This window comes from Colletes latitarsis, chromosome 10 (genome assembly GCF_051014445.1).
Source record: "Colletes latitarsis isolate SP2378_abdomen chromosome 10, iyColLati1, whole genome shotgun sequence".
In the NCBI taxonomy this organism is placed as follows: domain Eukaryota; kingdom Metazoa; phylum Arthropoda; class Insecta; order Hymenoptera; family Colletidae; genus Colletes; species Colletes latitarsis.
In genome coordinates, this window is record NC_135143.1 from 10,723,946 (window position 1) to 11,267,792 (window position 543,847).

The window sequence follows — 543,847 nt, forward strand, 5'->3', positions numbered from 1 at the left end:
TTTTTCAACCGGCCCCGCCGAGCACGATACAACACCCGCTTGCTTTCACGCGCGATCGAAGCCACTCGTTTCGAGATCACCCTTTCCCCTTGCTACCGTGACTTTATCAGTCTCGGAGAGCTCGGTTGTTGCGCAATCGGTTCTCGAATTCAGAAACCCAAAAGGCTTCGGTGGCACGCCGAGCGCCATCGACGGGAACAATTGCAGTCTCGATGAAATTTAAAAAATTGTGTCTCCCAGCCCGGGAAGAGTGAGCGCGGAAGGAAACGAAAACCAAATGGGGGTAAGCATCGAATGACAAGGCATCGTTTTGCATGTGGAGCGCTGTATCAGGACGGTAGTGATTCGCGTCCGTAATTATTATTTTGTACAATAGAATAATTCGTTCCAGCAGTTTAATGCTAAGATCAACACCGATGAGTCAGACATAACTAGTCCAGAATCCGTAACTTCGTGCGTGGACGATTGCTCTCAAAGATGGCTCTTCTAGAAAATGCCAGTCCACCTTTTCTCGTACGCGGCACTCGATTATTGATTAATCGAGTTGTTGACTCCACGCTTACAGCGAGTTTCATCGAATGAATCTTCCAGTCGAACGGGCAGAACGCGTAGGCAGACCGTAGGTATACTTAGGATAGGGACACAGGTGCTTCCTTTGAGGCACACTTCCTCCTTTATATAATACGATTACGAGGTAAAACTATGTTTAAAGTACTGTCGATTGGGTCTTCGTGATGCGTGCTTCGTCACTGACGGCCCGCGGGCTGGCTGGATCGTTCAGTTCTCCAAGAAGGACACGAATTGCGTGAGTTTGTGCAGCTGATCCTCTGTAAGGCAGACCTCGTTGACGCGGTTACACTCTTCTTTCTCAATCTTGCACGGCTGCACCATCGTCCCATCGACGGTCCAGCCTCTTTCGGTGGCCATTTGACGCGCCTCTTCCAATGCCAATCCCGTCATCGACGCGAACACGTTTATATCCAACGACGAATACGCCTTGGATATCAAGACCATTGCTCTTTCGCGAACGTTATCTGAAAGAACCACCAAAAGTTAGACGCAAATAACGATTCGGTCCATACCGTTCCTTCTTCTTTAAACTTCAACAGAGTTGGGCATGCTCCATTTAAAATGGTAAATACTCCAGCGACTAAGGATCTTCTCTGTAAATACATTTAAATTAGTCATTTAATTCCCTGAATACCTTAAACTGTTTATGAAAATAGTATTAAACTGGACGTGATAATATGTATAATAATAAATAGCAAAAATTTTATAAAATACTTAGCCTTTCAGTAAATGTTATTCTTTCATTTTTATTACTTCTAATGCCCAACTCTGAACGTTTTTATGAAGAAGTTGCTACAGTTAATTTCAACAATAAACGTCCATTGCTATGATACTTTGTTGCACAATTTCGAATCGTTTTGCTAAGAGGATTCCTTTTCAGCTCGAACTTGAGAAATCCATTCGGATTCTATTGCATTCTTTTGGGGCGCGCTGTACATTACGCGACACACATACCTTTCAAAGCAGCCATAATATCGGAAACATCTTTGCTCCATTCTACGTTGAGGGCAGCATGAACCGCACGCCAGTCTCGTTGCCACATTCGCTGTCCCACCACCCATATTTGCTTGAGTTCCGTACTTCTGGTTTTCAGGTTTGCAGGTATCCGCTTCCATAGGTACTTAGCGTTGCATCTGCGACGCCGAGTTTTCGATCAAATAAACACGGATCGAAACTTTGATCGGGCGGGTATTTTTTTAAAAACGAAATGCGTGCCGTAAACAGGAGTGGAAAACACATCTTTCAGAAAGTATTCGAACGACAAATAACTGACTAATTTGTATACAATTCAATTTGTTTAAAAATCACATTTGCATTTGAACAGAACAAAATCGAGCATTTGTCTCAATCTCAGTTTATAGCCTTTTCAATATACCGATAAAATGAAAAATCAAAGTAAAAGGTAGAACATAAAACGTTTTCGTTTCGTCAACCCATAAACTTGAACGTATAACGATGGCATTAATTAGCAATAAATTAAAATATAACGAAGAGCGTGGTGCAATAAATATAATGGCGTGACCGATGAAGCTTGCAATAAATTATGTGGCATACGTAAATGCGACAAAAAACAGCATGCAACTTAACCGTAAATAAACGGCCTGGAGCAATAGACGCACAACTGCACGATAAAAATTGTTTGCGCCAGGAAAAAAGGGTAAACACACAATTTAAACCATAAAATCGATGATTCGTCATGAATCGAACGCTTCTCTAACAAAATACGAACCAAAGAATAAAGAAAAAACGTGATAAGATTGATACGATTAGGTTAAATTTTTAAATTTCCCGCCATTCGATCGAGGTACAAGGAAAAACGACTTGTTAAGTACAATTAAACGAAAACGACAAAAATAATATGTAAAATACTTAAGTGACAAATAAGAAATTATATATGTAATTGTTCATAAACACTTATTAGTAAAAAATTTCGCACTACTTTTGTAAGTATCGATGTCGAATTAACAAATGGCGTCGACACGAGATACACAAATGATTATTTTATTGTAAAAATAACATAAATACAACGTATCGCAAACTCGTATAATAATTTGTTAGTAAATTTATTTGTTAAAGACTTATTCGTTTCAATGTAACAGTTGCTCAGACGACAAAAACTGAATAGAAATAGGTATCATATTTTTGTACTTACAAATCATTCTGATACAGATATACAGCTAATAATTGAGCATACGTCTGAGTCCGTGCAACTCCGCCAGGAGCCTGAAAAAAGTATTGTATAAATGCACTTTCGACGGATTTATTTATAACGCAATATCATTACTATCGCAATATAGTCGGCATAACCTATATTCGCGAATGCTTGGACAACACACTTACCTCCAATTCAGCTTTCTCTAGCTTGTGAAGGAATTTTTCCACCTCGTTCAGTACCATGACGAGAATTCGTTATTTTCTCGACGAAAAAAACGACTCAGAAACAATCGTGTTAACAATACGCGCCAACATTGAAATAAACGGACGTCAAACGAAAAGTCTAAACAGCTGAGGGTTGAACACATATACCATCTTGCGCGTGTGAGTATTTCGATGCAGATGACGCCACCGGACGGTACAACTTTTAAAGTGTAACATTATTGGACCATCGATTTAAAATCAATTCGATACTTTATCGAAAACTTTATCCTGTTTTTAGACGAAATTGATTTGATCAGTTATATGAAATGATTAAAAATAAATTCGTCACTATACACACTCAAACTAAACAAACCGTTTTACAAAAAGCGATACAAATTCGTACGCAAATCACTTTTTTGGAATTTGCATCGTTGACTTGACACAGAAACAATTAAACATTTAATCATTTTATAATCAACGTCTGCTATAATCGTTTAAAAGTTAAATACAACCATAACCGAATTTAACGAAATTCATAATCCTTATTAAATTTAAGAATTAAAGCAATGATTGATACAATAGTAGTACTACATAGTAATGGTAGCTACTACAATAAAATTCAATTTGAATTATATTAGAAGCGCATTATAATAATTTAATATTACTCGCGAAACGTGCACACAGGTTTATTATAGAAACTCTATTCCACGTTATCGATGTGAATAGGTGTTCTACAGTAGAGATACTTGTGGTCCGTTACTGGTATAATGTTTCCACTGTCACGAGTGTCATTGCACTTGTATTAGTGACTATGTAGGGGCAAACAACCCTTAAAAAAAATGTTCACATCATCGTAGAAGATATATCTAAGTACGATGATTTGTTGTTATTGATGTTGCTTTTCTATTTCTGTATAACCGGTGAAGTGACATAAGCTGAACATGGCTACTGTTAAAGTAACTGAACAGAAAGTTATTCTGTGCGGAGAATACGGTGTGGGAAAAACGTCTATATTCAGGCGTTTCGCGAACAATACTTTTGTATCAAGCAACGATCGGAAATCGACACTCGGTCTCGATAATATCGACAAAGAGTATGTCGTCGAAGACAGACGAATACGGGTAATGTATCTATATATATATGTTGACAATCCTTGAAATGAGATTGGCGTTTTCATTTTCTGTAAATAAACAATAAGCGATTGGGAGATTGCTATATGCTAAAACTTAATTTATTTCAAACATATGACCAATTCGTGGTAGCTTTTATTGAAATTGAACATTTTGCTTGACTTTATTTTTCAGTTACAATTATGGGACACTGGTGGTATGGAAAGAGTTGCATCTGTAACATCCAGCTATTACAAGTTTGCAGAGGCTGCTATTTTAGTGTTTGCATTAGACAATTCAACGTCTTTCCACCTTTTATCTCAGCATTTGCTGGATATTGTAACATATGCTGAAAATGCAAAAATATTTCTTTGTGGGAATAAAAGTGACATAGAAAGCGTAGCTCCACAAGTTACAGATGCAGAAATGGAACAGTTTTGGTAAAGTTTGTGATGATTTAACCGCTTTAATACAATATATAATCTGTAGGGGTGTGTGAGATCCCGAAAATATCGGGAATTCGATGGTCGGAGCAAATCAGGAAGAGGTCGAGTCGACCTCTCAAATATTTCGAGATTCCCGACAGAATCGGATCTTCCGAAAATTTTGGAGACTCTTTTAAAGAATTCGTGATGGATAATATTCTTTCAATTTCTTCTGCCAGTTTTCGTAAAGTTATTGGAAACACGGATTCTAAGAATCATGTGACCTGATGTAAACAATCGTGCGACTGTGAATTCCGAAAATTCGAGAATCTCGAAACTATGGGGTACCCGTCCCGATCCCGAAAAAATTTCATGTTCCTGACCCGACCCGATATTTCGGGTTCTCGCACACCCCTAATAATCTGTTATATATTAATAAATAATAATACTTGTTGCAGTGAACAGTGCCACAATTTAATCTCTGGTACCTACAAAACATCATGTAAAACTGGGGAAGGAATACATGAAATGTTTGAAGACATAGCTCAACATCTAGTTGAAGCTAACAGATCACGCATGGAATTGCATGAAATGGACAAAGACAGATTTAAAATTTCATACATCGATGAAGCTGCTGATCCATCGTGTTTGTGCTAAACATGAACTTTGGCAAATATATACTCATGACACGTTTTTATAACCTGACAAACTCAACACACAGCAATAAAGTGTGAGGAGTACAAGTATCTTTTACATATTAAGTAACTATCATGAATGTCTTTTCTATGAGGAAAAGCATTATGAAATTAAAGACAGGAGAAGAAAGGGAATATCAACACAAAATTTATATACAATCATCATAAAACCTAGAATTTTCGGAAGTAAAAAATTTTAAATAAAAATTTATTACACATTACGAAATATTTTACTTAATTAGGCTTTATCTATTTCTTGCAACTTACGGTCAATATCATTGTACATTTAATCCATGCTATCTATATAATTAGATAGTGAAAGCTATGTGGTTAAAAGCCACTAGTGCTGAGTCCATTTGATAGTCTTCAGGTCAATTCCTTCTTCAACCATTTCCCATAATGGGCTGTAAAAGAAGCAATTCAGATAAGCATTATTATTAAGTATTAATTAATATCTAACTCTATATACTCAATATTGAATCATGAAAAACGTCCGACATTGAATCTGTTCCCTCCGCTTATTATGACTATTATACTTTTGACATTCGTGGTCGAATATACATAAATGAAATTAAAATAAGATAATCATGTTTTCGCATTAAATAAATATTTATATGTAACTTAGTAAGTCATACCTCATTTCCCGAAGTCTTTTAACGTGCCGAATCGTATTTTCCGCAGTGAAATCAATTTCTTCAAACGTCGTGAAACGACCAATACCAAATCTACACAAATAAATAAAATAATTATTAATACATTATTTAATGCTGTTTAACAAATATAACTCACCTAATACTGGAATGTGCCAGATCTTCTGATGCTCCAATTGCTCTCAATACATAACTAGGTTCCAAACTTGCACTAGTACAAGCAGAACCACTACTCAAAGCAACTTCTTTTAGTGCCATTAACAAAGATTCACCTTCTACGTATGCAAAAGATAAATTCACACATCCGGGATACCAAGAAACTGTATCTCCATTACGTATAACATGTGGTAAATTTGACATTATTTTTTCTACCAAGTGATTAGCTAGTGATGCGATATATTTGTGATCGTACTAAGAAATATACAAAATTTATTAAAAAACTAGCATACCTTAAAATACGAATAGTTTTCAATTAAAATTACCTCCATTTCTGTTTGTGCTAATTCACAAGCTGCCCCCAGACCTACTGCTAATGGTGCTGGAACAGTACCGCTTCTCATACCTCGTTCTTGACCACCTCCACTTTGAATTGCTTCCACGCGTACTCTAGGTCTTCTTCTCACATACAAAGCTCCAATTCCTTAGTATTAAATAGACTATAATTACATAACTACAAAAATAATAAAAAACTATAGTAGAGCCCACTTAAATGACCACGCTCGGGACCGGCCGCGGTCATTTATGTAGGCATAATTACTTCTCAGAATTCAACGGAGATAAGGAAAGAGAATAAGTGCGAGTGAGATACAGTAGCTGATACCCGAAACCATATATACAATATATCGATAACGACCGGCGTCAAGTTACGCTCGACACGCTCGATGTTCGAAGCCGCTTAGCTTTTAATTCTAATTAACGGAGATAACCGCGGATATTTAAGTGGGCAAAAATGCGGTCACTTAAGTGGGCACTACTGTATATGTAACTTCAGAAATTACCTTTTGGACCATATATTTTATGACCACTAATAGATAGTAAATCAATGTTCATAGCATTAACATCAATTGGAATTTTTCCAATAGCTTGTGCTGCATCTGTATGGAAAAAAACCTTCTTTTTCCTATAAAAGGAATCCACTGCATATAAAAGTTGTTTTCTAAATATTAATCTATAATATGCCACTTTTTACCTGCAAATAGCACCAATCTCTGCAATTGGCTGTTTTACACCTATTTCATTATTTACCATCATTATAGATACAAGGGATGTTGTGGGTTTAATTGCATCTTCTAATTGACTGAGATCAATAAGACCATTTGATTTTACTGGAATATATGTTACCTCAAATCCTTCTGCCTGTAAAGCTCTACAGGAATCTAATACACATTTGTGCTCCTATATCAACATAATTATATAGAAGTCTATAAAAAAGTTAAAGTAACATACAACATTCAAACAATATTCAAATGTAGTTAACATACTGTCTGTGTTGTCACAATATGATTTTTTTTGCCTTTATAAAATCTTGCTACACCTTTTACAGCTATGTTATTACATTCTGTTGCACCAGAGGTAAATATAATTTCCTTCTTATCTGCACCAATTAAATTTGCCACTTGCTATTGGAGATGAAACATCAGATTAATGTCATTTTAAATCACAGTTCATATTATTTGATATAACATAACAGAATCATGTATGACTAACATTACGAGCAACTTCAACAGCAGCTTCTGTTTCCCATCCATACATATGTGTTCTGGAATGTGGATTCCCATAACATGATGTAAAATAAGGCATCATTTTATCTAATACTCGTGGATCCTATGTAGGAAGTACAGAAAATTTAATTTTTAATCATAAAGTCTGATTTATTATTTTTCACATACCATGGATGTAGTTGCTTGAGCATCTAAATAAAGGGATCTACCTTCTGTAGGTCCCCTTTTGTATTCATCCGTAATAACAGCTACAATGAAAGGATTCATTTACATATAAAAAACAATGCAATTCTATTAATTGCAATATATAATGCTTACATTCATATTCTGTAGCTTCTAATAAATGTTGACAACTAACGTGTACAGCACGACATTCTTTGACGCGAACTAAAGTTAATAAAAAGTTTCTCGTCGGACGAAACATATTAATCTTATGAAAACACAGATTCATCCAAACCATTCATTAGTTCTACAATTTGGCATGTTCTAACCTTAAATAACCTAACTAGTATAGTATACTTTTGTTTAGACACTTTTGAAAACACCTATACGAATAAGAATATGAAGATTATTAAAATCAGGAATTTATTGAAATTATATTTGTCTTGCTTTTCGTCAATCAAGAATGATTAGAAATATAACTTGCTTAATCCCGCCCAACTGATTTGACGATCTGCCGATCTACTACGATTCAAGATTCAACTGATTCAAGATTAAAAAATATATGTGTACTCGTCAATTTTAAGAAAATGACGCAACGTCTTTTGCAACTATGTAGGTACATACGTAAATTACACATGACGCATAAGTTGTATATTTATATTTCTATAGATAAATGGAAATGGGTATTAAAAAACATTTGTTTATTAAGCATAATAAGTGTAAAAATTATCAATTTGGATTTTTCCAATTACAAAAAACAACATAATATGCGTTCAAATATTATGCGATTAATATTAGGCATAAGTGTACATACAAATCACATTAAATACGTTTATACAGACAGTTAATTTCAAACGTACAATACATGATATAAAGGTATAGAAATAATCTCAATTGCAAAATACTGATTAATGTAGCGAGTCTACTAACGGTCCTTAGATAAATTTAACGAATCACTAATATCGCTAGGTTGTGATTGTTGTTGCTTCTTATGCAACGTCGTCATATCCAACATTCCGCCAAAGTCGGATTTAACATTAGAGATTGTCAAATCTTCGGTTCCTTGATACTCGTTTGATCGATTTAATTTGATATCATTTTGAACTTCTATTTTTTTTCGTTCGGTTGAATAATCTTCAGGAGCTACAGAAAAGTTTCTACAAGCTTCTGAAGACCCGGTAGTTCCTTTGAAGGGCGATTGAATTGGATCAACCATAGCAAAATCACTTGGTTTACGTTCGTTCCCTTCGATATCTCTCGCGGGAGAAATTTTGCCAATCGAGCCAAACAAATTCGCGATATTACGCATATAAGTAGATGGCGAAGGCGACGATGTCCTTGTAAAGTCCGCAATTGAAAATCCCGAAAGTTTTGCTAAATCCGATGTAGAAAAATTTGCTAACTTTGACAAATCTGAAAATTTCGAGATTTGTTGCGTTATATCAGCTAAAGGAAAGTCGGGTGTCGTAGACGAACGCGATTTATTAACACCGGTGTCTGTTCCGAGAGGATTGGGAAGTTTTGAAAAATCAGCTGGAGGGAAATCATAGTCACATTTTGTATTTTTTAAGGAAACTGTGAGTTCTCCGGATTGAAAGCTAGGTATCACTTCTGAAGGTGATATGTGTTGTTTAGATGTTGCAGAGTTACTATCTTTTATCTGTGTGATGGATGCAGTATCTGTGGCTATAATATTATCTTTTTTAATACTATCTCTAGAAGTAGATGGCTGCATCACAAAAGGTTTTGATGTGGGAGTAATTATGGCATTATCAGGTTTAAAGTTTACAGGAGTAAGGAAGACTGTTGCATTGTTAGGTGTCAGACCAACTCCTGGTGGGACAGAAGGAATTAATGGTTCTGAAACAGGTACTAATGGAAATTTCATAGCAAGAAAATCAGATGTTCCGTCTTCAGAACCAGGACAAATCATTTCTCTAATTACATCCCAATAAGATCCATTTGATCTATTACGTCCAGGTAATTTGGACGCGAGGGAACACTGTTAACATAACATAAATATTTTAGTATTAATTGCGTAACGTCTACATTATTTCTTGTATATTTACCCTTAAACGTTCAAGATAAGTTGTATTGTTGTTAAAATTGGCAGTAAAATTAATACCTCCTTCGCTTCTATAATACTCTATACACCTTCTCTATAATGAAAAATATGTAATACCCAATTAAATGATGTTATGAATTATTAATTTAATACAAATACAGTAGTGCCTACTTAAGTGCCCGCGTTCGGGATCGGCCGCGGTCACTTAAGTGGACAGAGTTATCTCAGAATTCAATGGAGATAAGGAAAGAGAATAAGTGCGAGTGAGATACAATAGCTGGCACCCGAAACCATATATACAATGTATCGATAACGACCGGCATCAAGTTACGCTCGACACGCTCGATGTTCGAAGCCGCTTAGCTTTTAATTCTAATTAACGGAGATAATCGCGGACATTTAAGTGGGCACTACTGTATATACTTACAATTTCTTCTAATGTATCTTGAGAAAGGAAATGCTCTTGGGATAAAGTATAACTTAATAGCATTGGTCTTGGATATTCATGAGGCCGATTTTCAGGCGGCGGTAAAGACCAAAAAACATTAAAATTTGACTCATAACAGCTGCCATCAGTGTTGTATGGAGCTAAAAGCAATGGTATTGCCCTTTGATTTATGCAAATATTAGTTACAAAATTGCATTTAATAGAACAAATAAAACATAAAAAACTTACAACATATTAATCCCACACATGGTGTATATCCATTGTCACTAGGCCCCTTCATTTTAATCTGATAATCTAATTGAGAATCAACATCCCGAAGTGAAGGAGAAGCATGTGATGTAGGATGAGAATGATACCATCCAACTAAAGTCACACGCTTCCATTCCATAGCTCTTGCAATTTCAGCTTCAACTGCAGCTGCAGCTGATTTGTCTTTGCCAGAATATCGGCATGGAAAGGCAGTTGTTATGGATAAATCTACAATTAAAAAAAGAAACAATTTTTGTTTCTATTGTTCTTATTATCTGCATTAATTTTTATAGATATTTACTGTGTGAATTAATATCCCAATGACCACCTAGGTAGCCACAAACTTCTTTGTCTGTTAAATGACAATGTAAATCTACCAACAAAGCTGCAGTAGTTGTTATTGTAACTAAAAAGGGCTGTATTTTCCCAAGTGTGCTAAAGGAAGTAAGTTCTACCATTGTACTCATATCCCTGAAATATAAATTGTTTTTAATGTTTTAAAAAATATTTAGTTTGTTTCACTTTCTTACATGGCATGACTTCTTATTCCAAGATTTGTGTGTTTTACTGGTACTCGTACTACTTGCACTGGAAGACTAATATGAATCTTTTCAGGACTCTCCTCCATAGATTCTGTGATTGTTGTTTCCATTTTATCTTTTTTTTATTTAATTAAAAGTAAATTTGTCTCTTAAGTAGAATTTTAATTTTTAAATTAATTATAAATTCATTATTTTCCACATGTCTATGCTTTATGCAAGACAATAAATAATTTATTAGTATTAAAACATTATTGATAATTCTATATATACTACATTGCACAATAATAATAGATAAAATTTAGTTAAACAACTATATTGTAGTGTAGTTATCATATCGTATACTGTTTTTGAAAACCTAACCCAACTTTGGAGACACTGTTATTATTGACAAAAATGATAACACTATTTATAATTTGAGTTAGGTTACGATCAGTTATTTAAGTTCCAATTTTCCAAGAATGGTGCATACGTTGTCAAGGTTGGTACTATAACGAATTTTGAAACTAGTATCTAGTAATGTTCTATATGAAAATCGTAATCATAAAATCAACATGAAACCAAAGGTGCCAGAAGTGCACCGAAGGTGCTTTCTCACATTATGCCAGATCACGCGTATGTGAGCTCGTAGAGTTTCGGAAAGTCGACAAAGGCAAATTGACGCATGCCCTCTTTCTCGATTCTCCGAAGCTGCCCGAAGTAATTTCAGACCGTTTCGTGGGAGTCGAGAGAGAAAGGCTAACATTTGCCTTCTGGCTCTTGAACTGAAATCCGAACTTCACGTCAACGGCATACGATTTGGAATCTCGACTGCCCAGACATTTTTACTTTGCGACCTATGTAGGCTGACATAAACAAAGCAAGCAATTAGGGAGGCCTATGGTAGGGCTGTGTGCTGGCACGTAGATGTCAGGATTGAAAAAGAATGTTTCCCTACCATGAACCTCATCTTGAGCGCGAATCGAAGGAGTGGTCGACTCCGCGCTCAACAACAATTAGCAATTTATTTCCAGATTATTTAATCATGAAAATTAACTTAAAGCCGATAAAAACATACGTTAATGAAATAATAAGCTCGAATGAATTACAAATATGTTTAATAAAATGATTTATATACATTGTATAATTACATGGATTCTCTTGGCACATGGGTTTGCGGTGAAGTAGAAATACTTATTACAAAAGATGAAGGTTTACGTTCTTCTATTAATAAATAAGTGAGCAATAATATCATAAGGCACCTCTTAAGTCCTAATGAGTATTTTACCTACAATACCAGGGTAGTACAAAACTGCTTACACTATCATGACTGTATAATTAGAGCCGTATAAAATAGAGTTATTCGTTGTATTACAAAACGAAGCATTGTTATAAATATTAAGTAAAAAAATACTGATATCATGTAAAACTTGAATTTGGTTTTTGCTTTCTCATTATCTGGCACTACAATATCTATAATATACTACTCTAAAAATATTATTTTTATGCATAATGCATAAATTTTATACGTGCACAAAATTAAATTGTGTTTACCAATTTCTTTCAAAAGTTTACATTCTATGGTCTGATGCTTGATAATAGTCATAAATTGGAATTTCTGGTGGTTCATCCATTATAAGTCTAGGAGCACAGCTTCTTGTTATAGCTACTACGCACAATGTTACAGCTGATGCAGCAGCAACATGCCAAGAAAATACAAGAGCAACACCTTCTGGTAAAAGTGGCACTGCATGATATACACGTACCATATGTGCTATCCAACCACCATGGAGTAACGTTGTACAGGCTCTTAAAAGTTTTAATTCAGGCCAAACAAGTTCCAAAATAATGGCTAGAGATGTTGTCCATACTATGAATGCTAAAATTAAATTGACTATCGCATTGCTCCCTACACTTCCCCATAAGAAAAGGAATCCTTCTATGAAAAAACTTTGGCCAAGTGCCAGCTTAACTAATCCTTCGCTTACATTGTGTGGAAAATAAAAATTCAAAACATCAACAAGACCAGAGAATGCAAAAAAGAGATAAATCGTAGCTAATACAACTTTTGGAGACACTGTACCAGCTTGTTGCAGACCACCGGTTATTGTACTAGCTAGACCTACTGCAGTTGCTATCAATTTCAAGCTTCCCTCTATTGGGTGTCTATTCAACAATTTTTCACATTTCTCTATAAACATTAAACCTTTTGTTGCATTTGAATCATCTCTGGGTCTCAAGGATACCCAATACTTAGCATAATCATAGCACCATTTCAAGCCAAAACTGTAAAAGATAAAGCCAGTGAGAATGCATGGCACATGGTTGTCCATAGAGTACATTAGTAGTTGTTCTTTGGCAGTGAACCTGTAAATATTAAACAGCGTCTAAAAAAATAACATATCTGATACTTCAGAATTTGTAATTAAACGTTTCCTTAGTATTGTAGAATCTTTCAGAGTACATAACAATAGTTCTCAACTGAACGGTATTAGAAATACATTTAATAAGTATATTTATTTCGAATTACTTACTGTATATTACAATAATTATGCACTCAGCAAGCCCTACCCCTTGGATCTTTTTAATTGTTACAGTTTCTGCTTCTAACGTTCCAATGATCCGCAAAGACCTGCTCCAGTGTTACCAGATGGCAGACTAGTGTCTAGAGGGAACTGCCCCTCCACTTACGCATACTAATGCACAGCCCTAGCGCATGAGCTTCTGCGACAATGGCGGAACGGCCTACCATCTGATAACATTACCCTACATGGCGTTATTTAAGCGTCATAATTACTGATTTCTCTATATATAGAATTTAATCTTTATAATACATTATTACTCCAATAAACATAGAATACATTATTGTTAAAAGCTTGCATATGGAAAAAATGAAACCGCATAAACTAATAGACACGTTTTATAATAACGACGTTTTTTCCAAGTCGAATTTTACGAACCACGTCGCAGCTTTGTGGAAAAGGATCCGAATTACAGTTTTGCAATAGAAATATAGTATTTTTGTGAATTTAACCAAATAAACTATATTAATATTTATAATATAATACAATTATTAATGTAATGATACATACTATAGGAGTTAGAAATATTTATGTGCACATATGTATTGTTTGTATCAAACGTGGTACATATCATGAATTGAGATATCACTGCAATATTTATTATAAATAATGCGTGTTAAGTACACTTTTGTTATAAATGTCACATTTAGTCTCATTCATATTTCCTTTGTCATTGGGCACCATGCATGGAGTGCATAAATTATCATTGCGGTCCTGGATATAATTTTTATTGGTGCTTCTTATTCCACTTATGGCATTGTTGCACACAGTGGTTGTTTTTCAGTTGGAGTATGTCACAACTAAAGGATTACTCTTTATTATTGTATAAATTTAGAAATATTTTATGCCTAAGTAATTTTTTATATTTACATTTCAAAGGACAATTTAAAATATTTTTTAATTGTAATAAAGTACATTATTCTTCAAGGAAGTATTTATTACACATACGTGATTATAATGTAATACATGTTGCATACCTTCTAAATGAAAATATAGATGAAATCAGACGCATAAAATTTTGTTCTTAATCTGAAGCCATTCCTTTGTCGTCGTCTTTCTTATCAGGACTAGATGTTGGTGAAGCTTGTTTCGTACTATTGTCTTCTTGTCCTTGCTGTGTCTGTTCTTGGCCAGTCTGAGCTTCAGATTCAAGAGCAGTGACGAATTCTTCAATATTTCCACTGGTAGCAGCATCAATCGCGTCAGGTCCCAAGCCAAATTGACGGACGACAGGTCCCGCCTGGCCTGACTGCAAAGCAGACCAGAACATTGATAGCGCCTGGGAGAACTGGGGAGACAATAGCGTGGTACACAGGTGGTCCCCTGGTGGTAAGTGTGGGCTCATTGCACGCTCCAAACTTTCCGATGCGGAGATCGCCGCAGGGATGGCATTGGTCAGCTCAGTTGCTACGCCCCTCTGCCGGACAATAAGCTGTGCTGTAGGTGGCCGAAAACAACAAATAATCCCAGAGAAACTTCCCCAACTGCTCAGCAGAGCCAGAGTCTCCGACAGCCAGGAAAAGTTCGAGCAGAAATCAATGTTAAATAATGAAAACACCATGCCTATATCCTTTGATTTTATTATATTACTTTGTGAATGTATACTATGGTTCAATTACTGATGATATCACTGATTTTAGTACAGAAACAACATTTATACAATGTTATGAACCTGAAGTTTGAAACTTAAATGATATTATGAGTATATGTTACTGACATTTTACATGATATCTTATATGGTTATTCATGATATTTTTTTAAATATTACGACACAATGTAGAGTTAACTAAAAAAAATTAAATCCAAATGACTGTGCAATATTTGTTAAATAATGACACTATTTTTTGCAAACAATTAAAATTTCCTTAATTCTAGTGTAGAAGATTTAATGAATGATTTTTTATGCACAGTTGTTTAAGAATGTTGAAAAACTTCCATATCTCCACAAGTTTGACTGTCACTCCATGTGCACTATCAAGAATACCATTCTATTCCTGATAATGATAACTGCAAGAGAAGATACATTAAGGAAAAAAAACAAAGGTAAATAGCTTATTTCAGTAATTAGTACATCGAATAAAATATTGCATAATATTCATAACCTTTAATTACATATGAAATATATATTATTTTGCGTTTTCCTTCAATTTAAATAATAATATGACTGCTGAGGTATCATTTGATGTAAGGTTAATCTTGAGAAAGAATTATACAAGGAAAGCCTGTTATCTTATCAAAATGATTATGACAATGTAATCGGGCTTTTTTATAATTACGATTTATCGCATTAAAATATCAAATACAAATTGTTTTTCATTATACCCATAAAAAAAAAGAATATTGCATTTTAGTATAAAAAATATTAGTTTGCAATGCAAATTGTAATTTACGATTTATAATTTATTTTTATTATTACTATTGATATAATACAAAAATATATCTTCATATATAGAAAAAAATAAAATTCATTTAAATAAGTAATTTTTCATAAGAAATAAATCAAATTGAATATATTTCTTCTTTTTTAACTGTTACTCGTTGCTGTATACACTTCTTATGAATCTTTTTTTCATGAATTTTATTAGAATATAATTTTAGATAATTGCAATATTTCAATTTTAATTAATATATTCTCATAGTTGGTATACAGGGTGTTTACGAAAATGTGAAAATTTTCTCAGGATCAATTCATACCAGTATAAATCGAAAAATTCTACACCATTTTGCGATCTAAGACTTCGTTAGTTAGATATAAGATAATCAATGCACAGTGGTCACACATGTATCATTAACAGCATTGTTCATCTTCGTAGACTTTAATATGTTTCTGCGCTCGTTTTAATAATTCTAACAGCTAGTATTATTTCGACAATAAAAAGGAAAAGAACTGTCTTGCACTATGATTTCCATAGTACGTGTATGTTAATTATCTATATGAGTATTTTGTAACGTGTAATTTTATGATATTAACGATTTTTCCTGCCGTAATTTAAGAGTTATATTAGAGGTGACGAACTGGCGGCTTGCGAGTCGCCAAATGGTACAAAACTTTTCACATTTTTAGGATCAGTCTTGTGTCAAGTCAGTTACAATAACATATTTAATAAAGCAGTTTTATATCAATAAACTGAAAATTTTAAAATAATATTGCATATAAAATATAGGTAGTTAAAGAATATAAGATATTACCTGAACAACAGATTCTGATTCCGTCGATGTAGGAATTTTCGATAAGAAGGATTGAAGATCACTAAGTCGTATTTTGTTATTCGTGCCTTTTGCTGCTCCAGACGTCGACGGAGCTGGTGTTTTGGTTGATTGTTTGTTGTCTCCTAGATGAAGATTTACATGAATTACCGTGTATTATTTATATTATGAATTCACTTACCATTAGGTTTAGGAGTATCATTTGTAGATGCTGGTAAAGACACAGTTTGTGGTGAAGGTCCTACAGGATTTATAGTAATTCGAGGATGTGGATGTCGGTGGTTTGAAGTATGTCGATGAGACGAAGGAAGTCGCGGATTTATAAGTGCTCGAGCAGGTCCAGTTGTTGCAGAAGCACTAGTACTCTGTCCACCTTGAGGTCTATTCATTGTACCTAATAAACTACCTAGACCACCCATTTGTCCTACACCACCAAACAACTGCATCAATTGCTGTTGTGACATATTATTTAATATATTTTGAAGATCTCCTTCTGGGTTTGTATTGCCACTTCTTTGTGACCCAGGAGTTGGTGGGTTATTAAGAACTTCATTAATTTTTCTACAATATTCTTCATCTTTGTCTGTTTTAAGATCCTATAAAACAATAAAATGTTAAGTAATAAATATATAACTATTTCATAAAGAAAATTGGGCTTATATAACTATTAATTAAATAAATTATTTTTACGAAATCTTAAGAATTTGTATATTTCACATAATTTGAACTAGAAAAACCATACTCATATATATAATATTAAGATAGTTTCATTATTTCGTTTCATCATTTAAACTACCTTTGTTAAGGAGACTATCTTCTTCAGAATTACCCTGTATAATTTTCTACTTTCTGCAATTCAGATTATGTGAAATATTACTCAACCAATGATTTTAAATAATACGACAGTAAAATATATACTTTACCTGAAGCCAAACAAAAAATTTTTTGTTTGATGACTTGAACCGTAAAAGATATACCCTTCCAGATTTGCATTGAGGAACATGTTTAAATTCGCAATCATCAGGAAAAATAATTAAATCCTAGAACCAAACAAGAAGTTTATACAAATCTATGTAAAATTAAAACGAATATACAAATGTAACAATAACCGTAATTTTGAATTATTTTCAGATTTTAAAAAAACGTAAAGGTAATGAGAAACTTACATCTTCAACAAAATTTGTCCTACGATCTTTCCAACAGAAATGCATCAATGAGTCGTCGGATTGATAAACGAATAGCTGGCCTTTTCGTGTATCTGGATAAACCATTTTTCCTTTCATGGTCATTTTTCCAGCTTTAAACTCTACCAAATTTTTGGAAGAACTGCGAGATACATTATTTCCAAAAAGAGCTCCTCCCGACATGTTCGTGCCTTTAAACAAATGTCGTTTGTTTTGATAAATATATTAAACTTCGACAGGCGGTTAATTTTCGTTAGACTGCGCACTGATGACTCTGCACTTTAAAATGGCGTATTAAAAGATTTCCGATCACATATCGAATTTGCAGTGATGCTTCCCGGTTTCCACCAGAGGGCTGCCAGCTGCTATATATTCTCGCTACTTATTGATCAGTAAAATAATCCGTATTTAGTAACTAAATGGTCTCTAGTAAAATTTATAGCTCTCTAGTGAAGTCTATAGTATAGCTATACTGTAGAAAATTCGTCCTAGATACTAGTATAATTATTTATAATTGATAAGGTATATTTATGCACTGCTGTTCATAAATATTAGGGCATTTAGCTAAAACGTTGTTAATCATTAGATTATTATAACTCTAGGAAAAGATATGGTCCAATAATCTTCCCGTGGTTATTTTAAAGGTTGAACCATAGACAAGGTATAGAATAGACTACGTATCTTATGAAAGTTGGTGATCTGGTAAAAAACCAGTGGTTTTCGAGCGACCATTTCGTTTACAGAACGGTGATCTTGGGAACTATAACCACAGCGTCCTCTTTTCATGGATGTCGGTTAGTTGAGAAACTACTCACTGAATTAGTGTATGAGCAAATAGTCAGTAATGTGTGTGATTTTTAATCGTATGCTATCAAGTTCGTATTTCAGTTCAATTGTGTTATCTGTCTAACGTAATAAATACCATAGCGTCGACAATGTACATGATGAACTAGACAATTTAATAGAAGTCTGTCTTTGATGAATTAAAATAACAGCTTTGTAAGTATAGTTTCATAACGTACTCTGCGTTCAAGGACTATTTCGAAAATATTTCGAGAAATACAAAAATATACTTTTTTGTATTTGCAAGGATGAAAATTTTTGACATGTATTTTTTATTAGAAGAGTTCTTTTATATTTATTATGTGTAATAGTTTACTATACAAAATTATAAATATTATAAACAAACAATGGGAAGCTTGTCGAAGTCTGTCACATAACGTTGTAAGATGAAAGCACAGACGAGGTATACGAGAGACCTTTCACCCAATGTATTTTTTCGTCCCATTTTTCTGGGGCTCTAGAGCCCCATTACCATTTTCGTGTCACTCGCAATGTTACCAACAGATTTAGAAATAAACGCAAGTGCAAGTGAGACAGAAATTGAAATTACAGAGATTTTAGTATTTTTTAACGAAATGAAAACTGTACAGTCCAGAATTGAGCACCAATCGATTAATTTCATTGGAGTAACCAATCGATTAAGATCATTTAAAGATATCAAGATTATTAAAATACGTAAGAACGTACCTCATTGATAAATACGCCGCAAATCCTCTATTTTTTTATTTTGAATTGTAATGTATCGTTTATTTAAAAAATAACTCGGTAAAAATGTATTTGCGACTCGAAATCGGTGTTATCAGATCGCAAACTGGGGCGAAGAAGGTATGTGAAACTATAAGAAGAACGCAGCCATCAGCTCATATTATTTGCTATGTAATTAATAATTATATTAATTGCATAGTAAATAATAATCTCCAGGTCTCACCGCGCGGAGGTTGCTGCGTAAAGAGACCCACCCTAGCCTCGCCCCAACCACCCTACCTTTGGCGAGGAATTCGAATACCTATCTAAGAGAGAAGCTACAGGAAAGTTAGAAATGAGTGAGTTCTTAAAAGAACTACTCAGTCAAGAGATGAAAAACCTAACAAAATGTTAATACATGTGAGATAATCCACCACATGTTTTCTGGAAACGAAATTGGAATGTGCAACTGCACGTACGAACTCTGATGAAGAGATCGAAAACCTAACAAAATGTTGATACATGTGAGCTAGTCCACCACATGTTTTTTAGAAACAAAATTGGAATGTGCACCTGCCCATACGGACCTTGCATATTAGAATACCAATATGTACCTTAATAGTAATCATTCATACTTAAATGTGCACACACGCTTCGGTAATATTTAATAGAACGCCGGGGAACACTTCTTTATCTTATAATCTATATACATTTGTACTTATAATCTAACGCAATTTGTAGAAACGAAGAAATACGAGGAAATATTTTCTTCTTCTTCGTCAATCCCACGATGTTTTTCTAAAACAGGAACTCATATGCAACAAATATAACCGACATAAAACGAAGAAATACGAGGAAATATTTTCTTCTTGGTGTCTTCGTCAATCCCACGATGTTTTTCTAAAACAGAAACTCATATCCAATAAATACAACTCATACAAAACAAAGAAATATGAAAAGATATTTTCTTCTTAGTGTTTTGGTTAATCCCACGATGTTTCGCTGAAACAGAAACTTAGACAATAAATAAAATTGTACGAAATATTTCCCTAAGAACGATCAAGTCTGAATCCATTTACTATTTTCAATTTCATTCTTCAATGTTTATGTACCCTGTAACAAAAACTTGTCCAAAAGATTAGTAGCTGAAATAAAAGTGTATTAATGGGCACAGAAAAAAAAGAAGCTTCCACGAGTAAAAATTGATATTAAAAAATTGAAAAACATAAATATTACGCGATTGAAATTGGATGAAAAATTAAACTCGTCTCAGTGTTAAGATAAATACGAAATAGATTGAAAATTTTATTCATTTATTACCGTAGATTTTATTTTTCGTTTCGTTTATCAAATGAAAAATTTTTCAAGACGTATACATTGCAATAATTATATTTTACTGTATTGAAAACTACATTAGGTTCGTACAAACAAAGCAATAACGAACAAAAATTTCGATTCCACGCGGAAATTAACTCTCAATATGAAATATCGAATTGCAATTTGCATATCCTTTTAATGCAAGCATTCTATTTTCCATCAATTAAAACAATGATCGCGAACAAACTTTGATTTATGCAAAGAAAATAGAATATTTATAAAAAAAATCACTATTTATAAATAACAATTGAGTTGCAAAGGTTATTATATCCCGTAAAAATTACCAACTCTAATAATGTATAATTAGTGATATATATATTGGAATCATGAATTCAATCTACAATAAAATTAATCATAATATACCATTTTTAAATGCATCACAAATCTGTGATAAAAATATATTCACATAAATTACAGACTTTAACACGTTATAAATTCGTCTATTTACAACAATACTTTCAAGCAGTATTTCCTTTGGCAAACATATAAAGAAAAGATGCATTTCAGATAGAATAATCGTCCACTCGTCTTAAATTCAAACAATCCGTGAGTGGACCATTCTTTCTTTCGCAACACTAATTTATTAATATAAAAAAGTATACACGAGTGGTGCTTGTTATTCGTTAAATGAACCACGCAGGGTTCCCTTATTAATTAAATCGCGTGCACCCATATTCAATAATGCGCAACACTAATTTTAATAACGATGTTGAGCCATTCGAGGCTTTGCAGAATCCCAGCTTGCTTCTTGATGATCCTGGGTGCAGTGGGCAGCGGTTTGGCCAGCTTTTGGGCATTGGATCGCAACTCTAATTAATAAAATACGCGACAAGTCAAGATCGTAACGCTAATTTATAATATAAAAATTCCAAACGCGATTTGTAACAATAAACGCAACCGCAAATGGTAATTATTCGCAACACTACCCTGAAAAGTAAACGCGAAAAATAGTAATTCGCAACGTTAAGAGCAAACCGATCAGTTAATTCGCAACACTATTCTTAAATAACAATAAAAGCAATCGCGTATGGAATTCGCAACGCTAACCTGAAAAGGAAACGCGAAAAATAGGAATTCGCAACTCTACAAGCAAACGCGATTATTGTATATTCGCAACTCTATGTTTAATGGAAATATATTTATGCTTCGCAACGCTAATGCAAATCGCGTTGCCCAAAAATGCTGGATCGGGTGCTGACGTCTTCAGTTGTAGCTACAACATACATGCACGAAATAAACTAACTACTTCAAGCTACTTCAAACTACAATAGTGTGGCACATATGGGGATGAAGTTAGACGTTTTAATATCGCAACACTACGGGGCAACAACGCGATAAATCAACAATCGCAACGCTAATTTATAATAGAAAAATTCCAAACGCGACTTGTAACAAGAAAAGCAACCGCGAATGGTAATTATTCGCAATACTACCCTGAAAAGCAAACGCGAAAAATAGTAATTCGCAACTCTAATTCGCAATCGCGTTTACTAAAAATTCGCAATGCTATTTTTAAAGCAAACGTCCGGTTCCTAAGTTTGCATTAAAAATAATCGCGAATCGTGTTTATAAGCAACACTAACACATCAACGCGATAAATTTTTGGTCGCAACTCTACGAGCAAACGCGAACATTGTATATTATTTGCAACTCTAACTTAAATCAGGGTGTGATGGTACATGTAAATTCACATGTACTAGCCACAAACTAACTACTTCTAATACTACAGTTGGGGTCGAATTTTGGCATTTAAAGTATCGCAACGCTAAAGAAAAAATCGCACGATTAATCGAGATCGCAACGCTAATTTATAATATGAAAATTGCAAACGCGGTTGATACCCATTATGTGTACAAAAAAGTAAAAATGCAACGCGAGTCGTGATTGTTCGCAACATTACCCTGAAAAGCAAACGCGAAAAATGATAATTCGCAACTCTACAAGCAATCGCGTTTATTAATAATTCGCAATGCTATTTTTAAAGCAAACATTTAGTACCTAAGTTTGCATAAAACCAATCGCGTATCGTGTCAAGTCGCAACACTACCCTGAAAAGGAAACGCGAAAAACAGTGATTCGCAACTCTATAAGCAAACGCGATTATTGCATATTCGCAACTCTATAATAACCGCGAGTTTCCCTGATGGCTGGCATGTATGGTGCAATCATGTACCAGGTACATGCATACGTGAACCAGCCAACAGAATACAGGGGAGGGATGGCTGGCATGTATGGTGCAATCATGTACGAAGTACATGCATACGTGAGCCAGCCATAAAAATAAACTAACTACAACTACAGACGAGTTAAGTGACAAAGTAGTAACAGGAATGACTTTCCATCCTCATCCAAAGATGAAGATGAAAAGCCATTTGTTGTAGCCCACTCTTGAAACAATTTGTTAGGGCCTCTTCAGCTCATTGAGAGCCTTTTCTTTCTTCGGCGGTCCTGCCAAAGCCTGAAACTTACTTAAGACTTGGCTCGAGATTTTGTGCAATACGTAGTCTTCCAACAATATACGAATTGTTGGTCGAACATACGTGGTGAATCTCGAGGGGGACGAACGTTTCGAAAAGGACCTAATCACGACCGCGAGCGCGAGAGAGCGACTATAAGAGTCGCGCGATTCGAGGAGTCGAAACTAAAGCCGAAAGAAACAGCATACACCGTTTGAATCAGCAAGATTTCTACCCTCGAAATCGTAACTACAGGTGCAAGACTGCCACGCGAAAACGCGCCTACCCGAATTACTAATGTGGACAGTCCTGCCCTGACCCTACCTACTTAGATTAAGCACACACACCAGAAAGTTACCTACCTACCTAACCCTATATTTAAAAAATTGCAAAACTCAATCAAGCAAACAAACACTCCACGGTTCTCATTCTGAATGTCCGGGCGCGACCTAAACTAGAGAGGACTCCCCGGGGTTCCTCCGACACCCGGACATAACACTCCATTCATACTCTAAATGTACGTACCAGTTTCTGAAATCGTCTGACAGAGGCTAGTGTCCATTGCGTATTCTTATTATATGCATAAATATTTGTGAAATATTTAGAATGTTTTAATATATGGAATATAGTATTTAATAAAATATATTGTATGGATGTATCATTATAGAAGATTGAAAAATATTAAGATTGAAATCCATTAAGGTCAACAATTTTCAAATAAATGGTGAATTGAAATTTGATATTATTACTGATAAAAATCTAATGTTATAAAATTCTGTATGTAAATGACAATTATAAAAATATCTGAAACGACGCACTTCCACAACCTAACTACAACACACACATGTGGACAGTACGTCGCGCACGATTCACTAACCAATGTCAGTCGTTAATATGTCGTTGAATTGTTATAAATAAAGTCATCGTGCCCCGTTGCCTTCGCTCGTGCAAATAGCACCTGGGCATGTGCACGAACTTGGGCAACGAACACGGAAAAATTAGTCTGAAAATCCTAACTAGAAAAACTGGTTAATAGCTAAACGGTATTTCGTATTTAGTTAAAATGACTCGACTTGTTATATGTAATATATCAATAATAAAATACGTTAATATTGAAAAATACTATTATTAAAAAAAACTGTTACGATTGAAATTTAATTACTTAAAATGAAAGACTTTAATTAAGATTTCATGATAAAATAATTTACTTCAAAAATTGAAATGAATTCATTAAATTGTTATTCAAAATATTCAATTATCCTTGGTCGATTCTGTCGTCAAAGTAAATTTTTTAAAAGATCAAACTAGTATAAAATGCATGTTACTTTGACTCGAAAATCGACCTGTCGCGAAATGCCTTCTTGCACGTTAAATACATCATACGATGTATTAATTAAATAAACGATCAATATTTAATAATTTATATTAATGTTGTAAATATTATTGTACAATGTCATATTGTCATTCATATTCTACTCGATCATGTGATAAATATAATGTTTCTCACATTATATTAATTCATTTTCTATTCAATCATACAATTCATACAAAGTTAATAAAAATATTTCAAATATTTTATAAAAATTGTATTATATATATTTGTAAAAATTTTATAATAATCATAATGTGTAATATTTATTTGTGGCATTACGAAACGCGAGTGCAAGAAGACCCTAAAACCTGCTCTAAAAAATATAACAGTTGATGTTACCACTCACGGGTATTTTTCATACCCGTGATCGCTTAACTCGTCAAAAATAGCAAGTATACAACTGGTCACCCGTGTTGATTCGGATCTTTCATCCTACAACATGGTTGGGGACCAGAGGAACACAAATAACATGCGACTGACCTGTGATGACTGGAAATCATCCAAGTCCTCCATCAGTCAGCATGGCCCTGTTGGTTGGGTTCAGGATCAGGTCCAGATACTGTAAGAAAAGTGCAAGAAAATTAGAGTTTATTGTTAAAATTACAAAGATTTTTAGGTAACAAATTTGAAAATATAAATTTATACTTACGTTGTTCGCTCGTGGTCCACCGCCCGATACTCCCCGGGTACTGCTGTTGGTTTCCAGAATGAGGTCCAGAGACTGTAAGAAAACTGTAAAAAAAACAATTAGAATCTACTCTTAAAACTCCAAAGATTTCTAATTAAACATTTGAAAGTATAAATTTATACTTACACTGTTTGCTCGTGAAGCATCGTCCAATAGTCCTCTTCGGTGATGCACAGACTCTAATTCCGGTAACGAGGAGTTTAAATTTCAAATTGAAAAAATAATTAATTTGATTAGAAAGTATTAAATTAGAATATCGCGACCGAAGATTGAAATCGGCGAGCAAAGGATTCTATTTTCGCGATTCAGGAAACAAGGAGAGCCACGATGCTCTGGAAGTAATTTAAAAACTGCGTAAGAAACACTGATGCTATTATCGCGTAACCTAACACGAAAACGGCTCAGGGTCACTTCGCCCCGAGAAACAAACTTGTTGCTACGCACAAACACTGAATCTACCGGCCGCATTGCGCGCGGCCAACCAAATTTCCTGGAAAGAAAGGGACAGGAGACAAGAAATACAACAAGCACACGTGTGCTTTTCCTATCAGTTTTCTCTTTTCTTTTTCTTACTAGAGTTCGACAACAGAAATACTGCTTTACTTAGTACATACTGCTGTTTACACAGTTTGTCACGTAAAAGGTTAATGCCACGAAGGCGAAATGTTCTCAATCAATGAGAATTTCAGATATTATCTACAATTTATAAATATTATATCACCAAGTTACATAGTTAGAGTTGTAAGCATGATTATGTTTACTTTATCGAACGTTAGAATATCCCGTAATTTTTATAAATATTCTGAAATTTCCAACAATTAAAGTTCGTTGATTATTTACGCTTGAATAGCATATTCCAACTCCGCAGTTACTACGTTTACTGAAACTTGTATCGAAATATATATGGAAATTGCAATTACAACAATTCATAAAGAAAGGAATATAAATAATCAATTAAATAAATAACGCTCGGAAATATTCAATCGCGATCAGAATACAGTTAAATATAAATTATTCCAATTTATCGTTGATATCTACCGACGCCATTTCTGTATACTATGATATATATCGAAGCGGATAAAAAGTTTGTTAACGATATTCATATTTTATCTTAACAATGGCCGATTAGAAAATTACGATCATGCTTGCAACGAATGATTTAATAATGAAATAAAAATATATAAATATTAATATGCCCGTTAATTTTTGTTATAATTGTTTAAACGTTACCAATATTCCCTCCAAAATTTGTCGATTTGCCTGCCATCTGTTATGGTGTCGTTTACGCGCCAATAAGTTTCCATGGCGTCGAATTTCAATCAGAGACTGCAACAGAAATAAAATACAAATCAAATCATGATTAAACAATAATTGATAATAATGAGGCAATATATCAGAAGATTAGAAATACGTACTTCGTTGGTCGCGATACACCGACACATGTATTTCGAAAGGGAATTTCTTGATTTCGAATTCCAATAAGAGACTGTAACAGAAACGAAATAAAGATCCATTAAAGTACATAAACGTTTATTGTAATTAAGTAATAAATGGAAACCGTATGACAAGAGATCGTAATTAAAACGCGAGTTGTAATAATGACGGAATATGAATAGGTTAGAATTACGCACCTCGGTCGCGAAACGCCGGTACGTCTTGACGCGTCTTACTACGTTAATCGTCAGAGTACAAATGGCGACACTTCGGTAACGCTCGCGAATTGGGGGGCGGGGTGGGGGAAGGGCCGATGTCTCGCGAAGCTTGTATTACGAATCCGAAGAATGTCTCGGATAGAAACCACGAATCAAACAAATGGACGAAGGACGAGGATAGAATTCACAACTTGGTAGGAAAAAGGACAAAATTTCTCGGTTACTTACCAGAACAACGTATAATACCTTGACTTTAGAATCATATTGATGGATGGCGATACATATAACGTACAAATTAAATATAACTCACACTTTTGTCGATTTATAATAGCAGATGACAGGATTCTTGAATTTGTTAACATTATTCACTTCGATGATTACATGCAAATTACTTACAACTTTTTAACTAATCAAAGAATCGCGAATAATTCGTACTTCTCAATTCATATGCATTTACACACAACTAGCCTGTTTGCCTATCACACTAATTCAGTGAGTTTCTCAACTGACCACCATCTATGAGAAGAGGCCGCTAAAATCACCTCCGAATTTTCAGGTCGGTATGGCAGACAGATTGGGCCACGAAAGTCCATAAGGTGAGAGGTCTACTCGTATACTTGGTCTGTGATGAAAGGTACAAATTAGCATCGATTGTGTTTCGCTTTATTTTCATAAAAAAAACCTCGTCAATTTATTGATAATACTTTCTTAATCTTACACTATAATTTACATTATAAATTTTTTCGATTGATAGATGGACCTTTCCCTATCTACCGCCTAATTCGCGGTGTCGCTGCTAATGGGCCGGTGTCGCCATTCGTAACGTGAAAATTGGCGCGGAAGGATGTGCTTGCCGATGGCAGTTTCACGGATAATAAATGTACGTATATATTTTACCCATCGCTTCTCATCTAATTACTACTTCTCTCTGCCACTCTTTAAAGGTACTTTCGTTTAATATCAATACGCTATTATTACGAATTGAATTAGAATCGCGAAGGAAGTTGAACTGGTTTCGCGCATTTTTTTGTGGCTTAATCTAACTGCCATACCGATCTGAAAATTCGGAGGTGATTTTAGCGTCCTCTTCTCATAGATGGCGGTCAATTGAGAAACTATTCACTGAATCTTTATTGTATTTCTTTTACAATCGCGATTTTTACCTAGGATAACCTCGATCGCACGGTATCAATAAAATTATTCGTGATACAGGGTTCAACCGTGCCTTCGAAAGTCGAGGGAGGACCCTTTCCCTATAGATGGTCAACAATAAGGTTGATATCAAGGTCAGCGATCCAGTGAAGACCAAGGAAATGTCAAAAGGTAGGACCAATGAAACACACTCATTATTGTAGAAGTTATGGTCGTTTGAAAATTGGATTATTTTTATGGGGTTATTCTCATTTTTCGGGGTCAAGGAATAACTTTTCGAATATTTTTGGAATTTCTAATTTAATTTAGTTTGAAACATTAAAATCTTCCAATCCGAACAGATGTTATGGTATTTTAAAAATATATATGAAATTTTGTTGACCCATTTCTGGCCAGATATTATATTTTCAGTAATGAATTTTTTTCTCGACAATGCGTGGGATTTCGGTGGTATGTTTATTCACCAAAAATGATTGCAATTGACCTCCGGAACCGAAAATAATTTTTTTAGAATTAATTAAAAATTTTTTTTTTCGCCGAAAAATTTAGGCACCTACCCCCTGTCGATTTTTCTTAAAAATTCCGTTTTCATTTTTAGTAATTTTGTTTGACACCCTACAGAAAAGTTGTCTAATACTTTTTTGTAGGTACCCATGAGCTCTACTTCAGAAAAAAGTTTCATTGAAATATATTCACAATTGTAGGAGTTATGGTTGTTTGAATAATGGACCATTTTTATGGGGTTTTTCTCATTTTGCGAGGTCAGGGACCAACTTTTCGAATATTTTTACAATTTGTACATATTCTACACCGAAATACGCATAGTTTGCTTTTTTAAACATTAAAATCGTCCAATCCGTTCAGAAGTTATGACGTTTTAAAGATTCGCATGAAATTTCGGGGAATCATTTCTGACCAGAAATGATATTTTTGGTAAGGAATTTTTTTCTCGAAACTGAGTAGGATTTCGGGGGTATGTCTGTTGACCAAAAATGCTTGCAATTGATCCCTCCAACTGAAAATAATTTTTCCAAGACGATTCTAAATTCTTTTTTTTCACCCAAAACTTTCAGCACTTACTCGAATTTTTTTCTCGAAAATGCGTAGTATTTCGGTGGTATGTTTATTCACCAAAAATGATTGCAATTGATCCCCGGAACCGAAAATAATTTTTTTAGAATTAAATAAAAATTTTTTTTTTCGTCGAAAAATTTAGGCACCTACCCCCTGTCGATTTTTCTTAAAAATTCCGTTTTCATTTTTAGTAATTTTGTTTGACACCCTACAGAAAAGTTGTCTAATACTTTTTTGTAGGTACCCATGAGCTCTACTTCAGAAAAAAGTTTCATTGAAATATATTCACAATTGTAGGAGTTATGGTTGTTTGAATAATGGACCATTTTTATGGGGTTTTTCTCATTTTACGAGGTCAGGGATCAACTTTTCGAATATTTTTACAATTTGTACATATTCTACACCGAAATACGCATAGTTTGCTTTTTTAAACATTAAAATCGTCCAATCCGTTCAGAAGTTATGACGTTTTAAAGATTCGCATGAAATTTCGGGGAATCATTTCTGACCAGAAATGATATTTTTCGTAAGGAATTTTTTTCTCGAAACTGAGTAGGATTTCGGGGATATGTCTGTTGACCAAAAATGCTTGCAATTGATCCCTCCAACTGAAAATAATTTTTCCAAGACGATTCTAAATTCTTTTTTTTCACCCAAAACTTTCAGCACTTATTCGAATTTTTTTCTCGAAAATGCGTAGTATTTCGGTGGTATGTTTATTCACCAAAAATGATTGCAATTGATCCCCGGAACCGAAAATAATTTTTTTAGAATTAAATAAAAATTTTTTTTTTCGTCGAAAAATTTAGGCACCTACCCCCTGTTGATTTTTCCTAAAAATTCATTTTTCATTTTTAGTAATTTTGTTTGACGCCCTACAGAAAAGTTGTCCAATACTTTTCTATAGGTACCCATGAGCTCTACTTCAGAAAAAAGTTTCATTGAAATATATTCACAAATGTAGGAGTTATGGCTGTTTGAATATTGGACCATTTTTATGGGGTTTTTCTCATTTTACGAGGTCAGGGACCAACTTTTCGAATATTTTTACAATTTGTACATATTCTACACCGAAATACGCATAGTTTGCTTTTTTAAACATTAAAATCGTCCAATCCGTTCAGAAGTTATGACGTTTTAAAGATTCGCATGAAATTTCGGGGAATCATTTCTGACCGGAAGTGACATTTTTCGTAAGGAATTTTTTTCTCGAAACTGAGTAGGATTTCAGGGGTATGTCTGTTGACCAAAAATGCTCGCAATTGATCCCTCCAACTGAAAATATTTTTTTTTAAACGATTTAAAAGTTTTTAATTTTGTCGAGAAATTTCACACCTCGAATTATTTTCTCGAATGTGAGTAGGATTTCGGGGGTGTGTGTATTGACCAAAAATGATTGTAATTGACCCCTGCAACTGAAAATAATTTTTTCAAGACGATTCGAAATTTTTGGATGTAAGGTCTATTCATATGAATACCTCGTTTGTGGTCTTACCTGCTAAAACTCTAAAATATTTATTTCCAAAAAGTTGTGGTTGCAATAATGATCTAGAGATGTTTGAAATGTACGTTTATTTTTAAATTTACTTGAATTTTTGTCACAACAAATTAAAATAACGACAAGGAAATAGTATGTATTTACAAACTTGTATGCCACAATTCATCCGTTAAATTCTTGTCTATACAACAAAATATATTAAAATTTTGGTACATAACAGAATTGGTGTATATTATTCGTATCGAATATACGCAAATGATTTATTTTGACGGTTTATTTGTAATGCTTTTTTTCTAATTTAGTGCGGAGTTTTTTGAACCAGGTGTTAAATAATTTTAACTAACAGTTGCATATTTTGTTTATACGATACACATATATGTTCTAACACAAAGTACAAAGTATGGATAGAAACTTCAGTAATTTTACAGAGATTTAAAGCTAAGTATTTAAAAATATTAACTGAATTTGCATGTATTTGTTCGCTTCGACGCATAAGTACAGTTTCTTATTGACTTTTAGGTATAAAGTTACATACTCTCAATTACATTGGCTTCGACCACACTGTTATTGATTTATACACGTACGAGGAAGCCTGACACTGACGGAAACCAGATCCTAACGCACGATTTGATTTATTAGTCTTTCCAAGACCTGTCTAACGTCATTGCTAATCTTAGACTGATTCTTCGAACGCATCTCTTGCGGTTAGGAGAATTTTCCAAAACGTGGGTTTCATCTTACTTCGAACGACGCAAATAGTAATAATAACCGACAAAAATGCGTGAAAATATAATCTCGTCGCATATTAATTACTTACGTACTAGGTTCGCAATATTGTATTTAATACGAGGCAGAAATATACATTGGGACATTTTAGTAATTATCTGAAACACATGGTTCAACTAATATTTAAGATTGTTATTCCGAGGAACACTGATCCATATATTTGTCTACAATTTATAAAAGTAATATGTTCGCATAAATATCCTTATAACAAGACTTTGTAACTTTTTTCACAGGCGTAGAATAGACTTTGCTTAAATATCAATGCTTACGACTAATCAAAGTTTTATTTGATTTGCGAGCAATCGCTCTTTATGGAACGAAAAAGTCGAGCTCTTTATACGTTACAATAATCGATCGTCGCTCGAGCTTTTCATCGTACGCTTTCACAAATATGTCCTTATCAATCGCGAAGTCGTATCGTAAACAAGCATAATACCGTTCTAAACCGTCGTTTGAGAAATCGTGTCGCGTTTAAGGAACACTTAAAATTTTACGGTCAAGTTTCATTCTACGTCTTCGTCTTATTTTAGCACGAGCGCAGTTTTATAGTAGCACAACAGTTTCAACCGGACCCCGTACACTATTCTTATCCTTGTTACATCTTGTTCCGTTCGTATTTCTCTTTCACTCGGTACTTTGGTTTAGCCATTGCTCCGTTATCCAGATCCAAGTACTTGTTGATTCCAACGCACTCACACACCTGAAACTTTGCTCACCTTTATTTTCTCCATTCCAAGAGAACACGAGGCCTAGGTAAAAAGCAAATTTCAGGCGTAAGAGTACTGTCGTCGACGAGAATACGTATCAACTTTCACGGTCGAAGTTTGTTCGCGCGTCTCCGTTTATTGTTCAGGCTCGCAACGTCCACGACGGTAGACTGCCACAGACACACCTGAAACTTTGCTCACCCAAAGGGCTAAAGTACGGGTAGAGCAAGGAGTCAGGCCCGTCCGTGACGTTCGAATTTTGTTTGCGATCGTTGTCCCCCTTTCGAAAGTCGCTCCTTTTCGTTCCGATCCGTGCGTTCGCGTCGATGCAGGAAAACGCTGGAAAATAGAACCGCGAATTCTTCTATGAGAGAAGATTCGAGAAAATGGGTTACCGATAAGACAGGGACCCTCGAGAGCCATTAGAAGCTGCAGGAAAATAGGGTGCTGTAGAATAGAACGAAGGAAGAAAGAAGCGAAGAGCGCAGAGAACTCCGAAGCTGCACTCAGCGATGGCAGCCAAGGAATCAAGACCGTTCACGGTTCATCCTACTTTGGACTCTTTCTTCCTTTTCCCTCGAGACGGCACTCGAACTCCCATTGTTCATGGTTCGTCTGAAACAGAATTGAAAAGACGCGTGATATTTACCGATAGATTTCATTCGGACTGTAAATATTTTATGGGACGCGGCGTGCCAATAACTCGATAGCCGCGGAAAACTCTCTTCGAATACTTCTTGGAACTATTATTATTAGAATTACCAGTACGGTACACTTGCCTAAATCGTAAAAACAAAATTTAATGAAATGAGCGAAAAGATTCGAATTTAAATGCAGAGAGGCGTGGAAATAATATCAATTGTTTTTAAGATTCAGATTTAAGAGTAGGAAACGTAACTAATATCGTATGTCATGAATTGTACCAAAATGTTAGCAAACAATTCAAAATTTTCGTCGTGTTTCTTTCGTTAATACAACTCCAACATTTCCGTAATACTGTCCGCGAGTCCTTCGATTTTAAATTTCTCTTCAAACTTTGCTTTCTCGTACAATTTTACTTGTTGCGTGTTTAGTTTAATTTCGTACAAAATGGCTATCTCAAAATTTTTGCGTACACCTAATATTATTTTCCATAATTTCCAAACAGATGTTTTGTTTTTGTTTGCATAGGCAACGAAAGACTCAAAGTTGATTTAAAGAATGTTTATTAATCGAATTGCTAGGTGTTTCTTTCTTAGTTTTTACAAAATTAATTACTTGTACGGTAATGGGGGCGGTCACGGTAATTGGATCTCTTACTTTACATCTCGTTACCGAATTCGGGTACCTCAGGCTAGAGGATGCCAGAGCGCGAGCTGAAAGAGAGACCCACAATCTGCAGACGCAGCCTGTCAGAGGGCAAAGTCGGTGTCCAGGAGAAGAGAATATAGCGTCACGCCTGGATGTCAGTGACCGGAGCATAACCCCAAGATAGTTTCACCATTACCACCGTCTTCTTCCTTCGCCTTGCTCCTTTCTGTCGGCCCGTGCATCCGTGTAGCAGTCTGTTCAACCGTGGCCTGCCGCTTGTCCGCAACACCTGAGTATCTCCGATTGCAAATGTCCGTGTCAACGAGCTGGTTTTCCAGCCGCGGATCTCTTTGATCAAATTCGCGACCCATTTAAACGTATCGAGCACCTATTCCACTCTCAACATCTTTAAAAACTCGACGGTCGTTTCCTCTGCATTTTCGTAAAGTTTTAGGCCTCGAAAATACAGTGGCAGACATATACTTACGAACATGCTAACAAACTTTCATTGGTGTTATTTTGTTATAAAAAGCTTTGTTACTTAAATCGCTCTATTTTTATTATATGTTGAGGTAGATACTATTATTCTCTGTTGTATCTCTTACATAACTTTGTTATTATAGACGGTGAATAACACTTTGTTTTAACTCTTCGAACGTGTTGCGGACACATACGAACGCTATTACAATGTATGCTTACATCATTTGTTTTGAATTTGTTGATCTCGAAAGCAGCTTTTGCTAATTTGTCCGTGCGATTAGACGGAGCGTATACTAGATTTGAAACGTTAATCATGAGTTTGGGTAAAAATATAACGCCAGAGCAACGACGCCAAGTACAGCTTCTTAAAAAACAAGGACTAACGTATCGAAATATTTCTCAACAATTAGGTATATCTCTTGAAGCTTCTTATAAAATCCTGTAAAATCGACAGACGAATAGATCGTTTGATACATCGACTTTCTGAGGCCGACCGTTTTAATACCGCTGGTGTTACTTATAATGAAATATCGCTACATCTGGTTAATCAAATCAGTGTTCGAACTGTGCAACGCCGTTTATGTGAATTTAATCTAATGGGTAGAGTGGCACAGCACAAACCATTGATATCTGAAAAGAATCGACGTGCGAGGTTTCAATTTGCAAAAGACCACCTCAACTGAACAGAAGAACTATGGTCCAAAGTTGTATTTACCGATGAAAGTAAATTCAATCGTTGAGGATCTGACGATAAAATTTATGTAAGACGTCGTATTGGCGAGGAATTTAATACAAAGTGTACCAAATCAATTGTTAAAGGAGATGGTGGATCCGTATTTGTTTGGGGTTGTATGACCACTAATGGTACAGGTCCTGTTATTATACAAATGTCACGGTCGTTCTTTTATTGTGGGACAATTTTTTATAATGATAATAACCGTTATCCCAATAAAGAACACGCGAAGCTACAAAAGCTACAATTATCTTGTCGAGACAAATAAATTGTCATCGGCAAGCAAGGATTTGGGCCCTGCAGGAAATGCATTATATTCGATTTGTTCTGGTCAACTTCCTGTTTCTGGTAGACCAACAATACGTTTGATCGCTCGGTTTTATCCCTACTCATTCAGACCACTCCCCCAGGAATCATTCGTAGGCTGTCAAGCTATACGCGTTCCACGAGCATTAGTCGCTCGAATGTGGCATCCCTCGAACGCTAATGGGAATCAACCTTTAGTATTTTACACGCTGGACGGTCGGTCTGTTCCTTTAATGGCCCGGCACCGTTCATATTTCTCCAGGCTTTTCGATCAAAATCCTCGCCTCGTATCGATCGCTTCATCTTTCTCCGACTTTTCCAATCGTTCCGTTTCGGGCTTTTTTCGTCGCGATTTTTTTCCTTTTTCGCGCGGTCTCGATGAAAACGTCGATTTTTTCTTGCTTCGACTACGGCCTTCGTTGCTCGTTTTGGAGGATTGATTAATCGCCGCTCGTCCCTCGGTCGCCTCCCCCACGGATTCGTTAGATCGCAACTGTTGCCTGGGAGATGCCACAGCGGAGATTCGAGTTTCAGTTTAATTAGGTTCGCGATTTTTATTAGCGCAATCTGGGTCTAGTAAAATGAGGGATGAGTCGCGCGGTGAGCTACTTTGGGAACCTATGGTCTAAATTCGCGTTCGAGTCTTCGATCGTTTACTGAGTTTATCGGTATAAGTTGTTAGAAAATAATTGAAGATCACAACATCGAAAAGTGTAATTCGGTTTGTTATGCTTAGTGCGGTTTAGAAATGAAAAGATTTTAAAAAGTGAGAAGGAAGCTGGCATATAATCGAATTAAAAGTCATGAAATATGCAGATTAATATGGAAAAATCGGTTCAGTAGACTGAGATAACTCAAAACAAACAAACTACTCTATAAACGTCCAACTAAAAATCGTACAATTATAGACAAAATTAGAATTTTATTTATATAAATTATTTGCAACAAGCATCTAAGATTACGTTTGAGTATCGAGAGTAAAGAAAGGACTGGAAATTTTTGGAAATACAATTACATACATCTTTCTTGTACTCATCATTTTGTAAGCATTTAAAGAGATCGACGTATGATAGGAACAAGCGTAATCAAACGAAAGTGAATTGCGTTATGGAACTTAAGAAGCAAAAACTTCAGTCTGTCCTGTTTCGTATTACAACGTGGTACGAGATTTGATCCAGTCGTACCTCGCGTAATTGGCACACTTTATATCACGTTACTTTCGTACTAATACTCTCATGTGTAGTAACAACGACGAACATATAAAATTACGTTCAATTTAAAACATGTAATTTTTGCAGTCAGTACGTTAGATTAGGTATAGATACAATTATACAAAACAGTACACCCAAATGACTGATACTTCGAAAAAATATTCGTCTAGCTATAATTTCTTAGTTCGTTATATGCCAATCATAATTGTAATAATCACACGATATGTCGCCCTTCTTATATTTTTGCACATTAAGGGGCCTTTCTACTTTGTGGGATTTAAAAAATCGAATTTTTTTTGCGTTTTCTTTTAGTATGTAGTCTCGAAAATATATCTACCAAATATTAAATTGAAATTCGGAAAACTAACGAAGTTATAGCCTGCTGAAATGTACCACGCGCAGACATAACAACTGGACGTGAAACTTTAAAGCTGTTTTTCTCGAAAGTACATTTTTCGGCACTGCGTAGACGATAACATGAAAACCATTCAAGATATCAGCATAAAATTTATAGAGTATCTTTAGAACTGGTTTCTCTATAGCATGAACTAGGATAATTGCGATATATGTGCAATACTTTTTCTTTTATTAACAAAAAAGCAACCGAATATATGAAAATATTCAGTATCTTTTCGTAAAATAACTGCCATTGTGCCATCTTTCGTTTTTTTTGAAAAGATCCTAATTCACGCGATAACCAAACTAATCTATATTAAGAATATCTTTGGTGTTTGGATTTCGGATAACTTGTTCGCAAAATATTATCTACGCAGATATTACGCGTTGCAAAAATTCGTAAATATAGTTAAATATATAATAAATATATCCACAAAACCCGGAGTTAATCGTTCTTTAATAGCCCGAAAAAAAATCACAAAGAAACATGTATTTTTCTTGCCTACGAAATAGAATGGCCCTTTAAGTGCATTCTGTAGTTTTATCGAGAATTAAAATTTCCCATAAATGCGTAAACATCCACAGTCTAGTTATCAAGAACATCGAATAGATTTCTCCCGGACAATGAAAAATCGAGCACGCGGTATCTCGAGTTTGGTTAAAAATACAAATCAGGAATACAAATAACAGTTGCCGTTACGAAAGCGACGTCGGTCAATTATCATTATTTTTATGCTATCCAAACGTCGTTGGGAATCCTGCGTACCGATCGTTTTAATGAGCGGATCATCAAATTGGGTTTAACTTTAACGACAGCCAGCGAAAGCCTGGTGGCGATCAATAGACACCGAATCGTTGAATCTGTGCATCATAAAGGGTAACGACCGCAGGCAGTTTGGCAGCATTCGTGAAAGCGGCCTTTCTTCGGAGTAATGCAGCCGGGATCATGCGATGACGAGAGCGATTATGAACGTGCCAGCGAATGGAGGAAGATAGAGTGGGCTTTCATTTGGTATGCGTGGATGCGTGCTTGCGTGAACCGAACAACGAAGAGAAAGAGAGAGAGTAAAAGGGTCAGGTCGGGGGAGGAAGAAAGAGAAGGGGGGAAAAAACGAGAGGTGACAGAACGGAGAGGAAGAATACGAGACCGAGGAGATCGGGGTTACGGAAAGAAACGAAAGGAACGGGACAAGGCGAGACGAGAAGGAAAATGGAACGGAGCGGTAGGAAACCACGGAGAAAGCAGAAAGTGGAAACGAATAGAGGGACTAGCGGCTGAGCGATAGAAAGCAACGCGTACGGAGGTGCACGAATACCGAAGACCTCGATTTAAATGTTCGTCGTTGCTGAAATTGGTTTGGAATGACCTCGAGACTCGTTGTCGTCTCTTTATCTAATCCTCTTCCGTCCATAATCGGGCACCGCGAGGTGCTCGTCCATGTGAAAAGGCGACCCGAGTCTGGAAACGAAAACCAAAGAGAATACTGGGCGGAGCAAAAAGGGGGAAGGCGGTGGTCAAACATTCGTAATTACACCGATCATTTAATCTGTCCGAGATTTCCACGTAGAACGCGAACAACCGTAAACAGGACGTTGAACCCGTTTAACAAAGGACCAGCTGCGCCCGATAGCAAATTCGGATCTTTCGGAAACGACCAAAGGGAAAGAAGCTGGAATTAGTCGGACGCTAAGGCGCCATTGGAAAGCTTCAAATGCAAATTTTGCTATCGCGTTTCCTAATTCGGACGAATTAGGACGAACGTACTATTTAGTAATGTAAAGCTATATTGTGTTGAGAAACTTTTTAAACTTTTTTTTTAAACCCACGTTTGATTAACGAAATTAACCGTTATTGAATTTATAAATTGTCACCACGACGAAACGATTTGTCGCAGTTGTTGACACGTTGCTGAGCACAATTTAGCGTCGAGTATCCACAGCCTCTTTTAATACCGTGTAGATCAGCGGTGGCGTGTGTCATAAATTAAATTAAAAACGGGCAGTGAGGATTCTCACCCATTTCACGCCTCCGTGGCATCTTTGAAACGAAAAAAGCTTTGGGAATGTAGCTTGTTCTCTCTGAAGCTCGAAGAGACCAATAAACCTCGCTCTGTCCTACATATGCGTAATTACGACAGATATAAACAGCGTTCTACCGAAAACAACGCATTCAATTATTTACTTTATCGCCATTTGCATAATTCAAATTGTACGCCATTAAAATACACGAGGAATATTTATTAAATTTTTAAGTTATTCCGTTTTAAAATTATCGAAGTTTCAATTGCGAGCTTACGCTGCACCGTGGAAACGAATTGATCCGTGACTTCTCTACGATCCGAAAATGCACGTATTCGCCAACTTTTGTTCGAAATTGCGCTTCGAAGGCTAGCGATAAAATTCTGTATGCATCGCGGAATATAGGATCAACTGCGTTCCGAAATATTAAAGGGATCTCGTAGCTTAGTAACAAACTGAAATTCATCGTTACGTGCAAAAAGGTACGAGCGATGCAGGGGTAAAAAGGTGAAAGAACACGGGGAGACAAATGGAGATTTGCTTGGAAAGTTTCAATGAGAATAAACGAAACTGTGCGCTCTTTCATTCGGTCGCATGAGCATTCTTTCCATCCGCGTGCGTGTACAAGGATCTGAGAGAAAAGAGGAGCTTCAGAATGGAAAGACAAAAGAAAAGGTAGTACGAATAAGAAGCACTAAATCTAATTGCCCGGCGACGTCGTGAAAAACGGATGACGAGACGCTCTTGTTCCATATTCTATGTTACCCGATGGGTTTGTTTCAATAATTTATCGAACTCTTCTGCAGTTACCTTGGAGGAAAGAAATATGCAGAGTAAGCATTCGCTCGGTTCGATCTATTTTTTTTTTTTTTTCATAAACAATTTGTGCAAATTTCGTAAAAGTTTCGTAAGATTCATAGTCGAACGAATGATTTAGAAACGGAGTTTGGGCTCTGGAAACCCATTGAACAGCACAATTTCTCGGAGAAACGAATGGCGGCTCTTTGCTTCAAACACAAGTTTCAATTTATTTGCAAACTGTTGAGATACTTGAAACTAAGAGCGCTGAAACGCGAGTAACATCAAAGATACAAATTAGCTTTGCTTAGCGTGCATATAATTTGCAAAAGAGGCTCGAAGTTTTTAAAGTCGAGAACGCGTCGTGGTTCTCGTGACATTTCATGGAAACTAATCTACATATATTTTTAAATTGCGTTCGTTTAAATTTTTGATTATGCTAAAGAATCTTCGTTCGAAAAATGCTATCAGTCGTAAATGAAACTTTTTAGGTTCCATTCTTGGACCTTTGTCGATAGAAAATGGAGTCGTTCGATCAATTAACTCGAATACAATCGGTTGCATAAGGTCCCAGGACGCGGGTAGGCATTTAGAAGATTGAGAATCCCCGGACGAGTGGCGGGATGCATCCGCGGAGTGGCAGGAAAATTAAATGCAGACGAGATTTAAAGGAACAAGAAACACAAGCAGCAGCTCGTGTACACGAGGGGAATCACGCAGCAGGCATGCGTGACTTCTGTTGGCAGTCTGTGCCCGCTAAGGCAACCAATAGAAACAAGTTTTAATTCCCCGCGTCTGAGGCTCGTGACCCCGGGGAACTGTCGAAGACTTTTTTCTTTGTTGCCGCGATCGAAGTAGGTCAAGCCTACTTCCACCTACTACTTAGTAACGTGTTCCAGCTGCTATCATCATCGGAATCGCTGTCACGATCAACGTTGCTCGTCATCGAAGCTACCGGTGACTGTCTCCGCGCGATGCGAAAATCGGTGTCATCGAGGAAGTTTACAGTCGAAGATGTTGCTAACGGTAATACTATAATGCATTGGATGTTTATCGAATAATGAATTTTAATGGAAACGTCGACGTACACTGTGTCCTGCGAGGCAATAGATAAATCACTGTGCTTCAAGCTTTAACTTGTTCAACACTGTGTTCTGTCCATTTAAAATTAGTCCAATTAACGAAGAACGAACACTAGGAAAGGATTTATTAAGGAACACTATCACCATAGGAGAATATAGTATATCATCAAGAGTTAAATAGAATGTATTATCAATGGTGGATCTAGAAGAGCTCAAAACTATGTATTATATTAAATTTGCACCGTCACTACCATGAGCAACCGTCAAGATCAGCGAGCACTGTTCGATCACTGTTATTAGCCCGATCATATCGTAACGCATTGATTTTGAATTTCATTGGGAGTTTGATTTGATTACTATTCAAGATATTGTTGAATGATATAAATTCCATTACGTTAAATTATCTCCACGAATGAAATTGCATTGTCGGATATATTTTAACACACGGGAGATAAATATTTTTTCCTCGTTTGGTGCTGGAAATTCTTTATTTTTAAATTCAAAATTATTGTCGACACATTTTATGAATTTCCCGTCAGGATTTTAGCGTAATGATATCGTTTCAAAATTTGATTCAGACACTTCGAAACGTTTGAGTTTAATTTGAGGATTTAAAACAGAGCAAAGCCATTAACTCCGTTTGTTTGACAAAAATTGTATTACGAAAGTTAGATGAATGGTACCAAAACTTCGTAACTCGAATGAGAAAGCGTTGACCAATAATAGTTTTCTCAAAGTACGACGCTGCAAATAAAACGGCGAAGCAGAGACAACTAAGCTACTTTCGAAGAGAAAATTTATTATCACTCAGCAAATAGAAGACCGTTCAATTACGTTGTTCTTCTTTCCTCCTCACTCTTATAGTACTTACACGATGGAACGTGAGTCTTGCCTTTTTTGCAAGATCGTGAGCAATTTGCGAAGTACGTCTTAATAAAACTAAATGAAACGATCCAGTCGTTTCTGAATTTTAAGAAAAATAGGACTGTTTCAAACATTAAAAGTGAGTTTCTTGAAGATGTTGTCCAAAATACTTAATAGTTACTTACTCGAACTGGATTTAACATTTACTTAACTATACTTAGTAAATTATAATAATACCTGTGTAGTATTAATTTTCTTGAATCCACGAACCCCAATTTCTTGTCTGTTTCTTAAGGGATGGAATGGTAGACCAAGCAAATAGTCCTTCAGGGTGCTAAAACAAGTACAAAAGCGTTATTAATAAACGTACGGGTATCAAATTATTCTGTTACAGTCGATATTTAACGGCTGTATTTATCATAATTCATTACTACATATATTTTATTTTTAAAGTTATACAATTTTGTTTAACAATGAACAAAGTATTTTTCTTTTTACTTCGAAATTACTGCACATCTTGTGAAACTCGTAAAGCATGGAATGTTTAACGTCTTATCTACGTTCGTGTTAAGAAGTTAAAAACATGACTATTTGCTCTCCATATCTGTGAAAGATCGAGTGAACCAAAGAATGTAACTTCCATATTCAAGGTCGAACAAGATAACGCACGTTTCATTGGCATACACCATATAGAACCCATTCAAACTAGCAAATGGGTGTTATAACGAAACACCCAGAGATTTATGAAATTACATAATAATCATGTTGTGGCAACCTCTTTAACAAAACTAAATAATTCGATCGGTTACTGTTTCCCACAAGTTGGTTTCTGTACACGTCGAAAATTAAAATATTAGGGATAGGGTGAACTAAGCCACATGCCCCTCAAACAGTCACGAATCACCGACGCCAGGTGTACTCTAGGGAGAACGAAAGGTCAGTTCTGGATGAAATAGTGAATCGTGTTGGGTCAGACCTTTGTACTCTACCTTCGTGAGCAATATGCTCAATACCGTTCACATTTTCTTTAACCACCAACCGACCCCTTTGTGCAATAACCAAACACATTACCAAGGAAAAAGTTAGAACCGTTGCTCGAAAATAATTCTAAAAGTGTTTTTAAACACATTCGCTGCCAGACTAAAATTTTGACTTTACACCATCGTAAACTACACAACATAAAATTTCTAAAATTCAGAAATCCTATCGTCTCGACTTGAGAATTCGGTTTTCTAGTTCCATAGAAATCCTGTCGTAAATGGGTGACGTGGCAGTCAAAGCGTTAAACGAGTTTCGTATTTCTGCGCGGTCTCCCATCTGTTATCCTGAAAACGCGAAAGCGTGAACGTAACAGGCGAACGCATCCATTATTTTCCGTTCAGATGCGCGGACCGGAATAGATAAGAGGGCAGCGGGACAAAACGAAAACGGAGCTCGACGTGTAAATTTTAAGTACTTCCCACCCCGAAAGTGGATTCGAACTTATCTCTCGGCGTTTCTACCCCTACTCGGGATCGCCCATTCCTGCTCCTCCATGAGCCTTCGGCTTCCTTCCTTTCCCGCTGAATTTCCATTTTCGCCTCGACTTACAAACGCTCGGGCGAAAGTGAGGCGCAGAGAGAAAAAGAAAAAAATATCAAAGTCGTCTCGTCGGCGTTCGCCGCGAAAGTTCCGCGGAACGATCGTTCGAATGGAACCGTCATCTTTAAAAAGCAGGATCGCGCAGACACGGTTGCTTCCGGTCCGTCCATCCCGACTCTTCTGGAACACCGTTTTATTACTTTGCTGCCGCTCCTCCCGCGGGGGTATTATTCGCGAATGTTTCCTTTTCCCAGGGCGCTGGGAAAATTTTACAATGACAAACGAGGCGTTAGAGAACGGATTTAAATTGCGCCATGGAAAATCTTACGGGGACATCCTCGACCAACTGTATACACGCATCTCGCGAAGTAAAAAAGCGACGAAATAAACCACCCGCGGGGGAAGAGGGTACTGGACGAGAAGTTTTTCGCATAACTTGATTCTAATTTAAATGAAAACCGACTGACGAGAAAATAATTCACCGGATAGTTTCGAATAAATTCCCCACGATGGAACCCGCCGGGTCAAAGGGTAGGACGAGAAAAGAAGCGGCGTTAAGCAGTGCTCAAGGTTTTCTACGGGGTGTAAATTATACTCTTCTTGCAGTCAGCTACGCGCCAGTTTTCACTCTATTCGAAGCCGGTAGCCCCGGGTATTTATTAAGAGAAAGTTTCAGGTTTTACGTCGACCAACTATCCGCGCGATTCGTCCCTAAGTCGCAGAAGAAACAACCTAATGTCGTCCTTAACGATTAAATTTGTTTCGCGACCTTTTCTTGATCTACCTAGTCGGTTCAAATAAGTATAGTTACCTATTAAAGTTGAGTTCACGTTTTTTTTACGATGCAAAGTCGTGGAACTTGGTCGTCTCGAATAGTGCACGTCTTGTTTCTCAGTAATTTTTGATGTAGCGGACTCTGCGAGCGATTAATATTGTCGAAAAATATGGTAATTAATTATGGACTATTCTAAATCAGATAAATGTATACAGGGTGGTCCACGTAACTTGTGCAGCTCGATAACTTCCAAAATATGCGTTGCGCGAAAAAATTTTGTATACGGAAGTTGCATGGTTTAAAGGGGTACATTATGTAGTGCATTTATTTTTTTTTATAGGTGGAGGTGTTTCGGAGATTTGAAGGTTAATTTCGTTTTTTTAAATAGAATGTTATATTTTCATACGCCTCCACCTATAAAAAAAATAAATGCACTACATAATGTACCTTTTTAAACCATGCAACTTTTGTATACAAAATTTTTTCGTGCAACGCATACTTTGAAAGTTATCGAGCTGCGCAAGTTACGTGGACCAGCCTGTATATATTTATTTTAAAATAATTAGTAATTTTAATGTAGAATAATGCGAATACTCTTTGGTGAATATGTTGCTTTGGGTCGTTAAGAGCGATGGTAATGTTTGTTGCATATTTTAGACTAGAAAGCTTCCTTCTTTATTCCATTTTTGTCCCATTCAAACAGAATTTTATGTACGTATAGAGTAATGCGGTTTCAGTGATAATCTTTAGCGTTGTATTCTGTATTGGTTTTACTGCCTGTAATATATGATGTTTTGGTGACTTATTACATCATAATATACTGGGGAAATCACGTAATTGGGACGAGTTATATTTCAAATTAGGTAACAGATAGAAAAAACTGTAGTGGGAAAAGTTGAATGGTATAATAGTATCTATTTTTATGTTACTTTAAATTGCAGACATTTCTGAATGAAATTTTATATTTTTATTTACTCGAGTCGATTCCCTAAATCATTCTGCGTAAAAAATCATTAGGGTACCATGTTCAAAAGATCAATATTTCGTGAGATAGTTCATATTTTTACTAATTACGATATTCCCCATATGAGATTCTAGTTGATACTAGGACTGAGTTTGAGAAACAAATGACACGTCGTTATTTAGTTATGGCTAATGAGATTTTATACAAATAAAAATTTGTTCCGTTTGTACCGAGGCTTTTGAAACATTATTCCAGCTACATTATTTCAATTTAGCGTATAACTTATTTTTGGTGTCGAAATGGTGTCTCGCGGTCATCGCCTTCGGTCCACGGTCCCTGTACATTCGAGAATTTGCTGATGTAACACTGTCGAAACTTCCGATAATCGACTGGGTTAAAAAAACACATAATTTAAAGCATATATTTGTTAGTTAGACCCGAATAACTAGTTCTGTACTTTCACACATAATCAATATTCTAATCAATTGTCTATAATATTTTACATACTTGTTTCATCGACTTCTGAAATTCTTTTAATTTTATACTAATTACATTATTTCACTATAGTAATTATATAATCAATCTCTAGTGTACACGCCAGTTACAAGTACACAACGCAAACATTTTCTACCTATTTATACCCGTACTTATTATTAGTTCTCCTTGCATAATTTGTATGTATGTCAGGTTGATTCCAAGAAACACTGTATTTACCGAGGGCCTAGAACCATCTGCTGGAATCGTTTGAGTAAATCTGTGAGCTATTCTCGTTGCTACTATGTTCGAATATTGTACACGTTTCAACGATGTACGCTAAAATTGATTTAATTAGAACGGTGTTCGCAATAATTATCTTTACAATCGCGTACGACGTAAAGTGGTTCCAACAAGTCCAAAACTAAAACGTTGGTTCTTCTCTACCGATGGTCAATGTGGAATTCTCTCTGGGGGGAAAAAAACCCGGGCAAAGAAACTGTTTCACTCGTCCTAGACGACGCTGCATTAGTTCCAGCAGACTTTAGAAGGACATGGTACTTTTCTACGACAGTTTACGGTGGCAAAAACAAACGTCCTAATTGAGCCTTGGCGACACGATTCGCCGGTGAAGTAGAAACACTTATCTTCGACCAGTTACGAGGGCCAAAAAGACGAAGATCGGCCGGGGGGAAAATTGCGGCGACATCATTTCCCGTCGGAGTGCTGTTAAAAAGGGAATAAAATGCAAAGAAAAGGGTATTATAACGATGACAACGACGATGGCGGTACGAAAGTTACGGGAAAATCGGGAAACCACAGGCTCGTGCGATTCGATAGCCGTAAACTTCCGGAAATATATTAAAACAGGATGTTGAGCTCTCTTCCCACTCAAATATGTCCCGATTCCTCGACGTTATTTCTTCGATCGGCGATAATTATTTGAATTATTGTCGTTGCATATGCAATTGGACTTTGAAGACTTTTAATATTAATTTTTAAATTTAATTCCTGGTATTTGAAAGACCATAGTTTCATAACTATGCACGTACACATGCTTATTGTACATCAGAAAATTATTGACTTTCAAACATCATATTTGCATATATTACCGTCAGGTCTGAAAGGATTAATGGCTGACATTAACTATGACTGTGACAGTACTATGCAACAAATTAGCACATATAAATGCATTAATCATTAATCAGAGTGCGAGGACTTTGTTTGTTCAATAATCTCGTGTTGTTTTACCACGACTATACACAGTCGAAGTTCGAAATTTTTCCGTGTCCATGTCGTATTTGCCTGTTTTGACACTTCGATCTGGAATTTGAGTAATTTATTTATGTAAATTTAGTTTATTGTTTTCAACCAGAAAATTCATCCTCCAAAGGTGTCTTACGTATTACGGGACACCCTGTACGCGAACCCAGTACTTATCCAGTCGATTTTCGATAGGCGGTAAGTTCACGCGACGCCCTTCCACGCCTGGTTTTCCCTTCCTTCCTGTGTGTACCGTTTACACGAAGGGCTTCTTGCGTATCGCTTGATCATTGTTATCGCCGGCAACGGAGGCGCAAAAGAATCTGGAGGTCGAGCACCGACGCGTTCACGGTATTCCTTTACGATCGTTCCACCCCTTTAATCCTCTCTGCCGAAATAGAACGATCGATTTTGCCAAAAGCAAGGGGATCGAAAGAGCTGAGTCACTCGAAGACACTCGATATCGGTATCTCAGGGGCGAGACACGGCGATTTCGAAACCTCGTTTTTTAAGTAGCTTCGACGAACCTCGCGCGTTTATCTTCCGCGCCCTTTGCTCGCGATTCAAAGCGATTCAACAACTTTTCTCCGCTGCGGGACCGAAGTTTTTCAATGAATTCTAATCACCGTGCTAAACGATCGTGTAAGTTGTTGCGTGCGCAAAATACGAGCGTGCAAATTCACCGTGGCGTGACAAATTTTAGTTACGGCGCTGAACGCGTGCGTCAAGAAACGATTAAAGTTCTTTTTCACGAACCTCGACTTTCGATTTTTATCGACGCGTGCAAATTAGCTACGGGGCACGACTGTCAAATTCGTCGAATCCATTTCTGACGGGACTATTCGAGTCCTATTGATTTTCGAAAGCAATCTCTCGGCCGACGAGACCGGGGAAATACGATTTCCGTAAAGCAAACGAATTCTGAACGCGCTAATCGCCACGCACGAGTTCGTAACCGTATTTGCTGGATTTAATCTAGTGCGCTGTTCTTGATTGAATTCGGATTATGGCGGAGAATCGTAACGAGGATTTTTCGAAAATGACGCATTTCGAAGTTAATGGCTATTTCGGGAAAACCGTTGTGTGCGTCATTAGTTCGCTAAAATTTCATTTTCATAATTGAAGGAGGGAGAGAGATAACTTAGTTACTTATTTGGGGCGTACGAAATGTCGCAAATGTGTTTATAATTTTGTGTATTCCAATATTTTTTGTTACCAATGATTCTTTGTTTTTTGTTTGCTCGTTTCATTATCATCCTAGACGTCGAGATCGTCGAAAAGATGAAACGAAGCGTGTTCCCCGCATAAAGGAAAGAATTTTGTGATCGTTATTTGTCATGCCAGTCATGATAACCTCGGTTTTCCCTTCGAGGCCTATGGTCATGCCAACAACTACCTGAAATCAGCCGTACGATCATTTCTTCCTTCAAGTTCAACGTTCCGAGTGAAGCGTTCTATCTGACCATCTTTGTTTCGTAAGGAAAGGATGCTCGACGATATTTGTACGACGGTTGCATTTTAATTAAGAACTGATGCCGTCTCCGGCGTGTCTTGGTCAGCCGTGGTTTCGGGCGAGGCATGAGAAAAAAACGTTTACAAGCTAAGACGAGCGGAAGGGAAGTCTTGTACTGCGTGAACAACTTTTAAGGTCTGTCCAAATCATACGACGGTTCAATTTTCCTACTCCAAACTTTTATTCTTTCAAACGGTTCTCGCAGAGTCTTCACCGAAAAATCAAGGCGAGTCTTGTAATATGGTTCGGTTTTAACTTCGACAACAATAATAATAAATTTAAAGATAAGTTTGGTCCCGAATGAAAAATAATCGTGTCGCTGGTAAATTCCTCACAAATCGCGCTCCGTAGAAAATTGAGCAATTTTCGCCGGTTCGATGGTCGCGGAACGAAGCATAAATTAACAGAGATAGAGAACCGTGTGTATGAGATTGAAAACGTACTCTGCATAGAGGAATTGCGGAACAGCGTTGAATCGAATGGGGACGAATCCAGCGAAGCCTCGTTACCGAGTCGCAATTAAAAGAATCGCTTCTATCCCTTCTTTAAAAGTCAATAGCAGAGCAAATCCTGAGCCGGCGTAAAGAAACCTTTCGATTGGAGAAGCCTCTTTACGACAGACGGTTGGTCTTTCACGTTATTTTCGTGCCCCCCGGTGCTTTCATAAATGACAAATTTCCTTGAACTCGGCATAAAGGTTTCCCACTGTTGGCAGCCCGAGTCGTTACGGTTATAAAAATGTTTCGAGCAGCCTCGAAACCAACAAGAGAGAGAGAGAGACACAGGGCACGCTGACAAAAGGAAACGACCCGGGGAGCGGGAAGAAATTTCTCGGGCACGAAAGTTTCCCGTTCCGCGGATACGACGCACCCGCGAAGTACCCACTTGACGTTCAATTTCACGTGAACGCGCGGCTTAGCGGTTTTTCAGCGATAAACAGATTCCGTTGGTATCGTAATCATACTTCGGAAAGTGCAACGGGAGAGGCGAGGCACGAGTCAACTCGGATGAAACTAAGTCGAGACGAGTCGTGCCTGCTCAGATTTTCCCTGCGGAGGAGTTAGTCAGTTCCGAACTGAAACTAATACCGATGACGACGGTAGTTGCGAAGGAAAGGAACGAACCGCACCGACAGAGAAAGAGTGGGACGGAGGCTGGAGGAGGGAGACCGACGGATCTAAACTTTAGACTCTAAAGTGGCGGTTGCGAAGGAGAAAGAGGAAGACCATGAACAGCCACTGCATACGGGGTGTCCCGAGCGGAGTTGAGCTATCCGAGCATTTGAAATATTTCAAAATTCGAAGTTTGAATTGAAGAGAATTCGTTTCTGCTTCAATCTATTCGTCAGATGTCTCTTTGGTACGCACTGGATCTTTGTCATGTAGCAGAATCTCGATAATTGCAGCTGAAAATGCAAGAATCGAGATTCGTGCAATTATGGAGGTAAACAGTCTAAGAAGGAATCTCAGTGACACATCTTCACTGTTTATGGTCACTACTGGTTCCTTCCACTTCCAAGTTTATTCGTTGACAAGTGACGAGCCCTTCTCGATGTTAATGCAATGCAATAAACGAGGTTCTTGTGGAATAATCGAGGCTGTGTTTATAAAAATTCTGCCTTGCATTAACTCCTTATATTATCCTTAGTATTATAATAATTTTGACGTATTTATTCGATATCGCTGTGAGAGGAAATCACAAACCAATTATCAAGCAAATTTGCAACAGTAGAGTCTACTTAAAAACGAAGGATGATCAAACTGTCCCTGCCCTATTAAACTTTTCACAGCTGAATTAATTAGCGGTAAGAAAAGCTTCTGTACTGAATTAATTTCTCAATTAATTTTTAAACAACTATGTTCCTAGTCGAGAGGAAATAGAAAATCTTAAATAACTATCTTCGAAAGTTGAGAATACGGTTTTTGTTTCCTTTAATCAAATTAAGTCCTTTGTAATCGTCGAATTTTAAATATTTTAATTAAATAAATTTTAAATTAAATCCGAATAACGCGTTCGTACACGTCCGCAATTTTCTAAACCGAAAGCAAAGAGAAAACAGACAAAGGCACGCGTAGAACCAAAAATGTACAGAACTATGGTGGACCGTACAGACTGGCGGGGGCAAAAGCAACGAGATAAACGAACGGAGTAAAAATGGAAGGACAGGCCAAAGGGAAGGGTTTCAAAAAAACATTTTGGAAAACGCGAGAATTGGATAAGGGTCGTTAGATAGGACACTGTGTACCCACATAATGTTGCAGAAAGTCTGTATCGCGTATAAAGCCAGGCTCGGAGAAAGAATGGAAGGGGGAGGGGGGGGGGATAGATGAAAAGAGAACTGGCGGAGGGGATGAACGCGCGTAGGAGAAAGAGGTGAGAAATGGGAGAGTTACGCGGAGTGGGGGGGAGTGGTGGAAGGGAGGGCGAAAGGAGAAACAGGGAACGAGGGGGAGCAGACTATGCCCGATAAAAAGCCCTGATTCCCACGAGCGTGGATAGCCTACGATGAAACCCTCTCAGCTCGCCGACCACGGTACGGCATTAGAACGTCCACGAGTACCATGTCGGATTTTTCGTCCGCAGACACTGCATCTACCAAGCGGAGAGACGAGCCAGCAGCCATGCACGTAACGATTCGTTCTCGTTGTACGTGTTTACTAGGCTATGATTATGTAATCGCCGGCAGTTTCTGCGATTTCGAGCATTACGCCGGCCACCGCCGTTGTTTCAGCCGGTGGAACATTTTTTTGCTCGAACGTTTTCCCTTTTCCTTGATGCCGTCCCAATTCCGCCGAGCTCCTAGAATTTGGCGTCCACCGACGCATTCCATAACGCTCGAATCTTCAAAAACGGGAACCAAATTAACAGTATTATTACGCACGCATCGTTCGTTACGAGTGAAACGGTCCTAGTAGCTTTCTTTTATCAAGGAATAAGGAGTAATTACCCTTGTGCGCAATCTTTAGACTAAAATTCAATCAACGTTGGTCAAAAGTAGTTAATTCTATCGGTAAAAGTTTAGCTCTTAACCGAGAAAAGCACGATCCATCCTGCTTTCTATAACCTTTTTCGTAACGAATAATATTAACGTTTTCGAAAAAGTCCATCGTTTGTTTTTCTTATATTTCTCACTTTTCAATAGTACCAATTATGGTACCATACTAGTCGTGGATTGACTGTTGAAATCAATTTCTAGGAAATAGTTTGTAGTACAATTCTCTTTAATAGCCGGAAACGGAAAATTGGAACGTAACGGAAGCTAACTTTTTTGTCGCCGCTTTTCTCTCTGGGCGCGTTTAGATTTGACGTGCGCGTTGTCACACAATTCTCCTGCGAGGCGTGTCAATTTTCCACGTTTGAAGTTTTCGAATTCGTAAGCGTCCTTTATTTTATTCGTCGAAGCCGAGAAACGGTCGCGCAAGTATATTGTTACTCGAGTATCAGCTTAAAGGGACTGTAAACTCGACGAGACAAAGCGATTGAATGTAACGCGATAGCAAGAGAAATATAAAAGAAAGGAGTGGTATCTTCCTCTTGGATGTTCCGCGACAGAAAGAAATCTACGGAGAGGAATCCGGTGCAGTGATTACCAGACGCACTCGAGGAATTGGAATAACGCTCGAGAAATGATACTTTTTGTTCCTTTCATTGTTCCGTCCCTTTAATTCCCGGCCAAGCTAGAACCGATCGAAACAAACGCATTTCGTCTGGAAGAAATACGACCCCCTTCTTGCTTTGATAATTTTCTGACGCTCGTATAAACCTCGAAACGCGTACGTTTGATGCGATAATGAGCGGGGTCTTGGAACGTTTGAATCGCGAGCACGAAATTACATGGTATCACGCATTGCAAACACCTTGAAGTAATCATCGGCGCTGTACTTTGGATACGCGTGGTTATATCTCCAATCGCGATTCGCAAACTGTGATTTCGTAATCGGTTAATCGTAGTTATTTCTTTAACCGCGTAACACTTGTGCGTTTACGCAGAACGTTCGCAGCGAAACTGCAGAATCTATTTTTTATTCACGATGTAACCGGGTATAATATATTCTTAGAAACAATTTCAAAGAAGAAATCTACAAAATTATAGAAAAATTGGAAATTAAAAAATTTATAGATATGCACCAAACATTTTTTCTTTTCTGTCAAAAATCACTGTATGCTTAATTTTCTTGTAACTTGGAAACTATAGATGATAGAAAAAAAGTTTTCCAAACAAAAGTTACTTCTTAAAACTAAAACTTCTACCTCTATCGCTTGATAAAATGATTAAATAAATGTTACGAACGAAAACCAATATCATTTGAAAATTAGTTAGTTTTCACGTGGAATCTTAATCACTGAATCTACTATCGTAATGTCAAATATTTATCTACGGCCTCCTTGGGTTCCGGAAACCACCAGTTTGGAGAACAGTTTTAAGTCTGCTTTGTCATAACTTTATAGACGATTTCTTGAACGTATTTTCATAGAAACTTAACGGATGACGTATCCGTGACTTTCGAAATTCCACGCGTACGTAGACGGAACGTGAAAAAGTTTAATTGAAAGGGTTAAATAGGCCAAGCGACTGCAGATTTCGCCCTTTTCCCTTCGACCCTTTCGGCTTTCTCATCTCGTCAGTGCACTCGAGGTCTTATACATATATAGCGCGTTTATCGACCGGTTCTTGTCTCGTCGCGGATTAGAAAGAACGGTCCTGCCGTGTTCAAGCGTGATTCCAGTTCCTCGATTGTGCCTGCCAGTAATCACGGCACCGGATTTCTTTCCGTAGCGGAACATCCTACCGTTTTTCCTTTTACGGGGCTCCCCGCCTTCGCGTTTCGATCGATTGTTTTCCATCGAACTTTTAATCCGTGACATCGGTTAGGATACTCGACCACTGGCTTTCAACCCAAAACAGTACCTATCTCAACGAGATGTTTGATTTTCAGTGTGATATACATGTATTAGTGTTCTCTACAATTTACTGTTTTCTACTTCGTCACGACACGTAGACGCGTTTAACTGAAACGTAAGTTGAAGTATATTTGGCAGAGTCAAGGGACACAAATCAATAAAAGAAGATTAAACGCAGCCACCAAGGAGATAAAGCGACTTATCAGAAATCACCCACAACGAAAAATGTTGCTCTTATCTATCTGACCTTTCACCCGATGAGGACACGAATTGTTCACTCTGGAAAGTCATAAAAAAATCTAAAAAGACCTATTTCTTACAATAAAGAAAGTAGACTCTGGGCAAGAAGTACCCTCGACAAAGTCACTGTTTTTGAACTCTTAATTTAACACGAAATTTTAGTTTTTCCTGTACAAGAATTAGTAGTCGAACCTTTTAATATGATGAATCCTAGAGAACACACGTATAGTGGAGACATAATCGTTTCAAGATGAGTTATTATTAACTCGTTTAACCCGTTGGGTGTTGTCGGGAGCTTATTAATGCTCAGTCAATCTGTTCGGTCTGTGCGTTAAACGCCCGTAGGCGTTCAGCATATATTATTAGCATAAATAATCGACTATTAGGCTTCTGTATATTATCAGTATAAATAATCAACGGTCAAGAAACACGACTAGCGGACATAAACATTCAAACCTTGGCATCGAATGGATTACAGGAAATGACTATATAAAATAATTAATATTTCCGTTAAACGTTTCGACTCGTTGCTTGGATCCTCTTTGATATACAAACGATTTAATTATCCTGCAGAATCAAACAAATAAGACAATATATTCGCGTGAGAAGACATTTCCAATAACGAATTTCATTTATGATAAAACTGCAAGAAGAAGCTTACAGATTCGTAGAATGTTTAAAAGGTATATACTCCCAAGAATGTAAGCTCTTTGTGCAAACGCAATTCAGAAGTTCAGAAAAACCTGCAGAAATTCCTCAACGTTAAAATTATCAAGGAGCTTATAAAAGCAAATTCCTGCAAATATTTAATAATACGAAACTGACTTTAAGCCATTAAAAGTAAAACAGGACATCACGTTCTGCCAATAAATCGCAGGTTTACCCAAGAAAGCCAATTGTCGCCTGTTTTAAAGAATGACGAAGAAATTCAACAACAGTTTGCTTGAAAAATTTCGTCCATCCAAAGTTCGAGTTATACATTGTCAAAACTGGTTTCTAATTGGGTGGATTTATCGATTACGATGTTTCGAAGTTCGCTCGTCTTTGCTTTTTATTTCACGAATAATTTGTCACCTTTCGAAAACAGTGGTAAATTTTAATTTACAATTTGATAATTTTAAATAAATCGAACGCAACCGAAAATTACGCGACCGTCGATTTCTCGTTTATTTTCTTATTTACCGTGTCTAAGATTCCGTATCTCCGGAAGCTTGCATTCGTGTAAAGAGATTGCAGCGACAAAGGCTTTTCAGTCGAACGAAGGACAATCAGTCCCAACGCGTTGTATCACAATGTTCATGCGACGAGTATCTCGCACAGAAGGGTATACAACCGAGACGAACATTATCGATCTGCGTTCCAATGAAAAATAATACATTCTCTGGAGAACGTAGCTCCTCCTCGATCCAAAGAAAATACGCGCAGGCCGAGAATAAACTGTTTCGCGTTCTTTCATGGAACACGAGCAATCGCACCGACTCTTTCAGCTTCTCGGCTGTTCTCAGATCCATCCATTTGTATTTCAACCTTTCACCTGATTTCTCGGTTCGTTTAATCCACCTTCATTCAACGTTCACGCAAACCAATTGATATTTAAACTAAAAGACAACATTCTTTTGTGGATTTGTTTCCTAACGCGGCTGAAAAGCATCAGAGCGTTTTCGACGCGGTTCGATAATTACGGATCAAGATTCTTGAAATTTCTGTTAAGCGTTATTTAGGGAAACAGCCCAAGGGAACTAATTGATTTCTTTTCAAGTTTGAAATTGTTTGAATAGGGTTTTATCGCACGCAGAAGTAATATTATTAAATCGTAGGTAAGATTCCGTTGCTAATTATTGCTATTATTTTTCGAACCGTGGATCATTCGTAGGCAAAAAAATCAGAGAAGTTCTTTCATTGAATTTGAACGTTACAACTTGATTTGCTTAATTCCGTCGCTGGAAGAAATCGTAACAGAAGCGCGAGCTAACCGGCGATCAAGTCCGGGCCAGTTGATTTTAATATCTAATTTGCTAAGTTAATCACAAAGGACCGCGTACCTCGGACGAAGAACTCTTCCTCCTTCGGTGACTTAAAGTAAACCAACTCTGATCCCCGGGAAAGACAGTGACCCTCCCTTCAAAGGCTAACCAAAGACGATTGTTCGGATCTCACTTCGCGGGGGAAAATCCAAGAATTATGTTAACTGTAAGTGGAATTACCTTCCAATGAATTTATAGAGACGGGCTTAATTTCTAGCGTCAGCTTAACTCGCGGCGAAGGGAAAATTAGATAGGAAAAGACAGCTCTTCCATAATTTAATGCGTCGGAACTGCGTTTACTCCGATGCTTTAATTCAAACCACTCGGCGCGCTTCGAGCAGAGAAAATTAAAGTTCGTTGGGAAACAAGATTGTGGGCTAACTGATGGTAAGAACGAAGCCATGGAAGTCGTTAATTATTTCAATCACTCTGTCCGTGTACCACGGAAACTCGACGTAACATTTTCTTCTTTTATATTAATTTCTGCAAGTTTCGTGCAATTTGTCCGATGGGCGTTTGGCGAGTCGGTATAATAACGAATGGCTAGCGTTTCCTTCGTGTTACCAGATTAGACCTTGCAGGTGTTGTCTTTTATATAATTTAGTTCGAACGCGTGTTAAAATTTTAAATTATACGGAAAGCGCGTATTAATTATTTATGAGATAAACCAGCGCGCCAGCCTTTCTTCCAAGTATTTCTACAACAATGTAATTCGTTCATTACTGCAAAAAACCAGATAGTACATACAGATATATATTACATAACTTTAGTTTTTTATTTTTGTTCGAGTATTTTCTCTAATTGGACTACAAATCTCATCGTATAAGACGTTCGCGTTTCCAAGGCGTCAAACGAAACGCGAGGAAAACGGAGTTTTATACGACTGAAATTCCTAGTACAGCAAGAAATGCTTCGATACGGGAAATAAATAGATATTCGAGGCAACAGTGCTAGCGGGTGTCGCAACTGCGTTGTACTTTACAGAAAATAATCTTGGGTCTTTTCCGACGACGCAATCTGGTTAAGTTTCGAAACTAAATAAACCGCGCTTTCAGCGGCCATTAAATGACGCGAGAATTCATTTTTAACTGCTTAAGGGGATGAGAAAGAAGCGGAAAATTAAGTTCGTCAGCTCTTCCTGCGATCGCTTTACCAGCGCTCATTATGAAATGAATTTAAAATACAATTCAATTTAATCCGCTCAGGTACTACTTCAATATTCACTGCTCTTTTTTTTCGGGCCGGGAATAATCTGATTAAAGTGGCTTTTTTGGAGGGATTCGGTATAATTCGTGCATTAATAAATTTGCATTAATTATAGAGGTAAATTTGTCATCGAAAATACGAGTGTGATAAATACGGAAATTCCGGCGACGGGGAATGCGCTTTTTGCAGGGAAACAAATTATATCGGATGATCGCGAGCGACATATGTGCTTTCATGACTTATTAAATGCATGAAAAAAAAAAATGAAAATCATTCTTTATGACGGCCATATATTCCGAAATATTTACTTTTGAATAGCGCCAAATGTATCGAACGTCCATTATTTTTAATGCTATCGTTCTCCTTATTTTAGAGCGTTATTTGCGCCGTCGACAGTCATAATTTTTGCCAAAAATCATGATCAATCCGCAGGAGATACGTCGCATATTGCGTAATGAAGAATGAAACTAGTGATATTTTAATTGAGGCCAGCTTTTAATAGGGTATATATAGACGACAGTGTACTATTCTTAAAATAAAATAATTTATGTAAGTGCTCCATTTTAAACGCTCACCAGAATCATGAATCGGTCTAATTTTCGCACGTAGCTTCCACACGTTCGTTTGTCACCTGAAACAAACATAGAACGAATAATTAAAATCCATAGAATAGTTATAGTTGATCGAAATAAAAACAATTAGAAGTTCCATATTCCTTTCTAACGTCAAAAATTAACCAGAAAAGCTAGCACAGTGGCTTCAGATTTCGATATTTATAAAGTATTTTTAGAATTTTTGTTTGTCTGTATGTTTGTGCATTATAAACTCGCGTGGCATTCTTCGATAAACATTCAACGAAAACTTTTCATTCGTGTAATATACTGGTTAAGTTTAACCAAATACTTTAAGAGCACTCTGTATAAAGAAGGTAAATCGAGGAACACGATTACTTATGAATACCGAACATTAATACAAACGGAACGATTAACGGATATTAAAATGAACGGACCGCGGAGGGTATTATTCGATTGTTTATACAATCCTAGAACGTACAAGAAGTAAATGACACTAACAATGGTTCGCATTTAAATCATCTCTCGTAGCTATGGAAATTTATGACTGCTTCATAAATATCGAGTGCTCGTATAAATCGTGACGGAGTGCCATTAAAAACGCTTCGAAGCTTCGTTGAATTGAACTTCTCCACGGATTTTATTAAATATTTCCTCGACGGACCGCACAAAGCCTAAGTATTCAAATAGCAATTGATTCGTAGACATCAAAGGTAATTTACCGCATTCAAGAAACATCGCTGATGAAAGCTGTAATCTGCCTTTGGATTTATTCTATTTTATTCCGCGTAGCGGTTGTCTGCCCGATCGCGACGAGTGGAATATTCTATCGATAATACGTACTCATTCCGTTCATAATATTTTTCATAATGCCCGGTCGAACATTTTTCATCGGAGTATTAGCAACGAGACAAATCGCGAGACAAGGTTTGCGCAAGCAAAGACGACAGCGTAAAGAATGAGCGATCGGTATTTGAAGAAACTCCATCGAAAGGAACTGATACGAGTGATTAATAGCTCTAAACGGCATCTTCGATTGGTAAGCAACTTGCAAAATTACGCAAAAATTCAATTTGATTACTTATCACACGAATTATATTCTATGAGTTTGCAATCTCCTTAAAGCCACTACTTTTGAAGAGAAAATAAAATAATTGTGTTAATCCTCGATCGAGAAAAACACGACGAATAACAGCACAAGTTAAATTGCATTTTTTAACCCGCGTTCAGAGCATAGTCTTTCTATGTATAAAATGTTTGAGTGTTTCTGAAATTTTTTATTTGCACCGTTCTAATATTGTCCCTTTTGGCAAAATTTTCAAAACAAACAATAATGCGGGCGATACGAGATAACCCCGAATATCACTTTAGTCCATATCTCATGCTTCGAGTTCCCCTGAGTGTAACGTGGAAGTTTCTCGTAGAAATTTGATGCAGTTTGAAACAGCAGCAGATAACGGAAGAATTCGCGAGAACAAATCCAAGAGAAAGAAGCCACGAGAAACATTCGGGTTTTCAATTTCCCGAGTACACACGAGAGATGAAGAAGGTGTACCTTATACACATTCTTTGCAATTTTTGTCAAAGTATTGAACGTGCGATTTCTCTCTCTTAATTCGTTCGTTTTATCTTCCTCGCGATCCGGGAAATAGGCACTGCGGCAGTGGGTTTCGAAGAACGACATAATCATAATTTCAAACGTATAAAGATACTTCAAGACTTTATAGTAGCACGTTTTTTAAGAGTTCTCTAAATAATAAGAAGTTGTGGGAATGATTATGATTGCTAAATTACTAATAGGAGACAGAGTTGGGTAAATTTTATTTGAAATAAAAATAAAAAATAATTGCTTGAAATAATCCACTTTCACTGAACACAATCTTCGCCAAGACGCAATTTCGAAAATTCGAATAATTAATTTCACAATTATTTTAGAAGTGTCCAGACCTGATAGGAAATACAAGTTATCGTTAAATTATGCAACGAAGGGAAGGAAACTTAGGTATACGTAAAATTCAGTTCGATCGATGTCATAAAACTGTTTTCATTCAAATTTTTATAGAAAGTAGTACGAGTAAAAAGTGATCAAACTCCGCAGGCGGACAGTTAGCAGCAAGTCACGCGTTAAACCGTAATTCTAGCCAGCTTTATTGGTCGACCAACTGCCACCACGGTGGTCTAACCTGATGAGGTTACTGATGAGTCGACTAGGGGATTCGGGACTCTGCACTCAGGTCAACTCTATCAACCTCTTTAACCAGTTCACGTGGTGCCATTTAAGCTTGAGATCTTCTTGGCAGAGCCGCGAAAGATACCAAATCGAAAATAACTTTTTCGTGACACTTTTTCTAAAAATTTATTTTACTATTCCCGAAAAAAAAAAAAAAAACGAAGCCTCTCGAAGGACGAAACTCGACGATAAATTCCCCTGATTCAATCATAATTAAAATTATAAAAACGTCGAACCTTAACGAGGTAATTTCTATGCCACTCTCGTTGTTTTTTTTTTTTACTTGCGTGGAATTACATTTTGATGCAAACATTCACGAGGTAAGCACAAGTTCCCCGTTCCATCATATGTGGATACAATTTTGTACGCGAACGCGTCGTGCCTTATTGGTTTCTTATGTTAAACAAAACCATATATAATGGTACGCAACGTTTGGAAACGAAATTGTTGGATGCACGTGTCCTTTCGGAATTTCATACTATTCCTTTCTATTATTTACGACGTAACAGAGCACGCAGGGTAACGGGAGAAGAGAAGGGGAACGAGAGTCAGAGAGCATCGGAGTATATGGGGAAGAAAAGGACGGGTAGTGGCTTATGATAAAATCGAATTTTCTTCAGTCGGACGGAAAACAAACTAGCGGGAACAAAGAGAATACCTTCTCCTTCTGGCAGGAATAATTTTGTATCGACGACGTCTGCTGGCACAGTAGTTTTCCGACTGTTTTGAATAATTCACTGAGAAATCGCTTCGTTCCGGCGATACGTCATGCAATTTGTAACATTGCTCTGGAATTTCCTGGTATTACCGATTACCAGTTTGCAATTCGTTTTCTTTTCAAATTGAATATGTTCGTACGAAAATATAGACCCTGGTAGGAATATCCAATAAAATTTATGACCCTTAAATTTAAGTACCGTAGAAGAACGTTCATTATTCTAACAGGGTGGTAACAGAGAAACAAACTCGTTTCGGTAATCAATTTCTTGGATAATCACGATACATTAGAAGAAAATTCTTTTCACAAATGTCGTTTTTTAAATATTCTTTTTTTAAAAATGTTAAGGTTTAGATTTATACACTTATCAAAGTTGTACTATTCAAACATAATAAAAAGACGTATTATTATTATTATATATTACTGTAATGGCGGGGCATATGTACAGTTAAGGAAATTTTTCAAGGCGGCCTGTTTCAAGTAGAACACCCTGTATCATGGGATTGTCATATTAGAAACGGTCTATCGAATCGAGCATCCGGTTGTACAGACCGTGCATGTAAATCAGGGAGTCACGATCACTGGAACGAAACCTAAAAACCCATTTCTAAAGTGTTTCCACTCGAAGTACAGCCATTACATCGAGGATAGTGAATATTAAATTTAAGAATAATTTCATTTTAACTAAATATTAATGGAGTAAATACTTTGAAAGAAACGAAACATTTATCGTAAAAATGGAGTACAATTTATAGAATGCAGTCTTTTGCAGTGGATACAGTGATAGAGTAGTATAGTTTAAAATAAATAGAATCGCTGTTAACGGAATTAATAATGATAATAATACCATTCTCATATTTAAATCACACTTTCACAGATACATCAGCGAACAATGTGTTATTTCGTTGGTGCACGCGGTGGATGGAAGCAAGATTAAAACATCGTCCATGCGAAACGCGAATATGCATTTTTCTCGTATTAACTATAAAGAATGGGAGACACGACGTGTCCGTTTCAGTCGTAATTCATTTTATATTTCCTCTGTTTCCCCGTTAACCACTACATATGGCCAAGCGTCGTGATATTACAATACAAGCGTCCCGTGGCCGTGATTCGCAAAAGCATAACTAAATTTCCTACGGTCCTTAATTTTCGACTTTTTGTTTAACAATGTTTCTACAACGTAACATTTTGTGGATTCGTTCTCGAGTCTTTCTCTATTTCCGTGTTGCTGCGCCAGCTTTTTCTCATGGCGGGCTCGCGGTGTTCGGATTTCACCGAAAATTATTCGGTGTATACGGACTTGAAACCGAGCCAGAATTGTGCACGAACTTTCCCACGGGGAAGAGTAATTAATACTTGGTCTTACGGAATTTTCATAAAAATGTACTAATTCTAAACGTTGGAAGTCTTATAATCGTATCGAAATATATGTTTAATATTTTAGTGCAATTATGGCGCACGTAAAGAGAAGAAAAAATGCACCAAAATCGAATCACTAATTTTTTGCGCGTAATTAGTAGAAAAAAAAATAAGAACTCTAGTTTTGCCATAATCCGTGTAAAGAATTATCAGCAAAAAAATATTATTTTTAACACGTTGACTGCTATGCCAATTTTCTCTCTAGGGATATTCTCGATATTTTTCCAAATTATAGCGTAACGGTATTTATTTTGTAGTATTCCTAATGGCAATGACAGTAAAAAGTATACAAGTATTAAGATTCATTGTAAGCGTTTTAACACTAGAACCACCGACAATTGTGGTGTATTTATATTTGATATTTGAAGAAACGTATAATGCAATGAAAATAAATGCTTGTTCATTCTCTTATAGAAAAGTACAGTATTCAAAAATTCAATCAAGTACATTAGTAACAATTTTGTATTAGAAATTAGAAATGGGTCATTTTGACCGATTTGGTAGTTCCAGTATTAAAAACACCACGGTAGTAAACGTGTTAGAGTTAAAATAGTTACCATCGGTAGGTAAAAAGAGCGTGATATTTGAAACGGGGACAATTGCTTTTGAGACTCACTGTATTTTCTGTAGAATGGTCGATTGCTCCGTTATCGAGGGCTCGATTCTGCTGCGCAATGGCGTGGGCTCGTAGATTTTCCAGGATTTCGTAACCCAACAACGCAACTGCCGCATGACGCAATCCTCGAGCGTAGGACGTGCCCTGGCGCGCGAGCGGTGCGTGTTTAACCGCAAGCACGGACGTACACGCGTGTGTATTCACGTATTTCCGCCCGCATCCGCGCGCAAACTGAAACGAGGTGTGCCCCGAATAACGGCACCGCTATACGCCTCAAACACGCGCGGATATAAATAAGGTTTATGACGTCATCTCGAACAGCGGAGAGACTCGAATCCGTTTCATCCGTTGTTCCAGTTCCTTTCCCGTTTCTCCCTCGCTTCCTATTCTTTGTTCCATCACGTTCACCACCGCCACAGGCTTCCGGTACCGTCGGAATATTCCAAAACAGGCGTTTTAATTCCGCCGTCGACGGGATTCGAACACCACCTCTCTCTCTCTCTCTCTCTCTCTCTCTCTTTCTGTGTGTATCTCCTTAGTATTCTCGTCTCGCGGAAAATTGATTTCGTGCGGCTGATTTTTTACTTTACGACCTGTCAGGAAGAACAGCAACTGTGACCGAGAAAGAAATTTTGGGAAACAATTTCACGAAATACTAATAATATTTCAAGATTTAATTTATTAATTTGTCCCGGTATACTCGTCAAATATATTCGTTCGTGATATTAGATAGTAAATGTTTATCACGACCATCGCAGCCGTAATTAATTTGTTCGAGTATGGAGATCGTAGAGACTTTGGTCCGGGTTACGGTACCTTAATGAACCGACATATATGTATAGCAAGTGTCACTTGACCCTTTCTTTGTCTGGCCGCTCGAGGATGATTCGAAACTCGTGCCCACAACTGTTTAACCATTACTACACTGTGAAGATTATCGAGTAAATATTCAGGGAGAGAATGGGGTAAAAATTACCCTCGAGTCGGACAACTCTGGAACGACATCATAGAATTTTTCCAGTGAAACCTACAAATTCCAACAATAATAAAATTCTCTCTGTGAAGTAAACAAAAAAAAAAAAAATCTTTATGTTATCTATTATTTGAATAATATTTTGCCCGCCTCTGTTGTCTGAAGATATTGTTCCATACGTTACGATTATAAAGATACGCGTTCTAAAATAGTTCTTTATAATTTGAACATGTGGTGGCAAGCGTAGAGATATCATCGGTTAAATTTAGAAAAAGTTACCGCAGATATGTTCCTTCTAGCAGTTCATCGAACTCCCCGTATCTAAACACGTGAAAACAGTTTGGGCCTAATACACGCTTCCAGCAATTTTACGAGTTATCCTTTCTCTTTGCATATCGAGTTATTAGATCAGAAATCTTGTATCGTCGAGATAGGACAAATTTAAAACTAATCCTAAGCGTTCTACGAAGCCTATGCAAAAATTCGACGATTTGTAATGTAAAATATATTTGTGGTAATCTTCTCGAGTTTCGTAGTCTGACTCGTGGTATCGTGAATCATAAGAAATAAACGCTGGATAACGCAAATATAGTTTTGACAACTATGCTCTGTATCTCGAGTTTAAACGGTTTTCGTGCGATATACGTCGGTAAAAAAAAAAAAAACGAATATTCCAGTGCTAATGCGAGTCGTGAATGTCGCCACGAACGAACCAGTGAAAATCATGATTGTTATTTTTACCTCTGCGGCTTCTCGTTCCTACTTATTCGGTACGATTACGCGGAATCTAATTTCCTACAGAACCAGTTTCATTCTATAAAAGCGCTCTCGATTGCCGGAGGAAAAAGGACTGATACGGAAACGATAACAATTTCGATAGAACGCGGACAATCGGCGACTAGTTGCCAACGAGATAACCTCTTAATTAACGCTGTAATTAAGGTTAAAGATTTTCAACGACATTACCGAAATAACGGATGTTAATTGTTTTACAGAAATCAGTTGCGTTCTAAAGAGCGCGATATGATAAATAAGTTAAGGGAAAGGTACCCATAATTGTATTTACGTGTACCAGTAGATGATTAAAAAAACGTTCTTAACAGCGATACTGTCAAAACGAAAGCAGTCTCATTAAATATCGCTGAATATTTACAGTACATCGTTAGATATCTAACTTTAATTAATTATAATTATAATATTTCGCACGTATCGTTAGATCTATTTGAAATTTTAAATTAATTAAACTAGCGTTTGTCTTATAAATTACAAATTTTTCTACCTTCCCGATTTTACTTTCGCAAGAAGCGACGACTCGATTATTTACGTTTATATTAGAATATTGCTATCGCCGTTCTATTTTAGTCAATCGTGTTTATTGACGATGTAAAATATCAATTAGAGTAAAATAATTTGATTTAATGTCTTGGTTAAATGACGCACTAATTGAATAGAGACGCAATTTCCTGTACGTTTGTCGATAACAATTACTGCGTTTTCGCGTCGTAATTGGAAACATTCATTTTCGAAAATGTGCATTAAATATGAATGATTAAAACTAATGAAATCGATTACTATACGGGATGGCGTCGAATGATTTGAGACTCTGGCTATTTCACCGACATTTTTAATCGTTAATTAATTACGAAATTCAATTCAATTAATTTCTGTTATTATATTTATCGAAAATTCGAACGACGATAGTGCAATCGAACTGTAATCGCAAGCGTGAAACGTGTCAATTTAATTAAGGACGAGATATTGACAATGGAATGTCTTATGATTAAGAAAACTAAATAAAAAAAGGATTGTTTGTATGGTAGGCTTATCTAAACTCGTAAAATGTTATCCAGCCACATGACATAACCAAGGACAAGCAACTCGTAACACTGTGACAATAATATAAAGTGCACGTTGAAGGTTCAATTATTAATGGCCAGATACGTTGATGGCCAAAGAACGTCAGATCTGATTCACGATTTTACAGACGTAATCGTCACATCCGTTGGGTAACGCGTTAAAAGTGTTTAAATGTTTACTAATGGGCACTGTACTCCATACTAAAGAGGAAAATCATTGCAGGAAAGAATCATCTTCGATATAAATCGATTAAAATTTTCATTAATAAAATCGCGACGTGTAATAGGATAAAATATTTCGTTGTTTTCGATACGCGCATAAAATATGCCATTCATTTACACCAAGATTTACTAGAGAATAATTCATCGATAAAGCAATTAAAATGCTCGTTCCGAGGAATTTTCGATTGGAATTTCCGCGCAGATTGCCCAGTAAAAATTGTATAATGCTTCAAAATAAATTATATACACTTTCGAAATTTTACTGTATTAATTAATTGACTTTTTACTTCGCAACGGGGTTAGAGAAAGTTCTAAGAAAATGAAAAATTGCTCCGTTTCTACGATCTTGAACGCTAGTTCAAGATATGAGAAATAGAAAGTGTATTAAACAAGAAAAAGGAAACAATAGTGATGCTTCAATATGTAATGCATACAATGCTAATTTCTCGGTAGATTATATATTGTCTCATAAATAAAGCATTTGGGAATATTCCAAAACTAATTCAATTATTAAAGAGAAACTTTTCTTCGTAGTTTGGCACGTTACCTTAAACAAATTGCTATTTCCTTGAAAGGACTCGCCCTCGTAGAATCTGATTTTCATTCAGCGAATAACGCAACGATATTTTTCCTCGCGTTTCTTACTCCAGCTTTTTCTGTAACAGCTAAACCGACAGCCAGATGGTGTACGCGCAAGAGGCCAGTGTCATAAATTATTCTTAAGTGCCAAACAGCCTTGTGTTAAGTAACGTATACACGCAGCCAGAATATTCCTCCAATAAACGGAGCTCTGTGCTCAAATTCCGTGAATTCAATGCTCATGAAACAGCATACCAACGGGAACGCATAAATTTCAAATTTCGCGCGTACCTCGAAGACAGTCGTGCGTTTCGAGAGTATCTTCGGCTTTCCGAACGCATTAAACGCTATATTCCATTAACACTTAATGAAATATTTATTTCGAGCGCTGTTTTACACATTGGCCCACCAAATATTGTAGAGTGTAGCCTATATTTGTGAACCGGTACAATATTCGTTCGGTATGTGATCGAATTTTTCCCTCGGTAACTGAACTCGAATCATCCCCCACCACCAGTCGATTCACGCGGTCAGCAACCGCCAGGAATAACAAGATACGCGAATAGAATCAAATTTTATTAATGAAAATAAAAATCTTACCACTTATGGGGTGGATAAAATAGCTGGAAATTGTACAAGGAATTTTTGTAACACTTGTAAAAGAGAACCTTATTTTTGTTTAACGTGATTCGATACAATTCATTAAAATTATTACTGTGATATTCTGTCGCGAAGTTATTAAAGAGATATCGTGTCTAATATGGTTCTTATATCATAGACACTCGTCGTATCTAGGTTACATGTATCAGAATTCATTCTCAAACCGCAATGATACTTATATAGGGTGATTTTATGATATTGGTATAAGATATACTCTTTTATATAGGTACGAATCATGGAAAACGTAATACTTTACGAGACATTTCACGTTGGAAAATTATTTTCTTCCATTACGTGCTCAAACGATTTTACCATTTCAGAATAAATATTTTTCTACACGCTTCTTTACATTTTTCATTATATTTTTAAATTATGTAGCAGTTAAATCCAAGCAATTAGTCAGTAATTCCACCTTGTACGAAATTAATTCCAACAAAAAGATTGGAAATATTCATTTCGTCTTTCGCGTATTTCTCCGTACAGTTTCATTACATTTTTAAGTTCTGCAGCAGTTACATTCGAGTTATTGGTTTAATAACCATTAATCCAAACAAAAAGTTACGACTACGCTGTATCTTTTGCGAAATCTCGGAAATTACTTGCAACGAGCCGGTTAAAATTGGATAGAATCATCGACTTGGACGTTGCACGAGAACAACAAAAATCGTTCGATTTAACAAACAAGGTTTCCTATGCATTCGTGGAATTGTTAATCCATCAGACGTGCGAATACTCTGTTTACGTGTATTTTTTTTTCGAACGAATAAACACTCATAAAAAGTTTGTATCACGGATCAGTTTCCATTTCATCTCCGTCGGACGAGGATTACGATCTGGTTAACGGTCTACGGTTTACGCGCTTTCCGACGAGATTACCGTCGTTTATGGCAGCGTAACCGGTTGTGATGCGCGCTGACGATTAATTACAATGTACGCTACAAGAAATTATTACTTAAGAAATCACTCCGCTATTACTCCACGTTAATGCCCGATTATCTGGATTTATCGCGTAATTCAATTAACAGCGTTCAGCACGAATAATTAGACCGCATGGCGGTATCATTGATGTCGAATTTCTTGTCGTTACATTGATGGCGCTGTAGCCAGGAATTATTAATCCAATTAAACGGTTTCGAAGCCAATTATCTTCGCAAACTTCGTCCAGGGACGACACAAACCTCGAAAAAGTGTTCCTCCAGCGAAGATCGAAACGACTCGTGCGCTGTGAGCAAACCGTGCAGCCCTTTGTTTCCAAATTCAGTTGTTAAACAAAAAGAAGAACGAGAAAACAAAAATAATTAGGAAACCTACGTTTGCTTCTTAAGCGAACAAATTAACTACAAAGTTATTTTTCGTGTTCGGCCACCCCTGGGGAAAATTTTAATGGGGGATTCTAGAGGTCAAAATAAGACGAAAATCAAGAACACCAATTTGTTGATGAAGGCTTCGTTAAAAAGTTATTAACAATTAAATTAAAAAATTTCAAATCGTTCTGGAAAAATTATTTTCGGTTGCGGGGGTCAATTACAATCATTTTTTATGGATAGATACACCCCCGAAATCCTATTCAGTTTCGAGAAAAAAATTCGGGAACGTGTGAAGTTTTTCGACAAAATTAAAAAATTTCAAATCGTTCTAAAAAAATTATTTTTGATTCCAGGGACAAATTATAATCATTTTTGGTCAATAGACATACCCTCGAAATCCTAACCATTTTCGAGAAAAAAATTCCTTACCGAAAATATAATTTCTGGCCAGAAATGTCTGCCCGAATTTTCATGCGAATCTTTAAAACGTCATAACTTCTGAATGGATTGGACGATTTTAATGTTTAAAAAAGCAAACTACGCGTATTTTGATGGAGAATATGTACAAATCGCAAAAATATTCGAAAAGTTGGTCCCTGACCTCGCAAAATGAGAAAAACCCCATAAAAATGGTCCAATTTTCAAACAGCCATAACTCGTACAATTGTGAATATATTTCAATGAAACTTTTTTCTGAAGTAGAGCTCATGGGTACCTACAGAAAAGTATTAGACAACTTTTCTGTAGGGCGTCAAACAAAATTACTAAAAATGAAAAATGAATTTTTAAGAAAAATCGACAGGGGGTAGTAGGGTGCCTAAATTTTTCGGCGAAAAAAAAAATTTCAAATCTTTCTGGAAAAATTATTTTCAGTTGCAGGTGTCAAGTACAATCATTTTTGGTGAATAGACATACCCCTGAAATCTTGCGCATTTTCGAGAAAAAAATTCAGTACTGGCGAAACTTTAAACGTTAATAACTTCTTAACAAAGCCACCATCAACAAATTGATATTCTTGATTTTCGTCTTATTTTGGTCTCTAGAATCTCCCATTAAAATTTTTTCCAGGGGTGGCCGGACAAAAATATGGCCGAACCCTGTATATCAAACGAATCGTTGCCAGGCGTGGATTTAAAGGGGCCATTCTACTTTATAGGCAAGAAAAATACATGTTTCTTTATGATTTTTTTTTGTGGACTATTAAAGAGCGATTAATTTCGGGTTTTATGGATATATTTATTATATATTCAACTATATTTACGAATTTTTGCAACACATAGTATCTATTGATTACGCTGTTTTTGTTGATCAACGAACAACAGTTTTTACGAACGAAATCCAAAAACCAAAGATATTCTTAATATAGATAAGTTAAAAATGGCAAAATGGCAGCTATTTTACGAAAAAATACTGAATATTTTCATATATTTGGTTGTTGTTTTGTTAATAAAAGAAAAAGTATTGCACATATATCGCAATTATCCTAGTTCATGCCATAGAGAGACCAGTTCTAAAGATACTCTATGAATTTGACGCTGATATCTTGAATGGTTTTCATGTTATCGTCTACGCAGTGCCGAAAAATGTACTTTCGAGAAAAATAGCTTTAAAGTTTCACGTTCAGTTGTTATATCTGCGCGTGGTACGTTTCAGCAGGCTATAACTTCGTTAGTTTTCTGAATTTCAATTTAATATTTGGTAGATATATTTTCGAGGCTACATACTAAAAGAAAATGCAAAAAAAAATTCAATTTTGTTAATCCCACAAAGTAGAAAGACCGCTTAATGCTGGTTTGTGCCATTTGGTTCAACTTTCCTCCATTTATATTAGCTGCTTAGCTTCTCGTTTGTATTAGTTACTTCACAGATGTACAATTATTTTTAATTGTTAGTATACATAGAGAACATTAACTTCGTCGATAAATTCGCGTCTCAGCTTTCCTTTACCGCTCCTTTTCTAATATTCATATTCTTTCTACTGTAAGTAGTTTTCTTCCGGATCCAACAATCTTCCCTTTGCGATATCCAATTACAATAGCTAAATCCTACGACGATGAAAATCCTCTTTTCCTGCTAAGTGCCGCCTGTTCCTCGCGGTATGTTAATACTTACAGTACGCGCTTAGGATTAAGCAGGAATATTATCTGTTTAAATACTGACGTCGACGTAGAACCAACTGTCCGTTATTTTTAAGATTTTAATCTATCGATTTATATAACGATATTTTTTTGTTTCTTTGAAACTTTGATTTCAGACAATTGTAAACTACAGAAAATTTGTCTTAGTACTTACTCTTGTGATCTCACTAAAATTCGCGTTTCGCGACAGAATCAATTGTTTTAGTTCAACGGTGAAAACTCCTGCGACCCATATATCGATCGTGCGATAGTCAAAGCGTTAAACATTGTCGATCAAGGTTTCTGTTTTGTAAAAAAACACGTTTACTGACTCTACGTAACAAATACTCTGCTCCTAAGTATCACGCAATACGGCGTCCCTTTTATCGCACGCATTACACAGTTTCAGTCGAATTTCTAAACCAATGTACGCGCGATAGTTGCACAGCGAACGAATACCCGAGTGAAAAACGACCCGTACCAGCGGATCCCGGAACGACATCCTTCAGTTCCGATTAATTCTCTAACTGGAAACGTTACGCGTAACAATAATTCATGTTCCACGAAAACGTGATCCAGGAAACATTGAAACATTTATCGAACTATCGTACGGCGGTGGAAATAGAGGTCCACTCGACTGGTTCCTTCCCCGAAAAAAGGTTTGCAACAACTGTTCGCCCGTTTCCTGCTGGAAACTAATGGTCGCAGGGAAGTAACGTCACGCATGACGTTTTACAACGACACAGTTAGTTATGACACGTTTCTCCTCTCCATTCTACCGAGCGTTATGCGCTCCGGGCGAAGAATCGACAGTTTGACGGATCGATGACCCGAGCGATCGGGTCGATCGACGCGCATAGATTCACGCGACAGAATTGTACGGAGGCGCGAAGGGCCCATTATTTATGAGGGCGTAAATCAGGATCGAGCGCCGATCCGGCGGATCGATCACACGTCAAACCGCCAACAACCACGCCGGGTTCCCCTTTCTCGAGGAAACACTGACGAGACCCTCCCACGCGTAACGCGCCTATCATCGTCCGTGCCGACCACGAGACGCGAAGCTCCGACTCGCTGTTGCGTTTCGGCCACCTTTTATCCAGAGAATCGTCTGAAAGTTACGTAAGGAAAAGATCGAGGGAGATCCGTCGAAGGCTGCATTTGCATTTTTCTTGATCTCCGTTTCGTACGTACGGAAACTTCGACCCTCGAACCGAGATTTATCTGGATTTACCTAAGACTTACGGCGACTCACCGACTCGTTCAAATAAAACTGACATGTTTATTCGTCCTGGCTTTCCACGGTATCCCTGTTCTTAGAGGGACGTTCAACGGAGTAGTGACAAATCGATGCTAAAATATTGTTTGTTCGATGAACGATATAATTTTTCTACCTTTCGTTACTAACTCCTTCTCGACGAAGCCACTGTTGCACGTTATACGTTTAAACTTCTATTATTTTTGTAGGTTAACGCTTCAAATATTCTGTTTTAATAGCTTACCAGAATCATGAATAATCTACGGATGTCCGACTTCTAAGTTCATTTGGTACCTGAAACAAACACAGAAAATCCATGATTTTAATATAGAAATTTCTTCTCAGAAAAGATTTAGTTTAATTTTCTGTTACAATTGTTATTGCTTCAATTTAGTCTAGGATCGCTACTTTTAATATTTTTATTTTACTCTTTCTCAAACCTGGTGTTGGTAGTAAAAATTTCAATAAAGTGACTTTATCTTCTATCAGATTCAATTAGACATTTTTGTTTCTTAAATTCCCAAAGAAGGTACAATAACTATCGTTTTTGTTCAATCGATGATCGAACAAAATTATATCATATATGTTAACAGATTTTACAGAATTTTTTAACCGGAATATCCATTTTATCTATCGAACGTTAAAAACTTGGAGTAAAATTCGTTCGTTGTGCTCAACTGCGCTGTTCGAAGGGAATTGAAATACACAAAGAAAGAGGATGAACGTAACAGAATGCTTGGAACTGTAATGCGTCCTTAAGCGCGTGATGTACCAATCAGGGCGTGTTAAATTAAACAAGAAAAAAGTTTTATTGGATCGAATTGATATTTATTACGGTTACTCCATCGTGGAAACGTTTAATTGAGTTACATCGCGCGTACAGTTAGATCGCGATTTAACGTCGGATAATGACGTAATAATTTTGTACAACGTGCACTACGATTTATCGTCAGTGCACCATAATAAACGACGGCGATCTCCGGATAAGGTACGTAAACCGGAGATCGTTAACTCGTCTTCGAGGAAAATTAAATGAACGTCGATTCGATTTGCGAGCTTTTTTGCGAGCGTTTGTATCCAACGAACGTTTAAAATATATTTTTACGCTCGAACCGTCAAACCAAGTGGAACGACGTTATTGCATTGCGCTTTCTTGCCGTTTCGAAAACACGTTACACGAATATCAGTGTAATGGCAATAGTAAATACCCTTTTACGTTCAGTTAGAATCTTTTAATGCACTCAAATTACATTCATGAAATGGGAGTTTTGTAGAGGGTTGTTTCAGCCCCTAAATATAATAATTCGTACCTTACTTTAAGTATTTCTTATATTTTTGCATATTAAGTATATTATTTCGTTTTATTCAACTTTATTTCTGACACGGTCCAACAACGTTTCAAATCTTCTACTCTTTTGTTTTAGTTAAATTTCTTTAAGAAACGTACGAAATCGATAATAAATGACCAACACAGATATTATTATATCGTTCGATAGAGTAACTTCTCGAAAGCGTATATCTTCGATGTTTATTTGCAGCGATTAATTACGAATTCTCTTTAATTCACAAGTCGATAACAAAGCTTTAATACAATGTTTTCGATGACCTTTTATTCGAAAAGAAGGAATACAATGGACTTATTAAAAAGTCGTAATACAAATTATCATCCACGCAGAAAGGTTTTTGAAGCGACGTTGCGGTAATTAACCGTTCTCAACGTTTGTGTGCTTTCGTTGATACGAAATAAAATCATATTATTATGCATTGTAAAACAGAGTCGATGATAAAGGACATGGTGCAGTGAAAATTTGCTTTTGAACATAAATAATTGCATAGCGGAAACGGAGGAAAAACAGGATCTAAGCTATGGTAAAAATTAGACAAACTACTGGGTAAATGAACGATCCGGCGGCGTGTTTGAATACAGAGGAGGTTTAATACCATTATAACTTGGCTGTCCCTTTAACTTTACGCGCCACATAAAACTATGATCACAGGCCGTTACATAGTCATCATCGTCAGACGCTGAGGTAGCGGAATCAACCTTATCCTCCATCTTAACTGCCTTCGAAAACATTAATCAGCCTCCATTCTACACGGTAAAATTTTATTCCCTTCTCGAAATGTTATTCCTCACCGACCCAAATGTCGTCGGATCAACGGATAATGCTGTGGCCTATTCCCTCTGTCTTTCTTCATCCTGATTAAAAGCGACCAGGACGCAACGACCGGGGTACAGCTGTTCGGATTTCGGTTGTGCCTTCCTCCATCGCATTTTCCTCGATAAAACACGCCTCAGGTCCTTCCGGTCTCTGCTCAGGACACACACCAACAACATTTTACCAGGGCAACACCTGTCCCTAACAGGTGACGAGTTTGATTGTACCGTTGCCACGTCCACGTGTTCTTATGGAACCATTTTAGATCAGCCGTATGGAAATGTCTGTGCTCGTGTTTCTATTCTTTTTTTCTTTACCTCAACTGTGTATTGTAATCGAAAATAACCGATGGTCGTTAAAATGTTAATGCCTTTTGGAACAAGGAATGCAAGGAGTCACAACTCTTCATTTTCTGCTGCTTATTTTATTCAATTTTACTTTTTTCTTTCTTATTTTCTATCTTGTATTCATAATTTCTTTTTATCGCGCAATTCCAATCTCGTACTGTTTATAAATTTATTAGCCTACAGCTTGCTTCTCCTACAATAAAACTAAATTACTGTATTTGCTACTTAGAAAACGCTTCCTTTAAGTAAGTACACATAATTTATATCTGAACTTTGCCCACCTCGAACGAATTAAAAGTAATTTGTAGTATGAATAATAAGTGTACTTTGTGTACTTGTACTTCGTTCTGATGACTTTTTTGCCGAGTGTCTTATTTATGCAATCGATTAATGTTGTAGTTTCTTATTGTGATGACTCAAAGTTCAGAATGCAGTATGGTATAAAATGTTTCGAGACTTTATTTTGGTTGGAAAAGCGACGTTAATATAAACTGTTACATAACGAAACGAAAACCAGGATACCCAAGAATATAATATTCGCATTGAATAAGTTAGATGACACGAAGCATAAAACAGTCGTAGAGGAAAAGAGAGAAAAAGTTGACAGTTATAGATGTTGTTAAACGCGTGAGTTATTGCATCGTGCGTTCCAAAGTGTCCGACATTCTGTCAGTTTTGAATTTTTGAAGTATCGTACGCCAGGCTGAACCACGCCATTCAGTCGTGTGGGTGACCCTCCAATTATATTTCGACTACCATTATATTCGCGAACACAATGTGAGCAGGATCCCTGCCTAATGAGACGAGGTTGACAGCGAAAAACAATAAATCTATCTTCGCGGTACTTGCGGTAATTATTCTTAAAAGTCCTGTTACGTCGGAAGGACTTCAGCTATCACGCCAGGGAAAACCCCTGTTACCACGTTGAATGTAATTTTCCATTTTTATTCTTATTTGCGAATTCCCGCTGTCGAGTTCGCGGAGCCGCTTTGAAAAACAAATTATTTGAAAATCCCGGCACATATTTGGTTTCGTTGGAAAATCCCCGTGTTAGGAAATATATTCTGATAGAGAACGACATTATCTTCTGGATCTTGGTAAATCGAAAGTGGAAGGATTTTGATGACGGTAGAAAAAGAAGCTGGCGAGAACGCGTTGGTGAAGATTGCTTAGAATGAATGAAGATTCACAAATTCTAAATTTGATACTACAAAGTATAAAAAAACATATTGATTTGGAGCCTTATTCTTTGAGTACAGATTGTTTGGATATTCGAAAAGAATCTCCGTGAACTGAGTTTCATTAAAAACGCGACTTTTCCTCGTTTTATATGGGTTAACTAAAATATCGTCGAGTCTAAATAATCGAAAAAACCGAACTGTTTTGTACCGTTACGTACAGAAAGCTTTGATTCGTTTAACGTCTAAAACGGCGTACTTTTATTAGCCTCGTAGAGCCTGCTTTTTGCTCCGGATACTTAGCCTCGTAAAACACGGTTTCGCGGTACGCGAGATTTTATAGGAACCCCAATCGGCCGTATTATGCTAGGATTACCTGTATTTTGAAGTCGTCGCGGCTTAATAAATTCCACGAAACGATTAACCGTGCCGGAATCAAGCTATATTAGTTTGTCGCGGGCGTCGCTGTAGGTAAATGCCGCAGGTAAAAAGTAAACTACGCGTTAAAGCGAGCGTCGTGCAGAAAGAAGATAATAAAAATGTATAAGGCATCGGCGCCGGAGTACAAGTGTTCGTAACGCAACGTGGGTGTTGTCTGCAAGGACACACGGACGCGCCTCGTGTAATTCCACTCGAGTTACGAAGAAGAGGAAGGAAAAAAAAAATAGTATCTCGTATCGCGATATCTCGCGCAGAGGCGGACTGCCAGAGGAGTAAGAACTTCTGGGTCTCGATTTACGGATACTTAAAACACACCCACGAGTATAGTGTTCTACCGGCGTTAAAGGAAAAATTCTCGGTGTCGATTCTTGACTGACCTTGCGTCTCGTTAGATTCTAATTCGATCGATTTCGCGAATTATTTCACCCTTGTGGTACTTGACTTCTGGCTCGCCGTTTAAGACCTTTTTATAGATTCTTGAAATATCGACAAATTCTCGTTTTCATAGGAAAAATTAAAAATAAAAAGGTTTTAAAGATTTAATTGAAAGCTACTGGTAAAATTTTGGTACGAAGACTTTGAAAATTGTACATAGAACTATTCGTTCAAAGTTATTGACGCTACATCGACAACAAGTCGTAATTGTAATGAATGAAATAGCAGAATAGTTGGGACGAGCTCCATCGTCACCCACATTTGCTCCATTTAATTTTTTCGTTTTTTTTTCCTGCGCCATGTAATTCAACCTTGTAGCGCTTTTTTTTCTATCTCGAACCGTTCTAGTGACACGGCCCGAACCAGCTGCGTGGGACACCCTATACATGAATATTTATCGTCGCGCTGAATTCATCACAAGTTAATATACTGAATAATGGGAAAATAAAACAGGACATTCCTGGCACTATGAATGCGAAATTACGTTGAAATATAATTTTCTCTCGCAATTTTCGTTACGCATTATACTACCTATAAAAATATATTCATAGGTACCGTCGATATTGAATTAAGCATTTCTACGTACAAATGATTCTTTATTGTCTTGTTATGGCACGGTTTTTGATTTAATCACTTCTTGATATTTGCAAAATATTTCATTCTCTTTTAGTATTGTTTCAGTCGATCGATGTACCGAAACCAAAACTGGAATCGGTAATCAACGACCCGATTGACTTCCACGAACACATTTTCGCAGCAAGCGGTACTTAGGTCTCGAATAATTATTTGCCAGAAATTATCTCCAGTTATAGGAAACGTTATAACGACGCTAATCCTCTGTCAATACCTCGAACTCTGTTTAACTTGGTGTAACTTGCACCTCGGTGAAATCGCCCACGTCGAGGCGATTAAGCAACCAAAGTGGTCACCTAATGAGAATAGTTAACGCATTTAATCATTCGCCCGTTGTTTCATTAAACATTTGAAAGTGGGTCTACTTGACACCTCTCGAGCTCCATTTCGGAGTAACTGTATCGGTGTTTAACTTAATCGGTGACGCGTCTCGACATGCGCTTCAAAATTGGCGCGCAAAACTTCCTCGACCGCGATCTCCTATTCGTTTATTGCGTTTCTCTTGCGGTTCAAGCAACGCAGGAAGCATCAACACACTTTTTGTGCAGCTCACGCACAACCACTCTTTGTTCGTTCATTTAGCCGAGTTCTATGATTTTATTAACGTGTACTTCACGGTGACCACCGTGTAAGCGCGAGTGGTAGACGATTTTCGCTGTGAGCGAGCTTACGCAGGCATTGTACGTTTTAATGCGTTAGTCACGTTGGTTATTTTAACTAATGACAGTCGAATGCAATTACATCAGGTCCCATGCCCTTGCCGGAAGCGCCTACATAACGAGCTCTTGTGTCTGCTACGGTGTTATAAGGCTGCGCTGCATACCTGACGCGTGACGCCAGGTTTTAAGACGCAACTATATCGGCAAGAGATCTCTGTGCAGCCGTAGGAAATTATACTATGCAATAACAATTAACCAACTTGCTTAAATTTCACGCTTCAACGATTTGTCGATGACATTATGCAGCTTAGACTGCTCGGTACTGGGTTTCCAACGGTTATAAATACGTTCCATGAAAGGGTTCTCTTCTCGGAGAACTCATTCAACGTTGGCTATAATTGATCAACCGGATTTTGAAATAAGCAGCACGTTTAACACTTGGTCTAGGAAACTCCGAACGAGATTCGAGTCGCGAAGCGTGAATCGTCCAACTGTTTAGTTGAACTAGAAACAAAGTGTACATTTATTTATTTATTTACGTAACACCCAATTGTTCTCCTATTTTATAAAATTCGTATAATCGTATCGTGACTCCGCGGAAGCAATTTTATTTGGTCGTTTACGATTTCGCTCCACGTATCCGTGTTTATCTTCCTATTACGATCTTCTTTTTCACCCTTTCCGCGCCGCCGCCAATTGTTTCCTCGACTTTTGTTCAAGAACCATCAACAACGAGACTCAAAGTACACAACAGACGGGATTAACGTTTCGTTACGGCGACGTTAGACGAGCAGTAAACCATTGCCCAGTACCGCAAACCATTTAAATGCAAATCTGTCGTAAAAATATATCGGGACACCCGGCGTTTGAATTACTCGCGACTCCCGATGCTCGGCTCGTGAATCACTATCGTGTTACGCAAGAAGACGAAGAGAACCGCGGAAAATTGCGATGCCTGCGAACCAATGGTATTTCGTATCCTTTCGACGCAATTTGAGATAAGAAAAATTAAGCGTTTCAATTTTCCGGGTATCCTTACGCAACGCAATTGTCAAGGGTATATCTTCGTAAAAAATAAACTAGAATTCTTTAAAACTTTATAAAAGAAATTAAATTAATTTATTATTTTATCAATTATTTTTTATATAATTTCAAAGCCAAGAAATCGTAAAATTAACACGATTAAACTTACACGGAATTTCATTTTCTTTTTTCCTTCGTTTCACGTCGAAGATTTATTTAATGAAATAATTAAGTTTCGCCATCAGCCACGAATAATTACATCCTCCGTGTCGCAAGGAAACAATTACACCGGCGATGTGATTCTTAAAAGAACGAACCAACAAAAAGTTTTTTAGCGACAATGACGCGTGTCTACGCAACCTCGAAGTAATTCTATTGCGAAGTTCGCGCATTATGCTACGAGGCGCCATATTGTAGTTCCCGCACAATACTCACTGACATTCTTTCACAATTCATACAAGCTTCGTATTCGTCGTTACGGTTTTTTTTCCTTCTTTTGTGTCACTCACCATGAATTCCAATAACAGGCTCGCCAAGGACAAACTATGATAGCGTTGCACTTTAAGTACAACTTAACGTCCCCCTCGAGCGATACTCGAACGATGGCTTAAGTAACGTATCGACGTTCTAGAAACCGTCCCGGACACGATTTTATCAAGCTAGGGAAGGAAAACGCGCAAAGAAATCGATTATTCTACCATGTGGTTCAAATAAATTATTGCGAGCTGTTTCCTCGGACAACAATGAAGATACAAACTTCATTCTTTCTTTTAATTAAATGGTAATACATGTTCTATATTGAAGTAATTACTTTTTGCATTTTCTAATACAGTAAAACATCCCTTAACCCTTGGGACACGTTTGATGCATATCAAACGTTATAGAATGAAATATTTCATGATAAATAAATCAAAATTTCATAATACTGTCCTGTAGAATTTTCTGTTGAAGAAAATTCCAAGGTACAAGTAAATGTTGGTATAAATAGGATAATAGGATGGAATATTTGGAAAAATATTATGCAGGGTTAACAGTGAAGGTTGAACAGTTTATCAGAGGCTCTATTCGTGGTTGCATCTAGTATGACATTGTCGCAAGTTGGCGCTTAATTTGATATATTGGTTTCAAAGAAAAGACCGTCGTCAATAACCATCAACTTTGTTGGCTACATAAAAGGAGCGCTTTTTACGCAACACAGGGTTACGTCTAAACGCATTTAATATCGTCTAGCACGTAATATTGCTACTTGCAATGTATTCCGAACAAAGTAACAACATTGTTGGCAATAAATTCAATTAGTAGCTGAGCATATATAGGAAGACGCATTATAATTTCAGCATCGCGAGAGCAACGAGTAGGAAATTTGGTACTTCAATGAACCTTGGTAGCGCAAATATTGATCGAATAAGGAAAATAGTGAGTTTAAAAATATTATTACGGATGGATAAATAATTTTTTCGGAGTTGTTTTGACGTAACTTCGTTGTTTCATGAAACGAGCCTTCAACGTGGAACACGCTGCGATGGATTTAAAATAAGTAAAAAAAATTGCATCAATCGTTCGAGGAACACGCGAAAGAAGTTATGAAAATTAATTTTTCAAGTCGTGCACCGCTTTTCGCGTTCGAGTCAACGAACATTACAGGCACTGACAATCGTTCCATTTGTTTCAATTCCCCCGGCTGAAAGAACGATCTCGACGCGAGAGACCTTTGCTCCAATTATTCTACACGTAATTTGTTCGTCTCTCTCTGGGCAGTATTTCGCATAATTGTGCAATCGACACTCGATGCTTCAAACCTTGAGCGTATCCTCGTAAATGCTCGCCGAGCGAACAACGAATCATTGTGATCGTTGGAAACGAGAACGGCCGAGTGGAGCCGCATAATGGCCGGTCTGTATCACAGTAAAGACCGGTTCCTCGTTATCCTGTTGGAGGCCCGTGAATCACTCGACGTGCGAGAAATGACGAATTAGCGGCGTCGATAGACAGAGCGTTAGTCACAAGGATCGTTAGTCACCGGCCTCACACTTCTGCCATCGCTCTTCGTGGCTCTTTAGACGATCCACGCTCTCGCAGCTGTCCCTTCGTCCCCGTGTCTCTCCTTTCTTCTCGACGATGCTCCTTTCTTCGTTTTGTCGTTCCTCCTTTGCCGCTTTCTTCGACTTTCTAAGGCCCCGTCGTCAATTCGTTTCTGAGACTATCAATAAGTCGATCGATTTAGCACAACATTTCGGTACCAGGGTCAAGAGTCTTAATGGAGGATGAAAAAAATCACGTGTTGACCCATTTATCTTGTTAATTCTCGATACAGCAGAAATGTGTTCGGTCAAACATGTTCCGATGATGTGGATGATAAAAATTGTAAAGGACATCAAATGTTCAATTTTTTGATAATATCAACGAGGAATTATTACATTGACAGCTATAGAAAAGTGTGATACACGCTATACAATGTCCGTGTATAGTATTTGCTCGTTTTTGTGCATTTTTATTTGGTAAGCGTCAAATTAGCAGTAATGGGATCGATACGATTAGGTATCGATGATATGCATGAGCTTGGATAACCAGTGATTTCGAATTAAATGTTATTATCATCAACGAAATTAAGCAATATTATCGCGTAATGCAACCTATAATATGATTCGATTTCACACGAGTTTAATAGAATTATTTCTTTAAAATGTCCAATATAAGATAATGTTAGTAACATTTAATTCGCAAGTGAAAACTATCCTACAGCATATCTAATTATTTTCTCGTACAAAAACACCGACTAAATTACATGTACACCTAGAGGTGTTTGATCGAATTTCATTTTCCAACAGTATAAATAAAATAAGAATTATTAAATCGTTATTTATTTTCACTGTCTATTAATTATCTCTTTTTTCAAAAATATTCTCTCCCAAAATTAATGCATCCGTCATTACGACCTGCCTAGCAATTTAAAAAATCAACTCCAATTCGCAGAAGCAAATAACTTTCTAAAGAAGCTTCCAGCCCGCCAAGAATCTTTCCTACCGTAAACATTTGTATGTCAATTATTCCTTTTTCTTTCACTCTCGCGGAATCCAATTTACCTAGCTGTGTCCCGAGTATATTTGCACGCATAAGTTTGAAATGCCCGACCCGCTATCGTTCTAACGGATAAAAAAATTTTCTGCAACGTGTCACTTTTAAGGAACACTTACAAATCCGCGGCAAACTTTACCTTTGCTCTTTCTTCAGTTTCCTTCTCCTCTCTCGTCAGTGTTCTAAAAAACCACCGGTCTCGACTCTAGTGTCTGGTACCGTGCACCTGGTTGGAGAGTGTCGGTTACAGAGACGGTACAAAGGGACGCGAGAGAAAAAAAAAAGGACGGTAAAGCGCGACTCTGAAATGTCCAGAGAACTTAAAACGCGTTAATCCCTTTATCGCGGAAAATATTTGCGACAGAAATCTAGTCAAACGCGGTCAAATTATTAGTTACATACCATCGTGCATGTTCCGATCTTATCAGTTTTTAATTAATTTCGATTTTCTTCATTTTTCAAAACGCTTTTATTTGTTCGAGTTTGCTATTTGCTGTGCGCGTGTATGTTTTTTTTTTCGGGGGCGTGCTTTATGAAAGCAGAGTGTCGAAATGGGGGAAACGGTGGTTTATTGGTTCGGAGCGATATCGCGGCTGGTTTTATAGCGTGAAAAAAATGCAGAGAACGACTGGGAAATAGAGCCGGGAAGAGCTCAAACGAGTGGGAATATAGTATAAAGGGCAAATCTTCGTAGTGAAATACCGTAGGGGAGTAAATAAAAGGAACATCGATGTAGTTCGCGTAATAAATAAACACGCGGTACGTGCTCGCGCGCTATTGATCGAAGCCAATGAAAATTAAATGAGCATTTCAATTTAACACGGAAATGAATTAATATAGGGCTTGGAAATGATGAATAATTAAATGAATTTAATAAAACGATAAAGATAGTTAACAGGAGAACACGATATTACTCGGTACTTTTCTGGTCGATTTCGTTGATAATATTATTCTTATGATAACTCAATACGATAAAAACGATATTTAGTCGATCGTCGATAATTGTATATGAAGATAGCAAGGCACTAATAAATTTATTTGAGAATCTTTCGGGCAAAAGTAGAAACTTATTAATTTTTTCAGGGGAAAGTTCACTTACATTATAAAAATACAAGTTCAAGGGGCCGAGCAACGTACTAGAAAGAAGTAGAAAATTTATAGCGTTATAACTAAATGAGTAGCCAAACTTTTAATAAGTCCGACGTTCAAAATCGAATCTAAATCAGATATGAAGATAGAATTACTCGCAATATCGTTGGTTCTGTTAACATTGAAGAGCGTAATAAAATTGAAAATAAGTGTGTTGAAGTCGAGATGACAACAGAATTTGTCAGTTAGATGTGAAGTTACAAAGTTTAAAGTTGCAGAGTCTACAAGAGTCTCAGAGTTCCCAGTCTTGAGCAATTTAGAATTCAAAATACGTTCCGACAATTTGGTACAATCACTGGAGTTCGAAACACAAGTAGTCCTTGAAAGCAATGCTTTGCTATTTCTGACTCCTAATTTCTCCTTTCAAACTGCTCTCAGTGGATAGGGAGTAAAAGTAGAGGCGCAAAAACGTAAATGAGGATTCTTTTGACGATTTTGTAAACTTCGTGCACGCTTTGTAAAAGCAAGTTACGGAATTTGGAAACATTATTTATAATCTCACGTTTGTTGTAATTTTCACATCGCGTCATAAAAGCATGTTAAATAAAGATTTGGCGTAAAATGACTCGTACACAAGGATTTAAGGGGAATTGGCGCTTCAAAGTCAGCCAACAGGATTTGGGCGACGACGAATTCGTGCAGAAAGTGCACCTATATCTGGACTATTTCTACCTTCGGAATTTCGGCAAAGTTGGCTGACTCACACTAGTCAAATCCACTTATTAAACGCAAATCTAGTAGAAAATCCTACTCGCTAAAGGCAGTTTTCTATATCAACTTTCTTGGGGTTGTTATACAGGGGAGACTTTGCTTTGCAAATAAATGGTAGTTCCATTCGCAAAAAAAATTTTTTAAACATTTTATAGTCATTCGAATCGCACCCAAGTTTTGATAGATTTTTATTTTTTCGGATAACTATTTTTAATAGCGTAGAATAAAAACGAATCAACATTGTGAATCTCGTATTGTATGTCATGGATTTTAGCAAAACGTTAATAAACAATTCAAAATTTTCGTTTTACGAGCGTATCAGTCTCGTTCGAAAACGATCGTTAAAATTAATGGTAGAATTTTATGAACAATTGTTTTTTAGTATTTTCTTCATTAATAGCATTCCAAATTTGTTGGAACAATTTCGCTTATTTATTTTAATATTACAAAATTTATAGCAAAGCAGTAACTTGAAACGATTAAAAGTAAATTGTATCTGTACCTTAAATTGCATTTTTCAAGACGTAAGAGCAAAATGTCCGGTGACGTATGAACGGGTAGTGTAAATATTGTTAATATTTTATCGTCGTATATTAATTATATCGTTACGATCGACCTCGTCGAAAATACTGCGAAGACAGTAGAGACGTTTGACAAGGGAAAGGACACATAAGCCGCAAGGAGTAACTCGACTGTTGCCATTGCTCGACCCAGGCCAAGATTAAACGGAATATCGACGGCCATGTTCGCACTTTCAGCGCGGAAACGCGCTCCGCAGTGAGGTTTCCGGCCTCATTTTCTATGCGGTCTTCCGTCCACCGGTTGTGTATACGTCGTTAGCAGCCACTTGTCACAAATCCACTTCAATTTCACGTGGTGCAAGGTGGTCTTTCCATTTTCTTTTCCCTCAGACTTCTCCCCCTGTTCTCTTCCTGTCTCCCGTCGAGGCTCCTCTCTCCTTTGTGTCATTTTTATTGCTTCTTAAGCGAACGGAACCGTTCTCTCTCGCAGTAAACTCGGGATCCAGGAACAGCCATTCCTCTTTCTGTCTATCGGCGCTAACAAGGCGGACGATTCAAATTGCCCGCAGCCTTGTTTCCTCTCCACCCTTCTCGGAAAAGAACTGGAAGACAGAAGTGTCTACCGCCCGTTTCTATCGTCCTTGTTTCAGACCAGCAATTACCGAGCAGCCCGGCTACGCGAGGGCGGATTCGAGCGACACGATCGAAATCACGCACAACGACTCTCAGACGACTTAGGTCAGTTTAGCGGCTTTCGGGTCTTTCCTCGTTCCTTTCCCCCCCTTCCTTAATTGTTTCATACTCCCTTCAGCCTTTACCTTACTCGTACAGACTCACGGTACTCCCACGTTCGTGTCAAACGAATGATATATTCTTTTCAATCAGTCAGACTTTAATTGACAACCGAACTACAAGAATAAATCTGATGATTTATAACACGTTCTTTGAGATTATCTTAGCGACGTAACGCTTCAGTAGTTTCTTATTAATTTTACGACTATGATACCTGCTAAAGACAAGTATTACATCTTGTTCCATGAAATTCAATTTGCATTTTAGACTACGTTTGAAAGTTACGTGCCACAAGTGTGATGCCTATCGGATGGAAATATAATCACTGTAAGGCGATGAGCAGACAAGAATGGAACGCGAAATATGTAAAAGTACATTTGCGTAAGACTATGGACGCGCGAAACACCATGAACAGAAAACTTACGATAGAATTTATACTTTTACATTTCCTAAACTAAATATTAAATAATGTGTACGTATACTCTTGAGATTTCTTCCTGCTTATTTATTTGACCAGTAAATTGGAGCGTTGATAAATAATTACGATTCCGGAGCGCAAGAAGTATTTAACAAGCGATAAATTGCGGATACTAAAAATATACGCCAAGCAATTCATAAACGGCAAATTAATAAATCTGTATTATCACGTATAAATTATGTTTAAACCTCTCGCGTTGGAACAACTTGCTATGAACGTGATAACCTTTTGCGCGCGTCTTGTCTTTTTCAGTTAGCAATAAACCCGTGTGTCCGCCTCAGCGTTGGCCCTGTCACTTTTGTTAACAAATTTGAGCGATTTACTACTGCTATAGATTTTTTTTTTTTTTATTAATAGAAATGCTTCAGTACGTCGTAGTTAGCTGTGAAAATTTATGGTTGGGTTGGTCGCGAGCAGTCACCGATTAATTGCCAGCGCAAATGGTTAAAGTAGAATAACAATCCTCCGATAAAAATTTCACTTACCGCGGTAAGCATTAACGTTCTGACATGCGCGATTTATATACCTGGATTTGCCATAAGTTGCACGATGGATGTGTACTACAAGACGTTTCCTTAACTTCGCGGTTGGACTGTAGAAATTAATTAACCGTGAGATTTGTAAATGAGTTATATAGTCGTATAGTTCGAAGGTTGTTCATTTTTTCCGGCATACTTGGGACTGGCGCAGGAAAAACAAATATGCCGGATAACTGAACTATACCTACATATGAAGTGATAAAAACGAGGAATATAATCACAGACGAGGTATACGAGTAGACCTCACATCCAATGTATTTTTTTCGGCCCATGTTTCTGGGGCTCTAGAGTCCCATAACCATTGTCGTGTCCCTTGCAAAACATTACCAAAAGGTTACAGGAATGAACACAGAATGAAGTGAGATAGAAAATGAAATTACAGAAACATGTCTGGCTAGAAATTATATTTTCAGTCATGAATTTTTTTCTCGAAAGGGCGTAGGATTTCGGTGGTATGTCTATTCACCAAAAATGTTTGGAATTGACCCCCGGAACCGAAAATAATTTTTTCAGAACGATTTGAAAATTTTTAATTTTATCGAAAAATTTAGGCACCTACCCCCCCCTTGTCGATTTTTCTTAAAAACTCGTTTCTAATTGTTAGTAAATTTGTTTGTCGTCCTACAGAAAAGTTGTCTAATACTTTTTTGTAGGTACCTATGAGCTCTATTTCAAAAAAAAGTTTCATTGAAATATATTTACTATTGTAGGAGTTATGGCTGTTTGAAAATTGGACCAGTTTTAGGGGGTTTTTCTCATTTTACGGGGTCAAAGAGCAACTTTTCGAATATTTTTGCACTTTGTACATATTTTCCACCAAAATACGCGTAGTTTGCTTTTTTAAACATTAAAATCCCCCAATTCGTTCAGAAGTTATGACGTTTTAAAGATTCGCATGAAAATTCGGACAGACATTTCTGGCCAGAAATGATATTTTTCGTAAGGAATTTTTTTCTCGAAACTGAGTAGGATTTCGGGGGTATGTCAATACACCAAAAATTATTGTAATTGACCCCTGGAACCAAAAATAATTTTTTTTGAACGATTTGAAATTTTTTTTTTCGCCAAAAACTTTGGGCACCTATTCGGTCAATTTTTCTCAAAAATTTGTTTTTGATTTTTTTTTTAATGAACACAATTATGGGTAACGTAGTAATACAATTTATTAATAAAAAATAAAATATATAAAATTCCTACGCTTTATTCGTCAACTGTTTAATATCGACGTCATTGCTGGATGCATGCGACTGAAATATAATTCGTAACATTTACCAAAGATTAGTCGGTGTAAGGTTTAGTTAGGTTAGTCGGACAATCCGGATAACCGTGTGCTGGATAATCGTAACTTTACTGTAGTACTGTTAGGGACATAATGTATTGATACTCTTCTCTCAGATAAATGCAATATTATGGCTCTTGGTAAAGTTGTATCGTATGCAATCTTCGTAGAACGTAAACGAAACCTATTTATATATTCTTGTACGAGAAAAGAGTCTTTTGGTATTTAAATCATAGATAGTCTGAGATCACCAGCGTACAGTAGGAATTTACTACTATGTAGTCAAGCTTTAGAAATCACGTTAATGAAGATAATAAATTAAAGCGAATCAAGATGCGAGGCATGTAGTACCCTTTATGAAACATTAATGCGCCTAGAGAAGAAGCTTAACTGATTGTGTTCTATTCACAAGGAAACTAGAAATCCAGGACAGTAAATTTCTAAGACCCTCAGCGTTTGTATTAGGACGGCCAGAGTGTACAGAGTGAAAGCAATAAATATAAATGACACGAGCATTGTGGCCTTTATCGAACGTGTCAAACACGTAACTCTGAAATAATACCAGGTTGATTGTAAATCATTAAATAATAGAAAGACATAGTTTCCGAAGAGAATTTTTCTGGATAAAGTCGCAGTTTCTTGTCAAAATAAGTTGCCTGCGCATAAACATTATTTTTAACTGTCAAGTTCTCGGATAAGGGATATCTAGAGCGGTCATTCGTACGATCCATCGCAGAGAAACTTCTGTGCTTCCGTGGATTACGACGCGATCGAGAATCTTACGAGCGACGTGGAAGAGCATGTGAGAAAAGAGGAGTTAAGTACCATTAAGTTTTCGCAAACTCTGCGAGAATTTTACTTCTCGAGAAGGGAAATACTTGTAGCCGTGGGAATAGGAGCGTAACTGTGCTTTTATACGTATTCCGAAAATAAAGAGAATTCGTTTAAACTCGTTTAATTATTCGCAGAATCATATCTAAGGATTCGTCGAGATCTCGGGGCTGACAATACGCAAAAGAGAGAACGATTACCTCCGATCAGTTAAATGCCAACGTTAAATCGAGGCCCTCGAGACCCAAACGTTTACCGTATCTTATTCATCCGCTGGAAATTAAAACCGGTCCTCCTTTATCATCCGCGTCGGCGGTTCCATTGAATCTTCGAACGCGGCGTCTACTTTCTTAACGGGACGCAATTTTCGCAGATAAGCAGATATCGAGTCGCAGTTATCGTTGCTCGATGCGCGACTCGCGCCATTCAGGGACTCGTCTAATTTCCCAGGCCGTGAAAAATGCTCGCGAGAATGGCGATATTGCACGGGGCGGAAGGAAGCTTACCGCCGACGGTGCATTCAGCGCGATCATAGAGTATCCTTCAGCCAGTCTCCTTTTATTCTTCGACTCTGTTCCTTTCCGCGCAAACCTTACGCTGGAAACCGACGTTACAACGTTTTTATGGGACATGCCCCCCGGAGAGAATCCGAGTGGGAGGGTGCAGATTCATCCGGCCTCGTTTAGATACGACTCCTCCGCCAATTCAGATACACCGAAATTGCGCAAACCGGCGGGCATAACCGCGACAGTAAAACATTCATCGTGCTTCCATTTCACCGTCGTTCTCAACCCCCTCGTCCTCGCGACCGCCACCCAACCGACGCTCAAACCCTCGCTGATATCCTTCTTTTCGCTCTTCGTTCTCCCCCCGTCGCGACCTCTGACCTTGTCTTCCGGGCTCGTATCCCGCGTCTACTGGCCCCGTTCCACCGAAGCTTTTACGGTTCTTTCCTTTCTCGAGATCGGAGACCAGAGACCAGAAATGTCGGCCATTTCTCCCGCGCGTCGAACAGTTAAACCGGCGAACGTGTCCATTACGCCGGAACCTCTTCACGGAGCTCTTGATAGTCGCGTAAATCGCGAGCCGATAATTATTATTATTAAACAGGGAAGTGAAAAAGTTGCTGTAATCAGGTATGTTGTGTTCTGAGCGAGAGGAAAGCAAATATGTAAGAAAGAGAACGGTAACTCGATAAAACGTTCGAGTCTGTGACCGCTAGCGACGCTTTAACGAGGTAGACTAGATTTTAGCACGCAAAAACCGTCTAAATTAAACGCTTTCATGTCTCCCATTGTATCTTCGTAAAAAATAAGTCCAAAGAGATAATTTAGATTGCTTTGTGTAGATAAAAATTACAGACGCAATATTTTTTTAAGAAACGAAGAGACTTTGTTTCGTTAATGCACGCTATTAAATCATAATTATTTCGCGTTGTTCGAAAAGCGAATAAAATCGAGGACAGCGCTGTAATAAAATTCCTCACAAAGAAGGGGATTAAAGCGACCCAGATTCGTCAGCGTTAGGCGAAGGTGTACGAAGATGCTGTTCCATCGTTTTCCACGATTTTTGAATGGGCGAAACTCTTCAGGCGAGGCTAGGAATTGTTAGAAAATGATCCCCGCAAGACCAAACAAAGCGACCAACCAAGGAACAGCAGAGAAAGTTGATGATGTCTTTCAAGAAAATCCCAGCTATGAGAAAAACCCATCTTTAACATATTTAACATTTAACCAGGTTCTCGCGATATTACGTGGAAGATTAGTTCTTCGACAAGATTAAATGACAAAATTCTAACGGAGATTATCAAAGAAATTGTTTTCCTGGTATAATTAAGAAAGTTCGTGAGACTAATAATAATAACAATGAAATACCTCGTAGTTTATTTATGAATTTCCAAGTTTGAAGTTACTCCAAGATCATATTCACGATATCTATTTTAAAGCTACAATATCTAAGGGACAAAAGGACGAAGTTTCATTTAAAAAAGACAATGATGGCTTTACGTAAGTCTGGAAATAATATTTCAGAGAAAAGTTATTTACGTCCAGTGTCATTTTAATATTGTTTAAGACATTCGTGTGTTCTCTTTTAGTCGACTAATACTGTATTTTATGAAATCGTGCGGCGCGCGAGATCGCAGTAAATCCACGTTACATATTAATGCGCAGATGTTTAGGTTCAAGGGAAGTATTTACGCAAGAAGGTGTTGATACACAACATATGGCGATGCTCCGCGAACTGAGATTTCATCCTCGCCTTGTTTCCGGTGAAACTGCATCTCCCGTAAACGTCATCTTCGCGTTGGAAGTGCAGAAATGTGTTTACACGGTGCCGGAAATGGACGTAAACCTTCGTAAAATGGTTGCTGATATTTCAGCGGTGAATTCGCTCCGTGTAAATCTCTGGTCGGAAAGCAAATAATGTTTCGTCCGTAATGAACGAGCTGATGCTCCTAGTTTCAGAACACAAGCAGACATCTTCTAATAATAAGTATAATGTATGAAATTTTTCCACGAACATATTCCGTGACAAAACGCTTATCACGAAACTCTTTATTTAAATTTATCGAAGAGTAAATCTCCAAATACTTTGTTAAACCTTATTTTTCACTGTATTATTTTTATATGATACGGTGAAATAGTTTTACAGCTTCTATAAAGAGCATTTATTAAAGTAAATAATTTAAAGGAACGGTTATTTTTCCGCAATATTGTGATTTACGGAGACGTTCGAATTTTCAGTATAATTAACATCCATCGATGGCCACATTCGCTCGTGAAACACGATACACTCTCCGCGTCAGTTTGACGTCCAGAGTCTATAACGATGAATCGATTGATATATTTCCATTGATATTTGTTTCGGTTTCCATTTATTCGTGTAATTTATGCTTCGATTTCATATTCCATCCAGTCAACTGTGCCTATCAAGTCAATGTATATATGAATGCATCGCACAGAGGGAACGACACATATTTATGCATGACTTAAATATTTGGAAAGCACGCACGCGCGTTTTGTCGTTTTGTATTTTATAATCTCTTATCACGGGGCAAGCCAGTTTTTGCATGCAAACTGTCACGATTTATTTATATTTAAGCAACTCAATGTCAAAATACTTTAACCGAGGTACGAAGATACCTAGTATTTAATACTATTATATTATACTATAGTACCTGTTTACGTAGAATTGGATACTTAATTGAAATTTAAAAAATGAAGGGTGATCTTCGTACCGCGATAAAGAAAGAAAATAATGAAAAACAGATTACCGTATCGTACGTTAACGAACGAATGAAAAAATTGTTATTCGTTATTCACGAAGAAAATTTGCCCAACCCTGTCTGAAACTAAACAGTTTGCAATACTGTTTGCCGAGTACAGTCAGATATGAAAACTTCGGGTACGGAGAGTAATTGAAAAGTCTACCGGGCACATTTGTCACGTACTGTTGTTTATGGAACACGCTACGTATTTGACCAACGTAGTCAAACATTAATGTCTATGAGGAAAAAGTAGCGCAGCGAATGGGAAACAAAATAATTGAACTTGCGTATACGGCGATCGCCGGACTCGCCGCGGAGCGTACAAAAAGAATCGAATAAGAGAACCGGGAGCCCGGAGTCGGTGTGATCGATAAACGGTTTCGGAGAAGGAGAGACGGAGGATCGAGGACGAAAGGATCTAGGAGATAGACCGGGACACGAAGGAACTACGTTAGGCGTAACGCGCCGGAGAAGATTGGCAATTTTCGCAAAATTAAGCGAATTGAATCGAATTATGTCGAGCCGGTGACGTCAGCCTTGTAACTCGCTGAATTGGCGAGAAATGTGACTCTCTCGCGGCGCTTACACATCGATGACTTTACGTTGCGTTCGTTGCTCGAACGGTCCGTAAGAACACTGATGAATCTTGGGGCACGACAATCGTTCATTTTTCCAGAAATTTACACGCAGATTCTTTTCTGTCGCGTTCGGTTAGGATTTAGCGCTTCAGGCTCGAAGACAGACGTAATCGATGAAGCTACGTATGCTAAAAATTAGCGATTACAAAGGTAGACGAAGGTGTAATTATTTTCTTCTGAAAGATCTACGAGAACCTGACAGTGAAAAGATCATGCATTTATTATCAGTACATATTTGAATTTTGATTTCGTTCACGACAGATTCACTCTGGTCATTCGATGAATAACATCAAATTTCAAAAAGTAATTAATTAATCTCCAAATAAAATACAGAAATAATCGACATATGAGGTGTACTATCATACACAAGTTAACGTGTTAAATAATACAAGCATTCTTAACATTTACTATCTTTCGTAATTTTCGATTTACGTCACTCGTCAACTAAGGAGCTCGTATACATAAGTAATTATTTAATCTCGAAATGAAATACAGAGATAAGCAACGCGCGCGTGCTATCATTTCGTCGCGCGCAGTACGAAAAAGTTACGTCGATTATTCGACCGTCGAATCATTTTTCGATTAAAAACACGCCGGGTCTGCGAATTCCTTAGCGGAGGAGCGACGGGCGAAAATCAATAACCCAATCGGACAAACTGAATCCCGACCTGAAAATAAATTCATCAAACCGGTGGTTCGAGCCAGAACAAAAAGAAGACTGCCGCCCGCATCGGCGCGAAGGAACAATGGAATTCGACGCGGAGAGCCGTTTGTTCATCGAAAAGGTCAGAACGAGCTGTCTCGGGGAAGGCGTTAATTGACTTTAAACCACGATGGTTTACAGTGTCGGCGCTGCGGAACGTCGGATAGGAACCGGGCGTCAGGAAGGACGGGGGTGTGCGAAGTCAATTAGCATAGGCACGAAGTTTGCTGCTCCAAACGCGAAGCTGCCAGGTGACGAGGGTGGCTCGTGGAAGAGCAAGGGTACTGCCGGAAAAGGGGTGTCCGCCCGCTGAGGGGAGGGGGCGTGAGGGGGGGGGGAGGGTGTGGAAAGGGTGGCAAAGTAGATCAACCGTTGGTTGAAGAGAATGTTGCGGCCCGCGGGTGTTTCGCGTTGGCGTCGATGACTTTATAAAGTCATCGCCGGGGAATCGTGGATAATCGGCGGCGCGAGGACTAAACTGTTTAATTGGCAGACCGTTCATAATCGAGTTATACCGATACGGCCGTGAATGGTTGATAGACAGCACCGCGTGCGAGCTTCGAACGTCTGAGAGAACGATCGCGAGTTAACGAAGAAAACGAACAATTTTGTCCACGCGGAGCAGTTTGTCCCATAACCGACAAGAAATACTGTAAACCTTTTTAGTTGTTTCTTTTTCGATTACCATTGGCATACAGTTTTGTAGACGTGAAAAAAAGAATTTTTTTTATACATTTCGTCGGTTTGAAAAAATCTGAATTTTTGTTGCGGGGGTGATTTCATCCCCGAATCGGAATTCCGCGCAAAAGAAAAATGGTTCTGTTACGGATAAAATATTTTTAAATTAGCCATCTGAATCGACAGATTTTTGGAGTGTATGCAACTGCTTCTCAAGAATTAAAATTTGTAAATGTCAAATTGAGTCATAGTAACCTTTCTTAAATTTACAAAAACTTATTTGTTGTAGAGACACCAGATGAAACGTATTTTTATATGTGGTATACGATTTTTACTATAATTCACCGTACACTATTGCGGCCCTTGATGTAACAAAGAGACCCAACAGCTGTCCCACCAAAGGTTTAGTCGATATTTCGAAGGGTGAATTTGGAGATCGAACGACGACATTATGCAGAGAGTATTTCGATTCAATGACTATGTTTTATAAAGGATTAAAGTTTGATATTTCAGAAGGTACTTTCGATTCAATTTTAATTTTGAATATTTAAATTTCATATTAAATCTCTGTTGAATTACATGTGTATGTATGTGCGTACGCACTACATTAATTTGTATAATTATAAATATTATATTATTACGTGGGAACGTTTTAAAGATACAGTTAGAAGCTAGAACTGTAAAAATTAATACAATGTACTTACGTATGTGTTTGTAAGTTAAGTCAGAAGATTGCACATGGCAAAAATTAGTTAGAAATATTACATCGTTTTCTAATGCACGTAATCATAATTACATTCGATCATTAATTACAGGTACAAAAAATGATTCATGAAGCGTTGCAAACTGTTTTCTCAGAAACCAATAAAGATACATCGACTTCAATTTTCTTTTAAATTAAATTATCAGCCTCTCTAGATCGTTCAATTAAAAACAAAATGAAGTCGATGTATTTGTCGGTTTTTGAGAAAACAACTCGTAACACGCTATTTGGACTACATGGTATAATTTTACATTCATAAAGAGACACATAAGGGTACGTGTATATCACGTTGTATGTATGTGCCATTCTTCATTTTTCTTTTTAATGTGAAACTTTGGCTTTTTCGCTCGGAAGTTTGCCAAACCCTGTTCTATCGGGTCAGCCCATAAATTCATGTAAACATATTTTTTTACATCCAAGCTAAATACCGTGCCAGGGTACACAGTAGGTCCTTTACCATATCAATTTACAATTTTTTTACCTACTATTAAAAGAACATCCTTTAGTAACGGAATAGCCCTAAAAATATCCTAAATTTCTTACAGAAACGGTATCAGTGGCACAATTTGGCGAAACAGGAATTGCAACGATGCCCCATTTGTAACTCTGCTTACTCTAGTCGAGATACGAAGCATGTGTCACTTAGCTGTTGCGCCTGGAGTGACAGTACCTTTTCGAGGCTCGTCGAGAAATTACGACGGAACAAAGAGGTAAGTCATCATCAGTACGCGCAACTTCTTGGCCTCGAAAGGCGTTATAGCGCTGTGGGTTCAGCCGTGTTCGTCTGATTCCCCGCGACCATTTCCGCTTTCTCAAATTGAAAGCAAAGTAGTTCGTCAAAACGTCAGGCATTCGAAAGATTTGACTGCTCGACTAGACTGGTAGTCGTCGTAGAGCAAATATTGATTGCTTCATGGAAAGACCATAGGTTCGATCTAGGTCGGTCGTAAAAAGTCAGGTAATCTCGTACTTCCGAATGGTAGCATATTTGAGTCGATTTCGACGAAAAAGAAATGTCAGAGTTGTGTCTAAAGCTTTCGTAACAAACTTATTGATCACGTATGAGAAATATCGACTGTTAAACATTTTCTAAACGCATAGTTTCGATGCAGTGACTACTACTCTAACAATTTCTTGACATACAAAGTTCTTAAGAAACTACATTTAATCGCCATGTGCCCTTTATCGGTTTATTATCCTGTCATTCAATTGCTGTGTCATTGCTGGTTTCAGTTCCAAATTTAAGTCTAGATTTAGTTCAGTCTCAAGTCCCTGTCACTTAGTCGAACGTTAATTCCAAATCTGAATATCTCAAGATCAGATTTAGTATCGTGACATTTACCAGCCAACGTTGTGCCCCTCGCTGTCGGTCGAATAAACGTTTATTAACGAAGAGGCAAATCATTCTTCCCTTGTGCCCGTTACAAACTGTTCGAGAGCAGTTTAGAGGAGACACTTGGAAATATAATGTCTTTGAATAGCGAGCACGGCGGTCCCTGTATAACGAAACATCGCGTATAAGACCAGTATGCATTTTGAAAAGGAAGTACGAGAAAAATCGATGGAAAAATAATTCTGCCATTTTTTAAACGATTAAAAAGAAATTACATAAATCAGGTGTGTGTGTCTCCTTTCTTTGCGAATCGCCTGACGTAGAAGGTTCCGATACTCTTCACATTATCCAAAAAAAGTGACTCCGATACTGCGGAACAATCCCCAAGATCAAAGGGAGGATTCGATGGTCGAGAAACGTCGATGTCTTTAAAAAATTTGTCAGCGCCGAGTACCTCGGACGATTCAATCCCCGTCGATCTCTATCGAAAGTATCGCCATTACAATTGTCCGCCGATTCTACTCGATAACTCAATCGAAATCGGCACGATAAAAATCGCTTCGTAGAAAGAGAGAGAAGAAAGGGACAAAGATATCTGATAATCGTGCCTTTCAACTCTAATCTTTGCTACTTTCACGAGATTATGCTGACCCCGGTGTTTGCATCGCGTGCAACCAACGAGACATTTAGCAATCCGAACAAATTGGATTTCCTTCGTCTCGTCCGCTTTCTGTTCGCCCTTATTCACCTTCTCTATCCTCCGGCCCCCGGGTTGCTTTAAAAAAAAAAAAAAAGAAAAGAAAACTACACAGAAGAAAAGGCAAGAAAAAACAAAACGGTAGGGTGAAGGAGCATCTAGAAGGGAGAAAGATGAGATCTATTTACCAGTGCGCCGCGCGTCGATTCAATTTCCCGGGAGGTGCTTTTCGTTTCGCGTTTCGAAGCCTTACAACGACGCCGTTATAACTCCGCGACATAAGAGGAGGAAAGAGGGTTGAATTCTTAGCTCTTTACGCGCACGCAGCAGATTGCTAGCCGGTTCGGGCGCTCGTTGAAAATAATTTCGAGCTCGAAAGTGTCGGGGCGCAATGGAACGCTCGCCCGAGGTATTCCTCGCAAATGTGATGTAATTTCGTTGTAACGGCCGACGCGATTCGGAGCTCGTTCGAACGGACAGGATCGAGGAAAATCCTCCGGTATTGATCTCCGCTCGACGACGTCACGACCGATCCTGTCAAGGCCCGTGCACCGATGATGCATCGCTCGAGACGCGTTGTACGCGAGCTAATATTTAAGCGTGAAGCGCGAACAGCGGCACGCGATTCGTGAGAATCGACAAACATTAAGCTCGACGCGTCGATGTTAGGCTGCGACACCCGTAAACTGTCTGTTTCGTAAGATTGAAGCAAACCACCTCGCGACAAAGTAACTACATTTATCAGAAGGTTCCACGGTTCGAGCAAGATTGAACTGTTAGCGTCGAAAATGGCCGGGCTGATGATATTGCGTGCAGAGTCGGGCAAACTTCGTTTCCGAATAACGAATGAAAATTTTACATTCATCGTCAGGACGAGCGGAGCAGAATCTAGTTTACGAACGAATCTAAAATTTTTATTCGGTAGTTGGAAATGGAAAAATCATTTTCGGTAGTTTGAAATGATAAAATGCAGGTTCGAAGGTTTCGAATCACTGTTCTTGTCGTTAGGAATATTAAATCTGCGACAGTTTTAGCGAACTTTAGACTTTTTAACTTAAATAACTATAGTTTCGAACCGACCGGGCTTAGCTCACTTTGCAGCGTCTCTCCAATTGTCACGTAAATATGACAGAGTTACTGGCACATCTCTTTCCTTTTCTAATTGAACTCCCATCTCCCTTTCTGACTATCGCGGATCGATCTTGAGCTTGCGACAGTTGGACAGGCATCGCTGTGTTTAGATATTTACAACTAATGTTTAGTATTTCGTTTTGCGATATTATCGAGTATTTATAAATATATTCATAGTATATATGTATTTCACGGAATGATTTATTTATTATAATATTTATTATATTATTCTACTTAGGTGCGAAATATCTGGGCTGACCTATTACTTCGGCGCCATTTTGTCTATATCGTTCTGACCTCGTTTTCTTTCGTATTTTGCAACGAACGAAACTGTCTCGTACAAAATATATATCACTACCTTATCAATACATTTACTGTCTAAAAATGTAGAATATCTAGAAAAATATCTCCGATTCATTGTAAAATACGAATGGCAAATTTCTCTAAAAGTATATTTCGTAATGGAGGTTGCTGAACACTTTTTATTTTACGAACAAATCAATATTATTTACGATGATTTAAATGCTTCTTCCAATAAATCAAAAGTGATACAGTTTTACGACTTTTTATTCGACGACGTATCAGATATGCCACACTTTCTGGCGTCTCTATGCCTCATGTATAATCTTTCGCACCTTCTCATACACGATTTATAGTTTATCAAGTTCAAAGTAAAGCCTCGTCGCGCACACATTGGAGTCGTACGTGTCACCCTGTTGCATCTAAATCCTCCTTCCACGTACCAGGGACGTTTAAATGTCCAATAAAAGTGATTTCATTCTTACTCACCGATTCCGTCGAACAAGAAAACGCACGCTGTTCCTTTTCGTTCCTCCATCACGCCTGTCGTCAATTTTCCTCGATCACTCGCGAGAGTTCACCCCTTCTAACCTTCCGTGCGATTCGAATTAACAAATAAATAAAAACGTTATTCTTACAAGAAAAAAATCACTCGAAACTCCGATATATTCGCGAGCATCTCGTATTCGCAACGTCGCAAATTACTCTCCACTTTTCCCCGATAAATTCGAGGCTCGACGATCGAATCAGAAAACTTTAAACTACCCCCAAAACCTGTTGGCTGTCCAGGAATCATCGAGTCCCCGGTTCGCGTACATTTTTAGGTCCAGATTGGAAAGTTCGTGTTTGTTCGTGGCTAATGAGTCAATTAATCGACGGGGAACACGTAACGAATTCCGTCGACAATCACGGATAACTCGTGCAACAGTTGATGGCGAAGCGATCGGCGGGGAAAGGGCGGCCATTGTAATTGCCATAATAGTTGCACAAAAGTGGCGACCTATGTGTGTACACAACCCGTAGGAGCGTGTTATTACACCGAGTAAGAAATTACCTTTTGGTTGGCGTGTAACGATCCCGCGACACGGAACTAAGTATCAACGATAATTACAGAAGCTGCGAATTGGGATTGCAATTTGTCGGCCGCATCGCGCCGCGTCTATTACATCCGGCTGGGGCAACGATTCAGCCCCGTGCCTTCCTCCGTGCAATGAAATTTTATTATTATTATTATTATTATTATTATTCTAAACGGAACCTTTTAAACGCGCCAGAGATCAAGCGTGGCGAAAAAAGCGTTGTTTTTGGTTTTATCGAACAGTTTATTTCTGAAAAGTCAATATCAAATTCACCAATAATTCTGCTAGATTTTATTTAGAAAAAAAGGAAGAGGCCCTTTAAATGCATGAGAAATCAAGCATCGTGGAAAAGAACGATCGATAATACAGTCTATTTGTAATCATCGTACAAAAATGAAAACAAGAAAATTCAAGTTTAGGAATAATTCTGCTGCATTTTATTAAAAAAAAAATACGCTTTTTTCGTCTTTTATAAATTATTGGACAGCTCAAGAAACGATATATGAGAATATAATAATCGGAATTGCGTACGATCTAAGAATAAATTGTGTAAATAATCCAGCGTTCCCTCGAGAGCGTATGAAAATTAAATTTGAAACGATTTTTGGTGGAAAGATGCGGTGTCCGTTTATTGTTTCGAGTTTGTTCGCGCGTTTAATGTTCGCGATGGCCACTTGGACTCGCCGTCGCGGTACGAGTGCCTCGAGCGAACGCGCATGATTCGCGGATCGGAAGGAAGGAAGAAAGGGGGTCGCGGTCGGAACGTCGGGGAAAATGGGTCGAAAGGCTTAAAAATGGATACTCGGAATCGGAGGCCCGAAGAGGGGCCAGAACTTTCGTTCCCCGGAGCCGATAATTTGCGTTTGTGTGCCGCACGGAGCGGAAGGGAAAGGATTGTGGCCGGAACGGTCCTCAAACAATACAACTGGAACGAGAAGTTAAATATTGAACGTGTTTGTTGGCACCCCTGGACTGGTCGGATATCGATAAGCGACACTATTACGTTAATTCGAACCGCTCGATACGAACGATTTACAGGGGAACGCTAACATTATCCGACGCGCTGTCCAATTAATTTATCCTTTTCCGTGGTCGGCATTGTTTCAGACGCAAGCAGCCGCGATTCCGTTGGCGAAATTGTACGGTGCTCGGAACTCGACGTCGGGGAATTAGAAACAAGCTCCTCGAACAATACTGCTGGGCTTATCGTTCGAGCGAACCGTGCGTTTAATAAAAATAATAACGGGGAAATTAGATTCTAATACGTCCCTTTGGTGCACTCGACGATTATTCCCGAACTGTTTAAAATTCTCTTACGACGTGCACTTCGTTCCGCAATATCGGCTTTAAAGGTACCACCATAGCGGAGCACGTAGCAACAGCATTCGGACGTATTTCCTGGGACCCAATTGTCGTAGGAAAATGAGAAAAGTGTGCAGTTTGAAATCGAATTCGCGACGTCTTATTTGTTTCCCTGAATGCCTCGCGACGAAAGGCCCGAACGGTAATAAGTTCGGAGGAAATGATGCGAGCCAGGCTTTTGTCGGAAACGACGAGTCACCGAAGCGACGAGGAAAGTTTAACGCGCTCGGTAAGGAGTCGTGAAATCAGAGATAATAGAATTTGCAAAAACTTGTTTCCCTTCCGTCTCGTCGAGTGGAAAGCTCTCTCCTTGATATAACGAAGACAATTAACGGGAGTAATTACCCCGAGAAGCGCGTAACACGGTGTACCCGGAGTCCGAATACCGACGAAAGACGATAAAAACGATTCCGAGCAGGAATCGATAAAATCGAAGTCGACTTCCTCGACATCGTAAGAAATTGGTGGATTCGTTCGAGCGTAAGAACCGTCGCGGAATTACATAATTTCGAAATCGAAATGTTTTATTGATCCACGCGTCTACGTCGAGCAATGTTGCGAGCAACTTCGTGGGTTCGATCGGAAACGCTGATTCGCTGGTTCACCGTTTGCCACGAGAAAAAAGTCAACAAGTTACTCGGGTACGAGAACGAGCCATCCCGGTCGCGGGGAAAAATTGAAGCAGGATTTTTTGGAGCGCGGCTAAGATACATCTGAAAATCGATACGAAAGAACCGAGAATTTCCACGAACGAACTAAAGTTTTCCAAAGAGAACCTCGTGTAATTTTTCCCCATTCGAGGCAGCGTAGTATCCTGTATGCCACGGGTAGCCTCTCGGCGAAGCAGCTGATTCTAAGCGTAACTTTGACAGTCCCGGCCGGGACTATCGAATACCGGACTTTCCGCAGCGCGGAACGACGCGTACGAGCAAATTCGAGAAGACTGCTACGGCCACTGTGGGATCGATTGAATTTCCACTCGATTCGAGCCCCGAAACCCATAAAACCAGCTAACAGCGTCCGTACCGTGTTCCAAAGTTCCCTCGGTATCCGGTAACGACGATCAGCTTTTCCTCCTTGGTTCCACGTACCGTTCCGCGACACATTCACAGGATGCCTGAACACCTCCAGGCGACTCGTCCCGGACCGATGAGTCGCGCGCGTTACTCGTTTTTTTTTTCACTGGTCGAAAAATCGTGGTGTGTCCCGTGTCCTTGTCTCCCCCTTCCCTCGCGGCCGGCGTGCAACAACCCCCTTTCGTTCCCGTACGGTTTTCGCGCACGTTTTGTTTTTCTCCCCGACACGGACAAAGGCGAGATACAGGCGACGAGGGGGCAGCCGTGAGACAAGTGTCGCGCGTTCGGTATCCGGAGTGCGGGTGTACGTGCCGAGGTACGCGCGCTTCTCGAGTGTGGCTGGGCCAGCCGACGGACTACTCGGAAGAGAGACCTCGGTGGGATCGCAGTTTAAATGCAACTATGCTTCCTCGGGTTTGGGTTGAGCGCGCAGGGTCCGAGTCGGTCCTGCTCGGCGGCGCTCGGCTGTTCTCGGATCTCGTCGATATGCCCATAGACACAGTGTATATGTCTATGGATATGCCGTGTCGTGCCATGCTAAACTATGCTCTCTCGCTACCTTCTCTTTTGTGTTCTACTCTCTAGCCTCGTGTAACTGGCCCCCTCCTCCCCCTCTAGCCCTCTTCGTCTTTCTCCCACTACCGAACATCACGGTCTCTTTCTCTCTCTGTCTGTCTATCTCCGTCTGCCTCGTTCGTGCTTATTCCGGACTCGATCCCTGTCCCTCCGCCGTTGTGGGTACCTCTCTCTTCGACTCGTCCTTTCGTCTCGTCTCTTACCTACCGGAGGCCTCTTCCTTTCTTCCGACGCTCTATCCTACTCCCACAAGACGATGCACCGAGAGTCGCTCTTAAAATTAGTGTTGGTCACCGGGGTTCGAGGTGGTGGTACCGGTGGTACAGGTAACCGGTCGGTGGTGGTGGTGGCGCGCGCCGCGGTGTGCGTCAGCGTACGTGAGAGTGCGGGGGTGTAGGTGGGTGGACGAATGGGTGCGGGACGGGGTGGCTGGCTTCGAGGAGAGGGCAAGGAATGACGGTAGTAGGATATCGACGGCGGTAGGCAGAACACGCTTGGAGAGGGGAAGAGCTTGAGACAGAGACGGTCATATGGCGCCCGAGTCGGAACGGGGATGTCTTATGTCATTTTTCTTCACGATATTCTAACGGGTGTCCCGACGCTACGCGAATAAGACGCGCCAGCGTTTTCGTAGCCTTAACCCCGTTTCGACGGAGGATTTTCAGAAATATTTCATTTTCTATTTCGGTTGTAATAAACTCTCCCTTAAAGCGGACGCGTCGAACTTGCTTTCTCCATTTTTCTATCATATTCTACATTATTATGTAGCAAATATTTACAAACGACGTATCGTTTGGATGCGTTAATAAAAAGGTGGCCTTTTAAATATTTGTTAAATGTTTGATCGTTTTCCTTGAAGTATCTATTGACATTTTAACAAATATTTAAAAAGTCATCTTTTTATTCGTTTTAACGAAGCTCGTTTATTGAAGCTCGAGAAAGTATCTTTATAATATGTAGTATGTCCGTAAACAAAATTCAGAATTTATGTTACTGGATAATCGAACTAAATATCGTGAATTAAAGAGTACATATGGGATATACTGACATTAATGTACTATGCCATTAAAAGGTTAGCGTTTTGCGCAAATACTGATGCACTAATACTTACAATGGAGGGGTTAAGCCGGCCGCAAAATTTAATTGCCCGGGTCGCGCGTTTAACAAGCTTAACGTACAATTAAATAATGCCATAGTGCCAATTGTAACTATTAACAAGAATGGTCTTTATAGAATACAAATTTAGACAGTGGTTGGCATCTATAAAAAATTCATGATACTTTATTTCCCAATTCTACGCGGAAATGTATCGCGGAATTACTTTTGTATTACAAGAGTTATTTTCCACATTCGAAAACGTTAGATTTTGAAATATTTGTACGATACTACATCGCCGTAAAGCAAACATTTAAATAATCATTTCGAACGTAGAGGTCGATACATATTTTGTTTACCACCTATAATATAAACAAATTTCGTTCATTCCATAGAATTCGGCTGACAATGAGATTAATTGTTACACACCACAAGTATTAAATATCGTTCATCGTCGGTATCTATTTCATTTATTACGCCTGTGTAAATAAGTTTGCCTTCTTGCAATTTTTATTTACAATTGCTTTCATGTACGCTTTTTCTTTTTATTTAAGTATCATGTTTTTATTTATTTTTAGTCATTTAATAAATACACGCAAGGCAAAATCTAAGAAACCAATTATCCTCATATTTAATTTTATTTAATTTTTATATCGAATGATGATGTACCTATCTATGTATAAATCGTTATTATCCCGACTTACTATGTTTTTGCTAGTTCGTGCCAAACAGTCCGCGAGGTAAGGTGGATTTAAACGGTCGACCTCGTTTGCCCGAAAAATTTTTGTGGATTTTTCACCGTTCTTTTATTGTACTCGCTGAACCGAGCCAGGAACAGTAATTTTGGAGTTTATTGACGCGGAGGTAATATATTCTTTATAGTTTATCGGTGAAACGGTAATTGAATTACGGTATAGATTTCAGAAAGTCGAGTTTCATATTCTAATGAAACGAAACCTTTCAGTATATTGCACTTTTTTTTATTTCATCAAATATTTATCCATAATAATTTTTATCGACGGATAACGTTTCGATACCGATAAATTATGGTATATTTGCCTGAACGTATACAGAAATGCAAATAAAAAACGCTCGCGAATCAATTTTAGCAGGGATATTATAAATGTGTACTGTAATTTTTGATTTTCAAATATATTATCACGTTTCGAATATTGACTAAACAGATATCAGGAACAAATATTTTTTCATGGTTTTATTTGCTGACATTTTCGACACATTATCAGTAAAATCTGTAATTACTATTTCTTACCTTTTATAATCAGCACAGTAAAAGGTAACGCTTTTGCGAAAAAACGTTCTGAGAAATTGGGTCACTGCTAAAAATACATTATTTCCCAGCTTCCTTCTGCTGGCTATCAAAGAAATATGAATAATGATTTAAATATCTGGTTTTTTTTCATGATTTCATTTTCTCCTTTTACTGACCTACAAGGAAGAAAAGTATCCTAGTAGAGAACAATTTTTTTTAAAATAAAATTCATGCAATAGAGTATCGAAATCCACTAATAAAAGGTTCCCAAAAAGCAAATCAACATTGTGAGTACTCAGGTGTCTCACGTACGTGTTACAATTATTGTTAGTGTACCTATTTTCATCACAGTGAAATTGTAGTCTTGACTGATAGTTATTCATGCGTTCAGTTGTATCGAAAATATTGTTCGAAGTCATTATTAAAACAACAGGAAAACTATTTCGAATCGGTGATTAATTAAAATCCATTTATCTCGGGGCAGTTGTTCAAAAATTAAATAAAAAAAAAAAAAAAATGATTTAACCAGCGATTTCAACCAGAATAACAATATTTTAAGTAATATTCAACGATATTCGTTATCGAGATTGGGAAAAGTACATAGATTAATTCGATTTTAAAATTGCGAAAAGGAACTTTAATCGTTAAATTAAACATTAAAGGCTAAATTTGAGCGGGAGAATACTGTTAAATGTTTTTTTTTTTTTTCGTCCGGTTCTCATTACGATTGTTATCGAAACGTTCAATTTAATCGTACCGCGATACTAGATTGCAAACACGATGCACAATATTCGCGCACTTAATTCGCTGCGGAAACACCGCCGATTTCGAAACGCATTTCCACGCGTTACATTATTCATGGGCGGTAATGACATACTGCGAATATTATACATCGCGCGTACCTGGTAAAACTATCAATTGTGCTTGATTCAATGCGACTCATTTTGTCCCGTTGGTGTTTCGCGTGGTACATCCGTCTGTCCTTTTCTCTTTTTTCGCCCCTTCTCTCTTTGTCCGTTCTCGTTGGTTTCTCCGTCGACGCGGCGGCTGCGAAAGTTTCACCGTTCGAAGAGAAAAGTTATCGCGCTCGACGGATTTTCAAACTTCGTCCCCCGGAGCGCTAATCGAGCCGGCCATTTCTGGATGAAAGAGGAAGTGGATGCCGCAGCCCCGCGGCTCTCCAGATGCATCATCTCCGAGATCCGTCGACACCCGGGCAGACTCGATTATCGCAATAAAATTTAATTGGCACGCTACACCGCCGCGAATGGGACTACGAATTTAAACGGCGCCGTTTCACCCCCGCGGCTGTTTCACCAAGGATTATTTTTATTTCGTTTCCGGAATCCACTGGCCGAAAGTCGCGACAGGCGTGTGTCACGATTAATTTGGTAAAAGTCCAAGAAACACTTCCGCGAAACGGTGAAATTTAACGACGGATTTTAGAATTCAATTTAACAAACGAGATCCGTTACGTGTGAAAATAGAACCCGTGTAGGGTGCATAAGACGAATGTCGCAATTATTATAGGCGCGCTTCGCTGTTGAGCGTCGTTTAATTTTCAAGATGGCCAATCGTCTTGGCGAACGGTGAAATCATTGTTTTAACCTGAAATTCTGTTATTAAGCTTCTTAATTTTCCAGCTATTCGCAAGATTTGTGTTTGGCTTTGCTGTTTATTTTTTACGAATTTATTTATTAGCCGGAATTCAAAATAAATCCAGAGTCCGCTGGGCAAGAGTAAATATACAGGGTGTTCGGCCACCTCTGGGAAAAATTTTAATGGGGGATTCTAGAGGCCAAAATAAGACGAAAATCAAGAATACCAATTTGTTGACGGAGGCTTCGTTAAAAAGTTATTAACAATGAAATTCAAAAATTTCAAATCGTTCTGGAAAAATTATTTTCGGTTGCGGGGGTCAATTACAATCATTTTTGGTGAATACACATATTTCCGAAATCCTACCCACTTTCGAGAAAAAAATTCGAGAAGGTGTGAAATTTTTCAACGGAAAAAAAAAATTTCAAATCGTTTTGGAAAAATTATTTTCAGTTGCGAGGGTCGATTACAATAATTTTTGGTCATTACACATACCCCCGAAATCCTACGCGTTTTCGAGAAAAAAATTCCTTACCGAAAATATAATTTCTGGCCAGAAATGTCTGCCCGAATTTTCATGCGAATCTTTAAAACGTTATAACTTCTGAACGGATTGGACGATTTTGATGTTTAAAAAAGCAAACTACGCGTATTTTGGTGGAGAATATGTACAAATCGCAAAAATATTCGAAAAGTTGGTCCTTGACTCCGTAAAATGAGAAAAACCCTATAAAAATGGTCCAATTTTCAAACAGCCATAACTCCTACAATTGTGAATATATTTCAATGAAACTTTTTTCTGAAGTAGAGCTCATGGATACCTACAAAAAAGTATTAGACAATTTTTCTGTAGGACGACAAACAAAATTATTAAAAATTAAAAACGAATTTTTAAGAAAAATCGACAGGGGGTAGGTGCCTAAATTTTTGACGAAAAAAAAAATTTTTAATTAATTCTGAAAAAATTATTTTCGGTTGCGGGAGTCAATTACAATAATTTTTGGTGAATAGACATACCCCCGAAATCGTATCCACTTTCTAGAAAAAAATTCGAGAAGGTGTGAAATTTTTCGACGAAATTAAAATATTTCAAATCGTTCTGAAAAAAATATTGTTAGCTCTGGGGGTCAATTACAATCATTTTTGGTCAATAGACATAACCTCGAAATCTTGCGCATTTTCGAGAAAAAAATTCAGTACGATCGGAACTTTAAACGTTAATAACTGTTTAACGAAGCTTTCATCAATAAATTGGTATTCTTGATTTTCGTCTTATTTTGGCCTCTAGAATCCCCTATTAAAATTTTTCCCAGGTGTGACCGAACACCCTGTATTTCAAGGGGTCAATAATTAAGATACTTTTCACACGATACTAGAAATTAATAGAGGATTTGACGAACGAAATTCTGATTGAATTCCACGTTTATTATTTATCTCTTGCGTGTAACTATTAAGACAATTAGAATAGTCGATAGCAAAAGGTCATTGAAGGTTAATAAAATTCAGTTAGGATAATAAATATTTATCAAAGTACAGTCACGTTTACGTTTAGAATACCTGACATACAAGTACTGCGATGAGTAATAGACACCTGGACAACTTCTTAATAAGTTCACATGTCGAGATTGGTATCAATGGATCTATCGATGGTATAGAACGAATTCCTAATTAAAGCTTAACCCCATTCACACTTACTTTCTCATATTTATTTTATCATAAGGATTTACAAAGATATTCTTAATATAGTGTTTATTACCTTTTACAATATTTTTGTGCCTGATACGCTAGTTTGAATGCCTTAATTTTATTTGATATCATTTTGCAAAAAAGAGAGAATAATGATACCATCAAACTAGTGATAAAGTAAAAGAAGAGATAAACAAGTACAGCTATACGCTGTTATAAACTGACCTTGAATGGACACTATCGTACGATGACCTATTCTTTGTTAAACCACCCCCTATAAAGTGCACTTCTAACGATACTTGAACGTCAACGCTAAATCAAACGTGATGACGATATCCCGCACACTGATTACAGGCAGAAGGAAATTATTGTTGGGTATGCAAGGTATACTTTGGTTTATCTACTCTGCTAGAAGTTCATAACATGATACTTAAGTGATTTTAAAATGGAGTTTGTTGGCTTTCCATCAAGATTCGAATCTGCATAAATCAGAATCTAAATTCAGACTACGTCAGAGGCTATGAATTTAAGATCCATATTACTAACGTACCATCAAAATTTACTCTTCGGGGGATTGAATCTATTATATGCAAATACAAGATACTAGAGAAAACACATAATATTGCATGTAATATTGACAAAGTTACCGAACCGGTTTCTCGGATCGATAAGTGACAAATTAGGCCTAAAGTGCCCTACATAGTAACTTAATAAGGACGTTGAGTGTTATCGAACAGTTCAAGACTGAAGTACATCATATTTTTTGTATTTTTTTAATCAATTAAAATCTTTACTAGTCATAATTAAAATTTATAGAGTAAAACTCCATTATTTGAAATCATAAATTTGATTTTATGTTATATTATATGGGTAAATAAATAATTGTAAAAAACTTACAATATTTTATGCTCCCGTTTAATATACTTTCCATGGTTCATCATCGGTGTGTAACGTTTACCTTGACAGGAACAATTGAAGCACCGTAACCTGTGATACTTTCGACACTCCGACGCGAAAGATGCAGACGAAACTATCAGAATCTGCTGACACGAAACGCGACTGCTTTCAGGAAATTCAGCAACTAGAACTTGATAACCTAGATTCAGATGTAGCCGCATAACATTCAAGGTATGGAATACAAGTATGCATCGCACCCTCAGTTTAACGAGTTCGTGCCTGCAAAATTAATCCTCGAACTCTAATATCGTTTCTCAGAATCATGAACTTCCGACCAAATTGGAAACAGTGCCACCTTGATGCCCCAATCTGTATCTGTTATTCCTTTATGACGAATGAATCTCGGCCGTACAATGCAACGAATCTTAATAATATACTCGCGATACAATCACTTCTCAAACTTAAACTTTACAGATATAGAATATTTTGCAGTGCATTTTTATTATTCTTTCATTGTCTGAATCGAGTTCTTGGAGCTGTGACACCTCCCGCTTTCGTCGAAAGAGGGCTACGCTCAGCTTTTCTTTCTCACAAGTACTCGATCTATTCCTATACAACTGACTGACCATTGAATGTCTCAGCGTCTAAGTATAGATTAACAATCAGAATAAACAAATCCAAGAGAAAATGTCCCTACTTGCAAAATAGTACTTTTGAATCAAGATGGTGTCGTTTAAGTATCCTTTCCTCGATAACACGAAATACTGTGAATGAGCTAGTAATTCTGGGTCTATAAACCCCTTGGCGTGAAGTGGTTGGGAAGTATATTACTTGCTTATGATCTCCGGATCAGGTGGTACAGACTAAAGAGCCTTCTTGGTACACCAGACCTCGACACGTGAAGCATACTAATTGTATGCCGTGATTTCGGGTCTCGTTCCTGGGTGAATTGCTTAATGAAAAATAGACTCACATCGAAATAAAGACACCCAAGAGAAAATGTCCTTGCAATCAATCAGTATTATACTTCGAGTAAAGATATAGTGTATGTCGTTTATTACCTTTCCTCGGCATTAGTATAATAATTTTGAATCCGATTAACGATTAACGATCTCGATTCAATTTCGAAAATTGCATCGAGACTTGAATTACTGTTTCGAGCAAAGCTACCAATACAACGTTATAATAAATCCTGATCGCACAAATCTGTATACATATATTGGTTCAATAGCTTTGACAACATTCTCTGAAAGTGCTGGCTTATGATATTATATATGCTAAAGGGAGGTATACCCTTCGCAAGTGCCCATACCGTCGAACGTTACCTGCTGGAATATCGACTTGGAACACGTGCTTCCATAAAAGTATATCTACATCCATATGACTTTATCGTATTTTCGAACGAAATTCCTCCTAGAGCAGTTTTAAAACTATATACTTTGGGAATTAATAAAAAAAGGAACTTCATTTTCGTAAACCTTTGGTACAGCATGTATTCTTGAATACTCGTCATGGGATAGATAATTTAGAAAGTAACTTAACTTTCATCATGAATTATTTGTTAAATAGCACCGGGTGCTTTCAGATTATTTTTTATTAAGAGCAATAAGTACAGAAATGACGAAAGAGGAACAAAACAATTTTGCTCAGAATAAGTTCCCCTCATTCGTAAATAAATTAGAACGGTTTGATCGAGTTTGACGCAATCGTGTATTAAAATTTCCCAGTATCTCAACGTCGTCAAATTTTCATTTCTCCCGTTTCATGCAACGCATACCAAGCTTGAAAAGTAAGGATTTCTTTAATCGCGGTGTTAATCTTCGATGAAACCGGCGAGGAAAGGCGATAGAAAGCGGTGGGAAATATTTCAACCGAAAAACATATTAATAAAGAAATTTCTTTTGCAGAGAAAATCTCTAGATACCGCGTCGATAGCACTGCAACCGTGATATCTCGTCCGGAGTAGCGAAAGGGTTAAACGACGTTAGAAAAGTAGCCTCCGCGAGAAGTTTTAAAAGTAAACACATTAATTCCGGGGCGAGCTCTCGCCGCATGCACGAAGACCAAAAGTTTTCGCGTTCTTCTTTAAAAGCAAACGGCGCTTTGCCCCTGCATTAACGTTGTTATGCTCCGAAACAAATACACGATCCCTTTTACGACGCTATGAGATCTACAACAAAACAGTCTCGAAAGTAGCGATTCCATCGTTGTCGAAAGAAGAGATCGCGAAAAACCGGCGAGAAAATTAGCGTTTGGAGGGGGAAGGGGGGGAAATGGTGAACGAACTGTGGAGGTTTGTTGGTTGAAACACGTGTGCCGAAGGGAACTCGATAACCTAGATTTTGGCGGTCGCCCTGAGGGAGTCAGCGTACATCGAGACTCATTACATAACTTTTGCGATCGATCTTCGCGCGAGGCTAGCGCGTTCTTCCGGTTTGCACACACGCGTCCAATCGCGGGACGACCAAACCGACGATGAATTGAGTGCTGTTATAGCGACACCGGTTATCGTTCGAACGCTGATAAAAGCGAATCGCGGTGCAAATAAGCATTTTACACGGTTCGCTGGCTGACGTTGCAAGCTTCTCGCGAACGCTTCTTTACAAATCAGTTGTGTAAGAGTCGATCCGTTCGCGAGAAACGACGATATTTTATCCGGGATAAAAGATAACCGATAAGCCCAACGCGTAGCAATTAATTCGTGACGTTTATTCGACCGAACGGTTACAGTTTCGTTTGTTCTTTGCGAGACATTTCGTGCGATAATTGAAATTTATATTTTTAGTCAGTCGGTATATTTATTTTTCTCCATTTCCCTGTCATAAACAACGAATAGGGTTTGAGACAGTTTCGAAAATAACTGTTTCGAACCGTTATATATCGGTTTTGAAGAATCGTGACTGAAACAGATATATTCATAATAGTTACAACATTTTTTTCCCCCGGTTCTTGTGGTTGTTTTCAATCGCTGAAAATTAATTAAAAACATTTTTAAACCGAAAAATTTCCATTGCCATGCGAATTTAGTTTGAAATAACGTAACAATACGTAAATAATAATGATTCATCGTTGCTTTAAAAGATGAGTGACACGATGGGTGGCTCGAAGCATGTTCTGTGCTGTTAATAAAATTTTTCCGCGATATTGCACCTTCGCTCGTACGGATACAGTACTCTTTCAGCCCAAAAGAGATGACAGAACTTTTACATTAGCCTAAAATTGTGCGCTTTCAGCATATAATGTAATTCGATGCAGCCCTCTGTTAAAAATTGTGCGGCTCTTGGTGACCCAGATTTTTTGCAAGGTGGTTTCATCCGCAGAAAAATTTTTACAAAGATCTCCGCTATAAATATTGAACGTACCCGGCGCATGCTCTGAATCGAACAGAAAGAAATAATGCAAAATAAAAATGCACTTCGAAATTATTAACCCCCAGTATTTCGAATTATTTTAAACGTATCGGATAACTAAATCTTTTAAATTACTTTACAGGAATTATTTTATCCAACATTTTTAACGAAAATCATGAATACGTAATATTTTTCGTTAACAAAGTTTTACAAGAACTTCTCGCTGTCATACGTATAATGTGAAAAAATATTTCAATGAGACAGAATTTTAATAATGAAAAATTCTTCTAATAATGATAATGTCAGACGACGAGAACAGTAAAAATTTAATAGATTGCAATATTAACAACGATATTAATACGTCTAGAACCTTCTTACAATTGCATGTTTAAAACAGAATCGACTCTGCGTTTCATTATTTAAGCAACATACGAACAGTCATTTATGAAGGTAACATGCTCTAGGTAAAATATTTCAAATGCTTGAAAAATTTTTTAAATTGCTATTTAATTTCAACCTCCGTAAAATGCTTCGTAAGTTTTAATGAAATTTACGTTTCTAACGAAATTGAATCGTTTCAAATATTAATTTATTCGTGACGGTTGTATATTGGGGCCAAATTAAAAATAGAAAAAGAAAACGATTAGCCGCGTATTAACGCGGTAGATTTATGGACAATGACCTAAATCATAATCTGGTATGCCGAGTGGTAACACCATTAAGACTACATTTCATCGAGTACGACAGCTAGCAGCATGCTGACGTATGGTCACGCATACGGAGTTGCACAGGCACGAATGGAATGCATTCTACATTATGCGTCACGTCAGAATTCCACTGTCTGGAGTACGTTATGCCAAACGATTGAAACGAACAAACAGCTTCTGCGTTTCGTCTTGCGATTTCCACGAGAAACGCGAGAAGCTGATCCTCTTTCAAACGGTGGTCGACTTACAACGTTCGCTGGCGTACTCTACAGCGAAAGAAACAAATTTTCCCCCAAAGAATTATGCAACTTCTTCGCGTCGAAATTCCTCGCACGTGTTTATTAACGTTTGTGAAATACGCAGAAATTTGTTCACGATAAAATAATTATAATTGGTATGTTTCAGCTATTCGATATGTAGTAACGATTCTTAAAATTGGACCCAGTGAATGGAAAATAAAAAAAAATTCTTAAGACGACTGTGTTTATACGAGGCACAAAAATGAAAGGAAGAAGCAGACAATTAAAAATGTAACACTTTGAAGTGTGATTTATTGTTTACGTGAACTAAAAAAATATGAAAGGAACAAGGAGTTTTTGAAAAATTTACTATAGAATACCCCCTTATCAGTTTGACTCAGATTAAAATTTTGTAATTTTCCAATATCAATTTTCAATGTTTTTTGATTTCCTTTTTCAGATGTTCACTAAACTTCCTTTGTACCAATTCCATAGAAAACAAAATCGAACTCATCGATACTGAAACGTTCGAAGAAATTTCGTCCGCGGCGCAGGCACTAAATTCTTATCATAAAAATAAAAATGATTTCGATAGTAACTCGCGGCGTAAAAACACTTCCAGAGTATTTATCGTCAGTCGTAACAAACACGAGGAACAGCGAGAGCGAGATACAAGCGAAATGGTGGGGATAACTGCGCGACAGCTAACGAGTCAGTAACCATGACAGTTAGCGAGGCATTACAGTAATTTACTGGGCTCGAATGTTCTCGTGGCCCTTCAATGCTTAATTCCGAGTCCCACCAGGGACGTTTTCGATCCTTTTCACGCTCGACGATAAATTTTTACGCCCCTTTAAAATTCACTGATCAGCGAAGAAAAAAATAAATACTCGCAACGACACGTTTTACTAAAATTCTGTTTTTCGTTTTTATTTAATTTCCAATAACACGTATCGTCAACGTTGTTGTACCCGTCGCAATTTCAAGCGATCTCTCCGCGTAGCAACAAAGAACACAGAAATTATTGCTACCGGGTAATTACGCCCCGTTGGGTTTTAATAGTTCGTTTCAAACGTTTGCAAGAGCAATCTGCGGTAGAGCGTACTTCGAATCATCGAGAGTTCGCAAGTACCGGATAATTAACTCGACTTTTCCCCCTCCCCGTTCCTTGCGGTTTCTTTGTAAACGCGTTTATATCGACAACGCCCGATAAGATCGAGTTTACCGTTCCCCGGGTCGTCGAAACCAATTCCGACGGTTGAGTCTGTTTCGTTTTCGATTGACGTACACATGTGTGACAATAATGGCCACGTGCCATGATAGATCTCGTGTCAATTTCGTGTGCCTGGCAGCGCGACCCCCCCCCCCCCCCACCGGTAAAACTTCTTTCGAAATTGATACTTCAGGAATATTTTATCGTAGCTAACCCCTTAAGCGACTAAAGCGCGCGAGACACGACGGAGCCATTAACGTCACGTTTCAGCAAATTCATTTTTTATCCAACAGATATATCTTATTAAATACAATTTTAACACTTTCCTTTATTCCCTCAAATTTATTATATCGTCGCGGAATATCGATAACATCCTAAGGAGTTAGACTATATCAAAATTGAACCACGAAATATTTTTATGTTTTTTCTCCTCGTGAAATAAAAACGAAAAAGAAAGTCACCGCAAGTTTTTGCAAAACGTCTAACGGAGAATACGCTAAAGAAGAAGTTTCCTGTAGATCGTTAAAGATTGAGTTCGCGTGTCACTTTGCAACGAGCGATGCCGGATGATAAAATATTTAAATTAATTATTTCTTGGCCTGCGAAGGAAACCAAGAACAGTCGGCGTAATTGCTTTCCGAGTTATTAGGATTCCGAGTGTACCGACTTACCTGTTCAACGTATTTCGCGTGTACTATCGTAACCGAGCCTAATTGAAGGTTTGCTTTCACGCGGATATCGCGACCATTTACATTGTAAATGACGGCACCCTTATTCATCGGCTATAAAGCACGACTGCTACGAATCGATGACTATCAAGTGCCGATTTCGAAGGAATTTTTTACGATAACACCGATTCGAACTGCGAACGACGCTCAACGCGATTAGAAATAATTTTTATCTTGTTATTTTTATATACTATATTTACATGGTCGAATTAACGCGACCAAGAGAAACAATTCAAACGAAGTTATGAAGGTGGTGGAAATGAAAATTTTCATAGAGAAAATTAGCTCTAAAATTAAATCATTGGAGTGTAAAGTAATGCAGTGATATACATAAAGTGTATTATTTAAATTAAAATTTATGATTCTGTAAATATAAGACAAGTCATAATTGAATCTTTCAAGTTTTTATCTAATTATATTTTAATAAAAGTGGTGCGGATAAATTATTTTGATTTTATATTTACTTCGAGTTTATACGGTACTACGTAAAGTGCTAAATAAATTTATATGGTATTACATAAGGTGCTTTTGTCTGTCAAAGCGTATAATGCCACGCGACCGATCAATATTTAAGCTGCACTGAATTTATAATGGTGAGACCGATTAAAATAGCGTTTAAATAATGTTTATCACGATTACACCGCCATCGCTGCGAACACATGTTGTTGGCATTCATTCTGAATTTGATATATAAAATGATGGTTTCACTGAAGTTTGAATATTGATTCGAGCCGGAACATGATATTCCAGCGGCACACAAAAATACAATTGTACTAAATCGAAATGAAAATTACGAAATAATTGGAAAATAGAATTTTCGAACAACTTAAAATTACGAAATGTTTTGATTAAAATTTTACTCCAGTAATAATTGAACAATGACATTTAGTATCACGAGTTTCTTTACTAGTTTCGTAAACTAATATTTTTGATACTGATAAAAATAACCCATTAATATGTTTCTCATAAATAAAATAAAACAGAGAACAGTGGTTCGCGGATTTGTTTGGAAACCTAATAGTATCTTGCGAAGGTAGGTTCGGGAATAAAGTTGTTTCCTTGAGATTCCTTCTCAAGGATGCGAAAATAAAATAAAACCGCGAACTAGACGGGGAAAGAATTTTATGCTTGCACCGCGTATGACTCGCCGCGGCAATATTTGACATTTATTTTCAGAGTTAAACGAAATTCCGGCGCATGTATCTCCGTCGTTTCTCTTCCAGGGCTATTATTTCACAATAGATCATTAAATATACGCGTACTTTTCTCCAGTACTCGCGACGAGTGGGATCAAAATATAAAAGAGACAAACAACGGATGAAGAAACTCCGGAATAAAGGATGGAAATTTAGAGGGACGGAGATCCGCGATAAACGATTCAAACGGAAGGAATACTATTCCCCTTATGCACTTTTCCGTCGTTTTTTTGCCAATCTCCAGCGAAAATACTCGGCAAATGTAACTTCTGTGTCGCTCGATGGATATTGAAATCTCCCCATGTAAATTTCGCGAATGTAAATCAACCGGTGCTTGAACTTGTAATTTTATACAATTTTCACGGGTCTGTGTGAAAATTATGGAAATTAGTAATCGAATATATTACGCTAAACCGTGTCACTGACTCGAGAACACTCGTAAAATATGGTTAAACGAGTCAAAAATCAAATTTAATAGTTGGCAGCAATTGTATTTCTTTCTATTAAAGAAAATAATGAAGCGCTCCTTTTCTAATAAAAGTAATCTACCGTAAGTATATAATAAATGTTTATTTTCTCTGCCCAGCACTTTTTAATTTCACACTGTTTAAAAATGCATTTTAGTTTCTCTTCGCCACAGTTTGAAAGTTAACCGAGAAACTTTTGCACGCTGCTTTATGTGCTTGATTTGTGTAGAGTTTTGCTATGCAGGTAGACTGGGTACGTTCATGCAGACACATATTTTTATGCAAATTGAGCAAAGAAACGAGATTTAATCAGAAGTTTATCTCAGAAAATAATTCATTCCAAAGAGAATCCTGTTATAACCGAGTGTGAAAGCCGAGTTTCTCGATCGATTCTATCGATGAATTTTCCTCGTATTCGTTAAACATCAACTTCAAACTTAAATTTCTGCTTTTACACGGAGTTACCCGGTTTTTCATTTCACGTATGAAATTCAATAGGTAACGTAAATTGAAATATTTCCATTGCCTTTGGGAAACTTCATAAATTACTGCGCACAATAATTTTTCATTCCGTGCCATAGACTAAAATTCTTTTGACATTTTATTATTTAATTTTTGAGACGCGACGGCGAATCTTTCGAACGCAAACCGAATCACGTACGTTCAAAACGAGAATGTTTCAAAGCGACGCGAGTCAAAGATATAAAATAAGATCTTCGACAGAAGCATGTGCGTGCAATATTTTACGATCCCCGGTTTTCTAACGAGCCTGTGTTTCTATTTTCTTCTAAACGCACGAGAACGATTATTAAGATTATTATAATTTCCATCTGGAGCAAGGCTGAAGAGATACATTGCCGGAGTATCTTGCACAGAAAAGCGTATACACGGGAACGTATCGTTCCTTTTCTTCAATCTGGACTTCTTTCACGAAGAATAACTCTTTGTATCTACGCCATCTCCTATCTCGCTGCTCTTGCACTCTCTCTTTTACCTCTTTCCCCTTTCTCCCTGGATCCTTATTATTCCAGCTTTTCTTCTTTTAACATTGAAAGAACACATTCAGAGGAAAAAAATAATAGTTTTCTGGCGTCGTGAAGGATCTGCAATTAGTTCTGTGTTCCCGAGTGAAACGTGTCTTCTCGAGAATCGAGTTTATTGCATTTTATTACGCGCGACGACGCCTTTGTAAAGCCCGCGCTTTACGGGGGCAACGTCTTGATTTAATAACGATACTTTTGAGATGCAAATATTTTACTGGGAATAGCAATTAAAAGTTAACGTAAATATTGCACGATTGCAAATATTATTCGAACGCGCGGACGTTCGTCCGCGACGAAATAAACTCGCTGTCCGGTATTGAATTTAACGAAACTTCTTCAGGAAACCGGAGGGGATTTAATCGCTAGAATTATACGTTGACCAAGGCAATTTTCAAATAATAAAATTATTTTTTTCGTAACCAAGTATACAACCAAAGACGAGAAACAATTACGTAGAACCGATCGAATATGGTCGAAAGTAAAATTGGTAACGGAGTAAAAATTTGTCTCCCGCGATTCGACGTTCGAAAAGTGAGACGTCGTGTCTTTTCTTCTTATTAAATCGCCAGAGGACCGTAGTTTCGCAGATCGTAAAAATTCCCGTCGAAATCCCCCGGTATCTTTAGCACGACCGAAATTACAATTTAAATAGCGACTCCCTTATTCATCGACCGTCAGATGTGAGCCCTCGCGACTTAAGGGTAGCTATCTTTTTCACCGTATCTCGATGAAACGGGACAGCGGCCAGAGAAACGGAAGGAGGGCGAGAGGGACGGAAGCTGGTCGACGACGACGTGCCTGAGAAACGATAGCGAGAAAGAAAACCCCGGGTGAATGTACAGATGGAAAGAAGAGGAGGGTGGACGTGGAGCGTGGGTGGGGAACGGGGCCACGGTGAATCGAAGAGCAAGGGAGACGGGCCAACGAAACGAAGGCAGAAGGGTGGAATTCTTTGTGATGGGATTTGAGAGGCGAGCAAGGAGCCGTTCTTGACTCAATGCTGTCCTTAAACCACAAAAAAGCTCGAGAAGTCCGAAAGCCAAGGGCTGAGTTCGCGGAAATGAAGATCTGTCGTGGTAGCCTCGTCGCTCTTGTTCTTCACCTTCTTCCCGTTTCACTGGATTCAACGCAGCGTGCGGGAGCAAAGCTCTCCGCCTTGTCTTTCCTCCATAGACGTCGAGACTTCGGTGCATTTCAGGGTTGAACGAGTTTCGTTTGTAACGCATTAGGACTGGCCTTTAACCCGTAAGCGGACTACCGATCATGGTAATTTTGTTTGGACACAGGCAATTGCAAAGCCATGTTGCATCGTAGAAATCGGTAATTTAGAATTACTGATCGAATAAAACCAACCTTTTCTAGGTCCTTTGGAGAAATTTGACAGGATACGCATCGTATTGAATTCGGTAATTCTTGACTCGTTTCAATTTGAATTTTCGACTAAAAAAAACCCTTTCCAGGTTCTTTGAGGAAATTTGACACTTGACGAGACATCTGATATATAAATAACAGAGGAATAATTTATTTCTCAAAAGACGAAATTCGATTCATGCAGTAGAGGGTTGAATGTACTTCCATAACCAAATTGTGCATTGAAATGATATCCAAATACTGTGGAAATAAAAAAAATGAATCTAAGAGTATAGTATAATAACCATAAAACTAGATAAAGAATGCTCAACACTTTGACACTTCATGCAAATTATTTTATTTTTGAAAACCACGTGTATAGAAATTACAATAGATCATGACGCACAGGTTGACCCATAACATTTACTCTTTTTATAAATAGAATTCTAATTTAATGCTACGAATATTTCAATGCTTCGTTCACAAAGAAGATAGGCGCATCCGAATAACTTTTGTATAAACTCGGAACGAAACTCTCGATCGAAACTGATTATTATTATTCTGAAATCACCTGCGCTATAAAACCGTAAAATAATTTTTTTATTCAAATAAAAATCATAAAATAAACACACGATAACGACGAACAAATAGTTTAAAATAAATTACAATTGTCTCGAGTATATAGAATATTGTTTGTTTGTTATTATATTGTAAGCAGAACCGTACCAACTGAGACAATTACGAGTGAAAAATAGTAGTCTTGGTTGGACTGCTTGTGTTTTCAAGACAATAAATGGTTTTCGTTTAAGTGCACAAATTACAATACTTTAAAGCTACATATCTCAACAGTCACGAGCGACTCCCACGCGATTCAACATTCAGGTCGCTCAGAACTCTACCTTGCATAATATATCTCAACAGTAAGGTCGTCGTTGAAGCGTGAGTTTTTGTAATTACCGTTGGTATTCAGCCACGTTGTCTATTTTCTTCATAAACGCGAGTAAAGTAAACGAAGAAGATACATAAAATTATTACAAGCTGCATTTTCAATGGGATTAACCATAATTATTTCTTTCTAGCCAAATTTGAAATTTAAGGGATGAAAACACAATAAGAAAATACTACGTAATATTAACGCGAAAAATAAAATATAAAGATGCGATATTATATTTAAAAATAAATTTTCGTGACGAACGTTAGAGCTCGTGGGTTCGATATCGCTTAGCGATAGGAGAAATGAAATATTTCGTGTATCGCGATCGCTAAAGTTCTCCGCCTACGCAGTCTAACTGCGAGCCAATATCAATTTGTAGCCGTGAAGCAAAACGCGACGAGATTCCTCGCGACGATTTCCTTTCGTTCCCGCGTGAGCCTCACGACACCCCGCAAGGGAAATCCTGTGTTCCCGGGGCGACGAGTGCACGCGAGTGTCGACCTCGAAAATTGGATTTACTCGGGGATCGATAAGCCGTCTCATAAATCTGTCCATTATCGTCCCGTAAAGTTCTTCGTACGAGTCGCGAGATCACCAGACTGTGTCTGTGCGTGCGCCTCCGCTGTATAGATTTCGTATAGATTCCTCGCTCGTCAGGAAGAAGACGCTCTAGGGATTCCCCGGAAAGAGCTGCGAAGGATTCGTCTTGGAATTAATGCGCTATCCCAGAACGTCGCTGAGATCTTGCACTTTACTTGTAACTTTCTATCGTCAGGAGCAACGGAGCAATATTGCCCCCCGATCGAAGTTACCTTATATAGTATCGTATTTTTTCTTTGCTAATTGGAGTAACAAACCTATTCGAACAGTGTAACGTGGCGAGAGAAAAGATATATTCTGAGTCAGTGTTTTTTAAGTGGAGGGGAGGTGCAAAAGTACCACTCAAGAGGACGAAAAGGAAAATGTTTAGTATAGAATGTGAACATCTATTTCTCTTCATTAAAAACTGAAATTATTTAGCCTAGCAGGTGTATTTTTAAATGTACACCCCCGATACGATGATATCAACCCTTTCTGATGACATCAAAACACCTTTTAAGACTTGGAATTTAGGGTCAATCGTTAGGCATCCCACTTAGGACTGAATCGAGGATTTTTACGAGATGGGTTAGGGGATGCCTAACGATTGAGCTCAAATTCTAATCCACCTGTAATTGATTTAGACGTCTTAGAAGATATTTTGATGTCATCAGAGAACGTTGTTATCGTCGAATTGGGGGTTGGTATGTCGAGGAGGTGTGTATTTAAAAATAAGTAGATTCTCAAGACCTCGTAGTACACCTGTTTACAGCGAGATCTCGACTAGCTGAGAATCTCGAGAGCCATTGTGCCCCGGATCCTCGACTTTTATTGTTCCCGAGCGGGGAAATTTGGGAAACACGTGGATCAAGAAACCGAATTACACAAGACAGCACTGTGAGAATCCACGGGTCTGGTGAAGCGCGATCGGAATATCCCCCTCAGCTGGATCCAGACCGGGTCTGAATTCGAGATTCTGAATTCCTCGGGAGGGCGAGGGCGTTGAAAGAAGCACGAGTCGAACGTTAATTTGGCGTCTGCGTCTTTCTCTCGGATTCCTTCTCCGTTTTCGTTCGTCGTCCCCCCATCATTCATCGTTCTGCCAGTACCCCGTTACCTTCGTCTGCTCGTTTCCTCCCGGGCTACAGCCCCGCCGTGGACCGAGTGCATTAAAATAAATTAATTTTCATGAGATTTTCCCGTAGCAAATGGCCGTTACGGGATTTAAAATAATAATTCAACGAGCTGCGTGGACAGAATTTGCATTTTCACGTCACGGGCACGCTTCCGCCGGGCAGCCGCGATCCCGCCGACGAAAGAGAAGTCGGAATGGAATTCAGAAGATGGCAACACGGACTGAATATAAGATGGGGCCGTACGAAAACTCGATAGCGAGCTGCTTGTTTATTAGGGAGCTTCTTCGTTTAGTTTGTTCGTAAGCCATTCTTTATTTAGAAATTTCAAATTTTTCAATATTTGTATGAAATTAAAATAAATGTGCAATAAGTAACATTGTTCGTGGAAGCTAATTTTCAAGATAAACACGTTTAAAATGGAAGGACTGCGAAGTAAGTATTTGTAATTGCCGCCATGTGTGGAGAAGACATGCGCACGCAGCCAAGTGGTGAGAGTGGGCAGAGATGCCAGAAACGCACCGAAGGTGCTCTCTCACACTATGTCAGATCACGCGTACGTGAGCTCGTAGAGTTTCGGAAACCCGCAAAGGCAAAATGACGCATGCCCTCTTTCTCGATTCTCCGAAGTTGCCCCAAGTAATTTCGGACCGCCTTGTGAGAGTCGAGAGAGAAAGGCTCACATTTGACTTCTCGCTTTTAACAACTGAAATCCGACCTCCCGTCAACAGATCTCCACTGGCCTCTGCTAACCGCTGCTGACCACTCCAGGAATTTCTGACAACGTATAACAATTATGACTGGCTACTGTTAGCCCCTCCCACCCTCTGCTGGCCCCTGCTGACCACCGCTTATATTTCTGACAACGTATAACGATTACTACTGACTTCTGCCTGCCTCCGCTGGACTCTGCTGACCGCTACTGACCATTTCTGATACTTCTGACAACGTATAACGATTACGACTGGCTACTGTTAGCCTCTTCCAGCCTCTGCTAGCCTCTGCTGACCACCGCTTATATTTCTGACAACGTATAACGATTACTACTGACTTCTGCCTGCCTCCGCTGGACTCTGCTGACCGCTACTGACCATTTCTGATACTTCTGACAACGTATAACGATTACAACTTGCTACTGCCTGCCCCTGCTGGACTCTACTTGCCACTGCTTGCCACTGCTAGCCTCTGTTGACCACAGCTGACCACCCCTGATGCTTCCGACAACGTATAACGATTACTACTTGTTACTGCTTGCCCCTGCTGACCGCTGCAGACGACTGCTGACCACCGCTTAAATTTCTGGCAACGTACAACGATTACTACTGGCTACTGCCAGCCTCTGCTGACCTCTGCCAGCATCTACCGACCTAAGCTGGCCTCTGCCAACATCTCCCGACGTCAGCTGACCAACGCTGACCACTGCTGACCGTTGCTGACAACTTGTGACATGATGTAATATAATACAATATGTTTATATGTATTAAAGTTTTGTATAATGTAAATCTATGGCAATAAATGATATAATTTCAAAGAATTCTAAGTATTCTCATCATTTTTTACCTCTCTTTCCCTCTCCAAATTTCCAAGAAGTTTCAGGTAGCGGCAAAAATTACGTAATATTACGCAACATTACGTAATATTACGTAATATTACGTAATCCTCTTTAAAATTTCTCGCGGTCGGAATTTTTCGGCAAAAATTACGTAATATTACGTAACATTATGTAATATTACGTAATAGCTCTTTAAAATTTCTCGCGGTCGGAATTTTTCGGCAAAAATTACGTAATATTACGTAACATTATGTAATATTACGTAATAGCTCTTTAAAATTTCTCGCGGTCGGAATTTTTCGGCAAAAATTACGTAATATTACGTAACATTATGTAATATTACGTAATATTACGTAACATTATGTAATATTACGTAATATTACGCAATAGCTCTTTAAAATTTCTCGCGGCCGGAATTTTTCGGCAAGAATTACGTAATATTACGTAACATTATGTAATACTACGTAATATTACGTAATAGCTCTTTAAAATTTCTCGCGGCCGGAATTTTTCGGCAAAAATTACGTAATATTACGTAACATTATGTAATATTACGTAATATTACGTAATAGCTCTTCAAAATTTTTGTAAGTTCCAGGGATTCCGAGAATTTGCAGAAATTCTTAGAAATGACGTCATTTCCAGGAATTCGCAAAAATTCCTGGCGGCGGGAAATTTAAAATCTTTCCGGGGAACTTAGAAAATTTTAAAAGATTCGGAGTGTCTTATAACTAAGGGAATGGTTTCGATAGGAAAAGAAGGGTAAAAATGATGAGAACACATAGAATTCTTTGAAATTATATCATTTATTGCCATAGATTTACATTATACAACACTTTAATACATATAAACATATTGTATTATATTACATCGTGTCACAATTTGTCAGCAACGGTCAGCAGTGGTCAGCGATGGTCAGCTGACGTCAGGAGATGTTGGCAGAGGTCAGCAGAGGGTGGCAGTAGCCAGTAGTAATCGTTGTACGTTGCCAGAAATATAAACGGTGGTCGGCAGTGGTCAGCAGCGGTCAGTAGAAGCCAGCTTAGGCCAGGGGACGTTGGCAGAGGTTAACAGAGAAAGGCAGGAGTCGTAGTAATCGTTGTACGTTGCCAGAAATATAAGCGGTGGTCAGCAGAGGCCAGCAGTGGCAAGCAGAGATCACCAGGCACGAATAGTAGCAAGTAGTAAGCGTTATATGTTGTCAGAAGCATCAGAGGTGGTCAGCAGCGGTCAGCAGCGGTCAGCAGAGACATGCAGTGGCAAGCAGAGATCAGCAGGAGCGAACAGTAGCATGTAGTAATTGTTATACGATGTCAGAAGCGTCAGGGGTGGTCAGCAGTGTTCAGCAGAGGCCAGCAAAGGCATGCACAGGCAAGCAGGAACCTGCAAAGTCAAGCAGAGACTTGTAGGGGCAAGCAGTAGCAAGTGTTAATCGTTATAGATTGTCAAAAATACCTGCAGTGGTCAGCAGCGGTCAGCAGTGGTCAGGAAAGGTCAGCAGAGACAAGCACACACTGGCAGAGATCAGCAAAGACCAAGAGAGGTTGGCAGAAGTCAGTAGTAATCGTTATACGTTGTCAGAAATATAAGCGGTGGTCAGCAGAGGCCAGAAGAGACATAGTGTCAAAAGTTGTCGGGTATGGAGTATGGTGTCAAAAGTTGTCGGGAGTTCTGTACTTTTGTCAGCACTGGTCATCAGAGGTCATCAGAGGCAAATAGAAACCAGGAGTAATTTGCAGAGTTCAGTAATGAAAAATTATTTTCGGTTGCGGGGGTCAATTACAATAATTTTTGGTGAATAAACATACTCCTGAAATCCTGCGCATTTTCGAGAAAAAAATTCAGTGCGGGTAGAACTTTAAACGTTAATAACTTTTTAACAAAGCCTCCATCAACAAATCGCTATTCTCGATTTTCGTCGTATTTTGGCCTCTAGAATTCCCCATTAAAATTTTTCTCAGAGGTGGCCGAACACCCTGTATAGTTTTGATCAGGCAGTAAACGTGTTGAATTATTGTGTTATACGTCATTTAACAATTTCTATTTATTTTTGCACAAAACGTATCATAAATCGTTGCTACGTTGTTTCAAGACGTTTCGCGTAAACATCGCTGAAATTGCCTCCCACGAACGAAGGCATCAATTATGTTGCGTAACATCGTTAACATAATTTAACGAAAGGAGCAAGCAGAGTGTCACGATCTCATTTAAGGATGTTCAGAATATCAGATCGACCGTTCACGTTGACTCTTTTTATCGAGCATCGTAAACGTGCCGAGTGGAAGAGCCACGTTCGCTGTCGCGTTTATTCGCGGTAGACCCTTCAGAGTCCGAAAGTGCCCTCTGGCGCTTCTTGACCAACCCCCACTCTCCTTTACTCTTTCAACCCCTATACACCGGCACGTGTTATGTTCCTTCTTACGTCCTCTTTTCGTCGTAACAGAAGAACACCAGCACGAAACCTCGGTCTCGATTAAACTCGAGGAATTTCGCCGCTTTTAGCCGAGGATCGACACTCCACTGGATGTCCTCCGACCAACCATTATCGCTAGCTCGCTCGCGAACACGTGAAATTTTTAATCGACCCTCATCGTACGACTTCACCACATAATCTTTTTCTTTCAATTTATTTTCACGCGAGCCACGTTATCAATAAGGTAGACGAGAAGAAGTCACATTCTTCTTCAAATTGGGGTTGAAATATTTAAATATTGTACACTACGTTTCTGGAGCTTTTATACTTTTATTCTACGACTCACCGAACGTAGAATAACGTTGACTGGGGACTTTTCGTCGTGCAGTATTATATAAATCTGGAACATAAATAAGATAATAATCGTTAATCGAATCTGAAAGAGAGAGATACATACAAGTATATGAGAAAGTAGGAAGCAAAAAGCGTGGTCAATTTTAATGATAAAAGATACACTGATAATTTCATGAATATTTACTCTAATTATATTATTACGCTGTAGGTTTGTTAATTAAAAATGGTAAAATGAATGACACGCGTTTTCTTTTCAACGTGTTATCAAAAATGTTACTTCATCCTTTCCATAATCGTATCGATGTTAATTAGATTAATTAAAAGTAATGCCACCTTGTTCTGTGAACCAAAATCCGAGAAACGTTTGCTCCACTAATGAGTTACAGCCAGATTTAATTAATTTTCGCAGTTATACACAAAGCTGTTCGTAGTACTTGTTTCAAGTGTGTGTATAGGGTAAAAGGAAGATGAAGAAATTCAGGCTATAAAAAGATAAGTAATTGGAATTTTTTATAAATATAGCTTTATGAAATATCTGTCATCGAGTATCCCTTTTCAGAGAGACCTTTGCTTTAATCATGGTCGCAATTTTCTGTAGCAGAACAGAATCGATGAGAAATTTATTTAACCGTATGAAAACGGAACGATCCGATAAAGTATAAAAACATGCTAAAATATATCAAGTATTATCGAAAGAAGGAACACACAATAGAAATAAAAAGTTACGAATAAACATCATCGAATGTCCAACGTGATTGACAATTGCAAAACTTTTAAATTAAATTACCCTTTACAAGAAAGAATTATTTATGATTACAGTCGATATAAACTAAAATGTGGAATTTTCCTAAGAGGTCACTGTACGTAGGAACGAAACGCTTTGCTTTCTATTTCTCTCCGCAGCCAGCGTCTAAATTCCCGCGAAACGATCAACGTATAGCATGCATCAAAAAAATTCGATACAATCCTATATTTATCCGGAGCACTTAAAGCGCTCGCGAGGTTAATAAACGAGAACCGTTCCTTTAGCCACAATTTCCCCGTATTTCTACAGAAAGCTGGCAAAACCGCGAGAACATCGGGCCTGGGTCTAATAATCTGCACACCTCGGCGAGTCAAAACACCGTACAAGCAAGAGTTTCGCAATAACCGCGAAACAATTGTTTCGTTCGTAAAACAATATTCCACGTAGCCGGGGAGTTTCATCGGAATTTGAGTCGTCGAGGCATCCTCCTCGGCAATTTCGTCTTTCCCGATACATCCTAACAATTTCCAGCGTTCCCTGTGCACCGAGCCCACGAGGGTGCACTCGAGGAACTAATTTTAGTTTTAAGTAATGGTGGCGCAACACGCGCGGCCTCGGGCTCGTTACGATTCCAGGAGAGTCGGACAAAGTCGACAAAGGAACTCGAGCGAGTCGAAGTGTTGTCTGTGATCCATAAACACTCGAGAGAAAAAGCTTGAAAAGACCGGCTCGGAGAGGGAACAGGGAGGGGTAGGACGCGAGGAGCGAAATGGCGCATCGGTTTTAGGATCGCCAGGGGAGAGCGAAGCTCACGGGCCCGACACGCTCGTTTTCCTCCGTGGACCCAACCTCGATCTCGAAAAGAGTCACCCGGGACTGCTTCCGGCTACTTCCTGCCTGCGTATTTCTACGTCCCCAGCGCTAAAGTTGCGCCGCCTCCAACGACCTCTGCTCTGTTTCAGTCGCCTACGAATAATGGCGGCGGTTGCGTTCGTGCAACTCGAGACGAATAAGCAAGTTACGCGATAACGCAAAGATTTTCTGACTCGCGTAAATAATCGGGCATTTGAATAGTGCTTGCGAGCTAATTAAGTATTCCAATGTTTTTTTCCACCTCCTTTCGTAGTCTTTGGAAATGAATCGGGCACTGGAATAATAGAAATAAAGAAAACTGTGCAAGGTGGATCATCACATATTGCCATCTAGATTTACGTTATTATTCCATTTTTTTAAATGGAATTGTATATTTTTTATTGCATCGTTTGACGTAAATTTAGATGACAATATATGACAATGTCACCCTGTATAAAGTATTTTAACACTTTGACTGCCATGTCGTCCATTATGGAACTAGAAAAATTAATTCTCAAAGTTGAGGCGTCGAGGGAAATAAATTTGTATTAGATTTATGAATTTTAGTAAGGTTACAAAAATAAGTACAGTCTAAAATTATAGTTTTAGATAAATGAAAAATGGCTGTAATTAACCCCCGGAACAAAAAATAATTTTTCCAGAATGATTTGAAATTTTTTTTTTCGCCGAAAAATTTAGGCACTTACCCCCAGTTGATTTTCCTTAAAAATTCGTTTTTAATTTTTAGTAATTTTGTTTGATACCCTACAGAAAAGTGGTCTAATACTTTTTTGTAGGTACCTATGACCTCTATTTCAGAAAAAAGTTTCATTGAAATATATTCACTATTGTAGGAGATATGGTCGTTTGAACATTGGACCACTTTTATGGGGTTTTTCTAATTTTTCGCGGTCAAGGATCAATTTTTCCAATATTTTTAGAATTTCTACATATACTCCACTAAAATACGCGTTGATTGCTTTTTTGAACATTAAAATCCCCCAATCCGTTTAGAAGTTATGACATTTTAAAGATGCGCATGAAATTTCTGGGAACTATTTCTGGCTTCACCTTAGATTTTCGGTAATGAATTTTTTTCTCGAAAGCGCGTAGGATTTCGGGGGTATGTGTATTGACCAAAAGTGATTGTAATTCACCCCTGCAACCAAGAATAATTTTTTTAAAACGATTTGAAATTTTTTAATTTTGTCGAAAAATTTCACACCTTCTCGAATTTTTTTCTCAAAAGTGGGTAGAATTTCGAGGGTACGTCTAATGACCAAAAATGATTGTTATCATCCTCTGCAATCAAATATAATTTTTCCAGAATGATTTGAAATTTTTTAATTTAATTTTTTAGTAATCTGTTGACGAAGCCTCAATCAAGAAATTGATATTCTTGATTTTCGTCTTATTTTGGCCTCTAGAATCTCGCATTAAAAGTTTTCTCGAGGGTGGCCGAACATCCTATATGTATACTCCTCAATCGACTGTCGAATATCCCAGTATCTAAGTCGCCAGAAAATACGAAGTTATGGAATGATCTAATGCGTTTGGAATCGTTGGAGATTCCGGATCTCTGGTTGACGTTTTCAGGCGATAAAAATTGTAATGTCGGTCGCGCTCTGAACTAGAAAGCGCTCTCTGGCTCTCGCAGTTCCTCGAGACATTTTGCTTCTATCGTTGCGATTCCGTAATCACCGCTGTTCACGGAATGCATAATAAATCGTGGCCCCGGCAGGTCGCAAGGAACGTCCATCGCGCCCCTGGGACGCGATGCTGATTGTTACAGTTGATGTTTCCGCGATGTCAGGGCAAATTGCGAAACGCTCCGGGTGGCGGTTGAAGCCTCTGGCCGTGTTTTTACAGTCGAAAAATCGCGGGGCCCAGAGCGCGCATAAAACGGAGCCAAGGCTGCTGCGCGCGCGACGAGAGGAAGTTTCGAGGACGGTGTTTAAACATGAGAATACGATGTGTGAAAATGAACGGAAGCAACATCTGCATGATCCGGCGTGTGTGCTTTTTCGGGACGGGTCGTCGCGCGGAAGCGTCGATTTGTTGTCGTTCCGTTCGTCGTCTGTCGCCGGAGAGAATGCAAAGTTTCGTGCTAGGTAATAGCGACAGTAAAAAAAAAAACAAGGCAACCAATAGTTGACACTTTTACGAAGATTAACAGAGACGTGGAACTCTGTTTAAAAAGCGTGTACCTACGTTTGTCTCCGTAAAGATGGGAGAGTCGAATTATATTTATTCTCTATTCTATATCGTCCATATTGGCTCTTTTTCGTGATTAATATTAAAAACATATATTAAAGAAGTGGAACAGAAATAAATATTAGGGACCTTTTAACATTCTCCAATAAGAAATATAGCGTTTTCATTAGTTAATCAAAAATAGTAAATACACGATCCTGCTTTTTTCGCGAATCATAATTAATTTACAATATATTTCGAAATTAAATATACTGTTACTAACTTGCGTACATCAATGTTTATGGATTGAGGTTATGAGAAAAATTATTGTTAAAATTAAGTTAATGAAACCGGGCGAATAACCTTGTTCGAATGTTCACGGTAAACGTACTTTTTACAGTTAGATTTACTACTCTTGAACGTCGCGCATTTTATGCTGCTGTAAATTTTTATTCCACATGCTAGCGGAAATTTTTAACACCCACAAGCGTTAAGATGTTTTCCCCGTTCGCTAAATTTACTCTGAAAAGTTATATTCCTGACCCGTCTCTAGGAGACTCTAAATAGAAACTAAATAGGTCCTCTTAAATTAAATTGAAAATATTTTTAATTCTATTGAGTGGTATAAATTTAATTAACGTTGACGTTCCTTTTCAAAAAAATGCTTTTATCTTTAATTACCTGTAGCAGTATATTTTTCTGCGCTCCCGTGTTTCTTTAAATCACTCGTCCATTAATAAAGCGACTAAAATTTAATGAAAAAATTCATTTAATTTAATTTATTTAATATCACTAGGTCACAATTTATTTCATTTGAATTTATTCGATTTTAATTTTTCATAATTTTCTTGTTTCGTAAATTCGACCATTTTTAAATTACACGTATTCGCGTAGCTTTTCTTGATTGTTTCTCGATGTTCTTTGCAATTTTTGACATTCGAGTTCACCGCGAGCTTCGAAAATTAATATTGCTAAGTGGTTCGCGCGAAAAAATTTTGTCACCCAGACGTCACGGACGAGAAAACTGTCCCGAATTGTTTCGGACCGTAATGCTCGAACGAGAGTACAACACGCGACCCAGCTACGGCTTCCAACTCGAATCGTCCCATTTAAATGCATTGTTCTCTTCCATTTGAGATGCGTCGCTCGATGCAACGCTTTAGAAGATCAAAGATATCCAAGCAACAAGAACCGTGGAAACGAAAGTGCTGCCCGGGGCATCTGTCTGGTAATCATATCAACTATAGGAATTTCTGGACGAATAACCAACAATACGCGTACGAGTTTGCTCGTCATTTCCTCTTTCTCAAATTTCAGACGAGAAGCGAAAAACCAATCTTCTTTAACTTATCTCCTTTCTTAAAAAACCAAAGCATCGCAAAACAAATACAATTTCAGAACAAATACTAAATTTAAACCGTACATTTAGGAACTGTACTCTGCAATTTCGAAACGCTGCAAACAAGAATTATTTACATTTTTATTTGGCACTTAAGGAGGCCAACGCTTAATTTTCTTAAGTTAGAGATAATATTTAATATTGTATGCCTTTTTATTTACACCTCGAAGCTATGCTTTTTGACAACTTATGTAGACAACAAAAATGCAGCTTCTCGACTGTACGGATTATTTTCGATTCGATTATTTTCTCGAAATGGCTGGATGAAATTTGCTTGAAATCTATTTTTGTATCGTCGAGTTCAACGTGGATCGCGCAAAAATTCGTAAGCGCGGCGCACGGAATTTAAATTTCAAATCTTGAAAATGATTAATTTGGGCACGGATCGTTCCGCAACTTTTGCTCGACGTCTCCTCTATTTGCATTTTTGTCGAAATCTGGATTCGCGACGCGCGTTACAATCGCGCCGCGACGCCAGCACACGCGTCCTGAACTTTCTTCGCAGGAGCACCTAATGACGCACCGTGCGCGTCTCGAAATAAGTTCTGTTTTACAGTTCGGAGCGGCGAACAGCTTGTGGTTTTAAGGGAACTTGAAAATTTGTGATTCAACCGAGAGTTTCCCAGTGATTCGAGTTTCGACTGTTCTAAATTAATTTCACGGCAGTCGTCGTGCAGAGTGTGCAGATCCAGAGAATTATAATTCAACTTTGAACGAACCTACCGTAGCCTCGTATCGAGCATTGTACAAACTCTGCGTTTGTCGCGCTTAAAATACATAATGGACGAAGCAAATTAAATATTAATCGACAGCTTGGAGAGATTAGAGATTTCATCGCCATCCTTTTAAATCGAAATCGGGCATAGAAATTTAGCAGATGTGGAAATACGTAATAATGTTTAATTTTCTGTGGAAACCTCAAAAACTTTCCTGTTAGTGGTAAGCTGAAAGCATTAATTTTAAAAAATAAAGATAAAATTAAACTTTGAAACTTTTGTAATTTGTAATTACCTAAAATCAAAATTTTAATATTGTAGAAACTCTGACAATCAAGATTTTGCTTTTGCGATCAACATGTTAAAGAATATATTTGGGTTAGTTACTCCTACAGAAAATTTGATTTACAACAATTGGAATTGAGTAACGAAAATTGCTTTTGTTCTGAGAATATTGGTACGTAATTTTATCTGTATCCTTAAATCTATTTTGAAAAAGTGGGGTGCAATGATTGAAGCAGCTTTCAGGAGTATCGGACGTGCTCGGGAGGGGGGAGGGGGAGGGGGGCAGAGTTAGAAAGGAAATGTATAAAAATTGCTGAAACGTCGAGTCCCGAGGAAACCAAAAGTACGAAACAAATTCTCCACTTTACGGTGGATTTATCGGCCCATCTAAAAGCGAAATTGAACGGCAGCGTGCTCGGTTCGATTCGAAATTCATCGTGTGGCACGAAGGAGAACTAAATTCACATGGTATCGGGATAGATACCGCGCATTGGCAGCTTTTTTTTTCCTCGGTAACGTGTGAACACGTATATTCCAGGCAGATATGAGCAACGTGTCAACCGACCGACCAATGGGAATTTATTTCTCCGTCGCGAAAAAAGGGGGGAATTCCCCGTGTTGGTGTATCGTGCAGATGATATCATCGCTCGTTCAATCATGGGGCGAGATGCACGTGCGTTCAGGCTCGTGACTAAATATACGAGAACCCAATACATTCTTTCTTTTATCCTACGGCCTCTTTCCTTTCAAACGCGTCTAAATTGCAACGAAACAACCTACGGTTAAACGAAAGAATATTAAAAAACAACTCATTTCATAACATCTTCCATAGTCAAAATCAAATTCCTTATACCTTTTGCATTAAATGCAATTTTATTAATTTGTCACTCACGATTAAGATTATTATTCGTCGTTACTTTGTCAATTTGCAGTACATTTGAGAAACCGTAAGAACGAAGCTCATAATTCACACATATTTTAACACGTTGACTGCCAGACCAAATTACTCGAAAACTAGTGTAAGAAAGATGCTATTATGGTCAGGGTAGCGGTCGGGCGTTTTAATAAAATTAACACGGGGTGGACTTTCTAAAATTGTATTTTATGACTGCTCACGGCAAAAGCCAATACATTTCTGTATCCTGACAGAAAACCAGGGTCGCGAGGGCACCCTTGACAGTACGGCCCTCCTTTTTCCAAGTGTCCTGGCCGATCCTCCTTTAACCCCTTAACGTTTATGCCCGAGTCTGACTGCTTTGAAAAACGATATTTGTTTAATCTAATGGTTTAAAGGATGATAATATTTTTCTTTCAAATTATACGTTGGATACAACATTGTAAGTAACAAAAACCGCATTTTTAGAAACAAATCCAATAAAGAAAACTGATCATTCTTGGTTAACCCGAAAAATATGAGCGTTAAGGGGTTAAGAGGGGGAAACACGCCAAGGAGAAGCACATGGCCCGCTTTAGGCATTTATTTATTTCTATGTTTCTAACACTAGCGTGCCCACAATGTGCAGTTATATAATTAATAATTTATGTGAAATTACGTACGTTAAGGCAAATTACGTAGTATGAATACTACTCTCGTGTTTTTGCGGTTGAAAATAAAACGAACAAAAAGAACAGAATAAAAACTGCACTAAACTTGTCGCGAAAATTTTCAACGAGCTCTCGCGTTCACCCAAAATGTTGACACGACTCGGTGTTTCGGGTACACGGTTCGGAAAATTGCTTCGTGCATATTCCTCGCGAGAGTATTGCAACATACGAAAAAGTATGTGGCGGATGCTATGAAAACTATTCTCGTCAACATGTGTTTAGTCTACAATATATTCGCGAGTTTAAAGTTGTTCTCTTTATAATTGCTTTCGTGTAACTTAATTGGCCTGCCGCCCGCACTTTCAAGTAATGTATCCCGCAGCAAAACGGTTAAATATAATTAAAATGTACGAAAAGAATGTATAGAAACGTAAATTAAAATCTAAAATTTTTAGCCCCTGAGTGCATGGTTGAATCAAACAATATTATCTACTGATAAAAATCGATTTAATGCGGTATAAATTAAAGAACGAGTATGATTATTTAACGTAAATTATTTTCTTGGAATTTAGCAAGCAACCGAGAAAATCCAAATTAAGATCCGAATGACTCGTAAAAATTTAATTTCAATTAGGAAAATATGGTTAATCGTTACAAGGAATATATTTAATTAAAATGTCAAAGTATGTCGTAACAATTGTGTTTCACTAAGTCTCGTAACGTGCATATCGTAATATTGACTTTGTTAGAATTTCAATTAAACTTTTCATTCATTCGATGGAAAATTAAATTTGAAACATAGTTACATTAATATAAATTTTAAATGATTTTATTCCTGGCACAATGTCAATTTCATCGAGTTTGTAACGATTTCCAGTTCGCGGAAGATACATTCGTTTAACATGCAAGGATTTACATACGTATTTGGTTTCGATATTGCAAATCCTCTTTCGTCGTGTATTAAAAAGAATTTCTCGAAACAGGCTAGATTAATTACAAATATTATCGATAAAAAATTTCCCGATGCAGGATAGACCGATCGATTTCGGGACAAAAGTGCACCGATTGGATATTTTCTCTTCTTCGCTGCTGGCGTGGGCTAAGTCTAATCCTTACCGATTTCACGATCCGTTGAATTTTCACAATCGTCGCTTCGAACGACAGAAGAAAATTCCGGGTATTATATTTAGCCCATATTATATCACGAGAAAATAAAGTATTTCATATTTCAATTCGTAAGTAGGAAATCACTGATACTCGAGTATTTTCGTATTTATTTATAGTCACCCAGAGATAATATTGATTTCTGCGATGACGATGAATTTGAAGTATACGGTTCGCTAAAAATCATTCATGAAACCGTTACTAATTATATTAATGAGGTAAATTGAAAGTATCGATGACAGACTTAGCGTAGAAATTGGATTAATTTTCAATTCCCCTATTGAAGAAGAATATCGGTAGCAAAATAATTGCGGTGGAAATATTCGATATCATAATTTTGGGTTCCTTCGATATTACTTAAACAACCGTTGCAAAGTAAACGTTCGCCGTCAGAGATTTCGATCGAGGCTTTGATCTTGCGCCCTTCCGCTGGAATTAATATCACAGTTTAGGAACGCGCAATGTTTGCTTTAAATCGAGAAACGCGTATCGATCAGCCGGATTTCACACTGCAGTTGGCTGTGCGTATGTTCCGCAACTTAGATCGGGTATCCTGTTCCCTAGCACGGAGCTGCTCCAAATATTTGAGAGCCGTTCGTGCGGCTTAAGTTTGCTGCGCTTACGATCAATCGAATGAGGTGCCGTAACTTGGACGAATCGGGACCGAAACCTGCCAATTATCGTACGTACCGATTGGAAAAACAAATAAAAACATCCCAGGAATTCGAAAATATCAGAAGTTCACCTAGAATATTTGAAATTGAAAAAATAGAATTTTTTTTATCTCTTTTCAATGCTTGGAGGTTTAAGAATGCCCCCCTAAAATATTCGAGTAAAATTCGCAAATGACAAAGAAAAAGAAAAATGTAATATGCGTAACGATTGAAACAGACATTCGTGCGAAATTGTTGCAAGAAGTAGTTTAAGAAATGTTACGTCCAAAAAATTCTTGAAAGTTGCCTTTATTTTCAGCCGTCACAGTGGTTTACCCCCTTCGCTTTTGAGCTGGCGTTTATTTCGAATATCTCGAAATAAATATGTCCACTAAACATCGAACGATTCTTTGCGTAGGGTTGAACGCAAGAGACGCGTTAATACCACGGGCAGAAAACAATTTGTCATTGCAAAAACCTCAACGGCCATGTTTAATAATGTTTTCCTACGTACTACCGCGTAACTCGAAGTTTTCAGCTGCAGCCCAGGTCCACGGTTAAATGGGCCGTAAGATGAATAATGCGATTGTTCGAAATATCAGATTTTCTGGGGAAGGGGGTCATTTAAACATCGTTAGTAGCTTTTTTCTTGCAACTTCCCGCGCGGTGCCTATTACGCAGTGGTTCAAGATGAGATTCAATGACCTAGTTCCGAACGACGTTCCATCAAATTAATGTGGAGATACAAACTTTCGAAGTTTCGGATCGGCTCGCAGCTTCCTTCTCTCGCTCTCTGTTCGCTCCTCGGCGACGCGGTTGCGTTTTCGCCGCTCGAAAACTTCCGAAGTCGGTATCTCCGCAATAATTTGGCAAAATGCTTTAAAAGAGCGAGCCATCGAGGCTCGCGCCACCCCCTTCGAGCACGCAACTGTCGCGCAGTCGAAAAGATAACGCTACTTGCTGGGTATCGATCATCCAGATACACAGTATGAGATGATAATATACGTTTTAAAACGGACACGAGGCAAATCATCGTTCGTGCAACATATTACGTTGCTTTTTAATATTGCGTATACCAAAGCTCGTCGTCGTGTGACTCTTCTTCTCGAAGAAAACGCGAATATTAGACTCTGCGACGAATACAAGTCGGATATGTGGCGACAGTTCTCCACGCTCGTCGCTAGAGGGCTACGACAAGCTTCATCTTTCTCGCAAGTGCTTGATCGATCACTTATTTTTATATATACGCTTCTTGATTGATCGGTGAATGTCCTTACAGACATTGATAATGTTAATACATTCGTAACATTTCCACTGTTTAGTTGTGACTGAGCTGTTAATCGACAAAATCATTGTGCCAGTGTTTCTACGCGTTAAAATAAATAGAGGGTTTTAATATTCTTTGGGCAATTTTAGATTGGTTTGTGTTTTCAACATAAAAATTTGTTGAATACAGGATCTTGAAATATACTTATACGCTTGTTTAACAACCGGAAGTAACCGTATAACGGTTATAGTTCCGTTACAAACAGTGGTATAAGAAGTTTTATTAATATATTATACCGGATATAAAATATTTGATCAAAACTATTCACTTTAAATGGAAGACAATTCTTATATTTTATAAACGAATTTTCCTGCTTTCTAGAAAACAGTTTTCATTTGTTTACGTATCGCACTAACATTTGGTTCGATTCGTTTATAAAATTGAATAATTTCTTTTATAATTAAAAAACGACAGTATTTGTGTACATATTCCATGTGGAAATCCACTATCAGTAGTGTTTTAAAAATAAGATTCGGAGTCTGTTGAACTATGCGACTAATTTTGACAAAGGTTAATTTTACCCTGAAAGAAAGTCATTTACAGTTCGTACAATTGGTCGCGAAGTTTCTGTTAGGAAGCAGGGTAAGCAGAAAGCATGGCACATCCTGTGGTAAAAGTTTCACTGTAAAATTGGCCCTTTCCCGATATAAAGTTCCCGGCTTCGAAATACCCGCTGCAATGGATGTCTGTAGTCCACGTGTACAGCTCGTGCTGTCCAGTTTTAAAGGAAGGAACGCGGGGGGGAAGAAAGGGGAGAGTCGAAATGTTTATCGAAGTTATTCCGGGGACCGAACCAACAGGCTAACGTAAGCAAACTTCACCGTGAAAGGGCTGCGAAAGCTGATTATGCCCGCTCGCTTTACTTCCTGACGAATTACAACGACCGTCCCAGTCGTTTCAAAGCGAATGCTAATCATATTTTTTCATTATAATTAACGCTATAAGTAACGAAAAAAGTGATTCGTTGCGCCGTTCGGGCTAAAGCTGAACCACCATGGACAAATAATCGCGGGAAATAATTATTCTGCAGTTACAAAATATTCACCGATACTAAAGCCATCTGTCTGAGTTTATCACTTGTTACAAATATATATATTTATATTACAAGAAGTATATGTTTTTCGTAACCACGAATCGAGTTATACAGGGTGTTCGACCACCCCTGGGAAAAATTTTAATGGGAGATTCTAGAGGCCAAAGTAAGACGAAAATCAAGAATACTAATTTGTTGATGGAGGTTTCCTTAAAAAGTTATTAACGTTTAAAGTTCCGCCCGTACTGAATTTTTTTCTAGAAAGTGGGTGGGATTTCGGGGGTATGTCTATTCACCAAAAATGCTTGTAATTGACCCCTGTAACTAAATATAATTTTTTTAGTGTGATTTGAAATTTTTTAATTTCGTCTAAAAATTTCAGTACCTACTCGAATTTTTTTCTCGAAAGTGAGTAGGATTTCGGGAGTATGTGTATTCACCAAAAATGATTGTAATTGAGCCCTGTAACCGAAAATAATTTTTTCAGAATGATTTGAAATTTTTTTATTTAACTTTTTAATGAAGTCTCAGTCAAGAAATTGATATTCTTGATTTTCGTCTTATTTTGGCTTCTAGAATCTCCTATTAAAATTTTTCCCTGGGTTGGCCGAACACCCTGTATAATATTGTTGCTAAAATGTCCATATTATGAAATTATCAAGCCATATTGTAGGCTTTCGATGATCATCTGTGAGTAACTTTATCAGTTGTTACAAAAATATATATTTACATTGCAAGAAAAATACGTTTTTGGTGCCTAAATAATGAAATTTTATATTTCTAATCGTCCAAAATAAAACGCTTTGTGGCGTCACCTCCCATGCTCGCCACCAGAGGGGTCGCGCTCTCGCAAGCGCTCGACCGACCCCTCAGTTCCTATATATACACTCCTCGAACGACTTCCCAATATCCCGTCGTCTAAGGCAGGGCCTGCTAGAAAGCCTTACTGATGAGTCCACTAGCAGGCCCGGACGAAACGCGCCCCCTCCTTTTCCTTTCCGTCCGTCCTAAAGAACCCTCGAGCAGCCCCCCCGTCGCAGCGAAGCTGCGCCACAATTGGTGACACCCGACGGCAGATAAGGACACGCAACTAGGATGGCAGCTCTCGAGAAAATTTTCAGGAAAACGCAGACCGCACGCAGCGTAGGACGAAGGAGGCAGCGCCAGGAAACGTGTCTACTAATCGTACTAGTAAAATAGCTCTTTCGTAATCCCTCTCCTAAGGGTGGCCTTTCGATCACTCAATCGCTCGTCCTGACAAAAATCTACCTGTCGAGGCCGTCGTCTCCAGGAGAGCATAGATTCGCAGGATTCGGAGCAGCAGCAGCAAGCAACCGCATAGTGGGGCCACAGGTAGGACAGCAGCATATACGCTCGATGGCTACAGCAACGCAAGGCTCGAGGAAAAAGACTCGCCGCGGCTAAATAACGCCAGACGATCATAGAACGACAACGCAGCATATCCTACGGCGAAATAGAACCGAAGTTCTAGGCCAGGATCGAAAAACTCCAGAGATCGTCAATCGAGATAGAGGCGCTAGACGAAGACACGACGACGACAAGTCCAAGAGGAACGGAACCATTGTAAATAGAAGAATGTAAATAGTATTCGATAAGTCCTGTATATAGTAGGCTTAATCCGGTATCGTTAGGCACTGGCAGGGGGGTAATGTGGCGTCACCTCCCATGCTCGCCACCAGAGGGGTCGCGCTCTCGCAAGCGCTCGACCGACCCCTCAGTTCCTATATATACACTCCTCGAACGACTTCCCAATATCCCGTCGTCTAAGGCAGGGCCTGCTAGAAAGCCTTACTGATGAGTCCACTAGCAGGCCCGGACGAAACGCGCCCCCTCCTTTCCTTTTCCGTCCCTCCAACAGAACACACGAGCAGCCCCCCCGTCGCAGCGAAGCAGCGCCACAGCTTAACAAACAGAATGCCATTTACTCGAGCCATATTTTTGTTTAAATTGCGTACAGTTACAGAATCAAGATTTTTCGAGAGGTTACATCATTTTCATAATAGACTGCTTTATCGAATCACGGGGTCTGCGGAAATGAGATTGGATTGTGATTGTTGTTGAAGTTTGGTTAGGAAATGTGTGTGCGAAGCCCAAATTATGTGACGGTTCGAGTCGGTGCTTGTTTTGGGATATTAGTTCCCAATTTGAATGTGACATTTATGCTTAAGGCTGGAGTGTTATTACGAGCCGCGTACAGAATACAAACAGATCAAGTTTTGGCGCCAAGTTTACCGGAAGCGTGAATGTACGACGCGAGCTGGTAACATTGAACAGTTCTATCAGGGCAGGTATTCCTAGTCGCGTGCACTCATTACGATCCGAATTATTATATTTCTTCGTTTGAACAAATTAATAATATTCAGTAACGATATACTTATTATTTTAAAATATTCTCGCCAATTTAATGGTACACAGTATTTCAGAAACGTTATATTTATTTTTGTTGCTCGTTTTATACCTCGTTCTTGATCAGTTCGATCTATATTTGAAGCCAATATTCGAAGAAAATTTAAAATTTTCTACTATTTTAAAACGAACGAAAGTTGGTTCGTTTTCGAGCGAACCAACGAGTCACGCGGTACGTTAAAAACGATAGCATGCGGTTTCGTATAATTTCGAACAATGGAAACGAGCGAACCCCAACGCTAGATTTACGCTGCGCCTTCGGTAAATCAAGCACGAAGAACGTACGGTTTCTGATTAAAGGTAGAAAAACCTGCGTGAAAAGTTACTCACACGTGCCTCGACGGAAACTCAATTTCAAGGATTAACGATTCATAGTCTTTCAAGAGTGCAATCGCTTTATTACGATACTGCTCTTTTACCAAGATCTGCCCAGAAGCGAAATGAAGAGATATTAAAGCTGAAAGAAACATGAGGATAGATAATTCCTCGGTGGTAAAAAGCGCGAGGAGATCGAGTAGGAAGAAAAGGAATAAATGGAGCACGATGTTGCAGCTGTTGTAATAATCCTGCCTCTTATCTGTATGTATCGTCTATTGATAAGAGTAATGCTGAGAGTCAAGGAGATTAATCCGAGCCGATGAGAAAAACGACGAGGATGGAAACATTGTTCGCGGCGCTGGAAAATATCGGAGGACTAGTAACCGTAACGGTACTCGAGACAAATTGAATATTTAAATTAATTGCAATTTTTAAGGGATTAAACAAAATGGAAATATATTTCATTTCACGGAAAGACTGGATCAAAATTCTGGTTACCCTCGTAACCATTATGCTTTCGACAGATCAATTAATGTACAACTTTTAAATGCATATCTCGTTGACCTTATAAGATCGAGTGTTTAGAAATAAAAATTTTCACCGAATTATTCTCGAAACTTTATCGTCAGCCTGACTTGGAAAATATTCAATTTTATAGTGGGAACTCGCTCGAGAGGTTTTCCTAGGTGAATGGAAAAGTGGATGCACACAGACGAAAGCAATCCTTTTTTAAAAAATATTTTTATTATCGCGCGTTGGCGCCAAGAGATGCCTGTCCCTTCGACCGTGTCAGGTTCAAACGCGTTTTCGACGATATTCGTATCCAGGGTTAAAAGTTCCAGAGAAAATGATTACCAATCTGGGCGAGTGTCATGTGGCGTGAAATTTTATCGACGTAATATTAGTCCTCGTGACAGGTTTATAACGGGGGAGTAAACGCGATCCGCGTTTCAAGTTGGTCGAAAAACGCCGCGATGTCAATAATTGGGAACGCGGTTTCGCGGAACATCGTGAAAGACGCGTACGCGGAGATAATACACGCATCGTGGTATTGAATCCGTTTTTCGAATCGAATTTCTAGCATTTATCACGCTATATCTGGAAAATATTTTATAATTAGGGGAAAACAGTTGAGCGAACAGTAGACATTTATTTAAAGAGTCACGTAAATACCCTCGCAAATTCCAGTTCGCAGAAGTAACGAAATTTACGGTAAATTATTGGATGCTCGTCGAGAGCTGGACGGTGTTAATGTTTTCCTTTAAAAGTTCCCAACCGTCTATTTTAGTCTTAATAGTTTCCGTTCGAAGTTTCGACTATTAAACGCGAAACAATTTGGAACAGTTCAAAAATAATACCAGGAAAGTTCCGGCCAGAACGTTGCCAGCTGGTCTTTTTTTGATTTTGTTCGGTTCGTAGTCGTTCGAACAGTTGGCGCCCGAGCAACGAGACGAGTTTAGCGGCACTTCCGCGGTACGAGGTTTCCGTAATTGTAAGCGGCGTGATTTCTCCAGCATCCAGGTCGGTCAGGTGTTCGGATCCGAATGCTAGCAGCCAGCTATTTAACGCCTGTAAACTTGCGGCGTAGAACTTCCACGAACGCGGCGAACTCTGGGCATCGGTCGAGCTGTCGCTGGAAATTCTGGCATTCCTGCCAGCCTGGAGCTCTGTTCCCGGGACGGTCGATGTCTCCGCGATGTCCATGCGAACGTCACCTACGTCTTATGCAAATGTCCGTATAATATCTATGCGGCTATATTCATGCACGCGCTGTATACACGCGAAGTTTCCGATACAACCAGCGCTGCTGAATATTCAGCCGAGCGTCCGGCGGACATTTGAAACTAGATATTTCTCTGCAACTAAACTTAATGCCCCTCCAATGGCGGCGTAAAACGTGCGTACAACCCATGGAAGTTTTCAATCGTACACGGTTATACAAAACTTTACGAAAAACGTGTTTGATTTTGAGGGGCGAAACCACCGTGACGACTGGAAATGAAGGGAATTTTTAAGAATCCTTTGAGCGCATGAAACTTTTTCTGATAAATGAAATTAAAATGAGAAGCATTTCGGAATTTTTATGAAAAAATATGGAAGAATTCTCGAATTATTGAACTTCCAATACGTTTTTAATATTAAAATTTCCTGTACGTTTTATCCCCTCGATATATTTTTTTTAAAACTATTTTCAACTGCCAAATCCTGCCCAACCCAGGTTTCGCGTAATCGATAAATCTCTCTAATTACGCCCCCCTCCCCTGCCTCATCGCCGTCTAACGTTCTCGTTAAAACCAATTTCTCGACTCCCCGTAAAAGGAGTCAATCGACAATGGATAATTTACAGCCCTTGGGTTCCACCCTTGGGAGCACATTCCCGAGGAAAATGCCGAGTTCCGCCCTGTCTCGTCTCATCCGACAGTTATACAGCTTTATGCAGCTCGAATACGTCGCGACTACGCCGGATTTTCTCGTAAAAAGCACCCTTACAGGAGGCCAGTCGTGGCATTAACGAAATGTCGCTGAGAATGGGGAGTCGCGGGCGCAACAGCCTCGCTCGGTTTAATGTCAATCCTCAAATGTCACGTAACCGTCCGCAACGGTGTCCTTATCGTTTCGACTCTCCGGGGACTCCCTGCAGTAACGTTTCGACACGGCACAATGTGTCTTGCCCGTCGTTGTTACCGTGCCCACCCGCAAGACGTTCATTTTCTTTCAGTGGCTCGTTATTCCGCCAAGTATACCGTTCCCGCTAATTGGATATGTATCGCCGTTGTTGTCTTTCTCGCGCAGGCTCCTCGGATCTTTTCGCCGGCGTCACCGGGCCGTGGCGCGATGTAAAATAATACGATCTTTGTTCCGCTGCTTTAATCGTACCGTCTGATCGTCCTGTAACTTTGTCTTCTTGCTGGGAACAACTCTATTAATCAAAACGTTCATTGTTCGAAACGACACCGCTTTTGCTAACGATTCAGAAACGCTCACAGCTTCCCCGAAGAATCAATATTTTCGTATCGATATCTGCGAAGTTTTCGTTGCCCCCTAAACGTTTTGTTTCCATATTAGTAATTTTGTTACAAGTAATTGAAAATGGGTTATACGGTGAGTAACTTTAATATTTGGACACTATACAGGGTGTTCGGCCACCCCTGGGAAAAATTTTAATGGGAGATTCTAGAGGCCAAAATAAGACGAAAATCAAGAATATCAATTTCTTGACTGAGGCCTCATTAAAAAGTTATTAACAATCAAATTAAACAATTTCAAATCTGGAAAAATTATTTTCGGTTGCGAGAGTCAATTACAGTCATTTTTGGTGAATACACATACCTCCGAAATTCTACCCACTTTCGAGAAAAAAATCGGGTAGGTGCTGACATTTTTCGATGAAAAAAAATGTTTCAAATCGTTCTGGAAAAATTATTTTGCGTTGCGGGGGTTAATTACAATCATTTTTGGAGAACAGACATACCCTCGAAATCCTACCCATTTTCTAGAAAAAAATTCGAGAAGGTGTGAAATTTTACGACGAAAAAAAAATATTTCAAATCCTTAAATTCAAATACTTAACCCATTCGAGACGTCGCATTTTTTTAGATACTATTCCCAGAAGCCGAAATTTGTTTTTGCTTTATATTGACCATTTTTAACAAAAAAAAAATGTTTGCAATAGAAATCAGTCACTTCGTAACTCACTTCGTACAAATAAGATGATTGTACACTGTGTGTGCAGGTCGCTCCACAGAATATTTTTATTAACGCATATTGAAAGTACTAAAACTTAAAACACGTGTAGTTCCGAAATTACTAGTGTTTTATCCATTATTAAGCAACTGTTGGAAGCGGCAGGGACTCCTCTTTAAAATGGTTTTTTGTTTTTGTCGATCGGACTTTTCGTTTTCGAGATATCGTAATGTATGTAAAGGAGTAATTTTTTTAATTCCCTTACGATCGCTCCGTCAGCCTTAGAATAGGCTATTAAAGCGTAGTAAAAATATATAAACTTTAGACGCGTGCAATCTCGAAACTACTAGTGTTTTATTAATTATCGAACCATCGTTAGTAGCGGCAAACCTTCCTCTTTAAAATGGCTTTTGGTTTTTGTCGATCGGACTTTCCGTTTTCGAGATATCGTAATTTATGTAAAGGGGTAATTTTTCAATATCCACTGTGATCTCGCTCTCCGTCTTGGAAAGCCCATTAACGCGCATTAAAAATACTAAAACTTTAGACACGTGCAGTTCCGAAACTACTAGTGTTTTATTAATTATTGAGCCATTGTTAGCGGCGGCAAACCTTCCTCTTTAAAATGGCTTTTGGTTTTTGTCGATCGGACTTTCCGTTTTCGAGATATCGTAATTTATGTAAAAGGGTATTTTTCTTAATTTGACTATCTCTGTCTCCGTCTGACGCGTCGCGTCGTACCTCCTTGTCGCGCGTGAGTCGAGACAGTCACGCGACCAGGAAGTCGTAGTATTTCCAAGAATTTACTACGCACTGTTTACTATTGTCGCGCGCGCGAGTTCATTGATCTAAATGAAGCGTAAACAAACGCTTCGTACCCTCGTATCTCCGAAACTAGCCACCGCATCGACTTGAAACTAAAATCGTCATATCTCCGGAACTAATAATGCTATCGACTCTCACAAACGCTCATTTTAAAGGGCATTTCATCCTCTATCTGTTGACCATATCACCTACTATAATTTATGTTTTCTTCTATGTTTATTTTGAAATTTACTTTGGCGCTACATAACCAAAGAAGTTTCAGCAATTCCTACTGATCGTACGTATGGTACGCGATAAAACTGGATTATAAATTGTTTATTTAACGTTGCTTTGTAAAAGAAAAAATCAAAGACTGGTCATTTGACCGATCATAGTAGGATAGTTTAGAGTTAAAAACGTATTACAGTTTCCCAGTTAGAAAATCGATTAGTTTACAAGTTTTATTCAATTTTGCGACATTTCGTCGATTCTCCGCGAACGTATTACGCGAGAAGTTTTTCCGAAAAATTCTCCAAAGCGATTCCAGACAACCGAAGACGAATGAACCGCTACAGGTGCGACGAGCAGCCCTCCTTCGCGATTGAAATAAATTTGATCGTGCGAATCGAACGGGACAGAAGGCGCGAAACGAAATAGAGGAAGCATCGAATAACGGTAGTCGGGAAATCAATTCGTCTACGAAATCCGCATGGACAGCGGAGGTTGACAGTGCCGGACGACGGCGTCTCGGTGCCACTCCCTTCGTTCGTTTACACCGCAATGAGATTAATACGATGCACCGCAGCTATCTACTTACGCGTGCACACAAGCTCACGTGCATTCGAACATCACGCGTCGCCACAGACACGGGGAACAGATATTCAAATTCAAGTTACCGTCACTATCTACGGGACAGCGATGGCCTGCAGCCGTGGTTAGCCGCAGACTCGATACGCGCTTCCAGCGATTCTCATTGGCGGTTGCGTAATCCTCTTTAAGTCCCAGACTCTTTGATTAGCGGCGATCGAGATCGCGTCGCTCAAAGGAGGTTTTGACGTTTCAGGCATCTCTCTGAATCGTTTCAAACACTCACCAACATTGTGTTTGGGGCGAATTCGTGGGGTTACCCTTTGCCTCAACAATCGCTTCACAGACACGATTTCGTCAATGCTTATTCACGATCTCCAATAATGTTTCCATTTGTATTTTTGCTTATCGATACCAACTTCTTAAGTATAATCTCAAGGGGTTGAATTTCTTTTTGTTTGCTGAATTTATTCACGCATATTTCTATCGTATAACACGGATCCGTCAAAAAATTTTTCATTTATATCAGTCTTTCCTCTCAAAAAAATTGCGAAAGGTTGATACAATTTTAAATCTCATTGGTATTTCTAATATCACGATATTATAAAAATTTCAAAACGACGAATGAATTTAAACGTAGTTTTACATCTGCAATATCGACTATTAATACAAATATATATATTACGTGATTTCTGTATATGTACATGGTTACCATTATGCGCAAACTAATTTTAAAATACCAAATATTTTCTGTGCAAGCTTCCGTCGTGTTATACTTCCTCTGGAACAAAGTATATTTCAACAATAAACGAAGGACGGGCAGAATTTATTATTAAAATGCATGTTTACGTAAATGGTTAGTCTTACGCTTAACTGTTGAAGTTTCCTACAGGCTAAAACGTGCTAGAGTCTGTATATGAAAATAAAATAATAAGGTAAAACTTCTGCAAGGCTTCTACGTCTGATTTATTCAAAGTACTTCGCGAACGAACGTCACGCAATACCAGGGAAAGTAAATATTATAAATATTAATTCGTTCTCGAGGAAGAATACGAATCCTTCCTTCGGAACCTTAATTATTCACCACCATTACGTACCTACTTAAATAATATTTGTCAAGATTTAAAGGTACTTCGAATATTTTATTTATTTCACGTGCATTTAAATGCTATTGGAATTTTCTGTGTACAGTGGCTTAAATAGTCATAATTGAGTTGGACCCGACGATTCGAAGAGCTCGTACGATCGAGTGCTCGCGGCTACTTATATTTTACTGCAACCGTCGTTTGCAATTTATACGTATTTGCACTGCTGGAGCGTATTGAGATTGTGAACAGATACTTCCGGGTACTATCTGCTTCCTAACTCTCGATATGTCAGCCAGAGTCGGAGGCCCGTAAAATTATCGACAGTATCCGAGGAAATAAAGATGTCCCCCCAGGCGAGAGACAAAAGTTCGACTAAAAAGATCGCTCGATCGTACGACGTCAGCGAAACGTTCGTAAAAGACGTTTTCACGGTGAATTGTGCTTTTACATATAAAGTCTGACTGTAGACGGATGACGCAAGAACAAGTTTTACACCTTCGCGGCACTGGAGCAGACTGCAAGTAAGTGTGCCCACGAACCGACTCTCAAACCAACAATATTTTACGAAAATCTTCATTTTTTTTTCTTCGTTCCTCTACTTATCCTTGTTATCATTCCTTCGAGTGTTCTTCGATGGGACAAATCACGTACAAAAATAATACACGACGTAATATTATTTTTTCATCCAAGAGAGAAAAGCAAACAATTTTGATACTTAAATTTCTTTTTCACTAACATGAAACTTTTATTTTCAGGTAATACGTATCGCGACATTTTCGCTCGACACGTCACTGGCCGGTGATATTTTATAGCAATAAATTATCCCTTGTCAACATTTTCCTCTTCGATCGAATGACAAATTCGATTTTCCTCGAGCATATTCGACTGTCAAATCGTAAATCCGTAACTTCTGTCACTTCTATCGGCGGTGAAACGAGAACTTTTTTTTTTTTGTTTTTAATTCACTTCCCCGTTTTCGAATAATGAAATTTGTACCAAGTCCGATTCGATTTCTCGCGTTCGTCGGCGAACCGGTAATCCCCGTCGATGTTTCGCCCTAAAGAAATTCAAATAACAGTTTTACGCTTCGTAAATCTATTTCTGTCAAATATTCTACTCGCCTGGGGTCAATACTAGAACCAGGTGTACAACGTGAAAATCGATCGTGCCGGCGCGGCGTGAGTCTGAGCGATAAAATTCGTCCGTGCGTCAATCAGTGCCAAATTTAAGCTTGGCTTGAACCATAAGCCACGCCATCTAAATCCGTTCCAGCTATATTCCCGCGATGTTTTGGTTGGTAGGTTTTGCCTGACGTTTTGCGTTCGGTAAGTTTCGACCGTGCAAGAAGGTGTACACTAGCCAACGAATATCTCCCGAATTTTATTCCAAAGAACAACAATTTATTTCCACGTGTCTCGAGTATTTTTAAATTCACTTCTCTATCTAATTTCTTAGATCAAAGCAATTCGAATACGATTATTTATCGTTAATGATTTATTTTGACAATCTGCGCAAAGTAAAGCCACATTATCGTCAGAAAATTATTTCATATTATTATTATAGATACTACGTAATGAAAACCTACTGACATAATTGACAAGTTGACTGCCATTCTATGTCCAAAGATGTCCTCAATATTTGTTGAAATTATAGCGAATTTGTTATTTTATTAGGATTCAAAATTACAGTTAAAGAGTTAATACACATATATTGCACACATACTTGGGGAAAATTTTAATGGGAGATCCAATTTGTTGATAGAAGCTTCGTTAAAAAGTTACTAACGTTTAAAGTTCCACCCGTACTGAATTTTTTTTCTAGAAAGTGGGTAGGATTTCGAGGGTATGTCTAATGACCAAAAATGATTGTAATTGACCCCGGCAACTGAAAATAATTTTTCCAAAATGATTTGAAATTTTTTTTTTCGTCGATTTTTCTTAAAAATTTGTTTTTCATTTTAATAAATTTGTTTGACGTTCTATAGAAAAGTTGTCTAACACTTTTTGGTAGGTATCCATGAGCTCTAATTCAGAAAAAAGTTTCATTAAAATATATTCACTATTGTAAGAATTATGGCCGTTTGAATATTGGACCATTTTTATGGTGTTTTTCTCACTTTACGGGGTCAAGGAACAACTTTTCGAATATTTTCAGAATTTTTACTTATTTTCCATCAAAATACGCATAATTTGCCTTTTGAAACATTAAAATCCTCCAAACTGCCCAGAAGTTATGATATTTTAATCATTTGCGTGAAATTTCGTGAAAGTATTTCTGGCCTCATTAGATTTCCGGTAAAGAATTTTTTTTCTCGAAAGTGCGTAAGATTTCGGGGTACGTCTATTCACACAAAATGCTCGTAATTGACCCCTGTAACAGAATATAATTTTTTCAGTATGGTTTGAAATTCTTTTTTCGTCTAAAAATATCAGTACCTACTCGAATTTTTTTCTCGAAAGTGGGTAGGATTTCAGGGGTATGTGTATTCACCAAAAATAATTGCAATTAATTCCCAGAGCCAAAAATAATTTTTCCAGAACAATTTGAAACTTTTTAATTAAATTTTTTAATAACTTTTTAATGAAGCCTCGGTCAAGAAATTGATATTCTTGATTTTCATCTTATTTTGGCCTCTAGAAACTTCCATTAAAATTTTTCCCAGGGGTGGCTGAACACCCTGTATAAGTCACCTCATTACCTTTCCTTATAACTTTTTATTATACAGTATCAGATTTCATAATAGCCCAAGCGGCTATCTTCGCTCTTGCAGAAAATTCAATATGTCACGGTAACGTGAACACTGTTGCACTCGAAGCGATAAAAAGACAGTCTTACAAATACGCGGCGTTGTTAATTAATTTTGACGAGCGTGTGTTAAGTAGTTGAACAATTAGGGCAGGTATCACTCGTGACCAGAATGGATGTCCTCATTAGCATTATCGTCGCGCGGGAGCTTCTGTATGAAAAATGACGAGGGAACGCGACATCTTCTTGGAGCTATCACATGATAAAATCGTAGAACTAATTTATTCGGTAATTTGATGACAAGCGTGTCCACTGCCTCGAGATAAGTTTCGCGACGAAAGATCGATGCATTATTTAACGACAGAATAATTTCCATCGGAGGTCGAAAATGCGTTAAAAAAGAAAAGGTACTCCGGAAAAAGGTGTCTGAATATTGTCGTTTGAGCATCGACGAGGTCCAAGAAAATTCCTGGATCCCAGATTCCGTCTGCTTGGACGATCCTAGCAAATTCGATTTCCAGTAGTCTCACGTTCCTAAAATTCATACCGCTCGTCGGACAAGCGACGATCATCTCTTCGGCGCGGATACGTGCATCGGGATAAAGATTTACTATGTGTTGCCAAACAGTCGTGTCGCGAATAAATATTGGACTACGCGAATAATGTGATTTTTACCCGAGCGTGCGAAATAAAATCGCGCGCCTTGCGAACCGAACGAACCCTGTTGCGCCGGTTCACGCTTTGGTCGAAACCAATTCACGTAGCGAATTGGAGATACTGGTTCTGAATCCTCGTGTTCCATAAATGTAACTTCAAGGGCCAGAGGGGAGGGGGAACAATCTCTTCGATTTATTTTGGACGAATGCGTTGGTTTTTAGAAATCGTTCCCTTCGAAATTCTTGCAGCAGTTCGTAAACGATCGCTTTTAAGACGTCGAACGTTCAGAGTGGGGGTGGATGGATCGTACAAAACTGATTTTGAAAGTTCGTAGAATTCGAGCGCGTTCGAACGTTGTCCGACTATGACTAGTTATTTCTACTAGTGCTGAAATTCGTGCACGCTCAATTTTTAATTGACCCTAGAACTACCGACAATTACACTTCCAAAAATGATTAATATTTCAAAAGAGAGTTTTGGAAAATATTTTTGTATCGAGCACCAAGAATCTTCGAGTTTAATGACTTCGAACGTAATTCTTTCCCCCGGAACAAGAACGCCTGCCATGTTTATAACTGGCACGGCCGTGCAAGGCGTGTAATAAATTCCACGACATTTACAGCGAGTGATTTAGTAGAAGTGGGGAATACGAGAGGCGAATAGCAGCTTTTGCAGCCTCCTGTAAATTCCCCTAATGAAAGTCTCTCGGGGACTTTCCTGTAGGATCGTATTAAACCTGGAACACAGCTAGACGACACAGCTAGAGACCCGGGAGTCTCTCTCCGGAGCGAAACGTCAGGCTTTTTCTGCTTTCCGCCAGGAATCTTGGCGGCTCCTGGGTTTTTTTTTTATTAAATATTCTAGCCTTTTTGAAATATTTTGCCCTCGCATAAATTCGTCTGGGTTTCCCGAGCGTTTAATTTTAGTTCATTACCTTGAATATACTCTGCTAAAAATAATTGGGGGATCATCCACTTAAGTTACGTAATCCGGTAAAGCGTCCGGTACTTAAAAAATTTCAACATGCCGCGTAAGACGTACGTATATTATTATATTAAAAGCACGGTGTCTCTACATTTTACCCGTTTAATTTTTCAATTCTTCCGGAAAAGAGATTTTATAACTCGAACAGTCTGCTTGAAAATGTGGAAATCGATATCGTTGATAAAAATATACTTGAGGGTGTATTGCTGTCTAGACTGCCATTTATTCGGCCTTTTTTGCGATTTTGTTTTTTATGACAGGTATGCTGTTTTGTACTGAGATTTTGCAGATATATTTCTTTATCTTATAAGTATGTACAGAATTTTTTTCATTAAAGAATATTAAAAAATGTGGGAGTTATAACCTTTCGTTTAAAAAAAAACGCATTTAAATTACCTTCCATGATATTTTAAGATCTAGCAAACCGATTGACTTCATATTTAGCGAAAATATTCAACAGATACGTCTTTATTGCTGGAACTAGAGATTTTATAAAATATTGAGTTTTACTATTTTTTTTAATATGCTAAAGACCAAAGAAAGGTTAATAAATAGAAACTCCAAACTCGAAGTGCCACCATTCCTGTATTTATATATAGTTCCTACTATAACTACACCCTTCCTTATGAAGACACTTTAGCCCCCTCTGTTTCAGATTAGTGGATCGGCTCGAAATCGTGAAAGCCAGTGGAGCACTTTTTTCAGAAGAGCCATTAAACAAGAAGCTATAACTCCCAGAATTTTTAATATTTTTTGATGAAAAAAATACTGTATATACTTACAAGATGAGTAAATATATCTGCAAAATCTCAGTACAAAGCAGCCTATCTACCATTAAAAAAGAAGTCACAAAAAAGACAGACAGCAATACCCTCTTAAGGGGTGAGACTCATGTAAAATTGTAAAACGAGAAGTGATATTTGACAATTATCATCTCATTTACGAGAGTCTCCCCTCCTTAAGGAGAAATACTTAACAGAATCTTAAAATTACTTAGTAGAATCGTTAATCGAAAAATAATTGCTCCGCATAACACAAATTTACAACCCGTTGTCTTTCGTTATTTTCGCTAATCGTATTCCCATTTTCTTGTCCAGGTTCCCACGTCCTCATAACTTTCCGATTAGCAATTTCTTACCTAGTCACTATGGCCCCCAAAAACTTCCCTCATGAAAGCTGACCAAACATCGTGCACGCCATCAAAAAGTCATCAGCGAGCCGATACATCAAACGATACCGCGAACAATGTTACACTCCTTCGTCCATTAACCTCGGCAAACAAGGTAGCAAGAAAAGAACGTCGTTATCCATCAGCTTTGGGAACGCAAAATAATTTTTTTCATCGTTCTTTCGCGCCGGGTAGGCGGTTATAAAGGATGAGAGGGAGGAAGAAAGGTGTCAGAAGCAAATCCGAGCGAGGGGGGGAGCGCGGCTGAAAAGTGATAGACTATTAGGCGGGAAAACACGCGAAAGGTAAGAAGAAAGAAAAAGGAGAGAAGGGAAATAGGGAGCTAATCGATACGGCCTGTTCACGGACGGAGAACGGGTCAGAGCGAACTTGCTCGACCCTGCAAAATATTATTACCCGCCCCAATGAATCCGATCAGTTTCCGACATTGCATAAGCCGTCATCGACAGGCGGACAGGACAGAGGCCAGCCAGAGAAATGGATAGATGAATAGATAAGGGAACACGCAGATATACGTACGTGTGTAGATTAATACGCAAACCAGCGGGAACCAGCAAGACTTGGTTATTCCGTCAATCTCTGCTCTACAGGGCGGATCACACAATCGGGACGGGGTTGTATTCTCGAATCGAACAACGGATAGAAAAAAATTCTAACGATTCAATGGCACAATAAAGTCTAGGTCTCTGTGACTTTATCTTCCTCATAAGTGAAACGAGTTTTTTTTAAAATGAAATTGCATATTTTTATGTACTCGAATCGATTCCCCAGGTGATTCTGCGTAAAAAATCATTAGGGTATCCATCGTCGAAAAATGAATATTTCTCGAGATATGGTCAGCAACATGGTTATCACAGTCTTCACAGGAACAGAGTAGCAAACATTAGCAAGGAGCTACTGTATATCGTTTCTTGACGTAGTTTAATAAGTTCTTTCAGGTCCTTTACAGGAATAAATAATCGCGAATGTACTTTATCTTTGAGGTAACCCCATATAGAAAACCTTAAAGACAGATTTCGAAGCTGTGATGATCGTGATACATGGTGCCGACCATATCTCACGAAATATTGACTTTTTGAACATGGTGCCTCAATGATTTTTCACGCAGAATCACCTGGGGAATCGATTCGAGCAACTAAAAATATACATTTGCATTTTTCTGGTGCATCGTTACACAATTCGAGATATAACCCGTCCTCGTTGTGTGATTCACTCTGTATAGATACGATTTCAGACCTGGGCACACTCGAAATAACGTTACTTATATATTTACGATTTAAAAAAAAGAAGATGAAAGAATAAGCAAAAACTATCCAGTTAACATATGTAAGACTAAAAATCAACTGTGATGAGTATAATGCAAAATGTGATAAAATAATTTCTCGCAACATCTCAAATCTTAAAATTTGCGTTTCAGTATTCTGACTTAATTAATTTTGAACGAAGTAGAATATCGTAAATTAAATACTACGAATCTAAATTATTAATTAAACGAATCTAATATATTTCTGGTCGCCATGCTACATTATTTTCTCTGTTTAATCGTAGAAGATTACTTTTATTTTCGACATTATTACGCGAGTTGTTCCACGATTTATATTCATAATTCATATTTACTTTATGACCAGCCCCAGAGCGAGAGTCGCTTCTTCTTTGCTGAAGTTCAGCAGAACTCGATTATTCCTTTTTCCATACTCCCGGGTTAATTCAAATTGGCGATGCATATCGCGTCCCTCTCGAACTCCATACAAAGTGTCAAAAGTTTTTACACGTCACGCATCTATTTTAAACGTACCGAGTGGCGCGTTAAAGCAGCAGATTATAAATTTTAATGAAAATATTAAACACAAATAAGACTGTTGTCCAGGAGAAATTTTTGCGTTTACTATAAGCTCTTTCCTAATACGAAGTATAATTTACACACTCACGAGACCTATATTTTTTATATTTTAGAAAACGTTTGAAATGGGTCGGGATCATAATCCGAGTCTCGTTGCTCGGAAATTCCAGTTACGTTTTTTACATATTGTTAATTTTTCCGGTTTCCCGGAACGTCGTCGATGCATTTCTTTCTCAGGTTTCCGCAAATTCGTTTAAATTCAATTACGTTTGCGCGACTCGTTGAATTGCACCGTTTTAAACCGAACCGATGCAACTGTTCATTTATGAAAAATATATTTCCAGAGCGACGGGACGTAATCTCTTTCGGGCACATCGCTCTGTAATTTTCATCAGACAAACGATGCCCTATTGTTCCCCGTGTTCCAGAGAACGTTTTCTAGGTCTTATCCTCTTAGGTGCATCAAAGTGCGCGATGAATGGTGCAAAAATTACGTCGCGCATTGTGAATTTCATTACAACCGTACGCGTTTCGCAATCTAACAGCACCGTAAAATCAGCCTCGTTCGAAACAAACGAGTTTCATTCCATTCTATGAGTCGGAACTGTTTAACATTCAACCGTTCCTCGTCGTATTCCGCTCGTTCTTTTGCACGCGAAAAATTATTAAATATTGTTCACGCGAATGGGGACACTAAAATTTTACTGCAATATATTATAACTGGTTATATTCATTAGTGAAATTGTTATTATATGGACCGTTTATTTTGAAAGTGGTGCAAGTCCATTTACTTTTGTTTCGAGAAAATTGAATGTTAGCAGATCTGACAATTAAAAAATATAGGTTAATTATGTGAAGTCTGGGAATGTTTGTACTAATTTATCAATATGTAATTTAATTATATAAATTTCTTTTAGGCGAATTTAACTAAAATAATGTACAATTTCCAGGCTGCAAATGGACTTACACCACTTTCATAATTAGTCAATTGTAACTATCATTTAATTTCAATTTTGAAATAACAAATATCACTTAAAATATATCTCATATTAATCCAATTTTGTTTATAAATAATAACAAGAAATAAAGTAGGATTAGCATTTTTTATTTTGAACGTTAATTATATTTATATATTGTTAAACTTAACACAAGATATTGGTATTATTAATTATTTATGCTCTTCATGTGGCAGTGTTTTGAAATATTCATGATGCACAGGAGGTATATAAGGTAATAGCTGCTGCATATCGTTATATTTTTCGTATGTAATAGGCTTGGTATCGTGATACAAAGGCGCCAGGGCGATTTTTTCAAATCTTAGCGGTCTTCCCCGACATGTAGGTGATAAATTTAGAATCTTCAATTCTGTGTCCTCCATTGATGTTTTATATGAAATAGTATACGGTGCAGTTTTGCAGAATCTCATCCAACATATTTGCAACCAATTTACTTTTTCTCCATTAGTGTTTCTTCTTATCTGTTTTTTAATTGCGTTTTGTAGATTTTTTGTTGAAACGAAATTCTCTCGTTTCATTTCGTGTAAAATAAATTTATTATGTCGCCTACATTGGTTTATAACGTCATAATAATCCTGTGGTGTGTCCAGGAAATTCTTTTTTCGTAATGCCATTTCTATGATACCAAAATCTGCATCGTTTGGAAGATACGAATGTCCGGAGAGTAAAAATTGATGATCAATTACCTCAATGTTATTTTCCAAAGACTGGACAACCCTCAACCACATCAACGCCATTTGTAAATTTCAATTTTGCCCAGTACACGTATCACTATATGCAATAACATAAGTATGGAAATTGGACTTACACCATTTTCATAATCAATGGTTACGTAATTTCTTTTACTGGCAAATTTTAAATTGAACGAAGCATTAGCATTTTTTAAGATATTAAATACTAACTAGTTATAAACAAAAAGTTTACACAAAATTAAGCATAAATCACATCATATCTCATTTTTTTTAAAAAAAGGACTTACACCACTTTCAAAATAAACGGTCCATATGTTAAGTTCATCTATTGCACGTATCATGATAAACTTATATAGAAAATGAGCGATACCTTATTCAAACATTCGCACACGATACATTACTGTTTAAAGAGTACAGAAATATGTTATTTTTTAATAATTGATAATAAACAAGGTGCACGCGTCGAGAATAATTGTGGTGGTAAAAAAATGACAATATACAGGGTGTTCGACCACCCCTGGGAAAGATTTTAATGGGGGATTCTATAGGCCAAACTAAGACGAAAATCAAGAATACCAATTTGTTGATGGAGGCTTCGTTAAAAAGTTATTAACGTTGAAAGTTTCGCCAGTACTGAATTTTTTCCTCGAAAATGCGCAAGTTTTCGGGGGTATGTCTATTCACCAAAAGTAATTGTAATTGACCCCCGCAACCGAAAATAATTTTTCCAAAACGATTTGAAATTTTTGAATTTAATTGTTAATAACTTTTTAACGAAGCCTCCATCAACAAATTGGTATTCTTGATTTTCGTCTTATTTTGGCCTCTAGAATCTCCCATTAAAATTTTTCCCAGGGGTGGTCGAACACCCTGTATAGAAAATGCGCGATACTTTATTCGAACATTCGCACACGATATATTACTGTTTAACGAGCATAGAAATACGCTATTTTTTAATAATCGATAATAAACAAGGTGCACGCAGCGAGAATAATTGTGGTGGTAAATAAATGACAATATATATCGGGAAAAATATGTACGAGGAGATATGGGTGGAAACGTTCAATTTGGGAAACAGGTTTAAAATTTTCCACGGACATTGTTGTCGACTATGCGCTCTTTGTATGTAGTTCGAGCCACGTCCTTTATGCTCTCGCAGGCAGCTTACATTCCATCCTTCTACTTGCAAGTTCGTGGACGTAATACGCTCGAAATTGAAGCTGACTGCTGACAGGACAGTCTTTGTTCTCGGGACGCCCGGTATATGCACGCATCAGCCAGCTGCAAGGCTCATTGTTTTCGGAAACATGCCAGAAATACGAACAGGAACGCCGCGCGTTTATTTGAAATTTATGTCTATATAGATTCATGGTTCGGTTAGTTTACTCAGAAATCCAATATTTGTTTAATTATCCCACACTATTCCGTTTTCGTTTTCTTTTTGTTCGTTCTGTTTGCTATCGTGCGCTAGTTTCCTTTTTCCTGGAGGGGGGGGGGGGGCGGTTCGAAATAGAATATAACTTTTGTGAGCAATTTAATATTCATACTGGGTAGATTCGTTCGAGATAACGAGGTATCACGCATTGCGCTGATACCATTTACGATTAGGGATATTTATTATAATGTGTACACTTGTGCTTCGACTTGGACGTTTCAAATTATTATTATTCTATCGTACATTATTTTCCATAATAATAGTATATTTTCATCGAACCCTTCTTAAATGTTATGTTTAAGAGAAATTTAATTATCTTTTTATGTAAGTTTTCATTGTTCTACAATTATTTAACGTTCAAACTGTAGATTTTATAACTCAAAAGTATTCGTTTATTCGATTCACGTTTATATTTCTGTGAAATATTTAAATTTGCACTTCATATTTTGGTTTTCGTTTCGTAAATACTATAAAATGTTCGTTCGGTTCGCATTTATATTTCTGCGATCGGAAAATACTTTGCACTCTATTTACAATAAAATGTTCGTTCGATTCATATTTATATTTCTATAAATTAGAAAATATTTAAATTTCTACGCAATGTTGCAATATATATCGCGAGGTATTATTTAACGAGGAGCGAGACTCTCAATTATCGCAACCAGTATAATTATTAAAGCTCGTTAAAAATGTAATATTGCTTCAGTTATGTTACACATCAAACTCTGACCAACATTCTTCTTTTCCATAGCGAAGCACGTAATTTTGGTATCACCTCTTTCCACGGAACATTCTAATCAATCACTTACAAAAAAATAAAATAATTCTAAATTATTCATTAAATAAAATGTCGCAGAATCTCGCAAGAATTTTTTTCACAAGGAGTTAGATTCCAGCCAAACTCAATTTTTTCTGCACAGAATACGATTTTAATCGAGTTACAATATTATTAGGTTACGCTTTGAAGTATACAGGATGGGCCACCGTCATTGCCATCCAAATTTAATTCATTATTATTCGTAATTTTAATTCTCAAAAAACTACAGAATCCACTTAACACGTAAAAATATAAGAAATACTTTAAGATACGAATTATTATACTTAGGGGTTGAGACAACCCCTATACAGGGTGTTCGGCCACCTCTTGGGAAAATATTAATGACAGATTCTAGAGACCAAAATAAGACGAAAATCAAGAATAACAATTTGTTGATGGAGGCTTCGTTAAAAAGTTATTAACAATTAAATTCAAAAATTTCAAATCGTTCTGGAAAAATTATTTTCGGTTGTGAGGGTCAATTACAATCATTTTTGGTCATTATACATACCTTCGAAATCCTACGCACTTTTGAGAAAAAAATTCCTTATCGAAAATCTAATTAGGTGTCTAAATTTTTCGATGAAAAAAAAATTTCAAATCGTCCTGGAAAAATTATTTTCGATTGTGGGGCGCAATTGCAATCATTTTTGGTGAATAGACATACCCCCAAAATCCTACCCACTTTCTGGGAAAAATTCAGTACGGGTAAAACTTTAAACGTTAACAACTTTTTAACAAAGCCTCCATCAACAAATTGGTATTCTTGATTTTCGTCTTATTTTGGCCTCTAGAATCACCCATTAAAATTTTTCCCAGGGGTGGCCGAACACCGTGTATAAAGCTCCCATTCCATTAATAAGAATATGAATTTGCGTAAAGATCCACAGTCTAATTATTAGCGAAAAATATTTCGAACGAAGTAATCGTGCTCGAGGAAACTAAAAGTCCTTTTCAGAAGGAATCAGATAGACTGTCCGTTGGCAATGTTTCCAAAACCGCGCGACTAAAGGAAACCCCAGGCTATCAATTCTCTCGAAACTCGGGAAATCTTCTTTTAATGAAACTCGCACGCGTTATTCGGAACGCTATCGTCCGCAAAACCCCGGGTCTCGTAACCGCGAACCGACATTAATATATCCAAAATCGCGTCGTCGAGCGTCAAAATTGCCCTCCATTTTCCTGAAACTTCCGCGGCGCCTTACTCTCGAGGCAACTTAGACGTCGTTAACCCGATCTCATCGACCCGCGGGACGTGTGTGTGTGTGTGTGTGTGAGAGAGAGAGAGAGAGAGAGAAAAAAGAGGAGCCCCCGTGACTTTGATCGGCGATACGTTGGCAGAGTTCGATGTCAAGATGGCGTGCGGGGGTGGGGTCGAATGGACAGGCACGGTTCGCTCCTGTGGAGACTCTTCAATTTTACGAAGAACGCCCGGAAGTGTATCACTCAGCGGCTCAGACATATTGACACTTTGCGCCCGCCAGGCTTGAGCTACAGCATGCCTTATTAAACTGGCTGGCTAAATTATGGCCACCGCTATCGTCACCGCGGTGTGGGCCCGCATTATTCTCACTCCATCCTGTTTCCGCCAACAAACGATCGCCAAACTTATATTTTCTGTGAAACTTTCGATTAAAATTGTTCAGACCTCCGCGTCCCACCTCCACGATCATTTGATGCTGTTCGTATCACTTTTTAGTTTTACCTTATTTAATAACGAATAAATATGTGTATATTTGTATAATAATCCGAGAAATCTTTATGGATTTGTCTCTTGCTTTTTTCAACAAAAATTGTGCTTGAATATTTAGATATATTGTGAGGTTCTCTTTTATAATTTTCGGGGCTTAAGGGAGCATTGCTGTCTAGGCTGTCATATCTTTGGCCTTCTTTGTGATTTTTTTTTAACGATAGGTAGGTTGTTTTGTAGTGACATTTTGCAGATATATTTATTCGTCTTATAGGTATGTACAGTATTTTTTTCATAAAAAAATATTAAAAATTGCGAGAGTTATAACCTTTTGTTTAAAAAAAAAACGCATTTAAACTACCTTCTATGATATTTCAAGATCTAGCAGGCCGATCGACTTCAAATTTGGAGAGAATATTCAGCAGACACGCCTTTATAGCTTAAACTAGAGATTTAAAAAAATACTGAGTTTTACTATTTTTTTTGATACGCTAAAGACAAATGAACGATTAATAAATAGAAATTCGAAACTTGAAGCGTCGCCATTTCTTTATTTATCAGGATTTTGACTTCTCCCTGGTTCCTGCTATAACTACAACCTTCCATATGAAGATACTTTAACCCCCTCTGTTTCAAATTATCTGGAATCCTGGAAGCCATTGGAGCACCTTTTCCAAAAGAGCCATTAAATAAGAAGTTACAATTCCCACGATTTTTAATATTTTTCCATGAAAAAAATATTGTATATGCTTAAAAGATGAATAAATATATCTACAAAGTCTCAGTACAAAACAGCCTATCTATCATTAAAAAAAAAATCACAAAAAGGGCCGTGAAATTGACAGTCTAGACAGCAATACCTCCTTAAGATAGCAACTGATCGTGTCGAAAAAATCGAACTCTGGCAGAATTGTTTTAGGATTTATTCTAGTTATAACGATCAATAAAAATAATCAAATTGTATTTTAAGAGAATTTCCTAACGACATATTTTGGCTGCGTTCCAGTTCCGATCACGGTCTAACGTAAATCCGTGTTGAACGGAAAAGTTATTCGTTAAAAGTTACTGTGATCGGCCAGGGTCGTAAATTTTGACCACATAGAACGATTTCAAGAATAACCTGGTTTCGAGGTGAGCTATTACACAACACTTGGAATGTAGTTTAGGATGACGTAAAATACAATATTCGCGAAAGCAGTTTACACGCTAATCTCTGAAATTTCATTAAAATCGATAACTTTAAAATACTGTAAAGCAGTTCGACCAAAAAGTTACTGCCAACGTGTTATACATTTTAATCCGAAATCTAGAAAATTGCTGTACCAGATGAAATTAATGCAATCGCGATTTTACTCAGATTTTTATTTCTTGAAGCAACTCGTCCCCATTACGAAAATTGAGATTCCTCCACAAAAGTGTAACTCTTTTCTTTTCCTATTCTTGAATTCTGTTCGGTCGTGAATCGTGTTCTTAGGGGACCGTTGAATTTTTAGTCTCGCGGAGGAATAATTCGATTGGCTGAAACGCCAGTTGAGTTTTCGAAATTAAACCGTAATTGAATTGCAGCTCGTTGGGAACTCGGACGTGGTCCGAAAGTCAGAAAGCATTTAAATAGGAAAATAAGTTAACTCGTAAGACGTTCGGTAAGCTAGTTTCAAATTAATCTACCTCATTCTTCTTCTCTCTCGGAAAATCAATTGTGCAACTGTGTCCCTTAATTACTTTATAACAGACAAAGAACTAACCGAGTTGAAAATATATCTCTTCGTTTGTAATATTTCCATTATCGTTCACTTGAAATCTGCAATTGTGTGCCTAGATTAAATTAATCAAATTCGTATCACAGGAAGTATCTACATATTATCAAATTAATTTTAGTTAATTCGTCCAAATAATTTGTACAAGTCTCGTTAATATTTCAAACATAAAGGACCGAGTTGTCTTTGGTAAAAAACGAAAAATGAAAGTTGTATCAATAATAATAATACAAAGAAAACTATATCGAACAAAACGATAGCAGACATTTTGATACTTCGTGATCGAGTTAAATACAGATTTAACTCGAACGTAAAACATTCGTAACAAAAGGGAAGACTGCATAGTTTATCTTTTTATCATGCCGCATTGTCGTGAATAGTAGAATTACCGGAAGAGTTCAAAGAGCGATTATATTTGCATGTTAACAAGGCCAACCTTTGTTCTACGTACTTGTCAATTGTAGAGATAGGAAAACCATTCTGCAGTAAAACCGTTTTAATAAGAGAAATGTTTTTTTCTTTGTGATATGCACGTCTCCGAATAATTCCAGTTGAAAATCATAGATATTCATAGAAACGTATAAACTTTCGATAAAATGACGGTATAAATTGATTCCATTATTCAATTTTTTTCTACTCAGAAGCACTTTTCAACGAGCTTTTACCCAACGATAATGTTCGAAATATTAATGTAAACGAACCTCGTATAATTGATTTTAGGATTACTATTAATAGGAAGAGATTAAGAAATTATCTACTTATATTACAAATTTTAAATTCTCGAAAGTTTCCAGGATACTCACAGTGGATTTTCGCATATTTCAAGCAGAAAATGGTTCTCTATTTCTTTTTAATCGCCAGGAAATGGGTGTCTAATACTAAAAATACCCTAAGCAGTGGCCAACGTTCCCTTCCACCTTGCTACCCGCATAAAAACGTTTTAGCCACAGCATGAAACTTCCATAAAGCTCCGCCATGCCTGTTGCATAGTAACTAGAAGTTCTAACGCACCCAATATCGCCTAATTTTTCAGATAAAGAATTTTCAGTGATTCTAATCTATTCACAATTCTCTTTTGCTTAAAATTCCCTCAAAACGAATCTCATCGAGACACTACAAAATACACCGTAATTTATAGAAATATTTTCAAACAGACAAAAATCTATACTATACAAAGTGTTCGGCCACACCTGGGAAAACTTTTAATGGGAGATTTTAGAGGCCACAATAAGATGAAAATCAAGAATATTAATTTCTTCACTGAGGCTTCGTTAAAAAGTTATTAAAAAATTAAATTAAAAAACTTCAAATCATTCTGACAAAATTATTTTTGGTTGCAGAGGTGAATTACAATCATTTTTAGTCATTAGACATACCCTCGAAATTCTACCCACTTTCGAGAAAAAAATTCGAGAAGGTGTGAAATTTTTCGACAAAATTAAAAAATTTCAAATCATTCTACAAAAATTATTTTTGGTTGCGGGGGCCAATTACAATCATTTTTGGTCAATATACATACCCCCGAAATCCTACACACTTCCAAGAGAAAAATTCATTACCGAAAATCCAAGGTGAAGCCAGAAATGGTTCCCAGAAATTTCATGCGTATCTTTAAAATGTCATAACTTCTGAACGGATTGAAGGATTTTAATGTTTAAAAAAGCAATCAACGCGTATTTTAGTGGAGTATATGTAGAAATTCTAAAAATATTGGAAAAGTTGTTCCTTGACTCCGTAAAATGAGAAAAACCCCATAAAAATGGTCCAATTTTAAAACGACCATATCTCCTACAATAGTGAATATATTTCAATGAAACTTTTTTGTAAAGTAGAGGTCATAGGAACCTACAAAAAAGTATTAGACAACTTTTCTGTAGGGCGTCAAACGAATTTATTAAAAATGAAAAACAAATTTTTAAGAAAATTCGACAAGGGGTTGGTGCCTAAATTTTTCGAATCGTTCTAAAAAAATTATTTTCAATTGCGGGGGTCAAATACAATCATTTTTGGTCAATAGACATACCCCCGAAATCCTATTCAGTTTCGAGAAAAAAATTCTTCAACGAAAATATAATCTGAGGCCTAAAATGTCTGTCCGAATTTTCATGCGAATCTTTAAAATGTCATAACTTCTGAACGGATTGGACGATTTTAACGTTTAAAAAAGCAAACTACGCGTATTTTGGTGGAAAATATGTACAAATCGCAAAAATATTCGAAAAGTTGGTCCTTGAACCCGCAAAATGAGAAAAACCCCATAAAGATGATCCAATTTTCAAACAGCCATAACTCCTATAATTGTATATATATTTCAATGAAACTTTTTTCTGAAGTAAAGCTCATGGGTACTTACAAAAAAGTATTAGACAACTTTTCTGTAGGGCGTCAAACAAAATTATTAAAAATCAAAAACGAATTTTTAAGAAAATTCGACAAGGGGTTGTGCCTAAATTTTTCGACGAAAAAAAAATTTTTCAAATCGTTCTGGAAAAATTATTTTCGTTTGCGGGGGCCAATTACAATCATTTTTGGTGAATAGACATACCCCCGAAATCCTAGCCATTTTCGAGAAAAAAATTCAGTAAATGGATAAATTTTTTAATAAAATTGAAAACTTTCGAATCGTTCTCGAAAAATTATTTTCATTTGCGGGGGTCAATTATAATCATTTTTTGCTAATAGAGGTACCCCCGAAATCCTGCGCATTTTCAAGATAAAAATTCAGTACGGGCGGAGATTTAAACGTTAATAACTTTTTAACGAAACCTCCATCAACAAATTGGTATTCTTAATTTTCATCCCATTTTGCCTCTAGAATCTCTCATTATAATTTTTCCCACGGGTGGCCGAACACCCTGTATTATTATATCTTCCACCCTTTACAATATTATAATTTATTTTCCCCCCTGATATCACTCTCGACAATCTCGGATATTCTTAAAAATATTGCCTAGAATTCCAAAATTTTTGGGCGAAAATTCTCATTTTTCTGGTCCAATTTAACCAATTTTCGCGAAATTTCGGGTTCGTAGAAAATTGCACGCTTCGTCCACGGGTGGCTGTATCCTTTTCTTGAAACCAGAACCGGGAAATATCGTTGGCCCGACGAGAATGGAAAGAAAGGGTAAGAAAATGACTTATATTTCCCCATTAATTTTACTCGCGAGCCGTTTCACCGCTCCTGTACCGTTAACGCGCGAAAGCGGAAAAGTTTCGCGCTCGCATTAATATTAATTGCGACAACGGCGAAACTTAATAGCCGCCGCCATTAACGGGCGATTCGTAATTGTCGTTCGACTGAGTTCCCTGGGCGTTTACGTTTATTTATAATACCCGTAGAATCAGCGAAGTCGATGAATTTCAAGCACCGTGGCTCGATTGTCCCGGTGGGGAAGCCAGTTTTACCCCGGATTCGTCTCTTTTCACGAGCAGTCTGCGGGTCTGTTATTTCGGGACTTCGAGTGGAATCCTTAAACGCTGCTTTTCGATTATCTAATCGAAATTTATGCGGCTTCCGGGGCTCGCGTATCGCCCCTCCCCCTCTTTGTCGTTCGTTGGTGGCCATGATAACGCGATGGAAGGTCGATCCGGAGGTTCGTCGCGTGCACGAAATTATTAATTTGATTTAGTATAACGTGACCTCCGCTATTCACAGTACTGGACAAAAGTATGAGATATACTTTCTATATGTAAAAGAAGAATATTTATATTTTGTATATCCCAGTTACGTATTTCTTTCTGCAATCTTTCTATCGTACGTCTTTTGAATTTAAGATTTCGTATGCTCGTTGTTAATATTATATGCAGTATGTAGGATGTATAAAGTCTACGATATATTTCTTTTATAGTAATCGAAGTGTCTTATATTTTTGTCCAGTACTGTACGAGGAAAAATTGGTTTGTCGCGAGATAAAATATTGATAGGAAACTCGGGCCTCAAGGGCGCGTCGAGCTGATCGAAAATATTCTAAACCACTCAAAGCACGAAACGGTAAACTGTTATGTATAAAAGTTAATCGGCAAACTTTCGGTAAATAACACTTTAATTTTTCTGTAAAAGTTCGATTTAGCAGTTATTTTATTTTCGATCGATTAGAGTTCTGGAGGAATTGTGAAAAAAGTAAAAATCTAAAATAAGTGGTATAAAAGTTTCAGAAACGTAAGCTAAATAATTACTTTTATATTAGAACCTATTGATAATTTTAACAGCATTATTCGACGCTTGATAGAAAGTGTTGAATTTTTAAAAAGAATCGTTCAATTGTTCCTGAAATACAAACATTTGAAGATAGATCGAAATAACGCAAGTCTAAATTGAGTGGTTTAATAATCTTCATATTCCTGGTTAACGCTATGATCCACATAAAGTAAGCAATTGATTTGACGTTGATATAGCTATTTCGACGGCGGAACCACACTAAGATTGATAATCATCATTTTTCTTAGTTGTTTATCTAGTTAAACGTGAGCTTGTAGTGAATTTAAGTACATCGAGATTATGGCACAGCAGCTCTTCTACAATGCCCTTTGTGGCCTGTGCGCATACATATTAGATAGCGATCTAGTGCTCATATACCGTGTGTCCGACACACCGGTATTCCACATAAAAGGTTCTTCATAAACCGAATAACAGCGAAATATTTTTATTCACCCTTATGTAGTTAAATGGACTTTGATTTTATTATTTTAAAATTCATCGAGCAACATATTTCGAGTCAGATTGATATTTTGGCGATAAATCAAGTCGAAATATATGCCATTGAATTGGTAAATTGTGTAACAATATCTTTTATTTATTCAACAAATTTGGATTTTAATTTCTATTTAAAGACCTGTTATTTTATCAACCCTTATAATTGCAAAGTTGTATACACACGAGTAAATGAATATTAATTGACTAAAATGTCGTTCGATAAACTCTGCGTTCATGCATGCTCGACGAATATGCAAAATCGATTTCCTCGGAAACGAAACCACGGCGTGAAAAACATTTTTTTCTCACATTTTCGATTTATTTTTCCATTTACTCGATCGCGCTTCCAATTACAAGTTTAAACAGTAGCGTCGATTTCGATCGTATCGGTGGCCTATAATTTCCACGGAGAATCGACCATTGCAAATAGAGGGACAGTGTTTATCCTAATCGCTGTGAATCCTAATCGGTAATGAAATTCTGTATACCGTTGCCTGATGGCGACAATCGTGATCGCGACGGGCCTTTTCAGATGTGATACTCTCAGCAGCAGGTGTCTTTCAGTCTAGTGCTATACAGGGTGGTTCCAGTGTCTTAGTTTCGAAATATAGAATGTTGTACGTAACGAGTGATCAATTACAATATGTTTAATAATATTACTTTATATATAAAAACTATACACAAAAATTATTTTCTTTATACAGGGTGTTCGGCCACCGCTGGGAAAATTTTTAAAGGGAGATTCTAGAGACCAAAATAAAACAAAAATGAAGAATACTAATTTGTAGATTGAGGCTTCGTTAAAAAGTTATTAAAAATTTTCAAATCGTTTTAAAAAAATTATTTTTGGTTGCGGGGGTCAATTACAATAATTTTTGGTCATTAGGCATACCCTCGAAATTCTACCCACTTTCGAGAAAAAAATTCGAGAAGGTGTGAAATTTTTCGACAAAATTAAAAAATTTCAAATCATTCTACAAAAATTATTTTTGGTTGCGGGGGTCAATTACAATCATTTTTGGTCAATACACATATCTCCGAAATCCTACACACTTTCGAGAGAAAAATTTATTACTGAAAATCCAAGGCGAAGCCAGAAATGGTTCCCAGAAATTTTATGCGAATGTTTAAAATGTCATAACTTCTGAACGGATTGAGGGATTTTAATGTTCAAAAAAGCAATCAACGTGTATTTTAGTGAAGTATATGTAGAAATTCTAAAAATATTGGAAAAGTTGTTCCTTGACCCCGTAAAATGAGAAAAACCCCATAAAAATGGTCCAATTTTAAAACGACCATATCTCCTACAATAGTGAGTATATTTCAATGAAACTTTTTTCTGAAGTAGAGGTCATAGGAACCTACAAAAAAGTATTAGACAACTTTTCTGTAGGGTATCAAACAAAATTACTAAAAATTAAAAACGAATTTTTAAGGAAAATCAACAGGGGGTAGGTGCCTAAATTTTTCGACGAAAGAAAAATTTTTCAAATTATTCTGGAAAAATTATTATCGGTTGTGGGGGTCGATTACAATAATTTTTGGTGAATAGACATAGCCCTGAAATCCTAACCATTTTCGAGAAAAAAATTCAGTACCGGCGGAACTTTAAACGTTAATAACTTTTTAACGAAGTCTCCCTCAACAAATTGGTATTTTTGATTTTCGTCTTATTTTGGCCTCTAGTATCTCCCATTAAAATTTTTCCCAGGGGTGGCCGAACGTCCTGTATATAAAAAGAATTTAACAATCTGCTCCTGATATGTATGTAAGAACTGACCAATTATTATACCTTTAATAATATTAAAAGGTATAATTGGTCAGTTATTACATATAAGAAGCAGATTGTTAGATAAAGAGAAAAACATATTCTATCATTTGATTTGAATAATTTGATAATGCAATATATTCGTAGCTGCAACATAATGTTTTGAAATATATTACTTGATATATATGAACAACAAAGTAATAAATTGCGAAGACTGTAAAGGTATCAATAAATTAGAATCTATAAATGAAAATCAAAACCACGGGTTAAATGCTGTTGTAAAATGAAGGTAAAAAATTGTATTGGTTAATCGTGAGTAAAAATTTGCCTCGTGTCAGTCGAAAGGGCCCAAGATCGATCACCGCGAAAAAGCGACGGAGGAAATGCCCTTTGGCGCGTTGAACCAATGTCGGTTGATCCCCTGTGCTCCCGTGAGCGTCGATATCATCGAAACGCCACTCGAACTCCGTTACATAGAGAAGCCAGAAATATAAACCAGTCTCACCTGGCTCACCTCGACACGAGGCGATTTTATAGCGCCGCGAAATACGGCTGTTTGAACAGGTGACCCGACAGCTGTTGCCCGGGATAAATTTTCTACCACCCCTGCTCGAGCCGGTCGAATGCCCATCGGAACCGGTAACCCATCGGTGAGTGCAATAATTGCTTAGTTACAAGAAATTCCAGCAGCCAAGAACGACGGGAAATCGTGGAAAAACTCCCGGATACAGTTCTCGCGCCGATTGACTTTTAAAGGAACGAGTCTCGTGTAACAGCTAAAAAAGAACAACTTTTCAATTTTCTTCAAAATAAAAGACACATAATATTAAAAATAACCTGTGAAAAATCTCGGGGACGAATTTGAAAAAATAGCAATCCTCTATAAAAATCTAAAAATAGTGATTCTACGCTTTTGAATCGATAGAGATTTGTTAAAAATTGACCTTGACCAGATTCTCAAGGCCAAAAATTTCTTTTTATTGCATCGAATTCCTCTCGTTGAGATGGTAAAAAGAAACTCGACCGTTCTTTCGAGAAACAATGTTTAAATTTCGATATAAACTCGCTTTACAGAAGCTATCGAACGTAAGATCTACGCGGAATGTTCGTATTTTATTTACGTTTTGTAAAAAAAAATACCTTCTTATCTTTCAAATTATCTCTACCTTCCCCTGCACTTTCGCGATCTGTCACTTTCATTTCTTTCAAAATAAAAGGAAAGATACAAACTCTTATTCCAGTTCAATCATCTCTGAAAATTCTCGGGCGCAACGTTCGATTCCTCGCGAAACTTCTCGGCCACGTAGCGATCAAACTTCGAGCAGCTTGTACCTCCGGCTGAAACTTTTCCATCCTCTAAGAAATATTTTCTCCTGTCGTTAAAAATTGTATCTCTTCCAATTACTTACGGCTCTCCCGTTTCGTTCGTCGACGATATTGTCTACCGCCCCCGCCTAACCAAAACAGTTTTAACTCGTGAATTAATCTCTTCTCGTATTCTCACTGATAAACGCGATCGTATTATCAAGTTTCTCGATAAATCCGTTTGGCACGATGTGACACAAAGGTTCCTGGACCTCATTGTCGCGTAACATCAAACTATTGCTCTAACAATCTACCGTACAAAGTCTCCTCTGACACACCTTCGTATCTACGCAACATAATACACCTGAAGTTTGAATTTCGTGTCGGCAACCCCTCCAGCACGTAAACCGAATCCCTTCTATCCATTCCTGCTTATCACTCCACCAAATTCTCTGATTCCTTCGAGGAACCAGACTTCCTTCTTATACACCTCACTATTTCAATCTCTTATCTGCTCACATCCGCTCGCTCCCTGCTATTTCCTCGAAACACGAGGCTAAAACCTTCGACGGTAAATTATATTTCTTTCATTTAATATAATTTTCTTTTCGTGTATCCTCGACGCCCGTAACTTTCGTTTTTATTTTTTTCGTATCTTATTATATTTTAATATGAAATTCTATAAACATTTTAATCGTTTAAGATATTATTTTTTACACGCGTTTCCATTTTCAATTAATTTCTAAGACATAAGAAGATAATTTCTATAATTTTTATACGTTATGCGATATGTTCGAAGATAATAGCATCGATGAAACCTTCGCCATAAATTATCTTTCTTTTCTTTAATATAATCTGCTTTTATTAAACGTAATATAATTTACGTTTCCATCTTCAATTAATTTCTAAGATATAAAAAGATTATTTGTACAATTTTCGTATGTTATACGATACGTTCGAAGATAATAGCATCGATGACACCTTTGCCATAAATTATCTTTCTTTTCTTTAAATATAATTTGCTTAATATTTGTTTATTTATAATATTTCTATAATATAAAAAGATAATTTGTACAATTTTCATACGAAGATAGCATCGATGAAGTTTGAATTTTGAAACGGAGATCGTTGCACCGAGCACCGTTTTGTTTTCTCGCATGAAAAATTTAATTTTGAGGTCTATCGTGCGTTTCGTTCACAGTAAAAACGAATTCATTTCGACGGGACGCGTCGTTACAAAAAGATTCGTAGATATAACCTCAAGATGGCGTAACCCCTTAACGGAATAACGCGAAACGAAAGAAACAGCGATTCACCGGGTACCCGTTGACCCGCGTACGGCTTCGAGATCGTTAAAGGAAGGAACTGCCGTACGTGGGTACACAATACCATCGCGAAACGAGGCGCAATTTCCTTTTAAAAAGAACACTCGCGCAACGACGGTCCATATTAACAATCCGCAGACGAAAATTACGCGTAAAAACGCAGATAAAACCGAGGTCCACGGGCCCGGATAGCCTTCAACGAAACAGCGATACGGTTTACGATAACCCATAACGTTAACGTAGGGGGTAGGGGGGAGGCCACGGACGCAGATGAATTGAAGGGAGACCGTAGACGGATGCAGGGAAACGCCACGGGACGCGGATTATGCCACCGTAACTCCACGTAACTGCCCTCTGCTACCTTATACGTATGCTAAAACGGAGAACGGAGACGGAGAAAGTGCAAAGTAACCTTAGCGCCATCCGCCATTTTCACCACCCCCTCCACCTACGACACAGTTGCCACGAGGGTGGCGAACTCTATAGGGTTAAGCGATGAATTTCATTTTACGGGGCTGGGGCGCCGTTTCTGCCGTTTTCTACGGACGATTTGCGTGACATTCATCGTCCGCCATGCTTCTCCGGGGACCGTGGAGAAACGCAACGCTTCGCCTCCATTTTGATTTTCCCCGCGATTTTCCCGGCAGTCGTCCGGGGGCGATTAATAAATCCCAAACTCAATTTTTTTCAACGAAGGATACGATTTTCACCGAGTTACGATATTATTGAGTTACGCTTTCAAGTATACAGGGTGGATCACCCTCATTGCCATTCAAATTTAATTCATTATTATTACCAATTTTAATTCGCAAAGAAACTACAGATACGAATTATTATATTTTGAGACAACCCCCTATAAAGCTTCGAATTTGCGTAAAGATTCACAGCCGGATGAAGTTGAATGGTTTCGAGTACCCTTTGATGATACTAGTTTTCTTGTAAGACGCGTAGGAATCATATATTTTTTATGCACCTTGATATTATTTACAAAAGAGTATTAACTTATTCGTGTTAAAGGATCGTGAATTTAGGAGATACTTTAATTTTAGTTTTGTGTAATGTCTATAATGTAATATCTTTTAAGGCGCGCAAGTACCCAAGTTCATTTGAATGAAGATTCACGTCCAAGTGCTTTCCAGGGTCAATGCAAAGGCTGTGACTTACCGCGCCAGATGCAAGCTATTAATAAGATGGCTTAGAGGCTCGAGGAAGACGTTAGAAATTCAAAGGCATTGTAAAGAAGTCAGATAAAATCGAGGCGGTAGAAAGGCTGCCACCGAAACTCAAAAACCAACTCGCACCGCTAACTTAAAAATAACTTAACGCGCAAATGATCCGAGATTATTATTACTATAGGACCGGAAACTAAGAAAATTTTATAAAAAATGAAAGAGAGAAGGAAGAGTAAAAATTAAATGCGTTGAAAATTTCGAAAGATTTTGCATATTTCGTTTTTGGGACAAGACAATGATACTCAAAGCCACATTTTCAGCTACGAGTAACCGAATATGTTAATTTAATTTCTAGAGATAATAGATGATGAAAGAAACAGATTTCCCGTTTGTAGGAACAGTATTTTAAATAATATAACAATTTACGCATAAAATATATTTACACTGTTTTCTTGTATTACTACGCATGGACGTTAAAATAAACAATGACACGTGCGAAGTAAAACTTTTTTATGCGCAGAACCGGGCCATTTATACAACAAGCTTGGTACCGGAGGTGACCCGGATCTCTGGATTTCCCGGTTTTCTGGACCAAGGCTTAATGTACAGAGTGGGATATTTAAATGGGAACACCTAAATATCTCCGTTATTTATGGCCGCGTAAAAGAACGTTTCGCGACAAAGTTACACTTTTTTAAAGGGCGTACGTAACGATGGAAAAATTTCAAAGTCATCGTTTATGAGATTTTAAAAGCGTCGATGTTTAGAAAAAGAAATCATAAATGCAAGACTACGCAGCAGACGTAATACTAAAATTGACTGTTGATCGCTCACTGTTTTAAAATGTAGTCAGTTTCTAGAGGGGTGGTCAAAATTCTCATCGATCGTTTAAGCGTTAAATAAAATCTCACGTTTGAACTGCAGAATAAAATATATCACAATAAACAAATGAAATGTTTCACAATGGGCCAGATTCAATAATATAATTTCAAATTAGTAAAACTGATCGGTTCAAGAAATATTCTATAATTCGTTCAAAAATCTGAACGGCTAAAATTCTATTCTCTTATTTGCTCTACTATCTATTAGTACCTCGATATGCTATTATTTAAAATAAAATAAAATCTAAAGCCACGTCTCCACTGCGTCGGTATTTGTTATCTAGCAAAGCCAAACAATCTAAAGACCTGCAATGTCTCGGATAGCATGGCTTGAAAAGTCGAATGGAATGCCAAGAAGTTGATCGACACGATGTCGGTAAACATCAAAGGAGATCGTGCCAAGACCGGCAGTTAACTTTTGTTGCTGCTGTATTTCCAGAAAACAAACAAAAAAATGCAGCGTGCATCAATTAAGTCTGTTGAGTTCTCAACGTACAGAGTTTCATGTCAATTTCGTTCCAAAACCATCATCGAGATACAAAAATTAAGGTGATCTCAATTTTTTATTGAATAAAAAGATTTTTGCCAATTTTTTTTTGTAAAGGGTGGAAGATATAATAATACAGGGTGTTCGGCCACCCCTGGGAAAAATTATAATGGGAGATTCTAGAGTCCAAAATAAGACGAAAACCAAGAATACTAATTTGTAGATTAAAGCTTCGTTAAAAAGTTATTAAAAAATTTTTACTCATTCTGGAAAAATTATTTTCGGTTGCGGAGGTCAATTATAAGCATTTTTGATGAATAGACATACCTCAAAATCCTACCCACTTTCGAGAAAACAATTCGGGTAGGTGCTGAAATTTTATGGTGAAAAAAATTTTTCAAATCATTCTAAAAAAATTATTTTCGGTTGCAGAAGTCGATTACAATCATTTTTGGTCGTTACACAAATCCCCGAAATCCTACGTATTTACAAGAAAAAAATTCCTTACCGAAAATCTAATGTGAGGCCAGAAATGCGTCCCTGAAATTTCAAGCGAATTTTTAAAATGTCATAACTCTTGAACGGATTGGAGGATTTTCATTTTCAAAAATGCAAACACCGCCTATTTTGGTGATGAATATGTAGTAATTCAAAAAATATTTGAAAAGTTGTTCCTTGACCCCGCTAAATGAGAAAAACCCCATAAAAGTGGTCCAATTTTCAAATGTTCATAACTCCTACAATAGTAAATATATTTCATTGAAATTTATTTCTGAAGTAGAGCCCATGGGTACCTACAAAAAAGTATTAGACAACTTTTCTGTAGAGCGTCAAAAAAAATTACTAAAAATGAAAAAGGAATTTTTAAGAAAAATCGACAGGGGGTAGGTGCCCAAATTTTTCGATAAAATTAAAAATTTTCAAATCGTTTTAAAAAAATTATTTTTGGCTGCAGGGGTGAATTACAATCATTTTTGGTCAATATACATACCCCCGAAATCCTACACACTTTCAAGAGAAAAATTCATTACCGAAAATCCAAGGTGAAGCCAGAAATGGTTCCCAGAAATTTCATGCGTATCTTTAAAATGTCATAACTTCTGAACGGATTGGGGGATTTTAATGTTTAAAAAAGCAATCAACGCGTATTTTAGTGAAGTATATGTAGAAATTCTAAAAATATTGGAAAAGTTGCTCCTTGATCCCGTAAAATGACAAAAACCCCATAAAAATGATCCAATTTTCAAATGACGATATCTCCTACAATAGTGAATATATTTCAATGAAACTTTTTTCTGAAGTAGAGCTCATGGGTACCTACAAAAAAGTATTAGACAACTTTTCTGTAGAGCGTCAAAAAAAATTACTAAAAATGAAAAAGGAATTTTTTAGAAAAATCGACAAGGGGTTGGTGCCTAAATTTTTCGACGAAAAAAAAATTTTTCAAATCGTTCTGGGAAAATTATTTTCGGTTGCGGGGGTCAATTACAATCATTTTTGGTGAATAGACCTACCCCTGGAATCCTACCCACTTTCGAGAAAAAAATTCATTACCGGAAATATAATGTCTGATCATGAATGAATGATTCCCCTGAAATTTCATGTGTTTCAAATTGTTCTGAAAAAATTATTTTCGGTTACGGGGGTCGATTACAATAATTTTTGGTGAATAGACATAGCCCCGAAATCCTAACCATTTTCGAGAAAAAAATTCAGTACCGGTGGAACTTTAAACGTTAATAACTTTTTAACGAAGTCTCCATCAACAAATTGGTATTCTTAATTTTCGTCTTATTTTGTACTCTAGAATCCCCCATTAAAATTTTTCCCAGGGGTGGCCGAACAGCTTGTACATGGGAGTTCGGGACAAAACTAATAACTCCTAAATTATTCAATTTTCGACCTAAGGCCCTTAATACTTTTTTTAAGGGGATACAAAGATACATCGATTTATGAAGAAAAAGAATACAATTTTACTAAAAAAATTAAGTTGATCTTAATTTATTATCGAATAAAAGGATTTTTATATTGAGAAAAATCAACACCATTTTACAAAAGAGATTTTGCGTTTCACTATTGATGGAATGAGAAAGAAATGGCTTTGGAGCAGTGGAGACGCAGCTTTACGATATAATTATAAATAAAAATAAATATTGATACTTCAAGGTGTCAAACGTCAAAGTATCGGAGTATCCACATTTCATCCAAAAAAGAATTTGTACTCGACACTCACGTAAATCCAGGGCAATCTTTCGAACGAAACTACGAACTTACGCAACAATGGATCGCACACGCTCGTTCCATGCAACGATAGGAAGATCCACAGGTTCGATAACGAGGGCCCCGGAAACTCTTCGGTGATTTCGGAGAAACATCATTGAATTAAATTGGAGGACGAGAGGAGGTACGCCGTGAAATTCAATAATCGGTTTGGCATAGCTGGCAGGCCAGCATGGGCCGAAAATTTCGTTATCGCCTAAACAGCCAAACGACTACTACTTGGCCGCTTGAAATGTTGGACACGTAGCGCGAGCATTCGTGTCTCGGCAAGATCGAAGGCGCTATTATCAGCTGGCAGCACGTGCCAGTGCCACGTGCGGGAGCAGATGCAACGGCCCTGCTACACCTTGCGAACCCTACACACAACCATCTACCTTGGCTGTTAATGGCGGCCAACGAACGCTCGGGAACCTCTACGAAATGCAACGCAGCTGTCGTTACGCGCCGATTGAGCGTAACGCGACTATCGACGAACCGAATAAAAAATTATTCGGACGGGAACTCGTCCTATTACCTGGCCCGCGTCTATCCGGCTGGAATTAAGGGCGGAAATAAGCACGACTTGCCCCTTATCGGTTCACGAGTTACCTTTTTGCGGCGTGGAAAGGAATTTCTACGGGGGTAACGAAAAGTCACAGAATTGGGGGGTAAACAGTATTGCGATTGGGCCCAGGAGAAATATTAATTTTAATTTAGTAAATTTGAAAATAAAATTGATATAAACAGTTCTAAAAAAAGTATATAATAGACTAAAAATTAATAGAATTTATAAAACGATACAACGACGAAGGAATTGTGAAGAAATATAGTAGTCGGATCGACATAACGATTATCCACTAATTCGACAGTGATTGACCGCTGCTTTTGGTTAGATCAATTTATTATACGAAAAAAAATGAATGTGTTTCGAAAGCGGATTCTTGATCTCGTTATTAGCTACTTAGAGTTTACTTTCATTTGATGCTGGAAACGTTAGAATTTATGATGGGATTAGGAGCTCAATTTCGTGGGAGAAAGAAGCGTTAAACCGCGCTAAGGTGATCGCGTATTGCACTTAGGTATTGATGCCCCTATTATAGTAGAATCTTCACCTGTAGTTTACTTTTAGTTGGCGCTGGAATCGTTAGGATTTATGATTGGATTAGGAACTTAATTTCGTGGGAAGAGAAACGTTAACGCGCGTTAAGGCGATAACGTGCAGTGCTTAAGTGTTTATCTTCTTATTTTAAATGAAAAACCACGATCTTGTTCTCGGTTCTCGGTTCTATACATTTCTGGAAAAGATTTGGAAATCGTCAAAACTTATGGAACTGTGGAAAATAAGTAATATCCGACCTTATAAATGTATTTAAATATTAATGATACGCGAACGTGAATGTGGAGATAAATAGCTGAGAACATTTCCATTTTTAAATTAAATTTAACGAGGAAAGTGTAGTTACTTTGAGCATAAATACTTTTGTAAACAGATTTATCGTATTAAATTACTTCATCCATATTATGCAGTTTGTTGGAACTTACTGTTAAGTTTAAAATACCTGACACAGTTTCTTTACTTCTGGAGAAATTGCTTTCTCATAATATATTTCTACGAAATTAAAAACGTTTTTTATACAAAATTCAATTCAGTATAACAAATTTATTAGATTTTAATAAAAAATTAACGAGCGACCAGAGATTTAATCTCAATATTTCAAATATTTCATGATATAACATATAGGTGATAAAAGTTAAGTACTATTTAATAAATAATCATTATCTGAATTATTACTCACCGTTATTGAAATCCCATTATTGCATGAATTCATTCCAGGTCATCGCGTATGAAACTGCAACATGAAATACAATGATTATATAAATGTATGCATGAATTATTCAGTAGCAGTGACATTTCTTATATCAAATCAGAAATATTTAAAATAAATACCGGAGAAGGACGTGTCTTTGATTTAAAATATAAGATATATGAAGATTTCTGGAACGCAGAGGATCGAAGTTACTATTTTAATCTTATATCATTTTTGTGACTGACGAATTTAGGTCGAATACGATAATATTTCATTTATAATCTCTCTGACATTTCTACGAAAATGTATCCAAGTACCAACGATTATTTGATACATTATTAACTGACAAGCATTATCTTACACTTACGAAGAAACTTAAATCACATTAATATAGAGAAAACACTTCTCTACTTGGTGAGAAAAAGAGTCGAGTGTTCGTAAGCTTCGTGGCGTGTAGAAGTTCGTCCAGTCATAGAATTTCCCGACCATCGATCGGGTAAAACATTTAACAAGGCACGAAAACGGCCTCGGAAAATGATCAAATGAAAAAGGAAAATGGGCGAAAAAATGTACGTCATAGAGGCGGTGGACACATCAAAAAACTGGGACTCGACACTCGAGCTTCCCGTTGAATTCCCGAAAGTCAATTTTCATTAGGACGAAATTGGGCTGAACTCGATAGTCAGAGATCGAAACGGGTCGAAGCGGACGATACGAGAGAGAAAGATAGATACTGCTGGAAAGGGAAAACGGAGGACAGAGCGCGATGCATGCCAAGTTGCGTGAACCCGAATCATAAGTTTGAACCGTGTGTCGGTGTATGTCGGCGAACAGAGTTAATTAAATTCACTCGATTAATTAGGCTATTTGTCAGCCTTGCCGTCGATTTCGAGCTCGTCCAAACGAACAGGGAAACTAATGATAGTCTGCGCGCACGTACCCCAAACGAATGACTCCGATACGGGGGCGAATTATTAAAGTCTGAAACTTGGGAAAATAATCCTTCTTAGGTTTTACATTTCTCTATTTTCTGTTCTACAAAACACCCAAACTGGACAAATTAGTAAATAATAATTCAGAAATTGTTCCCTCTTTCATTAAATTAATTGTCTAGGTAAAAATTTTTTGGCAATTCCAAAATAATTCTAAAATAATTCTAGATCCTTGTTGAGAAATTAAAATTTCAAGGCAGCAAGTATATGAACCTCTAATTAAAAATAATAATCTAAATATATGTATGTCGAACTTCAATGTTTTTTTAAAACAAAAATTATTTTTAAATACTCTATTGGTGTATCAATTTTTTAAAAAACTACGTAGAGAAAGAATGAATGTACAAATGGCGAAACAGGAAGCATCTCTAACAGAATGATATTTACAACATAGAAATAACAATGTTAAATTAATATCTTTTAATAAATTAAAAACATTTTAGCTATTAAGAAAGGACGAACGAAATATAAAAGTATTATTAAATTTTCTTAATTCTATTTTTCCTCTTTAACTTTCCGCTGAAAGTTTTCCTGTGAAAATATCTACCTTGCAGAAAATTGTTGCAACGTTCTGAAATATTGTAATAATACCTCGACTGCGCATAATACAGCACGGCGAATATTTTCGTGACAGATTACGACCGCGCCACAGTAAGAAGTATTTGACATAAATCTTAATTCCTGCGCAACGCAGCGTTCTCAGTGGCACGTAGAAAATTTCCTGTTACCGGAAGAACGTAAAATTTAAAAACTCGCTTTCCCCGATGCCTTGCATTTCACGGAATCACAGAGTATATCCGCCAAATGTTATTCTCACGGGACACGACGAAAATAGGAATGAAACGTAAACGCGCAATACGTATCTAACGTTACACAAAATGTTTCAAAGATGGTGTTTGAAACTTTCGAAGCTCATAGTATTCATCTAAATAAATAAATAAATAAATAAAGAATAAATATACTTCTTAAAATTGTTCAACGACCTTTATCGATGGAACGTCCTAATCATTGAACTTTAAGAGCAATTGTAAATCATTCTAAAACTATTTTAGTACAATCAAGAGTCTGGGAATATACAGGGTGTCCGGCGACCACTGGAAAAAATTTTAATGGGAGATTCTAGAAGCCAAAATAAGACGAACATCAGGAATATCAATTTATTAATTGAGGCTTCGTTAAAAAGTTATTAAAAAATTAAATTAAAAAATTTCAAATCATACTAAAAAAATTATATTTAGTTGCAATGGTCAATTACAAGAATTTTTGGTGAATAGACGTACCCCTGAAATCCTACCCACTTTCGAGAAAAAAATTCAAGTAGGTACTGAAATTTTTAGACGAAATTAAAAAATATCAAATCGTACTAAAAAAATTATATTTAGTTACAGGGGTCAATTACAAGCATTTTTGGTGAATACACCTACCCCCGAAATCCTACGCACTTTCGAGAAAAAAATTCATTACCGAAAATCTAAGGTGAAGCCAGAAATGGTTCCCAGAAATTTCATGCGTATCTTTAAAATGTCATAACTTCTGAACGGATTGGGGGATTTTAATGTTCAAAACAGCAATCAACGCGTATTTTGGTGGAGAATATGTAAAAATTGCAAAAATATTCGAAAAGTTGGTCCTTGACCTCGAAAAATGAGAAAAACCTCATAAAAATGGTTCAATTTTCAAAAAGCCATAACTCCTACAATTGTGAATATATTTTAATGAAACTTTTTTCTGAAGTAGAGCTCATAGGTACCTACAAAAAAGTATTAGACCACTTTTCTGTAGGGTATCAAACAAAATTACTAAAAATTAAAAACGAATTTTTAAGGAAAATCGACAGGGGGTAGGTGCCCAAATTTTTCGATAAAATTAAAAATTTTCAAATCGTCCTGAAAAATTTATTTTCGGTTGTGGGGGTCAATTACAATCATTTTTGGTCATTGGACATACACCCGAAGTCCTACCCACTTTTGAGAAAAAAATTCGAGAAGGTGTGAAATTTTTCGACAAAATTAAAAAATTTCAAATCGTTCTGGAAAAATTATTTTTGGTTGCGGGGGTCAATTACAATAATTTTTGGTGAATAGACATACCCCTGAAATCCTATCCACTTTCTAAAAAAAAATTCAGTATGGTCGGAACTTTAAACGTTAATAACATTTTAACGAAGCCTCCATCAACAAATTGGTATTCTTTATTTTCGTCTTATTTTGGCCTCTAGAATCCTCCATTAAAATTTTTCCCAGCGGTGACCCGGTATAATGGGAATATTTTAAAAAATTCATGTTTCAAATATGGTATTCGATGCAATATATTAAATCAAAATAAAACAACGAAATCTACTTCTACTCTATATTTTTCAGATGTTGTTTCCCTTTCATCTTTTTCGATGCAATACTTTTCGAGTGGAATAGAGTACTTCCTTTATCGCTGATAATTAGTTCGTTCTCGAGAATCATTCGGGGATGCGCTCCCCTAAGCTCAACAGAATTGTCATTAAGGGGAACGATTATGAATGATGCAACATTAAGCTACGTAACAGTTCAATTCATTTCCGAAGCAAACGACAGAAGGTCCAAATAGACCAAACCCTTTAACCACTCTCACAATGGTAGTTAGCTGCATTAGAAATAATGGCTATGAGTGACGTATATTTGTTTGTAGTCGCGGTAAATTGCTTCTGTAAAGTTATAACTATAGCCATTAAAGTCACGGAAACGCTGATGGCTACCACACCCTAAATTTAACCCCGTAAATACAGAAACGTCATTCGTAACCTAGCAACTTCGGTTTTGTAAGAATTACAGTCTTGTCAGTGTTATAAAAACAAATACCTTTAAATAATGTTGAAAGATTCTGCTATTAAAACAAGAATACAAATTTAAAAATTTAGTTTGAAATTAATAAATCTATCAGAATTATGAACAAAAGAAGTTGTTGACTTTTGAGAGAAGTTTTAACTTGAGCGAGTATAAAATTTAATGTTTGTTAAGCGAATAGTGACGTTGAAAACATTCGTCTTTATATAATACAATATTCAATATTAAATAGATACGTCGAATAAAGGTTGTATAATATTTATAATATTGCAAATCAGCAATTGGTCATTTTGGTACTAAATTAATTTAAAAGAATCGAAAAGATTTAATACATATTGTGTTATAGGCTACGAATGTTTTAATTAGATGAAACTATTTTTAATCGACAATAATTTGGCGCGTAAAATTGGCGATCGAAGCTCCGTTCGATTATCGTTGACCTGTATCACTAGCGAAATTCTACTTGCCCCATTCTTTTTGCAACGCGTGTAATTGTTACACGATTCGTTTATACTTTTATAATAAAGTGTTCTACAACAGCATATGAGGAAAATAATATTTACTTTTTATCGATTTTAACACACGTTCTATCAATTTTATTTAATTTTATTTTTCAACATTTTCGATTCAAACGAAGATTTAACGAGTGTTTGGACATATTGTACCAACTTTTACCGCTTTTCACATAAATATATTACAAGGTTTATCATTCTGAATTAATACGAATTGTGTTCAAAATTTGGTCTTCGCAAAACGTGACGTAAAAAGAAGTTACTGTTATATCTATATCTCTTTAAATTTATTTTTACTCATTTCCATATGAATTTTCCAATAATTTGTCAAGAGTTTCCGCTGATTGGAAAAAATTCGTTTCCAAGTAGATCGTATGCACGTATGAACTTTTCAACGCGTGCATTTACGTGCAAGGAACATGGCAAATTATTCGTCGATTCAAAATAAAAATAATGCCCGACGGCATCGACGATGAAACCCAATCGAAACTCCATTCTACGATCCAAACTTTGTTTCTCAGTCCATCCACGGGTCGTGCTGGAACTTGATTATGACGTAACTCCTAATATCCGGTAATCACTGGTTCGACATGACCCAAAAGACTGAAACAGTTCTAAGATCGATAAAACGCGGCCGGCGTTCTCTTTCGTGGTGCTTTTGTTACGAGAACTTCCCTTTTTGTGTTGGTGGCCCGCAGGTATTACTTTTATGTGAATCGTCAGCAACTCTCCTCGAGCTATCGTTCCAGTGACTTCTGTTTCAAAACTATGATTGATCGTCCCGGTGTGTCCGACTGGACCACGAATACCAGCACACGTTTCGTTTTTTCATAATATTTCATAAATTCAAAATATCGACGTCCACCATTTCCCTTGCTTAAATCGTAAATTCAACTTTAAAGATTTTTACTTCTTCCTAATCACGTCATAATTGTATTCATACTAATTAAAATTCTCTCTGATTCGCTTCAAGCCAGCCACGAAGCTACTTTGAACGAACGTTATACAGGGTGTTCGGCCACCCCTGGCAAAAAGTTTAATGGGAGATTCTAGAGGCCAAAATAAGACGAAAATCAAGAATACTAATTTGTTGATAGAGGCTTCGTTAAAAAGTTATTAACGTTTAAAGTTCCGCCCGTACTGAATTTTATTCTAGAAAGTGGGTAGGATTTCGAAGGTAGGTCTATTCATCAAAAATGCTTGTAATTGACCCCTGTAACTAAATATAATTTTTTTAGTACGATTTGATATTTTTTAATTTCGTCTAAAAATTTCAGTACCTACTTGAATTTTATTCTAGAAAGTGGGTAGGATTTCGGGGGTAGGTCTATTCGCCAAAAATGCTTGTAATTGACCCCTGTAACTAAATATAATTTTTTTAGTATGATTTGAAATTTTTTAATAACTTTTTAACGAAGCCTTAATTAATAAATTGATATTCCTGATTTTCGCCTTATTTTAGCCTCTAGAATCCCCCATTAAAATTTTTCTCAGGGGTGGCCGAACACCCTGTATAAGGACGTGTAGCTCCTATAATAATCAGTACTTTTCTATCAAAAATTATCTTGTACTCGTGAAATATTAGCAAATATATATACAGAAACCTGAAACTAGAATCTACTGATCCAAAGAAAAAAATCCTGGAAGTGGATCCTTTTTGTCGATGAGGTCAGGATACGAAGTAATAGAAATAATAAACTCCGACACACTTAACGAACAAATTAGAAATATGCAGTATACAGAAACGATACGAGCTCGAATTGCTCGCGAGTATCACGGTGTTTGTCTCAGCAGGCGATGATCATTTGGACAGTGGGAATATTCGTTTCTGCTTCTAACGTTTTTAATTCGCGTACCGATTCAAAACTCATGGCCGATAGCGTAATTCTAAAGAAACGTTGCAGGCACTTGGGGGTTCCCCGGGCCCTTATCGACGTTCAAACACATCTCTTGTCGTTCGAACCACTCGGTTTTATCAGCGATACCCCTTTATCAATTTCCCTACCGTCGAACCCCATCGTCGGAGTCGGCGAAGATCATCAGCGATCGGTGATCGCGCTCGACGGCGCAAAAGCTTCTCTCAAAAGGCTCGATGAGACCGTTGCGCCTAATCTTCGTGCTATCGCGGCGGAACAGTTCCAGGTGGCCGACACGCATATCCCGATGGATGAACGGGAAGCACGATATAACGTGAACGCTTTCGTGGATAACCAAGCGACGCGATAAAGCCAGCTGGGAGGGTCCTGGCGGTTCGAGGAAACGAAGCCGGGGTTCCGAAGAGAGGCCGACACGGCAATAAACAATTACTTAAGGCACTGTTACGCGCGGCACACCCACGCATTAGTCGAAGTAGAATGCCGCACCCATCCGTGATCGCGGCTCGTGGGCTTGGTTCTCCATTAGTATACACACGCGCGTATTCACCACGCTTAACATGCTTTTTCCTCTGTGTGTGTGAGTATGAGAGCTAGTCCCGATCGAATCGTATCGGACGATGACGTACCGAGTCATTTTTCAAACGGATCGGGTAATGGTCTTTCGTTGGTTTTCAGTGGTAATTGGAATGATCCCGACTGTGGGAGCGGTGTTTTATGGGAATCGTTCGACTGTTTAGTGATCGATGCCGTTCTTCCCCCCCTCGTCACTGTTCTTTAGATATTGGGTTTCATTCAACGTTAATAACGACTGTAAAATGTCTTATCGCGCACGAGTATCGAAACACAATGCAACTGATAGAGGGTGAGCGTTATCCTCAGGGTAAAAGATAAGATTCGGTAAAAGGTATTATTAAATTTAACTCAGGGAACTAAATATGTGATTACAATTGAATAGGGCTCAGTTTAGGGGTCTATTGGGAACACAAGAAACAATGAAGGGAGTTCATGTAAATATACGCCCTACATGACCTACTTTCCGAGTTATGTTTCTGCAATTTTCGTCAATTTCCGCAGAATGTTCTTAGCTATAAAGAATTTTTTCTTCAAAAGTGCGTAGGATTTCGAGGGTATGTGTATTCATAAAAAATAATTGTAATTGACCCATGCAACAGAAAATAATTTTTCCAGAATGATTTGAAACTTTTCAATTCCACCGTTTAGGCACCTACCCCCTGTTGATTTTTCTTAAAAATTCGTTTTGCATTATTAATAAATTTGTTTGACGCTGTACGGAAATGTTGTTTAATACTTTTTTATAGGTATCCATGAGCTCTATTTTACCACTAAATTTCAATTAAATCCATTCACTATTGTAGGAGTTATGAACATTTGAAGATTGGACCATTTTTATGGGGTTGTTCTCATTTTTCGGGGTCAAGGATCAACTTTTCGAATATTCTTAGAATTGCTACATATTCTTGACTAAAATACGCGTTGTTTGCATTTTGAAACATTAAAATCGTCTAATCCGTTCAGGAGTTATGACTTTTTAAACATACGCATGAAATTTCAGGGGAATCATTCTGTCTCTGGTCAGGCATTGCAGTTTCGGTAAAGAATTTTCTTCTCGAAAGTGCGTAGAATTTTGGGGGTATCTCTATCACCAAAAATGATCGTAAGTGACCCCTGCAACTAAAAATAATTTTTTCAGAACAATTTGGACAAAATTTTTTTCGCCGAGAAATTTCAGCAGCCCTTGTCAATTTTTCTTAAAAATTCGTTTTTGATTTTTAGTAATTTTGTTTGATACCCTACAGAAAAGTTGTCTAATACCTTTTTATAGGTACCTATGACCTCTACTTCAGAAAAAAGTTTCATTGAAATATACTCACTATTGTAGGAGATATGGTCGTTTTAAAATTGAACCACTTTTATGGGGTTTTTCTCATTTTACGGGGTTAAGGAGCAACTTTTCCAATATTTTTAGAATTTCTACATATACTCCACTAAAATACGCGTTGATTGCTTTTTTAAACATTAAAATCCCCCAATCCGTTCAGAAGTTATGACATTTTAAAGATACGCATGAAATTTCTGGGAACCATTTCTGGCTTCACCTTGGATTTTCGGTAATGAATTTTTCTCTCGAAAGCGCGTAGGAATTCAGGGATATACCTATTGACCAAAAATGATCGTAAGTGACCCCTGCAACTAAAAATAATTTTTTCAGAACAATTTGGACAAAATTTTTTTCGTCGAGTTTCAGCAGCTACTCCCTTGTCGATTTTTCTTAAAAATTCGTTTATGATTTTTAATGAATTTATTTGTCGCCCTACAGAAAAGTTGTCTAATACTTTTTTTATAGATGCCAATGAGCTCTACTTCAGAAATAAATTTCAATTAAATCCATGCACTATTGTAGGAGTTGTGGTCGTTTGAAGATTGGACCATTTTTATGAGATTCTCTTTCTTTCTGCTATCTGTTTTGCACCACACTACAAAAATAATCCTATCGAAGACGGAAGATGAGGGAAACGAGTTAATGAAAGCAATAGAAATCGAATTTACTCTTCTATCGAGCGATTGAAAATTCGAAAGTAGTTTCCCCCAGTTTGCGTAGCTCGTTACGAGAAGCTTACACGTTCATTTACCAGCGTCAACATACACGCAGCACGCGCATCCTTTATTCTCCTCCACCTGCAGTCGACGCCAAGTCACGTAGATCACGTGTTTATCGTGCGCACACCGACCGGGTTAATTAGCTTGATACGCCTCGTAATTGTTTTATCTGTCAATGGGTCCAACTAGCCTTAAACGCCGCGACGATGCTAATCGAGGCAACAAAAACGGCCAAGGAGCGGTCTGCGTGTGGCTGGAAAAATGAAAATCGATAAGCGAGCACGTGAAAGGAGCCCTCGGACGAACGAAGGCCCTAATCGACGTTCGACGTTGCGCAATCTAATGCGAATATAATACGCAATCGATAATTATTACGTAAAGCCCAATATTCATTACTACGACGGATTAGACGGCCTACGTAAGATTTACTTAACCCTACGTAACATGCTACGTGCCTAAATGAGCCGTCTCAAAAATTACGTAAAAGCCCATTTATCTTTGTTTCGAAGATAAAAGAACAGTTTCATCTCGTGACCACAAGTCAACGGAAATTAACAGATCTGGAGCAACTTTATTATCTTGCTTTGTTACATTTAGTAATTTTCTGTTACTACTTCTGCGTTTTGAAACGCTCGTATTAATGTAAATCAAAATAGATATGCCATAAGTAAAAAGGTTGGAACGATATTAATCAAAAAATACTAGTAATCGTTGACAGAATTTTGTAACGTAATGGATAAATAAGGCTTAGTTTCATTTTATAATTTATATCGCTTCACAGTGTTTCATTCATTTTTATTCTACACTTGTCAAGCGTTCAGTGACTTATGAACGAGAGTGTACATCTGTAAAATTATATCATGTATACGCATATGATAAATGTATATAAAATTATAAGCTTTCGAATACCATTTTCGTGTACCATTTTTTAAAATTTAGAATGATTCATTATAAAACGATGTAAATGCGCGAGTATAATGACGGAGAGGAAATGGAGTCTCAATTTTATTCTCTTGCAAATATTCTTGTCAACGTTGAGATATGCATCGAAGCGAGCGTTCATGTATAATTTTATCAGACTGGTTTCATGCGTCATTTGTTATACATTACTCCTATCAAAGAACTGTCGATCAAACAAATTGGTACGATTAACAAAAGTTATTTACATTCTAAAGATAGAAAATTCTATCGTACGTACGTGAAAACAGAAAAGTAAGAGAATCGTTATTGCAACAAACCATTGAGGATCTTGTCATTTGTACAGTCTCGTATTTAAAAATTTAAATACACGCCAAGCCTGCTTTACTTGACCAACGGTGATCATCGAATTTATAATTAAATTTTAAAGCATGATGAATAAATGCGTTCAACAAATGTTTCATTTTAATCGTTGTTTGCCGGCTCGACAACAATTATTAACGTTCGGTTCGGTTTAAAAATGCGTTAAATATTTGTTGTAAGCTACGATCAATAAATGTCGTCCGGGTTTCGTTTGTTGCAGTTTTCCAGGAATATTCTGCTACATGAACAAACCTGCACAATCGTTGTTATTCGGGATGCATAATTTTGTTAACACTGCGAACAATAGCCACCTAACAGGCTTCGAAATCATCGGAATATGATGGAAAATCGTCGTTCATAATGCAGTTGAATTAGAGTAATTGAGCATTGTTACAGCTGCACGCGCGTCGTGTAATATTACCTCTCGATAAGTGACATACTTACTTGAGCATATTATTCGTCGACGTTCGATGGAACACGGGTCGGTCTAATAATCAGAACAAAGCTTACACAGAAGGAGCCATGATTTCCCTCAAAATTTTAATGGCATTGATCTACCACATACGCAAAATATGATTTCTCGACGATCTATTCCTCAAATACGAAGTAAAACAGAGACCAAGATAAATACACATAAAATTCTGTAACTATATACAAAATAGGTATGTGAATTTTGATTTAATAAAATAATCAATAATGTACCGTGGATAAAATTCGTAACTGATTTGAGCAAACATCAAATTGAATTATATTAAATTGTGGTCGAAATCAGAATCAATAGTAAGCTACGTGACCTTTTGACTCGAAGCTCTGTAACATGTAAGTGATGTCCTTTATTGGATTAGGCACTTTGATAAGTGCTGGAATTTCGATGCCTGCATGAATATTCAGCTCCGTATTTCTGCAACTATCGAGGTTCTACCATCCTGTCGATACGATATCACGGATTCAACGCGATAGCGTATGTCAGTCCTCGTATATTACACTTCATCGGCTACTAATAAGCTTGTTAGGACGATAAACGTTATGTACCTCGCGATACGCGCCGAGAATGAGACTGGCGGCTGTTTTCTCCACAAAGTTAATTACAAATAATCTCATTTTCGCGATACAGGCCGTATTCATTTATTCACCAATTTGCCCCCGCGTATTAATTATTCTCTTGTATACGCACTTTGCCCGGCAAGTTCGTTAAATCTCTCGTCGTTTCTTTGTTGCATCCAGCTTTAATAAATGTCATTTTCGATCCCCTTTGTACGTTGGTCCTTTACTGCAGCGAGAAGAATTTATTTTCTTACGCTTTACGGTAACGATACCTAACAATTAGATTATCAATGACACGCAGTTTCAGTTTCAGGCCACTTACGTTTGTGTGCTTAGCAACGTTGCTTCGTTTATTTCTTTTCTGTTCTAGCGACGATGGGAAGTAGGGGAGAAACGGAGCAATATTGGGACACTTCTCGCGCTCGCCACCAGAGGGCTACGCTCAACTTTTACCTTTCTCACAAGTACTCGATCGACAGTCTGTCGTTTTTTCGGTTCTTACAACTACTTCAATTTATAACCGACGTACAACAATTTGAAACAGTTATTTTCAAAATAGTTTCAAACCTCGAGCGTGTAACTCATTCCCAAAAAGTATCAAAGCTAAATAAAGAGAAGTTGGCTAATAGTTATAGTAAAAAATGGTGAACTTGTTTGCTCCTGTTGCCACAGTGGAACACGCTAATAAGATTCAGCCACGTAGTACATGTAGAGCCTGTGTAATTCGAAGCATCATCGTTTCCCAAGGAAAACATGTGTGACCTCGGTCGGGTATAACTTTCTAGGAGCAAATTAGAATCTTCCTGGCTGGATGGGGGATTAAAAAGACAAACACCCTGGACGTTTCTCGGGTCAACCTTGGCAGGTTGCAGGGGCCAGGTGGAAGGAAGGAAGAGCGGAAGGAATGTGCGACGGTTCGTGACCGACGGAAAGGCGGCGAGTCGACGATACATTTCCGCTGGACGATGTCGGGGAGCCACTTTGAGCAAGTTTGCCCCTTGATCGTGGACAATGCTGTGGGCGAGGACCGCTCGTTACACGCTACATGACCACGAAGGATATGGACGAGGCCTCGTGTCACGGTGCCATCGCGGTACGTATTCGCGACACGCATCATCGATGACATGAGCCACGATGGGACCCGCCATTGGGACGAATTATGATTCTCCGTAGGCGCGTTTATGCGCCGGAATCGATGACGAAGCCTGGTCCTCGCCTGACGTTCGCGTCGAAACCCTCTTTCCGTGCACCGTGTGGTCGTGGTTGGACAAATTTTATTCACGATTAACGAATAAAATATTTAGATTCATTCCAAAACTAGATTTACTCCTGAATGCCAGTTTAAAACTTTCAGGTATAGATTTTAATTTGCGGATGTCTTTATAAATAAAACGCGAATAGAAGTTAGTTTACGAAAGAATCTGAAATATTTGCGAAACGTACCATTTCTATAAATATCAATATTCAAAAGAGAATCTACGTATTTGGTTAGCAAATTTTATGTAGAATCGAACAAATAAATGTATAATGTAGGCCTATCATGAAATTCTTGATTTATGTAAGTCTCCTAAAAAAAAAAATTGCGAATCATCATCATGTAACCCCTTAACCCGATTCTGTCTACGAGTATACCTTTTTTATTTATAATATTATCGAGGTCATGTTTATTTACTCTATCGATTTTCATGCACGTTTCAAAATAGCCAATGTTGCTTTTATTAGATTTGTTGATAATGCACGTATTCGAATTTGCCACGTTCAACGCATTTCCGATCTATTGTCAGTGATCTCTAAATGGTTTTTGCAATCCTATATTGCATTTAATTTTTTTCCATTTAATTGATTCGATTATGTAAATTATTTGAAACCGTTAAAAATAGCGTCGTACAACCACGTAATATTTCATGAAATAAATCATGGAATAGAGGCGAATCCTCCAAAGCCATAATAATTGTCACGTCTATTTGAAATATTAAACGCAGCTGTAAATTTCATTTGTATTAAACGAATTTATGATACATACTTATGAATTAACATACATCCTCTATTACGCCGTCTATTGTCTCTGCATTTCATTATTGACATATAATCAATGAGCTGAAATAGCGCATGCACCGTACTCTACAAACGTATTGAAACTGGGTAAACGTAAACTAAGAACATGTAAAAACTCTAACATTTTTTGTCTGTTTTTCAGCGAGAAACGTTGAACTGACTAGCATTTAACCCGGAGCACGGAAGAAACATCGAGAGATTTCATTTAAAAGCCCTTTTCTTTAAGTGCGATTTGAAATTCACGATTCAACCCAGGATCGTTCCAATCGTAGCAATGTCAGTATAGATAATACCAGACGTCGACATTTGTCTTTTCTCTATCTGTCGCGTCGAGCTACTTTTCTACCTTTTCCTGTCTCCATGTGTAACTTCCTTTCCCTAAATTTTCGTTCCTCCCATCTTCTTTTCTTCTATTTTATTCCCACTCCTCTGTCACATAAAGACTCACCTTTCTTTATATCTCATTTCTTCTTATTCCTCTTCCTCCTCCCCTATCTATTTTTCTTCCGTTCTTTCTCATTTAGTTTCCTTCTCTCCCTCTTCACCTTTGGTAGTAATTCACCTGTCTTTGCACTCAAACATCGTCCATGTTGTAACAACTCTATATTCATTGGATCATTTCATAATTACTCACGATTTTTAAGTTAGTTTCAAACGTAAAAATGTATTCATTTCTCAGGTAATTTTTGAACCATTGATGCGAAGGATAATCAGAATCTTCGTTCTCGTTAAATCGTATATGGTAGGAAAACATGTTTCAAATTAACGTTATTTGTGTTTGGACAAACTACTTATGAATGCAAACATTTATTCTTGATAGTATGATCGTATCAAAATGAACAAAAAATAATGAAAGTTTACAAAATGGTTCTTGACTTTATTTCGAGTTTATCAAGCTAAGAAAATAATAAGGACAATTCTCTTTTTTATAATTTTGGTTCACACCATAACCACAATCATACAAATCAAGAATCCTTCTGATTTCTTCATTTCAGATAAGTAGAATGATCGGAATCGTGTCAGCCAGAAGGACACTTTTCTAAAGAAACCTTCTTCAATAACATATTACATAATTCAGTCAGTTTTGATTATTTTCGCTTGAAAAAAATTATAATACAAACACTCCTGAAACATAAATAAATATCTACCCCAAATATCGAAATTAAGAAACTTACGTTTTACAAAAAAAATACTAAAAATCCCCCAAGAAATGAAACCTTGAACCAGAGCTACCCCCTTAGGAATAAATTATAAAACTTTAACCACGGTTAAAGTTTATTGTCTTTTCAACAGCCTATCGAATCCAATTTGTATCGCTCCTTTACTCCCTCGTCCATCTGCTTCCAGCTCTCTATTCTTCTGTCACGTTAAGATCCTCTTTTGTTCCTTGTTCTTGTCTCGTCAAATTCTAACCGTCCCTCCCTCTTTCTTCTCGTCAAATTCCTCTTTCTCCCTCCCGAGACTGTGTCCCTCAAGGGAGTGCCAGGAAACGGCGCTAATAGCCGACGTAACTCTAGCCTCGTCCGTCCAAGGATAATTACGCGAGCTAATGGTTCCTTTTTTCTTCCTCGCCTCGAAGCATCGACTAGATAAAAAGACGCCCTCGGACCTAGGAATTTAAACGCGCGCCACGGGGGAGCCTGGCCGCGATATCCTTTCGTTAGAGCAATCCGGGAGCTTCCTTGCCGCGCGATTTCGGAATTCGAAAACAGACGCCAGAACCGCCCCGGTATTCTCGGCGTATCGCGGTTCGTTTCCTTTTAATTGGCCACTGGGTCGTTCCCTTGGAACGTCTCCCACCGGTGGGACCACGACGATGCTACATGGAATAATCTCGTAACCGTCGGAGGAACTCGTGAATTCTGACGATGTTTATCGAACGGACGCGTTAGGTCAAACTATTTAAGAATATGGTAAAATAGAATTTTTAGAGGCGATGGATTTGTGTAGCAGAACGTCGTTTAAGATTATCGCAAAAGAGATTTAAAACTGTAATTTAAATTATACATAGTAATTTGGACAATATTTGCTTCCACGACCAAAATGAGGAGGTACAATGCAATTTAAAACATAATTTTAATAAACCAGAATTGTATGGAACATTTAAGTTAACAAAGTGTACTTTAATGAAATAAACAATAATATCAATAACAATTAATATAATAGAATATATTATTATTAATCAAAATTGTATACAATTTTTGATGGTCAAAATTAAGTGGACACTTTATAAATATTTAGAAAATAAGCAATTAGTATTTGGTTGACTGCTTCTAATCGTCGTGGGATGCTTTCCACAAGTTTTTGTGGTCCACAAAAGAACGATTAAAAAATAGAAATTCGAAACTTGAAGTGCCGCCATTTCTTTATTTATTTATTCCTTACGAAGATATTTTAGCCCTCTCTGTTTCAGATTAGCGGCTCGGCTGGAATCCTGGAAGCCATTGCACTATCTTTTCCAGAAGAGCCATTAAACAAGAAGTTGTAATTTCCACGATTTTTAATATTTTTCCACGAAAAAAATATTGTATATGCTTATAAGATGAATAAATATACCTGCAAAGTCTCAGTACAAAACAGCCTACCTATCATTAAAAAAAAAATCACAAAAAGGGCTGTAAAATACCTCCTTAAACAGAAGTTCAATGTCTACTGAGGACGAATAACACTCCACAATGCGAGAGTCGAACGTTTGTTTACATTTTTTCCGTATTACAGAATGTTCTGTGCGTCCACTTAATTTTGTCCACAGTCTCAAAGACACCCATACAAACAAATACGTATAAATATTAATAGAAACATTATATTTATACTTTTACGTACTAAATATATTCTTTCGTTGTGTATAAACATTTTTCATGTTAAACATCTCAAATAAATTTATAACACAATAAATGAAAATAGAGATTATTCGGAATTTATGTTCTGTCCAATTAATTTTGTCCACGACTATATATTATTAATACTAACAATGGCACCAACAAAATTTTTCTATTATATTAATATTATCTTTTATTCTTATAACTTTGTAATAGAATAACAACTTCTGAAATACGCTTTCGAAGTAAAAAGAACGTTAAAATTTATACGTTAAAAGGAATCGTTCGAATATTAATAACGCCAAATTTTGCAACAAACATTTTTGGTAAACGATGGAACAACGTACGAAATTCCGTAACAGTGAAATATCGTATTTTCCGACGGGGTCTGAAAATGCGGATCGTTGATCGTAAATTTTTATAAATATAATATAAAGCGGGTCACGCTCCATACTATTCTCGTATTAAATAATTATCTCAATGGGCGGGCGTAAATAATTAAATTGGTCGCGTTCGTAAATGAACTTTAATTACAGTGAAACTCAACGACCGATGCGGGGGCGTGGAATTTTCAACGGTATTACGAGATGTCGTTATTATTTCACCAAAAACACTTGATAAATAATTAACAATTTTTGTAGCTGGGCGTAAAATGTTATTCTGGACGCGCGATAAAATTTCTATGAACGTGCTCGTTTACGTACGAATGTAATAATTAACGAACGACCGTTTACGTCGCACCGAAAACTAATTTACAGCTTCACGGATTCAAACGGTTCGTTTGTATCTTCTTGCCATTGAAGAGCATATCAATGTAGGAATTGGTTGCTCGATTACATCGAATGCGGTTGAGTAGAACCGACTCAATGCGATTAACGACACTTCGCAGCAATATGGGTAAACGTGTTGCGCGATAGCTTGTAAAATATTATTAAACGCGAGTTAAAATATAAAGTGAAACAAACTTGCAGAGCACCTTGAAAGAGAAACGTTTCCATTTTCGTTGGCGTTCCAACCCTCGTCAGTCCTTGTCAGGAAAATTATATAATTTTAACTTTAAATTCAGAATTGTAATTTAAATATTCTGTTCTTTTCCTACCTTTAGAATTTCTTGTGCAATTAAGAGGACTTGTGACAGAACAATTTATATTTTGGCAAACGATTAACGTGACTATTCGATCACTGTTTCACCAATTTTGTGTGAAGCATCCACGACGCGACAAACAAAATAATAAATATCTAAATAACGTTTCGAAGACCCCGTTGCGAATTCGAGAAACGCGTAACCCCGTTTTGCAATACTTCGACAACAGAAATAAAATGTTAAGTAACGATCGGAGAAGTTTGAAACCGGGAACCCGTGCCCGTAGTTTCGCCAGCGAAATTATCATCGCGATGGTATAACGGGTCAATTTACAGCGACAAACAAATAAGAAATATTGCCACGAAACGAGCAACCCTTGGATTATCGTTCTCGCCGGTTTCGTTACTAAAGGCCCCTGGATTATGGGAAGGTACTGATTGGAGTTCCATAGGTACACGAAACGGTGTCGTAGAACCCGCCCAAAACCGGTAGCCGTATTACCATACAGATTGCCGTCGACTGTTATATCCACGGCTCGGAGAATCTATGAATCCAACTAATCATAATCGTACAACTAACCGCGGATAATCTGCAGCCTGGCAATTTCGAGTTTTACCGTCAGACCAAAATACGACCGGCATCCACCGAGCTAGGAATGCTACGAAACCATTCTATTGATATTACGATGTACATAAGACCCGCCATTAGCTCTGAAATCGTTCCCACGAGATGCCACTGCGTTTCATTCTAACGAAAACAAACAAAAGTGTACCTAACCCCGAGTTCTCTCGTGTAGACAATCAGTGCACTTATTATTTAATTCGTGAAACGACTGAATGTAAGAAGGCGAGATAATAAAGTTTAACAAAATGATTTCTTTAAAAATGGAATCGTATTGTGGCGGTGTGGAAACTCGTGAGAATCTTAGGAGGACAGAAAAGGAAAGGAGGGGGCCCTGCTTTAGATGACTGGGATATTAGGAAATCGTTCGAGGAATGTACAGGGTGGGGCAGTAACTATTAGTACCTCAGATATCTTGGAAACTATAAGTTTCACAGAAATGTTTGCTAAAGTAAATTGCACAGTACGAAGGGCGCTATTGGGTGGCGATAATAGTTTTTTTGCAGGTGGAGGTACTTTGGACATTTGAAGGTCACATCCATTTTTTTAAATGGATCGGTATATTTTTGCTTCCGTATCACGTTAGAGGATCTTAAAACGAGTTCAACGACCTATTACACAAGGTCATTGAAGGTCATAGAAAGTAGAAAAAGGCGATAATACTTACGGTTTTGGTAGTAAATGAAACATGTTTATAGTAGGTGTTCGAAATGATGACCATCACTGTCAATGCACCGCTGGATTCTTTTTACGATTGATTGACTTGCAAGTCTTACAGCGTCAGAACTTATTGATGCACAGGCTGCAATAATTCGCTGTTGCATATCGTGAGATGTAGTTGGTACTTCTTTGTACACTTTCTCTTTCAGTGTTCCCCACAGAAAGAAATCTAAAGGTGTTATGTCTGGTGAACGAGTTGGCCACGATATTGGACCGCCGCGTCCAATCCAACGATTTCGAAATTTTTCATCGAGTTCCCTTCGCGCAATCGATGAATAATGTGCTGGGCATCCATCATATTGATACCACATGGTTTGTCGTGTAAATAAAGGTAACTCTTCTAGCAAAAGACCCAATGTATCCTTAATAAAATTAGCATAGACGTTGCCATTCAAATTTCCATTGATAAAATAAGGTCCAATAATTTGATCACCTATGATACCGCACCATACATTCACAGACCATTGTTTTTGATGTTCAACCTGTCGCAGTCAATGTGGATTTTCCGCTGCCCATAAATGCATGTTATGCAAATTAACATTCCCGTGATTTGTGAATGTTGCTTCATCAGTAAATAAGACGGTATTAAAAAAAAGCTCATTGTTTTAAATCTGACGTATAGCCCATCGACAAAACTCAACGCGATTGATGAAGTCGTTCCCATGCAATTCTTGGTGAAGACTAACGTGATATGGATGAAATTTGTGACGGTGAAAAATGCGAAGTACGCTCCTCCTACTAATGCCAGATTCGCGTTCAATTTGTCGCGAACTAATATGAGAATTTCTAGACACACTAGCGAGCACACCGATTTCCATTTCTTCGTTAATTACTCGTTTCTGGCGTTCACTTTTACGAACACTTAAACTACCGGTTTGCCTAAGTTTATCATACACATTTTTAAATGTTTGACGCGAAGGCTGAGACCGATGTGGATATCGTTCAGCATACAAGTTTTTCGCCCTTGCAGAATTTTGTTGGCATTCGCCATAAATAAGAAGTATATCAACCTGCTCTTCAAACGGATACATCGTGCCGGATCGACCGATTTATCGATACTAATCTTATGATGTTTATCTTACTCTGCAAATTATTAAAATGTCCTTCAAGCAGTGTTTATTCTCAGTGAAGTAAACGGTAAGCATTACGCATTCCTCTACTGTTGACAATACGTATGTTTCATTTACTACCAAAACCGTAAGTATTATCGCCTTTCTCTACTTTCTATGACCTTCAGTGACCTTGTGTAATAGGTCGTTGAACTCGTTTTAAGATCCTGTATCGTGATACGGAAGCAAAAACATACCGATCCATTTAAAAAAATGGATGTGACCTTCAAATGTCCGAAGTACCTCCACCTGCAAAAAAACTATTATCGCCACCCAATAACGCCCTTCGTACTGTGCAATTTACTTTAGCAAACATTTCTGTGAAACTTATAGTTTCCAAGATATCTGAGGTGCTAATAGTTACTGCCCCACCCTGTATATAGCAATCGAGGGGTCGGTCGAGCGCTTGTGAGAGCGCGACCCCTCTGGTGGCGAGCATGGGAGGCAACGCCACAGTATATTTTTTAATACATCGTTCGACGTAACAAGTAATCTCCTATGAAAAATAATTTAGAAGATATTTCAATGTAAACGTTCAAACTTTTAAATCATTAAGTTGAAATAATTGTTGGGAATGAGGGGTTGAATCGATTAATGTATTGAAAAATACTGAACGAAGGGGAACATTATTTTAATGATATAGTAGAAATATTTATATTTGAATATCTTCTAATGGTTTTTCGTCATAAGGATGGGGTGTGTCGAGTTTGCGAACAATCAAACGATTGGAAACCTGCGGATGATTCATAATAATTGTTCGTTTACCGAGCAAATCGAGATAAACTTCAACTAGGAATACAAAGTTTCAGATGTTAGCACGATGTTTACCGTTCGAAATTTGATTAGAGAATCCTCGTTCGGTTGTTCTCCAATAGTTACGAAGGTAGTCATGCATAACCATGCATGAAGATCGATAAAAAAGAGAATACTATGAATTTCACTCCCTTTGCAAAACTAACCGTGGACACGTAGTTATTATTGGCGGTGGACGATAATGATTGAAGAATACCGTCATTGTTTAGAACCGGCATCCTGTACGCGTTTATCGATAGCGAGCCGGAAGTGTTAAAGTTTGGACGCGTATAATGGATCGAGTGACGGAACAATGGGTGTCCATATGTGTATGTAATTTGTGCATTTAATAGTTTTACGTTAAAAATAAAGAGAAAAAAAATTTTAACTTTGCAGATACTGAAATTAAAAGATTCACTATGCTAATTTTAAGTTCTTACGTAAATATTGAGATTGAATTTGTTTCTATGGTGTTAATTGTTTTGGGTGGTTTGTGTCCAATAAATTTAACACGTGGTCGAAACAGAAAAAATAAGCAGAAGGAAATAGTAATTTTTTTCTACTTAACAGGCAACGGATAAACAACCGTTCGTCTTTCATTCGTTCTTCGAGATTTTCCTAGATAAGAACTTTGCCTACATCTAGCCGTCATGCAACGTATTTAGAATTTTCCTCGACGTTCGGTAACATGACGCTGCTAACACGTGTGCATGAATAGTATACAAGTTCCGGCTGGGTCACCAGAAATAGAACATCTGAATATGTCTCTTTTGGGTGTGACGCGATGAAGAAGCTGGGGGAACATAATTTACATGGTTCTAAAGGCTGAACCGAAGAAATATCAGCTTTACCTCTTAACGTTATTTTATTCAGAGCTATCAAGAGCAGGAAACATTATTAATGGTCCGGATACATCCCTTACGTTCAATTTAACAAATTCGCTGACAGATCGAAATTGTATAATATTCTGCGAGACTAAAATCTTTATTTCCATTCTAAACGACGTAATCCAAAATTTGTTTCGATATTTAGAATTTAGAATTCGAGAATTAATTTTTCTAGTTACACAGTGGTAAAAATTTAAAACAATAATTATTCTATTTTCGTAAAAAAAAATCATAATAACGTAAATTAAAATTAGTTTTAATAATCGAAATCTGGATACGTTCCCGAGTAGAATAATCAAGTATTGCTGAACGTAATATAATTACGATAAATACACATTTTATTTAGGACACTGGTATTTAATGGTTGAGGGTTTTGTGCCAGTTTTCTGGCAAGTTGTAATTGCAATCGCAGACGACATAAAAATGTTACAGAGCACCCAGAGCGACTCCGCAAGGGTCGAGTGCGACATTAGGAGGAGAACGGAAACAAAAAGGAACGTTAATCAAATATTAAATTAACAACGTCTGCGCATGTTCGCCACTTGCGACGACACGGCTGCTTGTCGAGGGTCGGCCATAACCCTCGGACATAACCAAGGAAATCACTTGGAAAATCCTCGATGAATTCGCAATGAACTTGTGGTTGGTACAACACGTTCATCCGTCACGACGCCCTCGAGAATTTCTTTTTCCGCGATTCTCGTTTCCTGCGTCGTGTTTGCTCGCCAATCTGCCTATTCTTTTCATTTTCCTTCCCGCGGTATAATTTTTCTAACGCAAAGCTCGTTATACAGGGTGTTTCGAGGTATCTCGGAGAATTCTCGTGAAACACGATGAATTTCACAACCGTTTCTTAACACCTTCTAATTTTAATTTTGAAGGAATAGGCGTGTTGGTATTATACAATCACAGCGTTCACTTTTTTTTTAAGTTCTTTATTTTTGCACGTCGTTCGCGGGCAAAGGTTTCGAGAGGACTCGTCAGTAAAGCTTTCTAGAAGGCCCTGCCTTAGACGACTGGGGTATTGGGAAGTCGTTCGAGGAATGTATATACAGGGTGTTTGGTAACTAGTGATACAAGCGAAAAGGGAGTGATTCTACATGAAAAAATAAGTCTAAGATATGGAATAAAAATTTTTCATGTGAGGCTTTATTTTCGAGAAAACACTTCCAGTGTCATGCACTTGTTTATTAATTTAAACTTAAACTTAAACTGCAATAATACCCATCAAGACAATCATCTATAATATTAAGGGCACGCACACCTAGCGAAAATTCAAAGGCGATTTTCTCAAAAATAAAGCCTCACATGAAAAATTTTTACTCTATATTTTAGACTCATTTTTTCATGTAGAATCACCCCCTTTTCGTTTGTACCACCAGTTACCAAACACCCTGTATAGCAACCGAGGAGTTGGTCCAGCGCTTGTGAGAGCGTGACCCCTCTGGTGGCGAACATGCGAGGTGACACCACAATTTGATATCTGTATTTCGAATTCTGTAAATATTACGCTTGGTTATGCAAGGTATAATTACAACGAAATTCTGTAATCATTATAAAAGAAATAAAAGATAGAAATAATTGACAATCACGATACTTATTGTCTTATATTATATTTTAGATAATTTTAGAGTTAAAAGAGTCGTTCGAAAGTTACACAATTCCAAAAGAAAATGGACTTTTATATCATGTTTGGTGATCTACCGCGTTTCAATTTTCCTATTCGTTAGAAAACTGTTCAAAGTCCATTTATCTGCATCGCCTTCGTTTCAATACCGGCGGTATTTTTTACTTTATTAAATGCGTATTCCCGCGAGACTGTTCATTCGGCTCTTTCCGTGCATTTCGCGTACAAAAAATCAGAAAGTAGAACAATTTTTTTATGCACATCGTTTTCCAATACCTTTGAAAGCCTCGGAAACAACGGCGTCGCAATATTCGGATTGAAGCTACTTCCGAGATCGAAATTCATTCTCTTTTCACAGCTTGACAATACGCAAAAAATTCGGACTTCACCTGTCTTTTATTTCCTACTGTATTTCATCCTTCGCGAGTTTAATTTTAGTTACTTTTCTTTTTCAATGCACTGGTCAGTATATTTGATTCAAGAGAAAGGTCTGATCGCTTTCGACATATTCAAATCAGTGCCAAAAAACGCAAGAAATCTTTATCAAATTTATCAGAAATTTGTTTGCAACTGTAAGAATATGAGACGTCGCTACAGTTAGAAAAATGATATTTTTAATTAATATTTCGGTGTTTGTAAATATGTGTTTTCCCGAAATTAACACGAAACTACTTAAGTACTTCAGTAAACGTGGAAAAATGTGTAATTCTTACAGTTACTCATAAAATTAAGATAATTGGCGGACATATTAAAAAATAAAGACACAATATATACTTTATTTAGATATTTTAATAGGTAATCCTTTAAAGAAAAATTTAATAAGATGAATTGTTTATGTATATCTAACCAAAAATGTAAAAGTACATTTTATCGTCACAAAATTGAGCGTACAAAGAATGGAATTACTCATAAACAACAAAATAAAGTCAATTTTAATATTTTAAACGTAACATAGCAACGCAGTGACGTAAACTAAATACGACTGAATAAATTCCAAACAAAGATAATACAAAATAAACTTTAAAAAACTCAGTTTTTAAATATTTAATCGACTGTACGCTCAATTTTGTGACGATAAAATAGGTGTACTTTTACATATTTCATTCAATATACATAAATAATTCATTTTATTAAAGTTCTTTTAAAGAATTGTCCATTAAAATATTCAAATAAATAAATTTTCTTTGTCAATCTAGGTGTACGTTCAATTTTGTGAGTAACTGTAGGTTAAATTTCGAAATTCTACATGTACTCGAGTAGTGTAATGAGGACGATACAATAAAGGACATCTCCAAATACGCAATGAAAAGAATATTGCTTTTAATATGTAAGAGGCAGTATCCTTGTCGTATTAAAGATGTCGCCTAAGTAATAATCTGCCATTCCGACAAAATAGGTCGAGAGGTCGCCTTATTACCTGTAAAGTCGACATTTATGATGAGGTGATTGTCCTGACTTTATGTGTCTACGATAAAGGTATTAGACCGATATCACCCGAGATGTAACCAAGGTAAAGCCATTTTTAACAATAATAATACGTTTTTATTGTATATCGAATAACGAAAAATAAATGAGTATTCGTTACCCGTCAAATAAAATATTAGAATCGTATGAAAATAAGTAATTCTAAAGAGTACAAAGGTGTCCATTTTTCCCCAGTACACACGTAAGTTAGGTTTTGCTACTAACATTCACAAATTCGTACCAAGAGATATTCATTAAAAACCGAGTTTCCCAACTATACCGGTATCGTCTGTAATTTCACAAAGAGTTCATTTCCATATATCATATTATTCCTCGTATAAAACAGAGAAACTTTCGTATTCGACATTTTTCTATCTCCATTTTCTCCAAGTTGTTTCACGTAACGATATTCCAGCCTCAACTTTTAAGGGTGATTTTTTTCTCCTCGACGCGACCGACTCGCTAAAAAAGAAATACACGTAGAATATTTTCAACAACTTCATCCGCGTGCAAAGTTTCATCAAAGCGGTGGAACAGTAATGCTCCTTGTTAGCAACTTATAGACGGGAACGTGCAAGAGTTATGCATCCCCGTTGTTTTTACCGATCGTTTTTACGTCGAACAGTTCGCGCGAAGCAATCGCGAAATTTTCGTTTCTTCTCGTCGATTCTAATTTCGACGGGCGTAATCTATTCCCCGCGTTCTATCTTTCCTGCCTTTCGACGCTGCGAGAACCTTTCTTCTCCATCGTTTTCCGTTTTATCTCCCCTCGTCCCTTTTCACTTTCCTTCCCCGGGAACGATGTCGTTAATCACCGGCTATTTTAATACGATTTCCCCTCGTCCCGACGTCCGATCGAACGCATTATTTTTAGTGGCCGATCACGTGCAACCATCCCGGCGCACCTTTAAAATGCATAACGTGCATCGGTAATAAGAAAATCCATTTTCGAGAGACCGGGAGCGCGACAGCCCCACCCCCGGAAATCGAGCGAAATTTTTCATTAGCGCAACCGTGATAAGACGCGCGAATAATTATCACGAAAGTCGAGAAACGGGACACGCTCCCGATGGCCCGCTTAATTATTTTCCACGACGCGATATTTCACGATTCACGAAATATTTAAAAAACCATTCCGCGACTACCGAACTATCGATAAAGATTCTACGAAATTACGTAGTTTTATTGAGAATATTATCGTGTGTCGCTTAAAGGGGATACCGCGGTTTAGAATGTTTAGAAAATGGGTTCTTTTTATTTCAATTTCTTAATATTAAATATGAATACTTATTTTAAAACAGAAATTTTACGTAAGTCATTGTGCTATATTTTTAATTGCTTTTTCAAGATTATGCGTGCTCGACGCGGACTAAAAACTATAATTAATGTGATAAACGTTGTAGAAGGAACAGAAGTTTTTGTTGTTTCATGATTAGTATATTATCTGGGAGCAAAAGAAAACAAATCCTCTCGTGCGTCTGACGTGACTTTGATCAACATTTCGAACTATAGATTTTTATTCATCGTGTAAAATCGGTTATAAACATATTAGAAAAATCTTGATACCAGATAGCCTACCTACCATGAAGAAAAAAATCACAAAAAATGACAGTCTAGATAAGAATATCATTAAACAAGATACTATATAACGACCACAATTTTTAATAATTTTGGTTGAAAAAAATACTGTACATACATACAAGATAAATAAATATATCAGAAAAATTTCGATACAAAATAACCTACCTACCTTCAAGAAAAAAATCACAAACCGAACTGAAAAAATGACAGACTAGACAGTAATATGTAGTATTGAACAGAAGCTATATAAGAACCATAATACTTAATATTTTTGCATGATCAAAATACTGTACATATCTACAAGACAAATAAACATATCAGAAAAGTCTCGATACAAATAGCCTACCTACCATGAAGAAAAAAATCACAAAAAATGACAGTCTAGATAGGAGTACCATTAAACAAAAAGCTATGTAACAACCACATTTTTTAATATTTTTGGATGAAAAAAATACTGTATATACTTACAAGATAAATAAACATATCAGAAAAGTCTCGATACAAAATATTCTACCTACCATGAAGAAAAAAATCACAAGAAATGACAGTCTAGATAGGAGTACCATTAAACAAAAAGCTATGTAACAACCACAATTGTTAATATTTTTGGATAAACAAAATACTGTACATACTTGCAAGACAAATAAAGATATTAGAATAATTTCGATACAAAATAGCCTACCTACCATGAAGAAAAAAATCACAAAAAATGGCAGTCTAGATAGGAGTACCATAAAACAAGAAGCTATGTAATAACCACAATTTTTAATATTTTTGGATGAAAAAAATACTGTATATACTTACAAGATAAATAAACATATTAGAAAAGTCTCGATACAAAATATTCTACCTACCATGAAGAAAAAAATCACAAAAAATGACAGTCTAGATAGGAGTACCATTAAACAAACAGCTATGTAACAACCACATTTTTTAATATTTTTGGATGAAAAAAATACTGTATATACTTACAAGATAAATAAACATATCAGAAAAGTCTCGATACAAATAGCCTACCTACCATGAAGAAAAAAATCACAAAAAATGACAGTCTAGATAGGAATACCATTAAACAAGAAGCTATGTAATAACCACAATTTTTAATATTTTTGGTTGAAAAATATACTGTACATACTTGCAAGACAAATAAACATATCAGAAAAGTCTCGATACAAAATAGCCTATCTACCAAGAAGAAAAAAATCACAAAAAATGACAGTCTAGATAGGAATATCATTAAACAAAAAGCTATGTAACAACCACAATTGTTAATATTTTTGGTTGAAAAATATACTGTACATACTTGCAAGATAAATAAACATATCAGAAAAGTCTCGATACAAAATATTCTACCTACCATGAAGAAAAAAATCACAAATAATGCCAGTCTAGATAGGAATATCATTAAACAAGAAGCTATGTAATAACCACAATTTTTAATATTTTTGGATGAAAAAAATACTGTATATACTTACAAGATAAATAAACATATCAGAAAAGTCTCGATACAAAATATTCTACCTACCATGAAGAAAAAAATCACAAAAAATGACAGTCTAGATAGGAATACCATTAAACAAGAAGCTATGTAATAACCACAATTTTTAATATTTTTGGTTGAAAAAAATACTGTACATACATACAAGATAAATAAATATATCAGAAAAATTTCGATACAAAATAACCTACCTACCTTCAAGAAAAAAATCACAAACCGAACTGAAAAAATGACAGACTAGACAGTAATATGTAGTATTGAACAGAAGCTATATAAGAACCATAATACTTAATATTTTTGCATGATCAAAATACTGTACATATCTACAAGACAAATAAACATATCAGAAAAGTCTCGATACAAATAGCCTACCTACCATGAAGAAAAAAATCACAAAAAATGACAGTCTAGATAGGAGTACCATTAAACAAAAAGCTATGTAACAACCACATTTTTTAATATTTTTGGATGAAAAAAATACTGTATATACTTACAAGATAAATAAACATATCAGAAAAGTCTCGATACAAAATATTCTACCTACCATGAAGAAAAAAATCACAAGAAATGACAGTCTAGATAGGAGTACCATTAAACAAAAAGCTATGTAACAACCACAATTGTTAATATTTTTGGATAAACAAAATACTGTACATACTTGCAAGACAAATAAAGATATTAGAATAATTTCGATACAAAATAGCCTACCTACCATGAAGAAAAAAATCACAAAAAATGGCAGTCTAGATAGGAGTACCATAAAACAAGAAGCTATGTAATAACCACAATTTTTAATATTTTTGGATGAAAAAAATACTGTATATACTTACAAGATAAATAAACATATTAGAAAAGTCTCGATACAAAATATTCTACCTACCATGAAGAAAAAAATCACAAAAAATGACAGTCTAGATAGGAGTACCATTAAACAAACAGCTATGTAACAACCACATTTTTTAATATTTTTGGATGAAAAAAATACTGTATATACTTACAAGATAAATAAACATATCAGAAAAGTCTCGATACAAATAGCCTACCTACCATGAAGAAAAAAATCACAAAAAATGACAGTCTAGATAGGAATACCATTAAACAAGAAGCTATGTAATAACCACAATTTTTAATATTTTTGGTTGAAAAATATACTGTACATACTTGCAAGACAAATAAACATATCAGAAAAGTCTCGATACAAAATAGCCTATCTACCAAGAAGAAAAAAATCACAAAAAATGACAGTCTAGATAGGAATATCATTAAACAAAAAGCTATGTAACAACCACAATTGTTAATATTTTTGGTTGAAAAATATACTGTACATACTTGCAAGATAAATAAACATATCAGAAAAGTCTCGATACAAAATATTCTACCTACCATGAAGAAAAAAATCACAAATAATGCCAGTCTAGATAGGAATATCATTAAACAAGAAGCTATGTAATAACCACAATTTTTAATATTTTTGGATGAAAAAAATACTGTATATACTTACAAGATAAATAAACATATCAGAAAAGTCTCGATACAAAATATTCTACCTACCATGAAGAAAAAAATCACAAAAAATGACAGTCTAGATAGGAATACCATTAAACAAGAAGCTATGTAATAACCACAATTTTTAATATTTTTGGTTGAAAAATATACTGTACATACTTGCAAGACAAATAAACATATCAGAAATAGCCTACCTACGATGAACAAAAAATCACAAAAAATGAGTCTAGACTTTCAACTTTATCAACAAATTTCAATGTAATTCTTTTCTATCGGTTCTCCGTGAAAATATGCGTTTACATAAATATCCGGTTCTAATAATGGTTTAAGCTGGAAACCAAAACATCCGGACTTAATAAAACGGTGAAAGCGAGGTGCTGGGCGGAAATCTCGGCGAAAGACGGTGGAAACGCGAAGGTTAAAACAGTGAACCGAGAATCCCGGAATTAATAGACGGAAGAAAGACTGCGCGATGGAAGTGGCGCGATGAGAGGATTGCAGGAGAGAATATAATTCAACGATAGAGTTTGGAACGACGCGCGCTAACTGAGGATTAATTTAAATATTGACATGACCCTGCAGCCGGCCACGCTCCGCGGAGCGTCGCTAAACGCTCGTTCAATTTGCGCGTCGCCCTTCGTCTCAAAGCATCGGCATAAATCTACGCCGTAAAACATCTCCTTGCCACCCCGACGCCTCGTAGTTCGCGTTATGGTTCGATGGAACACTCTTTAACGGGTGAGAGGAAGGTTATCGAAGGTTACGTAAGTTCCCACGACGGTTTTCCAACGTCTTTCAGTTGCCCTGCGGAATCATCGAACCGATAGGCTCGCCAATGGACGCCATGATTGATATTACGTGCGACGAAAGTTAAGGAATGCGAAGAAACCGAACGGCTGGCGAATGCCTATTGACATTTCTATTCTAGAACCTTGTAAAAAAAATCGATTTCTTTTTATTTCACTTTCTGAACGTACATGTAAAATGTATTTTGGCGAGAAACTTCGACTCAAATATTTAGTCACCTTTTTAATTTCTTTAACGACACGCGTGGTTTGATGGGACTATTCTTTCCATTAATTACTTCTGTACGATTTTCCAAACCTGATGCTTTTTAGTATTTCTTGTTAGCACGTTAAAGACAAACGTAAACCACAGAAAATATTTTTCCATACCGAGTAACATGCTTGGTTTTTCCATTTTTTGAAGGACCTTTACTAAAGTTACCGTAACTTGTAAAATATTGAATATTTTTGAACGAATAAAATTGTGCGCATTCTTCAAATATAGATCTAAATATACGCGTTCAAATTTGATACAAAAATATTTCCACGGTTCTTCTAAAAAATTCCAAAGAACCATTAAAAAATTGTGTTCCAGAGTAGAATATCCCCTTAATATTGTGTCACGATCAGGCAATGGAGGAGAATCGAGTGCAGGTTATAAGCTTGAAATATAGGGGAGAATGGCACGTAATGGCATGCCACTGTAACAAATGGAACATTGCAAGGAAAACGTTTGTCATTAATAATGCAAAATACACTGCCAGAATGTTCGAAGAGCCCCAATTATACAAAAAAAAATCGTAACTTTGCAATCGTGTAGTTCTTATTTAGTAATTTTACGATGTACTCTACCTTCTAACGAAAAACTAAAATATTCTTTAAGCCTCGTACGTTTGAGTACCAAAATTACGTAAACCAAAATTGTAACGAGGAAGTACCGCAGAGCGCAATCCAGGAAGAAATTCATACCATTTAGCGCAATCGTCCGTGACATTATAATTTCACAGAAAATACCATGCTCTTTGATGTTCCAATTAAGCGTTTCCATGAACCCTGGTCGACGAGGTTTACATTCTCAATTTCTCGGGCGACGAACGCAGCCCAAGAGAGCCGTCCTAGCCGACATCGACGTCGCACTTCCGGCCTTCTTTTACTTTTTTAAACAATCCACACGGACCGCCAGCCAAGCGTGATCAGGGTTTTCAAGGTACACTTTGTCTTCTTCCACCGGCAAAACGGTCAGCCATTTCGAATTCGCCCGTCCCAGTAGTAATTCCATATGGGCACGCGCAACTTCTGCCAATCGAGTTCCGGTCGACTCGCGAATCGAATTACGTCCCTGTGCGACCGTAGTTTTTCCGTTCGTGCATCTATTTACCGGGCAAACGTCCGTTTGAGATGAATTCCGAGGACGAGCACCGAAACTCCGAGGAAATTTTACTACGGGCCCCGGAAACATTACTATTTCAACGCTCAAAACTTGCTTCGAAAAAAAATATTTCATCCACAGGACTCCCTTTCGAACACTATTTAAACGAACGTTAAAAACAAATAAAAATTCATTTGGTCAGTGTTCGAAAAGATGGCTATTTAATAGGTCGTACTTCAATTTTTGCGTTTTGAACTACGTACTTACGCTCGTTTAATTCGAAAACAGAATTTCATCCACAGGCCTTCTTTTTAAACACTATTTAAACGAACGTTAAAAGAAAATAAAAATTCATTTGGTCAACGTTCGAAAAGATGGCTATTTAATAGGTAGTACTTCAATTTTTGAGTTTTGAACTACGTACTTACGCTCGAAATTTAATTCGAAAACAGAATTTCATCCACAGGCCTTCTTTTTAAACACTATTTAAACGAACGTTAAAAAGAAATAAAAATTCATTTGGTCAACGTTCGAGAAGATGGCTATTTAATAGGTAGTACTTCAATTTTTGCGTTTTGAACTACGTACTTACGCTCGAAATTTAATTCGAAAACAGAATTTCATCCATAGGCCTTCTTTTTAAACACTATTTAAACGAACGTTAAAAAGAAATAAAAATTCATTTGGTCATCGTTCAAAAAGATGGCTATTTAATAGATAGTACTTCAATTTTTGAGTTTTGAACTACGTACTTACGCTCGAAATTTAATTCGAAAACAGAATTTCATCCACAGGCCTTCTTTTTAAACACTATTTAAACGAACGTTAAAAAGAAATAAAAATTCATTTGGTCAACGTTCGAGAAGATGGCTATTTAATAGGTAGTACTTCAATTTTTGCGTTTTGAACTACGTACTTACGCTCGAAATTTAATTCGAAAACAGAATTTCATCCATAGGCCTTCTTTTTAAACACTATTTAAACGAACGTTAAAAAGAAATAAAAATTCATTTGGTCATCGTTCAAAAAGATGGCTATTTAATAGATAGTACTTCAATTTTTGAGTTTTGAACTACGTACTTACGCTCGAAATTTAATTCGAAAACAATATTTCATCCACAGGCCTTCTTTTTAAACACTATTTAAACGAACGTTAAAAAGAAATAAAAATTCATTTGGTCAACGTTCGAAAAGATGGCTATTTAATAGGTCGCACTTCAATTTTTGCGTTTTGAACTACGTACTTACGCTCGAAATTTAATACGAAAACAATATTTCATCCACAGGCCTTCTTTTTAAACACTATTTAAACGAACGTTAAAAAGAAATAAAAATTCAATTGGTCAACGTTCGGAAAGACGGCTATTTAATAGGTCGTACTTTAATTTTTGCGTTTTGAACTATGTACTTACGCTTGAAATTTAATTCGAAAACATTATTTCATCCATAAGACTCCCTTTCGAACACTATTTAAACGAACGTTAAAAAGAAATAAAAATTCATTTGGTCAATGTTCGAGAAGATGGCTATTTAATAGGTAGTACTTCAATTTTTGCGTTTTGAACTACGTACTTACGCTCGATATTTAATTCGAAAACAGAATTTCATCCACAGGCCTTCTTTTTAAACACTATTTAAACGAACGTTAAAAAGAAATAAAAATTCATTTGGTCAACGTTCGAAAAGATGGCTATTTAATAGGTCGTACTTCAATTTTTGCATTTTGAACTACGTACTTACGCTCGAAATTTAATTTGAAAACAGAATTTCATCCACAGGCCTTCTTTTTAAACACTATTTAAACGAACGTTAAAAAGAAATAAAAATTCATTTGGTCAACGTTCAAAAAGATGGCTATTTAACACATTGACTGCCACATCACCCACATATGGGTGACACGACGGTTCACCAAGGAATTGAAAAAATTAATTCTTAGGATTAGATGTCAAAGAAAATAAAGCTAGGTGGGGTCCTCGAATTTTAATGAGTCTGTAAAAATAAATTCCATGGCAAATTCTTGGTATGCTAGTTTCCAATTGTCTAAAAACAAAATTTAATTTTCCTTTTAATTTGAGGGGTTTGGTCTGGCAGACAACGTGTTAATAGGTCGTACTTTAATTTTTGCGTTTTGAACTATGTACTTACGCTCAAAATTTAATTCGAAAACAGAATTTCATCCACAGGCCTTCTTTTTAAACACTATTTAAACGAACGTTAAAGAGAAATAAAAATTCATTTGGTCAACGTTCGAAAAGATGGCTATTTAATAGGTAGTACTTCAATTTTTGCGTTTTGAACTACGTACTTACGCTCAAAATTTAATTCGAAAACAGAATTTCATCCACAGGCCTTCTTTTTAAACACTACTTAAACGAACGTTAAAGAGAAATAAAAATTCATTTGGTCAACGTTCGAAAAGATGGCTATTTAATAGGTCGTACTTTAATTTTTGCGTTTTGAACTACGTACAATAATTATTCGAGAATATAATAAATATTAAAATAACACGAGGTTTGGTGAACACTATTTTTTCGTCAAGCAATAAGGCTGTAAATTTGAATTCTTGTTGCACACCAGGTTACGACCGACTACAATTAATTCCATTATGGCCGTTGTGTACCGAGGCAAGAAAATCTTTTATTTAATCACACCGACATAAATTTGTAGAGCGGTAAAAAGTATTACGTCGTGGAATTTACGATTTTGCCAATAAACGGTTTAATCGTTCGACTGCGGGCGTCGTTTCGTTCGACGGCATCGGAATTACGGCTGAATAAAATGTGAAATGAGCGATTCTTTTTATGCATGATAATGTCACGAGCATTTTTCATTCGACTCTGTATGGATTTAGTATACGGAGCGAATGTTGCGAATAACGCATAAATTGCTAGCTGTGCAGAAAATTATTTAGAATTATTTAAAGACCAAAGAGAAATTCTTGGTCGAAACGTTAAATATAAAAGTGACGTTGAACGTAAAACAAAGAAAGTTTCGGGAACATTTTTATCTGAAATTAAAAGTTGTCCCATAAAAATTATCGCAAAGACACACGAGAAGGAACGTGAATAATATGCGCGTGTATATATATATTTTCTTCGTAACTAAACAGTGCCTCCACGTTCTTGTCGCCCTCAGGATATCAACGCGATTAGCTTAACACCGTTCGACTACATGATAAGTTGAGGCACAGGAAATTAGAAGATAACTTACTAAAACTGCTTTCCGATCGATTCTTGTCAGCCTGGGGCCATTTGTGACGGAGCAGTTTCCTTCGAAAAAGGAACATCCATTACGCGTCATTTCACCCTAAATTGCTTCGAGAAACCCTCACCGAAACGCGTTCCTTTTTCTAAACTTCGAGTTCTTTAAATTCCACTACGACTTTTCGTCGAATATAACGTTTTTATCGTCGTTTGGAATTTCGTTTGCAAGAGAGACAATACTTTATGCGCCGCGTAGTACAATACGAATCGTTTAAAAATAAAATCAGAAACGCGAGGGGAACTTTTTTGTATAATACAACGGTTTTGTTTAAAGTAAAATGTACTTGCTTTGCGAACGCGTGGTCACACTTTTGACAATAGCATGGTTCTACAAAGAAAACATTATTATACCATTTAACGCTTTACTTTGCCTCTTTCTTTTACCAAACAGTAGATACAATACAATTCACCCCAATGACATGATTCGTCCAACCCCTACAATTTCTACAGAATCACCTTCACCCTTTTGTCTCCCTTACTATTCAATTCAACCAATACGAATTAAGTTCCCTAAAACTTCTCGACTAGGTTACCTAATTTACATTGTATATTAAACGTTAATTTACTCGTTTGTTGCACGTTTCACAATGCCCTCGTTTCTATACGTAGCACAATTTGTTTCAAGTTACAGTAAACTTATTATTTCCCAGGTGTATTTCGCGATTCTGTAATTACCAGGAAAGTAATATTCTTCATGAAAAGTATGAATTGGCTATTATTTTTCTCTTTGAACTACGCTACGTATAGGGCGTTATATTCGTCACATGTTTCGTATAAAAATCTGAAAATAATTTGGTAAAATAACGTAAAATTGATACTCTCGTCGTTATTATTTCGTAATAAATACGAGGCATTGATCTAGACTGATCCTTTGTTGAATATTTGCACGTGAGTTTATACTCTGTTCAAATAATAATAATAAAATTGCAATGAAAATACGAGTTTGTTGTGTCAAATATTAAGAAAACCAGAATCGTGCGAACAGAACTTCTACAAAAATTAACATTTTTCTAGTTTCATTTATCAAAAAATAAATAAATCACTGTCTTCATGATTTATGAATTTATACGGTTTGTAATAAGAACTACTAACTTGTTTGACCCGCCCAAAATCAATTTTTTCCTCAAAAATACACCATTACATAGAACTATACGGGGTAGTTGAAACCTGTTGTCCGCTCTCGCATTGCGGGTATATTTTCTTTACGAAGAAAATTCGTAAAAAAATAAGAAAAATGTTGTACTTGTACCAGAATTAATTTCCATTTAGTTTCACGCGTGAAACACGTTCCCTTCGCTCGGTTGTTACAGATCCCTTTACGAGGCAATCGTCGTGCTCGAAACAGATCGATCTTCAACCCCTGCCAATTCCACTTTCGGTTCTCCAGTGACCCATAGCCGGCCGGGTGTCAAAGTAACGTCAAAAGTCGATGTTAAAAAATGCGACTTCTCGGGTCCTCCAACCCCTTCGATCCCGTAAACGCTCGCTGGGACCCGTCGAGAAGGAAAAATCGCTCGTGTCGATCATCCCCCCGTCGCGGTACCGTTGCACCGTGATCGACGATTTTCGGAAAACTGCCGCCGCTACGTGCAACTTGTACAGACTATTTTAGCCAGCTGCGTTCGGTTCAATGTTGTACCGCGTCTATTGATCGAAGCTCAGAGAAGCATAGAGTTACAGGCCACTGGCGTCGGCCCTCTCAACCCCTCCCAACCCCCTCTATCATTCCGTCGTTCTCTCTCCTAGCACAGTTTCCCCACTTTCCCTCTTTTCTTCTCGGCCTACACAGCTCTATCCCTCTGTTCGTTTCTCTGTTTCTCGGGTCCCGTTTTTAACGACCTATCTCTCTCCTCCAACCTCCCCTTCTCTCTTCTGTTCGAAGGACTGCGCTATCCGAATTCCATTTCCGTCCAATTACAATTCATCCCCGTTTCAAAGCAGCAGTCACGCCGCGCTCGTCTAGCGCGCAGCCCGCCAAAAACAATAATTTCTTTTCTTCCCAGCCACTGACCTACCCCTCGTACCGCACTCGTCATCGACTTTACACGCTCGATTCGATGACGAATATCCCCTGCCTGTCGAAAAACGTTCACGGACGTCGCTAATGGGAACGTATCGATTCGAGGAGCTCGACTAATCGGGGGGGTCCTCGATCGACGATTGTTGTTGACTCTTTTTCGTAAGATCGACACGGAAAATCCGAAATATAAAACCCTCCATGGACTCTGGGATCCATTTTGACCCAAACTGTTCGTTATTTAACGAATAATAATAATTATTGTAAATGGAGAAACTTTTTGCTGGGAACGCGAAACGATGAAATTTGAATTTGGGTCAAAATGGAAACTGTGTCCCGTCGTTCGATTTTTTAAAAATAACGCGTATGGAACTGTTCGCTAAATTAAAGTAAATAGTTAATTCCTGTTTCTGTCATCCGCTCCAAAACTGTCCCGTTCTGCGTTATGTTCTTGCTTCAAGATGTCCACCCGCAAAAGGGTTAATCCGTTTACTCGCAGACAACTTAGCTTGATATTTACTGAAACTGTCAAGCGACTTACGAAATAATATCGTCTATTCGTACGTTTGCTGCAAATTTATATAGTCTTGAAATAGTAAATATTTTAAATAAACGTATCGTAGTTGACTTTGTCTCATTGTCCTCTGTGCAAATGTCTGAACATTTAAATAAATTTATTCTTGTGGAAAAACTCTCCGTTAACATGCGTCGTTAACTACTGGAGTCTCAGAAATTAATATGTTTCGATTTACGATCAATTCCATGAAACTACGAAGCGCTATCGCATAGTTTATACATCGGGTAAGGGTTTCATGATTTACATGTACGAGAATGTTGTTGAATATCCCGAAAATCGGTACTCGCTATTCAATTACATTGCAAGCGGAAGTCTATCGATATTTCATTCATGCACGGTCGAATTTCGAACTTTTTATTCAACGAGTATTTTTGGAAAAACGACGTGTAAAATTTATGCGCATTTTGATGGTTCTTGTATCGAAGTCACTATACATGCACAAAACGAACAATCGAACCGATAATAAAACGTAAAAGAGTTGTTTCGAAAAACGTGGCAACTAATGGGCTGCGGAATTAAGGATGGAAAATACGAACGAAATTTATTCGTTGCTAGTTATAAACACATTTTGTTCGGAGTTAGAAACGCTGTTGTCAGTTTCTTTTATTGCATGCGTTGAACAGCAGTTACGATCGAGCGTGTCGATTCGATATTGTAATCAGCGTCGATCGTGGCAAGTACGAAAATTACCAGTTTCTATCTAAGCGTTTGATACCTGTGATCGAATTTATCAAGATGGCAATTTACTCTAACGTCGACTGACAAGCAGATATCCACTAGGTGTAGCTATGGCCGAGCTAATGGAAACTGCAGGAAACTTCAGAGTTTCTACCGAGAAACCTTTCGTATGAAACTACGGTTACTTCCGTCAATTGTCAACTTAGAGAAAGTGAGTCACTCTAATATAATACAAATAACTAGGAACAAAATGGACAAATATTTCAGAAACTTTTAACCACTTTCACAGCCCATAAGTCAGACGATACGATCATTTCTAGTTATTTCCTTAACAAAGTAAATAAATAAAAATTACGTTAAGGTTTGGAAAGAAAGAATTTCTGGATGTTTATGAGACCTTCTGAGACAAGTAAAATACACTGATGGAGCTTCAGCTTTGGACGTTTACGAATCACGTTAATTCATTTTTTAAATAATTTTGTCAAGTTAGTTAGCTATGGTGGAATAGTATCTTCGAGTATATTTACATATACGAATATTTATTTCGAAACTGAAATTTTGATCTTTAATATAATTATTACGGTATACTTTAAAAGCTATAATTAATATAATAAACATTCAAAAGGAATACAAGTTTTTGTTAGATCAATTAGTGTAGTTCATTCATTTATGCAGTGTTCAACCGCCCCTGGGAAAAATTTTAATGGGTGATTCTAGAAGCCAAAATAAAACAAAAATCTAGGATACCAATTTGTTGATGGCGGCTTCGTTAAAAAGTTATTAACGTTCAAAGTTCCACCTGTATTGAATTTTTTTCTCGAAAATGCGCAGGATTTCAGGGTACGTGTATTGACCAAAAACGATTGTAATTGACCTTTATAACCGAAAATAATTTTTCCAGAACAATTTGAATCTTTTTAATTTTGTCGAAAAATTTAGGCACCTACCCCCCCTGTCGATTTTTCTTCAAAATTCGTTTTTGATTTCTAGCAATTTTATTTGACGCCCTACAGAAAAGTTGTGTAATACTTTTTTGTAGGTACTCATGAGCTCTACTTCAGAAAAAAGTTTCATTGAAATATATTCACTATTGTAGGAGTTATGGCTGTTTGAAAATTGGACCATTTTTATGGGGTTTTTCTAATTTTTCGGGGTCAAGGATCAACTTTTCGAATATTTTTACGATTTCTATATATTCTTCACTAAAATACGCGTTGATTGCTTTTTGAAACATGAAAATCGTCCAATCAGTTCAGAAGTTATGCCATTTTAGAGATACGCATGAAATTTCGGAGAAACATTTCTGGCTTCACATTAGATTTTCGGTGAGGAATTTTTTTCTCGAAAATGCGTAGAATTTCGGGGGTATGTGTAATGACCAAACATGATTGCAATCGACCCCTGCAATCGAAAATAATTTTTTTAGAACGATTTGAAAAATTTTTAATTTTGTCGAAAAATTTAGGCACCTACCCCCTGTCGATTTTTCTTAAAAATTAGTTTTTCATTTTTAATAATTTTATTTGACGCCCTACAAAAAAGTTGTCTAATACTTTTTTGTAGGTACCCATGGGCTCTACTTCAGAAAAAAGTTTTATTGAAATATATTCACTATTGTAGGAGTTATGAACATTTGAAAATTGGACCATTTTTATGGGGTTTTTCTAATTTTTCGGGGTCAAGGATCAACTTTTCGAATATTTTTAGAATTTCTACATATACTCCACTAAAATACGCGTTAATTGCTTTTTTAAACATTAAAATCCCTCAATCCGTTCAGAAGTTATGACATTTTAAAGATACGCATGAAATTTCAGGGACGCATTTCTGCCCTCACATTAGATTTTCGGTAAGGAATTTTTTTCTTTTAAATGCGTAGGATTTCGGGGATTTGTGTAACGACCAAAAATGATTGTAATTGACTTCTGCAATCGAAAATAATTTTTTTAGAACGATTTGAAAAATTTTTTTTTGCCAAAAAATTTCAGCACCTATCCAAATTTTTTTCTCGAAAGTGGGTAGGATGTTAGGGATATGTCTATTCAACAAAAATGCTTATAATTGACCCCTGCAACCAAAAATAATTTTTCCAGAACTATTTAAAATTTTTTAATATAATTTTTTAATAACTTTTTAACGAAGGCTCAGTCAAGAAATTGATATTCTTGATTTTCGTCTTATTTTGGCCTCTAGAGTCTCCCACTAAAATTTTTCTCAGGGGTGGGCCAACACTCTGTATTTATCAGATTATCTACGAACAAAATAATTTTGACCAACACTTCAAACTATAGTTACATAGGCTTTTGCAGAATTATTATCATCTCGTAACAATGAACTTTACTCGTTACGAGGATGATTCGATCTCCGACCCCCGTTTTTTTTTTCTCGATCGGTTGTTCAGTTTGCGCCAATTTATCGACGATATATAGTCGGGGCCAATCATCCAATTAAGTGCCCACGCCTCTGCTCGCGTCTTTGCTGAAAAAAGTAAGTTGTTGATTGGCCACCTACGCGTACCGACTGTAGTCGGATACATTATCGATAATACACCGACGTATTATTGACGATGAAGCATCGGAGGCCGACTTTTGCCGTGAATTATTGCCACCCGTGGAGGCCTCTTCCATCCAGCTCAAAAACCAGATTGTAATTGAGTCCTAATGCATTTCTGAAGAGGATCGCGAAATTGCTCGAAAATTGACAGTCATTAAACGAAGTCGAGGGAAAGGGAGAGTTCCAGCAAACACGCATCGAAAAGTCGGTCGTGCAACAGATAATCCTACCTTGTCGTTCGTTGTCATCGACTCGTTCTCCAAATTGCCCTGAAATTACGCCTCGCCACGCGAAAAACATATTTCATCGCGGTAAACAAATATTACGCGATATCGTTAAATACAACTGGGAATAACACGAGCCACAGACACGGGAAAAACAACTTCCAAGCGTTTTACTAAATTTTCGAAACTCTCGAGAATGTCCAGGGTTTTTAAAAATGTTTACTTGAAATTTTAAAAAGTCCATATCAGAAAAATAGGTCTTCTATAATCTCAAAGTCTCCTTAATGCTGCCAGATCAAAAGCGTACAATTTTTTACGAGACCAAAACTTTGATTTCAGACAATCGTAAACTACATAAATGAAAATTTACTTCCTCTAATATTTCAGCTTGAGAGTTAATTGTCGTAGTTCCAAAGTGAAAAGTCAATCCGTCAGTTAAAGTGTTGATCGAATTGTCGTGACTTTCCGTCACATCGGATAATTTTAACTCCACTTGCGTCTAACGAGTCCATTGGAAACTTGTTCTCTGGGGATCGGTTTGTCAGATTTTGGGACGCGTTGGCTCCCATGATTGGCGATCCACGTTAAAATGAACACGAAAAAAAATTCTACCGTGTTATACTATATTGATTAACGAGACAGTCGTCTCTGTCTTGTTGCCAATTATCATTGCTCAAACGACGAGCAATCGACGCCAGGTTCCCGACAATTCCCACCTGATACCGATCCATATCCGTTTTTAGTTGGATTATGCTGTCCGCATTACGCCCGTTTGCCCCGGTAATCCGGTGCACCCTTTGCTAACGCTGATTGGGAATTTACGAACGGTCGAATCGATAATAATTGATTCGAGATTACCAAACTGGTCGCGTTACAGCAGCCCCCGTTCGTGATTGGGGAACAGATGTGCGTCACGTACCAGGGAATATCGAAAAAAAGAGCCATTTTTTTTCATTTTGATCGATCGCAGAGAATCGCGAATTCGAACGTTTCGATCGTTGAGTTCACTCACCGTTCTCCAAGAAACTTTCCTGCTCCAATGCACAAAAGGAAACAGTCCTCCACCTGAAATACAAAATAGATTCAAATTAATCGTTAATCGAGTGGAAATTCTTCGGTTTTTGATAAATAAAAATACAAATTGAATGTCTTAATTTTTAAAATATAAAGAGAATTTTTTTTATGGCCATGTTTCCTTAAAAACTACAGCTGAGAATTCATGTTGGATACTTTTGTTGGACATTTATTTGTTAAATAAATACAACAGAGTCTCGATCTAAGATATATTTAATAATTAAAAATACAGGGTCTTCGGCCACCCCCGGGAAAAATTTTAATGGGAGCTTCTAGAGGCCAAAATAAGACGAAAATCAAGAATATTAATTTGTTGATGAAGGTATCGTTAAAAAGTTATTAACGTTTAAATTTCCACCTGTAGTGAATTTTTTTTCTCAAAAATGCACAGGATTTTGGAGGTATACCTATTCACCAAAAATACTTGTAATCGATCCTCTCGACCGGAAATAATTTTTCCTGAACGATTTCAAATTTTTAAATTTTATCGAAAAGTTTCACACTTTCTCGAATTTTTTTCTAGAATATGGGTAAGATTTCGGGAGTATGTCTATTCATAAAAAATGATTGTAATCGACCCCCGCAACTAAAAATAATTTTTTTAGAACGATTTGAAACACATGAAAGTTCAAGGGAATCATTCATTCATGATCAGACATTATATTTTCGGTAATGAATTTTTTTCTAGAAAGTGGGTAGGATTTCGGGGGTATGTCTATTCACCAAAAATGATTGTAATTGACCCCCACAACCGAAAATAATTTTTCCAGAACAATTTGAAATTTTCTTTTTTCGCCGAAAAATTTAGGCACCTAACCCCCTGGGTCGTTTTTTCTTAAAAATTCCTTTTCCATTTTTAGTAATTTTGTTTGACGCCCTACAGAAAAGTTGTCTAATACATTTTTGTAGGTACCCATGACCTCTATTTCAGAAAAAAGTTTCATTGAAATATATTCACTATTGTAGGAGATATTGTCGTTTGAAAATTGGACCATTTTTATGGGGTTTTTCTTATTTTGCGGGATAAAGGACCAACTTTTCGTATATTTTTGCGATTTGTACAGATTCTCCACCAAAATACGCGTAGTTTGCTTTTTTAAACATCAAAATCGTCCAATCCGTTCAGAAGTTATGACGTTTTAAAGATACGCATGAAATTTCAGGGAAGCATTTCTGGCTTCACATTATATTTTCGTTTAGGAATTTTTTTCTCGAAAATGCGCAGGATTTCTAGGGTATGTCTATTCACCAAAAATGCTTATAATCGACCCCCGCAACCAAACATAATTTTGTCAAAATGATTTGAAATTTTTTAATTTAATTTTTTAACAACTTTTTAACGAAGCCTCAGTTAAGAAATAGATATTCTTGATTTTCGTCTTATTGTGGCCTCTAGAATCTCCCATTAAAATTTTTCCCAGTGGTGGCCGAACACCCTGTATATGGATGCAATGCTTATTCTGAACAACTTTATTATAAACTAACAAGTAAAGTTCAACGTGACTCGTACATCGACGATTCATTTTCACCAGGAAGATCGACATTTCCATGTTATTTTGGAGTCGAAAATAGTCAAAATAAAGATGTTACGAGTTTTAAATGCAACGTTTGAGCCCCCAACTACACGCAACAACAGACAGACAGAAATCGTGGCAACTGGAGAGACAATACTGCACTTCAATCCACGGTTGCTTACTCCGTTTCGTCAACGCTCGATTAGCGACGGATCGCTCGAGTCACTACCAACAATGCCTCCTCGACGGCTCGCGATCCCGTCCACAGCAATTACCGTTTCGATAATTAGTGCAAATCGATGCACTTCGATGCTTTGTCGCATGCCTCCGCGAACATTCTAGCAGAAGACCGAGCGTTCTTGATTTCTATTCAAATGAACCTTCTGAATGTGAATCTCACGCGTTTCTCTCTTTCTCTTGTCATCCCGTTCGCTCTTACCTCGTCTCTCTTCGATCACTGTTTACCCAGTGTACACGCCTGTTTGCATCTTTGTGTACCAACTCCGGCACCGTTGTCGCCAGAGCGTTCGATAAAGCCGCGTTAATTGGAGCTTTGGGCCTCCGTTGTCGGCCAAGTGTCTTGAATGAAATTTAAGCTCTCTTACACCGCTGAAGACGCCCTCTCAAATTCCGTCAGTCGAAAATTTGTTTAAACGAGAGAATTTCAGGCACTGCTCAGCCACCAAAACCCGACGAATACCGAATATACCAGCACAAGGTCGCACGTCAGTGTTTCGTTCCTCGTTTCACTCGTCGTAGACGTAAAACATTTTGCAACAAGTTGAATATCTGGACTCTTTGGTCAGTTTCCACGCGATGGGGTCGAACCGAGAATCGTACCAACCACAAGGGAAGTTTCACGATCCAAAGGGTCAAATTAATCCATGACAATGCGGCTTATTTATTTATTCATTTACTAAGTACAAAAAGAAAAAAGATAATATGCGAGGAAAAATAAAGTAAGGTAACTATTTTAACCCACAACGCTAAGAAAGCCTATTTAAGCGAAAAATTATAATTTATTTATTTTTAAACCCTAGTTGGAATAATAACAATCAGGTTAATGGACTGCTTTGAAACATTTTTCATCGTATTTTTTGTATTTCGATCGTTCAGACTGCGTCCGTTTTATGCATAAACTTTTGCGTACAAGGGATCTCTCCAAGTTTTTATAATAAATATTCGTTAAGAGCGGAGAGGTAAAATTTATAGCCACTCGTTATAATGTGTTTTTAATACGTCGGGTATTAAAAGACCGTATGGTGGGTAAGGGTAAGTAATGCATCGTTACCGAGTTAACGATGCATACAGAAATTGATTTAAACTTCGAATGTACTTCCAAATAGATGTTAAATGATCTGTCACGTGCCCCGCAGGATATATTAAAAAAACATGCTTTTTCGTAGTACGTAAAAACTTGAGTACAACTTAACGTCAATTCACAAACGATTACTTAACTTTCCTTTCCATATATGTACGACTTTAACCTTGATTCAACTTGGTATCATCCTACGTTTATGTTTTTGCCACGTCAATTATCCTTGTTGCGACATCGTACTATGACGAAACGTAATTGTGGAATTGAGAATAAAATTCTGATGTCTGTGGAGACAAATGAATTCTCATAAAATGACACAATTTTTAAATTGTATTCCCCGGTTTTACCGATGATGAATTTCAATAATTGGTCAGGTTAATGTAATCACATTGGAACTAGATACTTTCTACAACGCTATAAATATTTCCAATTAGAATTACATCGCGATAGATAACTGTTTGCCTAATTCCGTCGAGACCAAGATCGCTCGCGATCGTTTTCCAAGATGGCGGTCAGAGTCCTCGAGGTTCTGGCCGATATAAAAGGGGCGTATCGGTGCGTAACTGTCCAGGAGTGTGTCAAGAGCGTGTGTCCGGTCGCGGTGATTTCGCCGGAGAAGTCGATCTCGCGTAACGGGAGACGTTCGATCGAGGGACAGCCGATCCCACTTCGACCGCCTATAAGAAGATGTCGCAGAAAGGAGAGGACGCCAGTGCCACGTGTGAAAACGACATGTCAACGTCGAAAAGCAGCTCCTTGTTGCGGCTGAACCAGGAGGACCGTCGCGCCTCCGCCGATTGGCAGGATCAGGACACCGATTCCGAGATCAGCGACACCGATTTCCTCACCAAGGGTGCCTTTCTGCTGACGCCCAGCCACGACCTCAGCATCGAGAAAGCGGCCACCATTTGCGAGAAAATGAACTTTCGGTAAGGATCGCCCACGCTTTCCATCGACTTTTCTAACCACGAAATTCTCCGATTAAAATTTTTTTAATTTTTGGATTCGTGGAAACGAATCACTACGAGCGGCTACCGTTCAAGGGATGCACGGAAAAACAGTTTTTATTTATATTTATTTAAGCGTCAGGCGATTATTAAAATCGATGTACAATATTAGGTTACCTTGATATGCTCATTTTTCAATGATTGAATAAATAAATAACATTTTTTATAATACATTGTGAATATAGAGGATATTATATTCAGCGCCAGTGTACTTGTCATTTTCTAGTCTGGAATATTCCCCAATTGTGGTCGATAGAACTAATGACTTTTTTGCTAAATATTTACACAGATTTACAGCAACGTTGTTTGTTATTTTACACCGTACGACACCTTTGAAAAATATAATATTTCTTGTTTAATGAAATAGTTTCGTATAAAAAAAGTGAAAAGTAATTTTTGGGGAAAGGAAAATTGGCGAAATCCATTAACTACGAGTGGCTACCGCATTTATTTAAGTGTTAGGCGATTATTAGTATTTCCATATGTTAGGTTTCCTTGATATGCTCATTTTTCAATGATTGAATAAATAAATAACATTTTTTATAATACATTGTGAATATAGAGGATATTATATTCAGCGCCAGTGTACTTGTCATTTTCTAGTCTGGAATATTCCCCAATTGTGGTCGATAGAACTAATGATTTTTTTGCTAAATATTTACGCAGATTTACAGCAACGTTGTTTGTTATTTTACACCGTACGACATCTTTGAAATATATAATATTTCTTGTTTAATAAAATAGTTTCGAATGCAACGTACAAAGAATGAAAAATAATTTTTGGAGAAAGGAAAATTTGGTATCGATGGGTTCAGCTATTTTTTTTTTATGACGAATTGATGTTGGGTAATATTAAGTGACATGATAAAGTATTTGGTGTTTGAAAGACTAGATACGAGTAGAGGAAGGGCAAAGTTTCGAGAAAGTTAAGAGAAATTGTACGGTCGCATCGATTCAGCGAACTCCTGTCAGATATTCTTTTAAGTCCTATCCAGTCTCGAGTCGCATCGGTCCACAGACAAAACTCGATCCATGGTGTCGTGTCTTGCATTATTTATAAATAAAGTTACAGACACTTATGATCCCCACATTGCAACATGTATGTTTAGAAAATCGTTGATACAATATTTAAATATGTTACTTTAAAAATTAACCCTTGCCTAGATTATTGTGGCCACTGTGGTGGTCTTATGTAACTTTAAATCGCTAAAAAATGCCCAAGGAAAATTGTAACGTCATTATTTGCAGATTCAGATTTTCACTTTTTAATTCAACGTGATTCAGAGTTGTACGAAATAATTGAGTTGCTGAATTTTCGTAGTCGCTACGCTCCCACCATGATTTATTCAGCTTACGCAATGGAAGTTTCCTTCGCGGTATCTCGCGAAGTTCGTAAACAAATTTAGATTCAAACTAAAGTAATATAAACTGAACGCAGTAACCCACTAGAGCAGCAACTCTCAACCTATGGTGCACGCACCGAATCAAATTATACAAATTTTTAAAATTACATATTCGAAAGGTGCGCAGAAAACTGTTAGGAGAGTAAACAAATTTAAAAGTATATACATATAATACATCACAAATATTAAGAAAAGCATATACAGGGTGTTCGGCCACCCCTGTGAAAAATTTCAATGGGAGATTCTAGCCAAAATAAGACGAAAATCAAGAATATCAATTTCTTGACTGAGGCTTTATTAAAAAGTTATTAAAAAATTAAATTAAAAAATTTCAAATTATTAACAGAAAAATTATTTTCGGTTGCGAGGGTGAATTACAAGCATTTTTGGTGAATAGACATACCCCCGAAATCCCACCCAATTTCGAGAAAAAAATTCGTTACCGAAAATATAATGTCTGATCATGAATGAACGATTCCCCTGAAATTTCATGTGTTTCAAATCGTTCTAAAAAAATTATTTTTAGTTGCAGGGGTCGATTACAATCATTTTTGGTCAACAGACATATTCCCGAAATCCTACCCACTTTCGAGAAAAAAATTCAGTAAGGGCGGAACTGTAAACGTTAATAACTTTTTAACGAAGCCTCCATCAACAAATGGGTATTCTTGATTTTCGTCCTGTTTTGGCCTCTAGAATCTCTCTTTAAAATTTTTCCCTGGGGTGGCCGAACACCCTGAATAATATTCAGTATTGCGTATTACATATCATAGTTTTTCAGGAATTTTCTAATAATTTGCTCGGCCATTGTTTCGCGTTTCTCAATTTCAATATTAATTAATGCCATTTTCGTGCAAATTTCCGTCCACTTGTCCCATTCGCTAATATAAATTGATTGGTCCCAGTCTTTGAGCTGTAACAGGTTACCCATAAAATTGTCCTATTTTATATTCATAACACGTAATTTGCATGAATAGTTAACAAAATATATTACAATAACGTTAAATGCTGTTCTTATTATTAATTCTCCGTGGGAAATTATTTCCATTGCTGCCTTCATTATGAAACCTTCAACAGGAAAAATTATTTATTTACCCAGAATATATGATGAATATTGGGGAAAGAATAAAAAAATTATGCAAACAATAAATTCTTCCTACTTTTCTTTCGAGTCCTATCGAATGTTAAATCTACGCCTCGGTATTAAAATTCTTTCTAAAACAGTGAAATAAAAATAATTATAATTGTATTGTTCGAGAATATGTTGATTATATTTCGTTTGGTCATTTATTGCCAGTCTCCACGACAGAATAATTGTTACGAGGAACAAAGAATATCCCAGTAACAATAAATATTCTGCTCCCGAGTAAATCGTGAGTGTTCATTGTAATCCAAATCACGCCAATCTAAGCGAAACAAAAGACATAAATTATGGACTAATTTGTCGCGTTGTTTACTAAATAAACGCGCGAAATAAACGCACAGTAACTCCAATAGTGAACTGTTGCATCTAGTTTAGAACTCACAAACTGTTCCGATGTAACATCGCGCCGCGGCACGAACGATAATTGAAACGAATTAGTCTCCCCGCAAGGGACAATATTGAAACAAATGTCTGATCAACACAGTTAATTTTGCAAAAGCACTGTTTTAAACTGCAATCTACCGTGCGATATAATAATCTTCCCTACCGTAATTTCTCGCGAAAGCACATGTACTTTTACTTCAACGAGCCCGATAAAAGCTAAAAAATCATTAATCGTTTTTTCATTGAAAGAAATTTCTAGAAAGGTTTCTTCTAAAATAAAAAAAGTACTTGAGTACTAAAGCTTCACACGAGCTGATCCAGTGTCGAATGGAATTGTTCAAATCCACATTGAAACAGCAATATAATTTTGTAATCCTCTCGATTCACTGTTTAATTCAAAGAAATTTGTATAAAGGTTTTGTTTTCTAAAATAAAAAAAGAATTTGGTCTCCATATCTATGGCAACAATTACTATTTATCGACAAAAGCTTCGCACGAGCAGATCCAGTGTCGAATGGGATTGTTCAAATCCACATTGAAACAGCAATATAATTTTGTAATCCTCTTGATTCACTGTTTAATTCAAAGAAATTTGTATAAAGGTTTTGTTTTCCAAAATAAAAAAAGAATTTTGTCTTCATATCTATGGCAACAATTACTATTTATCGACAAAAACTTCACACGAGCTTATTCAGTGTCGAATGGGATTGTTCAAATCCACATTGAAACAGCAATATAATTTTGTAATCCTCTCGATTCACTGTTTAATTCAAAGAAATTTGTATAAAGGTTTTGTTTTCTAAAATAAAAAAAGAATTTGGTCTCCATATCTATGGCAACAATTACTATTTATCGACAAAAGCTTCGCACGAGCAGATCCAGTGTCGAATGGGATTGTTCAAATCCACATTGAAACAGCAATATAATTTTGTAATCCTCTTGATTCACTGTTTAATTCAAAGAAATTTGTATAAAGGTTTTGTTTTCTAAAATAAAAAAAGAATTTGGCCTCCATATCTATGGCAACAATTACTATTTATCGACAAAAGCTTCACACGAGCTTATCCAGTGTCGAATGGGATTGTTCAAATCCACATTGAAACAGCAATATAATTTTGTAATCCTCTTGATTCACTGTTTAGTTCAAAGAAATTTGTATAAAGGTTTTGTTTTCCAAAATAAAAAAAGAATTTTGTCTCCATATCTATGGCAACAATTACTATTTATCGACAAAAGCTTCGCACGAGCAGATCCAGTGTCGAATGAAATTGTTCAAATCCACATTGAAACAGCAATATAATTTTGTAATCCTCTTGATTCACTGTTTAATTCAAAGAAATTTGTATAAAGGTTTTGTTTTCTAAAATAAAAAAAGAATTTGGGCTTCATATCTATGGCAACAATTACTATTTATCGACAAAGGCTTCACACGAGCTTATCCAGTGTCGAATGGGATTGTTCAAATCCACATGGAAGCAGCAATATAATTTCGTAATCTTCTACAGTCAATCTTGATTCACTGTTTATTAGTTACTCCACTAATTTGCATGCTGAATTTATTAATGTTACAGTCAGTTTCGTGATAAATGGGATCTTCGTTCGATTTGGTTATCGGTATTATAATGACTTCCGCTCATTGATCGTCGGATATACCAATTTATTGCATAATCATTGAATAATGTTAGCATACATATTATTCCAGCCAGAGAAAGGTTAACAATTTGAAAATTCCGTTCCGAGGCTGGAGAGCAGTTTTTGCAATTTGTTTAGAACAATTCGAGGTTCTTTTAATTGAAATGTGTACGTTGAAGTGTTGCAACTATTTCAACAATTTAGCATTTTACGTAATGGCGGTCCAAGGGTGGGGGAAGGTGCTAGTTTTATAGAAAATATAATGGGAGTAAGAGTAGGAATTTGAATTATAATGGAGCACAGCGATCGGGTGAAGATAGGAGAAACTTTCTGATTAAAATTAGCCGTGAAAAATCCACGAGATAATTGCGTGACACTGGAGGGGCGGGACAAACAAAACGGAATCTAGAGGCAAGAATAAAGGAACGGGGAGAGATAAAACATCGTTTTCGCTTTGCGTTACAGCGGCGCGTTCTCCTTGACGAAGACGGCAACCGGTATACTCTTCAAGTTCAGCAACATCGACGATTTTCAGGCGGTCTACAAAAAGGGCTTCCACAAAGTCACCGGGACACGCTTCTACAAGAAGGTACTTATCTTTCGGTACACAAAGGACCCTCCCTCTTCAAACGGCTCTAAATACGACGTTTCGTATTCATGAACGCAGGTCGCCATACCCTGCAGACCCGCAAAGACGTTCACCATCTGCGTTTTGGACGTACCTGAAGAATTACCCGAAGAGGATATTAGACACGCTCTCTACAAGTATCGGTCCATAGTCGAAGTCACTAGGCTGCCTCTCAACACGGGCGCTGTTCGTGAGTATCTTACGCGAAATCAAGCAAAATCACTCCACACGACAGTAGAGGAAGTGCTGGAAACGCAAGACCTTTATTTGTTAACCCAGAGACTCTCAGAACAGTCGAAATTTAAAAATTTAGAGACTTTGAGACTGCACGAATATAGAGATTGTGGACCTTACTAAACCTATGAATTTTTCGCTTTTTCTTGGAGATAATATTACACTTTAACACTTTGACTGCCACGTCAGCCACATATGGGTGACAGAATTTTTTACTATGGAACTAAAGTAATTAATTCTCAGATTGAAATGTTAAAGAAAATAAATTTGAACGGGGTTCAAAAGTTTAGCTTTACAAACGTAACTACTGCGACAACTTTTATGTTGTGTAGTTTGCAATTGTCTAAAATCAAAATTTTGGTCTTGTAAACAATTTTACGGTTTTAGACTAGCAGTCAACGTGTTAATAATAAGCTCGTGCACAGTCGAGAATAATCATGTTTATGAATTAAAACAAAGTATCGATTCACTACACGAATCAGCTTTTACGGTGGTTTAAGAATCTTATGAAATAAACAGAATTTCGTTCTCGATTCGAATCGAGCTATAACAATTTTCCAATGTTCGGAAACTGGGGGGGGGGGGGGGGTAAAAAGAAAAAAGGAAATTTGAGAGCTCGCTTGCCCCGCGGTGGAACGAAACCGTGCGTTCCCGTAACTAATTCCGCAAATTCCAACATAGTCGCTAACTCGATAGCCCCGATCGAACGAATTCCGGCCCTTTTCTCCCTCATTTCCCTAACTGCAACCGATGGGTAACCCGATATCTGCTGTGTGAATTAGTGAAAGCGATCAACGACAAGCTGAAAAGCGACGCTCACAACCAAAACGAGCCGGCGACGATTTACACGGGACCACCCGTTATAAGGGTTACTCTGGCCAACATGGAGGAGACCACGATGCTGTTGAGCCGCGGTCTGGATTTTTATGGGGCCACATATTTCCCCACCGAAACGCTCCACCCAGCTGCTCAACCCTTCGCCAAATACAAAAACAACAGGTGGGAAATGAATGTGATCGCATATGCTTGCAAAACGTTCTCCGCGTGACCCATCGAGACACATCAAAATCAATTTCAATTTATCACGGCTCCCGTGTCCCTATTCACCCTCCCCCATACCCATTCCCAACCTATCCTCAATTCCCAGCGTTCTTTTAATATTCAACTATTAAAATCTGGACGATTCGGAGTTGTTTTGGAACTATTTTACTTCGTAATTATCTTCATGCTATGATCACTTTTCAAATAACATTATTTGAATAATTATTTTATTTCGTAATTGGTTCCATGTTGTGACCCACCCTTGGAATAACATTTTGCCAATTTGAAATAACACAATAATCCATTACTTGAAATCAAATTATCTCGAATGTATTATTTCTATTTTCAGGTAACGGTCGCAAATAAATTTTTTTCAAATTGTTTTTTATTTTTATTTCAAATGAAGTTTGCCCAGGTCTACTACGGTCGGATCAAGTAACAAAATTGATTTTAGAAAAATCTTTCTCTTAAAATTATTTCTGCAATATAATGAATAAGTTTATTCAAATTGAAACTTATACTATTACATATGGGATGGTTTTTCGTGCATCTATGCACATCTTGTCGTATCCCTTATGGTAATAAAATAAATTACACGAAAACTCGATTATCGGAAAAAAGTTGCCTGACTATTACACGTGACAGTCGACACGATAAAACGTCTCTCGAATATTTGGGGTTTCGCATTCGACCAAAGGCAACAAATGCAGCCAGACGTTATTCGCTGGTTTCTGAATTTAACTGTTTATCAATCCGGTTAACCAAAGATTATTAACACGGTAATGAATAGGCGACCGTCCGTGTTTATGAATCATAAAAGCGCGCTATAGCCTTTCGATTGTAAAGTGTAAATTGGAAACGTCGAAAATACCGCGCGACCGGATCGTCGTCTGTGTGAAAAGCAACAGAACGGTCATACATCGATGAAAACGTACTCGTAGTTTCGTAATCATTCTCGTAGGAACGAGTTCGCGTCAAAACAATGCCAACAAAATATTGTGCAGGCGAGATTTTTTGGTGATTTCTTTATTTTCGAGAGGATTTACGTATTTGGATCGAACGAAACCTGGCATTTTTTGCGAAATAATTGGAACGATAGATTAGGATACCTAATCTAATTTCCTTTCAGCAATAATAGAGCTTCATTTTGTATAGAAACTTTATTAATCCAGTCAGATGCTCGAGATCTCCACTTTTTTCAGGATCAGATCTCTAGTAGTATCGCCATATTTAAGATCAGATCACAAGTAGTGTCACTCCTTTCATAGTCAGACCTCGAAAATTTATTCTCAAGATTTTCCAAAGGATGAAATATACCACAATGGACAAATAAAAATTTAACTATTCGGTCGAATAAGTCTTTGACTCTTACTAACGTTAGGATATTTCTCAATTTTATTAAACATTTTCTGTCCCATGTCCATAGTTTGTCTTACGTTGACTCGCAGAAGAATGCTCCAGAAAGTTTCTCCGCAGAGGAATAAAATTACTTGGTTTTTCGTTGGCAGTAATATTTCGAGATGACTGCCACATTGTGTCATCTATCAAGAATATCAAATTGTTGATTGAGGCTTCATTAAAAAGTTATTAAAAAATTTCAAATCATTCTGAAAAAATTATTTTCGGTTGCGGGGGTGAATTACAAGCATTTTTCGTGAATAGACATACCCCCGAAATTCTACGCACTTTCGAGAAAAAAATTCATTACCGAAAATTCCATGTCTGACCATTCGTTGATATGTTTCACTGAAATTTCATGCGCATGTTTAAAACGTGATAACTTCTGAACGGATTGGAGGATTTTAATGTTCCAAAAAGCAATCAACGCGTATTTTAGTGAAGAATATATAGAAATCGTAAAAATATTCGAAAAGTTGATCCTTGACTCCGAAAAATAAGAAAAACCCCATAAAAATGGCCCAATTTTCAAACGGCCATAACTCCTACAATAGTAAATATATTTCAGTGAAACTTTTTTCTGAAGTAGGGCTCATGAGTACCTACAAAAAAGTATTAAACAACTTTTCTGCACAGCGTCAAACAAATTAATTAAAAAAGAAAAACGAAGTTTTAAGAAAAATCGACAGGGGATAGCTACTGAAATTTTTCGACGAAAAAAAAAATTTCAAATCGTTCTGAAAAAATTATTTTCAGTTTCAGGGGTCAATTACAATCATTTTTGGTGAATACACATACCCCCGTAATCCTACATACTTTCAAGAAAAAAATTCTTTACCGAAAATATACTGTGTGGCCGGAAATGTTTCTATAACTTTTTAACGAAGCCTCAATCAACAAATTAGTATCCTTGATTTTCGTCTTACTTGGGCCTCTGGAATCTCCCATTAAAATTTTTCTCAGAGATGGCCGAACAACCTGTATATGCGTGACAGAATTTTTTACTATGGAACCAAAACAATTAATTCTCAGGTTGAAATGTTAAAGGAAATCTTGAATAGAGTTCACTAATTTTAGTTAGGTTACGAAAATAAGTGCTAAGAGAAATTTTCAATTATATAGTTTACAAAATTTTACGGTTTTGGTTTGACAGTCAACGTGTTAATAGAAACGAAAGATGAAAATGAGCATTCGCCATCGTTTCAGGTGGCTCGAGTTGGCAGCCATTGGCGCCGGGCAGAGGGTCAGAGATCTACTTCCAGTGTTCGACAACACGGGTTTCAACAAATTGTCACCTCCGGCCAGCCGGATGATAAAACCGCAAAAAAACTGAAGCGTCTCTACGATTTCTTTCGCCTATCCTTCGAAATTCCTCGGATTCCAGCTCGTCTGAGGGTGATCATCCAACATGGAGCTTTATCGAACTCGGGCTGGGAGTATCAAGGAACAATTCGGGAGGATCAGGGATAAGTCGAGACGAGCAGAAAATCCTGCATCCGTGGTAACGAAACCATTTCGGGGTAACGCTGTCTTAATTTGACGACCCTGCACAGTTGTTAAACTAACTCGATAATAAGCCAGGTAGAACGATCTTGGCTAGAAACTTTTTTTTATGGAAAGATGTTCGGTTTTCTGTTCTTTTCGTACGGTAAATTGCGCGTCGCGTATAAACTATTACCAAAGACGAACGTTTATCGTCCATATTTCGAGTCTAAAAACGAACAAGAAGCACTAAAACTGATTTTCACAGGGTAAATTAAGTATCGAGTACAATAATTTTTATCTAACGAAATAAACGAGTAATTGTTTATAGGTGGATCAAAAAGACGACTAATACCGCTTCACTACCTCAATGCTCTATTTATCGTCGAACGCGTCATAAATGTAATATAGTTCACTGAATGTTCGTTTTCCAATGCAATATTGTTTACAGAGATAGTTCTACGTGGCCTGTTATTCCTTCCATAAAACATGTTCCTATTTTTCCTTTTTCTCTTTTTATAAAAGACTAATATTTAATTGCAATAATAAAACGCTGTTCCTATTCAAAGTTTGCTATTCAAATTGTAGAATAAAAGGTCTATCAAACGAACAACATTTCTGTCCGCAAAGCGTGGAAGGAAACTTGTGTAAATTGAAAAGTATAATACTCGAAGGCAGATTTTTTTTATTTCGATGTGAACTTTTTCATTGTTAAGAATGCTCTCGTTTAAGCGAGGTTGCATTTAAAATCATTAATATTTTAACATTAACATGAAATTGTTTCACTTTTACGTAGATCGTAGTATATTAAAACGTTCATGCAGAGATATTAAAATTTAATAAGCAGAGAAACAATTTGCCATTCAATTATTTGAATCCTGTTCCCACCGACTTCTTTTCAGTTGCAATAGCTTATTATATAATTTAGTATGCGTAGAATAATATTAAATTTCTTTAATTAAGAAATCAAATATAAAAGTTGGAATTAAACGCAAGCAATACTTTCACTTCACTTTTCTAATTATTACTGCTTTATGAACAATTTGTTACACTATTATTTTTCGATACATCGACAGTCACGATGCAGAAAAAGAAGAAAGATCGTGGAAAGTGGTAAGGAAAGCATAAATGTATAGAGGAGACTGGCAAGTAAAAGATACGATTGTTTACAGAAAATAAGGAGACTAAAGAATTTTCAAAACAGAATAATTTTTTTAAATGAACATGGAAAGAAAATTTAGCAGGATGGAGCCACGGAATAAAATAGAATTTTTTATTTGAAAATGTAAACTGAGAAACGAAGCGGAGAAGAGAAATTGGCTACGAAAACGAAGACGGTGACCCATAGAATTGTCTAGAGGATCGACGAATGGAAGGTCGGAGAAAACTTACGGAAGCAAAGTGCAGGAGAAAAGAAACGGCCAACGGAGACGAAAAGCAGAAGAAAGGAATGGCCACGGAAACGAAGAACAGCCGGCAGAGCAACTTGACGGGGCGCAATAACGATAAATGTAAAGTTTGCGTACGCATCGTTAGTACCATTGCCAGACCCGCAATAACCGTTGCTGCCAGGCTACGAAGTCGCTTGGGGGTTACTAACTACTAATTGTTACCAACTTAGCGAAACGAAGAATCCTTTCTTGCTCTCTGTCTTTACGCGTTACTTCTCCAGATTAAAGAAATTTTGTGTTTAACACTCTGCCCTCGAGACGGAATGCCTCGCGTTTACGTTTCCACGAGTCAGCGTGTTCCCGAGGAAAGCAGACAACGATAATTGCTGCTACACGCCTTGCATTCGACAGAGTTTTCCACTTGTACTCCTTCCTTTGACTTTTCTCACCGGCGAGAGGCGACAAAACTCGCGCCTCTTTCGATATTATCGTTTGAAATCGATACTTTTTTTACTCCCGTTATTTTTACGAAGCAAAAATACGTCGAAAGTGGAGAATACAAATTTTTCATAGGATGTTTCGTTTTCGAGGAAATCGCGTTTGAAAATTTGTTGCGCGTGAAGTTCGCTGGTGAAAGGAACGCGGGTCTGATTGGTGACTGGATCCCCACTCTATCGCGCGTATTGGTCGAAACGACGAAGGTGGGGATGGGCGGAGCCAACTCACAGTACTAAACTTTTCAGACGCATACTATTTAATTTCTGTTTAAATTTGTTCGTACGATGGCCATGAAAAAGTATAGATTTGTTTTACGAATATCTCATGAATGTAAAAATGTGTTGATTTTAAAACATAAGACTTGATGACCAGTGAGTAGCCTCACGATTGTGAAACTTGACTTCAAAAATTATAACGAGCGAGGAGTTAATAGATTTTTAAAAGCATAATATTATGTTTTTATTATTTGTGTCTAGTTGGTGGAACGATTATAGCGCGAGGATCTGCAAGAGCTCGAGACAATCGTGTGAGTGACAAAACTCAGGTTCGTTCAGCCTCGTGGAATTATAAGATACACTTGCCATTATCGTTTGCCGCCTCCTTTTGCGCGTTTTTGCGACCCCCGCTCCTATCGCGAGCTTACGGGCGGAAATTAAACGTGTGCGGTATCTAGACAGAACTAAAATAAGTACGCGAAATTGCGAGAACGTAGACCATCAAAAGCGTTCGCCAGCTCGCGTCGAGCGATCAGCAAACGCGAAATTAAATTTTTTGGTGTTTATACAGTCATCCGTAAAGCTGCAGTTTCGTTAATTCTCTCAGTAGAAATATGAATTTGCGCGAAGGTTTGTTTACTTATGAGCGAAAGCGTAAAAAATTGCCACGTGTTTCGAGAGCATCCAGTATCGTCGGAGATACGGACGCAATAAAGAACCGCGAGGGTAACGCGATAGAGACGAATCACCATCGGCGATCCATCGAGATAAATCCCGAACGCACACCGCCGCGAAAACAGAAATCAGTGTAAGTGAAAAATGCATAAGTCGCCGGGAAATCTGGGGAAAGGGAGACGGGAACAGCCCCTGGAAGAGCCCGTACAAAGGCCGGAAAACCGAGGGACAACGACAGCTCGGAAGATGGACAGAAGACGAAAAGCGACGGGAAGAATGACGAAAGGGGAATCTTATTCGCGACGAACCGTGGTCGCTGGTGGTATAAGTAATAGTCGTGGAACGCTATTACCTCCTGCTGCGCCCTCGTTGGGGAACGGGGGCTATATTACAACGTAATACCAGAAAGGGTGGTCGCAGGGGGCGGCAAATGTCAGCTGCGCGAGAGGAAAGGAACCTGGGAAGAGTCGGTGCACGACGTTTCAGGATTGTTCGACTTGCCAAACGCTTTTAACCCTACCGTTCCTTGGCCCAACAAGCTGTACGCCCCTGTTCGTCTTCCGGTTGACGACGGGGAAAGTATTCAGAACGAAAAATTGGCCTTTTTTTCGTAACATTTATCATGGGATTCGTCGACAACCGCGATCGTAATTTGGCTAAATGTAATCTGTGTATATTTGCCACCAAAATTACTCCTCGATTGCCGTGTAATTAACTTTGAATTGAAATAAAACGAAAAGTATGAAAGATAGTCTCTGGTGCTCGTTGTTTATTTTTATGTACGAGATGGATTTTTTTTTTTTAGAGAAGATACAAGAGGTAGGGCACATTTCTAATATTTCAGGCGATGAATTTATTCAGTATAATAGGATAGAACAAGAAAACTGATTTTTCCTTTAATCGAGTGTTGTCTGAGACACATATGTCCCATTAATCTTATAAAGATTATGACAATTCAGGTTTGATACACATGCAGTGTATTATATGTAATAGAAAATTCAAATTCGTATACAGGTGCAAAATAAAATTGATCTGCTCGTACCTCAAACTATGTACATTTCGTTATTTTCGCTTCTTTAGTGATTAAGAAAAATAATAGAGATTGCCAAAATCATTAATGAAATTAATAAAAAGAGAATTTTTCGAACCTGAGACAAAACATTACTAGTTTCTAATCTAACCCTCAACTTGAACGATCTATTATTAAAATATATTTGACTGAGTGATTTTTTCAAACTTTATAGCTTCAGTTACAATGTACACTCCTGCAAAATATTATTATAATCGGTGAGGATCAGACCTGATGAGGTCAGACCCTCTGAAAACGTGGTTGAAATCGTTTGTCCAACCACTGGTTGGACACAGATAGACCGCGAAACCCGAGAAGAAACCCCGAACCGATTTGTCGCTGGGATCTTGGTACGGATCGATTCGCGGAAAGATGTCAGACACGACAAGCCGATTAAAAATGTATGCGCGGGGTCCGTGTTAAGTAGCAGATACTCACCTGGAGTCCTTTAGGGTAGCGAACGGAACGAGAGCACCCCTGCGAGGGAATGAAGGGGTCTGTGAAAGGACGCTTACCGGGAAGCCAAGCCTCGAATATTGCAAGCGAACCTCAGACAGCGGGACAAAGATAGAGAACGTCTGGTAAGCACCTCTGAAGGGCCATCTTCTCCGAGCTTGCGTTCCTAATCGCATTGGAGTCATCTATATTATTACGGGACCGTGCATGCAACCCGGTTTGCAAACGCGAATAGAATTTTCCGTCGAATCGAACCCCCCGGGAATAATTTACCCCGACGATGTCGCTTTAATTTTTTCTCTCTCTCCCTTTACTTTATTAATATTAATTTTTCTTTTTCGTTAATACTCCTTTTAAGAAGAGCTTTTAGAGACACTCGCGGGAAGGCACTACGTTCCGGGGAAGGAGAAGGTCGAAGAAAATTCTTGGCGCGGTGGGAAATAGAATTATTCGCCGAGCGCGGGGCGAAAAATTCGAGACGCGCGAGGGTGGAGCGAGTCTCCCTTCGTCGAGCGTGTTCCCCTCGTTAATTTTTTGAGGTTAGATGTTTTCGGGTGCCGTGCAGGGTATTTCAGATGACTGGGGAAAAACTGTATGATCGGGGATGGATAAAAATTTCATGAGAAAATATAAATGGCGTCGACTGGTCGCAATCTGGATATGATTTTATGCTTTCTCAAACAGCGGCGATAGTTTTTATTTTGTTTAATGCTCTGACCAAATTTCAAACAGAGACGCTGTGCATTCCACTTGGCACATCAGTGGTGACTTTCGTAACTCGATAAAGAAGGGTCAGTTTCAAAGCAACCTTTAGCTGTACATCCTTTATACGCCATTCTGATATAACTCTATTGCAAAATAAATAAAAAATAGTAACAACAACAGCAAGAATAATAAAATACAACAAAAAGAAGTCAATTACTTATTGCGTTACACGTTTGTTTCAGTATTATTAAAAAGTAATTATTTACTTAAACGACTCCTCGCCAATTTCGATGTCCTTGAAACATGTTGTGAAGGTTACAGTTATGAAGATTTTATCTCTATACATACAGGGTGTTCGGCCACCCCTAGGAAAAATTGTAATGAGAGATTCTAGAGGCCAAAATAAGACGAAAATCAAGAATACCAATTTGTTGATGAAGGCTACGTTAAACAGTTATTAACGTTTAAAGTTCCGCTCGTACTGAATTTTTTTCTCGAAAATGCGCAAGATTTTGGGGGTATGTCTATTGACCAAAAATTATTATAATTGACCCCTGCAACCGAAAATAATTTTTCTAGAACGATTTGAAATTTTTTTTTTTCACCGAAAATTTTAGGCACCTACCCCCTGACGATTTTCCTTAAAAATTCGTTTTTTATTTTTAGTAATTTTGTTTGACACCCTACAGAAAAATTGTCTAATACTTTTTTGTAGGTACCTATGATCCCTATTTCAGAAAAAAGTTTCATTGAAATATATTCACTATTGTAGGAGATATTGTCGTTTGAAACTTGGACCATTTTTATGGGGTTTTTCTTATTTTTCGGGGTCAAGGATCAATTTTTCAAATATTTTTGCGATTTGCACAGATTCTCCACCAAAATACGCGTTGATTGCTTTTTTAAACATTAAAATTGTCCAATCCGTTTAGGAGTTATGACATTTTAAAGATATGCATGAAATTTTGAGGAAGTATTTCATTCAGGCTTCAGATTAGATTTTCGATAAGTAATTTTTTTCTCGAAAATGCGTAGGATTTTGAAGGTATGTGTAATGACTAAAAATGATTGCAATCGACCCCTGCAAACGAAAATAATTTTTTCAGAATGATTTGAATTTTTTTAATTTCGACGAAAAAGTTCATCTTCCTGAATTTTTTTCTCGAAAGTGGGTAGGATTTCGGGGTATGTGTATTCATAGAAAATGATTGTAATTGACTACTGCAATCAAAAATAATTTTTTCGGAATGATATGAAATATTTTAATTTAATTTTTTAATAACTTTTTAACGAAGCCTCAGACAAGATATTGACTTTCTCGATTTTCGTCTTATTTTGGCCTCCAGAATCTCCCATTACAATTTTTCCCAGAGGTGGCCGAACACCCTATATATATAGAGAAAAAATCTTCATAACAGTGAACTTGACAAAATATTTCAAGTTCATTGAAATTGTCGAGTAATCGGTAAAGTAAATAATTACCGAATTAATACTTCAGTCTGAACATTCTAATGCAGTGTCTCTCAACCTGCGACCCAATAGTGGCTCGTTAAATTATCCGCAGTTATAAGGGTTTTTATTTTTATAAAAGAATGTTGTTATTTATCGTCAGCTTAAATATATTTGTCTATTGCCCCAACAAGCATCACGAGATCTATTTTCTTCGCGTACGCAAATATTTCAATTTTCACGTTTCAGCAACGAATTAAAATACGAATACCCAAATATTCAGTTGGCCTATTAAATATATTGTATACGTAGATAAGCACCACGTTACATAAGATTACTGCGAATACAACGTAGTTCATGGCGGACGATCTTCCACCTAAATGGCGCCCAGCGAGTTAAACATGATCCAGGTTCGCTCCAATTACAACTCACGGCTCAAAAACAAATCTTTCGCAACACCAATTACCATGCCGGTTCCCGTGCGCTAATTACAACGCGTGGGCCCGCAAAAATGTTCAAACTCTCAAGTTATTCGAAACTCGAAACTCGCCGCAGCGCCGGTTATCCTCGTGTAGAGCGCGAAATATCTGAAATGCCTAAAACTCGAAACTATTTCGAGCTAGCGCCCTCGCGCCAAAATATTCGAGAATATCCGCGTAGACGCGGAAGCAGTCTATAGCTCGCGATATCTCTTCTATTCTTCCGTCTCGCCCCTTCGCGGTACTCTACGAAACCCTTTTACCCCTCTTATTGCCTACAGCCAGCCCCCATTTCCGCTCTTCTCTCCCTACCGCTTAATCCTATGGCTTTCCTGCCGTGCACGCATTACTCTGGCCTTCGGAAATTACAAGCCAGAATTATCATGGTATCGCTGATTGCCGATCTTTGAGAACGAGAACACGCCAGAGACGATGATAACCGTTTCCCCGATACAGGAACGATATTGTCGAAAGGGTTGCCTGGAAAGTTGTTTAAAGGCGGACTCTTTGGGCTGATATGTGGGTACCGCGATGCGATTAACCAACGAACTTTCGAAATGATTTCAACTTCTGGATAAATAACCCTTGGCTCGTCGACGCTTCAAATCGAGAACTTCATTTAACGAGCCGCGTAAATTAAATCGAACGTTTTCAAATCTCGCTCGTTGCACCACTGTTATTTACCCTGTAAAAATTACTCGATTTTATTTTTACAGACTTTACTAAATGGAAACGGGAACGAGAACTTAATGTAACGATGTAAAAGCTAAAAATCCATGTCAAAAGATTTTCAATATCCCAGCTTTTATACTTTACGAGGGTTTTCAAATTGTAAACTCGACGCTTCGCGAGCATCCGATGAAAGTTAAAATAATTGTTAAACGAATTGGTGGATCGATTTGCTCAATATGTGCACATATACCTTCATATAAAAACTAAAAATCCATGGCAAAAGGTTTTCAATATCTTAGTTTTTGTACTTTATCAGGGCCTCTGAATATTAGATCGTATACAGGATGTTCGGCTACCCCTGGGAAAAATTTTAATAGAGGGTTCTAGAGGCCAAAATAAGACGAAAATCAAGAATACCAATTTGTTGATGGAGGCTTCGTTAAAAAGTTACTAACAATTAAATTCAAAAATTTCAAATCGTTCTGGAAAAATTATTTTCGGTTGCGGGGGTCAATTACAATCATTTTTGGTGAATACACATACTTCCGAAATCCTATCCACTTTCGAGAAAAAAATTCGAGTAACTGCTGAAAGTTTTGGGTGAAAAAAAAGACTTTCGAATCGTCTTGGAAAAATTATTTTTAGTTGCAGGGGTCACTTGCAAGCATTTTTGGTCAACAGACACACCCCCGAAATCCTACTCAGTTTCGAGAAAAAAATTCCTTATCGAAAATATAATTTCTGGCCAGAAATGTCTGCCCGAATTTTCATGCGAATCTTTAAAACGTTATAACTTTTGAACGGATTAGACGATTTTAATGTTTAAAAAAGCAAACTACGCGTATTTTGGTGGAGAATATGTACAAATCGCAAAAATATACGAAAAGTTGGTCCTTTACCCCGCAAAATGAGAAAATCCCCATAAAAATGGTCCAATTTTCAAACAGCCATAACTCCTACAATTATGAATATATTTCAATGAAACTTTTTTCTAAAGTAGAGCTCATGGGTACCTACAAAAAAGTATTGGACAACTTTTCTGTAGGGTGTCAAACAAAATTACTAAAAATGAAAAAGTAATTTTTAAGAAAAATCGACAGGGAGGTATAGGTGCCTAAACTTTTCGACGAAAAAAAAAATTTTCGAATCGTTTTGGAAAAATTATTTTCGATTGCGGGGGTCAATTACAATCATTTTTGGTGAATAGACATACCCCCGAATTCTTGCGCATTTTCGAGAAAAAAATTCAGTACGGTCGAAACTTTAAACGTTAATAACTGTTTAACGAAGCCTTAATCAACAAATTGGTGTTCTTGATTTTCGTCTTATTTTGGCCTCTAGAATCCCCCATTAAAATTTTTCCCAGGGGTGGCCGAACACCCTGTATATAAAATATTGCTAATTTTCTGTATAGTTCTTTATACTGTATTTTCAACTATGACTTTATTGTACTGTTTTCCTTGCTTATTTATCAAAAACACGTGTCTTTTTTTTATCCCTTACTTTTTATAATCTCTATTTTTATGAATTTAATAATTACGAAAGAAGACTCCAGTATACTGGACAAACATTTCAAATTCAAAGTACACAAAATAGTAAGAATAATAACAGAATCAGAATCAAGATTAATTGAAACCAGTACTTCCTTAATTCGAGGCAGAATAATTTCGACCCAAAATTGATTCATGTACATGCTAACAAATTCCAACAATTTCGAATATGCAAATGTATAAAATTTTAGATTCCGTAACTTAATAAATGTCCTTAACAGGACTTACGTTACGATATTCAGCGTTTCTAGTTGCGCAATATTCCGCCGTAATTCGTACGGGTAAAAATTTAATTACGCAACCAACTTCGGTCGTATCATTATTTTTAGCGGGAAAAAATTTTCTCAGCGAGAAACTTTCGCGTCCACCGCTGGAATTCACGAATGGCGGTCGCGTAACGCGAGGGAAAACGAATTGAAATCGCGCCACGTTATTTGGACCGAATCGTTACTTCCTAAATATCGAAGTTACGACAGCGAACGTCGCGCATCAAGAAAGAAAATTCCCCGGTCCGAGTGATTCTGTCTTAGGGGCAATCGGAGGCAAAGGGAAAGAAAAGACGGTAAGGTAAAGAAAGGGTCGGAGGACCTTTTCCCTCGTGCTTCCCTGACAGCCGACTTTCGACGTAACCTCGAAAAATAAATGGAAAAGCGATTTGCAGTGCCATTGTGAGTTGGGACCGACGAGGAAAAAGACTCCGCGGAGCCAGCCAGCGGCAAAATGGACAGAAAATTGTTCCTACGATCGTTTAATCTACGATTTTCTTGTCTTGGTAGCGTGCTTCGGCCGGATACGTGTCGCTGTTAACGAGAATCCGAGCAAAGGTACTCCGATCTCGGAAAAGCAACGCGAAAACGCATTGATATTAACTTCAATCGTGATTCCTGTCGCTCGAAACGCTTTCAATACTTTTCCTTCGAAACGGTTTTTCTCAATTTCTTGGTCTCACGCGCCATGCACTAGTTCAAATCAAAATCGAGCAATTTTTCGAAGGCTCAAATCGATTTTCGGAGGCCTGCTGGTTTAGAACTTCAAAAACATCGACTTTGGCACTCATTTTCTTGCAGATTCAGATCTACGATATATGTATGTTCCTAAAATATTATGTTGAAATTTGAAAAATGTAGAATTCGTAGAGCAGCCAAAAATAAGGGACATGTATATATTTAATACAGCTGTAATAAACGAATTAAAAAAATATTTTGCAGTTTTGTGTACACGATAACAAAAGCTCTAATTAACCCATGGACTTTGAACAAATTTTATTTTTTAAATAGGACGATTCCACCCATACTCTGTTGCACGTATACTCCATGAATTTTCAATGTTGATCTTCTCAAAAATTTTCCATGTAGAGTGATCGTATCATACTTTTATTTTAAGAATAGAAGTCACGTATAAAAAAATTTAGCAAACCTAATTAACCTATGGACTTCAAACAAATTTTATTTGTTAAATAAGACGATTCCACCCATACTCTGTTGCACGTATACTCCATGAATTTTCAATGTTGATCTTCTCAAAAATTTTCCATGTGGAATGATCGTATCGTCTTGATTATTTTCATCTTAAGAGAAGGAGTCACGTGTAAAAAAGTTTAACAAACGCTACAGTAACGAATCGGTTGAAAATGTCTATAATGGTTTGTTTAAATATGCTAATTTCCATCCATCTTGGTGCTCATGGCGGTGCAGAGCTGCCATTGTACGGTTCCCAGAAGAAAAACCCTGGAAGGAATGCGACAAGAAACCCTAGCGAAGCTTTCGCGACGCCTGCGGCTAAGCGAGGCCTACATGTCTCACAGACGCTTGCTTCTACTTATTACACGACTACTAAGTCAGGCGTATATGGACGCCATCATAGATTCAACCAGCGGTCTGTGTTTACATTGTCGCTGTAACCCGACTCGTGGGAGGCACTGATAATGAGTAGCACTTTCTTCTCCTTCGCTATAATCCTTCGGTTCTTTCTTCTGGGAACCGTAGAATACATAGTAGAGCGTAGAAATATTGAAATTGGAAGGTTGCATACCTGACTAGGTCACCCAGTGTAATCAACGAGCAGAGTTATACAGGGTGTACCAGTATTGGTAGTACAGCCGAGGTGGAGGGCGATTCTACATGAAAAAACAAATCGAAAATGAAGAATAAAATTGTTTCATTCGAGGCTTTATTATCGAGATAATTGAATTTGCAAATTTATATGTCTGTCTAGTACTCGCTCTTTCTACTTGTATGTACTGATGCCCGAAACCATATTGCACTGAATTTTCAAAATCTATTCTCTCGAAAACAAAGCCTCAAATGAAACAATTTTATTCTTTGATTTCCATTTGGTTTTCCCTTGCAGAATCATCCCCTCCTCGACTGTACCACGTGGGACACCCTCTATAATCGCTATTGAGTTCGACGATTCATTATTATTTTAATTTTATAAACGTCTGTAATTTTCGCAATTTTAACACATTTTCGAGAGTCTAAACTTTAAGAAAACGCCCCAAAAAATAATCGAAGCACCCCTTAACCCCCAGCAAGATTCATCGAACGGTACTAAAATATATGTTGGGTTTTCTGTTCTATAAGAGAAAGTTTTCTTTCCGTGACAAAAACTATGTTGCGTTTCGCGTTTCGAGATATAAATCAAGAGGGTACAGTTGTGTCCCTTCTTTGGCTTGTTTAGACAAAGTATAGGACCGATTGGGTCTGAGGGTACTGGACGAATTTTCGTCACTGACCTTTTCATTCTGTATGTTTCTTTCAAACCGTGCAAACGTGCCTTCCAAGTGTATCTAATAAAGCTTCGTTAAAAGTTATTATCGATCAAATTGTTTTTTTTATTCCACCACCTATTTCCAATGATATATTTCTGCGAAATATTCCTAAAAAAGACAGTACGTTTTGGTTTCCCCACCGTGAATAGCCTTTTAAATAAAAATCATTTCCAAAACGAATGCTCCGACCGCCGTGATCCGAGAACGATTACCAGCTCCGAGTGAATATTGCACATCGTGAAATTGCGCCAGCCAAAAAGAAAAAAGAAAAAAAAAAGAGAGAAAAGTAAACACGTATCCGGGATAAATCCAGCATTTATACTCGCGGTAGTATCGGCCTCGGACGCGGCGTGAATTTCGTTATGGCAATCCGGCGCGAGCGAAAACCTTAGGGGGTTAGTATGCTCGCGGGAGGGATGGACAAAGATATCCTGAGAGGCCAGGCGAAGAGGGCGGTAGATTTATTTTTTTTTTCTCTATTTTTCTCGTCGAGACGTGCATTTCCGACGGAGAGAGAAAAGGAAGATTAATGAATATTCAGGAGCATCGGAGTGGAGCCAGCCTGCAGACTGGTTCGACAAAAAAAATAGAATAACCATGGAGAGAAAGAGACACAGTCAGGGAAGAAAACGAGGGGTAGAAGCGGGAAAGATAGAGAAAAGAAATCGGAACGAAACGAGAGGAACGCGTGTCCTGGAGAGCGCCGACGAAAATATCCTGACGTTAACGCAATTAATTTAACGGGAACGTTACATTTTAATATTAATCCGCCAACGTACACTCTCCTCTACCTCCGTTCTGTTCTACTGCCTTCTTCCTTTGGATTTCTTTCTTTCGTCCGCCTCCCCCATCGCCAGGTTGGCGTTCTGTTGCTTTTTCCACCGGCTGGTTGTCCGTCTTTCCTTGCCTGCCTGGCCTTTTCTTGAACCTCTTACGCCTCGCGGGATCGCGTTGTTGCGCTCCGCGAGTCGCGGGGCAAACAAGACCGGTCTCAGATTAAAAACGCTGGTTACGTTTTAAGCGGATCAGCCCCTCGACGAGGATCCTGCTGCTACTTACGGAGATTATTCTAATGTATCGAGTGCGTGCATCAACGGGCTCGGAACGAACGTTTTTAGTAGAATCGCGGAGATAATGTTTTGCAAGGCAAGCGAACTGCGTTAATGTGCAGTAATGAATATTCCAGTATGCAGAGCAACCTAGAAAACCCTTCTTCCGTCCAAACGAGCGGACGAGCAACGATCACGAACCAACGTAATCAATCATTAGCTGATTAATTGTCACAAAAAAACGGTTTTTATATCTGTTTAATCATCGTTCTTCGTATCTGTTTTTCGTTTTAGTATTGGCTTTTGTTTTGCATTTCTTATATTAATTTGCCGCGCAATAGAGTAAGTTCCTTCTTCTCATTTTAGTCAAGTTTATTAACCTACTTTTTGGTATTTTTTTTATAAAGAAACTATACCACTTCTTGCACCGACGTTTATTTTCTTCAAATATCCTCTTTTACATTATTGTTTCCGTTTGTATACAGGGTACTTGGCCATCGCTGGGAAAAATTTTAATGGGAGATTCTAGAGGCCAAAATAAGACGAAAATCAAGAATACTAATTTGTTGATGGAGACTTCGTTAAAAAGTTATTAACGTTTAAAGTTCCGCCCGTACTGAATTTTTTTCTAGAAAGTGGTTAGGATTTCGGGGGTATGTCTATTCAACAAAAATTATTGTAATTGACCCCTGTAACCGAAAATAATTTTTCCAGAAGGATTTGAAATTTTTTTTTTCACCGAAAATTTTAGGCACCTAACCCCCCCCTTGTCGATTTTTCTTAAAAATTCGTTTTTCATTTTTAATAATTTTGTTTAACGCCCCACAGAAAAGTTGTCTAATACATTTTTGTAGGTACCCATGACCTCTATTTCAGAAAAAAGTTTCATTGAAATATATTCACAAATGTAGGAGTTATGGCTGTTTGAAAATTGGACCATTTGTATGGAGTTTCTCTCATTTTGCGGGGTCAAGAACCAACTTTTCGAATATTTTTGCGATGTGTACATATTTTCCATCAAAATACGCGTAGTTTGCTTTTTTAAACATTAAAATCGTCCAATCCGTTCAGAAGTTATGACGTTTTAAAGATTCGCATGAAAATTCGGGCAGACATTTCTGGCCAGAAATTATATTTTCGGTAAGGAATTTTTTTTTCGAAAGTGCGTAGTATTTTGGGGACATGTGTAATGACCAAAAATGATTGCAATCGATCCCTGCAACCGAAAATAATTTTTCCAGAATGATTTGAAATTTTTTAATTTTGTCGAAAAATTTCACACCTTCTCGAATTTTTTTCTCGAAAGTGGGTAGGATTTCGAGGGTATGTCTAATGACCAAAAATTATTGTAATTGACCCTTGCAACCGAAAATAATTTTTCCGGAAGGATTTGAAATTTTTTAATTTAATTTTTTAATAACTTTTTAATGAAGCTTCAGTCAAGAAATTGATATTATTGATTTTCGTCTTATTTTGGCCTGTATAATCTCCTATTAAAATTTTTCCCAGGGGTGGCCGAACACCCTGTATAACTCATGAAATTTTAATATTGCGAAAAAAAGGGGAAAACTTGCTAGGGTTATGGATAAGTCCGCCAGCAGGCCCAGCACGAAACCACTCCCCCTTTTTTGTCCCATTTCTTTTTACCTCCCGCTATCTCGCTCACTTCTTCCTACAAACCTTCACAAACTAATGGATGTTACCGAGAAACGAATTCCCGAGATGGCACAAAAGCTTCCGAACATCGCGTTGAAATATAAAAGTAATTTAAAGCTGAAAGTAGTACGTCTTCGTTTTCGAGCCGCGAACGCGAAGTTTTTGCTAATTTTTATATCGAACAAAAAAAAAAAAATTACACGTTCGCTAAATCCGTCGAAGTAATTATTCAGAGTGGATGTCGCAAAACAACGCCCGGGAAATAAATCGCGAACAAAAGTACATCGCTCAGCAGGCTAGCTCGAACCACGGTTTCAGCGGAAAATCGTTCGACGCGTTAGCTTAACGCCTCCATCCCAGTCCACGGAGCGTCGCATCCACCCACGCTCGACGCGATAAGTTCAGCCAAGAAAGTTTTCGCCGATGCGACCGCGACGCGGGATGGAAAACCCCGCTATAATGGCGGGCGAATTCGCCCCGAGCGGAGAGTATTTCCGAAGGAGCCGGAATTTTTCAGGATACATCGACGCCGGACGCCGCCGCGAAACGTCAATGCACTTACGAAGTAAGACACGGTAACGGCGAGGACGAAAGGTGGGCGGAGGAAGCGGAATGTTTGCGGGCCCGGCCGTCAGAACAATCCTCCCGCATTTTTCAGTGAACTCTTACGCGGAGCGCCGAACCCAGCCACCTTTCCTTCGCTCTTTTTCCTTCTGACTTCCTTTTTATCGGCCAAACCCTGCCGCCGCGAACCCCGACCGCCCCTTTAATTCCGCCTGTTGCGGCAACCTCGAACTTCTCACCGTCGTGCACTCTTTTTTCCTCGTGGAAGAAATGTACCGCAAACCGAGACCGTTCGAAAGTAACGTTTCTATTAACCATTCAACCTCAAAGAAATTGAACGCTTTCGCGAAAATATTGTAAACAATATCTTGGGGGGATCGGGAAAATTCATCGAAGTCGAACTACGGAAACGAGTCTCTCTGGTTTCAGTTTTATTTTTTTTTTCAGAAGTAGAAACGATCCCAGAAATAACTGTTCAATTGTAATTATATTTTGCTCGATATTGGTTTCGATTTGAATATTTCGAATGTGAGGACTAAAAAGATACGGTCTGTCTCACGAACTCTGTTCATTAACACTAAACCTACTAGTCAAATGACCAGTTTTCCTTTTTCTCTTTTACGAGACAACGTACTTCTAATTTCTGCATTATACGTATAGAAAGTTATGTTTTTAAATTTATTCGTAAAATATCTTTCTCTTTTATGTCGCATATTTTTTCTTAAAGCATCAATTCTAAGAACCTGTACAAAAATATTCAATACTATTACTCTAAACATGCATTAGTACTTTAATAGTATCAGTAAATTAGTGATTTTCATCGGATAGAAGATAAAACGTTCTTGAAAACAAATTTCCTTTCAAGTCGATACTGCATTTAATTTCAGAGAAAAGAATTATTTACGAAAAAATGGCATAGTAATTATGCAAACACCCTGTATACAAATTTAAATTCATTTTCAATTAAATAAACAATTTATGATCCAGTTGTATCGCACACCAGTCGTATAATCAATAGGAACTGCTGAAACTTCTTTGAGTATGCAGAGTCAAAGTAAATGTTAAAATAAACATAGAAGACAGCATAAATAATAATAATTTATATGCTCATCGGATAGGGGATGAAATGCCCTTTAAAATGAGCGTTTGTACAAGTCGATAGCTTCATTAGTTCCGGAGATATAGCGTTTTTAGTTTCGCGTCGATGTGGTGGCTAGTTTCGGAGATAGGGTTTCTTTACGTTTCGTTGTTGCGCTCGCGAGTTCATTGATCTCGCGCGCGCGACGATAGTAAACAGTGCGTAGTAAATTCTTGGAAATACTACGCGGAAACTGGGTCACGGCAGTCACGTACGTAGGGTAGGTCAGCACGACGCACGTGCGACAAAGAGGTCCGACTCCGCTAGACGAAGACAGAGATAGTCGATTCAAAAAAATTACCTTTTACATAAATTACGATATCTCGAAAACGAAAAGTCGGATCGACAAAAACCAAAAACCATTTTAAATAGGAAGGTTTGCCGCTGCCAACGGTGGTTCAATTATCGCAAAAACACTAGTAGTTTCGGAACTGCACGCATCTAAAGTTTTAGTATTTTTAATGCGTGTTAATGGGCTATTCTAAGGCTGACGCGAGCGATCGTAGGGGAATTAAAAAAATTTCCTCTTCATATAAATTACGATATCTCGAAAACGGAAAGTCGGATCGACGAAAACCAAAAACCATTTTAAAGGGGAGGCCTTATCGCCTCTAACGGTGGCTCAATTATAAATAAAACATCAGTAGTTTCGGAACTGCGCACGTGTAAAGTTTAACTATTTTCAATACTATTTTTAATAATTATCATTTTACATAAATTACGATATCTCGAAAACGAAAAGTCGGATCGACAAAAACGAAAAACCATTTTAAAGAGGAAGCTTTGCCGCTTCTAACGGTGGCTCATTTATGCAAAAAGCATGAGTAGTTTCGGAACTGCGCGCGTGTAAAGTTTAACTATTTTTAATACGCATTGTTGGACTGTTCTAAGTCAGTGAAAACTGAAGATTCCCTCCTTTCGTCTTTCCTATTTACATCGCAAGCTAACCAGAATTTGGCACCAAATTTTGTCCAGTCTTTTACAAAAAAATATAAATCATTCAACCGGTCAGATGACCGGTCGTGGTAGGCAAGACAGACTACATATTTTTCTCAGAAAACAAACAATAAGAATAGAAGTGAATATTGTAAAATTCATTGCACGTATGCTATAAGAAAAGTCGTGAAGTTAAATGGCGTTAAAATAATATTGTGTGTTGGCAATTCTAAACGAAATTTTAGAAAGTCATTTGATCGGTCGCGGTAGGTTTAGTGTTAAAGTATCTTCAAAGGTACGTAAGTCGCCGGATACTCAACGAACTTAGAATAAAAACAAATTAACACGATGAAGCGATGTAAATTGTAAAATGAAACTAACACTTGTTCACTCATGTCAGAATTTTCGTTTTACTAATGTATCAGCCTCGTTTCAGAACGAACCTTCAAATTAATAATAGTATTCTATCAACAATTCCTACCTTTTTGCGATATTGTCCACGAGACCTGGTTAGTTGCTATCTGGAACTAAGCATTTAGCACGTGGCTGCTAGACCCATAACCTCTTAACGTGACAGGAAGATATCACGTTGCATCAAATCAAAATCTCACAGAACTCATACACACACGTATTATATTAGTATCTCACGACACGTATGAACTTCATTTATTAAATATTAACATTACAAAAGAAAACTATCATTTCTCACTGAAAATTCTACGTTGAGCACACTTTTGAGACTTTTGTGCACAGCTCAGGCCGTTACCTAACCCTTACCTGCGCGCGCATCTTCTCCCAAAACATAGCGGTAATTATAAACACTTATTTCACAGTTCATCGATTTTAAACGCGTTTGTCTTGAAAATTTGCTTCCTCGTATAATTCTACTTATTGCACACATTTATTCTAATTTCACACGAGCGTTATAAAATGTATGGAAGGTAAAGTAATAACTTAAAATGATTAAATGTAAGAAAGCGAGACAATAAAATTAATTTAAATTTTCCAACACGAGCAAAATATCCGGTGATTTAAATAAAGTATATGAAGTTTATTAATGTATTTTTTAAATGACATCAATTAAGAGATACTTGTGACGGAATAACTTTTATTTAAATTTTTCCAATTCGAACCATCGACTCCAGGGGATCGTTTGCGCTCGATACGAGAACAAAATCACGTCCAAACCTCTCCAAATGTGGCGGTTCCTGTTTTATGGGAACAAGAAGCAGCACTGTACCTCGATGTACAGACTCGTCTGAACGAAACACTTAAAACACGGGGCTAGTGCGTGCCAGTTATTACGTTGGCGCGATAGATCATGTTAATTGCCCGGCAGAGAAAAGCACGTTCCTCGTAAGTTATACTAGCTGCGAGTTTGCACCGGATACGTGGCACTAATCTTCGGAAATTACACGGAATTTATATATCTGCGCGAGGAGGAAAAAAGGAGGAGCTCGCGCTTCCACGTCCGTGCTTTATGAAAGCATCGTCCCGCTTTCGCAGGAATTACGACAGGAATTTTATTCGAAGATTCCCGTACGAATGGAGGCGCGGCTTACCTGCGTACAGCGTCACGGAAATTTATGCAACAATAAGCCATTTCGCGGCAATTTTCTTCCGAAGCGTAATTTCGGCTTGTCACGGATGAAACGAAGTTTGATTAAAAATGTGTTCACTTAGCGTCGACGATAAATTTACGCGCAGGTTACAGGATATTAATTGCAAAGTCTAATCACGACGAATTATAATGTTCGTTTTCTTAGAACGAATACATCTCTTCTTTATTTTAGTAATTAGCACGCGAAAAACAAAGCTGCACTTCGTTACTTCGAATATTTGGAATATTTCGATACGATTAAACAGACATTTCTTTCCCGTTCCATAAATTGGTATTTCTTTTCTCGTCTGCCAGGAGACGTCACAACTATTTAATAAATTAATAAAGATCTTACGAACGTGTGTCTGTAATCCACTAAAATTCCGTAAAATTTATTTTCCTCTGATAAAACACGCGACCCCGAGTCCGTAGAGAATGAAAATATCCTGTTTTTTCTAAAAATTACGAGGCAGCTTTTATATTAGGTCACCGCGAAGGATTTCATTACATTACGCAAATAAAAGCGCTCGCTGCGCCTCTGCTCATCTAAACAATTTACTTTAATTCTGGGAGAAACTACGGCGCAGGCAACTGGCTGAACCTCCGCCAATGTAATAATTGCTTCGCGGGTCTAGTAATGTCTAATTATTCCGGTACCATTATTACTAACGTACAATTATCACGATATACGACAAATTATTTCGCGAAAAGGTGTTGGAAGAATTATTTCTTCCCCTTCGCGATGGCGTGGGATAATAATGATCCCCACGATTCTCTGAAAGCATTGTACTCGGTTAATAACAAGCTTTATTCGCGACCACGTGTATTCTGTTTCCAGGCTATCGTTCAATTTTTCAATGAATTCTAAATAAAAAATGTCTACACTCCGGGACAAAGAGATAGCACATGTTACATTTTTTATAGATTTGTATTAAAAACTGGTTGAAATACACATTTTATGTTATTACTAGTCTTGGATATGTCTGTACGTGCAGCATGCTGAATATCATCAACAATACTCACTTCGACAGAATTCTGCGAATGGAAACGTAAATATTGTGGTATGCAAACGGGACAAAATGATAGCATAAGCACAAAATCTACGTTTCTCAGTTGTATATGAGCTACGGAATAACAAACATCGAACGTAAATCATAATTATTAAAGTGTGTAGTAACACTCTGTAATTAATGTTTGTTAAAAGAGGCAATATATTAATAAAAATGGGCCGAGGAAAGAAACTCGGTGCTAGTGAAATACAGACCATATTGAAATTTAAGGGATGAACAGTATTCAGTGGCCCAAATATCAAAAGTTACAAACAGAAGTCGCAAAATGATTATGAATTTATTAAAAGATCCAGAAAATTATGGGAAAAGAAAAAGTTCCGGGTGTCCGCAAAGCTTATCTGCTCGCGACAAACGGGCAGTACTAAGGGCGGCATCAAATTCAAAGATGGCTGTGAGACAAATTGCACACAGTGTTAGTATAGACGCAATTGCAAATTGCAAAAGAGGCCATGGTTGAATAAGCAACATAAAACTAATCGTCTGCGATTTGCAGAGAAACATATACATATGAGGAAAAAATGGCGAAAGGTCATATTTACGGACTAAAAGAGATTCAATTTGGATGGAACTGATGGCCTGAATTATTATTATTATCATGATTTAAGGAAGGAGCAACAAATTCCGAGCCGTTGACAAATGGGAGGTAGCGGCGTAATGATTTGGTCCGGTATTGGCTATTATGCGAAAATGAACATAAACTTCATTAGTGGAAAATTGAATAGCACACAGTATTTGAAAATGATCGACAAGCAAATGAACGCATACGCTACAAGAATTGCTGGAGATAAATTCATTTTCCAGCATAATAACACCGCAGTTCATACTGCAAAAGTAGTGAAGGCATACTTTTCCTCAAAAAAGATTCAAATTCTAGACTGGCCAGCAAGATCTCCCGACCTCAACATAATTGAAAATTCTTGGGAGAATCTTGCCAGGGCAGTATATAAGAATGGTAGGGAATTTAAAACTATTATGGATTTAAAACAGTGTATTCAGGAGGAGTGGGAAAACTTAACGCAGAAAAGTATAAAAAAACTGTATAAATCCTTACCCAATAGAATGCTTGCCGTCATTAACTCTAAAGGAGGTGCAACAAAATACTAAATACAAAATATCGTTCATAAATTTGTTAATATTTTAAGTTTTTATGTATATATGCTATCATTTTGTCCCACTACATTTTGGCAAAAATACAATTTCCATTAAATAAAATTAGATGGGTAGATAAAGTTCAATTTGATTTTACTTATATCTGTTAATGAACCTATTCTGAAATAATGTGCAGGGACAAATTTCGGTTGCAATGTAAAAATAAATTAGAATTATGGAAATCTTAATCTGTGCTATCTTTTTGTCCCGGAGTGTAGGTGGATTTGAAAATTATTAAACAAGTCATTCTTAACGGTTCCTTTTCATATATTAATACTTAAAGAAGTTGTTCCATTTCCTTTGTCTATAAATTGTCTATAAAAATAATCTTTATCGACTTTATCGATGTCCAGAAACATTAATACACACGGAGGGACGAGTCGATGAACTTTCAGCCTTTTTCATCCCCATTGGACATTTGCATACACACCGGATTTGACATTGTTTTTTTTTTTAGATAGGACGAGCTCACGTTTCGCGTTAAACTGAAGTTGCTGGAGGGAGGAGCTGAAGCCAGCTTTGGATGTATTATCGAACCAATGTAAATCCCATTGTTAATTATGAACGAGTCCGGAGGAAAATAACCTGTCACGCGACGACAGCGATGACAACAATTATTCTGCGCGAGCAACGTCACGTGTTACATGCACGTGCGTGCCGGCGAACACGAGTAATAATCTCACCACTGTCTTACTGCTTACCTTAGACTATATAGGGTGAATCGATAAGTACCATTTTTCAGAATATTTATCGATTCTAACCGTTATAAATACATTTCCCTATACTCGAAGCTATACTTATTCATTATATGGATGCAATTCAATTTTTTTCTGGGATCAAACGACATATTCGTTGATTAATTCTTCAAACAATTTCTGATTTTCAACTAAAATAAAACTCTTCAAAAAATCGTGATATCTTATCGTGAAATCGTCAAATTGGAAAAACAGAATATGCCTAATACGAACGTTCCTCGCATTCATTTTTTAAATTTTTATTTTCATCTATTTCGTAGGAATCTATGGATATAAATATCAGCAATCTATTAAATACCACCGGGTTAAAGGGAAGAAGCGTATCGGGTAAATATCGCGCGAAATTATTTTGATTCTCCTATTTTTTGGAGCGGAAATTTTCGGTTCCGTAAAATCACGCGCTTCTCCCCGTGCTCGTTAAATATAGATTTTCGATGATAGAGCGCTCGTATGCGTGTGTGCGGTGGATCAACGCGAAATAATGTATGTAGATGGATCGCAGACTAAAGACAAGCCGTGTAGGTACAGGTGCGCGAGAGTGTAATGCAACGAGGCATAATTAACCGTTCGTGCAAACTTGAATGTATATGCTAGCAGTGAACGACGATGTCATCGAAATTTTGATAATAATTAGGAAATCTGCATACAGGTTGCGCGACGCAGCATATTTTTCTCCGAGAAGGCAGCCACGAGCGTTTCGATATTTCGACCCATAATGCAAATTGAAAACCCGAATTTGTTTCCTACTTAATGAAATTTATTCCATGCTAACTAGGGGCTCGATACGATAACGTTTCGAAGCCGTGCAAAATTAATTAAATTCGATGCAGTATTTTACACTCGAGTTGCTCTACGACAATGTTTTAGAAACTTATTATTAACGCGGGCATAGAATTATTTACGTTGCAAGATTTTGTACCGTCGAAACGACGTTGGTTCGCTGTTCGTTTAATTTTATTTCCCGGGTCGACGCGATTGGCGTATTTATGGACGTGCTTCATATTTATAAAACTCACCCCTCCTAAATTATTTTTATGCCGTCGTCCCGTCGACGCCACGATTTCATCTCGTTCGCGACACTTTTCTGTAGAGTTTCGGAAAGAATAAAAAGCATGTTCCATTTTAAACAATTTGCGATTCAAAAGCACAAAATAACCTCCTGTATCTCGATAAAATAAAGCGAATGATCGATGAATTAATTATTACGTTGTACGACCATTTTAATATTAAACAATTTTTGCTCGAAACATTCTTTTTATACGCCAAATAGCCTACGAGTAAATCCAGGCGACAGAGTTAAGTAACTCAGCCTGCATTTCCATGAATAAATTAATGTTCGAGCTATACAATGAGTAGCTGAATCTGCAAGGCTTAAATATCTCCATAAGAAAACATTATGCACTAATCCTGAGAAATGGCCTCAATGAACATTACAGGGATTTCTTTTCTTGAGTTTCCGAGTGGGCATATTATGCAATACGAAGAAAGGGCCACGGTTAAGATAGTTGCTGAACCCGTGTATGTGCAACATTAATAAATTCTTGGTATGAAAAGAATTGAATTGTAGTCTATAAATTTTAACGTATGTGGTCTATTATATTTTAAACCTTTCAGGGAGTTGTTTTCCTATTTAACTTTATTGAATTTAAACGATGGAAACTAGAGGATAACGTGTCGTTAATATTTACGACAAAATCGTATGTTGATTGACAAATGAAGAAAAGTTAATAAACATTCCCTTGGAATTAATTACTGCCACGGTTCGCAGGTTTGCAAAATACACGAAATCCTTAATCACGCGGCACGTGCACCTGTTACGTGCATACACGTGCAAACACATACCGAAACGGTTAATTATCTCTTGGTCATTATGCAGTTGTATACATCAGCCTGTACGCCGTGCAACCCTTAACTTGCAATGTATCAATATCAATCAAATCAGCACGAGTAAATACGCACGTAAGCGAACTTGTTATTACCCGATTTTAACAAACTCTACATTTTCAAGCTTCTCTCGTTAAATTATTCGGTTTTTAATTTTTTGCCGATTGGTATCAATTTAAATGGTCTTTCCATTTTCATTTTCTTGACATTACATTTCTGATTGTAAATTTCTTCTACGCAATTGTATTTCATTCAAACTTTACGAAAAACAATTTAAGAATATTAGAAGATCGTTGAATCGACACGAATTATTATATTATAATAATAATGACAAGGAAGGGTAAATCTAACAATATTTCAATAATGTATATCTTTAGAAGAAATGTTAAAGTTCTTTAAACGTTCTTTACGACCCATCGTAAAATTTTTAATGAAAATACGTGATCTTACGAATGGATTCTTGGTATTATACGAAGGAAAATGAATTCAAATCTCTTCTCCATATTAACATTCTAACGTATGAATTCATATACGATGAATTGAAAACTATGAAACATGATCAGTAGAGTATTTGGAAAACATTTATGTCTCTTTTTGTAAAACTTTAAATTTAATTTAAATTCAACTTACACTTTCCATAACTCTGTTTTGTGCCCCCCACAGAATGAGAAGCACTGTGCTAGGGATTATGACCATTCGAATGATCGAAAGCACAATGGTAAAAAATATAAATTATAATATATCAAATTATATATAGAGACTACTCTATTTTATAAGAAATTTTTCTAGTTTCGTATTAGTGAAACACGTACAGTATACAAATAGAAAATAAATGGTTTCTTCGCGCGAACGACTAACACCGGCTTATCTCTAGATACCACGTCGACTACTCGAGTAATTGGACACCATTGAAGCCAAGAAGGAAATGCAGTATTTAAAAAAAAATTGTCTGCATCAACGGACGAAGATAGAAGCCAGTTATTCATTAATATTGCAGGCTAGAATTACGCTCATTTAAAGAATTACTAACAATGGTATGCATTATCGAGACATAATAATTGGAAAAGGAAACAAGCTCTCCCGTTCTACGGCGGAACGTTTATTATTCCACGCTAACGACAGAATAGCGAATAATTATTATTTCATCGAAGAACGGAATATCTTATATTCCGACGGTCACTGTGGGAATACACTAATTGGAAGAGTCAGATTCACCTTCCTATTCATCACTTCCATGCATCCTACACTTCGCCTAGCCCTTACGGCCATAATTTACCGTAAGAGCAGCCATACATTACGGTAAATGATAGAACAACAACTCACGATTCTCTAATGCGATGGACACAAATGGATAAACACTTTTGTATAATAATTATTATAATACGATTTTATTACACATAACAAGAGAAAGCTAGCTTATACAGAATGTCAGCTCTAACGCCAAGGACAAGATTCGATGATAAATATCCACGTAAATGGCAAAATACTATTTCTCGCTGGACAGCGTTCGACATAAATTTCTACGTTCCTCGAGCTGTAAATTGAATATGTAAATGAACAGAAATGATTGTAATTATAACTTCATTTCGAATCATCTGTTCCTTCACTCTACGGAGATACGTAGATTGATCGTCGACGTCGTCTTTCTTTCTAAAGTGATTAATGGTTGAAGGCATGCCTCTTCCGTCCTGACACTAGTTAATTTCAATGCACGATACGCGTCCTTTTGACTATATATCTCTATCTAGAATTTGCAGTTTCAGAATAGAACTGTCAAAAGTTGACTCGATAACACGTTTCGCGTACCATTGCTAATAGTTATGCGTGATCAATGATTATATAAAATAAGCAAACGCAAAACATAATAAAAATACTTTGAGTTTGATGCAGTACAATATCTAGCCCTTCCAATGTATTTGGAAATGAAAATAAATTTATATTTCTTAATGCTTGCGTTGAAAAATATATAATTATATTTCTATTTCAATCGTGAGTATCTTCGAAATTAGTTATTATGTCATACATGTTTAATAAGAACTACGATATATCCATAATAGTTATGTGACTTCCAGCACTAGCCAGTAGAGGGCTACACTTCACGTATCTTTCTCACAAGTACTTGATTGACCACTAATTCCTATACAGGCCACTCCTGGGAAAAATTTTAATAGGAGATTCTAGAGGCCAAAATAAGACGAAAATCAGGAATACTAATTTGTTGTTGGAGGCTTTCTTAAAAAGTTATTAACGTTTAAAGTTCCGACCGTACTGAATTTTTTTTTAGAAAGTGAATAGGACTTCGGGGTTATGTCAATTCACCAAAAATTATTGTAATCGACCCCCGCAACCAAAAATAATTTTTTCAGAACGATTTGAAATTTTTTAATTTTGTCGAAAAATTTCACACCTTCTTGAATTTTTTTCTCGAAAGTGGGTAAGATTTTGGGAGATTGTCCATTGACCAAAAATTATTGTAATTGACCCCTGCAACCGGAAATAATTTTTTTAGAACGATTTGAAATTTTTTTTTTTCACCAAAAATTTTAGGCACCTACCCCTGTCGATTTTTCTTAAACATTTGTTTTTCATTTTTAATAAATTTGTTTGACGCATTACAGAAAAGTTGTCTAATACTTTTTTGTAGGTAACCATGACCTCTATTTCAGAAAAAAGTTTCATTGAAATATATTCACTATTGTAGAAGATATTTTCGTTTGAAAATTGGACCATTTTCATGGGGTCTTTCTTATTTTTCGGGGTCAAGGATCAACTTTTCGAATACTTTTACGATTTCTACATATTCTTCACTAAAATACGCGTTGATTGCTTTTTTAAACATTAAAATCGTCCAATCCGTTCAGAAGTTATGACATTTTAAAAATAGGCATTAAATTTCAGGGTAACATTTCTGGCCAGAAATTATATTTTCGGAGAGGAATTTTTTTCTCGAAAATGGTTAGGAATTCAGAGGTATGTCTATTCACCAAAAATGATTGTAATTGACCCTTGTATCTAAATATAATTTTTTTAGAACGATTTGAAACACATGAAATTTCAGGGGTATCATCCATGATCAGACATTATATTTTCGGTACAGATTTTTTTCTTGAAACTGTGTAAGATTTCAGGGGTATATGTATTCACAAAAAATGATTGTAATTGAGCCCCGCAACCAAAAATAATTTTTCCAGAAGGATTTGAAATTTTTTAATTTAATTTTTTAATAACTTTTTAATGAAGCCTCAGTCAAGAAATTGATATTCTTGATTTTCGTGTTATTTTGGCCTCTAGAATCTCACATTAAAATTTTTCCCAGGTATGGCCGAACACCCTGTACATTTCTCGACTAACCACCGAATGTCTCCTCTCCTTTCCCCTTCTTTGTTCCATTAATCTCATTCGCATAACCGTTTTCAGCTTAGAACCAATATACGAATTTTAAATGTGCCAATTTTTAATACCCATAAAAATTGTAAATAGATTTTCCTCGTTTACAGGGTAAATCAATTTATAATTTCTCTATTGTAATCTCCCTCCCCATCGGTTGTCTCGATCGTTGCACGGGTCCACAGGACTTTTCAGCCCTGTCCGCCCATCCAATTGTGTCGATGCCCCAGTAATCCTCGTTTACAATTGCGACGAACGTTTCCACTTACCTGACCCCTGGTTCCAGTCACGTGTTACGGCCGTAGGTCACGTTTGCACACATTCGGACGATTAATTATCTCCCGATCGTCTTACGATCCTGTACATTTGCATGCAAACCGATCGGATGACCAGTCTATTACCGATTCCTGATAATATACGCGCGTCCACGAGCATATACATTTCGCTTACGAAACGAACCCACACCGAAACGTGTTGCAACGTTCGAACATCGGCGTGTCCTCCGCGCGCTGCTTCGCCCGAGGGTACACTTCAGGAAGTTTCAGAAATAATTACGCTCAACATTGTCGAGACGAGGGCCTCGTACGCTGCCGTGTAATTTATGATTGACGCGCACGTTAAGTAAAGACGCGACTCGCGTCTATTTAAACGAACCGTTAATTAGATGCATATCGCGACATGATGATATATAAGGAACGCGTAATTTGTAACCGGAAGTTTGACCAAAATAGAGTGTAACTTTCGGTAATTATGCAATTAGTAGAATTATTTGGCGCGACTGTCAGCACTCTAAAAGTAACATCTCTTAAAGTGTGTGTGTATAGAATTTGGTCGATAAATAATGTATCAAGGAATTATTTTATAAAAATAATATAAGCAATTTGTCGCGTGATTTAAAATCGTTAATTTAAGCGACATAAGCTGTTTAACAAATGCGTCGTAAATATTTTTAATAACCTCGTCGTTAATCTCAGGGATTATCGCGATTAAATTTCAGCGGTTTACTAGCCGCCGTGTTCGTGTTCCTGTTTCGTGTTTGATATTCGCGCAGCATTTATTGGTGAACTTTCCGGTTGAACGATGCGTAACAACAATCTTTGACCACTGAAATTGTAGCTTCGTCTGCCCTTCGGCTGTAATATCTCATAATCGTTCGGACATGAATGTCCAACTCGTATTTCAAAGTCACCTGCCCAATTATTGGATTCTTGAAATTCCCAAGCCACGCGAGATTATCGGTAATCAAAAGAATTGACGGAAATGTTTCACTAACATGGTAGATGACGCATGAAAATTACCTAGCTTTAATTAACTCCAACGATGTTTAGTTATATTAGAATAATTGTGCAAGAAAATGGTAATTTATTCCAATATATTCTATCTATTGCAAAGTTTGTAAAACGTGCAATATATCTTTCTGACTAGTTTAAAATGTTCAGATTCGATTATAATAATAAATAATAATCTTACATTTTGTTGTCGAACGGCTCAACATTATTAACGCATCAAATAAATATAAAAATTCTCCAAATAAATCTGTTTCGATAAAAATTTAGAACATCTTTTGCATTGTAGTCAAAACGAAATTCTAAATTAATACAAATACTCAAACAGAATTAATGAAATGAGACATCGGTCCATATTATATAACACTGAGCAACGTACAAATATTTATAGATATTTTTACCCTATATTTGGACCATTATTAGAATATTTTATTTTATTATATTTCTAAATAATCTGATAAGGACGAGATCGAGACTTAAAAATAATTTTCCAGCATTCCCTGCTCGGATTAACTATTACACTATTTAATATGTACGAAAATAATCGTTTTTGTTAGTTCCTCCCCAAGTGTGATATCAATGTTATTAATAACTTCTGAGAGCTTTACTCATAGGTTTATGTATCTACAATGTGTATTTATAATGCGTATATTAAGTACGATGGCTGAATATTACACGCATTTCGGCGTTCCATATTCATGTATCCATGTGACGGTACATGTACCATTTACAGATGCGCACACATACGTGTATATATTACGTACAAAGGCTAAAGCATTATATTAGACTTTGTACGAAGTATGCACTATCAGTATCAGTATACAAGGTAAATGCCTGTACAGAGTATACAGAGTATATCCAAACACTTGTGCATTTAGGAATGAATGTGACAAACAGAAATAACATAAAAATAATAATGTTCGTATAGGAGGTTCTAGTAATCATAGCGCAACCGAAAAGAGTAATTCAATTTTCAAATTCAATTATTTCGAAAAGTTTTTCTTCTATACGCATGCTGTCTATAGAAAGTTTATTAAATTCTAGAAAAATTTCTATATTAAAATTCTGATAGAATCTCGTGATATTTTATACTCGAATTAATATTTTCTGGTTCATTTCGAAATTTACTTCCACCGGTGGTAGACTTAAAACCGCTGGCCTATAGATTTGTAAGGGAGGGTCATCAATCGGGTCCGTCAGAATGATAAGGGTTGCACTCGAATGATTGCAAGAACGAAAAACGTGGGAAACGTGATTGTTTGGAGTATAGTACATGATGAACACCTGTGTCCGTACCACACGCAAAGGGTGCAACTTATAGTGATGTTTCATTGCGATCGCTTCGAACATTTTTATTGAGAAACAGATGTCAACTAACTATTTATACAAGAGCAGTCGAATATACCTATAAGTAAATCATTAAAAAGCCAATAAATTTTTATTGCAATTTAAATTAGATCCAATCGTTGATATTAAATTGTTTGAAAAACATGTTTAAAAATTTACAGGCCACTGCAATATTTTGGAAATCAGAGTACACGAAACCTCTCCCCGATTATTCAATAACTCCTATAAATATTTGAAACATCGCGTGCTCGTAATAAAATTTAAACAATTTGTAAACGATCACGGTAAAATATTTTCTCGAAATTTTCAGCACATTTCCATTTAAAATGCCAATCGTGAATTTCTGAATCAATATTGCTACATAGTTTTCCTTCCAAATGTTGCAATTAAAACTGAATTGAACTAAATTATCCCTATTATAATAACTTACTCAAGAAACAATTACGATACTTAACATCGCTCTAAAGGGTGATTTATGTTTCATTAGATTCATTTTCTGTCTCGCGGCGATAGATTGTGTATACTTTGGTAATTGAACAACATTGGTAATATCTTCGTAGAATTTATCGATTGGCCAGTGCGTTCCTTAATGTCTGGGTTATTCCAGTAATTGCAACTCGACGTCAAAAACCGTGGGATGAAAAATGAGGAGAGTCACGAGGAAGAGTTCGTTACAGCAATAATTATGTTAATTGAGTGCTTGACGAAGAGCTGTGGATAAAGTCGGAAACAAACAGGACGTTTTGTTTCCATTAAATATCGATTGATCGCCGGAATATCGTGGAATTAAAATCATTCAAATTGTGTTTTTTTTTTGTCGACGCAACGTGTTTAATTAGTTCTATTACAGTCTAACAGAATCTTCGAGTATCGTGTTTTCATTTCGTCGAGCGAACAATGAAATGCATTCAAATGCCACGAACAATAAGCTCGATTCACCGTTAATAACAACTGTCTGTACGGGTCTGTATAACAGAATATTTCGATATTAATAAAAATAGAGCGTAAAACATTTAAACAAATTCTTGAGAATATAAAAAATGTGATGAGCTTTATTTTGATAATTTTTCTGTATTCTTTTTACTGCCATCTTGAATAATCTACATTTATCATAGTAATGTCTAATATTTGCATAATGTATATGTCTCGGTAGAATAATCCATCAAGCAGAAACAGGAAAAGCTGCTAGCTAATTTAATGAGTTGAAGAATATTTCTTTTTACGAATAATATCGCAGACACAGAAATATAATATCACTTTTTCTGAGTTGTACACTTGAAAGTACCTCTGCTGAATATATTTATCTTAGCAGCATTGCAACGTTTCGTAACACAAATACTCGACGTTTACACTGGTAATTGGGAAAAAATCTTCCACTAATAATTTTTTAATAAAACGTTCCATCGAATACTTTTTAAGTAAGCGTTTAGAAAATAAAATTAAAAGTATCTTCTATTCTTCGAGCGACAATTAAATTATATTTAAGTTCTATGTTTGAATGGGAAAAATTTGTGTCATTTTTATATTCCTTTTATGATATTTTACAATCAATAAAACGTTATATTTAACGAACGTTACGCTCGGAGATAACTTTCGCCACGGCGTTCGCGATTTTACTCTGCGCCATCTGCTTTAAACTGATTTTTTTACTCTCTTTATCGGCGCCTTGGTCCAACAAATTCTTTGTGTACCAGTTGAATGCTGTGACTATGCAAATAACTTCGGTGTTCCGCTTTTTGCGGGCCCGCAAGTTGATACAACGGTTAGCCGGGGATGAACCGAAACACCCTAACTAAGTGGGGTAAGTAAACTGAACGCGCGATCTTGAAATTCCTCGGTGATTATAACTCTTCCCAGTCTGTGTCTTGGTTTCCGACTTCTCTCGATTTCCCTCAAATTGTACTACTTATCGATGCTCGTCGTCCGTATCGTCGCGTAACTTTATCAGAATTGAATCGTTATGCGTTTCGAATTCCTAATGAAAGTTGAAAGTTTGATACATAATCTTGCTCTTGCAAATAATTAATGGGCACCGATAGATTCAGAGTTCACACAGAATATCATAAAAGAAGAGTAATCATTTCGTTTTTAAATAATTCTTTATAAATAAATTGTTCAATCTCTCCGATTATGTCTTCAAATTTAATTACTCAGGAACGATAACGTTCAAAGTAAATTAAAACTAAAACAAATACCACAATTGAAATATTTTTATTTTTTAATTTACTGGTGTGACGATTGGTGTAAAAGGATTCATGGTCATTGCACGACAGAGCGAATGAATCTATCCATCATTCGTTGCTTTTGCTGGTGTCGGTGTTTGTAAACGTTTACGGTATAGCGGTATATCTGTTTCAATTAGTTCTACTAATTAGAAGATAGTAAGATAGACAGAAAACCGATAATACCGTACCACCGTCAACGTTCACAAATATCGAAACAAGTAGAAGCAATGAATAATGGATAGTAATACTCGATCGCACGAGTTTTCTAAATCGACCATTCGTGTCAAAAAATATTATTTACATTTGTGAATCATTTTTGCAGAATAAATCATCCTATGCTCGATCGTAACACCTATTCACACCCAGTTTCTAGATGTCGTGGCGCAACTCCCACGCTCGCCACTAGAGGGCTACGCTCAACCTGTACTCTTCTCGCAGGTACTCGATCGACAATTTTTATATATGTATAACACTAATAATAATATATAGAGAAAGGTGAATAGTCGCTTATAATTCAGTTACTTTAAGAAAACGTTTTGAAAAACGTGTATTATAATGGTCAGAAGTGATTTTGCAGGGGCGTAGTTAGTGACGGAGTCCAGTTCATGGTGGTCAGAGGATCGTAAAAGGACGAGAAACGAAGCACGGGGGAGGCTTGATCTACGTATGGGGCTTGAACTTTACGACTTTACCCACTTTACATTAAAAGCACTCTCGCGGTTAATGGACGACTTCTCGTAATCGAACTGCGCTTGGTGAATTATCGACCCTCGAATTTCTCGGTGAACATGCGCCCTTTCCGATCTTCTTTCGGCCGGTCGCCTTGGCGAACCCATAAATTACCATCGCTGATTAAAACTTTATTACGGTCATAGTAAACGTCACGTGCAATTTCGATGGGTAAATTTTCGGAACTTTGTTCGACGAATTTCGGGGATCGTTGTTCTTGTTGAAGTACACGGATATTAAACGCGACGCTAACCTTGATAAATTAGGCGAGTGTTTTGTACATCGTGAGGCACAATTTGTTAACGACGAGAATGTTCCTCGTTCCGTATCTGAGATAAATATCTGAGTCGACAATTTTTATTTAAAATTCAAATTAGGGTAAAAATGGAACCCGGAGGCCGTCGTTCGTTCATGAACTATACTTCGACAAAATAATCTTTTTCTAAAACGTGTACAGTTGAAAAGTCAGCCCAGGTGTACAAGAGTTAATGATTAAAATCTCTTTTAAAAAATCAAATAAACTTATATTGTTGTTTCGAGATTATTTTAAGGTTATCGAGTATCGTATGTTTGAGTGTACGCTTTCCTGTTCACGTTTACAATTTCCATGTTCCACAGAATGGCAGATTACGATTTCGTGTTCGTTCTTCCAATAACTTCGGCCGTGGTCTTTTATATCAAGGTTGCGATATAGCTCGCGTAGCGAAACGAAAGCTATTGGGGCAAGCGGTGAAGTTGAAGGAATCAATGTCTGTTCAGACAATGGTAATTGCACGTTCCTTTTGAATTGCGAAAACAATAGGTTATCTTTAGAATATAAAAACACATACTGTGAAAATCCACGATTTCTAATTGCTCGTTTTTGACCATCAGCACGAATCTACAATTTCGCCAGAGTACATTATATCGTCTTGGGGGCTCTAATGGAGATAAAGAGAGATTATCTCTTTGCTTTTAAGGAGTTGTGGGTCTTCGTAGAGTTAAATACCTTAACTTCTCATATTGAAGTTAAATCGCAGACGTCATAAGATTTCCAAATTTATACAATAAATTACTAATTGCAAAGCGAAACCATGGAGGAAACCATTTTTGAAAAGAATTTTACTAATTTTATTCCATATCAGATATTGGCTTCGATCGAATCATTCTTCGAATACGAAATCGTATCTTGGTTAAATCTGCAGAGATATTAGATCTTTCTATGAGAAAATATAATTCTTCGATCCTATAAAATTTAAAAAATTCGTGTTTACTCGTTTGTCGATTGGACATATTATGCAATAGAGTATCGACATTTTGGTGCACCCAAAAATTGCTTTCATTTCAATTTTCTCGTACAAGTATTAAGAAAATCAATTCTTTTTCATTTATAGCAAAAAAATTTATCTTATATCTTCTGGTACACGAAACCACCCACAAACGATTAATAATCACGTAATTAATAATTATGTCAAGAATATTATTGTCATGCATGTTCCTAAAAATTTTTTTTACGATCCAGTTCGAATTTCAAGCAGTCTGAACGATTCTGACGCGGGCATACAAAATGGTAAATTGCCCTGACACCGTTCTGAAATCGCCCTGTACTCGAAGCTACTGTCTGCTCACTTTCGTTCCCGACTGCATGAGCGCATCGACGCCTGGGTGCAACGCATTCCGACGCAGACGCACGCAGGAATGGAGGCGTAGGAGTAGGAAAATAAAGGGGGTCGAAGAAGGAGCAGGACAGTGGAAAGAGGGAGGGAGGAGGGGGTGGCGGGAGGACGTAACGGAAGAGGAGGAGTCGAGCCTCCGACGGTGCACGCCGTAATTTGAATTCCGAGTGAATTGAGTTCGAGCCTTGCTCGAAGGGAGATGCTCCGTCGAATAACGCCGGCTCCTAGACCTGTCTGGTTTAATGGAACATTTCTTCGCACCCCTTCTCGAACCAGCCGTATAAATAAATAATTAATACAACTCTTCATGAATGACATTTTTTCGGGCTCATTTGCAATTCATTCGTTGCTGCAACTTCTCCCGTGCTTCGGTCCGCCTTCGAAACTTTCGGCGATGAATTAACCCCCCCCCCCCCCCCGCCGCCACCCCCTCGCGGCGTCGTTGCTGCCAACTACTTCGGACTATTTTGGAACTACCGGCAGAAGAATTTCGAGTGAAATATCAGAGGGTGCTTTAGCGCCAAGTGGACGGCAAATATTCCAATTTAGCGCAAGTTATGGTTTGGTTTATTGTACTCTACACAATTCATCGATGCAAACCGTATTACAACCGCAGGGTTGACGTACCCTCCAGCTACAAACCGGGTGAACGTTTTATTGGCTTTTAAATCAAATACAATATTGTGTTTTATTCCTTAAAACAACGTGATTTGCCAATATGAAACTATCGTCAGAATTGAAATATCTTCGTAAGTTAATCAAAACTGTGATAAACTTTGTAAACAAATCTCTCATGAAAAAATTGAATTATTCGAAGTTATGGAAAATAACTTTTCCTTGCAAATTGAATTTTAATTATCGTCTTCGTTTTCTAAAACAATACGCGTTATCTGTGCGTGTGCATTGAATACGACGTTACAAAAGATACTTTCAACCGAAGGCACTAGTATTTACTGATTATTAATCCACGATTCCAAACCGAAATGAACACGCAATCGAATGGAGAGGCTACCTTTGTGCATTAACTTTGTTCAGAAAATGTCCACGAATGTACACTAATACTTAAGCAAAGTTTTGTACACTTGTCTGCGAGAGATAGCACAAGTGGAGAAGACTATAGTTACGCCAGACAAGTGGCTGTGGGTCTCTACAGTTTCAAGGACTGCACTCATTTCAGTACTGAAAACACGATGCGGAGTTTCGAGTCAAAGGTTTTCGAATAATTGTTCTGACCTCCTGCAGTTCGTGCAATCACTCTTAAATAGACGCTCGCAACTTCGGAGACGGAGCTGATAATATCCCACGGAATTAAATATTGCAGATTGTTTATAAATCAGTCTAAATCGAGCAACCATTTCCTTAGAATACAAAATTCAGGATACCACGATATTCTATTAACTATAATATTATAATATTATTGTAATATTCAGGATGTTAGGATAGTCTTTTTCCGTACGCCTCTTTTCTGTTTTCAAGATTAAATTTAATACAGAAAAACGCACAAAACTACCAAAATAATACAATGCAAACGATAGCGTTATCCGCTTGCCAACATTTTTTTATCTCTATCCGGGTTCGACACGCTAGACCAACGTTTTTATTCTCTGTATTGTCCTTTTTTTCATTTATTCAGTTTTTTGTACCGCTCTTTTAGTACTCCTATATAATGTTACACAATGCTCGGATTTTCTATGTAACAAAAATATCGGAAAATGGAAAAATTAATGACAAAGTTTCGCGCAACTTTTTGTGGTGCCAAACATTTGACACGCGGACAACGTTGTATATAAAAGCAAAAAAGTTATAAAAGTCAAAGCCAGGTTTAAAAACAGCTACCTTATTGTTAAACCTCGTCCTTTATTCTGTTTTTATTAAATTTGTTCATCCTTGTAAAATTATTCTTTTAAAATGCAATTCTTCTGCGCCAGCAATATTTATTTTTCTAAAACGAAAGAGAAGGGCTTCTTCCTACATATTCAGATTGTTCGCTTCTTCTTTCTCAGTAATCAAACAATTTAGTAATTTTCTAATACTTTGATAGCAACGATTAATAAAAAAAAAAATTAGAAATAACCTAAACACTCGATCTTTCATCCCCCGTATTAACAAAATTTGAAGCCCATAATCTGACGTTCAAATACGTCAAAGTTTCACGGAAATATATCGAATAGAACCAAAGTTAGAAATTTCCGTAGACCAATATCATTTCTATATTAAACAATTAACTACCGGTGGCCCAAATCTCGCCAAAAACATTTTCTACGGAACTTACGTCGATCGTGGAAAGAAAATGTCGGAGTTGGACGGTTAGTTTGCGTCTCTGATTCAATTTACGGAGCCGTGAAACCAGGCGCGAGGCTACAAAGCGACCAGTTTTCGCTTCGGTTTCACTTTTCGGTAGGAAGCCCGACAAAAAGCAACCGGCAATTAGCTTCGAAAACTTTACGGCGGCAGGAATTTACCGAGTAAACGGAGGAATTTCGCGGGCCGGTGTTCGCGAATTTGAAAAAGGGGTAAGAGAGAGCAGGAAGGGGGCCAGAGTTCTATCAGACAAGTGGCCGCCATCGGCGCAAAGTCGAGGCTCTCCTCGAGCTCGGACCGCACTGGTATAGACACGAGACTACTCGAGAGGCAAGAGACTGCGTCACGATGTCTCAAATTAAAGCGGAACGCCGCCCTCGCGAGAACCCCTCCGCGTTCCCCTTTTTTCCACCCCGCCCTCTGCTACGGTCGTCCAGGCCCGGCGGTTTTCGCCCGAGACGGTTTCTTCTCCGCGCGAAAGGTCACAGTTGCCTCGGGAGACTGGCCGTGATTCAGGGAAGATCGATGAACACGCAGACCTCGAGGAAGCCAACTTCTGCGAGCCGTGGCCGGGAGGAAACACTTGGGGGAGTGGAACGGAACGATTGCGAGCTTTTGTTTTTTCTCGCGCGTCATACCGCCCCGAGGTGTGTTCCTTTATCGACGTCGTCCAGGAGCTGGGGGGATGTTCCGAGCCGTGTCAAAGTTAGACGCGACGTAGGAGGACCGTGTAACTTGTTTGTAAGGTATTTTCGTTATGTGGGAGGGATGTACAACCCCTCGCAGAAAGCTTACGATCGTACGCATTAATACCGTGTTTTGGGATTTTTTAATTTTATTGCGTATAATTAATACGTTAGCGAGTACTCTCTTCAAGAAAAAAATTCTAATATTATCCACATTTATCTTCTGAATATTTCAATAGAATATATTAATTACAAAAATAGTTATCAAATTTTCGGTATACACATGTCGAAGAAATTTTATATCATTATAGAATTTTAGTAAGTTTTAATAAAAATGACCCGTAGTTAATGTGTTTACTGCCACGTCAGTTTTCTATGTCCAAAGATGTCAACATTCGTTCGAATTATAGCGTGAAACGTAGGAATATTCGATAATTCAATGGTGAATTTTGCAGTATTTCAAATTAAAGTTACTTACAATTTTACAAGTATTAAGGTCTATTGTGACCACCGTGGCAATCAACGCGTTAAAATCAATCAGTATCAATAAATGTCACTGAATTAGTCTATTTTAAGATATTATTATTTATTCACAGCACGAATTTGTTAACCCTTTGCTCTCAGAAGGCTAAATATATTACAAGGGGAGTTTCATAATTAGATAAATTAAGTTTATAGGCGATGTTGAAAGAAATTTTGAACTATTTTTGTTATAAATAGGTGTTTCCCTACTTATGTGAATCTTTAAAACTACAGTATGCATACAAAAATAGTTACAATACTTTCATAGTTTGCTATGCTTTTTAAGGAAAATTTAATGTAAATATAAGTAACGTATTACCCGTATGAATTTATGTATAATCGTATATGATTAGGTAAAATCAAATTCTATGCATGGCATTCTTTAACAACATACGATTCCATATATTGCCATATATTGCATTACGCATGATCAGACACGATTCCATGTACTAATGAATGATCGAACATGTTCAGACATGTATTATATCATTATGTATATGTATTATTGCATGTATGACATCAGATATGGTCCCTTATGACTCATATATGGTCTGTATTCAATCATATATACTCATATCTAACGTGGACCTGATTAATATCTATTCATATATGACAACATACGTTCCGTATCTATTCATATATGATCATGTATGTTCCGTACATATTCATCTATAACCATTTTCTCCCAAGTACTATTTCTGTGTCTACAGGTAACGTACCAGGTGTACTGTTTTATTAAAACTGAAATTAAAATATTCTCCTCATTTCTTGAAAATATATGTCCAAATAGGACAACAGTACTGAATTTTTAATACATCTATAAAGGCAGGAATTTAATAGTTGCGTCGAGATTATTTCGATGTTATCGAGTATCGTATGTTTCAGTGTAAAAAAATATCACTGTTGACTGTCTGTCTTTTTCTTTTAAAAGATTTTTACTTCTCCCTGATGAAATTTCGTTCGACACAATACCGCATTCTAAAAATTTTAGGGTCAAGTTGTCGTAAAAAATTGACGTTCCGATCAAAATCTGAGCCAATAAATTCGCCGTGGGCGGTCCTGGCATCGGAACCATTAATATCTTCGGCGGCAAAAAGCAGTATCTCGGTCCCGGGAGATCTGGCCGGGCCCGATTTAATCTCGTTACAGTGGAAGATCCCAAGACGGAAGAACCGAGTCCGGCATTAACACCGCCAGCTGCGACCGTTCGTTCGGGTTCTCTCGGGCACCTTTTTCCACCCCGGGGGAGAAAAGTTTTCCAGGAAGGAAGATTCGAGGGCAAAACAGGGTCGTACAAGTATCCGATGCCGCGTCGGCCAGAGGGTTCGCCTGATTACTTGCACCAGCGTAGACGAAGCTACTTCAAAGACGAGTGGATGCTGCGTCCCGAATTAAAGAGGAACGACCGTAGCCGCGGGGACACCGCAAGCCGTTGCCGGACCTCGTTCAACCTCGTTTCCCGCCTTCAAATCTAACTTACAGACTTCGTCGGATGCAAGTTTTAAGCGGCGCGTAGTACGCCTTTGAACCACGGCCCACGGCTACAAAGGGTATTAGAACGGACGGCTGAGAATCATAGTTCACGAAACCGCACGGCCAACCCTCTCGCGAACGTTGCCCTCCGAGATTCGTGCCACTGCGGTTCCGACTATCAACGGAATTAACGAAATAAAAGTTACAAAGCAATCTTTCGGTTCGGTTCCCTCGTTATTTCCTTCGATACAAAACTAACGAGGAGACTCACAAAAAATTAATTAGTAAACTTGACAAGTGCATAGATAGTAACATTCTACGAGTCCGAATTTTTAAAGTGTTTTTAAGAATTAGAGCGGAGTAATATAAAACGTTTAAATTGTGGAAAACGAATGAAACGTGACTCTGTTTTAGTATTTATATCTATTTATGATATAAATATTTATGGAAATGCATATTTTTTATCGAAAACGGATAGAGCAATAGGGCTACTATTTGCCAATATAAAATAAAATTTGAAGCTGGAAACTCATCAAATACGCGATTGAATATGACACTGATATGCCCGACCATTATTGGTTATTTCTACTTACGTGAAGCGTTGGGTTGAAAAGCATTGACGTTGACACGACATTATTCGTTCTAGCTAGTCGTAATTAGTCACAAAATAGTAGAATCAAATAATAACACAACTTGCCAATGTTTAAAAACACCGTAACAAGTGAAAATAGCGAATAATGGTCAGACACAATAGTGAAGTTGTACCGAATCGTACTCCATTAATTTTCCCGAATACAAAGCATCGTATGAAAAAATTTTATTGTATATTTTCGATTTATTTCCTCGCATAGAATGACTATATTGTATAATTAGTTACCCAAATGCCTTAAATGTACGCCTCAAGCTTTCGACTCGTAAATAAAAAAATTAATAATAGCTAGTGATTGGAATAATTCCAAACCACTAAAATATTTTACAATGTAAAATGTGAAATTGAATTCTATTCAAACGTAGAATAGATTTTTTCTGGCTAATCCACGCCACGGAAAAACAAGTTTGTTTTAGCGATATTGAATTTTACACCGAAAGGAAATTGCATAAATATTTTCCTAGTTCTCAAACAGACAGGAATAGCGCTTGGATGAATTTATTTCTTGTGTGACTTAATGATGGGGTTCGTGAATGACCGCATGTTTAACAGCGCCCAACTAGTACCTCGATTAGAGTCGAGACATCCGTAATATCAACAGTTCTCAAACATCTTTGATGCCTGCATTCATGTAAACTGCCATACTGCAACGTTTACTCAGACCGGAGCTTATGTAATCAGAAGTATACGAATTGAAGGTGGTCTCGAAATACCCTGACTTTGTACCTAAATAATTTTGCCCTCAATCATCTCCCCGAAATTTAAAAAAACTTTGTATTAAACATAAATCACAATGTTTCTTCCCATTTCATCGATCGAGTGAAATAAAATAAAAATCAAAAAACTAAAGTTACCCAAGCTTCCAAATGATTCTACTATTTTTAATATAATTAAATCTCTCGAATTACGAAAATTTCAAAGTGAAAGCATCGAGGTAGATAATAAATCTTTTTCAAGTCCTCTCTAAGATCGACGCTTCCCAAGTTATTTTCGTACCGTGTACTTCAGCTAAAAAATGTTTACTTTATGAAAATACGGATATTCACCTGTAGACGTCTGAACAAATTTTTCGATTTCGGCGTCGAAGAATGTATTCGTTTCTTGGCGCGTGAAACTTCCCTGCCCGGTGTACGATTTATTTTCATCCCGATTCGCGAGCTACAATCAACTATCGTTCGAATCCACCACGGTCCATCAGTTCTTCTCAGCGCAGCTTGAGCCCCGAATAAAAAATGTGCTATCTCTCTGCACGGACCCTCTGTTTTACCCGTAGTTGCTGCCTATATTGCGGAATTCCCAGTAACGCCAGCACGCTTTACTCTGCCCCCTATCTCCGCCAAACTTATATTTCACTTCCAACTTTTTTCTTATCTCGTGTATTCGTTGCCAGCTACCTGCGAGCCAGCCGCGTCGTCTTTCTATTCGTTTCATTTACCAGTCACACTTCATGACCCGATAAAGTTTCTTCGTCCCATATATATACCGTGCATGAACCCGCGCCACTGTTTCCCAGAAATTCGAATTTTATTGAATCGGGAAACGACCTCGACAAAGGGGAGAAGTAACGCATTTAGGCACTCGAACAAATCGGAAATGGCTGCCTTTATAAAACGATAACGAAGTGGCATCGATCCGTGCATACGAACCATCGTAATTCTTATGCTGGTTCTGGTTTAAACAGCTTTTACTCGGATTTAATTTCTTGATAATTCTAATCCCGTACGTAATATTTCTTCGCTCTTTGTCGCAAGAATTTTTCTTTTAAATATCCGACCACGACTGTAGAATTGAAAATGCCAAATTCAAAATGACGAATATCGTAAATTCACTCTTGAATAAGACTATGTCAGAGAAAATACAATTTTGCATGCATCTCTAGGGAATATAATCGTCATATTTTATTGAATTTTCCAATTCTGATTTGTCTTTTTAGATTGTTATTTAACATGTACAATAAACGAATTAATTATTGTACTAAATAAATGACGACAAGAATATTGAAAAAATTATTAGAAGCTGTTACAAAGATGAAGAGTATGTTTAAAAAATATTTTGCAAAGTGAGGGACAGAATTTTTTAAAATCCACTATTCAAAATTATTGCGGTATCCATTTTCAATACGGACGGATCTGCTTTTAATATCCACACATGCGAAATATCGTGGGTATCGCATACGGAACATTTCAGGGAAAATAAAAATCAATCGGCAAAACAACCCTAAATCATAACCGAACCTGAATATTTGAAGCTCGTGGCATTCCATCCAACATTCATCGGCATTTTCCAGCCCTCTCTCAGCGTTCCTGACTTGCAAAGCGGCGACGCCGAAAGATCGATCGCCCCCCTCTGTCAGATAGTCAGACAGTCGATCATTCTGTGTTTCGATCTGACAATTCCCGACTCGAATAACCGCAAGCTAAATTGTAAATTAGCTTTCGTTTAGCTCAAGACGCGATCGGCAGATTACAATATCATTCAAATTCTTTCGAGTTGTCTGTTTCCTTGGCGTTTTTTGATTATCAATAATCGACAGAATTAATTCTACGTTACGTGGACATTGAATCGTCGACGAAAAATAGATTGAAAATATAGAAAACTTTCCTGAGTTATCTGATCTAATAGAAATTTCATTTTTCTGTGAAAATAAAATACAGAGGAACTGTGTTGTAAGGAATACTAGGAGACTTAAGAAATTTAATTATTATTATTGTAGGAGTGAAGGATATAGTAAATGATGATCAGTTCAGTTTCGTTTGAATCGCGTGTGAGAGTGGTGGGTTGCGAGCGAGGCATGAGTTGTGTGGTTTTAAGGCGAAGGAGCAATTACAGTTTTGTTATTATTAATGTTTGAAAAATCCTACATAATTATAATATAGTTACATTCCTACTTGTTATAACAAGCATAAAAAAGGAAATTCATTCGTTTAAACTCAACTTTGCTTCAAGAATAAAGAAACTTCACAACACTACACTCGTATTCTCAGATCTCTAACTTTTTTTTTGATTTTTGAACACCAAAAGGATCTTTGGCAATACGACATCGACAACGTAGATTGGTCCAAGTAACAATAATCGAAGCAAACACGAACGTTGAATACGTCGTCGTTGAATGCGAATCGGCCTTCGAGCGATTGGCATTATTCCTGGAAAGCTCGGCCAACAGGCTGGCGGAGAATTTTCGAAAAGCAAAAGTGAATCGCGGTTGACCGAGTCCGCACAATTCTAATCGACGTGTAGCATCGATAAATTCGTCCGCGTCACCGGCGTTTCGTGGACGAGCAACGATAAACTCCGGACCAGTAAAACGTTTCTCTCGTCGCGCGTATTCCGCCCACCATTATTATCAAACTCGCAACGGCTGCACGCTCGCTGACGATTTTCATTTCCTCCTTTTTATTGGCCCGTTAAAAGTTACGTTTGCGCCACCATTTATGCCTGATTAAGGTTTAACTCGATTCGCCTCCCACACCTACGGTCGACTTCCATCCTTGCATCCGCGGGCTTTCATCCCCTGTTACGCGATTTTAAACGCAATCCAATGGATGTCGTTTAGCCACTTTACGCGCAAGGTGTTTTTAGCCGAGCAAGAACTACAATTTTTTTACACGTGCCAATTTCCTTTTTCCAAAGGAGAAAAACGTAATCCATATTGCTATCCAAGAGTGCCACAAATATGTATAAACGAGACATGCTTCACACAATTTTATTTATTTATTTATGCAATTTGAAGACTTCATTCGACATAGAAAAGCATTAGTATAAAATAGCTGTCTCCCCCCCCCTGTACTATTAATTTCCTAGTTCAATTTCCAAATAAGACGGATTTTTGGGAATTCCCGGGCCGACGTCTTGCCGCAAAACATTTATTTTCATCAGAATTCTATTTTCGGGCGAAACTACTTTTAGAAACGTGACAGAGAAATGGAGGACCAGGTAGGCCAGGTAGAAACGTGACAGAGAAATGGAGGAGCGTGGAGCGCGAAAGTGCTCTAAAAAAAAGCCACGAAGACGTTAAATGTATTTTCCTTCACTTTGGCGTCGAATTCGCGTAACGCGATACAACGACGTTGACTCGGGATTCCCCGACGAAGGCGTTTCTAAACAGAAATCTTCGGTCGAACACCGATAACCTTTTAATACGGCAATCGTATATCCCTTTTCAAGGTGACTAGAAACCGCAGCGTTAGCGAAATCTCATCGGAGATCGGATTTCGCCTCGGATATCCTGATAATCACCGTCATAATTGAAGCGTTTATTTTTAAAGCGCCTTGAAAGGGATATTACCGCAGGATCCAGTATGAATTTTGTTCGCCACGAGTCGCTTTATCAAGCACAAAAATCCAACGAACGAGCAACGAGTACATTTTTATTCGTACCTAACTTGAAAATCACGGACCAGAGCAGCTGCTCGGTGATTAAAACTTAGATATTTTTACTTCTGAATTATACAGGGTGTTCGGCCACCCTTGGGAAAAATTTTAATGGGAGATTCTAGAGGTCAAAATAAGACGAAAATCAAGAATACCAATTTGTTGATTGACGCTTCATTGAAAAGTTATTAACGTTTAAAGTTCCATTATGACCGGAAAATTTTTCGGCGAAATTAAAAAATTTCAAATCATTCTGAAAAAATTATTTTTGGTTGCAGGGGTGAATTACAATCATTTTTGATGAATAGACATACCTTTGAAATCCTGCGCAATTTCGAGAAAAAAATTCGTTACCGAAAATATAATGTCTGATCATGAATGAATGATTCCCCAGAAATTTCATGTGTTCCAAATTGTTCTGAAAAAATTATTTTCGGTTGCAAGGATCAATTACAATCATTTTTTATGAATAGACATGCCTTTGAAATCCTGTGCAATTTCGAGAAATAAATTCCTAAACGAAAATATAATGTATGGCCAGAAATGTACCCCGGAAATTTCATGCAAATCTTTAAAACATCATAACTTCTGAATGGATTGGACAATTTTAATATTTTAAAATGCAAACGGCACGTATTTTAATGAAGAATATGTAGAAAATCCAAAAATAATCGAAAAGTTGATTCTTAACCACACAAAATGAGGAAAACCCCATAAAAATGATCCAATTTTCAAACAGCCATAACTCCTACAATAGTGAATATATTTCAATGAAACTTTTTTCTGAAGTAGAGTTCATAGATATCTACAAAAAAGTATTAGACAACTTTTCTATAGGACGTCAAACAAAATTATTACAAAAAAATTCGAAAAGATGTGAAATTTTTCGACAAAATTAAAAAATCTCAAAGCGTTCTAAAAAAATTATTTTTCTTCCGAAATCCTACTCACTTTTTACAAAAGAATTCAGTACGGGCGGAATTTTAAACGTTAATAACTTTTTAACGAAACCTCCGTCAACAAATTAGTATTCTTGATTTTGGTCCTATTTTAGCTTCTAGAATCTCCCATTACAAATATTTCCCAGGGGTGGTCGAACACCCTGTATTTAGTCCACGATTGATCAACCTTAACCATTGTTTTACAAATACCAAAAACAGAACGATAAAACCTCGTGTCAGCTCGATATTTATACGAACGAAGCGAAATAGACGTAACGGCGCCTGAAATCAATTACTTCGAAGAAAATTGAGAAGAAAAGAGGAATGATTACAGAACTCCTGGAAACTTCAAAGGGGAGCAAAAACGTTCCAATTTCCCCTGCGCTGCTTTCCATTAACCTGAATTCTTTGGTTTTCTGCCTGCGCCTACAACGCTCACCTCCTTTCCTATCGTTGAGAAAAGTTTTTTACCGTCTATTGTGCCTTTTGTGTCCCACCACCGCTATCATCGCTGTATTTTGTTTTTCTTGCTTTTTTTCAAACCTACCCGCATATCCGTTGACAGATTCCGCGAACGCGTAACAGGAAAGTTCTTCTCTTACATTCCGTTCAACCCTTTTCACGGCTGCCTGATGTCGCATCAGCGCGACATTATTTCGCGCGCTTATCTCGGGTTATATTTCACCGTTTACCCTCAATGTTTAACATTTTTACCGAATCGTCGAGTATTCGGGTCGCGAAGCGAATTTTTACATTTCTCTGGTATTTAATGCCACCCTTTTCTCCCTCTGAACGCGTTCGTTTTTTTTTTTTGTTCACGGTGTCGAAAAAGAGAAAAATTACTAAAGAGACGGTATCACCGGCTGCGCGAAATTCAAAACCATGCACGCTCCATTCATTATCAAGATTATTGTGTTAATTTTTTTAATGGAACGCTCCGCGTACACCGCAAAATCCCTACGATAACTGCTATTTTTAACAAAACTTTAGTCTTTCGCGTAGCATATGAATTTCGACCTACTTCTCTTATCTAAAGTAATTATAAGCGAACGTTTAACGTTCATTTCGCGAGGGAAGGATTAGTTTAATAAGTTAATTACTTTAATTAATTGAAAATGTGTTCGATATATTCACGTCTGTTGTGATACGGTTATGCCTGTGGATAGGTTTCGATGCTCCCCCAATTAATCAACGTTATGAAAACCTAATCCATTTTATTCTAACGAGAATAGCACAATACTTTCAAAATTAATATAGATTATAATTGAAGCACATAGGAAATTTAGTCGAGCCAAAAGGTAAATACTGCTTCAATTTTTCGTAAGGTTCGTAAGGTTTGTATAAATAAGTAACTAATGTGTTTAAATAATTAAAGTATTAATAATTAAATTGCAAACAAATATTAAAAAGAAGCTTCATTTTTAAAGGGATCGAGGAATGATTCAAACTTCCGAACAATGGGATAGATATTACGTACAGTAGGATCTCGTTAATTACACGTAGCTCGCATCCGGTGTCACGCAACTATCGAATTTGTGGCAAGTTTCGTTTCCAGTAATTGCCCTAGCAATCGTTACAAGTCCACGTAAAAAAGTAAAAAGAACAAAGAACGGAAGTAATTTACAAGTTTGTCTCGTGGAGTGTAATTATTTTGAATGAACGATAGGAAAGCGTTTGTTAGAAATATGAAACGGTCGGTAGATCTGTACGAAAATAAAATTGCGCGATAAATCACCGCTAACTTTCGGTGCACGTACGCGATCGAAGTTACATAATAATTTTTGCCGGAAAGAATTGGCGTGCATTTCCAATCGTACGCAAAAAACCAATACCGCTGCAATAAAACCGCACGAAATGCACCGATGTGCGCACGAGTAAACCGCATACGACTAATTTATTGGACCGCGTTGCCTTTTCCCTCTTTGTCACATCGGTGAACAGAGATGGGGAACGAGGCAACCGATTATATGTATTGGTTGAGGTATTTAAATGGAAACTGTTACACGTACAGGCCAAACAACGTAATTTGTCCACCCTTAGTATTTTTTATCGTTAGCGAACCGGTAAGTAAAGTCGACTTAGGCCATCCTCCTAGGCGGTAATATTAAATATTACACGCGTAATAAGTTTCAAAATTCACTCCTTTTATCATGTACGAATTTATGCATTGTACATGTCATTTCAGTCCAAGAGTTGTGAATTTATGGAAAAATATATTTATTATTCGTATTACGATTACAATTCATAAATATTTTAAAACGTGCGAAAGTAGTTTCAGAAATGTACTAATGTGTGCTTTGATATTTCGTCTCTGGATTTTTGGAAAATTTTCAATGTATAAGCAATGTTATAATAATATTTCGAGGTTTACGGAGTGTTCTTTATCAGAATGATAATTATCCGTCTCGTCGGATAATAAATGAGTTCGTCCAATTGTTCCGAGCAAAAAGGTTTGGCTAAAATTCGTAGTAGAGTCAGAAAGGAGTGCTTCGAAAATTTATTGATTCAAAAACCAATAATTTCAATGTAATTGCAGTAAATAATTAATAAATCGAATAATAATCTTCAAACAGTTTCAATAAATAAATCTATAAATTTGGTTGGAATGTAAATTCGAATGTAATATTGAAAATCGACGTTAACTGAAAAAGCACGCTTTTCGATAAATTGAATATCAACATACTGATGTATACTTTTCTGTAATTCAGGAAAAAGGTATAATATTGTTAATGTAAATATTTTAATATTTACACGGCAAACAAGAATCCCTTACCACTTTCCGAATGAAAAATCCAATGACATAACTGTTGCAGAATACTGATGAACGGAATACACGTCACTTGCCCAGTTTACACAACGCGATGTATTCACGACGACGGTCACACGGCCACTGAGGTTACAGCGTGCTTGATTTGTTTTCGTAAGAGCGTAGCCTTGTATATCGTGTCCTAAGGGAAGGACATCTACAAACAGTGTTATCCTAGCAACAATGCGTATCAAAACGGTCCCTGTGAATACCAGAGCTCGTCGGAATAACGATCTTAATACAGCGATTACATTTATATTAACGTATTACCTATAACTCAACCTAAACTATTCTACAAAGAAACTAGACAAAGTTTATTAAAAAAAATTAAAAATTCTAGTCGACAATGCACGTACATGCATATTGTAAAATGTTTGATAATTTTTATTAAGGAAACTTTCCGGTAAATACGTACACAAAATACGTAATTTTTATGATTTTTTTTCTGAGAAAAGTATATAGTGTGAAGTACAGTAAATTTCACTCGCAACATTATCAACAGGTTACAGAAATGAACGCAAGAGGAAGTGAGACAGAGAATGAAATTACAGAAACATTTCTAGCCACACATTATATTTTCGATAATGAATTTTTTTCTCGAAAACGCGTAGGATTTCGAGGGTATATCTATTCACCAAAAATGATTGTAATTAATCCCTGCAACCGGAAGTAATTTTTTCAGAGCGATTTAAAATTTTTTTTTTTCGTTGAAAAATTTAGGCACCTACTCCCTAACGATTTTTCTTAAAAATTCGTTTTTCATTTTTAGTAATTTTGTTTGACGCCCTATAGAGAAGTTGTCAAATACTTTTTTGTAGGTACCTATGACCTCTACTTCAGAAAAAAGTTTCATTGAAATATATTCACTATTGTAGGAGCTATGGCCGTTCGAAAATTGGACCATTTTTATGGGGTTTTTCTTATTTTTCGGAGTCAAGGATCAACTTTTCGAATATTTTTACGATTTTTACATATTCCTCACCTAAATAGGCGTTGTTCGCTTTTTTAAACATTAAAATCGTCCAATCCGTTCAGGAGTTATGATGTTTTAAACATACGCATGAAATTTCAGTGAAACATATCAATGGTGTGGTCAGACATGAAATTTTCGATTAGGAATTTTTTTCTCGAAAGTGCGTAGGATTTCGGGGGTATGTCTATTCACCAAAAATGATTGTAATCGACCCCTGCAACCAAAAATAATTTTTTTTGAACGTTTTGAAATTTTTCAATTTCGCCGAAGAATTTGTCCATTTAGCAAATTCTTTTATAAAACGACGTCAAACATTTTTTATTCATTCGCAAAGAAAGTTTTGTTAGTCTGTATGCTGTACCAGAGTTAATAAATTTATTCTGTCTCTGCTCGTCGTTTTTGCATAATATCGTCTCATATTATTAGCAGCTTCCGGTTCTCCACGACGTTCAATCATTAATTCGTAGTACTTCCGGCGACTGATTGTTTACGCATCAATTCGTCTCTCTAATAGCTTTTCCTTATTTTGCATCGATCGTCGAATCCCATTATCCGGCATTATTTTAATTTTCATGCATTAATGACGGACGGTCTGTAATTAATAATTGGAAGAAAAAGGAACACAACGATTCAGCGGTTTGGTGGAAGATTAATTACCATAAACCACTAACGCGAGCGGGCAGCGACAGTAGTAATAGTTGATTTGTAATTCCCGATAATATTGATTCCGATAACAGACGAAGCTACTCGAACGTCAATTTCCATTTGCCTGGTTAGAATTAGCCACGTTTCGCGAAACCGCGTGAAACGCATCAATCGTCAAACGAATGAAATGCATCCAACCAATCTCGCGATCCCGGTTGGCGCTTTTTCGCGAGGGAATACAGAAAATTTATTTGAGCCTTGCGTACGGAAATAGCTACGGATGATACGTTGCCATAGATTATATCGAGCGTAACGGATGTCGTCCGATAAATCATTATTGCAAGGGCCAATTACGATAATTGCAATGGTGGAACGTCGATAATGTTATTTCGATAGCCATCAACGTATTAATGACCACGAATATACATATATATGTGTGACATGGCGGTTAAAGTGTTACAGAAAGGTCACACGAAAGATCAAGAAAAAACAAAAAAAGGAAACAATCTGACAAAATTTTATCAACTCGAATGTTTACTTACAGATCTGGAATATCACGTACAACGTAATATAGTCCTGAAAAGGATCCTAATAATAACTTCGAAGCCCTTTATCCTTCCGTGTGCATCGCCCTCGCACTTCACCATTTTTCGCAAAAAGGCCAACGAACTATTCGAACCGCGATTCATCTACGATCGATTCGATCGGTTATCCATAGTGTTTTCCTAATTCCTTGCGGCACAAATGGAAACTGACGTTCGACTAGCTTCGTTTGGTCGCCGCCGGGGATTATTGTCGCGACGAAATATCGCGTCCGTGTAATCGAGTCGATCGTCGAGTTCGAACACAACAGCGGAACGAAACTATCGTGGAAACGAAAAACGAAAGAAAAATAAACGGAGGAAAAAAAAAGAAAGGAAATCTCGTTTCTGGCGGAATTAACCTTGCACTATTGTTGTTAGTCGCTGATTCGACCACGTTTCGCGATTCCCGCGTGCCCTTATTATCCAATGGCACGCGTTTCGTTACGTGCCCGCGGTTCTACAACGCCTGATTTTCGATTTCCCGCGGATTTTAATTAAAAATTTCCAATTAAACGGAACATACAATTAGAGACGATCGCTTAAATTCAAATCACACTCCGCGGTTTTAATAGCCCGCGCGGATTTACTGCCCAGTTTAGAGCGGATCGCTCGCGTTCGGGATCGTAATGATTGTTGAATGTTTATAACGACCGTTACTTGTCCGTGCTTATTGTCCTGTTGTAGTGTTTAACGACGAAATCACGTATCCCGTACAATACTGTAACGACATTCCATTGTGCGCTACGCTGCTCGAGAAACTGCAAAATTTAATATTTCATTCCGGCCTGCACTAATATTTGTAATCGCGGCGTACCGGATCAAAAATTAGTAGAGATTCTACGAATCGAAATAAAAACGAGAATCAAGCGTGTCTTTTGGAGAAAAATTATTTGAATCTTGTGCCAGCCAGTAACTCGTTCAACGACATATAATTCAGTCAGTTTTGATTAATTTCGCTTGAAAAATATTGCGGATATTCCCGAAACATAAATGAATATGTACGCAAAGCGTCGAGATTAGGTAACTTAAACTTTGTCTGTAAAAAAATTCCTAGAAAGACCAAAACAATGAATCCCCAGACTTGAATGTTTTCTTATGTTACATTTTCGACTTATTTTCGCCAGTGGTGTATACGGGTAGGGTAGAATGAAATAAAATGCTGAAGCTATTCGACCAGTGCCGTAATACCTCTTTATCCTCCATCAAATAATCCGAGTCGTGACTTCTATCACCATTATCCGCAAGTAAAGTAACTACTTCATCGCTGGAAACGCCTCGATCGGCGGCGTCGAGGCGCGCAACGTGACTTTTATGATGGCAAGAGGACCCCCGAGTCGATTAACTTAATTAGACAATCGCCTAATGAATTCCACGATGGCCCACCATTAAGCGGCCAAGCGACGACCGGCTAACGCGCATCCTTAATCGTTCCCTCGTATACGATGTACTCAAAACGCTTCTCGGTATCATGATGCTCGTAAGTAAAACTTAATCGCCCTCCATTTTGTCTCTCCTGCCCGCAGAGCCAACCGTCGCTCTGTAAATCGTACGTTACGTAAGTTTTAATACACGTACGCCGTATTAACCCATCTTACGCGACCGATATAAATTATCCACCCGTCGAGAATTTATCCAACCAAGCTAATTAGGTGATTTCGTAACGCAAATACTGTCTGTTTATATTCGAAACGAAGGTAGAGACGATTGTAGATACATACCACTTATTCCATGAAAAATTAAAATTCAATTTAAATTTTCAAAAATTTTTCTTTCAACCTGAAACTTTGTGGTATAGCCGTGACCCAGTTTGGAGCTGTGACCTACAGCTTGAGGAACGCTGCAGTACCGCTTGGACACCGCCATAAGTAGAAGGAGACGATAATGGACAGACGCGCCAGTCGAATCTTATTCAATCACACTCGACAGTATTGAAATTTAATTACCTTGGAAACACAACTCGCGAAAGATTTTATTCCGTATTTAGGACACTATTTTGCGTGTAGAATTATTTTTCATTCGATTGTATCGCTCATCTTGAAACATCTTGTACCTAATTTTAATGAAACTGTCAAAAATATCGGCACAAATTCTTTTCATAAAACAAAATTCACGTTGAAAGGGTGAAAACAGTCCTCCAAATTAAACTATTAAACAAAAGATCCGTATCGTAGAATAGTGTGCTCTTAAAGGGTGAATCGAACTACTTATTTTTGGTATTTTGATCCGAATAACCGGAATTTACTTCTTAAAAATATAATTATTCGAAATAGGTTTCTTCGTTCGTCGTTGGACCTAATAATTTCTAAATTCCATACAGTATCCGTGAGTAAATTGGTGAAAAATGAATCGAACGACAGAAAATCCCGTATCGATAGCAACACGGATGCTTCTGGCAAGCCTTTCCTTCCCAAAACTTTATTCTCCTTGCTGCTGAGGGTGATAGAAAAATTGCTCGTTAAATTAAATTCTTGCGGTGGCTTCGCTGCAATGCCTATCGACCCTCAAATTGGTTCGACCCTCCTTTCACGGAATCGATACAGTTTTGTTTTTTCCTCAGAGGGGGAAAAGAAGATTTTTAACATTTTTCGATAGTCAATGAACTCGCTTCTACCATCCACCAGGCTCGACTTACGTGTTTCGTAAAATCTCGAACTGGAATATTGTATTCCATTATTACTCGTGTAATGAAGCATATTTTTATAGAAATTTCTGCCTTGTAGAATACTTCACTAAATTAACTACTGGTTCTAAATATTTTGAGGATCTTTTTTATGATTACTTAAGCTTTTATATATCAAATTATTTATCGACAAAACCTTCGAGATACTACTAAATTCAATGTATTTTCTATAAGTTGTAAAATTGATTTATTAAATATTCTCAAATATAACTCTTAAATATAACGAATAAACTAGCTTTCACACAAGTAATAAAGCTCTATGACGAAACCAGTGTATTATTCTATTAAAGATATATTGTCCCTTCTAATAAATAATCGAACACTATGAACCTACGTTTCCTTCCAATAATAGAGTTTAGTATATTGCATACCTTTCCAAAAATTACTCTTTCAGAAGGATTGTATTTCTATTTAGGCGGCGGAAAATAACATGCAAATTTCCGTCATTCGTTGTACGTAACGTTATGAATTAAAAATTGTTTTTCACTCACCGCAGCTGCAACCAAACTTCTTTCCTGTTTTCTGCACGACGAGTTTTCGTTGGTGGAAAATCATGCCGCTCAGAAATATCGTTCAGGCGTTAATCGATCAGCAACAGTCAAAGAGCAAAAGCAACGAAAATGATTCGACTCGCTTCAGCATCTGTGGTTAAAAATAGTTTGATCAATGAAATTATTAACGTTACCTGAGGAAATACAGGTATATCCGAATTACGAATGATATATGAATTAGCGGTACAAGAAAATACATAATCTTATGAAATAATATGTGGTCGTATCAAGCAATACACATACATAATATCAGTTCACATCCATGTAAGATGGTACGTACTCATATTATGCCCTAATTAATCATATATCATTTCCAGAGTTCACGTATAATTTTATCGAATTAGTATTAAAATACATTATTATATAATAATATATGCATAGGATGCCATATATTATTAAATATAATCCTATATAGTCTCGTAGACGATAATACAAGTTCACGTGTAATATTATTCGACCATTCACCTTCAGTTATGTATAATATCATTGCACATATGACATCAGATAATGTCCCTTATGACTCATATATGGTCCGTATTCAATCATATGTACTCGTATCTAACGTGAATCCGATTCATATCTATTCATACATGATCACATACGTTCCGTATCTGTTCATATAACATGTGGCCCAAATCAAGTGTTATGAACTACATTAGATGTGTCGCCATCTAGAGACACGGTGCAGACTAGTCATACATTTATCGAAGGAATTTTACGTAAGAGATCCAGGAGAAATCGGGTATTGTCTCGGAATTGAATTCTCGCGAAACGAGAAAGAAATCGAAATGAGCCAGCGTGGGTGCATCGGTGATATTCCAGATCGTTTCTAAACCAGTGCTCGATTAGAACTTGGCATTAAATTGTGAAGAATGGAAGAGAATTCTGATAATAACGAGTCAACGAGTTTAAAAAAAAAAATAAATAAAATAGTTGTGCTCCACCGTTGGAACCGAGTAACTTTTATATTTAATATTTTTTCGTGTAATTCTTCTGTCAAGAAAATAATTAAAAAGAACGTTAAGACGTCTCGCGAATAAGTCCCTCGGCTAAAACGGTTCGCGTCAATACGACTTAACGGATTAGCAACGCAGCCTTTTCTGACTCCGGGACTCTTAAACGCGTTGGAATCTTCTGTCCTCCGACGCGCCTTAGGAACTCAAGACGAGGAATAAGGTCCGTATAAAAAACATTTCTGAAAATGTCCTTTACATGCACCCTATGAAATTCCACGACGCGCAGAGCACCGCCTGGCACTCGGTTGAATTTTTCATTAAATTAACGGCGCAACAGGTCGTGTATGACCGCGTCGAAGAGAATTGTTTAAATGTTGCACGAAAGAAGCGGCGCGATCTTCTTCCCCCCCTCCCCCCTCTACCACCCTTTTCTCCCTCCCTACTCTCACTCCCCCTCTCCTGCCCCTTTCCCTGACGTCGAATTAACGCGCAACAGGTGAGTCCGCTCTTCACACATAACTCAGGGAGATGGATATTTCGAATTTTTTTCACCGTCATTCTGTCGCGCCGTCCTTTTACAAAATAAATGAGCGAGCCCTTCGTTCGACGTTGAGAACGTAAAAAAAAAAAGCTAGACTGTTTAAGAACTGTTGCGCCTCGAAATCCCTTCGAGGATACTCGCCTCTTTGATCGTTTCGAATTCTCCTGAAATCTGGATATTATTAAAAATAGTCAACCGAAACTGCTATTTTATTAAACTTCCGTGTTCCAAAGACACAAAATATTTTTATGAAATTCGATAAAATTAGGAAAAGAATTTTTTTTATATTTCATTATCGATAAATAATAACATTTTGAATTGCGTGTACTATTTTTTACCAGATCTAATTTGCATTTCGTGCAAAAATGTACATATAAACACGTAGTTAAGAAACTTGTTTGAAATTCACCCTATTTTACTATATCAGAAACTTTTAGAGTGTCCTCTATAAAATGTAGAATAATTCATGTGAAGCCCAGTTACGTCCAAACTTTCAAAATAATTTAATTAATGTTGCGTTGTATTCGTACGCGTGATTCTCTAATTATTTTCTCTAAAAAAAATTTATAGAATAATTTTTGTAAGGCGACTTCAAAGAATTACGTGCATTTTGAGAAAAGAAATTCATTCGGAAAGTTTTCGATTCGAAATAATGTGATTTATGCAGCACTAAGGATCTTTTAAAATACGGACATCTTATAAAAATATGAAAATAAGAAGGCTGGAATTTTTATATGATCATTTGTTTGCACGTTTCTTGAACAAGCAGAGAAATAAAGGAGCATTTTCTACTCAATTCAGAGTGTATTACACGCCCCTTGAATTGAAAACCCTTTTCTGAATATCTTATACATAAATCGGAGGTATACATTCTTCTTTCAAAGGACGGTCGAGAGAATAAACCGAGAAATCTCGAGACATACTAGCGACAAAACGAAAACAAATGTTCCTGGCAAAGGAGATGATCTGAAGAAACAACCTCGGAGGTATTGAAACGATATCCGAGCAAATTTTTATATCGATGTCAAAGGAATATCGACAAACCGTCGCTGAAAGATAAGACGTCTCGGGGGTTGTAATTAAAAAGGAATTAATACAAAGACGAAGAAGTGTTTAAAGGACTGGATTATACGGTAAAAACTCGAAGGAGATTTACGGCATTCTTTCGCATAATTAAATGTGTATCGAGACTTTCAAAGTAGTAGCTATCGATAAAGAAATCTTAGAAATTTTTTCAAATTGTCGGGATATAAAATAATATAAAATAAATTTATTTTCACTCGTGCAAGTATCACACGAAGGACCTAAGTAAAGAATACGTTGTAAAGTAACAATAGTAATTTTCAAGTTAACAATTTCTTTTTCGATTCTGGTAATTCAAAAAATTACAAAAAATTATTGTAATTTAAACGAAACAAATGCGATCGTCAAATGCAATATCACATTAACTAATACTCATTAAACAGGAAATCATTATACCTTCGATTTGAATTAAATCATGGTCAATGAAACATTAATAAATATATTACGTGTGTTGTAGGAAATGTATAATTAATTAATTGTTACACATAAATGACGCAAGTAGCCACTTCATTCATCACCATAAAATAAGAAAATTATATTTCAAGCAAAACATTTAAAGTACGTTTCTCAAAAGTACATAGATTAGCATATCATTAAGTCTACCGAACGTAATAATTCTTCATCGTGCGATCACAAATTACTGATAAATACGATCGTTAACAAATTAAAAAAAAAAGAAGAATTAAGAATTGCTCTTCAAATATGCGAGGAGTCCGGGTATTTTTCGTAGCGTGGGTGCAAGAATCGTTTCCATTTGAAAATTGAGCTCATACCTGGTCAAGAGACGACACCGGAAATCGAGAAGTTTAGAGATCTCGAGGCGACCAGCAACAAGTTGCGAAGCCAGCGACGTAAGTACCAGTAGGTTTCTTCCTACGCGTAGACGCGTAAAATTTTTCATTCGCCAAGTGCTGCAGCTTTCTCCTTCCCTATCTCTCCTTCTCTCCCCATTTGTCCTTCTTTCACTCTTTCTCTCTCTTTCGTTCTCTCTCTCACACACACACGCGCGCGCGTACTCTTACTCCTTCGCGATTCTCCCAAAAACGATCGAGACCGCTTCGTCTCGTCTCGTACTACGGTGCAACAGGTAGATACTTAGTATCCTTCTACGAAGCAGAATTAATTTCCTTGACGCGATGCCATTTATCAGGATGAAACAAGTGAAAGAAAGTAACGCGATGCTCGTCCTTTCCCTGCTCTAACGAGATTGGTTAAAACTTTGAATCAAAGGGAACTCGAAATTTTTCGTCGCCTCGATTTCTCAGCGCGCTCTTCAAAATTATCCGGACGAATTAGAATTCGATTACGAAACGGCGAAACTGGTTCACGGAACGGTCGTAATTAAATTTAGCACCGAGCAATTTAGAACTTGGACTAGTAAATTTGTATCGATTTTTAATACCTATTTCTTTTTATCAATTAAATTATAATTTACAGTATATTGCGAGACGTGTTACAAAATGGTGATAATAATTTTAAAATGTAACGGAGGGCCTCTGTATTCGATATTCTGCTTGAGGCACGAAATAAGTAAAATAAATCTCTTTACGGGGTTGAACAAGTATAAATTAATATCTGATTTTAACGTGGCACAGAAATTCTTCTAAATTCGATGGGGACAAAAACTAAATCTAATAATCTAAAAACGTCTAGTTTTGATTGATGTCAGCATTTTTAACGCGACACTTGTAACATATCTCTAAAAGTATCTTCGAATCTCTATTTCGTTAAAATTTGTAGACGACGAATAGCAATTAATTAATTAGATGACACAATTTTGCACCGAATAGATCCACGGTGGAAACGAACTAACGATTTTATCGCGCGAATAAAATTGACGATAACGATGGAAAAGGCAGAAAAGGGGTCGATGTACGTTGTAATCCAGGATGGCACGTTTCTGAACAGGATTACCGTCTATAGACAGAAATGACAATGTTCAATATGTCGGTAAGGTAATTTCCTATGAAAGCAGCGTGCAACAGGTAGAGAAGTCGAATCGCGTCGCTCTAGAACGAACGGGACTTTGGAACAATGATGAAATTCCCAACTGGCCAATTTTCTACTGTACACAACGCGTGTAAATTGTTTATCACTTTCCATGAACACTTTTATTTGTTAAAATCTGATTGTCCCGACGCTTAACGTTGTCGGGCAATTTTATTTATCACGGTCGGCCGTTTAAACATTCCGAACGAGGAAGAATAAATTTTTCAAACGGTTCAAGAATCATAGTCGAAGCAGCCTTTGATAAAAATTTTTAAAGAACAACGCGACGGTTGAAATAATTTCAATATAGGTTCACGCCGCATAGAAAAATCAATATCTGCGAAAACATGGCGATGAAGAAACACCTCGAAATGCTCATACTAACGCAATCAACGCACGATAGTTGTTCCCAAAGATTACTAATTTCAAAGTCCCTTTGATTTACTATATTTCTCGCATAAAATTCGTTCTCCTCGTTCGAAATGTCCTCGAAAGGTTCGTAAGAAAATATCATCTAAAAAAAAAAAAGAAAATGCTGGAAATTTTCTAAAATATACTCCGCGATGGAATAGCGAACCGATTTGCAACCGAGAATCAAATGACCGTGGCCGCGGGTCGGAACAGATCAGCGCAAACCATTGAAAAATGAAGCCCGTCGACGTTTTAAGTGAAACGCGTCAAGCAGTGGTCAGACCAGGAATCCCGGTCCAATATTTCTTATCGATTTTTCGCAACGTGCATAACCCCGTTTTCAGCGCACGCTTTGTAACACTTTCAACGAACGACCAACCACAATTTAGAGAATTCGTACACATACTAGCTAACATAATCGATGAGATCACCTGGCGAGCAAAAATTATCGTTTTAAATAACTTTGGAGAAACGTGCTCCTCTTACAAAAATTATTTAAAATTCAATGACGACGAAAGGCCTTACGAGATTCTATAAACTCAGGATAAAACCTGCTCGTGGGGATGTATATTAATAAAAAAAATCGAGCTGACACACTTTGCTCGAACGATCGAACGCAGAATAATCGGGAAACGAAGGGAAAACCGGAATCGAAGCATGGCGATCCGAAACGCGCGATTCTGAATCCGTCAGAGGACGGTTCCTCTCTTTCCCTGACCGCGCGCGACCCTTTCGATTCCACACGGCGACCGACGAACTTCTAATTAAGCTATCCTCGTCGAGGAGCTACGAAGAAAAACGGATGAAGAAAGAGAGAGCGAAATCGAGAGAGAAATGGAGACAGAGGCAGGCGGCGATTTAAAAACGTTTCTAAAGACGTTGTTACATGCCCGTCGTTTCCGTTCCCTGTGTGCAGAGATGCCAGGAACGCAGCTCCCAGACGCGTTTCGTCGCACACCGACCCGCGACAACCGCGGCGGACCGTTCGCGCGGCCGCATACTCGATTGGAAATTAATGCTGACGGTGAAAAGAATAGCGAAGCGTCGAGACGAGATGGAAGTGAAACAAGAAGATGAACCGCGAGCAGCGATCAGCAGAGGTGTCGAGGAACGTTCTATGCCTGTCTCTATCTCCGTAGGTACTGAAGCGCAGTTCGATACCAAGAACGGTTATATTCCTACCCCTACCACGACCTCCGAACGGTACGCATCACAAGATGGCTGGCCATGTTTGCAAAATGGCGCTTGCGCGTGCAATTTCTCCCTTAACCCCCCTCCTCGCCGCTCCTCCTGCTACCCCGTTCCCATTTCCCTTCCTTCCTTCTTGCCCTTTCGCCCGACACAGATAGTGATGGGCCCGATCCGGGCTCCTGGTTGCAGTTTTCTATCGATCCGAACTCGGGGAATTTACGGATTTTTCGAATAAAATTTTCGGAATATCGCGAGTCGTTTTTTTTTTTTTGTCGACAACTCGATTTCCAAATAAAAATTGCACGTAGTTTTCGGATAGGTTTTTTTACGGATATTTTGATCCGTCCTATTTTAACTTGTTTGGAAATATTGTAACGCGCGTGCAAACGCAACGATTGCGATTAAATTTTCCAATAATGTAACGTTACGACAAGATTGATATTGTGGATTAATGTTAGATTAGGTTTTTGATTATCTCCGGCGAAATAATTTGTCCCCGAAGACAAGGGATTAATATAGTAATTACGTTTACCTGTTACTGTGTCCGCGTTAAGGACTCATTTTAGAGTATACTGTTATAAATGAAGAAATTACGTGTACAAGTTAAGGAAAATTAGTTTTAGTTTTAGTAGTAACCAAATTCGGAAGTCTAATGTTTTAAACGTTGTACTGAATAATACAAGCTGATAATGTTAGAAGAGGATTAAACTACGATATCAAAATATTCTGAAGAAATATTAATTTGCAAGCAAGTGTCAACACTACAATAACAAAATAAATATAGAAATACTCAAAGAAGTATTTAACTCTCTCAATCGTTACAAGGAGAGTGCAATAATAATTGATCCTGTTGTTCCGTTTTTATTAATTTTCCCTAAATTGCAAGATAAGCAAGCTTCTTTAAAATATATCTAACATTAAATTTTAGACTTTTGTTATTACATTATAATATAATATAGTCTCCTACATTATTATATAAAATTATATTGTATGAAACAAATTATAAAATAACTGCATCAAGGTAAACATTTGTCCTGTCTATATTTTCAAGCTCTTTCATTTTGATATAGCTTATATACTTTTAATATATATATATATATATGATTGATAAAGTGATAATTGTATGTTTGTGTGATATTTGATTCGTCGAAAATTCCGGCTTGGAAACAGAATCAACGGTAAAATGGATAGAATTCGTTACATAGCTGCAAAATGGTGTCCATTGCCAACATCGATGCATTTTTGACCTCTCGTGCATTCTCTGTTACAAATAGTTACCGCAGTATTGATCAGATGAAACTATATTGCGTTTCACATCTATTACAACAATTTCCAAATTCGTTTAAATAAGTTTCTTTAATTCCATCAGAGAGAAAGACACATTACAGCATTAATAAAATACCCCAGAGGTTCGTTTGAAAAACGTTTTTATCGATATAATACTGCAGCACAACAATGTTTTCACAAACAATAAATTTAACTTTTATTTGGAAAAAATAGTTCCTCGTTTATCATGACGTATTCTTTTAAATATATATAAATACAGTATAAAATTGTTTTCTCTTAAAGGCATTTGTCTCAGAAAAAACATATTGCCCCAGCAATAAAGATGTTTAAAATACTAAAAAAATTGCTTTTAAAATTAGCGAATCGTAAAAACCTTTTCATCGGTGTGATATTGTGCTGCAACAATATTTTCACGAATAGAATTTTGACTTTTTACTCTTTTGCTTGTTTATTGGCTGGCCGATGTAAAATATCGATTTAATAAAAATACGTCGATACCATTTGAATCACGTTTGATCCCATCGCTAACAGAAATATCCCCTGCCGTCCGACCGCTGGTTCACGCGACCATCTTCATCCCTCTTCCCTTTCATTCGATCATCCCGATCCCCTCGCTCCATCCTGCACCATACCCGCCCTCTTCTACCAATTCTTCGAACGGCCGATTTCCAACAACCCCCTCACCGACACCTCCTGAAGCACTTCGTCTATGATTATTTCGCACTGTTATGAAGTGTCCTCGTTCGACCAACTACCGGATGCCGCCCAAATATTCCTCTCTTTTTCTGCGTGGATTTTAATCGATGTTCCGTCAGCCGTGCCACATTTTTCGAAGAATAGTCCGGTGGTACGCGGGTGGCAGGGAAAATCGTTACCCGGTATCGATAGAATCTCTAACGCGTTGTTTCACATTTTCCCCAAAAAATATTTACCTCGTCACTTGTTGTTGAACGTCATATCGCTGTTCTTGTTTATGATTAAAATGTAAAATTTTATATATCTATCGTGCACTTTGACAGGTACACGCTAAATGGCATTATCGCGAACCGTAATAGTTAAAAAAGGAACTCTTTCACACTGAACACTTTGGACAATTAGAAAATACTATTATTTTTATCGTAACATCGATTTTATTAAATAAAAAGAAAGTGTTAATGCGCAACATTTAATACGGTAAATTTTAATCAGAAATTTATTATTTATGGAACTTTTGAAACTATATTTCTATGATTATTTTATTTCCCCCGATAGTGTAAATAGTAGTATTCTGCGAAATAATCTGTGAGAAACGATTACAAATTAAGTATGACGCATGCTTGAACACATGGAATAACACTTGGAATAACTTCAATAAGGAGTCATACTACACAGAAGAATCAATATCTGTGAAAGGCAATGATGTAACACCCCCCAAATTTAGCTCTGCTGACGCAATAACGTACGACACCAATTCTGCAAAAATTGTTATTTCTTTCGATCTGCACGACCGAACGAAAAATACTTTTCACCTGAGAACTAGCAAGGATTCCCCAACAAAATTATTTAAAACACGATCGAAGTTAAGCAAATTCCTTTTGAAAACACAGTGCTACGCTACTTCGCAATGAAAAATAAATGATCGTGTTGCTCGTTGGAGTAGCGTTGCGAAAACCACTGAAAAATGAAGTCTGTCCGAGTTATAAGTGAAACGAGTCAAGCAGTGGTCAGACGACCTGCCCGAATACATGAAAAGTTTTCCATATAACAAAGTGCGTAATGCCCAATATCCTCTTTTAAACTTTATATACTCGTACTGGGGATACTTTGCAACGCATTATATTACAAAAAGAGAAACTTTTTAAATTCAAGAATAATATTTATCGTATAAATTCTCTGGATAGAAATTTCTAATCGAAATAGATGCTATTGCCTTTGTATAAAACATTGTATAAAAATCTGTTTTTTCGAAATTAATACTCGCCAACAACTGATCGGAACGTTTAAATAAATATTAATCTATAATTAATGAGATAAATATATTAAAAAGGATTGAGTATCTGAGTTTATTTCTTTTAATATTCTCAATTCGTACAACTTGAGTTTGACTTAAATATAATAAAGGTTAGCAGTAGTTCTTTGAAGAAATATCTTTGAAACGATATACATTAACGAGAAGATTCAAGTTCGTTCATCAAAATCGCAAAGAAGTTCTTCGACAACCGAATATTTGAACTGTCAGGTAACGAAACAAATGAACATTTTGTTTCCACGTGTTCCACTTGCTAAGTACTGAAACTAACTTCATAACTCGCTGTTAATACGCTCGTATAAATTTAAACGAGACACGAACCCGATTCTTGGAACAGTACCCCGCGAATATCTGTCATTATTATGGGGCATCCTGGCTCGATCAATAAATGCTACAATAGACAAATCCTTGCACGCACGCAATCATTTTTATCGCGTAGTTATTACGCGAAACCGGCACAAATTCAACCATTTACAACCACGGTCGTGCATGTCCTCTCTGCCGTTGATCTTTGAACTTTGGATTGTGACTGGACTAGAACTGGAGCTATCAGATTCAGTTCTAAATGCAAACGAAATTATACTGCGATAAATCAAGTTAATTTCGCGTAAATAAACGCGTAAACTACTGCTCTTCCGAACGTGCTCTAAAACGAATGAACTAGAAAATTTAGATTCGTATCGATAAATAATTTAATATAAAAACGTTTAAATGTATTAAATATTTCAGAGTTTGACAATTAAAAGAATGGCAGATAATATTATTATAAAATAGAAGATCGTCTAAACGTTTAAACGTAAACAGCCACTGAAAATGTAGTATCGGGAATTAATTTATGACAATTTAACTTTGGTAAAATTATTACTAAGATAAACATTGCAATAGGTCATGGAGTTAAGACATTTATGAATAATAGAAACCATGAGCGAATTGATCGATCCGAGAGGCGAACAACTGGCGCGGCAAAAAGGGGTAAAAGTAATCGTAGGAACGAACATTTCACTCGAGAAGAGTTGTTTGAGGAAAGAAAGGACTCTTAGATTATTCTGATATCACCTACGCTGGATATAAGTAATCAAATTTTACAATTATTTCTGTCGAAATAGTTTTGAACTGGTATCGGAAAGAAGACATATCGGGGACGTTTCAAGTATTTCTATAAATATTGTATCACTTCATAAAGGATGTATTCTTGGCCGAAAACAATACTGTGCATACTTATAAGATAAATAAACGTGTCTGGAAAATCTCGATACAAAATAGCCTATCTACCGTTAAAAAAAAAATCACAAACCGAAAAAATGACAGTCTGAATGTCATCTGCAACGTCATCGAATATCGATGTGATTATATTTTCGTTGGATTCGATATTTTATTGCTCCGATTGGAAAACTCTCTGCGCGTAGACCAGATTTGGCCCGTTGGACGTAGTTTGTTGGGGGCGTTCGTCGGTTTCATCATTTTTTCAGCGGCTTACCGTAGAAACGGCCTGTCTAATAACTATTTCACGATATCATAAAGTGTCCCAACTGTAGCAACGAGCAGATGCCACCAGCAGCCGCACCTCTCTTCGCGTGTACGCGCGCGTTCCCGTGTGTATTGTGCGCGTTTTGGCCGGGCACATCGAGCACAAGGGGATTCATTAAGCGCGCGTGGACACGCGTGTACGTGCTTTGTCAGTCTGTCGGGATGGATGCTTGTGACGTTATGATTAACGCGGTTGAATTTTGCGCATGAGACACCGCGATTGCGAGCCGAATCGATTAAGCCTTTCGCGCACGATCTGTGCCCGATCAACGATCTCGCGATGCTTCTTTCGTACAACGTGACAAATTTCATTTGAGAAAGACTTAATTATTAGAGAAATCCATGAAGATTATTAGAGGATCCATGAATGTCACTAAAATTTTTCTTTCGCGACATTTTCCTTTGGAAACCATTGAAATTGTAAACCTTCGTAAGTCGATAATCATCGTGTTGATATGAATTTTACTTAAATAAAACGTTACATATGTGTACATTTTAAAACTGCCTCCAAAAGCAAATTCTTTACCAACTAAAATTAACGATCACGCTTCGATGATAATATTCAAGTGTAATCGTTGATATTCTCAAGCGCTTTTGGTCGACTAACGAGTAGAAAATATTCCGTTTCCCAAAAATGATGTTTCGCGTAATGATGCTGACAGATTATCGGGCATATCTTGTTCATCAATCCCTGCTTCGCACGCTACATTAGGCGCGAGTACTCGCTAATTAATATCCGCGGAAGATATTAGCTTAGTCACCGAATAATGGCGTTTGCTACAGATTTCATTATTCCTTATATTACAAATATAATTAATGAAAGAGGTATACAAAGAATTTATTTCTGAAAATTGTTCGATAATGTATTTCTCATCAGGTCTAAATAACGTGTAAAATATTTAGTATTCGCGAATAGACCTTGCATAGTGCTTTCCTAGCCTGAACGTTGATTCTAATCCACGAAGGAAAACGTTACGAGAATTCGATTTACGAATAAATCTAAAATTTCGATAATTCGCGAATAAAATTTATTCGACTCCGGCGTCGTTCATATTAAGAACGAATAAATAAATTATTCGCGTCGGGTGATCGGAATTCCGAGAACGCGTCGCTTTCAGGAAGCTCGCACACGCGAGCATGCGGAGGATATCGACGTCTCTGAGTCCTCTTTTTTTTTCCTCCGTGTTCTTCCTTGCGGATCATTACACCGGACCGGATATCCACTCTGAGAGGATCTCGGTGGCTCACTTTCCGGAACACAATTAAAGACCGGATGCGCGAGACCCATCTCGTGGAAAGGAGAGCAGCCAAGGTTACACGAGTGGGGGGAAGGGGGTCTGTAATGGCGGAACGCGAGGGGTGGGCGAAGCCGAGTTTTCTCGACCCCTTAAATTTCGGCTTATACCACTTGTTGGCGGTGCACACGAGCAACAGATGACACTACTCCAGTCCTCTGCAACGGTCTCCTCCCGCGGCGCGAGATTCTAATTCGATTTTTTTTTTTTTTACGCGCATACGGAAACAGGAACACGAGATCCTGTTTGATCTAACGATTTGCGGTTCCGTTTGTACGTGACTGCGAGCCCGGAGGAAGATTCGCCGGGCCAGCCTTGGATTTCTGTCGCTTTCTTCCTCAACTCGCAACGGAGAACTTGCCAAATAACGCTCGCGCGACGCTTTATGAAAATTGATACATTCGCGTATTGCGTCTTAAATATCTTCTCTGGGTTCTCGAAACATTTTGCAATATATGTTTTGAATTCGTCCTGACGTCCCCTACGATACGATAGGGGGAAAAATATATGGTTCTAATTGAGAAACTTGTCATAAGTAATTGCTATTTCTTCATACTAACTTTATTTCTTTATTGAAAGTGTTACACAACACCTTAGTTTAAAACGTATTCTCCATTATTAAATACAACCTTTTACATGAGTTTTACAACCCTGTTCATGGTTGTTGAATACTGAATTTTTGTCCATTTAAAGAATTTTGTAGGGATCGAAATAAATGATAATCTGCAAGGACTAGGTCCGGTGAATGAGGATGAGGTAACACGGTCCATCCTAGTTTCAAAGTTTTTTCCTGGGTAGCTCTTGCCGTACGTGACCTAGCGTTGTCATGCAAAAGCATGGCGCCCTTACGATTGATAAGTGCTGATCGTTTCTATTGTAATTTTTCTTGAACCCTGTTCAATTGTTCAGTGTACAACTCATAATGGATTATTCCTCTTCGATCCAACCATACGGAAAGAAGAATCTTCTTTCCATGAAGAGTGGCTTTGAATTCTGACAGAGGTTGTTTATCTTTATCTACCCACTGTCTTTTTCGAGTAACATTTTCGTACGTGATCTATTTTTCATCTCTTGTAATCAGCTTGTTCAAAAATGGGTCATTTCTGTTCATTGACAAGAACGAAGTGGTAACCGCCATTCTATCCACCTTGTTTTTCTCCGATAAATTGTGCGGAACCCATACGCCTAGCTTGCTGACTTTTCCTAGTTTTTCCATGTGTCGACAAATGATAGATTGAAATGTCTTCAACTTATCTGCTAATTCTTTGGTTGTTTGACGTGGGTTTTGCTCCACTAGGATCTTCAAAATGTTGTCATCGATATCCGTTGACCGTCCCGATTTAGGTTCATCTTGAAGACTGGTATCTCCAGCACGAAACTTGGCAAAGCAATTTTGCAATGCACGTTCTGCTACTACACCTTCACCGATAACGTCGTATATTTGTTTTGCTGTAGCCGTCGCATTATTACCAGATTGGAACTCCCACAACATTCAACTCTCTAAAATAAGGTAAGCACAACGGCGAAAACGAACTACAGGCCATTTGGAATTCTCGAAACAGTTTATGAGGAATTATTATTCAGGAATTATTTAATTCCTGAACATGCCAAAGTTTTATATCGCCAAATTTAGAAGCCAAAATTTAGCATTTCGATCTGTTATTGCCAAGTAGCGATGCACCAAAAGTGGGTATAAGATAACCTTGCAGTAAGTCGATCTTCCAAGTATTTTTATCGAACCCAACTCGCGTTACAAATTAAATACACTCGTGAATAACAATATGTACAATGTAAAAAGTATTTGTTTCGATAATAAAGTACTTTAAACCTGTCTTTCACGAGTAATGCTAAAAGAGGTACAACGTACGGTGCAGTAATCGATGCGCGAACTACGAAAAAGTTTTCTTTATAGTTTGTAAGACATATCGGGCATCGTATGCCCTGGAAGAAACATCGAGAGCGCAGCTCGAAGATTATTGGCTGGGAATGCGTGTCTCCCGCGAGGACCCAAGAGGTTCGAAGTTGTCTGGGAACTTATTGGCCAGCCTAATATTTTCAAAGTTATTACCCCCGGCCTGTATAGCGCTAATTCGCCGATATCAACTCCGTTCCGCGTCGCAGCCAAGGGACAAGTAACGGTAATGTCGTTATAATTACCCGCAGCCAGGAACTTCGGCTTTGAATATTCAGCAGGCGGAGGCGGCTAGTGGTTTGAGTCAGCGTATAAGCCAGCCACCGGGCCTTTTAATTGATTCGGTGAAATAAACCGTGGAAACACCGGGTGCAGCAATAAGATACTCCGTGAAAAATTGTCAGAAGAGGCAACGCGGCAGAAAGATAGGCATAAGAGATAGAACGAAAGGGACCCGAGGGTGTTCGGGATCGCACAAAGGGCCTCCGACCTTCGATCTTCTCTCGAACGGACGGTCAGCCTGTGTGCACGCGATGAAGTAAGAGAATCGGATCGACGGGTCTGAAGGAAAATTTTCAACGGAGGAAAATTACGAAAGGGTCGCGCACGCGATCGCCCGGCCAACGCGGACTGCGTTCCCATTCAGACTGACGCAACGTGTCGCCTCAAAAGCGATACTCCTAATTTACACCCTGCTGGAATGCACGGTGCAAAGATGTAAATCGAGCGGAACTCAGGGTCCAGCCTTTGACTGCAATCGTGGGGCAAACGGGCTTATACGTGTTTTAAAAGTACAGTAGACGAGAAGGTGGATTGTTACGATTGGTGGCTTTTTATTTTTAATTTTCTAGTCTAAATTCAATATCGGTAATGATACAATTACCGGAGAAAGTATCCACACACCGCAACACGTTCAGTTTAAACAGTAAGAACTTTCATTATAGAAGGCTAGTTAACTATGGAAGGCACATATGCAATTAGGGAATTAACTCAGCTTTCAGATAGTATGAATTATATTGTAACTTAAATAAAAATACAACAGACAATTCTCAAATGCCGAATGAGGTAAGAAAATCAGCGAGAAAAATGTATTCATACAGAATTTTGTTTGTTTGTGAATCAGTCATATTTATGGTAATTAATATTTTGTAGGATATCCGTTATTATCAATCGCTTGTAATCGCCTGGGCATAGATTCAATTAAATTATTTGTTACATTTCCCTCCATTTTTTGCCATTCCTCTTGCAAAACATATTTTAAATCATTTTTATTTGTAATTTTATATTTTTGCAAACGATGTTTCAATTCTCGCCATATATGCTCGATTGGATTTATGTTCTGTGATTGCAGACGAGTTTCCAGAACGTGAAACGTATTATATAAAAGCCATTCTCTACTTAAATGTAGAAAATTATTGTAGATGGGAGCGTTATCTAGCTGAAAATAGTAATTGTCAGGAAGACCTAATTTCCGTGCGCGAAAAAATTATTTTTAGTTGCAAGGGTCAATTACAATCATTTTTGGTGAATACACATACCCCCGAAATCCTACCCACTTCCAAGAAAAAATTCGGGTAGGTGTTGAAATTTTTCGGGGAAAAAAAAATTTTTCAAATCGTTCTAAAAAAAATATTTTCGATTGCAGGGATCGATTATAAGCATTTTTGGTGAAGAGACATACCCTCGAATTCCTGCGCATTTTCAAGAAAAAAATTCCTTACCGAAAATATCATTTCTGGCCAGAAATGTCTGCCCGAATTTTCATCCAATTCTTTAAAACGTCATAACTTCTGAACGGATTGGACGATTTCAATGTTTAAAAAAGCAAATTACGCGTATTTTGATGGAGAATATGTACAAATCGTAAAAATATTAGAAAAGTTGGTGCTTGACGCCGCAAAATGAGAAAAACCCCATAAAAATGGTCCAATTTTCAAACAACCATAACTCCTACAATAACGAATATATTTCAATGAAACTTTTCTCTGAAGTAGAGCTCATAGGTACCTACAAAAAAGTATTAGACAACTTTTCTGTAGAGCGTCAAACAAATTTATTAAAAATGAAAAACAAATATTTAAGAAAAATCGACAGGGGGTAGGTGCTTAAATTTTTCGGTGAAAAAAAAAAATTTTAAATCGTTCTGGAAAAATTATTTTCGATTGCAGGGGTCAATTACAATAATTTTTGGTCATTAGATAAACCCCCGAAATCCTACCCACTTTCGAGAAAAATATTCAAAAAGTTGTGAAACTTCAAATCGTTTTTGAAAAATTATTTTCGTTTACGGGGGTCAATTACAATCATTTTTGGTGAATAGACATACCCCCGAAATTCTACGCATTTTCGAGAAAAAAATTCAATACGAGTGAAATTTTAAACGTTAATAACTTTTTAACGAAGCCTCCATCAACAAATTAGTATTCTTGATTTTCGTCCTATTTTGGCTTCTAAAATCTCCCATTACAATTTTTACCATTTCACCAATCTCGCGAAGTGATTTCCGACTTTTCCATAATTCAATTATAATTTTTCTTGCCTCTATTGTAGTTTTCTTATTTTTAACACTCACTATGATAAAAATTATGATTCTTTAACAAACCACGCTAAGAATTGACGAAATGCTATGAAACAGAAGAAATAGAAATAAAAGAAAGACGAGACTCTCCCAAGATTTTGAGTTTTATTGGTGTATTTCATAAATAGATTTAATAGTAATAGTAAATAGAATTCATACTATTTGAAAGCTGAATTAATTTCCCAACTGCATATGTGCCTTTCATAGCTAAGTAGCCTTCATAATCAAAGTTATTATTGTTTAAACTGAACGTATTGAGGTGTATGGATACTTTTTTCGGCTCAGAATTACACTTATCTAAATCGAAAGCATGGATTGGAAAAGTTAAGTTTTCAAAGTGAGGCATTTTGTATCGATGCGCCCCATAGCAAGTTGTTATGATCGTAATTTTTAAAACAAATATTTACTGCTTGCTACAAATCATAAATAAATTAAAGTAATATAACAAGTTGTTTCATTATTATTCGTATTGAATTTCTGTCATAATTATTATTTACTTGGATGATCAAACTTTTCGAAAACGAAGGTTCGTAGAGGGAAGATTATATCGTGATCAGAACTAAAATTATCATTCGAAATGTCACTCATGTAATCAGTTGTCGGATAAGGTATTTCCAACAAAATACGTATGCAGGTCTGTTTCGTTGCGGAGGATTCAAGCAGAATGCAGCACAGCTTGGTACACTGAAATCTTGATTCCAGAAACTTAATTGCGTCGATAATAATTACCACATAAAGTAGCGCGACTACACTGCGCAGTATGATCATATACATACCTGGGTCTCGACCGAATTAATAATAGAGTTAAAACGTGCTCGCCTCAAATTTCAATGCATTATCATTCAAGGGAGTGAACAATGAACACGCTAGAAGTTACACGCAGCAGGTTCAATAATTAGTCTCCGCTAAGCTAATTATTTCGATCATTACTATTACATTAAAATAATTTAACGACGCGCTCTCTAATCATTTGTCTTGTTAAAGACGACTTAATAAAGAAGTTGCAAGTTTCAAAATTGTTTTAAAATTGTTAATTAAATCCACAGATGGCGAGTGAAAACTCGATGTAGTAAATATCAAGATGCGAGAGGCTGCTTTTAAGAGAGTATCTAAGTAATTATGCATATTTCAGTAAAATCAAATCATGAAAATACGTATCGAAAACATTTGTCATTATTACTGTATCTACGAATATTATTAGATATTTGATAATAATGCAGGAACGGATCGAGCATTTTCGTGATCAAAGTTCGCCGTTAGTTCACCGGTAGAAGACCCGATTACTAATTAAACGGACTGGATAATCGGCTTGGTGTTCGATACTCGGGCTTTATAGCGGTTGACTGAACCACAGAATCCGATTATGATCCGCGTGATAACACGAAGAGACGATGAAGTCAACGAGAATGGAAAGATGGAAAGGGCTGAAAGGACGAATCGAGGAGGATCGAAAGTTCGTATCTGAAGTGGGTCAGTAACGTTCGCTTCAAACGATTCGTCCTTCCCTCTCCTATCATGTAGGCACTTGGTGCAAACGTTCTTGTCCTTGATCTCGTCCCTTTGTGCCAGCACCTACCAGTGAATGATGGTGTCGAGTATGTGAGAGCGATGCCAGTGCATCGTCAATTAGCACTCCCTTTGCGCACCGTTCCGTTTTCGAAAGGTTTGTAACATTTTATTCCACGATCGTGACGTGGAATTTCGTACTAGACGATCGAAGACCCAGAGATATGAATTTCAAATTTTCTATACCATAAATATGCGCTCGACGTAGAGTTTCTGAAACGTAACATTTATCTACTCTAACTGTATGACAAATTCAATTATTTACAAAAAATTCTTGGCATAGTAATTAAGTAAATATCCTGTATTCGAATTTAAATTCATTTTCAATTAAATAAATAATTTGTAATCTAGTTTATCGCATACCGGCTGTATAATTGTAAGGGATTGGTGTAGAAGATGATCGGAAAAATAAACTCAATCCACGCACACTATTTACCTGCGGGAGCACAAATGTTTATTGAATGTTTGCGTTATAATAAGTGCGACTCTCGATGTTCTCGTCGAAAGTTAAAAATGTGTAATGCCTCTTGTCCTTTGCCCTCCCGGGGTTATATACCCGGTCCACGACAAAGACAGCTGTATATACGTGTATATATATACCTTTTTCGTACAAAAAGGCGCGCAACTCGGCGGGAAAAATGCCTCGACCGCGTGGCCAACGCTAGTGGCCGTTTCTGGCCGTCGAGAAAAACCCAGGCTTGTACCGATGGTCGCCATGTGTGCCCATCGACCCTGACCGGGCTCTTACAAGCCCCTACAATGAATTACCAATTCTAGCGAAGGCGTGGTGGCGACGAAGTCGCTACATAATCAATAGGAGTTGCTGAAACTTCTTTGGGTATATAACGTCAAAGTAAATCTCAAAATAAACATAAAAGACAGCATAAATTATAGTAGTTGTTATAGTCATCGGGTAGAGGATGAAATGCCCTTTAAAATGAGCGTTTGTGAGAGTCGATAGCTTCATTAGTTCCGGAGATATGACGATTTTAGTTTCAAGTCGATGCGATGGCTAGTTTCAGAGATATAAGGGTTCGAAGCGTTTGTTTACGTTTCATTGAGAACAATGGACTCGCGCGCGCGACAGTAGTAAACAGTGCGTAGTAAATTCTTAGAAATACTACGACTTCCTGGTCACGTGACTGTCTCGACTCACGCGCGACAAGGAGGTACGACGCGACGCGTCAGACGGAGACAGAGATAGCCGAATTAAGAAAAATACCCTTTTACATAAATTACGATATCTCGAAAACGGAAAGTCGGATCGGCAAAAACCAAAAACCATTTCAAAGGGGAAGCTTTGCCGCTGCTAACGATGGTTCGATAATTAATAAAGCATTAGTAGTTTCGGAACTGCACGCGTCTAAAGTTTTAGTATTTTTAATGCGCGTTAATGGGCTTTTCCAAGACGGAGAGCGAGATCACAGTGGATATTAAAAAATTACCCCTTTACATAAATTACGATATCTCGAAAACGGAAAGTCGGATCGACAAAAACCAAACACCATTTTAAAGGGGAGGCTTTGCCGCTGCTAACGATGGTTCGATAATTAATAAAGCACTAGTAGTTTTGAAACTATATGCACCTAAAGTTTTAATATTTTTAATACGCATTAATAGCCTATTCTAAGGCTTTTATTTAAATTACGATATCTCGAAAACGAAAAGTCGGATCGACATAAACAAAAAACCATTTTAAAGAGGAAGCTTTGCCGCTTCTAACAACGGCTTGATTATGTACGAAACACTAGTAGTTTCGGAACCGCACGCGCGTAAACTTTAACTATGTTTAATTCGTCTCTGAAACGATTAACTGCTCAACCGTATTATACGTTCCTATAATTAATTTATAATTCTCCATGCAAGACCTGTCAATAATTTTTTTTTTCACTTTAGTACGGTGTGATAAACACGTTATTAATTTTAAAATAATTAATTTTGCTTGTCCATCGAACGACACGCAGAGGGGAGAAAAGCAAATCAAACACGAGCGGAATATCGCCGTTACAGGAAACGCTGGGAAAATCAGGACGCGATCGAATTTTGATTCACTTTTTCGTCGGTGATCCCTGGTGAAAAAGCAAATCAAACTTTCAGAATAAATTGTTTTCGCGGCAGTCGACTCGGAAAGTCTGTCGAGCACGGGTCAGTGTTTTAGTCCGCAATCGATTGTAATCATTCCACGCGTCGCGCTCGCCGATATTTCAACACACTCTAATTAAACTCACGGAAGGAGACTTTAATTTCGCGGCTACGGTCACTGTTTCCGTGGCTCTCGGTACATCTGTAATGGCCTTTTTCCCGGGGATGACACCGACGGAGGGGGGGAATGAAAATTAGCCGACTGCGAAAATTAAAAAAGCTATCGCGATTTTAATTGTACCGTAAAAGTGTTTTAATATATTTCGCTAACATCGTTTCGAAACAACTTTGTTCCGTAATAAGCGTAAGAGCGGAATGCCTTTATTAAAGGGAATGGGAAAATTAATTAGATTTAAATACTGTGTAAAATATAATCACCATTATTTAAAATTAATCCGACGCGTAACCAATTTAATCCCTCGTCCGCCTCGATCATTATTTCCTACAAAATAAACTGTCGTTTCGGATAAGGATGCCCCTATCGATTGTTCGTTATAGGTACCTGTAGTTAATTACCTGTTTCATTAGTTTCGAATTTTCGAATATAAGAAGAGTAAAAGTTTGTTAAATACGAATAGAAAATTACGGATGGAACGAACAAAATTGCATTATATCGAGATTCTCGATACTAATGGCAAACAAAATGGGAAACCGGTCTAAACAGTGTGTGTCTGTTAAAAAAAAAAAAAAAGAATACAACGCCTTGGTCATCTTTCTTGTTATAGAAAATGAGTAATAATTTCCCAGTAAACGATTTATACCAGCGCAGCGATAGGGTCGGACTCCAATATGTGGTATCATCGAAATAACCTAATTTTTTGATTACTTCAGCCGCTATCCAGCGAAGCCACTTCAAAGCTACTCGAGCGCCTTGGTCTTTCTCCTCGTTAATAAAAAATCGATTGCTGCTTTCACCTTATTCCCCCACGTCATTCCTTCACACGGAGGAATCGCGGAGGAAAGCCTGTAATGTCACTATGTGTCCCGCTGCTTTTCGTCTGTTTCGAAATGGCCCCTCGCTGAGAGCCGAGTGCCTCTAAATGCGATCTATTTACGTGGCAATACCTAAGGAATGTCTCGACGACGAAATTACTTGGTCCCCGCTGCGACCTAATGCACGCCACAATTTTTATTTCACGATCTTTCGGCTCGTTGCTACGGTATCGCCCAGTCTTTGTTACAACGAAAGTAAACGCTGGAAAAACGGAGACACCGAGACTTTAACGCCAAAATTCGAGCGGAATTCAAGCAGAAAACTAGATAATACCATTTGACACCATTAACCGTTTAAATGATCTTTGCCTTTTGTAATATTGTACTATAATGACACAGTGAAAATATCTACTTGTTGAAAGAATGCACCGAAAAACATTTTTGTTGATTTTTCAGGTAAAGCGAAAACTAACTTTTTCGTAAATTTGCATAGGAAGCTCACTGTATGCTGAAACACAAAATACGGATATTTCGGAATTGGAAGTTTTTGCATTGTAAAACAAACATTTATATTTTGTCTGGGTTTTGCGTGACATTTCTGAAACGTATTATACTCGAGAAAATTCTATATTCTTGTAATGTTTTCTTCGTTAAATAGAAAAGAATGTCACAACTGATATTCGTCTGTGTAAAATAAGCAGTGATGAAATTTAGTTTACAGATACCAGAATCCATCGACTGCGTATTAAACCTAATCGCGTTGCTGGTTACACAGCGTTTAATGTATATGAATGAAGGTACCGCATAATTCGCGTTCGTTTACTCTCGTTGATGTAGAGTCAGCGTTTAATAGCATATTCGGTGAACGAGCCAGAAGTTAAATATATTTCGACACTCGAACCTCCGAAATCCGTGGCTGTACGCGCGAACAGGAAGCTTAGGTGCGTGCGTACTGCGAACTCGGGGGATAAATTTCCCTGGCAAACCTCTGACAGCTGTTAACTCCGAACAAACCTTCAGTAATTCAGCCTTTAAGTCAATTAACTTCTTCGTTAGCGACCACGCAACGGATGATTAAGGCACCGTGTAACTTGCCGCGATAAGTTTCTGTGGTTTATTTGCGGCTTGTCCTCGTTAATACGCCCATATTACTACTCCACGAGCACTCGATAAAGATGTTTCCTATCCGTCAGATTGAGAGAATAAGACACGAACGTACCAGATTTTTATTAGAAAATTAACGAGTCGAATATTATCAGCATACGTTATTAACGTTGGGCGTGCAACGAATAAAATTTCATTTGATCTTTTCTTTATGTTGGGGAAAAATAGTAACGTACTTTATAAAATTTAATTTGCTCTGAGATCTGTTGAAATCATTTAAAAAAAAAATGAAATGTCATTATTCGTGGGGCAATTTTGCTCAAAATCGAATCAAATCTTGAGACGAGAATACGAATACTTAAATCGTACTAACAAATATAATTGAAAATCTTGTTTAATAATCAAAATGTGATCTGACTTTCTTGACTCTCTAAAATACCAACAAGAAGGAAATTAAAACAAGTTTGTAACAAACGTTCGTAAAAATTATAACAAAATATAATGTAATACACAAAAATGATCCAAACGTCGAATTGGTAGCAAATATAGAATTATCATTATCACACCGTTTCTCTAAAAATAACGATTGCCAAAGCACAATCAGGATGGATTCTTCTCGCAATTCGGAAAACACTAAATGAGAGAGCAGAAACGCACTTTCGTGGTATCTCTTCAATTACTCGAAGAATGTCCTTGAAACAAAATCGCTGATTGCACGACTCAGAAGGAGACTACTGCGTAATTTCCTATCAAGGCCAATACAATCTTCCCGCTCGGTTTAATGACAGATTCCCAAGTCCGTCGAAATGAAAAAGTTCGCCGGAAAGTTTCCCGCTACGAAGCATCGTCGGTCGATGAACCAAACTACAACGAAGACACGAATCTCGGATACGACGGTGAAAAAAAAAAATGCGAGGAAAAAAGGGCAGAGAATTACAGACGAGAATGTGTACTATCACTCGAGAGGACTCTTCATTTGTGTCATCTACTTCCGTTTTCTTTAGCAGTTTTCTACGTTCTACTTCCACGTCTTCATTCCCCATTCGCCACCTTCTTTTATGATCGCTCGAAACTAAAACGAAACTTTGTTCGCGCTGGGGGGATAAGACATCTTATGAGATGAAAATCAGTTTCTTAATAACCGCTGTTGACATCTAACTAAAATCAAACTGATAGTTCCTCAATAATTAATTCACCAAAGAGCTTGTTGATCACTGTATGGGTAATTGAACATTCAAGAAATAAAATTGTCTAGAAAATAAATTAAAAGAATGCACCAAATAATGTATAACATATCTAATTCTTGATGCAACGTGAAACTTTTTTGAAAATTCACACACTCTGGTACAATTCAGGTTGTGCCATAACCCTAGACAACTATATACAAAGTTATGGCGACGCAACAAGAATTATTTGTCCACGATATACGGAGACACGAGCCTTGTCCCTCAAACATGAATTTCTCTCCGTTACCCTTTTGATTTTTCTCCCTTCAGCATTCAATGCACAGCTTCCTCTATCACTACCTCAAATTCTCCGCCCTCCCTCCCCCTCTATCCTCTTCCATGCTCTCAGTTGCCTTCCTCTTGGCCGTATAATCCGCAAATTACTAACCTAACCCCCGCGAGCGTCTTAAAGACCAATCCTTGTTCGTGGTAGATTCAAAGGAGGTAATACCCGGACCAGACTTGGCAAGGATCCGGCAGGGAAAGCCTTGAAAGAAGGATGAAATACTTTTCTCCTCTCTATCCGTTTCCTTTTTCGTACGCCAGCATCCACGTACGCGTCTCTCTTTTCGCCGCGAGACGGGGTCATCCAGGATCCCTCCGTTCCCCTTTTCGACGCTGCTTCAGCAAACATTTATTATACCGAAAATACCAGATTTTGTTTCAGACTGGCCCGGTCGAAATTTTATTCGGAACGCTTGCCTCGTAATACCCTGCTCGACTTGGGGGTGGAAAAAAAAGACGAACCGAAAGATATCGTTCGGTGAAACGTGATCGATCGAGCCTTGAAAATTATTGAAAAGATCCCGGAGAATCCAAAGTGACCTAACTCTTTACAAAATGTAATCTGACACGAAGGATCCTCTGCAGTCTTGGAGGACTACTTTCGGGATGAGGTGAAGAGGCAAACTTATATCTTATAGTTCTATTTTTTCGAGATACAAAACACAATTAAAAAGTTAAATAAAAATAATAGGAAATGCTCGTAATCCTACAGTCTGAATTTCATTTGTTTCAAAGGTTGAAAAAAAAGATTGGCTTAAATAAACGAATATAAGAAGAAAATGGTTAAGACCAGTATTCCATAACCCGGACCAAATGGCGCACTATCTTTTGAAATGGATGGCATCGGTCGCCTCAAAACACCTCGACCATATGGCGTCAGAAACAACGCCAAACGTCGGGAGGCGTTGCACTTTTTTCCCTTCTTTCCTCGCTTTTTCCCCGTCTATGAAGCCCCGTCGAACGCATCCAATAAAGGTAAGGTTAACGATGGATCGTTAACTTAATGAACGATGGGAACACACCGTTAAACACACGCCCACACGTGCGGAGAGTAAAAATGTCTGCCGGAGAAATTACAGTTGACAGACATTGTCCTCGTCATCCTCGTCCGCGGTAATGGCCGATCGAAAGCACCGCGATATCGATCATCCCGATGGTCGTTCGAACCGCCGTCTGCAGAGTCAGATATCGTTTCTATCTTTCTCTTCCCTCTTTTCGGGCAAATTGCGACTCGCGACTGTCGCGAGATACGTTGCTTAGATGTTTCTTCGTTTAATTGTTGACGTCAACGTAAATCTCCTCGTTAGCGATCGCACCCCCTTTATCGATCACTTGCTTTTCTCTTCGACGAATAAAGAAACGAAGCGATACGTAAAAGGTAAAAGCGATAATTAAAAATTTATTTATCATTAAATTCGTTATAAATTTAAATAACGTCGCAGCAGGCGGATATATCAGAACAGTCTATGATTTAAATCGGGAGAAACAAAATTATATTATAATTATGTACAAACATTTCAGATCAAAAAGTTACGTAATTTCTAAACGATTTACGGCGCGATCGAGAATTTGATATTCGTGACCGGGTATTGAACTGGGCGCCATCGCGCGTTAGAGGTTAAATAAATTTTAATCCGGAGCTTCGTCGGACCGCAAGATCGCGAAAAGGAGCGATCGAAGAGGCGTTTATATGATTGCGCGATAAATTGCGTCCTTTTGACGGAGCTTTCTCCCCTCGGTGTCGATATAACCGATTTTACTGCCTCGTGGAGTCGAGTTCCTTTTCATTAAAGCTTTTACTGCCCGCTAAATACGCTGAAACGCGGAAAGTTGGGCCAGAGAATCGGTTCGAGAGGAGGATGGGGGACCACGGGAAGAAACACGAAATAATACGGGAACGAAGGACGAGGATGAGGACAGGAAAGGGAAACAAAGCGAGAGAACGTTGAAAAACAGTCGGTAGAGAAAGAACAGGGACGAGAGACGCGCGCGCGTGTGTGTGTGAGAGAGAGAAAGAAGACGTCCTTGTTCGCCGAATGTTAACCTGAATCACTGTGCAACACCCCTATTCTCTCCCTCGCCATCATTACTGGCGACTAATAAAGTCCCAACGAGTGCGTGCACCACTCTGTTCCGTAAGACTGCGCTAAGGTTCTTCGTGAAATCGCTTCTCGCTGACTTCTTTCAAAGCAATCGAGGCTATTCGCGAACTATAAAAGACACTTCTGGCTGGCTGACGCGCGTGCGCGTGCAATTAGCAGGTGAATGACTTTCGACCTGACTTGAAATTGTTCTGCCAGAAAGTCGCACGACTCGAAATTTTACGTCTCTTTCTTTTTATTTTTTTTTTCCGTGCGCAAAAATGAAAAAACGAAACTTTTCTTTTAGACAACGGAAAACTAGAATCCCCATAATTAGTCGTATAATTTATTTTTATAGCCTCGTTAAAATTCAAGAGTCCTATCCAGATTTATTTCCTTTAACGTCTAATGTTGAAAATTAATTTGTTTAGATCCTCGATGAAAAATTATGTCATCCATGATGTGACATGGCAGTGAATGCGTTAAACCGTAAAATAGTCGAATTTTTTCTTTCGTTGCCGCAAGTAACAAGTTTAACGGGCTTCAATCGCAGGCGTGACAATTTAATATGTTATGGCTAATAATAATCGCGAAGCTGCATCTTTCCAAGCGGCATGCTTTAATCAACATGACAAGCGTTTATCTAAATGAGATGCATCGTGCCGTGAACTCCGCGTAATTTGCACGTTCTAGCGCGACGCACGGCGATGCATGCGAATCAAAATTTTCTATTACAGCGCGATACGACGCAGAATCGTATGAAAAACATGTTGCGCGCAAAATACGAGGATAAACAGACGCGTGCATTTGCATGCCCGATTCGATGCGTCGCGAGCTACTTTAAATTGTAAAATTTCCATGGCCAAACGAGATAAAATATTATTTCGCTTTTTAAGGGTTCGCGTACGTTCCATTTACTGACTGCGTTTCGTACGGGGGAAAGCGGTTACCTGAGAACAAGATATTTTTAAAATAAAATATTGAAATAAGATATTTTTGAAATGAAGTACTACGACGATTGTTGTTGTAACATTTGTTGAAGAACAGTGGGACATTATCCAAAAAAATAATTTAAAAAAAAATTAAAAAAAATTAGCTTAAATTGCTACTACGAGTAGATCGATAGAATTCCACCATTTTTAAAGAATTACATTTATATGTAATTAATGTTTGATATAGTAAGGCAGCTTTGAAACTTCTGTTGAAGCTTGACGCAGACATGTATTTCAAAAGGAAGCACCGAATAAATTATTCTCGATTACAAATGAATCCCAAATTCGTTTTGTTGCATTCTCTAGGGCAACATTCTTTATCCAGCTATGATAAATAAACGTTTCTGCGCGAGAACCCCGAGGACAGACACGCTAAACGCAGAGAGGCCGGTATTATTTCAAATCAACAGGACGTTCTTTGGATTTTTAAAGAACGACCACTTTGTGTCAGAACGTGCCTCAAGAGAGTGAGACGAGGTCGTCGTCGTCGTCGGTGTAGGACGTCGAGAGGAGGCCATAGGCGTCCAGACGGCGACGTCGTCGCCGGCGCCTAGCGCCGTGCTAACTAGCACCCCTAGCACACACACCCACGCCTTTATTAAACGTCGCCCGTCGGCTCGCAGTATACGTTTCCCCTCATAAAATTGAACATGGCGTACATACCTATACGCGCGGAAGAACTCGAAAGAGAGGCCAGAATGGCGGGAAAGGGAGAGAAACGCGCGAAGTGTACGATTCAGAAAAAGAGGCACAAAGAGGAAGAAGTACAAATAGACTATGAAAAGTCTGCGAAGATAGAAAAAGGAGGACGAAAACGTACGCGCGAAACGAAGAGAACTAAATATTGAGTTACGATTTCTGAATGTTCAATCAAGATGACTTTCCTCTATGCTCGTAAAATATCTGCGGCGGTAAATCTCGTTCGGTGCTGTTTGTCCGCGATGTTGTAACATTCCGAACAGGGACGAGAAAACAGTAGACAGGTATTGAATTAGGATTTCTGAATTCTTCATTAAGACTGTGATACGAGTCGGGGGATTATGGAAGAACGAGAATCCAAAAAATGGATCCGAAGAATGAAGAAAGGACGATGCACGGGAAGACAGGAATGAGAACAGAATATTATCTAGCGATATATGTACGTCGTTTCTAAGTTTCGAAGAAAGAGTCAAACGGGTCTGTTAATATATTTAACAAGCTAGATACTTAGTAAAATTTGAACCGCAGAAATTCTTGTTATTTTGACCACGAAATCTTGAAAATAAAATAGTAAGATGTAATAGTAGATTGAAATATGTTAAAATAGAAAAATAAAAATGAACAAGAGTAAGCAAAACACGCACAACGCTAAATAGAATTTAAATACCATCTCTCTGTTCGTAAAATGCTAAAAGCATAACATTGCTAAAATCGACTTTGTCTCGAGGTTTCATACGTCCCGAAACAAATCGCGTACGTTACGTAAATTATGAGCAACAACGGAAGCATTGTTGGTTCTAACAAAAAATTACTCGGTACGCAACGTAACGCAATAAGAGGAGCGTTGGAGGATAAAAATAGGAGAGAGAGGCGAGAAGATTGTGGAAAAGCGAGAGAGGAGACGCGAAAGAAGCCGGGAAAGAGGGTGACACGATGGAAGAGACGCGGAAGGAAGGGGATTAAAGTGATCCGGTAAGAATCAGGGCGGAAAGACAACGTGAGTAACGAGATTTATTAGATCCCGGATCCGAAGTATTTTAATTACGACAGAGTAACGCAACGAAAAGCGAAATTATTTCCACGGCAGAGGCGCGGGAAATAACGTTAACCGTTAACGAGTAGTTTCGATATCGGCGTTCCGACACGGTAATGGGGTACTCGCGATGTAAGGATGGTAAAGTGGGTATTAAACGTAGATAGAATAGCCGGGGTGAAGATAAGAGGTAGGAATTCATGGTGCAACGAATGAAATGAGATGTAAATACGGTTTATTTTTCAACGGCCCACTATTTACCCCTTATTACTTTCGATGCACCGTAAAGGGTGTCGTTGGACACGGAGGGGAAGCGTTTCGAAAGTAAATTACGCGGAAATATTTCCGGCGTACGTGATACTATTGCGTGGAAGAAGCTCGTTAAAGGCTTTTGTAAGATTCGACAAAACTATCGCGTTGCGAGTATAATATTGTTGAAACGGCTATCGATTCTCAAACGCGATTAGAAACGATTCCTAAACTTCTACCGAAACGTGAAATAAATATTCTAAGATACGATTCTGCAGGCCAAAAGAAGATCAAGAGTAACGATATTACAGGCTTTGTGTTCAAGTTAAGTATTTATATCAGCAACTAGCTTTTACCCGCGGCTTCGCTCGCACAGGAAACCGTTTAGTTCCCTCGCAAAATTGATATTGTTTCACCATAAAAAAATGGATATTGATATTGTTTCTAATGGGCCTCAACATACAGAAAACAATTAAAAAGACACGCTTAAGTAAAATAAGGCAACTTTAAAGCGAAATACGTGTATCAATGAGCATTCAGACCAAGTATCAGGTAAATCCGACCGCGAACAAAATATGTCCCATACAAACGTTGCAACTCCTTTTCACCCCTTCAGAATTGAATTTTTTAAAATGCCGAAGTACAAACGTTACAACCCCTTTTCACCCCTTCAAAGGTTGAATTTTTTAAAATGCCGAAATAAGTGTTTCCTTAATTATATCAAAGAGCATTAAGACCAAGTTTCAAGTAAATCCGACCACAAATAAAATATTCCTCATGGAAACGTTGCAACCCCTTTCCATACCTTAGGAGTTGAATTTCGGAATATCCTTTCTTATTCCTTGTATACATCACAAAGGAAACCTCTGTGCAAAACTTCAGCTTTTTATGTCCAAGGGTTTAGCCTGGGCCTTGATGAATCAGTAAGTCAGGCCTTTCATTTTATACAACTACTATACAGGGTATTCGGCCACCCCTGGGAAAAATTTTAATGGGGGATTCTAGAGGCCAAAATAAGACGAAAATCAAGAATACCAATTTGTTGATGGAGATTTCGTTAAAAAGTTATTAACAATTAAATTAAAAAATTTCAAATCGTTCTGGAAAAATTATTTTCGGTTGCGGGGGCCAATTACAATCATTTTTGGTGAATACACATACTTCCGAAATCCTACCCACTTTCGAGAAAAAAATTCGAGTATGTGCTGATAGTTTTGGGTGAAAAAAAAGACTTTCGAATCGTCTTGAAAAAATTATTTTTAGTTACAGGGGTCAATTGCAAGCATTTTTGGTTAATAGACATAACCCCGAAATCCTACTCAGTCTGGAGAAAAAAATTCCTTACCGAAAATATAATTTCTGGCCAGAAATGTCTGCCCGAATTTTCATCCAATTCTTTAAAACGTCATAACTTCTGAACGGATTGGACGATTTCAATGTTTAAAAAAGCAATCAACGCGTATTTTAGTAGAGAATATGTAGAATTTCTAAAAATATTCGAAAAGTTGGTCCTTGACCCCGCAAAATGAGAAAAACCCCATAAAAATGGTCCAATTTTCAAACAGCCATAACTCTTACAATTGTGAATATATTTCAATGAAACTTTTCTCTGAAGTAGAGCTCATAGGTACCTACAAAAAAGTATTAGACAACTTTTCTGTAGGGCGTCAAACAAAATTACTAAAAATGAAAAACGAATTTTTAAGAAAAATCGACGGGGGTAGGTGCCTAAATTTTTCGGCAAAAACAAAAATTTTCAAATCATTCTAGAAAAATTATTTTCGATTGCAGGGGTCGATTGCAATCATTTTTGGTCATTACATATACCCCCGAAATCCTACGCATTTTCGAGAAAAAAATTCGAGAAGGTGTGAAATTTTTCGACGGAGAAAAAAATTTCAAATCGTTTTGGAAAAATTATTTTCGGTCGCGGGGGTCAATTACAATAACTTTCGGTGTATAGACGTACCCCCAAAATCGTGCACATTTTCGAGAAAAAAATTCTGTGCGATCGGAACTTTAAACGTTAATAACTGTTTAACGAAGCCTTCATCAACAAATTGGTATTCTTGATTTTCGTCTTATTTTGGCCTCTAGAATCCCCCATTAAAATTTTTCCCAGGGGTGGCCGAACACCCTGTATAGATGATAGAGAGAACAATTATTTTAATTCTCTTTGAGATTCGTTTAAAACATCTTTTTATCGTACGCATTCACGATTTATAAACGTTTTAAACGGATCTTAAAGAGAATTAAAATAGGAAATATAAATTAAAAAATCAATTTGCCTTAACTTTCATCGTAATCCACGTATGAAGTTTACAACGAGCTTTACTCGTTTCATTTTCCTAGATTTCACGAAACTTTCTTAATACAGTAAAAATTGATCACCATTAATCACCATAATCGCCAATTTCCCGTTTGACAAATTCTCCGGGATACGATGGCCGTGTAAATATTGAAATTTCAGCCTACAAATCATGCGAACATTTTCCCGGCAAGAAGTTCGCCTTCAAACGCACCCTTTTTCCCGAGCACGGAACCCCACGCGCTTTGCACGAGCAAGAATATATACATCTTAATAGGAATGGAGAGTAGAGGGTGAACTCTCGTGCAAAATTTATTAAAACCCTCCTCTCTCTGTCCGGTTAACCGTCCAGAAAGCGGCGAGCGTACGTGAATTAAAGGCAACGACATGCTGAACATGTCCTATATTTGGTGTGTCAAAGGAACCGCCCAGCGCAGAGTTAACAGGGTTAGATCCCGTACCCGTAAAGTCGCTGGAGGCCCTCCAGTCGAGGGTAATTAAAAAGAATGACCACGAACAAGCCAACTAAATTTAGAATTCGGTGGCGAAAGCGCTAGTCGAGTTACACGGGCACCGATCGATTGCTTGCTATCTAGGACAGTCCTTCTCGATTCGACATCGATTTTTGACCCATTGGAAAATGGCTCTCTGCCTTTTAAACGAAAAACAACGCCACTTTTATGACGAAAAGTAAACCATAAGCACAACTTATTATTACTTTTTATGGTACAGTAAATGTCAATCGTGTCTCTGTCTGCGTTCCAAACATTTTGCAATATTAAATACCTGATCCATCAAAATGGAACGTGTTAACTAAAAGGAGTTGTAGGAAAATTCATTGGGTTCACGACAATAATTTTACATAAACGACTAACGTGTTTAAATGTGATGTGGTTTCAGCAAATATCCACGTATCAAGATCGAGTAACTGTAGGGCGCTACGTGTTTCGTAGACCGCTTCATTGTTTTAAATCAAACTTCAAATGCAAAACGCCGCCCCTCCGCCGTGAAATATTGCAACGGCAGTAAAATAGAACGAATTATTCATACACATATATTTTTCGATGTGTATAGGAATTAGCAATATATCCTGGCCAGTTTTCACCAAATTTCACCGAGCAGATCGTGTTTATTCTATTACTGACTAGCCATGACTCGAATTAATAACGAACAAAAACAAGAGCCTGTTTCGTCGATCTAGGAAACATTTAATTTCTTTCTAATTCTTTATAATTTAATGCCCTCAAAATTAGCTATTATTACGCCTAAGACACGATAGTCTTCTTATCTATAACTACAATTTAAACTTCAATAGAGGCAGAGTTGGCCAAATTTTACGTTCGAGTAAATTAAAATTGATTTTAATACGATTATGCGTTTGACTCCAAGTCTATTATTTCCCTAGGAAAAAGTAAACATTTGTTGGACAATGATATTTAACGAATTAGTATAGGTAACACACCGCTTGATTGGACAGATAATGTTACGATTTTAATATAAAAAAAGTACATTAACTTTCGACCCATCTTCGTATTACAAGTGGGGTAATTAACTCGAAAGGTCTGTACAGTAAAGATAATAAATCATGTTTCGTTGACCGGTAGTTATCAGTATCATAACTCCTTCAAGCTCAAATATGCGGATATGGTTACAAATCAAGCGGTGTTCGTTCCGATAATGACATAGCGGAATAATAAACATCAAGTACATTTCATCTTCGTGTGTTTAATCGTTCTTGTCTCGAATGCTCTACAGACATGGCCTCCATAAGTCTGAAATTGAAAATTCTAATTTGGGATATAATAAATTCCCGGGATAGAAATACACAGAACTTGTCGAAACTATTGAAATATCCCATAAAAATTGGGTACGCAAATATTAAAAATCAGATCAATTAAGAACAATTAAGAGAAGTTCAATTTTTAAGAATATTCATAAAAATGTATACAATCATCAAGAAGGAATTCATATTTTTTAGTTTTTCTGAGTATAAATGTCATAATAGGAAACTGTCTACCTAACAACCATATGTTGTTATCGCAAAATTGAGCTTAGGTCGCGCTAACAAATGTCGTGGATTTATATCATTTGAAAACGAACCATAAGTATGTGCCTTTGACATTATGGTGCGTTTACATATGATACAAAAGAGTCACATTTATGAAGCCGCCTTTTCAAAACCACAGTGTATTCGCCTTAATATTAATTAACGAATACATTTAGTAACTAAATTAACTATTACTGAATCCTATTTTTTACTAATTGTTTAAGATATTACCGGAATTTTATTGTGCAAAAATTGAATTGATATCTATAAAATATCATTTTTTAACTATTGTCCATTACAAACGATACCAACATTACATTTTCAATATTCCTAGTGTAGGCTTCCTTCTAAGTAACATAACCTATTTTATTAACGTTAATTCGTTATGAAGTTCGAAATGAATTTTGTAATATATAACAAATGCAGAAATTCTATCTTTCAAGAAATTAGAAGATACGCGGGCCATAGCAAGTGGCAAAATATTAAACATACTAAACAGGCACAAGATGCTGCAAGATCAGAACTATTTCGTTCTATAATTAGTAAAATGAGAGCTACGATAAGAGGTATGTTTCTTTTAAAACATGACTAAAAACAATAAAATAAATTCAGAAATAGTAATTAAATTCGAACTATAAACATCTTCCTGCACGTCCAACGAAAATTTTCATTATTTAGTATTTACTTGAATAATTTTTATTTTAAAGAGACTGGAGTTGCAGATCCATCTCAAAACACGAGATTAGCACAACTTATTGATCAAGCTAAAAAAGCCAATATGCCATCAACTACTTTAAACACATTTATTAACAAAATAAAGAATTCTAAAGAAAACACTGGACTTGAAATCCTATGTGTTCGTTGTCCTAGTAAATGTATATTAATTCTGTATGTTTCAAATAACAATTTTATTAAAACAAAATTGGAAGTTGTTAATAAAATAAAAAAGGCTAAGTAAGTATTATCTTACATTTTGTTTTACAATGTTAGACTATAAACATAACTTTTACATTTCAAGAATTTTACGTAAACAGAGCTAAATTGATAGAACCTTCAGCAATGACAATGTTTGATTGTGCATGTCGCATCTTAGCTTCAAAAGACTGTGATTTGGATCAAGCAATGGAAGATGCAATACAGATAAATGCACAGGATGTTGAGAAAGTAACAGATGATGGTAAAACATATTTTAAGGTATCAAAGATCAATTTATCTGACTTTTCTTTCTTTAAATATATTATATTTATACTTTTATCTATTGCAGTTTAAATTTGAATTACTTTCTTCTCAGAAGAATGTGAATCAGCTTACAGGTAAGGGTTACCATATAATTTCTGTAGAAGACACATGTGTACCTGAGTCTACAGTTGAATTAAATGAGGAAGAATTATTGTCTGTAAATAAATTGAAAGAGAAACTTCTACTTCTGAGTGAAATTGAGAAAATAGAGGATAATATAGCAAATTCTTAAGTTGCTATAGAATTTTACAGAAGTAATGAAAAAAAAAGAATTATTTTTTATTTCATCAATTCCCATTTGTAAATACGTTTTAGAAAACAATGGCAGAAGTAAGGTGTAAACTTTTTTTTTTATTATTATCTGTCGAACATTTCTTTAAACAGAAAAAATAAATAAAATATTCTGTACATTTACAAAATACACGTGCTATTACTACCCAGTAATATCCAGGTCTTGTTATATATCATTCTAGATGAAATATAACTGATACTATATACACAACCTTCAGAATATATTAAGTTATTTATAAAAAGTCTATTTGCTCCTTTAATTGTCGCCATATCCCTTTATTTCGTGTATATTAGAACCTGGAAAATCGATAACCACATCTTTATGGAAAAAAGACATCAACAATCTTTTAGACATTTTTACGTTTTCATTTCGTGAATTTGAGTAAGTATTGAACATTTCATTTTTTCTAGATTTGAAATGTGTTTTTGTAGATGTTGCATTTATTTGTTTTACAGATTCTTCTTTTGTAGGTTCTATGTGATGAGTTAAATCATCATTGCCTTTAATAGACTCTTCCATCGATTTGTTACGTTTATTTTTCTTGGGTTTTTTCACTTCAAAAGTATTTTCATAATCAATGTTAGCATTTTCTTTATTAGAAATTTCCGTCTCGTGTTTCATATTTACTGCAACTGTGTTAGAATCATTTATATCTATATCATTTTTAATTTCCTTCTTTTTCGATTGTACTTCATTATCTACTTCTATTTCAGTTTTGGCGATTATATCTTCGTCTTTCTCTACATTTAATTCAATATTTTTTTTCTTTCGCTTTTTCTTTTCCTTATAAGCATCTTGATCTTCATGTTTATGAAGTTCACAATCTTCTTTCCCAAATGCAGTTGTTACTTCTGTATCAACTTTTTTAATATTCTCCTCTGTATCATTTTTATTGGCAGTAACGATTTCTTTATCTGTTTCCACAATTCTTTTCTTCTTTTTTATTTTTTTGCTTGAGAGATTTTCTTGTGGTATAAAAATATCAACTATATTTTCTTCTGTTTTCAATTTCTTAATCTTTATTGCATTTTCAGAAAATTCTCTATTTTCTTCTGGGATTTCTACAATTGTTTCTAGGTTAGATTGACGACTTCGTTTCCGTTTTTTAGAACTTTTACTTTTATGTTCGTTGATTTTATTATCATTCAATTCTTCAGACATTTCTTCAACATCTAATGCTTCATTAACAAAACCAGATGGGAAAATATTATTAAGATTATCTTCCTGTTTCTTTTTCTTTTTTATTTTCGTATTTTCAACCTCAAACTTATCGAGCGTAGTTCTTCCTTTCTTCTTCTTTACAGAATCAGTACTATATTCTACATGATCATTAAATGTTACTCTCTTTTTATCATTTACCTCATCATTCAAGTCTAAAGCAGAATTTATAACGCCCAATTGTGTTCTAGATACTTCAAATTTTTTTCCATCGCACACTTCTTTAGTTGAACATTCTAAATTTAGAGCACAATTCACGAAACCATTCTCGTACGCATGTTTACTTATGTTATATTCTTTAAATTTTTTAGAATCATTGTTTAATTTTGATTCATTGTTACTAAAAATCTTCTTCTGTTTAGACAATTTAAATTCACTACTAGAATTTGAAATATTTTCAGGGCTGTTCAATGTCAAACAAGGATTTTCAAACGCGTAATTGCAAGCATTTACTGTTTCTTTATTTTTTTCATTACTATACGACTCTTCCTTATAAACTGCCGACGCGAAACCGAACCCAGTATATTCAGGTTCACTTTCTGAATTGGTTTCTTCTTGTTTTTTGTTTTTAGGCATTTGAGAAAATTTCTGATTTTTTTTAATAAAATAATCAGTCATGTTGCCACCATTTATAGTAACAACACCACCTGTATTATCTTGAGCACCAAGTGGATCCAGATCAGAATTTTCCTCATTATTGCTTCGATTCTCTTTACTATCCCCATCTATGTTTAATTCTTTTCGACCAAATATATTTGCTATATCTTTTGAACTATACTTATTTATATCTTTCCCTCTTACGAATTTCTGATAGCTAATAATAATTACACAAAAATAGAAAAATGTATATGTCTACATATATAATTCTATTATGATACATTACATGTAATACTTACTGAACACGAGCTCGGCTGTGCTTAGATTTTAACTCTAAAGACTTCTTGCTTAATTCACTTTTAACTTTCTCAGTTTGCGTTACATCGTGACTTTGACCTTTTTGAAGTTCTTGCAAAAAATCATTGAAGCTATCTTGATGTTCTGTCCATGCTTTATCCAAATCATCTTTCTTAAACCCAATACCTATAACAAAAGAAATGCCTCCACCATGTTACTAAAATATCCAGTAAATGTACAAGTTTCATTTTTAGGTTAGTTTCGAAATATTTAAGAAAACTTTTACAAAGATCAGATATGAGCTTGTTAAGCATAATAATGAAATTAATTACATTATTGTAAAATCTATATATTACCTGCAGCGTCGTTTTTAAAAGACACACGCACGTGTTCCGTTATGCCTTGTTCCTTTGCTCCAAGACCTTTCCCACTCGTCCAACCCATTTTCTCCAACATTTTTTGCCCAAATTTGTTCGAATCTTGTCGAAATATATAAACGTTAATGAGTTGAATCGAATATGCCTAATTTAAATGCCACTAAATTAAACGAATTCAAATATTTGTATACCTTCGCTCCATTGTTTTCCGCGCGGATTCAGTGTCCATTTTTGTTTTCGACGTGGTTCCGCGAGCATCGACATTTTGACTGACTTTCAGATTGATGCTTTTGTAAAATCACAAATCGAATGTCTGGCGATCAATTGTGGTTACTCTTCAATTGATGATTTACTTTTTACTCAAGGTTTCACGAAATCAACAAAACTCCAAAAGGGTTGAACGAACATGACGCCGAATAGATGCACAACTGTTGCAAACACCAGCTGCAGCATGCTTCTTCGTAGCGCCAAGTTTTAATTCTTGACACTGCATTCTCGTTACTACTTTCTATCTCTTTTAAATGAAATACATATACAATTAAACACATATCGTCGATACAGCCTGGAAAAAGCTTACTTTTTAATCTATTCGTTGCTCCACACTTCGTAATTGCAAGTGAAGAATAAAAATAATAATTGCAAGCGAAAATGGAAAGAGGACTGTATGTGATATTTCCTACACTCGCTAACAGAGGGATAGTTTGAACCTTTACCTTTCTCGCAAGTACCGACTTACTGTTTATTCCTATATAATTATATTCGCACATTTTAGTAATTTCAATTTTTATTGTAATTTCTAAACATTTATATTTTTCTTGGATTTTGCAAATTTAAAATTTATTGAATCCACGAAATCTACTCTGTACCCTATATAATAGCTAGTTATTAATATTAAACGCTGAATCAGAATTGTGATTAAATTATTTCGACCCACACGGAGCATGTCAAAATCAGACTTCTATAATCTCTCCCATGTTTGTCTAATCATTTACCACTCGATTAAATTAGTCGCATTGATAAGTGGTCCTCGTTGAATTGGCGAAAATATTTGTTATAATTAATGTTCGTATTTAAGATCGTGGTTAGAATAGAATGGTAACAAAAATATCAGTATCGTCAGCCCTATCTACCTTTGAAAGATATTAAAATTCCTCTAGGTCAAAAGTTCGCTTGAAGCGTAGTCGAAGGGAATGAAAACATGATAGCGTGAATCCCTGATCGTGAATCATTGCATTATTGAGTTACTGAGTCACTAGTCACTGAACCTGCTGCATAAATAGTATTTTTTGAACCTTTCTTTCAAAAACAAAGTCAACTGGTAGTTGAGATAATTATTTATATTTTCAGTCTTTTACTAATCGTTGAGGCGAGTTAAAGCAAGTTACTTTTCAAATTTTGAAAGGAGCATATGCTCGGCAGGCTGTTTTATCAATAACATTTACGATAAAATTTATTTCGAAACATTGTCAAAAAACACTGTATAAGTTTTTGAAAATAAATTAGCTGATTGCGCAATGTTTGCTCTTAATACCAAATATTTACTACCACGATACATCGATCATTTAGCGATAAAAGGAGAGTATAACATAAAAAATAAAATAGTAAAATATGAAGAAAAATTAATTTAGTAAAGATATTCTCTTCCACATTCTCGAAGCTTCATTAACGTTTATAGTTTAATGAGAATTTATTCTGTTTTCGTTGAGTCTATCATACGACTCCTCGTAAAAACAAATTTAATACATCTATAAATAATTAAATTACGAAATGACGGATCTCAAGTATCCACATAGTTTTAATATTTTCCTCGCTCGTTGTAACCGACGGATTGTCATTTCGGTAGTACGCTTAGCACGTGTACGTTATCTTGTTCATAGTCGAACCGTCATTATCAAGGAGCATATAGGGGACATGGGCCGATAAGAGGCAACGTCCGTTTGGCCAGTAAACTCTCGTCAAGATTCCATTCGTTAGTCTTACTCGTGTTTCCGTTTGGAAGGTCTGACATTGGCTCGTTGCCCGTTCACGGTACGCGCACACTTTGTTTTCCACAGATATTTTATCGTCTCCGAAGAAATAAAGAATTCGATTATTTGCAAACTCCTGTCGTTCGCTGAAACGCCTTTTCAGTTCTGTCATTAGGCTACTACTCTATCAAAGTATTCGTTGAATCGTCTCTCAGAATATGTAAAAACTATTTGTCACGATTCGAGTTCGTAGTATTTCCGTTGTTATAGAAAAAGTGTACCTGAGACAAATATTGGACAAGTACATTCGCCAGGGAATAAAATGATCCATAAACTAATTTAAAGTGATCCATATACAAGTGAGTTTATTAAAATGTGATATATTTTGAAAAGAAAGACTTGCAAGTGGAAACCAACGATATTTACACATAGTTATAACACTATACGTCGCGATATCGAGAGAAATTAGGACGAGACATTTAAATATTCGCAGTACGAATAAAAAGGTATTTTTTTATAGTTTTTAAAAGTGTTACTATTTTGTATGATTAAGAATTGTACCAAAATGATTAAAAATCACTAATCTGCTTTGGTCTATTATGCAATGTTAGTTTTCATTGTACAGAACAATTAACTGCAGACGTTCAATTATTATACATACATCGTCCTTGATACACGACTTGTATTATATGTTGACAATAATGTAGAGTAACTGTTGCGTTTTGTTAATGGTATACAGAAATATTTGTCTTCCAGCTTATATTTTCTAGTAAACATTTCAAATTAATAAACCATTAGTTATGCCTTCCTGACGATTCTAAAGTCGATTGTAACTTATTCCTCTTACGATTGAAGATACTGTTTTCGTTATAAATAACTTTATCGTATACGTTTGAAGAATTTGACGGGAAGTAAACACGTGCTGACGATTTAATGTTACCTAGATTTCGGAGACACGTGTTTATTATCTGAATTCCACAATCTGCTAAACGATTATTTATGTACCATCACAATGTGTGATCCTCTCTGCGTAAGTAACGATTTTTACTACTCGAAATTTACAAAAAGTAATTTGTTTGAAAGTCGGAACACGATCAGATTTTAAAACACATTTTTACTTAAAATAAACGTTCGCAAAAATTGTCTTCGTTGTGAATCCTTAAAGCTTGAAACGCAATTTCGTTGTTTTTATTTCGACACACAGAATTATCCCATAGAGATTCAAACTTCTATAGCCGTTTTACGTTTCGCGAATAAAAATAAAATGACAATTATGGTGGACGATTTTGAGCGCAAGTCACTGTACATCGAGCTTACATGCCCGACAAATGCTACGAGCACGAATACACAGGTGACAAACGAGTTTTGCCATACTTTTGCGTTAAGTTTCGAAAGGCACGAAGGAGGACGCGACGTACGGAAACATGTTTGACCGCATAAAAAAGTTTGCGGTTTTATTTTCCTCTTCCACGATTAACCGACCGACAGTCTCTGCTTTCAGTTGAATATCGAAGGAGTAGACTCCAGGTCGACTGCCGGGAAAATGGACACGATAAAACCTGGCTGGTTCAGTGAAATCAATGATCTGTGGCCAGGTATCGCGTTGTCCCTCGAAGTTGTCAAAATACTCCATCGGGAAAGGTCCCAGTATCAAGACGTAATGGTGCTTCAAACGTAAATATTATCCGTAATTCTTTCATTTCGTATGAAACAAACCAGCAAAACTTTCGCGCGACGTCAAAGAAAAGAAAATATTTGCTTGTAACTTGTACTGTTCCGTGCACGACAGTTTGCTGATTTGCTGTTTTATCTACAGTCTATCGCGAATATTTTCGAACACCATTGTACGTACTATAATTAAAGAGCAAAACGATTCAAAATATAATCTTTACTGCAAAAGGTGAAAATTTTTACATTTATGATTTTAGTATAAAAGAGGCAATATGTAGTTGCACACTGAAGTTCTTCTTTACAATGTATTTCTTCTTGTAAAATTGGTAAATAAAAAATTGTTGCATTTTTATAATTTAGAAACTATACCATTTGTAAACTGTAACATTTTTTTTTTCTGCATTGTATTATGGTAAGGTGTATAATTATCAAAGCTACGGTGGTGTCTGTAAAAATTTTCGTGATAAACTCCGTACATGGCTTTGTGCTCTATAAGGATAAGTTATATCTAACCTCTGACAGTATCTGATAGTCTGATAATTTATAAATAGAATGTAACAGACGGTACTTAAAAAGAAGGGTCGCGAACTTTCCCGATTTAGTCGAAACCTCATAGACTTATAAAACGGCTAAAAATAATACACGCTTATTTCTCTCTTTTTTTTTTTTTAGTTGCGGTAACTCAAGTTCGAGAGATGAAATCAACTTCCAAACTTCGACACTCGAAGTTCTAATTGGGGAATAGTTAGGAATACAAAAAGAAAGTGATTTAAGAAAAATTGAGTAACCTTTGGTATATTAGAAGAAAATGGTTGAGTTGAGAAAACATTGGCCAAAATGTTAAAATAATATCATATTAACGAAAAAGATAAAATAACGGAAAGTTTGTTTTATAATATATTAATAAATGAAAATTTATTTAAATATTTATTTTGTTAGATGAATTCGATATACATTTATCGATATAAAAGGGTCGAGTACTCTTAAATAAGGTTTCGGTACTTCGTTAAGTACTCGCAACACAAAGGCTGATAAACAGAAAATTTTAAATATGTTAAAAAATCCTGTAGAGTATTACTGTAATCGACCCAACATGAAATTGTTTGCAGCGTGGTTGCTATAATTAAATACAAATTACACACGTTGTACATATAATTCGTAAGTTTGTAAACTGGTATAAGAAATGGAATTGTTGCGTTACTATTAACGATGTTTATATTTATATGATTGATTTTAGAATACAAAATGCTATCATTTTTGTTATACGAAGAATCGTTGTAACTTTTTAAATAAACATAGCAGATGCATTTCTTTGAAACAATTTTGCACGTTTCCTATTAACTCGAGCACTTTCTTCGATATGTCAAAACTTCGAACTGTAAAGGTTGATTTCATTCCTTAAACTTGAGTTTGCGATCCTTCGTTGGCTATTGAGAATATATAAATCGTAATTATATTAAAAAACAGAGAACGGTTATCATTATGTAAAATTACTTTTGTTTAAATTCGAAATAACAACGAACTGAACCTGATACGGGAAAATAAAATTAACCAATAGCAAGTAATCTGCAATTGAGAAACAATTGTGTCAATTTCATATATACAGGAAATCACATGGAAAAGCCCTAATTTTAGATGGTATTATACAATGCACGGAGAGAGACGAATTTTCATATCAAGAGGCGATCGCTTTTCTACCACTGTGCAGCCATCCAAATCCAAAAACGGTAATATTCCATATTTCAATGAAATTTACTAATATTTACATCGATTAATCTGAAACTGGATAAGAAACGAGTGGCATAAGTTTATCGTAAACCATTAAAACTGATATTTCACAAATATATAATAATTTAAAGAAATTTCGAGTACGATTTCTCCTATTTGCATCATTTGAATAAAATATCCGATGATAAATCCAAATCTGAACGTCACTTATTTTCTGGCTTTCTATTAATTTGTTTGTTGATTTTTATGACAGGTTTTAATAGTTGGAGGCGGAGATGGCGGGGTTGCTCGCGAAGTTGCAAAACATCCGGAGGTAGAAAGGATCGTGCAAGTTGAAATTGACGCAAAAGTATTGGAGGTTTCGAAAAAATACTTGCCTTTGCTGAGTGCAGGGCTCGATCACCCAAAAGTCACTCTTAACATAGGCGATGGCTTTGAATTTTTGAAGCAGCATAAAGGACAATTTGACGTTATAATTACGGACAGCAGCGACCCTATTGGTATGTTTTTATTTAATCGAACATATCAGAATCGTACAATTCATTTTTTAACACGAATAAATACTGCTGTTATAATCAATCGGACACAGTACATTAAAAAGATAAAGTATAAGTATTTCTGATATCAGAAATTTATGAACACAATATTGAGAAAATATGTAACGTACATACGCGTGAGATTGGTATTTTCCTACGGGAAATGAATTGTGGTATATTTTCTTAATTTAGGCCCAGCAAAGTGTTTGTTCCAAGAATCGTATATTAGTTTAATGAAAAGTGCATTGAAACCTGACGGAATCGTTTGCAGTCAAGCAGGAACTGCATGGGCCAATCTCGATCACGTAATTCAAATTTTGCAACACTGTAAATCCGTATTTCCGGTCGCATCTTACGGAATCGTGGCAGTGCCAACTTATCCAACAGGACAAATTGGTTTTGTTCTCGGTAGCTTAAATACTGTGAGTATACATTTCCCATAAATTTAACAAAACACATTCCTCAATTTATTTTTATATTAAACTTAATTCAACTATGATTAAATTATAATGAATTCTCGTGCAAGTTCCTTCCAATATTCGGAATATTTGAAATATGAATTTTAAATTTGAAATATTAATTTTATATCCACAAGTAGATTTACTGTTTCTTTTCCCCGGTGTTTCAAATTGTTATATTCGTTCGTTTACATCTTGAAATAATGTTTTCGTTTTCCTTGCGCGAATTTACCATCATATAATTGATATAATTTTCAACGATTCAGAATATTAATTTCAGGAAACGAACTTTAAAGAGCCAGTAAAAGTTTTCAGTAATAACGATCTCGATCAAATGAAAATTAAGTACTACGATGATGAAGTGCATCGAGCTGCATTCGTCTTACCAAGGTTCATAAGAAAATCATTGTACCAGACGGATGATAACAAGTAACTTCAGTTTACAAATTAACCGCGGGGAAAAGGGCGAATCTCATGCAATAATAATGTTAATACATGACAATTGAATCATTGTTGTCACATTCCCTCCAGTTACATCGAACTGCATGGAATTGTTGACCATACAAAGATCAATTCAATTTTCAAGCCAACGAGCTAGAATTGTATAATTAGCTAAATTAATGACTTTAACGAACATCATTACGTTTACATTGTACTATACAGGGTATTCGGCCACCCCTGGGAAAAATTTTAGTGAGAGACTGTAGAGGCCAAAATAAGACGAAAATCAAGAATACTAATTTGTTGATGGAGTCTACGTTAAAAAGTTATTAACGTTTAAAGTTCCGACCGTACTGAATTTTTTTCTAGAAACTGGGTAGGATTTTGGGGGTATGTGTATTCACCAAAAATAATTGTAATTGACCCCCACAGCCGAAAATAATTTTTTCAGAACGATTTGAAATTTTTTAATTTAATTTTTTAATAACTTACTAACTTACTAACGAAGCCTCAATCAAGAAATTGATATTCTTGATTTTCGTCTTATTTTGGCCTCTAGAATCCCCCATTAAAATTTTCCCCAGGGGTGGCCGAACACCCTGTATAGGCGGCACGTTGTACACTCTTCTTGCACTCAAATCGAGGCAATGGCAATAACATGACAACAAAATGTTAAAAATTCTTTATTACCTGAACGTAATAGAACTATTATGTATATTTGCGAAACTTCACTGTAATATAGTAATAAAATAATATTCGTTATAATAATCATCATTACTGCACTTAATAATAATACATATAGTTAATAATAGAAATGAAGCAATAATAATATAATATAATATAATATTACAATTTGTATAACATTCCGCCATAATACATAGATGCGTAAGATTTAATCAATTGTATTAAAAGTAACGCTTAAAAAGTATATTGAATATATATATATATAAAATGAATTGTTAAAACAATGCTGCAAATGTTAAAACTGCGAATAACGCGCTCGTTGCTTGTTTATTCTTTAATATATTAACGTTATACACAGAATATATAATATATCATCTATCGCATAATTGTCTTCTATAGTTCATTATCTCTGTCATTTATGTATACATTTCTTATATATCATGGCACACATCTATATAGGTATACGTATATAAAATAAAAGTACGATTGGTGATCGTTCTCAAAATATATAATACTAAATGCAATAATGTATATGTATATACATGTATACGTCATTACTTTAGAAAAGTCTGACAATAAAAATTTGCTTTTCTTCGTTTTTCGCGACGGCATCTTTTGCGCGAAAGAATTTTCTGTTCCTTTTCTTTCGTACCGTACCAACGAACATTAATAAAGCACTCGATTTTTGGTAATATTGAAAAAACTCTTACGTTCACTACGAGCGCGTGAAAAAAGCGGCAGCTCATAAACACTTAGGCACTTTTCGTATTTTTCTTTTTCATAATCTTCGACTGACCGCGAACTTCCTTCGAAATATCTAACACCTATTTACAGTTCTTTATCTATCTTCGAAAGACTAACAATAATTGCACTAATCGATCACTTGAAACACGCCTATTCTTCAACCATCGATTTCCCCTACAAATCTCCAAGCTTCAATGATTTCTCTAAAATATTTTTATTTTAAAGCGTCTACTTGTTTCAAATTCGTTTATTATCTCGTCTTTTTATGCGAAACTTCGTTGCTTCATGAACGTGCCTTCCGGTAAAATCACACGTTGCTTTAACCCTCGATTACAATTCATTTTAGCAACCATTCTATTACGAATAAAAATGTAATAATAAGTAATCGAAGAAGAGAAAATTTTGTTTTGGTAAGTAACGTAGCTTACTAATAATTATATAATTTTATTATGTATAAAAAAATGATAATTTAACTTCTGCGTGAACAATAAAATATTTTAATATTTCGTATTAACGACAAGTTAACCATTTTAGTTTGTAATTTAGGGTTAAAGCTATGCACATGTATATACAATTTTACATAAAAACATATACCATCGACCATTTCAATTCTTCCACAAACTTTAATAAATTGTTTATGATTGTAGAAGGTTCGAGGCTTCTTATGATTTCGTAGTCTCTAACCACTTAATTTCCAAGTTTAGTTGCGTTAAATTAATATATTTGTTTGTTTCTGTTACCTCGTAATTAATTAGTTCCTTACAAACGTGCGAAAAAGCTTAATTTGCGCAGTAACAAAAATAAATTTACCGTTCTCTAACATGTTTATGATACAATATTTACTCCGCATATTACTTTTTCGCCTTTTCGTAGCTTCTGAACCATCGCATTCAGCTCTACCCTACTAGCAGATTATTTTTATTCCAATATGTCCCATTCATTCGGTACGCTATAACTTACAAAGTGTAGATACAGTTGCAAAAGTCGTGGCAAATATCATTTTACACCCTGTGTGTTGTTCTTTTCACTCATTAAATATTTTTGGACAGTCCCGACTGAAAACGAGCCACCGCCATTAAACGGCAAAGGAAAATCTCGCAATAGCAGGAAATAGCAAAACAATATAAGACAAAAGAAATACAGGGAACAAACAGCATTCAGAACGAATAAAGGCACGCTTAAACGTTAATGTTAATCACGAAAACAGAAAATGTTAAGTGGGGAGGGGATGAAAACACCGAGGGTCAATGCCACACGGTCTCGAAAAATTAATAAAATTAAATGATATGTTGCTTCTCTGATCCGTGGTCTTAAACTTAAAATTATGATAAATTAGAACTAAATTAAATTGGACGTGGCTTCACTGCGGCATTCGACGGTTTCCAATTGTTTGTTAACGGGAGGGAATCAGCGATTTTTAGCACGGAGATGTTTTTTGTATGTTGCTATTAGTCAAACGAATATTGTTTTTGTGTTACGTCGTTGTAAATTTTTTTTTTTTTTACTTCAAAATGTTATTAAAAATCAAGTAGCCATATAAAAAGTTTTATACGTTGGTGGCTCTCTAGTAGATGTACAAGTTCTGTTAGAGTACTTATTATATTTTATATTATCCGTGAAATCGTTAATAAAATTCACAAATACATTTTTAAAAAGTTTCTCAAAAGACAAAAAGTGAATATCAAATTAGATTAAAAGATCAAAAACTGTCAATGCGTACTTATCTACAATTTCGTATAAAAGTTAGATCGTCAAATAAAAGATCAATCTTGCTTATTACACTAAATAAATATCCATTCGACAATGAAAAATATTTTAAGTTCACTTAGGCGAACGGGACGGTTATTGTTCATCGTATCGAGCCGATAATTATTCTTAAAAAGGCTAACTTCGAAAGCACACGTTATTTCTATCTAAGGGCACTTCTCTATCGTTTCATCACAAAGATTATCATACAAAGACGCCAAAATACATATTAACATGTTAGGGACGAATCGTTGATGCGTCCATTTTATGACAATGTTCTTTCGAATTATGTATTTTCGAGGAGTATTGTTTTTTGATTAACTTCATCGCTTCAAGCATTCAATCGTATGTTTACAATAAAAAAAAAAAGAACAGTTTAATCTTTTAAATCCCTATGTTCAGGCCATCGTATTTAAATAAATTTACTCCTTTATAGTTTTAATATACAGTAAAAATCTTCACGGACGTTAGAAACGTTCATAGTGTTAAGGAAAATGTATACAAGACAACGCTAATTCTTTCTGTTCCTTAATTTCTAATATCGATTGTCTGTCAGAAAGCTGGAAAACTATATCGAAGCATGAAACGTTAACAATTTCGTTAAAAGCTGTATGCATTATATCGATTACTATAGTTCGAACAAAATCAAGAGTTTGTCCCCAGATGAATCAAATGTAGCGTAAGACCTTGGTTGAATTTAAGATTTTAACTATTCAGTATTTATATGGCATTTTCTTACACCCACTAGAGTCTAAATTTCGGATTTCCCAATTTACTTTGATTGTTTTATATCAATAGAGTAGATAAGTTTAAGAATTACTTTCAAGTTTAAAATAGGCAAATAGAATTTTACAGAATTTACTTCTACTTACTCTATCAGCAAAAAAAGCAGCAAATGCGATTTCAATCTTCAAGTCCTCGACATATCTTCTTATCCACTCCATCAGTATTAACCAATTTCTCATAATATCTTGTTATACGCCAATCTATATCGCTGGATTGCCGCAGCTTGTCATATCAAAATACATATAATAATTAATTACCATCAGGGTCACTTCCCCTTTCTTGTACAGAATATTACAAAGAACCTACGAGCAACTTTAATTGTTAAAGTCATGCTCAATTGTGCACCAAATAATAATTTCGATGCAGTGTCTACACTGTTTCGTCACAAAGAACACTCGTCATTCTAAAAGATCTCCGTGAAGACGTTATGTTCTTTGACCTTCTTTTTCTAATTACTTTTCCTCGAACCGGAACGTCTTTGTGTTTGACTCCTGCCTACTGGACATCGTCATAGTAACAGTTTTCTTCTCAGTGACTTTATGCGTCATCGACTGTTTCGTGGTACGTTCCTCGTGGGCGTTATTATCGAGAGCTTTAAACGTGGACAGCTCGTTACCAGAAGTCGCGTACTCTTTCGTCTCCTCCTTAGATTCGAAGTTCGAACTGGTGGTCTTACCAGGAGTAGAGGTGTAAACTTTCGTCGTGATCGTTTCCATTCTGCCACCAGGGATAACTTTGCTTTCGACATTCCTGTACGATTGGTTCTGAGGAATACCACCGAAACGCTGTGCTTCCGTCTGTTTCTCCGATCGGAAAGTGCTCATAGGGGTGTGGCCAGAGAATCTGTCCACGGAATCGGTGTAATATTTATGATCCTGACTCGGAGAGTAAGATTTTTGTTCGTAGGATCGATCATCGGCGGAATACTGATCCTGGGAGTATTTTTCGTAAGAATGTTGTTGCTGCTCTTGAAAGATCTTGCGCGTGGGAGAGGCTGGAGAATAAGTCATGGTGTGCACGGGCGGATACGGTCCTTCCATATGTTTCCTTTCCATAGTTCCGTAACTCTCCTGATTGATTTTCCTCTCGATCGAGCTGTATTGTCCTGGCGAACTGTCTACAACAATTTTCTTGTCCATGGAGTAAGGACTCTCCGAGTTGTACCTTCTGTCATACTGGTTCTCGTTGTACTTTTTCTCTACCAATCCATACTGACTCTCCATCGTGGATCGATACTGACTATCCTTCATCTTCCTCTCCAGAGTGCTTTGCGTGGAGTGAACCTTCTCGGGGCTAACCAAGTTCTGCCTATCAGCAGCGAGTTGACTGATGCTGTGCGTCGTGGACTGCAGTTGATCCAAACTGTGGTTCATTTGCGCGTGTGGATCGTAAGCTCGAGTCTCGTACCTTGTCGTGTAGCTTTCGTAGCCGCTCTGTTCCGCTTCGGTATCGGTGTCAGCCAGGTCCGGTCGGTTCTTGTATTTAGCCTGACGAATCGCTGTGAGTCTGCCTCTGGCCTCCTCGAGTTCGCGCTCGATACGAAGAACCTCCGATCTGGCATTTATTTCTTGGGCGATTCCGCCAACCATCCTGCGGTTTAGTATCAAGGACCGATCTTCTTCTTGCTGAATGGCTTGCTGCGCTGCTCTCACCAGGTTGTCCGTAGCACGCTTCACCGCGTTTCCTGCCGCCTGCAGACGCTTTGTGCTCTCGCTATCCGGATCTGCTTTCACTTTGCAAGCAACCAACAACTGTGCCGTGCTACTAGCAACTTGCTTCGCGCTGGATATCAATTTTTCCTCGGAGCTGACACCCTGGACAAGCGCGTTCGCCGATTCCACGAGACTGTGAGTTGCAGCCGCGACCATTCTCGCTGCAGAAATTAATCCTTCGGACCATTGACCATCGTCGGAACTGGTCAAAGGTGTTCGTGAAACTTTTCCTGTTGCTATTAGTTCTCTTTGAGCCGCGCTCGCTGCTTTGATGAGGGCTGATGTCGCAGCTGCGATCGATTTAGCTGCCTCTAGGATCATTTCGTCGAAATTCATGTCTTCGTTAGCTTCCTGTATAATAAGAGAAGCAACATTGAAGGCACTACTAACTAAACAAAGAATTATGCATTGACAGTGCCTTTAAGGCGAATGTGTTAAATTGTGGTTTATGATAAATGTAATCATATTCCTAACTAACTTGTCCCTACAAATCTTTACCCTGCATGAATTTACGTCGATTCTTCCGATCGCCATAATAATATGTTTGATTCCTGGTCGATTATTTAAAAAAACGACCAATATATCAAACATATCTTACGGAAATCAGACTTAGTTTCCAGATCTTCGAGAGGTGCGTCCATATTTCTTCTTGGATACGGTATATAATAATCTGATTAAATCGTGGGGGTTTCGAACGAACCCTTACATGATGGCGTAATTTAACAAGTTCATAAATGGCGTCGTGAGCTCAACGCAAAGTATTAGAAACGTTAATCTCAGTAGGAAAAGATAAAAGTATGGTCAATATTTTTAATCTTCTAACAAGCATTTGCAATCAACTATTCGTGTAGAAAATAGCTCACAACGCCATTTGAGGGTCAATGTACTACTAAATTCAGTGCAAATCCATATTCGTTAAGACTATATCGAAGAAAACTCACCTGTACGCTTCTTCTTGGTCTCAAACTAGCAAGCTTCTTAGCAGCTGCGTCGATGCTGGCAGCAGCACCCAGCAGCTCATTTTCCGCGATGACTTTCGGATCATCGGGGTCCACCCAATCGTTGCCTTTCAACAATTCGGCTACTGCGACTAACTCGGTGACGCTCTGAGCGATTTTTCGTGAAATCGGTGGCAGAGTGTGTTTGGCATCGCCAGATCTGGAAGCTATTTGAAGAATAGCTTGTAACAGTTCTCTGTAATTAATCGCCACGTCGTGACCAGCTTGAAGAGTCCTGTCTCTGAGCTCAGCAGTTTCCGCGCAATTGTACGCCGCTCCTTTGCAAATCATTAGCATGTCGCTGATAGATTTTCGTCCCATGTTCGCGGCCGCGATTATGTCGTCCTGTTTACAACTATTTCCAGCAGCCACTGCTTTCGCGGTTGAAATCGTGATGCTTTTCGTGCAACGGACTAGATCTTCCGGGGTCACGTTTGTTTTCTGCATCTCGGGGGTGTTCAGAGCGCGGATTTCTTGAGCTATGGCCTCGATCGTCGATTCCAGAGCCCTGGTACCGCGCGTATGTTCATCTTCCACGGCTTTCACCGTTTTTAGCAGGGACGTCACGTTGGTCACCATCACCTGAAGACGAAGAAACGAAAAAAGTTACCATCAATTTTTTTTATACATCAGTCGTACAACATTACAACGACTTATCAAGAGTCTGGGTACTGTTTCCAACGTACTCATCGAGGACAGATTAATGAACTAAAAATCACGTAACTTGTGGATTATTTATTCTGTCGTTAGAGATATTGTTTAGTATCGAAAACTCAGATTACGTGAGTTTTAGTAGGGCACTGTGGACAATTTAAATAATATATATAACATTTGTTATGGGGTTAATGTGATGGTTATATATGTATAGTTATGTCGGATGGACTATTTGAACAATCTAGTGATAAGATTCTGCTATATAAGAACTTTGGCTCTGAAACGTTACTTTTGTTAACGTAATTCTAATAATAATAATATAATATTATTATTACAAGAAGAAACATTGAGAGGGGTTAAATTTAGTACCACTATAAAGAGTATTAAACAGTAGAGAAGCATTAAGTACTGCAATTAATTATTCTTGTTCACTGTTTTTGTAGAAAGTATGATTTTAACTCACAAGTACTTATAAAATATAAAAATAAAGGACTGATAGTAACGTAGACAAAATTTGTTAATCGGTAATCGAAATCAGTAAAAGGTTATTGATCGAATTTATCCGAGTTTACATTTGCTGCGTTCATCGTAGAAAAAGACGTGTATAAATTAATTAATTTGCAATTAGTTGACGAAGCATTAAGCTCGGAGCTATTAATGGTTAATAAAATACACACTCGTTTGCAACTGGAATGTACGTACCTAAAGCTGGTTCGTTTTAAAAATTCTTGCCACGGATGATTAATGAATTCGTTTAAAGGTATAATGTAAAAATTCAATGATTTATTTTGTCGTTACAAAGAGAAAAAAAAAGAAGGAAAGATGAAGTATGGTACAAAATAAAGTACAGACTAAGTTGATACCGTGAAAATAATACTGAAATTAAAGCACGATACAATTGTTTGCGTAGTAAAAAAAAAAGAAATGTATAAAATGAATAAGTGAATGAATAAAAATGTAGCAGAAGCTTATCCTGTCGCTATCATTCGATTATCATTCAATCCTCAAGGAAAAGAACTGTCTAAAATATAAATGCTTTTATAATGAACTTCAAACAGTAGAAGAACTGTAAAATGGAAATTTGCATACAAATTCGCCACGAAGTTCTCGTTACAGTGGACTAACATTCTAAAAATATTAATAGTCCTGACTATCCGAAATACTACATTAACATTTATATTTTCTGCGATAGAAAATAATCAGTTACTTGATACTGGACTATTTTCACCCTTTCGGTGCTACACTAGACAACCTTCAATTGCATCCTCTTTTCCTTTTAGTCTAGCTTAAAACGTAGTAAAAGTAGTAGTAAAAAGATCATCATTGACTAGAGGATTCATTCGGAACAACATTTAACGTATTACATTCAATTAAAACGTTTACAATATATTACCACATATATGCTTGACCATATGACATTTGATAACAGAAAAGATAAGTAGAGGCACTCAAGATCTCTGACAGCCCTAACATTAAAATCTAAAATTAAGATAGAAACGTCGAATTGTTTGAATTTTCATAATTAATTTCTGTGACTTGAAAAATCTAACAAAAATACTTTGAACGCATTTCATCCGATGGAGATGAGAAAAATATCCTTAGAGGATACGTAAAGACATTAAAAAGCGTATTCCTCCAAAACAAACGCGATGACCTTTTACAAAAGAAAACAGTAATTTGATTGAGGTACCTAGCGTACCGAAAGGGTAAGATGCCGAATTCAACGGGAATCGATCAAAATGACTTTAAGAACGCGACTCGAGGAAGAATCGAGGCTTCCGCTACATGAGCAACAGCAAATCAGAAGTTCGCTGAGACGGTTGTTCGCTCTCGGAGGCTGAGAGCAGACGTATCAGCTCCTCTTCTTGATCGGACACGAACCATTCGGACTCCGAGCCGCCGACGTCACTCAGAGGCATCAGCTGCTGGTGTAGCTGTTGTTCTAACACCTATCCGAATCGCCCAGACCAAAATCGTCAATGAAACTCACATTAAAGTCCACCGTTCGTGACAAAATGTTTTACTACGTAATTCGCGTAAATCTCATCATCAACAAGCAAACAAGCCGGAGATTCTCTTTACCGGTGAAGCAAACATCGTTTCTGTCTTGCACAGCGTCTACATACTTTCCGTTAAGGAAACACAGATCGAGTATATATCACACACACGAAAGAAAAGATGGAAAACCGAACGAAGGAGAGTGCAAGGTGGACTTTAATAGCGTGAACGTGTTCATTTGGTCAAGGCGAATGACGACGTACTGCCCTTTCAAGACTCTAATAGTCCGGCAATGCCTCACGAGCAAGATCGTCAGAACGTTTTCTCCTCTGTATCTTTCTTTAGTGGAATGTCAATGAAGTTTGTTAGAGGCGATGTACAAAAAAATCTATCGATTAAAGTCCACCCAAAAAATAACAGGGAACTGGTTCGTGGTTAAGTGTAAAGTTTGGATTTAGAGCGTTAACGAGACAACAGTGAAATACTGTTAGGTTTGCGACAGTGGGATTTCTACGCTTCCTGCGTAGTTTCTCCCATATCTGTTAATGTAGTTTCTGCTACGGTTAATGTTATTTAGTAAAGCGGTTCCCATTCTAATCTTTAACACAAGATCTTCGCCAGTGCTTCCAATTAAGATGAACAGAGCTACTAAAAAATTTTAAATTAATACTGATTTTCAGTTTTCAACTTGACGCGCTAACGAAAGGTGATTTTAGAGACGTTTGGTACAAGGCGGTAGAACCTTTACGCTCGATGAAACCTTATTTATGAAACCTTGCTCCGAACTGGGAAATCAAGAACGAGAATGATGTTTAGTCACACACATGTATCCTTAACTAAGCTCTACTTCCTGATATCTCGACGTTGCCATTCCGTTATAGGCCTCTTCCACGCAAGCGTCTCAGTATCAGTTAATACTAAGCCAACAACAGGAGATTCCTCGACCATCCGCAACATCGAAGTGAACACGAATAAAGCAACAAAACATGTAAATCGATCGAATCAATTACCTTAGCAGAGTCCTTCAAGTGCGCCATGCTTGGGTCGTTGATAGGCTTTCCACTGGCGGCTTTGGTAGCATGAATGAGATCGCCAAGGGCGGAGGCGACATCCTTTACCGCGTTTATTAACATTACTTGGGCTTCGGGATTCTGGCTTCCCAAACTGGCTGCTCCGTATTTCACAACCTCGGCCAGCTGAACGATCGTCGATACAGCGTTCTGTGCAGCGACTGCCAACTGTTCCTGCGACGAAGCCGCCCCTGCCACCAGTGTCTTGGTGTCCTCGACAAGAGCCTTGGCCGTTTTCAATATATTCTCCCTGTGATCCGCGAAGGTGTCGCCTTCGTTCTCCGCGTGCAAAGTTCCAGCGGTGGCAAACATGATCGTCGTATCCAGATCGCCAATGATGCCCGACACGGTGCTCGCGGCGTTGATGCAAGCTTGCGTGCCACGGGAACCAGCTTGGAGAGCAGCCAATACTTGAGACACCTTCTCCGTGACGATCTTGCTATGCTCTGCAACCTCTCTTTGAGCGTAAGCATCGCCCGACGACATTTGACACGTTCCTGCCGCACGAACGATGTCCGCGCAAGCTCGACCAAGTTCTTGAACACCTGTGCGAAGTCTCGCGGACACGTCCGCGTTAGACGCGGCTGCGGAGGCGCCAGAAGTGTCGCGGGCTAATTGCGTGTACTTATGGGAAATGTCCACCGCCAGGGGACCGAGTCTGGCCACGTCAGTGCTGGATTTTGTCGACTAAAATTAAAAGAAATTGGAGATAGATTGAATTCTTGCACGGTCTTAAGAATTTTTAATACAGAATTATCTGCTTACCATTTCCTGCGCCAGACGAGCTATCTCCTTGGCAGCCTCCACCATTCTTGTCTGATAATCGACGTAAGAATCAACCGTATCGATCGTAGACATCCTATGATCTTCCAATCTAACCATCGCCCGAGATATGGTGTCGATCAGTCCAGTAACAATCCCATTAGAGGTAGAAATGGTCTCCAAAGTGTTTTGCAATTCTTGCAGCGCATCCTTCGTGGATTCGACAGTTTCATCTACTTCCGCGTGTAAGTTAACAGCCTTCGGATTGCCACCGGATTCCTTCGTTACACATACGAGCTGCAAAGCAGACTCCGCGACGGTTTTCGTCTGATCGAGCAGCACCATTTGTTGCTTCGAGTGCACCATGTTCGAGGCAGCACCGATAGCACCGGAAACGAGAGGCTCACAGTACAAAGCAACCTGATTAACGGCATGACCTATGTGCTCAGCCTCGTATTTAGCAGCCGTTCGAACAGGCTCCAGCTTTTCGCGTAGCTCGCTGGCGCTACTCTCCATTTGATCCGTGAATCCTTGTACTGTATTTTCGCGTCGCGGGACCAGAGCTTGCGAAACCGCGCTCAGAGAGGCAGCATCCAGCTCACGAATTCTAGCCGACAGCTTGTCGATCGCGGCGTCGCATTCCTTTTGTCCGGGCGCTTTGTCTCGAATAGAAGCAACCAGAGATTTTATGGAGTCGCTGACGCTCTTGCTGTGATTAGCCAACAACTGCCAAGTCGGGGGATCCTTCGGGCTAACTGCTAGACTCTTAGCGGCTCGTACCATGGCGCAAGAACCGTCGATGATGGCTTTCCCGGCGCTGGTAATAGGTTCTTGCGCGGCTCTGGCGGCGATAGAGATTTTTGCCGGTTGACTCGCGAATTCGGGAGACCCAGCGAACGTACAAAGATTATCAACCGCTTCCAGAAGCGGCCTCGTCGCATCGGCGCACTTCTCTCTGTTAGTCTCGGAGTAATTCTGATCAAGCGCCTTAATTTCCTTCACTAAGGCGGACGTAGAATTAGCAACGTCCTTGGCCGACTGGACAAAGTGTCGTTTCGCGACCGGATTACTGGTTTTGTTCGAAGCTTCGCGACAAGCGTTGCAGAGAGCACTCGTGTATTTCGCGATCATGGTGGCCGCGAAGAGAACCTGTTGTTCGGTGCTCGTGGGATTTCCGAGACTCTGGCAACCGGTATGAATAGCTTGCGCGGCTCTCAAGAACTGTGCCTGATCTACGAGGCCTGGTTTTCCAGCAACGGAAGTTGAATCGCTCACTCCGGCTAAGTACGCCGCCTGAGCTGCTGCTTCGATCAGTCCGCAAATGGACGAGGACACTCCACGAACGGCAACAGAAAACTGCTCGTGCTCGGATTTCTTTGCGTGATTCGCTATGCCCGTCATCCCATCGCCGAGACTCTTGCTCTTTTCCATCACAGTTTCAAGGCACTCGAAGTACGACGCGTCGGAAATCGGTTCGCTAGGATTATCGAGAAGCGACCGCATCGATTGGATGTTCCTAATTGCATTGTCGCATTCATTTTGACCCGGTGCAGCAGAGGTACAAACGTCCACGAGGTAATTAATGGAATCCGTCACGGCTCGCGCAGCGGCTGACAGCTGATTTTTCGCGTTCGGTGCGCCTGGATCCGCTGCCACTGATTTAGCCGTCACCAGCAACTTGCTAGACGTCATGCTGACGTTCTTCAAGGAAACAACCATCTGACTTCGAGTTTCGATCGTTGTCTGTCCAGCCATCTCCATTCCGACGCCCAGCAAGTCCCCGAAAGCGTTGGTGAATTGTTTCGAAGAGCTTGCTAATTGCACCGGAGAACGTACAGATGAGACTACGCTCGACGAAGCATCGTTCAAGTTGGCAGCTGCGTTGTTCAGATCGCTTTGCAGTTGTCTGTAAAATTAAATAGAAAATATTTGCCAATTTATTATAGAATTCGAAACACATACTATAAATATATTTTAATATTTTTAGTACGGTAAAATCTTTAGAACAGTATATATCCATAAAAAAAAAAATATTTAAAGTTATTGAAATTTACTATATGATGTTATCTTCAACCATTTAAAAATATGTCGATGAACGATAAGTACGCGAAATACAAGAACCAGAAAAGTAACTTGTTATCCCCGTCCTAGATGATAAAAATATCTTATCAAATTACATAAACGTACCCATAGCTCTTGTTGGTTTGCGGGAACTCGTTCATACCGAGAACTTGAATCATGTCATCGATGTTCCTGATTGCTTCGTCGACGTCCCTCTGACCAGGTAAACAGGAAACGCACTTATCCAAGGAATTCGACACGTCTTTAGCAACGGCAGCCAAATTGGCTTCGTTGCTCGGGTTATCTGGACTCTTCAAAGCGCGTTTGGCCTCCTTCACGAGATGCAAAGACTTCAGAATTACGTCGTCCGCTGTCATCAGTACTCTCTTCTGCGTTTCAGGTTGATTCGAAGTAGCAGCGACTCCGCGAACAGCGTAAGTAAGATCCTTGAGCGCCGAAGCTGTTTCTCTTGCAGCACTTCCGGTGTAGTTCTCGTTACCTTGTTTCGCGGCAGACAAAAGCTGAGCCATGGCGAATCCAACGTTCTTCGACGTAGCACCCAATCGAAGAGCGGTGGACTCTGTCGTTTCATCCGGTAAGGGCCTAAGAGAAGCAGCCTCTACTGCTCTATAAAATTCTCCTAATTCGTCCTTCAAGCTATTGATCAGTTCTTCGGCAGCATCCAATTCCAAACCGCCGCAAGCTTCTCTAGCACGCGTTACTGCCGACCTCAAGTCCGACAGAGAGGCGCCCAATTGTTGAGAGGTGTTGTTCAACTGTAGAGCAGAGGCCTGATCGGTCACCGTCGGTAGAACCGCCCTGGCAGCTTTCACTACAGCCGTACCAGGTTGCAAGAACTGTTCGGACGCGTTGATTAAATTTAACTGTGCCGTAGGATTATCTGGTTGTGCTTGCGTGCCCTTCACTCCAGCTACCAGATGCGGTATATGCTGCACCATCATTTGACATTCCGCGGCTAATTCCTCCTGGCTAGCCAGGTTCGTATTGTGATGGGTGACCCCTGAGGCAGCGACTATGCACTGCGTAGCCGTGGAGGCGGCCTGTTTCGCGCAACCTTCCAATCTGGTGATCAATTTCCTTCGCAAAGCCGGAGTGGCTGCTGCGGTGGTCGCTGCTCTCAGTTCTTCGGCCGCTAATCGCAATTGATCTTGCATCTTCGCGTCGTGCGGGCTACTGGCACATTGTCTTGCAGCCTCTACCATCTTGGCGGTAGCATCGGCGAGCACCTTCGCCGCGGCCAACAGTCGACGTTGCTGCTCGGAATCCGTTTGCCTTTCCGCCTCGCCCTTTATGCTTTGAATTAACTGCGCCGTTGCTTGGCCGACGACCCTTGCCTGTCTCACCATTTCACCAGCATCTCCGGTACTAGCAAACAACTTGTCGGTGGCTACCAGTATCGTCTCCACCGCTCCTTCCTGTACCGACTCCTTGGCTCGTTCTCCTCTCGTGGCCGTTTTTATATGGTTCAACAGGTCGTTCAGCGTTCTGCTCACTTCGCTGGCGGCCGCGCTTAATTCTTTTAAAAGGTTCTCGTCGTTGCAGGTCTCGTTGCATACTTCGACCAATCCTTCGACCGCCTTCGTCACCTCGCGAACGGCGTTCATCAGCTGCGTCTGACAAGCTGTCGAATGCAAGGTGGGCGCGACGACCTTTGCACAAGCGACCAATTGCGAGGTTGCAAGAGCGCATTGGGTAGCGGCGGATATCACGCGATTCTGCGTCGCGGAATCTTCGCAGGTGGCCGCGATGTTTTTAGCTTTAAGTACCAATGCCGCGGTTGAGTTGGCAACGGCCTTGGCCAGGGCGAGCAGCATGTCTTGAAGTTCCCGGTTCGAGTCGTTTTCTTCTCCAATGGTCGTCAGTACTTGGTGGGATGCTTCACCCACGCGAGATGCGGCGTTCAAAAGGTTCTGTCTTGGCTAAAATATACAGAAGAGGATGATATGGAAGTGTAATCGTTATGTGAAATCTAAAGATTATTTCAAGGAAATTAACAAAACGATTCAACGTGTAGCAAACGAGGTGCTGAACGCATATCACAATCCTTGTTCTAATACGAATTACTATCGAAAATTTAGGTATAAGCACTAATGACAAATAGCTATACTCAATATACCCAAACTCATGATCAAAATTCTTTCACCAAAGCATGTAAGGAAAACCAACGTAAAGAAATGTTGTGACTCGTGTTGTGTGATACTTTCTCTTTTACATGAACAGAAAATGATGTTGCATTATCATTGTTTGAAAGAAACTATAAAGTGTTGAAATGTTTTTAGAAGCTACTAACTGTTCCTATGCTCTATGACGTGAAAATAAAATAGAGATATTAATACAAAATTAGAAGCTGATATTTCGGCTTTTTGCAACTACCTATTAAGTTGTGTGGTATTTGTGCTTACGTATCGTTCGTAGGTAGAAGGCATTATGTAGAAAGGCTGTACAAAAAGTCATAGTTTAAGGAAAAATTGTATCGAGTATCGACAAACTATTACTACTATACAACAGTTTTGCTGTTTTAAAAATAACTATACGATTAGAGTATACAGAATTACACTAACGGTTGATCTTTATCCATTCCTCTCCTACAATATTTATTACATTTTTAATTATTCGACATTCTATCAACGTATTATTCGTGACAAACCTTGACGTAGCTATGGAACATTTTTCCCATCAAAGATTTCAAAGATTCCTCCGAAAGTCCTCATTTCAAAGTGTAATCCTTCTCTCAGATACAACGATATTAACCACTCGATATGCGAGTATATCAAATGCCAAATTTTTTGCAAGATCAAATAAAGAAAAACTTATAATAATAATTTCACAAATGGATAAACTATATCTGGCATTTGATAAACTGGTACATAACATTCCCATCAGCCGAAGAAGGAGTCTTACCTCTTTGGTTTCAGGCTCCGTGGCTTTCAGCAAGTCGGAGAAAGCCGAGCAGAGTTTCCTGGCGGCGTCCAAAAGTCTGTCACCGGACGAGTCGTCATCCATGAGAGCAGCGATCATCCTGACGCCTTTCGTCATCTCAGGAAGGTTGCTGGTGATCGTGGTGATCGCTGCGCCCACCGCGGTGTGATCCACATCGTCGGCTGGCCCAGAGGTCAGGGTGACGACCTGCGCCGTCGCGGCGTTCATCGCCGCGATTTGCGAGCCAACGTTCTGTTTATGCGTGTCTATGGTCTGCTCGATCCATTTCAACGAGGCTGGATCGGTTCCCAATTCCGGAAGTTGAGCCTTGCACGAGAGCTCGGTCTCCGCTATATTGATCACCTCATGACCAGCGGTAATAGTCGACAATAAGGCACGTTGTGGTTCGGACAGGACGGATGTGACCTTGGTTTGTTGCACCTAATTTCAATTAAGGTTATTTTATGGGGCACATGTTGTCGGACGAAACCTTCTGTGGTGTCGCTAATGATTATAAATATACAGTGCCAGCCATATACATATATAGGCGCGTGCTTTATAAATAGAAATTTCATCCATTTTTTTTATTTCATTCAGAGTAACTAACCACGTGTCGACTCTATTTATTAGATCTACCTGTGGAATACAAGTGAACGTAATAAACTAACATTATGTAAAATTAAAATTGAATTATTTATGAATTTTTCAATTTTGCAAAGTATAGAGGAAGTTTAATTTTAGTTTAGTTCTTTATAGAGAGATATAAAATTAGCAAATAAAAACAATATATTTGTAAATATATAGCTGCCAATGTTCCACATAGTGAGTCGCACATTTGGTATAAGTCATGGTTCCTAGTTAGTCGAGGATAGAGAAAATTATAGGCAAGAAAATCGAATAATATAACGCATTTCTCTGTTTACGAGATAAATGTCTTTGCTTGCAGATTTATGCAAAGAGTCAAGAGATAGAGCATCTAGTATAACCAAATGAACTTGGTCTCCACTTGCATGACTCACTCTGTACGAGGATGTTTAATCTTTCACATAGGTTTTTTTGGGTTCCTTTGATTTTGGAGTTTTAAATAAGGTCATTTAAATAATTCATATCTTTTGCAGTTGAATTTAAAACGTATTCCGAAACCATAAAAGATTAAGCAACCCATCAGTTACAAATATTAATATTCTTAATAAATTATTATTTTCTCAATTATAAATGTGTGAAAATAATTTAAAGTGCACATGGAACGAAGCTATATGTCACACGCAGAAAATTTTGTAATACAGATTTCACTGACTAACAGATTTTAATAACTTATTATTTCGATTTTGTAAAATTAATTACGTTGAGGCAAACGGAATGTTTCTTTTGGAGTTTAAATATTGAGAAATAATATAAATTACACGATATTTGATTGCAATTTGCATATTGGTATTCTGATTTTCACAACTAATATTATATTTCAGTGACTTCTGTATTTAACGGGTGTAAACAGAATATAATCAAACTGAAAATGAAAATGACGAATTTTAAACTTTTTTAATATCCAATGTAACTAAAAATGTTATCATCGTGTACCTACTCTGTGTCCGCAATAGAAGGCGCCTAGCATGAAAATAAATTGAACCGTCTATTAGTCGTTTGCAAAATTGCTTCAACGTACAACGAAATTGCTTAATCACTGATTTCGAGAACTTAAATATATCGTCGATATTCGCTGCGATCCTTCAAAGACGCTCGATCTAAGCTACTGCTACAACAGAGCGAACGAGTAGCTCTTGCTGATGCAAATCATCAGTGTATCTCTGTGAACACTGTATTTGTATTCCAAGAACAATTCAAATAACAAAACGTCGAATTATCGAGCGATTTCGATTGCAATTAATCTCAGATCCACGGTTCTTAATATTAAAATTTCATAAATATTTCACATATTGTACTCTACAATGTACAAATATTTGGTTTGGGAAATTTAGCGTAGTTGTAGTTAAAATTCCTTAGAACAAAACACAAGTAACGAATGAAAGTCTAAGCGATTGTAAACAGAGGTAGGATTACGATCACGCTTATACTTGTGCTCGTCACTATGGTTTCGAGTAAGGAATCGTTTTCAGTGTTGACACGTGGAAAACACTGAAATTCAACATGAGCAGGAGCCTCTTATGCTTTTCATAGATCTTACCATCGGTGGAGCGTGAGCGATGTTCACCTGGCCGCTGACAGTCGTGTATTGAGCACCGCCCATGTGCCCGGTCCCATATGGTCGAGCCCCTATAAACCGTATCATGCAACTATCCGAGTGGTATTTACAAAGATCGATCGTCACGATCGATTCCACGACACTGAGCAATCTCAACAAGAAACTAGATACCCACTAACCGGCTCCGTGATACGAAGCAAAACATTTATACGAAAAAGCTCTCGAGGCTGACATGTCGTTTACATACAAAAAACAAAAAAATGTGTAAGTACGTTTGTATGTACAAAATCAACGGAACGGGTGAAGAACGCCCGAGGATTCAGACGTGCAAGGATCTCTCTGGCTTCTTTCGTTTCTTTTGCTCTGGGATTTTACGGTAATGTCAAAATGCGGTGTCTTATATCTTATTCGTTGACAATTATTAACGTAACGTTGCGAAAGAATCGTGTTCGCTGAGAAAAAGTTAAGAAATAGTAGGTTTGTTATATACACAATTCATTAACGGTTCATCGATGGTTAGGATCGTGGAAGAATTAAAAAGAGAATCGTTATAATTTCAAGTGGTGCGAGTATAGAACGATATAAAACACTGCGTTTGGAACACACAACATTAAAATAATATTAAGAGTACTTTACCGTCTCCTCCAACTCTCATGACTGCTGGTATGGCGACCGATACGGCTTCTACGTTTCCTTTACCCACGTTGCTAGTTTCGTGTTGCATAATGGTTGCTCTGTCGAGGAAATGAAACAAATAAATAATTAATGAAAATAATTTATTTTCTGGACAAGCTCGATTTAATGCATATTAATATCACAGCATTAAATAGTTTAAATATTGAACGACCACAACAATTAAAAATTAAAGTGACTTCGATATTAAAACATTTTCAATATTTCCCAGTTTACAGAATCCCATTAACTTCGAAGATCCATATCCCTCCGTAGCTCCGATGTAACTTCTCTGTCTTTGTCTCAGAAACTCTTCCATGCTACGAAAAATCCTCGCCCACAGAGAAAACGACAACTCATAACATTCAACGCGAAAATCAGACTGATAAATCGAGCTTGATCCGTTGGCATCGATAATTGCCCTAGTGCACTCTTCGTCTTCGTTTCAATTAACAAATTAGCACATAAAGCGAACATGCGACATACGTACTTTAGAGGCGATACGCTATCTTCGACCATCGTTGAGCCCTCGTCTCCCTCGATACCGAAACGATCCTTGGCCTTTTGCTTCTTCAGAATGATGTCGATATAACCGGAGATAAGTTGAAGGATCTGCTCGGCTTCGGTGGTCTGCACGCTATAATATTGATCGGAATAATCGCCAAAGTCGAGCGTGAATGTGTTTGGAGAGGCTCCCCAACGTCGGACGGTAGTCAACGGCCAGGTCTTCAAGATTTCTTTCGTCTTTTCATCGAGTCTCAAGACTGAGTCTTTCGTGACGCCCAGCAAACGGGGCACCAGTTTGTTCTTGCCCTTCATTTTTTCTTTAACCAGGAAAAACGTGACGCCATATGTGCTCAACGACCTCGCCGTTTTCGTGTATAAAACTTTAGCATCGAGCTCGGAAAGACCGACGTTCTTCTTGTGCTCAGCAAAAATTTTCTTCTCGATACCTTTCACCTTCAAGTAGGACTGCGGCAGAAATTCTTTGAGGCTGTATGGAAAATAGTATTACGCTAATTACCACGGGGTCGTTATAAAGCTCTTATTCGTTATAACCATTAGTAAAAGTATCAGTGACGAGTTGAATGTATCTCCTATGTTTTTAATTCTCGATAACTTGATAGAAACAAATAATGTAATTCAACTAAATATTCAAGATGCTTTTATAAACTACAATATCCCTACTATTAAACATAATTTATTTGTTCGCAATTTTTGAACCGAACTCTTTCAAGTGTTATTAATTAACAACAAAGATATTTAAATACAAATTAACGTTACTAACCAAAACGCGTATTCGTTTCAAATAATTTGCTTGTTTGCAATTTTTTGTAGAATCGTAATTACGTTGTTCGAAGCACAGCCATGATAAAAATATATTAGATATTAGGTTTGGTGGAAATTGTGTCTTGTCTGATAACTTACTCGAGAAAGCCTGGTTTGTGCTTGTCTTCCTTGTGGTCGCCAAATTGAATCTGACATTGTATCCCGGCGAAATTGCACGCTTTTTCCTGAGTAACTGGATGCGTACCGTCTAGAATTGCGTCTCTTGCTTGGACGTATAAAAGAGATAATTGCACCGGATCTCTGCTGTCGATATTTTGATCCGAAAAGAAGAACTTTCTGCGTAGTAGGACCGTTTCTGACTCGTCTATTCCTTGCTCCCTCAACGTCTTACTAGGGTCGATCCAATTCACTGAAGCAAAAGAACATAATATTCATTCACACGACGCAATTAAATAATCCATACTCTACGAGTAAACGAACTAATCTTTATCACTGTAATTCTACAAAATGAAAAATAATCCCCATGAACCTTCCGTAAAATCCGCTGGTCACTTTCGATAAAGTGTATTACACGACTGCGAAACATTCTTTCTCTTATGGAGTTTCGAAAGAATGGTTCGCGTCGTCTTGTTTTTACTTTCTATCAGCGAAGTTTAATAAGTTCGAATGCTTATCGCGCGGGATACCCGAACGGATCGAAATCTTTACCTTCGTCGTCAGTCTTCAGCTTCTTCCTGAGCTGATCCATTTTCGCGTCCCGCTCGCCTTTCTCCTCTTTCCTTCTTTTCAGGGTGAGAGTGCCGAAATTGCCCGGCTTTTGATTCTCGGTTTCCTCGTCGGCCAGTTCGCGCACCAGCGAGTATTCGTCATGATTCGTGATGCCTATCTTCGTGCAAATTACTACCATGAGATTGGCGACGGCTTGACTATCATCCACTAGTAACGTCTTCAGTGTTCCATCCAACATGCGCACTCTGAGAGTCCGCAGTTTACGCCGGTACTCGAGAAGATCGCCGTTCCTCAGAATGTAATAATCGAGATTCCGTCCTGGCTCGAGCCAGACTCCTTTCTTGACGTCCTCGTCAGCAAGGAATAGTCCGTAGTCCTTGGCTATCGACGAAAGTTGCAATCCATTACTATCACCGGTACAATTTCTCACAGAAATTCAAATACGCGTTTTACGTGTACAACGAGTCGCAAACTTATTGGCACACCGTTACAGAAATCAATAAATTTAACAGCGTTAATATTTTTTAGGACACAATCTTGAAAAAATAATCTTCTCTTATATTTCTCTTTTAATTTACTTCGTAATTCTGTTTTATTCGATATTTTCCTCTCGTATGAAGTGACAGTGATAGGAGACAACTCGAGAGGTAGAAGGTGCGACCAATATCGCATTTACAAAGATTAATAAAATATTACAGATATGGGCATAATAAAAAACGATCTTTGCGCGATAATACACTCGTGCGATTTTCAAACTGATAACAATTTTATATATGTAATTTTCAATATATGACATGCCCCGGGGGGAAAAATATGTAAACGTGTGTGTTCGCTAGCACGCGTCGTTGCATATTTTAGGTAAAAGTTAGAGCTTACGTTGGCCCATGTTACTCGCTTCAGCGAGTTTCTCTCTGATAATACGGCAAGCGTCGTAAACGGATGTGCTCGGGTCAAATTGCATCATCTTCGTGGCGTTTTTCTCCGGGATGGAGATACGCAGGGATAGGGTGGCCATTGCGAATGCCTGGGGTGATCTTCTGCGTGCACGAAAACCACCGGAATCACTCGACTGAAAGGCAAAAGAAAAAAAAAATACTGGTGAACGCTTCGATCTTTACGCTGGGATTGCGATGTTACTTTTCGCGTTAGAACAATTCCGGGGGATGCTTCCTCTAACTATGCGTTTAGCCCTTTTTTCACACATATTTTACATCGACAATATAACGCGATTAATTGCATTACAGGTAATGTATCCAACTTGGAAAAGATTTTAGGTAGACTCCAATATATAAAATCTACGTGTCTCGCTCACATACAGGAATTAATAAGGGGTATATTTTCGAATACGTTGTTATATTAACTTCTGTTGCATTTGTTATTGATTGTTGGAGTTAGGAATGATACGAAACGTCACTTTCAGGACACGTAGCTGACTTATGATCGTAGATCGATTCACGGTATCGCGAAGAACATAAAGGACTTTATACGGATATACTATTTCCAGTTTACTGCTGAATCATGTGCAACAAGTTGCAAGGGATTGAGCATTGTGCTCGTTCAGGGGTCACCGTTCTATCTCTGGGCGTAATTGAACGTTATCTTAAAATAACAGCCACTTCTTGCCGGGTGGTGTAAATTGCGTGCAATATGTAAACTCCCTCCAACTTTGTTTTGCGCAGTAATTTATCCGATACAATCTCGAATCAACGCCTCCTTCAATTTAGATACAAAAGGTGTTAAGGAAATATCGAGGGTGTATATTTACGCTTCCCACAAGATATAGTATTAGCGTTCAGAGCGTGTCTCTCTATATAAGAACAAACTGAAATTGTAAAATAATATTTGTTTAATGAATTTTTAAATCTCGTTTAATTAATCTCGAATTTGCTTAGAAAAATATACTGTAGTAAGTTCAATGCAATAATGACGCAATTGCAAATTTTGAATTAAATAAGTGAATAATAATCTACCATTTACAATATTTCTACCAACAAACCGAGTAACTTTTTCCATGGATATTTTTGTTGTATTGATGGAAGAAATGGAGATTTTCAAGGTGATAACGTAAGGCGTTTCACCCTGTATATTGATCTTTCGTGGTATGATGTATTTGCTATAGAATTCGCCACAGGGTACAGTGTGCGATCTAGCACGGGCGTAGAATCCACCCCGTCACGGTATCCGGCTAATAAAAATAAATTGTGACCAGCTCGGGCCTAATTAAATCGATCCCGGAAAACGAGTCTTCTCATTTACACCCCGTGGGGCAAAACACCGCCAACGCGCTTTATTTGCATCAACAAGTTACGAGTAACTCCCGAGCGTTATGTGAATAAATCACCCTGATGAATCGTCAGCTTGCAGTAGCTTTATTGATTAATCGTAAAGAAATTATTGGATCGGTGCACGAAATAGCCGTTCGAGCTATTTCACTATATTTTACAATAAAATAACTCCAATTTGCGACGCGTCGATAACTGCTGGTGCTAATTTTTTATTTCTCGTATACAAAGTGTTTTTTGAATCGTTCTGTATACGTTCTACAAATATTTTACGTGGATACAAAAAGCTGATATATTAAAAAAGTAGATTATTAAAACACGTTATTCCTCGGGAAATGTAATTTTACGAAAGGTGTTTGAGATGCAATAATTGGAGAGTTGGTTGATCGGTCGAATCCACTTCGCAAAAAGAAATTTCGCCATACGAGAATAGAAATACCGTCATAGTTATGTTAACTGGAAAGTTGATTATGAAGTTTCGTTCTTGATGGAAGGGCTCGACAAGAGGAGAAAGACATTATCCGTCGCTCCTTGCGAAGCGTGATTCTGTTAAGAAACAGAAACTAGAAAACGAGTTAAGGTATTTAATATTAACGAGAGCAGTTGTTTGGTAAGAAATCTAATTCTTGAGAAAGGTACGCGTACCGAAAATGCAGTTTGCACAATATTTAATTTGACAAACAAATACGTCTACGCGTGTATTGCTTTCTCCAAACATTTTAAAATTGGAAAATCGACAACATTCAAATTAAATTACAAGCTAATGTAATTTATTATTACACGTTTCTCTAATGCCTGATGATCGCGCAATAACTTTAAATTCTCCTTAAACCCCGAATAAAAATAGTGTACAGAATCGACTAAAATACGATGGAAGATTTGTTTCCGTCTCGCTGATTCGTTCACGGTTCTACATCGGTCCTAATCAAGTTTTCGCGAGAAAAATGTACGTCTGATTCTTAAAATATGATAGACGTCCACAGGGAATGATACACGATATACCAGGATACGCCCCGAATACGAAGAAATCGCCAATTATAGACTGTTTCGTTCGTTTATTCGACTTTTTTACACGACCCCACAGGGGGTGGAAAGGGGCGGGGGTCCGTACACATAAATTCGCTGCAAGTACACCCTACGCCAATGTGAACTTCCACCCATAGACGTTGCCAGGCAACGCCGGTCTCTGACTGTGTCAAACTCGAGCACAACTACCCCAGACCATCCCTTCTTACGAATCCAGCTTTTCTCAGTCTCTCTTCATTTTTTCCTCCCTTTCTTCCCGTCATCGCTGCTTCCTTGTTTTCTCTTTCCACTGTATTTTTACGTTTCTCCAAGTTTTTCACTCTCCCCTTTTCCTCATCGCTCCACCCTTTCATTTATTTCCACTTTCTTTTTTTCTATACATCTAATTTTTCCACCCTGCTATTCTTCCGACGCTCGCTGTTCCGGGCTCTTCCTTTTCCCATTTACAGTTTCCATTTTCACGCATCTCCCAACTTTCTAAATTCGCCGAGCATAAGTTTCTCATCCATATTCCGTGTTCGTGATTCGTTCGCGCCATTTTCAAAAAATAATAGAAGTTAATGAGGGAGGCGGAAGATCGCATGAAAACTGGAAGTAAAACGAAATATGAAGATGTTCCGAGCAATGGATAAATTGCTGAATTACACGCGTACGAATCTGCTTTGATAATCGTGGAAGTTTGTACGAAACTTTGCCCCCGGTTCATTTCAGAACTCCCGTCTGGTAATGTATGCAATGATACTATAGAACTTCTTGACTAATAATTTCGTTTAACTTTATCTTCAAACGAATTAAGTCGTCCAGCATTCATGGAAGTTGTAAACTAAGATAATCAAGAGATCGCTAAGTGTTTCTCGCCGAGGAAACTGTTCGCCGTGAATTATTTAAAAAGCTTCTCCAATGTTAATTCCAAGGAAATCCAAACACTTTTAATTTCACAATGCTGTCGCCATTTAGTAACTTATATACGTTAAATTATCATTTGATTCTTTGGTCCCAAAACTTACGCGAATTAAATATTACTAATTGCTCGAAAGCTCGAAATCTTTGATAAAAAATCCTCTCGATCCAGAGTATACACAAATCATTTTCAAAAATTATTTATCACGTAGTCCTGGGACTAATCTTCGTACAACAAATTCTTTTGAAGTAATTGTTAGGAGCAAAAAGGGAGAACTAAATTTTTTCAACATTTCCGCAAAGTAATTCTCGCGAAAGCTATAAAAACTCGATGATGTAATTAGCCTGACAAAGACATTAAAAAGCCTGAATTGTTCTCTCCTGATAACAAGTTCTTTCATAACAAGTATAAAAAACTTTGACAACTTCTTGAAGAAATTAATTTGTAAGAATAATAACATATTAACGTCAGAGTCTTTTCCAAGTACACGTGCTGAAAAAAGAAATGATAGAAAAACAGAGTAGAGGAACGTTTACTAAATAATAAAATAAATTCAACGCCACACGATATCTGGACATTGTAATATTCTCAAAAGTGGAACAGCCTCGAAATAAACGAGACGCATAATTTCACGTGCAATTAATATCGGTTGACTCGAAATAGCTCGTGACTCGAGAAAACGAACGACGCGAAATTTTAAGTCTCGCACTCTCGCAGACTTCTTCGTTCGAAATTTGTAAAGACGATTGTGCACCTTAACAACGCTCGTCGAATATATAAATAATGATCTGGACGGGTGTCGAAGTGCATCGTGACTGCATAGATGCACTCATGAAGCTGACCCAATTGCGACTAATGAGGTCATTCTTCGAAATACATTCTGTGGAAATTGGAAAGTGACGTACCGCGGTTGAGTGAAGTAACTTTGTTAAACGGCGAATCAATTCCGCAGTAAAATGACATCGAATCGGATAATAGTTTGAGAGGATTGTTTCCCCGCTTTATTTCATTTATTTCGTCCTCGCACGAACGATCTCTAAGTACGAGTTTGTTGGAAATATAGAATGTTTCGCGACGAGTGTCAAGAGTCATACACGGACCTAGTTTCAGTCATAAGTAGAGTACTGTCCGAGAAGTTGTCACCAAGTTATCCCCACCACTTCCTAGAATTGCTAGGATGTTAATTGTACCTTGCTCGATGGCAACTCGGTCCCGAGTCTGTAACTTCTCAGGCAAAATACTGTATTTATGCAACTACGACAGATGAATGTTTTAGTAATCATCACAAAGTCGTTTCTAAATGTATTCACACGCGGTACGTTTTTTAAAGCAATTCATTCGGCCTTCCGCTAGTCGTTGAAACGAGCTTGAAAACAGTAAATAACTTTTTGAAAGTGAATAGATAAATTTTTATGAAACAAAAAAATAGAAAGAAATAACACGAAAAAGATTATGACTTTGTAGACGATTAATTGAAATAAAATTTTTATAAACAAAGTGTGGAAAAATTTATGAAACGACGATATTCCGAGGTTTAAGCTTTCCGCGTATTGTGTACAGTTGCACTTTTAGTCTCCCTTACATAACCCGGAAATTCTGCCAAGCGAGCTTCAAGATTGTCAAGTAGACCGTGTGAAATGGTCACGGTTGTAGTACTCGAACGACCTTACGAATGAATATTTTAGGGACTGCGTGAAAAAATTGCTCGCTAGATGAAACGTACGGTTTCATCGTTTAAAAACTGGGTCAGCGATATTTTTATCCGTAAGTGAATAAAAAGGATGCCGTTGCACGAGAAACCGTGAAGTATTTGACAAAGGAAATGCAACAAATAGTTAAACGGGTGTTCGGCCACCCCTGGGAAAAATTATAATGGGAGATTTTAAAGGCCAAAATAGGATGAAAATCACGGCTTTGTTAAAAAGTTATTAACGATTAGAATTCCCACCGCGCTGAATTTTTTTCTCGAAAGTGCGTAAGAATTGAGGGGTATGTCTATTCGCCAAAAATGATTGCAATCGACCCCTGCAATCGAAAATAATTTTTCTAGAATGATTTGAAAATTTTTGTTTTTGCCGAAAAATTTAGGCACCTCCCTGTCGATTTTCCTTAAAAATTCGTTTTTGATTTTTAGTAATTTTGTTTGACACCCTACAGAAAAGTTGTCTAATACTTTTTGGTAGGTACCTATGACCACTACTTCAGAAAAAAGTTTCATGGAAATATATTCACTATTGTAGGAGATATTGTCGTTTGAAAATTGGACCATTTTTATGGAGTTTTTCTTATTTTTCGGGATCAAGAAGCATCTTTTCCAATATTTTTAGAATTTCTACATATTCTCTACTAAAATACGCGTTGATTGCTTTTTTAAACATTAAAATCCTTCGATCCGTTCAGAAGTTATGACATTTTAAAGATACGCATGAAATTTCAAGAAAGTATTTCTGGCCTCAAATTAGATTTTCGATAAGTAATTTTTTTCTCGAAAATGCGTAGGATTTCGGGGGTACGTGTAATGACCAAAAATGATTGCAATTGACCTCTGCAATCGAAAATAATTTTTTTAGAACGATTTGAAAAATTTTTTTTCTTCGAAAATTTCAACACCTACCCGAATTTTTTTCTCGAAACTGGGTAAGATTTCGGGGGTATGAGTATTAACCAAAAATGATTGTAATTGAACCATAAGATTTGATTTCCCAATTTATTTGAAATTTTTTTCATTTATGCTTTGCCAAATAACGTATTAGCGGGAAGTTCTGAAATTATTTAATAAGAGTACAATTGGCCAAAGAGTTTTAATTATCCATAATGTTTAAAATGTTTGCGGGATGTAAATAAATGTGATGCCTGACAGGAACTAATTGAGGGTGTACCGATTGGCGAGAGGCAACGGAGACACGATTATGCATGCTCTACAAGATTTGGTAATCAGGGGTTCGGTTCTCTTAATGGATCCTGCCATAGGTGCCCAATCACATGGACCCCCGCTGTTGATACAGTGAGCATGAAAAATAACGTTTCGCCCTCGTTTAACCCGTTGCTTGAACCCGATCGAAACGCCACGTCAAATTTTCTCGATTAAATTGGCGTACAGTAACTCACTGATTCGATAGCCGGCTGCAACTTTATTACGTTATCCTCGTTTTTTTCGAATTTGAGAAATAAAAAGTAATTTTATCATGTAAAATTATTGCGTTGACTCTTTGCAGACGATCTGCTTTCGAAAATTTCTTCATCAAACCCCTCAAATTATTTTTACAGCCTCTTTAAAATTCAAGAGTTCTATCTAAAATTTCCTTCGATATCGAATCCTGAGAATTAATTGTTTTAGGTCCCCAATGAATAATTACATAGATGACGTTGTAGTGTCTTAAGGAGGAGAAAGAAAGTTTTAGCGATCTCTCAAATCACGAAGTAAGTACGTAGTTAAATATAATGTGGATATATCTGACAGTTATGGTTTTGTTGATCCCCTGAACCAATCTGTGAATTATCGAACATGTAAGAAGATTTGTTTCGGTAAATTTCTAAGGATCGTGTCAAAAGCTGTTTCGAAATTGGGTATTTGGAGACAACAACAATGGCGGTAGTTGCGTTATCGCTAGTTGACGATACTTCACCGGCCTGTACATAAACGGAGATAATATTTAAGAGACAGAAACTTTTGGCCTCACGAAGTCACTTCCTTGTCTGTGAAGCTTGCCAGACACGACGTCCCTGTTCCCCTCACCTTTGCGCCACGCCAGTTTGCCCCTCTATGTGACAGACACAGGGCATGTGTCTGCAACTTTGCATTTTCTGTTTTTCAAACACAACCGAGTGGAGCGAACTGACAAGAAATGTACGGTGGGGACGAAAGCTCGATAACCTTGAGCAGCCCAAAATTTTTATGCCAAATATAAGACGTCCTCCTTTGCCTATCGTGCTCTCGAACCCCGAATACAGGGCAAACAACTTACAATAGCTCACCGTTGCCTTCTCCTCTCCTGTCTGACGTTCTTGTATACACTGTTGTAAATACACAATCTAAACTAAACTTTCTATTCACGAATTTTTACTTCTGACTTCATTTCCATTTCGCCCCTACGCTCGCGAAGATAACGGGATCCTTTGTAGTTGGAAATAATTCTGTGTAAGATTCGAATCGATAAAATAAAAAATAAATAGTGAAACCGAACGATACACGGTGCATTTATTTCGAAAATGGAAAAGGCTTTGCGAAAAAAGCACGGGAGGTTGTTTCGCTTTCCCACCCCCTCCCATGAAAGACCAACAAGATTGCGGAACCACTTATAGCCATTTGCTTTTGGTCGCTGCAGTACTGTTCTCTATTCTCGGCCATCTTAAAGTGTCGGAAGCAACGCAGTCAGCTTTTTTAACTCTATCGTCGTCTTATGAGCTTCGTCTTTTCTCAAACCCACCCCTGCTTACGAGACAGGGGAATCGCCCATTCCCTTGTCCTCGACACCCTTCGTCACGAACAAGCTCGACGTGTCGTAGCCCAAAATGAATTTTACAGCCGGTTGAAAGTTCGTAAATTGTTAAAAATATTCCACAAAATCTCCACAAAAGTTCTACAATAATTAGCGATTACACACGAAACAGTATTTCCTCGTACAAAATAATATATGTATTTAATACTATCAAAATATTAAAAGAAAAATGTATTACTCGAATTATACATTGCTACTGCAAAGAAATATTTAAATCAAGACTCTACTTCTTATTAAATTTTCTAGTATTATTTTTGCAAACATTAGGGTGTCCTAGAAATTTTGCTATTATTATTGAATTGTTTATAGGAATAATTAGAAAACTGTTCTATATTGATTAAAAAGTCGAGGTTTTGACGCTTTTGTGCCGTTATTAAAAATAAAATTATACTAAACTACGTTCAGGGTGTAACGTTATTGGACAAAATATAATCCGAACACATTTGCCACGATTATTTCAACAAAGTAATTGTACCGTAATTATTTGGAAATCGTTATGTTGCTGTAAAATCATAATCTTAAATCATTAAATCGTATAATTACAATGTCATTGCAATTATTGTAATTACAGTGTAATTGCAATTATTGTAATTATAGTGTAATTGCAATACAATTACGCCAACAAGTGTTTTTTCTTTTGCATTAACAAAATCACTTTGTATCGATAGTTATTTACTCGAGGATTCATTGAATTCATTTTCGTACCAGAAAATGAATAAATTTCTTTCAAGGAAACTATCGATGAAATGTCGAAACAATTTTGCTTGCCCAAATATTGATTCTGATGGCACAGTTTTTTTCGACATGGCCCGACACCCTGGTCACGAGTTCGTAAAGAATGACCCCGTCCGTAAGTACTTATCTACCCTGTTACGGGCTGTTCAAGTGACTTATTAACTTACACGCTTCCGCCCCCTACCCTCGGGAAAACCAGCGCCCCACTGTTTATCGCAGAAACTTGCGGACGTCTTTCAAATACCCGGCAAAACTTTTTTATTATCAATTCTGACAGTACGTGACAAGAAATTCGTATTGTCCTTTCATCCGAGATTGAATTTACATCGTTACGATAATTCCTATGTAACAAGGCAGGACAAGAAGTAATTATAATCAAATAATTCATGGGTGATGTTTTGAGAAATAAATTACTAGATACCTGAAGTTTAGGTTTTCTTTATATACGGTTTAACGAAGACGTTATTACTATTATTGATGAAACTTTGGTATCGTGACTGACCAAAAGCTTTCGCCAGAGGAAGAAAACAGCTGACGTGGAAGTACACTCGGACGTTACATCAGACACGATCCTCATTTTTACGACATGTCAGCTTTCCCCTGTGTTTGAGAAAGGAAGAGCGTATGTAACACGTTTGCGCGAACAAACAAAAGACTGAGAGGTAGGGTAGCCAATCGGTGTGAGGGGAATAACCCCTCTGTAGCTTTCAGAGGCCAAGTGATTTTACTTTGTCTTATTCTCGAGACGCCAAGTTAAAAAATAGCAAAAATTACAACCTTTTAAAGTAACTGTTCCAAGTTGCTGAGAATTGTTTCTATTTGCGTCGAATAATCCTCTTAGACAAGATTAGATTTGATCCTGATACAAATTTCGTCCCTCGTGTTAATTTCAATTAAAAGCAAAGAATGGTTTACGTAATAATTTCACAATATCATGTTGTTTCCAATAATTAAGCTCATAATAAAGCTGTTTGTTAATAAAGCTGCTTAAACGAAGGTTGACAAACGAAGTTATCATTTTCCTGAGCTACGCCGAAGAGCCGCATCGTATCGAATTATTTTACGAGCTAGTTAGATTTTGCAAGAAAATTAATGCGAGACAGCCTTCATTAACCATCCCGGACTTCTTGTATTTCTGTTTGCTATGCTTGATCTTCTTCGCTAAGAAGTTGAAGGATCCCGCCTTAAACTTTCTCTCGCTCTCTCGACGTTGCAGGATTTCTAACTGAACGCGATCTATCGCGATATACAAACGATATTTCTGTTCGTCGAAAGTGACTTCATTTGGAGAAGTAAAACCGTAATAAATTTCCAAACTCCTTTCTATAACTCGTATAAATAAAATGAAACACGTTGCGACCAATTAAAGCAGATTAACTAATTAAAAATTGAGAACATAAATAATAACCGGGATTGCGAAATATTAGATGACAGGAGCGTCGGCTGATTTCGTTTCTAATGCAGGCTCCTCGTGCGGAGATAATTAACTATTCCTACGAAGATACAGCGCCGGTTCACGTCCATTTTCCTCTTTCGCTTATGAAACTACGTGGAAATTCTATTACGACAGAAACTCAACCTATCGTTGCATCTTGTAACGTTCGATTCAATTCCAGCCACATTTCGCTGACGGCCGTCTGTTAAATATAATCATCGCTCGATTCGTAAACGTCACTCGCGTATTTATCGCTGTCATGCTTTAACGAAGCCCCGATTAACGATCGACGCGAACAACCGCGGACGGATGATCACTTTATAAGGCAGAAGACACTGGGAAACGGTATGATTACCTCGCGTTTTTAAATCGCTCGTCCCGACATTTAACAGATTCGATCTCGATCGAACAGTTATTCGGATCGATTTTTATTCGTTTAAAATATAATTCTAATTCCTACTTAATGTTTAACAGATTAATAGTTGTTTATGTTTTGTTCGTCGTTTGAAATAATGTCTGAAGATCGTTAATCGTTTTATTTCCTGAATGTATTGAAATCAATTTTGTGTAAAAAAAAAACAACCGTAGCGAAATAGGGTTGGTTTACATAAATTGTTGAGATTGAGATGTGAAAGTTCGAACTAACGAATAAAATTTCAGAAGAATTGAAATAAGTTTGAGATAAGCATTGCGTTACATTTAAATATTAGTTCGTATTTGAGAGAAATAAAACTAAGAAATTCGATTGTATAGCGAAGTAATTATTCTCAGTTTACATTTCAAAAGTAAGAACTATTTCCTGGTTTAAATTTCTTTACTGTAGAATGCAGAATGTCGTTACTTCTTCATGAATAGAAATTGCACGCCGTATACTAACACTACCCTACGGAAGATTCACTTATATTCAAGATGCACATTTAAACCCTTAATGTCTGAATCTGTTTATCTTAATCACGGGTTATTTCGTGTAAATGATAATAAAGAGCCTGATGTCAACGTAAGAGTATAATGCATTTCTTCGAGCATAAACAACTGTACTATTATTTTCTTCGAGTTTGTACCAGAATAAATGAAACGTAAAAAGGTACTAATGAATTGATATATTCCTGGTATTTTCATTTAATAATAGAATAGTTTGCAGCACTTTAAACGCAAACTCTGTTATTGAGATTCTCGTAAAACAGCATTAAAACAGTAATAAAATATTTCGATCGTCAAATACAATTAACTAGAAATTTCGATTCAATTCGGATATAAATTTTAAAATTGATATATAATACCAGTTAATAAAAACCTTAGGATAATATTGGCCTGAATATAATAGAACACCCGCAGTGGAAAACGTGATACAAACGCCTCACGAATCTGCGATAAACTAATCCAAGCTCTGCCAATGCTCGGAAACAACTGGCTAAATCAGCTACGTTTATTCACAATCGGAATGCACAAACGCGAAAATCTTGGTAGGTTGCTAACCAATCTCAATCAAACCCCGATAAAACACAATGCTGTATCACCTGGTATACTGTGCTGCGCCCTCATGAAGGATCCATCAGGCGGTGAGAGGTTAAACGCGTCCACGGAGCTGGCAGAATTCAACACAATTCCCGATTTACTGAAAAACCGGACGAACGTTCGATCAACGAGGAACGCATATCGACGACGGGATCCGATACAACCGATCGTTGGAAGCACGCATAACCTCGATCAGCCATATTATACGATGAAATAACAAGAAGACCGAGGAGGACGCTCCGTTTCACTGCCGATCAGAAACTGAATGCGTCGCGGTCCGAGTTAAGGCTCGAATGTAACCGAGAGAATTGTTGGGAAACCACCCCTCGTAGCATGGAGGGTGGTAGGGTAAGGGAGAACCAAAGAGCGAGCAGGAGCGTCGGGGAAGGGGAAACGAGACGACGGAGGGGTTCTGGTAAATTCACATCGATGTTCGGAGCTTCTGCGCACTACTGCCCCAGTAACACACCCCCGTAAAACCCGGTGTGGAAAATTCGAACGGCGTGCGAGCTAGAATAAATTTTCTGTTTTCACTGGGAAATTCTCAGAATCCCCATTGTGCAGTTTTACCCCTCGGGACGACACTTTTGTGGGACTTTCAGCGTAAACGATTTTTCTAAACTTTGGGTACAACTCTCGCCCCCTTTTCGGTCATTTTAATTGCCGAAAATAAAGTTTCACACGTTTGATATGTAATTTTTTAGACAAAGTATATTTCACCGAGTCGATGCTTCGGTTAGGAAATTTAAACTATTCGCAGTTTGAGCTTTGTAATTTGAGCTTTCTGGACAATTTTTTTCCGTATAAAATATTTTACGCGGCGTTCGAACAGCGCGCAAGTGTGAAGCGTGAGAACTAGTGTTGGAGTTTCGATTCTTACGGCAAAATTTGTCGATTTTCTATGAAGAGGCAATGTTTATCGCCTTTTGGTTTTTATATTGGAGAAAATTTCAATTTGGTAGATTTTTAGCGTAACTTGTGTTTTGCTTTTAAGGTATACGACGTTTAAGAATAATTTAAGGAACTTTTTTACATTGTTTACTTTACTTTGCGGATTCTTCATCTGTGAGAAAAAAAATAACAGAACTTTCGTTCAAAACAATTTTTCTTTAAAGCTGTACTCAAAGCATAAAGCATGCTTCATTTTTCTTAGATATAAAGAAACTATAAATTTACAATTCTATCCGAAGATACATTTGAACGAACGCTATAATTAGTAGCATGATCCCGTTAATCTAAAAATAAATAAAAAACTATCTTGTTAGAGCCTGTAATGGCTATTTTTCATAATAACCAATTTAAAACAATCGCCGTAGGAGATAACTGTACCATAATCCCTGAATTCCGACTAATTATACTTTGGACTCCCTTCTCTAAGAGATATACAATATGGGACATAATTATAATTTGCAGAGCCGCTAATTGGGTATAGAACCATGGGGTTCGGTTGACAGAACGACTAAAACCTACTATTCCGATTTATCTGGAAGGGCGATTAAATTGCGGTTAAAAAAGATACACGGAAATCCCTCTATTGTGACCATTACCACCCTCTCTCCACCTAGCTGTTCGACAATTCCGAAGAAGGGAGCGAAGGAAAATTGACCCTCACATTATACTATCTGATTTCCAGAGCTTAGAGATCTGCTGTCACAATTCACCCTTGATAATTGAGTTTCTTATCTGGATTGTTTCACAGTAATCAATTCCACGGTCCGAAAATAATCTCGTTTGTCTGTTTGTTTGGTGTATTTATTTTCAATGTCGGTGCACGATCGAAATTTGATGAAATTTTATCGATCGTCTAAACCAGAAACGCAAGGGTTGTTTCGTGACGCTCAAAATGTCAGATTTTATTTTCCCCAAATTTAAAACAATGAAACTGACAGAAGCCTCTAGTTTAATATGTAAATGGAACAGTGTACTCGGCTCGACACATTTCCTTTATTCGAGAAGAAAAATACTGCATAGTTCATTTCTTCGTCGTTCAAGATATGTTGTGAACGTGGAGAAAAAATGGGTACAATACTATGGTAGAAAAATCGAGGTAATTTAAGAATACTGTGGGCACACATTTATCACTTTTAAAATAAAACGTAACTAATTTATACAGAAAACTCGAGTGATTTCGTAATCGATGAATATTTCACTCGCGAACGAAATATAACTGAAATTTCAAGAGCTGTGGATTATTATTAAGTACAGTTTCAATAAATCAGCGTGTAAAAACAATGATACAGCTATACAGTTATACCGAGAATTGTATTACTAAGTTTAGACACGTGCACGACTCAAACGATTCTTACTCACCAAGCCAAACGCATTTTGCACTCGTTCGCCTTCGATTCTCTCTGGATCAGGAAATCTTAGTCTTTTCTTCTCGGATGGTTAAACGAAACAGCACAATGCTGTTCGAAACTCCCAAAATACTTTGGATTCTGTCTTCTTCTGGGACGGTTTTCGGAGCGCGTTAAACACTTGTTTCAATTTCGAAGCAAGGAAAAGGTAGGGAGGTTTAGCGAAAAATCTGAAAGGCACAGAGGGACGGACGAGGTTTTCGTCGAATTTTGTTGAAAATTAAAAGGAAAACGGGGTAAGTTTTAACGACACTTATATATTCGAATTAAGGCAACGTGCACGAGGCCAATTCGTGAAGTAAGCTCGAAAGGTAAAGCGAATTTCGAGGATTGACATTTATTTATTTATTTACTTCGTCTTAGAATTGTTTAATTCCGAATTGAAAAGATCACAGTTTCGTTAAGGCTCTAACCGACAGTTTACGGACCACGAGGGAGCCGTAGAGAGTCGCGAAAGGTGAGAGAAAGCGTTGCTTATTGTCACGAGTTCAAATTTGGACGGCAATTTAAGGCACAAGAGATGTTTTTCGGACGCGACAGCCCTGCATTGTGTACCAATTACCAACTAAAAACAACACGAAAATGAGAAAGTTTCCTTGAAACGAACGAACCGACAAACTTTATTAATGAAAGTAACGTTTCTCCGTAGTCGCGGGAAAGGAACAGACCTTTGAAAAACATTTGAAAATACCGTGTACACGAGTAACAAATAATAATTTCGAATCGTAAGAAGATGAACCAAATTTCTAACAAGAATCGAAGACTGTCGAGAAGAAAGAAAACTAAAAATAAGAGAAAACTTATTACCTGAAACTGACAGCAAGACCGAAGAAAAACCAACCAGGACAGAATGTTCCAGCAGCTGACGTGCCGAAAGAAAGGGATGATCGAAAAAGAACCGCAGGAACTCAACCAACGTGCAACAACTATGGAAACCGAGAACGTTTCACCCCCGGTCGAAGAATTTGGAGAACAAACTGTCGACGCTCGACAAAAAGGAAACAAACTGAATGGACTCGTGAACTTGTGACTTATAATTCGGATTCACAGGATTGCCTTCTACCGAGGGTAAATCGGTCTCAGAAAGAAATGATACGCGAAAACGCGCAGCTGAGTTGAACATAGGATGAAGATCGAAAACGGACTTGGTACTGGTGATGCTGATGTGTCGAGGGGACGATGCAAGGACGAGGACTAGGACGAGAACAAGGATGTTACCCCGACGGCTGTCGCCAAAGAAGTGATAGGACTGCGATGTTGCGCGCGGTACCTAAACCAAAGACACCACCGGAGGATGCACATGCGCTGATACACCCCTGTGAACCCGCCACAGGGATTGGTCAAAGCTAATGGTGGTAGTTGTCCTTCTACCCCCACTGTGGCGACTCGCATCTTGCAACCCCTCTCGAGTATCATGGCACACGCACACGCACGCACACACATGCCAGAATAATTCATCTGTTGAAATTTGAGTTAATGGCAGTTGTCTTTTGCCGCTATATTCTTCCTTTTGTTAGAAAAAAATTAGTCAGTTTCGATCATGGCTGCAAAAAATTCATTACGAATTAATAATTTGATAGGTGATAGGAGAAAACTTCGTCTCGGGGTACCAATTTCTTTTTTTTCAAGTTTTTTAATAAGAAATACAGCAATTTTGAGTCTAGGAATCCAATGGGAATTTCCCAAACCATTTTTACGCAAAATCCAAAAAAGAAGCCTACGCGTGCACAAGAACACTAATTTTACAAAAATTTGAATGAAAGCGTAATGGCTAAATTGTGATTGCAAAATTATTCAGTGATCGCGTTATGTTCTACAAAAAATTTATTAAGTTTCGTGCCAAATGAATCCTAATAAAAAATGAAAATAAAACGTTTCTCGAATCCAGTATAACTAAAGAAAAGAAAAAATTGCATGTTACGCATTATAGGGAAATAGAAACAACAGAGATTATACAACTTTTCGTTCGGTGTACCCATCCATCCAATTAATCTCTCGTCTATCACGAGCCGGCTTTGAGCGTGGATCGACAGGAAATTTTCATAACAATTTCCGTAATTTTCTTGGGGTCGAATTTAAACAAGCAGGCGCACAAAAGGTCCGACGAAAATGGAGCCCTATCAGACGAGGGGGCGCAAAGGGATGGTAATGCGAGTCTGCGGGAGGGAGATCGCCTGCCGAGGGTGGGAGAGTGTCACTCAGGAGCACGACGTGTAAGAGAATGGTCACCATCCCGGGGGGTGAATTGAGATGTACAGGCAATTTATGCAGCGGCACTTTCGTTCGGAAGTCAGGGAGCTGACCATGAATGCTTGCAAAACAGCACGGTGATGATAACACCTTGCTTCCTGCACAGGAAACGACGCGATCCTTGCCGAAAATCTATTTATATTTCTTTGCCAATTTATCTTCAATTTCTCAATTACCTTACAAATTGCACGATTCCGTCGTATACTTAGGTTTGTTCAAGCAACTGCTGCAATTACCCTCACCGACACTTGTTAACAAATATTGTAAGAAGTATTAATTACTGAAATTATATAATATTAAGTTCCTGAAGTTAATATACAGAATGTCCCAGGATCGACGATACAACCGAAAAGGGGGCGTATTTGATAAAACCAAACCGAAAATGAAGGGTTCGTTTGTGAAAAAATTAATTATGAAAATTCGTAGTGTATGCTGTTTGATAAAATGTTATTCTTCATTTTCGATCTATCAATAGAGATTATTACCATTGTCCGCTACTGTCAAATCCATACCCCTTTAGTCTCGAATATTTTTAGACCGTGACGTAAACGATTTCAAAGATATTATTGTTTCATTTAATGGAAACATAAAATTAGTTCTACATCGATTCGACAAATTTTCTCTCATTTATTAAGTGGTTTAGACGAAAGCCAGTGAAGTGTCATGGTACAAGGGATGATTCACCCTTCCAGGACAAAAATGAATTAGTTCCGGAGAACAGAGAAGATTGAAGAGTGAACCGGTGTAATATTCTCTTTGAATGGAGTAAACTCTATTCCATCTCTTTCTTGTAAGAAAATACTGAATCGTCATTATATTCTCAGCGGCAAGAAAGCTATTACGGAAATGTTATTTGTAAATAAAATATAAAATAAAGCTTATTTCTATTCTGATTTGTGAGAAAATTCTAAAGATCGCTCAAATTAGAAGATAAAGGTTGAAAATGACACTCTTGATTTTATTTACGGTCTAATTATTAACGCGGAGAAGACGGTCTGGTTACAAGCTGAAAATGTATAGTTATATAGAACACAAGATATAAATAAACGTGATGTTTACGGAGTCACGTTTAACGCGTGTAAACTTCTGTACGATGAGTGTTGATAAGATTATGAAATAAGTATGCAAACAAAACACCATCTCCAAATCTTCGTTTCAAATATAATACTGCAATCATAATAATTGGTCCAATGGAACAGTTTTCGAAAATATATAAAATTTCTTATCCCTTTACATTTCCTTCCAGATCTATTGTTTGGACTCACCGATAAGGCGGCTATGCGTAACAAATCCTGCCTCAAACGCGATATTGACTGTTTCCTGACTGTGGGAATAGTTTACTCATTGCCAGAAACTGTTCTATGAAATCAATTTTCGCGATCAATTTCCAGGTAGTATCGGTTTGAATAAATCAGGACTTCATCTTGACTTATTAATTATTCTTCGTAACGAACATCCGACTTCCAATTTCTGTTATTGTAGTACTATTCAACGAACTATCGTATCGTATATGCAACGGAAAACAACCGATGTAAAATCCTCATTAAAGCTGAAAAAAAATAAAAGATACAGAAACATGAGAAATGGCTATCGAAACGTTTTTGAAAAAGCCACGTGGCGAATCGAGACAATTGCAAAACACGACAAGGGTGGATATGGTTTATTCTGTTACACGGGGAAGCATGGGGGATAAGAGGCAGGGAAAAAGAACATACTGGGTGGTTTCCTTCGGGGACAAGGCTAAGAACCCTGCTGCGAGTGTCCCTTTTCCTCGGTTTTTGTTCACTCCTTCCGTCCCTCTTATTTTCTCGATTGGACTGTCCCTCTCGGAGCCATCAAGCCTTATCGTGGTAGCGTCAATCACTCTCTTCGTATACGGTCAAACTTATCGTTCGATTAATCGCACTGACAATGCGCCTGTCGATCCAAGTTACCGCCGCCCCAAATCCATATGGCCGACTCTCGATGCAAAATTTTGTTCCACGCATCTTTCTCAAGTATAAATCGCGCGCGCAAAAATGACAAAATTTATGAAATTACTCGCAACTCGACGAAGTAACCGAAAATTCGACGGATATCAAACGACACATATTTAGAATTTCTTTGCGTCTGTGTGTTTGTTCGTTTCGAATCAACTCAAAAATTTATTGAACTAACTTTACTTAACGGAAGCATGTAAACAATTATAAATAAAACTTGCGTTGTAAAGTAGACCAAGAAACAAAGTAACTAAAAATTAGTAAACACGTAGAGAAACCGATGAACAATGAATTATATTGAAATACGAATCGCTCTACATTGTTGAAAAAGAATATATTTGAAGCGAGTGTCGTCGTATATGCATACCGTCGAAAATATGCAGGAATTTCTCTATTTTCAAATTCTCTGGTGAAAGAGGTCGGCGAGAGTTTGACAAGCGGAAAAGCGTAAAAAAGAAAGGCGAGGCGGTGACAAGGTCTCAGGGTCACGTAAACTCAGCATCCTAACTTCCGCCTCGTTGTCAGCAAAACCGGAAGCGTCGTAAGGATCAGACATGGCGCGGTACTTGTTTGTTGGTAAACGACTTCGTACAACAGCTCGTATAGTCGGCGCCAAAATGTCTGAGCTATTGCTATTGGCTGCACGTTTAACCCCGTCGAAATTCGCGAATTGTGGGCGGTGTCCTCGCTCACGATAAATCAATGTGTTTGCGGTTGTCAAAATTACGAAACACGGTGAAACTCAAATTTTTTCTCCGTTTGTTATCTAATATTCTCGATAATTCGATGATTTTCCAATAATTATCGATACTCCAAAATTGAAACATTTCAATGGATTATTTCTTTTTAAGACAGCACAAACAACTAATTTTTACCCCAAGCATATGCCAAGAAATGTTATAAAAGAAAAATGAGACTCTTGTCCTAAGTACTGCTACAATCATCAATTATCTAACAATTTCAGTTTAACGGCTATACGTGTATGACTCACGATCGAATATTAAAGGAAGCTGTAAGTCCACTATAGTAATGACGGACCATACACGAGTATAGCGCTCGTTGGGGGCGACACACGATCGAAACGAATGCAACTGCAATGAAAGCTGCAGGTTGACAGATGCGTAGATTGCACCAGCCACAAACCGGAGAATAAAGATAATTTAACGAGATACGGAGTGAATCAGTCGATAGAGATCTTCGACTTTTGTCGTCGTTCGCGATGGGTCATTGGAGGAAGATTTACTTGATTTATAGAAAGCGCCATGTGGAAAATTTAGATACGTTGGTCTACGATGCTGTTATACTCGATTATAGAATTGTGGTAGTTCATCTACGATATTCGAACGAACCTTCGCCTGGAAATTTTCAACAAGATAAATATTTTTCTGTAATGTAACGTTATTTGTTGTTTAACTAAAATTACGTGCAACGCTAGTACATGCTCGGACAGAGTTATCGAGTATCCCCATCTACCGAAATCGACCATAAACGGGGGCTGGATGAAGGTGCATCGTCCCCGTCCCTCGCTCATCACGAGATGCCTATTCAAATTTAACGGCCTATATTTGTCGCAATTAAGTATCGCGTTTTCGGGCTTATGAACCAGAAGTATTCCATATAGCGCGATGGAAGCGTACGGGGGGCCGGGTGTCTCGCGGACTAAGGATAAATTTGTAGACTGGGCTCGGGACAAGTTCCGGAGGGGTAAGTTTATGGCACCGCGGGGTTAGTAGATACTTTCACGATTCGTCTGACTCATAGAAAAGGAGAGAAAAAGAAATAAAACGAGCGCGAGAAGAGGTGCAGAAGGGTGCAGTTTTACGAGGATCCTGACGAAAGACCGAGTCCTGAATGCGATTTGCAAATCGGAAGCGGGACACTCGAACGACTCGTACTTACAGCTTCGTCGTTTCTTTCTTATGCCGCAGTCCTTCGTATCCCTCGTGTGTGCGCGTGTGTGCGTGATAGGAATTGCAGCTCGTTCGTTCTCAGCTCGTTCCTCAGGCCTTTCTAGAAACTGACGAAGGTAAATCGAATTATGCGTTGCTTTCAGACACGTTTACTTATATACGAGCATCACTCTCATTGTGGGGACAATCTCTATAAAAAATAGCTATATTTCTGAAAAATTAAAATAATATAATACAAGTTTTACAACCATACCGCAAACATTAAAATTATTCTTTTATTTAAAAGTTAAGTTTACAAACTTTGTTGTATATAAATTTTCAAAAGACAGCACGCTGATAATAGAATATTACTAAAGAAAGCAATTGTATACCGAAATTTGAAATTCGATGATTATTTGCCGCCAGAGAGATTTACCCTTTGGATACCCGTTGTGGAAGAATGCAGTGCAATACGCCGCGAAGCCACACAGAGAAAGTGGCTCTATTCTGTCGTGGAAACGATCAGGGAGGCCTAAAGTAACGATCCAAGCGAAGGATCTGAGAATAAAAGTGACGCTTAAGAGAGGTAGACGGCAAATATGAATACTACTCGAGAAACTTCATTATCCGTGAACACCGTAAAGCGTAGATTAGCAGCTGCTGGGATTGCATGGTCGAGTCGCAGCATGGAAACAACTCGCGAGGACACGGAATAAAAAGAAGCGAATTAGACTTTAGAAATATGGAAAAATGTTTTATGGAGTGACGAGTCGATGTTACAGTTCTTTGGTACAAATAGACTAGACGCGACAATGAACAAACGCCGCAACAATGATCGTACTTAAAATTAAGCACGGCGGGAATTCCATCCTCGTTTCGAATCTTCCTAGGAGAAGGTAGAAAATATTGTAAATATTGAGTAATTATTTAATAAAAAACAAAAAGAAAAATTAATCATCCGATTTATCCTGTTTAGAGTATTTTAGAATGTATGCATAACGCTATAAAATTGCAGATAAAACGAATTTTATGGTAACACCATTTGTCGTTTTAATATTTTTCCAAGCATCAATGATGGTAGAAATTCGATGAATTTGAAATAATAGAGACAGACATCGAGCGTTCCGTAAGGTTAAAAGGAAAAGAAAGTCGGTGTCCGTCGGCCTACGTATCAAAATAAATTCCATTACTCATTTCGAGTAATCGATCCATCGCGCGCGATTCGTTAGATTTGAAATTCAAAGCTGCCGCGCGACGTGCAACGCGTGAAAAAATGCGGCCAGAATTAGAATAACAGATGCAGAGGCATTAAATTATTCTCGACCGGAGCAAAGGGAACGGAAAACCATATTTATAAGAATACGAGCATTGCAATGGGCGGGCATTAGAGTAAACGAAATTCGTTTCCGGTGTGCATCGATAGTTTTCGAGCGCGACGTTGTGGCACGTGACAGAGAGAAGAATGAAAGGAACAAAAAGTATCAAACCCGAGAGTTTGCGGATCGGCTGAAATGTCAGAAGGCCAGAAAACTCCATTTTCGCGAGGGGATGGACAACAGGCGAGACGGCGCCACCGAGATTTTCGCAAAATTTAGAATGTCCGAGCAAATACAGATTACAAATACAGAAAACATGATTAGAAAATTGAAATAGAAAAAAATTAAGAGGCGTTTTAACCACGGTAAAAATTAAGGAAATAATAATAACGAAATAGTATATATTATTTTTAATAGTATTCGTAAGAATTAATAATCTTTTCTACTTAATTATTAATAGTATCTATTTTTCGTTTTACTCCGAGCCCGTTGAAACAGAAAACAAGAACATCTATAACCAGCAGAAATAAGAAAATCAAGCTTTGGTAGGATAATCACGGCGCGAATACCGCTGCGAAACTCATCTAGATTGCAACGAAAGCAAAGGGTAGCGAACGAAATAATAACAAGTTATGTAACGGTATGTAAAGCTCGAGAAGAGCAACGTAAACGCGTTACAAATAATAATTGAAAGTAATTTTAGAAGCTAGGTCAGAAAATCACGGAACCTAGAGAACACGGAGACCGAGGAAAAAGGTAACTAAATTTTTGAAAAATACTGTACAAAAGGGAAGGATGTTATCAGGAAAGCGGAGGAGGCCAAGAGCAACAAGAAGGCCACGTAAAAGTAAATTAAAGAAAAAGCAGGTAAAAGGTAAAAAAAAAAAAAGGAGAGGAGGACAGGCCGCGGGCGAAAAGGATAAATAAAAAGCAAAGGGATAAAATAGAGACGAAAGTAGAAAAGAGTTTAAAGAAAGCACGGGAAATAGACAAAGAGGGAAGACGAGAGAATGGCGAGGAGAAGGGAAGAGAAGAGCTCAAGAGAGTCGAGAGGGGTGGGTGCTGGCGGCGTTATGACGGGCGCCGGGGGTGGCGCCGCGACGCTTTGGCGCCTCCAACGCCGAGACGCTCCAGTGATGTTGGCTCCATATACCTACACATCTATACCCGTCCGTCGTTCTCCCTCTTCCATGATATTCACGTACACGTAACTACGCGGTCGCAATGACAGTTCGAGATTCTATTCCCTCACGTGTACGCGTGCATTTCCTTGTCCTTTCGTCCCCCACCCACTCCCGTTTCCCTTTCTGCATTCACGGACCCGTTATAGGATTAAGAAAACGCCGAAAGAAAACCGAAATTCATGCTCGATCTCGAGCCGGAAAGGTCAGCTCGTCGCCAAGGTGTGTCTTTGGTTCTAGGGTGTGGCCACATTCCGAATCCTTTTATTCATTGAACGTACTTTTTTGCTAAAATTCATCGTTTCGTAGCCAGTGCAAGGTTACGATAATGGGATCCGACGAACCGAACGAATTTTCCCAACAACGAGACGAACCAGGAAGTTCCTCGAAGGTTCTAGAACGTGGTGTGCTGCGCGCGAGGGAGCTGGCATTTTAATTCGAACTGATCGCGCGGAAGAAGTCTTTGTATACGGTAAACGGTGGTTAATTAATTCAAAGCCAACTAGATTTAGAGTAAATATACTATGTTAATTTTTTAAACTTGCAGAACAAATGTGCCTCACAGTAATAAAATCATACTTTGAGAAGACAAATCATGAGAAACTGAATGTAACAAGTTGCAAATAGAAACGGAAAGAAAAATTTGTAATCGTTTGTCATAGCATTACAGATAAGTTTCTCGCTCGAGGGAATGCAACGAAGGAGACTTGTAGGCGCTGCAAGGGGAACAATTTATTTAGTTTAAATATCATAAATGGATATCCTTTATGCTTCAGAAGATAAATCGTAAATTGTATTTACCTATTACAGACTACAGCGTCGTATTATCTACGAGCGGCTAGGATGGATAGGAGTACTTAATATTGATGCATCCTGCAGATTGAGCGTTTAATCGATAAGGTTTTACGCTGAAGTGATGCTCCAATACTCAAGCGGGAATTAGCATTAATGATAGCGCATATAGAGCTTCATGCTCGTGTTTATTAGAATTTCTGTCAAATTTTGTTCGACTCGATTTGATTTTATATCTTATTTGTTGCAAGTACTTTACGATTGCCAAGGGTAGTGAAAAAAGCTGGAAAAAATTAATCGACCATAGTTTCTAACATGATTTCGAGAACAGTACATAATAAAACGTTCTCCCGAGTCATTGTAAGATAAAACGTAAGAGACAAATATGTATAATAGTAAAACCTAACCCAGATCACCGAACTCATAACACGTAATCTCATAATAGCCATGTTGCACACGTACCACCATTATGGAAGAATCGTAACGGCTGTAAATCCGATCAATCAGCACGTCCTGTTCCATCAACCCTACAGCACCCTTCTGCTCGATTCCAACCCCCTTCCCAAATGTCTTGCACGTTTCCGCGAAATTTTGCGATTAATGGTTGGCTTCAACGGAGATCAATAAACGATCTCGTCTAAACTTCGTCGCTTCATTGTTGATCCTAGTCGTCATCGTTCGCGAGATCAACTCGCGTTTGTGAAAATTGAACCACGATTCGTTTCAGAGCAAGAGTTTATTTCATACAAATGTTGAAAAGTGAAGAGCAATATTTGCAGTATAAAAGAAGGTTTCTTTACAGGACAACAATTTAATTAAAAATAAAAATGTATTTTAATATAAATATAGAAATCTAATAAAATTTATTCTTTAACATCTAACAAGCTTGTACGTGTAACCATTCGACTGTTAAAATTAACAAATTGTAAATTGTTGGGGATGTTGGTGAAGAGGGAAGTGACATCAAAGGATACCATGGCAAATCCATCTGAAATATGTAAATCTTTAATCGCCTTGATAAATGCTAAACTATCCTTTACATAATTGTTGGGTTTGGAGAGGATGCCAGAGAGCAAATTATTTAGAAAGGTTACAATATTGTAAAGAGCCCATTTTGAATTATAAAGGCATTTGTACCGATTCTAAGTAGATTATTATCCTTTTCGAAGTCCATAAGCTCTAGATATGTTAGGAAAACAGACGGAAAATTAAATGTTAAAGAACGAAACATAGTTAATAATCTCAGGATATTACCTTTTAATTTACAAAGTTCAAAATTTGTATTACTTGGTAAATTTCGAAAAAAGTGACTCAACCTTTGTTCTACAACCGATATTGAGCAAAATACTGAGAAACCCGAGATTTCCAGAACTATTTTCTGACGAGAATCACGATGTAAGACGTTCCGATGATCCGACTAAAAGGGAGTTACATTTTCATAGACCGATACATAAGCCGATACGTTCTACCCTGATCTTAACGCACTAAAATTTTCTAATAAGTTGAATAAACATGGAATCATTGTTATTTTTATGCGTAGCACGCGTACGTCCATTGAATCGATGACACGAGATGGAAGTACTCCGGCTGAATGTACGGATAGTCCATTAGATGCGTTGTAACCTAGAACTGTGCAAACAAGGGTGATCTTGGATTAAATGTGACAGACGGATGGACCGCTGGGGTGGATGAGCAGTTCGCTAAGAAAATTGAGATAAGACACATGACAGAGCAGGTGAGCATAACAGAAATTAAAAAGTCTCATGGGCGAAAAATATTATCGGAAAAAGTGATTTTTCGGCTTTTTATCTTTTTCTGCCACCCTTTGCTTGAAATAACCGAGAGTAAAATACATTTACGTAACACAAAAATATTCTGTCACTTTGCACAAATTAATACAGATACTTGTATTTGTATTTCTTTAAGGTTTTTTAAAGATTCAATCTTATCTTAATTTTAAAAAGAACGTTAATTAACACTACAGCCTCTTACGAATTTCGAAAAATCCTAAACGTGAAATTATTCGAGCAAAAAATGGCAACTCGAATACAGAAATGACTATACGTATTAAAATTGTACGATAACTTCCAACCTCTACTGTTGGTTTTGTCATGTATGAAGCGAACCGCACTTACCGCGAAAAACCCCGTGTAATTTATGTAACAATGCGAATAAAAAATGCGAAAAATCGAAAGCAGATGTTGCCTGACAACAAGGAGTTTATGAAGCAGAAGTAAATGGAAAGTAAATCGACAAGGGACGCAGAAGACTTGTCATTCATTTCCATTCATTTCCATACAACGTAAATATGGAACGTCAAGTATTTCTTATAGAAGATTTTTATCATGGTTACACGAATTAAAAGCATATTTGACGCAAATTTTTTAATCAAAACGATAAATAAATAATAAACGAACATATTTGTGTTTTTGAATCAATTCTTTCGATCTCTTAAATGTATACATATGATTTATTAACATCCTATATTTAATGGAACATAATTTCGTATTAATATCACATACATCAACGTGTGATGTAATTCGCGTTAATCAAGATTAAATTTAATAAATACACGATTGATTCCAACTCGGTTTCAATGTCGTTCACCAATCATCATAGTGATCTCATAACGAAGTCGTTTGTTTCCTTTGAGACACGTAGCCTCAAAAAGGAAACAAATTTGACGAGGAAAAGATGGAAGCAAATGACCGTGAAAATTGGATGATTATTCGTAATTGCCATGACCTTTCAAACAGAAAGTATAAAAATATTTCGCGTTTACATCGACGCTCTCGGCTTTCTGAAATCTCGGAAACGTGTAAATTATTACACGTTAAAATACTAGGGAATTTTAGAGCATTATTAAAATATTATGCAACTTTGTGTTCGTACCTTTAAAGATAAGATGCTAATTCGAGGAAATAAAGCGTAACAGTGAAACAAGGACAAGAAGCGATAACGATAACGTGATGTAATGAGGAAAGAGATAACTGAGACAATAATAATAGGAATATGTACCGAACACCGGGAAGCGAAATGGTATTTTTGCGAGAAGTCTACGTACGTAAATTTTAACCATTTCATCAAACACGATTTAACCATTACTTCTCTGAATTCGCATTTAATTTTCAAAGATATGAACGCGAAATTGCATACTATACTTATAGAAAATAGTTTGTTCGAACATAATTTTGTCCAACGAAACCCCAGTCGATCGAACAAGCTAATTCTACCTGCTAAACAGATCATCGAAAGGCTACACTAAAATCACTTTAAACGTCATTCGATCAACCTAGCCAGCCTCTTCGTCATTGAACAATGGGACTATGATAATCAATCACAGCGATAGTCGACGGGAAATCAATCGACGCTCCACGGACGATTAATTATTCGTAATTAATAAAATTTTCTTGGGTCCCCGACGAGATACGGTAGATTCCGGTGGCGATCTTGTGGCCTGCGAACGAAATCGGATTCGCGCAATTGTGCATCGTTGCTGGCAGCAGGCCGAGATCTGTGCTCTATTATCATTTTTCGTAGAATCACGTGCGGGCACAAGTCGCCTCGTTAAGGTCCATTTATACATCAGCGAGACGGTCACGCATAGTGATTGGAAAGAGTGTACCATCGAAGCACAAACCGATAGTATTTTGTTATTATTTTCGATCGTTCATCGATACGTGTAAATCCCATAGGATTCGAAGTATGCAAACGTGTCGAAATATTTTTCATTTTCGGTTCAAGATTTAACTACGATACCAATCCCACTAAAGAAGAGTCGCTTCTCTATAAACGATTATTCACTCACGAGATTTCATTGATAGTTCAAAGCGAAGGGATATCCTTCCAACATTTTCAATAAATTTTTCGTCAAAAATCATGACGCTTCGTTTGTCTTGAACAGTACGAACGAGCTCATCGAGAAATCGTTGTCGATAAACCTTTGACAAGTGTCACGGGGCGAGATTCGTCCGAGCGTCGCGTCGGTCGTGGTTGTGTGGTGGTATACATTGTTTAATTTTTTTTTTTAAATGACAGTGGCCCAGCCCATTGACGTACAAATGGACCTTTAACTCATGCACATGCTCGTCGCGCGCGTACGGATTTCATATACGAAGGCCGCGCTACTATTTTCAAGCGTCCAGCACGTGTATTATACATGCACCGAACATACATGTGGTTCTATAAATACAGCTCGAACCGGAACTGCGTTTTCCAGACGCGTATACACGGTGTGACGTAATTCATGATGTAGCAGAACCTCGATTATCCGGCCACCGTCTAACCGAATCATTTCGGTTATCTTATCTTAATTGTTTAAACAGTTTTCGCACTCGAAATCATTCAAAAATTACGTTTCGCTAAGTATCCCCTCCGAAACAAAACACGAACATAAACAAAGTAATTACAAAAAAATTTCCCTTTCCGAAATGAATGGAGAATTAGTAAACAACAAAAATTTAATAATAATAGCATTCAAAAGGGAACTGGTCATTCGCATCAGGCGTGTCTTTTTTTATATTTTGGAAACTAATTAATAAAAAAAGGAAGATCGTAAGTCATACGATAGACAATATTATTAGAAATATTAGCGTAAAATTTCATGAAAATTGGTTAAACGATATCCGAGTTATTAACGACACCAGGCATAAGAGATACGGTTTGGCCAAAGACCTGTTTCAAGTTTTATACGTTCATTCTTTTAGGTTTGCTTCGAAACTTTTTATCGTATTCTGCATTAACCAATCCTGGTTCATAGTATAATCCTTCCTTAGACTGTGAAACGTCGTTTTTAAATAATTCTGTTAGTCTTCTAACTGTTGTATCCTCCTTTGTATATTTCTGAGCTCTATGTACTACGGTCGTGATCCAAACGCTGTCTAATTCTTTACCAATTGACTTTGTTTTAGGACCAATGCCAAAACGTAGAAAAATTAATTTATTTATTTTAAATTCTTGGTTGTTTAATAATCAATTTCTGTTACCACATTGAAATCGAGATCGCCAGTTTTGGTTTCAAGAAATGTAATACTTCCGTTGCGCGTTTTACGTTTTATGTAATTGTCAGAAGCAATGAAAGTATTTAAAAAATCTGATATTGTGTAACTATCCATAATCAATGATTATATTTGACTTGTACTTGAAACAACCTATTTATTTCAAAGTGATTAAGTGATCGGTTCCAGTTGTTACCACGCTTGATCTACGCTTAATCCTGACATATTGAATATCAAAGCAACTGTAACGGAAATCACAGACAACACGACAGTGCTGATCGGACGAACGCTTCGACTATACCGAATGACGTTCAGTGAGTATTATACATTAACAAGATTATAGATATTGTGAGGTAATTTCTAGACAAGGCATTAAACCATTCAATTATTAATTAAACCTGTTTCCTTTATATACGGCATAGTCACAAGTTTTTGCCCTACAAAACTATTATTTTAAGCATCATATTTTTGTTATCAGTGAGACTTATATTATTTTCGATGGTTTAAATTACTATTTTCTTAAAAAGAAATTGTAAACTGTTATATTACCATTTTGTGCCCAACTTTCGTAAAATTATAATAACGTTCTTACAATAATGTTCTTAAAATAGTTTAGTTTCCAATTTATCTTTAATTTCTTACATCGTACGAAATATACAGGGTGTTCGGCCACCCCTGGGAAAAATTTTAATATGAGATTCTAGAGACCAAAATAAGACAAAAATCAAGAATACTAATTTGTTCATTCGTTAAAAAGTTATTAAAAAATTAAATTAAAAAATTAAATTAAAAAATTTCGAATCGTTCTGAAAAAATTATGTTCGGTTGCGGGGGTCAATTACAATAATTTTTGGTGAATATACCTACCCCCGAAATCCTACCCACTTTCTAGAAAAAAATTCAGTACGAGCGAAAATTTAAACGTTAATAACTTTTTAACAAAGTCTCCATCAACAAATTAGTATTCTTGATTTTCATCTTATTTTGGTCTCTAGAATCTCCTATTAAAATTGTTCCCAAGGGTGGTCGTACACCCTATATAAGATCGGAGATGAATTGAAATTTCAAATTTAATTTCTCAAATTTGCTTGTGTCAAGATCGAACAGAAAGTGCAATATTTTCTCGAAACCACTAGCTTTCGTACGGAATTTTAATAAAAATTTTCAGTTAAGTTGCTAGGCCAGAGTTCACAAGGTATTACATAAATCAATGCCGTGCTCAAGGTTCGTGTATAAATAAATTGATACACGCGGCGCCCTAAACTCACATTGTGTGTATCTAATTGAATACACGTGGCAGTTAACATGTTAACCGAATTTGCTTAGCCGACCACCGGTGTTCTCTTTGTACATTTATTTTGAAAACTGATTACAACGAAATATATATACAGCAAAAACATAAGTAAATCTCAGTTTATTTTAAACTCTATATGAGATTGAACAAATACGAGATACGTGCCCTCCCCCTCCAAACTTCGCCATCGATTTTGAGCTGCAATCACTTTACAGGAACGTTACTGGAGGTATGTACGTTGTTACTGATACGTTAATCAAATCACGCATGTACGAAACAGTTATTTTGCAGTTGTCGTTTAATCTATTATATATGAATAAAAGAAACTGCACGATACAGATTGTGCAATCGTTACATTACGAGATACATCGCATAACATCTCTCTTCGACTCGTAGATGCGCACTTTGGCTCAAGTTATGCGCTACGAGTCTAGCTTGTTATTTCGGCTGAATGGGTTAACCTTTTGGGGGTTAGAACTATTTTAGAAAGAACAACATAGAATATGTACTAGGGTGATCCTTAGCTACAAATAGATGGTCGAAATTTATTTTGCAAACTTTAATCTGTTCGTTGCAAAATACTTTATGATTTAAACTTTTATTTTTATTCAACGAGTTCTTTATCGTTTATGTATCATTCTAAATCTTTGTCTAGATAAGAATCATACTCATCCTTGCTTAAGACTACCTTATCGGGGCCAGACGTGTGTACAGTCAACGCTCTGGCAGGTATTAAAGAGATTGTAGTATAAAAGCAAGTACTGCACACCATCTAAGAAGATATTATTCTTAGGATTTCACAAATACAAAATTTAATACTAATTGAACAAGTTGTTTATTTTTTACAATTTGTAACGGATATCGTTTCTGATTTCCACTATTTTCTGATTACGTCGACGAGTTCGTTAGCCAAATATTCGAATTCTAAATTAAATCTATAGAAAAAGGTAGTCAAGAGGAATCTTTGCAATAAGAAGTCACAAAATATTGCGTATCAGTAACGAGAAAAACAATAAAACAGCTTGGCAAATGGATGATTTTTAAAGGTAAAACCTCAAAGCCAACGAGGTACGTTTTTCCGTTATCCAATCGAGATCACGTTTTAGTGGCTATATTTTTTTATGTATTGGAACCATTCCGGGGTCAAAAATAAGGACTGCCCTAGTGTGCGCTGTATGCAAAATTTGAACCAAATTGGTGACCCGAATGTCGAAGTCTCTTCGCGAGGTCAGACGTACGGACCACAAAGGATAAACCATCGAGTTAACAGATGCTCGCTATAGACTCCTGCAGCTGATTTACAAACACTAGCAATGGAGTGTATGAATCCAGATTATGTGTTCTCCAACGATTCTAATGCGTTACATTTACATTTAAATTCCAAGTCGTTGAAGGCACGTATGATTCTATCTTTTAATTAAACGAGCTTTACACTAACTTCGACGTATACTGTTTCGTTTGTATCGTCGAATAAAAATTGGTAACCTGGAAATAAAAATCAAGAGGTTTATAATTTTGCCCGTCGAACTGATTCTTATGTCGCTCGTACAATGTGTGTAACGGGATTAAAGAACAATTTTTCCAACATTCTTAGAATTTCTACATATCCTTCACCAAAATACGCGTTGTTTGCATTTTGAAACATTAAAATCCTCCAATTCGTTCAGGAGTTATGATTTTTCAAACATAATATTATATTTTTCGGTAAGGAATTTTTTTCTCGAAAGTGCGTAGGAATTCAGGGGCATGTCTATTCACCAAAAATGATTGTAATTAACCCCCGCAACGGAAAATAATTTTTTTAGAACGATTTGAAAATTTTTGTTTTCGCCGAAAAATTTAGGCACCTACCCCCTGTCCATTTTTCTTAAAAATTCGTTTTTGATTTTTAGTAATTTTGTTTGACGCCCTACAGAAAAGTTGTCTAATACTTTTTTGTAGGTACCCATGAGCTCTATTTCAGAAAAAAGTTTCATTGAAATATATTCACAATTGTAGGAGTTATGGCTTTTTGAAAATTGAACCATTTTTATGAGGTTTTTCTCATTTTTCGAGGTCAAGGACCAACTTTTCGAATATTTTTGCAATTTTTACATATTCTCCACCAAAATACGCGTAGTTTGCTTTTTTAAACGTTAAAATCGTCCAATCCGTTCAGAAGTTATGACGTTTTAAAGAATTGAATGAAAATTCGGGCAGACATTTCTGGCCAGAAATCATATTTTCGGTAAGGAATTTTTTTCTCGAAACTGAGTAGGATTTCGGGGGTATGTCTATTAACCAAAAATGATTGTAATTGATCCCTGCAACTGAAAATAATTTTTTTAGAACGATTTAAAAAATTTTTTTTCGCCAAAAAATTTCAGCAGCTACTCGAATTTTTTTCTCGAAAGTGCGTAGGATTTCGGGATTATGTCTATTCACCAAAAATGATTACAATTAACTCGCGCAACTAAAAATATTTTTTTAGAACGATTTGAAAAATTTTTTTTCGCCGAAAAATTTCAGCACCTTGGATGCAGATGAACGAGCTGTACAATTGTTAAATAATTTTCTCAAAGCGTGGTATCTTCTTCGTTTCTCTTAGGTTTTTTATACACGCCGATAGAAAAATTAAGATCGTCACTTCGGATGAATTCAATGAAGCCTTAAAGCCGGCTTCTCAACAGACTCCAAGTGGATAGCGATAATTAAATTGTGAGTCTGGCTCAATTCCATGGGAATAAATCTGCGTTGGAGAATCGGTCACGCACCGCGCGAATTAAGAACTCCAAGTTCGTCAGTGTTCTACAAATACGAAGAAACTGTTCCCTCGAACGAAATTCAATCGACCTTTTTCTCGATTTACAAATTATATTTCAGATATGAAGATAATACTCTTACTTATATTGTACTATTTTTTTTTTAAATTCATTTATAAACTAGCTTTAGCATCGTTCGCCTACAATTCATACAATAATAGTCTAGTTATAATACTTATAATAAACATTTCGATCTTTGATTTAAGTCTTCTTTTATCAATTTCCACGTAGCACTGGATTTACGCTTCTCTTTTTATTTCTTAATCGTACTGATCCCTCGACCTCTTTACTTGGAGACAAATGTATGTGTATATTTATATACACACATTCTTAGTAACTTACAGCTTAACAAAGATATATAGTACACATAACAACGTACATTTAAACAGTTTATCTTATTACTCTAAAAAAAATCACAAATTATTATGATCCAATAATTACCACTGATTTTATTTAATTATTTATAACTCAGTTTTCTTATTTAATTACTGTTATTCTTAATTTTTTTTAACGAAATTACACATTTTAAAAATGAGTTTTCAATTTTAAGAAACGATGCAGTTGCACCCGCGCATATAAATGCATGAAATATCGAAATGTAATTTTGTGATCATCAATGACCAAAACTTAATCGAATACCACAATCCAATAAACCCTTGGTTTGGTGCTAAAAATCACTACAAACTCGTCAGTTAAAAAACCGCAAAAGAACCGAATCAATTTCACTTCAGCGATTTTCAAAGAACTAGAATTAATCAAACACTCATATGTGACACGTTACGTTCTTATTACAAACTATAGGAAAGTATACGAAAACATATATCTCTCAAATAACCGTCAAAGAGTAAAAAGAAGAATTATTAAAAAATCAACAACTTCAAGATGTCGGAAATTGTCAAAAAACGATAATGAAACTCTCTGTAAGCTCTTCTATCCAATAAAAGAAATGAAAATAACAATATCAAATAACAATTAAACATAATCGGTGGTCGAATGTACGAAGATAAATAAAAAATTATAAAACTATCATAAACTGTTAGTAACGAAATATAAACTGTAACGCAAGGAAACAAATTCCCCATAACCATTTTACCCCAGATCGCACGCAGAAACTGAAAATAAACTTCGAAAGTAATAAAACGTTAAACGTCGGGGATTAGAGGTTAACGCGTTGAATCGTCAACGCAGAATCAGAACAAATTTTCTATGGTTCGAAGAGAGATGAATTCAGCCAAATGCAGAAACTTAATAAAGTCTCATGCACGATGGTAGCAGATGGGTTTCCCTATTTAACCTCTTACAGCCTGCCTATTGATTTTCTCGGGTCCTATTGTTTTGGCACGTCGCGCATTTAACGAAACGCAATGGAAATGGGAGAGGAGCGCACAGAAGCTCGCATTAAACCAGCACGAAATCTGGCAAAATCGATACAAAATGCAAAACGTGCGGCAAAATTGATGCATAGAAAATACTACGAAACCGGAGACCTGTCAATTGTTACGATGATGTTGTGAATCATCTCTATTTCGGGAGACACCCGTTGGGTAGACGATTTTGAGGTTAACTCGCCTGTAATCCGCACCGACTCCCAGACAAATACGGTTATAGACGACGGGACAGTGCATATCGGGCAGAATTAACAAAATAATCAACGAGCATGCGATTTATCGGTCAGAAAACGTATAGGAACGATTGGAAAAGTCTAAACGAGGGCAGCACGCCCATCACTGGGATATCAACGAAAAATCAATAGAACCGGCGGCATCATCACCGACCGTTGGCCCCATAATGTTATCAGACAATCGAATGATTCTACTTACCATGAAAAATATCCATAGATAGAAAAAGAACCCGTCTTTCGTTGCACAAAATCAATTTGTCACTTCGGGCACAACCACACGTCCGACAACACTCTTCCGACTTCGCCGTTTCAGTTTCGAGCGTTCCTCTCATTCAAGGTCAGTGACGGCGCGCGCAAGGAAAAAATTAAGGCGCCACGAATGCCCCTCTGTTTATAGAAACTAGAAAAAGTGTTTTTTACTTCTTATTTCACTATTTTTTATTGAAAATAGTGTTATCGTGTCTGTAATATGCTCGAAGTGATTTCTACATTGAGCTGTTCATAATACTTCGGTACGTAATATTTAAATTTCAGTAGTAGTTTATACAATAGTAATTATATCGTTATAAAAATGATGTTTTCATCTCTAACAATTGTACAAAATTGTTACTACTTATCGTTGATTAGTTTTTTGTAAAATTATATGGAAAATAATTCGATAGATATACAATTATGTTTAATTTAAAGATCGCTAATTTTAATTATTATCTGTTATCTTTAATATTTTCATATTCGTATATCCGTCTTGAATACTTGCACGGTTACAGCAATTGTATTATTAAATGCGTGTAAATGTTGGTGTTTTCAATATATGTACGAGAAAAGGAATAGTTTCTTCGTAGTTTATTAACAATTCTAAAATATTTGAATTCATTATTATAGTGAATTTAAGTCGTTTGATGTACACCCACCAAAAATAAAATTGAAATGAATTCGAAAATACATGCATGGAGATCGTGCAACATTTTCTCACGTAATATTATTGCCATTTTAATCACTTTCTAATCCTTAAATTTTCGATACCCTACTGTAATCGATAACAATTGCACGTAGGGCTCCGCACGCTATATACCTCCCTGCCTCCGTGCAAATAACTAATCCAAATAAACAGACTTTCTTCTAAAAATAGCATGATTCAAAACCCACGCGTGATGATAAAAAAATATTATATATAAACGTGAGTCTCAAGCGATTCCCGTTTCCCCAGCGCCTCGAAAATTAAAGATCGCACGAAAACAATTAAAAATGTTCTGGACGTCGTTAAAAATTGTTATAAAAGACTCGTGAAAGAAACGTAAACCCCTGCAGAGTAACGTCGCTGAAGTTGTTCTTCGAAAAACATCGAAATACAGCGAGCGTCGTGCACGGAATCGAGACCGCACCAAATTTGGTCATGCCAGTCTCCATTCAGAACTTGTACGTTTCGTAGTACGCAATGATGTAACGCGCTTTACGCTACTCGCTCGCTCTGTATCGTAATTCCATAAAATAGTATTCAAAATTCGTAGCGATGGAAACATAATATATAATTTGTTCCTCTACAGATTTAACTCGCTGAGTAACGATGCTCGTGAAATATAGAAAACGGTTCTCGGGAGTCTATGAACACATCGATGACATCACTTTTTTTGTTATCGCTTTAGTCACATATTTACATCGCCGAAGAGGTGTTCGTTTTTGCGCCAATGAGTTTTGTAGCACTTTTAGACGACACGTACTGAATTCTTAGCGCGTAGCGTGAGATGTAGCAACGTTACTCCATATAACTAGAAAACAGCCTGCGTATTGTACGAGTTAGACAGATTCAAAAAATAGAATCAATGTCATTGTTAATTTTTACTATCGTCAGCAGTTTATAGTGTATACGAGACGACAGGGGCGGATCAAGAAGGCTTACGAAAGGGGAGACGAAATATGTAAAAGTATATTTTTGAACTTTCCTTTGACCGAATTTAAATTTGTTTTTCGTTCGTTTATTAAATATAAATATACTTTTTTAAGATATCATCGCCCTTGGGGTACGAGGATTTTCGAAAAGTTAGAAAATTAAGGCTGTTCGATTGTAGATTGAAAAGTTTACGAAACAGTAAAAGAAAAGTACAAAATCATTCAAACAAATTGGAAATAAAATTAAATAAAATGTGCAATGACTGGCCCAATAACCTAACCAACAAGAAATGATAATTTCTACAAAATTACAAAAAGGAGACCAATAGAAAATATCTAAATCAACAGTAACCTTCAATACAATTTTGTTACAAACTTTCAATTTAATGATATTTAAAAACTGATCTCATATACTAACTGAAAAGACCAAAGTTTTCTTATGTAGTTGCAACAAATGGAACTACTTACCTTAACTATCTAAAAGACTATACACATGCCTTTGAGATTAATTATTCACAGAAGAAACACTGAACACAGATGTTCACTCATCAACAATTATTCATTGTAACTTCGACTTCGCTTTTAATCTTCCAAGGTCATCCCTTGCCACTTAACACTTTATTCAATTTAACTGCTTGTCGTGTTCACTAGTATATCTACGACTGAAATGCTCATGTAGAACTATCTCTACACGGATTCAACTTTCTCTGTCTCGCGTCCCAAAACTACTCTCTTCGCATTTCACAGTTACATTATTATATAACGTTGCGATTCAATTCGAGCAAAGTGTTATGCATAGAAGTGTGACACACGATGCTCTTCCGGCATTTATCTCAGCTGGAAGGAAGTGGTCATCAATTTCCTTGTAGCGCGGCGATGATTCGCGGCGGTTGATGCTTCGAATTGATACAATCCGTAAATAGTAAACCAAGGGACCAACGATTAGAATGCGACATTGTTTCTTTAATTTAAAACCGCCCACTGGGACACGTGAAGCTGGATTCACACTAATCGTCGGACAGTCGTCCGTCGGAATAATCTTCGATAGATGTTAGGTAATAGATGGGATGTATTATAATAAACTACTACATCCTTTCTACGGAAAATAACTATAAGAATAAATATTTCCGAACAAAAATACTGCATTTTTTAAATTTGTGAGTACTAAATTATAATTTACAGAGAAACAATATACAGGGTGCTCGGCCACCCCTGAGAAAAATTTTGAATGGGAGATTCTAAAGGCCAAAATAAGACGAAAATCAAGAATATCAATTTCTTGACTGAGGCTTCATTAAAAAGTTATTAAAAAATTAAATTAAAAGATTTCAAATCGTTCTGGAAAAATTATTTTCGATTACGGGGGTCAATTACAATTAGTTTTGGTCATTAGACATACCCTCGAAATCCTACCCACTTTCTAGAAAGAAATTCAATACGGGCGGAACTTTAAACGTTAATAACTTTTAAACGAAGCGTCCATCGATAAATTACTATTCTTAATTTTCGTCTTATTTTGTCCTTTAGAATCTCCCATTAAAATTTTTCCCAGGAGTGGCCGAACACCCTGTACATACATACATGAAAATGAAGAAATACGTGTATTTTGCTAATATGAAGTACACTCGTATAAATAGTAGATAATAATATTCAATTCACGTATGCTTTAGTAAATTCTAAACGTTTGTGTTTATTTGCTTTTAAGATATAAGACGTTTTTCACATAACTCTCACAGTATCTCTATCTGTGTAGAGTTCGACGATCTCTCTTCACTAATATTTGTTTATCAATTTGCGAAAGAACTTTAGCATTTAAATTTGGCACACTTCCCTTGAGATTTACTTTAATCTGTCCACTTATAAACTGCATTTGGTTCGTTTAGCAAATATCTATTTCTGTTATCGAGTTGGACCGATTCGATTTATGATTCATCTAATAACGACTAGACGGAACGATAACAAACAGTTTGAATGCCACGATCCGAGCTCGATTGAAAAATGTTTTGACGTGCGTTTCCACGACCGACAGTGTGAATTCAGCCTAAGATTTGCGCATTCCTCGCATTCCGTGCGCGTCGGAGGCAGATAAGAAGGCGTTGATCGTTCTTCTCGAACGTGGGCAGTTTTTCTACGGTCTCGGTGTAGAGAGTATGCACCTGTGCATAATACGCGAAGCGTGGGCGATGCTCGATATACCGATCGAACGGGTGCAGTAGGTGGTCGCGGCCTGCATTTTAACACGCCGAGGACAACACGTGCGTTTGTGGGATTTTTCAATCACACCGCTCACGGTGAAAAGTTCAATCGCGTTTCCCTGTCTAGTTCGACATGCAATTGTACGATTTTCACACCTGTCGCGGCGCAACGACAATTTTCTACCATTTAACTCTCTTTAACGTATATACTGTACATACGATACGAAACATTTATCATATAGAGTGTCCCACAATAAGATGTACATAACTTAACATCAGTATCGCTCGAATAATTAAACAAATTTGAATACCGATAAGCGAATCGGAGTCATCTGGAATGATTGAACTGGAGCGAACTTGATTCGAGTTCAGATACGCGAGTCAATAAAATTGTTATGATCAGAGAAACCCGATTGTACAATCTAAAAACATTTTTAAAAATAAAATATATTGTGGGTGTTCTGTAGGCTGCTTTAAATTTTTATTTTCTACTGTTAGATCGTAGTTTGTGACAGAATTAAAAGAATGGAAATTGATATAACTTTCGCGTCTATACTTGTAAATTCTTTTCAAAGACACAATGCTCCAAAATTCAATGAAAGGAACGTGACTGTGGTCCAGTTAATGACATGCGCCAAGCAGAATGAAAAAGAGGTCAACCGAACGTTGCCAAAATTTCGACAACTAGTTTTCCTCCGTCATCGTAGCAGCATTAGAGTTTTAATGAGCTGTTTTGTTACATCACGCAGATTCTATATTGTAACTATCCGTCTCCACCCATACTAATGTAGAAACGCCTCGATATATGTAACCTCGATATTTATACAAAAACCTCGTTTGTTGCATCACGTTGACAAATGGAAGAGACGATCGCTTAAGAAAGAATAAAATTGGAGGTGGAATGAACAAATAGTAATAAGTAATAAAGATATACTGTGCAAGTTTTGCTTGCTACTAAATTGGTTACTTCGATACTTGCAAGAATGTTAGATTTCCTTGTCTTGCAATTATCGAGGTCCCATTGTACTATCAAAGTATGTTAATGTAATAATACTAGTTAAAGCTTTTGGAAACTAGGGAAAGGCAACATCGTGTTCGACGATGAACAGCATGAAATAAATCTTGTGCTTCTAACGTAAGAAGGAAAAGCTCTAACTGGACAGTTGCCAGAACCACGGTCGTAATTCAATTTTCATAAGTTTCGTCTTTTTTACCCTACGAGGAACAAGCATTCCCTCCTGCGGGAAAACGTTGCCCCGAGCTACCTTATCATCCGTTTCCTTCGGGAACTCCAAGATGGAGCAAGCACCGCTTATATTGCAATGATAACTCGGTACTTTCGTTAACAAGTACTAAAACTATTAAAAATTGTTCGTAAGAACGTGTAAATCACAAAGGTAAACATTACTTGTAGAAATAATGTCCAAATTTATTTATTAGAAGTTCTTTAGAAGTTAAATTTTTCGATTGTTCAATTGAAAAGTGTTAGATCTTTTAATCTTCCTGGTTTTTCGTTTCGTTATCTATATTTTATGTCTCTTCTACTTTATTATACATTACACTCGCTATATTAATTTCACAATTAATCTGCAGAATAGTATCTACAACTAATTATTCAAATTTCGAAACTTGTTCTAAAATACTCAGCATAGAGTAATTATTACGAAATTACTTGTATTCCTTCTTCATCTTGGATATGTCTTTTATTTCTATTAGAACTTCTAGCATGTTATTCTATTTAATTAATGCAGTATTTCCAATCGTATCTCGAGTGAGGATCCGGATTGCTTTTCACAACGAAAAATATAAATGCCAATATTCGAAGATCGTATCGACTTGATCAACTTCTCGAAGTAATTCGTAGATGCACGAACGAGTCAGTTGATCATTTGTCAGAAGATCTCGACGACTCGTTTTTGGAACAAACGGAGAGATACTGCCGTTGCTCCACCCTTGCACGACAATAAATATAGGAGCAACCCCCGATGGCTCGTTCCAACAATTTCCCTTCTTTCTCTCTAGACAAGTTTATCGCCCCCTTTGTCCTATTCGCTATTCGCGTTGCGCCCTGTCATCGAATCGTGCACGCACTCCTGCGTTCTAGAAAGTTTCTCCATTATATCGGAGAGGAACGATATCGACTACCGAATCGGATTGATATCTCTCGAGGTGGATACATGGAAGTCGTAACCGATGAATCAACTGCTTGAACCAGCGTCTGCAAGGATAATGCTCGTCGTTCGAACTGGAATAACTGCAAGCATAAATATCCATACTTTCGTTTCGTCGATACTCGAGAAGCGTGATACTCTGGGCGTGAAATTAGTAAATCCATAACGTTAGAATTTTCATAAATATCAGTTTCATCGGTCGTGGTTAGATCCTGAATCTTAAGAAAATATTAAGATTCAAAAATCTATGTTTCGAACTCCGCCTAGACCAGATTAGAATACAAGTTTGGACCAGTGTTGTATAATTTGAAACTAATCTCTTAGATTAGCGTGTGCTGGGTAATTCTTGCTCCAGAAGAAGAATCATGTTTCCCCTATCAAGGCGGTAGTATTCCTTGCGAGGAAGAGAAGTATTCCTCAGAGAAGGATCCAGCAACAGATAGGGAAGTTAAGGACAACACGAAGAAGAGACGAGATTTTATGGGGGATCTTCGGGAGCCTGAAACCGGGGGTCGTCCTGACGGTGGCTATAAAAAAACTAGGCTCCCGCTCCGGAATACGACGGGATAGGATGTGTTTTGCCAAAAGCTTGGAAGCGTCGCGACGGCGCCAGGGGGTCTGGAGCCAATGTCTGACTTCCATCCCACGGATTCGTCCCGAAAGCTCTCGACGAATTTCGCTTTGCTCGCTAACTCTTTCATTACTCTCTCTATCGTTATCGCAATTATCGCGTAAGTTTATATTGATCGTTGCAATAACAACTCTTATATATGACTTAATATATTCACTATTAAACGTAAATTATTAATATGAATCTGTTTACAAAACCAAAGTTAACTCTATGAGTTCATCTATGAGAAAAGTAATTAATTTCAATCTTTGTCTAAACCATTTCTCTAAAAATAATTTCTTCGAAGCATTCAATTGCTAAAGCATTACTGCTGTTCTATTATATTTAATTATCTGCATTTAGCCTCTTATAAATTTTCATTTCTGGTCCTCGTATTTACCCAAAAAAAAATAAATTTCGTTTCAAACCGTAAGGAAATTTTCTTCCAGATAGAAAATACATTTGTCCTTTGGACAACGTCATAATTCTCTCTCGACACGAATTTTAGCTTAGTAATACCGTGAGATTAAGCGTTGGCAAAGAATCGAGAAGAATCAAATACGTAGGGAAAACTTGCCAAAACCGTGCGAAGGGGTGTTTCTTCGCATCCCATTCTGTAGATTCATCTGTATTCTCGATCGGGATGATTTATGAGCAAGATGACGGCAAGTTGCGGACATAAATCCACGAATAAATTCATTTTTCTGAAAGGTTTCGATCTTTCTCAACCCCGACCATGGTTACCCCGCCAACATCTATTACTCCAGATATTCAGATAAGATAGAAGTTCGTATTTTGCAGGGGCGAGGAACAAATGCTTCTTCCGAAAAGTGTTTTCGGTTCAGAGTCTCATTTATCTTAACCTATTTGCAAAATATTTTCAAGGGTATGCAAATAAGTTCGATGGAACGCATAGATCGGACGTCTTATTTGTGAAGCCCTCCTTTTGGGTTTCTGTCCAAAAATAAGTCTTTCAATGTCCTGAACTATGCCTTGTACAGAAAAATTACAAACTTTCTTAGCTGAGCTGCTAATATAAAAGAGAAGCGTAGAGGTTCGCGGAAACTTTCGAATGCTGATAAAATTCTCTAATATCGTCCTTTTTGGAAAACAAATTTTGCAAACATCTGGAACACGTGGATCCACGATACCTTCCCGTCTAATATAAATTCTATCGAAGGATAAATTCATTGATCTTAGAACTAATGCTTAAGAAAATATTGTAATGGAAAGAATCCACGGTTCCATGGAAGAAAAAGATTAAGAACCACTGCTATAAGCGATAGAATTTTTCCGAGAAAAATTTCACGAAACACTTTCCCCTCTACAAATTCAACACAAAAGACGATAATATTCGGGCAACAAAATTCATTCGTATTTAGATATTTCTACCTCATATAGTTTACGATTCTCTCGCCGACGGAAGAAAGGGAATGCAGATACATCATGAGCCCCTAAAAGAACACAATGGGACGAACCCTTGCGAGTGCAATCAAGGATGATTTGACAAATTCTCGATCGTATACATGGGGGATGCGTACCGAGAGCAAGAACGAAGCGTGCAGCTATCGAAATCACCATAAAAAGTCACCCATGTCTAACGCGGGGACGACGAATCGTAAATTTGAAAGGAATTAATGCGTAGATCTTTACCGAAGTCTCTCCTCCCGGAAGCGGGGTCATAATTTACAACGTGACGTCTCCAGGCTTTTAATGACAGAATTTTTTAATATACTCGGCTCAGTCTTTCAGTTCTTTTCAGTACTCTTCGTTGATTTTATATTACTTCGCTACTTGGCATAAAACAGTCAAATTTTATAGCTTGGAAGAAAATAAATTACGATTCTAAGGTGATTTAAAATTTTCCACGGATATTTATGAATACATTTGTGTACTTGTTTTTATGCATTAATGATTGTTCATTCTCGAAATGTACTATTGTAACGAAGACCATAAAAAAAGTTTTTAAAAATAATTTAAGCCTTTATTACGCAATATAGAATTCGCGTAATAAATGGGTATATACTTTATATGCGCGATTGTATTTCCTACAGTGCTCAAAATGAAAGCAGGTCACGAAAAAGTGATAAATGGTTTTGAACGTTCGCTAAAAAACTTGCATTACGTACAGTATCGTGTTTTGAGAAATAGCAGACAGATTTGAAGTTAAAATACATTGTCATAGATCGTTAGTAACTATGATTCAAATAAAGTGTTCCTTTACGCAAAAAGAATTCAAAATGAAAAGAGTATCAGATGTACGGTCAGTTTTGGAACATATCAGTTACGAAGTTATGATTGTTATTAATCGAAAATAATGAATTTGTTATCTGTGGTGAAAGGTTAAGCTTACTTTCCACGATAACGATTAGTATGGAGATTTCCGGGCGGAGGCAGCCGACGACTCTTCCAAGTCCCGTCGCTTACTTTCTGCCAACAAATGGCGAATTTCCGGAAAAACTCGTGCGAGCCGGCACGTGCGTTTCGTTGACAAATGACACGTCGTGATTCTCGGTTCGTCAAAGCGGATACGAGGACGTATCACCGACGTTTCGACTCCCCCAACCGATCTGCGCAATAACTGTTTCTTCCCTCGAACTCCGTTCGCCCTTTTCGACCGTGCGCCCGTCGTTTTCGCTCGACTGACTTTTCAGATTCCGTAGAATCATCGCTCCCTTTTCTCCCGGTCGGCCGGCATCCGTATAAAAATTGCCAGCGGAACCGGATGCCGGAAGCGCGACGGGGCACCACTCCGGCGAGCAACAAAACTCGGAGAACCGTGGAGGCCAAGGAGCCTCCCTCGAATCTCTCTTTCCCCGATGGCTTTCCCAGGACAGAGAAAAATCGCGTCGAAGTGTAATTAATTCGAACGGCTCTGCCCCGGTAGACAGCTCGCTGGCGTCGTAAATATCCCCGTTACGAGTAATTAATTTTCATCAATTCCGTTCTTCTCCAGGATGCAAGTAATTTCAATACGTTGGATTCAGATTTTCTCGTTGATCTGGAAAATTCTAAGCAAATAACAATTGAGCCGTTGTTTCTGAAAATGGTACTAGTCCACTTTTTGTACATCGAGGTATTTAAGGGTTTGCGTTTGAATCGACTTAGAAATATTGACGAACGTTAATAAATTCAGGTATTGTTTTTTAGACTATAAACTTGTTGAATTCTAAAGCTACAAATGGATTTATACCACTTTTAATAATAACAAATTATGTAAAATTAAAACAAACAGCATTTTTTTAAATTTATTTCCGAGATTCTTGATTAGAAACAAAATAATTAAAAACGAAATTGGTTTCTGAATTTTAAAAATTGTAACGTTAAGGCTTCATGTATTTTATAAAGAAGAATACTGTGAACATATTCGTCTGTAATATTTCTCACAAAATAAATTTAATTGACCCTTTCGACTAAACAATATTCAAATTTATAAATTTGATGTCTATCCTATAAGAAGATGCAATACATCACATATTCTTAACTGCGTACAAAGCGTGTATAAAATATATATTTAACTGTGTCACGGTAGTTAGATGTAACACACTGAATTAAACATAGCTGTTCATTGTTTCGTACCATAGCCTCGATAGGTTGTGGACGCGTTATTCGGAACGTTACACGAAATAGAACCCCTGGGGTTAATTAAATCAGCGAGAATTGTCGCGTCATTTCTTTGCACGCCATTAAAATTATAAACTCGAATTGGCGCACGTGTCTCACGTAATATAGCTTGTTAAATTAACCCCTATCGTGCATTACGTGTCAAATGTTTTAACACGATGAATTCCCCGAGTGATCACCAAAGTAAAATATTACCTACCTTAATTCTCTTTATAAAAATTAAAAATAATTCTTTGAACTCTTATAATATTTAACGTTAGAGCAATCTTAAATATACATACTACTTTATTAAAAGAAAAATTGCTGTCTTGTAAAAGTACATTATATAGCAAGTTACTTAGAATAAGATGTAATTTGATATGTAAGATCTGACGATGAATAAAAATCTATAAAGTTTTCACAGTGTTTTCTCAATCAAACATTCTGTTATATGCACTTAACATTTTTATTTTCTTTACTCCTCTTTCCTACAATGAAATTTTAATTTTTTTAACCTCTAGTTGTATTTTAAAAGTGAATCGAGATATACATATACTGATTCAGTTTTTAACTTAGCCAACCATTCTATTAGCATATGCAAATTATAATAGTTCAACGGAAGCGTGCGTAGCGGAAATGATTTGATATAAACGCGGAAAAACCTGGCGGGCATAGATATCGACTAAATTATCGGTTAACAAGCCTCTGGAGGCGCAGGAGAAAGGGCCTCTTCTCTTGCAAACCGTATCGAGGGTGTTAACTACCGTAGACGGGATACTTAAATACCCCCCAGCATTTAAATCGCATCGAACATTTGGCCACACGGTGCATTAGTCCTGGTAGAATGATCATGGATATACGACCAAAGGGATGCATCGCGCCGGGTGTGGACTTAAGTAATGAACACGTCCACGGGGTGCGAATATTAAATTACAAGTACCTCGTGTACGGTGCACCCTGGCGCAACATATAGGGCGAAGCGCATAAAATATGACATTAAATGTCTCCAATGCGTCGATAATACCGAAAAATACGATGAACAAATTCTATCTAAAACATACATTTATATTGCCGTTTCGACCCTTATTTTTGGGGGTTTCTAAAATTATTTTAAATAACAACGCACAAGAATTAAGTTTATACTTGATCAAAACGATCATCCAATAGTGAATACAGTCGGTGAAAAATTAGTAAAATCTATATTAATGAATTCTGATGAATAAAAAAATATTTGGAGCTTCTTAAAATATTTTCACACATAGAGCCTCACGCTACGTGAAACATTTTTCAATGGAACGACTAGTTTACGAGCAATTTGAATAGTTCACCAGTAACCCCCTCTTAAACAGAGATCAGAAAAGAAGTATGTCTTCGAATACATTAAATTCAGGAGGATTCGAAGACACGACAGAATGAACATAAACGAATAGCGGAAATTCAATCACGTCATTGCCTCGCATTTTCACGAGTTCCGCGTCCAATTTGTACGATATATAGCCGGCAGCAGTGACGTTCGTCCCTCGGTCGTTCTTGCACCCCATAAATACCCAGAAACCACATAAACTGACCGTTCTGAGTGCCCTGCGTCCATCTACGTGCACCGAAATTCCCGTGAAAGCCCCCCGCCGAGAGAATCTCGTATCCAAGAGAGACAAAAGTTACTTACCCTTGCGGCGAGATGCAGAGGATACGCCCCACAAGGGTTGCTTCGGCCAGTGTATACAAACCACCCCTGATAGAGCCAAATAAAGAGGACACTCGACAGATTACCGTCTAAGTGCTTCGATACTCTTTTCTTAAGTGGTCTCTACTCCTTTTTTATTCTTCGTTTGTTCATTTACGGAATCAGTTGTGCGTGCATTCCTGCTTGCGACGGTTCGTTTCCTGCAACAAAACGTCAACAGCTCGTTGAGCACTATAGATTTTAAAGATTAAAAATGTATACTTGAATTTTTTTGAGACGCTACGAAATATAAAGCATTTGCAATTTTTTAGTGAAAATAATTTCAATGTTTTTGTTGTGCATTCAAAATTAACACGCCTATGTCTAGCATTTGTTTTTTACTAATTTTCAGAAGTACTATATGCGGAGATTGTTAGAATAATATCTTTTCTCATTCTTTTGTAATAGAGACTAGTATTAATAGTGAGTAATATTTTATCTTAGTATATAATTACTCCATTTTGTTATGATATTACGAAAGAGTTAAATTTTATAACGATGTTGTTGTAAGTTTCAAAGAAGTATGACGTGTAAACTGATGTAATTTAATTGTATCGAATAATGTAATTATGTCTTTACCGTTAAAATTATTTTGAAATCCACTTGGATTAAAAATTAATTAGGGACAACGAGCATTAACTTAAAAGCAACGGATGGAAATAAGATCTGCGAACCCCTCTCGGTGACTGAAGACAATTAATAATAATTAAAATCGAATTCAACGTCGTCAGACACCCCTCTAAGCCAAGCAAAAACATCGTTGATCTATGCTCCTCGCAAAAGATTATAAATGTCATCATCCGCGATGCTCTTTTTTGTAGAATAAATTTTTATTGTTCCTTGCGCCGTGAACCTTGACAAGCAAAGTTCTGTCGGTCTTTTGATACCGAGGGAGATCAATTTTTTGTCTTTACCGTAGACATATTTTTTTTCTCGAAATCAAAAGAAAATGTGCAAGATCATTGTTATTTATGCATAGTCACGCGTCAACTGAAACACAGGAAGCCCTTGTCTTCACATTTATTTATAAACTCAAAACAAAATTGTTTATAATTTTTCGAAAAATCGCTGTGGCTAAGTTTACGTCTGAACTTTCAACTTTGATTGCGTTATCGTGTCTGAAATAATGATTAGAGTATTGCAAATGTCAATCAATTTAAAGTATATAACTATTTATTAGTAATCATATTAATGAAATAAATTGAAAATATCAATGACTAAATAAAATAAAAAATTTGAAAAGTATTTCGATCAGCATTCATTTAATTATTTCAATACTCTGCAGTCTAAAAAGTCTATAAATATTTCTAGTAGACTAGTACTGGATATTTTAATTATCAGCTCTATACTTTACCAGCAATAATTAACTAGTCCATAAGATTATAAATAATCCTGTATTGCACATTACATGTTGATAACGCTTGAACAACTTTTGTCTTGCACTATAACTACACCGAATTACACAAGTTGAAAACATCATACAAGTTTTACTCGTTCCTACGTTTAACAAAGCTCACGATAAACTAAATGCATACTGTTCATTACATATAGGTCAAACTTTGTCCATGAAAAAATTGTAAACGAACTAGGCTACCAGATAATTATAATAGATCACGGGTCAGCCGATAGAAGCAATGTACATATTATCCTATTAATAAACATACAATTTCATTAGAAATAATAATATTATTTTACACAATTTTATTAGGCACACATTGATAAGCAATTTAAATTAAATATTGCTACATTTATATACGGTAAATTCAATTACTAAAATGCAAATAAGTATGAAGTATCAGTAACTTATTATAAAGCGTTAATAACCAATTACAGTGAATGAATTATTTCATGCAACAAAGCAAAGAAGGAACCAGAAATTCTTTGGTCAAATAAATCGAGCAAATTAGCAAATATGCACATATCAGATTGCAACATAAGTATCAATTAGTCTTCGCGTTGTCGCAACTAATTATGTTAATTCTCACCTACGCGAAAGCAAGGAAGAAAATATAGCGAAACGTGTGGAAAACCGTGGATACTTTTATTAAGCTCATTGGTATTAATGTTAACGACGAAAATACAGGTAAGGTCACGCGAGTCGGTTTAATTTGAATTTCTCTCGTCCGAGAAATCACGTCACGTGCGTCGCTCCAATAAATCAGAAACTCGCTTTTGCGTGTCCAATCATCGATAGTGCGACTTGTTCGAGCGGATGCACTGTGTACTGGCTGTGACAAATCGAAATACATTCTATCGCCGATGTACATCTGCGAGGGTGGAGGTGGTTATCTTCTAATAGATTCATATAGATATACGGACGCCGCGGTGTAAATGTGGACCAATACCCGGCGAGTGAGATTTATGTAACCGGTCTTATGGAGGAGGATGATTTACCATCGGTGGGGACGTAATTCCACGAGCGATTTGGCTGATCGAATCGCTGAAACGCGTATATCGATTCGATTGATTAAAAGCTCGACGCACTTTTGGGGCGACCCGATTGAAAGTCATATTCGCCGGGGTTCCACGGCGTTTTGTCGAGATCGTGTTATCGGTCCTCGTGGTAGGATCAAATCCCTTGCAACAAACCCCTAATTTTATTCATCTACGTCTAGGACTCGACTGGATATTAAATTGTGCAGCCCGTTGCGTGAATGTTATTCTGCGATTTATTAAGGGGTTATACTGCTATGGAGGGTTGAAAGTATGGTTTAATAAAATTATTTTTTCCTCTTAAATGGAACCTTTTGAGGAAATTGTCAATCTATCAAAGTTGGGCAAAGTTCATTCAAAGAAAGAGAAAATAAAATAAGTATATAATTTAAAATGTTTCAGCTCAATTCTAGATTATTCGTCTAAAAAGTAGATTTCGATAAAAGTTTTCTGCAGTAAAACAAATTCTATTATACTTATGCGAATATTTAAGATATTTTCTTATCCCCTGCGCACTTTTTGTCGAGTTTATCATGCTAATGGGGCTAGTACGCCATTATGTCACAGCGAGGGTTGCTTCACCTTTTGCTTAGACAGCAAAGTGGTAGTAATTTTTCTCTAAACTGTTATTTTAAGGGAGAATATTTTTTCATTCTTCACCCTTCCGACGAATATCCACTTCGTTATGATAACAATCTCATCCTACGCAAACTATATGAGTAAAAATGTGAGTATTTTTGGGGTGTCTGGCTATTATAATTTGTTGTTTTCTATACGTATTGTGGTGGAGAATTTTTTGATTGAAATGTTGTATTACGTTATGAATTTGTGTTCTGTTGGTTGTGGTATATAATGAAATTCAACATCTTACCATGAAGACTGGGGTTTTAACAGAATAGAAATACTACATTAGTTTACTTTATAGGACACATTTGGAACCAAAACTGTTAATGCGTAAATATTTGCTTGTAAGTAGTCGAAGGTACTTGTGAAACGTTGCATACAAAAGTCCAACAAGAGACCTTCCAGCAGTTAAATACGTTCTGTTCTATGAAAATTACAATTATTTGAACTGCGCGATGCAGAAAGCCAAGTTCACCGAGCACCACGAAATGGAAAATGATAATAACCATACCGCCAGTCATTTCAGCAAATCCTGTCCATTAATTCGCAAAAGCTTCCCGGCAATTGTAATAACTCATGGTCATCACATAACACCGTCGGTAGTTCTGCATTGGCCATAAAACACTTTACAACTTCGCCAATAAAAAAGTTTCAACAATCTACCCTCCTGGATCAATAATAGACGAACTCTGATTGGATCATGTCGCGCCAATCGAGGCTGGTTGCCGCAACACGGGGTGAATTCTGCGGATTCTGCGCCACTAAACAGAGTCGCTTATTGGTTGCATTTTCGCCAAAGGGGCTGGTACGCGTCTGACAGGGTGAAACGTTCCAGAAATGGACGACCAAACTAAAATACACCGAATTTCCAATTTTTATTGCGATCCTTATTGCACTTCTTTCAATATATAATGTTTACTGCCATTGACGCAATAGAACTTTGATAGTTCTTCTATAAAAAACGGACGTCTTTAGAACAAAAAGAGTTGAGTTCGTTTTATTTGTCATGATATAGATTTGAATAATAGGGGGTTTCCCTTTTATTGTCCTAAACACGAGGTTGAAAAAGAATCGAGCACAAAATTTAATTTTCAGAAGAAAGAATCGATTTCCTAATTTGTCAACATCGAATGTCACAGAAATTGATCTTCGAATCACTAACATCGAATAATAAAACATATTAAATAAGTTTATTAATAGTAATAAAACATAATAAATATTTCATAAAAAGCTCATATGAAATCAATCTTTTTGTTAAAAAAAAAATCTATTCAAATCTATGTGCATTGAGTTGCCAAATGTTCGGTATATTAATGAAAATCTATAAAAGTGCAGATACATTAATATATCATAAACACTTTCTTTTTAAACTTATTTATATGCATTCAAATTTCTGTTGAAAAAAGAAAAATAAGTAAACAATTTCAATCTACAATTGAACGTACGTAAACGTTTAATAAAACACGAAGACAGTGTGTTTGTCGCATTGCAAACTTGCACAAATTCCCTTTAATTTCATGGAAACGCTACCACTTTAACCTTTATTCAATTATTCGCAACATTTAACCACGACCCATTTTCTCTCTCATTCGCTTCGTTTAACTCTGATTGTTATAAAGTGCAAGAACGTTCTCAAATCTGTGAGAGGTAGGACATCCGAGGTTATAAATCTCGATGTAAAAATCCGCAGTCTAATTAAGGTTAGGGTCACACGACCATCGAGGCGACGTGTATTCCTATGTTCTCGAAATATGTTATATGATATTACAAATATCGTTTAGAGAAACGATTCATGCCGATTAGACATAGAAGAAACTAATTCAACATTTTTCGAGATTCCGACTAAATTTGTTATAGAAACATATTAATATTGTATGAAGACACCGATGGAAAGCGACGAAGCGTAATAATACCAAATAGATACGTTTAGAAATAAAAAATACGTACCTAATTAGACCTGAAAGTATCAACGCGCCTCATCACACGAATTTCCAAACAATGAATGACGAACAGGTCTGGACACGTTTACCGGACGAATTACTAGGTAGGGAGTGGGGTTAGGTAGTCAGGTAGTTCAACATTTCGATTCTCGATGTTTATTTCTGAAAGAAAGGTTAAATCTTATACCTCGAATAATGTAGTCCTTGCGCGTGATCGAGGAGACCCTACGTACAAACTACGGCTGTAAAATAAATACATAAAGGATCTAGGCAAGCCATTAATTAATTAATGTCTTATTACCATAATATTTTCGTGACGTCACAATGTGAAACATTGTTTCTTTGACAGTGCTAGAATATCGGATATCGATCTGTTATGCGATACGTAAGTAACTAGGTCGATTGAAATGTATTAATTTTAATTATGCAAACATATAATGTGTAAATATTAACTATCCTTTTGTGTATAATACATTTTCTAAAGATATTTGTTTTATTAAATTTTGTGAATGCAACAACAGCAGACAAAAACTATGAATAGAATAACCAAAAACATTAATTTTTCATGTTGTTTGTACTTTACGTCACAGGATACTGACTCCCACTAAATGGCTGTTCTAGTTTATTACTTGCCTGTACTTATTTCTTGAGCATTCTAGAAGATCTTTTAAAAGTATTTTTGTTCTCACCACTCCTAGCATGCCGAAGACGCGAACAGTAACTCGATATACGTGTTGTATTTCGACAGATCCATCAGTTTTTGTTTACATTTTCCGCCGCCGGCCACTCGACTTCACCTTGGAGCAGGGCTTATATATTTCTTGTCCGCGTGACACGAAAAACTCTTGTTTTACGCATCTACATTTTATACATTGTCTGTGCTTTCGTCTGCACAGTTCGTGTTTCTAGTAAATCTAGTGAGAATTAAAATAAATAACTTTAGAAAATACATTATAAACAGAAGGAACATTTATATGAGAAACTGTTTGAAATTCAGATTGAAAGTTAATACTTTCTATGGTTAAAATTAATATATTTCAATCGATCTAGTTACTTACGTATCGTGCAACAGATCGATATTCCATGTTGAAACAGTGTCAATGATTGGCTGCTTCGCATTGTGACGTCACGAAAGTATATCGACAATAAATCAGTAATTAATTGTTTGTCTAGTATCTTTCTGTATTTGTTTTATTTATTTTCTGTATTTAATTTATTTATTTTCAGTTATTCGAGTTATAAGGTTTAACCTCTCTTCGTAAATACACACCGAGAATCGAGACGTTGGACCACCTGATTCCCCACTCTACTCCCTACCCAGTAATTCGCGCGGTAAACGTGTCTTGACCTATTCATCATTCGTTGTTGAAAATTCGTGGGATGAGGTGCGTTGACACTTTCAGGTCTAATTAGGTACGTATTTTTTATTTCTAAACGTATCTATTTGGTATTATTACGCTTTGTCGTTTTCCATCGGTGTCTTCATACAATATTAATACGTTTCTATAACAAATTTAGTCGGATTCTCGAAAAATGTTGAATTAGTTTCTTCCATGTCTAATCGGCATGAATCGTTTCTCTAAACGATATTTGTAACATCATATAACATATTTCGAGCTCAGTTATTGCTTAATTAAGGTATAATACATATATTTTAATGCATCTGATCGTGATTTGTGTTTTATTGCTGTTACAGACTGGTTGCTGCAATTTGTCTGGAAGGGACGCTACCGGCATGCAACCGACGCCATTGATGCTTGAAAATTTCAAATCGAAGGAATTTGCAGAGGAATATCGACAAAATTTTCTTTATTATAACAAGTGAGTATGTACCTATATATGTTAACATATTCTTGTCTTTTTATCTATTTAGTACTTAATTTAGTCTTAAATCGATGAATAGACAGGTCTGTGTTGAGATAAAAGTGAAATAGAGCTTGAATTATGACGTGTACATGATTTCAATTGTTTAACGGTTTCAAAGGGCGCCGCTAGATAGCGACTGATTATTCGCGATTACACATTTATGAACATCGAATATTTAATTGTCTTGATTAATAATTAAAGGTTGTAAAATAATGTTTTCAAATTGAACAATTGCTTTTATTAAAATAAGTATGTTCTATGAGAAACAGTAGAGTAAAAAGAAAAAAAGGAAACAGGAAAGCACATATGTGGTTACTTAATTGCTTTTTATTTCTAATTTCAGGTTTTCTTTCAGACATTTTGATGACCGCGTGCAATGCGGTCGGTAGAATCAATTTGTTTCGTAGAGTAGTTCGTTGTTTTACGAAGCACAGCTGCTTCGATTAGATTATCGTTTGAAATTTAGGGAAACGCGAAAGTTGAGTCAGTGTTTAGTATATACGTATTCGTAAATTTTTTCCAGAGCATCGTGGCTCTTTTTATCTTATAAATCGCGACAGTAAACTCACTTGTTCGTCGATTTTGATTTTCGGTCACGTTAGTGTATTATTCTCTTTATTATTTTTTCAATTATTGTTTAAAAATTAGAATTGTTCGTTATCGGTATTAAAGTCAGTGCATCATTAAAGAGGACTTTTGGGCGATGCTTCACAAACGAAAAATGTAAGTGTATCCTATATTTTTCTATGGACATTTAGAAGAAACTAATATTTCCAAATTTTACTATTAGTTTAAAATCGTCTAAATTATCAAAAGTCTGTAATTAGTTTTCAACGTAAAGTCTGTTATATTAAATTATGAAATATCTATAATTTTAACGATTTTGTCTTCTTCTTTACAGTTTTTAGATATCATCTCTACATCCTGAAAACCAGCAGGACCATGCAGAGGATTTCTTTGATGACTTCCACTGGGCAGCAGCATAGTCAGAGTCATCTCAAAGATACATCTCATGAGGTTCATCATTGGTGAGTCGCATGTTATTGTGTTCCTCTGGTCCCCAATCATGTTGTAGGATGAAAGGTCCTAATCAACACGGGTGACCAGTTGTATACTTAGTATTTTTAGCGAGTATAGTGACCGCGGGTATTTTTTATACCCGTGAGTAGGAACACATATTATTTTATTTTTTAGTTCAGGCTAGGGTTTCTTTGTACGCCGCATTTTTTAACCGGATAAATACTGCATATTAAGTGAATATGAGCATACATATAATTCAGTAATGTTTAAATATAAATATTAATTACAATAAAATTACATAATAATATTTATAATATGAATGTTTTTATTTTTGATTAAATTCATTATACAATGATTATTCTCTTGATAATATTGTTTATACAGGGTGTTTGGTCACCCCTGGGAAAAATTTTAATGGGCGATTTTAGAGGCCAAAATAAGACGAAACTCAAGAATACCAATTTGTTGATGAAGGCTTTGTTAAACAGTTATTAACGTTTAAAGTTCCAACAGTATTGAATTTTTTTCTCGTAAATGCGCAAGATTTCGAGGGTATGTCTATTCACCAAAAATGATTGTAATTGACCCCTGCAAACGAAAATAATTTTTCCAAATCGATTTGAAATTTTTTTTTTCCGTCGAAAAATTTCACACCTTTTCGAATTTTTTTCTAGAAACTGAGTAGGATTTCGGGGGTATATCTGTTGACCAAAAATGATTGCAATTGACCCCCGGAACCGAAAATAATTTTTTTAGAATTAATTAAAAATTTTTTATTTTGTTGAAAAATTTAGGCACCTACCCCCTGTCGATTTTCCTTAAAAATTCATTTTTGATTTTTAGTAATTTTGTTTGACGCCCTACAGAAAAGTTGTCTAATACTTTTTTGTAGGTACCTATGAGCTCTACTTCAGAGACAAGTTTCATTGAAATATATTCTCAATTGTAAGAGTTATGGCTGTTTGAAAATTGGACCATTTTTATGGGGTTTTTCTCATTTTGCGAGGTCAAGGACCAACTTTTCGAATATTTTTGCGATTTGTACATATTCTCCACCAAAATACGCGTAGTTTGCTTTTTTAAACGTTAAAATCGTCCAATCCGTTCAGAAGTTATGACGTTTTAAAGATTCGCATGAAAATTCGGGCAGACATTTCTGGTCAGAAATTATATTTTCGGTAAGGAATTTTTTTCTCGAAACTGAGTAGGATTTCGGGGGTATGTCTGTTGACCAAAAATGCTTGTAATTGACCCCTGCAACTAAAAATAATGTTTCCAAGACGATTCGAAACTATTTTTTTTCACCCAAAACTTTCAGCACTTAGTCGAATTTTTTTCTCGAAACTGGGTAGGATTTCGGAAGTATGTGTATTCACCAAAAATGATTGTAATTGACCCCTGCAACCGAAAATAATTTTTCCAGAACGATTTGAAATTTTTGAATTTAATTGTTAATAACTTTTTAACGAAGCCTCCGCATCAGCAAATTGTTATTCTTGATTTTCGTCTTATTTTGGCCTCTAGAATCCTCTATTAAAATTTTTCCCAGGGGTGGCCGAACACCCTGTATATTGAATATTGATCTCTTTTTATATTTTTCTCATTTCATATTAAAATATGAAATGTTTATCAAAAATATTATAGATTTTCAATACTCGTTCAAAAATCTTCGTTTTTTTCATATATTTTCATTAACCTGTTAAACTCAGGAAGACAAGTTTTTGAATATTGATCATTTCCTTAATTATTACAACATACGATGTATAATATATTAGGTACAAAGAAACATTTCGCGACTAGTTGACTGTCGAGTGAAAGTAATGAGCATTGAAAATTATTTTCGTGTTTTGAAAAATTTACTTTCACAACAGAATCAACCGAGGATAATTAATATTTGAATTAATAATTTAATAAATTTATTTAAATCATTGATCTAAAATTTTCAAAGTAAACTATTTTATCGTAAAATCTTGATTAATGTTTGTTCTTTTAAATAATTAAATTTCAATTTCAATAATTTTCTTTAAAAATAACATTTTTCAGAATTAACGTACTTTGCTCTTGATATACCGTTTCGTTATATTCTGTTATTTATTAACCACTTTTTCTAGTTCAGGATTTTCAGGACACATTTCCGTGTTCGTTGCCTATACTCATTCACGTGCCCAGGTGCTACTTGTATGAGCGAAGGCAATGGACACGATGATTTAGTTCATAAAAATTTATAATAATATACTTTAGCGGCTGACATTGGTTAGTGAACTGTGCACGGCGTACTTTCCGCATGTGTGTGTGGTTAGGATGTGGAAGTGCGTCGCTTCAAACTTTTATTTGTTATTTTTATAATAATTGTTGAATAGTTAATAATATTAGCTTTTGAATTTCTGAATATTAGATTTTGCAATTAACGACACTTTCTCGAGATGGGTACAAGAAATTGTAGACCCCTCGAATTATGCGCCAACGACGATCCGTAAGGAATGTTTGTCGAAGAACACAGAGACGCGTACGACATAACAAATAAATAAATACATAATAGCATATACAGGGTGTTCAGTCACCCCTGTGAAAAATTTTAATGGGAAATTCTAGAGACCAAAATAAGATTAAAATCAAGAATACCAATTTGTTGATTGAGACTTCGTTAAAAAGTTATTAACGTTTAAAGTTCCGCCTGTAGAACCGCAATATGCGTACAGCTGCATGCATGCGATAATGGTTCTCACTCAGCATGAGAAACTCTACTTACTGACTCATCGATAGCCCTACAGTTTTTTGAGTGAGAACCACTATCACGTGTACGCAGATTGCCGTTCTACAGGCAGAACTTTAAACGTTAATAACTTTTTAACGAGGTCTCAATCAACAAATTGGCATTCTTGATTTTCGTCTTATTTTGACCACCAGAATCTCCCATTAAAATTTTTCCCAAGGGTGGCCGAACACCCTGTATAAAATATATTTGATCAAAGAGTATATTATATCAACACGTTCTATATAAATGTTTATCTGTAAATATAAAAACGTAATAGTCATTAGCCTTTATCAGCCGATTTCAGTAAATGGTACGTATACCTTAGAGTGTGAATGTTTGCAATGTTCGGGTGTCGGAGGAACCCCGGGGTGTCCTCTCTAGTTTAGGCTGCGCCCGAACATTATGCGTGAAAACCGTGGAGTGCTTGTTTGAGGAAATGAGTTTTGGAATTTTTTAAATATAGCGTTAGGTAGGTAGGTAACTTGCTTTCTGGTATGTGTGTTAGATGTAAGTAAGTAGGCTCAGGGTAGGGTTGCCACGGTCTTTTTTCGGGTAGGCGCGTTTTCGCGTGGCAGTCCTGTACCTGTAGTTCGATTTGGAGAATCGAAACGTTAGCCGATCCAAACGTATTGTACCGTTTGTTTTGGTTTTACTTTCGATTCTTGGAATCGCGCGGCGACTTTACACTCGCTTATCGCGTTCGCGGTCGTGGTAGGTTTCCCGAAACGCTCGTCCCGCTCGAGGTTTTCCACGTATTCTCTGACAACAATTCGTATATTGTTGGCAGACTGCGTATTGCACGGAATCTCGAGCCTAGTATTAAGTTTCAGGCTTTGGCAGGACCGCCGAAGAAAGAAAAGGCTCGATGAGTCGAAGAGGCCCCGACAAACTGTCTCAAGAGGGGGCTGCAACAAATGGTTCTTCATCTTCATCTTCGGATGAGGATGGAGAGTCATTCTATGTTCCTACTGCGTCACTATACTCATTTGTAGTTGTAGTATTTAGTAGTTTTTCAGATGGTACTTGTACCACAACGATCAGCTGTTTTGAAGAAATCACGGTTTGTATTAGTGTTGCGGAATACGAATGCTCGCGTTTGCCTTCGAGATAGCATTGCGAATAATTTGCATTTATCGTGATTACTTTTAGCGTTGCGAACGTTGAATGTTTTTCGCGTTTTCTTTCAGAGTAGTGTCGCGAATAAGAACTGATAGCGGTTTGTTGTTAGCGTTGCGAGGTATGAATTATTCGCGTTTCTTTGTTTAATTAAAGTTGCAAATGATTTACATTAATTGTATAGTTCCATTTAGAGTTGCGAACGATTTTTCGCGTTTACTTTTCCAGGGTAGAGTTGCGTATAAACATTAATCTCGGTTTGCAGTAGCGTTGCGAAATATAAATACTAATCGCGTTGCAAATTGTAAATAATATGAATTTGATCGCGATTGCTTCTAGTGTTGCGATTATTTTTTCGCGTTTGCTTTAGAAGTTGCTGAATTAGTTGGATGTGCCGCAATTCTCCACAACCTGGAGAAACGATTACGATTGCCTTTTTCACTCCCCTGCATAGTCATCACACATATATTTACACACGCCTGCAGCTGTGTCTATCACTAACACTAATTCATTGAATAGTTTCTCAATTGATCGCCATCCATGAGAAGAGGGCGCTAAAATCATCTTTCAATTTGTAGGTCGGTATGGCAGTCAACTTGAGTCACGAAAGTCGATAAGTTGCAGGTCTACTTGCATAGAACGTCTGTGCTTATATACCCGCCGAGAGAAAAGAGAATTAGCTGCATCTAGTAAATTTAAATTTGCAGATAACTGTTATTTCGACCGTTGGGAAAGCAGGACTTTATGAATAGTGCAACGGGAATTATACTAGATATCAGTTACAGGATGTTCTCACATTATAGGGTTCTAGCATAGGTGTCGGTCTTATACAGTTTCTAGTAACTAAATTCAAAGGGTAAATCAATCAGCGTACTTGTGAATACGGCAGAGGATGACTGTTCTCTCTGTTTTATCAGTCTATTATTGATTTTTCTATCATTCTTATCGTTCTAATAATTTGTCATCGTTTCGCAATATCTTTAATTGATATTGATTGTTCAACTTCACAGTAATGGAAGTATTATTTATACTTTCTGTTTATCGCAAAAATGAATCCGCAGATAACAAAGGTGAATCTTTTCTCTTTTAATCGTTACCGCATCGCAAATCCCAGTGAATATTTCACCGTCCGAAAATGATTCAACGAAGCGTTTTGCTGTAATCGGAAATCTGCAGAATTGCAACGTCCGTGAATGCTCAGCGTAGCGAATTTAATGCTGACTTCTCGAAAATGATTTTTCCGATTTATTGAACCGGATAATCGAATGAATCCAATTAAAACCTGGATTGTAGTTTTCGTGGGATCATCTGACCACCGCGCAAAAATGATAGACACACGATAATAATACGTTTTTATTGTACCAAACTTGTAAACATTACGGAACTTAAATTGGGTAAAATAATTAATAAATAAGGTACAAAAATTGTTTTTGTCTAAAGGAAGGGATGACAGAGTATGACATACCAAAGTTTGAGAAAATAAAGAATTCTTTAGGTTTAAAAAAAAGTATTTTTTTGCAGACGGTTACTTTCAAACTATCAGCGAAGCAATATTAGGTTTTATTAAAAAGTATGAATACTTCCAAACTTTTTAATCGGTAGTGTATATTTATACCGTGATATTTCAGGAAGGAACATATTGATAGAAAAATCTGTTGTATAGTGTATCGATAAAATGTTCGATTAGAATTCGCGTATCTCACAATTGTGCCGGAAATACCATAAACCGTGACGCGTAATTTTTCGATTTTTATCCGTGATTTCTTTCCGACCAGAGAGTGCTCGTCTAGTGGCTTTTTCACCCCTTGGCTTCGCGTCATCGGCTTCGAAGGCCAGGCTGTCAGACACAAGTGTGTACTTCACACGTCAATTTGCGTAGTGGCGTGTAAATAAAAAAAAAAACTGCACGATAACGCATTTCAACTTGTTTCCCGTTTGTCACAACAACGACTATCGATCGATCCGTCAAAATTAGTCCACGAGACCTGCGATGATTCGCACGCATGTGCACCCATTGTACATATTTATCCAACAACAACCGAACTCTGTGTGTAACTCAACAGGGCTAAATTGATTAACAGTATATTCAATTTCTTCAACTCTTTTTTAAACATAGAAATTTTTTGTATAAAATACAATGCTACAATTTCTTTATTAGAAATTTGGGATTTCTGATTTTTGACTGGGTTCAGCTTTTACTTTATTTTAAATACTCTAACATAAAAGTCGCTATCGAAATAGTTATTTGTTATTCAATTTTTCAATACCACAAAAAATCTCAGTTATTTTTTTTAATAAGTTTCGAACGAGCATTTCGCAGGTCTCCAGGAAATCAAAGTTCTTACTATCAAATATAACAATATGCTTTTTAAACTATGCGTTGAAGTGTCAGCCTTTTGCGAATATGTTTAATAAAACTCATTTATTTAAAAAATTCGACGTTACTTATGTTGGTCAACCCAATGCAATGGCGTCCGAATGTTTTCGTGATGCACTGTGGGTATTACCACTTCGGTATTTATCGAGAATCTTATTCAATTGGTGATCGTTGTGAAATTTCGATCGTCACGGAAGCTTTCCGTAATATTGTCAGAAATCACGGTATCGGTGACACGTTACAGATATCACGAACAGATAAAAACATCACGCTTTCGCCCTAACTAGAAACTTTCCATTGGGGCGTGCACGCAACAGACGGGTGGAATAGCGAAGGGCGTACGCGCAATTCAGAAGCTATTATAGGCACGCGGTTTATTTCGACACGTGTCTTTACGGGGCTCAAATTGCCATCGTTTGGTATCCTAAGTACGGATTTCCTACGTATCGTCACGAATGGTGCTGTGCATTTTCGCTAATTGTCTTCGATGATTTATCGAGAAACACATGATCGAGATTTCTAGGAACCCAGAATTATTCCCTAGCCGATCGTTCGCTCCTAAACCCGACTAAGTCAACTTGAAAATTTGCTTAATAATCTGTACCGAATAGATATCATGAAATTGTAGAATTTAATATCACGTTCACCATTGGTAAAATTTGTTTCCATGCTGAATATATACTTTCTATCGGTCTCACCTAGTCTTGATCCTCGACATTCTGCCATATTTTATTGTAGTTTTCGACATTAGTTTAATGACAACAAATAACCCTTATTTTTACATCTATATATTTAGCAAATAATACCGGTGCAATGAAGGCGTATTATTATAACATTATTCGAATCGCAACGGTCCTTCGATCGCGTAATCGGCGTACTTGCCGTACCGCCAGAAAAACAATACGAATACGTCTCCATTCCAAACTAATCTCGTTTCCACTCCCCCCCGGTGAAGAGAAAGCCGCTGCTCTAAATCCAAGTCCGCGTGGCGCGAAAATTATTATCGTCTAACGGTCGTTTCGGCCTGCGACAACTCGAAAAAAAAGTTCCTCCGACTGGGGCCGAAGTGGAAGAGCCAAAAAAAAAAAACAGAAAATTCGTGTTCCAGCACGCATTAGCGGTAAGCTTGTAAGTTAACCCCGCTAACTGGCGTAGGACACGAGTGCGGAGCGTGGCCCCCCTGTAGGGGGTTACGCCATTGGGGGTGTTCGTTATATTCCAAGTCCTTTTCAAAGGGTCACGTGCCCGCGGCGTCCCCCTCGAGCCGATATCGTATTTGTACAACACGCATCCATTATTGCAATCCGGCTGTTTGTGTGTTTTGCGCGCTCTTTGTGCGGCGATCCTCCGCGCTTATGCTCGCGCCATCCCCGTCCGCCTCGCTCCCCCTCGTCTGCGCGCCTTTCGTTTTCTTTCCCTAGAACGGCGCCCTCTCGGCTTTTCGCACACTTGTCCTGCCTCCGCTTCAACGAAACGCGCGGGCCCCATTATATTCTGCGCCCGTGAAACAATAAGCACTCGCGATCGGCGGACCACTCGACGGAAGAGAGAAAACCAGCTCTTTCGTTTCGCCGGATCACGTGGGAAAAACGTCGTCGCCTTTTTTTATTCTAGCCCGATGAAAGGGAGAATATCGATGGGAGCGCTCGAAGAGAACGCGTGCACGTGGGAGAAGTCAGGTTTTTCGAGATCTTCGAGAAACGTTCTCGCCAGACGAGGGGAGACGGTGATCGGGCTTGGGATGCACTTTGAGTCTTCGATGGCTCGCAGACCACGCTTTTGTGCCTCGACGTCGAGCACGCTTCTGTGAAACCGGTGTCGTTTGAGTTGATCGGAATATTTTAACTCGCGCGGTTATTTGAAATTAATAGAGTACAAGAAACCGTAGTTCGATAGTTACGTTGTAAGAAATTGAAAACTTTAACTAGTTGCTCTTCGTACAGCCGTAAAAATTGATGAGGTAAAAGAATGGCAAACTATAAATACCGAGAGTAAATAAAAGTAAAAAAGTGTCTTTCATTTGCTTAATTTCGAAAGTCCCTAAGAATGAACTTATAGATCTTTACTGCACTCTTGTTAGACCGCGTCTCGATAAAATATAAACAAACTATCGAAAGAGTCCAGCACAAATTTTCAAAGCTCGCAGCTTTTAAGTTTGGTAAATCTCAAACCATTTGTTAATCATAGAAACGCAGCAGATTTCGTTTTCTTATTCATTATTGTAAATGGTTCAATCCTTGGTTCGATTCTTTAATCGTATATTAATTTCTACGCTCCTTTGAGATCTTCAAAATTTAGTCAAACTTTTCTTCTCAACAGACATTTAATCGTATACGTTTAGCACCTAATAATTATCGTACGATACCCGATGTTTACATCGTTAATCTTGTTATATTTTCTGCATCGCTTGTCAGTACGCGCTCTTCTCCTTCGCGCGCTAATGGGTTTTACACCGGTTTATAAATAAATTTTCGTAGAGTCTCGTTCCTTCGAAAGGGATCGATTTCGAAATTGGAAAAATCAGGTTATCGAGGATCGTTCCCGATGATGGAAACGATTCGTCGCGGTCAGGTCCGGTCTCAGCTGACCGTGGCAATTGGAACGGTCCGAGACGAGCAGAGCGGTCTCGAGCGTTCCGAGAGGGATTCGCGTAGCGCTCTCCATGGGTGGCTGTGGGCATTTCGAAGTGAGCTCCATCGTCTAAATAGCGGAACATTATCCTATCTCCCGCGGTGGAAGACGCGCGGCTGTGTGTACCTGCTCGTCCGGCGGATATCATCTTCTTTCGTGCACGACGGCTGCGCCGGTGTCGTGCTCCAGGTTCGAGCGTAGATGATGGGATGACGGACCGCGGGCGTGTCCGAGTAGCCGATACCGGGCGCGTGATCGGGGGACCTCCCGGGGCCGACCACCCTCGAGGGGCCACGAGGGTCGACTTGTTAGCCAGACACAACGGGCTCTCGAACTAACGGAGCGCTCCTCCAGCGACGACAGCTCCGGAGCCGACAATGTTTCTGCGAGGCCCTTGGTACCAGCCGAGAACGCTTTGCATCGGCCGGCCGCCTGAGTTCTCTCGTATTCCACAGGCTCGTGACTCCGCCAGAAGATCGACGATTCGGTTCAATCGTATTGGAGCACTGGAATCACCCGTCCGCTTCGACGACCAAGTTTTACTCGCCACCGTGGATCGTGGGTGGTGATCCGGGGGACATCTGAACTGGTGGGGACTCGAGCATAGGAGGATAGGAGACTGCAAAGATCCTCGAATAGTCGATACGTCTTTTTGTCGATTTAAGGAATCGTTCAAGACATTTTCAGCCTTTTATTAACCTTGGACTCTGAGATCCCGCTTGGTACGGTGACCATGTGTCCTTTGGATTTATTTATATCTTCAAAACTCAGTTTTCTCTTATTTTACACTCGGATCGGAACAGAGTAAAGTTGCTGGGTCTCGATACCAAATGTCACGATGCTAACACAACTTAACGAATAACTGCATTATTTCTATGAAACGCCACACGCGTGTAAACACATCTTAGCACCGCGTGTACAAAGTTATGAAACCTCGTTTATACTATTAAAATAATTCAAATTTGATCCGTTTTACACAACACAAAATTGTCGAATTAAAATAGTCTGCAACCTATGAAACTGTTTGAAACAATATTCTCATATTTTTAAAGTTATTTCCTAATGGTGCCAAACAAACGGTAACTTAACATTTATCCTTTATTTTCCTTTGGACAATATGGCGACCGTAACAATAGGGGACTACGTTAAACAACGTAGAGACATTTCAGGTGTAATGTTTCTTTTCAAAATTATTAATTCTAAAATTGACTGTTCGACTCTTGCAAGTCACACTTCTATCGTTAATTACCGTCGAAAGAGCAACTTACGGTCGAAGGAAGGTTTCTTAAATAGTTTGGACGCGTCATTTTTCGAACAGGATGCGAGATAGAAGTTCCAGAAGCGGCGGTGAAATTTCAGGGAGTCGGTGGATGTATTATTTGCCGGTGACTATTGATCGCCCGCACTATTTCAAAGGGGGCGGCGTCGTTAAACAAATTTTTAAGGTATTCCGTGGGCTTCTAGGCTTCTACGAAAAAATGTTATTATTGGACGTTTCGACCGAAAGCGAAACCGTGTTCGTCGAATCCGCCTTAATGAAGGTACATTCTTCGCTCGCCTTCCGATCAAGATATCTCCCGTATAAATTGAATGCTTTTCACCGAAGCTCAATCAAGCCGTGCGGTAGTCTAAAAAATACTACGGAGTACGATCTCGATTAGTGGACCCCGACGGTCGTGCCGCGGCGTACCGCACTGAACTTTGTCTTTTCCAGCGATTATCTTAAAAATGGGACGAGTCGTTGCTCGCAACTGTGTCCGGCTAGGCTGTATCTTTCATCAAATTCGTTCAGTTAACTATTCCTACGACCGAAATTTCGAAGAATCAACAGAATCGAGTAAAAGGGAAGCGCTTAATTTTGAAATAATTTAAGCTCGATCGCGTTCGACGGGGATGCAATCCTTGAAAGAGCATTTCTTGAGAACATTAAAATGCGTAAAGACAAGTTATTAAAAATTAAATTATTGATGTGAGAGGGATTAAGTAAAGCATACTGAATATATCGTCTCGTTAAAGGGGTATAAACTTGAATCGAAGCTTTTATTCATCCTCGGGACCGAATCTTAAGCGTCTCGAATCTGGATTTCGTTCAAGGATAGTCCACGTATCGTGAATAACTCGGAGAAAAAGTTGAGTCTGACATATGGCTCAATTTCCTCGGTGCAGGCACGATAACTCTTTCGTCGAATTAAAAATCTCCGACAGAGAGAAGAGAAAGCGGATAGAGGAGGAACGTAAAGCGAGACGAAACGACAAGATTCAGTTTAGTCTCCAAATACCGTACAAACGGAATGTCTTAGGACACCGCCCACGGGCATGCTAACGAAGCTTAAGGTCGTTATACTCCTTTTAATTAATGGCCACTCTCATCTTCTTCCGCCCGTCCTTACTCTCGCTCTCCATCGTTCGCGATGGCAATCGCCACCTCATCCGTTCCTCTTTTTCTCTCGTTCTGGTGCACAGTAGCATAGAGTGAACTTTCCGTCGAGGAGACCAGCGTCTCGATTATCTGCAGAAAATAATTCAATCGATTTCCTTTGTACTCCAATTATTATTAAACGTTCTTGCTGCGTAAATAGGTAAAGACATACAATAATCTTTAGTTACGACGACTTATGTCACCTCGAAGGTATTGCACAAAAATTAAACAAGAAACAAAGAAAATAGTTCAACCTTGCAAGGAGAGCACGTTGTTCGAATAATTAAAAGACCATCTGTAATGGGCTTCCAAAGGGTAACATCTAGAGTAGCACGATAAGATCGTCTAGCACACATTTTTTAAATCTTTGTAATTGACACTCTTTGAGAGTTCTCGATGCGAACTATGTTCTTCGGAGAAAGTATCTTGATAGTTCCGATTCTAAACATAGTCTATACGTGGACAGCTCGCATAGTACAGATCGTAAGAACCTAGACCAGGAACACCACACCCAACTACAAAACGTTGAACATGTTCCTGAATATACTTAAGTAGATCCTTTAACGACTTCGAACTTTGACCTCCAGTCATCCTAACGGAGACACGTAGGTTGCCTTCTTAGGAATAGTCGGTGGATTTAGTCTGCTGTAGAATAGTTCATCAAGAATTCCTCCCCCGTTACGCAGAACAAACGCAAACAAGTCCTGGACGGATACCTCTCGAGTACGCTCGGCCAAAACCTGATTCCGGTCTGGCGCGCGGCGCGTCTTCCCGATCCATCCAAAGGCCTTATTTTACGAGCGGTCTAAGCGTAATCAGCGCAAGCACGCAAATTAAAGTCTCGTCAGTCTCGACCTCCCTTCGCGTGTCCCACTGACCTGATTTCGCTTCCCCGCGAAAAAAAAGGACTCCGAGCAGCCGGGTCCGTGGGGCTGCGATCCGTCCGACAGTCGCCGGGAAAGAGGAAGAGCAGGAGGATGAAGAAGAAAGAGGCAGACGCGAAAGGAAGGCGGAGGATGAGCGGCGGAGTGCAAGAAAGGAAGAGAGACACTCGAGTCTGGGGCCGAGGAGAAGGAAAGGGAGCAGAGCAGGAAGGGTAGAGAGTGTTTAAGGGAGGAAGACAAGGAGAGACCCGGGAGCGGGGAGGGAGGAAAGAGAGAAAAAAGGGTCAAACTCGTTTTCGTTTTCGTCGCTAATTAGACTCGTTAACCGCCTCTTCTGGCGTAGCAGGCGTAGCCATAACCGGGCGACTTCTCTTCGGCTCTCTGAGAGGCCGCCGAGAAGCGAACGGAACGGCCACCAATGCTCGGAGGCTAGTTTGTTCTCGTCGCCCAGTCCTCCAGGGTGCGTTTGCCTTGATCGCCCCTCTTGGCTATTCGACATGCGTGCAGCACGCGAAATTGCAGCTGCACCCGGCTCTCTTTCCCCCTTCGCCCGTCTCTCTTCCTCCTTACTCGCAGTGACCGATTCCTCGTGTACATGTGTGTCAGGGAAAAGCTTCGAGATTCGACGCGACACTGGTGCTGCTGGTGGTGGTAGTGCTGGTGGTGGTGGTGGTGGTGGTGGTGGTGGTGGTGGTGGTGGTGGTGGAGTTCACGCGGGACACGGTCGGTTATCACGAAACTCCGTTCTAGCAACGATGTCGCCCCGAGTACCTGTTACACGCCGAAACTATACCGCCAATACTGCATTCACAGGTGGCCGGATTACGCGTGTGCCAAACGGACACTTAGGCCTCATTACGTTCGCTTGGATCGATTGCTCATCCCGATGACACCCGCGATTCTATCTGCTCCTACGGCTTTGGATCGCTGTTATGTCATACGCCGACACCGACACGGACGGCTCGGTTGGTCGCCTTGCACGTGAAAATGCTGACGAGACGTTTCGATGGTACCCTGATCGCCGTTTTAATTGGTTACGCTAGCTGTACAAGTAAACATTAAAGAATCAATTTATTAATAAAAATGGCGCTGAACGATGCTTTTCCGATATCATACGGCTAGGAGAACGCAGTATAGCGTAATTGTTGCTTCACGCTTCGCCCCGACGCGTCGAGGAGTCGCTAATCAACCGTGTGTCGGCGCCTCGTCGCAGATTTTGCGCTTCCCTGACCGAGAGCCGGTGAATTCCGGAGGAAAATTGAATCTCGTTGGCCGAGATAACGATCGGAGCGAAAGTCCGAGAAAAATGACGGTCGAAGGATTCGCTGAAATCAATGACCGCCGATGAAGATTATGAGCGAAGCGAGTTCGAAAGGGAGACGGAAATCGAAGCTCGCGTGACTAGTCGGCGCGGGCAACGAAGGATGAAACGAGCTGGGGAATAAGGAACGCGCGTCTGCAAGTAGCAGCGCGTCCACCGTGAAAATAATTAATCATGTCGCCGATAAGAACGTCGATGCTGACAGACGCGGATTGGTTTCACGAGGGATCGCCTATCGTCCCTCGAGGGAAATGGTTATGCCAGATCGGCATGCCATCGAGAATATTCGAGACTAATGGTGGCTACCTGACGGAGAAAAAGGAAACGCACGACTGGAAACTCCGTGGCCGCGAATCGGCGTTACCGATCTGGAAAAGTGACGGGTCACGCGTACGCCGTGCTCGACCGCATCGGCCCGCTGAATCTCTCTTTCCCTCCACGAGAGGGATCTCCTCTCTTCGTGAAGGCAGATTGAGACACTCTCGCGGCTACCTGATCGCCGATAGAGGAATGGTAAAATGAACACCGGCGCACCGAGAGGCCAACCGGCCAGATAACAATCATTTTTCAAGGCGTTACACGACGAACGTGGCACCGTTTGATAAACGACCGTGCCGACGATTTTCCAACGGAACGTCCTTGACGATTGGTGTATATGAAAAATGAACGGATGCGCTCGGACGTCGTATATCGAACTGTCACATTTTTGCCCGGAAACTGAGAGGTAAGATCAAGCTGCCTTTATCTCGGATACCATCTCTCGGAGTAGATTGCGTTACCGTGGCCTAGCGCGGAATGATCTACTGCAAATGGGATTGCGTTCGCATTGAGTCGCAACAGTTTTTTCACCCTCTCGAAAATTGTACGCGTCGACGATTTACTTTTGTGATTTATACACGACTGAATTCTACCAATGGCGAAACCCCTCTGAGGCGTTTATTAATCTAATCGTTGTATCGCATAATTTTCTTCGACGACCGCAACGAAGGCAAACACCGTCCGAGTTTGGCCAGAACTGTAATTTCTGTGTCGGTTGCGGCTGTCCTTGATACGGTGCGCGCGCAGCCGATGCACGATATACCGTATTTCTTACATAAAGCGGACATTGACGTTCGCCATAGGGTCTAATACTCGCGGTGGGCGGCCATATTGGATCGTGATATGGGCCCGCAATTAAGGCCGAGTAGGCCACCCGGACGAAGGAGCGCGATAAGGTGAGGTTCAGCGTCTCAGGGCTAAGCTTGACCTTCTTGGCCCCCTTCGCTCGCTGCGCTTCCCAAAGCGGTCCGCGCTGGAGGTTAGGTCACGATTAAGCACTGATTGGGTGGGCCTAATAACCGGGGACCGTGCTGTATGCAGAACTTTCACCGAAGCAACGTCGCTGTCTGATGGATTAAAAGAATGATTTCGCGTGCGCTCTGACATTAAACAGGGTTATTATCGAAACGCGCGCTACGATGCTCGTAAACGATCGAACTGTAACCGAGTTGGTTACTTTTATGTCGACTTCTACGCATTCTTAATTTAGATCGTCCTAAACTTGCACGTCTTGTTCAGAGTTCGTGCTTAATGGCGGAAGAACATCTTGTTTCTTGTGTCATAAATTCGTTATAGAAGCTGAATAGTAGACATTTTATGAGATATTGTATCATATTCGTTCTATCATTCTGTCGCATTCGTTTTTAAGGTGAATGGTTGCGTTTATTGAACGAACAATGGACTCGATCTAAGATTCTATACCCGCGTGTAGTTTCCATGCTTCCCACGTCCATCGACGCCTCCGAATTACCAAGTTCAGGCTCGCGAGGTTTCCACGTTTCGATGATACCCGATTCGAAGGACACCTCCCTCAGGACCAGGAGACGCAACACCGTGGCAAGGACAACGACGAAGCTCACGGGTTCTTCAACTGTTGTCGTTGGCTACGATCAGATAAACGAGCCGAGTCTCTGGTATGCAAATCCTAAACGAACTAATGAAGATTAAGAATGCCCTGGGTAAAGGAGTTCGCCTCATTTCTAAAACATCCTGCCTCCCCTCCCCCTCCGGGCCCTTCTAACGAGCCCGGTGCACGATCCCAGGGATTCCTGCAAACGTCCCAGCGGCCATTGTTTGCTATCGTTTTAATAGTGTCAAGCTGGCGGACCTCCTACGGCGAAATTTCAGCGACTATGAGGTAAAATCTATCGGCCAGTTGGGGCTGCCGTCATCGGCCAGAGGGTCTACGGGACGGGTTACGGTAGCCGGCCGAGATTATCATCTTCAACGGTAGCGGCGCTATGAGGGATTCCCTCTTAAATAGCTTCTTGAATTTTTCGGGCGTACTCGGTGCTTCGCGTCTCTCGGATGCTTCCTCTTGTGTCCTTTCGTGGAAGCAGCCCGTGGATCCGATCGTTCTGTAATATTTCACCCGGTTCCACGGATCTCCGGGACCCGACCCTAATTTGCTGGCGCGAATAAGGACGTTCCTGCGACGTGGTCCACGTAACGCGCGGTGTTTTTTGAGTTAATGAGAGAACCGGAAGATTTAGGGGCCGATTTTGACTCCGAAATATGGGAAGTTAAGACGCGAGGCACCGACAGGTGACCGCGAAGGTGGTCGATCCGTTTTAGGAATCCTTTGGGTACGCGAAACGGACCAGAGGACATTCTGATCCCTTTCGTTTCGATAATTGCAATTTTTGTATTCGTTAGAGATCGCTGAAAGGGATTTCTTAAATGTCTACCGAAGTCTTTGAATATCTTCTTCGCGTAGGGTTCGAGTCACGGGAGTCCAATCTTTTGTGAAAGTTCATGGCGCACGTCGACGGAGATTGTTATCGCTCGTTGCTATTACAATTGGTAATTTCTATTTGGAAGGGACTTCGATCGACCTAGTGATCAAGGTTAAAAATCTGGTCATTGTTACCGAGCTAAATATCGAACAATTAAGTCCAAATTACAAATTGCGAGAGTCAGTTGCTTGTCCGAGTTGTTCGATCAATAACGTACCATCCGTGTCGACGCCAAGTAGATCTTAAATGCAGAAACCAATGTTTCAAGCGTCTATAATTATCGTGTTTACCTCTCTATTTTTTTTTTGCATCATTTCAATAAATTACTCTTATCGAATATATCTAAACTAGCAAACCGGACAAAGATGTCACTTTACACTTAATAAGGGTTAATTCATTAGCACCGATAGACGTTCGATCAGGGTAATCAAGTCTATTTAGCAACGGTCGTCTGTTAGACGGCCGTGACATTATTTCTCAACTACTTATTGTTCAGAACCTATGAGTACATAGAATCATAATACGATCGCAAAGGAGGTGGTTCTTTGTGTAAAATAAAACTTCGGTTAATAATTTCTTTCCATCATAATCAGAAAACAAATGGATAGCTTCCACAAATTAATACGAATAGTATTAGTATTCCAATAGTTTGCTCCTAAGTACCACAAATCCGTCTAATAAAAATCGTAGAAGAATTCAAACGAACGAGGCAGACTTTTCAAAGCCAAAGGCTGATGTAATTAAAATTCAAATACACTTTGGAGTTCGCGGCGGCATTCTTCGGTTATATTTTTTCTTTGGCGATACGTAAAATGCACGAGTGGATGCTCGAATCCAGGCGTTTCTTGCAATTCAATGGTAAAGAGCCAATCAGCCGCGGAAAGGCAATAGATTACCGAACCCAGGCCCGATAAGACATAAATATACACGCAGCCGAGCATACTCATCGACGTGCTCGCGCGGCTATATCGAATCGCATCATTATCCGGCCTGTTTATACCGCAGCATCCTTGCGCAAAGTTATCGCGAGTGGCTTTCCCAAGCTGGCGCGTTCCAACGGAGCCAGCCACCGATTCCTCGCGTTTCTCTTAATTTCGACGACGTTATTCCGCGCACGGACGAAACGAGATTTCGCGAAGACTGGGACGCGAAAACGTCTCGAAAAAACGAACGTCTCGAGCACCAACGAACCCTGAATCAAACATTTATTACGCTGTTCCCGTCGCCAGCCACTGAAATATTGTGTTGGCTCGGTAACTGTTGCGGTTTCCGCTTCGTTAGTTGTCGCTGAATCATCGTCGACGCTTAATTCTGCCTCGCACGTTCGTGTTTCGCATTGTAGACTCCTAGGTACTCGTCCTCCAAGGGTCCAGAATTCGATGCAATTTTTCTGATTTGTAGAGCTGTAAAAAATAATGCATATGTATTAACATATGTATAGTGTCTTGAATTTATTGGTTATACGGGAGTGTTCTTCGAATAAACTCTGTACAAGTCTTAACCGGAAGATGATATAGTGTGTACAGGGTGTTCGGCCGACCCCGGGGAAAAATTTTAATGGGGGATTCTAGGGGCCAAAATAAGACGAAAATCAAGAATACCAATTTGTTGATGGAGGCTTCGTTAAAAAGTTATTAACAATTAAATTCAAAAATTTCAAATCGTTTTGGAAAAATTATTTTCGGTTGTGGGGGTCAATTACAATCATTTTTGGTGAATACATATACCTCCGAAATTCTATCCATTTTCGAGAAAAAAACTTGAGTAACTGTTGAAAGTTTTGGGTGAAAAAAAATAGTTTCGAATCGTCTTGGAAAAATTATTTTTAGTTGCAGGGGTCAATTGCAAGCATTTTTGGTCAACAGACATAATCCCGAAATCCTACTCAGTTTCGAGAAAAAAATTCCTTACCGAAAATATAATTTCTAGCCAGAAATGTTACCCCGAATTTTCATTCAATTCTTTAAAACGTCGTAACTTCTGAACGGATTGGACGATTTTAATGTTTAAAAAAGCAAACTACGCGTATTTTAATGGAGAATATGTAGAAATCTCAAAAATATTCAAAAAGTTGGTCCTTGACCCCGCAAAATGAGAAAAACCCCATGTAAATGGTCCAATTTTCAAACTGCCATAACTCCTACAATTGTGAATATATTTCAATGAAACTTTTTTCTGTAGTAGAGCTCATGGGTACCTACAAAAAAATATTAGACAATTTTTCTGTAGGGCGTCAAACAAAATTACTAAAAATCAAAAACGAATTTTTAAGGAAAATCGACAAGGGGGTAGGGTAGGTGCCTAAATTTTTCGACGAAAAAAAAAATTTTTAATTAATTGTGAAAAAATTATTTTCGGTTGCGGGGGTCAATTACAAGTATTTTTGGTCAACAGACATACCCCCGAAATCCTACGCAATTTCGAGAAAAAAAATTCGAGTAGGTGTTGAAATTTAAATGTTAATAACTTTTTAACGAAGCCTTCATCAACAAATTGGTATTCTTGATTTTCGTCTTATTTTAGCCTCTAGAATCCCCTATTAAAATTTTTCCCAGGGTTGGCCGAGCACCTTGTATATCGGTATAGAAAACTAATGGGGAAAATAAAATAAGGAGTTGCGTTCTTCTATCATTTTCCACGACCGTTTTTAGAAAAAGGGTGATTTTTCGTTAAATTCTTCTGTGCCAATTATTAAAAACGCTACGAACTTTCTAAACAATCCAATATGTATTATTCCCGATCATCCTGCTCTTGCTTAGATATTTTGTTCGTTCCAATTTGACATCTATCGTACATTATTAGCTTGACTTAGCTACCTCGTTAATTGTCGTGTGTCAGCCCGAGTCTACTGCAGCGAGACTCTATACTGGTTTCGAAAAAACCTGTCTATTCGCTTACAGATGTAGTACTAGTGTTTCAGAATGAAATAAAAATTGTTCGAGTGGACTGTATGAGAGTGCTGGGACAGATGCTAAAGTAAAATATTAACCTATTTATTAGAAACATTTTTATTACAACGAATCGCTAATGGGTTGTATAATTATGTGCAATAGAAAGCCAATCAATTTTATTAATTAATTTCTTCGCTTTTATAATGAGACACCTTTCGTGGCACCCTTACAATTGCATTAATTGTAAGTTGATGCGGGTGATGGCCAAGTCACATTGGAACTGCCATCCTAAGTGAATTCGTACATGAAAATAATTATTTCTCCTACAACTGGACTATTTTAACTCGCGAAATTCTGCTCCCTCTGTCCCGGTGTGCAATCCGCGTCAGCGAGAATTTCTACGGCTCGCGAAGTCGCGTAGGAAAAGCGAAAGGGTTCGTCCGTGGACTGTACAGCCAATTTCTCTGCCGCCCACGCAACGGGTCCAATTAAACAAAACGTCGATAATTCAAGCCCGAGCGTAGCCTTCATCGGAGAGTCTATCCCGAAGGAACGCGTTTGCTGACGAGACATTAACTCATGAACGGGCCTCGAGACTGAGGGGGAGGAAGGGGTAGAAAAAAAGAAAGAGAGAGACGCTAATCCCAGCGGAATAATTACACCCACGGGTGGAATTTATTCGCGGTTATCGCGAAATAAATGCGCCATCACCGACGGGGGCCCGACCACGTCCTTCTAAGCGGCGCTAAAACCTGGTGCATCGAGAGCTTGCCTCGGGCCCGGCGTCGGGGCCCCTACTCCCCCGCACGCCAAATGAACCATAGCTGAACTTATTTCCACCTAACCCATCCCACTCTTTCTTTCTCTCCCTTTCTCTTACTCGGTTGTGTTCTCTCTCTCTCTCACACACACACACACACTCTCTCTTTCTCACTCACTCTTTCTCTCTCGCTCTGTCCGGTCTGGCTGTTTCGCTAGCGGGCCCGGCACAACCGCGCGAGGTGATAAATCACCGCGCCATAAACAACCAATATTTCTCGTCGAATGTTTACCGAGTACGCTTTAAATGCCTTGTTAAAACAAACCTACGCCCGTGCGAGGTGGACTGCACGCCCTTTTTGCCCTTCTTGGGCTCCTCCGTTGCACCCCGGCACCCATGCCCGGGCCCCGACGGGTATATATCACGGACCCGGCGTAAACTCTTTGACCTCGCGCGAAACTCTCTCGGCGCCGATGGAAAAAGTCTCCGTAGAGTCCACCGACGATCGCGTCCCCGTCCTCGTCGTCCTACGTGCACCGGGTCCGAGTCGCTTCCCACGGCCGATTAGAGCGTGCGATCTTTTTGCGTTCGTCTCCTTTTTCTCGTTATAATTCGACGCGAGCGCGATCAGCGATGGGACTAATACCGTGTCGACACCGCCGTAATAAACTATCGTTTCATATCGGCGAATTTGAACGATCGAGGATGAAACCTGAACCTTTTACTTCCACCATGTTTCTTTTCATATAAGTCATCCACTGACAATATTTGAGAAGTTTCTGACGTTCATTCTATTATTATTGGGTCGTGTAATAAATCAATATCAAATACTGCGATCTCTTATCATCTTAAAGAATCCAGATACGTATATATTTATTTCTCCAGTGTTTTTCAACGAGTTTTCGTTGAGAGAATTTTTCATTACATGAAATAAAGTCTGATAAACACAATGATCAGTTTTTGTCCTGTTAAATATCAGTGTCGTACCTTATCGTGGAAAAACTTTGTTATCTACGTTGTAAATAACTAAATTTATTAAACGAATCTGAACATTGAAACAAAGGAGTAATGTGGTTTTTATGAGACCATGACTTTTGGATACATAGGAGAAATGTTGATAGTCGAGAAGAAACGTAAGGACCTTAGACCACATCCTAATAATCAAATAAGGAAACTATTAGGGTTCGAGAAAGTATAAGTTTAACTTTTCGATTTCTTTATTAATATCGTGCTCTTATTTCAACATAGTCGGTTTCAATTATATACTGACGATTCGAAAGCGTTTCGTGCCATTAAACGACTTAACGATACCTTATTATTTCAGAAGCACCTATCGAGACTTCAGGCTCCGCGCTTCATGAATAATCTGTCTTTAAACATTTCTAAGTGTAAATGTATTAGATTCCATCCTGGCAAATTTAAAGTCTTGTACAATTATTGTTCTAATGATGCTACATTGAATTCTGTTTCTAGAATACGAACCTTGGCATAGTATTCACCTCGGATCTCGCTTCTTCTGATCCTATTAGAGAGGTTACTTCTGTTGCCTAGAAAATCTTAGGTTTCGTTCGGAGAATGCCAGATATTTCATAAACATTACGACATTAAAACTACTTATTTGTTCTTCAGTTAAGATGATCTTAGACTTTAATTAATCTGGTTTCTAATTTCTTTTCATTCTAATTTACTTTTAATAGTGTATAATTTTTAGTAGCTTTATTGAAAGGATCATTAGAACACCTGGACTGTGAAATTATATTAGATCGAAATCCTTGAGAATCCTTGATGTTCTTTTGGAAAAAGGTTCAGTTGTTTCATTAATATTCCTGATAGTTTAATCGAGAATCTGAGTTCTTGTTGACACAGTATCAGTGCATCACCAAACATCAGATCCTTTTAATACTTGACGATCGCAGATTAAAAAATCCTGCCACACATTTTTACAGTAATATTCTCGACTACTTAAGAATCTGTAGTTCTAGATTAGAAATGAGAAACATTTTTGGTTATAAATTACTTCCTCCAACTCCACTCGCTCGCACAGCCGCTTCTCGAGCAATCGAATCTTTCCGTGACCAAAAATTAATTCTTCGATCACCGTTGACTGTTTCCCGAAAGAGTTACTTCGGTCCACGTCGCTTTTTATCGTCGAAGGGGTAGAGCGAGAGTCGAAACGATTAAATTTCGAATAAGGAGGAAAGAGGAGCGTCACTTTGTTCCAAACCGCGACCAGCGCAAGCAATTTGAATGTTAATCGACGGTCGGGTCTCATTTACAGCCTCTCGACGGAGGTCGATGATCGCGGCTAATGCGTTCGCGTCCTTCGTGGAAAGTTCGAAAGTCGTAGGAAAAGGGAACCGGTACGTGGGCGTAGCTCGTAGCTCATCCGTCGATTGAATTATAGCGCGTTAAAGAAATCGAAGTCCATTACGCGGAGAGAACTAAATCCCCAATGCGTGGTCAAAATGTGTAATTATGGCATTAAGTAGGTTGTGTCTCTCTTCGCGCAATATGATAAATAGCATCTCCTTGTAGGTTACGTTGTTCTTCAAAGAGCCAAAGCTATATTTCAATCAATCTGTAAAAAAAAGTCTAGTAAACGAAGAGAAATAAATTTGGTAACGAATCAATTTGAAAGAAATTTTAATTGCTTTGATTTTAGGAAAATTCTAACGCGTTCAGTCAGAGTTTGGGTCATCCAGAGCTAATGCATACAGAAGTCGTTGACGTTTTGTTCAAGTATCGATGACTAACAACGTGAACACCTGTCTGACATAAATACTTGGAATTTTATTAAAATTCTTCTTCTTCTAATAAATTCCACTTTTTAATTTTAAATTCAAACTTTGCAATTAGATGACCACTTTTTCTCGATGCGAACGACATTAATTTTCATAATAGTTGTATTCTTGAGAGGCCAATAAACATATACGTGAATTTTGTGCAATTCTTCCAGTATATCCAACGTCATTTTTTTTCTTTTTACATAAACAGAATTGCAATGAAGTTGAAAAGCTGCGCGTTGTAGGCACGGCGAATATATTGTCCAAAAGAAAATAAAAAACAAATCTAGGTTAAATTAGCTTTCATTTCAACGCTAGTGTCGTATTTAATTCGATAACTTTGAGTTGGATTAGATTTGAATCAAATTAGACAGATTTCAAGTAATGAGTAATGCCGGACGGTCACCGGTGGTTATAGATACCCCGAAAAGGAACGGTAGCCATACTTCTCTGATCCTGGAAGGTATTCGAATCGAATCGATACTCTGCGAGAACCATTCATGGTTCGACACATAATCGAGCAAATGATTTTTTTATTCTCTGATAGCCGTTCGGTTCAGAGCAGTCTCGAAAGAGTAACGTTTCGCGATATCCGTTCACCACGGAATTCCGCGGATATCTGATTTTCGAGCGGCGCAGAAAGTAACCCCCGACGATATCCGGCGTCACGTAGCGATAGTTTAATGACGCGGCGGTGATTTATTTCGCGTTTCACGCGGCAATAAACGGTCGATTAAAAAATGAGAAAGATTTATCAAGGCACGTCCGGCCACGAGAGGCACACAAGTCGCCTAGAGGTACGCCCGTGCTCGCGCGAGCTTCGAGTCCAGATACAACTTTGCTTGAAAAACACACTGTAGACACAGCAGACATGGCCACTGCCGGGTTATCAACCGATCAGAAGTAAATCTCCCGGCCACTGTCAGGGAGCGTTCGACAGGCACGATAGTGAATTAACTTCGGAATAAATGGTGCCTCCTAGGACGAGATTCCATTCACGAAATTTCTCGCCGGTCGTCTTCTCGCCACCGATAAGAAAAAAATCCGCCTACTTCGTGGAAAAATTTTGTACCCCTTTTTGCCTGGCCCGCTCGTTTCAACTTGGCTCCTTGTGCGCGCGGGATCAATGATCTTGATAACCGACCGGCTAAGGCGGGACTTTGGTCGCTCACTACACACTTTTCTCTCTCTCTCTCTCTCTCGTGCTCCCACTTTATACAACTGCAATGATTAATTTCGTAGGTGTGCGTTTGACGAATCGGTGTTCTCTGTACTTTAATAAATGATTGTTCGGTGCGACGGGGTTTCTCGATTTCTTGCGTCGAAGAATAAAAATTCGTCGATATCGGATCTCGGTGATGACAAATTGATGAAAACTGGAATGCGGTAAATCTGAATGTTTTATGCTTAAGAGATAGTTTCGCGTGCTAGCAAAACGAGAATACCTCGAACGGAAGGTCTGGAAAATGATTGACGCGACATAGTAGAAACGCTGTATTTGAAAATTTCTGAGTAAGAATGAAATAGTGTGCAACTGAAAATAAAAACAAAAGAAATTTTATTTAGAATTAGCTCACAATTGCTTTGTTTAAGATATTTTAACTTCCGAAGTTAGGAAAATGTGAATGAAAATTAAAAGCGAAAATATAGTATTTAATTTTTATTGACACCGATTCAGAAATAATAATTGCATTTATCGATGAGAGAACGAGTGGCTGGCTAACGTGGATTTATAATTTTGTTGTATGCTTGCACTATTCTCCGTTTTAATAATTGAGGGTCATTAACAAACGCTTCGTGAATTTTTTGCTTCAGAGCAACCTGTACAAACAAATGCAATGGCGTTAAATCCAGTGAACACGGAGGCCAGTCACAAGAAAATGGATATTAAGCCACTGTCGGGGAACTCTACCATAGTAAGCCAGACAGCCATCCGAATAAAACCAGTCGTTTAATCTCATATTCAAAGAAATGTTTCTCGAAAGGTCATAGAACGCGTTCAAAAGTTCAAGAGAGCTGGTAGAGAATGAGTTTATTACTCTAAACCACACATTACAAACGTTGTTCATGAATTCTCTGACGAGTTTCTTATGACTAAACATTACTATTACCAATAATTCTCGAGTTTCAAAACAAATGAGATATTTGTTAGAAATTAATAAAGACTTTCACCCTTTATAATAAAGATTTATTTCGAACCGTTGAAAGTCTTATTTTGTTCCCAACTTTATGCCAAAACTTGAGGTTCTAAGTTTACATTTCAATTTCGGCCATTTAATCCGGGTACACGGTGCACATTATTTTATATAATGACATTTACAAATGAGATACGCGACTGAAATTGTACGATTGTGTCAATTATAGGAAAAAGAAACGAATGCCTAGTTGATTCAATGTTTATATTTGATGAATTTAAAAATTCGTGAAAAATGTCAAAGAACATTTGTCTCGAAGCTATAATAACAACTTCTGCGACTGTTGATTTAATTTAGTTTTAATCTACACAACTGATTTCTTATTCTGTTACTTCACGTTGGTAGTTGCATTCATCGATTTATTTCCTTCGCGAATGCAATCGCAACATCGCTTTGACTTTATTAAAGTTCTCATTTGAATATTTTTAGATCGATTCACGACAAGATATCAAGTTTAATAAATGGTCAGGAATTACATCTTCCGATTAGAAACAGCACGGTCGAAGGATACGCGTTCTGGACCGAGAAAACGTTTCGTAGGTCCGCCATTTTACAAGTCGTCCCAAAAGATCAAAGAGCAGAGAATACTACGGAGCAAAACTTCGTCGACCGGTAATCTAATCTCGCCAGTCCTGTATCTATTATCCGCGAAAAGTCTGTGGGCACGGTAGCCACGCACGAGAAAAAACCTTCAATTTGCATCGGCCGCCATTCTTCAGCTCCTTTGAATTCCGTCGCTATAGCGACCTTTGTCCGGATCGTGCCACAATGGCCACTATCTTCTCCCTCGGCTCTCCGCTCTTCCTGGAGAAACCGTAGCAAACAAAGAATCCTCCCTGCACCCCCTGGGAGAAAAAGGCCAAAACGGCGAAAAAGGTCGATACACGAATAAGCGATGCGCCGGTTGGATAATCAGAGAAAAAAGACCGCGAAACGTGAACTCGCACTGTGCCGCGCCAACCAACCCCTTCCCCCGCTCCTCCTCGCCCCATTCGACCGCCGTGATACCAATTTACACGTAAGTGCAGGGTGGATCCAAGTGTAGCATATTTTTGGAAACTACAAAGTCATTTCGATTAAGTTGAAAAATTTATCCACTCGAAATCTGTCCAGAGTTGCGTGGACATTTTGATTAAATATATTGTAAAAATATTCATTGTGCGTAGTACTTGTCAAAATATCAGGATCTTTCTCCTATTTTATAGTGCTTTATAGAGCAATGTGTATGTTCGTTTCGAGATTATTTTTATTTTGATATTAAGGGTGTTATTAAGTATATAAACAAAGGGATCTGAGAATCAACAAGTTTCGAAATACGAGACATTTTTGGTACGTTTCTTTTGAATAGTTAATTAAAGAATGTTTCGTGTGAAATAAAGAGTCGAAGAGTTCAGAAGATGAAGGTGTTATCCCACAAACGTGTCGTTTTGAGTAAATTGGAGTTGTCTGTCTGCAATTTTTATGCATCCATAAAATTTACCTCGGACTCTACGACCACTTTAAAGTTATATCGTGTCAAGTTTTCTGAGATATGAACGAGAAACTTAATATCTTCTCAGTACATGCAATCCTTTCTAAAGAGTCGCGTCAAATTAAAATAGTTGAAAGAATTTCTATGATGAGAAAATACTTTTTCATTTTATAATGTAAAAGCTAAGATTTTACCATAAATTTATGATCACTTTGTTACAACAAATATAAAACGTCGTCTTCCAAAAATTAAAGATGGCAACCTCTGTCTAGAAGAAATCATTCATTGCGTTAAACGGAGTATGTATATTTAAAAACTTAATTTCAACACCAGTATTATACTATAATCTTCCACCATTTTCACGTCCTGTTTATTTTACCGTTCTGCCTGCGAACAAAAAGTTCTATATATTCCGAGAAAGTTGAAGGGAAACGTAGTGTTGCGCATGATTATAAATTGAGATTCATGTCGACGTAGTCGCGATGCCTTCCTCAACGCGTCGAGCAGTAATCACTGCACCATATAAAGCGATAGGTACTGAATTTATTCCACAATAACGCGAAGGTGTTTCTTCGCGGCAAAAGTTAACACACAGGTGTTCGAGCATTAAACTATAACTGCCATTGTGACCATTCTCTGTGAATAGCAAGTACTCGCGTGTGCGGTAGTTATCTACCGGATCTGCAGTGTTCGTTGTCACGTGGAAGGCTGTATGCAAAACTTGCTCCGTTGACATTCTCCGCGTAAGCGATTTCATTCGCGGCGAACAATTTTTTCGCCTGAAACTGGCCAACAAATCACAGCGAATCTAGAAGAGTCATTTTAATATTCGAGGCTTTCAAGAAGTTTTAAAATCATCGAAAGATGACAGGCCAGTTTCTAAAGGTTTTCGAGGCTCGTTAATTAGAAATGGAAATTTTATTGCGCGAATTCAGCCCTTTTGAATTTTGCAAATCAACTCTGGAAACTATCTGGTATGAAATTTTTAAGATTCAAGAAAGGGTAAAGATATTCGCTAGTATACAGTCTATATTTATTTCTTCAAAACTCAGTTTTGTCCTTTTTTTACATAATTGTAACTATGTTAGAGTTAGGAGCGCTAAATAAAAGGAAGCTTAACTTAAATTTGTCCTTTACATTCCTTCGAACAATATGGCCGCCGTATCTGCACAAGAATCCATTACCTATTAGTTAACTACCCTTGGAAGGCACAAACAATCTTGTCCTTCGTTTGCAGTACCGTTTCTCGGAAAAATCTGTAAAACTGGTTTCACGATTTGTCAGAGGAAAACCGTGGTCGGCCTTCGATCGAATCGAACGTCGAAGGGTGAAAAGCTGCGACGAACGGTAAAGCGTAGCAGCTTGGAACGACAGGGCGAGCAAAAGTGACTCGTTACCAGGGTGAGCGTACAGCATCGGGTGCAATCGTCGCGGACGATAAACCGCTCCCCCAGCGGCGCGTAACTTTCGCGAAATATTCGGTGGTCCGTGTGGAGAGGGTGGTCCAAAAGGTGAGTGGGTGGGGGGTGGTGGTCGGGAGAGACGACAAAGGAAACAAAGCAAACGGCGTGACTGCGGTGGCCAATGAGAGTCCCGTGCGAGGGGACATCGGGACCGAATCAGTTTATGCGCGACAGGTTCTGGAAAGAGAGAAAAAGAAGCGGAAAGGAGGAGAAACGTTCGGGGGGATGGGGAGGAGGGAGGGAGGGAGGGAGGGAGGGAAGCGAGCGAGGGGGGAAAAAGAAGAGGATAGAGGAAGAGAAGCCAGGGGCCAACCGGACCGTATAGTTTGCCAACTCTCCAACCTTCTGGTTCGCCGCCATGGAGAGACATTATTTACAACGGAGTCTTTGGTAGACAATGCTGGGGTAACCGCGGCCATCTTTCGTTCCTTTTCTGTTCTCCATATGCAACAGCATCTGCTCCGGCCATCCCATCGGCCCTCTTCACCGCCGTAGAAAAGGGAACGCGCCACTCCGCCTCCCTTGTTGTTCTCTCGGCCGTGTCTTCTATTTGGCCTCGGAACTAGCATGAAGAGACGGCGGAAACTTGCAACCGCGCTATCATTATCATAAACTCGCGATCCGACATCGGCCGACCGTAAAATATATCGAGTCTCGAGTGTCAGTTTCCCATAGGATCGAGCAGCCCTTGGCGTTCCGCCAACTTTGGCGAAACCTTCGTTGTCTCCGTTCCTCGTTCGGATCCCCGTGGATCTCCGACGCGTTCCCCCCTTTTGTGCCATTCGAAAGATTTGCAATATCGATGGACGGACTTAACAACCTTCGGGAACAACGTGTCTCGACGCCGGGGACCGCGTTCCCCGGCAGCATTGTCCGGTGGTCGTGCAAGCTGGAACAGACGGACGGGTTTCCGTGGCTCATTTCGATTCAACCGATACGCTATGATTAGTCGGAACACGGGACGGAACACGGATGACGTTTCTGGTTCGTATTATAGATTTTATCGTCGGTCTATCCTTCGGCGAAACGTTCGTAACGTTCCTTCGGCAGGTGTTTCGCAACCCCCCACCCTTGTCGGCGCGTTGAAACTTTTTTGCCACGGTGAAAGCTCGAGCGCGCTCGCGTTTCCACACAATTTGCCGGGATCACCTGGTCAACGGGGTCCTCTATCGTCCTCGTAATTCGTTTCTTCTAATTAAAACGCAATTTCTCATTCGACGGTGTTCCGCGCGACGGATATCAAAGCGGTCGAGCCCTTTTTCCCCCGGTTCGCGACGAGAAAGGGAGGGCAGCCAGAGGTGGCTCGACGTCCGTCGTCGTCCAGACATCGCCGAACGAAGAACCGTCCCGGAGTAGTGGTTTTCTTGCCGGGGCGAATGTACACAGGTAACGCGTGCCTCTGTCACCCTGTCGGCAGCCATCTGCTGTGTCCACGGGCAGCTTCCGGCGAGGCGAGGCGAGGCAATCGAATCGGGCCGCGGAGCTTATCGCGAGCAGAGGCACAGAATAGCGGGGCAAGAACGCCAGGAAGAAACGGATACAGAGGACGCGAGAGGACGGGGGTCCCCGTCGGCTATCGGCGGAAGCGTACCATCCAATGCAATGGCGGTAGATGCAGCGGTAGCAGCTGGCTGGGCTGCCCTTCTTGCAGTCAGAAAACGAGTCGCGGTCTCCTCTCTTGCGCCGGGCGTATATGCCATCCCTGTGTGCGATCGTCCCCGCACACGTACACGACCCTCCGGGCCGGCGTCGGAGACAGTCGTGTATATATCGAGTTGGCAAGAGACGATTGCCGGACCCTGGCTGCAAGAGCAGCCGCCCCAATAAAAACTCTGCTCCTCGAGGCCCTCTTGTTGTCTCTTCTCGTCCTCTATAGACCGAGAGAAAGAAAGGGTCACGGAACAGAGAAGGTAGACGAAACGAAGCCAGAGAAGATGCCTCCCTTCCTCGACCCACCTCCGTCTCTCCCTCTCTGAGGAACCGGGCGCGGTCCACGTTCCGACGTTTGACAGAACAAAAGACTATCGACCGAACCTGTGAACGCCGTCGAAGGCTTCCTCTTCCCTCGAAAGAGTGGCCTTCTGCTGCTGACCACCCTCCGTTCCACCTTCTCATCCTACTTGGACCGTCCGTCCTTCGTCCTACAGCCCTTTACCTCGCGCTCTAGGTGGTCGTGCACGCATGTGCGCTACCGTCCTCCTCGTGCTCGCCAGGGGTAGGGATCCGGAATCGAGGGGAATCAGGACACGAACGGATACGTGCACATCCGCGGCCCCGGCGCGTACAAATTACTGAAAATTGGTCCACTTTTTAAGCTGCTCCGGCCTCTTCGACACCGGATACCGACCGGCTACCGTTCGAGACGTCTGCGGGTTGATCTTTTCCACCGATCCTCTCTCGCCTGGCCTCCTCTCGACACGGCCTCGGTCTCGTTCTTGCCGCGCGGTTCCTCCACGGTGATCCGGGAATGCGACGATTTGCGGTCTCCTCGCCCCGCGCGCCACTTCTACGCTCCGTTTTTTCCTTTTGCGGAATCATTTCGATGATCGCTAGCCAATTGAAATGTAGGGGAACACGGGTTGCGCGCCACGACTAATTGGAACTTGGAGTTTCTAGGTAACTGCGATTTTCGTTAGATAGTTCTTCGTACAGGGTGCTGAAAAAACTGTTCAAGGTTTCTATTTACTATTCCAGGAGAGAAGTCTCTTTTCGAATCGGATGCAAATTGTACGGATCGATAAATACGACTAACCACTTTGTTTATTTATTTATTTTTTAGTGTGTGGAATATACACATTCGAGTATGCGATTACATCACGCCTTTGATCGTAGAGGAAAACAACGAATTAAATTAAACTGTTCGTGACGCTCGATTCTTGAAGGCTTGAGAAATCAATATTAGGGAGAAATCTGTTCGCATAAATACATATTCTATTCACCGTATCGGAGGGACCAACGCGAGAAGTATAGTTGTAGGGAAGAAAGATTCGAGAAAATTTCAAGTTTCTAGTAAGGGCGAACTTCATACGATGCTACTAACTATTCTATCTAGGAAGACTAAATCCTCTATCGATCTCCGTAAAGTTTAGATTCAACATAGAGAGAATAAGTAAATAGCGATTATGGAAGTTCTTGCAGTGTCTTATTCTGTACTCCAGGAGCCATTCTTAAAGCACCCGCATGAATTCTAATTTTCAAATAGATAAAAATATTTGCAAGATTTCCTCCGGGGATAGAGTCCGTGTCTCTGAACGACTAAATTACTATATTTTGCTCCCTCGGAATACACGGACTCTTCTCAGAGTCGTTCGTAAATATTCGTCTTACGCGCAGTTCTCATTACACCCGACCTCTTCGTTGCTCGTGACACCAGGACGCCCTCGCGCGCGACTTAACGACGCTTAACTAATTAACGTAAAATTCGATCGGTCATGGAACACGAGAAGCCCCCTTCTGCATTCTCTTCCCATTATCTCTGGCTCTCTCTGCGGCACGTTGTGTGGTACCGGTGAACACGAACAACCTGTTACTTGGTCCTCTCTTTCTCTCTCAGCGGAGAACCAGATATCACACCGCTATCTCGTCGAGGTAGCCCGTGTTAAAGGTCGGCCGATTTCCACGGACAAATGAAGTTGGCTCGCCGGTGTAAACACCTGTAAAGGGATTGTGTAACACCGGCTGCAAATTAACCGCGCCGGGTATCCGCTATTTTCGCGATTCGTTGCCGCCAACTGTCGTTCACCTTGCTGGCCGGTCCACGCGGAAACATAAATTTCGCCTCGCGGTGGCTCGAGCACCGAGAGTTGTCGTTGAGATCGCGAGAAACGTCGTAACGACGATCTCGATCGCCGATAAAAGCGCCCGTAATTCGGGAAGGGAACGCTTTGTCGCGTTTCACGGAATCGGGTTAATCGACGGAAAAGAGGATCGAGTCGAATTCGTGCCCTCTCCTCTCCCCTTCCTTGGATGCATCGCGAGATAAAGCGAGTCGAACGGTCGCGATTCGCGATCGCCGATGAAAGGGGAGGACCAGATTCTGGGAGCAGCTGTCGCCTCTGTAAAAGGCAACGAGAACGACGACCGCTTTTCGAGCAGCCAGAAAATACGCGGAATTTGTGAACACGTCGCGAGAGACGCGTTCGAGGCTCCTTGCGCCAAGGTGTCTCCTCGTTAGGTGTTCGCGCATATGCCTTCCCGTACGCGAACCGAGTCGCAAATTAGTTGTAAATAGGGCATGCGACAAAAGAGGCGTAAATTTGGTCCTTTGAAGGATGGCAGCGGTTCTTCGACGTTTGAATTAATGGTCCTTTTAATGAGAACTGAAAGTTTCCGAGCAGCTGTGAGATAATTATCGGAAGGAGTAATCGTTGAAAGTGAAATTTATCGTGGCAAATTCAAGGATTCTATAATAGAGGAAACGTTGACGCAATAATTTTTTGAAAATTATTCCTCATTCTGTTTCGTCAAATTTTTTTTCGCGTGCAGATGTTTAATAAAGTTCTGTATAAGATACTGACACAAACGGGTGGTACTCAATGGTAAAGATACTAATATAACATCAATTTTATTCATTGTTAATATTAAGAAAACGTGTCTATCAAGCGACCATCAGAAATCAATTCAATATTTTGTTTCTTCGTCAAGTCTAAAGTTGGCTCTTTTAGACTAGTGATTATGTTAATAAAGTTAACAATTTTGGGTTTATAAAGACAAATGTCACAAAAATACGCAACTTCGCGTCTTATTCCTTATTTAATTCTGTCAAAATTCCACAATACTTCTTCGAAGCTTTCCATTCGATCGAGTATCGTTGTTCTTGACAATAGAAAGAAGTCATCGCAAATGTGTCCAAAATCACCTCGTGCTAGAAATTTCAAAAGGAGAAAGAAAATTTGTCTTTCTTTGCTCTTTTACCAACTTAAGAGGGCAACGACAGCATCTCGAGTTGCTGCAAAAACCGAATGGCGAGCGGTAGTCGCCTTTCCAGTTACCGCAAAACACCGAGTGGCGAATGTGAGTCGCCTTTCGAGTACAAAGGGTTAAACTTTGGAGTTTGCACTTTAATTTTGTTTTTATTTGCTTTTAAGCGGAGGTACTATTTTTCGGTACAAATATCGCGATTTAAAGCGAACCGTGTATTTTGGATGTTTTGAAACTAGCGTTTTCCGATATTTCTTCTTCCTGTAATGATGTAGCTTCTTCTTCCTATCCTTGCTCTTTGTTATTATTTGCAGCTGATCTATAAAGGAAGGACTAACTCTAAGTGATTCTTTCTTGGGGTCCGAAGTGAGTAAAAGTCGATTTGAAACAAATGTGGCGATCACGACAATCGAAAGTCTGCTTTAATTGGAAAATCCTATAGTTAATACCTTTAGGAAGGTGAAGTAAAGGAACTATCTGGACAGAAAGTTTATCAGGCCCCTCTATAGTTTGGGGTCCGTCGAAATTTGTAATCCATCCGCGAAGCGCACGCGTGCGCGCGTTAACACGCCTGTAAACACGCGACGCGCTTGCGCTTGCGCTCGCGCTCCGGCACTCGCTCACCGAGGTGATATTCCGACGTTCCCGGGGACGGGTCCGGCCATTGTATCTCCTCGCGCTCATTAAATATTAACGAGAGTCTCAATTTCTTCATTTCGTTGATGAGTCGCCGCGCGCCATCCGAGAACCCGCATATAGATTGAAAATTAACTTATATGAGCGCCGACAAAATATATACGGCGTACGCGGGCCCCGGCCGTGCAGCGCGCTGCACTTATACGACTCCGGGGCCTACAATTTACACGAGAGGTCCCTATGTTGGTATAACTCCTAAGTAGGATACCTTCTTGTTCCTTTTCCACCGTCTCTCGACCTTCCTTCCCTTCTTCGTCCTCCTCCTCTTCCTCGAACGTCGAAACTCTTTTCTCTTCTGGTCGCCAGACCTCCCGCCTCCCCCAACCTCCTAACACTCCCTCTCCATCCCGCCTCTTACTCACGCACGAACGTGAAATCCTTAAATACCTAATTTGATGCTAATTAGAACTCGCACTTGCTCCGCGACCGGATCGTTCCGTGGCTCGCGTGTGGCGGAAACACACTCAACCGCGGGATGCCATCGGGGGTGGGGGAAGATCGTAACGCGGTTATTGATATTTCGAGGGAACATAGTTGTCAGGGTCGCTGGAAAACCGACCAATCGCGAGCACTTACCTGCGCCACGCAAGAGATCTTCAATGTAACGCGGGCATAATGTGGCGCGCGCGAATAAAATTCGCGTTTCATGGGATCGCGATCGGCGCCACTGTCGGCCATGTCTTAACTCTTTTACTATCGAAAGCGTATGCAAGGTGATTCTTAACCAGCTAACCGCTGCGATCTCTTTCGAAACCGTGCACCTAAATTGTGTCGCAAAAATTAAACGACTACCAATATACTAAAAGATAAACGACTGCTTTATCTTTTAATTGTATTGCTAATACTTATTTATTTACTTAACTGAAACATTTAATCGATAAAAATCAATCACTTGGAAAAGATATTGAGTAAATTTACGAATATGTTTGAGCAACTTAAACAGTAAATAGTAACTACTTTTTACGGATACCGAGTATGTTCGTCGTAAGATAAAATGTTGCAAGACACGCACGAACCATATATGTATTAAGAAGAAAATAGTAGAATTTGCTAAAGATTATGTAAATGTCCCAACGGAGTAGTGGAACCGGTAATTGTTACGGGTGACATTTTATAGAGTGGAAGCAATAAACGGCAGAGCACAGTTCTTAGAACCTGCACCAGTAGTAAAACACAGTTGTGGTTCTGCACTTGCTCGGAATGAATAAGTGCATCTGGTATTGGAATGTTACACTTCTTTGATGAAATAATGAATCACTGAATGTACATTGGCATCTAGAAAAACCCATCTCGCATCTAACGAAGAGAAAATGAACATTAAAAACAATTTTATGTGTATAGAAGTCAACGATCTTAAACATATTGGCTATAATTCAAGAATATGAATCTTACGCAACATGTTAGGACACTTAAAATACGCCTCCGCAGTCATTAGACGTTAACCTCGTTGAATATTTATGGCACCATCTGGAATGCAATATTCGAAACACATTTTATGCTAAAAGCGTTTTAGAAAAAACTTTTGTAGAGGAATGGAGCAATATTACTTTGAGCGTTGCTTCCAATTTAGTTATTTCAATGATTGGATGGCTTGTAGCAGTCACAAAATCAAATGGAAACCTCTGCCAATTATATACGAAATATCATTTTTTAGTTAGAGGTTTAAATTACACACGGTTTTCTTTCTAAATAAAGAATCGTAGCGAAATCGTTCTAAAAATGGTAAATTGTATTAAAGTTGTAAAATACATTGTGAAACGTGGAGTTCAATTAAAGTAATGGTTGTTTAAACAAGAATGAGAAAGTGAAGAATTTCATTTTACAAATTACTGTCGGCTAGAAGCAGCGTTATCCAAACGTAATAAGGACATGTTTACCCAAGATTTTAATTAAAATTGTTCTATATTATCCTAAAGTTCATCCTTTTTTCTACAAAAATGAAGAAAACGCAAATAGAACGGGTAATGACGAGTAACGAATAGCATTTTCAAAGTCCAGATGTACGTAACTATTTATTATACGATAATAGTCGCACTCGAATGCAGCACATTAATTTATCTATACAGTTTTACATAATTGGTTCACGCATTTTAAGACGCTGACGTACATTAAATCATCTTGCTATGCTACACATGCGTAATATGCGACTGCAGCCACTTTGCCGACTATGCAAACTATTTCTGACTCGGGTTTTGTGTCGCAAAAGTGTGGAAAAAAGTAAAAAAAGAGAAAAAGAGAAAAAAAATATGCTGCGAGCGTTGCCGCGTAATTGACGAGATCTTGCTCGCAGAGCGAGTACTAATTGCACGCAAAGTTACCCGATTTAGAATCCTTTCGCGACGATCTTATTCAACGTCTCGTCGTCTGCATTTGATAAATATAATTTCTGACACGACGTGTATAAAAATTATAGGTTCTCGACTGACATAGGTAAATTTCTTCTTTCGGTAGTTAGGAATCCTCATTTCTCTTATTTTCGTGTCAAACGTTTGTCGGCTGGTGAATTGAACGTTACAGAAAGTGACGTTTTTCGTTTTTCGTTTTTCGTTTATTTCGAGATCATCACTTTGCTACACATCGATCTGCAGTTAAGAAACTTATTATACCCAAGCTTTCTTTCGTAAATGGACGTACGTACGTACTTACGCGTTGCTTGGATACGACTAAAAATTTTGCGAGTTCTCCGCTAATCATCATTCTCACTAATATACATACCGTGTCGTCAGTGGTCAAATGAGTGTGTTTCGTACCGATCGAATCCAAAGATCGTGGATTCGTCTAGATAAATATAAAATTATTTTTCTTACTGATGTGGCCATAAACTCTCAATGCTTGTAACAACAGGCAAAAAATGAATTAAATTTCTATTATACAAACATTATAGTCCACTTTGCAATTTAATATAAAAGTGAACTTTCGATTTATAGGTAGAAGTATTTCTTGTCTTTCTTCTTTCTATAATGATAGGGTGTGTTGTCTGTTATGTATCTTCCAATTATATTACGACTGACAACTTAACTTTAATCACATTTTCGTCATACCTTACCGATCGAGGGTTGCAAGTACCTAATTCCAAAAGCACGAAAACAAAGAGAAATTTTACTTTCGCGTAGAAACTTTAACACAGGGATTAGACTTAAATAATTTTGAATAAATAATTTAACGGATGAATTCGTGGAATTCGTTAATTACCACACATTGGTCTGCGAAATACAATTCCTTTGGATTCGCGCGGCACCGTAGAAAAAACTCGTTATCTTAGCTACGTTTTTGGCACGAGGAGAGGAACGCCGTCTTGACACACGTCGCTTGTTCGTTCGCTATTCTAGCCGTAAATCGCCGTTCTCGATATCAAAAAGTCTCTATTATTCGGCTAAAAAGGAAGAGAAGCAGCGCGCGAAGTCGGGGTCGCGTATCGGGAAGGGAAAATCGAGGTACCGAAACGCGGCCTTTATTGATCACGGCCGTAATTTCGCATCGTGCAATAATTTGTACTACGATCGACTGGTAGGCAATTCTTTGTATAAAAATACTACAAACGCGTGGACCAAGTTTTTTTAATAAAAGACTCGCTTTTATGAGAAAATTCATTTTAAAAATGTACTACATACAACAAAGGTATGGATTTCTTACTTGCTTAACGAATTTTTTAATATGCCACTGTCCTTATTTCTGGTGTACCTTGTTTCGTTCCAACGTCAAATCTATATCATCAATTTTATTATCTTCTATAAACGTTACACGGTATTCGTTGTATTGAAACAGAGTAGTACCAAAATTTTTGCTTTAACAGCACACGTATTCAAGGATCTTCGTTTCTCATAAAAATGAAAGGTCGATCAGAAAAGCTTCGTTCTACTTTTTTTTCTTGCTTCGTTACAAAGAATTACCTTGATTTCCGTTCCGCCGCGAAATACACCCCGCTTTATACATCTCTCGATAATTATTGTTCCTGATACGATCAAGTACGGCCCAAATGGAAATGACATAAAAATGGTTCGCGATAAAAATCGATCGGGCGATATGGCCCGCATGAAAGGCCGATTATCGACAAACGAGATACTCGTACGATATAGTAACACGCTATAAAACAACACAAAGACCTTATTAACTTTGCCGGTAGAGGAACGCCGCGCGACATTTTTATAATCGAACGTGGCCATTTTTTTCTTTGATAAATTGTTAATGGTACCTCGTTCTCCGCACGCGTACCCGGCTCGCGTTCTCGCTAGCGAGATAACCTATTGCCTAGTACCTTTGGTAATTCGGATGTGCATGGAACTATGATTATTATCACTGATTACTTAAACATAATCCGTCGCTGACGCCTGCTCGACCAGGTTGCGATCTCTGACAGCTTCCTGGTGAGATTTTTCTTTTTTTTACTATACGATTGGATTTGGAAGACCTCCATTTTGATTCACTAGTCTACTGTCTCGCTGCGTTATCCGATCGATTGAGCGATCGTTCGCGGTTCTTACTCGAAATAATGCTCGTGATCGATGAATGGTCGTTTGTTCCTGTTAAGTACGATTGACGTTTGGTACTGAGAAATGGTAATCGAAACGCGATCGTCGAGACCCGTTCGATGGCGGTCGAAACGAACGGCGATAACCGTGAATATTTAACAAGTTTGTACGAATAAATGGTTCCCGTACGCGTAATATTCGCGAACTTCGAACATTGAGATTTCGAGTCGCCCATTTCGCGAGTTCTGCGATTACTCACCAGGAAGGTCGTCAGCAGTTCAGCGAATCCGTTCGCCAAAATCCTCGTTCGCCATGCTGTTCAGGAGAGAAGTCCTGTTAAACCCGAATAAAAACACAGTCTCCCGTCGTCCCCGGGACCTACACAAAACGGAGTCCATCTGTTTTCCGGCGATGAGCCTCGGAAATAGAAAATAGGAGCGAAAGAAAACCGAGCGGATCCTGGACGACCGTGTTTCCCCTCCCCCGAAAGACAGCGCGTCGAGAGTCGATCCTAAAGAAGGGACGCGGCGATCCTTCATCCAAGATGGCTGGAAAGGCTGCTATAGCTGTCTTCCTCCATCTCAAGCCGTCGTCAGTAAAGATCGGAGAACGAGACCTGAGAGGAAACGCCGGAATGTAGGTGATGAAGAGCGTGCAGCTCTTCCATCGAGGTCGATGGCATGCTATTGCTGTCCCCTAGGATGCTGGCCGACGGTCCCACGTTCGGTGAATCGCCCGTGCTCGAGCGCACCGGTGTTCCGGGACACCCCACGTTGCCCGCCGTCGTATTGCCCTCCTGCCTCATCATGTTCCGTCGCCATTTCGCGCGGGCGTTTTGGAACCAGACCTAGGTGCACGAGAATCGAGCCGTTCAGTGACCAGTCTAATTCAATATCAGACTCGTATTTTGAGAAAACTTCTGGTCTTTCAGCGCGAATCGATCAGATTAAAACCTTTTACACAGATCGTCCACTTAAACTGTGATGTAGGAGTTAACCCCTTTCACAAGTTCTCGACGTCAAGATTCACAATCATGAGGCTACACATTTTTACATCGACGATGCTTAAAACAAATCTATTTTTTTCGTAGCCATTCCTCGTACGAACAAATGTAAACAAAATTAAATAGTATAAGTTTGAAAAATTATTTGGAATTAGATTGTTCGTCAAGGGGTTAATTGATCACAAGCGTCGTTTAAGTATTGACTACTTTTTAAAAGCAATACATGAGAACCTTGTTTTCAAGTATTTGTTGTATTTGATGAAACTAATTAGGTTTGGGTTTATATAAGACGTTTCGTAAATGAATGGCGATAAACAGTAAATGTAATTATATAAATACAACCGTGTTATACGATATGTTGAAACTGACTGCCGTGTTCCTGAACACGCGATACGTTATGTTATTAACATGTAATTCTTTTTTGATATGTAAGAATAATAGAAACGACAGTCAAAAGTATTATTTTCGCGCGGAACCGAGATACTCGTATGCGTCGTAAAAGGAGAAACAATCTCCGTCATTAATTATTTTTTGATCGATAGTATAGCTGTTTCGACGCGATGCCGGGTAAAACGTGGGTTCGGCGTAGGGAAAGAAATTGAAAATAAAATTTATGTCCCACCTGAAGCACCCTCTTCGAGAGTCCCGTCTTTTGCGCCAGTTGCTTGAGGTCCTTCGCATCGGGGTTCTGATTTATAGCAAAATAATTCTTCATCGTTCGCAACTGGTGATGCTTGAAGCTCGTTCTCATGCGCTTTGTTCGTTGGCTCTGGTGCACGGGGCCCGGTGACCCGACAGACGCGTCATACGCTGCCAGGGATTCCATGGACGAAGACAGTTCGGTAGGATGGAGTAGTTCTGCAACAAAATGGCCTTTACCGAATACTTCTATTCCGTTCAACGATTCGTGTAACTTGAATACGTTGAAATTAATTGCTACAAAGTAGAAGATAGAATTGTATACTGTATTACAACGAGACGAACATTTAGAAACCTCAGAATATCAATTTAGAGATTTAGGTATTCGTCGGGGGTTATTCAGTGTTTAGAAGGAAGCAGAAGATAAATTCGAACTGATTCGATATAATTCTGATCGCGATTCGAGTCGTGAGCACGACTCATTTAGAGGAGGAACGAAGGCCAACGAGGAACGCCGGTTATAATTGATGATCGTGTTTAATTAATCGATGCGTCGAGGGCAAGGTGAGGCAAGAAACGGGCCGGGAACGAACCGGAGTACGGAAATTTAATCTTTCAGCAACATCTTCGACAGGACCACAGCAAGGTTTGTTGAAAGAGGTTAAAAGAGCGCACGCGCGTGTATGGAGTCCATACGGCGCGGGCTTTCGCGTACCTATTACAAAGATTTCTTAATCTGATCGGCCGGCAGGACGCGTGAAAGGAGCCCGGCCGTGTCTGTAAAAAGACGAGACAGCAGACAGAAAAAAAGGCAAGCGTCGATCGTACGATACACGGAAGGCTCGATGGTAAATGAGAGGATTCCTCTCCGATCGTTGCTGAATGCTTGTGATCCATCAATCGATACTAGGCGACTATCTAGCCTTCGAATCGTGCGATTTGTTCTTCTGTTTGGAAACAATCGAAGAGCCACATTCTTCCATGGACCGTCGTGCCTTTTTAAAAAGAAAACGAACCCTTGGTACCATTTTTTTTTCTTCTTCTTTTAATTATTCCGCGTCCTTCGATCATCGATTACAGAAAGTCCACAGCACCTCGCTTCGTTCGAACATTTTTATCAAGGTTGTATTTTCCGTAATTTCAAGGTAATCGACATTAGTTGATGTTGAGGAAAATAGTATGACGTATCGCAAAATGATCTTCAAATATACAGATACTTCTTGTTTCAGGCGTTTATTAGATTCCCTAATAGGAAACGAAAGGCTTGCACTGTCTGCACTCTAAGCAAGGATATGTTCCTGAATTTGCTAAGCATATATTACATCTAATGCGTACTGCTATAGACTTTCATTATCCATATACGTCGAAGCTAATATTCCTCTGCATCGAATACGCTTCAGTTGTATCATCCTTGTATGATATTCAGTATTAAACCCAGTTGGTGTGGATTATACACAAATTTCGAAGATTTGTTTCACCCAGTGTTGAATTAATTATATCGATAAGTGGGTTATCCTAAAAGTAACGTACAATTGCCAATAAATGAAAGAGAATTCATTTGGTTTAAAAAATGGTTTAAAAATAATTCCTTCTTAAAGTTTAGCTCTCTGTCAGGGTAATGATTACCCTGCATTTGAGAATATATATTAGGATAGTGAAAACAGTTGTCAAATAAGATTAATCAAAATAGTACTATCGTTGTAAGTAAAGTTTGTTCTTTATATATCTGTACCGTACATAGATTGTTTGATAAACAACGGTACTATTTTGATTTTTTGATCATGTACATTCTACTGCACATTCTTTCAGCGAACAGGGGGTAAAATTGTCAAAACCTCGACATAAATCGACTATCCCTTTAGACAAATAAATGAAATCCAAGGTACGTGAAGATTCCATCGTCCGTTGTTCCCGATATCACGGCGTCAACCGAATTAAAAGCTTGGACACCTGTCATACTACTTTTCCCAACGATCCTCGTTCGTCTCTTCCGAGTTAAAAGCGACCTGGTTCGCCGAGACTACCCATTCCAGTCTACCGAAAACGACCAACACGGTAAAAACTCCTATTGTCGCCTCCCGATGGACATCGACAGCGCTTGGAACCGGCCGCAAACGGACCGATCGCTCGGTTCCCCGTCGTTCCCCTCGCGCTGCCGCCGCAGAGAAACGGGAACCACCGTCGTCGAGCGAATTTCCGCGCACGTAACTGCGCGGAGCAGCTCTCCCGGCCGGGATAAAGGAGAGGCATCGGGACGACATCGGTGCAACCGTTCAGTGCCGTTGCAAGTTGCAGTTGTTGCGCGCCGCCGGAGCGAAGGAACGCATCCAATAAATAAGACGACGAGGGTAACCATTGAATTCAATCGGGAGAAAGAACGGGTTCCAGCGACGTTCGCGGACAGCCGCTGGGACCACGCCGGGAGCGGCCGGAGGGCGAAGGGGCAGTCCACCCAGAAGTAAATCCCCGAGCACGTATCCGCCATTACTGTTTATTGTCCCGAACTTCCATTCCCTGCGGACGACGACGGGCTGCTCCGGCTCGCGATCCAGAAAAGAGAAGAACCGCTTTCGCGGACGGCCACACCGCCGCTGGAATTCGTTCTGTTCGCCGAGGTGAACGACACGAATTTTTGTTTCCAGACGATCGCTGGAAAACCGCCTCGCTCGACGCGATTCTTCGGGGACTCGAACAAAGATTAAATTCGTTACGGGGCTATGTGCCGCGGATTCCGCGACTCGGATGCCCCGAGGTTCGATAACGAGGACGAACCGTTCGTCTCTTCCAGACCGTGGGTTTCGAGTACTTTCGTTCGATGGTGTTTCCTTCGTTGGGTATTGTTACCATCGCCGGGTAACCCTACCTAATTGGTATTGGTCGATCGGGAATTTATCTTTGCCTCGAAGACGAATTTGTTCGCCGGGGAGATTCGATCGTTGGGTATCGCGAAATACGAGAAGGGTTTATGAAATGTAATCGCGAATGGATAGTTTGAAACAGAGAGAATTACAGTTGGTTAAGCTGGTTTTGAACAGGAATCGGGTACATACGATAGGAATTATTTTAAGCCGAATACAGTGCAAAGCCACCATGGACGGCATGGTCAAAAGCATTTACTGGAGTTTTGCTAGAGGAAACGATTTCAAATGTAATCTAGGTTAATTGGACGACAGTTTATGAGCCACCAATCTTCTTTAAAATTCCACACAAAGTATTTTTTATACTTGCACCTGATCTGTCGTTAAACATTATCGCGTATGAAATAATCTCTTGTCAGACACGATGTAGGAATATGGCGATGAACGGAGAATCAGAGGATGTCGCGACTTTAGAAAATGGAAACGATAACAGGAAGGAGTTTGAATCAATAAAGACGCTACGATCGAGTCAACTGTATTAATAAAATTCTTGTTTCCAAATTTTAAGTCTTGTCTGCTATCTCTTACTATTTTAACTTTAATACGCTCGATACGTAATGATTCATAGTTCCTGAAAAATTATCGCATTCATTCTCTTAGATTTTATGCAGTAAGTTCCTTTACAATTCTTTACTTCTTTTAAACGTTCTGCCCGTGGTTTTGCTCTCTCTCTCATTTCCTATAATCCTTCCCTTCCCACCCTATATTTTTCTATCTCTTTTCTGTCTCTTCCATTTAGAGTACTCAAGAGCATTTTGTTAATTGTCCCATACACAAGCCAGATCTATAAGTTTCAGATTAAATTATAAAACGGGAATTGCCTCGAAATTTTCAATACAGTAGTCGAAGTAAAAATATAGAATAAAGTTTTCTATCGTCCAATCTTTCCTTTCATAAAGAAATATTCTAGAACGAAAATTCTATATTATACGTATCGCTGCTGGTCGAAGGAAGTGCAGACCGTACTGGGTCAGACATCCTAGTCAGCCATCGAAACGCTTACTACTAAATAAACTCGACGCTATTCGTATTCTTTTTATCGATGACACATTATTCTTAATCTTTGTCGGCTGTTAACAAATCTAACCAGAAAAGTTTGTACCAAAGTATAATGGTCGAGGAGCCTTCTTCCTCGGCCAGCGATCTCTTTTCCCACAGAAACTAAAAAGTCCGCGATCCACGTCGCGGAGCGCGCGCAATCACCGTGCAATTCCCAAAAGGATCGCTTTCCCCAGAACCAGCTCTATCAATAAACGCAACCGAGGCCCCTGCAAAAGGAATACGCCAGTTTTTTCACCAAACTGGCCTGGTTCCCAAGCGAAGTCGCCGCGACGGCGACGCGGCGAAGGCAGGCTTTGAAACAAGGGGAGAAGGGGTGGATGGCGGAGGGATTTGGTGGTTCAAGAATGAGATTACAATTTGTCAGGTCCGAGCTAGAAGCCGAAATCACGCGGATGGCACGGTCGGTCCAGGCGAGCAAGGGACGCTCGGACGGCAAGAAACTCGCGCAGGCGGCATTATAGTGTTCCGCCGGCCATTCTGCTGGCAGCGGCCACGTATTGGCCACGGCAGCATTCTTTTCCGGCCAGATCGGCCAATCGATGCATCTCGCCACCGATACCCATCTGTCACTGTCCACCGGGGCCTAGCCTTTTCTCCGCTCGTCGAGCGCGCCTCTGAAGGACGGGACGCGTCCAGCGAAATTGCTCCCATCGACGAGGACCGTTGCCTCTTCCGGGGACGGACAAAAATTCTCCCTGCCTTTTCGGGTTCTGGCGATTTTGGCTCGATCGACCTTCGTCGATTTAGAAATCACCGCAAGCAGGGACGTTGGAAAATTTAATTTTCGAAGAAGTACATCTGGTATACTACGAGACGCCATTTTCTTTAGTACGTATAGTCGAACGTGGTTATAACGAACACGAATGTATGGAGATTACGACTATAACTAACAGAAAGTGAAATTTTTAATAAGTTGGATGCATGATTTTAAAATTACAGAGAAATAAATAGTGTACCGTATTTCATGCAAGAATATTAATTTAAATAATGTGTAATGTTTTTTATTTTTGATGTCTGTCTGTCGTGTAAAATGTAATAGAAGGTAGATTTAAGTAATCACTGTGTACCGTGAATAATAGTTACAGCGAGAAAATTATTATATATCGACCCCCTGGTGCTCGTTATAACAAAGTTCAACTGTTATTATATGCACCGTACTAAAATTGTGTCTCGTATGCTCCCTTACAGGAGTAATTGATAGTCTTTGTCAACGGTAGATATTGATTATCTCTTATCGCTAGCCAACTTATCGTTAGAGTTCTTTAAAACTGTCAGGCCATTCTTGAGGTTAACACGCTGACCGCCACGGTGGTTACCGATGGCTGGTATTTTGAAGTTATAATTAATCGACTGATATATTTTAACTCTCTAACAACGTCGGTGCCAGTTATAACCATAACATAGTAAATTATTGAACTATCGAATACCAACAAACGATGTTCTTGACAAAAAATATCTCCATCGCGATTCCCGGCTCATAAAATTTAAGGAGAGGTTACTTCAGCCCGATTTTGAATACGCTAGAAAAAAAAACTATAAATCTGACTCCTTCGTTCCGAATCGATGTCTTCAGCCGTTCTTCGAGCAAAAATATCTCCCTCGCAATTCCTGACCCACAAAATATCGGGGGAAAATATTTCAAAAAAGTTGTCCGCTTTTTCTTTCCCCGGCGAGAGACGCGGACCGACGTTGATGGAACTAATTTTTCAGCGTACACGAGCCACGGCCGCTGCGAAAGCATTTTCAATGGCCAAGAAACGACGGACTTATCGCGGTCGCAATTCCAACGATTCATCGAACGCGCCTGCCGACGTCCAGACGGAATAGTTCGTGAGATCTCCCGAACGTGGCAAAAAGTGTCCCAATTATATATAAAGACAATAAAACGCGAACCAGTCGGCGGTTCCCACCCCGGCAGGGGCATCGCGTCGCGCGGCTTCATGGACGATTTTATGGCTGTTGGTCGTAAATTCCAGCCGGTAGTCCGAAAGTGATTCTCCCTGATCGCGCGTCGATTATAAAATAACTGACAACCGCACGGCACGACCGGTAGCCGACACGACTCTTGAACTCCGTCGAATCGTCGTAAACATCGCGAAACAAATGAGATCCGTGATACAACGGCTCTCGGGGAATAAAATCGGACACGTTGTTCGACAAACGAGGGTGTTTTGCGTGAGCGTTAAATGAATTTATCTGGTCGAGTGACCGGGCGAAATGAACGGAACGATTTTGGGGGATCTGGTTCCGCGACACTGGTTCCGAGGGCAGTTAACGTCTCGCTGAATTAACATATGTCGCGTGCCCTTTCGATCTGATAACGCGGTGAGATGTTCTTCGACGTTATTTTAATTGTCTCTTGGAAAAACTGTATTGTCTGGGAATAGAATGGCTGACGCGTCGGATTATTCTACTGGCTCGGTTGGCAATTGCATAGTTCCTTTCCGATGAACCGTCGATGCACGAAGATTTAGTTTTAAAGAATCGAATCCTTTTTGTTGATAATAATTCTAGTACCGAGCTAAAATATCAAGAAATATTTTTAAAATTACTATCTCACGGTTGTTTCATAATATTAGACTTTTCATATCTCGTCAGATTCTCCACAGACTCTTCTTCAGCCTCTGGCATCTTTGCTCTTAATTGCACAGCCTGCTTCCTTCGAACGTTTTATTCAACGAGTGTACGTCTTCCGGCATTTCGACGTAACCAATTTAAATCGAGGCCAATTTAGGGCAAGGTTGTGGTATATGTTGGGTAATAAGATATTTTCAGAATTTTTTTTTTTTATACCCTATTAAAATTTCAAGGTAAATCATCCAACGTTTCATATATCGTAAGCATCACGCTGAAAAGCGCCATTTCAAGGAGAACGGTGGCTTTAATAGAATATAATTAATTATATTTCCAAGCATTTTATACCTAATTTTTTTCTTACTTTTATTTCTCACAATACCAATACTATTATCATAAAAAGTATATACTTAATTTTGCATTAAACTAGTTTCACGCTTATAAATTGGAAAACATAAAAATGTTGTTTTCGTTTTTTCGATGATTCGTTCGTAGTTACGCCAGTACGCGAGTTACAGACAAAATGGACGCTCGAAGCAGTTCTAGGAATTGCTAGGACTCCGCGAATAATATCGAAGGACCAATGTATTTAGATTCCAGTTCTCCTTTAGCCTAACTTTCTCTATATGTAATATTTTCTTGAATCTTGAATATCATTCTCCTCCGTATATATTTTAAGTTAGACTCAATAACAGCGAGTTGTATTCGTTTACGAACAATAAATACGTTCGTTATTATTATATACGTCACTTTGCAATCGTAGCACATTTTCATAGTGTTTGTCCTCGCTGGTGGCTTCAATGGACATTTTCTGCGTAGTCGGTTCAACGTTTGTCAGGGCGAGTTATTTATTCAGCCCTCGAAAAGGAAAACCGTCCCGGCGGGCAGCACATGTCCGACACAGGGCTGTATTCCGGTGGCGCGCAGCCGCGTGGCCCCGTCGCACCAAGGATCAATTAGACGGAAGGCGAAATTTCGCCGAAGAATTCCGTGTGCGTCGATCAGAGAACACCCAACGAGACGAACACGAATACGAACACGAACGCAAACGTGAACAAATCTCCGGCCGATTCGCGGGTCTGCGATCCTCGAGAGCTACGGCAAATGTTTGCACGCCGAAGGAACCAACCATTATACTCATTGCTCGGCAAATAATGCAACTCCCCCTACTAACTTGTTCGATTCGAGGGATGTAGAGTAGGCTGACGAGTTGAACGGAGAGGAAGCTAGATCGATTCGAGGGTGAAAGAGAGCGAAATTCGTAGACTCGTACACAGAAAAAGAAAAGAAGAAAGAAGAGAGGTCGCGAACAGCGTGCTACGTGTTCCCATGGTTTTAATACCGATGTTTGAAAGCACACCCCCGTTTACCATCCAGCCCAATTATCCCCCTGGCAACCCCTTCCATAACCTCTTACGTTCCCGCGTTGTTTCATCGCTGCCAATTACACGTATTTGCGTCCTCGGGCCGACGAGAGCCGAGACTGGATTCTTGTGAATTCTTTATTGTTTCGACTGTACGACGAGAGAAACAAAGGGTCCGCGTTTTCTTTTCCGCCCACCCTTCCGGTCTTTCTCTTTTGTCGCGCGATTAATCAATCGACGGCTCGCTCGGACGGAGGCGCGATGTCGTTACGATCGACTCCTTTCTGTAACGGCAGACACTCTTTGATGAAAGAGACTGTTTCAGTTCGGTTCGAGCAGCTCGAGTTTTCTTTGCACTCTAATGAACTGTATTTTAAAATTCTAACCGTGGAGTGTCACACTTTTTGTTTCACTGTTCACTCGAGCGTACATCAAAGTTGTTTGCGTCCCCCGATGTTGTTTACAGCGAACGTTTATCGTTAAAAATGTCGCTATAATTTTTCTACGGGATTAAAATATTGTTCTATTAGGTAGTATAGTTTCATTTGCGCTAAAAAAGATCTAGGAGACGTTAGAAAGTTTCTATCAGAGTGCGTGTATTGCCAGAAACGATCATAACAGAACAATCCAACACGCGTTGTTAATTGAATAAATCATATAAAAAATATGAAATCTGACAACTGATACGACCACGATAGGACTAATTGGCGCACAATAAAAGGCAGAATTAAATCTTTAGCATTTTCTGTTATAAAAACTTCTTTTACGAGTAAAAAGTTTCTCTATTATAAAGAACAAAAATTAGTAAAGATAGAATTTATTCGAGTGGAAGAGATTAGAAGGTGTGATAATAGTTTCCTCTTACACAAACAAACAAAATTAAATACTTCGGTATATTGAATTCTATTTAAACTATATAAGCGTACGTTTATTTTCTTCCGAATACAAGTATTTTACTTTTTTTACGAATTTTTCTATTTCCGTTTGTTACGTGTGTGAAAATTTCAGCGTATCTAATAGGAACTAGAAACGTTACGATTTATACAACAATACGACGAACTGTAGCGATAGTTGTATAACAACGTTGTACAGCAGGTTGTTCAACAAGCCCACAATTGTATCGCGAATGATTGTACAATTTATTGTACGAAATATCGATAAACAAATCGCAGGATGTTGCAAGTTAAATAATGCAACTTTTATGGATGCTATTGATTTCGAAAAAAGACGAAGACGATAACTGTAACAATCGCATAAAATTTCGCCCTATTTAACGGAAATCGGTGATACAGTGGTAGATTCAAGATTAGAAATACAGGATTTTCGACTTTCATAACTTTTAATACGGCAATGTAGTGATTTTATTATTTTATCAACATTCAAAGAGTCGCTATTTCTTAACACTTTCCACAACGGAAGTAGACAAATTTCAGAAATCGTGAAATACCTATCTTTTATCTATCATTTTTGCAAACAGATCATTGTAACGAGATACTTAAATTTTATTTCAAAAGTTTTTATAGTCGAATCGCTTCGTGTTTGTTTCTCAATCTACTCGAAATTAATTATCTGGTCAAGGTAATTGGGTCTTTTGCCCTGCGACGAAACTTTAAAAAGCAAAGTACTCACCGAGAGCGCCAGCAGCTAGCCTCATCGTGACGGGTAGTTCAGCGCTGGTGACTTCCGACAGCTTCCTCTTTCTAGGCCGACCCTTCTGCACCGTGCCGGAAGTGGTGATCGGGCTCTGCTCCGCGGCGCTGTAATAAGCCGGAAGCGGCGACACCCCCGGTGAGCCGATGTCCTCGATACAGCCGGCTCCGCTCCCGTAATCCCCCGCGCAGCAGAGCAACTCATAGTGAGGTCTTGGGACCGACCAGCTCGTCATTCGTGAACCTTGCTGTCGAGTATTTCAGTGGCGACCCTGCGTTATCCTCCGAGTTCGATGAACGAGCGAACGCGAACTCGCTCGCGAGAGAAGACAGACTAATGGCCCGACCGCTTTCCGCTCGATCGGATCGACGGATCGGCGAATCGAGCGTCCACAATGATTCTCGGGTCTTTGTTTTATCTCGGCTGGTTTTTCATCCAAACAAAATTTATGACCGCACCGATCGAGACTCTGGTCTCAATTGGCACTTGCTAACTTTTTGATTCGACTAGGCAACTTTAACCCTCCAATATGGCCGTCTGTTACGAAGCTCGAGTACGGTGACTGTCGTCGTTTGTCAAATGAATTCTTCTCGAAAACCACATATCGTTAACAAAGGTCTTTATATATATTTTCGAGTTGCAAGTTTTTCAAAAAAGTCTCTGTTTTTTAAAGTCGTATTGGAGGATTATCGTTCAAACTTATCGTTCAGTGACGTATAAGATACTCACTATGCTAATTTTAATTTCGACCTATCTTGGAAGATCAAAGTCAATAATCACCATAACTTTGAGACTCTCGACTGGTGTTAGAGTTACTCGTCATGTTGGTCCTGCAAGCTCCTATTTACTTCGACAGCGTTTAATGCTGCAACAGTTTCGTCCGTCGCATCCGACGTTCGATATCTCGTTCGTAAACTCGAGCAGTCGGTGGAAAAAATATCTTACACCGGACTAAACGTCGCTCTACGACCGAACAAATGTCATTTGTACACGTTCCCTTATTCGTGCCGCCGTTCCCATCTACGTGAACCGCGAACGCGGATTAATAAACGTACGTGACGACGACCGTCGATAGTCCGCGACTACCGATCCCGTCGATCCAGCGGAGCGGGAAGCGGCACCGCGACGTTTTCCCTTTACGAGAACGCGCGTCGAGCTCGACTCGATCCCGTTTCTCAGAATTGAAAAGACCGGATTCACCCGCGCCGGAGGGCTGTCATTACGCGGCGAACAGAAGGATAATAAGTGTCCTACGTCGACGCGCCTCGTGTTTCTGTCACTCTCGTCATCAAACTCGTTGATAACAAAGAGACGGCCTTTGGAGGATGGTAATTCGGGCTCGTGTTTCTCACCTACAGTAGACCAGGCCGTCCCTCTGCCCGAAATGATCGCCCTTGTTCAGCGGGGTGCCGCAAGATGCGCAAGTAAAACAGGCCACGTGGTACACCAGATCCCTCGCGCGCATCACCAGCTCCGACGCGGAGATGCCTGCCCGGCATCGAGAACATCTCGACACGGCGAACAATCTGGGAACAGAATATGCGGCGGAATTGTTTGACGAATCATTGTTGCATCCCATTTTTATAAGGTTTTTTTCATTTTACGCGGTTAAGGAACAACTTTTCGTATAGTCTTGGAACTTTTACATATTCTTCACCAAAATACGCGTTGTTTACATTTTGAAACATTGAAATCCTCCAATCCGTTCAGAAGTTATGACGTTTTAAAGATATGCATCTTTCGGGGGACCATTTCAGGTCACATATTATATTTTCGATAAGGAATTTTTTTCTCGAAAGTGCGTAGGAATTTTGGGATATGTCTATTCACCAAAAATGATTGTAACTGACCTCCCCTAGATAGAAATAATTTTTGTAGAACGATTCGAAATTTTTTAATTTCCACCATACCAAGAGATGACTTGTTGGCTAGGCACGCTTGGCTTAACTTAATAACGGTGCTTGTCATTATTGGCTGCTTATATCCCAACTACAATTTTATTGCGTGAGGAAAAAATGTATCTTTCGCGGATATGGAGATCGTACTCCTACGTTGCGTGACTGCTAAGAAAACTAAAAGTGGAGTTTTCTGGTGAGAATTAAGCGAAGCGAGCGATCATGTTCAGTTTGTAGGTGCCTAGCCAACAAGTCCATCTCTGTATGGTACCTAGAACAACCTTTCGACAATGAAAACTTCAAAGCCCGCTTAGATATCGTGTAACCGGCTACGACCACGATGACTCAACAATGGCAATCCTGTGGAACTACGTCGTCCTCGTATCTTAACACCAATCAACCCTCTCGAGTACGACAAAACCGTTTCAATTCTCCAGGGCGTCCAACGAGGAGCAAGAGTCTTGGGTTCGGTCGTCGTTCCGGGTTCCTTCAAGGCGGCCATTCCCGATCACGCGTTCTTCGTAGAATCCCCTAATTACAAAATCAACGATCCCGATCGTCGCTCGAATTCATCGATCCTCTCTTCCCCGTTCGCGCACGTGACCTCCGTTGTTCGTGACTATCCGCCGGACCAAAATCGGAGAACAATGCCGTCCCCCTCCGTGCGCGTTTTTCTTCCACTAATACACCATAACACCAGGGGGTTGGAGGGTGGGAGAGGTTGTTCCTTGCGGGCTCTCATATCGGCCGTCGACGATCAAGGCAGCGTTACAGTTTCCGAAGCGCGAAAACCAAATAGAGACAAAGGGGTCGGATATGGATCGTTGCATATTGCATGGGAGCCGGTTGTATTCTTCTCTAACGAACCAGCAGCCGTTCCAGCCTGGAGGAATACCGGTCCACGGTGGGTTCCACCCTCGCCTGGAATCCTCTGTCACCGACGATCAGCGTGGAGGAGACCCAAGAGGTCTATGGGTGTTTGAAGGAGGCAGGAAAGACGGGAGTCAATTTGCGAAGGTTTTCCCATTTTCGTTCAGAAATAAATTTTAACGAAATTTCTTTTATTTCTGGCTCTGATTAATCGTAACGCGTAACTGATTTCATGAAACATTCTCTAAGTAGTGACACCACGATGATAATTTAAAAGAATCGAATTTCTTTTTGATTCGCTAAATTAATATAGTTCCAAGAATAATACCCTGTTTGGACGTAAAATTTCCACTTTTTTGTGAGTTTAAAACTCGTGTTATATATAGTAAAAATCGCGAATTACAATTTTAAACTCGTCTTTTCTAAAATTACATTTTTGAAACTGGTGGCGCTGACAGCTTCGAGGATTTTAATCCGATTGACTTAAAACTTTCGTAAAATTTGTCTTATTAGATTATCGGGCCAAATATTTTTAGCGTATCGAATTACCTATACTTTAAAATAGAGTAGAAAGCAATTTACTTATTTTTTCACGTTTTCCTAGATTGTATACATGTATACTAACTATATTGAATGCGTGTTGTCCATCTACCTTCCAGTAGAAAAATCGAAATTAAGATTTCGAATTAGATTCTACCTTGCGCTGATATGACCAATTAACTAATGTATGAAGAAAAATCACCAGTCAGAGGGCATACATTGTTGTTATTAGATAACCACTGTTTAGATCTCTTTCTTGATGTTGAGTACGATCTGATTTTCTCCGTAAACAGGGTACTGCTCATACGATTAATTACGTGTCAGGCATTGTCTGCTGGAAAGCCTTACCGAAGAGTCTACTTGCACAGAAATTACTTCTCGTATTCAGAACTGAATATTTTTAACGTAGAAGAGTAATTACTTTTAATACAATAATAATGTAATGAACGAATAATAGGGGGAGTGAAAGAAAACTTGATTCTAAGAATTAGGAATGACAGAAGTTTTCATTTAAAGAATTATAAAAAACCAAGAAATTTTGGTTTTTCTTAGTTTTCGTCCTTGGATAAATTTAACTTTGTTTAACATGGAATAAATAATGTCGAAATGCAGATGTCGCAATACGGTTGTGTAACTAAACTGGATTAAATGGTACTAATGACGGATGGTCTAAACAAGTAATAGTAAGAATCAAAGAGATTGATATAATTAGAAAATTTTTTAGCATTAATACATAAGTGGCTGACAATGTTATATTTTATGATGTTGTACATAAAATAATAGCTAATGTTTCACGTTTCTGATTGGCACATTAGAACTTAATGAGTTGTAAATGTCAGGAGATGCAACATGGTAATTACTTAGTTTATATAAGAGTAATAAGTAAGCTATGATTCTGCGTTTTTCCAAACGTATTAATCGTAGCTGCGTGAGGAAGAAATTATAGTTGCACCGACAAACACTTCCAGAAATTACATAAAAAGAAAACACTTGTTTAAGAATCTTCCTAATCGGAGCAGGAATGTTGGTATGAAAATAGTTTTAAACTCATCCGAAATTAGAGTCTATCGAACACATTGGAACTTATGCATCGACTAGGGGTTTTCAGTTTTCTTGTTGTAATTCTTCTTTTACGAAAACGAAGCTAGGATTAGCAGCAAAGCAGCTTTGCCTAATTTAAAAATATATTGCGATATCTTTCGACAATCCTCTCCTATCCATGGAATATGTTTCAACAAATAACATTTCGCAGGGTAGGAGACTTCGTTATTTCACATTTTTTTAAACAGATAAAGAAACTTAACAATTTTCTCGTTACAGTAACATACTCGACTGTACAAAAAAGATGTCCTCTGACGGACTTAACCCCCATGCTCTTCGTACCCTTTAATTATTCCGTTCCATCGTCACTGAGAATGTAGCACTGATTAAGGGCGAAGATTATAGGATGTTGGAAATTGGATCCTTTTCTGGTTTTCATTAGAAGTGTAACTAGGGAACGACATTCGAGAAAGAACGAGCGGGTACACAGGCGTCGTTCGCGATTCTTATTTCGAGAAAATAATTTTCGTCGAATATGCAAAGTTTCATAATCTTTCGCAAAAGCAAATTTTTTTGTCTCGTGAATTAATTCGCGCGCACGTTGGTGCTTTCGAAAAGCTCCGTTCGCATTATCCACCTACTCCCAGAGATACTTCCGGATTGAATAATTCATACGGAATTGAATATTTAACGTCTGCTTCCCGCCGGGGTTCCTCGATTTAACAATTTCGATCCGTTTAACGCGAACAATGGAGAGAGACAGAGAGAGAAAAGAAGCGAAGAAACCGATCTAGCGCTTTCGACGACTGGTGGAATTATGCAATGCATGCTTCTCCCTCGCGTTCGCGAACCGCACTCTGAAATTCAACGGAAACAACGTTTCATAGGCAAAAACACAGTAACAGATTCCCCGCATCTAATTACCGTCCCCACAATGGCTGTGTTTAACTTAATTAATTTCATTCATCGAGACTTTGCATTTTAATATCTTAATCTACAACGGTCTGACAAGCTGCTCGACGAATCCTCCGCCTACGAGTACGCGATGCAAGAGATAACCGACAACATTCTGCATTCAAACGCCACACCAGATCCTTCATCCATCAAAACTTTGTCTAACGTTCCTAGCTCCTCCATCCTGTTTCATTCGCTTCACCCTCTTTTATAGTTCTATTTTCATTTCATGCGGTTAACTTTGAGAATGGATTTTTACTGTACCTTGCCTATCGCGTTTTTGCTACAACTCTTTAACATAGTATGTATTGTTGTGCAGTAGATACACAATCAGAAAATTAAAAATATTCTGAAACTTAGGGGATATACAGGACATATCTAAGTTTACTTTAAGGGGTGGATATTAATGCTTTATTTGGACGATACGGTATATTAAAATATACAAGTAAACGTTACGAGCTGAAAGATGGGTAATTGCATGCCCGAATAACGCGATTTCGATCGAGAGTATGGTTCGCAAATAAACGGAAACAGCCGGACGAATGATCCAACGCTCGATCGGTCCGCGCCACCGAATCGGGGGTAGAGGAACACGACGAAAAACAAAGTGTCGCCCGGTGGCGAAAAGGTATTACTGGAAATCGTGACCGCGTCTTTTTATCGCGGCGAGTATATCACCAGCGTGGAATTTCAGGTCCCGGTTCGGCAACCTAGGTATCACGGCTCAGAGCTGGCCATTAGTAGACATTTTGTGTGGTCCGGGGCGAAGTTTTGAGCGGGGCGGACGCTCCTATGCAAATTCGCGGATACCCCAATAAATACTGAAACGGGAAGCCGTACGACGGTCCACTAGAACGGAGACCAGCGGATCTTGCATTAATTCCGGACGTCATTCCGGTAATTCGACGTGTAGCGGTTTGGCGCGCGATGGGAATCGCTTTGTTTCGCGCGCAGCCACGATGTAACGTAAAAAGAAAATCGAAGGATGGGAAGGGCGAGTGCAGAAAACAGAGAAAATTCACTAGTGCTACGGTTTCGAAGTCAAGGTGGATTAGATCTGGGAAAAAATGCTATTTTTCGTTTTTTGAAGTTTCAATGGATACAAAAACTATAGTTACACGCAACCATTTTTGATTTCGTGTTTGAAACATTTGACAGGCTACATTTTATAAACAATGCAGCTAGTTAGAGTTTTTGTTATTTTGTTCGCGTGCATGCAGGTAGCGTTCTCATTTTTGTGTAGTTTAAACTCATTTGTAACGTGCGTCAGAACAACAGAGACGGGAAAATATCGCTGACTTTTGTTCGTGTTAAGGGATGATACGGGAAACCCCCAAAGCCAGATTCTTCTTTTATGATAAGTAAATCGTCTAGGTCGTCAGGTATCCGAGAGCCGCGTAAAACCAAAACTTCTTCATTCTGAGAACTTTAAATTTTCGACTTTTTGCCAGTCCGCTATGCGACGACTCGAAGTCGGTAGATCTGGTCGCGTCAGGTAATCCGTCGGTCAACTTTGTTTAATCCTCTTACAACTACTCGTACTAACCTATAATAATCCTCTTTGCAGTAGATGTTGCCATCCCTGGCGAAGCATGTCAGCTCGGCGGCCAGCGGCACCCGGCAATGGCAGCAACGCAAACAGCCGCAGTGCCACGCACGATCGGCAGCCCTTAGGTACCACCGTTCGGCTATCTCTCTGCCGCATCCCCCGCAACCGAGGCTTCCGTCGGAGTTGTTCTCGCCGGTGCCGATCTGCCGGTTGCTGACGGCACCATTGCCTGGCGGGGGTGTGCTGCTCCCGCAGCCGACTTCCTTCAGCATCTCGTGACGGACGGCCGCAGCCACCGGCGCATTCTATGGACAAACGGCTCCGGTGACATTTCGCCAGATTTACAGCCCGATTCACAGCCGATCTTTCGAGTTCTGCCCCCGTCGATCCGGACTGGCCTCGATCGCGCCGCTCTCAAACGTTTAGCCTTGGTTTATCGCGATCGCGTTTCATTCGGAACGGAAAAAATACTTTACGATCATAAATAGATAGAGAAATACACTTTACTCGACTTTGCTCGATCGAAATTTAATTTTTATGGTGGGTCTTGTGAAATTCTATGTACGAATCTTGGGTAAAGCTGTCTATAAATGTCTCGAAGGTCCAAAAAATGGAGATATAATGGAGATATCGTTAAATAAATTGTATTGTACTTTGCCCGATGAAACCAAATAATACACCCTTATCTGGTTGATTGAATAAAAATCGTATCGATCTATACGTTGTTTCGTGGTGAAAATTTCGAATAACAAATAGAACTTTTGATCTATAGGTAAGCAACTACTCAGCCTTTTAGTAAGCACAGTGGCTAACGATGCAACAGTTTCATAATTTTTCAACGCGTGGAAAAGTTTTTACGTGATTTCGATACTGCCATTTCTTTTAGAATATACTCTGTTGTTTATTAACCGCAACAATCATCTTTGAAAATAGTGGTGAAGAATTTAGTGAAAACATGTGATTTATTCGAACACGGTACGTATATCCAAGTACTCCATTTGCTCGTGTGCAATTTCGGTAAGTAGTCCAAGACTTTTGAGCAGTGGTGTATAATTACAGGACTTTAATCGCTTCTTCTTGCCAGGCACCCTTTCCGCATTCACGGAATCCACCTTTTTCAGGAACGCCCCGTATTTAACGGGCACTCGAGTTCCCCGGGCCACTCGTCCCCCCGAATTCACGGTGAAAATTTTCCCCGGCCCCTCGGTCGCTTGGGACTGTTTTTCTCGTGATGATCGCGATGACGAGGTTCCGTTGACGAAGGACTCCGATCCTCCAGGAGCGGCGACATCGCAGGCCGGTCGCATTCATTCAGGACACTTCTCCGGCAGCGGTGCACGCAAGAACCGATGAATGAAAACAATTCGTGACTGCTGTCCCGTTAATGAATGACTCTCGGGGTAGTGGCTCTCGGTTTCGAATCGGCCGCGAGCTAATTAGTAGAACCTTGCGGATCGCCACAATAACTCAACGTCCTTTACGAGCGCGGGCCGCACGTGATTTCCGTAAGTTAAATGGAAGGTGACGTCGCCTGGAATCACCGTACACCTCGTTTTACCAAGGTGACGCCGTTTTGCTGCCGCTTGTCACCGACGTATTAGGTCGAACGTGTGCGCGCTGATTTACAACTATTCTCCCCTTGTTTTCTGTTTTCCTAACCGTTATCCATTTTCCATTTTTTCCCCCGCCATTCACGATTTCGTTTCGCGAGATGGGCTAAGTTTTATTCCAATTATAGACGAGGTAACATTTACTCGGACGAGCTATTCTGATCGTTCAACATGAATTCGGCTGGAAGGTATATTGTTCAAAACCTGCAATCTAGCAAATAGTTTAAGCATGAACTTTAACATGTTCTTCGTATACAGTAACTGGAAGGAAAGCAGAAAACAAAACTAGTTTGATCTAAATAAACGTTGGGATATGGTGTTTGTAAGCAACAGAGAGTACTTTGACGAGTGGACTTACATAACTTAAATATATGCAGGACCTTATGTTTGATAGCTCGATTTACGGTAATTTTATGTTAGAGCGAATGGAAATAACAGTAGATTTGTATAGTTTGTAATTTTTCATGTACGTCTGTCTTATGTTTTTAATGGTACTTTGACAGGTTTTTACTTTGACTCGTTCAATGAATACATTATTACGATAATGTTTTATGGTATTCGTGCGTTAATACCATTTAATTGGATTTGTATTATCAAACCGACTGATCTAACGATTCAGCCCCATTACTGTTTCGTTACAATATAATCCTATAATTTATTGTTGGCTATATTTGCAATTATAATAGAGCCAATTTAAAAATGTCAGATATTGCGCGGACTATGATAGATGGAATTTAACGTGCCATACGATAAAAATGCATCGTACATATTACTCTTTTATTGCTCCAAATACGAATAGATATACATATCTTCACCATTTACTCAACCGAAGTAGTAAACAAAATCGCATCAGATACAATATGTTTAACCTGATTGTTACATGTATTATTTTCAATTACATAGAAAAACTAAAATTCTTTTTCTTGTACATTATTGTAATGTTTCGAAGTTCTTCAAAGCAATTCTCATAAATCTATTATATGTATATGTTTAGTTGGATATAGTTTTGCTTTTCTCTTTCATAAGACAAGCGAGAAACTATTAGGGTGATTTATTGGATTGGAAAAGTAATAACGTGAAATAAACGATAACTTTGCGTAATGACAAATGAGTACAGTAGAAAATTCTTCGTAAACAGTAAGAAACGTAGTTCCTGATTCCAGATAAGTTTCTGTCTGCTACGTGAATAATGTTCATTAGATTCTATTCCGAGTTTCTATTTTCCTGTCAGTCAACTACAGACACTCACCTCTTACTCCTATTGTAACTTTCTGAAAGTTTTATTTTATCTTCTACTAGTACCATTACGATTTTCTTCCTTCCAGTGACACTTTTTTCCACTTCGTTACCTTTAATTTCATTTAATATCCTTACTATAATCTAATCTGCCAAATAGGAGCAATATACAATTAGAGGGTAATTTTTATAATTTTCCATGGAACAATGGATCATACATTATCATTATGTACGTATTAACTTTCATTTTTATAAAAACGTGGATACGTACTCGAACAATATAGTATATTCTCTATTACAGACACGCAGCTCAAAGTAATAAAAGGCATTCATCGTTTTAAGACACGCAATTTTGTTAATTGTAAATTGCCCCTTGCGTATGAATATTATTTCTTACATCGAGAAAATCAGACATAATAAATTATTTTACGCAAAGGTATACTTCAAAGGCCTGTTCAACGTTTAGTCAGTTTCTTACGAATAAATTGATTACGAGTAAAATATAATTAAAATGCAATGAATCTAATATAATGATTATGAGAAAGACTTGATCGTAGACACCTCAAAGATTGTATTAATTTTGTTATGAAAACAACACATTCTTTTGAACTCTAGGGTATCGTAGCAGTACTTGCAGTATTGTAATCAATATTTCTTTATCTATATCCTACCAAAAATACTCAAAACTGCAGATTTATAACGTGTTTGTCAAATTGTGTACAGTTTCTTAGGTAATAGGAAGAAATACTTTTCATTTCTTTCAAACGCTAACCTGTTTTGTCTCTGGTACAGATATAGCTCTCGTGTTTGTTTCTCATCGATAACGCTCGTCCCTTTCAATGAAATCCCGAAAAGCCTCAGATTTAATCAACCGCGGTAACACAAATTAAACAATTTGCCCTCGATCCCACGGGAAGGCGTGTCAGGTAGACAGGCGACGCTAAAAACCATCGAAAATCCTTCTCTTAATCTGTTCCCTCGTCCTTCGCGCTAGACCCCTCCGTCAAGTCGTAACGTCAGCCCTCGTCCCGCGAAATTTTAATGATCAGTCAGCCACTGTTCTTACCTACCTGGTCGTTCGGTTAACCAGCTGGAAACGCGGCGTCGAATTCCACCCGGCGCTCCCGACGCCGTCAACTTCCTTTCCGCTGTTCTCGCTGTTGTCCGTCGCTCGCCTATTCTCGGTTCTCGCAAACGATCCTCGCTCCGCGGATTTACTTTTTGAACCTGGCTATTTCCATCTGAAAGGCTGAACCTTGAACCAGGATCACCGAGTTTTCCTCCGACTCGAACGCTGAACGATCGCAACGATCGACCAAACTTGCGATCCAGAATCCGTCGGAAGCTGACGCGACACTAACTGGGTTGGAAAATCGGGGCTTATAACGAAGAATTCGCTTGTCCCGATCTCTGGGGTTTAATTCTCTGATTACGAAGTTGTGCAACTTGATGTTCGATGGAGATAGTTAAGTAATCTGTGTCACGTGTTCGAGTGTTCAAAGTCAAGAGAAAGAAGAGATTTCTGATGTGTTGTTGTGAATAAAGACAAGGAATTAAATAGGATTATATGAGCTTATTTCACTGTTAAATATTGAATCTATGTTGAAGTATTTCCCCACGCGCTTGGTTACACCGTGCATACGTTCTCTAAAACTTAATAGTCATTTACCGAAGGCGTATACGCGTCATCTGAACGTGGATAGTTATTTGCAGAGAGCGTATATACTGGGTGTCTTGGGATTAAACGGCCAACTGTATATTCTACGAATAGAAACAAGTGAAACTTGGTGGTGTAAATGCTTTACTAAAAAGGTATAGCAGAAATATCAAATCGTAACAAAGTTCCCCTTACTGCGCTAGGTAGCTGCTATTGACCTCTTATTATTACTACTATGCTTGTTAACACAGGACTGACATTCAGTCGATTATGTTTCATGTCGGATGTAATGCAATTATTGTATTAATATATAAACGCTTTCTATTCGTTTCTGAGGAAATAAACGTCATTACGATACGAAGTAGTACAATTAATTGACAGTTACGATTAGAAACGACTGCAGATACTAAACACAACGCGCATGAACACATTAATGTACAAGAAGAAGTTAGTAACGGTTTCATATTTGTGTTATAAATTTTAGAGGATATTTTCTCTTGTCTCTGCTCCGTAGACGCCCTATGCATATATGTTCTCTAACCCCTTGCCGTACAATAACGAGTCTGACTCGTCACAAATGTTATATATCAACACATTTTTACACTCACGATGTATTCGTAAAACAAATCTATACTTTTTCGTAGCCGTTGTACGAACAAATTTAAACAAAATTAAATAGTCTACGTGTGAAAAATTACATTAAATCGTACGTCAAGGGATTAAGTGTACAGCCATGTATATACGCCCATAGATTACACACTACTGATCAAATGTACGTCTACACTTTGCCCATTAAAATTGTGGTAACGTCGAAAAATTTACGACGAACGTGAAGAGTTTTACACGCGTTGTCAAAGGGTTAAACGGTGGTGCTTAACGATCCGATCAGCATCTTTGAAGACTCTAAAGACAGTGTTTACGTCGCGGACCGCAAGAACCGGACTGGAGGAATGAAGCGGAACTGCGGTTAACCGAAGTCGTAATTCGGTGGTCGGCTAAACGGAGATCCGGAATCACTAAGCGAACTGGCGACCGCAACGATTCCGTAGAACGGTCGGTTAAAAAGGCGACGCATCGTTCCGACAGCTCGTCATCGTTCTGGTCGATCGTCCGATCGGAGGAGCCTTCTGTCTACCTGTCGTCCTCCGCGGTTCCTCCGGTGGTCTTCCAGCGTCGCTGGCCGCGTCTCTATCACCTGGTCCGCGTCCGGATCATCGTCGAGTTCCTCCGCGGACACCGGCGTCGTCGCGTAACCACGTTTCCTCGCGTCGCCGCGCGCCGGCGGACCGCGTCAGCTCACTGAATCCTCGCCCGTTCACTCGGCCAGCGCGCCGACGGTAACGCGAGACCGGAAAACGCCACTTTCTCGCGGCGAGAGACGCTTTCCTTTTTGCCCGGCGGAGTGAAAATTCTGCGTGCCACGGGGATATGCGGACGTAAGATCGGGCCGAGTGGCAGGCGAGTCGGCCGCGAGGGAAGCTGCTCCCCGTCGGCGTGATAGCACGATCCTGGGCTGGCCAGACCAGGGCCAGGGGCGGACGTCGACGTGCCAGGATAGAGGGGTTGGCCCCCGCGTGCACCGACGTCGCACGGGGTGGGGTTTTCGGCTGCCTCGAGGGGTAGAGACGTCGGGACGCTCGGCGTCTGCGCGATTACCCGCCGTATCTCTGTCCTCGTCGACGCCGCGTCGCAACGCGACGACGCGACGCCTGTAGTCTAGCCGACCGCTGGACGGCTGGAACTCTTTCTCTCTGCAACGAGTTTCTGTACACTTTTCTTGGGATTTCAAGGGTTCTGATTTTTTTGTTAAGAGTAAACGATATTTTAATTGAATCTTAGACTATCCGAGTTTCGGAGCAATTTTAACGATTTCGTTTGAAAAGATAGGGTTGGACCGGAAATAGTGGTTTATCAGGGACGTTTGGTTTCATTTTAGCGCTGCTTTGACTTTGAGCAGTCTTTTGTTGAGTTTTAAAGGGCTCTGAATTGTTAAGCATCAGTAAGTATTTAGGATGTAGTCTTGCAGTGCTCGAGCATGAATGAGGATTCAAGTTCTGGAGATAGGTGGGGATAGATATATTATTTGATTATTTTAAGAATTTAATTCTATTTTGGTATAGCTGTAGGTTTGTAATAATATGGAACACGAAAATTGGAGCAAGGATCAGCTCTGATTAATACTACCCCAAGGCACGTATGCACCCTAAGATCAGTAGTAGGGTTTCAAGGGAATATTATAAACTTCTACAATCTGATCGATCCATTAATTTCGACCAGAATTAGTTCTCTGGGGTAGTTTACTTTCAAGTGTTTATAATATTAACTTAATTTAAATTGAAATAATTGTAAGTTGGAATACCACTGACAAAGTGACAAAAATATATCTTCTTTAATACTTGATTCTATATTGAATTTGAAATAACCTGTTGCGTGAAGATTTTTAGGACGACGGAGCAGTTTTTATATCTCATTATAGTTTTGAAGTGGTTATAATAAAGTTCAACAGCTGATGTTAACATTATTTATTCGAATAAAAATAAGGTAGCAGTTTTTTTTAATATAAAGCATATTGATATAAAGCGATCGATAGGTTTGTTCTATTTAATAAATTCACACGATTAATATAGTTAAGTTTACTCTAAAACGTGATACTGTTCCAGATACAGTAATGTCTTTCAGAACATAAAAATTAAATAGTTTGAAAATACCCGAACTTGCAATGTTGCGCACAAATAAGATATCGAACATTGCTCTTTGTTTCTCAAGTGTCATTAAATCCGAACGAGACGTCATAAACTCGTAATTATTTTTTATAATTGCATATTATGAGAATATGACAAATTTACACCGAGTCTTGTAACGATGCAAGATTGAATCACAAGTAAAACCTTTCAATTAGCAAATTAATTAGCATTAAATAAGATTGTTACACGTGCATTAATTAAAGCAGATCAGGAGTGTAGAATAATATTGGGTTGACAGGAAAGTAATGTTGATTGCTGAACGTGTTAAGATAAACGGTTTCAAATGGTTCGTACGTCATCATGATAATATCATTTTATCTGAACGGTATTCTGTACTTATTAACTCAAAGTGCAATATTCCATTAGAGCCTCCATTATCCGAGTCCCCTTTAACCGATATCCCATATCATTCGAGGCGCTTTGAGCTTTAGGGTAAAAATAGTATCTCTTAAGACACATATAGAACGTAACAAAAATCTGCAATTTTGTTTTTTTCAAAGCATCAATAAACAAAATATTTTTCATGACTCCCTAGAAATCAAGGAATAAAGTAAACATCTATCGACCCTTCCGTATTATCCGAGATAGTCTCGGTCCATATTATCTCGGATAATCGATCTACTCTATATAATTCGAAGGCGTTGAAAGCGCAATTTATAAATAAATTGACGAGGCAAAAACGTAGCCTATTTTTAGTAGTTTCGAAGAGCGGAAGTTCCCTTGTCGAGTAACACGCTCGAAATTCGATTACGCGATGGTGTCGGTGTTCTTTCCGCGGTGTCCGCGCCGGCGATAGGGCGAGCAACGTTTAAAAGAGCGGCGCCGGTGCGTACTCGCGGTCGAGTATCTCGAAACAGCCGCGTGACAAACGGTCAGCGATATTAAAATCGTCGCGGCAACACGTTTTTCGCCTGTTCGCCGGACCGGAACACCGGCCCAGGCCCGTCCGAGCAACGATTTGTACCTGTATGCGTGACTGACGCGTGACTAACCATTCGCGTGTCGCGTCATTTCTCTTCGCGGGAGTGCGCTCTTCCCATTGAGAGGCCCCCACCGATTACAAATTAATTGAGAGTGAAACGCGAACGCACGGCGGACGCTTTGAGAACGACGTCGACGGGGCTGAAGGCGCTAATCATGAATAATGAATGCCGGCCCGTCGCGGAACGCTTAGAAACGTTTCGACCCAGAGATTTCGAGCAATAATTCCCTCCCTCCCCCTCCCTCCTGGCGAACCTGACTTTCCGAAAGTTTACCATCGAACGCCGCTCTCAGCCGCGCGCGTCCGACGAACCGGATGCTCCGGAAGAAAACCAGAGACCGTCGACAAACACTATTTGTTTATTATTTTTCCGTTATAAGCCCTCGAGTCTTTTTTTATAAGCAAACTGTAGCTCATATTTGACTATCACTGTCTTATAATATACAATTTTAGTTTCAAAAAATAATGCCTGGTAGATATTACTCTTGCAAACAATTGGACAAATTTTCTTCGTGGACTGTTCGTTTCAAGATCACAAAGAGTCAAACGGGGAAGGAAATTTACATTTTTTAATTCTCGAGAAGTTTCAATCTTATGTCATGTACCGCCCCCGGAGAATTAGGAGCCCTTAACCCTCTGCGCTTCAAAAATTTTATTTTAGTAGAAGCTTACAATACTTTGCTTCAAAAATTGCCTCCCGGAAAAATTTATAAACGCTGGTAATTATACACTTTCTTCATTTGTTTCGTTAACTAAGTTCGCGCAAAGGGTTAAGTCTACGTGAACAAAATTGTTCTATCGACTCCAATATGTCTTCGATTTAGCGTAGAACCTGTATCCAAATTTCTTAGTCGACCGGTTCGAGAAATATTAAAATTCTAAGTTGAGTGTCCTGTGCAAAACATGTTAGTGAAGTTTTGATTGAAGTTTCAAATAACCACTGAAATTGTAAAGAAATATTCATACTTAAAAGATTGACAAATAACATAGATTAATATCGATTTAGTTACTTCGAGCAAAATAATTTTCAATCGGTTGTTAGTATCCCAACTTTGCTCTTCTCCGCCATTGATTACTCAAAAAGGGCGGTTCATTTGAAACGACTAATATCTAGTACTTATTAAAAACTTGAAAATTCTGTTTTATTTAGCAGAACTTAACGTATACATTATCGCTATAAAAAAATACTGCAAAATGGCGCACGAAGAACCGTCAGAAAGGGACGAAACGGTGGTAAATTTTTGAACGATACCGGATAGCGAGAAGAACGTCGTTTCTTATGCCGCGCGTGTGCACCTGTTTTTGTCGAATCTCGCAGAATTCAGGAACAGATTTTCTCTTCCGCGGCGAGCGCCCTTTAATTGTAATCGAAGCAACGGAGTGACAGTTAGATGCATTGTCCCCCGCGACCAGTTCTGGACTCGCCTTCTTGCAAACGGCCGACTATATTTGGACGGTGTCGCGAACCAGTAGCCGCGGTGTGTATTCGGCGCACCGAGACGGAAATTCATCGTCCTCCGCGACAGAATCGTGTCTCTGGAGTGGCTCTCTCGATATATCCCATTAGGTTCATTAACCGCGGGTGGCACAATCGCGCGAGCCTCTACAAATCGGGCCTCGCCTTTTATACGCTGCTACCACTGGTCAACAGCTTCTTGCCCTGTTTTCGAGCTTTCGAGCACGCGGGATTTCACGGCAATTACGTTCGATGACTTTCTTCGAATTAATAGCGCAACACCGCGTGCCGTTTACGGAAAGTGGAACAATAGGAAAGCAAACGATGTTCAGGCATCTCGGAACAGTTCCACGCGGGAAGATTGATCGCTTCTCGCAGCGCTACTTTCGTTTGTCTATTGGAAGAATCGGAAGCGACCCATTCTTCGAACAATCATTTACACGCCCAATAGATCGCGTCGTTTGCCTCGTCGAAATTGGGCCAGTTATCGTCTAGAAACAACGCAACGTTTCTAACCGACGTTAGAAGTTTCTTCGGCTTTGCAATCGCAAGGCTCGATTTATAAACTCGAAGACGCGCTACAAATCTCTAGAATCGATTTTCATGACACGGAACAAAACAACAACAATGCTCCAAGATACAAGTACCGAAACTCGAGAATCAATTCTTTCCGTGGTGCATTTACGAGACTCGGATCGAAGACGAGAGAACGCAAAGACCCTAACCCCGTTTCTCTCGAGCGAGGACCAAAAAATCCACTAGAGACCTCTCAATCAACGGACTCCTGGTCTGTCGAGATTACGAACGAGGGAATCGTAAGATGTCGAGGACAACCCTGTCGCAAGGGTGAACGGAGGAAGAGTCCTCGGCTCCAAGACTTTGGGGATGCAGCGTTATATCGATCAGGAACTTTCGAAACAGCCTAGCGGAGGGACGGCTGGAAGCAATATTAACGAAGAAGAAGACGAGTACTAGGTCTATCTCCTCTCTCTTTCCCGCGGGTCCGCGTCGGCGTCTCTTTCTCTGGCGTCCCTCGAGCGTCCTTCTCCGGCCAGCTGGAGGGGAAAACGAAGGTACACTAACCCCAGATCCGAAGCGGCAACCTCTCCGCTAGGCGCGGCCTTCTGACGCCCGCTCGATAGAAGCCCAACCGGTTTCAGCCAATGGGAGGACTGGACGAAGATAAAGCCGTTGCCCGATTGGTCGACGTGCTATTCAGACTGACACTGTGCTGATGGGAAACGGCGAAGTAGAGGAGCTGGAGATGGAACTGGTCCCACCAGCATCCACGAACCTGGGGATCCGTGCCGAGAATGGGAGTCATCTGGTGGACGCCGTTGGAGGCTGTTTTCGACGATGCTCCGTCAAAAGGTGGATCCTTGGAAATCAAAATCGCCAACTTACTGGACTTGCCCGTCAAATTTGATCGGAGACCGTCGTCTGGAAACGAGAGATTTTCAAGGGATCCTCGAGTCTTGGAAAAAATTGGAAATTAACGCGGATTCGTACATCAGCTTTCCGTTAATTTGGTTCGTGATCCTTTTACGCGTTCATCCAGGTGGTTACGTAACGCGGAATTGTGTAGATTCGAGAGGGGATGGTGTTCGAGAACTATGTTTGGGGTATGTGTAGTATTTCTGTAGGTATTGATCTGTACTTTACTTGACGAATGCTAGCTGTACAGATATGTACTTAGTTTTGGAGCAAACTTGCTCCAAGTGCATGTTATTGCTAATTGCATTTCCGTCTATATAACCGATGAGACAGTTAAAGTGCAATAACAGCAACCGAACGTCGTCGACCGCGCGTCTTTCTGCATTTTATCTCCATCTTCAAATTAAATCAGAGACTGTCCAAATTCATCATCGAAGAACGCGCTGGGGCGAGTCAGCTCGAAACGAGCTGCCTCAGAACCTTCATAAACTTCCTGTCGTTGCGTCACTCTAACATCCTGAATAACCTGGCAAAAGTTCAAGCTAAATCTAGTACGTTCCAAAATTCAGACTCTGATGTTGCACCTAGAGTTTTAACGCCATTATTCATGAAATGAGTAAATCATTTCTTGGTTTGTAGAGAATATGGCGGGCTTTAAATCTCGAGAACCAACGTAACAGTCGCAGTGTCATCGAACAACAAGACATTATTAACACTATCTTCGAATTATGTCCCAGAAACCAACTACTAAAGTACAGGATCGCCATCCAACTATCACTACCTACTTCCTGGAACTGCGTCGACTGTAATAAATTTCGTAATCTGGTCGGATTTTAAGATAATTCTTATTTTAATATTCCGCTCGAAACTCTAATGTTCGCCCTACAACTTATGGCGGCATTTCGAAAGAAAATAGATATTCCTGCAGTTTGTCTTCTTCGGACTTCTAGAAAGTGACTATCAAAACGCACAATTAATGTTACTAAAATAAATCAATGTCTCGCAGATAACTCGTAAACTAGCATTAGTGTTATACTCTAACAAAGTTTCTAACTGTCCCATAGATAAATTGATGTCTAATAAGTTCAAAGTAACAATCTACTTTGCCTAAAAATAATACAAATACTTTATAGGGATGACTCTAGAATCTGTTTACTTAAATAGATTGTCGAATAATTAATCGAGCTAGTTTGCTATCCATTCAATTCCCTGATACACTAAATTTCATATTTAAGTATAGTTACATGGTGTAGCTGATTTGTCTAAGTCTTAAATTTCATAAAGTGACAAATCAATTACAACAGAAACTGACTATCAATGTGTTTGACTCCAGTTTTTCAACAAACGGTCACTCAAAAATATTAAATTATACGAGACTAATAAAGTTTTATATTAAATAGGATTCACCTTAAATGTTTCAAGCAGAATTTTTATGTTCGATCGATAGTATAATATTTTAATAGGCGATTTTCATCGGTTTCTCAATAATTTATCTACTTGATACGATTTATTCCATATTTTAACAAAGTTTCCATGTTGTGCATGACTCGACCTATTTCAAACGAATCTTTAATATTCGATTAATATAACATTCAAGTCACAATAGCGAATCAATCACAACATGTAAATAAATTCAGATACATTCATTTTCTTTGGAATACGGTCCAACAGTTGACTACCCAAATGCACCAGTGAGTAGTCATTAGGCGACTTTGATTTACTTTCCACAAATTCACTACTCTGACACGCTGAATGGCTTAATAAATTTTGAGACAAAATGATAGCACATCTCGTATATTGCTTATTTTTGTATTGCATATCGTTTCGTTTTGGAGCACAAAATCAGCTGATCTATTAATACTCCAAAATACAGGAGACCTCAAACCAGACCCTCCAAGTTGATGATGCAAACTGCAATGTTTGCTAAATGCCATAAGAAAGCCATGAACTCACGTATATTATTATTTCACATATGCTATTATTTTGTACAACATATCATTGATCCTTTTCCTCAAATTGCGTCCCAGAAGTTGATCGCCTACAAACGTGCATTCTGAAACAAGGCGATTTTCGATAGCTTTTCACCGGTTCGCCGCCTCTGACACGCTAAATTCCACATCCTGACGAGGTTCCAGGTTAAATTTGGTTCCCCGCGACGCGATCCTGGAACCGCAGGACTCGAAGAATCGGGAAAACCGGTAACGGATCCTCGGTCGGCCTCGGGCAGAGAGCACGGCGCGTCGCCGCGGCTCAGCCCGATCGCATTATGTAAAATACGGTGCGCCGCTCGCTAGGTTATCTGCCGGTGTAAGAGTAAATAAGTGCAAAGATATAACGGTTAATTTCCGTGTTAACCGCGTTTTATCGCGACGTCTATCCGCAGTCAGCCGCCCAAGCAGCAGGATGCCGGGGCTCTTCCAGTGTGAATCTGCCGCGGTCGTCTCTTCCACGTGTGTCTACCGGTGTGTCCGCGCACACGGCCACACGCACAATAAACGTGACCCCCCCTCCCCCACGTCACATGCGCAGGGACCGTTTTCTGTGTGCATCTGCACGCACACCTGTCCGCCGCTAGTCCCTCTTTGATCGTGGAACGTGTGTTCCACGCGGTCTGGCGTGTTACTGTGCGTTTCCACGTTGCTCGAGCTTGCATCTCGCGCTGAACGAGGACGCAGCCAGCGATCCAGCCCCTGACCGAACAGAGAACGAGAAACCTCGGTGGCGGAACGAGGACAGGGAGGAAGAGGGATAACGCGCGAGCGGTGCGTGTGCGCGTGCATCAAGTATATTTATGTGCGGCACCGTCACGTGGGTAAGGATCGTAGATTGCGGCTGGGACACCAGTGTTGGTGAATGAGGCTGACGTGGATAAATGGTGCGTTTCCCCGCGGGAGACGTATACTCGGTGATCTTCCGGGCCCTGGTCTCGGTACAACGGCCGATCGGTGCCACGGGAACTTCAGGAAGCGAGCTGGTCGATGCTCGTCGGCGATCACCACCATCCGGCTCTTACCGACCAGCTTCAGGTTCGACGCTGACGATTCTTACCGTTAATAATGAAAATTAATTCGTATTTCGGGGTTTTATAACCGGTGCAATAGACACCAGAGAGCTTGTGTGGCTGAGGATTCTTAACCAGCTGGTAACCTTGGGTATCAAGGGCTCGGATCTTGGGATACTTGTTCCGTCTTCCAGAAAAATGTTGTCCCATTCGAAGTGGAGGTTAAAAACAGGATGAACGAAATTATATACCGGGACGTAGAAAGCTCGCTGCTCGGAGATCTCTCACGAGACACCTACCTTCTCCACCGAAACGTGATTTATAACTATGGCGAAACGAGCATCGTGAACGTATCTAAACGATTGACCAACCCCCGCAGAAACCCAGCTGAGATTCGTTCGACTCGTCACCGAGACTTTCGCCCGGCAACGAACATCGAAATCTAATTAATCCATCGTCCATTCAGGGGAACGGGCCCTGGCCGCTTCATAAACACAATCAGCCCGCGCGAGCTTGTAGGCACTGAATCAGGTCTGACCAGATAGAGATCCGTTCCGCGTTCGGCTTCTCACTTTTACGGATCCTGTTAAGTTCGTCTCATTGTTCTGGCGATATGCCGGCCTGTCAGGCGAAACGGAAGGCGACGGTTGGCAACAGGGTGGCGGTGGAACGCAGAAGGACGGGTAGGAGGAATAAGAAAGCAAGGCAGGTCAGGCAAAGCCAGCGCAGGGTTATCTGATCGCGAGCGCGCGAATATCTTCTCGGCTTCCGGCGCCCAACCTGTGATTACCGCGTCGATTGTCTGCAAATGGAAGCTGAAAAATGCATCTCACACTCCATAAGAAAATCATAGTTCCCCCGGTAGCGTTACGTTCGCGCCGTCCTATCTCGGTTAGCATCGTCCCGACCCACCTGCTTGGGTCTCGTGGACATGCTTAGGAATCGGCAACGATCGCTGCTCAGCCCTCGTGAGACTATAAACGTTATTCAACTAGGACTGTGTCTGGCTAAAACCACATGGTTAAGTGGCAGATTAGGACGTCGATTATTCTCCGTTCGATTTTCTTCTTTTACGCGAGTTTCTATTATTCCTTGTATCCTATACACCGGGGTAGTTGGAAGTTCTGCAACAAAGTTTATTGCTCCTTATTTAGTCAATAACGTTGCAAAATATAACGAGCACGGGGACTAGGGGACTCCTGTTTTACTAAATGCCTGATTAAGTGGCAGATTAGATCTCCGGGTATTATGAATGTGATTTTGTTGCTTTATCCAAGTTTCTATTACTGGGGGTTAATCGATGTATCGTCACTAAGAATGAAATCCTGGACCTGTTAGTGGGCTCATCGATAAAGCAACCCTAGACACCAGGACACTTAATGACCAGTCGAGTACTTGCGAAAGAGCAGTCCCTACCCCCAAGAAATGGCGTTCGTTATATAAATCCCTTTTAAACGTAAAGATAATCGTGTGAGGATCAATAGATATTAAAAGAATAATCGTATCTTGGACTTATTTTCGATATTGCAGACTATCTCGAAAGTTAGGTGGCTCTAGACGTCCTCGGGTACGTACAAACAGAATTTATTTACGGGCTCCTTATACAAAACAGACAATTATCTTCTCCATGCGACCCTCGTTTCTCAAATATGAATTTATAAGTAGAGTATCGGGGAATATAAAACACATTGTTAACGTTCTATTTAAAAGTAAACGGTTATCTCGGTGCACAAACGTCCACTTCGAGGCACATTTTTCTATCGCATAAATATGGATTATGATCGTCTAGGTTCAGCAAAAACGAGGCGATCGTGGCTAGTGAAAAAAGAAGGAAACAGTCGGACTGGATGAAAAAGTATGAAATGAAATTATTCGGATAGCGAATCGCGCGCACGTCATCGTCCCGCCTTATGCGAACGAGTTCTCGCGCTATCTGGTTAATACGAAACGAGAATCCTCGTATTTCGTTTCGCTCCTTGAACCCAAAGTCACGCCTGAATACCGAAGTATTCTCGCCTCTGATTTTCGAGATAGAGACCGTAAGTGGGGCGGACCGACATGGATGTCTGCTCGAGCCACCGTCGCCCAGTAAATTGATTTCCATTTAATTATCAGTATGCTCCTAAAATGTTTTTCGTCGAGATCCTGCGCGGCTTTTCTTCCGCCTCTGGACGCTGATGCTCGAACAAAATTACAGAAAACGCTGGAAGGGATAACGTAATTTCATTGCTCGATGTTTTCGTTCGCGGAGAAATTCTGGTAAATTTAACTGGAAAATATAACTATCGCAATATCAATTTTAATGTTCAGAATTAATTACTAGGAAATTTGAGCTTGATTTTGTGGTATACCTAGTGCTGTATTCTGTTTTCCCAAGCCATTGATCCCCTAAAATCAAGAATTAATGAGGTTACAGTGTGGGGATCTTTAGCAGAGGCTAGGGTCTATGTAGTTTGAAAACTTTTGTGCAACGTAAATATTACAACGTTAATGGCCATGTATAACAGTCGAACCGTCAGAAATTTATCTTATTCTCTGGATATTTCAACTGTCTGTGCGCGTAATTTATTGGGAAAAATGTTCATTTATATCTGCCGAAATAATTTCACATTTCTTGTATGTTTATCCATGAAATGAACCATTTTTTGGAAAACCGAAGGGATTGGAAATTATTACGTTTCTGCTTTGATTCAACTTGAAACTGTTATTATTTTACAGTAACAACGTCTTGAGTTTTATTACTTGAAACGATATGTGGATTGGAAAGATGTGGAACAAACGCTTAGGTAGCACAAGAAACACGAAAGATGTTTCAAACTATTGTGGAAAAGTTATTACACTGCGTGAGAAAGTAGAATCTACAATCATAGTCAGACTTCCCTTAATATGAAACATATTGCAAACTCCTAAGTCGTTATACGCTAGTTTATTTATACATGGCCGTGAATTGGACAAATAATTTGGTGGGTAAAGCTTTACAATAGACTTGTGTTTGTCAATAGATTTCATTCTAAATATAACACGAATTTTTATCACAAATATACACCTGGTGAAAAATTTAAATATTTTAAGCTTGTTTCATATTTTGTAATTTTTTCACAATTTAGTTAAGATTTATACATTGATTTGACTTTTGTATGTCAATATTTAAGACCAATCAAATAAATATACAGTTTCTTTCTGTTCATTTCTCACCCATTTATTCTTATTTTTCATTCTTCGAAAAATAACCATATTTATATCATGTTTCAAGATTTTAACTTCAATTTTTAATGAATATGGACTATGTTTATTCCATTTTTGTAACATGAATATTTGAAAAATTACGCTCTATGAATATTTTTATAGAATATAACGTATTATTGTAACGAAGCTTACTTTCGTTAAAATTCGTCATAAACGCTGACTAATTTAAACCATTTTCGTTCGGATACAAGTTCGTAAGTCCATTTTACTTATCATTATTTCAAAACTTTATCTATCAGTTGCATTATTACAAAAAAAAACGATTTTATACTATATATTCTGCGACAAAATTGTTCTCAGACCAAACAAGAATAAAACGCTAACAGTTTTATATTTCAGAGGTTAAAGACCCGAAATCGTATTACTGGGCAGCCTAATAATATTCGTGATAAATATGTAACGTTCATTAAATCGTCGTTATAATTAGGACTCGATATAAATTATTCCTCCGGCGTGTACAAAAGAACTAACCTCTGGGCGGCAAAGTACTCCAAATCCTAATTAAGACGCAAAAACTCATCGCAACAATGCATCAAATTAAAAAATTCTTCGAAATGGCTTTCCATTCAGACTCGCGCGTACCAATTTCTCGAAAATCTTTCGCGCTTATTACCTCTAAAATTTAAAAAACGACTTACGTTACATATTTCTCAATAAAATTGCCTTCGCGGATCAAACAAAATAAATGCATAACGTTCATTAAATCATCGTTATAAAATATTCTTCTGCGCACAAAAGGAGAAACCCCTGGCAGGCAAAGAGCGCCGAAACCCAATTAAGACGCGAAAAACTCATCGCAACAATGCGTCAAACTAACAAATTCTTCGAAATGGCTTTTCCATTCGGATGGACGGGTACCCGTTCCACGAAAATCCTCGGCGATTATTACCGGCGAAGGAGGAAAAGAAAGGCGGCATCACCGAGCAACGTTGCATGAATGGCGGGTTAACGTTACTCCGCGCCTGCCTCAAGCTGGAAACCGAGCGGCAAATGAAATTATAAAAATTCCATAAGCGGCGGTGTTTTTTCCTGTCGTAACTCAACAGTGTTCCTTTCTGTGCGAACCGCCTCCTTCAACCGCGCGCCATTTATCAGAACGCATTACGCTCCGGCGTTTCCTACTCCCCCGTTTAAGGAAACGCAGCCCTCCCTCTTCCGTTTTCTTCCACCGCGCGTTTTTCCGCCGCCCCCGTCGGCACCAGCCCGCCTGCCCCTCCGTCCTCCCGGCGCAGGTTGGTAGTTTTTTTCCGGTCGGAGATCGCGCGAAAAATCACGTGTCCTGGGACGTTGGTACCTCGCGCGTCCAGGTGCCAGGTGTAACGCGTTCCCTCGGCCATAAATACGCGTCCTTCCTCGCGTTTTTTCTTTCCGGCAGCTTTCCGCCATATTTATGACGCTGAAAATGAGGCGATCCGGGCCCGGGAGGGGTAGCCCCGAAGGAATGAAATCCTCGTTACTCTTACGGCTGGTGGTACGTTCGGTGTTGAGCATCCGGCGGCAGCGGCGTCGGCGCGATTTATTTGAGCTTCCGTCTTTATCGTAGACCAGGATCACGGCGAAAGAGGATATAGACCATAACCACTTTGCGTTGGCTGGTTTCCTCGCGCTCGGCGAATCCCGTATCCTATTATATACGCGAAAACGGCCGGGCGGAGCGGAGCAACACGAGGAAGAGAAAAAAAAAGGAGGGAATAAAGGCGAAGACTCATTAAGAGGCTCGATGATAAAGTGAGTTATGGCAATCGCCGGGGGAATGGAGCCATTGCGAAGTCGCAATTGCTACAGTCTTTCTACCTTGTTGCGTTTTCCTCTTGGTGTTTCGACGCCTCTTTCCTTTTAAAGAACCTTTCGTTCGATGGTGGCGGAACATCGAGTAGTGTTACTCGCCTATGCTCGCGTGCCTTTGGTGATCGAGTTTTCGTTCTGCGGATATGATTTAGGTGTTTACACATGGCGCGCGCAACGAGGCCTCCAGTTGCAAAGGTCTTTTTACTCTTCAGTTTTTTCTGACTAAAATCAACTCATCCAAGTTTAATCGAACAATTATCAACTGTTGTTCGCGGAATATTGAGTACCGTGAGTTGTCATCCGCTAAACCTTTGAAATCATCCGTGTTCATTAGCTTTAAATCTTCTGAAAGCAGATTACTCTAGTTACCCATGCTTCAAAATCTAGATACAGAAATCGAACAAAACGCTTAGGGAACAAGAAAACGCACTGTTTGAATTGAATATTCTACCGTCGAGAAAAAACAGACCTAACGAAGTACAAAAAGGACTAACGGGACAATTTAAAGTTGATATTATTTTCCATCCGCTGTCGCGTTTATCGCCCCGTTGCAGTCGTTCCAACTTGGGCGTAAATTATTCCGTGCCCGTCATAGTTCATCAGCGGCGTCTCGTATCGGTCGTCACTCTTTCCAGTCGCTGTTCTATTTACCTGGCCGCCCCCGCTGGAAGTCAGCCGACCCAACAGTAGTCGTTAACGACGCGAAGGGCGTGAAACGGAACGAGGGGTGGATTGAACGTCTCCGGATGACAGGAATCGACGATGCAGGCTTGGATAAACAAGTCGATGCTACTACCCCCTTTCAGCCGCTCGTCAAAGAGGACAAACGAGGACGTCGTGTGCCAGAAAGTTGATGCGAGCCAGCGCGGGAGGCGGCGTCGTGCCTCTGATGTCGCGCTGAGCCGGGTTTCATCACTCTAGCTAAACAATGAGGCTTGTATTTTTGGTTGCGCTACCGTTTTCCCTGTTATTCTTGCGACGAAAAGAAAACCTCCCCTTCTTCAAGGATATTCTTTTCTAGCGTGGAATCGACGATTCGGTACGTTTGATTGCCAGCATAAAAAATGAATTAGAATTTTCTTGAATATCTTCCTATTAAACTTTCAAATAAATACTAGATACGATTGCTCAAAGAAATTTTCCAAAATACAGCTTATATAACTGAAACAAAGGCTGTGAAATATCGTGAAAAACATCTCTAACGTATTCTGGATATTCCAAAATATACTTATCACCAGTCTCGCTATTTAAATTTCAACTTTTAATTACAAGGAGGCACAAAATTTCCGTAGTTTTCCCACGAATACCTAAAGGTCTAGGGATCAGTGACGGATTCCTAATAGTTAGAAACGACCCGCATCGAGTTTTTCGAACATGGTGTAGAACCGTCTACGAGTCCCAATTGACAAGATGGCGGCGATAATGCGATTTGCTGGTCGCCAAGGTCCTCGTTGGGCCGAGATATTTAAATTGGGTCGTGATGCGTAAGATTCGAAAATATCCCATCGGGGTTTGGATGTTGTTCGCGACTCCTTGAACTCCGTCTCCGTCACATCAACGCCCGCGCTCGTCGACGATAAATCTGAGATTTTATCCTCGCGCGCGGTTCGGCGCGGGTCCTCGTATATAATCGTCCCCGCGGAATGATTCCGGAGCGTCATATCCTTCGGCACGATTAAAGGACCGACGACTTTAATCCCGCGCGAGCGTCCACGGGGAACGCTGGAATACGATTCCAGCATAAAGCGACGACTTTATGGTTATTCGACGTACGATTCGCTGACGGGTTCACTTTGTGGAAGACAACCGGAGGAGGAAGAGGAAGAGAAGAGGCGGAGGAAGACGATGACGAGGAGGAGGACGAGGACGACTCGCGAAAGACGACAAAACGCAGCAGCCACGCCGGTTTTGCTACCTGAACGCTTGCCCCCAGCGCGAGCTTTCTTTCATGTAACGGGTGGCCCACCGCAAACGGGCGCCTCGTATCCTTCGACGTTTAGCAGATCCTTAAAATTGCACAGTTTGCTCTGTTTATCTTCTATTCTTGACAATCGTGGATTAGGAAGGATGCTACAACCCCAAGCTCCAAGCCCCATTCAAGGAAGTCTTATATTTCCAAATAATAACATAAATGTTTACAAATACTTGACGAGAAAATTATATTCGATTTGGTAATATTTTTGGGGGCAAGAAAATGGGGAATAGCAGGATGACACAATTTTTAAAGACAATGCTTTCCTTTCTGAAAATATCTCCAATCGTTCGTCGTCTCTTGCTTCCCTCTTAGTTTATTTTCAAATTTATAATAACGAGTAATGTTTATCAAAATTATAAACATTGACCGAGAAAGAAGCACAAATGTTTCATCGGAACGGAGATTTTGAAGCTCCAATTACATTAAATAACTGTTTATACACTGTGAGTTAGAGGATATTTCCGAAATAAACTGCAAACTTCAGCGCCATAAGTAGCCATGCATCAAGCCAAGCTTTCCCATTTCTCATTCCTTAAACGAAGTTCTCCGGTATCCAATGACCCAATCATTTCCGTCGACCGGAACATATTGTTATCGTTTCTTGAGCTAATTTCACGACGTACCTACGTCGATGTACCTCCAAGTATATTTTTAATAACTTTACACGCTAATAACTACTCGCATGAACGTTAATTATTTTCTCAAAGTAATCAAAAGATGATATTCGATACTACGAGTGTTTCAAAAGTGTTCATCGAATTCCCAAGTTTTAGAATCGTAAGGGTATTCTTTTAAATTTACAACTAATTTTAATTTATGTAAGTTACGATCGCAATTCGTACGTTGGATTTCTTGCCTTTTATGAGAAACTTGCATCCCTTTTGGTTGGATCGTCGAATAATGCTCGCCGCGCGAAGGGAGGGAAGAATTAGAAAATGGAGTCGGTACACCCTGTAGAAAGACACTAGAGACGTAGGCTACGAAGAAAACCTGCCGTCCTGGGAGTTGATATGTGGCCATTGTGACGGAATTTTGATAACGACAGAGAACACCACGGGGCATCCCGCGGCGCTACCCGCGATTCGGACGTCGGACATAATTCTCGTAAAATTCTCGACTTTATGGTAATGTCCCCTCTCCGTATTGCTGTGGCAGGCCGCGTCAGCTTCGAATTTTCTCCCCTTGCGCTGCGTCGCAGTCCACGAACCGGCTGGATGATTTTTTTCTTATCACGATCGGTCAGCCTGCAGGATGATTTTCTGGCCAACCGGCGAATTCCCGTTCCCTGGGATCCTTTGGATCCAGAAATGTTGCTCGACGCGCCGAACTTGAAGCTCTTTGTCCCCTCACAAAAAATGGCGGACGGTTCGCCCTTTGTCGTTAGCGTCGTTAGAATTGTCTTCATTATTCAGGGGTGCTACAGCGTTTCGTGCTTCAAAAAAGAAACAATAACCAAAATTTAGTAAATTTAAATGTCTGGTATTTGTAAGAAAAGAATGGGGTGGTTGGCGATCGAATTGTTTTAAAATATTCTAGGACACTTTGGTACGTTCTAAACAAAATGTTAAAAAAATAGTTTTATCTATTTTAACTAATCGAACTAAATTACTGTGACAGTTAGCTGTATCAAAAAAGAAAATACAGTTCTCGAGCGATGCTCGCCCGTTATATCGTGCATCAGTTATCCGGGGAATCCATCTGGCGGTTGAATAAAAATGTTTGTGAGGTTTTAGGAATGTAAAAGCACGCTCGAGGGAAAATTTAACGGGCCCGTGGAAGAGTTCGAAAATCCGTGGCGTTTTCACACGATTTACCGAATTTCTCGTAGAGCCCTCCCCGTGCCTCGGAGCCGTAACGCGAGATAAAATCTCTCCAGGTTACACGTAACGCCGGAAAGTCCGCGTTCCTGGCGTCCGCCGTCTTGATTCCCTGCCCTAACCGCGAGTATCAACTTCATCTTTATCATCGTCCTCACGGCGTCGCCGCGGGATGTCGACCCTTTCGAGTTCTAACCTCGGAGCAGGGGAAACCGAGGAGCCGGAGATAAGCGCGAGTAAGATTAAAGGCTCTCGCGGCACTCCACAGTTTCCATTTTCCTAGACGAGACGAAAGAATCCAGGAGAGGTCTAACAGTTTACTCGCGATTCACCGATGCGAACTTCTGATTAATTCTGCGAAACGCTGTGAAATGCACAACCTGCTTTGCACCGTACGGTGCTCCGAAGAGCAGAATTTCTCAAGCTTTTTCCAACAAGAAGACAAGATCATTCCACCAACTAAAATTTCGTAGTTAACAATCGAGAGTACACTCGTTTTGGTTATTTCGAACAAATCCAGTTCTATGACACGATTTATATAATTCTTCTATAGAAAAAAGAAATCATAAAATGAAGAGAAATGTAAAAACAATTACACTGATCCCTCGCTAATATTCGCTACTCTTTGAGTCTGAATTTTAAATTATCCAAGTAATCTTCGTCGTGAGTTGCGATAAAGTTTGTTCGGTATTCAGCTTGTTTCTTGAACCGACGCTCTATACAAAAGAATCTGATATTACAGACGTAAAATTACTTCCGTTAAAACTGGTGTTAGCGAAATCTGTTCCGTTTGGTCGGGAGCCCCGGTGGAACGACCTCTTTCCAATTATCGTTCGTCCATTATCATTTAACTTGCGTTTGAAAGGTCCCATCGAGTATCTCCGACAGCCTTCCTGACAGATATTGTAAACAGATCGCGCCGCGATCGTCGAAGCGAGCTAATCGCCAAAGTGAAATCGTCAATTTTGAATGAAGACGTTTGGACGATGACCCGACAGCTTCTTGCGATAACCGCATCTACGTTGATTGACAATCGTGGCAGTTCGTGTCGTTTCCCGGACTCCTTTTTCGTTTCTTTTCCGCTGGCAGGATAGTGGGGGGACCGTTGGCTGATTAAAAGACCGCTTAGTATGCTCGAAGCAGGGCCACTGATAAATAGCTCTGCTTCTTCCGCGCTCGCAAAAACCTCGCTAGCGCCACGACCCATTCATGCCGCATACGAAACCATATGTGGCGTTGTCCTCAGCGTTACACTTGCACGGGATTCCAGACCCGCAGGAGTCTGTTGCTCGCGCAGAATTTACATTCCTGGTGCGGTCTTCTGCGAGTCCCGAGCTAAATACGACGACCGTCGCGTGTTCGACCACGGCTCGCTTGCGGGACCCTGTACGATTATGGGACTTGTTCGAGACCAAGGGTTGCCACGAATACTTTGAAAAGGTCGATGCGAAAACGATTCGCAGCTGGTTAATATGCAGAGTGCAGTATAAAGTACGGTATAGCGGAACCTCCATAATCTGTATCTACCGGTGACCATCCGTCCTTTTCTTTAAATAATTGTCCTCTGGATTTATTTGCTTCTTCAAGACTCGGTTCTCTCCTTTTTTTAAACAAGTTTTTACTAGGTCATGATGGTATCACACCTTAATGAATATCTGCATTGGATACTGCCTCGTTTATACTATTAGGATAATTCAAATGAAATCTGTTTCCATTAGTTATTGCTTGAAATCTGTTTAATTTAATTTAAATCGATAGGCTAAAGAGAGTTTATTACTAATATATGACACAATTAAAGAAAATAATTCTCGTACCTCGGTTAGTTACAGTTCTATCAGCAGATCGACAGTACCAATTACACCATTAAATTGCTAAGTTACGAATTAACACTTATACGTAGTAATAAGATTTTGAACCGTTAACAGAACTGTTATATTTGCGCTTTAAAACGAGCAATTAGATTTGTGAAACGAACACGCGACTGTACATACTCTCAACCGAAACTTCAAGTTTATATATCTTCTCGCCTTGCGCTGGTCTTGATTTAAGCAACCCATTTCTCGCGAATATCAATATTACGACGAATTTAGGACAACTAACACATTGTCGACTGTGACTTATTTTCTTCATCAAGTAAAAATAACTTTCATTAGATTCCTAAATTCTTATAGTATATAATTTTCCGAAATGGACGAAAGACTTGTTCTTAAGAAACTTCATTTAAAAATTTTATTATAAATCTGATTATTTCGTACATATTTTCAGTAAAACTTTAAAGTGAAATTCCTTAAGAATAAAAGTCGATCTATGTATATATTATACATCAGCGATTCTCAACCTTTTGTCCACCACGAACCTCCCTTAAATAATCCACGTTAACACTTAACGTGGACCATAAGTCGAGAAACGCTGATGTACGCTACAAGTTATACCCAGTCCTTGTAAGAAGGACGAACGACTCTATAGAATCGAATGTTTATTTCCTTTTACCGAGCAACGTCGTTCGAAATTTAATCTAGACGAGAACGTTTGGTCATTCGGCTGTAATTACTCCCTCTCTTCTCTGCGTCAGTGCGTGGAACCAGCGTGTTCTCGGTTCCCAGTAGGCAGAGAGTGCGAGGACGCTATGGTCGTCGCAGCCATCGACACCGGTCGCAGTATCGAGCGATCGGCGGGACCAAATCTATGGGGAAGGGACAACGGACGAACCTAATTCGTTGAAGCAGAAAGGTAAAATTAAATAAGCAGTAAATAGTATCGTAAAGGCTGGGATACTGGCAAAAAATCGGTCTCGCACGCACGTCGTTAAGGCTTTATAACTCGGCCGAATGCATTTTAATTATCAGCCTCGACGAGACGGCCTACCTCGCGAGATACGTCGTCGTACGTTTGCACACGCTTGCTCATGGTGCTTGTGTACGAACTTGAGGCTGCTTTCGAAGCAATTTCCATCCCCCGCGACTCCGTATCTGCGGATCATCGCCCCCTTTCGCGACTTCCCGTTGAACGCGACACGTCGAGAGGAGGCGGTCAAGTCTCCGCTGAAAGGGATAGGCGCGGATGTATGCACATTTCAATTTCGCGCACGAGACGAGCGAAAAAGTAAGCCGTGGGGGTTAGCTTGTTCCTCTTTTCCTTTTCTGTTCTTCGTTTCCCTCTGAATCGCGCGAGGTTTTCAGAGTTCGGCTCTCCGCGGCTTTCTCGAGGCGCGCTTTTGAAATCGCATATTCACGCGTCAAACGGATGAAACGCTCTTTGAGGGAGGGAGGGGGCGGGAGGGAGGAGCACTATTTCCGTTCTCTTCGTTGTTTTCTGATATGCGAGCTAACCCCCGGGAAAAGGGGAAGCTGTGCACCCGACGCCGGGGAAAGCGAGTTGCTTTTTGTCGATGATCCGCGGAAAATTTGAGAGGGTGCAGCAGGGCTGGAGCACCGCTCGAGAAGACTTCTCTTTGAATTTCTGATGGAAAATTGTTCGTTAGACGCTTTTCTCTTCTTCGATGCTAGTGTCATTTTCGCGTCGGACGGTATTTTGATCATCCGAGTTAACTGCGGGTGTATCGTACAACTTGGAGTCTTGTTTACGAAGAACAGATGCGAACTAAAGAACTTTTCGATGTGATAAAGTAGTGAGTTGTAAACTAGTATGATTATTTGTTTTCAATTAAATCTATTTAATAGTAGAATAAACAAACGTTGGGCATGGCTGTTCGTTTCACTGATTCTCAATGTCTTTTGCTTTTACCAAGACTAATAGATAACAGTTGGCAATTTTCGGTGCCTCCCTAACGAGGGATCGCTATACAACGTTTATAGATCATCACAGGCTAGCACAGAATAGCGTAGTTACCAATTAAATGTGGGGACAATTCGTTCCACGTAGCAATGGGAGTCAGTAAAATTCCCGGACAGCAGCCAGGAGAGATTTCCAACAACGCAGAAGTCTCCGTCGATAATCTCGTTCGGCGAGTCGTCTTTTTTCCATCCCCTACTCTCCTGTCCTGTGGCCTCTCCTCGATTTCTTACGGATGCGTCTCGAGGATACGATAAATCATCTCGTTTCTCGAACGCGGTTCGGCGAGCATTTTTATTTGACGGCGGCAGCCATGTAGCGACTTTCCAAAGGCTACGTGCGCAGTGAATTAAGTACGCTGTATCCGCCCTCGAGAGGTTGTCAGGTGTTCCCGATAGGCCGACAGCTTATTAAAAAGCTGCTCTCGAGAGAAACGCTTCGTTGAACTTTCGTGGGAAGCATTTTTCACGTGAAAATTTCGTGAGAGTCGCTTCCTCGTTCGATCGGTCTCAAGAACTACCTCAGTTTTTTTCCTAGCTCCGTGCTTCTGACCCGTGCGTGACGAGATTCCCTTGTCGAGTCATTTTTAGCGCCATTTTGTTACGCGCGTACCACGGCGATTAACCGGAATAATCATCGTGGAAAGAAGTTTGTACGATTTTTCAAGCGGAGATGAAATTTTACGATCGTCGATCTTTTAAAGTAATTCATACAAATATCGACATTGAATTATTTTTCACTATTTTATAGTATTGCGTTAAAATCTCATGACCTTGTTTTATGAAATATACTGCATACTAACTGCATACGTATGAAAAGTCAGCTGAATGATAAAACTGCCAAGAATATTCAAGAAATTTGAAACTTAATAACATCGAGTAACGTCGATCAGAGCTCTTCTCATTCTATGCAGTGATTCAGCTAAAAATATACCATGTGTTCGAGGAAATAAGCAGCCTAATAATAATGTCGGAGCAAGTATTAGATAAAACATACTAAGAATGGTTACGATGTTACGTTTCTGCGATCCAGTATGGGTCTGAAGTTTCACGCTTCGTAGTTAATGATTCAAATGCTCCATTTTTTTTATAAAAAAGTGTCAAATAGAAAGCTTGCTTTTATAGCGGGGATAAATGAGGTATAATATTTGTTTCTTTTTGTTCAGGATATACTTAACATTGCCCAGCAGTTTTATGATTCATTAATGGTCAATGCTAATTAATAAACTTACTTGTCTAAGTCATTAAGTATATTAATCTATCCAAGCGTGCTTTGGCAGATAACGATGACAGTAATAAAATTAACCAAAAGAGTCTAGTTGTCCATCTATTCTATTTAGTTCTTTAAAAGAGTCAGTACTCTATCGAATGTATCAATCTGATGTATGAGTTATAATTAGTGGTCATTAATGTTACTGAATTTCTTTTTCAAGTATAAAAATCCAAGAAGTGTGAATCCCGAGAAACATAGTTATTCTTAGAATTGTTATATAATCAAAGAGGGAGATAGGTATCCTAGAAATTCATTGCTGTTATTTATTTGCAAGATACAGTTAGAACGATTCAAGTATCTATGTAATAGTTAGAAAGGCATCAACATACACGAAATAGCTAATTAACCTCTGCTACATAAAAATTCACGCAATATATAAAATCTATATTTAAATCCAATCTCCTTCTCGAAAAGTCGATGATAGATAACTTTAACCTAGTCTTTGATGATCAGTTTGAATATGTTCTTTCTCAAACTGATTTAAGTACACTTAAATAATTGTATCCATACTACCGCAGATGTACGCGAGGTACGAAGCTCGTTTCAAATCTCGATTGATAGAATGCGCGTGCCACTCTCGCTCTACAACCAGTACAAACCAGAAATCTCCGTTCATCGGTAGTAGAATGGCTAGACATCGTTCGAAACCAGTGTACATAAATAATGAACTTTCGGTAGATTTATGGAGTAGTGGCAGAACTGGTTCGATTAGGTATCGATGATGTTCAAGCAGTTCGGTATTAAAATACTTAACAGTAATTACGATGTTTTTGTACTAACTGTACTAATACAGCATGATATCGAGTAGATACTTATATTATTATGAATACGTAAAAAAAAAACAAGAAACAAAATGAAATTGATACGAAACAGCTTGAATTGTGAAAAATATGTAAATACAGATTCGAGGAACGATTATCAGACGGTGATGGATCAGTCAGTGTCAGAACTGCTAATCTCGAGGCATCTATTTTGAATCATTTTGAACAATTTAATGGTAACAGTAGTGAAAGAGCGACGCGAAATAGAGAACGTTGAATTTAGACGCTTAAGAAAGCCGAACTGTCAAACATTCAAAACTACAAACTTTTTAGTAAGTTTATTCATTTGAATAATTTGAATATTAGAGATTGAGAAACTTTATTCCTATTTCGGTCGTCGGTGGCCATTTCGATCGCTTCCCACAAAGGTAAGCAGCTGCGCATTAGCAGAGTACGAAAATGGCTATAACTTGGGAACACGGTCAAATAGGGTACATGTTTACATAATCTTTTTTCATTTCATTATCCAATCCACCACTAAATCGGGTTCCACGTGTTACGATACACTCAATAGACGTAAATAATTAGTCTTCGTATGAATACCGATGGCTATATATCTTGTAGGTGAATTTTGTATTTGCCTCGCTTTAGTGAAATAGCCGTGATTATAATATAGGTGGCGACCTAACAAAATCGAAAGTTCTGTCGTTCTTGGAGAACCCTATAGAAAGAATAACAATGGCGTCCCATGGGGGAGACGATATTTCAAGAAACACAGATATTTTTGAAAAGACAAGAAATCGTTCAAGTTCGAGCGACCTCGGTTCGTTCAGAAAGGTTACGCAGCCAAGAGTTATCGGTTTCCGCGCGACGCGAAGGAGACCGCTTAGAATTTCGTAGTCGCGCATTAAAGACGCACGGTCTGGTTCGAATAACTTCTGCGGTGGCGCCTTGACGCATGAATAACTAACCTCTGGCCCCTCGAGTCGCGGTGTGGGTGGCGTTGGATTTTTTGCATGACTGCTCGCCGGCATCGGGCCTGGAAACTGTGAGCCCAGTAGTAATTATTGCTCTGCCCCTTCTCTTCCTTCTACTCTTTTTTCCTTCCGCTTCTTTTCCCTTCTTCTCGCGTCACCGCCTCTTCTTCTCCCTCGCGCGATGGCCCTTTCTCTCTCTCCCTCGCTCTTTTTCTCTCTCCCTCGCGCGCGCTCAGCTCGTTTAATTAAAGGGCGAGAACTCGCTAGGGAAACGTGTCCGCGTCGCCGAGCGATCTCACCGCGACTCGAGTAGTCCGCTCTCGATGACACCGCGAGCTGAATTTTTTTTGTAATTGATCGACGGAGGCGGCGGTCCAGACGAGACACGGCAGCTTCAGGAGACAACTTTTGTTTAGGGGTGGCTCCGTTCGACGCGTGACGATTGTTTTTTAAGCGCGGGAAGTCTTCGTACGCGATGGGGATCGATAGAAAGGAAATACGACGTAGCCTGATCAAAATTTTGTAGAACAATATAAACAAATTTTCAAGCTTCACTTTATGTAAACTACAAGGATGAAGAGCATGTTCTAGTCTGACACTTTGAAAAAATTGATTTTTTATCAAAATTGCAACAACACCTTGAAAATTAAATAATATTACTATTCGCAGACGTTTGAAAACCCTGATATAAAATTGGTTTCACGTAGCAGTAGAAGTTGGTGAAGATAGGTTTGCAGTACTTGATAGAAAACGAACTAGTAGAAAAAATTATAGAAGCTACAAAGAATAAAACATTATCCCTGACTCGTTGCTTGAAGTTACGTAAGCACGTGGTGATGTGTGGCGGAGAAAGGCAACCAGCAAAAAGTGTTTCCAATACAGTAACAGAAAACGGTAAAGCTACATGGAATAAAAAGAAATGATATAGAAAATGGGAACGCCGAACGTTCGTTGTGTCTGATCTAACGTCTTCGTCGCGCCGCCATCTTGGCGACCGTGGTCGTCCTTCTCCAAAAAATCACAGGCCGAACTGGTGGCTCGGATCGTCGTAAAAGTAGCACCGAAGTGACTAGGAATAGCTCGAGCAACATGGAAGTTTCCAGCGTGATGAGATGCGAGGCAATCAATGCGCCATCAACTCGGCTCGATTTACGGCTACGTCGTCACGAGGCCTATTCGAAGCATGGTTCGTTTTCCTTCGGAGCTGCTCCTACACACGTCCGCCTGCCAGACCGATTCCACTTCGTCTGGCCGACGGCTATTCTCTTCCCCGAGAATTATTTCAATTTACCATCCTGCCCCGCCGCACCGGGTCCACCTTCTTCCTCCTTTTTCACTGTCGCTGGTCCTTTTCGGACCCGTCGAAGCCAGCATGGCGTGATTTATGGAGACGCGTCTATTATCGGCTCGACGCGATGCACCGCGCTGGATACTTTATCGCTCTCCGGATGGCTCATATCGCGACCGTCCTCCAAACGTTTGCAACAAGTCTCTTTCGTCGGGGAATCGATATCGCTCAGCTCGGATCACGCGCTTCGGTTCTCGCGTTTTGGCTCCCGAGCGTAAGGAGATACGCTACTGTGAGACCAGATCTTTGGCAAACGAGCAAAACGTCCCTCAACTTTAATGCAAATCGAGCCAACGAATAGTCGGACTCTGAGAATCTGTCGTTTCTACGTTCCGTTCCGTTGAAATTCCTCGTTTCTAATTTCCCGAAGAATTACGACATCCGGGCTTTCGAGTTGACCGTTTGAAACGCGTTGACGGTAATATTTCCTCGATGAAATATCCTCGAGGTCCTGGAACACCGTGCAGATCCATAACCCATTTGAAACGAGCTCGCTGACGGAAGTCGGTGCATCCAACCATCGTTCTCCAACGTCAGTTTATCTCGCGATGATGAAGCATTCACCTCGGCCAGGACTTATCCAAGGGACAATCGAGCACGTCGAAGACATCCTTCGTTGGATGATGCGTCCGCGGAGGGACTCGTATATTCCCGACTATGTTCTATCCGTTGGTGCGCATTTAACTGGATCGGGCGGTTTAGTACTCGTGGCCATTAGCCCCGGCCCGTAATTTACGTATTTGTTCTTCGGCTTGTAAATCTTCCGGCCGGGTCTCGACCGTTCCTCTCCCTCCCGTTCCTTCTGACTCTCTGGCTGGCCGGGGTTTGAGGCGCCAACGAGTGAGCAGGGCGAGCCGAGAGCCAATATGGATAGGAATGCGTGACGTTACCATAATATTAATAGTTTATTTACCGAGGCCCATACGTCACTATGTCCCACAGTCGGCTTCGTGTATTAGTTAACGTCCGTTGCTCTCGCTTCGGGCGACTATCACTAAATATTCCTCTTTGCGAGGATGCTGACAGGGGTGAACCTGTACACGTATACGCCAGGTGGGCTCTATGCACAGGAACGCGTCGGTGTACGTGCGTACGTGTAGTCCTTTGCGCGGAGGAATAGTATGGAAACGTACGGGCGCACTAGCTTCGAGTGTTCGACGGTTAATATTGATGGCGGGACGCGGGAACGGGCATGGTTAAACGATCCGAGAAGAATCGGCATGGTAAATAGCCTGTTCGGGTTCGTAGGCGATTATTTATACACCCGGTGGTAATTCCGATCGGATTTCCATGGAACCCCGACGTTGCTACGTGTCGCGGCTACCAGTCACGTTGAGAATCGAATACGGCCAAGAGGAAGTAGTAGAACAGTAGGCAGACAGTTCAAAATACGTGTCACCTTTTCCTTGTTCCACGTAATAAACCGGAATACCAATTCTTGTACTATTCCGTACTCGATCGCTTTATTTCAGAAACGAAACGCTAGTTACGGGGTAGCGTAAAAAACCAATATCTCGCGCAAAAGATCGAATCCATCACCTCGTAGCGTCCTCGATGCCATTAATGTAGCCAAAGCGTTCATAATCTTTCCAAACGAGGTGTCCAACGGGCAATCAACCCCCCCGAGCGGTCGCGAGTCGCGAGTCACGAACGAAAATTCCGAAAACGCTCGATCCGAGAAACACGAAGGATAGCTCGGAGCATCGGCAATAAAAGAAACCGTGACCCATATTACGGAGTACAGCCAGGAGGGACTACAAAGGCCTCTTGACAGTCCACCAATTCAGCCTCGTCAATTTCACAGCCGCACCCTATTCTTATCCCGACTTTGTTGCAACTTGGTCCAACGCCTACCCGGGACCTACGCGTGTTTCCCGAAAAATTGCGTAGAAAGCCGGACGTTCGTCTCCCTTGGGCTTCACGGCATGGTGGTTTGTTTACCTAGAGTGGCTGCACGGGGCCCCGGAGCGGTTCTCGTTCGAAATCGTCGTTGCGTGCTCGAAGATAAAATGGCGGGGCAGCCTTTTTACCCAAAACTCCTTTGCCGGCTGTAGGTCCTACCCGCCGTGCGGTTTCCCGGAATGCGCGATTGGTAATTTACGGAGGCCCGTAAAAAGGTCGCCCCGTAATGATACACGGAGGATAGGTTCAATTATAGTGCGGTGCATCGCGTGTGCGCGTCTAATGTGTCGCTGTTGCGTACCTATACGGGCTATGGCTCCTCGCTAAGGTGAACGCGTTGATCAGGCACCCCCTTCTTTTCATCCTGATCGCGGCGGCCGCCACGATGAAGTGTTAATTTCGAGGCAGTGGAAGGACACTGGGCTTGCTACGACACCTGGATAAACGATGGGTTCCAGTTCTTGCGTTATAGGCGGTGAACGTCTAATGGATCTTTACGGTAGTTAGGGCTACCGTGAAGCGGACTCGTCGTTATGGAAAGCGGAGGGCTATTCCGATCTGTTCATGGCAGGTAGCGCTCTATACTTGGTTTTAGTACGTTGTGCCACTCGATAGAACGCCTTTTGTGTCGAAACCGAAGACCGTTCTTTCATTATTCTTACATCGAGGACTGCAAGGTACTCGTACAATATAAGCCTAATGTCCTTAATGATGACGGTTCGAAAGAAGCAGACCCGTGTCTTTCTTATTGAAACTAATGGTAGAAAAGTGTTATTTTTATGCATGTCACATATTAGTAGCGGACGTTTCTTCACCGGGGCAATCAAGTTTAATCAGTGTTTTACATTCCTCGATCCATATTTATGATAAATGTCCTGTCTGTCTCGAATTATCGAAACTGTCAGCAACATACAGGGTGTTCGGCCACCCCTGGGAAAAATTCTAATAGAGGATTCTAGAGGCCAAAATAAGACGAAAATCAAGAATACAAATTTTCTGATGGAGACTTCGTTAAAAAGTTATTAACAATTAAATTCAAAAATTTCAAATCGTTCTGGAAAAATTATTTTCGGTTGCGGGGGTCAATTACAATCATTTTTGGTGAATACACATACCTCCGAAATCCTACCCATTTTCGAGAAAAAAATTCGAGTAAATGTTGAAAGTTTTGGCTGAAAAAAAAGACTTTCGAATCGTCTTGGAAAAATTATTTTTAGTTGCAGGGGTCAATTGCGAGCATTTTTGGTCAGTAGACATACCCCCAAAATCCTACTCAGTTTCGAGAAAAAAATTCCTTACCGAAAATATAATTTCTGGCCAGAAATGTCTGCCCGAATTTTCATGCGGATCTTTAAAACGTCATAACTTCTGAACGGATTGGACGATTTTAATGTTTAAAAAAGCAAACTACGCGTATTTTGATAGAGAATATGTACAAATCGCAAAAAAATTCGAAAAGTTGGTCCTTGACCCTGCAAAATAAGAAAAACACCATAAAAATGGTTCAATTTTCAAACAGCCATAATTCCTACAATAGTGAATATATTTCAATGAAACTTTTTTCTGAAGTAGAGCTCATGGGTACCTACAAAAAAGTATTAGACAACTTTTCTGTAGGGTGTCAAACAAAATTACTAAAAATGAAAACGGAATTTTTAAGAAAAATCGACAGGGGTAGGTGCCTAAATTTTTCGGCGAAAAAAAAATTTTTAATTAATTCTGAAAAAATTATTTTCAGTTGCGGGGGTCAATTACAATCATTTTTGGTCATTACATATACCTTCGAAATCCTACGCACTTTCAAGAAAAAAATTCCTTACCGAAAATATAATTTCTAGCCAGAAATGTTACCCCGAAATTTCATGCGAATCTTTAAAACGTCATAACTCCTGAACGGATTGGACGATTTTAATGTTTAAAAAAGCAAACGACGCGTATTTTAGTATAGAATATGTAGAAATTCTAAAAATATTCGAAAAGTTGATCCTTGACCCCGAAAAATGAGGAAAACTCTACAAAAATGGTCCAATATTCAAACAGCCATAACTCCTACAATTGTGAATATATTTCAATGAAACTTTTTTCTGAGGTAGAGCTCGTGGGTACCTACAAAAAAGTATTAGACAACTTTTCTGTAGGGCGTCAAACAAAATTACTAAAAATCAAAAACGAATTTTTGAGAAAAATCAACAGGGGGTAGGTGCCTAAATTTTTCGACGAAAAAAAAAATTTTTAATTAATCCTGAAAAAATTATTTTCGGTTGCGGGGGTCAATTACAATCATTTTTGGTGAATAGACATACCCCCGAAATCTTGCGCATTTTCGAGAAAAAAATTCAGTACGGTCGGAACTTTAAACGTTAATAACTGGTTAACGAAGCCTTCATCAACAAATTGGTATTCTTGATTTTCGTCTGATTTTGGCCTCTAGAATCCCCCATTAAAATTTTTCCCAGGGGCGGCCGAACACCCTGTGTACAACTTGTAACTGTATATAAACAGTCTCTTACATTATTAAGAAAAACGCGTTTCATCCTTGATAGACATTTTAATTTTGGACTTGAGTATTCCTTCGATTAACGCTTCTCTTAGCAATAAAACCTAAATAACGTTAACGGTGTAAAATTTTGGCAAAACGCTAACGTCGAGCGTTTTACGACAGTGGCAGGACGGTAGGACATAGCGATGACTGGTGACCGATTGCTGGATTACAGCCGCGGGAAAGAATTCGCCGAGTAATAGCTTCGAGCCTCCGACTATTAAACCGCCCGGTTACCATCGACTTTTCTCCGTCCGGTTCCTCCTCCCCGACCCGGTGGTTCCTTTTCTTCGACGACGCGGACGCCAGGACTCGCGCACGAAGCGCCAACCGAGCAGGTAGTCGTCCCCACAATCGACCGTGTGTGCCCTCTCACCTCCTTTCGTGTCACCACGGATTGCAGCCGGGAGATATTAAAAGGCAGTTTAAGGATGACTTGACGATGACTCATGACGCTTCTGCCGTCGATGGATTCGTTCCTTTTTCCTGCTCTTTCACGAGCGACCCGAACACAGAGAGAGGCGTCGAGGAGGAGGACCTCTGCCGGTCCCGTTGACATCCTCCCAGGATTTGCCAGTCATCTTCAGTCACCAGCAAGGACCTGCACGATGACTACGGCGATTCCGACCAGCCAATGCGTCCGTGAGAGAGGAATCCTGCCCACGGAAGCACCGATCACTGATTTTGGCCGCGGAGGCCTTTTGGGACCCGAGCCGAGGGTCTTATCGAACGTTGGACCTTTTCGCCACGCTTCGTTTCGCCTTTTCTTCGCTTTTCGTGTCCGAGGGAAAATAGGGTAAAGGAAAGGTAATAATTTACATCCTTCGAGCGACGGTAAAAACGCTGTCTCTCTACTAGCTCTTCCTCAGGCTTTTGACGCGCGATCGACGTTAAATATTCCACGATGATTTCGAAATTCGAACGTTTTGATTGGATGTATTTTTGGTTGTAAAGATGTTTGTCATAGGAAAATCAACTGGTGTAAACATTTCTATCCTCCTGAGTGTCTTTTACTTGTTTAAGTGTTGTAATATATTTCCCAAAATGATGTGGCCCACGATAAATTCATTATTATTTAAATTTAATTTTTCATCGATCAACGTGCATACTCATATTAAGTATTTTTTCGATAATTGATTTAAACAAATTAAAGAAGCAACGTGATAAAATAACATGAAATCGCCACGTAACCCACCGAACACTAGTACCTGTAACTATTTTCTGTAACAAAGTGGTACATATATACCAACGAATTCACCGCAAACAAATCACGAAGCACAAAAGCAACTTGCGTAACCATCATAACAGGATCGAATGTAACAATATCTCAAGGGCTCGAGACCGCTTATCGCTGTTTCGCATCGGTATCCGTACTCGCAGGCGAGTTTCCATGCCGGTAAATGACCGAATCGAAAGGTCCATTTGTATCTCGAACAGATCGTCTTCAGGCTCTCTGTCCGATGATCCACATCGGCTCCCCCCTCCATTCGGGCGCAGAATCAAAGGGAGCCGACTCTTCTTATCTCGCTGCGGGGTCAAAACGTCCTGGGTGGACTTGGAACGAGCTCCCAGGACGGAACAATGACGGACTATCCGCGGTGGCCACCGTGCGCCATTGTTCTTTGTTGCTGCGCCCGATCATCCTTCGACCGTAGGAGACAAACCGCGATCGCGTAGCCCGATCTAGGATCGCGTCTGCTCTTGGCCCCTTATGTTTCAATCTAACGGTCACGTGCTCGAAAACGGATCTTAAGAATTTTACATTAACGTGGCCGTGTCTTAGACGACTGAAATCTCGGTGGAGGTTTTGGTGGTTCCACAATGCTTTATTCAAGATGACATTCAAAGATTTACAGAATCGAATGGGAAGCATTCTTGCAGGGGAAGGAATTTTCGAACGTTTCTTATAACTGCCATAATAAATTATAAATATTTTTAGAAGCTTACATCTCTTCAATGAAGCATTTTTTCGAACATAAGTTTATTTTTTATCTATTTAACCTTTTGCATATTGTACATACAAATTTCACATAACTTTTATTTCCTATTATTTATCAGTGATAAATTTTAGGCAATTGTAAATTACATGACTTAAAATTTAGTACTTATTTTCGTAAACTCGCTAAAATTTGAGAATTAATTGTTTTATAGCGAAAAATCCTGTCGTCCATATATGGCTGACGCGGCGGTCAAAGCGCTCGTTCGAAAAATAAACTTTCGGCCCCGAAATTCGACCATTTCGGGCCACTGCGTAGGAACGCAGCTGCTAGGAAGCGGTGGCTCGCGGCAATCGGAAAGAGTCGCGAATTTCCTGGTCTCCTCGTCCCGGCGCGTCTCTCTTTGTGGTTCTCCGCGCCTCCTCCGTGTATATCGGTCGGTGGAAACCTCGCCGCCTTTACGATCTGTTATATCGCACCACCTGCTGGTTCGCGTTGCGCAATCGCTCGCGTTGAACTTCGCGGGGACCGATTCATGGCGATAATAACGGCCGACGGCGTCGGAACGCGTCTGTTGGCGTGCGCGCGCTGCACGCGGTAATCACACGGCATTGAGGAGTACGCGATCGCACAATGCGTGCCTCCGCGCGCCGGAAGAATCGCCGCCGCTTCGTCCACGGCGTCCCGAAATGATTAATGTGCCGCGGCGGATCCGCGCTCACGTCTTAATTCCGCGACATAATGGCCTTAACGATTTTTCTGCCACGAGCGCCCGGTACCGGGGCCCCGTTGCTCCCTATACTTCCACGCCGACGAGAAGAAAGCGGAGGCGTGCGTGTTCGTTAGCCACCTCTTGTCGATCGGACATCCTCGCGTTACGCTGCGAGATTTGGCTGCGTTTGAAACTCTACCGCGAGTCTACCGTGCTCCTTTATTTTCCCCTCTTTAATCTTCCTACGGCGACACCCGCGCTCGTCCACAGAGGGGAGCGTTTTTCGTCCTGGGCTTGCTGGTGGGACTCATCGGTAAGACCCTAACAGGCCCGCCTTGAACGTCGAGACGTTCGACAGTGGATGCAGGGTGAGTCGCTCCGAGACTGGAAGCTGAAATATTTTCGAATCTGCTGGTATTCAATGTAATTAGATAGATTCAATAGAATCATATGGACCGTTTATTTTGAAAGTGGTGCAAGTCCATTTACTTTTGTTTCGAGAAAATTGAATGTTAGCAGATCTGACAATTAAAAAATATAGGTTAACTATGTGAAGTCTGGGAATGTTTGTACTAATTTATCAATATGTAATTTAATTATATAAATTTCTTTTAGGCGAATTTAACTAAAATAATGTACAATTTCCAGGCTGCAAATGGACTTACACCACTTTCATAATTAGTCAATTGTAAATATCATTTAATTTCAATTTTGAAATAACAAATATCACTTAAAATATATCTCATATTAAACCAATTTTGTTTATAAATAATAACAAGAAATAAAATAGGATTAGCATTTTTTATTTTGAACGTTAATTATATTTTTATATTGTTAAACTTAACACAAGATATTGGTATTATTAATTATGTATGCTCTTCATGTGGCAGTGTTTTGAAATATTCATGATGCACAGGAGGTATATAAGGTAATAGCTGCTGCATATCCTTATATTTTTCGTATGTAATAGGCTTGATATCGTGATACAAAGGCGCCAGGGCGATTTTTTCAAATTTTAGCGGTCTTCCCCGACATGTAGGTGATATATTTAGAGTCTTAAATTCTGTGTCCTCCATTGATGTTTTATATAAAATAGTATACGGTGCAGTTTTGCAAAATCTCATCCAACATATTTGCAACCAATTTACTTTTCCTCCATTAGTGTTTCTTCTTATCTGTTTTTTAATTGCGTTTTGTAGATTTTTTGTCGAAACGAAATTCTCTCGTTTCATTTCGTGTAAAATAAATTTATTATGTCGTCTACATTGGTTTATAACGTCATAATAATCCTGTGGTGTGTCCAGGAAATTCTTTTTTCGTAATGCCATTTCTATGATACCAAAATCTGCATCGTTTGGAAGATACGAATGTCCGGAGAGTAAAAATTTATGATCAATTACTTCAATGTTATTTTCTAATGTCTGGACAACCCTCAACCACATCAACGCCATTTGTAAATTTTGATTTTGCCCAGTACACGTATCACTATATGCAATAACATAAATATGGAAATTGGACTTACACCACTTTCATAATCAATGGTTACGTAATTTCTTTTACCAGCAAATTTTAAATTGAACAAAGCATTAGCATCTTTTAAGATACTAAATACTAACTAGTTATAAACAAAAAGTTTACACTAAATTAAGCATAAATCACGTCATATCTCATTTTTTTTAAAAAAGGACTTACACCACTTTCAAAATAAACGGTCCATATGTTTTTGATACTCAGCTCATCATTCTCTATATAAGAAAGTATAAAGTTAGTTGTATAAACCTTTGCTTTGCAAAATATTTTAATTTAAAACCTTTTTCAATACAATCAGCAATTTCAACAATATATCAACTTCCAATCTTAAGAGATTCCACCTGTATATCGAGTACTTGTGAGAGAGGTACAGGTTGAGCGTGTCCCTCTGTTGGCGAGTGTGGGAGGTATTGCAAAAAATATTTGATAAAGGTTCAGAAGTATCTGAGTAATATACTGTTAAAATTGACCACTTTCGAGCGAGCATTTTAGAGACAGCTTTCAGAACTACCCTGGAATACTTTTACAATGTCCGTCTGGCAAGACTACCGCTGCGTAATAAGCGGTCATTATAATGCACAGATGCAACGTATTTGCCTCATGTGAAGAGGCGACGCACTAATAAAGCGAGAATAAGTTAGTAATAAATTGCGTGATGCAACAAAATAACGGGTCTAAAAAGATTTATGCGACAAAGTATAGACTCACGGTTTGGTCTCCTGTAATAAAAGGGTTGTGTCAGTGATGGATCTAACAAAGATCAAGGAAGAGGGGGGAGTTGACAAAACACCGTGAAAAATATTCATAGTCTCGAGAATTCTAGATTCCCAGCCCTAGATAATTTTTAAACGATTAAAATTCGGAAACAGAATTTTTACGGCAACTAAATAGTTAACTTCTGTATATTTCGGGTTAATTAACAGCTAGTTAGAGAGACCGTGTCGAGGTAAACGAACTGGACGATGTGCTTGAGTAACTTATGCCTTGGATTTTAAATATTCTGTTAATTTGTTACGTTTCCAAGTTTTAACATAAAACTTACAAGGATCTATTTTTACGCGGTTAAACGTTTAAAAAGAAATTTCCAATATTTCGACGCTCGACAGTATCGAGAACTTGATGATTCAGGTGTCCAGATTCGTTAGTTTCATCGTATCCCTGTGTATTTGCTTCTAGTATTCTAGTTTCTTGTTCAACGATTGGTATTTCACCTGTGCATGGTGGCGAAACCTGTTGAAAAGAGGTAGGTGTTAGTGCTCCTGGAGTGCACGTTTGTTGGTTGTTTCTTTTTTGCGTTTAATTTAGTTCTAATTTAGTATTCTGTTTCCTTGTTTAGCGGTTGGAATCTCACTTGTTAAAGTGCAGAAATGTGACTAGTGGCGAAACCTGTTGAAAAGAGGTAGGCGTTGGTGTTTCTGGAGCGTAGGTTCGTTTGTTGTTTCGTTTTCACGTTTATTTGTCGACGAGTTGTCATTTTAGCTTTTTCTCTCTCAGTGTTTCTCTTTTATCAAAAGTAAGGTAGTACGCATACTTCGTTTTCTTGTTTCTTGTTTTAACGAACCGAGAGAAACGAAACGTTGGTGCGCTGTATCTTTGGTATGTAAATCTGTTTGTTACCTCAGTCTTGTATACGTCTACAAATTCCTACTTTATTTTTCTTCTAACTGTATTTTCTGTGCGTTCTGTGATTAATTATTAAATTATACCTGTTGCTTCTTCTTTTTTCAACGTTCCATAATAGGAATTTTCCTTATAGCAGTTAATATGAATTCTTTCAAATTCGTAATATGGAACATCCTTCTTTCCATGCAAATATTTTATGCAAATATGGAATTACTCATACATTTTTTATTCAACGTTTTGTATATTTTCTGAAATATCGTTGAACAAATGAATCGAGACTAACAACCGTAACAGGAGTAGTTTAATCAAAGTACCAACGAGGAAACGAAGCGTTTAATCGTTTCCTATTTACCCGATGTTCGGAAACGCTATTTCACCGGTCGACGCGAGAAAACGTACTGTTTGACAGCGTCGAGCATGTCACGTACCGCGACTCCTATAAACGTCCAGCGACCGTTCTAAATTCCTGACAATTCGCTGGCAGAGCCGATTCCGCGGGCAGAAGAGGGAAACGAACTTCCTCGCGCGGACAATTCCGAACGAATCAGCGCCGATCCGAAGCAACTGGACCGAGTCGGAGCCGGGGAACTCGAGAAAAGAACGCGCCTGGCATTGGTAATCGAACGAGGGGGCACCGATATCCGCTGAACGTTTCGTCAAACGGCGATAGGACGCTGACAAGCCTCGAATCGATGTGCACAAAGGTGGTTCTCTGTTTGGCGATGAAAGGTAACCGCATTGTTGGACGGTGAGAGGAACGCGACCCGATTTGCCGCTACGTGAAACCTATCGACTCTAACGAGGATTGCTGCACAATGTCACTTTCGGTGAGGGGTGGTTATTAGCCGATTATGGGCCTACGTTTTTATTTCGACCGGCTGAAGCATAATTGTTAGGCTGATTACTCGAGAAAGTTGGATGAGGAACTGTTCGCGTCGAGCAACGATTTCTTTGAAAACGGAAGTGTTCTTTCTAGTAGCACGATATGTTCAACAAATTCAAAGTATGGGAAAGGATTCATTTTACGTAAACGATTACCCATAATGGTTTATCTTTTATTCTGGAGATGTTTTACTTCATTTACCTTGAACGTTGATTCTCGAAATCTAATATTCTTGAATTCCTTATGAGAATCGTTGTTTCGAATAGTCTAATCTTTTTTCAAATACGTTGGTACATTTTTCTTCAACTATGTCATGTTAGTCTAATTTTGCGTAACCTCAAAATACACTTTTATCGTAAAAGAACTTTATTTACTTGACGATTAATAGAATGAGTGTGTGTAATCGAATGAAAAGATATTTGAAGATATACAAACGTGGAAACTACATTTCGAATTTGTTAAACATATGAGATCGCGTTCCCAGAAAGAAAGCTTCCTTTTCAAAGTAATCGCTAGTTCCTCGTTCAACTTTCTCAAGTAATCAGCCTAACAATTATACCAATACTTCAGCCAGTCCAAACAGACATTTTCCATATTCGATACGTGTCGTTCCTTGAAACCATAATTATTTGTAATCTCAATTTGAAATTCAGTCGAGAATATTGGGAAATTTAAATTAAAGTGAAGGAACTGCAGAAACTTCATTTCGCAGTATAATTTCTAACGAAGAAACTCTCTTCGTTCGATCAAAGGATTACGAACATAATACTAACGAAAGGAAAGCTACATTTTTCCATTGCGAACTTGGCGGAAAGAAAACCTTAATCAAATAAGCCTTCTCTGAAAGCCATAGGGACTCCGTATTCTTTTTCCGCTTCTTATTTCCTTCCCTTTTAATACTTTGATCATTACATTTCGTTCGCAAAGACGACTTGGATCCGAACAAGTTGCGTAAGCAACTCAATTATTGAAGGAAATACGCAGTCCCTCTAGCTCATATTTTTCTACGACTTCAGAAAGTTTTCCCATCGTCGGAAAAGAACTCGATGAATTGTTTATCTACTCGCGTCTACGCTTTACTATCGATTTATTTATTACTGTATCTCTACAAAACCAGTTTGTCTTTTGCACTGGAGCTACAAGTAAGCCAGTGTATAAAATAAAAATTGCATTATGTGCAAACTGTACTCCAGAAAAGTTTAATGAAAGTTTCGGAGGCTCAATCGCGTTCATAAAATTCATACGAGATCCATTGCACCTTTAATTTTGATTTATCCTTGCCATCAAGGGGCAAAGATATTGAATAATAAGGAAATTTATACATCATTTATCCTTTTCAGATTTTCTTATTACCTCATCGATTATTTCAGGCGAATATAGACACTGTTAATGCGCGGCAATGTTCGATGCAATAAATTATATCGGACACAATAGTTGTTTCGACATCGCCCACAAGTAATGAATAGTTGATTTAGACGAATTCATAAGTAACGAACGCGTGTTCGGTAACGTAACAGATACGAAATCGTTAATTAGCTATTAATGAATTTCGATGTCACTGAAGTTATGATAATATTAGTTTCCGAGGCGTGAGAAAGACGTGACGTAATCCCGAAAGGTATGTCGTTCAGCGGCATGAAAGTACGAACGGACTTTGAGCAAGGTGGCAGTCGAAAAAATCATTTTCTCTATTCGAGATCCGCTTAGACTGATTTATAGCAAAGGAGTGATGAGGCATTGCGCGATGTTAAACGCTGCCTTTATGACCTGCTGCTGATCCTCTAACGCTGACTTTGATTGCGCATCATTAATCAACGGAGTAGCTAGCGTCTCTCGCTACTTCACCTGTGCAACGAATCCCTGTCCGAATCGAGTATCCCTTCGTTCCAAACGCGCCACATTTTGTTTCGCGTAAAACGACGTTCTGGAAGCTTTGTTGTAAGATTAAAAACGACAAAGGGCTCAATTATAATAACAAGGTATAATACTCCCAATTAAAAGAGGAAATTCAATCTCGAACTGATACGTGTTACAGATGAATATCCTTTTTTTCTAAATGATTGTTCTCCTTCACCCTATTTTATATCATGATAGTAACCTTAACAATTATCTGCATCGGTCTAATTTAATTGAAACCCAATCCAATCCAAAGTTATCGAATTAAATAGTCTGCAATTTATGTTCCTCGAGTTATTCCCTACAGCAGCGGCATTTAGATCTCCATAGAAATCCAAATAGTGCCAAATAAAAGTTAATTTAACCTAGATTTGTTCTTTATTTTCCTTTGGACTGGCAACGTAGCGTTCGATCTGTCAACATTTGGGACGCGATACTTGGAGAAACGGTAGGTGAACGTGTGATACGCCTTTGATACAAGTTTGTACCTGCTAGAGTCATTTGGTTGTTCGTAGCAATTGTTTTCGTAAAACTGTTCTTTCTAAGAATGAGTCAAAAGTCATGTTGATTTGCTTTTTCGATAGCCAGGAAGTCGTCCACAAAGACAATTTTTAAAAATCAGTTTCATTACTCAATGTAAACACCTGGTATGTTCACAATATTAATTATACAGGTCTAATCTTACTCGAACAATCACATTATTAATCGAACGATAGATCATGGAACATAAAATTTCTAAATGTCAACTTCAAACTGCATCAATTACACCTGACGTACAATCAGCGCGTTAAGCATCGCAACAATGCAGGCGTTAACTCAGGAAAGTTAACACCTTGACGCCATCGGCCAACTACTCCCGTTGCGATGATTATCTCGATTACTCGCATCCGCTCCTTAAATAAGCCACCCTTCCCTCGACCTGGAGTATGTTTACTCGACAGATTAAAATGTGTTTGGCCAAGCACTTAGTCGCGCCCGAACAGTTATCCCGTTGGCGTTATTAGATCTACAGGATCCCCGTTTGTTTGCCAGGACCCATTTGTTCATCAGGACGACGATAATCGGTTTCTACGAAGACAGGTGCACCGATTTGCTATAAAGAATATAGAACGTATCAACGAGAGAGGTAGTTCTTGAAAAAATATTCGCTTTTCCTAGGCATTGCTTGAACAACTTTAAAAAAACATGCTACTGTAGTGGTCCCTCAATATTGTATTATTGGAACTCGATGCACTACTGCAAGCACAATACTTTATCAAACAAATAAATAAAATGGAAAACATTATTTTTAACAATTGATCGGAGGAAAAGTACTTCAGGAATCTCCGGAACCTTCAATTCAACCTTCCCGGGTAGATTCCCAAAGCAGAAACATTCGCACTGTTGTTATTCCTGAAATCGGCACGCCCGGAGGTGTTCATCGTTAACGACGAACCTCCGTGACATTTCACAGCAGGTGTTCCCGCCTGGTCTCGAATCGTTTTCATTCTCCGGGCGAGGAAACGACATCGAGCCGGCAAAAGAGACAGAAAAAGCAACGGCTAGCAAAAACGAGGAGAAAAAGCGCAGAAGAGTGGAATCTCCAAGGAAAACAGATTCAGCGAGAGAAAGGGGAAAAGGGGGGAAAAACGTGTTTCCAAGGAAATATCAACATCTCCGTGTGATTCGATGGTACCGGCGCAAAAACAAGTAAAAGGGAGTTACAAAAGAAGAAGGGGGCAAGAGGGGCGGAGAAGTGCAAGCGATTCGTCACAGATATTATTTGAAGGGGCTCCCTCTTGAAGCACACAATACAAGTCAACACGGTTGTCTGCGTAATGAAGTACTTTCTGGAGGGGCGATCCCGCCTAACAGAGACGAAGAAGAGGCCGGAGGGGAGCCTGGTAATTGGGGGGTAGCCCACTCTGCCCGCAACCCCCAGGAGGGGCCGAGGAAACCCCTAACATATGCTACCCTCGCTTGGCCTGTCCTCGTTTGTCTCTCTTCGTCCTTGCTCGCCCCGCCGCTAATCCTGTCGATCTCGATCTCGAGCCCTGTGTAATAGATAAATAAAGGCTGCGAGCCCCGTGCTCGAACGGCCGAAATCTGTTCCGCGTCGAGAGGGGTTCCGAAGTGAGCATCCTAGAACGGTGTCAAGGGTTTCTGCGACTTCCAACCAGGTTTTATGGGAATTTTTTATGGATCCTCGTCGACAGATTCGAAAGATTCGCGCGAAGTAGGTGGGAAAGATCGTGCATTATTAACTGTTATATATAGTGATATTGTCCTTTCATATCTCGAATATTGAGTTTGTAAATTTTAGTTAAACACTTACGTACACGTGTTAGATAACTTTGTTGCGTATGGTATGTTTCAAAACAAGGATACACAATGCAGTATCGCACTGCTTAGTTCTTAGAATACACGAATACTAAAGCGTTCTCCAATTTTTAACAAGAAAAGTCTCGTTATGGCCTCCTGTGAAACGCTTTTCGAGTTTCGAAACCGAAATCGCGATCTCTATCTCCCAACTCGTGAGTCTCATCGACGACTCTCCGAAACGGGGAGCGGAAAATTGAAAAAGCACAGAAGGGGTTTGTTTATTTTTCGTATCGGTCCGTGGAATCTGAAATCCAGCCGCGACCAACCCTCGCTGTTCGCCCCAACCCTTCTCCGGTTCCTGATCGCCAGCATATGAAGACATCAAGGGAATTTATGGGCACCGCAATCAATTGCCACCCGACCGCCGTGTGTTTTTTTTTTTCCGTACATTTAACACGCCGTCTGTCGCGGGTCGTGATCCTCGACTCCTTCAATTACAGCCTATTGTGCGCCTGGCTGACTTAATTGCGCAGAGGGATTTGTCTCGGTGACGGGGATAGGATTTAAACGTTTACCATTTTGCCTTTCTTCCCTTGTCTTTGTGCACAACAATGCGGACAGGCGGTCGCAACACCTTGGATTTTCACGATTTATCGGTATACTTTCAGAATGCACCCTTGGAGATTCTCTCGGCAGATACGGTCGTTCGTTTGGATTCAATTTCGTAATTTCGTACGCAGATGATGATTTATTTAGAGATAAAATACTTTTGAAATGAATTTCAGTTGGAACACCGAACCGACTTTGTCGTAAGGGATTATTATACGCTCTATACACAATGCTTCATCTGCCTATTTTTGCTAGTGACTTCCATATCATCGATAGTTTCGGAGATATTCAACCGAATATTTGAGTAAATAATATTCTCTCCCAGAAATGGCAGACGCGGTACTCAAAATGGGAAAATCCATTGTTTTTTTATACCGATTCCATAAAATTGATAACGACAAAAGTGTTCATCGCTTTTTCTGCAAAACATAAACGTAGATGATCCAGCGGTACCAGTTACGATATTCTTTTGGAATTGTCTCCGGGAAACGTCTCTGCGATCGATGCAAAAGTCGTCCACCGGAATGTACGTCCTTTGAAAACGTGACTGACGGAAGCAGCCAATTGATTCGTCGCCGGAAGTCGACCTCATTAGCCCGGAAGCGAATACAGAACGCCGGATAGTAGTCGCGTTCACCTGTCAGATCCACGTGACCGTCAGAGCTTTTCCACGACAGCGACGTGCCGCCCCCTCTGTTTCCCCCCATTTTCCTACATCTCTCTCCGGCCACGTCCACGTCGTATTTCCACGTGACTTCCATGTGCTCGTTAGCGTTGGCTTTAGGTGAAAACGAGAGCGTCGACGTCACCGTCGCTGCGAGCTGAAAGAGAGAAGCTGCCCGAGCGACGAGGAACGAGAGACGCGGAAGGACAGAACGGCGTAGAAAAATAGTGGGAAGAGAGAAGGAGAAAATAGGGTGAAAAGAGGACGGGAGGAAGAGAGAGAGAGGGGGGACCGTCGGCGAAGTTCCTCCCTAATTGGGGTGGAACGACGACGACGACGACTGGTGCCCGGGGATAAAATCGGAGCTGCCGTCCTCTTCAAGTACAGACCCTCTTCTTCGTGACCGATTGCGTGCCTCGGTGAACGGGATTTTCAATTTTAGCCCGCGATTCCTGGGCACGGAAGAGGCACTTCGATCTGCGCCAGGACGGAACGCTTGTTTCGAAGATCTGCTCGAGAATTGGACCCGCGCACTCCCCCCAAGTGACGTTCGCTTTTCAATTGAAAATGAGTGCTCGAGAGAAGGCGACGCACACTGGGCGTATTTCCCCCGAATACGCCGCCAAATGTCGATCCAAAAATTTGAATAGATAGTTAATTATCTAAAAAATAATGTATCAATGTTCCTTTCCCTATTGACCGAGAAAAATATAAAAGAAAATCTTCTAGAAAGACACGCAATACGAACGTTGCAAACCGACTTTTACTTACCTTGTTCTCAAGCGTGAAACCAATACCAAAGAAAAAATAATTCTGCCTATAACAGCCAAGATCAGAAATTTTTTGTTTAAATGACTGTTACTCCTTACTAATTTTTTGTCTCGTTGAATTTTTGTTTCATATAATTTGTATTTAACTATATTAGTAACGTTACTTGCATGTCAACAATAAATCAATCGATCAACTGCCCCGATATTCCGCGCAAACTGAATTTTCTTATTCATAAACCACTCATCAAGCAGATTTAATCGCTTAAATCGCATTGTTAACAACGCCAATACGTTTCCTAATACTGTCGACTTTTTTCGCGATACCTGCCATACGTAATTCATAGCTATTTTTTCTTCTGTACACCGATTGCTCTTTTTTAATTTTGTGTATTTATTTTGTTATACTTCGATCCTTTATTTCGAACTCTTTTGCGCCCTTTCGTTAAACGAAATTGCGTGATATGGTAGTTTTTTCAGTAATGGTTGGAAAGAAAACAACGAGTCGATATCACATTCGAGCCATGTAAATTTTCCCTCGACGGGAGGCAAATTTTCACGAAAAATTCGGCCGAAACGTTTCGTCTGATCGCGTTTGAGCGCGTGTAAAGGAAAAAGTCACAGTCAGCCCGAAAACGTTGTTTTTTTTATTGCACAACAGCGGCTGCAAAGCGGACTAACAAAGTCGGCGCTGAGTTACGCTACGGGAAGAGAATATTTGCACAGTCAGCCAGCCGTCCGACCGACGTGAAAATGAGCATAATATTTGGCCGTGTAATCAATCAATTAGCGCGAGCAACGAGCATCACCGAGGGCATTAGTTTACCGCTGACTGGCCACCCCGGTTGCGATCAATCGAATAAACAACCCCTCGCGGGATGCGCTTCGACGGCTGCACGAGGATCGTTCGAACACGTTCGAATCTGTTCCGATGGAAACCGTGAGATCCTTCAAGATTTCACCGTGAATCAAATGGAATCGTCTACAAGTACAATAAATAAGATCGAAAGCCTCGAAGAGTACGCTTGAATGCTTTCTTTCTCGAATCGAAACGTTGAGAAGTATTCTTCGAGTGTTCCAGGGGAAGAAATCCGAGTACCGAATAACCAATCGTGCTCGTGTAAATTTATTTAAGCAACGGCAGTCGATTTTCGAACGATACATGCGGTTGCAATAAACGGCTAACTTGGAACTTTATATTTGGGGCCGCGTGCTCTTACACAGGAAGGAACCGAGGTATCCGACTTCCAGATGTTGACAGTTTCTAGACGATTCGTGCACGGATGCCTATAACAAAAGAGTTTGACTAACTTACGCAGGAAGTATTTCGAAATCTTAATTATAGGTGGAATGATAAAAAGTGTCCTGACACAGAGTCCACGACGATTAACGAAAGCGGATGAAACTAGTATTTATTTGTGAAAAATATTTTTGCGTCCGCTTATAAAAGTAACCATTCATTCGGTGGAATATTTTCGCGCGTATTGACGCGTGAATTTCAGTTACGTCGGACAAAAAATTCAAAGAAAGAATAGACGAATGTAAACAAGAAGGAAGAAGCAACCTAAGAATAAAAGCCATAAACATATAATAATCGTAGCGTTAAAATATTGATTCGAGCGAGGGTTGTATTGAAATTATCTGGAAACCCAAGTAACAATCGAACGAAATTTTCTCACCGTGCAGTTCATCGTTTACACCAAACGTCAACGTGTTTACACTTAGCTGCCGACTCGATGACCGGGCAATAATTGCGAGCGATCGGGGCGCGAATCGACACGGATGACGGGATACAACGCAACGACCCCTCCAGCAATTCGGCCGCCTATTTATAAACACACGTCACCCCGTATTAACCGACGGTGCACCTTTTGCGGAGGCCGACTGTGCCCGATACACAAAATCTACGTTAATACCTGAGCCCCCGTCGTCTCGTACCCGGGGTGCGGAATGCTCGAGGAGCGGCTCGATTCGCGGCGGTTAACGCGTGGACCTAATGCGATCACTTCCGCCATTTATGTTAAGCGAGGCTCGCGTAACGGTGACTGAGTTTTTTGTCCAACGCCGCAAAACCGCCGCAAACGAAGCGCGATCGCATTCAACGCGAAGGGCTGTCTTTTTTGTTTTCCGTATCATTTGGGCAACGCTGCGCGACGCTCGTCTCATTGAAATGTAATTACGTTCGAACGAGGAATGCGCTTTTTTGTAGGGGGAAAAACGAGGGTTTTCGATCTTCCTTTTAACGACTGTTGAAAGACAGCCTCGTTGGCGCGTCGAGAGACTTCTTTGTGCGACCGGCACGATAAGTGTATTCGCTACTATCGGTACGTCCAAGCAATCGATGAATCGTGTCAGCGTGTATCGATAACCATGTTTCGGAAATGAGAACTTTACTGGAAAACTATGACACTCGTTAAGGTACTTTATATTGTGGATAGAGTCTAGGTCAGGGATCATAGGAAAATAATAATTATTTTCACAGTTTATTCTCAGCCACCCCCGATTTGATTTCTTCTTTCAATTCGTCCATTACGCAATTTTGTTTTCTTATGCAACACATTCTTCTTACATTGTTCGAGGTTCTACGAATTTATCTGAATAACGTAATGAATATTCCAGCAACGTACCAAACAAGCAAGCTAAAGTGTCACTCGATCCAAAAGCCTCAATAGAGAAGTTTTTACGCATCCCTTAACGTATTATTAATTTGAATTTCTAATAAAAAAGGAAGGAACCGTCCAGCCCAATAAATACTGACTCCGTTTCTGAAATAGTTACTTCTAATTGCTTCGAGTGTATTTTCGTCTCCGATGCTCGAGCCTTGGAAAACTGCTTCGATCCCAAACGTCGTCGAAGATGAGGTTCGCTTTTTCCCCCGATTCGCTCCTTCGAAATGTTAATTCGGGGCGTTTGTTTCTCACGCGCGCAGAATGGCGGCGCAACGGGGCCAATATCCTTTGAAATCCTCCGTTTAGATGTCCCGCTGGGACATAATAAGGCGCACATCTATTCTTTCCACGGCCTATAACCCAGCCAGCCACCCGCAAAACCACCGCGACTCCGTCGGCGGTTGCGCGCGCGCGCGTGCAAAGTCGCTGGCAACCCCCAGCCCCCAACCCACCCCCGGAGGCTTTCCCTACGTTTTCCTCGCAGTTTGTTATACTGAAAGTCTCTTTTTAGCCGTAGAAACTCGACACAGCCAGCCAGCCGGCTCCCCTCGTTCCCCCCCGCCCCTTCGAATAACCTCTTTTCTCCGCGTCACCCCCTCCGCGCGCTGCCCTCCCTCCTCGTTCTTTCTCTCTCGCCTCGTCGTCTTTTCATTCTCCCTCTGCCTCGCTCGCTCTTCAGCCTCCACTCACCCCTTTTTTCCCGTGTAGATTTCCGCCCCGCTAGCCTCCTCTTCCACCCTCGGTACCAGCAGTTCTCACCCTTCGCTCCGTGGAGGCTAACCTTCCTTACGAAGAATGAAATTACCTTCGTTACGCGAAACTCCCGTTCGCTCCAACCCCCGGAACCCGATTCCTCCCGCCTCTCTTTCCATCCTTCGTTTTCCCAACCCCAGCGGGGCTCCTTCCCGAGCCGGGAGAAGAGTATGTACCAGGGGGTTGTATATACGCTGGTGCAGCAGGACACGCGGTATTACGTGTACATGGCCGCGTACAACGTCAGAGGGACGATTTTATCACGCCATTTTTTCTCTCCCTCGCCTTCGCGGACCACGCTCCTCGGGGATGCTACGAAAAGTAATGGCTCCTTCAGAGACCCGCAACTCAACGCCACGTGACACTCGGGATTTATGGTCAGTCGTGCGCCGGTGGTGTCTCCTACGCTCTCCTCCTCCTTGTTTCTCGTGTTTCCACTTTCTTCTCCGCTTTTCTGCCCCTCCATTTGCCGCCGCACCCCCTGTCAGGGTTCCTCGGTCGCCAGTTTTATTTCTCGCCTCGCGTGTGTTACCGCTGACGATAAATTCCGCGAGGGCGGATGATGATCGAGGAGATTGCGCCCGGTACATGGCGGCGAGGACTCAGGATTTTCAAAGCGGGCCCAAGTTATGGCCGATTTTAAGACGCTTCGGCTAGAAATCTTGATGAGTCTCGAAGGGAGTGAAAATTAATCTCTATAATTTCTGGGAATCATTTCATTGTGAGAAAGCAATACTCCTTGGCCAAAATGAAAAATACCTTTATGTGGATTTTTGTCTATTTACGTTAAGTAAAACATTTATGATGCACGTTATTAACAATTTGGCTGCCATAGGTGACAGGACTTTTCAGTGTGGGAATTAAAACAATTAATCTTCAAGTTGAAATGTTCAACGAAATAAATGTACAAATTTTTCTATTTAATAATCACAGATACATAATTTTTGAAGACATAATCATTTATTCGCAATTATGTTTTACAGTTATTTACAGTACATAAGGTAATTTAGAGATATTGCTCAAAATGGTCACCTTTTGACCAGTACGCAGCTAAGCGTGTTTCCATGGACTGCATCCACTGCATCCGCTGAACTCCTGAAGAGTTTGAAAGATTGCTGTTACAGACAAAAGTTGGATCTTCGATTTTTGCTATCGATTCGTCACGTGTATTAGGCTTTTGATTTAAATACATCTTCGACTTTATGGAACCTAATAGAAAAAAATCTAGAAGGGGTAGATCGGGAGACCGAGGAGGTCACCCAACAGCTCCATATCTTCCAATCCATCTACCACGAAAATAACCTAATAACCTAAAATAACCTATTCCAGGTTACAATGACCTCCCGAACATGTTGGCGGAGTTTGTCGGTTGAGATCTGGAACACCCTGTATATATTACTTTAAAATGTCTTCAGTATCATCATCGTGCAGAAATTTATTTACATTTCACAATTCTAAAGTATGATTCTTAGTTACTACATGCTTGTCTTTCGTACACTCGTTATAAATGCTTTTATCTTCGCAGAGTATGTAAAAATGAACATATAAGGTGAGCATAATCTCCGATGTGCCTGACAGGCATACTCGAAGTAGAACGCCACGCATTGGCTGTGCCTGGGAGGCATACTTAGAGTTTTAAGGGTCGACTGCCACTAATAATTTAATGTTTTACAGTATTTTTATGAACGAATGTTCACATCCCTAATAAATAGTCACTTTTACACTTCTTCTGTTCATCGTTCGTTATTTATAAACTGTTACGAATGATAGTTATCTTAAGGACAAGTTCTTAGAAGTTAAACGAACTTTATTCACGAATAACGAATTAAAAATTTTATTTTCGTTAATGGATTTTCTAAAACTAATTTACGAGATGAAATTTGTATTCGTCCTTCACTTTCGAAAGTTAGCTCACATTTTAATTAAATAACACTTTTCAGTTACGAACCAGACGTACTTCTTTTCGCCTCCCAAAGCACACGATTTTCATTCTGTACCGATACAATGCAGCTTGTTACGTGACTTTTTCGTCACTTTTAAACGAGTTGCGCCAAAGCGAAAATTAATGAGGAAGACTGTCTCAACGAGCAATTTTGTATTATATAATACTCTTTCGTCTATAGACATCAACAGAGTCTGCAAATATGACAATAAAGTTCACAAAATGAAATGTATAAACAAGTATCATGATTCTTTTCAAGCAAGTAACACAATTATGCGCATTTTATTTTTGAACCTTATTGATTTCTAATTGATTAGTTATTCTGTATTTGTTAAAATTGTATTGTAAAATATTGCATGCTTGAACGATTGAAAAGAGTTTTAAAGACGTATTAGGGTAGTGCATGGTGGTCCTTGGTTAGGTCTGGGTTAGTCCATCCACCTTTGACACGATTTGCTTTCCGATATTATTATTATTAATAAACGTCATTACTTCGCAATTTTGATAGTGTTTGCATGAATATATACGAAGGTAAAATATAATTAATAGCTACAAATGCTGTTATGAAATCTAACTACAAATTGACTCATATGCATACAATACATAGGAGAGATTCATTTGTTTAACGAAGCTGTGGGAACAGGTTGAAACAAATAGTTTCCTAGCGGTGTTATCTAGAGGCTAAAGTTTAAAATCTAAAGCAAAAGATACTGTTTATACTTAACTTGATGGATATAGATCATTACCATAGATAACTAAATCAAACGTGATATGTAACCTGTTATTCAAAACTATAATGTTCGTTTGTTTGGATAGTTTAAGTATCTGCAAAAGATACAAGTGCATATTAATCATGAAAGAGAATTGCTGTTGTGTAGTCTTCATTGGCAGGTTTTAATTTTCAAGGAAAGCTATACAATTATAAAAGATTGGTATGAGATTCTCGATTAAAACATCCACTTTGTATTGTAATAATGGCCAGAGTAATAAATATGCAAAAATGAATGCTCAAGAATAATTAATAGGTTTCTAGGTAGAAACTTTCGAAGGTGTACCAAAAGAAAATGAAAGTAAGAAACCAATCTGTCGCCCCGAATTATTTTTCAACTCAGAAGTCTGATCGCATATCCGGTCATATCACATGTAAATTAGAACACATTAATTTATGCCAGCAAAGAAAAAATTCACACCCTTTTCGTACTTCTCGGTAAAGAACAATAATTTATCACAATCTGAAAACATCTCGTAAAAATTCATCTTCGTGAAATCAATATATTCCGTCGTATCAGAAGGTGAATCGTTACGAAATAAACACGTTCGCTGACTTGCATCCCCCAGAGCACCTGGTGTTACGGGGTATCGTGTACCAGGAAGAGAATTATTATCTGTTCGTCGAAAAGATAAATGGAGTTCATTGATAGACGATCAATTGTGTTACGAGGGGGATAGCGACGCCATTGTCCGCGGAAAAGTACCTTGTCAAATCTCCTGCACGGAGATTTGCCACGCGATGCTTCTCTTGCATTTGGGGTGAAGTAACGAGCCCAATGCTGAAGGGGGAGGGGGTGATAATCGTTTCCTACTCGCCTCACCAGTTGCTCCTTCGGTGGTACTCGACTGGTCGATGACAGTCATCGTTATGATCGATGGACCGTTTCAATATTTATTTTGCCACAACCAAAAGATGTAGTAAATATTTGCCAACAGTCACTTTTAGGCCTTTCTTCTATTTTCGTAAAAATATTATAATTTTAGTAAAGAATTGGCAATTGGAAATTTTATCAATTTTCTTGGAGACGAATCGTCCAACGAGAAGATTTTATTCCGGCACTTTCAGTTTAATTTTTTTCAATCACCCTATGTATGCGCTGTAAGATTTATAAAAAGAGCTGGAGGAATCATACCACGAGCCATAAAATCACAAATGGAGGCCGAAAACAGACCGTAAAACCGACGAGTACAAAGACGAACCGTTGAGAGCGTAAGAAAATCTGAGCGAACACGAGCTGTCGGTGGATCCGTAACCGTCGCTGCAAACCGATCTCGCCGCTAGATCCCGTTTCACAGCCGTCGGGAAAGCAGAGTAACCCGTGTGAGTTTCGAAAACTCGACGGCGTCGCGACGCGTCCCGATTCTAGCGCGACACGCCCGCCTCTTTCCTGGCCAACAATGAAAGTCGACGCCGGATCGAGGAAACCAGGCGACCAGCACGTGTGCGCGATCGTTCTGCACACTGCGTAGGGTTTCACAGAGTCGATGATTTTTGCGGTCGGCCTCAAAGGCCCCCGAAAGGGGACCCCGAAAACAAGATGAGCCCTGGCGCCACGTCGTTGCGTGGCTGACACGTGATCCGTCTGCAGGGGTGTGAACCGCGCAAGTCCAACCACGGCTTCCCCCCAGGAATTCCTTTTTCTTTTCTTCTCGTCCTCCTCCACGCTCCTGCTCGCCCTCCTACGCCGGCTAATGACGCGTGGAGGAAGAAAGACCGGCCGCGTTACGGAATTCGAGCTATTTTCAAAAGCGGTTGCGACCGTCCGCGACGTCCTTGCAAACACCCCCGTGACGCCCCAACCGATTCTCGGAACAATTAGACGCTTTACGACCTTGGTTACACCATGACCTTAACTTTTCGTTGCCTCGACTCGAGCTGGAGGGAGAAATTTAATCTCGATTTCCGATTCTTCCTCAGCGATGTTTTTTGTGACCTTGGTTGCTCGGTGACTTTAACTTCTTATTGACTCCATTCTCGTTTCACGATTACGAATGCCTGCGTAGAAAGAAAATCGAAGGTTTTTGGAATCAACAAATTTTGATTTCACGCGATTTTAACGTTATTTTGCAGGCTTGTAGATTCGCAGAACGATCGTAACTGAAATTATATACATATAATTGTAGATGGCCAGTCAATTATGAAAAAAGTAAGCGTGAAGTTTGAAAAAATTGCTTAGTCAGAGATATTCTAGTGATAGATCATTCGAGTCAAGAATGATCGCTGCGTAGTGACCAGCATAGGAAACTACAGTGATTCCTGTGTACTATTGAATTGTCGATCGTTACCTCCGTTAGGCTCAATCCCATTGCAGGCGAAAGACACTGAGAATTAATGAAATAGAGAGCAATGTTTAACGTTGTTTATTCTACAGATTCTAAAATCGTTCAGAAATCAAAGTATGTAAGTAGCTGTTTTATAAATTCCATGGTTTTCCATGGCGATGGCTGATTCTAATATATTCACCAGCCAATCATCAATTTGAAAGATAAGGTTTTCCCTTCACCATAAAAGCAACCCCATAAAAGTTGATACGAGAAGCTGTTCTGTGCGTACGCTCGTTCGAAGAAAACTTGGCCGCACTACTGCAGACGCGCGGTCACCGAGAGTTCAGCGATTACTGTTTTCATTCTAATAGAAAGTTAATACACCAGAGGTTACGCATTTATTAAAAGGCAATGTTAAGTGTATCCCCGGAGCATCGGGAGGTTGAAATCCAAGGCGAACGTTCCGCCAGCGATGAAAATATTAACGTGAGGCCACGAGGCGCGTTTCGTTGGCATTAGAACAAACATTTCATCGCAGGAAATCGTTAGAACCCGGACGCGGATCGGCGTCGTGTCGGTTCACTTGATGCCCGCCGGACGCGCAGCGCCTCCACCTCCGAGCTAAGACCGAATGGATCGTAAAAGTGAAACGTAAAAAACGAAGAACCGCCCACCGTACGCCTCGCGCCGAGAAACGTTTCTTGCGACCATTATTCATAAAATGCTGGCTGCCTTTACTGCGTTTTCTTCCTACGACCGGACCCGATGACCCCGGTGTTTCCGTGAGCTTTCGCGTTCGCCTCGCAGCACGCCGATTGCGTACGGTTCCCGAGTAACCTTCGATTCGCTCGTGCGTGTTACCAAAGCATTAAACCCGTCTGGGAAGAAGTAGAATCGCGAGATAAAGATCGGACGCGATTTAATCGATTCCTACTTGTTCGACCCCAGAACCCTAGTTCTAGTTCTTATTTTTCAACTTTCAACCACAATTTCAGAGTGTTTAAGGCAATGTTAAAAATTGTACGATATTTTACAAGTGGATATTTCTTAGATATATAACAGTAATATATTTAAAATCTCTTAATTGCATGTTGTCTGAGGTACGAAAACCAATTCACTGTTCGTAGCGTTTCTTCTAAGTTTTCTCCAGTAGCCTGTTGGGGACTCGAAAGAACGTCTCAGACGAGTCGAAAATGTATCTAAAAAGAATTGTTACGAAAGTATGCGAGATTACGTCAATATAGAAATAGAAAGTTTGATTTTGAAAGAGAGCAGGAAATTCTTTTGGACGCGAAATTTTAATGCGTGACTCACCGTCGGTATCGAAAGTTTGTTCTCTAAATTCGTGCGATTCGCAATGTTTTCTTTACGATGACTCGGTACCCGCTTCGTGATTGCCTTTCCTGCTACGCAACATATGGTAACTGCGCTCAAATCGTACCCCCTAAGGGACGAGTGGTCTGCAAATTTGATCGCGTTCCGACCGTTTTATAAAAAGATTATTTTCAAGGTCCTCGTCGAGTCCTAGGGAATCTAAATATGCTGCGGAAATAGTTATAATATGCGAATCGCACGTACAGTAGCGAACAAAAATTCAGGACGATTAATTTGTTCGTTCAGTTTCGGATAAACTCTGATATCGTGATGCAAACATTTCGTAACTATTTAATCAGTATCGCTAATGTAATATGATTAATTATTACCCGTGAGAATGTGTGGCATTCGCAACATTTTCTCTGGTCATCCATGACTCGAAAAGTAAAGCGTCTATCACCTTTCTCCTCTCACACACGCTTCTTTCTGCCCGCTGAACATACAGTAACGGCTCTCGTTCACTTGCAAAGCCACTGGCGTAAAGACCAAACGTGTATCTAAGTATTGTTAAAACTAGTAAGAGTCCATTCTTTGTAAAATTACTTTACATTGCTTCCTCTTGTACCAAAAGGCTACCGTTTCAACTGATAATAAATAACAAGTACCTTCAAATATTCGATCCCACTTCTACTCGTAACGAATGATCCGAACCACACCTCGAGACACCCGAGCTACGAGAGTATCACTCGTAATTCACTCGAGAGGGCCAAAAACTATCATGAAAATCAGCGAAACGGACAAAGGGGGGGGGGGTGGAGTTCGAGGGGTCGCAGATCGTGGAAGGGCGCAGCAGGTGTTCCCAGGCTGATTTTACGACAGCCCTTGACCCTGGCTAAGCCGATCGGAATAAGTTTTCCCGACTGAGCGCGGATATATTCCCTGGTCACGGCACGTAGGTGCTATTCGCAGGCCGTAGCGCAGTCTTCTTCGCCCCTTTTCGGGGCTCGATTTATGTGTGGCCCCGATCGGACGAATAACGATCTGTAAAGAGGTTTGTAAAGTTGGCGGGTAGCAAGAACCCCGTGGCGTGGCGGACTTCGGGCCTCCCTGTGTGAGACCATCGAAGCGTCGACAAGGCTCGCGCCTCGTCTGAAACTTTGTTGGAACCCGTTCGCGCCGATTTATTCCGTGCATTATACTACGGACACACCTGAGCCTTCGGGGGCCAGCCGTTCGGGGCTGATAGGGGTTGTCCAAGCCCTCGACAGCACCTTTCTTCTTGGTTTCTTCTTTTCTACTTTGTCAATCGAGCGAAAAGGGTGTATTCGTCTAATTATCGTCTCGCTGACGTAACGATGCAACATTTAGTTTAGTTTCCAGAAATTATTATAACATCAAACGATGAACTACTGCTCGTTGGTTACCTCGATTATTGCAGTAATTTTTACTGACTCGAAAACTAATTTATAATAAGAATCGCTACACAAATTAATTTTGATATTTCGAAGTAATGAAAATTTTTTTTTATACTTTAACTGATAGCTTACGAAGTTCTGTAATTATTACGTAGTAATTATAAATCTTGCACGACAGTTTGGTTACTCGAATCTTGTCATAATTAAATTTTTGTCATTCGTTCGTTACCGTCAGGGGGTTAATCATTCTAACCTTCTCGATGAAGTCAGAACAACCATCGGTCAATGATTAAGATTGATTATTGTTTCCGGCAAGTTGATCAGTCCGTATAAATATCAAAATTGAAATATTAGCTAACAGTACAGGGTCTGCTAGAATATGAGTCTTCCAGCAGACCTAAGATCAAACGCTCTTTAATTTTCTTGTCAACCTTTCGCACAACGCAAATAATGATTTATTCCTGTTTCGCCGCGATGTTAACTAAGGCACGTACAGGGAAATATTGGTCGGTTAAATATTTTAAATATGGTATTTGGTTTTGTTACGGTTCTCGTCTCTCTGCACGAAACTGAAATTTAAGAAATTTGAGAAATTCTTTTGAAAAGTTACTTTTCCATTGCAGCGCGTTTGGACAGTTTTTTTTCAGCCTCGGACAAGAAACGTCAGATTCAGAATATTCGAGTTGCGTGTGGTCCCGGGCAACGTCGCCTACCTTTCTTCCTCTCGACTTGCAAATTTCTCCGCGCGAGAGAACCACCGACAACGAGCGAGTAGTATCAGGCGATCATTCATATCCGCCGGGCTATGATCTACGATCCTCTGTCGCTTTCCGGCGACACAACGCCCTCGTGCTATCGTACTCGATCTGCTCCTTATCAGCCCTTTGCACTTCCTACGAGCCCTTCCATGCTCTTTGCTCGAGCTACGAGTGGGCGCGGAGATCGCGAAAAAAAAGAACGCAACGCGACTTGTAATTGGACAGGAACGACGGCCCTTGAAATTCGTAACTAATTTGTACCGGGTCCAAAGTAGTAATATTTATATCGACGCTACGCCAATGTCAAGGATTAATTGAAATAATATAGATTGATCGTTCTGAAACATCTGTTTAAAACGAATTATTTCAATTAGAAAATACTAAGATGCCCCCAGAAGCCAACCTAGTCGTTTCCAAAAAATAGTAGCAGTTTGTTATTCATGTTTTCTTTCTTATTATCCAGTACGAAAAATAATCGATTAAAACTTTCACTTATTTCCACAGTTCGTGTGAACCGTCTCCTTTGTACAATGTTAACGAGATTATGTGTGGATGTAGCGTTGCAGGGTTAATGGAAGTTACATTGCCCACATAAGGACACGTTTATCAGCTCTCATAAATAGATTTATTAATTATTCTCACCTATTTCTCACCCTGTACCGCGCAAATATAACCTTTTTCCTCGATCTTAAGCTATTAACGGTTCGAACTTAATGCAGGGATAATATTCCTCTGCTGAATTATTAATAAGTCCACTCGTAGCTATTTTCTTGCTGTGCTTACCAGTTCATTCCAGGCTTTGAAACTTAGAGTCAATCACAAAATCGATATCAGTGCATTCGAAGCGCAGTCGCCGTATTCTCTGCCATCGCGTTATCGTCCTATGTTGTCCTGTTACAAAATAAAGTCCATATTTTTAAACTGTCCTCGGTACTGCAACCTATCCCATCGCGTAATAACTAGAGTACTAATTCTGCACAGAATTGTTTTTAGGATATGTCTTTTAGGATTTTAGGTAATTACAGCGAGAAACTGTTTCCACGAATACCTGCTTTTAGCAACAGGAGATCTTCTTGGTCGTATAGTTTCTTGATCGTTTCGCAATATTCGTACAATCTGTCAGGTTGAGAACAATCGAACCTGATTCGTTTCTTCTTCGACGTGACCTGGAAAGCACGCGTTCTACGCTGATCGATTCCATAGGGGCCACCTAGCTTTACCATTTCAAATAACTGCGCATAATGTATCAATATAGTAGATAAAGTGGTTTACTATTTCATAAATACGCGAAAGTTGTATCGTATCTAGGAGAACGCGTGATAGTGCGCTACAAAAGTGATACAAATAAAAGAAATGCGGTGTTTCTTTGCGTTTTCTAAAATATTAAGACAGAGTTAACGAAGAAACGAAGAAACGACGGAAGCCATTAATTGATTATTCGTTAAAAAACTATACGAAGATAATTTTTCATGCTTTCTCTTTCGAGCGACATTGAGAATTCCTCAAACGACGGTGAAAGTTCCTAAGCGTCGTTTGAAAGAAGAGGCATGAAAATTTGTTGAATTGCGTCTGTTTTACTGCAATCAGAATCGCCACGGACTATTAATCCATGTTGCGCTCGGTAGGCAATTCTGTAGCCAATCAAAAATTATTTTCCTCTGTAAACGAATAATTTCTTAGTTTTATTTCCTCGCCTATGAGTTTGTCTGTGATTTTCCATTCCATTTCTTGCCTTCATTTTCCTAGTTTACGAGTAAAAAGAAACGCGTCACTAACCAGCTGCAGTAAATAACTATGACAAGTTTCTGTGTACCGGAAATGTTAGGGTAGAATATTTATGGGTTTAGATGGTTTCGAGCCTACCATATTACTTTTTATTTCAGTCTAATCGTATTTAGACAGAATGCCGGAACTATGTGTTCGAGACCGTACAGAAGCTGCAAATTAGAAAATTAATTTACTTTAATACAGGATGAAACGATAAACAGAAAAGCTTTTTCGTAGTTCGTAATTGCTGTTTTCATATCGCGTAACTACATTTTGCGTTCAACGTGACATCTAACTATTTGGTGGTTCTGTACTTTTACGTATGCAGTTTCATTTCAGACATTGCCCGATTATTTAAGGAACTTAATATTGAAAAAAAAAAATATAGGAAAGGAACGAATCCTCCCATTTTTTTTTGTATTTTCACCTTTTTCCACGCTTTCCAGTTAACGTTTCGAGCTCGCGTCGAACGTCAAAAGTCGCCTATTACCCCTGACAACGCGGAGGTGTCGCGCCATTTCTGCACACCCACGCAGCGTGGGCCCCGAGACAATCACCACCTACGAGGCCATTCTTCCGCGGCGGGCCGCGTATAAGCGAGATCGAAGATTTACGGATTTCTTGACTTATGGCCAATTAATTAAACCGCGAGGAAGAGGAATCGCTGGAATAACGATCCTCGAAGACGGTTTCCAGGGCACAGTCGATTTTGGAAATTAACCCCTCCCGAACAGAACACAAGCTTGGTGCGATTACGTTATTTCTCTGACAAAATAAACCAATCTCTCCCTTTCTAAACATTTTAAATCACTGGCTAGATTGCAAATTAATAACCTCGTCAAAAAGTGGGTCTATTTAAGGCTAAGGTTTTGTATAAAATAATTTGTTTCGTCATTTTTATATTTTTTCTGTACATAAGTATAATCATTTCTATGTTGTTGCTTAATCATTTAGTCAATTTTTATTTTAACTACAAATAACTATTACTATCAAGACAACTATAACATATTTCAAAAGTGCAGTCTCAAACGAATTCAATGGTACACGAAACGTTTCGAAAATGATATATCAAGAATAAAAATAAGATGAATTTCCATCTCGCCCAAAATGGCCGACCGCTGGCGAGGTTACCCCACCCAGAGTACAAATATCCGTTGAAACCAGAATAAACAGCTCTGATACAAACAACCGGGCATGCTAATAGCGAAGCTATTACCATCCTCGATCCAGCAAATATGATAAATACTCGGTAACTTCCAACATGCGTCGGACTATAACGGAGACCTTCGGTGGTGCGATTGTTGGCCAGCCGTCTACGACAATTCGGTTCGCGTCGTGCAACCAGTCGCCACGACCGAATCGGTCCCGCGTTCCTCTTCCAGGAAGAGGGTCGGATCATTAATTCTCGAGGTACATTAATTTCCCGTAACCACGAGCAACGTCAGGCCTCTCCACCGAAGCTGGTGACCAGATGGCAGCGGGTTTGTTGCTCATTAGGTCGTCACCGGACCTTCGCACTTCGGTTAGACGTGGTCGCGCCTACATCCGAAATCCGACGATCCCCGAAAACGATGCTACGCCGCGCAACGAGCCGCTCCATTGAGGAAGTTACAGGAATACCCACTTTCGGGACCACCCAACGCGCGACGTTCCTCCGCTGATCGCGCCGGTAGCCCGATATCCGTCCAGAGGGCGGACAAAATAACTCGTCGACCCGTGATTTAGCCCCCACGAACACCCTACTCCGCACGGTTTTTTTCCTGGCGATGGGGTGGAGAACGCTGGACGAGGTGTAGCGTTCTTTGATTAGTCGTTGTAATTAGTGGCTGTTGCTTGTTCCAGGGCCAGAACAGTTCGCGTAGGATTTATGGCGGACTTGTTCGCCGAGGATGTTGACGAAGGAGATTTCTGGTTTTAGAATTATTGCATCATCCAAGAATTTCGCCATGAACGTACGAGAGTCAAACAACAATGATAGCACAGACGAAGTTTACGAATAGACCTTGCACCTTATGGCCTTTCGTGACCCAATCAGACTGCCATAACGACCTGAAAATTTGGAAATTTGGAGGTGAAAATTTAAAATCGTTCTAAAAAAAATTATTTTTAGTTACGGGGGTCAATTACAATCAGTTTTGGTGAATAAACATACCCCCGAAATCCTACGCATTTTCGAGAAAAGAATTCTTTACCGAAAATATAATGTGTGGAAATCTCTCAGAAATGTTTCTCTCAAATTTCTAAGTGTCAATTTGTTTACGAGTGTCAGTTTAAAACATTCATTCGTAGAACTCCAATTTACGGATGTCTTTAGAAAGGAAACATGAATGGAAGTGCACGAACGAATCCAAAATTTTTAGACAGCTCGTAAAATATTCCCAAGCACCCGAGACCCAATGAAACGACGAGGAAGTGGCAAATCGGTCCGAAACGTAACAATTCAGGCGAACGTCGAGAAGCAATAATTCGATGGGTTTTGTTCCATTTTGAGTCTCTCTGGTCGGGATTTACCCGCCAACGAATCGCGGCATCGGGGCTGACCGTATGCATATATACACGCGCAGCGTGTAACGAGTTCTCGCTATGATTTACGTCCCCGTGGCCCCGCTGGAACTAATCTGTATTTGTTTATTTAGTCAAACACTCCGAGGGGATGAGCGCGGCGCATTGGGTCCGATCTCCATCGGTTACCTTCCTCTCTCGTTCGCGTCTTCCCTCCTTTTTCGCAGATCTACGCCGGTGATTTAGGGTTTCGGGTTTCGATGCACTCGCCGGTCCGTTGTGTTTACCATTCCGCTGAATTTATTGCCAGAACCCGGAGAAGATAGCCGGGGAACGAGCGAGAAAGCAATTCGATTCGCACTCCGATTCCGCCGCGCTTGTCCGCGCGCAGCCTCCTCGCGCACCCTCGACACGCTTCTTCCGCCGAATTAAGGGCTCTATCTAGTTCCCAGATGAAAGGAATTTATCTTTTCTTCTTATTACATTTCCTTATAACATCCTCTCTCGAAGCAATTATACTGGAAGGTTTACGGCGAAATTCTCATGGAATTTTCAAAAGTTATAGCAACCTTTTTATTTTAAAGGGTGCACTGAAAGATTCTCGAGAAATTATAATTGTTTGTCTATACGAACTATATGGATAGCAGTCGATGAATTATTAGAACGACGCTATTTGTTGGCAAAAGAAGAGACAATTAACAGAATACTCTTTTTATGTATTCTACTTTTATGTTTAATTAGAACCTACACCTTCCATCCCGACAGTAATCAAGGAAATTGTATACGTATATCTGCATTGGCAATCGTCGATATTTTATTGCTTCCTTGACAATTAAAAGGCTGGTTGCCTGACAGAGAGAGATAGTGTCCTACCGACTAGCGTTTTTTCTCTTTAAAACAAACGGAAGGTGGGTCGAATGCCATGCAACCACGAAACAAACGTGGGTCGAAGAGTCGGGAGATCGGCGACATAAGAGGAGACTATGTACAGTCCTTACCCCTTAATTAAGTAAAAGATTTGGTATTATTTATTCGTAATCTTAACTGTGAGTGATAAATCAATAATTGCATTACTCTGGATGTTATAAAACACGTTGATTCGTAACATTTTTTCATTTGTGAAATAGAACACTGAAAAAAATGTGTTGTTTACCCCGAGTCGAGCTTCAAAAATCTCTCAAAGAAAGTGTCTAATCGAGATCGATCCAACGGTACCCATCGAACGCGAAAGGTCGCGATGCACGAGGTGGTACGTTCGAGGATGGGGGGGGGGGGAGGGGGATTATGTCATTAAAGCGGTTATGGTTCACCGAACTGTCATCCAGGATCGACCAGCTCGTGTGACGCGCGACGCGCATGGCAGCCGGTGCTACCGGCGGTTGTTGCACCTGTGTCGTCGTTGTTATCCTCGCTTTGTTGCGTCGCGTACGCGCTCCGCTCGGCTGAAATAACACATCCGAAAACACCACGTGCGGCCACGCATGTACACGGTACGCGTCGCGCGCTTACGCTTACGATACTCCGCTTACTAACGAGGGGTCGCTCGCCTATAAGCTGCCAATTAACGGACTATGAGTCCCATACGAGATTGGCCATCAATTAATTTAAATTCTGCTAGAACCCCTCTTCTCTTCCCGTTGCCCAACCCCTTGGAAGCTGGCGCATCATCGTCCACCAAGTACCCCTCGTTGTTAAGAGGACACACGCAGGTGGCCATCATGGTGTCCATGACGGGTACAATGTTCGATCGGTATCGTCCGTTGCCTTCGATTGTTCGACGTTGCTTCGAGGGAACGTTGCATAACGGAGAGGACAGGTGAGTCTCGATGTTTCGTTCGACGCTCGGGAGTTCTTGATACTGTTTGTAATCTTGTTTAGATCCAATCGGTATATTATTACGAAGATCGAATCGTTTCGTCAGTTTCTTTTGTACGAATAGGGTGAGTATACAGGGTGTTCGGCCACCCTTGGGAAAAATTTTAATGGGAGATTCTAGAGGCCAAAATAAGACGAAACTCAAGAATACCAATTTGTTGATGGAGGCTTCGTTAAAAAGTTATTAACAATTAAATTCAAAAATTTTAAATCGTTCTGGGAAAATTATTTTCGGTTGTGGGGGTCAATTACAATCATTTTTGGTGAATACATATATCTCCGAATTCCTATCCACTTTAGGGGAAAAAAATTGGGTAGGTGCTGAAATTTTTTGGCGGAAAAAAAATTTTTCAAATCATTCTAAAAAAATTATTTTCGGTTGCAGAGGTAAATTACAATCATTTTTGGTCATCACATATACCTTCGAAATCCTACGCACTTTCGAGAAAAAAATTCCTTACCGAAAATATAATTTCTAGCCAGAAATGTTACCCCGAAATTTCACGTGAATCTTTAAAATGACATAACTCCTGAACGGATTGGACGATTTTGATGTTTAAAAAAGCAAACTACGCGTATTTTGATGGAGAATATGTAGAAATCGTAAAAATATTCGAATAGTTGTTCCTTAACCCCGCAAAATGAGAGAAACCTCATAAAAATGGTCCAATTTTCAAACAGCCATAATTCCTACAATAGTGAGTATATTTAAATGAAACTTTTTTCTGAAGTAGAGCTCATGGGTACCTACAAAAAAGTATTGGACAACTTTTCTATAGGGTGTCAAATAAATTTATTAAAAATGAAAAACTAAGTTTTAAGAAAAATCGACAGGTAGGTGCCTAAATTTTTCGGTGAAAAAAAGAATTTTAAATCGTTGTAAAAAAATTATTTTCGATTACAGGGGTCAATTACAATCACTTTTGGTCAATACATATACCCCCGAAATCCTACGCAATTTCGAGAAAAAAATTCAGTACAGTCGGAACTTTAAACGTTAATAACTGTTTAACGAAGCCTTTATCAACAAATTGGTATTCTTGATTTTCGTCTTATTTTGATCTCCAGAATCACCCATTAAAATTTTTCCCAGAGGTGGCCGAGCACCCTTTAGAAATATTTAACAACCCAGGTTTGCAACGTTCGCCTCGTCGATGCAGTTTCAGGGATCGGCGAACAATATCGAGGGAAAAAGTAGCGAACATTAACGATGGACGATTGACCAAACAGCCCAGTCCCAAGAAATTCTCGCTAATCCCGTAGATATCATCTGGTCCCCGACACCCGCGATCTATCAATCATTCGAAAGGAAACATTCACCCACGATTCTCGTCTCCCGCGATCCTAACCGCGAGATATCGTGAAACGAGGCAGAATATTTGAGCGATTACGTCGTCAGAATTATCGGGAGGTCAGCGTCGTTGCGCTCGCGAATAAGAAAGAAAAGAACGGTCTCGCCTCGTCGGCGACTGTCGCCGGTTCCTTGCAATAATGCACATCGATTAATTAGCTAATAAGCCGCCTCGTTAGGGATAAATGGCATCGGCGTTGGTGGCGCTCGGTTGCGTCACGCGCCTCGATATCGGTTGACAGCGAATGCAAACGAAAGACGTGTCAGAACAATCAACTCCTTTTCTTTTTAAAGCGACTCGGGGAGACGGCAATGCGTGAAACGGATCTTTTAACACGTCGAGTGCCGCGCAATCGGTTGGATCGAAGAATTATGGGACGTTTCGCGAAAAGATCAACTCCTTCTATCGGTGTTTATTCGATTTCTATTTCCAAATGGCATTTACCTGGGAAATCAAAACATTAACGAAATCTAATCAAAATTCTAGTATTATTATAATTAATCGAAAAAGAAAATCGTAGCACTGACTGAAGTTAATGTATATTGTTGAAGATAGATCCATCTCGCTCGAAGCATAAGATATTATCGTGAATTAACCTGACAGCGGTGGTTGTCTATTTGATGTAGACATTGTCAAAGCCAAGACTAACATAACCTGAATTTCACGCAGTGTTAACCGGAGGTTCAGCACAGAATTAATCCATACTGAACTACCGGAGTTAGGTCAAGTTTGATGAACTTAGAATATAAGCTTAACCCACAGACAGATAATCGCTCGTAGAGGTATAACCCAAATTAAACATACGGAGGGCCAACACAGGTCAAATAGAAGTTTCATCCAGACTGTAGTCTACATCTATTGCAAATGTATTCTAAACTTATAATTATAGTTAGTTTTACTATAGTTAATTTAACCCAAAATTACAACTCGTATCGCCAGTTGCAATTACTGCGACTTTCTATTCCTCCTGATTGCTCTAATAAATTACTTGGAAGGAAAAAAAAATAGTAATCTTTAAAGATAGTTATCTTTAAAACCGTTCGATTGTCTAACTAGCAAGGAAAGAAATGGAGAATCTACGGGTTCACTTTCTTACGATCAACCATGGAATCAATTCCTGGAGGCTATCAATAAAGCTTGCAATCTTGACCCGTGCAACGATTCGACGTCGAATGGTTCGTCGTCCAGGTATTACACGATTCGCGATTACCAAGAACATCGATGACGAGAGAGAACGACGTACGTTCAAAAGTTTTAGAGAACCGAGGGAACAGCGAAAGAAGCTCGTCTCGTTTCCCGCCGAAGACAACCAGCCGAACTGGTTGTCCGCGCGATTCTTTCTTGCGTAGCCACTCTATTATATCGCAATGGGAAAATTGAGCCACTAGGAATCGAGCTGGACGACGCGGACCCTGCGTCGATCATCGATTTATGCCGATGGCTGTCGACGAAGCGTCGGTAATTGTTCATTCAAACGAGGAATGACATTTTACTGGTAATCTTGATACCCGTAATGAAAGGCTTCCCCTAATTAAACGTTCGATACGATTGGATAATTGTATTTAACTAACGAGTCCCTGAGAATCGAAAGGGAATCTTTTCGACTTGAATTGGATGCGATTCTTAACGGCGGTCGCGTTAATTGCAAGCGACAATCATTTTTTAAACATTGCTGTATCTAAATCGAGTTTAGGATATGAAATAACTCTACAACTATTGATTGCCAATTTCTAGTTGACATCTAACTTTCTGCTAGTTTTCTTCTCCGCGTAGTGCTAAATTTTGGAATTCCTCGAATTCATCGTTGGTCCGATTGCCTGACAATTGAGCTCCGTTACAGTCTCCGATAGCACTAGAGTACAATCGCAATAGAGGAAAACAATGTGCATAAAACTTTTGATTTCGTACGGCCTAATAGAAACGTTCAGGCGTTTATAATTCACGAGTAAACAGTCTCGAGCAGTTTAAGCCAGCCGCTGTCGGCGCTCCGTTTCTCCTTTTGCCGCAATTAACACGTTAATTTGACTGGCAGAGGCGTGCTGAACCCGGACCGTGATAAAGGAGAAACGAACGAGAAGCGGCTGGCCGCTCGAGTTCCTGTTATAATCCCTGTTACGGTATCTCAGGATCCCCGCGACCGGTTTCTGGACGAATCCATTTCGATTTTCATACGTTTCTATTGCCTCGGGCTTATCGGGGGACGCGCGTACTCGTAAAACGCCGTATTTACGTAACGTCCAGCGAATATTATTAATCGTTAATTAAACCGGTACAAAGCGGCTCGATAAGATATCATTAAACAGTGGTGCACTCAGAGGGTGCTCTCCTTTGGAACGACATTCCCGTTTATACAAGCAACAACAAAAAACACACTAGATGGTAATTACCTAAAACAGCGACTTTGTACAAATCTTTCAAATCCAACCAAACTTTCTCTCAGTGGCTCATGATTTCGTTTCTTCTTCTTATCGCCATTTTCTTACAAAATTGTAAATCGTATTTTAAGATTTTCATTATACAAAGTGTGATAACTGACAATTTTGAATGTTAAAATCTGGGTCGCCTTCTATAAAAATGCTTAATTTTTCGTTTGATCAAAACGCTAATTTTAAGTAAAATAACGATGGACTCGTGAAAGCGCAGCGTGTTTGCGCGAAACTAAATGGAAGCGAACATTTTTATAATTGTACAATAAATATTTAACGTGGAAAAATAAACGGATTAAACAGTTCATCTAAGCGTAACGTACAACGCGTATCGCTCCGTACAAGTTTGATTGGAATTTCAATCGCTCGTCATGCTCCGTTCGCGAGTATGAATTTCAGTCGTGGCTCGATAGAAGCAGAACGGGGTGAATCATCGGCAAGACTCCGAAAGATTCTCGTCTACGAAAGTATATAGATAGCCACGTGGGCGATCATGTTGACTAATACGCGGGGAGTGAAACAACCCGCGCGCGTTCACCCGGGGCTCCGCCTACCGATTTTGCTTGGCAATGGTGCGTGCGCTCGCGAACATCAAGAAACATTAGTACACTGTCGACCAAAATTCGAGTGGCTATCAGTTGCAATTCTTATGGTACCCTTTATTTAATTAGGCGTGTCACGATTAAGAAAATTTTTCTACCTAGAATCGCTAAATTCAACTTGCAAATCACGTTAGTTTCTCTCCACTACCAGCCAACAGGGTTACCGTGCTCCAGATTAAGTACTACTAGCATAGACCTCGATAGAATTCCAAACTTACTCAAACAAACTTTCCCAAACAAGCAGAAAACAAGTGATTTTACTTTCATATTCTCATGTGAATATCTGAACTTGTGAAATAATCTATAATGCAACTAACATACGTCCTGAACGTTGCGTAACAAACAACTCACTTGTGTAAAGTTTGCAATAACATGTAGAATCGTTCGTATGGAGGTTTGTATGTTCATGTCTAATCTATAGGGCGTGTTTTAATATTTATAATATAAATTTATTGTTATTGAGTATAATGATAAGTGGTGAACTCCAGTAATCCTAGCAGGCCCCACCTAGACGCCTAAAACATTCAACGTTTCTTGTTTCATGTGTTTTACCCATAACTTGCATTTACAATCAGACATAGTGTCCGTGTATATTCGGAGTAGGTGGAGCTTTGTGGGTTTCAAAAACCTCGTTGGCACAGAACATTCAACAATACTTCTTTTTTTGAAAAAAATGTGTGTTACAATCTAGATCTATTAGGGTGGGGTGGTTTCTTGAGTCATTTCATACGTTAGTGCTCTTGGAAAAACTCTCAAAAACCATGGAACATTCAATGATCAGTCGAAGAGCGTATACGTATGAATAGATGGTCCACCGAGTACTCGCGAGAAAAGTGAAAGCCGAGCGTAGCCCTCTGTCGGCGAGCGCGGGAGGCGTCGCCTTACGAAGAATTCCTCGACTCCAAAGTAATAGCGTCCGAAACGCTCTAACGACTCGAATTATTTCGAGCCAAACGGAGAACAGCTAAAGAAGACGTCCATATCCATCCAGCGTAGCCCCGAAGTCCGACGGAACTCATCCAACTAATCGTCCATCCGGAGCGACGCGTTCCCCGACACTCAGCTCGCGGCGAGTAAAAAAGACACCGTCGCGTCGAAGGAGTACCCCCGCGAATTTTGCTCGTGCTTGTACCGTCGGCGTGACATCTCGCAGCTATTACGCTGACTCGTGGCGGCAGGTGCAACATCGCTCACTGTCCGTCGCCGATATATATTCAAATGGCCCGCTCCGTCTGCCATCTTGGAGCGATCCTCCTTTTTCCACCGGCTGTACGCGCGCCCAAAGATGCCAGACGGAGCCCCGGGTGCATCGGGGACACATCACAGAGATGCCAGACGGAGCCCGGGTGCACCGTGGACACCTCATTCCACTTCCTCACACTATGCCAGATCACGCGTACGTGAGCTCGTAGAGTTTCGGAGGGTCGACAAAGGCAAACTGACACATGCCCTCTTTCTCGAATATTCGAAGCTGCTCGAAGTAATTTCGGACCGTCTCGTGGGAGTCGAGAGAGAAAGGCTCACATTTGCCTTCTCGTTCTTGAACAACAGAAACAATTGAAGTCAACGACATACGATTCGGAATCTCGACTGCCCAGGCATTTTTACTTTCCGACCTATGTAGACGCACATAAGCAAAGTACTATAATGAAAAAAAAATTTTTTCCAGGCCTTTCCTGGTATCTGCTCGCCCCTGCTAGCCACCGCTGACCATTGGTGACCACTTCCGATATATCTGGCAACGTATAACGATTACTACTGGCTACTGCCAGCCTCTCCCAGCCTCTGCTGGCTTCTGCTGGCCTCTGCTGACCACTGCTTACCACTCCTGATACTTCTAACAACGTATAGCGATTACAATTGGCTACTCCCAATCTCTCACAGCCTCTGCTGATCACCGCTTATATTTCTGACAACGTATAACGATTACTACACACTTCTGCCATCCTCCGCTGATCTCTACATGCCTCTACTGGTGGCTCACTTGAGTTTGCAGGTAATATCATAAAACTGTTTTACCCAGTTATACCCCTTTTTACCTGAAGTACAAGGTGAAAAATACGAGATACAAGGTACGACTACATGTACTTTTGCATTTTCTTACAGGCCTTCGCTGGCCTCTGCTGGCCTCTGCTGACCACCGCTTATATTTCTGACAATGTATAACGATTACTACTGACGTCTGCCAGCCTCCGCTGGCTTCTGCTGACCGCTACTGACCACTCCTGATATTTCTGACAACGTATAACGATTATGACTGGCTACTGTTAGCTCCTCCGAGCCTCTGCTGACCCCTGCTGACCACCGTTTATATTTCTGACAACGTATAACGATTACTACTGACTTCTGCCTGCCTCCGCTGGACTCTGCTGACCGCTACTGACCACTCCTGATACTTCTGACAACGTATAACTATTACAACTTGCTACTGCCTGCCCCTGCTGGACTTGCCTCTGCATGCCTCTGCTGGCCTTCGTTGACCCCTGCTGACCGCTGCTGACCACTGTTGACCACCGCTTATATTTCTGGCAACGTACAACGACTACTACTGGCTACTGCCAGCCTCTGCTGACCTCTGCCAGCATCTCCCGACCTAAGCTGGCCTTTGCCAACATCTCCCGACGTCAGCTGACCATCGCTGACCACTGCTGACCGTTGCTGACAACTTGTGACATGATGTAATATAATATAATATGTTTATATGTATTAAAGTTTTGTATAATGGAAATCTATGGCAATAAATGATATAATTTCAAAGAATTCTATGTATTCTCATCATTTTTTACCCCTCTTTCCCTCTCCAACATTCCCAAATTAGAAATGACGTCATTTCTAAGAATTCCTGAAAATTCTCGGATCCCTGAAACTTACCGGCGTCCCTGAAACTTCTCGGAATCCCTGAAATTTCCAAGAAGTTTCAGGCAGAGGCTAAAATTATGGCCTGAATTTTTCGGCAAAAATTACGTAATATTACGTAGTATTACATAATGTTACGTAATATTACGTAATAGCTCTTTAAAATTTCTCCGGCCGGAATTTTTCGGCAAAATTACGTAATATTACGTAACATTATGTAATATTACGTAATATTACGTAATAGCTCTTTAAAATTTTTCGCGGTCGGAATTTTTCGGCAAAAATTACGTAATATTACGTAATATTACGTAATATTTTCAGGAATTCTTAGAAATGACATCATTTCCAGGAATTCGCAAAAATTCCTGGCGGCGGGAAATTTGAAATCTTTCCGGGGAACTTAGAAAATTTTAAAAGATTCGGAGTGTTTTATAACTAAGGGAATGATTTCGATAGGAAAAGAAGGGTAAAAATGAGGAGAACACATAGAATTCTTTGAAATTATATCATTTATTGTCATAGATTTACATTATACAACACTTTAATACATATAAACGTATTATATTATATTACATCGTGTCACAATTTGTCAGCAACGGTCAGCAGTGGTCAGCGATGGTCAGTGATGATCAGCTAACGTCGGGAGATGTTGGCAGAGGTCAGCAGAGGGTGGCAGTAGCCAGTAGTAATCGTTGTACGTTGCCAGAAATATAAACGGTGGTCAGCAGCGGTCAGCAGAGGCCAGCTTAGGCCAGGGGACGCTGGCAGAGGTTAACAGAGGTAGGCAGGAGTCGTAGTGATCGTTGTACGTTGCCAGAAATATAAGGTGTGGTCAGCAAAGGCCAGCAGTGGCAAGCAGAGATCACCAGGGGCGAATAGTAGCAAGTAGTAAGCGTTATATGTTGTCAGAAGCATCAGAGGTGGTCAGCAGCGGTCAGCAGAGGCGAGCAGAGACATGCAGTGGCAAGCAGAGATCAGCAGGGGCGAACAGTAGCATGTAGTAATTGTTATACGATGTCAGAAGCATCAGGGGTGGTCAGCAGTGTTCAGCAGAGGGCAGAAAAGGCATGCACAGGCAAGCAGAAACCTGCAAAGTCAAGCAGAGACTTGTAGGGGCATGCAGTAGCAAGTATTAATCGTTATACATTATCAGAAATACCTGCAGTGGTCAGTAGCGGTCGGCAGAGGCCAGGAAAGTTCAGCAGAGACAAGCACACGCTGACAGAGATCAGCAAAGACCAACAGAGGCTGGCAGAAATCAGTAGTAATCGTTGTACGTTGTCAGAAATATAAGCGGTGGTCAGCAGGTGGTAATCAGGAGCAGTCAGTAACAGTCGCTATATGGTGTCAAAAGTTGTCAGGAGTTCTCTACTTTTGTCAGCACTGGTCATCAGTGGCCATCAGAGGCAAATAGAAACCAGGAGTAATTTGCAGGGTTCAGTAATTGCAGCGGACCTGCAGTTAAATTCATTCAGTTATTTATTTATACTCAATTGTATTATTAATGTACATACATATGTACGCTGATATATAGGAATAATAAAAAAAATTTCTTTTTTTCAATAGTTAAAATATGATTAGGGGGTCTTATAACACGCGTTTCCGTAAAAAAAATTTCACAAAATTCTTTTTCATGACTTTGCTTATGTGCGTCTACATAGGTCGGAAAATAAAAATGCCTGGGCAGTCGAGATTCCAAATTGTATGCCGTTGACGTAAAGCCAGATTTCAATTGTTCAGGAGCGAGAGGGCAAATGTGAGCCTTTCTCTTTCGACTCCCACGGGACGGTCAAAAATTACTTCGGGCAGTTTCGAATAATCGAGAAAGAGAGCATGTGTCAGTTTGCCTTTGTCGACTGTCCGAAACTCTACGAGCTCACGTACGCGTGATCTGGCATAGTGTGAGAAAGTGGAACGAGGTGTCCACGGTGCACCCGGGCTCCGTCTGGCATCTCTGCGCGCGCCCCCGGCTGCGGCTCTTCTTGCTCGGTCTTTACTTTCTATTCCTTTCTTTCCCGCTTCCTCCCCCTCTTTCTCTCGCGGTTCTGGCCGTCTCGCTTCGCCTCTTTTTCGGCACGCTCGTGAACCGCTAATTAGCGCGGACTGTGCGCACCGCACGGATCCGTGGAATCCGCGCGGTTGTTTGTCACCCGCGCTGCACCGTGGAGGAAGCTTCCTCCCCTTTTCTCTCGCTTTCCGTTCCCTTACCCTCCCCCTCCCCGTTCTCCTCCTCCGCCTTCTGGGCGACCCGGTTTCTTTGCTCGCTTTTGTGCTTTCGCCCGAAGCTTCGGACGGGGCGCTATCTCGCGCAGACTTCCGAGGCTGGAGTTCATTTTTCTCGTGGATTTCGAACCTCTCCGAACCGACGAGGTTTTGCGAGGGACCGAGTTCTGTTTCGTCTATACCGGTGGCGGCTCCGGGAGCTCCGTTGATTAGGTCGTTCGCGCATTGTTCGTTCGCCGTTTGCTCCGGGTTACGTTCGGTACGTCTCTGGTACAGTACGAGACAAAATAATAACACGCGTGGAAGTAGTGACACACATTTTAAAACGGACACGGGGTAAATCGTCTTGCATTCGTGTAATATATCACGCTCTGTCGCGATATTATGTTTGCCAAAGTTTGTCGTCGTATGTCATTGTTCAGTTATAATTGAGCTATCGATTGATACACGAAATCAATTTGAAAACTGAATGCGGAATGTTTCGATACTTTCCAAGCCCATTTCCCAGAGGTTCGTTCGCGTTTGACGACTCACAATCGATGGACCATGGACCACATTGTGGATGACCATCGACTGTAAAATTTCTACGTTCGATATCTAGAGTACCATTCAAACGCTACACGCCTGCAAACGGCATTAAATCCATAAGCACCGCTAATATTTGCGGGTAGCTTCTTCAATCCTTGCGCGTTGTAAAAATTGAAATTGGGTAAAGGCTCAATTTCAAACAATCGTAATCGGAGAGTAAAGCTATATATATATTTTTTTTCAAGTGAGAACTTGTGACACGTTTTAGTATCTTACGAATTGGTAATTCAATTTCATCAGCGAAAGGCGAGAATTTCATCGAATTTGATAACTAGATCATCTTAATTAACTTTTGGATTGGTTTTCTATTTAAGTAGCACCGTTTCCCCGTAATTGTGTTCCATTTGTAGGTTCCATGGAAAATGTTTGGATGGCTTCCTCTGGGCCGGGGGCGAAGAACGATGTCTTTGAGGCGGCAGAAAGAGGGGTGAGAGGGAAGCGGGAAGCGCGCGAGGCTTTTGATATTCCGTCGGGGTGATCTTCACGCCCGTGTCTTGAAGTCTGAATTATTGGCCGCGAGGAGCGGCACCCCTTGTCGAATGGTATCCGAGCGTGATGCAGGGCGTCAAAAGTGCTCGGTAGCAAAGAGAACCGGTGCCTGGGTGGATTTTACACGGAGTCAACCGACGGTTTTGCGTTCCTGGTGTAGGGTCGACGGCAGACTCTTGGAAAATGTTCAAACTGTCAAAGGTTCGGCAGTCGTTGCTATTTGCTCGATAAGTAGAGTCTTTAAATCTCCCCCGAAGACTATTAAAGAGATAGACAAGTTTTCATTGGAATACAACCGTCGAAATATCCGTTTCTTACAGGTTCAGATAACAGCCTTTGTCGTTGCAACGAAAAACATTGTCTACTAATAAGTTACGGAGCTTTGTAATGTTCGTACAAATCATAACTTTGCGATAAAGAAAAGTGGCTCCCGATTTAAAATCGTGACAACGCTTCTCGCGCTCGCCAGCAGAGGGCTGCGCTCTCGTCTCTCTCGCAAGTACTCGATCGACCACCTAGAAGTACATTCACGCTCCTCGATTGACCATCGGATGTTGCTTCTTCCTGCAACAGCAAGCATAACGAAATAATTTATAGCTGAAGTGGATAGAGTAGTGGGCAAAAGAGTATTTCCAAATTGTCTAAAAACAAAACTCTGACCTCGTACAAAATAGCACGAATTTGGTTAACGCGTTATAGAGGCTCGAGGGTCACTCGCAAGTTTAACAATCATTTCGATGATCCCTACGTACTAATTACCGGCCAACTATATGGAGCTTTTTTAAAGGTTTCAAGGTGGAAGGTTCGAAAGTTTTCGAAACCGCTGGTCCAGAACCACGATATCGCGACTCGTCGTTGCGACCGGTGGAAAAAAAGGTAAAAACGAGGGCAAAACGGAGTGGTAGAGAGGAGGCCAGGGGGAGGGAAGCAGAGAGGGAAAAAAAACTTCGTCGCCTTCCGAATCCTCTTGTCGAACGGTATTCGAGCGTATCGCGGGGCGTCAAAAGTTCTCGGCAAAGGGTTGCTTGCGGTGCTCGGCGCGCTCAGAGGAAGCGTTCCTCGAAGAGGGACCGCACAAACGAGACGAGTGAGTCCCGACTCTGTGAGAGGAGAAGTCAAGAGAGTGGGAGAGAGGAAAAGAGAGCTAGGGTCGTGCATCGGGGCGTGGACGAGGAGCCTCCGGAGACCCGCGGAGGCACTAAAAAAATCAAGGAGAGGAGCTTAATGAGCGGGTAGCGGGCGAGAAATAATAACGTGACGAGGTTTATATACAAAAAGGAAAAAAAAAGAGAGAACGGGCGAGGACGGAGGGAGGGGGAGAAAATCAACGACTGGCGGCCGCGTTGTCGCGCTTCGTATTTTCTGTTTCCGTGAAATGCGGCCTCGATAAATTGGGAGCGACGCTCGATGGCGCCGCGACGAGACGTTCCGTTGCGTTTCGCACCGGGTACACTGGAAATAGAGAGAACGACGGGATTGCCTTCGTCGAGGACCCTTACCGATTTTCACCCAACGGCGTCTGTCCCGCGCGCCGGCCGAACTGAAAATTGTTGATTATTCTGCGACGCAGTTTCTCTCGACGTTCCGTGTTATTTAAATTTTGTTCATTTTTTTCCGGATATTTACGATTTTACAACCTCCGTGTAAAGTCGATTGAAAAATTGTGTGTAATTCAAAATTATTTTTATTCGAAGGAACAACACCAAATAATGTTTGGAATTACAAATACCCATATAACTTGGTTAATAAAATTATCCTTGACAAGGTTTGAAATTTGTTTTCATTGTACTTGATACGAACAACAATTGTTTGGGACCACCGTTGATTGATAACCACTCTTGGGGAATCATTATCACAATCAATTTGTATCTTTTTCTTCTTTCTTAGTCTCCTGCCATTTTGGTTCTCAGACGACAGCAAATTAATTTATCTATCGCATAAAATGTGCTATTTCTTTTTATTTATTTGTAGATTGCATTACTCTGTTCTATTAGGTTTGCTGTTTATATTATATTAAATGTTCAAAATTCAAATGCAAATTTTGTAAAATTTCTTCTACTAACAACATAGAGCAGCTAGTAGATTAGCAATCCAAAGGGTTGTATATTTTAGCATTTGATACGTTTATGACGTATTATGGCAACTTTATAACACACCGACGAAAAAAATCATTGGGCGCAATAAAGAAGTCAAGTGTGTACGTGGCAAACTCCGTGACGGACCAGTTATTGAAACTGAATGCTCTCGGTTGCCCAAATTGGACCGGTTTAATTCAGACATTATGTTTGTTTTCGTCTTATTACGAACATCTTTCAGCGAATTTCTATGGGTTTGGAGTACGCGTTCGCGCGACGTGTATGCGTTTTATGCTTTAAAAATGGAAAGAAAAAGATTTGCGAGGAGGAAGAAACGAACGACTGGTTTTCTGCCAGTGTGCAACGAAAAACGGAAGAAAAAGTATTGCATGTATTATTTAAGCTATAAATTCGTGATAAGTGCGCAAGGCTTTCATTATAATACCAAGCATCGATGCGAAAAATTAATAAATATTCAAGCTCAATTAAATATATTACACAATAACTATGTAAGCGTATACGCTTTGCCTGAAGTTGAACAAAAAGGTTCGGAATAACATTTTAGGTCTAGAAATAATTAAAATTAACGCATTATTAAAAGTCGTATAAATTTATTCCTACATTTTAAACTAAAGAATTTATGGCGTCGGCTTCAAGCTGAAAATATTAATGTTAATACAAACTAAAAAATAAACAAAAGCTATATCGTGCGTCCGATAGTCGAGTACCTCGTTTATGAAAAGAAAGATTATTCCTCGAAACGTTCCGGTAACCCCTGAACGGCAAGGTCAGTAAAGTGCAACCAGAGAGCCAGGGAAGGCTTCTCACATTTTCTTCTCACGTTGGAAACAATGCCGGGAGAACGGTGTGGTTTCGTCGAGCGATAAAACGAGAACGCGCGTCGTTCCGTTCGCATTCGGGGACCGTTCGTTCTCCGGGCCGATCAGGCGTGATCGAGAGAGGCGACCAAAGAGATTCCTAGATCTTCCACATGCGATGTCGGGGCCCCGGGGGCCGCTGTCCTCTGACCGGTTCGAGGATCGAGACGTCGATAACGCGAATGATCGATGCCGAGCATCGAACGACAGCCTCGAGGAGACCCGCTCCTCGTTGACAGTGGTACACGGTGTCGATCCTCAGCAACGTCTCATTTACTTCGTTAAATGCATCGTGACTTCTTCGTGATTCCCTCGTCCGTGGGCAACGGTCCAACGTGTCCTCGCCGCGGATCGTTTGTTAAACGAGCGCTCGCTTTCCGGTATTTTTGGATATTCTTGAAATATTCATCCCCCCCCCCCCCCCCCCCCCGATGTTTTTGTTGGACCCGGCTACTCGCGGATCTTCTGGATATTTCGTGCGTAACGCGTTCGTTATCGATATTAGCGACGAGCTGATCCCCGGGGGATGGAGAACCTGAAGCTATTGGATTCTGCAATAACCCTAATTGCGTTTCTTTGGAAGTATATTAAATACAGTGGGACAAATGTGCGAGGCTCCTTGCAGTGCAATTTAGAAATTTTGCATAGACGTGTAATTTTAGGAACGATTAGGGTTGATCTTGAAAACAAATGTTCCAAAATTGACTAGTATAATTGAAACTGTGCAACAATTCGTACTGTTATTAGAAAAATTGATAGCCAAAGATACAAACGTCGTTGCTAAATTTTTCACAGAAAACTGGATCCTTTACTTTTCTTCGTGCACGTTTCATCCCTCCGTCTTGTCCTCGAGGATTACTCATGCTGATTCGGTATTTGTAATAATCTCGAGTTGAAATCGCGCAGGAACGTGACCAGGAAGGGAGAACGCGAACCCAGCGTGGGTGTAAAGATATTCCCTGGTTTTTAAGTCCTCCATGTTTCGGTTGGATCACAGGGAGCTATCGAAACTGGCTCGAATGATTATTATAATTTACGTGCTACATAAATATTGCGTGTGAATGCTTGTTTTTTAACCGAAATTTTCACCGAAATTAATTTAAATTAAAAGCAAAATGTTTTCGCGTTCGTCCTGTTCCACCCCTTTTTATCGCGATTTTTATCGATTCAGAAACGCAACGACTAATCTGCGTTCAAAATCGCATCGCGCCATGCGTCAGAGTCGCTTAGTCAGCGACTGGCACAATGCAACTGCACACGCGTATTGTATTCACCGTCCCTGCCATGCATTCTGGTTTTTTTTTACATTTCCGTTATCCTTCTCCGGCTCTGGACTTTCCTACCACAAATAATTAATATCCTCCCGGTATCAACGAATCGAATTCTCATTCTTCCACGACGCCGTTGAAACCCTCCGCGCGCTCCGCTGATAAGAAACTTCTTGCCAGCACGACGTTATCGCTTGCGTTCCCCATGCTTCCGTAACTCAGGAAGCAGTTTGTAAAGGCAGAAGATTTACTGAACCTCCTCAGCTTTAAACTCAGCTATTACACAATACGGAAACTATTATTCCCTGGCCACCATCGATCATTGTCCCACGGTGGCGAAAGGGGGAACAAATGATACTACGAAGTAGGTTTTTGTAAAAAAAAAAAAAAAAGTAGAATTGCTAGTTTAGAGAACAGGGAACGGAATACGGAATGGAGACAGGAGGAGCGTAGGTGGTAACAGAAATGTGGAAGCCAAGCTGGAGATAGAAAGAACAGCGAGAAGAAAAATTGCAAACTGGTTTAAAAAAGTGATTGGTAAATAATGAGAATAAAAGCCACGTCATAAAAGATTTCGCCCAGAACATATTCAAAACATAGTCAGAATGTCATGATTTTAATATCCAAGATTTAGTTAAACTATTTTAAATTTTTACTAATTCAGTTATATTTAAACCCAAGCTGATATAGAACTTGCAACAGATAACAATTTCGGCAGTCATTTTGTATTACAGACAAGGTAGAAGATACCTATTGATGATCCTAATGCACATCTTGATGCTGATATTATAAATATTCCTAAAAATGATCTTATAATATCCATCTGCAAGTAACGTTGTTGGAAACCTTCTGTCGTTATAGTTGTTTCTAAAGCGATCGATCATGGAGAAACGATCCACCACATCTCTACCGTAGATCAGCGAAAGAAGATCGTCGACGTTGATCACCGTTGATCTCGAACGATACAAGTATTTAAACTTCTACGCGAGTTGTTACGCGACGCAATTAATTTCGTAACCGAACAATCGTTTGAAAAATACATGGCCTTCGCGTCGGCAAAGCTAACGAGATATTTCTTTTCTCGCGTATGTTAAATATAATTTGCACGCCACGAGGATCCAGTCTCGTTTAATTTGAATAGCCGTGCGCGGTATAATTTTAATTTTAATTTTAATGTCTGCACCTCGGAATGGGTCGCGTAATCATTGGTACGCGTAACAGGGTCGTTAAATTGTTGTCAACCTTGTAAACCGCGTCCTCAACCCGTCACGTACATTTAGTGCAAAACCCTCGTGTCGGGTACTTCAATAATGAATATTTTCCATTTCCTATTTTTTTATCCACCGAGGACAAGTGTCTTCCGGAGTCGCACCGTTTAACATTTTTCCATTTGAGAGCGTGAAAAAGTTTACCGAGGCAGTATTTGTTAAGTTGAAACCGCTCGATGATGCCGCTTCAAGCAAGTTTGAACGAGAAACTCTGCGATATATTTTTTCGCGTGATAGCCTGTTTTGGAAAATTCTATATATTTGGAAATAATATTTCGAGCGAAGCGAGAAATTAATTTTAATCGCGTTTTCATAGTATCTTCATCGGTGACTTCAAACTTTGTGCTACGAAGGGGATGACGAGGGGTTAGGCGAAAGAAATAGTCGACAGAGGCAGCGAGTATATTGTCAAAATATATTCAATGAAAAAATCATCTTGTAAAATTAGACAATCGTTCCATTCGTTACAAGGATATTAATAATAGGAGTGATAATAATAATAATCGTCGTCATCATTATTACCTTGCCTAACAGAACCGCTACCGAATGCAATTATAATCCCTACAACCTATAGCGGTGCCTTAAGAAACTCGAGGAACGTCCTTTATTTACAACAATTACGTGAAATACGCCAAGGATTCGCGATCGGGCGCGATTTCGAACCGCCATTACTCCTACCGCTACACTCGATTCTCCACTTTCTTCGTATTCTTTTTATTTTTTTGAGCAATAATTATAATTACACGTCGTTCTCGCGCTCGACGCGCCCGAATTTTATTTATAAATAATATATTTATATATATATATATTTATATATTTATATT

General features: G+C 38.7%; 12 protein-coding genes, 2 long non-coding RNA genes and 1 pseudogene across 28 annotated transcripts; 4 read left to right on the forward strand and 11 right to left on the reverse strand.

Moving 5' to 3' along the window:
* Window positions 1-308: 308 nt before the first annotated feature.
* On the reverse strand, window positions 309-3,125 carry Csn8 (COP9 signalosome subunit 8). Its single transcript, XM_076775889.1, has 4 exons — window positions 2,911-3,125; window positions 2,723-2,793; window positions 1,525-1,703; window positions 309-1,034 (listed from the first exon to the last, which is right to left on the reverse strand). Exons 1-4 carry the CDS (start codon window positions 2,965-2,967, stop codon window positions 778-780), a joined length of 564 nt encoding a protein of 187 aa, XP_076632004.1. The 5' UTR covers window positions 2,968-3,125; the 3' UTR covers window positions 309-777.
* Window positions 3,126-3,653: 528 nt separating this feature from the next.
* Window positions 3,654-5,781, forward strand: Rabx6 (RAS oncogene family member RabX6). The gene is made up of 3 exons (XM_076775888.1): window positions 3,654-4,049; window positions 4,233-4,477; window positions 4,921-5,781. Exons 1-3 carry the CDS (start codon window positions 3,870-3,872, stop codon window positions 5,117-5,119), a joined length of 624 nt encoding a protein of 207 aa, XP_076632003.1. The 5' UTR covers window positions 3,654-3,869; the 3' UTR covers window positions 5,120-5,781.
* Nfs1 (Nfs1 cysteine desulfurase) lies at window positions 5,421-8,241 on the reverse strand. The gene is made up of 10 exons (XM_076775884.1): window positions 7,847-8,241; window positions 7,697-7,776; window positions 7,515-7,631; window positions 7,289-7,426; window positions 6,997-7,202; window positions 6,806-6,927; window positions 6,290-6,447; window positions 5,947-6,218; window positions 5,793-5,882; window positions 5,421-5,561 (listed from the first exon to the last, which is right to left on the reverse strand). The coding sequence occupies exons 1-10, from the start codon at window positions 7,986-7,988 to the stop codon at window positions 5,498-5,500; spliced, it is 1,389 nt and encodes a 462-aa protein (XP_076631999.1). The 5' UTR covers window positions 7,989-8,241; the 3' UTR covers window positions 5,421-5,497.
* A 133-nt stretch (window positions 8,242-8,374) lies between these two features.
* Window positions 8,375-11,924, reverse strand: LOC143347046 (uncharacterized). The gene is made up of 6 exons (XM_076775883.1): window positions 10,983-11,924; window positions 10,754-10,923; window positions 10,432-10,680; window positions 10,183-10,343; window positions 9,760-9,849; window positions 8,375-9,692 (listed from the first exon to the last, which is right to left on the reverse strand). The coding sequence occupies exons 1-6, from the start codon at window positions 11,102-11,104 to the stop codon at window positions 8,616-8,618; spliced, it is 1,869 nt and encodes a 622-aa protein (XP_076631998.1). The 5' UTR covers window positions 11,105-11,924; the 3' UTR covers window positions 8,375-8,615.
* A 147-nt stretch (window positions 11,925-12,071) lies between these two features.
* LOC143347049 (transmembrane protein 45B) lies at window positions 12,072-13,650 on the reverse strand. The gene is made up of 2 exons (XM_076775887.1): window positions 13,505-13,650; window positions 12,072-13,337 (listed from the first exon to the last, which is right to left on the reverse strand). The coding sequence occupies exon 2, from the start codon at window positions 13,310-13,312 to the stop codon at window positions 12,542-12,544; it is 771 nt and encodes a 256-aa protein (XP_076632002.1). The 5' UTR covers window positions 13,313-13,337; window positions 13,505-13,650; the 3' UTR covers window positions 12,072-12,541.
* Window positions 13,651-14,092: 442 nt separating this feature from the next.
* Window positions 14,093-18,242, reverse strand: Rpn13 (regulatory particle non-ATPase 13). 2 transcript variants are annotated; one of them, XM_076775885.1, is made up of 6 exons: window positions 17,926-18,242; window positions 17,683-17,799; window positions 16,941-17,355; window positions 16,742-16,884; window positions 14,530-14,969; window positions 14,093-14,352 (listed from the first exon to the last, which is right to left on the reverse strand). In XM_076775885.1, the coding sequence occupies exons 1-5, from the start codon at window positions 18,124-18,126 to the stop codon at window positions 14,577-14,579; spliced, it is 1,269 nt and encodes a 422-aa protein (XP_076632000.1). In that variant the 5' UTR covers window positions 18,127-18,242; the 3' UTR covers window positions 14,093-14,352; window positions 14,530-14,576. The 2 variants fall into 2 exon arrangements, with proteins under 2 accessions (XP_076632000.1, XP_076632001.1); XM_076775886.1 differs by having other exon boundaries at window positions 14,530-14,801; window positions 17,926-18,240.
* Window positions 18,243-35,121: 16,879 nt separating this feature from the next.
* LOC143346319 (uncharacterized) lies at window positions 35,122-56,990 on the reverse strand. The gene is made up of 4 exons (XR_013080395.1): window positions 56,929-56,990; window positions 41,649-41,745; window positions 37,972-38,107; window positions 35,122-35,541 (listed from the first exon to the last, which is right to left on the reverse strand). It is a non-coding gene; the product is annotated as an uncharacterized LOC143346319 (long non-coding RNA).
* Window positions 56,991-124,497: 67,507 nt separating this feature from the next.
* Window positions 124,498-289,418, reverse strand: LOC143346586 (uncharacterized). The gene is made up of 5 exons (XR_013080444.1): window positions 287,626-289,418; window positions 284,213-284,363; window positions 217,485-217,537; window positions 176,091-176,144; window positions 124,498-124,588 (listed from the first exon to the last, which is right to left on the reverse strand). It is a non-coding gene; the product is annotated as an uncharacterized LOC143346586 (long non-coding RNA).
* On the forward strand, window positions 220,996-231,572 carry LOC143346302 (uncharacterized). 2 transcript variants are annotated; one of them, XR_013080393.1, is made up of 6 exons: window positions 220,996-221,307; window positions 226,414-226,537; window positions 226,616-226,766; window positions 227,593-227,809; window positions 230,456-230,750; window positions 231,063-231,572. XR_013080393.1 is itself a non-coding variant. In XM_076774277.1 (5 exons), the coding sequence occupies exons 1-5, from the start codon at window positions 221,066-221,068 to the stop codon at window positions 230,580-230,582; spliced, it is 861 nt and encodes a 286-aa protein (XP_076630392.1). In that variant the 5' UTR covers window positions 220,996-221,065; the 3' UTR covers window positions 230,583-231,572. The 2 variants fall into 2 exon arrangements, 1 of the variants encoding a protein (XP_076630392.1); XM_076774277.1 differs by having other exon boundaries at window positions 230,456-231,572.
* Window positions 289,419-297,617: 8,199 nt separating the features above from the next.
* LOC143347219 (histone-lysine N-methyltransferase SETMAR pseudogene) lies at window positions 297,618-298,052 on the reverse strand (annotated as a pseudogene).
* A 19,989-nt stretch (window positions 298,053-318,041) lies between these two features.
* LOC143346956 (putative transcriptional regulatory protein IL1088) lies at window positions 318,042-319,186 on the forward strand. Its single transcript, XM_076775690.1, has 4 exons — window positions 318,042-318,281; window positions 318,423-318,669; window positions 318,750-318,909; window positions 318,980-319,186. The coding sequence occupies exons 1-4, from the start codon at window positions 318,101-318,103 to the stop codon at window positions 319,184-319,186; spliced, it is 795 nt and encodes a 264-aa protein (XP_076631805.1). The 5' UTR covers window positions 318,042-318,100.
* Window positions 319,187-319,285: 99 nt separating this feature from the next.
* LOC143346954 (uncharacterized) lies at window positions 319,286-322,386 on the reverse strand. Its single transcript, XM_076775684.1, has 4 exons — window positions 321,927-322,386; window positions 321,715-321,837; window positions 321,361-321,544; window positions 319,286-321,278 (listed from the first exon to the last, which is right to left on the reverse strand). The coding sequence occupies exons 1-4, from the start codon at window positions 321,997-321,999 to the stop codon at window positions 319,502-319,504; spliced, it is 2,157 nt and encodes a 718-aa protein (XP_076631799.1). The 5' UTR covers window positions 322,000-322,386; the 3' UTR covers window positions 319,286-319,501.
* Window positions 322,387-323,496: 1,110 nt separating this feature from the next.
* On the forward strand, window positions 323,497-329,069 carry Spds (Spermidine Synthase). 5 transcript variants are annotated; one of them, XM_076775686.1, is made up of 6 exons: window positions 323,497-324,208; window positions 325,191-325,376; window positions 326,980-327,100; window positions 327,355-327,601; window positions 327,830-328,059; window positions 328,376-329,069. In XM_076775686.1, the coding sequence occupies exons 2-6, from the start codon at window positions 325,246-325,248 to the stop codon at window positions 328,526-328,528; spliced, it is 882 nt and encodes a 293-aa protein (XP_076631801.1). In that variant the 5' UTR covers window positions 323,497-324,208; window positions 325,191-325,245; the 3' UTR covers window positions 328,529-329,069. The 5 variants fall into 5 exon arrangements, with proteins under 5 accessions (XP_076631801.1, XP_076631800.1, XP_076631802.1 ...); XM_076775685.1 differs by having other exon boundaries at window positions 325,204-325,376; XM_076775687.1 differs by having other exon boundaries at window positions 323,497-324,061; window positions 325,204-325,376.
* An 800-nt stretch (window positions 329,070-329,869) lies between these two features.
* Window positions 329,870-384,849, reverse strand: Rhea (Talin_middle and talin-RS domain-containing protein rhea). 5 transcript variants are annotated; one of them, XM_076775680.1, is made up of 15 exons: window positions 384,652-384,849; window positions 370,461-370,578; window positions 350,459-350,651; window positions 349,562-349,963; window positions 348,992-349,262; window positions 348,054-348,557; window positions 347,528-347,625; window positions 346,874-346,962; window positions 344,674-345,132; window positions 344,175-344,210; window positions 341,878-343,691; window positions 339,694-341,596; window positions 338,869-339,615; window positions 335,150-335,788; window positions 329,870-334,559 (listed from the first exon to the last, which is right to left on the reverse strand). In XM_076775680.1, exons 3-15 carry the CDS (start codon window positions 350,595-350,597, stop codon window positions 332,949-332,951), a joined length of 8,712 nt encoding a protein of 2,903 aa, XP_076631795.1. In that variant the 5' UTR covers window positions 350,598-350,651; window positions 370,461-370,578; window positions 384,652-384,849; the 3' UTR covers window positions 329,870-332,948. The 5 variants fall into 5 exon arrangements, with proteins under 5 accessions (XP_076631795.1, XP_076631798.1, XP_076631793.1 ...); XM_076775683.1 differs by lacking the exons at window positions 346,874-346,962; window positions 370,461-370,578 and adding an exon at window positions 346,274-346,296; XM_076775678.1 differs by lacking the exon at window positions 370,461-370,578.
* Window positions 384,850-439,964: 55,115 nt separating this feature from the next.
* On the reverse strand, window positions 439,965-466,504 carry LOC143346585 (LIM/homeobox protein Lhx9). Of its 5 annotated transcripts, none has more exons than XR_013080443.1 (8): window positions 466,147-466,504; window positions 464,425-464,609; window positions 460,506-460,813; window positions 455,012-455,185; window positions 453,639-453,871; window positions 444,075-444,325; window positions 442,709-443,296; window positions 439,965-442,355 (listed from the first exon to the last, which is right to left on the reverse strand). XR_013080443.1 is itself a non-coding variant. In XM_076774807.1 (7 exons), the coding sequence occupies exons 3-7, from the start codon at window positions 460,778-460,780 to the stop codon at window positions 443,042-443,044; spliced, it is 1,188 nt and encodes a 395-aa protein (XP_076630922.1). In that variant the 5' UTR covers window positions 460,781-460,813; window positions 464,425-464,603; window positions 466,147-466,504; the 3' UTR covers window positions 439,965-443,041. The 5 variants fall into 5 exon arrangements, 3 of the variants coding, with proteins under 3 accessions (XP_076630922.1, XP_076630923.1, XP_076630921.1); XR_013080442.1 differs by having other exon boundaries at window positions 439,965-442,500; XM_076774807.1 differs by having other exon boundaries at window positions 439,965-443,296; window positions 464,425-464,603.
* Window positions 466,505-543,847: the final 77,343 nt, after the last annotated feature.

Bases quoted from the DNA above. Each gene is read 5' to 3' on its own strand.
- LOC143347046 (XM_076775883.1), bottom strand. From the start codon at position 11,104: ATGGAAACAACAATCACAGAATCTATGGAGGAGAGTCCTGAAAAGATT. The intron at 10,924-10,982 runs GTAAGAAAGTGA...TTTATATTTCAG, and splicing joins GGAATAAGAAGTCATGCCAT to GGATATGAGTACAATGGTAG. The intron at 10,344-10,431 runs GTAAGTTTTTTA...CATTGCTTTTAG, and splicing joins ATGTGTGGGATTAATATGTT to CTCCATACAACACTGATGGC.
- Spds (XM_076775686.1), top strand. From the start codon at position 325,246: ATGGACACGATAAAACCTGGCTGGTTCAGTGAAATCAATGATCTGTGG. The intron at 327,101-327,354 runs GTAATATTCCAT...TTTTTATGACAG, and splicing joins GCCATCCAAATCCAAAAACG to GTTTTAATAGTTGGAGGCGG. The intron at 328,060-328,375 runs GTGAGTATACAT...TATTAATTTCAG, and splicing joins TTCTCGGTAGCTTAAATACT to GAAACGAACTTTAAAGAGCC.
- Csn8 (XM_076775889.1), bottom strand. From the start codon at position 2,967: ATGGTACTGAACGAGGTGGAAAAATTCCTTCACAAGCTAGAGAAAGCT. The intron at 1,704-2,722 runs GTAAGTACAAAA...TCGGCGTCGCAG, and splicing joins TATCTGTATCAGAATGATTT to ATGCAACGCTAAGTACCTAT. The intron at 1,035-1,524 runs GTATGTGTGTCG...TGGTTCTTTCAG, and splicing joins TATTATGGCTGCTTTGAAAG to ATAACGTTCGCGAAAGAGCA.
- Rhea (XM_076775678.1), bottom strand. The intron at 347,626-348,053 runs GTACGTATGTCG...TTTCCTCGACAG, and splicing joins GATAGCGTATCGCCTCTAAA to AGCAACCATTATGCAACACG. The intron at 344,211-344,673 runs GTAAGACTCCTT...CTTTTTGTACAG, and splicing joins CGGAGCCTGAAACCAAAGAG to CCTTTCTACATAATGCCTTC.
- LOC143346585 (XM_076774807.1), bottom strand. From the start codon at position 460,780: ATGCTGAAGGAAGTCGGCTGCGGGAGCAGCACACCCCCGCCAGGCAAT. The intron at 453,872-455,011 runs GTGAGAAACACG...GTCGGTCCCAAG, and splicing joins GACGGCCTGGTCTACTGTAG to ACCTCACTATGAGTTGCTCT. The intron at 444,326-453,638 runs GTGAGTACTTTG...TATTCGGTAAAG, and splicing joins GCTAGCTGCTGGCGCTCTCG to GCCATTTTGTTGCAGAACTA.
- Nfs1 (XM_076775884.1), bottom strand. From the start codon at position 7,988: ATGGTTTGGATGAATCTGTGTTTTCATAAGATTAATATGTTTCGTCCG. The intron at 7,632-7,696 runs GTATGTGAAAAA...CTTCCTACATAG, and splicing joins CTCAAGCAACTACATCCATG to GATCCACGAGTATTAGATAA. The intron at 7,203-7,288 runs GTATGTTAACTA...ATGTTGATATAG, and splicing joins ATATTGTGACAACACAGACA to GAGCACAAATGTGTATTAGA.
- Rabx6 (XM_076775888.1), top strand. From the start codon at position 3,870: ATGGCTACTGTTAAAGTAACTGAACAGAAAGTTATTCTGTGCGGAGAA. The intron at 4,050-4,232 runs GTAATGTATCTA...TTTATTTTTCAG, and splicing joins TCGAAGACAGACGAATACGG to TTACAATTATGGGACACTGG. The intron at 4,478-4,920 runs GTAAAGTTTGTG...TACTTGTTGCAG, and splicing joins GCAGAAATGGAACAGTTTTG to TGAACAGTGCCACAATTTAA.
- LOC143346954 (XM_076775684.1), bottom strand. From the start codon at position 321,999: ATGTCGATGCTCGCGGAACCACGTCGAAAACAAAAATGGACACTGAAT. The intron at 321,838-321,926 runs GTATACAAATAT...TATTTCGACAAG, and splicing joins CGGAAAACAATGGAGCGAAG to ATTCGAACAAATTTGGGCAA. The intron at 321,545-321,714 runs GTAATATATAGA...CTTTTGTTATAG, and splicing joins TTTTAAAAACGACGCTGCAG to GTATTGGGTTTAAGAAAGAT.
- Rpn13 (XM_076775885.1), bottom strand. From the start codon at position 18,126: ATGTCGGGAGGAGCTCTTTTTGGAAATAATGTATCTCGCAGTTCTTCC. The intron at 17,800-17,925 runs GTAAGTTTCTCA...GTTTGGTTCTAG, and splicing joins GGACAAATTTTGTTGAAGAT to GATTTAATTATTTTTCCTGA. The intron at 17,356-17,682 runs GTAAAGTATATA...ATTGTTTTATAG, and splicing joins AATTTTTTGTTTGGCTTCAG to GATCTTAAAACAGACAAAGA.
- LOC143346302 (XM_076774277.1), top strand. From the start codon at position 221,066: ATGTCGCAGAAAGGAGAGGACGCCAGTGCCACGTGTGAAAACGACATG. The intron at 226,767-227,592 runs GTGAGTATCTTA...TGTGTGAATTAG, and splicing joins TCTCAACACGGGCGCTGTTC to TGAAAGCGATCAACGACAAG. The intron at 227,810-230,455 runs GTGGGAAATGAA...CCATCGTTTCAG, and splicing joins GCCAAATACAAAAACAACAG to GTGGCTCGAGTTGGCAGCCA.
- LOC143346956 (XM_076775690.1), top strand. From the start codon at position 318,101: ATGAAGTTCGAAATGAATTTTGTAATATATAACAAATGCAGAAATTCT. The intron at 318,282-318,422 runs GTATGTTTCTTT...TTTATTTTAAAG, and splicing joins AATGAGAGCTACGATAAGAG to AGACTGGAGTTGCAGATCCA. The intron at 318,670-318,749 runs GTAAGTATTATC...TTACGTAAACAG, and splicing joins AATAAAATAAAAAAGGCTAA to AGCTAAATTGATAGAACCTT.
- LOC143347049 (XM_076775887.1), bottom strand. From the start codon at position 13,312: ATGTACTCTATGGACAACCATGTGCCATGCATTCTCACTGGCTTTATC.